Source organism: Thunnus maccoyii, chromosome 18, assembly GCF_910596095.1.
Source record: "Thunnus maccoyii chromosome 18, fThuMac1.1, whole genome shotgun sequence".
NCBI classification, from domain to species: Eukaryota; Metazoa; Chordata; class Actinopteri; order Scombriformes; family Scombridae; genus Thunnus; species Thunnus maccoyii.
This window is the reverse complement of record NC_056550.1, coordinates 7,136,044-7,691,726: the sequence shown is the minus strand read 5'-3', so window position 1 is coordinate 7,691,726 and position 555,683 is coordinate 7,136,044. Positions and strand designations below refer to the sequence as shown.

At 41.2% G+C, this 555,683-nt stretch overlaps 24 protein-coding genes, 1 long non-coding RNA gene and 1 other non-coding gene across 52 annotated transcripts; 14 read left to right on the top strand and 12 right to left on the bottom strand.

Annotated features, from left to right (window-relative positions):
* Positions 1–28,722: 28,722 nt before the first annotated feature.
* Positions 28,723–77,698, top strand: LOC121883476 (glutamate receptor ionotropic, NMDA 2B). Of its 2 annotated transcripts, XR_006092223.1 has the most exons (14): positions 28,723–28,862; positions 29,958–30,228; positions 37,183–37,375; positions 46,096–46,210; positions 49,887–50,095; positions 50,574–50,745; positions 55,179–55,332; positions 56,053–56,178; positions 58,734–58,963; positions 59,097–59,257; positions 59,962–60,149; positions 64,916–65,154; positions 69,646–74,390; positions 74,563–77,698. XR_006092223.1 is itself a non-coding variant. In XM_042391759.1 (13 exons), the coding sequence occupies exons 1-13, from the start codon at positions 28,731–28,733 to the stop codon at positions 71,941–71,943; spliced, it is 4,488 nt and encodes a 1,495-aa protein (XP_042247693.1). In that variant the 5' UTR covers positions 28,723–28,730; the 3' UTR covers positions 71,944–77,698. The 2 variants fall into 2 exon arrangements, 1 of the variants encoding a protein (XP_042247693.1); XM_042391759.1 differs by having other exon boundaries at positions 69,646–77,698.
* An 11,828-nt stretch (positions 77,699–89,526) lies between these two features.
* Positions 89,527–106,641, top strand: tcf20 (transcription factor 20). Of its 2 annotated transcripts, none has more exons than XM_042391927.1 (6): positions 89,527–90,139; positions 92,234–100,647; positions 100,995–101,088; positions 101,262–101,311; positions 101,484–101,584; positions 104,997–106,641. In XM_042391927.1, exons 2-5 carry the CDS (start codon positions 93,433–93,435, stop codon positions 101,541–101,543), a joined length of 7,419 nt encoding a protein of 2,472 aa, XP_042247861.1. In that variant the 5' UTR covers positions 89,527–90,139; positions 92,234–93,432; the 3' UTR covers positions 101,544–101,584; positions 104,997–106,641. The 2 variants fall into 2 exon arrangements, with proteins under 2 accessions (XP_042247861.1, XP_042247860.1); XM_042391926.1 differs by having other exon boundaries at positions 89,529–90,139; positions 101,262–101,325.
* Positions 106,642–107,700: 1,059 nt separating this feature from the next.
* Positions 107,701–114,007, top strand: LOC121883593 (germ cell-specific gene 1-like protein). Of its 2 annotated transcripts, XM_042391929.1 has the most exons (6): positions 107,701–108,632; positions 109,216–109,538; positions 110,974–111,021; positions 111,126–111,290; positions 111,400–111,511; positions 112,725–114,007. In XM_042391929.1, the coding sequence occupies exons 2-6, from the start codon at positions 109,241–109,243 to the stop codon at positions 113,206–113,208; spliced, it is 1,107 nt and encodes a 368-aa protein (XP_042247863.1). In that variant the 5' UTR covers positions 107,701–108,632; positions 109,216–109,240; the 3' UTR covers positions 113,209–114,007. The 2 variants fall into 2 exon arrangements, with proteins under 2 accessions (XP_042247863.1, XP_042247862.1); XM_042391928.1 differs by lacking the exon at positions 107,701–108,632 and having other exon boundaries at positions 109,072–109,538.
* A 67-nt stretch (positions 114,008–114,074) lies between these two features.
* Positions 114,075–125,146, bottom strand: LOC121883595 (epithelial membrane protein 2-like). 3 transcript variants are annotated; one of them, XM_042391932.1, is made up of 5 exons: positions 124,742–125,146; positions 117,558–117,645; positions 116,720–116,828; positions 115,650–115,790; positions 114,075–115,504 (listed from the first exon to the last, which is right to left on the bottom strand). In XM_042391932.1, exons 2-5 carry the CDS (start codon positions 117,633–117,635, stop codon positions 115,344–115,346), a joined length of 489 nt encoding a protein of 162 aa, XP_042247866.1. In that variant the 5' UTR covers positions 117,636–117,645; positions 124,742–125,146; the 3' UTR covers positions 114,075–115,343. The 3 variants fall into 3 exon arrangements, with proteins under 3 accessions (XP_042247866.1, XP_042247865.1, XP_042247864.1); XM_042391931.1 differs by lacking the exon at positions 124,742–125,146 and adding an exon at positions 119,354–120,018 and having other exon boundaries at positions 117,558–117,640; XM_042391930.1 differs by lacking the exon at positions 124,742–125,146 and adding an exon at positions 119,354–120,016.
* Positions 125,147–126,443: 1,297 nt separating this feature from the next.
* On the top strand, positions 126,444–132,650 carry LOC121884825. Of its 3 annotated transcripts, none has more exons than XM_042393845.1 (8): positions 126,444–126,935; positions 127,713–127,868; positions 128,113–128,231; positions 128,605–128,776; positions 128,885–129,003; positions 129,915–131,727; positions 132,138–132,207; positions 132,598–132,650. In XM_042393845.1, the coding sequence occupies exons 1-7, from the start codon at positions 126,500–126,502 to the stop codon at positions 132,182–132,184; spliced, it is 2,862 nt and encodes a 953-aa protein (XP_042249779.1). In that variant the 5' UTR covers positions 126,444–126,499; the 3' UTR covers positions 132,185–132,207; positions 132,598–132,650. The 3 variants fall into 3 exon arrangements, with proteins under 3 accessions (XP_042249779.1, XP_042249778.1, XP_042249777.1); XM_042393844.1 differs by having other exon boundaries at positions 126,444–127,010; positions 128,605–128,722; XM_042393843.1 differs by having other exon boundaries at positions 126,445–127,010.
* A 41-nt stretch (positions 132,651–132,691) lies between these two features.
* Positions 132,692–142,708, bottom strand: zgc:65811 (uncharacterized protein LOC393524 homolog). Of its 2 annotated transcripts, none has more exons than XM_042393854.1 (9): positions 142,598–142,708; positions 142,227–142,333; positions 141,555–141,660; positions 141,345–141,442; positions 137,491–137,565; positions 137,281–137,382; positions 136,943–137,038; positions 136,600–136,683; positions 132,692–134,161 (listed from the first exon to the last, which is right to left on the bottom strand). In XM_042393854.1, the coding sequence occupies exons 2-9, from the start codon at positions 142,290–142,292 to the stop codon at positions 134,072–134,074; spliced, it is 717 nt and encodes a 238-aa protein (XP_042249788.1). In that variant the 5' UTR covers positions 142,293–142,333; positions 142,598–142,708; the 3' UTR covers positions 132,692–134,071. The 2 variants fall into 2 exon arrangements, with proteins under 2 accessions (XP_042249788.1, XP_042249787.1); XM_042393853.1 differs by lacking the exon at positions 132,692–134,161 and adding an exon at positions 134,168–135,214.
* A 5,765-nt stretch (positions 142,709–148,473) lies between these two features.
* Positions 148,474–189,834, top strand: LOC121884827 (RNA binding protein fox-1 homolog 2-like). 6 transcript variants are annotated; one of them, XM_042393848.1, is made up of 13 exons: positions 148,474–149,729; positions 159,428–159,478; positions 172,942–173,091; positions 173,273–173,446; positions 173,930–173,983; positions 174,245–174,337; positions 182,386–182,473; positions 183,762–183,818; positions 184,196–184,343; positions 185,486–185,528; positions 187,678–187,778; positions 188,188–188,263; positions 188,656–189,834. In XM_042393848.1, exons 1-13 carry the CDS (start codon positions 149,475–149,477, stop codon positions 188,698–188,700), a joined length of 1,335 nt encoding a protein of 444 aa, XP_042249782.1. In that variant the 5' UTR covers positions 148,474–149,474; the 3' UTR covers positions 188,701–189,834. The 6 variants fall into 6 exon arrangements, with proteins under 6 accessions (XP_042249782.1, XP_042249781.1, XP_042249785.1 ...); XM_042393847.1 differs by lacking the exon at positions 185,486–185,528 and adding an exon at positions 186,021–186,063 and having other exon boundaries at positions 148,475–149,729; positions 172,942–173,145; XM_042393846.1 differs by having other exon boundaries at positions 148,479–149,729; positions 172,942–173,145.
* A 4,048-nt stretch (positions 189,835–193,882) lies between these two features.
* Positions 193,883–197,139, bottom strand: LOC121884642 (G-protein coupled receptor family C group 5 member D; the record flags this gene model as incomplete). The annotated part of the gene is made up of 3 exons (XM_042393562.1): positions 193,883–194,785; positions 194,975–195,030; positions 196,002–197,139. Coding segments are annotated over 3 exons (1,284 nt in total), but the record flags the coding sequence as incomplete, so codon positions are not given.
* A 4,870-nt stretch (positions 197,140–202,009) lies between these two features.
* On the bottom strand, positions 202,010–204,143 carry LOC121884669 (retinal cone rhodopsin-sensitive cGMP 3',5'-cyclic phosphodiesterase subunit gamma-like). The gene is made up of 3 exons (XM_042393608.1): positions 204,064–204,143; positions 202,356–202,513; positions 202,010–202,240 (listed from the first exon to the last, which is right to left on the bottom strand). Exons 2-3 carry the CDS (start codon positions 202,496–202,498, stop codon positions 202,123–202,125), a joined length of 261 nt encoding a protein of 86 aa, XP_042249542.1. The 5' UTR covers positions 202,499–202,513; positions 204,064–204,143; the 3' UTR covers positions 202,010–202,122.
* A 15,870-nt stretch (positions 204,144–220,013) lies between these two features.
* Positions 220,014–223,764, bottom strand: LOC121884670. Its single transcript, XR_006092401.1, has 3 exons — positions 223,571–223,764; positions 223,113–223,297; positions 220,014–220,853 (listed from the first exon to the last, which is right to left on the bottom strand). It is a non-coding gene; the product is annotated as an uncharacterized LOC121884670 (long non-coding RNA).
* Positions 223,765–228,551: 4,787 nt separating this feature from the next.
* On the top strand, positions 228,552–231,797 carry LOC121884215 (matrix Gla protein). 2 transcript variants are annotated; one of them, XM_042392892.1, is made up of 5 exons: positions 228,552–228,652; positions 230,136–230,220; positions 230,352–230,381; positions 230,590–230,692; positions 231,118–231,797. In XM_042392892.1, exons 2-5 carry the CDS (start codon positions 230,160–230,162, stop codon positions 231,272–231,274), a joined length of 351 nt encoding a protein of 116 aa, XP_042248826.1. In that variant the 5' UTR covers positions 228,552–228,652; positions 230,136–230,159; the 3' UTR covers positions 231,275–231,797. The 2 variants fall into 2 exon arrangements, with proteins under 2 accessions (XP_042248826.1, XP_042248827.1); XM_042392893.1 differs by having other exon boundaries at positions 228,554–228,652; positions 230,133–230,220.
* A 1,956-nt stretch (positions 231,798–233,753) lies between these two features.
* On the top strand, positions 233,754–235,452 carry LOC121884690 (bone gamma-carboxyglutamate (gla) protein). The gene is made up of 4 exons (XM_042393645.1): positions 233,754–233,811; positions 234,076–234,123; positions 234,763–234,847; positions 235,071–235,452. The coding sequence occupies exons 1-4, from the start codon at positions 233,754–233,756 to the stop codon at positions 235,171–235,173; spliced, it is 294 nt and encodes a 97-aa protein (XP_042249579.1). The 3' UTR covers positions 235,174–235,452.
* A 7,279-nt stretch (positions 235,453–242,731) lies between these two features.
* On the top strand, positions 242,732–244,199 carry LOC121883872 (pleckstrin homology domain-containing family F member 2-like). Its single transcript, XM_042392336.1, has 2 exons — positions 242,732–242,975; positions 243,610–244,199. Exons 1-2 carry the CDS (start codon positions 242,732–242,734, stop codon positions 244,197–244,199), a joined length of 834 nt encoding a protein of 277 aa, XP_042248270.1.
* Positions 244,200–246,312: 2,113 nt separating this feature from the next.
* Positions 246,313–251,894, top strand: LOC121883985 (WW domain-binding protein 11). Of its 2 annotated transcripts, none has more exons than XM_042392453.1 (12): positions 246,313–246,577; positions 247,035–247,121; positions 247,257–247,288; positions 247,404–247,497; positions 247,746–247,942; positions 248,264–248,397; positions 248,805–248,971; positions 249,154–249,375; positions 249,615–249,740; positions 249,841–250,110; positions 250,275–250,460; positions 250,640–251,894. In XM_042392453.1, exons 2-12 carry the CDS (start codon positions 247,058–247,060, stop codon positions 251,326–251,328), a joined length of 2,181 nt encoding a protein of 726 aa, XP_042248387.1. In that variant the 5' UTR covers positions 246,313–246,577; positions 247,035–247,057; the 3' UTR covers positions 251,329–251,894. The 2 variants fall into 2 exon arrangements, with proteins under 2 accessions (XP_042248387.1, XP_042248386.1); XM_042392452.1 differs by having other exon boundaries at positions 249,154–249,390.
* A 340-nt stretch (positions 251,895–252,234) lies between these two features.
* ddx47 (DEAD (Asp-Glu-Ala-Asp) box polypeptide 47) lies at positions 252,235–258,590 on the top strand. Its single transcript, XM_042391869.1, has 12 exons — positions 252,235–252,415; positions 252,636–252,729; positions 253,759–253,947; positions 254,039–254,110; positions 254,325–254,443; positions 254,656–254,727; positions 254,899–255,015; positions 255,155–255,301; positions 256,217–256,354; positions 256,443–256,513; positions 256,742–256,871; positions 258,216–258,590. The coding sequence occupies exons 1-12, from the start codon at positions 252,284–252,286 to the stop codon at positions 258,390–258,392; spliced, it is 1,458 nt and encodes a 485-aa protein (XP_042247803.1). The 5' UTR covers positions 252,235–252,283; the 3' UTR covers positions 258,393–258,590.
* A 181-nt stretch (positions 258,591–258,771) lies between these two features.
* LOC121883559 (myosin-10) lies at positions 258,772–318,278 on the top strand. Of its 5 annotated transcripts, none has more exons than XM_042391866.1 (42): positions 258,772–258,934; positions 261,351–261,728; positions 268,206–268,362; positions 287,818–287,845; positions 291,526–291,628; positions 293,073–293,102; positions 296,014–296,106; positions 297,168–297,231; positions 298,075–298,173; positions 298,783–298,926; positions 299,085–299,180; positions 299,897–300,015; positions 300,429–300,581; positions 300,884–301,057; positions 301,143–301,316; positions 303,037–303,151; positions 306,711–306,904; positions 307,159–307,280; positions 307,709–307,778; positions 308,090–308,250; positions 308,372–308,480; positions 308,714–308,845; positions 308,944–309,150; positions 309,294–309,431; positions 309,642–309,765; positions 309,900–310,071; positions 310,963–311,175; positions 311,281–311,425; positions 311,544–311,750; positions 312,886–312,990; positions 313,084–313,236; positions 313,315–313,563; positions 313,752–313,964; positions 314,102–314,314; positions 314,408–314,569; positions 314,691–314,819; positions 315,063–315,151; positions 315,313–315,436; positions 315,640–315,848; positions 316,017–316,125; positions 316,295–316,467; positions 316,778–318,278. In XM_042391866.1, exons 2-42 carry the CDS (start codon positions 261,384–261,386, stop codon positions 316,932–316,934), a joined length of 5,973 nt encoding a protein of 1,990 aa, XP_042247800.1. In that variant the 5' UTR covers positions 258,772–258,934; positions 261,351–261,383; the 3' UTR covers positions 316,935–318,278. The 5 variants fall into 5 exon arrangements, with proteins under 5 accessions (XP_042247800.1, XP_042247801.1, XP_042247798.1 ...); XM_042391867.1 differs by lacking the exon at positions 258,772–258,934 and adding an exon at positions 259,017–259,534; XM_042391864.1 differs by lacking the exon at positions 258,772–258,934 and adding an exon at positions 259,557–259,816.
* Positions 318,279–318,649: 371 nt separating this feature from the next.
* Positions 318,650–321,616, top strand: LOC121883562 (serotonin N-acetyltransferase-like). Of its 2 annotated transcripts, XM_042391870.1 has the most exons (4): positions 318,650–319,028; positions 319,608–319,842; positions 320,261–320,415; positions 320,540–321,616. In XM_042391870.1, the coding sequence occupies exons 2-4, from the start codon at positions 319,689–319,691 to the stop codon at positions 320,906–320,908; spliced, it is 678 nt and encodes a 225-aa protein (XP_042247804.1). In that variant the 5' UTR covers positions 318,650–319,028; positions 319,608–319,688; the 3' UTR covers positions 320,909–321,616. The 2 variants fall into 2 exon arrangements, with proteins under 2 accessions (XP_042247804.1, XP_042247807.1); XM_042391873.1 differs by lacking the exon at positions 318,650–319,028 and having other exon boundaries at positions 319,592–319,842.
* A 2,917-nt stretch (positions 321,617–324,533) lies between these two features.
* evplb (envoplakin b) lies at positions 324,534–339,813 on the bottom strand. Of its 2 annotated transcripts, XM_042393949.1 has the most exons (23): positions 339,596–339,813; positions 338,389–339,474; positions 335,712–335,811; positions 335,034–335,188; positions 334,733–334,856; positions 334,484–334,615; positions 334,320–334,361; positions 334,034–334,195; positions 333,603–333,710; positions 333,318–333,413; positions 333,104–333,214; positions 331,764–331,910; positions 331,524–331,678; positions 331,320–331,417; positions 331,017–331,189; positions 330,702–330,880; positions 330,462–330,600; positions 330,148–330,341; positions 329,901–330,051; positions 329,691–329,774; positions 329,468–329,599; positions 329,269–329,361; positions 324,534–329,154 (listed from the first exon to the last, which is right to left on the bottom strand). In XM_042393949.1, exons 2-23 carry the CDS (start codon positions 338,427–338,429, stop codon positions 325,678–325,680), a joined length of 6,093 nt encoding a protein of 2,030 aa, XP_042249883.1. In that variant the 5' UTR covers positions 338,430–339,474; positions 339,596–339,813; the 3' UTR covers positions 324,534–325,677. The 2 variants fall into 2 exon arrangements, with proteins under 2 accessions (XP_042249883.1, XP_042249882.1); XM_042393948.1 differs by having other exon boundaries at positions 338,389–339,813.
* A 1,735-nt stretch (positions 339,814–341,548) lies between these two features.
* Positions 341,549–347,612, bottom strand: LOC121884395 (probable ATP-dependent RNA helicase DDX5). 2 transcript variants are annotated; one of them, XM_042393186.1, is made up of 13 exons: positions 347,444–347,612; positions 346,591–346,768; positions 346,365–346,461; positions 346,148–346,281; positions 345,968–346,033; positions 345,523–345,664; positions 345,231–345,391; positions 344,945–345,117; positions 344,709–344,819; positions 344,530–344,591; positions 344,372–344,431; positions 342,807–343,028; positions 341,549–342,564 (listed from the first exon to the last, which is right to left on the bottom strand). In XM_042393186.1, the coding sequence occupies exons 1-13, from the start codon at positions 347,500–347,502 to the stop codon at positions 342,149–342,151; spliced, it is 1,881 nt and encodes a 626-aa protein (XP_042249120.1). In that variant the 5' UTR covers positions 347,503–347,612; the 3' UTR covers positions 341,549–342,148. The 2 variants fall into 2 exon arrangements, with proteins under 2 accessions (XP_042249120.1, XP_042249121.1); XM_042393187.1 differs by having other exon boundaries at positions 342,443–342,564; positions 342,794–343,028.
* A 1,390-nt stretch (positions 347,613–349,002) lies between these two features.
* smurf2 (SMAD specific E3 ubiquitin protein ligase 2) lies at positions 349,003–401,108 on the bottom strand. 2 transcript variants are annotated; one of them, XM_042392306.1, is made up of 20 exons: positions 400,881–401,108; positions 400,563–400,666; positions 379,365–379,403; positions 375,687–375,795; positions 370,501–370,634; positions 367,980–368,048; positions 367,155–367,239; positions 366,843–366,926; positions 366,072–366,286; positions 362,865–362,949; positions 361,717–361,875; positions 361,523–361,570; positions 357,592–357,793; positions 355,989–356,092; positions 355,591–355,705; positions 355,129–355,307; positions 354,222–354,480; positions 353,926–354,127; positions 351,805–351,880; positions 349,003–351,604 (listed from the first exon to the last, which is right to left on the bottom strand). In XM_042392306.1, the coding sequence occupies exons 2-20, from the start codon at positions 400,612–400,614 to the stop codon at positions 351,505–351,507; spliced, it is 2,316 nt and encodes a 771-aa protein (XP_042248240.1). In that variant the 5' UTR covers positions 400,615–400,666; positions 400,881–401,108; the 3' UTR covers positions 349,003–351,504. The 2 variants fall into 2 exon arrangements, with proteins under 2 accessions (XP_042248240.1, XP_042248241.1); XM_042392307.1 differs by having other exon boundaries at positions 367,980–368,045; positions 400,563–401,106.
* A 2,588-nt stretch (positions 401,109–403,696) lies between these two features.
* Positions 403,697–407,322, bottom strand: kpna2 (karyopherin alpha 2 (RAG cohort 1, importin alpha 1)). Its single transcript, XM_042392480.1, has 11 exons — positions 407,218–407,322; positions 406,888–407,000; positions 406,641–406,781; positions 406,052–406,140; positions 405,673–405,941; positions 405,460–405,554; positions 405,014–405,277; positions 404,653–404,886; positions 404,302–404,484; positions 404,065–404,214; positions 403,697–403,952 (listed from the first exon to the last, which is right to left on the bottom strand). The coding sequence occupies exons 2-11, from the start codon at positions 406,942–406,944 to the stop codon at positions 403,863–403,865; spliced, it is 1,572 nt and encodes a 523-aa protein (XP_042248414.1). The 5' UTR covers positions 406,945–407,000; positions 407,218–407,322; the 3' UTR covers positions 403,697–403,862.
* Positions 407,323–408,323: 1,001 nt separating this feature from the next.
* LOC121883631 (nucleosome-remodeling factor subunit BPTF-like) lies at positions 408,324–435,098 on the bottom strand. Of its 4 annotated transcripts, none has more exons than XM_042392012.1 (31): positions 434,289–435,098; positions 432,337–433,159; positions 430,573–430,793; positions 428,673–428,858; positions 428,254–428,427; positions 426,148–426,357; positions 425,907–425,989; positions 425,053–425,405; positions 424,176–424,307; positions 423,806–423,935; positions 423,375–423,510; positions 423,009–423,284; positions 421,263–422,817; positions 420,828–420,952; positions 420,233–420,361; positions 419,937–420,087; positions 419,700–419,823; positions 419,348–419,591; positions 417,848–417,984; positions 417,638–417,749; positions 417,295–417,536; positions 416,079–417,099; positions 414,503–415,944; positions 414,323–414,405; positions 413,954–414,179; positions 413,294–413,832; positions 413,021–413,197; positions 412,625–412,817; positions 411,168–411,252; positions 410,557–410,743; positions 408,324–410,100 (listed from the first exon to the last, which is right to left on the bottom strand). In XM_042392012.1, the coding sequence occupies exons 1-31, from the start codon at positions 434,809–434,811 to the stop codon at positions 410,085–410,087; spliced, it is 10,035 nt and encodes a 3,344-aa protein (XP_042247946.1). In that variant the 5' UTR covers positions 434,812–435,098; the 3' UTR covers positions 408,324–410,084. The 4 variants fall into 4 exon arrangements, with proteins under 4 accessions (XP_042247946.1, XP_042247947.1, XP_042247948.1 ...); XM_042392013.1 differs by having other exon boundaries at positions 428,254–428,424; positions 434,289–435,097; XM_042392014.1 differs by having other exon boundaries at positions 428,254–428,421; positions 434,289–435,097.
* Positions 435,099–437,037: 1,939 nt separating this feature from the next.
* trnas-aga lies at positions 437,038–437,119 on the top strand. The gene has a single exon. It is a non-coding gene; the product is annotated as a tRNA-Ser (tRNA).
* A 5,283-nt stretch (positions 437,120–442,402) lies between these two features.
* grb2b (growth factor receptor-bound protein 2b) lies at positions 442,403–472,195 on the bottom strand. The gene is made up of 6 exons (XM_042393776.1): positions 471,970–472,195; positions 470,228–470,481; positions 450,293–450,390; positions 446,198–446,320; positions 445,412–445,580; positions 442,403–444,210 (listed from the first exon to the last, which is right to left on the bottom strand). The coding sequence occupies exons 2-6, from the start codon at positions 470,303–470,305 to the stop codon at positions 444,025–444,027; spliced, it is 654 nt and encodes a 217-aa protein (XP_042249710.1). The 5' UTR covers positions 470,306–470,481; positions 471,970–472,195; the 3' UTR covers positions 442,403–444,024.
* A 1,508-nt stretch (positions 472,196–473,703) lies between these two features.
* Positions 473,704–477,189, top strand: mchr1b (melanin-concentrating hormone receptor 1b). The gene is made up of 2 exons (XM_042393173.1): positions 473,704–474,150; positions 474,486–477,189. Exons 1-2 carry the CDS (start codon positions 473,970–473,972, stop codon positions 475,514–475,516), a joined length of 1,212 nt encoding a protein of 403 aa, XP_042249107.1. The 5' UTR covers positions 473,704–473,969; the 3' UTR covers positions 475,517–477,189.
* Positions 477,190–485,013: 7,824 nt separating this feature from the next.
* usp43b (ubiquitin specific peptidase 43b) lies at positions 485,014–552,646 on the bottom strand. The gene is made up of 16 exons (XM_042392922.1): positions 551,683–552,646; positions 544,737–544,883; positions 527,447–527,550; positions 520,635–520,727; positions 515,418–515,553; positions 514,564–514,708; positions 507,493–507,655; positions 504,222–504,333; positions 495,325–495,428; positions 491,949–492,026; positions 491,724–491,853; positions 489,076–489,418; positions 488,763–488,921; positions 488,041–488,214; positions 486,081–487,199; positions 485,014–485,658 (listed from the first exon to the last, which is right to left on the bottom strand). The coding sequence occupies exons 1-16, from the start codon at positions 552,307–552,309 to the stop codon at positions 485,648–485,650; spliced, it is 3,645 nt and encodes a 1,214-aa protein (XP_042248856.1). The 5' UTR covers positions 552,310–552,646; the 3' UTR covers positions 485,014–485,647.
* Between the last annotated feature and the right edge of the window lie 3,037 nt (positions 552,647–555,683).

The following is a 555,683-nucleotide window of genomic DNA, read 5'->3' as shown; positions in this document are numbered from 1 at the left end:
TGCTCCCATACAGCAGATTAACACAGGCAGTATGTGTTCTTCTAGAGGATTAGAGAAAACATTAGAACATTTTCAAAATGAGATAGCTGTCATTAAAATAAACTTAGTTATACACAAAATTATGTGATAGAAAAAAAATGAAAATGGAATAACTGTATTCATATTTGTCTAAAATGTTTCTCCCTCTGTGTGTCACTTACATCTTTTGCACTATTTTGTGTATTCTTTGGTTTCCTCTACGTCATTCTCCTCCATCCACCTGCCCCCTTTTTATTCCTGTGTTTTCTTATTCTCTCTTTCTTTTGCCACATCTTTCCTTGCTTCTTTCTCTCTTTATGACTGTGGCTGTCTGGCAAGGTCTGGTTCATCTTGTGGCAGCTCACAGGAGGCAGACAGACGGATTTACAGCAGATGTACAGGTGTTAATCCACCGTGCTCCCCCACCCACTCACCCCCATCCCTTCAACATATCCTCGGCCTCCCTCTGTGTTGCTCCCCCTCCCTCCCCCTCCCCCTCCGCTCAGATGCCAGTAGAATATAATAAAAATGTGTCAGGAGTCATCCAGGTCCTGCAAACCTCACCCAACCGATGCACCTTCACCTCTGTTTTTTTTTTCATCTCTGATTCAAGGCGTCGTCTCACTCCACTCCCCTCCTCCTCTTCTCCTCCTCCTCCTCCTTGGCCTCTTTTCCTTCATTCTCACTCTGCGTCCCCTTGGTACAGGAGTAGCCACACTCTCCCCTCCATCCCAGCCCTCCACTCACGTCTCCTGACTCCCTCCGGACATGCCCTTACACCCCCCCCTTCTAACCTCCTCCCCTCCCTCCTCTGTTTTTTCATTGCAACTAGCACCAGCCTCCTCTTCCCTCTTTCTCTGCTCTCCTTTTCCTCACTCCCACCCCTCCTCATTTTTACCTCTCTTCCCTCCTGACTGTCTATCCCTCCCTTTTCCCACCTCACCCTACCTCTCCTAGCCACCCCCTCCACCACCACCACTACCACCAGGATCTACAAGCAGCTCCTCCCCCTTTTCATCCCCTCGCGGACCTTACACCAGCCCTTTGGTGGGACCCTTATTAGCTTTATCTCCACCTGCCTCCGCCCTGATTCAGAGGTGGAGAGGGAATGGACCTCTATCTATTCATAGGCTGAGATGAGTCAGTGCTTTAAAGCATGCAATATATAAGGAGAGGAGAGGAGATATGGACAGAAAAAGTTCACATTTCGGGCGCTGGTTAATTACACAGCCCTTACTGTAAAGGGATCAAAGACATGCCCTGCCCAACTGTCCTGTTACCAACCATCTCTCTTCTTCCTGTGAGATAGTCCTGTAAACAAACGGTCACAGATTCAGGCCTTACAGCACCCAGTGCGTTCCTGTGAAAATATAATTCAGCGAGACTTCACTTGGTCTTAACATGCTCACTCACTGTAGATCGGAGTGTCATTCAACAGTGATACAAGTAGCATTTTAACATCTATTAATCGCTGCTGTATTCATTCTGTTTCATTAATTACTGTAAACAAACTATCGCAGAAAAACTTGGCAGCGTCTGCATCTGATTTTAATAGTTTGTTCCACCAGGTCAGATTTGGCTGCAAATCTGCCAAAAACAAAACAAAAAGAGCGTTCTTGTTTTTCAATGCAAATGAAGCATTTTTACAGTGAAAGGCCAAAGAGAGGACGTGTTTCTCCACACAGAGATCATATGTCTTAATCATCCCTCGAATTAGTTTCAGGTAATTGTACCAGCTTATCACAATAATTCATCATGGTATATTGATTTTAAAATACCATTGCACATTAAAGCACTTTAAAAATGGCAACAATATAAACAGGAATTGTAGCAGAAGAAATGTAAACGCACAATGGTGCTGTATCACCTGGCATAAGTGATGGAGAGATGGAAACATATCAGGAACTGGAAGTTAGTTTATTAAAAGAAGTTATGATACTGACTGAAATTTTGAGAGGTCCCCATCTTTCCTTAAAGTACCACAATTATTATTATTGATTTATTTTGAACCATATATAAATTTAATTTTAATTATTATTACTGTAGGAGTTTATTTTATCATTCATTCATATTGAGTTTACTTTATCATGATACTCATGAATATTCATGAGAATAGTCATGCATGTTCACTGCTTTAGACTCCTCTTATAAGGTTTTTTGACAATGTACTAGAACAAAATCAAAGTGCTGTTGAATATGGTGCTGAGGGGAAATACCTGTGTACTCACTGAGACGTGAGGTCTGTTTGTTCAGTGTCACTTGGCACCAGAGCTTGCAAATGGAGAGGTAGAGTTTCAGATAGGAGGATGAATAAGTGAGTCACCCCGCTTGTCTGGTCACATCAGCGCACAAATACACAACTTCAGCCGGTCTATTCCACAAAGTGACTTTGAAATTAGCAGAGAAAAGAGAATACAATGCAATATAAACAAAGAAAATAAAGCGGAAGAAAACGGACCAAAGGAGGCTTTTAGATAATCCAACTAGACTAGAGTCTGTGCATGCAAACAGCTGGTGCTGGCCGACATGGTCTATTCAATATCACACATTAATAGAAGAATATTTATTATTATTATTTAGATATATCACAATATAGCAAATATATGCATAAATCATGTATAAAATAATCAAATGAACTATGTCATGCATCAGACAAAACTCCTCACAAATGTGTAACCAAAACATGAATATGTATTTCCTCTAATAGTGGCCAAGCCTTTATTTACCTCAACTGCAGAGGGTACCAGGCCTTTAATGGAAGCAGGCTTATATTAGAGAGAGGCCTTTATTATTTATTCCCTCTGTTTGATAAGTATATTTGCTCATATTTTAGAAGGAAGCCTCCTTGTTTTCTGATCTGTTTCCATTTGCTCTGTTAAATTTTTGTCACTGCATCAGCGGTAATCCACTTACTACATGTGGAACAATAATTCCAGTGCTTAAATTCCACCCGGAACGTTTTGGCAGTGCACCACTTGGTTGTAGCATGCAGGTAGCATGCTCATGGATGCCAGTTGAGCCAGGTTACCCTGGTTACCCTGGTTACCTATGCTCATGTAGTGTTGCTGCCATCATTAGTATTAAAATATGCACTGTTATCCCTGTATTTAAATGATATCATGTCTCCTCCGCCCCCTCCCTTCTCTGTGACGGACAGTTAGAGGGCTACACATGCACTCATAGAACTGGTGTGCACATGATATCACAGGCACAAGGAGTTTATCCAACATTGTTTTGTCCCTGGCTTGTTTCCCCTTTATTTGTTCATGTCGACCACACCTCCGGCCACTATCAGAGACCCAGCTTTGTCTTTTATTTGAGGAAATATGGTACCTAATTTTAGTGTTTTAATTACAGTTTGCTTGGATTCATTAATATGTATGACAAAACTTTGTAAAACAATAACACATCATCCTAATAAAATTTCACTGTAAGCTGATAAATGAAAATATTTAATTATCACCCAGCTTTAGAAATCTGACAAATACACACATGGGAATTTTGTTTCAAGTATATTGCTCCCTCCACTTCTCTTTTACACCTCTAATGCTTTATTCAGTTAACATTGAACTTTTTTTTTTTTTAATCCTGTTTTACTTTGCTTCCATCACAGTTTGTCTTTCTCTTCAAATCTCTTTTTCTTTTTTCTGTCTCGCTGTTCGCCCTTGCTTTGTCCATGCTCTGCCTCACCCGTGGCCTCCTATGTCAAATGTTACAAGTCCTGTATAAAAGGAAGAAGAAAGCAAAGGAAGGGAAGACGAACGAGGAAAAAAAATTAGGATAATGGAAGGAAGAGAGAGAGAGAAAGAGAGACGGAGAGAGAGAGATGGAAGGAGAAAAAGAAAAGGAGAGAGACGGTGAGAGAGGGAAGGAGGCAGGGATGTGGAAGAAGAAAGGCGTGAGTGAAGACCACAATGTGCTCGCTCAATTACTCACCAGTGCTGTGCCAAGCTGGCCCTCATCAGAACCACATGCTGTGATACACACACACACACACACACACACACACACACACACACACACACACACACACACACACACACACACACAGTAGCTTATACATCAGACTAATATGTTCAGATGTGTTCCTGCTGACCTACAGCATGAAAATTATTCAACCTTAACACTATCTGTGCTGACTACGGACACACACACACAAACACTCGGACGTGATTACATAAACTCCACCGACCCTTCCTACTGTAAACACTTGTATAGAAAAAAATATACCATCAACACGCCATTATGGACAAAAACACAAACAGTTGCGCACACATGCACACAATCATACGTATTCCAGGTGACAGTCCAATCTATTGAGTTGTCAGACCCTTGTTAGCGCACAAGCTTTTCACCCTGAGACGGATGCCAGGTGGGAAAACAGGCCAGCAGTCCACCATCAACACCCCCGCCACCCTGTTTGTGCACTACCACACGGTCAACCACCATAAGAAAGGGAAAATACAGCTGTGTGTGCAGTAATCGTAATAGTTACAGTAAATACAGTAGATAATAGATGTCAATGCACGTTTCTCACTATACACTTCTGAAGCCACAGCAGCACACTCACTTCCCCTGTGGTCATTTTTCTTTTTTTGTATCATTTGTTTGTGCATTACTTGAAATGACATCATTTATCTGTACTTTTTAATTGCAAATAATATAATTGTATGTATGTAATAAGTGCTCTTTTAGCCTCCAAACATTTTCTGTTTTTATCTACTCGCAGTTCATATCTTAGATAGTTAAAAGCAGATCTCAAGAATATTATATTTGCTCCATGTGTTTATAGATTCATCATCACAAAAGCATTCCTAGGGTTGAATTTAAAAAAAACAAAACAAAACAAACAAGAAACATAGAAAAGATCTTTTTGCTCAACCCCATTCTGTCTTGTTGCATCTCTCCCTCTCTATTTTTTTTTTTTTATCTCAACCGCTCTCGCGCTCTCCTCCTCTCTTTCTCACGTCATGTGAGTTGAGGCGAGGCGAGCTCCTGTGATGAATGTAAATGTTGCCCCTCCCTTCCCTTGTTCTCCTAAATTACAGCAAACACCACCTCCTCTTTAGTCTTCACTCTCCCTGTCTGTCTGCATTTACCCATAACCCTGCAGTTCGTCCTCGTACATCGACCGGCGGGCAATCTGCCCGGCCTTCAGCATCCATACAAACACAGTTAGAGATACAGTACACAGACGTATGAGTCAGACATGACAAATAGACAATGCTGTTGGACCAAAAATACACCTCCAGCATGTATGATGCTTAGTCTGTAGATACTTTTACTACAGTATGAAGGCCTGGACTGCCAACACAGCCTGAATACGCTCGGCTCATTATCCTCATTCTCGCATTGATCATCAACAGGGAAAGGCAGGATTATGAATATATACATCACTGGTTACTTTTTGCGGATTTCACATTTGACAGGACAAATTGCTCATGTGATATACTGTAGTATGGCGATGTTAAAATGTTATTGGCACCGATGAGGCTCATAAATGTGGCAGTAAAAGATATTTAGAAGCATATTTAGACTTGTAAAACTATGTGAACAGTTCATTGAAGTTAAACCAGAGCTGTGACATTTAAATAAGATGGAGCTACAACAGTTAGTCGATCAATCAGTAAGTTCCACAGGAAACTAGTGGAAAGTTTGATACTCAAATAATCTTTTTAGACATTTTTTTAAGCAAAAATGCATTTTCTGGTTGCAGCTACTCAAATGTGAAGATTTGAAGCTTTTCTGTGTTGTAGGTCATTTGAGATGTCACCATGATCTATATTTTCTGACATTTTATAGACAAAACGATTTAATGGAGAAAATAATTGGCAGATTGATTGATAAAGAAAATAATTGTGAATTGCAGCCTTGAAAAACAACAAACCCTTTATATTATTAGTTCTATTAATATATGAAAGTAGAGCTAACACTAACATGACACCCCAGTACTGTACTCTTGATGCACCCTAAAATATTTCAACAAAATCAGCCTAGAGAACGGAGCGAGTGACACACAGGTTGACAACTTGTAGCACCCTGTTGAGTCAGAAAAATGGAGCACATGATGTTCTCTGCAGTAGACACCACAAAACACAGTCTGATGAGCTTATTCCCATACATACTGAATGAACATCGAGTCCCATACACTGAATTCACTGGGCCCATGTTTATCTGTGAAGAGTCACATGATAAACCAATGAGTTTTCACCTGTGTTCAAATCTGTAGTCAGACCATTTAAATTCCACTGCGAAAATCAGTGAAATAAATGTAAAAGCAGGAGCTCATCAGGCGTGATTAAAGGTCTAAATCATACGTCCCAGAAAAGTTAAGACAGTATTAAATGTCAGAATATCAAAATAGTAAAATAATCTCATTAAACAGCTCCAGTGTTTGTCATAATCATCATCACCACAATTATTATCATGCAACTGGACATTTTATTGTTTGTCATCTCATTATCTTTATCACCATTAGCATGTTCAATATCATCAGTCATTATCATCGTTATTATTAGCAATATAACAACCCCCACTGGGCATTGTGTTATTTGCATTAGTTCCTGTATTTGTTCTCTGTCACATCAGTCCTGTGTCAGGCACTTGTTTGGTAGACTGGAGCTTTGGCCGCCCTGTTCTCCACCAAAGACTGATTTGCATTAGCAAAGTCAAACAGGCTTAATAGACTTTTATTGGCATGAGGCGGCCGGGCGCTGAGGGGGACTTTTAAACAATGCAATATGCTAATAAACAGAACGCTGTGTACCAGGACAACAACTAGCACAAAAACAAGAAAACAGTCCCATACACACGCAGGCACCCAATCCATAAGCCTGCATCAATAAATCAATTTGCTCTTTCAAAAAAAATTTTTTTACGTATTGAACATATTTTAATGGTGTTTTCACAACCAGTAACAGGAGAGATGGGAGATGCAACTCAGGTCATTAAGCATACATAAGATTAATGACATTGTAACATTTGTTTTGTGCATCTTAGCTTAGTTTCAATTTTGTCACATAGACACCGTTGATACTGTTGCAGCACACTCTTTGCATAGTTCCCCTAAGTTATGCCAAGGTCATTCTGTTAGATAAGAATGTGGAAATAATAGCATCAGACCTGTGCTGTATTCTCACTTTGTTCTGGACCTGTTGATAGTTGCACCTACCTACAGCGTACTGAGCCTCAAATCTTATCTTTTATCTTTTTATCTTTTATCTAAGGAAGTAATGCTGACAACAAGTGTCCAAAAACAGAGAACCAACGATGTCTCCGCCTACATGATTAGATCAACGGTCAGCAACCTTTTGGATAGCCTGTGCCACTTTACAATGTTTCAAAAAAATCACAGACCTAAGTGCCAGTTCATGTTCATAATGAGCATTTATCTATTTATTTATTTACTGCTGCTGCTTATCTCCCTGTTTAGATTCTGCATGCCAAAAGATCTGCGCTCTACACACACACACACACACTCATTATTTGCAAAATGTATGAAAGTTACTACGGCACAAAAGAAAATTAATTCAATCTTACTGATTTAGTGCAATCCTTGTCCCTGCTTTTTTTTTGCTGAGCTGTGTGATCTCTGGTCCATATTTGGAGACTTTTGGAAAGCCTCCTTTATATACTCTCCATCTGAGAACAGCTTCCTGTGTGTAGCGATGAATGGTGCAACTTTATAGCCGCCCTCTGTAGCTTGGTTTTTGGCAGCACATAAGGTTGTAAACACGCCGCTTTGCTTCCCGTACTGGGCCGCTACCCTCTTGATTGATTCAGCTTTATTAGCTTTACGTTTGTTTTTCTTGTGCCTTGTTTCAAAATGACATTTTACACTTGAAGTTTGAAACATGACATTTTCGCCGCTGAGATTGCACACAACTCAGTCCTTTTGTGAAATAAATCCAAATTCGTTTGTCCGAGATTGCTGAAAGAGGTGAATATTAGATTTTTTTTGCTTCGGCCATTGTCAGTTGTTCTTGAAATAAAGCAAAAAAGAACGCTAGCTAGCTATCCTACATTGTCACTATTGCTGTAATGCTACACTTGTCAGCAGATCAGAGGGAGGGGGGAGGAGGGGTATGATAGACCTCTTCAGTTGTGTGTGATTGTCTGTTCTCTTGCTGTCAAAAACAATGGTGTATTTTATTATTTGTTTGTTTAGTTCATCATCAGGCTATATATAATATTAATTGTTTTATTGTAATAAATTGTTTTGTTTTGTTTTGTTTTTTTAAATGTATATATTAAAAAAAGGCCTCCCGTGGGCATGTGTGCCATCGGCTGCCAACTCCTGGATTGGATCTTGCACTTTGTATAGCAGGATGTATGTGACCACACAAAGCAAAATATGAATATATACTGAGTCACGTGAAACAAATAAAAGAAACATCTAGCAAGATTAGCAAGATATGGAGAAAGTGAAAGAAAAGAAGGGTCACATGTTGCCCTCAGAATAGTCTATTTTGTCCTTGGATCGCTGCTGCAGTCCAACTACTGAATAGTGTGCTGTGGATGTTTAAGAAGAAAAGCTCTTTGAGGGATGAAATGTAAGTCTGCTTTTCTCTCCGTTTCAATATGTGTATAGTAGAGATCATGGAAAGGCTTCATCCTCTGTTCATGAAACCACTCTCCTGTTATCTTCTTGAAATATGGCAACATCATGAAACAATCATGTTTTCACACCATGCAGAGCAAACATTGGAGCAGATAGAGAGAGTACTTTATTAATCCCAAAGAGAAATTAAAGTGTTACAGCTGCCCCTTGACATAATTCAAAATACAAAAACAATGAGGTAGATAAAAATACAAATACAATTTAAGGCTAAATTATATACAATAACTAAATAGACTCAAATATAAAAAATAAATAGAATAAATAAAAATAGAATGGAGCCTAGAGATATAACCATTACTATAATGATAATATAACTAATTATACACTTTTCACTGTTCATGGCAGCAAACCCTGATGTTAACCAAATTGCTTCCTCATTATGGCTCCCTGTACATTACAGACCCACCGCAAAGTTCCACAAATGGCAAAAGCAAACCCTGAGCTTTGTTTTCAGGGAAGTACAGATGCAGAGCAAAGTATTCTTAACGTATCGGACAATTTCGCACCTCAAGATTTACATGCAGTTCATTGCCAATTACAGAAGTAGTGTGCATTTTTATCAGCAAGGCAGAAAGTAAGGGTGTGGAGGTTGGAGTGGTGGATGGGAATGTCGTGTATCTGAATTTTTTTGCAGGAGACCACAGTTCACAGTGTCTGCAATGCATATAATCTGCAGTTTTGCAGAATCTTCAAATATTTATATGGTTGAAATGCAGATCTTTACTCCAGCTTGTATAGAGGGCTGTGCACTCTGGGGTGCTGTTGCAACTCTTTGCATAAATCATACAGTCATTGATGCGACAACTTCCTCTGCTGTTAATGTTGTATAGCCATCAGTGTAACCCCCATCCCCAATACAACAAGCTTTGGGGGCAACAACAATCAAAAACATAAATCTAATTCACCAACACCACTAGCATCATTTAGCAACTTTTTAAATGTGAAAAAAAAAAACTTAAGGTCTAAATAAAGTGAGATGTCTGCTAGATGACAAGGTGTTATCATCCCCTTACCCTCCAGCTGAACATCTATTCTTAATGCTACATTTTGGAAAACATGTCTGCCCACTGTTGACCAGCGGCGCAAACGGCCACAGGCGGACGGTGTTCTGTTACCGTCTATCAATAAACCTCCATTTCAGTCAAACTTCACATCAAGTCATGAAGCTGTAACCTTGAAACATTGTTTGTTGAGTCAAGTTACCTTGAAACTTATATATTAAGATGTTGACCTGCAGATGTTTTTGTAATTTACCTTAAATACTAACAAGCATTGCTAGCTTGAACATTTGAAAATCCCAATCATTATATGGGCATCTACTTAACTGTGGTAGATTATTCAGAGAGTTATAACACAGAGGAGAAAGTTCTGGCAGCATTTGATCCAAGGTCAGAAGGGGGACACACAAGGCTTTAGGGGGGGGGGGCTGATTTAACCACTCAGCTATCTCTGGACACAAGCATCACTTTTCACTGTTTTACACCCTGCAGGAGTTTGTGTTATCAACCAGACTATTCACCCGTATCTGTTTTAGCACTGTGCTATTTTCAAAATAATTCTTCCCGCACGTCCTCTTGCTGACTTATGTGGCAGTATCAACCGCCTCAACAGAAAGTGTTTGTGCCGATGATGGATGGAGTCATGAAACATGCAGTTCACACAGAAACATACCTTAAACCCCCACGTCACCCCTACACACACACACACACACACACACCCTGCTCCTACTCACACAAGTGCATACTACTCCAGTAGTCCATGTACATGGGGTTGCACCTGACCCATATGGCTGTAAACAGCTTTGCAGCTCTTTATGGGAGTAACAGTCTGTCCCTGCATGGAGAGAAACAACATCTCCCGTGCCCCAGAGCAGCGCCGAGGGTCGGGAATGCGCTGCTTCCTATACTGGTATCAACATCATAACTCTCCGTATCAGACGCCTTATAACATTAAACCCTCTGCAGATGACTTTATAGCGTGAGCCCGCAAGTGAGTCACTGTGTGCTCCGGCCATAGAGTTGAAGATCACTCTCACAAGTAATTCAGTTGCTGTACTGGGTGTAACTTCCACCAATTTTCCATCACAAGGTTGGAGGGCACATGATTAAATGTAAATGTGATAGCATAGCAAAGATTTACTGTGCAGGGATTTCATTTCAGAATGCTCTAGTAACCCCTAATATGTTTTATTTTCATACCATTACTTTAAAAGCACTTTCCATTTTTGGAATTAAACCTTTTTAAACATTAGTATGTTTGATCTCTTTTGGCAATAAGGAACAAAACAAATCACATTTTATTTTGAGATGAAATCCACTGACATGCAGGAGGTTATGAACAAGCTCTGTTTGGCTATTCGGCCCTGCAGTGGAAACTAGGTTATTGTCTCTGATGCCCCGGAGCAAAGCAGAGAGCGAGCAACATGCCTGCTGCCTACAGTAATATCAACATGCTGTCTAGTAGCAGGGCTTAGAGAGTGTAATTGTGCACATTGCACACTTTTGCAGCTCATATTACAGCATTACACAACGTACGTAACTTCCTCAAGCTTGACTTTTCAGAGCCAAATAGAGAGTGTTCACGGTTATCTACAACACTATTTAGATGAGGTACTGGAGTAGTTCACTTCAGTTTAAGCAGTATCACTTCCTGTCTCGCAGTTCTTATAATATAAACTACAATTTTTGCAAACACAACTATTTCATTGTATCCTTTTCTCTGCTCCTTTTGTGCTGCCAGACCCATCGAGATGCTGATCACTGGGTGGTGATGTCAGCAGGATGCCGTCTGTATAACAAACTATTGACACGTCTCCTGAATACTAAAGACAAATATTTTCTGCTCGACTCTTTTTTTTTTTTTTAATCGACTCTGAATTTCTCTATTAAACATGAATATTGTAAGAAAGTATAGGTTACTCCTGCAAGTCTTTGACCTTCACCCTCCTTTCTGTTGATGGCTCGGTATGGCGGCGATTTACAAATGTAATCTTTTCCTCCGGTGGCTGTTTTTGTGTGTTCATTTTGATAAGAGAGGATCAAAATCGCATTCTTTGTCGGAGAGCTTTCAAAGTCCTCGTCTGGTGCACGAGGGTATCACAGCAGAATATGGGGGATGCTCCTCCGAAGCGTCTGTTCCACCGCGGCATGATGGGACCTCGCCGCTCAGCTCAAACGCTACGATACTCATGTTATATAGGAGCCCCAGCAGGATGGCTCGCAGGTGTGAGACAGATTAGTATATGTCTGTATTAGCTTGAGTTCCTGTGTGGGCAGTAGTGGGGAAGTGGCAGCAGAATGTGTGTTGAGTTGTGAGTTGAATGGGGGGAATAGAGCACTGTGTGGGTGGGTGCGTATATGTGTGTGTGTGTGTGTGTGTGTGTGTGTGTGTGTATATATGTGTGTGCTAGCTCATCTTGAGTGCTTGTGTGTGTTTTAGTGTAGTCGGATGTATAAATGCATGCACAGTAGGTGACTGTTGTGTTTCTGTGTGTATCAGTGTTCCATCTGTGTGTGTGTTTGTGTGTGTGTGTGTGTGTGTGTGCGCGCCATGCAAGCAGTGAGTGGCATTCTCTTTTTGTTCCCCACTAATGGCATCCTTAGCAGGGCTGTTACGATGGAAACCACGTTGCCACGGAAACGCAGCCTGTCTCTGTGAATTAGAAGTATTTCACTCCCTCTCTTAGCCTCTCTCAACCTCTCTCTCACTTTCTGTCACTCTCTCTCTCTCTCTCTCTCTGAGCCTCCCTCACCTTCTCTGTCCTCTCTCCCCGTTCCCGTCTCTTTCTGTCTTTCTGTCTCTTCATCTCTGTTTCTCCTCTCCACCTGTCTCATCCCTAAACCTGACAGGGCAGCAGCTGACGCCTGAAGAGAGGTGTGCACGTACATGAAAGAGAGAGGGGACAGACTGACAAGGGAAAAAGAGGGAGGAGATAGAGAGAGAGAGTGAAAAGAGGAGTGGGAGTGGATTTTTTTTTTTTTGTGAGGTAAAAACTATCTCTGAGCGTGAAGGAAAGGTGGGTGGAGGGACATGCAGAGGTTTGTGACGGAAGGGTTTGGGGACGGGAAAGAAGAGAACTTAAGTGGGGCAAATGTTCATGTGAAAGAGCACGCAGCAGTGAGGCAAATAGATGCGGCCAAAAGTATGTGGACACCAAAACAAATATGACTCCAATCTTCTGGGAAGGATTTCAACAAGATTTTGGAAACTAGTTTCAAGGATTTGCTCCCATTCAGCTACAAGAGCATTAGTGAGGTATCGGGAGATAAGGCCTGGTTCACAGTCGGCCCTCCAGTTCATCCCAAAGGTGTTAGATGGGGTTGAGGTCAGGGCTCCACACCAAAGTAAGAAAACCATTTCTTTATGCACCTGGCTTTGTGCACATAAGTCTTCCCCAAAGCTGTTCCCACAAAGTTGGAGGAACACTATTGTCTAAAATATCACTGTATGCTGTAGCATTAAGATTTCACTTAATTGGAACAAAGGGACCAAGCCTGAACCATGAAAAACAGCCTCGGACCATATATAAGCCATACAGTGTATAATGTTATGCTCACATTAACAGAAGAGAGACATTTACAGAGCAGGGATAAAATATTAAAACGAAAAAAAAGGGTTGATTAGAAAAGAATGACGAGATAGAGAGAATTAAAGGAGGCAAAGAGAGTTCGAGTCCTGTTCCACATATGGAGGGAATATAAAATAGGGTGAGAAAACAGAGACAAAGAGCAGGAGGGGAGGAACTGAGAGCAAGAGAGAGAGAGAGAGACTGATTATGTTTTCCTAAGTGCTTTCGGCATTATTGGAACTGTACTGTCTTCCCAAACTAGGCAATTTGAATTAACATTGCAGGGAGAGTGATTGAGAAGGGGGGGATGAGGGTGGAGGGAGGGGGGGTGGAGAAGCAGGACGAGGGAAAGATAGCGGGAAAGAGTGAGAAGAGGAGAAGGAAGGAGGGCGGGAGGGTGAGGGGGACAAAAGGGCGGGTTGGCAGGGAGACAGAGAGGAAGAGAGTGAGGGTCTGGAGGGAGGACAGAGAGATAGATAGAATAACTGGGTTCAGAAGTAGGACACAGAGAGAGATGGCAAGAGACAAAGGGGAAAAGCGTGAGAGAGAGATAGAGAGAGAGAGAGAGAGAGAGAAAAAGAGCATTCAGGGTTGAGAAGACTCGCAAGACGAGCCAAATTGAAAAAATCAACACGCTAAACTCTACTTTATAAATTCCAGCTGGGTGCTGTGCATAATAATCCATTTGAAGGATAATAACTTTAGAAATTCTACTTTAAATATTCATTCTAAATGCTGAATCGTCAGACCAGAAATCCATTTGGGGAATACTAATAATCCAATCAAGAACAGGAGGAAAAGATAAAACAGGGGAATGAGAGACAGAGGAGTAACTTGAAAGAGAACGGACAGATGGGTTTGGATAAAGTGCACATTATCACCAGCAGAGACGGATGGAAGGGACAGTTAAGGACACAAGTGAAGAAGGTTGAGCGTGGGAAAAGAGGATGTGTGTGTGTGTGTATGTGTGTGTGTGTGTGTGTGCTGGCAAAAACAACGTACAAAGTAGATAGAGACTGATAGAGACAGAGGGTCGGGAGTGACGCATGTGCAGGACAAGTGCAGATGGGACGAAGGGAGACGGATGTGAAGCGACAAAGCTGAAAGAACAAAATGTGTAACGAGAGAGGAAGAGGAAAAAAAAAAAAAAAGTCATGCAAACTTAAACAAGCTTTGAAGCATTTGTCTGTCGTCTCTCTCGCCTTCACTCCCCGGTCCCTCCAGTGTCAGAGTTTATCCTCTCCTCTCTACCAGGTACTCTCCTCCTTCATCCCTCTCTCTCTCTTTCCATTTCTGTTTCCCTTCTACAGCACACGCCCCTTCTTCCCTCCTTTTATACCTGCTTCCTGATTGAAGAGGAGTGACCCCTGCCCTATTGACTGCACAGGCCAGACAAATAAAGCAAACATTAAGTCACGCTTTATGCTGCATGTGGAGCGCATTACTCTGAGGAGGACAGGGCGGCGGCCTGATAGAAATGAAATGCCAGTGATGGAGCACCTGCCTCTTTAGTCTAATGAGAATCCCGGTCAGGTGATAATTCAATATCGTTGAGAAGAAAAAGGCAGAGGTGGATCCATGATGCTTTGCATCAGGACAGGGATTTTTCAGGTTATTTGGGATTATACTTTTCTCTGCAGGGATGAGAATTCCATAGATTTCTAGATAATCCCTGTTTTTGTTATTCCACACATAAAATAAAATATGTCTCTCAGTCATGGGCTTCTACTTAATTTCCATTCACCATCTACTGTTTGTGGAAGAAATAACATAAAGACTTCATAAAACAACAATATTTGACTAGTTTGTGTGCTGTGTGTGTGTGTGTGTCATTGAGCATTTACTGTGTATGTCCATCATGTCCCAGCTGGTTAGTTTCAGTTGCGTAGAAGCTGTAAATAGATTTTCAGTTTTTTTGGCCAGTGCACCTGCATTTTGGACACAGATGTTTTGGCCTCTTTGAAGCTCTGTGAGTTTCCTCATGTTGCTTTGAAAACTCACATATGAAAGTGCACATTGCCAGACCTCTTTCATAACCAACAAATGCTGCTAATTGGCATTCAATGTAATATGACCTAACTTTGTACCAGGGTTTGTACCTGTTGTGATATTAGTCTTTTTTTTTTTGTACACCAGATTTTAGAAAACGGTGTCTGCATACTTAAAATAGCTTTTACCACCCTGCCAGTGCACAATTTTATGCTGCTTACACTATGTTGCATTTTTGTTTTTATAGACACATTTTTGTGAAATCCACAATTCAAGAAAAATCTGACAAAGTAGATTTTGCATTACTTTGCAATATTAATAGAATGCATTTGTTATGTGAGGACCAGTGTATGACAAAGAATAATTTGCTAATTAATGCATTAATTAACTTATTTAATGAGCCTATTAGCATATTGTAACTGGTTATGTTTAATAAAATTGTGAATATGACGGGATGATGGGCAGTTGTAATAAAGTAATTATAACAGTACGTGTGTATGTGCATGTACATCACTATTATGTCACCTTGTTTACTGCACTGAAGCCCGGCTTACCTGCTCAGTAAATACTGTTACTCCACTAGCCCTCAGCTAGTGATTGTGCAATACATTATGGCTGCTTCCTGAGTTCATACCCTGAAAGTACTCTCAGAGGCGAGGTAACTCATCACGCACACGCCTTACAGCGCAGCTCTGAACCTCCATTACCTGCTGTGGGATTTGTCTGGTGAACGTAGCCCGCCCGCCTCGCTAACTAATTCACGTCGTTGTAGGTGCTGCTCGGGTTTACAGTTCACATGTATCTTACCTGCATTTTTATAATACAGCGTGTGTTATCTCGGTAGTTTCACGCTTAAGGTGAGAAACAAGGTGCGACCCCACGTCTTTAATCTCAGTGTTCAGCATTTGTTTTACTGTAAGTAATGTGCTTTGTACAGTATGTTTGATTTATTTTTTGTAATGTTATGAAGCCAACCCATTTGCTGAGCTGCTAATGTGTGTGTGTGTGTGCGTGTGCTCATGCACCACAGTGATACCGTGTTCTGGCAGATATTTTTAGCATCTTTTTAAAATTAATACATTTTAATTAAGAATTCAGACTCTTTGGATGGAGAAAGAGACAGACGAGAGATGTGATGAAGCAAACAGATGTATGAGAACAGTAGGAAGGTAATAATAAAACAAGGTGACAGTATAGTATAGAGGTAAATGCAAAACAAACATTTGAAATGACCCTCAACAAATAAAATAACATCTATTTTTGGTGTTTTTCTCTCTTCTCACTCTTTGACATGAAGGCTGGGTGGTACTGCAACGTCAGTGTGTCCGTTAAATACCTGTCATTACAGAAATACACATCATATGTAAATGTGCGTCTGTGTGTGAGTCACCAGCACATTCTCCAGATGCAGGATTCAACTTCTGTTCAGTGACACAGCGTGCAGGGAGGCGAGGAGAGAGCGGATGTGACTGCCAAAAGCTGGCTTTAGTGCCACAGCTGGTATGTGTGTGTGTGTGTGTGTGTGTGTGTGTGTGTGTGTGTCTGAATGTACACAGGTGCACCTATGTGTATGTTTTTACTAGACTCGCTCGCAAATGCGCATGTTTGTGCGTGTTTCAGCACAGAAGCCGTACATGTGCGCTCATCCATGTGTGCGTGCTCATGCGCACAGTCACAGCGAGGGAGAGGAAGAATAGCTCGCACCTCCACAGTGTGTATTCTGTGGCTGCTGTTGCAACCAACTGTCAGGCAGACAGGAGAGAGGGAGGAGAGGAGAGAGAAGGGGGATGGGAGCAGGCTGACTAGGTGTGAAATCATAACCAGTGCTTATGGATGTAGAAAAGCATACATCAGAGGTGTTTATACGTATGAAATGACAGCCGAGGGGTTAATTGGCCAGTAAAGGGTTCATATGCAGCTTCCATTTATTATAAACCCAGCTGTGAATCAGAAACTGGAAAAAGGTGCTTGGATTGATTATTTTTAACCCGCATCATTCAGGATGATCAAACCCTGCTCATCAAAAGGTTTGATGCAATGCCCAGAACCTTTGGTTAATATTCTCATCCCTGGTGCTTTATGTGCCACTGCAGGCCAGGGATCAAATGCCATCAGATGATATTTCCAGTTCATCTTTAGTTCATTCTGCTTTGGTTGCAGATTTCCTACTGTTTTAATAAAGAACATCAGAATATTTCTTGGCAGTGAACTCTGTGTAGTTTGATATTTACACCAAACTGGACCAGAAAGGCTCGAGTCAGGTCAGGCTGAGTAATATTTCTTACTTATTTTATGAGATTGAGTTGGACCAAGGCTGAAAAACACAGACAAGGTGCCATTTTTTAAAATCATTTGGTTTACAGTTTGAGACTTGAGCTGGGTTTAGGTTTAGGTGCTCTGGCCTGCAGTCAGACCAGACTCAAAGTTTCAGCAAAACTCCATGTTTACATACTGCAGACAGTGGTGGAAGAAGTATTTGATAAGTAAAAGAAGCAAAACCAAAATGTAAAAATACTTTCATCCAAAACTGGCTTAAGAACAGATGTATCAGCACAGTTGGTCTAATATACTGTTAGGCAGTTTAGTCATTTTGAATAAAAACAACAACTGAAAAATAACTTTTTCAAATAAATGTAGTGTAAAAATAACAATATATCCCTCTGATATGTAGTGGAATAAAGTACACTCAAGTTCAGGTACCTCATCATTCTTCTTAAAAACAGTACTTAGTACTTAAAATGTACTTCAGTCAGTATTTTCTACCACTGTACAAATAGTCTGAGTTGGGAGGAAATCATTATTCACAAAATGCTCCTCTCTCCTTTTGCTTGGCTTTTAGAATTCAAACTGTACAGATTATACATGAAAAAAGCTTTATTGAAACACGAATGTCAGCTGAGCAGTGTGTCAGCCAGTTTTCCTGTCTCTCCTCTGTCCCGCTCTCCCCTTTCTTTTCACCTCCAGTTCAGAATTCAAAGGTGAGCTTTAGCCAAAGCCAGTGTTGGATCAGCAGTGTGCACCACAGCAGAGCAAGCTCTCTTTTATTATCAAACCTGTTTTTCAGTCCCTCACATTCTTGTTCTGCAGTACAACCACAGATATGATGTGCTTATGTGGCTACTGTATCCACTTACTATTGACACAGCACACGGCGGCAGCGCGCTGAACCTTTTCTCTTGGTTCTCCTTATTATCTCGGCCTGCTCCTTCTTTTCATTTCATCTGGTTCTTTGTAAATGCCGTATCCAGTGGTGTGAAATCTGTTAATCGATTGTGACACTGATTGTGGGCCGTTGTTGTAGGGCGACTGTGGCGACGGAGAAAGAAAGAGAGAGAGACAGAAGAGCCAGGGGGATAGAGAAAGAGAGTGGATTGGTGTGAGGTAGTGCACGTGAGTGAAGAGTGTGCACGTGTAAAAGAGAGGGTGTGAGAGGACGGGTAAAACAGAAGGAGAGGAAGAGATGAAAGAGAGAGGGAGCACGTGCATGAGAGACAGGAAGAGAATAATGGATGGGCAGAGTGTGCGTGCACGCGTGTGTGTTTGTGTGTGTTTGCAGGGGTGGGATTGTGAATGAAATATTCCTAATTGCCAGGCTGAAGGTTGCAGGTTGCTGGTTTAACGGCTTGATGACTCTAATGGGCCTTTGTGTGCCATTTAGATATTGTTGTGGTTAAAAAGCTTTGGCAGCCACAGAGGACGCCTGTCACGGCAGCACACAGAGGGAGAGGGAAGACGGGCCACACTTGTGTGTGTGTGTGTGGGGAGGAGAGAGAGACAGGGAGAGAGAGAGCGAAGAGACCAGAGTGGTAAGTGTGACAAGAAGGAAATACAGTTTTTTCATCTGTTTTTAAGAGAGGACGCAGCGGCGGCAGAGAAGGGCAGAAAGAAAGAAAGAATATTAATGATGAAATGATTTAATCACATTAAACACTAGATGCTTCCTTGATATGTGGAGCAATGTGTTTATGACACCATTCTATAAATCTTAAAATCTAAATTTGACCCAAACAACTATTCTGCGAACTGTTTCCATTCAACATGGCGTCCCAAGCTCTGATTGACTTTACACCAAAGTAGTGAACAACAGACCATATCTTCACCTTTCACACCCCGACTAACACACGTGTCCACCAAAATAAAAAAAGCTTTTGCTGCTTTGTAGATGGAAAAAACTATTTTGACTCGATCTGGTATAACAACATGTTCCTAATGTGGTACACAGGTGAAATCATATTACATAACTGCTAACAAGAGAGAATGAAGAGAGGTTGTCTTAGTCAGCACACACCCTCTGACCACGATCTGGACCAACCAAATTATGGCCAAAGAAAAAAACAGACTGAGAGACTGATGGACTACTGTGATTGGTGGACACAGACAAACCTGGCAACCCAGATAAAACTGACTGTGCCAGTTCTGCCAGCAGCAAGAGGTAGAGACAGAGCAACAGTTAAAAAAAAATGAAGTCAAACTCAAATAGCAAGAATTCTCCACCCTTTCAGACCAAAACAAAATTCAATATTTTCTTGAGGAAAAAAAACTGGTGTTGCTGTAGAAGCAGCCAAATAATGTCAGAGCATGTCATAGCCTGAGGGAAAACCAGCAGAACAAAAAACATGAGCTCCTTTTTAAAATCTGAATCCTCTTTTGATTTTTATTTTATGCTTTTTATTCCGTGGCTCTCACCAGTAGCAATTACATCCAGTCATTAAACTATATCTCATCATATAGTGTTTATTCTTTTCCTAAATGAATCTGCAACCATTTGTTTTTCTTTCATACTAGCAAATAACATAGTTGTATGTAAAGCTTTTGCAGCATTGTAATTATGCCCATGCTAAAAAAAACTTATTTTAAACTGAAAGAAAATAGAGAAAAAGAGACTGCGGGATGCAGAGGAAGATATAGAGGAAGAGGAAGATGATGCAGTCTGAAGTATTCAGGTTTTGACTCCGTCTGTCCTAAAGCTAAACAACCTCTCAAATCTCTCCCACAAGCAACTCTGTCTCTCTGCTTCCTTGTCTTTTTTAAAGCTTCACTGCCTCCACTTTCTTTTAATGAGGACACACACACACAGGTGCACACACACACACACACACACACACACACACACACACACACACACACACACACACACACACACACACGGACACAGGTAACCACAAGGGCACACCAAAAAGGGATGTGATGGTGACATAACAAGGGAGTGTCTCTACACGTTAGCATCTTAAGAGACTGTGAAAAGGGAGGGAGGGCAGTGTGCAGAGGAGAGGAGGGCTTTAAGTGCTTGTGCACAGCTTTACGAAGCAAAAAGAGGGTTAGTTAGTCAGGGAGGGAAGACTGGAGCGAGTGAGGTAGGAGAAGAGGAGCATACAGATTGGCTTATTGTCTTAGCACGTCTTCTAACATGTTCTGTTGTGGAGACAACCCCCCGCCACTGTCACGCCAATAAAGCAGATTTGAATTTTAATTTTCATCACAGAGAATGAAAGGAGTCCTCGGTGGGGGAGCCTTACTAGTGAGGGATGGGGTAGTAGAGACAGAGACCGGGTGGTCTCTGTGAATCAGAGATGAGAGAAGACTGTAGAGATTGTGAGAGAGGGGAACACATCGTATTTTCTCTTTAGCACGTGCTTCCCAGTAATTTCTCTCTCGCATCATTCCAGCGATACAGAACATTCGTTACATCCGTCACCGAGCCGCCGCAGCGCCAAAACCTCTTGCACCCCTGTTTCCGGAGGTGTCGGAGAACGAGGACTTGAGGCTTATTCTGCAGTTGCACTCGTTAAGTCACTGTGGATGAGGGCGCCAGCTAAATGCCTGAAATGTAAATGTAAAAAATGCAGCGGATGGGAAGAGCAGAGGAGATAAAAGAGGAGGGAGATAGAGAGGGTAGTCTTTGCTTTGGGAGGGATGGGATTGAAGAGGCGAGGAGGAGGAGGAGGAGGAGGAGGAGGAGGAGGAGGAGGGGGAACGGAGATAGAGAGGGTGGTCTCGCCACTGACAGTGACTGAGAGCGAGCCTTTATCGTGTTGCCAGGAAAAGAACACAGAAGCACATATCAACCGTACTCTCACTCTATTTCCCTTTGCTCTCCGTTCACCTCCTCCTCCGCCTCACCCCTCGCTATTTCTCTTCCCTCAGAAGATCGCTCAGTTGCATGTTCCAGTCATCTCTATAGGCTGAAGACAGTTTTAAGTACAAACGGTGACCTCACATACCGATGTTTTGTAGATAAACTGTAAAACTGGGGGTGAGGTGAGGAAACCCTGATAGTGGATTAATCTGAGATGAGAATGCTTGTGTTTGTGTGTGTGTGTGAGTGAGAGAGAGAGTGAGAGAGAGAAAAGTCAGTTTTCATAGTGTGAAGTTGCAAGAAACAGCCTCAGCATGATGATGGCTCTGGGCCTACAACTGACAGCACAGCCCAGGTGCACTCTGGGATGTATGATAGATGAAGAGAGGGAGGAAGGAAGGGACTTACGGAGGAAAAGAACAACAGAAGGAGAGAGCAGAGGGACTTAGGCTAAGGCTAAGACAAGATGGAGGGAAAAAGTTATAGAAGTCCTGAAAGAGAGGGTGAAGACAGAGGAAAAAAGGCGAAGGAAAGGGACAAAAGAAGGGAGCGAAGGAGGGAGAGAGGGTGATAATTGGCAGAGAGATGGAGAGCTGAGAGTTGAGGGCAAGCCGGAGCAGGAGATTGAAATCAGTAGATATGACAGGAGTGGAAGAGATAGCAGAGGACAGACTGAGAGAGCGGTGGGGGAATAAATGGATTAATAACATCCCTCATCTGCACCTTACCGCTTCCTTCCCGCTCAACCCCAGCATCACCTTTCCCCATCTCCCCTCTGCCTGGAGCAAGGGACAGGAAGAAAGATGTCTGACTACAGAAGCGTGCTCACCTCCCTGACTCCCTAAACCACTTTACAGCCGCCTTGGGACATTTTGTGGTCCTCCTGAACCTCAGCGTCCTCACCGTCCCCACTTCCGCTCCCAGCCCTGTGACTTCTCCTCGCTCTTTACTGAGGAAAAATGTCATGTGAGAGTTGTTTAAAGAGTATGCACAAAAGACTGTGGAAGAAAGAGAGGGGTTGTAGCCAGTGGCAAAGGTCATGAGTCAGATACAAACTCATAAATCTAAGCAAAGCTAAAATACCTGGAAGTTGTGTTAGATAAGTTGTGCGAAATGTAAAACTACTAACTGAAGTACAGGTAGATGAGGTTGGTCAAATGAAATTGTATAAATATCTAAGGATGGAGTTTTCTCTCCATTTTCTCTTCATCTGGGGATGATGAGGAGACTCCTCAGCCAGTCTATGTCTCTGTTTATCTACACTATCCTCCAAAGTTCAGTCGTGTATAGGTTGTACATATGTACATTTCCTTAGGCAAATAAAAGCCAGACTATGTCGATATATTTTGTAGACTCACCTTTCCCTGCCGCCACCCTGTTTAGCCTCCTTAGCCTAACTCCGCCAGACACACACACACACAGAAAGAACTATTACTATTCCACCAGGACCAGGGGACAAACAAGAGCAGCAGCAGGAAAAGCATCAGACTGCAGAGGCCCCTCAGTGGGTCGTCTGCTAAACTTAGAGCAGAAATGGGCCAGAGAGAAACAATCTGTGCGTTTGTGTGTCGGTGCCTGCGTGTGTGCGTGTCTGAGTGTTAAGTGGCATTAACTTGCATTCAGACACCGTCTGATTGTGTCAAGATGTGTAACAAAACAGCCTGTGTTTCTTGCCCAGTTTAATTTGTTCTTTCTTTCTTTCGTTCTTTCTTTTTTCTTTCTTTCTTTCTTCTTTTCTTTCTTTCTTTCTTTCTTTCTTTCTTTCTCTCTTATCCGTTTAATCCTTGGAGAGGTGCAGGCTGTGACATTGTAGTCACATTGCAATCAAAATCCTGTTGAAGCAAAAATTAGTCAAATATTTTAACGAAGACCTGCAGTTTTTTTTTCTTCTTAAATTAAGGTTCAGAAAGTACTTAAAATAAGGTCACTGTTAATTAGATGATGGTCTGACAAATGTGCAAGCTAATTAAGCGTGTATGTGTTTGATTAAAGATAAGTCAGCTTCCATGATAAGAAATGGGATGATAAGGCATGAAAAGAGAGAAGTAGAGGGAGAAAGAGAGACGGGGGTGAGGGGAGGTTTAATTGAGGTAGAGATAATAAGTGTGTGTGTGTGTGAAGGGAGAGAGTGAACGGGGGACAGAGAGAAATGAAGGGGGAACAGAGGGGAGGGCTCGTCATCAATACGTAATTTCAGTACACGTGGTGATGGCAGCTTGTGCTCCCAGGCTTTATCAGAAATGAAAGCGCTCGAGCACTTTGTGTGTGTGTGTGTATGTGTGTGTGTGTGTGTGTGTGTGTGTGTGTGTGTGTGAAGTGCCTGTGGCTGTGGTGAGTTTATATCTCCTGCCCACTGTCTTTTAAATTCTCTATATTCCAGCGAGGGCCAGCTGTTCCCCCTTCCTCCCGCCTCACCTCCTACTCCAGCTCTCTTTTTTTTTCATCCCTCCATCCTCTTTCCCTCTGTCTCACTCTCCCACACTCTCTCTCTGGCTGGCTTCTCTTTCCATCAGGCAGTGCAGCAGCAGTCAATAGCAACCCCCCCCCCCTCCCCTCTCCTCACCCCACCCCTCTCGCTCAAGTTCAAAGGAGCCTTTATAGGCAGGATAGAAATATGCATCGCCAAAAAACCTCCCAGCAACAGACACCATCACCTCTCTCTGGCTTGTTCTACCTTTCTATCTCTGTCTTTGTCTCTCTTCCACTCACACTCTTTCTCTCTGCCTTCGCCTCGTCGCTACTTCCTCACAAAGGGAAAACATACCTGTATGGTATATAGTACACTTCAGGTTTATTAATCAATATTGTTGCTAAGGGAATCACAAATTGGTATTTTTATGGGCTAATGTTAATGTACAACCACAATTCCATCCAATGTCACACATTTCTTATAGTAGTTTATGTATAAGTATTTTATAAAGTATTTGTATTTCAGGGTAGGTAATTATTCTGTATGTAAGGTGTAATCATCTCCTTTTTTTTCTTTTGTATTATCCCATTCTCTTTAAAAAAAAAAAAATTGTATTTATGCATCTACAAAACACATGGAATCCAAGGGATAACATATTTAAAGTGCCCCTCCACTCGTAAATGTGCTTTTCAGTTGGATGTTTGAGCTTCACTGTGCAGAGTAATGCATGTGTTATGATGTATATATACTGAGTTTGATACTAGAAGTCTGTTTTCACATTCATCTGCCGGAGAGGAAAGTTTCTCTGTGCTCACCCAAAATTGGAGTTTACGCTAGTTTGGAAGCCAATCCTGGTCCTATATGATACTCGGAAACTGGAAACTTGAAGCCTTCGGTACATATATACTTAGAATGAACTTTGCAGCGAAATAGGAGACATCTTGCATCCAGTGGTTAAACTTGTACAATTTTTTACTTTTAAAAAACATTTGCACATTCATAGATTATTGATTTTTATTGAAGAAGAAGAATTTTCAGAATTTCTGACTAAAAATAAACACATTTTTGTGGAAAAACCTTATCAGACACAACTTATTATTTAACGAAGAGTATATTTTTAGTCTTAAAACATATTTGGAGTGGAACTGTTAAGTATTTCCAACATAGTCCCAAAATGTTACAAAGCAAGACAAAACCACACAACACAAAATATTTAAAATCCAAATTACATCTGTACAAACTAACCCCAAAATAAAACAAATGCATGTCTTAATACATATAATAACATAACACACATCTAACTGATGACTCAAATAAATTAATTAATTGATACTTATAGGCACTTACTAATATTTCCATAGTTTTTTTTATAGCCTGAGGCTTTCTTGGTAGTACTATCTTTGTGTTGCTTTACCAGCTGGCGAGCGCAGACAACCAGAAGTAAGTCATTTCTGGTGTCACTGTATAATTTGATGTAAATGACTGGATCTTTAAACATGTCCAACACCATGTGAGCTTTCATCCATCCTGAAAACACAGAGGAAACATGGTCTCCGTAGCTCGAACGACGGCACAGTGTGTTACATTGTAGTGAGTGATGTTTACACTGTTTCCTGTGATTAAATTTGAAGTCAGTATATCCAGAATGCAGCGGATGTAAGTGCAAATGTACATTATGTACTTAACCTGAGAAAGTGTGTTCCCATGTTCCACTTTATGTGCTTTATGTGATTACTGTACAGTACTCTTAGCCATTTAGCGGTGCACCTCCTGTTGTTTTATTGTGTTGTTAGGTGTGTGTGGAGTGTTTATGAGTGCTTGTGCGTGTCTAAACCAACACCTCAGGATTTGTTTGTGATTGCAGTGTTGATTTGTCGTTTTGTATTGTGTGTGTGTGTGTGTGTGCCCTTCTCTTTGAGCGTCGGTTTCGAATGCAGCCATGTTTTTTGCGTATGTGCTCACATGCCTGCATACAAATGTGTGTGTGTATGTGTGTGAGGAAGTCAGTGTCTGTGTTTAAAGCCATTCAAATGTGTGTGTGTGTGTGTGTGTGCGTGCGCGCATATTCCAGAGCAAGATTGGAAGCGGGTCTATTTCTTTTGCAGTCACTGATGTGCCCCTGTGTGTGTAATTGAAATACCTGAGTTATTGACTCTCTCTCCCCTCCAAGTCAAATAACTGCTGCAGGAGTGTGTGAGTGCACTCATTTGGAGGCTCTGGCGCAGAGCAGGCAACTCTGGCAGACCAAGGCCTGTCAACCGTGGAATACACACACACACACACACACACACACATAGAGCATCGTACTGAGGCCAAAAGTACACAAATGCAGACACACACGCGTTGATACAAACTGACACAAACATGCTGAATCACACATAGATACATATATAGAAACCCGTGTGTGTGCGGAAACAGTCGACTCGTTCCGTCTCTATCCCACACACCCGTTTTCTCATAGAAGAGGGCACACATGTGTCCCGTCTCACCTTTCCTCTCTCTGACAGCAGCAGTCCTCTCTGGTTGAACAACTCAGGCTTAGCCTCCTCCTTCCTAAATGGCTGGCTGACTGCCTGACACACACGCACACACACATACACACACAAGGACACGCACACACACACCTCCGTTTGCCTGCTCCTTCACTGACTCCTGGCTTCCTGCCCCTTCACTGCTCACTCGCTCCGTACAGGATCACAGCCGTCTGCCAGCCTGCCCTCTCTTCCTCTCCATTCATCCTATTGTCACTACATTGTCCTCTGCCTCTGTCCCTCTGGAGACTTCAAATCTCAGCTACATCCTCGCCGCGTTTTGTACATCTCTATCTGTTATTCTCGCTTGCTTAATTCCTTTCTCTCCCTTTAGTCTCTCGCTGTCCCCCACTTTCTCTTTTATCTATTCCCTCCTCTATGGTTTCATCTGCTCTTTTTCTATCTCTCCATCTCTCTCTCCCCTGTCTCCACCGGCCATTCATCCCGCTGTATTGTGTGTTGTAGTGTATTGTTGTCTGTGTACAGTAGCCAGCACTGACGTCAGCCGTGGATCCACAGTGAAGACAGTGTCCGGCTCAGAATCGTATTCAAAGCCTCGCTGGCCGGCTTCCTGCGTCTGGCTGACTGACTTGCTGGCCCTGCTACCCCCTCTGGGAATTTTAATACTCACTAATCGATCACCTTGTGCCAACAGAAGTGATAATGTGGCCAGACCCTAATTATTGTCGCTGTAAATGAAGAGAGGTGTTTTGCAGCACTTCATTTTACTCAAGGTTTCTTATCATTGAACCTGCTCCCACCAACGATTTCTTCTTTTTTTTTTTTTTCCTCCCATATCTCTCACCCTCCCCCCTTTTCCTAGCTTTCCGCGTCTGTCTTACCCTTCTTTTAGCATGTATTTTTCTCAAAGGCTAATGAAAATTCTGCAGACCTCTGGCTCCCTGAATGAGTGCGTTGGACAGTACATTAATACTGCTCTTAAGAAGAGAGAGATAGAGAGAGGAAGCCAGAGGAAATGGGGGGGAAACAGGGTGGCGCGGGGTGCTGTGTAGAGGACGAGGATAAAGGGGGGAGCGGGAGTGTGCGAGTCTGGAAATTCAATTATAACTGTGCCCTGGCAGTAATTCCACTGGTATAAATGGGACAGCAGAGCGAGAGAAGAGATGGATAGAGATGGATGAAGGATGAGAGCGAAAGAGGCAGAGAAGAGATAGAAAGTTGAGGAACAAATGGATTCAAGTTAGCTGGGAAACACGACTACAGCATCAGAGCGCGCATCATTATTTCATGATTTTTGAAACACAAACTCTTGTGTTGAACTTGAGCATTAGATGCACACGTTTTATGTTTCACACAGCACGGGATAATGACACGTTTCTAACCTCACGGATGCAGCGAATTACACTCATTATTTGCGAGAGTGTTCGGCAAGTGTTTCACAAGCGCATTGTATCTCTCAACATGCCACCTCAATGGTATAGCCCTGATCTCATTAATGCAGAAACAAGGTAACAGATCAGCCCATGTGCATCCCCAGGGAGGGGCAGGTTAGCCTTTGAAGTTGAGTGAAGCACAGAGAGAGTCCTAAGAAGCCAGAGAGATTTCAACACCCTGCCTGCCTGTCAGCAAAGGCTGATTTTACCCACATATAGTCCACAAACATGAAACGCACAAAAAAATTAATCCTCATTCATATAATTTGCTGTCGACACAAGCGCACATTAAAAAGCAGAAACATCCAAGAACATAAACACACTACTGTGCATTGTGTACACTCACAGACTGACTCACACACACACACACACACACATACGGACAGTAACGAGCTCTTGTCGCAAAACTGCAGAGTCTTGTCTAGACTAGCATTTCTCACCTCCTCCTCTTCTTCTGTCCAGCTCAATATTCCATTTCAACACTGGTGGCAAGACGCAGGCTTGGATATCAGTCTGTGAGTGATGTTTATCGAAGTGTCGTTCTCAGAATGTACTGCTGTTTGGTTGCGAGATGCCGTACATTCTGTATCTCTCATATTTAGATTTATAGTCTCCAAGGGAAGGGAGTTAGTTGGTGAATGTTTTATGTGTGTTGTGTCCAGGACAGGTGTTTGTCATTTCGTTGTCTTATATCTTGTACTTTGCAGGCTGCATTGAAATTGCGTTGTTCTAACACGGCTGTAATAAAACAAATGGATGAAAATGATTGATGAGATTAAGGACAGCAGCTCTGAGTTCCCAGAATTCGCTCCAGCCACCCCCGTGTACAAACTCATTAAAGGAGTCATAAAGGCAACTAATGAAAATCATGACCGGTATCATTACAAGCCCACTGGTGTCCTCTAGCCTTTCTCGTCTGCGAGCGAGAGAATAAAGGCAGCTAAATTAATGTTCGCACCAATAATGTTACAAAACCACTGCTGTCTGTCCTTTAAGTAGTAGCTGTTCTCCTCTGTGTGTAAAGCCAACTAAATTAAAGTTCAGGCCAATATTGTTGCGTAACCATTTACACTCACCTCTTTGTTCCTCTGTGTTTGTTTCTGTCATTTTCAGGATGACAACTCCATGTTCTTTCAGTTCGGGCCCTCCATCGAGCAGCAGGCTTCGGTCATGCTGAACATCATGGAGGAATACGACTGGTACATCTTCTCCATCGTCACTACATACTACCCGGGTTACCAGGACTTTGTCACCAAGGTAACCGCACTCAGCCAAGACAACATGCAGAAATAATCAGGACGTAAAGGCAAGATGACACAGAACACAAGATGAATTAGCCTCCATCTCTGATCACTTTACTGTCAGAATGGAAATATTCCAGCCCTGTTCTGGGAAAGTTATTTTAAAATATGATGCTGTTGTTATGAACCATAGACTGTATGTAAAGATGGACGTAGCAAGGTGTGATGTCACCCACTGGTTTGCGTTGCCAGTTTGAAGCCCAGAATTGCAGCTTATTCTTGGCACTATCTTCTCCATTTGGAGCCAGGATCTTCCAAATAAGGAGTATGGGGTGTTGCCTTTCACGCTCTGAATACACACCCAACTACCTTAGACTGAAGCTAATGTTAGCTACTTTAGCTAAATTGTGCTAACAGGACAGGTAACATAATCAAGTAACATTAAACTTAGATGAAATATTGTGACGAGTGACCTTTGTGCGAGTCCCAGAGCTGGGGAGAGCCACAGGTGAGCCAGCTGTCAATCAACACCCATACAGCAGACATCAAAGCTACTATAAATCTTCAAATCTTATTAACGGAGCAATCATTTCCAAAATGACCACTAGCACAATTATTAGAGAGCCCAAATTTAGCGATTGAGACCGTAATGACTTGATGAAAAACTGTATTGAGTTAGTATTTATAGAGAGAATCTGACGCTTCTTGAATATCTAGTGGCTGTCAGGGGCGTTGCACTTTAAGGTACTTCCACATTGGCTTCAACCTTAAATTTGGTTGGTATGAAATCAATCATTGAACCTCTGAACCCTTCTAATGATCCCAGTCAAAGGAATTTTATCAACCATTATATGATGTTAAAAAACTATGACATAGTGATGCTATGAAAAGCTACATTCTCATACATTAATGCAAAAGGTACTGTGGAACAATAAGTGACAACTGAAAATGATAAAGTATGTATCTTGTATAGATTTGTCCGTAAACAAGTATTTCACTTGAAGATTTCCCAGACAAAACAACAAAAGTCTATAGAAACAGTTGCAGAATCCTTGTCATTAAAGCAAACTTATGTCTTACAGTCAGCCTCCTCTTCCTCTTTCCCATCCAGATCCGTAGCACCATTGAGAACAGCTTTGTGGGCTGGGAACTGGAGGAAGTTTTACTACTCGACATGTCCGTAGATGATGGAGATTCAAAGATCCAGAACCAGCTGAAGAAGCTCCAGAGCCCTGTCATCCTTCTCTACTGCACAAAAGAGGAGGCCAACACCATCTTCGAGGTGGCCCATTCTGTTGGGATTACTGGCTACGGCTACACGTGGATAGTTCCCTCGCTGATAGCTGGAGACACTGATGTAGTGCCTGCAGAGTTCCCCACAGGTAGGAAATTACGACAGGAAACGGAGACATAATTAGGAATTAGAATGGGATCCCATTTTTATCTGACATAGTCACGGTGTGGAAAGATGTTTGCTTGCCCTGAGGTCAAATCCTAAACCCTATATAAGTACAACAATTACATTACATGCAGCGTTTGATTGATGTTTATCCAAAGTGTCTTAAAGGTACCATGAATGCATCAATTGTCTACATAGATGGCCTCAGTCGGAATAGATGGCTTTCCACTACAGGATGAATGACTAGGGACGAGGCAAGTCAGCAGTAAAAACTGAATTACCAACAAGTATGTAGGTAGAAATTTAAGGTTGTCACATTTAAGAAGTTTTGTGCACCATCCATTCATATTTAATTTATTTGAGTACTGACCATAAGCGATGGATGGCCTTAAAGTGAGACTGTGTAACTTATACTGGGCAGCAGCCATTATGGGTTAAGAGACAGTTATGAGAGAAATGTTTGAAATTATTGTAACTGAAGCACCAGTAGAGGAGAGTCATAAAGTCAACAAAATGACTCAGTAATGTCAGGTACAATATAAGCTACTGGTCATACCAGACCAACTGAGGCTGTAGCAGCGAAACACCTTAGTGTATTGAACGGAGCAACGGTCTGTTTTCTTGCTTATGACTGTAACATTTTATCTGCAAGAGGAGGAAATGTGGTCTTTCATTTTTTAAAAGTTACATAGTCGATCCAGAACCTCAAGTTTCACATCTCTATTTCACAGTCTTCACCATATGTTGATGAAGACCATGAGATGCAATTAAAAGTTCTGGAAAAGTTAGTAAGTGGTAACTTGAGTTAAGATTCTCAAGGTCAAGAATGAACTTTCTCACTCAAGAAAAGAACATTTTATTCTGTCACTGAGGACGTCTGTGCTTGCAGAGCTGACAGGACTTTCAGCTGGATCAGAAGCAGCAGTCTCATGTTGCTGTTGTTGCAGTTGTGGGGATGTTAGCCTTCTGTACAGTAACCTATTGTTTTCATTGATGATGCAGTGCTGACATGTCTAACTTTGGCCATCATTAAGACCAGGCTAAAATGATAAAATGTCAGTAAACGCTCATGAAAACAAAGGCAAAGGTTGTCTTAAGTTTGGCCTTCTTGATAAAACAGAAGGAACACTAAACCTTTGAAATGCTATTTTCCAAATCTGATTTAGAGCTGGCTATTAGGATTTCTCCTGCAAGAGAAAAAACAAACTGACCTTTCTTCAATAAGAAGTGAGGGAGCGCTACTCCCCCACTCGCCCTCCCCCTCTCCCCCCCCACAACACCACTGGAGGTCATTCTAACCTTTGAAGGTCAAATCTGGAACCAAAGTGACATCCGAGTTGGGGTGCATTAACCACTCAACCTGCTCACGCAATCTGTCAGACACATCTGTCAGACTGCTTCATGTAACATGTCTTTCAGCACTTGGGGGTGGGCGGACGCTTTCAGAAAGGCCAACTCTCAGTGGGAATCAAACCTTTAACTGTTAGTGACGTCGCCACCATGAAAACCGACGGAACTTTCCACGACTTGAGTTTATTTTGCTCGCTGTAGGAGAGTAAATTGTACAGCAGGTAGTATATTAGCGCTGGACATATGAGCTTGATAATTTGTTGGTGTTTGGCTTGTTGATTTACAGTGAAGGGAGATATTACACTGCTGCCTGTCCTCAGCAGTTTCTGGGAAATGGTTGCCAGGCGGAACCTGAGATCGTTGTGCCGTTCAAGCACCATAACTCAAACTTTTTACCTCTGCTCTCTTATTGGCATCCATGGATGATTTACTCTTAATGGGAGAAGGGAGTGTGTCTGCACCCCTGTGTGTGTGTGTGTGTGTGTGTGTGCCTATGAGTGTGTTTTGTGCATTTGTGTTTAATGTCTGTGTGCATTTATCTGTGAAATGTGTGATTGGTTCATGGTTTAATTTGCATGAGAAAATAATGGGTGAGTGTAATCAAATGGGTTGTGTGTTTGTGCTTTTGTGTGTACCTCATATGGCGGAGAGCGCCAGGGTAAACAAAACTTTGGGTGTGTGTGTGTGTTTGTGTATGAATGTGCTCTGAATTGCTCTGTGTATATATTTGTGTGTGTGTGTGTGAGTTTGTATGGTCCAAATTAGGGTTCCACTCTATAAAGTTTGATATATTACCATATCAGTTATGTAAATCACACAACAACTTCCCTCTTGATTTATGTTGCCACGGAGATAATCGTGACTAGCTCATGTATTGCCTGGATGATTATGAAGTGGAGCTGGCAGAGTGGCTACGTTGATGGACACTCACAAACCTCTTTCAGTTAACATTGAATTATCATGGGATTAATCACATGAGACATAATGACAGATAGTAGGCTAAATATCATCCACTCATTTAATGCGTGATGAATAGGATACTCGGGTCCTATACAGTGTAATACAATATGATACTCAAAGTAGGCCTTTTGTTAAACTTAGTCTCCCTCCACTCAAAAAACATGTTTTTCTTCTTCTTCCTACAGTTGGATGTTTGAGCTTCTCTGTACAGAGTTTGTTTTTACATTCATCTGCTGAAAGTGGAAAGTTTCTCTGTGCTCATTGAAAATCCAATTTTAAGAGAAGTATTTGCATATTCATTCATTCTGAATTTTTCAATGAGGGAGGAGGAACCGATAGAATTTGAACGTTTTTAATGAGGTAATTGAACTTTTTTTTGTGGAAAAACCATTTCAGACACAAATGATTATGTAGAGTATTTTATATACATTTTAAAACATGTCTGGAGGAGATCTTTAAAAAGCAAAATGACAATAAAACAGTAGATAATGTATATTTTTTTGTTAGCTTAAGTTATAATACAGTTTGGTATCCTGTGTATGTACAGAATTATATTTACTATAAGATATGATATTGAATGGCATTGAAGATATAAATCATATATGGTTTGTATGTACATACAACATAAGTAAGTATAGAGACGACTCAATTTCTGCTCATAGCGGTGCTGCAGCTGGATCTCTGTTTGTCAACGCTGCCCTCCGCCAATAAGATGAACATGATGGTAAGATTTTATTTAACAGCTTCGAGCAGTGATAGTCTGTAAAACCTGCCCTGAAAGCAGCCTCACCCTGCCGTAATGAGTCGCTAAAGCATCTGAAATATGTATTATGCCGTCCTGTGATTAAAATGTTACTGCAGAAAATTTGCAATCTTGAGAAGAGGAAAAATTCTCATTGTTTTTGTCATGAGAATGGACAGATTTAAACAGAATATTACTGGCACAAAAATATTGGATCTATATTGGTATGTGTGAGCCAGGATGAAGATTGTAATGTACAAAAGCAAGATAATGGAATGATATTTGTAGACATGAGGCATTCAGCTGTAGAACTCAGTCATTCAACCAACCAACCAACCCATTTAGCCATCTCTGAATCACATGAAGCCTGTAGTGAGAGTCAGCCACACCAACTTCTCAACTAACACAGAGTGAAACGACAGCGTGGCACAGCATGTGACTGATGGTGTGGCGGTGAGTGCTCTGGATGAATCCAGCGGTTCAGGGTTCAGCAGAAGGTGCACGCTCGCTGTGGGGCTAATTTGCTTACTAGGCACACTTAATAATTTGCACCATGTGTGATGAAGAGGCTCCAATTCTCATGGGTAATTCCACTGATGCCTTCCTTAAGTGGCGCTCTGGGGAACCATCTCTCCTCCCACTCTCCTCCTTCCTTCCCTTTCCTCCTTATGTCACGCTGTTGTTCCCTCGCTTCTCTTGTGTTTTCTATCTCATTCTTTCAGCCTGTGGCTCTCTTCCCTACTCCCTTCAGATTTTTTCCACTTTCTTTTGCTTCTGTTCTCTGTATCTATGTGTCTCTGCTGCTGTTTGACTTTCTCTTTCTGCTCATTCTGTCCTTTTTTTCCCCCTCCTCGTCCCTCCCTTACTAACAGCCTCTCTGTCTCTATTCTTCCCGATCAGAGTTAAACACTACTGCTGCACAGACTGTGCTAACGTAACCATCCAATCTGACATCACTGACAATAATAAGCTGTTTCCAAAAATACCCAGTGATACGGTAGTTCTTCTATTACGTTCTCCAATCAATTTTCCTATGCGTGGGTACTCTGTCTGCAATCTTTGTGATTTTTTTGTCTGTATGTGCATATGTGTGTGTGTGTGTGTGTGTGTGTGTGTCTGTGACAGATAGACAGTGTTTGCCTTTAAATGAAGGCAGTAGCCAGTTTACAGGCCAGAAAAAAAAAGCTTTACAGCTGCCACGGTGCTGTTCAGCTATAACGTTGGCAGTTGACATGTCTATGTTGTGACATTTAAACATATCCTGAGAGATGTATGAATATATACACAGAGAGCAGCAGTTCCCAAGATGTAGTAAAGAATACAGACACAAAATACACCACATGGCACATGTGTAGTACACACACGAACATCCATCTTCTCATAAAAGAATCTTTCTCATGAAAAAATAAAAGCGAAGTGAGTTAAAGGAACAAGTGATGGGAGTGAGTGAGTGAGTGTTGAAAAGTGTCAACAGTGTGTGACATTAGATGTGGTCCTGAAGGGCCGGAGCTGTCAGTGCTGAGGCCCCGTGAGGAAGGCAGGTTGCCAGGCCGCCTGTCTATTTCTGACCACTGACATGGTAGTGGACTGGCTGACATGTGGTCATACGCTGTCAGATGGATGCGGAGCGACTGATGGACAGAGAGAAGGACAGATTAAAAGGCAGACAGAGAGACAGATAGGCAGATAAATTGTCTTGAAGGCAGGGCGTTCTTTGCTGACAGCTGTGTGACCCTCAACCCAGAGGTGTCCAATGGGACCCAAACAGAGAGATCAGTTATTGGCCATTTTCAGAAGTCATAAGGGCACTTGTAGCTTAGAGTTTAGATAAGACTAGGCTGTTGAACAGGAAGCTTTCCACATCAGATTGCCTGTTAATAAACCCTGCACTCCTTAGTTATTGTTGCCATGCTTGTCAAGCTTTACCTTCTGGCACATATGCAGCTTATATTATATATAATGACAATGGTGGCACATTTGCCACATGGAATTTACAGAAGTTTTAGAAACTATGTGGCTTTGATTTCACATAGAAGTAAAAACAAAAACAGCAGGCTGCTCATTTCCAGCCAACAGCCGTGAAATGTCACTAGCAGACCTTATGAGCTGTGGCTAGCTAATGTAAGCAAATTCAAAACACTAAAACTGAGTTGGTTGACTTTTTAATGTCAAGCAACACAGTGGTTAGATATGTGCTTTAGTGTTTGTATTTTTTAACAGTATGCTTGACTTTTGCAAGAGAAAAGCATGAAGATTAGGAATAAACAATGAGTTTGGCTGGAGCTGCTAGAATGTGAACTTCCCCAAATCAAATACAGAGCAGGACAGAGCTGCTATTGTTTCTCTAAACTATGAGACACAAGCACCTTGTAACATAGCCTGTGAACCGGTATAATGTAGTTAGCTATGATATGCTCCTTGACTTTGAAAATATTGCTAGGTTACTACTGAAGGCTGTAATTGGCTAGATAGCTGGACTCCGTCCAAATATGAACCTTTGACCTCAACCCATAAATAGTTTTTGTCAAAATAAAGACAATTTCCAAAATGGAATCCAGAACAATTAGATCCCTTGTGAGCTGAGTCCTAGAAAAATCCCACCGGTTAGCTCCAACCTGATAAAATCCTGACAGCCGTGAACAAGAAAGCTAAATGATTGGTCATTAAAAAGAGATAAACATTGTGCAGCAGGCTCAGCGCTGGGCAGCGTGAGCCGTGTTTCATCAATTAATGCCGACTATTTGTCATGAGTTAATCATATTATCAATAATGACAGTTTAATATCAATGAAACTCATTATCAAAATGTCAGCTGTGCATTATAGCCTAATTTTCATAGTAAATCAAGCCTTGTTGTTGCATATTTTTATTTATTTATTTTAGATTAATAGTATACTAAGAATAAATTAAAAATGTATTGACAAAATAAGTCAGGTCTTCTATTGTCCATACAGGTAAATCAGTTTCATTTGTTATTAGGTGTTTGGGTCCAGTTGAATCTGAATGTACCTGTGGGAGCCAAGTTACGTTTTCGTATGTTTAGTTCAAGCTAACGTAGACAAGTTAGGCCAAGGCCCTCGTTGAGCTTCAACCAGCCACAGCACCTTCCCTCCATTAATAAAGATAAAAAAAAAAAAAAGCCAAACTCGTGAGGTCAAGTGCTGCTTTATCCTCAGCCTTGAGAATACTTGAAATATCCATGTATGATGCATGTACTCGCTCCTCGCTCCATGATAATCAACGATCGAGAGGGACAGTAAGGTGAAGGAAGGACGGGCATCCTGGCAGCCAATAGAACGGGCTGATGGATGGTTGGAAGGTCACCAGGAGAAACGGGCAGGGGGACAGACAGAGTCAGAGACCTACAAATAAATGTTCATAAACAGACAGATTGTCAAAAGAGAACAAGACTCAGGCAGACAGAAGGACAGATAAACAGGCGTGCATACAGTGCAAAGGCCAACAAACAGAGACAGACAGCGCTTTAAACAGACAGATGGACAAACAGGGCAAGGTGATAGACGCTTAGTCAGGCAGGATGGGGTTGCTATTCATCTGCTCTCTGAGTCATCACATAGTGTGTACTCTGTCTCTTGGAGTGTGTTCAAAACATGTACACTCTGTATACCCTAACAGAATTATCCCTCTATCTCCCTGCTTTCATTCCTCCATCTGTCTATCTCTCCTTTGTCTCTTTGTCAATTTTCCCCACATAATCCAGCTCACCTCTTATTCTCTTGCCTTATTTACTTTGCATTCCTGACTCCTTCCCTACTTTCCTCTCTACTTTTACTAATCCCTCCGTCTTCCTTCTATCTCACCATCTCTCTCGATGTCCGTCCACATCTCCTCTGATCCTTCTCTTTCCTCTTCTTTGTCCATCCAGGTCTGCTCTCTGTATCCTATGACGAGTGGGACTATGGCCTAGAAGCCCGCGTCCGCGACGGCGTGGCAATTATCACGATGGCAACCTCCACCATGATGATGGACCGCGGACCTCACACCCTGCTGAAGTCTGAATGCCATGGAGCTCCTGATAAGAAGACCCCCATCTCAGGCAACCCTAATGAAGTGCTCAGGTGAGTGAAGCTGGAGGCCCGATTGTGACATTGCGACTTTGATGTGATATATTTACTAGTGATTGTATGAGTTGGCGAGGACTGTCTGAATGAACCAATTCAGAAGTAACTGGTGCGACAACGCAGACATCCATTCTATTCCTTTTTCAATCTGTTCTTCTTGACACAGATTTTGAGGCAGACACCCTTTAATCGGGAGAAACCTTATGTTAATCTGTTTAGTATTTGTTGACAATTAATTGTGCAGTTTACTGTATGGTATTCAAAAATCAATTTATCAGTGTCACGTAAATTGGGACATGTTGGCATATTTATATATTCAACATATTTGGGAACTGGTCGCGGTATTGTTTGTGTTCTTTAAACTTAAGACTGCATTTCAACTTCCTGTTGAATGATGCCATTAACTCTCCCTCTGTCCGCTTTGAACTCATTACTGTATGTGTCATTGTGAAAAAGTGCGAGTGCACTGCAGAACCAAAGGTTTCCCTGCTTTGTGTGCAGTAAAACAAGCTCACTTTTTACCCTTAAGCTATCCAGAACATATCCCATGAAAACCGCGTACAGAGGCCATGCGCCTCAGCAGTAGTCTCATTTGCTCACAGTCATTTATTTACAATTACATTAATGTCTCAAAATTAATGTGGCAATGATTTATGGATGGTGAAATGCTACACGCAGCAGCTTTAAAAAGAGTGCAGGTTCAGGTGGCGTAACATCAACATCAAGTATCCTGACATGGATCAGCACAATCCTGGACGCAGCAGATGCTGGCACACGCAAAAACACACACACACACACACACACGCATGCACCTTCATCCCCTGCATACTGTGATCATCCTCCCCCCACGTAATAATACCCTACACACACAAACACCCCCTTCACATGCCCCTTCCTCAGGAAAATCCAACCCCACCCCCTCAGCTGTCCGTCTCAGCAGCAGGCCTTTTGAACTGGTTGTGAAGCACAGCGTTCGGCGGCGCTTTGCTCTGCGCACTGCCTAATTGGTCCCAATGGCGTTTCAGTCGGCGAACACTAGCCCCTGTCGTGCTGTGCTCCAGAGCTCAGCACAGTATTGTATTCAGGAGCAGTTTCACCCCTCTGCGTGTCTGCTGTAGCTGTATGTGTATGGGTATGTGTGTTGTTATTGTGCTAAAGAAAGACAGACTGTCAGTGAAGGCCAGATGTGTGTGTGTGTGTATAGGTACTGTACAGCATGTTGTGTGCTAAGGAGACTGTCATATACCCACCAAAGTGAGTCTGGTTGCTGTCATACTCATGGTCTAGGGGCATGCTGTTTAGAAAAGTGACTGCATAGTGACAGTCTCTCTCTCTCTCCGCTTTCCCCCACAACTTCACCGCTGACAACAAGCACATATTTATCCTGAAATACTAATCTTCAGATAGACACATCACACTCAAACAGCAGCAGGAGAAAAAAAGGGAGCCCACTATAGAAACACACGCTCACCTTCTCGGATTGCACCGAGTATGACGGTTATGGATAGATTTTCTGCTCATGCTCCAAGCTTTAACTGCATCCTGCACTAAGGCAGCTAAAGCTTTGTTGTCCAGCCCAGTGAACTCTTTAGATGTCATTTCAACCCCTGTCTGCTTGTTCACTCCTCTCTGAAGCTTTGCATTTGTTTCACCACTGCTTACTGCTTTGAGATAGCAGTGGAGTTTATGGCAGCTGCTGTTGCACCAGAATACAATTCCCCTGCTCTGTTCATGTGTGCCTCGCTGTGCTGTGCTGTGCACCGCTCTGTTCTTCTCAACTCTTCTGTGGTCTTTTCTACCATGTCCTGTGCAGCTCTCTACTCTTGCTCAGCTCCCACTTTACTCTGTCATGTTCTTCTCTGTCCTCTCTCGCCCTGTAGTCTTCTCCTTTGTTCTGCCCCGGTCTGCTTTTATACATCTGCTCTCCTGTGCTCCGCTTTGTTCCACTTTATTCTGTCGAGCACCACTCTGCTCTGTTTTATGTGCCCACACCTTCTTCTCTTCCTCTCTGTTTTCTCCTCTCTCTCTCTCTCTCTCTGTCTCCTCTCCTTTCCTCACCTCTCGTCTCTCTTCTCCACTGTTCTGCTCCTCCCCAGCCATTGTCTGCGCTCCAGACCTGCAGTTTTATAATCAACTTAGCTGTGTTGTTGATTAGATCAGTTTCGTGCGCTGCTAAGATCCTTCGCCCCTCGCTGCCTTAACTAAATTTGTTTGGTGATAACCTTTGTCTTCAAGTGTTCAATCAAGAGATTAGCATTTGGCCTGCAGTCTATATACTAGAAACTGAATGAATGTCTGGTTGGCTAGCTTGTTGGCTGCTTGGTTGGCTGGATGGATGCCCTGCTGCCCCGTTGGTTCACTACTAAGTGAATGAATGAATAAATAGAGAGATGAAAGATGGGTGGAAAGAGAAGCAACTCAATCAGAAGACTCATAGGGCACTTTCATAGAGCAGGAGAACCTTATATTCAATGACACTCTCCATTGAACTCAAACACCATTTGTAAATGTTCAAACAGACCTGTAAAGCAAATCATTAATAAATCAGATAGTCACAATTAATTCTTAGCAGATGAATGACATTAAGTAGTTGTGCTAGTTTGAAAACAAAGCCTCAATCTCTTAAGCTCAGCTTTTGCTGCAAGATATTAGTTGGGGAAAACATCCATGAAAATTGATTGAGCCTGGCAGCGGAAAGTCAGACTAATTGGCAAACAGTATGGGAATTGGAATTGAAAATGACTTGAATTTACTCAAAAAGTCATGAGGAACAACAGTTAAACTGTAGATATAGAAGGAGCATGCCTCAGGAACTGCTTTGCCTATATCTTGTTTGAGATTTATTCTGGGATAGATGTCTGGTAGGTAATTTAGGCGGATTTTTCAAGAACAGTTGCCATATAAGAAAACTGAAAATTGAAAATTCAGATTGAAAATCTGAAGCAGCCCAGTAACTGAGGAAGGAAGGAAGGAAGGGTTCAATACTGATATCTAGAAAGACAGAACTTATCAATCATCCAAATACAGACTGAACATACCAAACCACACTGAACAAAACAACATTTGTGCGACAGCTTTGTGAGGACAGAGTGTGTCTCAGTCTGACTTGTGATTTTGGTTTGGAGTGTGACTCTTGGAGATGATCAGGGGGCGATGCTCAAAAGGCAAAAATAATTTCCCCTGATACCTGCCATTCTCTTTTACTATGTGCAGTAAAGTCACTTAGTTTAGCAATTAACTTCCAACCTCTGTACTTACCAAAAAGACAGTCCTTGTCTTGCTACTTTTTTTTAAATTGTTCTTATTTTCTGGTTTTACTTGTTTTAATTAGTTTGTACTCATTTTTTTTAGTCAGTGTTTTCTTCTATTGTTATTGCATGTTACTTTTTCTAAATGATTTCCTCTGTTTTACTGAGGGTGAGCCAAAATTCCCATGCGGGAAAATAAAGAGTGAACATGGTTTTTTTGTATGCTTTTCAAGCTTAAGGATTATAAAGGGGTTAGGTTTGTAAGGGAGGCATGGAAATATGTAAATAATAACTAGTTTATCTTTCAGTCTACTGGTGACTGATGAAGAATTGCTGTTTGGTCACGGTCATCTACTTGACTGTATAAGCCATTACATTATGCTGATCCCTCTCTGCTTAGCGTTTCCTTGTCCAGCCCTCAGCTCTTAGAATACCACAAGAGAAGGACACGTCACTCCACTAAGTAAATTAAGTCCACTGTAGCCAGCACTGTGACATTCCAGCTAATGCTACAGTATGAGCCTGACAAATTAAGATAGCAGAAAGAGGAAGAAGAGAGCGAAGCATAGAGAGCGAAAAGACAAAGCGAGGCAGAGATGGGAAAGAAAGACCACTGGTGAGCAATACACAGCAGTGTGAGAATCATGAGTTTGACAACAGCGGCCCTAACCTCTCCAGGCGTGGACGGGTTCCAAATGAGCTTGAAGTTGGAAAGGTGTCAAGTGCTTTTAAGCTCTGTGGACATTTTTGAACTTCTGTGGCCTCAGTGAGGCTGTCAATAGAGTGTTTGTGTGTTTGCATGTGTGTATGTGTGTGTCTCTCTCTGTATGTGTGTGTGCAGAACTCTCTGTAGCAGCGTTATGACCCTATTGAGCTGAGTGATGAGTGTGCGCCTGCTCGATGGACAGTGTGTCCACCTGGGTGTTTTTTGTGTGTGTGTGTGTGTGTCAGACAGAGTCTATAAAGGCCAGTTGAGTGTGTGTTTATGGGGCAGGCCAGTGGGAGGCTAAAAACGTACCTGTTTGTGATGGCGCTTGATTGGAACTAGGTCAGGATGCTCCTGCTCTATCTTTCCTCTTTCTCCCTTCTCTCCATTTTTATTGCTGCCTCCTTTCTCCTCCTAAATCTTTTCATCTGTCTCTGTCACTAAATCGCTTTTTCTCTGCCAGGTTTATTCAGTTCTCTCCTTTTCTGCAGTCTTATTTTATCTCACATAATCTTTGCATCTCCTTCTATTTTTATTTGGTTATTTTCTCTTTTTCTGCTTCTTTGTTTCTCCTAATTCTGCTCGACGCTATTGCAGTTTTCATTCTTATGGGGTACGTTGTTTAAGTTTTAATCCAAAAGTATCGGGAAATGGGAAAAACAAAAGAAGAATAATATGTGTTCAAGTATTTTATCCATCAGCTCTGACTCCAATCTTTGCCAGGGCTACAGTTCTAAATGAACTTTATTATAATTAATTTTAATTAAGTACCGTCTACCATTTGTCAAAAATAAACCAAATCAAAGCCACATATCAAGTGCCATTTGCTACTTTGATGTTGTCAGTCCTCCCCTCCTTTCTGTATCTCTGCTCATGTCTTGTCATCTCTCCACTCTCTTCCCATTAGCACAATTTATGACACTGTTTACACATTCAGCTCCCATGTCTATGACTACACACATGGATACCACTACGCATACATGTGCAAACACATACACAAAACAAATTCACACCTCCCCACACGCTCACACCGTAAACCCCAAGTACGCACGCAGCAAAGCTACGGTACGTTTGTCTGCCTCGACCACACAGTGCCATACAGGGCATGTTGTTCTCCATATAGATTCCTTCTCTACAAATCCAATAAGTACATTGCACCACAGTAATTGCTAAGGAGTGTAATTTGATGACTAATTCATGTCAGGGTTAATTTATTAAAACTGACTTATCAATATTTCACACAACTCCTCCATTATTCACACCAGAACATGCGCTAAAACGTATCTGTGTCAGGCCAGGGAGTTAGCATGGCAAGTGTTGCTTTGTGTGTGTGTGTGTGTGTGTGTGTGTGTGTGTGTGTGTGTGTGTGTGTGTGTCTGGCACCGTGTTGTTCTGATTTACAATTGAAATCCTCCAATGAAAGCAGAAAGGGAAGATTCACTGAAATGTCTTTGATGTGAGGCAGTTAATGAAAGGGGGTATTGTTACTGTCTATTTGATCGGAGGGCGGCCAGTGTCACTTGCTGTCATTGGCCAGGTGGGGACAGCTACTGCTGCTGCTGGTTGAATTTTAATTCACCTGCTGAAGAGTACAGTTGAGATACTCTCCTCTAGCTCGAGATGGTAAAATGACGGGCTCAACACCAAAACAAGGGGTTTAGCAGGTGTCTTATCATGCTACTCACACACAGTATACATATGTGCATAGTGGGCATGTTAATGCTAGTTTTCATTCAAACACAGTCTCATGTCACATAGCCTCAGAAATTAGAGGGAGGAGGTCAGAGCAGAGGTTTGTGTTCACATGTTTATATGTGTCTCTGGCAATGAAGGCAGTGAAGGCAGAGGACTGACTGGCCATCTCCCAGATGCGGTTGTCACATATATACCTCTGTGAATGTGAATGCTGAGTAAAGCCTCGCTGTATATAGGGATGTGTGGGTCCATTTGTACCGATAGTGATACAGGAAGCGTAAAGGAGCTGACAGGAAGCGGATATGGTCACATGGATGGAAGAAAAAGTAAGAGCACCTTCCTGTAAACACAGGAGTGACAGTGTGATTGGAGAAGAGAGCGATGCAGTCTAGTAGTAATATGTCCCGTCCCCTCCCTCTTTTTCTTTGAATCCCACCTCTCTCTCTCTCTCTCTCTGTCGCTTTCTCTCCCACCCTCTGTGAGATTACCGTTACCATAGTAACACAGCAGATTGGCTTGGAAGTCACAGTGGTTGTGGGTGCCATGGCAACACACATATGCTTGTGTTTCGCTCCGTTACTGCTGTGTGTAGGACGCACACACACACACACACACGTAAACACACACAATGGCCCCACATTGTAGCACGTAACAATAGCTTGCTCAGTAAAGATTAAAGGGGGCACAGCGTCAAGTCATTTTGTAAATGGCTTATGATTTATGCAGCAGATTCTGTGCACTTTGTATCAGTGCCAAGGCTCTACAGGATGGGGCTGTTAGCCGGACACATGGGGCTGCATGAGACGGTATGATGCTGGATGATTCGGCTCATCACAGCCCATTGAAAACATCAATATTTAATACAGGAAATAGAATAAGGAAGCTCGCATTAGAGTAATTGCTGGATTATTACATAAGTCACTCCATTCTATACGTAGGACTAGAGAGAGAGAGAGAGAGAGAGAGAGAGAGAGAGAGGTAGATAGATCTATATGTGATCTGTTGCAGCTGAAACGTCAGACAGGGTTAAAGTTACAACAATTTGAACTTTGAGAGCGGCAGTGAGGTGCAAAATCTGACCGGAGTAACGTTATGGTAGAGCTGCAGCGAGGTTGAGCTCCATCTCTGTCTCTCTCCTGAGGAAAACTATGGCTCGAGACAAACAGATCCTGCTGCCGATCATGTGTAGAACACTTGATACATGACCCAGTCCCATCAGTACACTGTCACCACGCCAATCCTTCATGCACAATCACACACATGCACACACATGCATACACCTTTTTTTGTCATTTATTTATTCATCTATATGGTGTGCACAGTTTTGAGGCAGAACGTTACCATGGAAACAGTCACAGAGAGAGAGAGAGAGAGAGAGAGAGGGAATAAGAGTGAGAGTAAAGGGTGAAGGAGTGGAACAGTTAAGAGATGCTGTTTTTGTGTGCGTGTGTGTGTGCGTGTGCGTGTGCGGGGGGTGACAGTGAAGTGATTTGAGTTCACCTGACATAAACATTCCTGCTCTCTTATACACACACTTACACTCTCCCACGCGTATTCACCATAATCACTGCAAGAGAAAACAGTGTTGAGTGTGTGTGTGTGTGTGTGTGTGTGTGTGTGTGTGTGTGTGTGTGTGTGTGTGTGTGTGTGTGTTGAAGAGAAGTGAAATTATTTCACCTGACAGAAACAGTGCTGCTTTCTCCCGGTTTCTCCTTTTCTACCACACACACACACACACACACACACACACACACACACACACACACAGATCTGACAAGCTGCTATTAGTGTATTAAACTGTAACACACATAAACTGCATCGCTAGTTTCCGTTGCTCCTTTTTTCTCCATTTAGTGTAACAATTGGTCAGTTTATCTTTTAGATGATATGATCAAATTTTCAACAATTTCAGCTTCTTCTTTTTTTTATAGGGCTGCAACAAACGATTATTTTCATGATTGATTCATCTGTAGATTATTTTCTCAATTGATCAATCAGTCCTTTGGTTTTTAAAATGTCAGAAAATGGTGAAAAATGTGAATTACTGTCTCACAAAGCCCATGATGCAACCTAAAATGTCTACTTTTGTCCCAACCAACAGTCCACAACCCAAAGATATGCAGTTAACTATCATAGAGGACTAAACGAGCAAAGAAACTAGAAAATATTGACATTTAAGAAGCTAGGACCAGAGGTTTTTTCTTAAAAAATGACTTTATTATCAAAATAGTCGATTGCCGATTCATTTTCTAATGATTGAGTTCAGTCCAGTGTAAGAGTTGTACTACTAATAAAATTTAAAAAAATGTATGTACATAACTAAAATCCTTTATTTTTTATTTGTTTATTTGAAAAATCTAGTTTCCATTCTAATAAAAACATGAATACCGTATGAATTAAAGATTAAGGTGACATTTGATAATGAGTTTAGTGTTTATGACATTTTTATGATTTTCTCCATGTAGCCATGAAAACAGGAGGGCAACGATTATTTTCTCTCCTATTTTCCAATGTGAAGAACAAATGATGAAGAGTCTGGCACACGTGAAGCACTCAACCACAGTGTCACCGCTAGTGATGTAAAAACATGTGCATGCATGAACAGGTGTCTCATTTAAGGTCACATCAGTAACTGAACACATCGGCCGCTGCAGGGATTGAACTCGTAACATTTGACATATGGGATGATTGGAGAGATGATTCGCCGGAATTAATTTTCTTCCGTCTGTCTTAAAATCATCACCTGCTGTTTAGCTCAAATGTCTGTCTGCAACTGATGACTAATGTGTATTAATCTATTCCTGGAGAAGCTGCTTAGACATTAGCTGATAACTATTTTCCTGGCTGATGATGAATTTTTGTAACGTTAGTGGGTTTGTCTGGAAAGAGAAATGCTTAAAAAATAAAGTGACATACAATGAAACTTAAACGTTGTGCAAAATGGATTCACTGAACAAGAAAGGATTTAGATATATAGAGCTGCCTCTGACACAGATATTTTTCAGTAAGTGATATATGCCTCAACCAGTCTCTGTCTCTGTCTCTCTCCTCAATGTTTCCTTGTGCAGGTACCTGATGAATGTGACGTTTGAGGGGCGTAATCTGTCGTTCAGTGAGGACGGATACCAGATGCACCCCAAGCTGGTCATCATTCTGCTCAACAAGGAGAGACAGTGGGACAGGGTGAGAGAGAGAGAGAGAGAGAATGAATGTCCATTTGTGTGCATCTAAGTATATCCACGTTGATGGTTTTTGAGGGATAAAAAAAGCAAACAGACTTTATATTTGTTGGCTTCAGCTGTCAACAGTAAAATAATATGTCAACTGTCAAAAAATGAATGACAGCGTGGCAGCAATGTCAGTGAGTTAGTCCTTTTATTACAGTCCCTGATTGGTCCGTGAATATCTGTCTGTGTCTTTTTATCTGCTTCCCTTATCATCTGATTTTCACTTTTTAAGCATTTTAAGCCTTAAGCTTTATAGGCGCTACTCTGATTAGATATTATCAACTCGGCAAAGGTGCCTTTGAGCAGTTCGCTGCAGCAGAGGCTCCGGAGCCGCGTTGTAGTAAAAATGCTTGCTACAGCTGTTCATTTCAAAAGTTTAGTCAAGTATTACGTAGTACCCATCATTTATCTGTTTTTTTTTTTTTTTACGAAATCATCCCTCACTTCAGCTGTGTGGCACTCAGGACCTGTCTGCCAAAAAATATCTAAGATTTCTTTTCTCAGTATTTTCTCTGGAAAAGTTCCACTAACAAATAGTTGTCTGTAAGAACTAACATGGAGCAAGTCATTAAACTATAAAAATATCACCAATGACTCTGGGATGCTATGTACATTTAGATGTTCATCTTGATTGAGAATCATATTGTAAAAGACATGCTTTATAAGACATAACCTTCAGCTAGGAAAAATAAAACATGCATATTATGATGCCTGTTGCATGTATAGTACTGAATGTTCTCTTGGATGCACAACAGGCTTTCACTGAAAATGATCTCAGCCACTCAGACAGTGTGTGTGTGTGTATAAGAAAGAACTTGTGGTTGGATTTGCTTAAATTGCTACCATGTGACTTTTAGAAAACAGCATATGACATTGTGTTGACAAGGGTAATGCATTTATCAGAGAATGTGCAGTCCAGAAAGACTGTGACAAGTTAGTGAAGCAAAGGCCTTCAGATGTGGATTAAAGCATATGTAGAAGAAGCTATTACCTGTACATTACCGGGTAATGCCAAATGTTTTTAACCCTTGTACAGTAGCTAAGACCTGTTGGTCACCAAATGATTAGAAGAAAGTCTGCTAATCCAGACTGAAGTAGCTTGCCTGTTTTAATAGTTTAAACATAACAGGAATTATACATGGCTTAGTTAAATCAAATAGAATTGATGGTACTGAAACGTAACAGTTCATTATTAACGCTGATTACAATCAAATGTCACTTCGGAATCTCATATATGGAGCCACAGGTGCTCAGTAATGCAGTACAAGGAAACAAGATGAAATAGAAGCTTTAACGGCATAAATTCACTCTGAAAGAGATTATTACCTCGCTTTTCAAATAAAAATGGAAATGTACACGTCCACATCAGTTATGCTTACATGGTCGACAGTAAAGCTGGATTGTGTATCTGTAATTTAAGAATCAGTTTACCTGTGATTACACCTGTGTACTAGTAGGGTTTTGTTGGCAGCCGTGGTCAGGAGTAGTGGAAATGTACCCACATTCTCAAGCACAAGAAGAAATAAATAAATCATATTTGTAGAAATCAGCATAAAGCTGTATCCCGGCCCTTTAAACTGGGGAGGGTTACAGCTCAGCGGTAGATGTTGGTAGTAGTGGGCAGCTTCCATATGTGAATTAGTGTAACTCCATGAATAAAAAGCAAACTTGAGCCAAACTTTATGTCTGCTCAGTCAGCTTTCTCTAAACAAATAAAGGTTAAAACATTCTATTGTACAGATGGAGGAATAGATACAAATTCACCAAGACAACAACATAATCTTAACTGACCCAGGTGCACACAGTCACCTGCAGAATCACTAGCGTGCATCTGTGTTTCCTGATGCTCACCCTCCATTGTATGTGTGTCCTGCAGTCTGACTTCTCTGACTCTCCTTATTCTTTATTCTTAGTATTTCTCTCTTTCTTCTGCCTCTCTAATCTATATTCTGTCCTCTGATCAGAGAACAAGGTGAATCACTCCCCTCCTGTCTCCCCTCTCTCTCTCTCTCTCTCTCTCTCTCTCTCTCTCTCTCTTCCTCCCCTTGCATTCTGCACCACCCCTTCTCTTTCCTCCCCCTCCTGCTCCCACTCGCTCACTCATGTTTAATTCTTAGCCTGACTTCCAGCTGAACCACTTTCCTTGGATCCTAATGAGTTCCAGCTCCTGCAACTATCCTTCCCTGCACCTTTGAAGTAGTGTGAAGACTCTGTAGTGTCCAGTCCCGTTTGCTCCCCTCTAGGCTGATTTGAACCCCTTTCTCTCCACCTCCCTCTCCCCATTTTCTCTCTCTGTCTCTCCATCCCTTTCTATCTCTAGCACTGACTCCCTCTCACTCTTTTTGTCCGGATGGAAGAAGGCTGCATTGTGCCCCAGGGATACACAGCCTTAGCTTGTCCACTCCAGGCAGCCCTGCCAAGTTTGTGTTCCCTGGAGTTCAGTGTGTTTGTGTGCGTGTACATTTACATATTTAACGAGTGTGCAAACCTGGCTTTACACACTCCCTTTCCTGCCCTGTCTCCCATTATAGTGTGTCCAATTAGTTGATGATTCATATCCATTTCCACCCACATCCCTCCCTCAATAAAAGTGGCCTACCGGGCACTTCTCGAGGAAAGGGCATAGGCAGAGTCTTCAGGTATGGTTTCATGTAGCCGGCGTCTGGGGAAATTGACTAATTGATGACGCTTATTCAGTGGAGTAGAGCCACAAGGGCTGGAGAGCCCTCCAGACATACAGCTGGACACTCCTCTACAGAAGAGCCAGCATTTTGCATGTGAATGAGCTCCATCTCCGGCTTTCTTTCCCCGTCACACAGACACTCACTTGACTCTTTCGCTCCATCTATAGTTGGGTCTCTCTCTTTCTCCCTGCAAATGTAGTTGTTTCTCATAACTCAGTCTTTCTTTTTCTGTCTCATTTCACATCTGTCCATCTGTTTGTCCATGTCTCAATGCCCCCCCCCCATCATCTCCCTCCATCCTCCTCCTCTGTCTCACTGTTTCTCTCCCCAGGCTCTCCTCTTGATCTGAATTCTGCTCTTTCCTCCGCTTCAGTCTCGTCCTTCAGGTTAACCTTGCTCTCATTCTTTGCTCTGGGTCCCAGTCCTCTCCTCTCCTCTCCTCTAGTCTCCTCTCCTCTCCTCTCCTCTCATTTCCTTTGTTTTTGCCACATCTCCCAAAGTTTCTGTCACTATATTTCATATTTAATTATCAGTCTTAAAACGCTCCTGTTCATTTGTTACCTTATTGTCATTTTATTGACAGATGGGCTAACCACAGTTTAAGTCAGAAAACAGAAAATGAGGCAATAAAACTCCAATCAGAGTGAGATGTTTTTGCATAACAAGCATACAAAATGTGCATCGCTTTGTGGTGTTGAACTTAAAGTTTAGCTAACTGTTTGTAAGAGCAGAGCTGCAGTTATGAGCAGCGTGAAATTTAATCATTTTTGAATTTGATTCCTTCCTAGTAATTTGAATTTAAGATTATGCATCTTAATGAAAAAAATTAACCAAGTGTTAAGAAAATCAACAGTGCACTTCTGGAAGAAAACGGTAAAGAAATATCTTGAACTGTGTATGAATTTTTTTATCATCTGAGTGCCTTTTGTTTGCTGTGTGTCTCTGCAGGTGGGTAAATGGGAGAATGGTTCCCTATCCATGAAGTACCATGTGTGGCCTCGCTATGAACTATATGGGGGGGCAGCAACCAGGGAGGATGACCACCTGTCCATCGTGACATTGGAGGAGGCTCCGTTCGTCATTGTGGAAGACGTGGATCCACTTAGTGGGACCTGCATGAGGAACACAGTGCCCTGCCGGAAACAGATCAAAACACTGTGAGACTCAATGCTCAGATACACCAAATCAGTGTCAGAATATCTGGAGAAATCAGGTTAAAATGCCAGAGAATCGAGAATACGAATGTGTGATGAGACAAAAAAACAAAATGACAAAATACTTGTAAATAAATACTTGGTGTGTAAATTCAACTCAACACACATTGATAGACTGTTTTTTTTCGGGTCATATCCTGCAGTAGCTCACAGATTTAGCACTGAGGATGTGACCAAAGTAGAAAAGAAAAGAAAAAAAACCTGGCAACTGCCTAAATTCTGCTTGTGAATGATGTTAATTTCCCACGGCAGCTTTACAGAGCCCGAGGTAGAATCGGTTCACACTTCATCGATGTGAGAGTGACAGTGTCAGACACACTAAATCACGATTACAATTAGCAATTCAGACAGAAGCAAATATTAGATCAAATATCTCTGTATCTCTCTATCTATCTCTCTATCTATCTCTCTATCTTTGCAGTAACCAGACGAAGGAGTCAGGGATCTACATCAAGCGTTGCTGTAAGGGTTTCTGTATCGATATCCTGAAGAAGATTGCCAAGTCAGTCAAGTTCACGTATGACCTTTACCTGGTTACTAACGGCAAACACGGCAAGAAGATCAATGGAACATGGAATGGCATGGTGGGGGAGGTGAGGAGATAACTTGTGTGGGCGTGTCTGTCTCATCCTTTTATTTTGGCACCTCACTCTGTCAGTAGCTGTGTGTAATGTGTTTGTGGGCTATTGGTACGGATTCCTCTGTGTCAGTAGTCTGTTTCTTGTTGGTACAGAACTATTACGCATGCACATTGGTATTGATTGCGCAAGATCACGTGGTCAAATTCAAATTGTTTCAAAATGGAGGAACATTTATGCTCGCAGTTGATACACCAATCCTACCCGTGTTTTGGGTTAAAATGTTTAGGTTTAGACACAAAAACCACTTGCGTAGGGTTAGGATCATGGTTTGGGTTAAAACAGCAAAATGCGGTAAAAATGTCCTGTTTAACGGCACTAAAATGACTGACATGATGGTAAAAAATGTCTGCTTAGTGGTCTACAAGAGGTCTTGCAATAAATACTGGAAACCCATTCCATAGTAATACAACAAACTACTATCGGCACGGAAAGTCGGTCTGGACCAACAGTCTGTGGACTGCTGGCACCGAGTCTTGCTCTTTGTCAATAGTCAGTAAATTATTGCACCGGTTCCATAGCCGGTGCCAAGAAAGAATACTCCGATTCACTAAAAGTTTGCTCAGAATGAGCAAATCTGAAAGCCTTGCCTCTAACAATGTTCAGTCAGTGGAAAGCTGCCAGATTTCGCAGGTCAACAAGTAAAGCCTCTTTGTGCTTGTCATGGTCATGCATGTGTAAATTATATGACAATCTCATCAATTTGCCCACATTGTATTAATTTGTTGGCAAAGCTTGCAAATGAGGATTGCATCTGATTCACACTTTGCAACACCATCCTATCATTATTGATGTTAAGACATTTCAGAGTGGCAGTGTACATTGCAGAAAGACATTGGCATATTTGGCAACATGCCAGCCAAGGAAAGGAGGATGACATCATTCATTCTCTCTGAGATCAGAACAGAAATTGCTCAGATTACAAAACAGGCTGTAGTGCATAGAGTGGTCAGGCTAGGTGCAGTTTGCAGCTGAAGTGCACATTTGAGTTTACAATTAGATACCTAGAGCCCATGTGCTTGAATAAAACAAAGCGTATCTTTTTGGTAATATTTGATTAAACCTGCTGAGAGTTTATCACAAGAGACTTCAAATTAGTGCTAAGGTGAAGGTAAAGAAAAGATCAAAATGGGAACACAGTTACAGTCTGTGTTCTCTCCTTTGGGCCTAATGAACTGTGCTATATTTAGCCTCCATAGGAGGTGCCCAAAGGGTTAATTTCCTCTTTGAAGTGTGTTTTCATACCTTGAATTATGAGCTTTCCTTTCCGGGTCAACCTTCTGCCCAGGAGGCCTAACACTTATGTCAGATGGGCTAAGCACCTCACCCAAAGGTGCATACAGTTCAGTCAGCTGCAACAATTCACTTTGGGCTCTAAATATTCCTTAATCGACATTGGTCCCAAGGTAAGGTCATTGTCAGTTCTCATACTTCAAGCTATAAGAGCAAGCGGCTCTCCTGCTGTCTGACTTTGGCTATTTGTTAATGAATGAAAAGCAACAGATCGATAGAACCCCAAAGGTCACAGGTGGAAAACATGCTCTGTCCCTCCTCGTGTGGACGGTGAAGTTTGAATAACCTTCAAAAGTCAAAGACAAGTGTCCATTTTCTCCTGCAGTGAAACTTTTGCTATTCAATTTACATTAAACTGACCCATTTAATCTATTATATAAAGCCGTTTAAGTCATCCTGCCAGGCAGCCTGTGTCTTTAGTGGGCACTGAGCTGTAAGTCTGGTCACCTGTAATAAACTCCATCACCCTGACTAAAAGCACCATAATGTGCCGTCTCCTTCTCACCTCCACACAGATGAATGGTCATTAGGAGGAGGGAGGGGGGTATTCATCTACCCCTCTCTCTCTCTCTCACACACACACACACACACACACACGTAAACACACAACAGATACTTGATGCATGAATGATCACAGAAATAAGAGAAAACATGCATGAATGCAGACACATGGACACAGACAGACAGACACATCCAGACCGCTGCACAGAGAGGACACACTCATCTCTCTCTCTCTCTCACTCTCACTCACTCACTCACTCACACACACACACACACACACACACACACACTTGATCATAGTTCTGCTGTATCTGCTGTATCTAACCCGTGTCCTTCTCCAGTTGGAATACAGCCAAAACTACAGTATATCTCACACTCTTAATGGACCGAGATCTGGACTGATGCTGACACACACACACTGACTCACGCGCACCAGGACGTGCCACAGCACACTCTTGAACACTCACCGAGATCACTGAGGGCCTTTACACAATTTGCCACAGCTCGGAAAGACAAAAGATCAAAACGAAAAGAAAAAAAAAAAAAAAAAAATCAATGAACGTTTCGAGAAGGCCTACATTTTGTCCTAACTCGATTCTAGCAGTCAGTGTCAGATTTCACGGGCCACATTGAATACCCCTAATCTACAATATTAGAGGCAATACACTTGATTACATGAGTTTGGCCTCGCTAGCAGAGTCACATAAAGACACAAGCACACATACACACCAGCTGAGACACATACACACACACACACACACACACACAAACGCAGATCCTCGCTCACTCATTCTCAATAACACCCACATGGGTCACTTTCATAACACGGAGAGAGAACAAGTCGTAGGAGGGAGATGGAGAGAACGAACGGAGAGAGAGGAAGCGAGTACACTGCTGGATGGACTCGTTCTCTCCCCCGGGGAGACGTTCGCACATTCAAGCACCGACACACACATGCACATCCGTACTTACACGCTGACAGAACAAACAAGATCGAAAAGTTACAAATGCGCGCGCACACACACACACACACACAGGAATTACACAGGCACACACAAACACACGGACACTCAGAAGCAGACGCTAAACGCTAAACTGCAGATAATTTGATGAGTAAATGCGTAATATTCTTGCCGCCTATAAAGATCCACTTCACAGGTGGGGAACAAAGGTTTGCTCCCTTCTCTTTCTGTCTTTTTCCCTTTTATGACTCACTCATAAGCACAGACACACACACACACTCTAACGCTGAAGCACATACTGGAGCTTTGACTCACACAGTCACACACGCCTTATTAACTCAGTGAGGCAGTCTCGTCCTAGTTTACCCCTGTGCTGTAGGGCTCTAAAATTTGGGGCTAAATATACTACCTGTGCAGCGGTACTGAAGGGAGGGAGGCAGGTAGAGGAAGGAGAGGCATTGGGGCGGCTATTTCAAGCGGCCATGACCCACTGTGGTAACCCACTTTCTTCCTCCCTCTTTCTGTCTCTCTCCCTCCGTCCCTCCCCTGGTGAGCATCACGAGTGTCCATCCCGAGCGCTGCGTGTAGAAAGTGTGTTGGCCTCCTGTTGCTACCTGCCACGCTTCATCTTAATCTCTCTGACTCCTTTCTCTTGTGTTTTTGTGCCTCGCTTTGCTCGTTATAATTCTTTCCCCCCTTTTCTCGATGTATCCACTTTTCTCTCAACCTGTCCCATCTGCTCGTGTCACATTTGATTTCCCACGTTTCCCAAAATACCTTTTGACAGCCAACAAAGAGTGCATACTTTAGACATGTTACTGAAGAAGGCAAGAGAAACTTGGTTAACACTAGAAATATTCCCCTTTACTACAAACTTGTTGCTAAATTGCATAGTGGTCAAATGAAACATTGGTATTTTGACCTTTTTCTACAATGTATTCTCTCCGTATGAGATGCTGAACATCAGTGTAAAATGATGTGTCTAGACAGACTATATTGCTCTTGACTCTAATATTTACTCTTAATATATTACATGTCTGAAAACATCTCTGCTGAAAGGCTCAGTTATGTTTAGTCACTCATCTAGAGGAATAGTAACAGAGCCATCAACAAAATGGACCCAGAAATGCAAGGGGCACTGGAAAAAAAACCTGTTTCAGTAGTATTAAAGTGTCTGCACTATGCCCTTTTAAAACAAAGAGACTAAGGATGTCTATCTTTGCTCCTGTGTACGTCTGTCAAACATCTGAACAAGAATCACCCATGTCTGTTAAGACTCCCAGCACAATCACCTTCGAAAGATCTGATGATGTGATATGCTATTTTTATACTTGTGTTTTCATCTTTTTATGTTTTTATGCTGTTTTTATGGCCACAAGCTATTCTTTAATTTGTTTTTGGATGTCTTTTCTTGCCACAGCACACATGACATTCCCCCTCAGGGAAAAGTTTAAGTTTAGGTTTTAAGGACAGAATTTTCCTTTAAAGTGCACTTCATTTACTACTGAACAATGCGTCAGGAGTTATGTGGTGGTTTGAGGGATGGATGGATGGATGGATGGATGGAGGGATGAGGGATGTTGAAATAATGGATGTTCTTTCTCTTTCTGTCTGTCACCGCCTCTTGCCTAGGTGGTGTTAAAAAACGCCCACATGGCCGTTGGCTCCTTGACCATCAACGAGGAGAGGTCAGAGGTCATTGACTTTTCCGTCCCCTTCATCGAGACGGGCATCAGCGTCATGGTCTCCCGTAGCAACGGCACTGTCTCGCCCTCGGCCTTCTTAGGTAACGAGCGCAGCCAGCTGTCAAAAGTTTAGGGAGGGTGGCAGAGATGGGTCGAAGGAAGAGTCTGAATTTGAATGAGGCTTTTATGAAACAGTAAAAACAATGCCGACGCTCAGTCTTGTAGGATCTTCTCTGTATGTCATTTCACTGGTTATTCTGACAGACTGACAGCGGTAGATCGATCTGTCGGGCCACATTAGGTTGACGTCCACTTTTCCACTTTTAGAAGTTGAATTAAAAGTGATTTAGTGGACGCGTCCGCTGATTAGAGCCAAGTTTTAATCAATTTCTGCCATGCGGATGTACAGCGGAGTGCATTATAATATGGCTAACTGTTTATTTATTCTCTCTTTCACTCTCTGTCTCTTTGCCCTCTTGCGTTTCCCACTCCTACTCCATTTCTCTGACTCTTCCTTCCTCTTCTCAATCTGGCGCACCACATTTGCATATCTCTCTTGCCCTCTCGCTTCATTTTCTCTTCCTCTCTTTCTCTGCGCCGCCCTCGCTCTTTTTTTCCTCTTCCTCTCTCTCTCCCTCTCTCTCCCCTGACGTCTCTCATCTCTTCCCGGTTTTCTGCCTCCTTACAACCCCTTTTCTCCTCTCTTCTCTTTTCCTTATCTCTGTCCGTCCACACTCCTTCCCTCAATCCCTCGTCTCCCCTGTCTCCCTTCATCTCCCTTCATCTCCCTCTCTCCTCTCTTCTCCTCTCTCGCCCTCCAGAGCCCTTCAGCGCGGATGTGTGGGTGATGATGTTCGTGATGCTGTTGCTGGTGTCAGCAGTGGCTGTGTTTATATTCGAGTACTTCAGCCCTGTGGGCTACAACCGCTGTCTGGCTGACGGCAAAGGTGAGAGGCCTCAGCTCAACACACACGGAAACATAAACGCAGACACACACACACAATCACACACACACAGGCATTGCACCTGTGGTGGGGGGTGGTGGTGAATTGCACTACTGTTAAAGGATATAGATGTAAATGGATGCAGATACTTTCTCTTACAGTCTACCAGCCCTCCCTCATCTCCTCCATTTTTTTTTTTTGCTCATAACACACCAGATGGAAGGATGCCCTTAGGTTGAATTTACCAGTGAAATGATGCCTTTGCAACATGTGCACAAAGTGATGGTTTACCTTGGAAATACAATTAGATTTTCAGCGCTCACAGCATTATAGGATTTCATCTTCTTTCTCTTGCAATCTTTTTCTTTAATCCTCTCACCTACAATGTCATTCATATACAAATAATTTGCAGTAGTGAGTCTGTTATGTGGGAAATGTAATGCTAGTTATATTACATTTAAATCTAGATAAAATGATGTTTACAACGAATGCATCTGCAATTTGTTGACTGCCAATACAAATCGTTCCTGCAGAGCATAGGCCACTCAAAGCACTTGGTTGATGAAGGTCAGTTGAAGGTGTTGTTAGCTCGAAGAAAAAAAGATGGGATGCATCAACTTTTTGGATTTAACAAACATGTTGGATGCAAAACACAAATTTAATTGAGTTTTAATTTTTTGAGATTTTTTGAACAGTGAATGTGAGGATGTTTAGCAGCCAAACCTGAATGTCTTGGATGTGAGACTAACACCCCGCACATGAAAGCAAAAAAAGAAAAAAACAGATGACGGAATTATAGATCCAAATCAAACCAAAGGCTATCTGTACACCAAATTTCAGCCAAACCTAAAGTGATAGCTTAATATTTAATGTTTAAAGAGGAACGAATACATGAAAATACTTTGATCTCTGCTGATGGAAGTTTACTCTGCAAATGAGGATCCAAACTATGCAGAGAACATGGCGCAGAGCGATTCGATCCTCCAGTGAAAGTGTTGGATGAGTAATGCTCCAACTAGTAATTTTCTCGAAACAAGCAAGCACAGGTACAGAAGCTCTTCAGGATAATGCTTTCTGTCTGTAACAGTATCAGTATATATTGTCTTGTATGAATTATCTTTTGCTGTGCACAAAGACCGACAGAGACACAGACAAACATACTGCCGACCGCCTCCACATATAGACGAGCCATCCTCGCTGACCCAATGACTTCATTCTCCTCCTCTCCTCCTCCTCCTCCTCTTTCTCTTCCTTCTCCTCCTCCTTCTACTCCACGCTGCTCTCTTTTGATCATTTACAGGTGCGTCTCACCGCACGGCTTTCAACACACCTCCAATGTTACTTCTTCTACACCGGACAAGTCATTTGCATACATTTCCATATTTCCCAAAATCACATGTCAGCTCTGACAGCAAGGGGCTAGTTTTGTGTTAGATCTCCCCAGCCAAAAAGATAAGAAACAAACAAACAGAAAAAAAAATCAATGTCTTCCCACAACTCTATCTCTGATGTGGCTATATATAGACAATGGTGATCTTTTTTTCATTCCTCTCATCCTTCATCATGTTCTGGAGAACATTCCTCCCTAAAGTGCTGTTCTCTTCTGTGTGCCTCCTTGTTTTATCTGCTTGTGCTGTGGGAGTTTGGTATCATGAAGAGTGCAGATCGAAGTTTGGACTCAAAGGATTTGACACAATCATGTATCAATGGCATGACTGCAGATTTGTAAAGTCTCTGCCCGATTTCATTTAACCAACTTTCTTGCAAACTTCACAAAGGAGATATTTGGCAGGATAAAGTCAGTTTGTCCATGAAAAAGCTCCATACAACAATACACACCCACATGTTTGCACACAGGCTCTTTTTCTCGCTCATACACTCACACAAACATTACAATCCAACTGCTAATCACAGCATAATGACTGGAAGGAGGCAGACTGCTGTCAGTTCAGGGGTAAACTGAATTAACACAGCTCCAAACTAATTAAAAAAGGATAAAAATGTATTAATTGCACATTAATGTGTGATGTATGTACATAGCTGATGTAAGTGACATAAAACAACATGACTAAGAGTCTGCAGCCACGCTACAAGCTCTGTGTGGTTATACTAGATACTAAAGGCTAATGCTAGCATAGTCAACATGCTCACTAAGAAATTGCTAACAGGTATAACATTTACTACATTCACCATCTTAGTTTAGCATGTTAGCATGCTAACATTTGCTAATTAGCACTAAACAAAAAGTACAGCTAATGCTGATGGGAATGTTTTTCAGGTATCTGAAATCAAAGTACTGAACAAACTAAACATTTGACCTGATGATGGCACAAGAGAAGGGGAACATGAATGTGGACTAAAGTGGTGGACCAACCCACAGATAAATGGTCATTCGTAGAACCATGATGCTAGCATGGCTAGAAAGTACAAGTAAAATGTTCAAACTGAATAGTTGCCATACCAGCGTAACCTGGAGGATATGAGTATATTACCTTCCTAAAGCTAATCTAACCATTAATTTGTCAGGCAGTCTTTAACCATGACCATGTTTCTTTCAGAGCCTCATGGTCCATCTTTCACCATTGGTAAAGCCATCTGGCTGTTGTGGGGTCTGGTCTTCAACAACTCTGTGCCAGTGCAGAACCCCAAAGGCACCACCAGTAAGATCATGGTATCAGTGTGGGCCTTCTTTGCTGTCATCTTCCTGGCCTCCTACACTGCCAACCTGGCTGCTTTCATGATCCAGGAGGAGTACGTGGACCAGGTATCTGGTCTCTCAGACAAAAAGGTAAGATGGAAGCAATCGGTTTGATGCTGTGCCTCTCTCTTCTAATCTCTTCTCCTTTTTTGATCGGTACCCTCAGTTTGTAAAGTAGATGTTTTAACATGCCTCTCTCAATCGGTCTGTCTTCTATATTTAGTTCCAGAGTCCCAACGACTTCTCGCCTCCGTTTCGGTTCGGCACTGTCCCAAACGGGAGTACAGAGAGAAACATAAGGAACAACTATCCAGAGATGCACTCTTACATGACAAAGTTCCATCAGAGAAACGTCAACGAGGCTCTGCAGAGTCTCAAGTCTGGGTGAGGATCTGCACAGTAAAGTACAGCTGCGGTTCATTTTGTTTCATTTTAAAGCCAATATAAACCAAATTTACTCTTATCCATATATAAAGATTTTAATAACACATTTAAGACACAATATAGTATTTTTTAAATACCTTTATAAAAACTTAAGTCCCCGATTGACAAAATAGAACTATCATCTACAGATTTTTAGTGTTGTCTAAATAAATGTTCATTGTACTGCCAAGATTTGCCTGGATTTTACTGTAGCAGTTGTGATGATTGTTAAGAGAGTCAAAGGGACTGAGTGCAGTTGAACAGCATCTTGAAATGATCACATGGTGCTTATACAGTATACTGTAATATGAAGTGCAAATTCTGGGGAAAAGAGCTTGAAAAATAATGAGCGTTAAAGTCCCTTGTTTATGTCATTCTTACTTGTCTTCATGTAAATATATTGTAGCTGATTAACTCCAATAATACTTTCACTCCCCCTCTTCAGTTTTCATCAAGTGTGCCTTTTCGCCATTCTGTGTGCCAGCTCCAGCCTTTGGCAAACCAAGTGGAAGTCTATTACGCTTATCAGCAGCTTAGTGCTATTTAGCAGGTTAATTGGAATGTTGTAGCTGTGATGTCTGACTCCTAAGTGCTAATTAATTGTAACCTATCTCTCTCTCCCATTCTCTCTCTCTCTCTCTCTCTCTCTCCCTCTTTTTCATTAGCAAACTCGATGCTTTCATTTATGATGCGGCCGTACTGAACTACATGGCTGGCAGGGACGAGGGCTGCAAGCTGGTGACCATTGGCAGTGGCTACATCTTTGCCACCACAGGGTACGGCATCGCCATCCAGAAGGAGTCACTCTGGAAGAGACATGTGGACCTGGCCATCCTGCAGCTCTTTGGAGATGGTGAGACAACATGCTGTTTCCTCCCCTGTTTTATTCATTAATACTGCACAATATGATGTGCTCAGTGAAGACTCTGGCATGCATACAGCTGTGCTGTGATGAGTTTTATTTTTAATGACTCAAAGGTGCACCAGATATTCATTGAGATAGCACATTGCTTTACCAGAGAAAGAAACAGAACTTCTGTTTAACAGCATTGACCACAGATTTGAAGCTGCAGGTTATTTCAAATCGCTTCTTTTAAATACTTCGGCCGCTGTTTCTATTGGTTATGTAGCCTCACACACACTTCTCAGCGTAAGCCTCAGGGGGGAATTCAAATTATTAATTAAATATTATTTTTACCCATCATCTGACAATCATTTGCATCTTCAAGGGTATTTTTGTGATCTCACAGGTGTTTACTGTCCATCCGGGACAAGAACATCTTTGCCCGAAGCAAAACTAATGTCTAAATTCAGCATTTCCACAGCGGACAACTTTATACAGCAAAGAAGAGAACAGGAGGGCCATGTTTGCAGTGCTGTTGCTCAAAGCTGGGCACAGTCTGTGCGTTGAGAAGTCTGTGTGATCAAGTCACAGACTTGGTTATGATGATAACGTTGTATTCACCGAGTTTATTGCTGAAATCTGGGACAAGAAAAACAAGGGGTCAGCTCAATGGACAAGTTGTAAACAAGTTAACAGATTATTTTAACCACTTTATTTGAATGAATTTGAAATGTTGGTAATAATCCCTCATTGCGTAGAAGACTGTGTGTGTGCACAACTGCAGGAATTATTATAGGTCAAAGATGAACCAGGAAGTTGGACTTTAAACTGTGATGGATTTTTACAAAGGACAGTTTTGGTCTGATGGATTTTGTGTTTTTTTTCCAAACAAGTCTGGCTAACCTGCAGGTTTGTTTAAAACCTGATCTGATCACATGACTGCTTGTGTGTCTTTCCCTGTCTCACTTATTTTACCAATGTCACTACATTCCCAGATCCAAGAAATTAAGTTTGTGTGTACATTGTCATCATACGTGGTAGAAACGATGGCCAAACCTATGAAAATAAAATCCAAGTTGCAGTAAACCATAATCATCCTTTAAGAAGTAAGTTTATTTCTCATGTATATTAATGAAATTCTATATTTTCATGCAAAAATTGGCTTCTCAGGCAGGAAGATTTTAAGGTTTCACCTACTGCCAGTTGTTCAGGATGAGGATTGGACAGAATTTGTGCATCCAAAATATACAGTAATTCCACTCTCACATACATGAAGTACACACAGAAAAGGTAAGACAGTGCTGCCAGGAATATAAGAGATTTAGTTCCACCGTGGGGGCCCTATGCTTTATGATCATGATTGCTTTTTATGGGAGAATGTCCAAGCTCTCCAGGGCTTGTTCTTTTGAAACACACTTCATTCCTGTCAGCTCGAGCTGGAACATTAATGAGTCTGAGAACGAGGAGGGAATGAAATGAAATGTGTTCAAAATGTCCATTCCTAACCCTGATATATGCTTTATGGTTTTCAAGCAAAAACTCTTAATCATAAATAAGGCGAAATGTCACAGACAACGGCTGCTCGCTGAGTTTATCGACTTCAACAGTCTAATTTCACAATGTCCTGTTTTAATATACAGCTCTATTCAGAATGGGAAATGTAATGGAAGTTTGGAATGGAAGTTTGGAACGGAAGTTATGTGTGTGTGTGTGTGCGTGTGTGTGTGCATTTTTGTGTGTATGTGTGTTGTAGCTAGTTTATTTGGGTATGGTCCAACATGTTGTGAGCATCCTGAACCAAGGGCCCTCCGGGGGCCCACTATAGTGCGTCCCAGTTAGGGGTGCCAGCATAGCTCCTGGTGTATTTCAACACTGTGTGTGTGTGTGTGTATGTGTGCGCGAGTTTGTGTATGAGTGTGCGTACATGTGAATATGGGTCAGCCCTCTGAAAATGAGAGTGCCTATGTGTGTAAGCCTGAGACGTGTGTGTGTGTGTGTGTGTGTGTGTGTGTGTGTGTGTGAGGGAGCAATAAAGAGAATGCTGTAGAGATTCTGACTATTTATGACACAGGTTTATTTTTATCAGCCTACATATATTTCAATAAGAGTGACTGAATTATTGAATATAAGTTATTTATATATTCAACTTCCAAACAATTACTTTCAAACATGTGTATGTGAGACTAATTTGTGTGCGTCTATGTATGTATATGTGTGTTTGAATATGGGTCGGCTCGCAGTAACATCCCTCGGTGCCGCTGCAAAAGCATGGAACCAGGCGGCCCTGTCTCGCCCCTCTCAGGATTTCAATGTCACTTTGCCACGCCTCACCATCCACTCCCCTCCTGGTGGCCTAGAAAGCGATCAGACTCACATGGAGAGCCCACTGGCCCGATACGAAGGCTGGAAGGTAGTCTGGGTAGATTGACGCAGGCCTGAGCAAAAAATACATCACAGCTGTTGCGAAAAAGAAACTGCAATTTTGATTGGTGATTTTCTGATTGGCTGTCGGATGGAAAGTTTTGAAGTCATTCGCAGCATCTGTTGAGCTGAATGACCTTTTGCCCTTGAAACCAATGAAAGACCTGTGCATCGTTTCAGAGATACCAGGCGTCAGTGATGAAATAATTACTTTTTCTCCAGTTCTAAAATGTACTTTGTAAAACTTCTTATCTGGCTTTTGACTGTGAACCACTTTCGGGTATAGTTTTATTCTGTTCTTTAATGTTTAATTATGAAAAATGACAAGAAGTAAGAATAGGGGAAACAGGAAAAAAAAATATAAAGAAATTATGAGCTCTTGGACAACACAGCTGAGAGCAAAAGGTTTTTGTGCAAATGCTCACTGAACTACCTCTGACAGTCTACAATTTAATGTGACATTTCAAGCCAAACGTCAGCTGCAACGTTATTCTGTCGGTTGAATCTTTCAGTGTCCTTTATTTTATCCCCGCAGCATTATTCTCCACAGAGTAACGCACCATAGAAGTTAAGGTTACAGGCCGCCATCACATGACCTACTCAGGTGATGAAGATAGTGAGATGAGGTCGAAAGCACAGGAAAAAGCTAATGAGTGAACTTTGAGTTTGATTAGTTTGATTTTATTTGTCAGACTACTGTTTCCAAGGTCATGACAGGTATGTGTAGTAGTTATTTCAGGTGTTTGTGGGCATGTACTGAAAAAAAAACCACATGAATCAATCTAAACACTATTATGGTTGCTCTGGAAATAGTTTGATTGTCTTTGTGCCTCCTGTAATGATAACATGACATTAACCTACCAAAATGGATGTGATTTGGAAAATTGCAGTGAAGCTGTCACACATTTACTCTTTATTAAATGTCACTTTTTACAGCGTTGGGCCTTCCTAGCAGTCAAAGCATACTGTCTGCATTCAAATCCAGTCACAGCACCATGTTTGCTCTGACTTTCTACTGTCAGCTGTTTGATAAACATAAAAATCATCCTTAAAAAAACAAATATTTTTGCATTCCCCACTTTTTTCAAGGGGGTTACCAGATCATTTCCCTCCTTTTTAAAAAGGAGCTTTTGCTAGATAAAAACAAATGACATAACCAACATCAGCATAATGACATTCTAACTTTCTAACAATCTCCAACATGTTGCACTTCTTAAGATCATTTTTATTTCAAAAACTAAACCCAAGCTGTCTTGTCAGCGTTGCCACTGTCACATCAAAATGGCTGCTAAATGGTCACAGTTCACAGTCAGTCCCTCAGTGCATAAAAGTAGAGGCTGCTGTATGATTGCGTCTGTATTTTTGCATGTGTGCATGTATGTGTGTGTGTGTGTGTGTGTGCGGTGCCTGAGAGTTTGTATGCTGTGCAGCTTCTCGTTGATGCTCAGAGGCCAGCCAGTGCTCCGGTGCAAGAGTCACGCTGACGTGCAGCGACAGCGGCTGAATGTATGATTAATTAAGCAACGCTGTCCCGCCACAGTCGGCTTTGATAGAGAACAGCTCGTGATGAAACAGAAGGTGACCCACAAAGAGACCATAAGCTCAGGGACCAGCTTCAGACGCACGGACAGCCGCACGAGCACACACACACGCAAACACACACAGATATACATGCACATTGACACACATGCATATGCAAACACTTGTTTTTGAATAGATGCACTCATGCTGGACATTAATGCATTTACATATTGTGTGGTAAACACCCGCACACACAATAATTTGCTGAAATGAGTGCCGATCAGATAATTCACGTGTGATCAATGGGATCTGCATGTTACTCTTTTCCTGTTTTAGCCTCTCTGCTATGAAGCTGACTGCAAGTTCAGGGCTGTATTTCACTTCTGACTATGCTGACCCCCCCCCCTACCCTTCCCGCCCGCCATCTTCCCTCCCCTCTTCTTCTGTTGCATCATGCCATCCCTCGTGTCCTCCAATACCCATCCTGTTATTACATCATATCCCTCCTCTCTCCTTTATATTTTGCATTCCTTCCCACTTTTTTTTCATACCACTTTCTTTATATCAATTCCCTCACGAATTATAAAAATACTTCTCCACATGTCATCATCGCGCCCCTATCCTCCGTCTCTTTTTCTTCTTCTGTCCGTCACCGTATCTCGCTCCTTCCTTGCCTCCATCCCGCTTCAACTCTTACCATCCCTCATCCCATCTCTCCCTGCTTCCTTCTCCCTTCCTACCATCTGTTTCTCCTTTTATCCTTTCACTCTCTTTCTCTGTCCGCTCCCTCTTCTATCCCCATCTACCCCTGTCTTTACATTTTCTCCGTCCAGGTGAAATGGAGGAGCTGGAGTCCCTGTGGCTGACGGGAATCTGCCACCACGAGAAGAACGAGGTGATGTCCAGCCAGCTGGACGTGGACAACATGGCGGGTGTCTTCTACATGCTCGGAGCCGCCATGGCTCTGTCGCTCATCACCTTCATCTGCGAGCACTGGTTCTACTGGCAGCTGCGCTTCTGCTTCATGGGCGTCTGCTCCGGCCAGCCTGGCTTCGTCTTCTCCATCAGCAGGGTGAGAGAGGGTGGGGAAGGGGAAGACAGGAATTACAAGAAATAGTTAGTTATAGTTAGCTGATATACATGATATTGTCCAAATGAATTCCTAATTCGTAATTAATATATCCATCTGTATGGTGTGTTAATATGAAACAGAGAAAGCGGTATATTTACCACGGTTGGAGACTCTCGCCAGTGAGAAATGTTGATCAGCTTGCCATGGCTTGTACTTTCACAAACATTCAATTTGACAGTGCCAATAAAAGTCTACTCAAGTCAGAGCCAGCACTCTCGAGCTGATGCATTTCACACCGTGGTTGTGCTTTCAAGCATTGAAATCAAGCATAAGCCCAGTAGTAACACACATTGCTACCTGGCGCACTTTCTAAATTCTGCAGTGGCTGATACAAATAAACAGCAGTTTACACACAACCTCCCACAACTACAGTACTCTGCAGGCTTTGCCTCTCATAAGTACAAAGGATGACAACATTTGGAAAGTTGGAGATTTCAGTTTCAAAACCTGGGAAGAGTAGCGGATGAGAAAAACCTGTTTAGAATACTGTAGATAGATAAATATAAAAGCTGATTATTATTATTAGGTATGAATGAAAACACCCAACATAAGCACGTCAGTCTTGCTTTAAAAGATGATCTTTCCTTATGTTATTAAGAATAGTTTGTTTGGTCATTGGGTATAAAAGACAGGAACATAGGTGGTAAATGGGACAGAAGGGAGAATGTAGAAAAAGCTATGATGAAAAGGATAAATAATACAATACTACAAAGACATGAGGAGGAAAAGAGGAATGTCAGCATGACATGGTGGCAACTAAACTTTCTTATCATAAATTGTCTGCTATTAACCAAACATCCAAATAGGCTAAAATTCTCTATTTTCCCTCTGCGTCACCGACTTCTTCTTGTCTATAAAGTCGCCTTCATTACTTTACCTTTATTCATCTCTACATCATCAGCTTTACTTTCTCTAATGTCTTTGAAATTAAAGCACTTTATTCTTCAAGGCTTCAGCTGAAGATCCTAAAATTGTAAATGTGCAAACCAAACGTACACTTCTAAAGTATATACAGGTAAGGGAGCTTTCTCCTCCTGTTTCGAAGCTTAGGCCTTTCTGACGTCCATGAGGTAAATATTTACAAAATGTTGAGCCGAAATCAATATCTCACTCAACAAAAATCAGCCACAGAACCAGAGAGGGTAGATTACTGGATCCCAGGAGACCAAAGTCACCCCCGAGGTATTTGATTTGCATTCCAATTGTTTTGACATGGCTCCGGTGTAAATCACTGTGTGCCTCTGAAGGTGAACCGCTGCAGGCTAAACCACGTGGCTAATTTACAGCAGAGAGCCACACACTGCTGCTTTCTCCCTCCATTTGATATGCTGCTGTGGCGCCGGGGCTGCTTGTGCCAAGAAAGCAAGGCTACAGGAAAAAAAAAAAAACAACATAACATTTTCCCCTCTCTGCTCTAATATTACGCTTCAGTGCCCAACTTTGATTGTTTTGTATGGTGTTAATTTTACATTGTTGCTGCTGCCTTGTTTAAGTTGGTGTGTGCGTGAAGGAGCATAAAATATCAGCCACTAAAATGTCAGTTGACTTCTCATTTCCAAAGACAGGCTGGTTGTTGTTGTTTTTGATTATTACATCATTATAATTTGTATGGGAACTGGATCTGGGAGCAATTATGCTTTGTGTAACATTCAATGATTGCTCTCATTTACAGAAATTACCGCTGTCTTTGCTACAATATGACAACATAAATGAACGCTGTGTGTCCACAAATATAGCCAGATAATTCAGTATGTTAAAATATTCAGGGGAAATATTCATTGAGAGCGTTCATTTGCATATGTAGCACAGCCCGGGCATTGCAAAACAGCAACAGTGGAAATTACAGTTTGTTATCTTTCCACAATCCCGAGCCACAGCATCACATCGTCTCCCTCTCATTTACTCCCGATGTTTTCTCTCCAGCCTCGGTCATTTCTGCCTTTCTTTTTTCTTTCTTGCTCTGCCACTCAGATTGATTCCGCTTTTTTAATTTCACAGCATAATCCAATAAACTTTATTGTTATTGCTGCAATTAACATTTAAGCTCGGCAGTGTAAAAAATGAGACATCTGTCACGGTCGGCGTGAGTCACGTGGTTTCGGTCATGGCTTCATGGTCTGTTAGCGTTCCCTCCCTCGCAGGGACTCGGTAGCTTTGTGGAGCCGTTCTCCCCTGGCTACGTGCTCCTCGAGGTCCCACCTGCAACACTGAAACAAATTAATTATATCGATTTAAAAAGCCTCTAATGACTTTAGAACAGTAAATGTATTACAGGTTTAATCACTCCACTTTTCACTTCCCGCACATCAAATCATGGCAGTTCATTTGCATTTAGCACCATATACTTACACTACACACGGTCAGTATTAAATTATGATCTGTTGCATGTAGGCACTCTATAGCTAGTTATTTGTTGATTTCCTGCCCCTCTGTACCGGTGTAATCACTTATAGATTTTGCCGTGTTCCCCTGGTGGCTTGAAAATTCTTAGGAACCCACAGTTATTGCTGTTCACACATCCTGCCCAAATAATCAGCTACTGTAGCAACGAGCAGGCAGCAGTCTGCCAACTGTTACATTATGTGGGCATGTGGAGTAGACCAAATCTGCTGTTGAATACGAAGCAGCAATCACTTTGTTAAATGTCCAAGATTTGATGCACTACAGTATTAACTTGTTGTTCCTAGTCGTGGCTGGTGTTGCTGCTTATTTGTGTGTGTGTGTGTGTGTGTGTGTGTGTCTGTGTTGTGCGTGCCTGAGAGAGAGCTTAAAATTGCACAATGAATGTTCATCCTGACCTTGCCCTGAAATGCCATCATTGCTCAATACAATACAACCTCGCTGTCTATAATGGTCAAAACCTAATAGGGAGGGATCATCCTAAGATTAAGGTGGATGCTTCTGATTTATTTATTTTCATTTTTTTTTGCCTGAGGAAGCATGATGTCATAGACTTGACAGATTCAGCAGCAGGTGGGGTGTAATCAGGACAATAAAAGAAAAAAAAAAACAAGAGATGAAGTGATGACAATTTACATGAACAGGCAGATGTAAAAAAGAAACCCAAATGAGACAAAAAGGTATCAGATAAACATTGAAAAAATGATTCTAAGTGAAATTTGTTTCAAAAGGCACGCAGGTGGGAGTTAACATTCGTCCTCCGCTTCAAGATTCCCATCCAAATCCCATATTTCTAGAATACTGTTGAGTCATTTTGTATTTGTGTTAACCTCTCTTAGTTTTAGCCACTGTCAAGCTTTACATACTTGGCTGTTAACAGACTGTGAAATTGAAAGAAGTAATAAGATTATCTATGAAACCGGAATGAGGGATGAAGGCCTTTTTGCTGCATTGCAGGCACTGTCCATGTGGCCAATTAACTAGCAGAAACGAGTGGCTAAGGAAAGGAGAAGTGAGGGTCAGCGAGTCATATTAGTGGATAAAAGGAGCAGGTGGAGAAGAGTCATAGTTTAACAGCAGAGAAGATGGAGCGTTTGACAGCTACCTGACCTCTAACCTCTTAGCAGAGCTCTGACCTCTGCAGTGGTGAGCAGGATGGAGGTCAGCTGATCTTTGATCTTTTACAGTGGCCAGAGCATCCTTTTCTTTCTATAGCCATCAACAGACATCCAGGAAAACTGACTAAAATCATTGTTTGGAATTGATCCGATCCCTTACCGGCCCATCTGTCACGCCTGCTTTGCTCTCCTCTGTATATTCATTTTTATCTGAATATTGTATCATACATCACTGAATACAAATGGAGCAGTTTATCTTTCTGTCACTGTAATGCTCCGCTGCTCTCCTCGGCTTGGCCTTTCTCGTAGGAGGGGATTGTTTTGTGGCCGGTGGCGTTGAGGGGTAGAGGAACTGAGGTGTTTTATAACTGCTGGAGGATATTGTTCAGCCGAATTCTAATCACATTGATTAAAGGTATTGACCAGTGGGACTCAGGGGTTTTTACAGCCCCTTTGCCTTTATCAATCATCTACCATGCAGCTACACTATCCTCTCTGAATCTTCATGTTGTGTGTCTCACTTTATCTTACACCAGCTAATACACCACATCTATCAATTACATGTATTATGTACATCTGTTTTATATACTATATACTGCATTTATTGAGCACCAGCAGAAAGAGCTGTACTCACTTTATCTCATCTAGGTTTTAAATAGCAGGGTGGTCAGGGCGCAGTGTAAATTGTGTGTCTCATGCAGTATAATAAGTTTATTATAAGCTGCTTAGAATTAATTTTTCTCTGTTTTTAAATTGTTGAGCTGCATGCATTCACACGTCGGGTCTGCCCATTACAATTGCAGTCTAACGGTTGTGTCAACTTTGAATGCAATAATAACAATGGTTAAAATCACTAAATGTTTGAAATGTTCACTCTTTAATGCTGCTCCTGCCTGTGTTTCCCCCCACACAGGGCATCTACAGCTGTATTCACGGGGTGCAGATTGAGGAGAAAAGCAGCTCAGCATTGAACTCTCCATCAGCCACCATGAACAACACCCATTCCAACATTATGCGCCTCTTACGCACCGCCAAGAACATGGCCTCCCTGTCAGGGGTGAACGGCTCACCGCACAGCGCTCTGGACTTCATCCGCCGCGAATCCTCTGTTTACGACATCTCTGAACACCGGCGTAGCTTGGCGGGCCACTCAGACTGCAAGCCACCTTACCTACCAGAAGACAACATGTTCAGTGACTACATCAGTGAGGTGGAGAGGACGTTTGGCAACATCCACCTGAAGGACAGTAATCTGTACCAGGACCACTACCTGCACCATCATGGCTCAACACTAGGGCTCAGCGGACCCCCTCCCAACAGACCCCATAGTTTAGGCAGTGCTAGTTCTCTGGAGGGCGGCATGTTCGACTGTGACAGCCTGGGTGGAGGGGTGGCCCCTATTTTCACCACCCAACCGTGCTCAGCACTGACCCACAGGAACATGAGTAAATTTGACCTGCTGTCTGGACAGACTCCTCCATCGGGCCAGGGCTTCAAGGGAGGCCTGCCTGACCTGTATGGGAAGTTTTCTTTCAAGGGAGGTGCCTCAAGTTCCACCTACATTCCTGGGCATGGCTACTGTGGTGGGAGAGGAGATGACGATGGGAATATACGATCCGATGTCTCTGACATTTCCACGCACACAGTAACTTACGGGAACCTGGAGGGTAACGCCAAGAAGCGCAAACAATACCGCGATAGCCTGAAAAAGAGGCCGGCCTCTGCCAAGTCCAGACGGGAGCTGGACGAGATTGAGCTAGGCTACAGGAGGAAACCTTACCACATCAGCCACCACCATTACCATGGCCACCGCTCTTCCTCCCCGCCACTTTTGCCCCCTGAACGCAAGCGAGGAGGAGGAGGTGGAGGAGGAAACAATGAGGGGAACTATCTCTTCAGAGAAAAGGAGAGCGTTAGGGATTTTTATTTGGACCAGTTTCGGCCCAAAGAGGGCGTCCCTCAGTGGGAACATGTGGACCTGACAGAGGGCCCTGGGAATAGAGATGGAGTAGTGGGGACCTGCACCACTCTGGTTCCAGTGGATGACTTTCTTAAGAGCAAACCCAAAAAGTCAGATTCAAAGAGCGGGGGAGGATCTGGGCTGGCAGGGGGAGAGTGGGAGTGCAGGAACTGTCGGGCTAGTGGGGGAGGAGGAGGCAAGCAGATGTCCATGCATGGAGGAGGGGGCGGTGGCGGGTATGGTGGTGGTATTAGCTGTGGGTCCTCGGGAGGCGGAGGAAACAGCCGTCCCAGCTCTGCGACCTGCATGCGCTGCGAGGGCTGTAAAAAGACAGGAAACCTCTACGATATCAGCGAGGACAACAACCACCTCTTGGAACAGATGGGGGGAGGGAAAGGTGGGGGTGGAGGAGGAGGTATGGGTGCAGGCCCTCAGTCTCAATCTCAGGCCCAGCAGAGGAGGAAGAGCGGAGGATTCGGCAAGCCACTTAGGCGGCAGCACTCGTATGACACATTTGTCGACCTCCAGAAAGAGGAGTCAGGTGGGATGGGAAGTTTGATGGGGGGTCTAGGAGGAGTTGGAGGAATGAGTGGTGCAGGTATAGGAGGGATGCTGCCCCCACCCAGGAGTGTTAGCTTGAAGGAGAAAGAACGCTACATGGAGGGCACCAGCCCCTTCGCACACATATTCGAGCGTCACGGGGGCTCGGAGAGAGAAAGGGAAAGAGACAGGGACCCACTGTTTTACGGAGGTGAGGGCCGGAAAGGACCCGGCTCACCATTCGGCCTGTTCAGAGGCGGTGAGGGCCTGCACCGCCGCTCCATCGGTGAGAGAGACATGAGAGACAGGGATAGGTCTTTGATGGAAGGAGGAGTCGGGGCAGCGTTCTCTTTATCCAAATCTCTTTACCCCGACCGGGTAAACCAAAACCCCTTTATACCCACCTTTGGCGACGACCAGTGTCTGATGCACGGAGCCAAACAATATTACATGAAAAAGCAACAGCAGCAGCAACAAGTTGCCAAAAACAGCCGAAGTGACTTCAGGGCACAGATGAGTACGACATCTTATCTGCCAGCATCCGCCACGGCCGGGGTAATGTCCAATGTGGCCCCTCGGTTCCCGAAAGAGCTCAGCCTCGGTGGAATGAACCACCACGGCTCCATGCTGGGGGTCGGCCCCCCGCGTCCCTTCAATGGAAGCAATGGCCATGTGTACGAGAAACTCTCCAGCATTGAGTCTGACGTGTGAGAGATAAAGGTAGAGGAGGAGTGGCAAGGGAGGAGGAGGAGGATAGGAATATAGAGGCATGTAGTGTTAGGAGATCAGGGATGATTTTAAAGACACTGTCCACACACTGCAACCCTAGCCCATATTGAGACAGCAAGATGAGGTAAAAGAGGAGAGAGCCAGAGGAGGAAGAGTCTGAAAAGTGACAAAGGTAGAGACTGTCAAATAGAAAGAAAAAAAAATATGGAAAAATTGAGAAAATCTTTATTTTGCAAGAAAATCTGGGTAAAAAAAAAAATCAGGACACCCTGGGGGAGGTGTGGGATGTTAACCCTCTCTCAGAAAGCCAAAGCTACTCTACTTTTATGTCCAAACACAGTCAATTAACATCCCCCTCAACCTCACAAATGCAACTCAAGTCAAGCTCATCATTTTCATCCACCAGTGCGGCAGAAGTCAATGTACTCGGTTATTATCGCAAAGAGGCGACACCTCATCTTAGTTTGATATTGGACGTGTGAGCCTGGTGAGATTCGATGGCTGTCTGAGAGCTCCCGCTGAGTGCTTATGAGGAAAGACTGCGAGAGCGGAGAGAGGAGCGAACTGCCCATCTGCCCCTGTGTCACCTCAGAAAGGAGACATTGTCACGTTTTACACAGGAAGATGACTAGTGCTTCTCTCTCGTTCTCTCTCTCTGTCTCTCTCTCTCTGTCTCTCTCTCTCTCTTCTCTCTCTCTCTGGAAGGAGACAGCCCGGCCTGTCCATCTCCCCCATCCTGCACTCGTCCCACTCTCCAGTTCTCCCTCTCTCCTCTTTTTCTCTGACCCCCGCTCCTCCTCCTCCTCCTCATCCCTGATGCCAAAAGAGCCGATCTTGTTCGCTATGAGAAATACAATCATGAATGATAATAAGATATTCTTCTAGAAAAAAACAGGGTATAAGAACAACAATAATATTGATAACATTGTCAATAACAAAGATGTTAGTACTGATTATGATAACACTGCTTATGATATCACTAAGTTTTTCTTGTTTTATGTTCTGTTGGTATAATATTTCACTACTGTTTTAGTATCTGTAGTTGTATCTTTTTTTCTGCCCCTGGTGGCTGCAGGAAGGTTGTTCTTAGTTCAACCAACAAGCCAGAAAGACTGAGTCCTTAACTCCTGTTTCTTCTGTTTTCTGTAGAATATTTTACTCCATGCTCATACATTAATTTGCTCCTTGTGGAAAAAAGTTCCAACCGGATCTGGAAGACACGTTTAGAGCTGACGGATCCTTATTTGATGTTTTCGAGACATTACAAAACCAAGTGCACACACTCTTAAACACATGCAGTTTTTGTCGGTCTGAACTTGTGTAACTGTGAACAACAACGTTTCATCAGAAGCTGATAGCTGAAGATACTGAGAGGAAGGACGTGCCTTAATGGTCTCCAGTGGATGTGTCCTCCAGTTCACACGCGGTCCTCCACGCGGCAGCGCCGGGACGGACCAGCGTGCTTTTCAGGCTGCTCGTTGTTCTCTTCACGTTTATGAGCCAAAACTGCAGTAAAAAAATTTACAGCCGGCTTGAGACGCTGCTGTCGATGGTTTAGATACAAGATGCCGTTGGAGATGTTTTATAACTTCGTAAAATAATTTCATATGTCGAGTATGGGCAGTGCTTTATGAACCTGTCGCAGTTGTATTCAGGATGTCCCACTGTCACAGATTGACTGATGCGTCTCACTCCACAACACGGCAGCCTTTACACAACTTCTTTTATTCAGGTTACATGATAACAGTCACCAGGCACTTACTTTTTTCGGCCTCTCACTAGTATCGCGTAGACGGCATTACTATTCACTCATGTAAGCAGTCTGAGAGGTGCACACAAAGAACTTTGTTTGGACATTGTGTATGATTAATATATGCACTGTCTTTTATGTAGGCGAAATGCTACAAAATGTTTTAGAAGTGTTGTCGCCCCATGACAATGATGCTGATAAAAAGCTTTTGCTGAGGAGGATGTCTATTTGAGAGAGGCCTCTTTAACACTCACTGAGGCATCGCGAAGGCGGCCATCTTGCAAAAGCTTTCCGGCTTTTTACTTTGACTGATGTAGATAGTCATTACAGCTGGAGAGGCCTCATTTATTGCACAGGACTTTTACTCAGTGTAGGTTCAGGCACTCAGTAGACATGCCTTATCATTCCATCACCCCCCCACACACCCCCCAGCCCCCGCCCCCCCACTCTGAGCTGTCTGATGATGACTCATCATATTACTGTACAGAATAAAGAAGCCTCTATTAGTTATTTAAAGGTTTGATCTTTGATTAGCTGGCGGTGTCAGAAGTTCAAGGGCTGCAGGAGATTGAGCAGGAGTGATGGCCTGAGATTGGAGCTGCTGGAGTGTGTAGAGTGTGATCTTTGTCATCATGGACTTCTATCTTATACCCTGATCTAAATGCACCAGTGTGCACAGGTTAGTGTGCGTGCTTGTTTGCATGCGTGCGTGCGTGTGTGTGTGTGTGTGTGTGTGGAGGGATGCAAATCACGATTGAATGATAACAGCTGTTTTATTTTTTTTTTTTTCCACTAACCTGCTGATAACTATTCATAAATTCAACAGCCTCTCCTCCTCCCTCACTCCACAGATAACACTGTCAAAGTGAGACTGATCGAGTTAGCCTTAAATCAAACAGAGTCATCCACCCATCCCCCCATGACACTCCTAATAAATAGATTGGGATCTCTGGAATTTTTATACGCACACATTTTGAAAGTTCAGGTCAACCATTATCAGCGAGATGGTGTGAGAAGGAGACAGGAGAACGGGAAACGACGAGGAAATAAGAACGAGCAGAAGAAAGACTTTGGAGGTGGCATCAATCAGTGTCAGCATTAGTATGTTAAATCTTTTCCTTGTAAATAATATATTTAAAACTCTTTTCACTTTGTACAGTACACAGACAGACAGGATGTAACTTTCGATATGTTTTACAGCAATTTAAGAAATAAACAAAACAATAATAAAAACTCAGAAAAACAAAAAATACATCGACAAAAATATGCAAAATATAGTTAAGACACAAATATTACTAATCATAAGTGATATAATTGAACCTCTTTTTCTTTAAATCTCATGTTTACTTGATTATGATAGTTTACCAATCAGTATACTGATTATGTTAAGAATTATGCTTTTTCTTATTTTCACTAAAGTGTTGGAATTTGAGGATAATTTACTGTAGGTGTAGACGTTTGGTGATAAAAAGGGGAAAGTTTAGTTTTAGGAGTCTTTGCTAAGTTTCCCTTGAATTGTGTTAGATTCTCTCTTTTTAAGGTAAGCTATTCTTCATGCTTTTTGAGATAAATTCAATTATCTACACATTTATGTAATACAATATTACATGTATACATAGATGATATTTGCATATAGAGGCAGTATATTGTGATCCTTCATTTTTAAGCAGCAATCCTTGTTAAAATCTTACAAGATATTTGTGTTTTTGTTGCCCATTTTTTTTGACCTGGGCTCTCTAACGGTGATTGAACACAGAATTTAGAGCCATCGTCGGCCCGGCCTATCCTGTTCCTCTCTATGTTTGGGATAGACATCACTGTGGTAAAGGAAGATATATACATACAGTATATATGTACACACATGCACACACGTAGACACATGTACACACACACAAATGCACACTGGGCATTTCCCAGTGTTGATGCTGTTGATATTGCTGAGGATTTCAGCACAATATTGTGGAAAACCAAGAATGAGTGTAGTTTCTCCTCATCGAGAATCCATTTGAAGCTGAAATGCATTTGTGCAACCCCTTATTAAAAGGTGAAACATTTGCTCTGTCATGTCTCATTTTATGTCGAGTTTTGCTTCAGGGGAATCAACTTCTTGTTGTTGCTCTATTTTAGTTCAAATATTACTAAACTGTGTTATTTGACAGCAACACTTAAATGCTTTGGATTCTAATTTATTTTGTGCAACTTGCACCGCTTGTTTCTCTGTATGAGATGGGAAATATAATTTGTAATTTGTTGTGTACATATGCAATTTTGTCCCCATGCAGTCAGAAAAATATTTCTCTGCTCGTCTTCTGTATGGCACTGATTCCAATAAGTCTCTATAATCTTCTCCCCAGCCCTGAGAGAAGAAATTCATCTCTCTTCTGTTTTTCTCCTCAACTGCTTTCATGTCTGGATGGTTGATTGAAAAGTGAAAAATGTATCCGTGCGCACATAAACTCTGTTAGGTTTGCATATTTTTCACACAAGCCACCACATTTATTCTCCTCATTTGCAATAAACAGCATGACCAAACACAAACTGCTCTTACTGTACACTGTTTGTGCCAATACATCAGTTCCTGATGTTTTTTTTTTCATGCACTGGAAGGCTAGCTAGGGCCAGTTTTTCTGCTGCTGGTTGGGAAGTCAAGGTGCACCTGACAGTGTGGTAAACATGCTATCATCAGGCCTTTACCACCTCCAGCTGCTCTGCCCTGTAGCCAGCGTGTGCAGGTTGGGCAGCGATGCAGAGTAAGCAGCCTCGTCAGAAGTCTTTATTTCCCTTAAGGCCAAATTGGTCCCAGCCTCCCTTCCCTGCACATGAGCACGCCACAACACATTTGTTCAAATGGTTCATGTAGAGCAAAACACTGTGTCACATTTTTACAACACCAGGAATGGCTGTGGCAAGTTAGTGGGCCGGAACATCCTGAAGGTGGGGGATGTAAATATCACCTCAGCTGACGTGTGTTTTTCTGTCAGAAGTACTGACTCATGGGACCAAAAAACAGCATGACGTGGTCAGCTGCAGGGATCGATGACACTGACTTGTGAACATTTGCATTTCGGGGGGAAAGTGTTTGATCTTTTTTGTTTCACATCGGTATTTCTACGATTCAAGGTGACTGACGAGTTGAACTGCTAATCACTTGCGAGTCACTTGTTTGATTTCATCTCATGCAGATAGGAAGAATTATACTGTGATATTTTCTGATTCATTTTCTGTGAAGATGTGAGTAATTTAGCAGCTTATGATTTTACATTTCACCCAAATTCATCACAGAAGTTTACTAATATTTTAAAGTTCTATCTATGTGTGTTGATATTTGATTTGTATTGATGCATACACATTTTCTATTAAATTGTGTACAGTTTTGTTTTCTTTGTTAATATCGCTGTTTTCCATCTTCATAATTCACACAGAAGTCTTGAGAATGGATCGCTGTACCTGAATGAAAATTGATGATAACATGACATAAGGGGTTGCTACTAAATGTATTTCACACTGGTGGAACTGGTTTATAAAAACACCCATCTCCACTGAAACTACATAGCCTGATTAAATTTACTGTGGGTTGACAAAATGTAACATATGAATAGTATCGATTGTATACATAATGATATACATAATATTATTCTTGGCCATTCTTTTTCTCTTTTTGTGGCCCTTTTCTTTGAAAGAATACCAAAATTTTTACACCATACGAACAAAACTACACAAAAACAAATAATTGTACAGGTTGTGTAAATACTGAATATTGGGGAAAACATTTACCTTCTGTTTTTTTGTATGGAATCGAATCAAAGTAATCTCAATAACAAAATTAACCACGTCATGACAAAATTGCAAAAAACATCATTAAGGTACTTCTAATAAGGATAATATTGATATCTACAATTATAAGTGCTCAAATAAGACTATTCTTTCTCTTTGTACATGATGAACAAAATGAAGTGTTGAGTATTAATAATAAAAAACTAAGTTTCACGCATATGGCACTGAGTCTTTTTAAGCTGTTTTTGTGGTTATGTTTGTATTTTTTTTAAACCTTCTCCCTCCAAACACATAGACCTCAGCGTTCTCTCAATTCTTGATTAATTTCATTTGTTTGGTGCATTTATATACCAGAAAAGTTTCCCCTTCTTGCATCTCTTGTACATGGCTCTCACGTCCCCCCTGGCTTTGACTGAGTCTGTCTGCCCACTGTAGTGGACACACAGTCAGTCTGTCTGCCTCCTTTCTTCATTCTCTCTCTCTGAACACTCACGCTTGCATAATCTTCTCTCTCCTTAGCTTTCTTGCTTTCTCTCACAGACTTGAAATACATGATCTTTCTGTCACACACAAGCTTGCTCTCTCTCTCTCTCTCCTGGCTGGCAGGAATTCCTGGAAGAGGGGAGAGGAGGGGAGGGGGCTGCCTGAGAAACGAGGGACATATGGTGACTGTATGGTGGAGTGGTTGGGTCTGGGTCTGTCCCCTCTACAACCCGCACTGCTGCTGGCGCTCCACAAAGCCTTCGTCTGATGTCGTCCAGCCCCCTCAGGGTTCTCTCAGGCTGCTCTCTCCTCTCCTCTCTCCCCTACACCATCACTTCTCCTGCAGGACTGCGCAACAGTACAGTAGAGCTGCCTGGGACCTCATCAATATAAGATATCCCATTATACTGTTCTGTTCCTTGCCCTCAAGCAGATGTTGTGTGTGGAATTTAAAAAAAAAAACATGTTCAAACTGAACTAGCACCCATTTCAGTTCACCTTTGAGACAGCACAAAGTGGTCTATAACTCTATAATGACATTTCTTTTACCTTTATTTATCCAGGAGAGATCAACAGTGATAGTGAGAATGTCTTTCACAAGGGAGAGCTGGTAGAAGACAATGCATAATAATTATCTAAGGTCGGGGAAGGGGGACAGGTTGGAAAATCTGGATGATGGAAGTAAATGAAGAAAACCATCCCCTGTCTCAGCAATTGCCATCAAACTGACATTGAGAAGGGCATTTATCTTCCGGCAGTCTCCACTGCTGTTCAGTTGCCAATAGTGTAATATTGTGCTTGTACTGAGCAGGTCCCCTGTGCAAATGTATTTAAATGTATGAATAATAAGCAGGGCATTCTGTAAAGGAGGATACAGGCAAAACATCCCAGAGGAAATCAAAGCGTGTGCATTTAGCTAGGCTACTAATGTCTTGAGATATATTCAGCTGGAATAAACTGAGGGCATTTAAAGCATTTCATGTCTACTACATCGTACACTTATACAAACACAGCTTTTAGCCAAGTTTGATTTATGATTCTTCATGGAAAGCAATATTGTAGGTGTGTGATTAACATTAGTTCCCGTGATGCAGGTTTGACCTCTTGCTATTACAAAAACCCTGCAAGTCAGAAAACAACTTTCCAGTTTATTCACTGAGGCAGACTCTGCAGGCTGTATATTTTATATTTCGGCATTTTAACAAGCAGATCTGAGTGACTTAAAGATGCATAAAGATTTTTACTGCTTCATAGTACAAAATGACCACAGTATATCTGTAGGGGTTTGATAGGGTTGTTCATCAATACCAATGACTCAAAGATTACTTTGACAGGTGCTGAGACTTTCAGCACTACTTTTCCTGTACATCTACAGTACCCTCCCACCTCTCACATTCGTATGGTGCGAGTAAACCAGCACATAAAACACATTTTGTGCTCAAGCCAAAAACACAGAGTAGTGTTTTCTTGCTTGGTGATACATCACCTCTTCATTCAATGTGTCTGACATTTCTGCTCTGATTTGATAGTTCTCTGTCTTCCAAGTGTAAAAGTTAGATTAGTGCAGTTCTGTCAGTATCTAAGCTCTGCCACAGACCTCTCAGTGTTTGACTGTGTCTGACATTCCCGGGTCAGCAGACGTTGTTATAAAGGTTAAAAAGCCAGTGGTTACAAGTTACAAAGTTCCATTATGAAACCACTTTGAGTTCAGCACAGTCTTACATCAAGACAAGATAGAGGAACAACATGTACACAGCCATGCTAGTGACTCTTTGATGCTGTAGGCTCAGTGGTGCTTTAAGCTAAATGCTAACATCAGCATGGCAACATGCTCACAAAGACAATGCTAACATGATGTTTAAAGGGTAAAGTTTCCCATGGCTACCTTCTTTATTAGCAGATTAGAATGCTAATATTTGCTAATCAGCACTACAAAGTACAACTGAGGCTGTGGTAGCGATAGATGAAACGTCAGGGGCCACCAAAGTTACTACTACGTCGTCATCCTGAGGCATTAATGTGTAGCCTACCAAATTTTATGGCAATCCATCCAGTGGTTGTTCAAATGTTTCATTCAAAGCCACAGATGTTGACCTTATGACCGCACTAGTATATATGTAGTTTATCTAATAGGCTATATGTTGAGATATTCACAGGAGTCAGGGGATCACAATCATTAGGATTCATCCTCAGGGCACCATGGGGATCGGTACATAATTGTTGAGACATTTCACTAAAAAACAAAAATATCAACATGCTGGTGGAAGGAAATGTCAGGGGATCACCAAAGACATAAGAGTTCATCCTCTGGGAAACATGAATGTCTGTACAAAATTTTATGGCAATCCTTCAAATAACTGTTGAGATATTTCAGTCTGGACCAAAGTGGAAGACCAACCCAAGCCATCCCTAGGGCCATGTTTCTAGCATGGCTAAAAAGTATAGGGATTATAGGGAAGCTGGGAGGAGTTAAGAGGCTAGTGATTGGCTGAGGGGTAGCCTCTGCATTAGGGGAAGAGAATGGGTTTTCAGAGAGATGAAGGGAGAGAGTTGAATTTAGGACGTCAGACCATCATTTCAGCTACCTCCCAAAATAGTGTAGATGAAATGAAGTGGCTGGACTCTGCCAAGTCTCCCAGTGCAGCTTCCAGCACATACTCTCACCTGCACTCCCCGCAGACCACAACTAGGAAATAAGTGTCTGCCAGGGGGCTGCTGGATGTTCAGGGACATGATGGAAAACTTGCTGACACAAGCACACTAGGCAAACACAGTCAGCCGCAGCAATAATTGAAGGGTCCAAATCATGCTAGGAGTGCAGCTACCTGCTAGACGGTGTACTTACAGTATTCTTTAATTTAAATAAATAATACTAACTTACTAATACTAACTTACTAACTAACTTGGCATTCATTATAAATATCTGACCTACACTCTTGCTTTTGAGCCTCCAGTATACCTGCATGCAGCAGCCCTCCTGTCCCTCTCCAACCTATGATGACACCCACCTCCCCATCCATCATCCCTGGAACAGCACACTCCCCTCACTCCTAGCTCACATAAATTTTTCAGTCACACTGGCAAGCAAGACTTATTAAATTATTGATGGAGGGAGTGAGGTGTGAGCAAAAAAAGGATGTGATATATTAGTAAGATAGAGTCACGTGTGAGGTTTCTACACCACTTTCATTTGTGAAACATCCCTAAGAGTTTTGCATTTATGCGACTGTCGAGGATTAGCTGAATGAACCTTGCTTTTTTTCTGGTTTGGTGAGCCGAATTCTCCGACAGCACTGCTAAGTACAGGGGTCTTCAGACACAAAGTTGTCATGAAAGCACACAAAGCATGACTGCCAAGGCCTGCATGGCCAGTCTGACCACAGGCCAGCAATCTGGACTGACAGAATCCTGACACGGGTGTATCTGATGGCCGAAACCTTTGCCAACTCTAATTCAGCAGTCACTCGTAAGAAAAACTTTGCTCTCTCAGCGTGTCTGCACATCACCTGATACTCTCTCTAAACACTAAGATAGTTTTCTTTACTCTTGCTTCCCTACTCCTCTGTCTCTCTCTCTCTCTCTTCCTCTCTTTATCCCACTCTTACTCCTTCTCACCAAGGCTCCTTTATATTGTGCGTCAGCTTGAATTATTAGGATGGAGAGAGAAGTGGGGGGGGGGGTATCGCGGTAATAAAAGATAGAAGGGCCTGTGAGTTATGGATGAGAGTTCACTGGATTATGGAGAATAAGAGGGGGAGCAGAGAAGCGGGGTAAAAAGGACAGATGACAATAGTGGAGGTGCTACAGTAGTTCACTGAGTGCAGTAAAGCAAGTTTCCATTTCAGTGATGCAACTCACTTTATCCTTGAAACTTGTGACCTTAGAAGACTCATTTGTTTTCAGAATATTGCTCAGCTTTTTTGTGTGTTGCACCGATATCTAGAGGGCTGCTTTGTCATTCTCTAACTTTTTTTCTACCATCACTTGTCCCTTCTCTTTCTACTCTTCATGAAGTACCTACATTTTAACAATTAACAGTTACCTAGCAACAGGATATATTATGTCAAAAAAAAAAAAACAGAGAGGAGTTGGGTCTGAAGCAGCAATGAAGTGTAGAGTATATTACAGTGATATCTTTACATACCAATGATCGGTTCAAGCTCATCTTTCAGTAAATGTGAGACAGAAGGTCTGAAAGATCGAACAAGAGAGGCTGAATATTTTAATTTGCACAAATTCACGTGTTTGGTATAGCCTAATGGAATAATGGGAGGCAGATGCATTGTGTTTGAAGCATACTGATTACACACACACACACACACACACACACACACAAACTGTGAACACACTGTTCCTTGAGATTTAATTTGGCTGGACATTGGGATTGTTTTGTGTGTGTGTGTGTGTGTGTGTGTGTGTGTGTGTGTAGCAGGCATTAAGTTCCTTATGGAAGAACATAAGGAACTGATTTCATACAGCAGCTTGACCACACACCAGCATTTATGATCTATATAGTGAGGGTAGACTGCATGTGATCAATACATACAAGAAGCATAGCATTGTGGTTTATGGGGGCAGCAGCTTATTTCATGATGCAGCATTTGAGGAGTGAGAGACTGGAAATTGTCAAGAGTCGAGAATGGCACAAAAACTGTTTTTTTAGTGACCTCTAAATGTCCTGCTTTGCATTTGCAGACGTCCATCATATCAAATGGTCACACAGAAGTGAACTTAATTTGCTTGTGAATTTCAGTTTAATTTGACTTGGGCTCAAGTTTGCAAATTCACCGGATTAGAATTGGGTAGCAATATGGGAAATGCATACGTTAAAGGAATACTTTGACATTTTGGGAAATTACTTGCTTATTCGTTTTCTTCTTCTTCTGTTGATACCGCTCTCATGTCTGTACGCTAAATATGAAACTACAGCCAGCAGCTGGCTAGCTTAGCTTAGCACAAGGGCTGGAAAAACCTCTGGTTATCTGATCCGTACAAAGTGTTAAAACAATACTTTGTTGTTTTATGGGGGGTTATGTGCCAGACCAGTACCAGTTTCCAGGCAACCAGTGGAGATTCCAGGATGTTACTGGTCCTGACCAAGAAATATCTGGCACATAACCCCCATAAAACCACAAATTCTCATTTGGTTTATGTACAAATTAAATAAATTATGACATGTTAAATGAGGTGCCTTCAGATACAGCCAGGCTAGCTGTTTCCCCCTGTTTCCAGTCTTTGCGCTATGCCAAGCTAAGCGGCTTCTGGCTGCAGCTTCATATTTAGCATAAAACCATGAGCCCACAACATCCTGGCTTCAAATCACCTACGGTCATCAGATACAGAGGCTTCAAAAATGTTGGATATGTTCCAAATGCAAATCAACACTCAACATTTCAAATATGCATTCATTCATTTATTTCTTTGGGCTATTTAATTACTTTCCTACATGCCAGCACTCATGTTATTGCACCATACATGTGTTCAAATCATCAAACACCTGTAGTGAAACAATTCCTTCCTGATACTCAATATAGTTTAGTACAAATTGTTACTGTTCTCCAGCGCAGAATGATTCAGAGTTAACAAAGCACATGTGTGCAGACAAAATGACAGGTGTGCTGACATGAGGATGAATAATCAAGACGAGGATGAGACTGAACAGCTCACGAATCAAGATTTTATTTTGCAGTGAGAGAAACAGACATCTAAAGAGAGAGATGGAGAGCAGAGAGATGCATCTAGATAAAGACCGGGACAGATGGGGTGATAGGACATCAACAAGTGAGAGATTGCTGCGATGGTAAAAGACAGAAGGTGAAAAGGAAGTGCTGAGGAGAAAGGGTTAAAGAGGAGAGGGGAGAGAGAGAGATGGTTGCCTCGGCAACAGCAGCCAGCGTTTTTCTCTCTTTCTTTATCAATCCCTTCACACACAGACATACTGTACATACACATGTTCTCCCCCTCCCTCCTCCCACTTCTCCCCTCCCGCCCTCATCTCTTCTGTGGCCCAGAGTTAAAGTTTTGCAGTCGTATATTACGTCGCTGCTCTTCCTGGAACAGATTTCTTCAAAGGATAATGTGTTGGTCTGGTGCTGTGGCAGCACCTGGAAGCACAGAATGTACTTCGAAATAATTGGTATTGTACAATGAGTTCAACCGATGAGTTTAATCATATATATATTGTATTATGAAAAAAAATCATCAACATTATTATGTCTCTATACATATATACTATTCAATATACAGTATGTATACATATATATCACTAGTTTATCATAATTCAAAATCATAGCAGTAATAGCCAAAAACTGTATATCATTAGTAGTGGTATTATTAGTGCTAGTCCTAGGATTATTGTTAGTGCCATCACTTTTATTCACATTAATTTTTAACATTGTTGATTGCATTGTTGTAAAGATTTATAGATGTAAGGATTTTTAGATGTAATTCACACAGACGTTCAATTTTTTTAATGTCCTTTATAAAGAGTTTTATTATTGCTGCACTCTTGCTGAGATTAAATGTTCTTTTTTCTACATAAGTCATCACAGGATGCAATTAATAACACGACAATATGACAGTTTATTGATAAAGCCTCGGGTTGCAATGTGTGACATGTCTCTTCCTCAGTGCAACAGGTAAAGAATCTTGCCATGAAATAACTCCCATGTGCAATATATTCAATATGTTCTGTGTATGTACACTGTCTCATATCATAACATAATGTAGTAGTCTTTCATTTTGCATTTAAGTATCATATTGCATTTGTTGCGAGCTGCACACAACCTGTCAGCTTTCACTCCAGTGAGTCCCGTTGTGTATCAGCCTGACGTTGAACATGGCTCAGTCTTCCTGACTAAACCCTGTCATGCGTGTATCTCTGTTGCGCATCCCCACATGACAGCCACCACAGGGAGGAGGAGATCCAGTGTCTAAGGTCACTGTCGCATCACATGAGGAGTGTGTGAAAGCTTGTGTGTTAGCTCTGTGAGTGACGAGCATGTGTAGGTGTGCGTGTGAAGTGTGTTTTTGTGTGTGTGTGTGTGTGTGTGTATTCTGGATGCATGACATACACAGAATGTTATATAGGCTATGTGACATGTGACGATGATGCACCTCTAACATACCACTGTAAATGTAAGTGACGTGTGTAATGTAATGTAGGACTGTACTGTACAGTGCAGAAGGTGTGCATGCATGGACATATTTTTGTCTGTGTGTACATGTATGCATGCACATCCCATGTGTGTGAGAGAAACATAGATCACAGGAGAGAAAAGTATGGATCCCCAAGGAAGAGTGGAGTAATAAACCACAGAGACCTGCCACGAGTCACAAGGACAGAACAGAGATGATGATGGCACCATCAAATTTAATGGGCTCCAGGTGAAAGTGGGAAGAGAGGACAACAGGATGAACCATGAGCTGTGGAGGCTACGCAAAGGAGACCCTCAAGACAACCTGGCTTAAGTGGGGCAATCACTCTCTACCACTTCACATTCTGTAATATGGCTGATTTGAATTATGATCTCAATATGTTCCTGAGAACCTTGGCTCCATGATTCACCTCTCACAACCAGACCCCTCCTCCCCACACCCCCAAACCCACTATGATCCACCTCTGAAACCCTTAGCATTAACTTGTTACCCGGCACCCAGCTTTCAGTTCTGCTGCTTGGGATGCTGATGCCGATGCCTAGCCAGCCTCTCCTCTCCTCCTCCTCCTCCTCCTCCTCCTCTGCCTCTTTCACACTCTTCCACCCTCCCTCCATCCCTGCCGGTATCCGTAGTGATTGGAGGCAGGGTTCTGCGGTTGCTAGGAGACGAGGAGAGTGTGGCAGCAGGCCTCAGTGTGAAAGAGAGTTATGTGAAAGTGGTGAGGGACATTAGGAGAGAGCGCTCCCTGCTGGTCACTGCTTGTCACTGATACTTAAACAGTGCTGTGAATCATTTCAATGCTATATGCCACCTCTCATATTTGATAAACAAGCAAACAAGTGTGTATGCTATTTAGAGCCGCAGTGTGTGCTTCCATGTTATTTGATTTGGCAGATATCACTTGTAAGATGGGAACAATCATTCTAATGGTGGTGGAGAGAACAAATACTCAGTATGTATCACTGAAGTCCCTTTGAGAAAAATACATCTTCGCATCATCAGATTTGGTTAAGGTCAGTGATTTAGAGTTGGATCTGCTGCAAGTGTATTTCAACAGGGCTGCGTCATGCTCTTTGATCTACAAGAGTTTGAAATTGTGAGAGGGGCACCACACCTAGACGCAATCAAAGTTCAAGATCTCATTTCTCTGTGTCCTCAGTATTATGTATTATCATGTGTTATCAAAGCGGTGCCCATTCCACTGATATAACATTAAATGTCCGTGGGACACTAATTGTGATATTGTAGGACACGCCAGATGAAGAAGGATCAAAGACTGTGAAATTTTACCAAAGCACAACTTTAGAAGCACACACTTCAAAGGGATTGATGGACCGGGGTTTCAGACAAAAGAATATAAAGGATATTTCTTCTTATTCAGCCTACTGCTGTAAACCCAAGGCCAGATACTGAGCATCAGATCACTGCTGCATTTTTGTTGTATGACTCTGACTCCATGTGGTCATCAAGGAAACTGCAAATCACTGCTGTGTTGAGGCAGGTCATTTGTTGCTGCTGTATGAATTGACTGCTGCAGGATGCTAGTGTTGTCCAGACTAGTATTCTGGGCAAACTTTGGTATATGAGGTGCAGAATGGTCTCTATTTTATCCACTGTTTTACAAAATCAAAGCCAAGTACTTTAAGGACACTGTCATAAATGATCATTATATTGTACATTTTATATACAAGTATTTAAATGTATATAGGTATATGTATAAATAAAAAAATCCTGATATCATCCTAACAGTATGTGAGCTGTAGTATGAAATGTTTGTTATTAGTCTATATATAAAATGAACAGTATATTTTAATATTAGTAACTAGGGGAACAAGTGATTCTTACAAATGTTATCAAAGCATCAGCACTCAAAATGGAGTCATTAATGGTTATTATGGACATAATCAGAAGCAGAAAGAACCCTCTAACTAGCTTCACACCTTTACATAAAAATGACCCTAAAAGTGGATTGTATTCAGGGTGAGCAGTTAGCACACAGTGCAGGTACTTATCCACTGTTCCTCTTTCCAGGCGCTCAGGTTATGGAACTATGCTCCAGCTGAGTTTTAATTGCCCGTTCTCCTGCTTGAGTGACATCTAACTTGCCAGCGTCTCAGGCCTGTGGACACTATAGACCTTTTGTTGAGAACTAGACAGGCAGATTCAACACATTGAATTTAATTCTATGTAAATCTTTTCACTGATGCAAAATGTCTTCATTTAGTTTTGGCATATGAAGGGCAATGCGAGTCATTTTGTCGTGAGAGCTCACATATTGTGTTTGCTTTAGCTAATGAGTGCAGATATTTGCTCAGATTTCTGTAAAAGTCGATGGTGTGAATACTGAGCTGTCTCAAGCTCGTATAGTATATTCACAAGTTTACCTACTGTAGCTGGGTTGTGCTGGACTCTGTAATGTGAAGGTCTTATACATAATGTAGTCAACACATTGTTTAGTTCTCATATTTATTCAAGGCTCTGTAACATTTCAAGCATTCTTGTCAGCAGATACTGTGCAGGAGAGAACACAAGTCATGACAATAAGAACCATTAGCTACACAATGCAGTGCAGCCTTGGGATGTTTCCTGTAATAAAAACACAGTAACATAAAATTAAGTTCTCATATTTTAGCGTCATTTTAGATAAAATAAAAACTATGTCCAATGGATATAGGACAATAGAATCAACATGCACTCTGTCTGGTTGAGGCTAAAACGATGTTTTTCTTTCCTCTATAAGCTATAAATATATAATATTTTATAAATATTGTATAAGCAAATATATAAATTATTTAAATGGTTGATTTAAAGATTTTTTAATTTTCAAAATCTGTTTCAAAGGTGACTTTAGGTTTGTACAATTTAAAAACAAAGTATATAAGCAAATTGAAAGATAAATGCTTAATCATCTGCTAGATTCTGTTCTTCTGCTTATCAGAATAATCTCTTTGTAACTAGAGGGGAAACAGCAGGTTTGAACCTGCACTATTTCGCTGCAACAGTGCAAAAAGCACCAACATTTGTCCACACATTAGAAGAGATTGTGTGTGTGTACATCATTGTGCGTGTAAGAAAGATGTGGAGAGAATTAAATGCGTTCTAAACTAGTTGCTTCCTTTACAACTGTGTGCTTTGAGCCTCTTCTGTAGAAGATTTTGTGACCTTGTAGGTGATGGAGACAGTCTGTGTGTATCCCAGCAGGCGTTCCTGTTGATTGGATAGGCCTGGCTGGCTGACTTGCTGGTTCAGAGTATCAATGCCCTTAATCTCGCCTCTCAGCTCTTCCCCTTTGACTTAGTGGCAATACAAGTACACAACTGCTTTCAGGTGATTCATGGATGAAGAATTGAACCGGCAAGTGAGGGTGTCTGCATGAAATTGCACATGTGAAAAGCAAATGTAGGTACGTCTCCTAAAAATTATCCACATGCTCTGTGATGCAGTTGCTATGGCAACTATGATAGAAATAGACTCTGCAAGGGAATGAAATGTGTTGAACTGTTGTTTAGAAACTAAGAGAAATTTTACTCTGGTGATTGACAGGTTAAGTGAGTGACTGCATACGTGCACGTGTGTGTATGTGTGTGTGTGCTTGTGTACTAACTGCTTTTGTGCATTTCAGACTGCATTGTGTGTGTGTGAGTCTTTGTATGTGCATTTGTGGTTTGCTGTAGGTCTTAATGCATGTGCAGTGGTGTGTGTGTGTGTGTGTATGTGTGTGTGTGTATGACACACAGCAGTACATTAAAAGTGCAGCACCATGGATGGGGGGCAGAGGGCACATCATTATGATGGTAGGAGAGTGTGAGTGTGTCTGCACTGCACTCACTGGCCCTGTGTGAGAGCAGATAAGCTAAGGCAGAGACAACACAATAAATTTAATGGGAAAAGGATTCTATTTAGCTCCTCCATTGTTGTTCTGGTCATGATGATGTTCTGAGCATGTTGTGTCAAACGTCAGCCAACAGCTACATATTATGTGTCTTTTCTTTGTGAAAAATACAACACAGCTGCACTGCGTGTACAATAGATCTGTGTTTCTGCATTAAGAGACCACGATAAACTTAACAAGCTTCATCCATTTCACTGCAATCTTCCTCTAATGCAGGCTTACCTATTTGCTCTCAAATTATGTGATATCTGTTATTGACTTATTCATTTCAGACATAACCTACCATTCCATTCAAGCCTGTCTCCTCTCCTCATTGCCTTTGTACCCTGGTGCCTTCATTAAGCTACCCTAATTCATTTTCATTTGAGGTGAAATAAGAACAAAGGAGCTGTAGCAAAACGCTCAGTCCAGACATACAAAATTTACATTTGCAATATTGGTTCAATCTTAGATTTTATGGTGGAAATAGGTGAAAATCAATGAAATAGCTAAAGCGTCAGAGAGGGAGGGGAGATAGAGGGATGTGATGGAGAGATGAGGGAGGGGGTGCAGGAATATGAGTGTGTATGCATTTTCAAGGCGGTCTTTCTGTTGCAAGAAAAAAAAACAGTAGTCTAACAGGGAAACGAATAGGTCTAGCTACTGATGAAGGCATGCAAATGCAAATTAGTGGCGGAAACTGACGTTTGAGATCTTCATGTGTTAGTGGAGGCTTATGTGATGGCAATGTGTTTAATTTTAGTTCGAGATAGGTGGAATCACCTAAGCGGTGTGTGAAAGAGGGAGAGAGAGAGAGGCGAGGGAACAAGAGGGGAGGGGGCGGGGGTGTATGGACCTCACTGGTTACGGGACCCACAGGCACCCCGATTGTGCTCTGCTCTCATCATTTTTGGAGGTGAGGACAAAAGAAAAAAGGGGGAATCGGAAGAAAGGCCCGGGATCTGAGTGTCGTGACGGGCCCCCCGACTTCGCCGCCGCTGGTCGGGGTTGTCTGGACTCAAAAGGGTGAGGGAAAAGCGGCGGAGCAGTCGACTCAAGACTGGGGTTTCCTGCCACAGCAGCGGGATTGTCACAAAACAGCCTTTCACTCTTCGCGGGGCCTTGTATTGCTCCGTTTTCAGGTATGCATTTGAGTATGTTAGCTAGCCTGTCTCTGGCTGACTTGCCTCTCCCTGCAAAACGTTAGCTGTGTTTATTGAAGGAAAATGTCAGGCTGCGTAATGATAATTTTCTGATGCAGTACCCACACCATGTCTCTTGCTAGTATACGTTATTTATGCTAGCTAACCCATTTACTCACAGCCCCACTGAATTTCTGAGGGGGGAACATCTGCACCTAATCACCTCTCTCTGGTAGCTAAACGCTGCCTGGCTGCCCCGTGCCTTTAGCCTGTCGTCTCAAATGCTTGTAATAATGTAATAAACGCAAATTAGCTGGCTTGCTAAGATGCTAACCAGTGATTGTGGCTTAGCTAGCTCCCAATATATGCGACTAGCTCGCATATTTCATTTGCAGTAGCAGTTATATATATATATGTGGTATTTTAGCTAACGCTAACCTTACAAAGCTAAAGAGGCAGCACTACAAAGCTAATTGTAATGCGTATACCTTGCTTTTGGCTAATGTAGCTAGTAAGGCTGTGGTACAAAAAACCAATGTTTTGCGTTGATGACCATCCGAGACGACAAACCATCAACATACAACAGAGCTGCCGTTGGATCATTAACTTATCTGCCTGCAAAACACATTGCGTATGCTCTTCTCGATTAATATAGGCTGCTATGCAATTGATTGACTTGCTGACAGACTGCACTGAGCCACTTAGTATTAATGCTGCACTGTTCTGTGTATTGTGAATGCTGCTGCCTGGTCGTGCACAGTGAGCTGCTGTGATTAATTAGTAATCAAGATATGAGCTCATGCACGGCTGGAGATCTATAAAATCCTTCTAAATTTTACACTGGATCACCCGTGTACACCACTTTTGACCCTCAAAGGTGACACCTGAACACAGACCTGTTTGGTAATGGCAGTATGTTTGACTCAATTTGATTTACAATGTGTGACCAGTTTGTTTTGTAGCCCCCCTGGTGGTCCTCTTTTATTCTCCTGTTCTTCATTCAACTGCTCATCACCTTCTCTGTGAATAAAACAATACATTACATTGGTGAAGATTCACACTAATGATAGTACTGACAGACACATAACACCACTTATACCAGTAGTTCTAATCATATAAACAGTGATGACTTGTTATTGTGTGGTTCACATTAAGTCTACACTATAACAAAAGTCACCCAAAGTTGTTTTAGGGCCATTAACCATTTTACAGTGTATTGTGTCACACATGGCAATTATGGGCACTGACCTCATAAAGGTGGCACCATCCCTTTAATTATCACCCCTAATAATTAAAGCCCATTAAACAAGTTAAATACAGTGAAGTTAATGGTCTTCAGTCTCATTGTAAAGAGGTGGGACATGGACCGCTTCTGTCTTGGCTCCATGAGGTTGTTTGTTTACATGCAAAGTAGTGTTTGTGACCTTGTCTATGTTACTTTGTTGCCTTAATTGCATGCTGTCGTGAACCCACTTTTCTCTCCACTGTCCCTGTTTGCTATCAGTCAGAGGAGACAGCTTAGGCATGTATTGTTAAAGCTCCAGCCACAGTAAACGCTGTTCTCACAATACATATTAAAATAGGTGCGTCGATATGAGGCCAGCAAACCTTTTAAGTAGGGAAGCGATGAGGAAGTCGTGTTAACATTGTGATTTGAATATATCTGTTATAGACCTGTGTCGACTTACAGGAAATACTGAGTACTAGTGTAATCTGTCGTATGTGATCCTAGATCCTAGATGAGATTTTTCTGTTTCAGTAAACACAGCATCAATATTTAAAGAATGAGATCATCAAAGTTAGAGAGGGCCCAAACAAAGGCTTAAACCTAATGTCATTGATCATGTTGCTTGTTGCATTTGTAAATATGTAATATTTACAGCTGAAATTAAATTGATGAATAAAAATATTCTGACAAACAGTTATTAAACTGTCAAGCTCAGAAAGGCTTTTTATTGTGTGACCACAAGGCATTCCTCTTATAATTATTTAATTATAACAACAGTACTTTAGCAGAAGGTATGTTAAATAAATGTTGACTTTTCATTTCTGCATGCTAACTTTTTTTTATTTATTTATCTTTTGTATCTGCAGAGTTGTGAAGGCTTCTGGTCAGCAGCTCCTGGAAAATGAACTTATCTGCATGGAAATACTGAAGAGAAACGGAAAACGGGAGCTTGAATTGACTGAACTTGAAGTGGAATAAATGGATTACCCTCCTTTTGGGAAATTGTTGCCATGGAACTAGGTAGAATTAAATGATGGTTGACAGAAAAAAACAAAGGTAAGACAGCTAAATGCTGAAGATACAGGGAGAGCACCAAGAAGAATCTGAACACAGTCAAGGAAAGAACAATTACTAAATAGGGACCAAAGACTTCTACAGTCCAAATGAATGCATGCAGCAGCAAAATACAAAAAAAGAGAACAGCATTTGAAAGGGAATGACCAAGAAAAAGAACATCTCAAAAAGTATTACACTGCATCCAAGAGCTGATGAGAATGTCAATGGAGTGTTTGCCTCCGGGAGTGTTTAGTGAAGGTCGGTATTCAGACCTCTTAATTTGCGTTACTGCAGTTTTCATCTCACACAGGTGTGAGTCAGGTCCTGGCAAACTTACACATGTTGATGAACTGAGGGATTGTTGTGACGGAACACAGTCTCAATGGTTTTATTGAGATTTTTTTTTTGTTACACAAGATGCTATTGGATCACCACAGAATTTAATCCTAAAATAGCTCTGTTTGCTTGAGCTATTATAGCAGAACAAACACATGTAAAGACATTTAAGGTTGAACATCTCACACTGTGGTGTGTCACTCATCCATGATATCATTGCCTGCTCAGTGCCAAACTGCTTTAGCTTCATGCGAATGACTACATACGTTTAATCTAGTATTTTTCTGCAGTAGAAACTTGCTTCACTACATATCTCTCTCTTCTTTTTTTTTTTTTTTTAAAGAAAATTCCATTTTTTAAGACCCAGCTGTTATGTGAACCTTTTTTTTAGTGGAAACAACCATATACCATCATCACACCGAAGAAGATTTTTACAATTTGATAACATCATTCTCTGTTCAACCCATTTTCTGCTACAAAAAAGTGATATATATTCCTCTGCTTCAACTCTTGGGTGGATTTTAAAAGCATTTCCTTGTTTTACTGCCAGGCCTTAGACTCTCTTTTGCATTTATGGTTACTGCCATAAGCCTTCCAGTTTTTGATCAGAGGCATTCCCTGGTATAGACATTGACAGATATTTCCGTTTTTAATCCAAACTTCGGGGGAAAAAATGCAGAATTTTTCTAACAGTCCGGCTCCCCCCTCTCTCCCCCCTGGGTTCAGTGGGAGGGGAGGAGGAGGACCTCCGTATCCCCCTCAGCCAGCAGACCCTCAAATCTCCCCAAGGATGACAGATGATTACGTAGGGATGCAACAGCAGAGCCTGCACAGAGCCCATCACCACCCCAGTCAAGCCAGCCACATGCTTGCTTACAGTGCTCGAAACAGAGGAGCTGTGGAGCCACCGCCAACACAGGGTACCATTCACAGTGGCAGCAGTAACAACCCTTACAGGAAAGATGCCATGGATTACTATTTTTCAATGGGTGGGAAAGACAGGCACAGAAGGGGGGGTATGGCTTATGGGGCAGGCTTTGGGTACCCTAATATCGACGGACATTTACCTCACCAGTACAGGCATGCTGGATCTGGCTCTGCACCATCATCTGGCCTGATGTCACCATATCCAGTAGACTATGCTTCCAGTGCTGGTTCAGGTGGAGGTGCTGGAGCGTTCTCTCCTTCTCATCAGTACAATATGAGTCAGAACCCTGCAATGCAGGCAGTGCCAGGTTCTCAAATGCAGCACCGCCAGCATGGACAAACCTTCCCAGCTGTCCACCATGGACAGCAGCATAGGAGCTATCCACACTCTGGGCACAGAATGACCCCTCAGTACCCGCATTACTCCCCACAGGGTGGAGCATCCACAGGGTCATCAGGAATGTACAGCCCCCCTCTGCAGAGATATCTCGATGGGGCTGCTAGCACTGGGTTTGATCCCAAAGTCAACAGTTCTCCCAGTGTCAACTCCAGTTCAAACTCAGTCTCTGGTTCAGTTGCTGCTAATAATGTGGGGCCAATGGAGAATGTTCAACAGAGTTACCATGCTTCAACTTATCCTGGATATTCCCCACAGACACTTTCACTTCACAAGCAAGCCACACTACAGCACCGCAACTCACAGCACAATTTAGGGGTGGGTTTTGACAACTCTCTCAAGATGCAGCACCAGGGCCCGTCTCCAAGCTCTATATATGCTAAACATCATCAAGCCTCCAATCCCAGTATACCTCAAGCAGCATCCCAAGAAATAGCCAAATCCCCGATGCATCCCACTGCTCAACAAACCCAAATTAACCAAAACTTTAGCCCGATATCCAACCCCTCTCCAGCTGCCTCCGCAGTACATTCTCCCAGCTGTAGCTCCTCTCCTTCCCCTTTGATGGGTGTCTCAGAGGCACATGGAAACCCCTCAGGTCATGGTCCTTCACATCCTCCTACATCAAACCCCCGTAGCAGCCACGGTCATGGTAGATTACTGCAGACCATGCCTCAGTTAAGTCCCACACCCAACTCAAATAGCAGCATCAGTAGTTGTGGTAGCAGTGGCAGTCATAAAGCTCATAGCATGAGTGCAGTTGGAGGAAGTAGTCTTCCTTCAACAGGCCGCAACAAAATGGGTCCAGGTACAGGAATTGGATCCCGCGAGGAAGGCTCCTCTGTTTATTCATCTTCTCCACTCGACAAAATGCAGGATACCGGCCTGAATAGTCTTAATGCCTTGAGCTCACAAGTAGCCAATTTACCAAACACAGTTCAGCACATGCTCCTCACTGACACAGTGCTTTCACATAGGAAGGGGAAAGATGGCGGGCAGATGCAACAGCCATCACATGGCGTGCCCCCATCACAACCAAGGAGTAGAAATGCAAGTGCGGCTTCAAGTACTAGCACAGTCAAAGATGGAAGTGCAGCGGGGACTGGTGATGGTGCCAGTTTAGATGCTGGTGCCGATGAAGACTCCTCATTGGTGTCGGTTGGAGGCTCATCGGGGACCAAGGTGGAGCGAGAGGATCAGTTTTCCGAGGGGGAACAAGGAAGAGTGAGGCAGATGAGCGGTGCAAGCAGTGGATCTGAACCAGCTGGCTATCATCTTCCTTCTCACAGTCAAACCCAACCACAGACTGGACAAGCATCAAATGTTAAAACAGTCACATGTGATTCTCCGTTAAAAGAACCAGCTGTTTCTGAAACGAAAGGAAATGAAGCTCACGTTCCCTCTTCATCCTCATCTCCATCTTTTGGATGTCAATCGTCAGAGACTGGCCCAAATTCACATTCAACACCTCCAGTTTCCTCATCCCCCTCATCCACCTCCTCCAGTATTCCTCCACCCCAGCCAAATTGTGTCTCAGAGCCTGGTTTAACATATAATGACCAGAGAGGTGGCCATAGAAAGACAGCAGAAATTAAAAATGAAGTCATCAAAAATGAAAGTGACGGTGCGGCTGAAAAAATAGAGAAAGGCAGTAACCAAATGCAACGAGATGGAGAAGCTGATACACAGAATGGTCAGGACAAAGAAAATAGGTTGCACACTGCACCCAGATTACACAGTAATGAGAGGGAAGAAAAGCACACATCTGAGGAACAGCAAAGTGCTAGTAGCGTTGGTGTGATTGTTTCAGCTCGGTCTGAGGGAAGTCACACTGAAAAAAGCAAACAACCCCAAGACAACTGTGTAGAGGAGAAACAGCCACAGTCTTATTTAAGAGAGTCAAGCAGTCATAATGGGGAGGAAGGTGTTGACCTGAGTCTATATTCCTCCCATCACCAATCCCATCAGAAATCAAATTTTGGACGGCCTCAGAATCCTCCCCAGTCTGGACCACATAAATATGGCTACCTAGAATCAACATATGGCTCAGATTTGTCAATGAAGAACAGAGGGAGGGCTGGCCCAGCGGGAGTAATGGAATCAAATTCCAGATACTTAGGGTACCAACAATCACAAACTGGTTATGGCCCTGTGCATCCAAAAGATGTGGGATCTGTAGCAGAGGCGTTGGTGAAGAGAGGGCAAGCAGCAGCAGCTAAAGGTCATGAGGATAATTCTCAAATGCAGCAGTTTCCAAGTCTTTTACAGGAGGTTCTTCAAGGTTACAATTTAGACAGACGTTATGGCAGGCCAGAACAGGCATTTCCTGCACATCTGCAAGTTCAACAACAGTTTCAAACCAGACACCCGTATGGCATGGCTGAAAGTATGAGGATGCAAAGTGGAGCCACTGAGGCATCGGCTCATTCTGCCCAAATGGGTAGCTCTGGAAAGCCCCCACATCCAAACCAGAGGCATGGAGGGGAGCCTGATTTTGCAACAGATTCTCCGTCCTCAGTGAAGTCAGAAGTGACAAATACAAAGATATTACAAAATGCTGAAAAATCTGAAGGGGGTGTGTCCCAGAGTCATTTACCACAGGCTACAGAGTCTCAGCAACCCCCACCAAAACATATAAACTTAGCTGACTATTCTCTTCCACAGAGAAAAGCATTATCTAATGTGTCCACTCCATCCTCTGCTGTGCAGGAGCTCCTTTTGCAAGAGCCAGAGCCGTTAACAGGCAGCATTGGTCAAACTGAGTCTCAAAAATCATCAGGCTCCATATTAGCCCCATCAGAGCGGCGCTCTGTCATCTGTGATGTGTCGCCAAACCGACGCAGCACACCAGAGAGGGACAGGGAAACTGATAGAGAGAGAGAGCGGGAGAAAAGTCAGAGTGGAGCCTCTGTGATTCAACAGCCATTTTCCTCTCCAGCAGCAGCCAATGATCTGAGTAAAAAGGATACTGTAGAGAAACAAGTGGTGAAAATGGAAACAGCATCAAAAGAGGCTGGCCCAGATGCTGCAAATTTACAAACTGATCATCATGGAAGTGGAGGAGCTAATGAGCCTGATATGGAGTATCATTCCAAGTCTGTTCATTCATCAGTTGTAATGAATGCTGACCCCTTTAGGCCCTTGCCTCCTCATCCTATGAGCACTAATCCTTTATCTTCACCATCAAGGCATCAGTCCTATCTCCATGGTGTTGATTTATCAACTGGCAATGCCAGCAGTTTTCCTGGTTATCGATTTGGAGATACAAGAGAAGGCAATATAATGCCACGCGGTAACCCCCATTTCCCCCCACACCATCCATACCACAGTTTATCCCCCCAGACTCAACCCACAAATAAGCTTCAAATGTATCCTCACCCTCGTGGCCACCCTCATCACCCCCATGACATGAATGACTGGGTAAAAGCAATGAACAGACCAGCTAAGGAGATGATGATGCAACCTGGTTCTTCCCCAGGAAGACACAAGGTCAGTCAATCAGAGCAGAGACAGAGGATGATCTCCCAAACTGACATACCCAGCGAGCAACATGCAACCAAAACTTCACTCCATCATCGATACTTTGATATGAAAATGTGGGATTCAACACACCCTGGAAGAGAAGGTGCTAGAATGATAGAGGGAGACTCTTTCTACAGAACACAACCACCTCCTGCCCCTGCTCCCGCTCCCGCTCCTGCTCCTGCTCCTGTAGCTTCACATGGCCCTGTTCCTCCACAAAAGACTCATGGCCCAAGTGCTGCTGAACCTTATGTCTCCAGAGGAGCCGCCGAGGAAGCCAAACATCCCTGCCCTCCTCCTCCACCCAGCTCCACTAAGCTTCCTGCTGACATGAACTCCACTCAGCCACAGGTGCAGCGTCAAAATAAAGCTGGAGGTTCTGGAGACACAAATCCCCTAATATTGAGAAGGAGAGTTCGTTCTTTTATCTCTCCTATTCCCGCCAAAAGGCAACTTCAGGATGCGTCTCAGCAGAGGGCTGCCACAAACTCACATCATTCCCCTGGGGCTCAGTCTGAGTCAGGCCATCACAATGAAGATGACTCATCCAGTTCAGATATTCCATGTCCCAGGCTGTCTTCCCCTCTGCCCGGAGATAATACCTATTCACAACCTCTATCTCCATCAGGTGGTAATACCAAGGTTTTGCCTCCCAGGAAAGGACGGGGTTTGAAACTAGAGGCAATAGTGCAGAAAATCACACCAAATATTAAAAAGCCAGCAGGCCATGCTGATGACGAGTCAAATCATTACCCAGTCTTCTCTCACTCAGAAATACCACCGTTTAATGATTCACAGGACCAAGACTTAGCACATTTCCCCAGGGTTGCAGGGGGGGATGATAGTTACATGGATGAAAGTCACTCATTAAATGACATGATTCCTTTCAGAGGAGTTGATGAGACTGGGCCTTTACCTCCATCTGCCTACCCATGTGATCCCCATCAGACGTCCCAAGCCCTCAAACAACAAGATTTTGACTTTGGATTAGGAGCTGCTGTGGCATCAGCATCCGGTGACAAGGAGGACTTTACTTTGCTCGGACCTTTACCCCCTCCTCCTCCTCTTCCTCGCCCAGTCCAGGGCTCCCCACCTCCATCTTCATCTGCCCTGTCAGACATTCAGCATTTCACTAACACCTACCAGCAGCTCGAGACAAGGAGAGGAGAGCAGTCTGCCGCTAACCTTCTTCGACAGAAACTTCAAGAATCTGGCATGGGATTTGATGATTATCCTGGCAGCGACTACTATGGAGGCACCCCGCCCCATCAAGGACACATGCTGAACAGACAACATCAGATGTCCTCTGGTAGGTCCAGTCTGTCGCCACAAGATTCTAAGCCACCAGAGAGTATTGTACCTAAAGGCTATTTCCCATCTGGCAAGAAGAAGGGCAGGCCAGTAGGGAGTGTGAATAAACAAAAACGGGCCCAGAACCAAGCCCAAACACCAGTGCAGGCCCAGTCTCCAGCCCAGGCTCAGAACACAACTGTGAGTGCACCTCCAGCCCCGCCCACTCCAACTGTAGCTGCACCCACAGCCCCACAGACAGTGCAGACTATCAGCAGCACAGAAGACTCCGCAGCCCCTGCTCTGCCAGACAATGAAAGCACTCCCCCGTTGGCCCCACCCATTTTAACCCAGGTAGTGAAAGTAGATGTTGAGAGTGAGGACACACAGCCAGAGATTGAAGTCAAACCTGTGCGACGGAGACGCAAAGGTGTGAAAGATGAAGACGAGCCACTAGAAGGAAGAGGACGACAGAGGAGAAGGAGGAGGGGAGCAGCGGCGGCGGCGGCAGCTGTGACACAGTCGGTGGCCAAAGATGACCCAGATACACCTTTAGGGGCAGGAGGGAGTCTCGGCACAAATAGAGCACTCCTGGATCCAAATAGAAAGGGCCCGTTTGTTCCACACATACATGTGGAGAAAAAAATACCAGAGATTGGGGCAGTGTGCACCATTGTAAATGCTGAGGAGGACAAGATGAAAGGAGAGCGTAGTGCAGTCAGTGGGAAAGCAAGCGGAAGTGGAATTGAATCTATCCTGTCCTCAGCTCTTTCCTTCCAGTTATCTAGGAGAGACAGAGAAGCAGAGAATAGGGAGACAGACGAGGTGGAAACTACACTTCAGTCAGGAAAAGCACTTCCTTCATCTGGCTATGTTGTTTCAGGCCCTGTGATTACAGAGACCAATCACTCTGGTCGCCTGCTTTGCTGCCTTTGTCAGAAATGGGCAAATTACAAACACCTTGGAGATCTCTATGGGCCTTACTATCCAGCTGAATATGCTGCAAAGCTCCCCAAGAACCCGCCCCAGGTCAGACAATGTCAAGCGACCACAGGCACAAACAAAACAGGACCAAATTCAGACATAAGCTCAAATGCTTTGAGTACTATCCAAGAAACACAAACACAAGATGCTCAGTTTACCATGCCCTCAACTGAGACTGACTATGCCATCAGCCTAGATTCAAACCCAGTGTCTCTTACCACTACCGTTAGAACTTCCTCTCCACCTGGTAAGGAGGAAATGATAATGCCTGTGGCTGGCATGCTCACCAGCACTGCCTCCTCCTCCTCCTCCTCTTCCTCCTCCACAACTACCAGTAAAACAACATCACTAACCTGGGACATGAATCTAGATATCCGACCTATCCCTGAGCTTAAGAGAGAGCCGGACCTTGAGATTGACCAGCAACAAATGCAAAAACAGCCGCAGCAGCCGACAGATGAAGCCCAACAACGACCTCAACACAGAAAGCTGACCTCACATCCCCGCTTTAAACGGAGGCACAAATCGAGTGAGGAATCCCCCAGAATGGTACCATCCAATAGTAAGGCGTCCCTGCCCTTCCAGCCCCCACCGCCAGCCTTGGACTCCCTGGGACCCTTGGCACAACTCGCCCAGCTGCCTCAGATGCCCCTAGACCCAGAGGAGCTGTGGGTCCATGAAGGATGTATAGTGTGGACCAGTGGAGTGTACCTTGTCAATGGGAGACTGTACGGCCTGCAAGAGGCACTAGATGGCGCCAGAGAAACAGTGAGTGTCCTCTGTGTCTATTTGACCTGTTTTGTTTTGGGATAGTTCAGGTTCTCATTATTTCTGGCATATATAATGTTGACTGTAACTGTTTAAAAGGCAGTTTTTGAATTCCAGTGTTAACTCATAAGAAGACGTGTGTCAGAGGTTCAGATGTTATGTTATATGTTATGAAATATATAAAACAGTAAACATTTTACCAGAATATGCTCTACAGTATATAATTAATAGTGTTATGCGTTAATCGATTTCTATCATCTTGCCAGGCCCTCAGCCGCTCTTCACTGTCTAGTACAGTTTTGAGGTGTATTGATTTCTCCTTTGCCATTCTGTCTGTCTACACTCAGTGCTGCTCATTCTGTGAGATGGTTGGCTCAACCCTTGGCTGCTACAGCAAAGGCTGTACACTTCGCTACCACTACATGTGCGCTATTGAAGCAGGTGAGTGGATACATTAAACACAGGCACCCTGTTAAGTTAGTTGGCGTAAAATACTGTTTCCCAAGAATTGACGTTTGTGCCTGTTTAAAGTAGCAGACTATTGTAAGAGGTGACTAGCTGAGCTCTATGTGGCAATCTCTGTAATGTATTGATAATTACTCTCCCCCTTCCAGATTGCTCTCTGAATGAAGATAACTTCTCACTTCGGTGTCCGAAGCACAAGGTAAAGAAGGAGAGGTTGGTTGAAACAAGATATAGATTTCTTTTTGTTTGATTCTGTGAAAATACTCTCATTTTCAATGCTTTAGTTCCTTGTCACTGACTGAGCCGTCCTCTAACCCCAACCGTTGTCTTTCTTTGTCTCTCTCATCTCCCCCCCTCTCTTCATCACTCAGTTTACCCAGAGCATCCGGCCAGCCAAGTCAGTGTACCTGGAGCAGTCAGAGAGAGGCTGAGAGAAATGCAGAGGAAGAAGAGACACAGGAGTCTGGGAGCTGTAAGTTTAGACTCAGTTGTATGTGTGTGTGTTTGATAAAGAGTAAGACATGTAGAGAATATCAGTTTAGAATAAAGGTAGGTATCGTTAGGATTTTATCAATACTAGTTCTCTTATTAATACTCCTTATTGGTCCGGTTTAAAAATACAGACAGGTGACAAATTAAAAGAAAAACCGGTACAGGTCTGAGTGCTTGACCCCTACAGTGAGGGGATCTGGTGGCTCTGTTATGCAGTGAGGGGCATTTGCTGGCATGGTTTGGGTCCACTTGTCCCCTTAGAGGGAAGGGTCACTGCAAATCAATACAAAGTTGTTCTGAATGATCACCTTTATCGTATGATGAAACATTTCTATCCTGATGGGAGTGGTCTCTTCCAGGATGACAGTGCCCCCATCCATAGGGCACGAGGGGCCACTGAATGCTTTGATGAGTATGAAAATGATGTGAATCATATGCTATGACCTTCACAGTCACCAGATCTCAACACAATTGAACACCTAAGGTGATCACTCAGAACAATTTTGTATTGATTTGCAGTGACGCTTCCCTCTAAGGGGACAAGTGGACCCAGACCATGTCAGCAAAATGCCCCCTACAGCACAACAGAACCACTGGATCAATTATTCAAAGCTCCATCACATTGAAGATTTTGAATAATCAGCTTGAGTGTGGCTTAGCGTCTGACGGAGCTTTGAATAATCGATATGGCTTTATGAAAGCAATACAGTTTAAGTTACGTGAATAAACATTTAAAAAAGAGTATGCACATTTTATTTAAAATATTTGCTCACTCAAAAAATAGCAATGTCTCCTCTATTCAGCCGAGTCTTGTGATTGGTTCGCTTGCTCCACGTGAAAGCGTCTTTCGTCAGACAGACGTAACCCTTCAGGTGCCCTCGCCTGCAATGTTACTGCTTTTATTCACAACACAACCGTACCGGCATTTTCCCTGAATATTGATCCCTGCTCCCATTCACACATGACCCCGTACATAAATGTTCCTGAACATTTCAGGGATAGACTGCATGTGTGAAAGAGGCTTTATTTGCTTTGTACTTGCAAAGGTTTCATTGCACTCAGAGTAATGAACTTAATTGTCGTTAACTCAAGTAAAACATTATCTTCACCTCACCTGCTTCACTGTCTCCACCGCGACCCCTCTGCTCTGCTGTCTGCTCTGTGTGTGTGTGTGTGCACGTGTGTGGAGGGGTTGAGCCCCGCCCTCGGTCAAACACCAACACAGAGTGCAGAGGACAGAGAGTAGAGGCTGCAGCGCGACCATAAATTATGCTAAAATGTATAAAACTGCCGATTAAAGAACCGACCTTAAAAATAACCCGGGTTCAGTTTATTTGTAGTGCTTCAATGGTACAGGAGTCTCAAAATCATGAATCTGTAGCTTAATAGATATTAATTAATGTATGTCTTTTCATGTCTTTTCATCAGCTGGTAGAAACGACACCAGTTGCTGTAAATTGCTTTTATATTGTTTCTTTACCTAAATTTTATTATCTTTATTTCCTGGTTCAGTCACTGTGTTTTAAGCCTGTTTGGCTGTTTTGTCAGAGAGAAAAACAGGTCCAAATAGGGAACGCTGCTCCACCTGGGTGTCTCTTTTGATATGTGATTGACAGTCATTCATCTAATTAGTGTAGACAGACAGACACTTCCTGACTTCTCTGAGGTGTTGAACAGCGCTACTCACCATTACAGGTGAAACATGTACGTTCGGCCGATTTTTCACCATAAAACTTTCACAGAGCTTAATCCAAGGAACAAAGAAAAAGGAAACTTGTGTAGAGAATGACTTTCAATGCAAAACTGTTGAGTAGAGAGTTTAATGACTACATGATTGATACTCAAGTTATTGATTGTTTCCATTTGGCTTTATGCTGGGTTGAACTTGGTGAAGTTTTATCAGTTGTATTTTCAGTTCTGGTTGTTAAGAGTTCAATCTCAGCCAAACATACATTTTATGTCTATAAGATTCCTCTATTATCTTTGTACTATGTGTTTTTGTGTTGCAACGGCAATCTACGCCTCGTCAATCACTTGTTTCCAAAGTTGAAATTGATTTTATTTGCATCTCATTCTAATGCCCATACCGTCCCGCGTCAGGACTTTACACAGTACATCACATGTATCCCTACAGATTGATATGGAATAATCTTCTTACATTTTCCTGTTACTTAGATCAGGTCAGTATGTATCAAGCCACATTCAGGGCGCTTTCATTAACACTTAATTTGTTCATAATGTTGCTCAGTGTTCCCCAGATACAAAACTTATTTTGGCAGTCCACCCTAACGTTTAGATGGTATAGACTGAAACTTCCCTACTTGGATGTTAGGATGTAATGTAATGCTGTTTTGCAGCCAACTCTGCAGTATAAGACCCCGCCTCCCCACCCAACAGGTTCAATCACCATAAGTACATTTTCATCTGGGAAACACTGTTGTTTCATTACCCGGTGGATGTGTGCTTTCTCATTAAAGGACCGTCAGTAAATAGACTCTAATTTGTTGCCTCGGGGCTGTTTATACCTTTTCTATTCAAACATGTCGTGTTCCAATTTAATTTCACGCTGCACCACAACAGCTACTCTAGGCTCTTTGTCGGCCAGTTCTTGGACTCTTGCTGAGAAAAATCATCCAGCTCTCGCACTCCTCCTCACCTCACCTTAGTGGCTGCACTCCTGCCTGTCACTCCCTGTCAGCCCCCCCTCCCACCTCACACACACACACACACACACACACACACACACACACACACACACACACACACACACACACACTTTCTGCCTGTCCTCATGGAAACTAAACACACAAACCACGTCTTTCCTTTTCTTTCGTCTTGTGTAGGATTAGCAGAATAGTGATGGTGTGCTAAGGGTTTGTGAATACAACTTCTCTTTGCTTCATCATGCTTTGCACCAATGTATATAACCAATCACATAGCAGTAGATGTCTGATCTAAGTGAAATTTACCTAGTAACAGCTGTTTGATTTGTTAGAAAGTAACGTTTTACCGTTGAAATGTATCAGGTGCTTATAAGTCTTGAATGATGTCTGTGAATATGTTCAGATTGGAAAAGTCACAGTCCGCTTTTTAAAATTTACTGAATTAGAAACAAATTAGAAATTTAGGTGATCACTTCAACTTGCACATACGCATTTTAACTATGTCAGTCAGATACTGTAGTCAGTATAGGACTTTCACTTCTCTTTGTCAGCCTGTTTGGTAATAATAACAGAATCTGTGATTAGCTGCCTATTAGTCCAATTCAAAAGATTCATTTTCACTCTGCACTCCTGCTACTCTTCCCAGAAGTTGTCTCTGTTAAAGAACCTGTGCGTTGTGGACTTAAGTGTGAGCTGCTAATCTCAAATTGTTTGTGTTTCCTTTCTTAGGTAAGTTTGGACCACAGAAGACTGAGAAATGAGAGATGTTTGTGAAGCAGCCCCAAACGTGAAAGGACAGGACTGGCATCTTATGACAGAGAACAACAAAAGGGAATGTACAATTTCTCACCAGGAATCAGCATAATTTACATTTAAGACATTGCAGAAAGAAACCTTTTCTTCTAAGAGAATTATTGCTCTTTACTTAAAAGCAGAAAAAGAAAAAAAAAAAGGACATGCAACATAAAGGAACGGCGCTACAAGAAAAAGACTTTTAAAAAAAAAAACAACTACAAAGATCGAAGTGGAATTAAATGAGACGTCAAGCCTGACGGAGGAACGAAGGAACTTTTCTGTAAAGAACAAAAGAAACAAGCTTCCTCTCTAGGCTCACTTTGATTTTCCTGAGACACCCTCTAAGTGTTAAACTTTTGTTTATCATCTGTATTATCATTTACCTTTTTTTTTTTTTTCAGGTTTTCTTTTGTTTGCTTTGAAGAGACGTATTGGGAGCAAATCGGGTGTCAAACCCAGAGAAAAGGGGAGAGTTTTTCCTCTCACAAGTAGTATTTTATCTTATGACATTAGGCTGATCACATTTATTATTTTAGTCCTCATTATTATTTTGTATCCTCATCAGTATTTACTCATAAAAATGAAATGGATGTATCTCACTATATTCAGTCAACACATGAATTGGAATTTTTTTTTATTCCCTTTTCTTTTTCATTCCTGGAGAGGGAGGAGCCAGAGTCATGTTGTCTGGAATGTCAGGGTCGAGTTTGCCACAAAGACATTATTGCCTTGTAGAACGGACATCTGTTGCCTTTCAAAAGTCACGTGTATGAGTGAGAAGTGAGTGTGTGTGAAAGTGAAAAATGCAAATATCTGGGTCTTTGATTCCATTTTGGTCCTTTTGAAAAGTGTTCTTATTTTTCATCACTGGGGTTTTTACGGTACAGAGTAGTATTCATGAAAAATCAGACGGACACAATCTTATTTTTCAAGTACAAATGTTCGTAATGTGCAAAGAGAAGGAGCCTTGTAAGAGGAGGAGATAACACTATGGACTAATGCGTGTCTGCCATCTTTGACCATGGTGACTGGAAAAAGATGAAGGACGGGACACTGAGGAGGAGTTTTCATCAGTGTAGAACTGGGTGCACAAGCGCGTCTGTTCTACACAGGGAGTTAAGTTTGACTGACAGGCGTCAGTCCCTCGGACAGTGATGAAACATTTTTGGAGCTGAAAACTTTGGAGAGGGTGTCATACGAACAGCTGTGATTGGCCAACTGTTCGGGCCAATGGGGAGCAAACCTAACCAAGTACTTTCGAATGGTTCCCTCCAGTGACACAGCAGCAATTTGATCGGGAGATGCAAAATCCATTCAAAAGAAGCATTGCCATAAAATTTAAAAGTGAGTCGTACATGGTGTTGTCTTTATCATTTTTTATTGTTATTCTTGTAAAAAAGTCAAGCTGAAAGAAGACAGTTACACTATCAAAACCATGCTGTATTACAAACCTGTCAATATGTATATGAATTATGAATACACGTAAAAAAAAAATGCTTCAAGTATGCTCCTCTTCTTATTTCTGAAACATATTTTTGTCACTTTTGTTGCGCTTATAAAAACACCTGTTTCAATTTCATCTGACATTTTTCTGCCCGAATTTCTTTTTGTTTTATTGCAGATGTATCCTCAATCATCTTTCTATCACACATATGCACATAAATAATCTCTGTCTCTATTTCTGTTGCATACACACACAGGCTTCCTCGCTCCCATGCTTCTTCTTCCTGTCTTTGCAGGGAGGCGTTTGAGGGGAGTGCTTAACCCCATTCTGACTCTTTCAGACTGTCTTTAGACAGATTATGAGTGCATTTAGTTAGTCTGGAAAACATTGTTCCACCTCAAGGATTCTGTCAATCTGCATCTGAAACAAAGTTACACCGTGAAGATGTTGACTTAAAGAAAGTAGAGCAGCCTAAAAGTAAAAATAAAATAGTTGAATATTATCAAATACCTGGAATGTCTGAGTTATCTTAAAAGTTAACTTAAAAGTTGATATACAGGTTAAATATGCAATGATCATGAAAGATGAAAGCAAAATCTTCTATTTTTGGCAGCATTTGCATGATAGGTTTTAAATTTCTGCATTACGTTTTTCTTTGTCATAGATGAAACAATGTTGGCTCCATAATATGAACTAAGATTTATTTTTGCTGTCATGGTTAAGACAATGATTCCTAACCAGGAGTACATGTGGGGTACCTCTGCAGTTGCCAGCTGGGGGTAACTGAAAAGATTGTGGCGCTCAATTCAAAAAGAAAAATAGAGGTTACAATTTGATTAAAGAATGCTATCCACATATTGAGCCAGCTGTAACACCTGAAGAACTAGCTTAGTTAGCAAATGAGCAGAGAGGGTGAAACTGTTTGCCAAAAGTAATGAATTAACAGTTCACACAGTTGGCTATAAGTAAATGGTTGAAGTAGTTAGCTAAAAATAAATGGTCCAAATAGCTAATAGTGCAATAAATGTAAGAGTAGAGGTAATGGATAAACAGTTGAAATGGTTAGCTAGAAGTCATGGATAAACAGTTGAAATGGTTAGCTAGAAGTCATGGATAAACAGTTGAAATGGTTAGCTAGAAGTCATGGATAAACAGTTGAAATGGTTAGCTAAAAGTCATGGATAAACAGTTGAAATGGTTAGCTAGAAGTCATGGATAAACAGTTGAAATGGTTAGCTAAAAGTAATGAATAAATGATTGAAATGTCCAGCTGGTAGTAATATGAATGCAAACTTGACCAAACAGATATTGGCAGTTAAATTGTTAAGTTATTATGACAGTATAAGCTACAATTATATATAATTAACAATGTTAAACATCATTCATCTGTAAGGGGCTGTGGAGGTAATTTACTGTGTGTCACACAGAAAAGGTTGGCAACCACTGGTTAAGGATATAATGTCTTTTTCAGTGGCACATTATCCTCCTCTGGCAACAACATAAAACCTTTGCGGTCAAGTAATTGTGGTTGACTGCAGTTATTAAATAATCCACCCTTAGAGCCGCCTCTTGTGGAGTCACCACCTCTCAGAGTCAAACACGTAGCTGTCACTTAAAATTGGTGCAAACATATGGTACTGCAAAGCAATATTGTACATGCGGCTAATACTGTGTATCTACCTTAAAGTGTATATTCACTATTTCAAGGTCATGTTGATTTTCAGATCACAACAAAGTGCTGCGTGCTTTAGAGGAGCGGTTGAAGAGGGGCCGATAAGAGGAAGAGAGATGAATGAAATAGATCAAAATGAGTCTAGGAATCAAAATGAAAACAGATGGAATAGAGACAGAGTTGTCTGTTTTGGATTTATATGGATGGATTAAAAAAGAGGAGTGTGTGTGTGTGTGTGTGTGTGTGTGTGTGGGGCTCACAGTTGCACTGGGTCGGTTCATAAAGACTGACAGTCACACTGCTCACAGAGGTCAGCTTGACGGCCAAAATCCTCCATCACTCTCACTATCTGATGACGAGTGAAAGGGAGAGCAGACGGGTAAAGGAGTATGTGTCTTTCACTTACTCAAAGAGGAACTGAGGACAAAGTAAGAAGTAAAAGAGGCTGAAGGAGGTGAGTGCTTTTTTCTCTCTCTCTCTTTGCTCAAATTTATATCACTGCTTGACGTCAAGTGCTAAGAGGTATTGGTTTGAGTATCTGTCTCCTGGAGAGGTTCCATGGTGACGGCAATTTTATTTATTTATTGTATTGAACTATTCAGCTGTCTGTCTTCCTACCAATTACCAGTAGTGTGCTGATTTCCTGTCACACTTCTTTTCATTCTATAAATGTGATCAGTCATGTAAAACCACCGGCTCCCCCACACTTTCCCCTTTTCAAACAGCTTACTAGTCATCTCAGGCAAATGGGCAGAGCTGCTTTTCCTTGGAAACTAACACCGTGGTTATATTTTTAGTGACATGCAAGGGTGGCGTACCTAAATTCAAGCAGATTAACAATGAAAAAGATGCTCTCACTCTCTTATTAGATATTTAACATACAGTGCTGACATGTTGCTTTTTGTATTTTAATTGAAGTAACCCATAACCTCCCTTTAACATTGCTGTTAAGAGTTTGAATATTTAACCACTCTCAATATTCACATCTTTATGTCTCACTTATTCGACCCTACTCTCCTTTCTCATTCCTCCACCAGCTCGAGCATCTCATTTAACCCCAGCATGATGGCATTCGTGCAGCAGATGCGTTCCCCTCCCCTTTCCTTTATTCAGACGGTCTTGTCTCTCTTCCTGGGTGGCACAGCCATCATGTCCTCCTACTGGTGCGTTGGTAAACAGAAGGTGCCCAAGCCGCTGTGTTCGCCTGTCAAGCAAAGCAACTGCGTCCCCGTTCCCGGCATGTCCAACTCCTCTGACATCCAGATCTCCTGGGAGACGGGCGATGACCGCTTTATCTTCCCCATCTTCCATACCGGCCTGTTTATCACCTGTGAGGAGAACATCTACAAGGACGCATGGGGTGAGAGTAGGGATTTTTTTTTTTTTTTTAGGAGTGTTCAGTTGTGCCTAAAATGTAACAGAAAATAAATTCCCTGTCCAGTCAGCTGAAAATTCCTCACTGATCGCAAAAGAAGATCAAACACCAAAAATGTTCTGTTTCTTTCAAACAAAAAGAAGTCCGGACATGTCACCAGTGACCCTGAAAAGGATTAAGCAGATAGAGAAAAATCAATAAATGAGAGAACACTGTATTTGAACAAAGAAATCTAAACCAAACTCAGTAATACATGAAGCCATGTTTACAGTATACCATGTTTATCTGTGTAATTGTAAGGGATTTCAAAAGCTTGCCCCTGGCCATATGTGCTTATCAGGTTGTGTGTGTGTGGAAGAGGATATTCTGAAGGTGAGATGAGGATTCACACAGAAAAGTGAAGTGAAGTAAACTATTATAACTGTGGCACTAGTGCGACAGACAATGAAATAGGTTATCAGAAAGGAGGAAATCCAAGGTGATAGTATGAATTTAGGTCTCGGGTGTGTTAATTTGTATTTGTGTGTTTGTGTTTTTGAGTGTGTGTGTGAGTGTGTGTGTGTGTGGGTGTGTGTGGGTATGTGCTGAGCCCAAAGAGGATTATCATCAGTGTGTGTCTCCGCTCACAGAGATTTAGACTTCAACAGCATGACTCAATTATGGATTAGAAACCGCAGAGAGAAAGGTTAATCGGTTTCACAAACATCGGCTGGGTTTTCACCGTCTCATTTGCAACTGATTTTAAGGTTTGAGTCTGAATGATACTGTCAGCTCAGCCGAAACGCAACTGACTTGTGTGGTCAATTATATAAATCGGAAGGCATTTTGTAATTAATAGTTTGGTACATAATTGTTGCCAGTGGTGAAAGCAAATGCCAATGTGGAGTTGGATTTGTCACTCCTAATCTACCCCTGCTAAAGAGTCAGGAGAAGTCGTGAATGGCTTGCTAGCAGTGGTGGAAAAACGCATTTGTGGGGTGAAAATGAAAAGATTTTTTTGTTGAAATGAATGTGTCAAAATAAAATAAAAATCAAGACATTCTCATTTTGTGGCGCTACTAAGATTTCTCCTGTAGGACCCATCCTTCCAGATTTATGGCAAACAAATCTTATAATCTCCTATCGGGTTATTTCAAACCATGTAAACAATTTATGCAAACTGTCACCTCAATCTGGTTATTCACACAGCAATTAGATTGTAGTGTGCATTTAAATGTGCTGTATATGTACAGGCTGGAGGATTTGTGATACCCAGCTGCTCTGGAATGGAGAGATGATGCTGCAGTGCAAAAAGAATATTCAGTGAAATATCACTGCTGTAACTGAAGGATTTCCAATGTAAATAGCCAAACTATTGGTTAATATGATGCTAATTTACTCTTAATGATTGTATAACTTCATTTACATTTTGTCTTTTTAGAGGAGAAGTGTCGAGGGTTTCATACTTTGACTCCAGGATCTGAAAAAGGTAGATGGATTCATTGCCTTTGCCTGCAATTTTGTGGACACCTTTGCTCTTGACTGATTGATCATTTGAAACCCTTCGTGCTGTCTTTGTTGTCTTTTCAACAGCAATGATGTGGTTCTCGCTATCATTGGAGCTCATGTATATCGGACTGCTGTTAATCAGTTGCATACTGCTGTCTGTGCAGTTGTGCATCAGGGCCTGTTGTCCGTCCACACAGCGCTGGGGCCAGATGCTCAACGCTTTTGCTGCCGTCTTCACCGTCCTGGGAGGTACAGCGATTTTAATCTCATACTCATAGATAACAACATAAAATAACCAGTAAACTCCATTTCATTTCAATTATTCAGCTAATAATTGTCACTCCTTTTGTCTTCACAGGTCTGCTTGGGATGGTGGGTCACATGATGTTCATGCAGGTGTTTCAGATCACTGTCTCAATGGGACCAGAAGACTTCAAGCCTCACAGTTACGGCTACTCCTGGGCGTTTTAGTGAGTTCATTAAACATGCTTTACACTCAAATCAAATACACATGGTGCCTGATTGAAACTGCACTGAGTTAAGGATCCAAGCATACTGAGATCCTCAGTCCAGCTAGATGTCCCCTTTTATTGTGTACTGAGGGTTTTGGTTGTGCATTTACTTGTAAAGCAAAAAATAAAAACTAATTGTTCATTCCTATTATTATCATTCCCAGTGGTTTAGCAGAAAGATTTATGTTTTCGTGTCTTTCTGCTGAGTCCTTTACTGACTACTAATTCATTGTGAATTAAAATGATGACATGAAAATTCACAAACTTTTTCCTGCCAAAGTCCCCAAGATCTCTTCACTCTCCCAGTCAGCGGGTCTTATCCGATTTGGCTATGACCTCTATGCTGATCGGAAGACATTCCTTGTAGCATCATAGCCCATTTAAAATACCAATGGTGCTTTTTCACCACAAAAACTTCCATCCATGACTAACACAGATGTCAACACTCCACTGTTACTTTCAGATCAGGGGGACCACACCAGAAAATCAAGCTTTTCCAGTTTTCCAAGATGTTGCCTTTTCCATTCAAGTCCCCCTCCAATCAAAAATATCCTCTGTTGGATGTTTGAGCTTCACTGTGCAGAGTTTGACACTAGAGGGCTGTTTTCAGATTTATCTGCTGAATAGTGGAAGTTTCTCTGTGCTCTGTGCTGCTAATATGGAAAATTAAGTTTCATATGTGTACCCATGATCATGATTTGTGACATCACAATTAATTTGGAGCCAATCGTGGTCCAGTATACAATTTACACAAGTGTGATGTGGAAACTTGAAGCCTCCAGTGCACAAACACTGAGAATGGACTTTACAGTGAAGTAGAAACATCTTGTGTCCAGCTGTTAAACTTTTGAAATGAACAGTCTTTGCATATTCATAGATTCTGGATTTTCCAATGAGGGAGAAGGAGTAGATGTAATTTTAATAAGATAATTGAAATTTTTTTGTGGAAAAACCATATTAGACACAATTTATTATTCCATGCAGAGGATTTTTATGTCTTAAAACATGACTAGAGGGGATCTTTAAGTCAAAGTTTGAGTGGACTCAGTATATACTTGGTCATACACATGTACGCACCTTGAGCACAGGTATAGTATTTTAACACAAAATCACAAGCAGAGCGCATGTTTGTGACCCCCTCCCTGTTTGTCTCCTTGTCTGTCTCCATCAGCGTGGCCTGGCTTGCCTTCACTGTCTGCATGTCAGCCGGGGTCTCCACTCTGAACAACTACACAAAGAAGGTGCTGATGGTGGGACCCCGGCGTAACTCCAGCCTCAACCGCTGCAGCTTTAACTTCATGGGTCTTCTGCCACCAGCTCCTTATTACACCCCCCCGAACCCAGCCATCACCCTGGCCTGTCCACAATCCCCCCCCCAGATCTCCCATTTGTCACCCTACTACGAGCCCCCGTCAGCTGCGTTACCACCCTCCACTCCGAGGCTCACACACTCCCACTCCCTTCCTCTCCCCCACTCTGACTCCTTCCCTGCTCACCCCTCCCACCCTGCGCCTGCATCTCCATTTCACCGCCTGTCCCTCCCTTCTCCATCTCCCTCGCACGCCCGGTCCATCTCCATCCACATACCCCTGCCGGGACACCAGGGGCACATGTCCCCCCATTATGAGCCAGAGGAGGACTACAGCCCACTTTGAACAGACTGAAGTTTTTCCATGAGCAGAGGACCTGTGCAGTTTGTTTGTAATGGCCTTATCATGTGCTCTGAATTTACAGTCAACAGTCCAATGACCCAGTGAATTCAGGTTATTAGCTATGATCATGATCACTCTAAAGAAGGAACATATAGATGTAAAGAGACCTGCTCATTAATGATTTTTAAGCCTCAAGATGATCAAGACAGCCACTGTGTTATTTAGGACTAAGAGTCTACAGCCATGCTAGCAGCTCTATTAGGACAGTGGTTCTTTGAGCTTAATACTAACATCAGCATTGCAACATGCTCAAACTGATAAAGCCAGCATGTTGATTTACAGCAGGTATACATTTAGTTTAGAATATTAGCATGATAATATTAGCTAACTTGTATTAAACACAAAGTACAGCTGAGCCTGATGAGAATGTCAATAGTATTGGACACAACATTTTGATGCCGCTAGATGATGATATGATGCAATCCATCTAGTAGTTGTTGAGATATTTCAGTCTGGACTAGTGCTAAACTGACAGGCATTGCCACCCTGGAGCCATGCTGCTAGCACGGCTAGAAAACTAACATTTTAGTTTGTGTATATATACACAATTTGCAAATTCATAGTTTAAAAAGTAGATGTCTTGTTTTGGCTAATGTACAAAATTCATATTAAATAAATTTGATAATCAGACTGCTGGCTGTTTGAAACATTTCACTTCTTTTTGTCTGCAAGCCTCAAATGAAACGATTCATGAATGAATCAAATGAATGAATCGTTCGAACAAAACAACCAATAAAACATAATTTACCACTACTCCTTACACCTGATCATGACAAATGGAGAAGAAATTAAAAAAAAAACTTCAATAATTAGTTTAAAATCAAGTTTTAATATTGTAAAAATCATTGTCATCCATGATGAGTAATAACATTGGCAAAAATAAAACAGCATTAGACATACAAAGCATATTTACACGTCATATCTCAGGCTTTATGAGTCAAGACAGCTTCCTTTCTGTCACAGCATATGACGACGGTGCTGGTTTGACAAAGACTGAAAGTATATGAAAGGTTGTGAGGGTGAGTTATATTATGTATTTCATACATACTAGGTGAGTGTAACTCAAAATGGTCATCACTGAAATTTATTTTAATTCTTACTACTTTAGGTTTTAATCACTCTGATCTATTTAAAAAACTATCATTGAAATAATGTTCCTGGGCTGAGAGCCATTGTACTGTATATAGTAAATGATTTGGTATTGTATTTTTACACTAATCTTCCTAATCTCAAATAATTACAAAACAAACTCAACTGTATTTTATTATTAATTTTAAACTTTGTATCATTGCATAGTCTTATCATTAGATTACACACAAATCTGCAAAAATGTCACATATGAATAAATTTTTTAGATGTTTAAGACTTCATTGATGTAATCACATTGTGGTTACACTCTGTTTCATTAGTGACATGTAACATAAAGTAAGACCAGAGCTGGTATGAGAAATAAAGTTGATGAACTAACAATAAAATAATGAAAAACTAAAATAATAAACTCGCCCCTTTTTATCCAACATATCCTCATATCTAGATGTAAATATACAATACAAAAAAATAAAGACCACAGATTTTACTCTTCAATCTGCTTCTGTTATAAGTCAGAACTATTGATAGATCTTAATTTATTGTGGCATCTTTCAAGCATTACGGCATTTTTTTGTCCCGTTAATGACAAAAATATTCTTTATCCTTAGATGCCTTCTGGAAGTCCAACCCAAACTCTGAGTTGAAAGTAACATTCCACTCAAATACAGCTGTGATTTATTGAGCTTGCCCTTTACCGCAGAAATAACCAAGACACTCCACAAAATGTGAAACTCTGACTGTCTGACAGCAGCAGACTCAATTAAACACCAATATGTATTTGAGAGGATCAACAGGGCTGCTATATCTATAGCTGAATATACTCTAGCAGCTCAAATCTGATTTCACTGATATCAAAAACAGACAAATATAAACACTAACCCCTCTGGAATCTGCCACATATCACTTGGTAACTAAAACCAGATTTTCACTGAAAAGAGTAGATCCAGCCAAAGATTTTGGGCTGGTTTGAGCTAGCTCTAGTGTTCTTCTCATGCAGTCTTCTTGCGTAGCACAAAGTAAATGATGGAGGAAATGAACGTGAAGGCAAAAGAGATCCACGCCAGGACGAAGCTGTGACCATACCAGCCAAACTGCTCATTGATGTGGAAGCGGTCTGTGTAGATGGAGGCTGCGATCATGATGCAAAGACCTGGAGTGAAGAAAACATGGACATCAGTGAGGGCAGTAGGTGATTTAAAAAGAGAGCAATGAAAATTAGTGAAGATACATATCAAAAAACAAAGAAAGAACTGTCAGGATAACAAATCAAAATTAGGTAGATAAAAAATACTCACAGGCAAGGAACTGAAAGATGCCAGTGATGGTGAACCTCTGTCCTTTCTCCAGGGTGAAGAGCTGAGCCACAAACACAAAGATGCCCAGGATGGAGAATATACAAGCTAGCACTGAGCTGGCCTGCACTGCCTGGAGGTAATCTGCAGGGGGAGCCAGAGAGAGAGTAACACAATGAAAATGCTGTGTAATTGGGGGGTACCCTAAATATGTGCAAAACATCATAGTGACACACCCAGGAAACACTAATGTTTCAGTGAGACCAAACCAAACATCTGGTTAGGCAGTTGCAATGCTGAATGGCAGGAATGTTGCGTTCAAACGCCCCAAATGTTCTAGGATTTTAAAACATGCCCATTATAAAACTGCTTTTTGTATGTTTTGAAGTCCCAAGTTTGAAATACCCATCACTATTGCCATACCTATAACTATACCCGTCACTATACATCACAATACTAAAGTCTCAGGAGGTGAACATCAAAATCTTTACTATCAGTTTTGCTTTACATTTGTGTGTGTGTGTGTTTTATAGCAGCTTTGAGCTATACTGGTCTTTATTTTGCAATGAAAAAAAACAAAAATATTTGGATCACTGCAAAGCCTGCTGCATTAATTTTTGCCATTATGAGTCCCAGATTAATTTACTTTAATGTTCTGGTAGGACACACTATGAAATGAGACTGCCACTACATGTTTGTGTAGGATAACACTTGACTTCAAAAAAAAGATCTGTAAGTCAAGCTGTAAGTCTTTAATGAATGGCAATTATTTCAGGCACAGGTCTAGAATAAAGAAAGTACAAAGAATGCTAAGATACTGTGTGGCAGAAAATCAAAGACATGTAGGGAAACGTTTGATTTTGCTGGATGCCTGCAGGAGATTTGAATCTTATGCGTTGATCATTTTCTGAACTGACATGTGAGACAATTTGCACACCTGGGATAATCACTCCTTCACTTCCTGAAATTCATTCAGTTTTATTGTGACGTAAATACGACTTTGAGTGTTGTATCGATGAAAACAGGTTGTGCCTCCTCTACAACTTGGCAGGATTGACGTGTGTGTGGCTTACCTTGTGGGTAGTGTGAGCCTGTGGGGAGATCAGTGTAGTTCCACGCCCCGTTCATGTATGTCCACCGGCCCCAAATATCGGTGGCCATGTCATTAGTCATCCACCAAGCCTGCGGAGGAAGGCAGACAGACATAGTTTTACATTTCAAATCATGTTGCAACTTTCTTGCAGTGGCTGCATAAATATGGACGAATCAATGAATCAATACTAGAGCGGAGAGAAAGTGGGAGTAGGAGTAAACACAGCTGCAGAGCCAGAGTGTGTATTCTCCCTGTGCTCTGAAATGTATTTGAGGGAAGCTGCAAGCAAAGGGACGACTGTGAGAAATGCACATCCGCCCGTCACTGTGGCATTCCACAAGTCTTACTCAGGTATGCGACACTCACTACAACACAGGCAAGAATCTCACAAATGTATGTGTGCATGTACTATATGTGTAGGTGCACCAGCTGACTGACACCTTGCCTGCAATTTAAATGCACACACACAGATGTACTCAGTGGCACCTCGTGACCACACGGTGGCCGGCCCATCTGTCACCCAGAAATGTCAACAATGTGGCCCTGAGAAGAACAGTGGACCATTGACAGAGAAGGAATGAAGACCTTGAGTGATGAAAGAGATATGAGCAGCTGATCACTCATCAGTCTTGACTCAGTCTCTGTCATGATAAACATGTGCATAACTCTTCGGTGCTGTCATTTAACACTCAAACTAGGGAGGACATTAAGGATTATGATGGGCCAATTACGCCTTGAGGCTGTAAGGAGGCAATGTAGCCGTGTATATTTGTGTGTGTGTGTGTGCGCGCGTGAAATTCTATCACACTCATACTTACATTGTCAATGGTTGCCACCAGAAGGAGGATGATGCTTATGATGTGAAGGACAAAGATGCCAGCGAGGAGAATCAGCATGATGACTGTACTGGAGAGAGACACAGAGGCACAATGAGAAAACTTGTTACACCACTTTCCGCCCTTTATTATGCAGGATGACTATAACTGGAGGGGCCGCTCAGTTCCAACCAAAAAGAACACAAACACTGAATAGACAGTTAAAGAATCAAATACGACCTACAACTAATGCTCCACACTTCCTGCCTGGTTTATCTGGCCATTAATGACAGCTCCAAACCTGCACCGACACACACACACACACACACACACCTTCATAAACACATTCAAAATCTGGCACCAACTCAGGGCGTGGCTTCACAACTTCTAATTACTTTTGAGTTATAGCACTGCCACTGAAATGCGTGTGAATGAGAGTGCGAGATGATGTTTGTATCGAGAATCAGAGAGGAGACAAATGCGGAGGTGTTGCTGTGTGTTTGTGGAGGCAGAGATCAGTAAACAAAATCCATTTATCCCTAAGCAAACAGATACTGTTGGTAATGAGAGGAAGAGAGCGTGAAGGAGGGAAGTTCACGGCAGGCAGATAAGTTTGGGCTTGTCTGTGTGCCTCCAACAAACCCGCCACTCCTTAAAATAACTGTAGAGAATACCTGCTATTCTCCCGCCTATAGCTGGCCCACGCCTGATCCCGCTAGTTTGAATTACTACACTCAATCACACACTTTGACCCAAAACTACTTAGGCGTAATTAAAAAAACTCTTTCTTCCACTGCTCTTTAGGCTTCATAACTGTAACTGCAATTCTCCTACTTCAGTAGTCCCACTACAGGTTGCTCTGCCCTGAGATATCATTTTTTATACTTTTATACTTGTATGTGAATTATCTTTGGCTGTATCCAGTATGGACGCTGCACTGGGTGTGAACAGAGGAAGACATCTGGAATGTGCTGGTTCTCTTCACGGTAAAGGAGTGGTCAAGGGCTGGACCAGCTCCCTCTCCTTCACACGCAACCACACACATATACAGACACGGAGTGCCGGGCGCTGATACACGTGTCCACGCCTGACACTTTGATACTACTACCACTCCACACCTTTCTGCTTCAAACAGAGACAATGAAATGAAAGAATTAACTTGTAAATATTTGCTATGTGTAATTTCTACCTGAAGCACTAAGAGCACAAATACAGAGAGAGTTAGTCTCCTACCAGATGACAAAACTTTAATGAACAACTTCTGGGGTGGAAAACAAATAAATAAACCAGTGATAGAAGTTAAATGTTAAGCAGCTTTAATTTAACACACACTTGTGGAATACTTTGAAAAAAATGTCTTCCAAAAGTGTGTCTCTCCTAAAAACAAGACGAGTCAACTGTTTCCGCTGGGTATCTAAAATTTTTCCATTACACAAAATGGATTACATGTGGTTGAGGCTCTGATGGGGAAAGAAAGTCGTCCTGTGCTTTTGCAAAATTAAACATTCAAACTTATAACTTCAGTACAAGTGCTGCAACAACCAAACACATCTGAAAAGCAGCCACCCCTGACCAGTAATGGAGTTAAAACAGTGTAATTCAATAGCAAAGTTACTTGTGAAGAGGAACAGGTAAGTGAGAGGTACATACACACACCTGTCTTTACTGTTCTTAAATTAAAACAATATACTAAAGCAAAACTCCTATTCAAATACCACATTTCAAACATTTTGAAGTGGCTATAGAGAACTAATAAATACTGAGGGATTCAAAAAGCAGATGAAGAATCTTTGACTTACTGTTTGATGGCTGTCTGTCTCTTCAAGTCTAATTCCTGCTGCTGTCTAGGATACAAATTTCAGACTCAGAGTCTAAATGCACAAACACTAGAATCTACTCGTCCGCCCACTTTTACCCTGCCCTCTTTTTAAGTCCACACCCCTGAACCTCTTGCTTCCTTTATCACATAATCTGTTCCTCACTTTCTGTCTCCCCTCCTACTCTACCCACTGCTTTGTCTCCCTGTCCCTCCCTCTTCTTTCTTCCTGCCTACTTTACACACATCCAAAGGCAAACCAGCCACATTTCAACTTTTGTGGGGCGGTGTCTCATGCATTTGTCACTCAGCTGATGGTGGTGATTTTCTCCCAGAGGACAGCGAATGACTCACTGATGTTTGAGGGGGGAACTCCCATAACATTGCGCATTGACAATGATTCTACGCATGTTACCATGGCGACAGACTGCAGCCTGGGCCAAATCACAATCACATCGTTGCTGTTCTCTATATATAAACAAACAGTCAAACACAGGCGCAGAAACGTGTGGTGTTTCTTCCTGATCCGCCGCCCTCTCTCTTTTCCCGCTTTTGTTTCTGAGGAAGGAGTTTCAGGATGAAGGAATGTTGTTGGTTGCGATGGAAAAGAGGTGGGGGCAAATGAGTGCAAGTCATAGCTTGAGTGTGAAAGAAGGAGGGAAAAAGAAGGAGGGAGGAAGATATAGAGAGGCATGAAGGTGGTGAGAGGAGAATTTTATTGGGGGGGGGGGGGGGGGGTGTTGAAGACATTTCACAGTGCTGCAAGTTCATTAATTACCATCATTGTTTCCTTGCTGCTGGTGATTGACATAGTCTTAATGATCCCACTGACTCACAGTCATCTGCCTCTTTAACAAATCACATGAGGTACAGCCACATTCACTTAGTTTGAGGGGGAATCTCAGACTTTTGCTAGTATCACTTCACATAATAGCAGAAAAAACACATAATAACATTTGCTTCTTAGTCATAGAGCTCATTGATGCCAGAATGTGATGAAATTCAACTGACAAGCTGAGCAAATGTCACAGCCTCATTGCTAACCAGATCTAATAGTCCAAAAATGTCCCTTACAGTACAAGACACGCTGAGGGGAGAAGCTGATTTTTATCTAAATACTGTTATTGTCAAAGAACTAGGTCAAAGAGCGGTGTCTTACATCAGCTTCAAATATGAGGATCTTTGTATGTTTTTTAACTACATTTGACACAGTTATATTTTTACGATGTGGTTTGATTTTAAGACTGTTGTGATGGTTTTGGGGAAGGGCAAATGTTAACTTTAAAAAAAAATAAATCTATTTTTTGGTATTCAGTAATGATATTTAAAAAAAGAATTCAGGCAGGAAATTCAGTAAATAGTAGACAAGTAGATAGAGACAGAAAAAAATACTCTGGGTGCGGACTGGAAGACTGACGTCACTGGTTTGCTTCTGGTGAGTATATAAATATCTTGATACGCCAACAGAAGTCTGACTCAAAGGCGGCGGAGTACCTGGTCAGTATCATGTCAGCCTCCCTCAGCCTCAGGTATGAGCCAGTAAGGTAATAACAGCCTTCAGAAATAATTTACCTGCCAATACAGTGACCTCATATAGGAGCCTGCTTGAGTTTAGAGCAAGGCTACTCGTGTGGCTACATTCTACTGAGGTCATGAGGTTCCACACACACACACGTACAAAAACACTATCGTCTAACATCTTCCCTGGGAATGAAACAAAGGCACTTCTACTTTGAGAAGTGAAAGAAAAGAAAAACAGTGTGTATTTTAATATGGTTGTCATGGAAAATAACCTTTTTCATATGTAGACAAAGGGACTCCGAGAGCTGGGATGATAAACATAGCCAGTGCTGAAGTGTTGAACTAAACCGATGCCTCTGCCATGGTAACACTTCAGGTTTCTACAACTTATGCACATCACTTATTTCCATGACAACACTATCAAACTCCATGGAAGCCACAGAAAATATGCCACTCATCTTATCATTTAAGAAGGCTGACATGAATGAGCCATTTACGTTCAACAGTCTGAATTCTGGATGTCACACCATGATTACACTGTTTAACATCCTAAATGTCCCGCCCAGGCACCATGGGAAAGAATGTCGGCGCATTGAAATTTGGTTTGGAATAATAAGGTTTAATCTCTGTAAAACCCGCACATCTAGCCAAAAATCTGTCACCAATGCAAACAGCTCCACCTGACTACTCCCTCCATGCATGTAAGGACAGAGCATGTGCTCATATCTTGACCTAGGTTAATGTACAATTTGGCTTGAAATTAAAAAAAACAATAATAAAATCTGCAACTACAGCTCCCTGTGAGATGCGATCTGATATAAAGATGATACGGAGTGCAGAAAAACAGAAGCGAGAGCCAGATACTGAGGAAAAAAAACAGGCGAGAATATGAAATGTGGTTGAACCTGATTCTGTCCTGGGCGTGTTGATCCCACCTTGCACATGAGATGAGCCAAGGTTTGTACTGTCGTGATACGGCACTCCCTCCAGCCGTTCCACATGTGTGCACCAGCAGTTACTCACTGAAACCAGTATGCATGCTACTATTTTTTGCCACTCAAGTTATGCAAGAATCAAGCAGTTCTTGGTATATTTTCAAGAGAGGAAATGCCATGAGTCATGCATCAGTCAGCTATCATTTTTTTAAGAGTAAAAACGTAGTGGGTGTTGACCGTGCCACTGTCTACCCGGTGTATGTAGCAGGGGGCGGGGCAGTGGCTCAGCCACAACACGTTTTTTAGCTCCAAACACAAGTCGACAAATCACATGCCCGCGGAACTACTGAAGAAAACCAACGGGATGGCTTGCTCAACAATCAGCCCTTTGTCATGCTGCCTTTACTGATCAGTACTGGAAAAACCAGAGTCATAAAGGATCACTTGGAACAGTTGCAATATTGTCTGAGATGCCAATTGTTGTGTGCACAAGTATTAATAATGATACTTTCTCAGGGTTGGTTGGTTCAGAGTGGTTCTATTAGTTCCAGTGTGGAGTTTAGTGTACACTTTGGGATCATTAAACAGCTGAATGCAATTGCTATTCAACAATCACTGAAATACACAGAACTGAACTATACACGTTGACATTTTACATTGCGGAAAATGAGTCATGTGGCCTGTCATGAGGATAATTCCAGTAATTTAGCAATTCAAACATCTTGGACAAGCACTCCGCTATTATAGATTACTCGTCGCATCTTCGGTCTTAAAACCTTGGCACTGTGGAGTCCTGCATTCTTAATTAAAGGTTGTTAAAGCTAGCAATGTTAGACATTGATCTCTTTGACATGTGTTAAATTGCCCTGAAAAAGAGAATCAATGCTCGAAATAAGAATTTGAAGCCAATGGACAAACAAGCCCTGTAGCACTATTTTTGGTTGAGTAATGTCAAAATCCCTTAATGAAGGTGTTATTGTGAGGGAGTATTTCAACACGACTGTGGGAAACAAAGCCAGCAGAGCGGTGCCTACGTGCCAGGGGAGTCAGCCTGACCACAGCCAAGTCACTGCTGCTTTACACAATAGTAAAGTTCTCTGTCTGTGGTTGACGGTCTCACTCCGCTCATTCCTTCTCCGTCTTACACAATGTTGCACCCTGCCCTGAGATTTCTAAATTCCCATTATAAAAACAGCCCGAGTGTATATTTACAGGATTTGCCGGGGTAATATCAAAGACTTTGGATGTGTATGTTCTTTTGACTGAGGCAGAGCAAACACAAAGGCCGGGTGTCAGGAGCTTTGTGTTGGAAATCTCTCCTCACCCTGGGCTGTTGACTAAATGGAAAAGTCGACCATCGCCCTCGTCCTTGCTTCTGAGTGTCACCGGGCTGGTTTTGATGATAAGCTACAGCATAGGCATGTCAGCAAAGGAGTGACACACACACATCCTATCTGTATCCAAAAGTAGTGACACATGAGCCCAAACTCTGGAGACAATGGGACACGAACACATATTGTACATGTGTACTGCATACTTATCATCTTCCAAGGAAGGAAACATTGGCACACATGCTAGAGAAGAGTTTCCTTCCCCTTTTTTTCTCTCTGTTTCTCAGGATTGATCATCAGATCATCAGTTTCATTTTCCAGAAATGGTCACCTCCTCAGTGTGTGTCCATGTTGTGGCCTTCAGCAGTACAATAACTCAGCCTCACTCCATCAGTAAGAAAATGCACAGCAACGAAGGACATTTCTTTTAACATGCATATATGAAGGTTCAATTTGGTGTTGTCTTTATGATTTTTGTTGTTTGAAAAAATGCATCAGTTATATGGTACAGTATGTGTACATTATACAGGATTATTTATGACCTAAAATAGAATATCCTGCTTACTGTGAATAGATGTTCAGAGGAGAGGAGAGGAGAGGAGAGGAGAGGAGAGGAGAGGAGAGGAGAGGAGAGGAGAGGAGAGAAGAGAAGAGAAGAGAAGAGAAGAGAAGAGAAGAGAAGAGAAGAGAAGAGAAGAGAGCAAACAACCATGTAGGAGACAGACAGAGGTAAACTTGACTGAAGGGGCAATCAAAATCAAATTAAGACATCAAAGAGTATGCTAAACATGTAGCTAAGAGAATTTGGCATCTCTCTAAGCATTTGCATGTGCCCTATTGGCCGCCTGCCTGTGGTTTGAATGAAAATAAGAAAGGAGCAGCTTCAGGAGTCTATTATGAGCCAGACATGGTGGATATTGTACAGTAGATGGGAGCCACTGTACTCTTTGAAGACAGCTTCCAGAGGGGGTGAACATTGTATTGTGTCAGTTGCGGTGCCCCAGCCACCGTTTACATTCAATAAAAAAAGAATTCCTCATATTTAGTCGAGCCAACCTGTTTCCATGGTTACTGGCCAGGGGTTTTCATTCTTGATTCACTTCCTCACCCTGAGTGGTCTTTTTGTGGACCTTGCGCTCCCCCCCCCCCCGCCCCTTTGCTGACATTTCTACACTTAACTCCAGTTTCTCCTCACGTGATTTCTTCTCCTCTTTGGGAACATTTGTGCCCCTCCTGTTTCCTGCTTAGTGCCACCCCTGCGTTTATGCCGCCCCCACATAGCCTCGCTCTCTCAATGAAATCCAGACATGCATACTGTACTGTACTCTCGCTCTGAGTCTAAAGAAAACAACTCCTGGCTGTAGCTAGGCAACTCCAAATGAGTCATCCCATTGCCGCGCCCATCATCAACTGATCACCCCCCCCATCCACCACACACACACACACACACACACACACACACACACACACACACACACACACACACACACAGATTGAGAGCCGCCTTTATAAAGTGTAGTTATTCAAATCATTCAAACTGTGCGACTGCGTGCTTCATCTGATCCCTCACCACATTCTTCTCACCTGGCGTTGAGGTTGAGGTGGAAAGGCAGCCTTGATAAGCGAACTACTGTGAGAAAACCTCCAGGCTGTCCTCAGTTGATAACATCATGACCACAACGTGATGACTGATCACAGCTTGGCAGAGTCACTAACTGTCAGATGGTGGAGTTGGCAGCAGACCAACAGTTATCTTTTTTCTAAAATGTTTGGTCACAGTAGTGCAAACAATATATTTGAACCATTTTTTCCCTCATTAACAGGTGGAACATCTACAGCTCGTTAAACCTATATTATATACATATATGTTTTATGTTCAGAACAGATGGCAGTCATTTGGGAAGAACATAAGCAACACAAAATTAATTTCAGTAAAGTCTAAAAAACTAAACAATGAAATGCAAATGAATGTAAATGATATACAGGAGTTAGGCAGTAAATGAATCATCCAACATGACTTATGACTTATTTCTGTCAATCAGATGATAGGTTCAGGCAGAGAGGAGATTATTTAAAAAGAGGGCAAAGGTCAAATCCTTTTCTCACAGAGAGACAGACAGCCAGACAACCAACTAGATGTATGGATGGATAGATACATAGACAGATAGATAGACAGATAGACAGATAGGTAGATAGATAAATAGATAGACAGATAGATAGATGATAGATTTGGGGCATTACTAATTGATAGGTCTTCATGAACCCATCAGTTAAGGGCTACCTCATCAACACAATAACGTCCAATTGCTGACTTAGTGCAATGCAGCGCCACCCTCTAGTGGACAGAAAAGGTTGTGTTAAAGATTTTTTTAAATCATTTTTCGGCATCATTATGTAGCCCATGTTATTCAGAGCAGCAGCAGCAGCACATCACTTCTATTCCTTAAATGCACCTCGTATCTCTTTCAGCCTACACTATAATTTGCAGTTGTTCTCATGTCCTTTACCTCAGTACCAGAACAAGAATGTAAAAATACTGCATTAGAAGTCACAAAAGTCCTTTCAAAATTTCACTCAAGTACATAAGTATTCAGCAAGAATGTCAGCAAAGTGTAGTTATAGTAACAAAAGTAAACATACTCAAAATGGGCCCCATGTATTATTATAAATTACATTACTAGAATTGATTAATACTGATGTATGAAAGCATATGTGAAATTGGTAGTTTGTAGTTTAGTGGAGTGGTTCACAGCCTGGGGTCTGGCCCCCTACAAAGTATCAAAAAATAAATCTGAGAGGTCATGAGATGATTAATGGACCTAAGAAAGAAGAAAAAAAATGTTCTGCTACACAAATTTATATTCATTTTTTGCTTTTTTTGTGAAATATTGAATTATTTGTTTACAATTACCTAAATGAAACCATCTGAGAAGTTTGGAAGGGAAATGTCTCTAACTCCTCATAGACATACAAAACCAGAATTTCTTCTCTTTCTTGACCGTCTTTTTAATGCAGAATCTTAACCTAAAAGGTTACTAGTATCTATGTGTCAAGTAAATACAGTGTAGTAAAAAGTACAGTATTTCTCCCGAAATGTAGTGTAGTAGGCAAGAATTATGTAGCACAAAATGGAAAAATGTTTCAAAAAGAAAAAAATACATATGAAACGTGTTGGGAAGTCTGCAACAGTTGTAATAATAATCCACTATCTACACTATATGTGCCATCTGGCTAATTAGGACCAATTAGTGAGCAGGTGTGCTGCCAGGAAGTCTACAAAAGTACTGCTGCTGTTCACTCTGTCCCAGTGTTTTGGTGCACAGAGAGAAACGCGTATTGGCGATGCATTTGAAACAAAAAGGATACTACTTAGGTGTATTTCTCATTTACACCATCATAACAATAACTTTACCTTCAGTGGGTTGGTGTGAGCCTACTACTTATTCCTCCCAACCAAACTCTCATCCGGCTCCTCATAATGACAGGAACAGCGATTTAACGACTCATCCCTTCAACCGAGAGGACAGAAAGCGGCAACACCTGGACTCAGGAAGGCAGGGAGAAGAGTCCAGAACATCACGAGTGTTTGACAACTTCAAAAACAGGGACAGGATACAGTCTGACCAGAGACTCAGACACAGAATGGCGTCTTCTTCAAGTGACAAAAGCTTAAAAAACCTTAACAAACCGAAGCAAACCGAGGTGGAGCGGATGTATTCTTCACTGAACCCCCCAAGTGAAAACTGTGGCGCAGGAAAAATTAAGCACGTAATCAACGGCAAGTTTTACATAAATGGTCAACTTGAAACTAACGTCCCTCATGTGGGCTACCAATCAGATTCTGCCTTTCCAGGTAAGGCAGAGGCTTTCCCCTGAATGTCTGTCTATGGAAGTTGTATTGTTTAGTAGCATATTTTGCATATTTGTTATAGTAAATTAGCATATGTATGTTTATTTAACAGCCAAGTGTGGAACTGAAAACATGGTGCTGCTGTAGAGAACAGAGTCGTGTCATTAAGCCCTGACACATGAGGCTGCCATGTCATTAAGCAGAAAATTGAATGGCTTATTAACAAATATGGCTTCCAGCACTAAAACATTATTATGTGGGCCTCCAAACAATGATGCATTGTGCTAAGGTAAGTATTTTAAAGCTGACAGTGTATACAGTCCTAGTGTAGCTGCAAGCACCAGTCTATACAGTGTTACCTACAAGGAGTGCCATATATTTTAATGTCAGTTCTCTCCAATTGGATACATAATTGAGCACATATCCTGTGTTTCAGAAATGTTGTCTTCTGATGAATTCCCTTTTTTTACAAAAAAAATTTATCAGGCAGGAAGAGATGTATTATGTTATGTTTTTACTAATTCATTAGTGAGCCACATCACAAATTCCAGTCACAGTATGATGGAAAATATTTATTTTTCTGAATCTGAAATTAAAGTAGTAGCAGTCAATGGCTCCTCCGCTGAGAGACCCTGGCAGTACAATATACAGATATCGTAAGGCTGTGTCCTCTGTTGTGAACAGAGTCTTGTTTTTGTTTACCAGTCCAGGCTCATAAAGGCCGGGCGTGGATCAGAGGTCAGCGGCTTAGTGGCTCAGAGGAGAGCTGGCAGAAGCTGCAGCCTGTGGTGGAGTGTGGAGACGACACCATGACCCTCACTGTCAGGAGGAGACGAGCTGTACAGCTATGGCTGGACCGAGGTGAGACTACAGCTTCTCCCAGGTTTACATTGTGATTCACAAAGACTCCAGCTTTGTCTGGGATAGTGACATTGAAGGAATACTAGACGGGTATAGTCGGAACTGGTGTCTAAAGTTTCCTTTCGTAGACGGTTGTCTTTATGTAGAATTACATTAACCAGTGTCTTTATGTAAATTTGTTTATCACGCCCTTGCTCATAAGAGTGAAATTAAGGTTTTGTATTGGTGTGTATTTGTGTCTTAGTGAATGAGTCATCCGTGCCCCTGTCCCAGCTGCCACCTCAGTGTGGCTACTCTGTCCAGTCTACATGGAGAGACCTCAGTCTGATGGCTCAATACGATGCCTGCCATGTCACACAAGAGGTGTGGGATCCATAGAATACTGTATGTTTAGTATATCAAATGTACAGATCTGATAATCATTGCAGACTTCAAACAACTAGCTACTATTGGTACAGCATATCTGCACATTTTGAGTGTCTAAGTTATGGAAAAAAATATACTTTTTCTGATGATGATGTGTCTGATTTCAAATCCTACTGAAGGCTTTTTGCAGATCTGAGTCAGACAACTGAAGTTAGGGACTTTCATGGATGGTTGACTCATGTTTTTAATTTTCTCCTTTAAATGCTGAAAGCTTCCTTCTTATTCATTGTCATCTGTATTGGATATAAAAATATTTTTAGCCAAAAGAAGTAAAATAATAAAATGTTATTTTTAAAACATGTTTGCTCAGCATGACAGCTATGTGTTGCCTCTGCTGTGGAGGGGAACTCCAGTCAAGATGTCGTGCCCAGTCACTCACATCCAGCCTCAGGATGCAGGCCCATCCTCACTCTGCTGCTCCCCGTATGGTATGTCTGTCAAAGTGCAGGGTCTGTCTGCTACAGAGGAGCTAAAGGTAAAAGGTAAACGCCAAAGGTTTAAACAAAATAAAAATGCAAATTTCAAATATTTATGACCTCTCTATAATTTTCCTCACTTGAAAATAATCGTTTTCTCCTGTTCCCCTGCAGTCAGAGGAGAATGGACCCCCCTGGTAATGCTGGCTCAGCAGTGTGGCTACACTTTGAATAGACAAGATGGAGAGATTTTAATCACTGCTCCATTCATTACATGTGGCATCACAGTAAAGGTAATTTAAATACAAGTTTATATTAATGAGACAAAGGTGGATTTAGATTATCCTGCTCTAAGATATTAAAATTACCTTTTCAATATGTGAAATTGCACAGAAATTGGGTTTTTATGGCCCCTTTAGTGAATTAATCCTAATATTTGTAGGTGGTTGAAAGATTGTGGCTCAATAGCAATGGCTCACTCAGCAATGACTTTACCAGATGTCTACAAGCTTTGTTTCTATTTATGTGCATTTGAGACTATTTGATGGAGAAATGAACCAAGTCAAATACATACAATACATTTCTAATAGGAAATGGTCAAAATATCTTTAAGAAAACCATCACCTGTGAACTAAATACAACTATTAATGAAATGCCCAAAATAAAATAAATTAACTAAATTATCAATCACCAAAACTAAATGCCTGAAAACAACAAATGTGAGTTTAAAATATTTGAATTACAAAACACAAGATATATTATAATTTTTATATAACTACTAAATCAACTGTAAAAAAAATTTAAAAAGTGAAAATTATTTAGTCATGCAATTGCATCTAAAAAAAAAAAGCATCAACACATTATAGGTGTAACTTGGCCTCATAAGGAAGTTTAACTGTGACCAGTGTTGAAATGACAGAGTCAAAGCAGAAAGGATAAAGACACCGTCTCCAACCACCCATAGTGGACAGAGGTTCCCCCAACAACTGTCCATGTTTACAGAGTGTATGAAATGACCCTCACACTATTTCTAAGCCCTGACCTCAGTTGCCAAATATGGGCAATATTTGCAACTAATATATCCATGCATTTTTGCAACATGTCTAAATATTAAGTTCAGATAGAGTTGTCTCCAGTCCTAAACAGAACTTCACGTATGTGATTTTTCTATACAGCCTCAAAGAAAATCTTTGATCTTTTTCAGGATGGAAAACACACACTTTCTCTTCAAGTAGGAGAAAAGATGTTCACACTGGCCTGTCCTGTCTCTCCCCCTGAAGAACTCCCATTAACCCATCAGCCTCTGGTCGACAGCCGTCATCATCTAACCAGTGGGCCAATGGAGCCTATGCCAGAAACCCTGGGGCCTTTTCCGTGGGCTCCACCTTTCTACCTGGCCCCGCCTTACTATCCCCATCCTACATATCATCACAGGTATCCTGGTCCTGGTGTACACGATGCAAATAACCCTCCTACTTCCACATCCTCAGCTCCTGACCCAACGTTTAGTCCACAGCCTACCCCTCCTGTTGATTCCCAGCCCGACTATCAAGACTACTACTCCCGAGGGATTCCTGTGATGGAGTCATATAAACACTTTGATGTCCGCAGTTCTCTGTTATCTACAAAGGAAATGGATGATTCAAGTAGGGCGTATTCAGATCTTTACAATCTCTCTGAGAAGCGCAGCGCCATAGATGCAGGCTTTCAGATGCAAGTTGAAGCCCCTTCTCTCCAGCCCCCAAGCCATGCCTTCAATCCATACTACCACTACTACCATCACCCCAAAATCCCTCTTCCTGGCCCACCTGAAGACCCCGATCCAGGCCCCGAGGTTCCTTCAGAACTGTCTTTAACTAATTCTAATAACCCTGAATCACCAGTGTTGCCCCCCAACTTCCAGCAGTCTGAGGCTCTCGGCAGAGTTAACTCAGACCAGTCCCTTCAGCCTGTTCCTGAGGCTGCCTCTCCTCCTTACATCCCTCCAACTCCTAAATTCTATCATACAAGCCCTGCCCCTCATGCACCTCATCCCCCACAGCCATATCCATACCACTACCTCTATTACTTTCCACATATTGCTAGGGGCGAGGCCAAAAAATTGTCTCCTCTCAGTCCTAACACTGCTGCAAAACCAAATTTGTCTGATCATCATAACACCAAGTGGAAGACTTCTCTTTATCCACTTCCTCACTCATCAGTACTTCCAGTTCATGACAAATATGACTTGAAGGCCTACACAGAGCAGCCAAGCTCAGACGAAGTGATTAACCTTCAAAAACATATGTTGCATCCACTTCTATCTGAAGATGATGATGATGATGATGTAAAAGAGGAGCTGGATGACAAAAAGAGACAGTCTGTATCTGTGACTCCTGCAGTTCAACCTCCCCTGCCAGACCCTGTGGCAGTTCCTCTTCATGAACATCCCTCTCCCCCGACTCCATCGTCCAATCATAATCCTCCTCCATACCTATACTACTACCACCCTTATCATGGCTACTATCAGCTGTATTATAGACCTGAGAGTTTACTCAGCGCTGACAACCGTGTGTCTCCAACCTCATCTAAAGAAGCTTTAGACCCTCTGCTTCCAGCATCTTCCTCTCCACCACAGCATCCATCATATTGCAAACATCCTCCATCACAACAGACCACTACTCAGCCCACAGAATCAATGTATGACGATCCAAATGGCCTTGTATATCCTGACTACTATTATTACCACCTGTACTACCAGCCTAAAGTGTCTGTAGACAACCAGGATCCTGGAGAAAGCATGAACTTTGAAAAAGAAACCACAAAATCAGAATCTCAGCTTCCTTCAGACTCTGGCTACAGCAGCATAGATTGGCAGGCTCATGCTGCTGAGATGGGATATCCCAGCATCCCTCAGCCACTGTACATTCCCTTTCATATCCCCTATTTCCATTATATCACTCAGCAACATTCAAATGATCCCTATGAGCATCCTGACGGGGAAGAAGCAGAACACAGGCAAGATGATGAAAGGAGAGGTAAATTATAGACATTCCAGCAGCTATAAAAATGTATTTGATGTTTCAGTAGCCTGTAGGAGTGTCTCACTGAGCTAAAAAAAATATTGTTTATTATGTTTTAATGTTGCTTTGGGTTTTGTTCAGATGTATCCATAGTCATATCATTCTGAGTGAGCTGAAGTAGAGAATGCAAATAAGTAGCAGTGTTGGTGTCTTGACTTCAGATCACCACAAGGGGGCAGAACAGTATTCAGTCCTGATATGCTAAAAGTCTGGCATCTGTTTCTGACTGTAACCAGACACTTGTATGGTGACTAAATGTAGAAAAGGATTATTGTAACTATGTGGTAAAGCCATTTCAATGTTGTTCCTGTTTTTTTGTTTTGTTTTGGTTTTTTTTTGTTTTTTGTTTTCCTCTCTCCCCTCAGATCTACTTTTTGTGCCTGACAGAAATGTGCTCTGCTGCATACAGTGACTGCACTGTAGGCTGCATCAACAGTAAGATCAACACATAAGATATAATCATGAAACAGAGGAGTGGTTCAGTAGTTTGAGGTTTAAAAGCGTCTTCATAATGAAAGCAGGGCCCTTGACCTTACAAACAGCCACAACCTTGACTCTGCATTAGCTATACGCATGCCACACAAATGAATTCCTTTCAATACCCTGAATGCATTACATGGTGAAGTCATTATATTGGACTTTGTGTTGCATGATTACATAGAGGGTGATGCTAACAGTCTATAACACAATAAGCCATAAATTCAACACAAATATCACTACAAATGGGTGAAAACATGACAATCTATGGGTAAAATGTGATTTATCAGCTTGAGCCTCCTCAGAGGTGTTGGTGAAAACCACATTAACTTCTTTTCTTCTTCATAGGTCCCAACAGTGACACGTGAGCAATGAAATAAAGCTACTTTTACACAACTGCACTCTTTGTTTTGTAATTTTATGGAAATGACAAGTCCACAAGTCTTGGTGAAGAGGAAAAAAGCCCTCAGTGGAATATTTATTTCTAAAATTGTGAGCTTTAACAACATAACCACAACAATATAGTGCAATGCAATTATTTCTACTACACAGTACAGAGAAAGAAAACAAGCAATATAAGGCATTTAAACATTTCTCTTTCTATACTGAACTCTTCTTGTGCTTTTATTTGGTCACAGAAGCTTTTGACGGGAACAGACACCCAAGGGAATGGAAAAAGTGTAACTATTATGTGCGTTAATGGCAAGATGTTTTTCCTCAGTATCAAAACAGCTTTCACAGGAATGCAGCACTTAATGCTTCACAGCTCTAAAGCAATTCAGTTCAGGTGTTATATAACTAGTTTAATAGCCTCAAACAGAACTTGATGACATTTTTTGTCACGCTAAAGAATGCCCTTGACTTTATGTTGTGGCCAGTCTGTGTGGCACTTTGGACACATCATGAATAAAAGAAAATGAAATATACCAACACACTGTCATATGTAACACTACAGCTCTATAGAACAGAAATGAATTAGCAGTAACAAAACAGCAAAGCTAACTGCAACTATTACCCTGGCACACTTATTAGCGGGTGATAATTCAAGCTAACATCTTAATGTAATAGGCTCCCATTTCAGTGTCAGCACTGTAATTTCACCTAACCTCAGAGGAAAGCTTATGAAATGAATATAACCGTATTTTTTTTAAAAGCTCCCTTTTGCATATATACATTACGTTTTAACGCTATAACATTCACCACTGGCCGTGGGGTCATTTAAATCACCACCCAGTGTATTCAACTTTTTCCACTTGCAGCAACAGACAAAAGCAACAAAACGCTGGCTGCCATCTCAATGGTAGAACACACTGCATATTATGATAACTGCTGAAATGTGAAACAGAAATGTGGAAATTTGACAGAAATAAGCAGTCTCCTATTCTCCTTCCAGCTGAGTTTGTCATTAAAATGGATGTGTTGCTCTCATCCTCGATTACTTATGGTACGCTAACAATGATCTAGAGGCTTGTCAGACTAGTGCGCACATGCTGTCCAGCTGTGACAGTTTCTAGCTAGATGAATAATAGCTAATTATAAGCAACATCCATTTCACCAAGAGCAAATGTATGATTCTTTTTAAGGCACAATGAAATATTTATGGTTGTCAACAGCTCTAAACAAATTATTAGGATAATGTAATGTTTTAGGGTATAAAAATGCTTTTTAACACAATTCTTGTTCAACTCTAAAACTAGTGCCAGGAGTAATTCACATACAGAGGAAAATCTGTAAACATCGATCTGCTTGTTGATCCTGAATTCCAGCGATGGTCTTTGTTGAGGAGGCAGAAGCGAGCAGCGTTGAAATTTGAATCCTCTTCTTAGTACACTTTGGAATAATACTCAGTGATTGCCTGCTGGCCTTTCTTGATCGCTTGCAGGAGGACAATGGAGCAGATCAGGGTGGTAATCTGTCACGCAGACACAGAGGGTGGAGTGGAAGTAAAGAGCAGGGATGGTACAAAGAGCTGTGCAATGAACAACTTGCTCCTCCTCTTATCATCTCCATGTTTAAACCACAGCCACAGAATGAGTTAGTGTGAAAGAGAGAGAGACGTAGCACTTTCCTTCCCCTGCTATCAATCTACACACAGCCACAAAAGAGAGAAGCTTGCATGAGACAGAAAAAAAGGCAAAATGTTTAGTGAGGAATAAGTAGACACCTAAAGGAAGAATCCAACCTTGTATAAATATTCTTTAACTGATTTGTGATGTGAAGAGCATGCCAGGAATTAGTTGGTGATGAAGGGCAATATTTAACTTTTGGGTGTTGCCTTCTGTGCTTGAACCTGTCTCACCAGCTCACCACATGAAGTTGATTTACTTTGAATTATTGTAGCCTCCTCAGACAATCGATGAGTAATAATGAGTTAATAGTAGGGTAGAAAAGATTTTAAAAAGGCTTAAAATTGCATCGTCTTACATACAACCCTCCATGGTTATATAAAACCCCCATAGTCTGTTTTGAAGATGTGTTGTGTGATCATTATGGATCATCAGCATTTGGTCAATTGTCTGGGAGTATAAGAGACACAATAGAGGAGTTTTAACTGTGTCTTAGGACTTTTAGGGTGGATTTTTCCTTTTAAAAGGGAGCTGAAGACACCCAGCAGTGACCATGCCTAGAAGAGTTCAGCAATGAAGAGAAATGATAAAAACATGTGTTTGTACTCTCTATGCCAGGGCATAAAATAAAAATAAAAAATCAAGACAGCATGACAGTGAGAGTGAAAACTGACAAGAGCACAATCAACCTAAGCCACAGGGATGTTAGCCACAGTGAGAGGGGTGAAGACGACTGGGTCTTGGTCAAGATGGGGGTAAGAGGTGGAGACAAATTCAGGTTGAGGTGGTGGAGGGTTAACCAAGGCTGCAGTAGACGGACTCAGGATGATGTACTGAGGAGCTGAGGTGGAAATACGAAGACTTTTGGAGAGGATGGCGCTGCAAATCAAAGCTATGCTCTTTGGGAACAAATGATTCAGGAGAAAAGAGGTGTGAAGAAAAACAAATTCAGAACAAGGCAGGAGGAAGGGGTGTTAAATCAAAGAGAAAAAGAGGAGTGCACAGTGGTTAGAACACTATCATTAACTTTATGACAAACTTGAACAACAGGAGCAAAAGACAAAATTAAGATTGTCTATAGGCACACAACTGAATGCAGTTATTTTCAGCAAGACAGCAGTCTCACTTTTCTTCAGTACTGTGTTTTGACTGTCATTTAATGCTATTAAGCATATTTTGAATGCTGTTCACCATTAATTACTGCTCAAACATGACAATTTCAAAGCATTTCGGGGTTGTGGCGAGGAGGACTCGAAAATATGCTTTCACTTTTTTAAAAGTGAGAAAGTGGAACTGTAGATAAGCTAGTTATGCCTCAATGTTCCTTAAATCAAAAGTGACAGCTAAACTACAGTGTGTTATGTTTTTTTTGTCATCAGCATGTGGCTCCATAGCTGCAATGTCTTTCAGTCCAACACTTTGGTCTAGACTGAAATATCTCCACAACTAGATTGCTATCAAATTTTGTACAGACTTTCATGTTCCCCAGAGGATAAATCCTAGTGACTGATGACTTTCCCTCCAGCGCTACCAGCAGGTTGACATTTCTGCTACAGATATTCAAGGTCTGTAGAAGATTTTTTTCCCAATACTTTGATTTATAACCAAATACCTGCAAAACTCATGACATTCCTGTCAACCTCAGCTGTACAGGCTAAACTAGGATGATAATCCTGGTAAATTATTACATACCAGCCAAACATCAGGATGTGAGCATTGTCATCATGAGCATGTTAGCATGCTGATGTTTGTCTTGTTAATCATCAAATTATAAATCAAGTTTTTTAATTCCTATTTCCTGGGTTTCATGTTTTGTAATTCTTAAAAACAAACAATCATAATTTTATTTAGAAAAAAAATAAAACCCCAAATGATGAACCATTAGTATGAAATGTTTGAGTGTAGGGTCTGGTATGATCTCCTCAAGATACCCTTTTAAGTGGATAACATGTTGCCTCTGCCTTTGTCCCTGCAGGCCACTGTGCCCTCTTTGACTGTGAGCCAATCACAACACAACAAAGCATTGTTATCTGGCTTCTGATTGGTTGTCTGTAATTGCATCTCTATACAATTCAGTATTATCTACAGTACATCTCTGCTCTAATTTGTATTTTCTTGCACTTCATGATGATGCACTGAACTGTAGTTATGTGAATGGCACGGAGTATTTGTTTCTGAAAATAGGCTGGTGATTTTTTTCCTGATGAAAATGCTTTTTTTTTTGTTTTGTTTGGTAAATAGTATGGAAGTATGGAAATGGGCAGCATGCAACACATTTGCCTACCAAAAGAGCTCCAGTTCCAATGAAGATACCCATCACCAGTGGTGCCTTGCGGTTAAATACATCCAAGATGATCCCAGGACAGTTCTGTAAGAAGATGAAGACAGAGAAACTGTGAGCATGCTGGGACATGGACAGTAGCTAACCCAGATTCTGCAGAATATAGCAGTTCAATTTCCAGTGCTAGGAGCACAGAAATAGATTCATTTGTTAAACTAAAGTCAACCTACATTGTTGTGAGCGAACACATAAAACTCAAAGATGAACTCAAAACTATGAGTTGCATAATAAATACACTCTATTACCAACTTCATTAGAACGACCCCCAATCTTGGCACCAACTTACAGGCATGACTAGGTGCTCAAGGATCCCATCTGGTGAAGGACAGGTCTGTTTAGCCAACTCCAACACCGGGATTCCTGTCACTCCACAGCAGTGAAGCTATAGAGCAGAGCAAGAAGGAGACAGATTAAAGACACTCAATAAATCCTCAAAATTTGATTAAAAAAACCATCATATTTGACATTTCACATTATATCACTAATAAACTGCACAAAAAAGTACAGAGGAAGGATCAAGTAACACAAGTTAGAAAAGCATTAAGTAGAAAACACAATGAGACAAAGATAAACTGTGCTAGATCAGAGTGGATAGGTAAGGGAATGGTCAGAGTTTTCACTCACCATCTTGTGGGTGAATGTGAGTGTGACACCAATGGCTGGGTCTCCATTGCTCAAATACAGAGCATACATGCTACTGTAGAACTCCACAATCTGCGCCCCAACCTGAATGAAAAATAAAACATCAAGGTCATAAACAGTAACTGATTTTTTAAAACTTATCTTTCATCCCTGTTTTGTAATCCTCTCGTCCTTTTCCCATTTCCCTCTCACCTCATCACTCCTTGAATAAGCGAGCACTCCAACAGCAACTTCAGCAGCAGCCAGAATGACCAGAAGGACAGAGAACTGAAAAGAGAGGAAGAGGTAAATAAACCTAACTATAAGACATTCATGAGTTTGAGTTTATTTATTTGCACAGGTTCTAATCAAACAAAAAATTACAAACAAGAAAAAAAAATCAATGTGCAGGAAAAAAGGCCAGTGGGCTTATTTATCACCTCTATCTAAATAATATACTTACATAAATATAAAAGAAAAAGAAGGTCAGACTATTAAAACATCAAATAGGATTATAAAACCAAAATTAAAGTCTTTTAAAAAATGCTGTAAAAGGACTTAAGAGTGAATCTAAGAGTTAGTTATATAAATAAGATCTAAAATGATCTGGAACATTTCCCTTCTTCAATTGTGTATATACACACACACACACACACACACACACACACACACACACACACACACACACATATATATATATATATGGAAAATATCATAGATTGTGAGAAGTTGAGTTTAGAGTCAAGGAGTTTGAAATAGAGGAGCTGTTGAGGAGCAAAGATCTGAGCAGGTTTCAATCCTGAGCAAGTGTTTTTGTTGAAGAAAGATTGTGTGAAGAGTTGTGGTAAATGTACTTGCCCATATTATATTTCAATATAAAAAGTAAGGATAAATTAAAGAATAAAAAAGAGTATGAAGACATTGTCAACAAAATAGCCTAATTTGCTAATTATACCAATAGATTTGGTGACTTTTACTAACATACTAACATAATCAGCATGTCCTTTCCAGTTCAGGTTATCGTCAATGATTATTCCAAGGAACTTAGTTTTTTATTTTTTTTTAGTTTTTACTTGAAGTGTGTCATTACCCTCAAGTAAGATCTTAGATGAGTTTTGACAATATGTTTTTTTCCCACTGAAAATAGTAACATTTGATTTTGTAATATTTAGAGACAGTTTGTCTACTTTAAAGCATTCTGCATAAGCAGATAAACCAGAGTTACCATCTTTAATCAATGACTGAAAATTTGAGTGCGACAGAAATCAAGGTTGTGTCATCTGCAGACATTATGAGAGAGACTATGTTGGACATGTTTGGTAAATCATTTATATAAATGAGGGGTGATAAGAATAAATAATGGATAATAAAGGATAATAACAGGAATGGACCCATGGTGCACACCAAACTGCAAGTTTGCTTTGTGGGAATGGCAACCCAACATCTTAACAAACTGTCCTCTGTTACAAATATATGAGTTTAATCCTAATATCACTGTGTCCACAAAACCAGGTTTCTGCAGTTTACTTCATAGAATGTAATTATTCACTGTATCAAATGCTTTTGATTGATCTAGATGAAACAGGTTAATAATCAGTTAAACACACATCAACTTCATAAAAATATAGTTAGAAGCTCTCCTAAAAAAATTGGGGTAAAATTACTATTTTTACTAAAAAACTATTCACCTTGCCAGCCACTGAGGAATTTAACTTATAAAACTACTCTTGACTGACTATCATCTAATTATCATTTACAGCTTTTGTTACATGTTCAGGCTGATATACTTCATAAATCATGATGTAGAGGCAGGCAGTTTCTTTCATATCAATATGAGTCGTAATAACAGTTTACTTCCTTGTCAGTTGCCTTGAGCCTCAAATCATCCTCATATTCACAACATGGCTGCCATTAGGGTTCGCTAATGGTGGTGATAGATGTGTCAAGGTCTTCTCCAGGTTGAATCGGAATAAACTGGTGCAATTTGTTGCGGTGCTAAAGTCTTTTCCATTACATTTATGTGTTGCAAATCAGACTTTTCATCTGCGTCATAGCCTGTTCCTTCCTACACTACACACGCTCTTTGTGCTATGTAACAGTTAAGGAATGCCTCTAGATTCTCCCACAGGAACACTGAGACGAGACTATGAGATAAAATCATTAAAGATCAGGGGAAATCAGGGGAAAAGGAATGAAAGAGGCATTCGAAGAGGTGACCACAGATGTTTTAACAAATTTGTGCATGTTTGAATTTGCAACACATTTTAACCCCACTGTTTGATAGTTTATTATGCTCACATTGTTGGGGACAAAACCTCACACGCCATACTAAAATCTGTGCTTGGAAGAGCGTACATTTTGCCACCCCAAGAAAGGGTGATGAATGAAAACAAGGGGTTGCTGAGTGCCAAATAAAGACAAAGGTCAAATGTGAAGAATCCCAGATATTCAGAGGTCTCACCAGAGGCAGAGCTATGAGTTACTAAGAGGCTCCCCTTATATTCCTCAATCCTCCCTCACATCTCTTATTTTCCCCACAGGTGTGTTGTGGGACTTTCCCAACATGAAACTGAGACAGTTTAAATAGTATGTGGTTAAGTCTTTCAGTTTCAATACTTTTTGTGTATGTATGGACAAAATGTGTCTGCAGGTTTCAGGAAGTATAATAATAATAATAATAATAATAATAATAATAATAATGACACTGAACCACGAGAGGTAGCAGGTGATTTAAAGCACAAGGTGAAGAGATTGAGTTATGACAAAACACAATGTTCTAACTCACAAGACACCAAATACTTTACACATCCGGGTATTGGTAAAAAAAAAAAAAAATCGTTCATAAACTGCAGCAACACACATGTTGTAATGTCTCTGTGGTCTGCTTTATGCTGGTCAGACAAAAAGGCCTTTAAAGAACACAAAACATGAATTATGTGAATTATGCCAGCTAACCATGGCTCTGCAGCATCATGAAAGTTCTGGGGAACATAAAAAAACCTCAGCCCCTTCTACGGGCAGATGCAGCAATTGTACTTTTTGTACTTGATTTGACGACACTGCACAGGATGTGGCACTTCTACCTGCAGCTGTTCTTATCTACTACTGTAGATAACACTGAACATTTGGCCTTGAATTAAAAATAGGCTTCTGTCTCTGAAAGAAAACAATTCAGTCTCTTTAATTATTAATGGTTTGTTTGACCATTTAGCCTTTAAGCGACTGTAGTATTAGTACTCACTGAGCAGACTTTGAACTCATTTTGTCATGTCTGATTATCGATTTCTTTCACACATATAAATTTAATTTTCTAGAGATTTTGTTGAACATAGTTTCTTTTAAATTTGCTTTTTAAAAGAAATCACTTGCACTACCATACTATCACTTCATAATTCATAACTTCTGTAAAGTAGCAATTACTACAAAGTTCTTTGACTGTCTGAGTGGTTCCTGTTTTAGATGCTCTTAAGAGGAATATCAGTTATGTGGCTTTTGGCCAGAGGAACTTGTGTAAACTCTGAAGCAAGTATGGCTTTGCAAGCTCCGACACTGAAGATGCGGGCAGACAAAATAACATCTAAAACCTGGGCTTTGTTGCTTTTACATTATTTCTGTGACTGTGGAACCAACATGTTAAGAGAGAAAGCTAGGAAACATATGAACTAAGAGCTCAAGAAAAGGAGACTGTAAGGGCACTGTATTTCCAAATAATGTAAATCTAAAATAATAGGTAGTTTATCACATTTGCTGTTTCTGTTATTTTGTCCTTCAACTCCACAGTATGTTTCACAACTGTTATCTGTCGACTGCTACATATTTCTTGAGTGGAGTAAGATACATAGCAGTGTAATGGACAAAATTGTTTCCTTAGATCACCCTTCAACTTAGTCCACTCAAGGATTCTACAAGATCTTCCAGGTAAATCCTAAGTTAATTTTGGATTTCAATAGTAGACGCAGTATTTCCATTGTGTAAGACAGGTTATTGTAACCACACAACAGGATACAAAAACTTGGCTGTGGCCTCAGTTTACAAGGAAATTACTGTGTGAAGAAAAAATGGCTCACCACTTGCAGAGCGCATCGTTTCTCGTTGCAGGCACCATAGTCTCCAAACGCTACCACAATCAGCATCACTGCACCGAGAGCTATCAGTACCGTCACACCTAATTAAAAAAGAGAGAGAGAGAGAGAGAGAGAAACAAGTCACTGAATATATAATTGTAAGCAGTCTTCATGCATTTTTTTTTTTAGGTGAAAGGACACAAATTCACTCACCCATAACAAATGCACTCGAGTTGAGGGCATCTATTTCAAAGATGCCTCTGGTGTTAGCGCTGAATCTTAGCCACAAACCAAGACCCAAGAAGACCATACCTACCACCTGAAACACAGGAGATGAAACTAGAGCGTTAACCACCAACATCTGCAAGCTACATGTCAACCTTTGATGTTGGTTTCACATCACATATTTAATGTGGTTTAGTCAGACGCAAAGGCAGACATTTAGGACAAACTCCTGTCAAACAACAAAAATACACTGAAACTGAAAAAAGCATTTTAAAATAGGGTATGAATGAACAAGTGTGATCTCTCTTTTATCTTGTGTAATAGTAATAGCATATAATAGTAGGATATAGTTGGATACTGCATCGTTAAGCACTGGCTGGTATTGTTTATTTCAAGAAATGAAAGTAGAAAGGTAACCTGAGCTGGAGGGTTCCACAGAAATGAAACCACAATCCAACAATGGGACACCCTTGGGCACCTTAGTGAACTACACTCTAACAACTTGGAATTTGACTTAGGAAACAACCCACGCATGCATGTATCTTACAGGCATTTTCCCAAGGGTGGTGGTTGGGGGGGGGGGGGGGGGGGGGGGGGGGGGGGGGGGGGATTGTCTTTGTTTTCTCAAAACTGCGTGGTATCAAAATTTGACAGACTTACCGCAAAGATGAGGTTGAAAATGAAGAGGATATATTTGCAGAAGAGGCCACATCCGTCCAGTGCCATGATGACCAGCGGTTTGTTTTGGTGTGAGCACTTGTTAATGTCTGTAAGGTGTAATAAAGGAATTACCTCATCACTTCTGCAAGCCTGTTGCGTGGCCACTTTTACGTATATGTAAAATACACATGTACACACATGCTAAACTCTTATATTTCATCTGTAAATGTCGTATTGAGCTATTGGTACAACGTTTACACGTGTAACAGCACTGTTAAAACGTCGCACTGTTGCTATTTCTTTTAAGAGAACATTAGCTTCAGCATTACAGTAATGCGACACACGAAATGATCTGCAAACGAAATAAATACCTGTATTTGTAAAAGGCTTCCGTAGTCCTTCTGCTGACCAGTAAGTGTAAACAGGACACCCACAGTTTCCGAGTCCAATGTCTCAGTGTTGCTGCATATTCACTTTATGTGCGCTATGCCCCGCCTTCTTGCCTCCGCTCACTAATTTTAATTGGCTTAAAGGTGTGACTGACACGAGGCGACACCTATGAACAGAGGAGGGGACGCATGATACGTGAAATGAAACTTTAGGAAATGAAAGTTAAGAACTATCAAAGGCGTGGTTATGTTGTGAGTGACGGTTAACGGATGAACTAACTAGTCTTTTTTTTAATAATCTGAGGTGGCACAAACAAAAAAACAAAGGGATTCATTATCAAAAGTTGGGCCAAAGAGTATATTGTATTGTGATTGTTTATCATTATTCTGTATTGGCGACCTATTACTTATTAGCATGGGCAGAAACAGAGATGTTAATTATACAGAATATACACTCACCAAGCATTTTATTAGAAACACCTACACACCTGCTTATTCATGCAATGATCCAAACAGCCAATCAAGTGGCAGCACAGGTCAGGCGCTTCAGTTAATGTTCACGTCAAACACCAGAATGGGGATAACATGTGATCTCTATGACTTTGACTATGGCATGATTTATGGTGCCAGAGTATTTTTTAAACTGCTGATCTCCAGGGATTTTCACACTCAAAAGTCTCTAGAGTTTACCCAGAATAATGCGAAAAACAAAAAAAACATTCAGTGGTCAGCAGTTCTGGATGAAAGACAGAAACACCTTGCTGATGAGAGAGGTCGGAGGAGAATGGCCAGACTGGTAGGAGCTGACAGAAAGGCTACAGTAACTCACATAATCACTCTTTAAAACTATGGTGAGCAGAAAAGCATCTCAGAATTCACAACACCTTGAACCTTGAGGCGGACGGACTACAACAGAAGACTAAGGTGTGTTCCACTCCTGTCAGCCAAGAACAGAAATCTGAGGCTGCAGTGGGCACAAGCTCACCAAAACTGGATAGCTGGAAAAACATAGCCTGGTCTGATTAATCTCGATTTCTGCTGAGGCACGCAGATGGTAGGGTCAGAATTTGGCATCAACAGCATGAATCCATGGTCCCAACCTGCCCTATATCAACAGTCCAAGTTGCTGCTGGTAGTGGTGTAATGGTGTGGGGAATGTTTCCTTGGCACATTTGAGGCCCCTTAATACCAATCAATCATCGTTTGAATGCCACAGCCTATCTGAGTATTGTTGCTGACTTCTAATGGCTACTTCCAGCATAATAATGCACCATGTCACAAAACAAAAGTCGTCTCAAACTGGTTTCATGAACATGACAGTGAGTTCAGTGTACTTCAGTGGCCTCCACACCACATCTGAATCCAATCGAACACCCGTGGGATGTGGTAGAACGGGAGATTTGCAGCATAAATGTGCAGCCGACAAATCTGCAGAAATTATGTGATGCATCATGTCAACATGGAGAATCTTAAAGGAATGTTGCCAACATCCTGTGGGATCCATGCCACGAAGAACTGAGTTACCCAGTATGAGTATGGTGCTAGAGTGTATATCAAATGAATACATGAAATTTTCCATTCTTGTAATTGTGAAACTTAAAATCTATCCGAGAATAACTTCCTTATTCTCGGATAGATTTTAAGTTTCACAATAGAAAAAGAGAGGATATGTGGTCATGAACACCTGCATACACACACACACACACACACACACACACACACACACACACACACACACACACACACACACACAGTGTAAATTCATGCCACTGAAAATGGTGCACAGCAGGATACATTTCAGGCAGATAACATCAATGAGAAAACCTCAGGCCAAGATTGTATCTCAAAGACTTGATTTACATATTCTTCTTGTCAGCTTACTCAACAATAATGCACAAAATGCAAAAACAAAAAAAAAACCCAATATAAAATGTGTTCCATTTAGGAAATAAAGTATGTAAAGTAGAAATGTTCATGAAATTTAAGGAGCAAAAAAAGAAAATAATGATTATATAAGAACCCTGTACGATCATTTGTAATGTGTTTTACATTTTTCCATTTTTTTTAGAAAACAAAAACGGAGAGAAAACATTTTATAGGGTGGAGTCAACTAAAATGGGCCACTTTTTGGTAAATGATTTATAAGACCATCAAATATGCATGACATCTAATGATATTTTTATAAATTGGCATGGGTCTCTTAAATATTTATTTGTTTAAAAAAATTGTGAAAAAGTATAATTGCTCGGGAATTTTGAGAGTTAGAGTATCAGCAAGTTCCCTCTTGAGCTACTACACGATGTTCAGTTAAAATGGGCCAATATAAAGAGAGAACAACACAGTCATTTCAGCTGAAATCATTGAAAAATGCATTTAGAAATGAAATGATCAAGTCGTATGGGTGCGTGTTTCTGTGCATTAGTTTCTTTGTGTGTGTGTTTGTGTGTGTGTAGATGCATGCTTGTGTCAAACATTTTGTTAAAAATCTTTGACAACAAAAACATAACACCAAAAAGAATGAACATTTCCTGTAGCTAGGTCTTAACATGGCATGTCGTCAGATCTTGTTAGGTCATGTTAGGTCTTGTCCTGTGTTCCCTTTCAAACACAGTCTTTGCAGAGGTAACCATCTTCATCCCTGGACATCTCTTTTGGTAAGGGGGAAACCTCTTTTGGACTGGAGCTTGATAAGACCAGCCAGTTCTTTCTCAGATTCCTCTGGCAGGTATTGCTTCCTCCCAGATGCATAGCCTGAGCCAGCAATTTTACCGCTAATTCACCTTTGCAAAGTGTTTTTTGGAATATTCAAAGCCCTTGCTAAAAAGTGAACATTTGGTGTCTTCCCTCTCTCAACTATCTCCTGTACTCATTATTGGCACCCTCATTCTGTCCTTTCTCCACTGGCTGCACTGTTATCTTCCTTCCTTTCCCTGTCTTTTTCTCTTCTCTCTTCTTCTCTCTCTTTTTCGCTTCTCTGCCTGTCCCCCTGCCATACTGTCTGCAACACATCATTTTAAAGAAGATTGTTAAGATTTTGCATGTATACACACCTTAAATACCTACCTAAAATGTACCAAAAATGACTCTTTTCACAAAAATCTAAGTACTATATCTCTGACAGCCTTCATGTAACGCTCTGCCCCGCCCCCCAAAGCAACCTCAGACCAATCAAAACTATTATTACATGTCAAGTAATGTTGTAGCAACAATGCAAGATCAGTTATTGTGATTGGCTTTAAAATTTTAAAGGGCTATGATGCTCCAACTTTATCTGGCCCATTTTACATAATGTATTGTAACGTATTGGAGGTGAAAATACATCCCTCAGACACACACTTGTCTTTAAAATCAGCAATATAGTGTGACTTCTATCTTTCATGGGGGCCATTGAACATTCAAACAGGTTTTTCTTGCCATAATCATTCCTCTTGTTCATAATGACCATTAAGAGATCCTTTATAATCCAATTTCAATGTAAGTGATGGGGGACAAAATCCACAGCCCTCCTTGTGTACAAAAGATGTATTTAAAAGTTTATTTGAAGCTAATATAAGGCTTCAGCCATCCAAATGAGTCAAATCAAGTCAATATCTTTCAACTTTACAGTCTTTCTAGTGCCAAAGTCCCTCTTTTATGGGATCCTTACACTACAGCTGAACAAGAAAACACAGTCTTTTACTAAAAAGACTGTAACTGTGGAAGATATCCACTGTATTTGACTAACTCAGATGGCTGAAGCCTCATATTATTTTCATTATCTTGCTCAGGACTGTGGATTTTGTCCCTTGCCACTTACACTGTAAGTGCATTTGAAGGGGATCCTCTGATGGTCAGTATGAACAAGAGCAGCAAATCAATGCTCATATAGAGCAGCAAATCATCTCATTTAAGAAGCTAAAATCAGATCATGTTTGACATTATTGCTTTAAAAATAGCTGAAATGATGATCAAAATAGCTGCCTCTTAATTTTCAGTCAACTGACTAATTAATTAATTAGTCATTAATTGACTAATTGTTTCAAATGTTCTAAATTGAACTTTTGGGGGCTGTGTGAGATCTCTAAAGTATGTTTCTTAAAGTAGAAGTGTTTCAACTGACCTGTGTGACAAATGAACCTGTGCTTCCGTCCTGCACACGATACTGGTATCCACAAATACACACTAATGGTCAAAGTTGAAAGTGTATGAAAAATTTAAAGTTTTATAACACAAAAGGACGTATTATGTGTATACTATTATAGTGTGCAATGTGGAGACTACAGGAGAATTAAAACTATAAGAGATACACAGTGCCACTAAAATACAGATGTTCCTACAGATACCATAACTGGTGTATTTTCACCACCAGTATCTTTTCATGACCCGTGAGGTCTGTGGCTGTTTTAAGTAATGACTTCTACGGACTCTTGTAGCCTCAGTCAGTGAAACAGGCGGTTGTGTGGAGTGATGTGACCTCTCTGCCGTCCATCATCACAGGTTCAGTGGGTGGCAGAGGGACAGGCAGCAGGAGAGAGATGTAGCTTGATAGAGTGAGTCACACGGACGGACAGAGACAGCACACACAAACACACACACACACACACACACACACACACACATTTACACATTGGCAGTCGGCCCAAAGTGACAGCAATCATCTGTTCTGCAGCAGGCAGGTGAAGTGAGGAATCACTGCAGATCTTATCACATGATAAGTGTGTGTGACAGAAAAGACACAGCATTTCTCTCACTGATATATCTCTCATCTCTCAGTTACTGCAGCTTTGCCACCATGAACCTTTCTACACAGCAGCAGCCATATTTGTTTACTGTTGCTTGTGTATGAATTATATGACAACAATTTCACAAGAGGGTACTGATTTTTTTTTATTTCTCTCAAGATGGAAATGAGAAATCAGAAGCCATGACACTTAAAACCCACCAGGTGGCGCAAAAACATTACAAACATGACTGTACTGTATCTCATTCCTTCAAAACATTCAGAGACCAGGTGCCTGCCTGCTGTTCTTTTAATTTAATTTAATTTAATTTTGGTAAGTAGGAGCTTTTATCTGAGTTTACATGCACATATACATAGTTTACTATAAATATAACTGAATTTGTGGACTGAAAATACTGTTAAGAGATATCCAAATTACCCAAAATGTTATGCACATCCTCATGCAAATATGTACGAAAATGTCCTTGCATTATATAATTTCCCAAACTGGGAATGCATTGTTTTTGTGAATGTAAAAACACGTGTATAATGTGTTGCAGACCTTGGAGCAGATACATAAACGCACACATTTTAACTCTTTTACTTGTGATTAACTAATGATAGTAACATATAAGCCTATATGTAACAAAATAAATGTAGCCTGCATTTTATATACTTAACCCTTACATACTGTTCAGGTTGAAATTCGACCCAATTTTACATTTGAGAGCAGCAAAATCACCCATAACACTTTTTTTTTTCTTTTTAGCCTGAAATTTGATGACTTCTCCTAATGTGACCCAGATTATACAAACATAGAAATATTTCAATTTTTTAAAGGCATTTTTGTGCAGCTGATACATATTTTTGTAGAGCGTGTTTGACCCATATTTATTCAAAAAATACCACTAGAACCATTATATAGTGTGTTGTAAATGTTTTTCTCTCCATAAACAAAAAGCATAAAAACCAAAGAATAAACTCTATCTGCTCTCTGAAAGCTTCATTAAGGATTAATCGCACATTGATCTGTGCCTAATGAGGTATTTATGAAGGATTTGTGGTTCAGAAATTTGGCAGAGGCTGATTATGAGTGTGAAGGGTCAGAATATGAACAGTATATGAGGGTTAATATTTGTCTTGATAGTGAACATCTTCATACATATTTAATTATTCTTTCAGCGTGTTTAAGTTTCCTAGAAAAATGAATCCACTGGCAGTGTTTAAAAATGCAAAAACAGTGTAATCTTCCTTTTAATTTGGCTAAATATTGAAATACATGAGGCTAGAGGAGGAGGGGGAGCTCTGAGGAGGTGGAGGGTGGGAGAAAAAGAAGGAGAAGGAGACGGAGGAAACGCAGACCTCAGACCAGCCTACCTCCCCTCACTGTCTTCTCCCTCTGTGCCCGATGCCCGTAGACAAATCTGACCGTGGATCAGCGCACTCGGGCTCCTTCCACACTACGAATCACACCAACTGGGACTCAGACCAGAGGAAATCGTGTTCGTCGGCAGCCAGGTCCGCACGCCAAGTCACATCCATAGCAGACCACGGCGAGGGAGCGGACGGTGTGATAAGAAGGGACTAAAATCAAGGGGAAGGCTGGTAGGAACAACAGAGAGGTTTAATGAAAAAACACATTTAGCTGCGAAGGGAGAGAGAGAGAGAGGACTGGCTGGCCCCGCAGAAGGAGGAGTAGTACGCGTAGCTAATTTCCAACATTTTCTATTATTGGCAGCGAGAGTGTGCTCTGCGAGCCACATTTATAAAGAGAGCTAGCGGTATGTAATGCTAGCAAGCTAGCGAATGTTAGCTAGCTAATTAGCTTGTCAGGCATCCAGGAGTCGGACGTGTGATCTTTATTAAAATAGGTCACTGTTTGGCGTCGTTTTACTTTTTTGGAGAAAGCGTTGCTTAATGTGCTTTGTCCGGAATCCTGGCATGGTCATAATGTTCTGCCTCGAATAGCTAACGCCAAGTTAGACATAATAAAACAGTACAAGCTGCCTGTATTAATGAATTGCTAAAATCAGTTCAATATTATCTGTCTACGCGTCTTGGGAAAAGCCGAATCCATTGTGCATTTCGAGCTGTGGACAATTCAAAAGGAGAAGGCAAAGGAAAAAAACAGACTTTTGACTGGTGACTGTCTGCCGTCCAATGTTAATGTCGACCGACATTGCATCTATAATGCTTCCCGTTAGTCGGGGAATAATGGACCGGGAAAGAGACATTGATACAGCAGCGGGACCCCATGCGAGCGCGGCCGGGGGTTCAGCGGCTGTCCGGGGGATGAAGCGAGGAGACCCGGAGCCCGACGCTCAGACAGCCGCTGCCCTGACTGACTTAGCCGGGGCGGAGTGCAAAAGACCAAGGATAGACGGGACCGGGAGTGTTGTTGGTGACATTGGCCAGGTAGGAATACAATGTAAACACATGTAGTATCCATTTGTCACATCTGTTTCGTTTTGTTTCCATCTCAGCGTCATGTGTGCAGCATTGTATCAAAGTATCCTCTGCCCTCCCCTTTCTTCTTCTGTAAAAGCTTTTGTTCCTAAGCATCAGCAGGGAGTGATGGTAATGTTTTGACAGGCCCCTTTCTCTCATCAACAACATAATCATGCATCAATGCAGCAAACAGAAATCATTTAATTAAAATGAAATGTGAGCTTAATGAATTACACAAAAATGTGCTGGTGGTGATAATGTGCCTCGCTGACTGTAGCTGTGCTCCTGGAGCAGCTCAGTGAGAGAGCATGACCATACCAAGCCAGACAAAGGTAATATGATACAGGCTCCATTGCTATGACAGACAGCAACACAGCAAATATCAGACCCACTCATCATGTCTGGCTTATGGAAAGTAAACCAATGCTTTGTCACATGGTGTAAGGCGCACTGTAATTTTTCTTATTCAAATCGATGAAATTACTCAGACCTGTGATGATAATTTGCTGTGAGTCACCACATCAAATCCTGATACACACTGCGTGTGCCATTAATCGCTCCATGCCCCCCCTGATTGTCGCTAGGTGTTAAAAGAGAGAGGCAGACAGGGATTGGGGGAGGGGTCACCACAGTGAAAGACAAAGAACAGAGCCTTTTGGTGTAGGCTGAAGGAGAGAGGGGGCTCGGGGGGCCCTCCTTACACGGGTCTTCCCTGCTTTCATGACTCGACTGCTGAGACAGCAAAGCATCAGGAGCCATTCTTGCCTCCACCGGACTAATCTGTGTATATTACAGTAGACCAGAGGACTGCTGAAGCGCAGGGTGCACCTCTCTCTCTTGCTCTCCCGGGATCTTTTACTACACATCATTCGTACTCACACACACGTACAGTATGCTTTCAAGTGTCCATAATCCAACAGTAGAAGAGAAAAATTTTTAGCTGACGTCTGGTGTTTTAGTCCAGGGAAACAGCACTAACAGTAGTCGAAGGGCAGGCGGACATGGTTTGAGGTCATCTGCAGGTAATTGAATCCTGGGGAACTGGTAAAATACTTTAATTGGCTGTGCGGCTGACCTGCTGCAATGACAAATGGGTCCCGCGTAAAGCCACGGCGCTCAGCAAGCTTCACAGAGGATGGATGCCGATGATGAGGAAAGGTTATAGCCCGCCGGCAAAGATGATGTGACAATGAGCAGCGTGGCATGGGGAGGATTCTCACTGCCAGTCAGTTGTATTGATCGCTGGGTACCGGGGGGTCAGGCTGGAAATAGGATGGAGTGGAGAAGAGATGGGAAAGAAGGGTAGAAGATGTACGGGGAGGGTTAGGCAAGAAGGTGGAGGACAAAGAAAGAAAGAAAGAAAGAAAGAAAGAAAGAGTGGGGTGGTGTTGGACATGGACTTGATATTTGGATGGACTGCACGGCAGAAAAGAGACTCACAGATGTGTTCTAGATGGATAGATGTAGAGGGGAAATAAAGGATGGAGGCAAGGAGAAAGAGGACAGAAAGGAAATCGGACCCATTACTTTGTATCCATCAGGGATCATGATAAGGATGAGAGGAGTGATGGATGTTAGGAATGGCATGATAAGTTGGGGTGAGAGATAAGCAGCAGGATAGGCTCTGAATGAAGATGAGTAGTTGAATAACACTGTCTACTTTATGCAAAGGATAAATAAAAAAAAAAAAAAAAGGAAAATGACATTGAGGGGATATGCCAGTAAATCAGTTATGGTAGTTGAATGGTAGTCGCTGGCTGTGGCTTAGTGCGTGCTCTGGATGAGGAAGATGAGTTCAGTGGATGCTCTGATAACTAAATGCAGCCAACAATTACCATACTATTCCCGTTGAGCGCGAGAGGTAGTAGATTGCTGACCTTCCTGGCTGACTGTAAATCAGGACTGTAATAATAAATGAGAGTGCAGCGGATCGCCTCCTCTCCCTTTTGTTGCTCCTGCTTTCCTCCCCCGCTCTGCCTCAAACAAACTGCAGACCCCCTTCATATCCTCCCCTGTTTCCCCTGCTCCCCTCTAGCTGTCCTCTGATTCCCCTCCATCCTCCTCCCTCCCCGTCTCCCCCCAGGCATATTTCCAGATTGCTAATTGACTCCTGGTTCACAGGCTTTCAGTGTGCCAGTGAGGCAAACCGCCCCAACCCCTCCCCCCCCTTCACTCTTTCTCTCTGCCGTCCCATCTCCCTCTGCCATCTTTGATTATCTGTCCCTCTCTCAGCCCATCTCCAATCACTCAAATTTATACAGCAACATCTATCACTTCTTTTCCGGCTCTGCATCTGTCTTGTCTCGTTTTCCTCTCATGTTTGGTTTTCCTGTGATCTCCTACATGTGTCATCTCTCCTCTATCTCTTTATTTTTTTTTTTTCCAACTCTCAGCTGGGAGTATTGATGCGTTCCCCTTGAGGCAGTGCTGTGGTCCACTCAGATGCAGTGGGAGTACAGTTCTAACTCTCTCTCCCTCTCTCTACATCTGTCTATCTCTCTCGGTTTCGGAGAGCCGATTTGTCCTATCGTTGGCAGTAAAGAGGCTTTGTGTCGCGCTAACGAGATCAAAGCTCATTTAGGAGAGGGCATTAACCAGACTGATCGCTTTAACGGGCCAGAGCAAAGGGAGGGGGCCAGGCAAGGAGAGGGGGCAGTGGGGGTTGATATGCATGGACAGATCACTGAGATAGGTTATTAACAACAGTTTTTTTTTCAGAATGAGAGTTTTTTTTGTTTCTGTAAAACACAGGCACTTGACCTTTTTTTTTTCTGTCCAGTAGCCCAGCGAGAAATTTAGTCTGTGGTATTGGTTGCTTATGAAAATGTATTGCTGACAACAGTCAGCTTCCGACCATTTGCCTTTGAAAACAGGCATACAAGGATACACTGGAGATCTTGCTGGGTTTACTTGGTGCTGGAATTAAATTGCCCCCAAATTTTAAAATAGTTTTTGTTGTGAAGTGAACAAAATCTCATTCTCGTGGATATCTCTTGTTGATATCCCAGTGTGACACTGCGCATTTTTAACATCCTTAAATTTAAGCTCACAGAACATTTTAAATGTCAATAAAATAAATCAGTGTCATTTCTTATAATTGATTAATTACTAAAATTATTTTTTAAATAAACAAATGTGAAAGATTTGCTGTTATGTTTTATTTTCAGTTAACTTTTAGTTGATTAGTCAGACAAACTGCATTTTAAGACATCACTTTGGTCTTTTTAAGGGCACTTGTCATTATTTTTCATAGACTTGGAAGTTGCAAAGTCACAAAATAAGTAAAAGATTAATTTACAATGAAAGGAGGTATTTGTTGGTGCCCCTAATCTTCGACTGTAAAATGGCAAGATAAAGCTGTCTTTACGCCGTCTTTACCAAGAGGCCTTGTGATTGCAACGTTACAAAAGGCACAAGTCCTGAATGTACCCAGAAAGCCTGTAACTGTAGCCTAAAAGTCTAAGCGTCCTTCAGAAGTCAGCAGCTTGAATTATTCACAGAAAAGAAGAAATATCCTCAGTAGGAAAACAGTACAACACAAAGAGGCAGAGGAGACAGGTGGGTCAGGTTGTGTGTTCAGCTCATACCTATGTGTGTTAATATGTGTAACAAAGGGTCGCACACAATCCTACCTGGTCTCACGGTATGCTGCCTACTGCTGTTTAATGATTGCTGTTAAACTTTAAGCCGCAGCACAGCGGAGTCACCCTTGACTTTTGAACTGGCAACGATAAGCTAAAAATTCCCCAGACAAAGTTGCTCAACTCATATTCTTTCTCTCCCAATGTGTGTGTTTTGTTCAATTCGGTGTTCTTTATTGGCAAGTACAATATCAGTATTGCCAAACCATAAAGGACTAATCACATTGAAGACAAAGAGAAGAAAGGCACTAGTCTTAAAAAAAAGGAAAACAGATTAAAAATCTCTGTTCCTCTCTCTCTCTCGCTCTCTCTCTCGCTCTCTTTCTCCTTACTCTTGTTAAGCACACTGCTTTCAGCCCCTTAACATGACACTCTCATGTTAACGCTCCCTTTATGGTCATCATGTCACCACTCCCCCACCCTTACATGCCTCCTCCCCAAGGCTGCCCCCAAACTGTCATATGTGCTCCCATCTCCACCCACACACACAACGAAATGTCAATTCAGTGTTTCCCTTACATGGGGTCATCTGTGATGCCCTGCCACAGCATTGTCACAGCTGCCACAGTGTCATAAATAATTCAGACTCAGTTATGGAATATACCTGGATCCATAATGTTGTGTGTGTGATGCTTTGTCCTCTTTAAGATCATCCATCAACTTACATAAGTGTGTGTTCCAGTTTAGTTTATTGGGCATCGTAACATAATGCATGCCAGCGGTGCACTAGAGGCTTTGCCCTGACAAACTGAAATAATTAGATGTGACAGAAAACAATGAAGCAGCCTGTGCAGCATATTGGTGTAAGTTACGGGGCAAAAAAGTATGTTCAGCATCTCTCATTTAAATGAAATAAATTACTAAGAAGTTGTATTGGTGATCATTAGTAATTTATGATTGCAACTGTAATGTTTTATTTCTAATGTTCAATTTTTGTTTAACACACATCCACATTAATGTTTTGTTTTCTGTAGGTTGAGATTGGAATAAAAGCAGAAGCAGAGTAATAACATCAGGAAAAAAACCAAAATGTGTAGGAATGGAAATTGAGCTGCAACCATTAATTATTTGTAATGAATTATTAACCATTAATCAAGAACAATTTTGATGATCAATTATTTGTTTAAGTCATTTTTCAAGCAGAAACACCAGACATTTGATGGTTCCAGGTTCTTAAAAGTGAGAATTTGCTGCTTTTCTTGGTCTGACATTGTAAAAATGAAATATTTTGATTATATAGTGATTATATTTTGGTTTTGGACTGTTTTTCATTTCATTTTTCATTGTTTTCTGATGTTTTCTGATGAATTGATGAATCAAGAAAATAATCAACAGATTAATTGATAATAAAAATAATTATTTGCGGCCCTAAATGCGATTCTTAAAACAAACTGGATGCACACATTGCTAGGTGGAGCTGTACCTTTCTGTCATGATGTGCCTGGTTCTGCTGTTAAAGCATATGGTGAAGAGATTGCTTCAGCATATGGTTTGACCCTTTGACAGTTGCAGTAACATGAGATGGACATGTTGTGCATCAGTGGACAGTGTTGTGTATTTATTACGTCCAGTGCCCCAAGAAATCGTCTTCACATTCTCAGATTTACCTACTAAGAAGGAGCAAACCACAGTTTATTAAATCACAAAGTACACGCAAAGTCCTCAAGTAAATCACTACTGGCAACAGAAACATTTAGAAGACAATGCAGCTCAAGCAGAGATGAATGCGTGCTGCTGCAGGAATCTGCATGTAGAGGCTCATGCACGAAGGCTCACACCTGAATACAGCACTTGAATAACTCTTGACTTAACTCCTGGTCATCCACACAGTCAGAGGAAAGGTAAAAGCTTTAGAGCCACATGTTTTCTTACTGTGGGATCGGAAACAATAACTTGTACCCAGTTCAACTCCTTTAGAAAATACACAAACTATAGCTAAAAAAAGGAACAAAAACGTGTAGCTGTCTCGTTTTGTGGGCACATTTCGGTCTGCAGTGTCTGAAAAGGGTGCTGTTATGAGTAATAAGAGGAAACACTGCGATTCATCTTGTCTTTCTACCCTTCCTCTTAGTTGTCTTTGTCTGACTTTAGGTCCCACATTATCGACTACCTCCACAACATTTGTCATTTTGAGCTGCATCATTCGGCTTTGATATACCTTTTGGAGCATAGCACATTGACAAATCACACTCATCAGCTTTAGTCCTGTGCCCTCCGGACTGTTTTGTCAATTCCTCCTTCAGTTTCTGCATTTTACAGTGGCACTGTTTGATCCTCTCAGATGGTTTTTCCACGTCTCAGATCCGGTCATACAGTGGAGTTGATGATCTTGAGTTTAGTCGTAGGGGTGGTGCTTTTAGTTTTTCAAATATTTTAAGGCCTCTGAAAGTAATTTGTGTGATATTAACTCTGGCACATAGATCTATATCACACCTTTATATATACAGTAGGTGGAATGCTGGACTTTCTCAGAGCCGGAGTACTCCACAGTCTGGATTTTAGTCTTGTGGGTAAAGATTTTTCTTCAGCAGGTGGGATTTTTCTTAGAGTTGTTGATATGATTGAGACCATAAAGCCAAACATCGGCGCAGTCCACCTCCTCAGGCCGCTCTGTCAGGGACCACTGGATGCCTGCAGCAGCCCCCCTTAATTACCCCGCTCCCCTCCTCCCTCCCTCCCTCCCTTCCTCCCTCCCTCCCTCCCCTCTCACCATCTGTTGACCTCATGTCATTTTGCCTTCCTTCACCACTGCTGCTCCTTTTTATTTCCCCTGCTTCTACCCGTTTGCTCCAGCAACTCCCTAACTTCTTTCCTTCTCCTAAAATAGCAAGTTGGAGAGAGAGAGAGAGAAAATAAACAAGAGAGACGCCCTTTAGTTTTGCCCTCCGCAGAGTCAGAGAGGGGGACAGAGAAAGAGAGAGAGAGAGAGTGTGTGTGTTTATGTGTGTGTGTGTGTAACTGGTTTTCTGCGCTTTTGCTGATCCCTGCCAGTGCAGTCTGAAGCCCTCACAGTCAGCCAGCCGGCGCCTTCAAAGGCTCCTCCTCGCTCACAAACTATATGGAATTAACTTAATGGAAACTTGCAAAAGTGCGGGAGGAAAGCCCAGCTTTCAACCTGGACAGGCTTAGTGCAGCACACTGAGTTTGTTAATTTCAAAAAAAAAAAAAACATGGCAGTAATAAATGTGGTTTTCTTTTGTATACTTTTTAAGACATGCAGGCATGTAATATACTTAAAAGCAATGCCATATGGCAAAGGGAGAGAGTGTGTGTGTGTGTGTGTGTGTGTGTGTGTGTACGAGAGTGTGAGTAAATGACTGTTTGAAAACTAGGTATCAAGTTCAGACCCCCAATCCCTTCCCCCACCCTTTAACAAAATATAAATCACATGGCATTCTTCTCTTATGACTCATTGTCTCCGTTTCGCAAATCTTTTAGTGTTTTATATTTCTCTCCCCTTTCTTGGCTTTGGCCGTCTTCTTCCCCACATTCTTCCTCACATGTGTGTGTCTGTCTCTGCCCCTTATTTTCATCTAACTGTGTCCTTTCTTTTCTTCTTTCTTTCTCCTCTGTCCTTCCCCCATCCATCTATCCTGCTCCCCCCCCTCCTCTCCCTCCCTCCCTCCCTCCCTCTCTCTCTTGCAGACAGATTGATTCCAGATGTTGCTCAACTCTACCCTCTCTCCCTCCTCCTGTTCTTCTACGTAAACTCCTCCTCCTCCTCCTCCTCCTCCCCTTTCTCTTTCTTCTTTCCACTTTGCTCCGTCCACTGCAGAACCAACAGCGACTCTATAATTTGATGGTTGGGGATAATTTTGGTTTAGATTTCACTGGCATTCCAATTTTCCTCCCAGTTTTTGTTGCTAGTGCGGCGCCCACACTCTTACTTTGACTGTAAATGTGATATAAAAAAAAAACACTCATTCTCCAACAATCACTCGTAATTGTATCTATATTGTAGTAATCCGGTTAAATGATCAAATTTCTTCGGCTGCTAGTGTTTTGTTTCTCACCACCACGAAGGACTTACAGCTCAAACACTGAACAAATACAATGTTAAGCTCCAGTTTTCGGTGCACTGAAACCAGATGTCAGTTTAGTCCTGTTTGAAATGCATCACACTGTTAGTAACTCACAACATGCAGCTCTTGTTATTTAAAATGGGAAGCATTTTCTCATTCACTGCCGACATTGCCCCAAGGCTTTGTAGACTTGAGATTCTGCTCTCTACATCTCCTAATACTACATTTCCATCTGTGCCATGCTGAGCACCGACACCTTTTTTTTACACAGCGAGTATGTTGCTGAATATAAGCCCGTCCATTCGCCTGTAAACGCGGCGCACCAAGGAGAGTGTTCCCCCTGGGGACGAGGCACGAGGGGGAAATTGGTTCCAGATGAAACAGGAAGTGGAGAGCGGAGACAAAGAAAGGGCTGTTTCAGACAGGGGGAAAGGGAGGACGGGTCCCGAGTCTGGACACAAATACGCACACACACTCTCACACACACACATACACGGGTTTACTGCTCATGCATCAAAAGTTTCACTCTCATACTTACCTATTCTTTACATCTGTCCTTTTTTCCGTCATACTCATGTTGCTAATAACTTAATTTCCCCCTTGGCTTCCCTCTAGCCCACTCCGTCTAGACACTACCCCTTTTTCATTCAGCCATACATCATCGCCACATCTGTTTTTGCTCTTAGCTTATATATCTTCAAATCCTAGTCTAGTCCTATAGGCTAGCTCTCCTGGATCACCTTTGATAGCTGTTTGTCTGTTTGTGTCAGTCCGCTGTCACCGTGGCCCTCTGTCAGACACTTGCCCTTGATTGGCTGAATGAATGCAATCCGGAAGTGGTTCCCGCAGCAGGCAGCTCGAGGTCAGGGCCAGGAGGTTAAGTCTGTTGACACTCTTCAGAAGCCAAATCTGCCCTTCTCATTGCTGCAGCATTACACAGCCCACACTCAAGCTGTTTGCTGAATGGCGGAGTGTATTCAGGCCGAGGGGCAGCGCAAGGATTTGAAACATTTTGTCTACCCCTCAGTCCCGCAGATTAAATGTAATGAAAACATCAGCAGTTCTAAAAGACCAGCACCCCACCCCACATACATATACACACATCTTTCTTTTCCCCCCTCAGACCTTCTCTCGTCCTCTCGCTCCCGTCCTCCCCTCCCCCCCCCCCCTTTTCCCTTCTCCTGCAGGAGAGCAGAGGCATGAGTCTCACTAGGAGGTCATGTTTTCTCTGCGAGGCACGCCAGCAGGCTAGACTGTGTCATCTCTCTCACTGCTGTCAAAATATCATCGTTTGGTTAACTTTCTCCATTGTTCCAGTCCTCCTCCGCTACCCCCTCCACCTCTTTGTCTTTCTTTCGCCTCCTCCTCCTCCTCCTCCTCACCTAGCTCTGCAGCAAACAATGGCTCCTCTTGCCGGGGCAAAATGACACGGAGGAGAAAATAATAGTCAGAGAGAAAAGAGAGGGAGAGAGACAGAAATAATCTAATTAAAAGTAATTACAGAGCAATTAACCACAACACTAGTTTCTGGGGCAGCGTCAATGAGGGATGGGGGGGGGCTCACCCTCTGCGAGTGGATTTTGATTGGTTAGCTGGATATGAAATGTTGGTAAGCTGGAGTAATGGTTCAGCAGTCACAGCATCCACACAGACTGTTAACTCACTCTTCAGTCTTTTCCTTTCATTAAATGTCTTCTGTCCTTGTATGAACTGTGTTCTGTTTCTCAGCATCATCGTCGTTGTTGTTGTTGTTGTTGTTGTAACATAATATTATTTAGTCTAAATAATCTGTTCAAGACAGTAAGGAAAAAAACCCAATTATACCATCCTCCCACTCATTTTATTTTCCAGTATCTAGATGGAAAACAAGCTAGATGGAGGTTTTTGTCTGAGAGTGCATTTCACCTGAAATGTAAAAGTTTTGGACTGTCATGCTGCATCCACTCATTTTCAAAAGCCTAGCCACTTACAGCGCTCTCCTCCCTCCTGTTGTCTCTTGCAGAACAATGAGCCTTTAAACCCCGGTTTCCATGGATACCCACCTCACAGTCAGGTAAGAGATTAGTGACTGCTTGCAAACCTCTGTAAAAATACATTTACAAAAAATGCTAATACAGTATCCTGAAATCACTGGAGATGTTCTAGTTTTCAGCCACCAAGTTCAGTTAATCAAATGCTGCCTGCTCACAAGATGTAAAGGAAATGTATCCACTGACTTGTAAGAAAATTGAAACAAGGATAGTTGTACTCTCTGGTTCCTCTAAATGTTGGAACAAATGTGTGGCACAGTGTAATATAAATAATTTTAGAAGCTTTAATTGTTCTTGGCCAGGGGAACCAAGTGTTGTCACCCATCTAGTCCTGTTGCAGGATGGATGTGGCTCTGTTGTACAACGGCATCATTATCGAGACAGTTATGAAGTCCTGCGGGAGCTCTTTTATTTTTCCTCCGCTACAGCCTGTGGTAGCTTATAAATGATGGCTGTTAGAAGGATTGGAAGAGGAACTGGGAGTGATTGAGCTTCTCTTTCAAAGGCTTGACCCTCAGAAAGTAGAAAGAAATTACGATATCACCTTCTTTAAACTTAAGCTCCGCACCCTCCTCATGCAATACTGTTTCCACAATCCTATCCTTTCACACTTTCTTTCTTGTAATGCCTCTCTCAGTCTCTCTCTTCCACTCTCTTTCTTATTCTAAGTGTCTCTCCATGCATATTGCTCTCAGTAATGAGTGCCTTATGTGTGCAGCGCAGCGGCAGGGTAGCTGACTATTTTCTTATCTACCTCCAAGCAGCAGAGCACATTGAGCGGCTCAGACCAGCTCAGTACTCATGTGTGGATGAGTTTGTGTGTATGCACATGCGACCTCCATTTGGGTGTGTTTATGAGAGAGGATTCTTGCATGTATGTGTGTGTGTGTGTGAGTACCTTTGTCTCTGTGTTCGCGTGCATGTGTAAGTGTGTTTCCAGCGTGCATGTGTTTGGGATGTGCAGCTCTCTGGCAGTGCCACAGGAGGGGAGTGTTGGTCTGTGAGGCTGTGAGCCCCCAGCCTCCCTCCCCACATCACAACACGGGAGATTCTCAGAGGCCTCATCTCCTTCCATGTATTCTTCTTCTTTTTTTTTTTCCCCCTTACTCCTGCTCTACCCTTGGCATCTCCTTTCTTGGGAATACAGCTCTCCAACGGCGAGAGAGAGAGAGCGAGCGAGCGACTTAAAGAGGCTGACGCTGTAAGAATTTGTCTTTCAGGTTTAAAGTCAGTTTTACGTAATATCAAATTTCCCTTCCCTTCCCTCCTGTCCGATATTCAGTTATTTCTGTTGTTGACGTGTCGACAAAAATAAAGATTGTGAAAGAGATTAAAGGCAAGACGGGAGAGGATGATGCGAAGAAGTGGAATAGAGGTGAAACAGAAATGGAAACAAGTTATTTAAGATGGCTTGCCTGCAGGGCACAAAATCATACAATAGTCAGTTGCTCAGTAAGAGCAGACATACAGTGTATTCCAGTCTTGGCACTCGCCTGTCCGGATTCCTCTGCTTGTAAGACAAACACCTGAGCAGAGAAATACTTGCGATCTGCGGCACATCTGATCTGCGCTACATCTCATCTGTTCAATTCAGTGCCAACGCACACTGCCGCATTTGTTTAATAAATGATTTAAAAGTCGTCCCCACAAATGTATTCTGCCCTTGAGCACACATATTAGGAGTCTCTAGCACACTAGCTGCTGGTTATCATGCAAATGGAGCAAGCCAAGCCTAGCTTAGCCGGATTGGCTTGTTCACTGCTGCAGTACATTTGTCTTGGTAATGTCTCCTGTCTTATGTTATGTATGCATGTTTGAACTGCCTGTAGGTCTGTGTCAATATGAGTGTGTTAAACGGTCACAGGCTCCTGTGGGTCCCTGCTACTGCTGCTGCACACTGTGAGTTGTGTGTGTGTGTGTGTGTGTGTGTGTGTGTGTGTGTGTGTGTGTGTGGCCATTCTGACCCTCAGGGCCATACGTGTCAGTCTCCTGCTGTTGAGGTCACAGAAATGATCAGGGTTCACAACACACACACACAAACACACACAAACACACATACAAACAAGTCATAGAGGCTACATTCCTAAGCATTTTTATTTTATTTAGCGCGCCGTAACCTTCACATGAGGACTTACTATTAACCAGCGATGGATTATTGCTATAGAATAGTTACGCCTGAGCTATTGATTTTCTGTAGATACTTTGTTTGAAGAAGGAGGCCTTTGTGTGAGTCAGCTGATGAGTGTGGGATAGATATAGCCCTTTGTATGAGTCTGTGTGTGTATTTCAGCCAAAGTTCAGCAGCATGAATATGATCACAGCACATCTGTGTGTACATTATGTGCATGTGTTTGTGCGAGGCTGCGTGTGTTTATCGCTGTGTTCAGTCTATGTGCTTAATCCCTCAGATCATCCCCTATTCATCCTCTCATCCTCCTCACTTACAGCCCTAATCCTGTCATCCCTCGCTCTTTTTTTTTTTTCGCCCAGCCCTTTATCCATTTATCTCTCTATCCCGTTATCTCTCGCTCGCATCCCCTGCGCCTCTGTCTCTGCCCCTGCTCCCTTCGTTTACCCCTTTCCCCCTCCACCACCTCCATTCACTTATCTTGCCCTCCCTCCATCCCTCTGGACCCAGTTCTAGCCAGACTCAGCAGATGTCTGAAAGCTTGGCATCAGGGCTTTTTTTTCCGCAGAGTTCAGTCCCTCCCATATGAAAATGCGGTGCAAAGAACTGCACTCTCATCTCGGCAAATTAAGCGCCCCCCTAACAGTTTAGTAGTGGGAAGTGAGGGAACTGAGCCCGAGCCAGAAGAAAAAGGCGCAATGCAACGTGATACAGATTCATGTTCAGGTTGAGGTTTAGATAGTGGGATCGGGGCTGGCGCTCCCTCAGTTTTGTGAGACTTCCATCTGTGTGATGAAGGCAGCTGCAGCAGAGATGGTGATCTAGGAGCCTACCCACGCAGCTGTCTACCTAGCCGTCTACAGACTGGCCTACCTACCACTGCTTTTTGGAGCTGACAAGCTGCCACGCAATAAATAAATCATCAAAAAAAGCTGCAATGCAGTGGGGGTCGCGTTCGTGTTCCGTATTCTCAGGCTGCCAGTGCGTGGATACAAGACGGCATCTTCTTCCTTCCTGTTCCTTTTCTCTCTCTGGGGGTTTGAGGAGACAGCAGCAGCAGCTTTCTGACTCCATCCAGATACAGGGTTAGATGGCTAGATGGAAGGATGGATGCTTTGATGGATAGGAGGCACTGAGGCTGAGAGGGAGGGAAAGTTTAAAAGAGGGGCGGGAACAAGGGGAAGCAGGGGGAGCAGCAGGACGGTGTAGCGCGAGCGTGTGAATGACAGACGCAGAGCAAAGAGAAGAGAGAGAGCAGGAGAGAAGAAACTCAGGCTGTCAGGAGGAGAGAGACAGAAAGGCCCGAGGGGGATCAGAGCAGCAGGGCCAGGGAGACGAAGAAAGGAGAGGCAGAGAGTGACAGGCAAACGAGCCTTGCGTGCTGGAGAAGTGGAAGAAGGGACTCCGGCGAAGGGGAAGGAGGAGGAAGAGTTAGTGAACGAGGGAGAATTTGAATGTGTGAGACAGACAGAAGTGGACTGAGGCCACCGTCAGCTCATGGTCCTAGAGCACAGACAGAGGAGAGGAGGAACAGGAGGAGAGATAGAGACACATATAGAAGAAGAGAGGAGAAGGAACGAGAAGGTGGAGTGCTGGTCAGCAGTTGTTCCTCAAGATCAGACAATGATGGGGCTTTACTACCCTGCAATGCTACCGGTAAGTTCACTTCTCAAGTAGAGCCTCTTTCTATAAACAACCGTGTGCATATGTTGATAATTGCAAGATCAGAACAAGGGAAAACAAGAGAGATCATTAATGATTTTTTTTTCATCAGTTTAGTTTGGCTTGATGAAAATAAGTCATTAGTGTGCTGTTTATGGTATGGCCTGTTTGGCTGTGCTGTGTCTTGGCTCAGGTGAGGCCTTTGTCAGATAGTTGGCAGGGTCTCAGGCTAACAGCAGGGCTTGTCCCTGCAGCTCTGCTCCCTTCACTTTTTAACTCTTTGCACCTAAGTGATTCTTTTGGAAGAAATCAAGGCTTATTACCACGCTGTAAATAAGCAACATTTTTTTTTCCCTTGTCTTCATTCATATTTTATGCTCGTGCAAGAATTGCAGAATTACACGGTTGCGACTGTATTAAAATAGTTACTTAGCGCTGTAGCATATAATGTTTATACAGTTGATGTTGTGTGCTAGACTGCTCTTAGCATATGGTGGGCGTGTCTGTGCTACTTTAGCTGACAGACAGCCTGAGGACGAGAGCTGCTCTCCGGCTCTGTTCTAGCATGTCCTGCTCTCTGGTCGTGGGTTCCTCTGGGCCCTGGGGGGTGGGGCCAAGAGGTACATTTGCATTTGGTACATTTCAACCTCTGCTCTCATTGCCTGTGTTGACATGCATGTACAGTGGGTAATGCATGCTCTCGCCATGCTGCCCGCACAGAGTGTCATGTTATATTTCATAACTATATGCGTGCATGTGTCATGTAATGTCATGTGCAGAGAGGGTTGAAGCTGAGATTTTGTCAAGCGAGTCAACGTTGTCATCTAAGCTGTCCGTGCAGTTTAAACTTCATCTGTCCCTCGATTGAAGGAGACAGGTGCCAAGGCACAGTTGTTGTGTGGGCGCACACACACACACACAGACACACACATACACACACAAACACACACACACGCACACACACCAGTTGTTGCTAGGTGTGTTTTTCTACTTCCCCCTCTCCTATGGCACAACAAAGTCTTCGACAAACAGTTACTATTAAGCAATACGCTGCTGCACCTTTGCCATAAGAGATACCACTTTCACACATACTCGCTACCTTCATTTGACCCATTCATAGCCTAATCTGTATATTTCATAAAGACATGTGAGCACTTTTAAGAACAGTACTCACTGCAGCACTGTTTTCCCTAGGTTGACTGCTTTGGGGCGGCCGGGGAGGGAGGGAAAGCTGCAGCATGTATTAACTGACACACTGTAGCCTGTACTGTACATTTCCTGCCAGATTGACAACTTACTGCTAACCTTTTCCTCTGCTGCGCTCGCATTCACTGTCATTTTTCTGCTGCTTGTGCTCTCACTGTCGCTCAACCACGCGCTCGCTACACACACACACACATTACGCACTGCCCTATTCCTTAAAGGAGCTATGCTACTGACAGTGCCTTGCACGTAGATATCCTATGAAAAATGAGGAGAGGGAGGATTCTGGGATTTGATCCATTAGTTGATGACTCACAACAATTCCACGATAACGTAGGGTGCTATCATGCTTGCACAATGTGCGAGTGAAAATTATTAGAGGCCCATTGATATTAACGATCCTGTGAAATTTTACCAGCGGCGCTCATAATTCTGCAGTGGCGCACCGCTGCTGCAGAATGAATATAGGGGAAACACACTGCTGACACACACTGAAAAACACTGCTGCAGTGTTTATATTGAAGGTTCAACAGGAACTACTGTTGTAGCTTTGTTGAATATTTGTCTTTATTTGGTTAGCACCTGAAAAGTTGCAACAGCTGACATCAATAGAGACATTACGGGTGAGAGGATACAAGTCAAGACCAATATCTATTGTTAGATTATAGCAATAAGATAAAAATTGTATACCCTCACCCTATAGTTGTTGTAGAAATGCATGTTCACCACTTCACACCAAAGCCAAGCAGTAAGCAATGGTCAGGAGCAGGGTTGGCTCAAGTGCATTGACTAAGACAGATTGACCATAAATGCAGATCTATACTGCAGTACTGTGCATGTAAGATGATATGGTGATGCACATAATAATCACGCAGACTGCTCCTAAGCTTCTGCTGTGTTGGAGTTGATTGGTCAGTCAACCACAGGTAGAACCTCCCCCCAAGACCTCTTAAATCTCAGTTAATAGTCTCTCTTTCACACACGAGCTTTCCTTCTCTCAATTTTTTTTCCCTTTGTCATGTGTTTCTTCTCTGTTTCTCCCGTTTCCCCTCCTCTATTTCACTCCCCCGCAGGCTAGAGCAGCTGTAAGCTAAACACAATATTCCTCTTCAAAGAGAATGATGCCAAATGCAGGATGACGGTTGTAACTCGAAGGGTGTCAGGGCGGGCGGGCGGGGGAGGGGGGGGGGGGTTAGTTCCATGTGGGAATGCACTTTAAAGGTGACACACCATCAGTCACCGTGTCCTCTGTAAAATTTATGGCACTGCTCTCTATTTTGGGTGACAGGTCTCTATAGCATTCACTGTGGATAAGAGTTGGCGTTTAGTCAAGTCTTGCTTGATGTCAACATTAAAGTTACCACTGTTGCCATTTTGCAGTCAGTAAGTATGTCTTATTTGCTATAGCAAAGGGCACGCTAGACAGCGTTTTGTCCATGACAACATAGTATAAATGTAGTTATTGTAACACCACAAAAGGTCGATTTCTGACTATATTAGCATTCTTGACTCTAAATAGTCCTATAAACAGTGCACACCTGCCACAGTTTACAGAACTGCCATGACTCAGGATGTCTCCAGACTCCAAGTGGCTAGCTCGCTCTGGCAATCCCTAAAAGGATAGACTGAAAAAATATTCTTCCCACTGATCTGCACTCTTTGTTTGTGTTTGTTGATGTGGCATTGTCTAGAGAGGTGAAGCCATGAGAGTGGACTGATCACTTTGTTCAGTCATTAGCTAACACTAGCTGGCCAGCTGTCCTCAGATATCAGGCTGATGTCAACAAACACATGCAGCAGAAGCAGGTGAATTAGTGAACAGACTCCGCTGTCCTGTCTGTGCTGAAACTGATTATTACACTGGATGTCTGTGCTCTGCTTAACATCAGGTATTAACAGTCCATAGCTGTATGGGGGGATAGCCTGTCATTTTAAATATGCATAACAATGACTACCTGGCAAGTGGTGGAGGTCACTTATTATTCTTGTCAAACAACAGAGCACTGAGCATGTCATATTCTTATTCTTACACAGTTTAAAAATGTCAGTTTAATTTGCTGTGTGAAAACATTCTTATCTCTCTGTGTGTATTTGTAGATGTCCAGAGGTGTTGCATCATTCCTCTAACCTACCTGCACAGTGTTAGGCTGCATTCACACCAAGTGCAACAATTCATGAAAAACGGCAGTCCTTCCATTCATTTGAAAGGGTGTAGTACATTTAGCAGTCCCCACGGTGGGAGTGGGGACTGCATGGGGTGCTGCAAAAAGCCGCAGCGGCTGTCGAGTAAGAAGTTGATCCAGAATCAACTTTTGCTGAAACGCAACCCAACGTTATGCTGCGGTGGCCAATCACGTAAGCCGACAATTGGACCGGAAGGCGTCCACAGGAAGAAGAATTGTGTTACTCTCAGGTCTCTGTGGACACGTCTGTTTGTGGGAGAATAGCTGCACACATATGAAAAATTGACAGAACTGTGCAACTTCACTGTCATAACACACTGACAAGTGTATGTGTGTTTTGCTGTGTAAGGTGTACACATGCATCTCAAGTTCACCGCATATTTAGCCTTGTTTAGCATAGGAATCCTGTGGGATTATGGTTATTCCTCTGCGTTGCAAATCTCACATTAGAAAGTGACAGATAATGTCAAGGAGGTCACAACCACCACCCATCTCACTACAGCACAAACCCACTCTAAGCTGTTACCATAGATTTAGCAGTAAACCAAAGTGCAGAGTGTGCAGTATTGGTGGCCTAATGCACTGTTTGACACTGCTTCACCTCAGGGTTAACTGTTCTCCCACTGCACATATAGCCATGATGATATTGTCCACCACTAATGCTGCTCTAACTGCCTCTGCCCAAGGCTGTGTGCAGTAGGTTGAGGTGTGAAAACAGTCTGCGCATCGCACCAAAGCACACATACATACATATACACACAGAGGCGCATTGCAAGTGATGTGATGCACAGATGCGATGCAGCAGAGCCCTAAATGTATGCAGTATCTCCTAGCTTACCTGCTCCTGCATGATAAACAGCAGTGTAACACTGTACACTAGCTTAGACTGCAGCAGTAAGTCAGTGCCACTGCGTTTTTGTGCCTCCGCGCCGGCGACACCTATAACCATAGGCATTATGTTTTTCGGTTGTCTGTCCGTCCATCCCATTTTTGTGAACACGATATCTTAGGAAGGCCTTGAGGGAATTTCTTTGAATTTAGCACTAACGTCCACTTGGACTCAAGGATGAACTGATTAGAATTTGGTGGTCAAACATCACTGTGACCTCACAAAACACATTTTGGCCATAACTCAAGAATTCATACGCTAATTATGACAAAGTTTCATACATGTCTAATAGGATGAAATGATGAAGTGATGATATTTTTATATCCAAAAGGTCAAAGGTCAACCTCACTGTGACATAATGTTCTGCAAAAACACTTTTCTGGCCATTATTCAACACCATAACTCAGGAACAGAAGTGGAGATTATTTCACATTTGGTCGGATACTGAATTGGTGACACTAATCTTGGGTGCTCACCTTGAAACTGTGGTGATTTTATTAAATTCCTTCAAAGTCCTCACTACAAATATTATGAGTCTGGACAGACATGGATGTAGACTCCAACTTGAGCAGTCGGACAGAGGCATCGAACCTCAAGGCAGTATTTCTAGTTTCATTTAAACTTTTTCTGTCGCCAGTGTACAAATTCCCCATCTCGCTGCATCCACTCAGAATTAGTAATGCAAGATTTTTTCTCGTGGATGGAATAAAACAGTTTGAAGTGACGGTGTGGAAAGCATATTAACGCATACAGATGCTGCACTGGCTTGGTCTGCAGATTTTCAGTGATCCTTGCTGTCTGTAGTATTGGTGTTAAGGATTCTTGGCAGTAGGGTTAAAAGCTTGTTCTACTTGACTGCATTCTGTAGTAAATCAGGGTAGATTAAAGGTCAGGGAAATCCCATAAGTGTAAATGTCAGTCTGTGATGATATAAGAGTTGCAGTGACACAAAAAAAGTTGAGAAATAATCATCATTTGGAAGATGGTGAGTACATCAGTGCTACAGATGTAGTCATACTTCTGACTCACGAAACATCATGCGTCATTTATCATGCAGACAGGCTGAGGATAAGTATGTTTGCACTAAGTTCATTTTGTTGAAATATTGTAGCAGAGCTGCAGTGATTTATTGATCAACAGAAAATTAACCAGCAGCTGTTTTGACAATCGAATAATCGTTCCACCTTCTCAAATGTGATGATTTGATTCTTTTATGGTCATGTATGAAAGTCAACGGAATATTTAAGTTTTGTTTGTTGTTGGACTAAATAAGACATTTAAAGATGTCTGCTGTGGGCTGTGTGGGAAATTATAACGGACATTTTAAACCGTTTTCTGATATTTATAGACAAAAGAGAATAATTATGACTTTCTAGGGATGCAGCGTTCTCAATTTGAATCTGTCTTGTGACTGTGCTTACATGTCTTCCCCTTCTCTCTGCCCTGTCGCTCTTTATTAGTAGCCATCTAGTAAAACCAGGAAACTGACGACAGCCTTGTGAGTGTTGCTGTACTTTAGTTATACTGTTACAACTGTAATTGCACATGCAAGCCAAGTCGCTACTGAATACTCAACCTATCATCTGTTTTATTTTTAATTATTCAACTTCATTAAAAACATACTTTGCTGTGTTGTAGTTTATCAAAAGAAACAAAAACTGAAACCAGCATGAATTTAGCAGGGGAATATATCTATCTATATCTATATACATATACATATCTAATATATATATTTAGGCCATCTTGTCCTGCCCAAGGTGAGTCAGAGTGTGAGAGAAAGAGCTGTCAGTGTGATTATGATAATGATGCTGATGCTGATGCTGATCAGAACAGTCAAAAACAGACGAGCTGTATGTCACAGATCTCAGCAGTCACAGAGCTGCTGACACTGACAGACAGCATTGTGTTACCCTGTAGTTTAAATTAAATTACATTATATTAAATTAAAGCTCATTATAAGATCCCTGATGTTGCATGACGACACATATATTTGTGATTTTAGGGAAAAGCTTTTACTTTGTTAAATTTTAAGAAATAACTGTTGCTAGTATGAAATTGTGTACTAAATACAGTGTACAGTAAGAGCTTCAACTAAGTTCTCTGTTAAGTTATTATTCTTGCCACATAAACATCCACGTGTCCTCTGAACCAGTTAACTACTGATGTACCTCTCAGGGACAAGTTTAGCGTAATCTGATTGGCAGGAAGGAGACACAGGCAGCCGTATAAGGAGATGGGCAGTGGCCTGCGCTTTGATGGACATCACAGTGCAGCAGAGGTTTTGAGTGACTTGAGGGGCGGGTGTCGGTGGTTTTAAAAGAGAAAAAAAAAAAAAAAAAATCTCCCTCTGGCTTTCATCAAGCGTGGCAGGCAAGAACGAATAGGGAAGGGGAAAAAGGAGGGGGGGTGAACGGAGGCATACTTCTCCAACCACTGGAAAAGAAAAGAGACGGATTGCAGAGGGAGAAGAAGCTGTAAAGAGTATTTCAGCCAGGCAACTTTGCAGACAGTAGATAGTTAGGATAGACAAATGGTCATGAGTTTGTGTGATTGATGAGTAAACTTACAGTTTCAGTAGCATCACCACTCGGCCACTCAGTCTGTGTTTCTGCGGCTAGTGTGTGCTTCACTTGGGCTGGTTAGGCTAAAGTCAGCAGACATAGACGCACGCTTGAAAGGTTTTGCCGTGAAAAGGCTTCTTCTCCCCCTCTTCTTCTCCGTGTGTGGAAAAACATATGGTGTCTCAGGTAACACAACTGTGCTTCTGCTGTGTGTGTGTGTGTGTGTGTATGTGTATGTGTGTGCGTGTGCGTGTGTGTGTGTGTATGTGTGCGCGCATGAGGTGAGAGTGAAACAGCATGGATGAATAGGTCCTACTCCAGATGGTCCTTTTCTTTTTGTAATATTAGAAAACATGTCTGTTGATACCTGATCTACTCTGTTGTCAGCTCTGCTCAGATTGCTTTTCATGCAGTTTTAATGATAAGCATACACTTTTTATTCTTGTGTATCATAGACTCAGCCAATTCTGTATCTTATCTCACAATGTCAAAATGCAGTGTGGAAGTTTATGTCGAGAACAGACACAACGCTAATAGAGCGTGTCATTATTTTCCATAATCCCCTTTGCCCTCCTGTCGAGCCCCCCTTTTCTTTTTTCCATTATTTCTTCTTTCCTCGCTCTCCTCTCCTCGTCCTCTCTACTTTTGACCATATGATGCTGCCATGTAGGGCAGTGCTGCTCCTCAGTCAGCGGGTCAGGAATGCCTGTGTGGTTGTTCTGCTTTCACTTCTGATCTTAATCCACTGCAAGCTGCCATTCGCCTATCTGATTATTAGTTCTTCCATGATTCATTTTCTTTTTATACTTGGTCAGCTAAATCACGACAAACCCTCAAATAAATGTGATTATTATAACACCTTTTGAATATTTCTTCTCATTAATGATTTTGTGGTTTGATGTGGAGCTTTGTTTAATGATATCCAGGCTAAGCTTGGTATTGCTTTATTTAGCTAAGAGCCATGGAACGACAGAGTAAGCATAAATTCTAACTTTGCTTTGATAAACAATGAGCTGCTTCTTTGTTGCCCTGAAGAAGTCTCTGGAAAAACACTAGATGATCAGAGTTTATCATATGACAAGCCTGCAAATGAAATATCTCAGCTCTGGGAGACACACTCACTGACCAGCTCTCTCTCTCAGTAAGACATTAAAAGCTAAAAAAGGTGAATGTAGATAAACACTCCTGTTAAAGCATGATTAGACCAAATTCCCTCTTTATCTAATCATAATCTTATTCTTTTGTCACTCTCTCCCTTTTTTTTTTTTTTTTTTTACCTCTGCTGAGTGTTTTTGGGGTGTGTGACTCATCCCTGGGCAGGGATATGCCTATAGGACACACCCTTTAGTGGCTGAGTACAAGCTACTGCATGTTTATAGGCTCACATGCCATAACAAGCACACTCAGGCTTTGATATAACCTTCCCAGGGTAAGCTAAATCCTAACCAATGAATTTTAATGGCTCCTCGTCTTGAGGTTTTCGGTGGTTCCATTTTTTTTATCGCTAGGTGACAGAAACCATAGCAGATGTAAAACAAAATCAGCTTTCACACATTCTTTCCTAACATACATTCAGCCTTACCACAATGAGAGTGGCAGAGGACGAATCTCACAGATTTTTCTGTCCTGTTTTTGGATTACGCAGCCATCTCTGATGCCTAGTTGGGCCCAGGCCCCAGAAGCCGTCTGTCTTGCAGATGGGCATTCAAGCCTCAGCTGGCTGTTAACAGCCAGCGTGGCTGTCAATGCAGAAGAACAGTGAGCAGTCAAGCTATAGGATTAGAGAGACAGGGAGAGGGAGAGGGACAGAGCTCATTTGCTTTGCGGCAACGCATCTTAGTTACTCCGTCTAATTAAAAAGGCTGTCTGGAGACTTGGTGTCTCTAGGCGTCACCCAGCCCAGATCCAGCCCATGGCAGAGACCAGGCCAGTGGTTAATGGTGTTGGATGCTGTGTGTCATCCTGCTTGGCCTGGTGTGGAAGAAGCAGCCCTGACCCCCCCCCCCCACACGCACTGGCCTCCTTCTTTCTCTTTCAGCTTCTCCACTCATCCTGCATCTCCTTGTCCATCCATTGTCTCACCCTTTCTTTTTCTCTCTCTCTCTTTACTGGAAATGGATTTTGTGAAACTTAGTCCAAGATGTCCTTCAGTGTGGGTGAAATGATTAAAGCAAGCAATATTGCAGAGTCACTACACACATACACACACATACATACACACACACACACACACACACACATATATACACACACATATAAGATAAGGAGTATGGGCTGGAGCAGCAGCACAGCTATAAAGAATCTGTAGATGATACCACCGCTGATACAGTTGTAACAGTGCAGAGAAAATAGTACCTGAGGCAACAACGTCCCGGCTGATACACATTTAATCTGAATTATAGATGGCCTCTAAACGAAATCCAAAAATCCAGGAACAGGTATTCACACAATACACCAGTAGCTGTAAATACGTCATGGTTAACATGTCACGGTTAGTATTTATTTTTCTGCGTGTCCGTCCATCCATCCTATAAGCATCTTTGTATCTCAAACTGTGTATCGAATTTTCTGACTCTTAATAATGGATGTGTTTGCTGTAAATATTTCATGGTCGGCTGACTGAAAACACATGCCTGTCAGAGATATGGAGGTAGAGGGAGGGGGAGAGTGTGGCAGAGAGGGAATAGGAGAGTGACTGAGTGGTGAAGGAGAGAGAGAAATTAAATAGGCAGGATTTTAACCCTTTCATTCTGCTTTCATCAGGACGCTACAGCCACTGTGAAAGGCTTACTGAGTATGTATGCTAAGCTGTCTCCTTCTCTTCTTTCCTCTCCCTCCTCGCCCCTCCCCGCTCCCGCAGGGCTCTCAGGATTCAACAGGAGGACAGGAGGGCTTGGTGGCCCCACCCTTTACAGCGTTCCCTCCTCCACCCCCTCCTCAAAACGGGCTACCGGGGACGGAGTTTGGCCCTGCGGCCATGTTTGGTGCTGGGGGCCAAGGTACAGCAGAGGTAGGGGCTGGTGCTAATGGAGCCACCACTGCTACCACCAACAACAACAACAATGTAAGCACAGCGTGGTGATGAAGCCTTTACTGGTAGTTTAGTTAACTGGTTCTTCTAGGATATTGAGTTGTAAGTGGTAATGGTATATGTGGAATAAAACGTATTCTTTTCTCTTTGCGCAACACAGGGAAAGACAGAGGAGACGTCCCAGGGTGAGGCGGGTGTACAGTGTGGTACAGGAGGTGTAGGACCAGGAGGCTCTGCAGGAGACTCCGCAGAGGCTAAAGGAACCCCCAAACGCCTCCACGTCTCAAACATCCCCTTCCGTTTCCGGGACCCAGATCTCAGGCAGATGTTTGGGGTAAGAAGTTTGGGAATGTTGTGGGGCCTCATTTTTAACAGGATCAATAAATCAGTCTAGACACCCCGGGTTCTTCGCGGAGGGGCCAACTCACTAGGTAGGGGTGGGGTGTAGATACAGACAAAAGAGTCCAACTCGCACAAAGGGAAAGACACTCATGGGTGTTCTCTCGATGCTTGAGGGGGCAGTTGGCTATGTGTGTCAGTGTGTTAGCATGAGCGACAAAGTGAGCGTTAAAAAAAAAAAAAAAAAAAAAAAGGGGACAGAGCAGAGTTCAAGGCAAAGGGATGGAAAGAAACACACTGACATGTTGAAAGTTGTCTTTTGTATAATAGTGACCCCTAGTGCGAAGCAGTTGTACTTCAGTGTCAGAAGCTTTTGATTTTGCAGTAAAGCCAAACCAAGAATAACTCAAAGATGTTACGTAATTGCTTTCTTTGCTTATATGTGTTTGCTAATTTCTTTCCTCATATTTATTTTCAGCAATTTGGGAAGATTCTGGATGTAGAGATTATTTTCAATGAGAGGGGTTCAAAGGTAAGTGCCATTTTTGCATCCCATGTGTTGACGGTAAATTCCCACTATGTATAATTTCCCTGTGTAAATGTGACGCTTTGTGACGCGGTACCAGCTCGCCACACGAGGGAATCAATTGTTCTGCAACTACATCATCTATTAAACAATGTCAGAATGCTGTACTGGCCTCGAATTCACAGATTCTCCTCTCGCTCTCCACAATCCCTCATGATGTGCCCCTCAATCACCATCAACCTCTTTAACCTCTGCTGTGTACCACAGGGTTTTGGCTTTGTGACATTTGAGAACAGCGCAGACGCAGAGAAAGCCAGGGAAAAGCTCCACGGCACACTGGTGGAAGGTCGTAAGATTGAGGTAATTTTCCTCTCTGTCTCTCTCTCTCTCCGTCCTCTCTTCTGTCTTCTTTCTGTGCTCACATCGTAATTCTGCTTGATCACTGACTGCTAGCTAGCTCCCATCCTCCCTTTAGTGATATGCTCTGATGCAGCCCACTGGTATCCCACTCCTCCCTGGTCCTCTGCAATATGTGTTTAATTTTTCAATTTAAAACGACTTGTTTGCTCCTTTTTTTCTTGTTGTCTCTGTGGTGGGAATGACTGGGGGTGCAAGAACAATACATAAGGCATGCTGGGTACTTTTCCTCTGCAGCATTGTTTTCACATTAAGCTGTTGTGCCTCTTCACCTTTTTTTTTTTTTTTTTCCTCCACTGATGTGCAACTAGCAGCCACACTGATATTACAATTTTTTTTTCTGCAACAATTGGAATGATGTCTGTGTAGTCGGCACCGGAGGGCACGAGAGGAACGCAGTGAAAGGATGATGCATGGCAGATTGCTGTCAGATGCTCTTATTTTCTTCCCTAGTGTAGAAATCCTTCTGTGTTCCTCTCTCCCGGTGCTGTGGCTAAGTGGTTGTGACAAGCTTATGGCTCCTGGTGCAACAGTAGCATGCTGGGAATCACAGCAACACTGACGCATGTTCACTTTATGGAAGTCTGGATTCTTACCAAAGAGCTGTACGCTTGAGATTTAATGTAAAGTCAATGTGCGTTCAGGTTAATTTATTTTGATTTGATTGAATATTGTGTTTGTTTTTAACTGAAGCATGTGCTGATTTTTTTTTTTTAAAAGCAGTTTTTCTTCTTTATTTTAATTGGGGTTTCAATCAGCCGGTTGTCCATTTTTGGATCTCTTGACCCAAGCCACTGTAAGCCAGGTTTTCTGCATGGGCTTACTGTGGTGATTTCCTTATGGTGTATATGTGTGTGTGTGTGTGTGGGTGGGTGTGTGAGAGTCAGTCCCTGCATGATGGATGAGGCTGGCTGGACCCTTTTTTTAGTTCTGTACTCTCAGTTCTCCTGCAGTGTGGTCAGGAATGAAAGACAGCCACCTGCATCCACTGGTGCAACATACTCTCTCCACCACCTCCACCTTCAGTCAATCAGCAAGCTGAATGGATACTGATGGAGCCAATTTAACCTGCATCAGTCAACGACCTGTGTTGTCCCTGGCATTGCTTTAACCCGATTCTGTGTTTCTGCCCAAAGTTTTGCATGATGTCGGTCACTTTTATTAATCAGCGAGCCGTTTGTCTTTCTTTTTCAGTTGTCACTCTGCATGTACTCGAGTAGTGGTGTCGGGCTGTAGAGAGTCATGTATCAGCCGCATGGTGGGCCAGCAGCAGGAGTCTGTAGAGTGTTTCTCTCTCTGTCTGTTTATGGTGCATGGGCCTGAAGAGACAAAAGTCTGGCGCAGGACAAATCATGGATTTGTGTTTACGCATTCTTTCGACTGAGGAGAAAGGGGCCGAACATTTCTATTTGAGGCAATGCTATCTGGCAGTTCTCCTGTCTCACAGATGTTGCAGCAGTAACTATCCCTTTAATTGGTCATATCATTTCAGAGTTTGTTGAACTATGTTATCGGAAATGAAGATAGCAAAAAATAATTAGAGTAATCATATATTTAAAATTCAGAAACTCTGAAATATAGGCCTACTGTGTACCATGGTTCTATATTATTAAATATTTAATATTTATCGTGTGTGACTCTGCAGTTCACTGCTATCCACTGGCATGAGTTTAGTTGATGTAGCCTAAGTGTGCATGGTTAGTATTTTGATATGGAAGCCTAACTGAGGCTGTACTACAGACAGTTGGATGTTTTTTCTTGCATGTTTATTCTGTACAGCTGTTTTGTTAAGTTAGTTTTGGTGATGGGACTGTTAACTTCCTTTACTTGTTCAGTTAGCATGAAATCAGTGCCTCATAGTCTTTTTGCGCTCATTGCAAAATAGGGCTGAATAGCTGAATTCTTCGTTTTTTAGAATGATTTTTGACTGAATGATTTATAAACATATGCTGTATGTAACTCCAGTGCTGACATTTCTTATTGTTGGTGCATGCCAATGGGTTGTTAGTCAGTAGTTATACTCGTAGCTTAGTTGCCCATAGTGTGCATGTATGTAGCCTATATGAAATAGATAGAGAATTGTTGTGCTTAAAGTTATACTGTACCTCTCTTTGTCTGGAATAAAACTCTGCGCTTTGAAGAAGTCAGTTTCCTGTGCGCTTCCAATGTATCCATGTAAGTGGCCCAACTACAATTCACTTTGTCTCTACCTGCTTCTCTGTGAACTCATCTCATCACCATTCATTCTATATATAGACTATAGAGTCCTATAGGCCTATATATAGGTGTGACCGTGTGTATCTTTAGTATGCACTCACAAACATACACACCTCAGTGCATCTCCACCCATCCATGGCTGCGTCTGTGACTGTTTGTACGCCCTAACGTAACAGTTTAAACAGTCTACACTCATAAATGTCATTCGACTGTGGGGACAAAGCTAACAACTGAAAATCCCTCCAAAACCATTAAGTCACATATGTGATTCTTACAGTATTCTTACAGTATGCTGCAATTACTGGCTGTTCAGAGAGTGGATTAGGGTCCCTGCATGGTCTCATTCGCCTCAAACCTTGATCACAAAATCCTGAAGTTACGGCTGGTGTGCAGATCCCACATGGCTCTGATGATTGTGGCCTGGTCCCCACCTGTTTCTCCATTTGTTTTGAGTGTCCACTGAAGGAAATATGCAAAACATGAAGATGTACGCTGGCTAAATTATAATATTGATAGTTTCATTGTTTCATCTATGGGAGATGGGAGCCAGACTGTCAAGATGAAGGTGTCTACATGTGTTTTTTTAATTTAATCCGTGCAAAAAAATCAGCTTTATACAAAGGAATCTGCACGTTTACCGACATTAGTTTTACATAGACCTTCTAGGTAGCTTTCTGCTGTCCTAGAAATATACACATCTGTGTGTGCAGGCAGTGTGCACACGGCCACAGGAGAGGGTGCGTGGATAGGTACAGAGACCATGCCGAACCCTTTACACTCCCATTCACTAACTCTTGCTCTAAAGTTGTGCGTTTGTGGTAGATCTGTGTGACCGGAGTGTTATGGAAAGTGACGGCTCCTCCGCAGCGCAGAGTTTTAGTCAGACATTTGAACACAACAGCGCAGAATAGCTGAGGTGTGTATGTGTGTGTGTGTGTGCGTGTGTGTACGCGCGCTGTCACAAGTGGTGAAGCTCTGCATGCCTTAGTCTCATCAAAGGTGGGGCGGCTAGTGAGAACAGATCATCATTGCATGGATGTGTGTGGTGAAATGGATGAGAAGAAGTCGTGCCTGTGGTTGTGCATGCTTGACCATGCACACTCACCAACCAGTGCTGCCGCGGCGCCACGCTCTCCTCAGCGGGACACAGTTGGCCTTCAGCTCACTTCGGCCTGGACGTTATAGCAGCCATTCCCATAAACATTATCAGCCTGTTTGAGGATTTTATTCACTAGTTTTATTCCTATTTGGAGGAAGTTAGATTTGATAAGAACTTGATTGTGAGTTGTCGGATTGGCGACGGCCTGAGGTGAAGGCTTACCAGCTCCTTGTGTCCCAGTCTCCCTCCCCCCCCCCCCCCCCCCCCCCCCCAGCTTTGGATTTGACCGGTCCTGTTTTGTTACTGAAACTTTCTGTTACTGCATGATTTGCCCCAGAAAAGATCCAATGAATGAAATGTGCGAGTATCCATGTGTGTGTTTGCTTCTGTACATGAGTGAAAATGTAGAGATGGTTGAAAGAAAAGGGGAAAGAGAGTTTGTACTTTGCCCTTTCCAACCCTCTGTCTTTCTTTCTGTGTCGGCTCCATTCTTTCTCCTCCTTTACCCCTTCATTCTCTCGTTGCCAGTCAAGTTTGTTTTTCTGTCATTTTGTGTTTATTTGAAATTAAACTACAGCTGTTTTTCTAACTCTAATACTCTCTTTTTTTTCATTATCTGACTGCCTTATTGTGTTTCCATTTTTATCATTTAGTTTGTTTTGTCTTACTTTCATCGTTTGACTATTGCCTTTAGTATGTTCTTTTGTGGTGACTGGTTAAAAACTGGAAATTATAGCCATTCTGCCCAATTTCCAAATACACTCTCTTCCCTTGTGGCCTAACTTTAACCACACCAGAATGAGTCCTCTCTCGTAACATCTAACCAAAATACCTCCACTTGTCCTTTTGACTGTAACAGACCCAGACAGCGTTAAACCAACCTTTTGCTATTCTGCTCTTATGATGGAGGGTGGTGTGCATTTGTATCTGCTCTTCTGACTTTTCCTTGGAGGTGTTCCAGTCCTTCACTGTGCATTCAATAGGCTAGTGTTTGGGTTAAGGCAAGGTTGCCCCCATATCTCCATTCTCCTGTATCAAGTCTTTTGTACTCTAGAGCACCGAATACTCTTCCTGTCACTGGTCTGATTGTTGTAATGATGCTCCGAGCTCTGTTAAAGCATTGAGAGCTCGCATCCTCTCTCCCTTTCCTTCCTCCCTTCTTTCTTTCTTTCTCTTATATTCTGTCCTGAGCTGTAACACTGCTGCTATCAGGTTTTTTTATTTTGGGGGAAGATGGGGGGGACATTTAGGTTTCTTTTGTTACTAGGATTATTTGTTCCTTTATTTATTATATTTTTTCTGTTTCCCTGACGACTTCTTTGTGTTGTTGTCAGTCTCCACGGTAACCACTCGCTGTTTCTACGGCAACGGTAAGTTGTGTACAAACATCTATCACTGAACTGATCCCCCTCCCCACCCCACCCCTGAAATGGGCATTTAGTACTATATACTGTATTATTTACAGTATATTGTGAAGCTGCAATATTAGTATTTTATATTTAGCTACAACACGCACAGTATCACAGGCACACAGACAGACGGACACAGCACCTTCAACAGATTGGATCTTTCAGCGGTAATATTTTTCCCCCCCCTGCCCCCCCCCCCCTCTCCCCTCCCCACCCCACCCCACCCTCCACCATGTCATTAACACCTCACTGGGAATGACCGAATGTAATCACCCTCCTCTATGCAATGACACAGCTATCCACAATCCATCTGATTAATTCTCCATTTGGACTTAATGTATGTAGTACTCATTTTCTTGATTAATAAAAAAATCAACAGAAATGATATGAAGCTTTGCTCCCTTATGCTGCCTACGATTTTGCTTTGAGTGAATGCAGACCCCGAGCTGCAGGGCAATATAACGCCGCTCTGGTTTTGAATTTCTTCATTTTTTATTGAGCCTGTCTGCTTTTAGCATAGTTTGACAAATACGAGTCAATTGGACACATTTCATGTGACTGCAGATTTAGGATGAGACAGTTAAAGGACTTGACTTCTTAGACAAAAACTGACCAAATGTACATACCTAGACTAGCAATAACAGTTTTTATCTTCATTTGCAGTATTGTTAAATGAAACTGGAACTTTTCATTGGGGATCTTTTGCTAATTTATGTAAAAATAAAAAATGTGTTTAGGAAGAACTTATCAAATCAGCCAGTGTTGTGTAACCATATGCATCTCTAAACCGATATGGGGTTTACCTTGCTGTTTTTTTGGGTCTCTTATTATGCTGCCATTTTGTTTTCCTCTTTTTGGTTTGGTTTCCTTGTAGTGGATTGTCTGTGTATTAGTAGTCGTAGTAGTAGTCATAGTCATAGTGTACTGGTCTTAGTTTGTGACACACAGTTCTAATGCCTGGCATAGTGTCTCATGTTCATTTTATTTCTCTCCTTTTTTGGGAATGAGGATTGCTCTCTCTCTCTCTCTCACACACACACACTCTCTCTCTCTTTCCTTCTTTCTTTCTTTCTCTCTCTCTGTTCCCTCCATCCTTTGGTGCTCTGTTCCTCAACCCACCACATATAATGAGATTTTCAGGAGAATGGTCACCAAATCTAATTGCTTTATTTGAATGATGCACCTTGGTATATATGTTTTTGTTTTAAACAGTAATTGTTATTAGTTTTTTTTTTTGTGTGTGTGTGTGTTGCTCATGTAAAACTTTCTCCCTTTTTTTCTCTTTCTCTTCATTCCATCTTTATGTTCTACTGTTTTTGTACATGGACTGGCTCTGTCTCTTTACTTCTCACCTGCATCCCTTCCTCTTAACTTATCTCGTCCCATCTTTGTCTCTTATGTGTTTGATGTGGGAGTGCTGCGATTGTTTTGATTGGTCTCTATGCTGCATCCGACGCTTGCTGATTGGCTGAATTTTTTACTTTTTTTGGTTTGTTACTCACTCTTGGTCATGTGATGCGCCCATATTTGGCTGCGTGTAATTTCTGTGTTATATGATTATTAATTTTGTCAAACAAATGTTTTTGCACCCCCTCTTTCTCTCCCTCTCCTTTGTATATATATTTTTTTTTGAATATTTCTTTTTAGGTATGTAAACCCCACAAGTTTGGTTTCATATGGAAATGTGACTTCATTTTGTCCGGGTCTGTTGTTCAGGCTGGATTGGGAGGGCAAAAGTGGGATGAGAAAGGCTGAAGGTTTTATTAATCATTAACCCTTTGAGATTTGCCTTCCATATTGGTCTCTGTTGATTTGCATGTCTTCCTGTCAACCCAATTTCATTAATTGCGCATGACACAAACACAGATATATATACTGTACACACACACACACACGTACTGCCCACTGCTAGCATAGGCTAAACCCTTTGTTATCATCAACTGTTACTAGTCAACATAAACCTGCTCACAAGTCTGGACAAAATTTCACTGTGATACAAACAATTTGACATTAATTTGATTCATTAACTTGATTTACATTTCAAAATGTCTCCACTCAGACACCCGCGGACAGTTGCGTCAGATAGCTAGCCAGGCTAGGCTAATTGAATCATTTGCTACTGACCTTGTCATTTGCAATGAGAGAAAAATGAGGTAAACCTCATTTCCATTTGAATGAATCCCGGCAGATGAAGAACATGATTCACTGAGTCATGTTCTGAGAGGCAACGCGAATGGCAGTGGAGGCATTAATGGTCTTCTAAATGAGAGTGCAGCGTGTATGCGCACACAAGCACCCTCATTCCTCAGTCTGTCTCTTCTTTGTCACACATGCACACACTCTCCCCTCATCCAACCAAAAGGTCATTAATCTTTAGCTTGCCACACAGTCAGATGCAGGGCTTCAAATGCACACTTGGACAGTATGGGTTATTACAGAAAGCTACAATCTCCTTCTCTTAAAGCCCATCAAAGGAAGATGAGGATAGATCAAGGGACCGGAGTGTGAGCCTTTGAAGCTCAGAGAGGAGATTATCAGCCATCTTGGATTGAAAGGCCTAAGCATTAGACTGAAATGTCAGCCAGCACACACACACACCTAAACAAAATCCACACCTGTGCATGCCAAAAATGAAAAAAAAAAAAAAAAAAAAGGCTGTGCCCCAACCCCCGCCTCTCTGTGTAGGCACAGTAGCAATATAACCAATTTCACCCATGGCAGCCCTTATATCTCTCTCTCTCTCCACAATGAATCACCAAATCTTTACTGGGCAACTCGCTTTTAATTGCATGATGACTCAAAAACCCCCGCCCACTTTTGCACACAAACATGGCCACCTGCGTGCCTTGTAACAATAAAAACAAGTTAGGTTACAGACTAATTACATAGGGCATGAATTTTAGAATGATTGGAGAAAATGTAAACTAGATGTTGACACAAGTAAGTGGGCCATAACTCTAAATGACACCACTACTCTCCTTTTTAATGAACCAGTAACAGTACATCTACACAGAAAATAATATTATCCACCTCAGATATGCTCCAGTATGTACAAAAAATGGAGACAAGCATAATACCAGCACATAGCAGCAGGCAATTTAAATGTAATTCCACTGTAAAAATAAACACACACACACACATACACACACACACACACACATACATGCATATATAATAAGCCTTGGTCTTGGGTCTATGTGCTATTTTAGTTTCCTCTGTTGAATTGTTGTGTTTGTGTCTTTGACCGCCTGTTCCTCCATCCCCAGGTGAATAACGCCACTGCCAGGGTGATGACTAACAAGAAAATGGTCAGCCCCTACCCTAACGGAGAGGCTCTCAGCACACTGCCTTATGGTAACAGCCACACTGACACACACTAATAAGGCAAACAGCATGGGTACACAGGGAGAGGCAGTGGTAGGCAGGGTTAAATACATAATGCAGCCACACTTTATCGTTCTCACCTCTGTTGCAGACCACATTGTGTAAAGACGTCAGCGAACCAATTTCAGTTTAGTTGAGTTTTACTTTTTTTTTCAGATTCATTCGACAGTTGAGAGTAGAATATTTTGCAGGTTGACTAATTTCAAGGGATGAAACCAACAAAGGTGTCTTTACAATAATCATCTTCCTATAACAGGATTATGTAACAAAATAGCACATCAGCTTTATCAAATCAAAATATAGATAAGAGTGAAGGAGTGTGCTTTGAGAATCTGACGTCAGTCCCCTCCGGTCTATTTTTAGATGAAGTAAGCAGAATGTATTTATTCAGTTTGTTTGTTGAAGCTTGTGGAGCTGAAGCAATTTATCAGTGAATACCTGTTATGAGTTTAAGCTAATAGAATTCCTGCATTTGTGAATGCAGTGCAGTTTTCTTTATCATCAACTTGAATGTTAACTTAAAAATGTACTTCAGTGTTGTGTAGGTTTCAGATACCTTTGAATGACTTCAGTAAAAATTGAAATACTGTGAATTGAAAAAACTGTGCGTTGAAAAAAAAAAGTTAAATTACCTTCATAATGTGTGAAAATACATGAATTGTAATGTTAATTTAGTCTGGAACACAAAAACCGCCCCGCTTGCTGCTGCAGTGTTGTAGATATATTTTGTGTGTGTGTGTGTGTGTGTGTGTGTTTCTGTGTTCCATTATGAAGCAATTAGACCATTTGTTGACCTGCTGTATCTGCTCAGGTCATACTGGTGATGCTGTTTGTTTCCATCACAATTTCCAGTGTAGTTTTGAGTGAGTCACAGTCAGTCTGTCTTATGAAACCAAGGTAGAACTCTGTTGAACAGCCTCAGCAGAAGCAGGCTGAAAGAAACACGGCTCCGCTTGAATACCGTCTGAAATTAGCAGGGGACCTTTCTTAACAGCTGACGGGCTGATTCTTTATTTCTCATACTATATTGTAAACATGCAGACATAATGAGGTATGATGTTGCTAGAATGTTTGCACATCATTTATTTTAATGTGAGATTGTTGTAGTGATGGTGGAGTGAAGTTTGGATATATAACAACAGCATGCTACAGTATGTTCAAGTGCAGTAGACATATACTGTAGGAGTTAATGCTCTTGGTAAACTGCCCTTATTAATGAACCCCCCCCCCCCCCCCCCCATCTCTCTGTGACTGTCAGCGGGGTGGAAGTTGAGTCCTATGGTGGGGGCCGTGTATGGACCAGAGCTCTACGCAGGTAAGACCACTCTCCACCTCCTTCACCTGAACTAAACACAGTCTCCACAGCCTGCTTTAAATTTGAGTCACATTCCAGTCTTTAATTTATATGAAAGCACTGCTTGCCCTGCATTTCTCCTGTCAGACACTTTTTATTGATATCAAGCCCTGAAGGCTATAGTTGTATTATTCCCTTCTCTCTTTGCTCTTTCTTTTCTTCTTACATTCTTCCCGGGCCGCTCCCTATTGTTTCTATTCACATTGTCTTTTCCCTGCCTGCATCTAAATCTTCTGTCACCCCATCTTTCTTTCATTTTTTTCCACCTCCTTCCTTAAATTTTTTTATTCCCCATCTCCTCCTTGCCTCTATTCTTTCTCCTCTTCCTCCTCCTCCAGTCCCAGGGTTCCCCTACCCTTCAGCAGCAGCAGCAGCCACCACAGCAGCGGCAGCGTTTCGTGGTGCCCACCTCAGGGGCCGAGGCCGGCCCGTCTACAGCGCCGTGCGGGCGGCTGTGCCTCAGCCTGCCATCCCTGCCTACCCTGGGTAAGAAAGATAAACCGAACGACTTCACGTGCTTCATAGCCGTCCCAGATCTATTTGCAGATCTAAGGTAAAATCAGTAAATCTGTTGAGCATCACCTCGTCAGAGCTATTTTCAGAAGCATTTTTCCAAATTCTATTTGACCAGGTCTCTGTTTAATACAGCTGTGCTCATACAGCTCTCATGCTCAAACATTATTCACACTTCACTCTCTTCAGCAGTCCAACTGGCACATTGTCAGTCGGTTCACAAGCTATTCACTGGAGTATAACACGCTGATAGGATTGCACCCATTGAAGGTTCATTTGAATAAACACACAGATAGTGCCATCAGTAGATTTGCATAAACACACACACACACACAGCAGATTCAGTCATCATGCATTAGCAGTCACCCTGCTCACAGATCTGCTACAATTCTTCATGTTTACTGTGTTTTTTTTGTCCTCTCGGTATGTGTACTGTGCATGTTGTTGCTGTGCTGTGATGATTGGCTAATGGGGTCGTGACTGCTAGAATATTCAGACCAAAGCAGAATCGATTGCTTAATTGCCGTATGGCTGCTTACTATGATGACATTCAAATTAAGCAAAATAAGATAAAATTGGGGGCTGCAGGAAATCCCCTCTCCATCTCTGCTCCACCGACGGCTTTAAAAAGCCAATAAAAGCTGCACCTCTCATACACCATTTCCTCATCAAATGATCTATTAAAAGTGGACTTTACTGCCTTGATTTTCTTGTAGCTGGGGAACAATAGCGCTTTATGGTTTCATTTCAGTTCAGTTCTAGTCAATGAACTTTATCTATTAGCCCCATGAGTCTATTGTTATGCATAACGGTGCTGGATGTTTTTGGTCGCAGTTGTGGAGCTTAGATGGAGTTGTATTTCCTCTGCATGCTGCATGGGTGTGAAATAACTACTGTATCTCTTTTTCTCTCTCTCTCTCTCTCTCTTCCTTTTTTCTTTTTGCTTTGTGTTGACCTTCATCCACTCTGGTTTTGGGACTGTGCACCACTCCATTTGCACCCCCTCCACTACACCATCCCCCCTCCTCCCCCTTCCTTCTATCTCCCCATGCCTTCCCACTCCTCCTCCTCCTCCTCCTCCTCCTCTCTTTCTCTGCATTTTCTTCCTCTCTCAGTGTGGTGTATCAGGATGGGTTTTACGGAGCCGCAGACTTATATGTAAGTAAACTCACCTCCCACCAACACACCCTCTGTCCCTCTTTTCTCACGGCTTTCTCCTGCTCTTCTTCTCTGGGGGTGATTCTGCATGTGCGTCCAGTCATGCGCTGCACAGAGCTGCCTGCATAACAGGTGAATGAGCCCACGATGAAGAAGCACCGCTGGTTACAAATTAACACATGAACCATCATGATACAGAGTAGTTTTTGCCTCAGGATTCTTTTTTGTCGCGGCAAAAAAAACAAAAAAAAAACAGCCCTCATTATACAAACAGCTCGGGTCAAAATAAGTTGTATTGATTTAAAAATAGAATAAATAGAGCTGTGAAATGTTAATGATAGGATAGAGGGTCTCTAACACACCACTACAAAGGCTGCTCTGTGGGCGTATGCGGCAGCGTGCGTCAGTGTGTGAGAGTATGCGTGCGTGTGTGTGTGTGTGTGTGTGTGTGTGTATCCAGGTTGACAACGGTTGTTTCTGTTCTCTCTATAGACTAGTGTTTCAGGACTCAGTCCTTAGTCCCAGATTGCCTCAGGTAGGGTCAATTCAACACCTAAACCCACAGTGTGCATTGTTTTACTCTACTACCTGCTCTGATCTTATGAATCATCTTCTGATCTGATCTGGAACATCTTTTAGTTGTTCAAAAAAAAAAAAAATTATTGACCACTGCTTTGAATTTTGCTTTATTTTTCTACTAACTCACTGAAATGTGCACTTTTCTTGATTGTGGGGAAGGGGTTTGTTTGTTTGTTTACTAAACTACTAAATTGTATTAAGTGTGTATTTTTTTTCCCCACCAGTTTGTTCAAAAGAGAACCTGGTCTCTTTTGTGTGGTTGGCTAGTTTTGAAGCAAAATTATACCAATCCTTAATTTGTTCTCTTGTCGGCAAAAAAACATCAAAAAGGAGCTTTTTTTTTTAAGCATCATTCCTTTTAAAATTGGAGGCTACGATTTCACAGCAATGTTAGCCTGGGGTGTGAGATGCTCTGAAGTCTCAAGTTAAAACGGAGAACATGGTCTCTTCCTGAATTAACCACCCTGATCCGACCCCTCCCGGGATGATTATTGAAGCATGTGCTGATCAGCTGCTGCATGCAGACATACTGTATTACTGCCCTCCTTCCCCCCCCCTCCTCTTCTCCCACTTCCTACACTCACCCAGAAAGCCTTGCTCTCTCCCTAATAACCCCGTTTTTTTTTTTTTCCTGTCCCGCCCCCCCTCCGCCTCCGCTCCGTGTATTGCAGGCGTCTGGGAGAATGCTGGGGGTTTTCTGTTCTGTTGTGTGCTTTGCTCTGTTCTGATCAGGTCCAAATACATAGGTGTTGTGTTTTTCAGTAAGTTTGAAATGTAATTTGCATGCAGTCTCAGTGAGAGGGATTTTTTTTTTTTTTTTTTTTAGTGTCAGTATAGGCTCGCGTGGGTGTGTTTGTGTGTGTGACTTTTTATTTCCTGTCTACCTTTCTGTTTTCTTTGGTCTGTCTCCCGAATCCATGTGAAAGAACACGAATAATAATTTAAGAAAAGCTGTTTTTGTCATAAATACATCTCTACTAGTGTCCTCGAACTACTGTAGGTGTTCTTTTTGACATATCTGTTCATTACTTGAATCTTCTGCTCTGATGAGACAATGAGGTTTCTATATGACCTCAACTGTGTGAACATTTTGTCTTCCACTGTTTTTACCTCCCCTTCTCTCCCGTAGTCGTAATAATACAATCTAACTCATTCTCGACAGTCCAATTTCCTCTCCGTCTCACTGTTAAAGCACTTTTGTCCCACATCCAACAGCACACCACTTCCCCCTTTCCCCATACGGAAATGCAATATACTGACACATACTGTATTTCAGTTGTAAATGTGTATATATATATGATATATAAGTTGGGGTATACGTCCAGTAAATGCCAGGAAATATATAGAGGGGTCCAGAACTCTGAAACCACTTTCCAGAAAGTGATCTCAGACTTTTGGATCCCTCTATAAATATATATATATATATGAAGAATTCTTAAAATTAAATGTCAGTATGTTGTATATGTGCCCCCACCCAACCCCCCCCTCATTTACACACCTTACCCCACCGTCTTCCTCAAAGGCATGTGAGTTAGCTATGTTGTGTGTGTGTGTGTGTGTGTGTCTCCAGGGAGGCTACCCTGCTGCTGCCGCTGCCGCCGCTGCCTATCGCTACGCCCAGCCCGCGGCCGTAACCGGAGCAACCGCCGCAGCTGCAGCCTACAGTGACAGGTGAGTTCAACCCAGGACACACATGAACAAACAGAGACGCACACGTACACACACACACACACACAGACACACCTCACTGTACAACAGAACATCAGAGGCTCAGCGTTTATGGATGCAAGCAGATAAAGCCAGAAATACTCTCAAACATGAAAATGTGTTTTTAGGAGAAGATAACGTGCTGTGTAAAATGTACCTGACTGGCAGCATGATGCCATTAAGTGATTCTGAATTCTTAATAAATTGAATATATGAAAGCATCTCAACTCTGATAGTTAATTCAAAACATTTTCTTCTTTAAATGTGTCTTCTAGAGCAGGAGAGGAGTGCCAGCTGCATATAAAAATCCACAAACAAAAACAACTTTCTTAAAACTCAAATCATGTCTTGTGTGTTGTGTTTGTGTTGCTAGTTACGGCCGGGTGTACACTACAGATCCATACCACGCTTTAGCTCCAGCTGCTGCTGCTTACGGAGTGGGAGCCATGGTGAGAAAACTGACTCTAGCTCTACAAAACAACCAGAGTGGAATATTAGATTGTTGAATTTCTAAAGAGGGCAGTTAACGTTACATAAGTAGTCTGTTTTTTTTTTTTTTTTTTTTGAGAGGACAGAAGACAAAGTAGAGGAGGAGGACTGAACAGTGTGTGCTCATGTTAAATTCTTTTTTGTGTTCGTCGTGGAGCTTATTAACTATTAAACTGAAAAGACTGAAAAAGAATAAATATATCATTTGTGGGTTTGTAGTATAACTAAATGTAGACATTTTATAGATGTACTGCAATACCAGAATGCAACATAATTCTTAAACACATTTGTATGCTGCTGTAACTTCATTATTTCCAGTATATGACTGTGTTGTCTTTCTTTTCTCTTTCAGGCCAGTTTATACCGGGCGGGATACAGTCGGTTTGCTCCTTACTAAAGCTGCAAATCACATCCAAGGAATTTCACATCGCTCCAAAACCCCTTTTTCAAGCTCTTTGTTTGACGGGAGCTCCCCTCCATTTTTTCTGCAGGCGAACTATAGTGACAACTCATGTGTTTTGTTGTTTCTTTTTTTGGTGGCGAGAGAGGTCATTGCCACATCATCAACTCAAAACTCTGTTTCTGTACTCGTCTGTCTGTCACTGACGTGGATACAATGAAAAAACTGCCAGGAGTGTCTCCCACATCAAAAAAAAAAAAAAAAAAAAAAAAAAAAAAATGCCGGAGCCTGCTGTTTTGAACTACGGGGCACAATTTCAGGACGGTTACCTTTTTAGAAACACTATGGGACCCGGGAGGAGAGAGACTGCTGTTCCTGTGTGATCCTGCACACTACAAACCTTTTTTGAACTTACAGTATATCCACTGCCCTGTAAGACCTAATCAGACCTATATACACACACTTACATTGAGCACTCAGTATACAGTTTCCTCTCCATTTTCCTTTAGTGTTGGCCTGCACACGATGATAGAACTGCCACAGCACAGCGTTACTAGTAAAAAAAAAAAAAAAAAAAGGTACTTATGTTTTTAAACACTACATTGACGTAAAGCCCTCCACAGCAGAGACGTCCCTATGGTTTAGCATTGTGCTGTAATAACGAAAAAAACGAATCAAACTCGGACTGCTCAATATACAAGATGTAGGAATTATTGTTGTTCTTTTGTAAAGATGGCATACTGAACATTCAGCCGGAGGAGGGAACTTGGGAGCGTCTGACTGACAGAAACCACTGTTGTCTCGGTAATAACAGACTATGAACAACACGGCATGGGAAAAGCCTCTGTTTTTTTTTTTTTGTTTTGTTTTTTTTTCCTGTTTTGTTTTTTTTGGTCATTTTCCATTTCACATCTTCTCCCAAGTGTAAGAGGAAACACAAGAAAAACACAAATGTTTTTAAAAGATCATTCAAAAAAAGTGTGAAAATGACAAAGAAAAGGAAACAAGCAACTTGTTTTTTTCTGCATTACCTCAGTTTTTGTTTAATCTTATTCTGTTTTGCTGCCATTGATAAGAAGCTGCATAGAAATATATATAACGTGGACGTGTTGAAACTGTCCGTTAATTTCACACTGTCCTTATTGCTGGTCCACATATATTCCATTTCTTACTCTAATTGCAACACTAAGATGAATCAGTTTACTCATTTCATCCTTGAACTGTCCCTGTATGTCCATTTTGAGAATTCAGTGCGCCTCCCCCCCCTAAAGCTCATCCTTGATGTTAGTTCCTTATCTGCTCATAGTGCTTCTTCCTAAGAAGGACTCACTTCTTTTTATCTCCTCGACAGTCAGACATTCCAGCTGCAGTGAATGAACGGGTCAAATGGACAAAGAACCATAAAACACAGATGAACTAGATTTAGAAAAGCGGATTTGAACTCGGAAACGCCCACATGGGAAACCAATCATCTGCCAGTCAAGCCGAATGGGAATCCCTCCTGGCCAATTGAGATATTTATGCCTACAGGCTTCTAGGCAGAGCTGCTCCGTGCATGGAAACGGTGTCTGATCTCAACTCAGCAGAACAGTAGATCCCAGCAGAACAGCCCAGATTAGAATACATTAAAACAAAGAGATCGCAGTCATGTAACGGTGTCTTGAAGTATCCTAAGATTCATTCTAGTGGGCAAAGCAGCTGACAGTTTTCTATTATGTTCGTTATTTTCAGCGTGACAGGACAGCACATACACTGTTACTAGTTGGGAACTCTGCTGTCCACGTCATTTTTGTAATTTTAAGTCCATCATGCTCTCTGGGATTGTTCGGTCTGAATACTTTTTAAAGTTCTCCTTACCGGTGTGTTTGAAGGCGTCGTACAAAGACTAGCAAGCAATTTAAATCTCTGTCCTATGTATTACATCTCCATATACTCTCACTATGTTTTTATTGCTATTATTTGCCTTTTTGGTTCCAAAGATTTTTCTGAAGAAAGCACATTTTTGGTCCTGATGTATTTCTTATTTTTGTGGTTGATTTTTTTTTTTTTTTTTGCCTTTACTTAATGTTATATTTCTTTATTTGTGGGTTAAAGCTGTTTTGTTTCTCTTGTTTGAAACAGTACAGTGTTGCAACAGCATCCTGGGAAATGTCATTGCCACAGTGTCTACAAAAAGATAGACGTTTTTTAAAGGTTGCAACAATTTGGGAATTGCGACCTACAAACAAGACGACCCTGTTAAATTGAATTCGGTCAACACACTAATTTATTGTTCTTTTTTTTTTTCTTTTTTTTTGGTTAACACATGAACACGCTGTAGTAGATGCAGTGGTGTTTGCTGCAGACAAGGGAAATCAGAGCAGATGGAGTCATGAGGGATATGCAGAAAGACAGAGGTGGACAGGAGAGGATGTTTTGAATTGCCAGTAAGGCCAAATTACAGGCAAAGTTAACGTCCACACAATGTTGAAAGGGCCCTGTGGCCCAGCAGTGGCCACCTTTTGAACAATTAAACTGTGTGTGTGTGTGTGGGTGGTTAGTCGAGGGACATTGTGGTGGTGACGGTGAAGGTGAGAAGCTGAGCCATTAATCATTAGCTGACAGGATAACAACGTCCCCCGCTGTCTTGTTTATTTTCAGGGGGTACAGTGCGCTCAGGGCGGAGCGGACAGTGTGAGGAGGGGTAATAATGTTTTGTATGATTGTGAAAAGTGTGTGCAGTAGGTCCAATGAGTATTTTTGACGAGCATTACCTCTTTTTTTTGTCTTATTAATTCCTTACAAGTATTATCAGAAGTGTTGCTATGCATGCTTATGTGAGAGAGAGAGAGAGAGAGAAAGAGAGAGGAAGGGTGTCAGAGAATCTTTTCATTTGTGCATGAATTCAAATCATAGTGCTGGAGAGGGAAGATTGGGTGGAGGATGGGAGAGTGTTTATGTAGCAGGAGGAGGTAGAGAGAACTTTGGCGGAGAGGGTTATGTGATGCGAAGTGACACGAGTGGCGAGGAATCTCAGTAAAGGTCCAGGAGAAAGTGTCTGGGTGGGGAGGGGAGAAGCAAGCGGACGCAGCCGATTTCGGTCCGCTTCAATAATCTGGGTTATCTCTGCTCTGTGCCTCTGTGGTCGTCGTGGTAATCACCAGTCATATCAGATGTGTTAAGTTTAATTTGGTATGTCTGACCCCCTGTGGTTTTCTTTGATAATGAAAGTAAAACTCATAAAGTGATAGCATTGACGACCAATCCAATGACAATTTGGCCTTAAGCTGTTCTGTGGGGGAAAAAAAAGAAGTTTCTCCACAGAGATGAAGCTGCTGTTTAGGCACAAAAAACATCATCAACCTGGCAGCGGTCGCCTGGTACAGAGTATAATGAACCTGCCCACAGAGATGCTCCTTCAGCAACATCTCCACCTCACTCATCCAGTTGGCAAAAGCTTGCGTGGAGACGGCGTAATCGTTACCGAGCAGCGACTGTGGTGCAGCTGCAGCGAATGCTGCGGGCTGCTTTGGCTTGTTTTGTCTCTAATTGGAGTATTTTGAAAGCTGCAAAAAACTAAAACTAAAACCACAGAGGTGTGCTGGAATAACACAGAAGCCAAAGTTTTATCCTCAGCTGTTGGCCTGTCTGAACTCTGACTCCGACTCCCTGCACTGTGCTCAAGTCAACCCAGTGGGAGTTTTTGTACAGGGATTGAATAAATGGGTTTGAATTGCATGTGGATTTTTTTTTTTTTTAATGTCACATGCTCTTAAAAGCTCATTTTATCCAAGTGATTTTTTTTTTCAATAAGTGACGTTGATTTTTCTCACAATGTTTTATTTTGCCATCCTTGTGTCTGCCTTGTTTATTCATTATTCATTCATTATTATTGAATGTATATAATAAATAAACTGTTTGGTTTTTACACTGGTCTTTGAATACTTATTACCTGAGTGAGGTTTCACATTGTATGAGGGCCCAAGCTCTCATACGTAATGGTGATCAAGAGGTGATAGAGCACATGCCCTGATATGTTTCTTGATTTTGTAGCTGGTAGCCATTATGTTATTTCCTTTCCATGATTGTCTCATTCTTATCGTTTTCTTTGCAGTGTTTGGCTTATGCAATCAGGAGAGAGATTGCTTTAAATAGTACAAAACCCTACACCAAAAGAAGGAGGAACTGTTTTTGATTAAAGGTGGTATGAGAGCTAAGAGGCATGTTGCAATTTTTCCCTCTCAATGGTGCATTAGCTTGTGTGAGTCAGACGATGGATAGAGGCAACATTAATACTGCTCGGCTGGGTTGCGCTGGCGTCAACTCTTGACTTTTGTTCCTCCAGATAGCTCGCGATAAACCCTTCCTACATTTGCTGCTGCCATCTCCCAACTTTCTTTTTTATTGCTGCCAAGGGGGAACAATCTGGAACAATCTTTAATTGCATCAGGAGTTAATGGCCGTAAATGGGTTGGATGTGGCGGGAAACCTCATATCCCTGCTAATTGCACTAATGCACAAGAGGCCAATTGCCAATTTAATGGGATGCTCTCTCTGAGTAATTGAAGTTGGGCTAATTGGAAGAATAGATTGAGGGCCGTCTGATAAGAGGGAATGTGTGAAGATTGCGTCCGTTGAAGTGAGGAATTGACCTTTGTGGATGGCAGAGTCACTACAGTTCTCTGTGGGAGAACAATAAGTTCACAACAGGCCATCACAAACTGAATCATCAGACTATAAATGACTGAAGTTTATAAAATTCAGTTAATGTTACTTATTTTAGACTATAATACAACGGTCAATGAATGTTATATGTAAGGTACTGCTGCTACTACTGCTAAAACACTCATTTCTTTAGTCAGGCACTGGATTTCTTGAAAAACTTTCACTTCCAATGAGTTTTTCCTCCTCCACCCAGAGCAGGTCGGTCTACCTGGTATGCCTAGACATTGCCCCCTGGTGGTGTATATATGGTACTACCAGTCTGATCTGTGTGGGGTTAATCCTCCAGTATGCAATGGGTGCCTGCAGCTATGGCACTGATTCCGGTTGAGAGAGTAATTGGCCTTTGGTGTGCCATCTGCGCAGATTATGAGAGTGAGAAGAAGAGGTTGAGCTTAAAGAGACAAACAAATCCAAGCTTTTATATACAGATAAACCTTTAATTGATAACACTTTACAGCATGTGTAATAAAAAAAAAAATCATTAGGATACGTGTTATTGAAAAGAGGCATACTTTGTTTGAAGACCTCGTATCTTTCTCTGCACAAAGAACACATCCCCTGTTTGCGCCACAGCAGAGCCCAGCGACTGTAATGTCACTTTGAATATGAAGATGTTAATCAGCGATGGCACAAGCCTCCCACAGTGCTGACAGGTCTCCTGTCGTATCCTCCTCCCGTCTTGTCTCATCTCATCTCCTCTTCCTCTCCTCTGCTCTCCTTTCATCCCTCCTCTCTACTGTTCACAGATGCCTCTGCTCTGCTCTGCTCAGTTGTTTGGCACCTTCAGAGTGACAGTTTCACGCCTCCTCCATCACCTCAGGGCTATTACATACCATCTCAGAGCAACACACAATGTGCACACCACACACCATCTTACAGACACACTTCCACTAAGCATTTATGATGTGTATTTCCCACTAGAAGAAAGCCGGACTATCTGAACCCATCCAGCCTCGATGATGAAACTCAAGCAGATGAATCATACTGCTGAGTCTTTTTTTAAAATTTCTTTCTTCTTTTTAAGAGCATTTCACATCCTACTGGCAGATTTAAAATGTCTTATAAAACTAAACAAAACATATTTACATTTGCACAAGAAAATGAAACATAAAAAAACATTTTTGTGCCAAGTACTTTAAGTACAGATTAGTGCATGAGTTGGGTCACCCTCAGCTTTGGCTTTGGTATATTCAGTGTGTGTGTATGTGTATATGTGTGTGTGCGTGTGTGTGTGTGTGTGTGTGTGAGTGTGTGAGTAAAACACCAGACAGTAAAATCAGTGTGATATTTAATCGTGTCCATAATATTCATCGTAAGGCTCCCTGTAGTTGGTGGTCTGAGGACGAGGAATGGTGTAATCTTTGTCAGGGTCAATTTCCTGAAACACACATAGATACATAGAATCACACATTCATCATGTCAGTGCGATTAAAGCCTATGATAAACCATGCTTTCATTAACCTTACAATATGACTTAGCCATAATTGCCTCCACTAGCAAAAGGTCACAGCGTTTAATTACAGACTATGTGAAGTCAGATTGTTAATCCTAATGCTTTATTACTCACTGTCATGGAGAATCCAGACTCGTAGGGTGATCGCAGGGCTGTCTCAGTCCTCCTGCCTGGAGGGAGACACATGATACAATTAGCTAATTATCAGCTCATTATATACTGTTCATCATAAAAGCCCACAGTGAGAGCCGAGCCGACTGATAGCGGAATTCATTTTGTATCGTTGGACACACGCTCCATATTCATTTTGACTGGCAGTTATATTTCAACATAAAGAATGTCATTCTGTGAATCTGGGATTGCTGGCCAGACTCAACCATAATTACCAGGATTGATAGATTTTAGCTGTATTACTATTTGTACAGGAGCTGTAAAAAACTGCTCTACTCCTATTAGGTTACATGTCCATCATATATCCCTGCTGATTACTCTTAACCCGAGACCCCCTGTTCCCTGTTTGTCGGTACAGTTTGTCTTGTTTAGTATATGTTGTCATAATTTCCAGACTTATAGTTTGTGTAGAGATGATTTGATAATGTGTTAGTTCACTCATGTTGTTTAAGCACATATTTCAAAGTGTTAATTCTCAGACCTGACCAATGCAACCAGTTGACATCAACCTGAGAGCCATCACTGTAGTGGTATTTACATATGATATCATTAATTAAATGACTTTAAGAATTTCTCCCATGAGGTATTATTATTATTTTTAGAGCAGCAACAATTAGTTGATCAACAGAAAATCAATCTGCAACTATTTTAAGAATGAAGTCATTTTTTAAGAAAAAGTGCCAAAAAAAAATTCAATGGTTCAGCCTGGTTTGTCCTCTATGATAGTAAACTGAATATCTTTGAACTATTGGTCGGAATAAAATGTCACCTTGCCTTCTGGGAAATTGTGATTTTTTCCCTATGTTATGACATTTTATAGACCAAAATGATAATTGAGGCAATAATCAGCAGATTAATTGATAATTTAAATATTCTCTGTCCACCCACATTTAGCTTCACCCCTAAACATAATTCACTCCCTTTCAATGAGGCCCCACTCAGTTTTTGGTTAATGAGGACAGCTTCTCACCTCTCCTGTTCTCGCCATCATTCTCAAAGCTTCCATTTTCTTTTCCCTCCTTCTGGCTGCCCAGTCCTGGGATATCAGCACTGGGGCTGGTCCAGCCGGCGAAGCTCAGGGGGATATCTTTGGACCTAGCCTCCCCCCTGCAGAGGAAGGCCACCTGACACAACCCGTGCCCCATCAGCAACACCCAGCCATTGATTACCAAGGCGATGCTGATCACCGGGTCGTCCCATTGTGGCCGATGGCCCAATTCAGCGTTTCCTTTGATGAGCATTGTGATCCACACCACCCAGATGCAGGCGGAGAACAGCAGTGTGAGGCAGAGCAGCGTGGCCTGAGTGCGGCCATGCTGCCGGGCTCGCCCTGTGTAGTTGTAGCTGTATGTGAAGCAGGAGCGACACAGGAAGTGCAGGGAGAGGATCAAGCTGATAGCCAAGAGGCACATCACATAGATCTGCAGCATGACAAACTCCTCCTGGCTGTACTCACAAGGTTTCTTATCCCTGACAAGTATGAGGATCAGCCACTCTGTAGAGATGATCACCTGCACGGTGAAGAGCCCCAGGGCCACGGCAGGCTCCCCCCAGCCCCGGGCAGCTGCGAAGCCCAGCAGAGCGAGACAGCGAGCCAGCAGGCAGGAGAAGGCCAGGGAGAAGAGCACGCCGAAGAGGAAGATCCTGGTAGGGCAGGTCTGAGGGGTGAGACGGATGATGAAGGAGAAGGTGATGGCAAAGATCCCACCTGTGGCCAACAAGAACATGGACATGCAGGCCACCGTGCCTCCGATGCTGCTGCGCTGGTGCCTTGACGAGATAGAGATCCACAGGGACCAGAGCAGCAGGCCCACCAGGAGAATCATGCTGAACAGGAAGCCTGAGGAGGCCAGGGTCTCCAGGACAATGCCCCATGCTGCTTGGCGGTCACACAGGTACGTATAGACGGGGTCTAGTCCTGCCCCGCAGCCTGGCACAGCCATCCGGGGCATAACATTTGAAAAAGTAGAGGAAGTGGTTGCGGGACTGACTGTGCTGCTGTTGCTGGACTGGCATAGACAGGTGAGAGGGACGTAGAAGAGGAGGAGGAGGGGGAAAAGGGATTTGTGCCTCTCGGATGAAAAGGCCAAATTCATTTTAGTAATCCACAAGAGGATTCAGTCTTTCCTTTTATCAAACTGTCCTTTGATATGGCGGATTTTTCTCTCCTGAAACAAACAGCACAAAACATTTCACATGTATGTTAGCCGAGCACAAGTTTTCCTAAACACATCGTATGGACTGACGGTGCAAAATAAGTAAGATGAAATGGAAGACAAAACAACATGAAGGTCACGGCGTGGAGAAGAAAAAGGGGAGAGAGGTTTGACAGCGAGAATGAACAGAGGAGAGTGGAGGAAGCGCATAAACATGCCAGAACAAGGCAAAGAGGTGTGTGTGTGTGTGTGTGTGAGCAAGGGCTACAACTGGAGGAAAAAAAAAAACTGCAACATGAAGGTGAAGTTGGGACAGAGGCAGAGAGCTGCAGACATGAAAGGTAACTACTCCGCTGCATCAGCTCGTAAAGCTGCGGTGAAACATGGAGACAGACAGAGACACAGACACATGGGGGGGTTATTATACTGTACAGTGCAGGAGACACGCCGTGACAGATATTCACTCCTGATAGCTGACTGTCACTTCCTCCAAGCCCATAACAAAGCCTTTGTTTGAGTGTCAGAGATTCAAAGCTGACCTTTTACTGGGTTTATCGCTGGATAAATATGACCCAGGGACTCAACTTTTCCCTGACATTGGCCTTTATTTGCGGGCTATAGTTGGTCAGAAAATCATACAGTGGGAAAAAGATTTGGAAAACAATGGCCAGAAAGATTTGATCAGCTAGTTTGAATATAAGGCACTGAAAATGATTATGACCTTACTTGTTTAAAAGTAGAAGCGCTATTAGCCAATTATAATAGCAGTTATTAGACAACTGATTACACAAAATGCAGACACTATAAATTCCATAGATCTTATTCAGTATTATAAAGAAAACAGCTTTACATATTTGGTGATGTCTTTATCTATGAGTTCAACTATTAAAGTGTCCCCAGCCTGACCAAACCTTAATAAAAACACACTTACCTTTTATCCTTTGGGATGTCCCAATTCAGATTCTCCAAAAGTCTTGATTTGAAGTTTGGTTGAAAATGTGGCAACAAACTCTCTGTTGGTGCTAGGTTAGTGTTTAGCCATGTACCTCCTATCTAGAGGATGTGCTCATATCTCTGCCGGCCCAAGGTAACAGGAAGAGTGCAAGATGAGGAAAAGAGGGAAGTGGTGGAGCCTGTGAGGTCTGAAGCCACTGGGAGTCTGAAGCCACTGGCATCAACAGGTTGGGCAACAGCACAGAAACCTGCTCCCCTACTCATACTTTCCTCCCGGCCCCCTCCTGTCTCTCTCCCTCTCTCTCCCTGTGTCCCTCCCTCTGACTACAGGTGGGGCTCACACACCTGGAGGTGATGATACACATTAAAACACACACACACACACACACACACACACACACACACACACACACACACACACACACACACATACCCAGGGAGAGAGAGTTCACTCCTCCCTAGTTTTGAATCTAATTCCCATCAGAATTTGAATCCCATGTAAAGATAACATGCTCACGCTACCTGGAGTAACCGGAGTGTCTGTATCAAGTTTGAGAGGCTGACAGTTTTGTGAGGGAGTTAATTAAGGTGAGTCCAACTGACTCATCCCAGTCTCACCAGGATACAGAACAAGGACCAGCCGTCACCTTAGTTACTGGAAATCACAGCAACAACATTTTAAAGTGATGGAGTTAGCTGCAGGGAGAGTTTCGTCAAGAATACAGAGTGCTTTCAACTGTTGTGCAAGCCCATATGTAATACCTCAACTCATGCCTGTGCAGGTAGAGCTTATAGGGTGTGTTCGGTTGAATCTCACTCTTCAACTCTAAATACACTCTTATAGTGTAAAACTCACAGGGAGGGAGCTTAATCTTTTCAACTATCAAGCCTGTTTGTTGCAGGAGCATAATGTGTGCAGATGTGGGTGTATTGTACAGTATGTGGCAACGTACAAAAGTACTAAAGCCTCCCTGTTGTGTTACTTAATACCAGAGGAATTCAAACATGTCATCATTTATTTTAAGTGTCTCAAAGCAATCCCGTGTTGTTTTCCCGTCACCGTCATTTGGTTAGGCTGAAATGGAAAACATGGAAACATTTTTCAGTCACTAGGTGCTGATAGCGAGTCTTTATTTTGAAAGAGAAACCATAGCAACCCATGTGTGTGGGAAAAGTTGTTGATGGACAAAGGTGTTGAAGGATGTTGACAGAAGCTATGTGGCAGTGGTTCTCTGGTGAATGTTGCGGTTTAAGATCTTAATTTTTACAACCTATTTCCTTTTTTTGGTCCCTTTTAGCCAAGCTAGCAAAGTTTTCATTTATCCAGTGATATATCAAACAAGTTTCCAAAATTTTCCACTGTAAGCCATGTTTCCCACCGTATGAATCATACTGACTTTGGTTATCTCCTGACTTTTCCTGTAGCACCACCCTGAGGCTGACATTTGTGATTTTGAGTGAAATTTCTCACGAGTTGTAATGATATTTGGTAGAGACATTCATGTCCCCCTCAGGGTGAATTACAACACTATAACTTTGATGATCCCTTCATGTTTCATCTAATGACAGCATCAGATCAAAATGTAGGGAGAGTGGGGTAAGATGAGCCAGTGGATATGTTGACCCACCCCCTGCATCTAGGCAACCGTGCATATGTTTTGTCATGTGACCATAAATTCAGGAAGCAACCATCATGTCTATCTGGCCGTGATGGAGAGAAGCACATTAGAGAAATGATAAGTTGTGTTGTTTTTACATCAAAACCTGTTTTTTGCTTGTGCCAAATTTTCTGCATGTCAGGTACAATGACTGTAATGTCAGTACAAATTTATCCAGGTCTAAAAACATGTATAATACAACTTACACTTTACACTTTACTTCACTTTACACTGAGCCAGTGGTTCAACTTAAAAGATAGGTTCGCAATTTTTCAAGTCTGTCTTAAAACAGTGCCTGTATGAACAGTGAAAGAGGTTTTCCTCGCTGTAATCATTCGTCCTGTTCATACTTGCTGTTAAAAGATCCCCTTCAAATGTGCTTTCAATGTAAGTGATGGGGACCAAAATCCACAGTGTGTCCACACAGTTATTTTGTGCAAAAATGCATTTAAAAGTTTATCCGAAGCTTATCTGAGGCTCCAGCAGTCTGAGTTAGTCATATCAAGTGGATATCTGCCACATTTACATTCTTTTTAGCATCAAATTCCCTCTTTGTGTTTCTTCATAGTGTTTCCCTGTTGAGCTGTGGTGGAAGTATAGTAACAAAATGAGGGACTTTGGCACTAAAAAGACTGTAACATTGAAAGATATTGACTTCATTTGACCAATTCGAACAGGCAGTGGAGCAACAGAAACAAAGATGGTCTTCACAGAGGAGGTGGAGAAGGAGCTTGCAGACCATGTCAAGAAGCTGGCTGACCAGTTCATGGCCTTACTTGGAATTGGCAGAAAGAAACAACACTCCTGTCCCCAACAATTGAAACGAGAAGGGTTTAGCAGGTAGGGTTCGCAGGAAATTACATGAATCAGTAAATCAGCAAAGGCTAACTTATCTCTAAGGTGTCTAGTTTAGGACAGCACCTTGATAGAATGAATTATAGCCTACTTTTTTAGGTCAAGATTGGTTCAATAATTTAATGGCGCATCACCGTTTCTCCTGCTGTATGCCTGAAACAACATCTTTGGAAAGAGCTACAGCCTTCAAGGTAGCTGTCAACACCTTTGCATTCAATGAAAATGATTAGGCATCTTTCCCACTGAGTGATGTGCTGAAGAAACCACCTCAACCTTGAAATATAATATATAGGATATATTCATTTTTTGCAAGGGATTATATTATACAGTATCTATAAAACTTAAAAGATCATTTCTTGTGTGATGAAAAAGAACAAAGTTTCTTGTTAGATGACATTTGCATCAGCAATTACCCTGATTTGTTTTGCTTTTTCCAACAAAGAGCCGTGTGGGAGTGTGATGATTTCAGGAAGCCTTAAAATTAGCTGTAATTATTATTATTTGCACTCAGAAAACATTAAGAGAGTTAGAGGTTAGAGGAAAGGTTCAGACTGCTGGATGATGTAGATGGAAAACATTATTGTCTAAAAATGTTCATGTCTCATCTGAAGTTGTAATTAGTGTTATCAAGATGTGTTTTTACTTGAGATTTATACAAAGCCTGACATGTTTTTTGCAGCTTTTATTAGGCGTTCCAGAATAAAACAGAACGAGACAGCATGAGTACTAAAAATAAACACATTTATTGCAACTATCAGGACATACTGGTTCACAGTACATTTTCTGTGGGTTAAGATAGCAGCAAGGAGACAGAGAATAAAGGGAGCGGGAATAAAGGGAGTTCCTTCTCCATGATTATGTGAAAGTGCATTGTAGTTTTCACCAACACAGCATATTCATGCACTCTCCTTGCATCCCTTGGTGTTTACAATAACCTTGTGCACAAGGTCTGAAATACAATGCAAAAAAGAGAAAGGAAGTAAAAAAGGTAAGATGGAAGACAAGGTAAAAAGGTTCAAAACTGAAAACAAAATATTTACATTTTAATAGACAGCTAGAAGCAAATACAAGCTAGTATTAACTAGTGTTTTGCTTGCGTCCATTGCCGTGGATTAGGAGAGGCAAAGGGAAGAGAGGGGAGTCAAAATGGGGAGAGAGGTCAGGAGAGGACTACTGTAGGTGGATGAAAGTAAAGGGAATAAGGTGTGTGGAGTTATGTTTCTCGTCATATCATTTCAAGTATATATACTGCAATCAGTATCATATAATATAATATAAAAATAAGAACATTAGTATACTTTCTGTCCACTCAGTGGAGAAAAGCATGAGGTAGATGACGAGAGGGCATTAGGGGGTTTGCCGGCAGCCTTATCACGGCGTGCCAAGCTGGAGATGGAGAGAAGGCAGGATGGAGAGGATTAGAGAGAGGAGAGGTGCAGGCAGGCAAGGAAGGCAGGAGGCAGCAGGTTTAAATGATGCCGTATTTGGCCAAGTCGCTGAGCTCCATGTCGCCGAAAGCTTCCCATGGGCACACCACTGTGATGTCTGTGCCAAGACCCTCCATTCCGGGGATGTCGTCACCAAAGCTGGAGTAGAGAAAGAGAAAACAAAGAGGTCAGCGGTCGTGGTCCTATTTTATGAGCTGATTTGATTCATTGCATTTGCAGGTCACATTTGAGTATAATAGAAATTTGTTTTTACCCCTTCTGGCCTGGTTTGGGGGCCTTGCTCTTGAATGTACGGGTCTGCCTCTGCTTGAACTTGGGTGGTCCCTTCTTGGGTGTGGTGGGGCCAGTTGATCCACCAGGGGCCAGGGCGCTTCCTGCAGGGGGGCTGGCGTTCATTTCTGCTGAAGATCTCTAGAAGGAAGAAGACATTTCATGAAAATGTGACCTCAGAGATCGTAGCTGGATCTTACAGTTTCCTTTGCCCTCTCCTCTTTCGTCCTTTACCCCTCTCTCCGCTGCCCTCTGCTAATCCTGTTACCCCTCCCTATCCCAGTGCTAATCAGTGGAGATTATGCAGATTAGGTTAAACAGCCAGATTAGCTCTAATCCCACTCTGATCCGCAGTGGACTAATTAGCCTTCTTGAACAACAGGGATGCCATGTGCCATGAGACAATCCTCTATTTTTAACCTCAAACTTTTTCATGAGGTCTTCATTTTAGAATCCCAACCAACTGCTGACATTTGATAGTTTAGATAATCAAACTTTAAAATACTAATTACTGAATGATTAACTCGCGCAGTAACACTGTCAGTGAATGCCTACACTCATTTAATCCTGTTCAAGACACATCTCTTGAAGTCGTTCAGTGCTGGATCAAAACAGACACAACATGTCACAGAGTTGTTTTCAGCGCATGGGCTCTCTTCGGCGTCATAACAAAATAAATCTGTCCCTGTTGTCTTCATCAACCTGAGTTTAAGCAGTATCCACCTTGAGCTCTAATGTCTCATCCCCCTTCCTCTGACGGCTGACACTGGTAATCCTGTTAAGGCAATTTGACAGAGGTGGAAAACATCCCAGTAGGGCACGTTATGTAACTCAAAGATATGCGCTATCTGCATCAGCGACAGCAGATCTACATGGCGTGTGGATATGATCTCAGAGACTCTCCTCCTGCTCTCATATGTAGGGAGCTGGGAAGGGAAGGAAAGGGAAGCTGCTCCAGAGCTGCTCTGTAGAGATGCTGCTCAGCACGTTATTAGCTGTACCATCTGTTGCTGTGACTGTTCCCCTTAAAGTCAATCCTCTTTACACTGCTTTACTCACACCTGTTCTCCTCTTTAAATTTCTATTCATGTCTTCTAGTAAGACTCTTTCTTCGTTTGTTTTTTTAACTATTTCATTACTTTTGTATGAGCCTATACATTGGTTTTTTAAGAAAATCCTGCATAGTTTACTTTAACCACATCTGCACTTCAACATTCAATTTTCAGATATTTGAATTGCAACATAAAACCACTTTGCTAGAGAAATGTCATAGTTTTTTCAGTTATTCCTGTCCTTTTCTTTTTTCACTTGATGGTCACTACTGTACTTTCATAAGTCAAGATTGTGTAGAAACTCCTTTCTCGTGTCATTCATGCTGTTTCTTATATTAGTTTACAGTTTTAGTGAGAAAGGCACAATTGCAGAGCTGAATTAAAGCTATCCTCATCATCAAAGTCAAAGTCATCCCCATCTGAATTGTTGCATCCTCTGTCAATTATCAACTAGTTCAGTGCTGCCATGACTCTCTTTATCTATAACCAATCCACAAATAGTTATAATTACCAATTCATGATCAACATTATAAAAATGTAGTAGCAGTAGCTGTAGTAACTGTAAATTCCATTAGTTTCATTAATAAATCCAGAAGAGTTATTAAGCTAAGTAGTCGCAGCAGTAGAGTTCATTCTCACCTGTTGTCAGATATCCCAAGAGGCTGCAGATCTCAGCTGCTTCTCTTCTCTTTCTTCTTCTCGTTGAGGTTGCGATGTTGTTGTGTCTGTGTTGTGCTTTTATATCCTGATCTCTAATCCCTACATCCTCCTCTTTCCAGTCATGTGGTCACTGGAAAAGGTCAGCCAAACTTCTCCACCAGGCCAGCATCTCCCCCCCCCCACCACCACCCACTGTCTCCTCGTTTGCCCCATCTGCTGCTGCCCTCCCTACCTGCCAAAGCAGGGACGTGTTGCGGCCAACTGGGTAGACAGTGTCAAAGATCAATCTGAAAGGATTTTATCAGGCTTATCCCTCTAAACCTCAGCACGCCTGTATTTAGCATTGTCATGAGAGGACAACCCGCTGGTCGCGTTTCATGTCCATGTGAGTTGCTGGGTTTACATGTGGGATGTTGTTCACTTCTTTTGTTGACAGAAATTACATTATTTCAACAATATTGCAAACATCCCTTGAGAAACATTATTACATTTGTGAAATGTGAAATATAGTTTCATGTGAATTTGATAAAAAAAAAAACCTCAATAAAATTTGCTTCTTCTTCCTGAAGTGTTTTAAAGACACAGAAGAAGAGACATGACGTGACAAACGACATTAAGAATGTGGGTTTAAGTAAGAGAGGTGAGGTACCACTGATTTTTATAATTGGAACTGGATTGCATTGCATTTGAAGCCTCAAAACTAAGGCAATTTCAAACATCACATTTTTGCTTTCACTTTTATTTTTAAATTAATCTCATTTTCCATGGATGTCCTCCAAATTAATTTAATTTAGCCTTACAGCATGGGTTTGACACCCTCACAGTGAGAGAGATACAGACAATGCAGGAGGGCCAGTGGTAAGAAAACACCGCTCACATGCAGTATGTAGAAAGTCAGCTGGACCTGGTGTTTGGTCTTGACTATGTTTTGCTATGTTTCAGTCTTCAAACGGAACAAACAGCAGGTCCAGTTGCCTTCGACTTCATGTTTCCACATAGTTCTACTAGATAGTGCTTCCCCCTTGGACCTGGTGACTGAGAATCATCATGTACGAGTATTTATAGTTTTATAGCCAGTGTTAAAGCAACAAAAGAGGTAAAATGGCTTTAGGCTTTAGGACAATATTAAAATGTGCCTTGCGGGAGCTTCACCTGTCATCATTTTCATCATTTACATGAAATCCTACATGAGGAAAACAATCAAATAACAACCTCAGAACTCTTTATCTAAACTAGTGTCAGACTAATGACATAAGGTTTAGTCTTCATGATTTGGCCTGTGTGCGTGGAAAGCGTTGATCTAAATGGAGGATCCTGGATTAGCCTGTTTGGAAGTGTGTCACTCTATAGGATCTATATGCAGTTTTTATCTTATATATGCAGTATATGTTCTTTTTCAGATATATTTTACATCTTTTCAAGGGAGACTAAGCCAAGATGACAAACACTTCAAACTACAGACATACTGTATATGCTGCTAGAGCTAAAACATGAAAGTGATGATGAATGAACTTACAAAAATAGGTAACCAAATTAACAATTTATTTAGCATTAATATCAATAAATAGGCTGTAATTATTAGTTACAATTATTAAAAATATATCCTTAATATATTCTCTACAACTGATTAATTCATGTAAAAATGGAAGCAATGGCCATAAGTGTGAACTAGAGTTATCTATGTTTTTAGAGCAATAATGAAATGAAGGCAGCCTTTTGGAATGAAAAGCTATATATCTTTTGCAAAAGTGACTGAATTACTAATTATTTCACATGTTGGTTTGGAATCGGGGTTAATCATATCCTGTGCATTGAGGTTGCTGAGGTTTCGAGGGCAATTTTTAAGAGGTCGGGCTTCTGTCCTTAAAAGAGGACAGGAAAATGTCTAAGCCTCTTTAACAGTATGTAGGGTGGACATAGGAAGGAGCTGGCCTCTTTAACAACACAGACTGCAATACAGCTATATGTGAAATGTAATCTCTGGATTCTCAGTCTAGACAGGTTGGGAACCACTGTGAGCACCGGGCATGTATAATCGTCATCATATCACAAATCTGCGAGTGCTGGAAATATCAAGACATCTGATGTGTGTGTAGTGCAAGCATGTCAGTAAAAATGCAGACAGTGAAGTATGACGCAGACTTTTGACACTGTGTCAAATCAGTCAGGTCAGTTTTCTCATCAATTCATGGTGTGTGTGCTCTGCGTGATGGGAACTTTCCAGAAATGCTGCTGTAAGCACAGGTAATTCATCTAAGCCTGTTTATCTGTGGCCTCTTCCTCTTTAAATTATGCAGGAACATCATTACTCCTTTATTGAAGGTGATAACAAATAACTGGGCTGACCTGTGCAGGAACCCTGTGCAGTGTTGACATCTCTAGATTGTAGGTCAATGTGTCAATCTTCGAGCCGACCCTTCCTCTGTCTGCACACAAACACGCTAATACTTAGGCTGCTAATTAGATTAACGTAGGGACGTATTGAAAAATAGCACCAGGGCAGCAATATGACGCACTGTATGTACAGTATGTGTGTGTGTGTGTGTGTGCGTAATAAGTTTAACTTGTCAAATTAACAGTGTGTAAAAAGTTGGACATCGACAGACAAATCTGTTCTTTCATGAACCTTATGAATTCCAGTGTGTGTGCACAGAGGAAACCATTTATGTCCCAGCTCTCTGCCCTGAGAAGCGGCATATATATACAGTGCAGGCATACATACAGTATGATCTGTGGCATGTATGGAGGTTTGCTTCCCACCCCTTTAAACAGCTCAACTAGACCATGAGTGACTATTCATGGCACATGAACACACTACTTTTTTTTTAATCAAAAGGGTCCAGACAGGACTAAACCACAGTCTCTACTGTCACTCAGGACTCAGAACTCATGCTTTATGTCCAAGACTAATTTATATGTTTAAATATGTTCTAACCTTATTTAAAAAGACAGTCTGGGACATCTCCCCAAAAATAGGAAAATGTGACCATAAGCACAAACTGTTTGAAGTATTTTTTTTTAAAGGCACTAAACACATTAACATTTTATTCACTCAGCTTCCAGTCAGCTCTCTATTAGACTTTACTCTTCTCTGCATACACTGAGGCTGAAATATTAACTGTATTCCCAGCTGTTTTGGAGGGCCAAATAATGACTTCCTATAGTGTGGTCTGATTTTTGTGGTTATAGTAGAGTAGAGGAAATGGTCTTAATAACTCTACTAAACGAGATAATTCAATTTAATTCATGTATATTCTAAACACTCATATTTCTGCAAAAACACGGTGAAAGGCACGACTTCCACCAGAAGCAGTGTATTTAGACAGAGAAAGTAAGATTGTTTGGAAGAAGTGATTTTAATGGAAGTTTTGATACCTTTTCCGACGCGAAAACCTGTCAAATCTTCAAAGGATGATTGTTTGATGCTCTAAAGATAGAGTTCAGCTTAAATATAATTTTAAATATGCATAGCTATGATGTAAGTTATAATGTTGCTAATGAACCACACACACCTAACATGTCATAACTTGTCTGCCCCATATGAAGAGGGGCAAAGAGCTCAGACTGTCTGGTTTACTGGTGAATATGAGGTCACATAGTGGTGGACCAGTATTGGTGTTGACAGTAGAGCGTGTTCAGAGCGACCCACAGCACATCATGTACAGCCTCATTCCTAATGGATACTTCCTAATCCCATTTGAACACTGGCTGACCCGAGGAATTGACAACAATACTGACCTCTGACTTTAGTGCTGCACACTCATGCATACAAGTGACACAAACATCTCTTCTTCTTGTGAAGTTTTTTAAAGCATCTCTGTATTTGTTTTTACTTATCATTGCGTCACCATGTCTGGTATTCTACTTGATCTGCCTGATCTGTTTTGTTTTTTCCATTTGCTGTGACCTTGACGCTGGTATCTTCTATTTATTCTATTTTATATTGTGTACCTTGTTGTTTTCCTGATCTATATCAAGTGCCACTTCTTTTACATCTCTTCATTCAGAAGCACTTTTCAGATGTGCTACATAGATATATTATTCATAAAGAAATGACTGTTGTTTTTGTTGCTGCATTCAAATTAGATATTAAAATCTGAACATCCCTGCTTTGTATTTTACATAAGCCATTTTAACTCCCGTTCAGTCAGTATACAGAACTCTCCTCTCCCTTTAGAAATGAAATTCCATGGCACAGCTTACAGAAATTCATTTCAAATGCAACTAATGACTTTTCTCATTCATGCAAACATATTCTGCATTTCCATTTCCTATCTGCCACGCTCCTTTAAGCTTTGAAGTGCAAAATCCCTTCAGTTTTAGCCTAAATCTTTACTTTCATGGCAACTAGCTAATTTTTTTTTTTTATGTGGATTTGCCTGTAGTAAATATATTCATCTTCTTTCTATTTGATTAACAGCATTTTTTTGTATATAGTGTATATTTCCAATTCCATATTCCAATTTCCGAGTATCTTTCTGCTCATAAAGAAGCATTTAGATAATGTTTTTGTGTCTTCATATAGTGTTGATTTGTTAGCATATTGACTGATGTACTGTTTCACAAATCTTTGCTGTTGTTTTACCAGCTCGCCTTGCAAAATGGTTAAAGTTATCATTGTCACCTTCTCTATGTTGACTGTTGAGGCCATTTTCAGCAAACATCAACACATTTTTATTGCAGTAATAAACTGATGATTTGTCTTTTTCATTGTTCATTGCCTAAATCTTTTTCTGACTTTGCTTTTCTTCCAGGCAAGCTGTGGATTTTCCTTTGTGTGTCAGTATTATGTAAGACTTTAAGAAGCCAGCGAGCTGGACTAATTGACACTGGGTTGAATTCTGTGAACAGCAGATTGACCTGAATCTCATTTCGTAGGCTTACGATGTTTGTTGTCATGAGACGTTTCTTAAAACATTTTCAGGAGCTGTTTGAGCCTGGTGTTCCTCCTTTGCAGAGCATCGTTTGTATTTTCATTCCTTCCATGATTTTATTTCTTTCATCAAATTTGTCAGATTAGAATCAAAATTTTCAGATTACAGCTTTATCAAGCTATTATTTTAAATGGCAAAACTCCCTTTCAGTCCCTCTCTTTGACACTCACACGACTTTTGATAAAGTCCATTATTATGAATACATGAAGAGCTATATTTCCACATAGGAAAGAAATGAGCTCTTAGTAAGTCAATGCTGAGCCTTCACCTGAGCAAAGGATTTCAATATAATTTCTGCTCTGAGGTGTCATGTCGAGACACAAATGTCTCATCCATCAATACACTGAAACTAAAATTTGTTGCAGTCTCCTATTCACTGAGGGAGTTGTCATAGCAAGGTTCCCCCTGCCATAAATCCTGTTATTTTTCACCTCACAGACTGAGGCAAGCTGTGTGCAGCAGCAAGCATGTGGGTGTGCAATTATTAATATGCCATATTTCATTTGAGGCAAGAATGAAAACAATGTTCAAAGGAAGGAAGGCAGTGGACAACTTAGCTGTTCTGCAGCCATAATGGCAAAGTCTGAATACAAAACAGGAGAATAAACATTGATTGTTTGCAAAAAATGTAAAGATTTCCTGTCTGTGTAGGCCATATGAGTGAGATCTGACACAGAGAATGACTGGTTTCAATCTTCATGAAGGCAAAGAATATTAATGGCTGAAGTTGAACATGGATACATAAACTTTAAGAAGTGTAGAGAGGCGGCGAGCACAGCGGAGAAAACAGATGCAGATGTGACCTTTGCTCTGATGTTAGATGAATCAGAAATTATAGACAGAGTAGAGAAATAGCAGCGATGTGGATAGTTTTCTTTCTCTTTCTTTTTAAACAGAGGTACCTTGCAAAGTGGTGGAAAATCACTAAGTACATTTACTCAAGTAGTGTACTTATGTACAATACTTGAAGTACTTGTACTTTACTTGAGTACTTCCATTTCATACTACTTTATACTTCCACTCCACTACATTTCAGAGGGAAATATTGTACTTTCTACTCCACTACATTTATTTTACACTTATTTGACTTAGAAACTATATTCAAATCAAAGGCGATTACTATAGGGAACCATATATAAAATTAAATCTAAAGAGAAGGCGAAAGTCTCTGTGTGCTCAGTTAAGAAATGGTGCTTTACTTCTGGCAATTGAGGTAGGCAGATATAAAGGTATTCCTGAGGAGCAACATTTCTGTGTTTTTTGTGATCTTGTTGTTGTTGAGGATGAATTTCATTTTGTATTTCAGTGTCCTTTGTACAGTGACTTGAGGAATTGTTTGTTTGAAAAGATTCAATTGAAAATCCTGACTTGTCCTGGTTGTCTGAAGCTGATATGTTGAGGTAACTTTTTAATATGGAAATTTTTGCTCTAGCAAGATTTACAGGAGAGGCTTGGCTGCTGAGACAGAGAACACTGTATCCATTATAACAGGACATTTCTTCCATGTAGACTAAATGTTCCGAAATGTTCCCTTTTTGAATTTGTGGAACTGTACATCATGATCTGTCATGTGGCCATCCTGGTTATTATTGTCTAGTGTCTTGTAAGCCACCAGTGGTTTCCAACCTTTTTGCTTTTTGACATCTCACAAAAAGCAGTGTGTAGTCAGGGTCACATTTCAGAAGTCTATGAGTTGTTAACAGCTCCACCAAATAGTTTTTTTCCCTCTAAACTTCTCACATAGTTTCATTTCAATAAATGTTCAAATGATCCAATATTTCACCAAAAATCATCAAAGATTAGAGAAAAAGTCCAAAAACTGGAAACAGATTTGTTTATCAGAACCCCTCAGATTTATACTACTTTAGTTATTTACTTTAGACTACAGCCCACAAATTACAGTGTAATTATTCAGTATATATAGAGTATCAATAAAATAAGATAAGAAAATTGTACAGAAAAGGTAAAGTAACAAGGGTACGGCACCTTTGTGTTTAGAAGGGACTTAGAAATAGATTACTCTGTAAGTATTTTTAAAATAATTACAGGGTATTATTAACAGGTAAACAGAGTACTTCTTATTGTAATTATAGTTTTTTCATAGTTTTAATAACATTTATTTGATTTATTTTTACATTATAGTTGTTGCTGGGGAACAAAACATTAGGCTAAGTCTGGGAAGAAGGAGGCCTTTATAACTATATAATAGTTATGTTTATGTTTTTGAAATTTGATGAAATCCTTGGAAATAGGCATTGAAAGTGTAATCTCTCATATTACAGTTTAAGTCAGGAGAATGCAGGCTGTAAATAAATTGAATTTCATATTTTCTTTTTTGCAGTAATGGTGTGCATGCACAGATGTGTTGTTATATAATGTAACAAATCAATTTTTTCACAACAGACAGTAGTTTCACATTTATAACTACACTTTGCCTACGTGCTATCTGAGAAAGCAAGTAGCTTACTCCACCTGAACACAAATGCTGGTCAAGTGAAAACAGAAGAATTCAGTCTGGCAGATAACAAAATATTAAACAGTGAACAAATTAAAGTTGCTGGTGTAGAACAGGCAGAAAAACCTTGCTACGGATAAAATTCCCTGCACACAAACTGCAAACCAGTTTACAAAAACATGAGACAGAGGAGGGCTTGGAAAGTGAAGAGAGATCAGACAGGGTGAGGTGGATGACCACAGAGAATCCAGGAAAGTTTCAGAAAGATAAACTAACAGAGAGCAAAGCGGAAAGCAATGCATACCCTGCCCTCCTCTTTGTTTAAAGAGGATTCAGAAATCAGAGCAGGAAGGAAGATAGTTGGAGGAGTGGACAGATATATGGTCTTAACAAATATCAAAACCTGTTTGGATAAATGCTGTCTTCCTCCAGCTCACTTAAATAGCTTATCTTGCAGCAATGAATCCATGATGAAACAATGTTTTTTTTTTCCCAAAGAGCATCCAATGATTTCATCAATCAGCTCAGCTCAACTACTTTGCATTTTTTTTAGGATTTAACCCCATAAAGAATGAGTGTTATTTCATCTGCTTTCTTAGACACATACATAAGACCCCATTTATGTGCAATGCTGAGAATGGTACGCATGGTACAACTTCACCATGAGGTGTCAGAATCAAAAAGGGCCCAAATTTGTTCTGAACCCTGCAGAAAGATAATCACGTCATGGACTGAAAATACACTTGACCTGACATGGGAAGCATTTGTTTTTTTTCATCCTCCTGAAAAGCAAAAAGCTCTCCCTTCACACTTTGGGATGCCCACGTAGTGATAGAAGTCGAGCCAACTACACGGAGTGGGTGTAGAGCAACAGCGAAAGGTCCAGAAAGACAGAGAGCTCAGGAGAATAAAACAGTGAAAGTGAGGTACAGTAGATTTGAAAGAGGAGGGGCAGGTAGGAGCTGGAGCTGTAATCTGGGCTTTAAGGCTTCCATTGGTATTAAGGGAGGACACTTATTAGATTGGAGCGGTGAGCGGTTTCTCCTCAGAGGGAGAGACTAATTGGATATCACCAAATCAGAGAGCCTGACGTTGTCATGGCACAGGACAGCATAGCGGAGGTGGATGACGCTCATCCAGGCTCGAAAGCAATGGAAAAACCATTACCACCAATTAATGGAGGCTGATGACACTAATGCAACCCAGAAACAGAAATACACAATACCATACACACATGCACACATAATACACACTCATATAGGCTCGTACAGTACAGTCATGTCAGTAAACACACATTCTACCGAGGGAGAATTTACATGTTGAGGGATTAATGTGTCTCTGTGTGTTGGTATGCATAACACATCAGGAGAATGATTGCTTTCACTGTAATTAGATTCCTCACTGCCTGCATATCATATCACACAAATCTCAAGCAGAGTTGCAACACTGCCTGCAAATCAGGCCACCACACTGCTAGAAAAATTGTGAGGCAGCCAAAAGAAATAGCAGAGGTGGGTGCAAAAGGGCGAGACAGATAGAGAATGGGTTTAGAGTGTCTGTATGGAGGGGGGAAAAAAAAGAGATGAAAGATTGAAGAAAGAGAGTGAGTGGAATGAAGGAGAAATGAGAAAGCAAAATGTTATTCAGTGTAGCAAGTGCTCAGAGGCGTCCCTCAGAGTCTTTGCGCACTAGCATGATAAAACACAGTCGCACTGAGGGGAAAGTAGTCCTTTGAGTTGATGTGATGTGATTTTACATTCAGCAGTGTCACGCATGCAGTCATGTGTCATTCTCATATCATACACAGTGTGACTGGAGCTTTCCTGCAACTCTCTGCATCTCTGCTCCCTTTAATTTTACATTGTACACATGTTTCCTGTGTTTTCTGTTTGCCTACAGGCCTCATAAATATTGCATTCATTGCTGGATTGGAATGAAAAGGAATGATTAAAAAAATGTTTAATTTCCAACAGCCACATATTTACTGGATAAAAAATAAGCAGGAAAAAAATAATGAGTAAGATGATATTCTAGGTCTGTTTCATTACTGGACTGTCAATGCCGTATATGTTTAGCATGAACACTAATTAAGTAGGATAATTGCTTATTTTTCCTGCTACACATCCGAAGAGCTTTTAACATCATGCACGCATTTGGATGGCTTACAGTGCCTGTTTTTGCCACATCACTTGATATACCACTAATGAGATCAATTTATATGTTTTGTCTTCAACTGAAGCCCATAAATTCACAATCTGTTCAGCTTCATTATTTACTTGTGTGTGTGTATGTGAAGGCAGGATTCAACCTTGGCTAGCTAAACATCCCATTTCCAGCCCACAGCACAGTAATGTACTCATTAATACTTAACAGAGTCTGTAACAATGTGATGCTGTGATTGCTGCTTTTAGGCAATCATTAAAACCCAGCAGGCCGAGGAATATACATTATAGATCCTATAAGTTGTGAGTGGCTGTGTGATAATAAATTCTACACCATGCAGAGCATTTTAAAACAGGAAAGAAACAGGCAAGAAAACAAACTCAGTGACTTCAGAGAGCACACTTGGACTCATATCCCTGAAGGTGTTTCTTCATCTCAACAAAAGGATCTGCTTTGCACAACACAATGCTAGATATGAAATGGAGACTTTATCAAACCTACTTGAGCTAATTCCCCTTGTGGATTACGCAATTGAGAAATAAAAGTATTTTTCTATCTGAAAACCTGATATTAACCAGCAGCCACACTACACCTCTGACAGTATTGCAGTGATATGACCTGAAAGCTAACAGCATGCTTTGTTCACAAAGACAATGCTAACATGCTGATGTTAAGCAGGTATAATGTTTACCATGGTAACCATTGTAGCTTAGTATGCTAACACTTGCTAATTAGCACTAAACACAAAGTGCAGCTGAGGCTGTTAGGAATTTCATTAGTTTTGTAGATATTTCATCATAAATCAAAGTATTGGACAAATAGAAACTTTGACTTGATGACAGCACTAGATAAAGATAGAGAATTTAGGGGATCACCAAAATTATAAACATTCATCCTTAGGGGAAGATGAATATCAGTTCCAAATTTCTGGGCAATCCATTGAATAGTTGGAAAGTCAGGGATCACCAAAGTCATTAGGGTTCATCCTCTGGGAAGGATGGATATCTACCAATTCACATGGCAATGCATCCAACAGTGGTCAAGACATGTCACTAAAAACACAAAAATCTCAACTTCATGGTGTCACTATAGGGAAAATCAGGCGATCACCAAATTCAATAGGCATCACCCTCCAATGATCATGAATGTCCGTACAGAATTTCATGGCAATCCATTCAATAATTGTTGAGATATTTCTGAAAGCCCTACATTTCCATCCATACAACCATGCTGCTAGCGTGGCTGGTGACAAAACCTGTTTGAATAAATAAAATAGTGACACATGCCAAAAGATTTTACATCAGGCCATCTATCCTGTGCAATGTCTTTTTATTAAAACAGCAGGAAGAATTCAAGGTCAATATATCCAAGGGGACATTTATTTGACATAATTATTGAGCTATTTAACATACTGTGTTCATACAGTGAACTTCCTCCTCTGCAACCAAATCCCAGCTGTAGGCATGCAGATCCAAGGTGGAAGTTTCACTTTAGTCCCTCACCCACTCACACTGCTACAATGTGCAGACACACAACAGCAAAAAAAAGATGGTGTGAGAAAGAGGTCCCACAGATAACCAGAGAGAAAGGAGAGACAATGGGAGAGTAAGAGAGAAAGACAATAGATCTTAGAATATAAGAGTAAGAGAGAACCAGGGGGGTTAAAGAAGAGATGCTACAGCTCTCTGCAAGAGTGACGGGAGTTATATCTTCAGATGGTGCTTGGCGAGGAGAGAAAAGAGGAGGAGAGATGAGGGAATAGCACTTTCCACCCTCCCCTGTTACCACTGTCAGGACTAATATCTCATTACTAGTCTTAGCTGGCGGCTCTCAGGCAGTCAGGGAGAGGTCAGGAAAGCTCCAGAGAGACAGACTTACAGTAAGGCTCTCATCGAACTTAATAGCATAAAAGTCCAGAGACATGGAAAAACTCAGAGGAATGGTCTCAAAAGAGGATTCATGAGAAGATGCTTTCATATAGCTAATTGTGGGAACTAAAGTATATGTAAGACTCACATGAATATAGCTATTCATACAGTATGTTGTTTGAAAATGAGCGGAAAAGCCCAAATGCGTCCAAAATGGAGACTTCTCATGTTCATTAGTATTGTGTCTATCTTACTTTAAGGGAAACGTGTTGTATTTAATTTGCTTTGGTGGGAGAGGAGAGGAGGGGAGAGAGGAGAGAGGAGAGAGGAGGGGGTAAGTAAACAGGAAATGAAGCTTTAAGTGAGGAATTGCAGCATTGGCAAGAAAGCCTCGACCATAAGCAGGAGAGGCAGAGATACAGAGAGGCCAAAGAATAAAAATGAAGGAAACACCCTGATATAGTATGGCCTTCATATTCCATATGAATGGTAATCGCTCTATTACACCTGCAGGGGGCAGATGAGCTTCACTCTGCAGAGCCCGGTGATTCAGCGTTGCAGCCATCTGAAACAGGTGAAAACCTCTACTTAAATTTGTAGTCAATCCCTGTGGCAGAGAGGGTGCAAGAGGACAGATCACTGGGGTTTCACGCAACACTGTATATCTGAAGGCAGCTCAGCATCACACACATCCTTCGTGCATAGCAGAGTCAGCTATAAATAAAGTAAGCGGTTTGTGGGCAGCACTCCTTGTGTACGGACTTCCAATCCTCACAATATTATCTTGGCTTTAGGTGCAGTGGCTAGAGGCTCTTCTGCTAAAACCTGAGCTAATGCATAATTGCTGTAGTTATACCAATACACACTGTTGCAGATCATGACATGTTATATCCCACTGTGCAAACCTCTGATTGATTTAGTTTATGACATAAAAGGTATACAGTCTGGTTTATGCTATTATATCTGGTCAACAGTAATATCAAGTCTCTATCTTAAAGCTACACCCACTTAATTTTGACCACTAGGGGGCAGGCAAAACAAACTCACAGCAACAAAACCTTAATATGGGCTACAATCAGCTTATCAAGTTTGTATGTGTAAAAGCTCATCCAGCACCCACACTGACCATCTGTTTGCCTTGTCTGCACTGTTGTGCTGGGAGCAGCTGAGTAAACATATATTAATCAGAGGAAAATGATGATGTCCAGAGTTATCCAAAAGCCTTTGTATGAAGGGTTTGGCTCTCATAACTGTAGATGTACTGTTGAGGGAGTCATTTGTACTGCTACAAGAGTTCAAGAATGTAACACTTTGATTAGACATGGTATGAAAGTCCAACTCTTTGGGAGTATTTGTACTACTCATGTTGTGGGGACATCTGTGTACACAGTCACATTGTGGGGACTCTCCACCCATTTGGGGATAAAAAGCAAGTCTCCATAATGTAAATCGTTACATTTTAGAATGAAGACTTAATTTAAGATTAAGTTAAGGTTAGGTTAAGGTTAATGTAAGGGTAAGGATTAGGCAAGTTATGGTTAGGGTAGGTCTACAGGAAATCACATCAGTCAATGTAATGTCCTCTGAAGTGATGAAAGAACGACTGCATGTGTGCGTGTGTGTTCTCATCTTAGTCCCTTATCTTATCTATAACTTACTGGTGAGGAATGAGTTACTCATAACTCACAGTTATAGAAAGATACATATCATTACATGTCTGGACTCGGTCATTCGGGGATACAGCCCTTCTGACGAGGTTGTACCTTTTTTTCTCTGAGAGTGTGTTACCCTAAAATAAGATGACAGCTGAGAGAATATGAATCTGAAAGAAGCTGAAAGGGTTGTAGGGTGCAACTGCTAGGCCCCCGCGGCTCTCCCGTCACTCCGTGCCACTGGCTGCCTGCGTGTCACTAGTCAGTTGCAGACGAGGTGTTTGCTCACTGCTTGGCCTGTTGTGTTTGTGGTCGCATACATGTGATTACGCTGACCGCTTTTGACAACCACAAAGGGAGAGAGACAGACAGAAAAGATAGAGAGAAAGATGAAGAGAGAGGGCAACAGACAGAGAGAGAGAGAGAGACAAAAGTTGTCGTTACATCATTATGGACGGTATGGAGAGGTGGTAAGAAAGGATGAAGTAAAAGGTATATAACTAGAACATGCACTCAAATGTGAATGACAAGCTGAAAGTTCAGAGGAAAAGAAAAAGATCAAACACCAAGAAGAGTGATGATGTGAGAGAGCGAAATTACAAAGGCTTTAGGACAGATCACAGCCTTTAAGTAAGGTAGTTATAAACTAAAGCTCACAATATCCATATATGCACTCGTATGTTTACAGTCATATATACATAGTTGTATACTTCATCTAGCTGTGCATGGTCAGCATGAAGTCCAGCTGTAAAGTTTATGTTTAGAATCCCAAAAAGAGCCAATGTAGAGTCCAAGACTTTGGATTTGGGCTTTGGATAATTAGCAGGAATACATAGCCAAGAGAAAAGCAAGCAGAGCAACAGTGGAAAAATGGAGGGATGATAAGAAAGATGGAAGTATGGAATGAGACTTTGCTAAAAGGGAAGGAGAGGGAACAGACAAAGATGAAAAAAGAGAGGAGAAGAAAGTGAGAGAGTAGGCGATTCTTATTTAAAGATGAGCAGATTGTTGCAGTTAGTGTGTTTGTGGTCATGCATAACAATCACTGTGGGGATCTTTGTCGAGAGAAATTCCTCCGCAGCAGATTGCAGAAGGCAGAGGTCTCTGACATTGTGTGCTTTCATATTATTGCAATCACCTGCCCTCATGAGCGGAGCCGCTGTCTTTGATTGCTTGTTTGTGTTTGTGAATGATGCTGGGCCATTATGTATATGAATGTGTGTGTGAGATTCCTGACAAAGTAGGTGGGTGCTGGTCAGGTCAGGTCAGTTTGTTAGAGTTGGCTCCGCACAACAGCAATGGGACACCAAAGTAAACAGCACATTAAACAAGAAGTTGGATAGTGCTCTTATGAGGAATAAAGGCAGATTATACTGAGCTATGCAGCAACAGAATGGTAAACACACAAACACACCCACACACAGCGTCTATGATTTAGAAACATCTCCTAAGTTAACCCCGATTATAGAGAACGTGAAGTCAACGTCAGCACCATGTTGAATTTTGGGTGTGCGCCATGATGTGAGGATCGTGAGAATCCCGCTGCCTTTCCGTTGGTGAGGTGGAGCTATGAGTCGGTTACTTTTAAAACATTCCTGCATCAAAGTGTGTTCTGCAGCTTAAACATGTAGGTATTTATAGCATTTTGTACAGGATGCTTAAAGTAAGTGAAGTCCATTGAGAAGTTTAAAGCAAGGCTGTAAACTGAAGTTATACAGTGAAGTTCACAGTTCAGAAATAGTAGAGCTGATGCAAGCTGAGCTAACGCCATCATGATATGAATAACATGCTGACTACTGTTTTAAATATGTTTTGCACAGGTAACCCCTGTGAATAAATATGTTGCATCAGTTTTGACTCAGAGATTCATTCTGAACCTGTAACACACTCAAGCTAACTAGCTAAGATTTAGCATTAGCCAGTCCCTGCTTTATTTAGCAATCAGCTATCAGTCTGCTGTTAGTAACCGCTTGTTAGTAACCAATACACGTCTCACTGTAACGTTACATTTTTTATGTCCAGCAGTTTACTCTCAATTCACATCCGTCAATGTAATATTTAAACTTAGAAACATCTTGTGTTATACTTGTGTCCATCAACAGGTCCACAGCCTGCAGCGAGGGGCAGAGCTGCATCACAGTGAGTGATGAAGACCACAGCAGCGATATGGGACGCCTGAAGAGACAGAACCTTGATGCAGGACATCCACCAACCATTGCCTTGATAAGTATTATCCTCTCAGTCTGCACAGCCAGGAGAGACAGCCTGATGGTGCCTGTGTTGATGTTTTGATGGGAGCATCAGCTTGTTCATTAGTTTCAGACAGAAGCATCCAGGGGTTGAGCTGTGGCTGCTGTATATTAGTGTAAACCTTCACATGCTCCTTTTGTAAAATAAAGTTTTATTCTATACAATTCTGATGTGGTGTAACAAGTACATTAGGAACAAGTACATTACAAAATATTAATGTTTATGATTTCTTTCAAAGACTGGCAGAGTGGACATGAACATTAGAGGGTCTACTGTCCAGGCTGGAGGTGTCTTCATCTCCTGCACTGTACAGAGGCTATGGCACAGGCTGCTTCTGTAAATACAATCACATATGTAAATTAATTGTATATAGATCAGTTTGAGCTCAATGTATAAGTATATTTGACCACTGAAATACAAAAGATAACTAACTTTCCTCCTTGGTTCTGTATAATTGTTATTGTCACTTCACAGTAAACTTAATTTAAGTTCAGATAATTATTGTTCTTTATGCTGAACAGATGTTTCATCGCTGTCTGTCCTTTAACTGTCTAGTAAGTTTTGTATTTTGTCTGATTTAATAATTGAGCCAAAAAGAGGAGTGTTACCTTTGTGAGTATGACTGTGCTCTTGCAGTTTGCCGGCGTGTGAATTAGTAGATCTTGCACCCAGCCACGGCAAAACTGTTCATGAGCTTCAAGTGATTTGTAACTTTTAAACTATTTAACCAATTTTTTAGCCAAACAAAAGAAAAAGGTAAGCAGGCAACCATCATAGCACCGTAGCAGGCACAGGCAGGGAACAGGGCACGTTCCTCCCAATATGGCGCCCCCATCCCAACATGCAATGCAGTGTGTGCACGAATCTTCACATTCCCTATAGACACATTGAAGACATACGATACTTAAATAATTAATTCTGTGCTAAAAATTTAACAGCTCACAAGCTGAAGCCAAGCACATTCTTTTGCCACATGGACACAAAGTAAAAAAAAACAAAAAAACACTAACACTTCCAAGACACACAGTGAGAAGTACGCATAAAAGTTTATTTGGATGTTCTGTGCGTGGGCTACAAATGAATGTAGGACAATCTTGTGAAACCGATCCCTCACTGAAGATTAAATCCAAAATTATGCAGGACTCAACCTGATGCTATTCTCTCATATGAAAGCAAACTATTTCCTAATTAGAATTATATGTACTTATGTGATCTCTCTGTAATAACAGGTTGGCTGTAGAAGCAAAAGATTACAGGAGACGAAAGGGAAAGAGGTGAGACACTGTAGCTACGAGGCAGTTTGTCTTTGACAGCATTCAGCCAGCTGTCTCTCTTATCCTCAGCACCGCTCCTGCTGACAGTTTGAAGGTTTGTCGATGCGAATATGAGGTGTTAAATAAACAGGATTCCTCTTGGAACAACGAGTGGAACACAATCTTTGCTGAGTCTGGAGAAAAGGAGACAACCAGGGTGTATACATATGAGTCATTTGTGGTTCAAGAGTTGAAATCCACCTCTAAACATGGATTTAGTCTGCTTTCCAATGGAACAATCCAAATATATTTCTACTCAATCATGTAACAGCAGGGATTAGCGACATTACTTAAATGACTGCCAGAGTAGAAGCTGTTCTGTAACAACAGCATTGGTTAGCATAGCATGTCCAATTGTTACATTTAAAGAATATGAATATGGTCATAATCAATATTTTTAATATTTACAATGTAACAACATTGACAGTGTCAAAGATGTCACTTCTAGTAATGAACCTACAGAGAATTGCCACCTGACTCTGCAGCTCCCCTCAGCTTTACAGAGCTTTACAGAGCTTTTTTTGCAACTTTACTGTTTTGGTTCACTCTCACCGCTCTGATAGTGTCGTGGCAGCTGTTTTCAGAGAAAATGCTTTAAAAACCCACTGTACACTACCTGCTTTGTGGAGCATTTAGCAGCCTAAACAAAAACAGAGCTAAAAGAGAGTGACTATTGGACTTAGACTCACCAGGTGAACAGAAGCATGACTCCAAATGAACGACAATGTTGCTCTGTAACTGCTGGCTGTGTAAATAAGAAACTGTTTGTAGTAAAAGTGTATTATATCAAATTAAAAAGTGATACTGTATGTCAGTGTTGTGTTCACAACTTCTTTCTGCTGCCCCAACTGGCCAAAAAAAATCAGTTAATGCAGATTTAACTTTGATGAGCAAGTTGCAAATGTGCATGAATTAAAAAAAGATATTTAAAGGAATACACTTACATCTGTATTGTAAATATTTAGCTTGAGCCAGCAGCCAGTTAGCAGGGTTGCCAACTTTGTGTACCTGGCTGGAGTGAGATTTTGATGGGCTTAATCACTTAATCACATACGTGCAAATGACTTATTCATGTGCACATATTTGGACTCAATTCACCATCAGGATTTAAAACTGTGCATAGTTTGCATATGTGAGGAGAGCGGGAGCTTAGGTCTAAGATTTAAAGATACAGCCTGACTACACCACCCCAGGACTTTCACTCAGGGAAATATTCACAATTTCACAATATTAGACACACGCTAACCCAATAAAGAGCACACAGGTTCATTCATTAATGAAAGTCTTGTTGTTTCCCATATTGAAACTACAACATTTTATTGAATGTTCTCCAGTTAAAAAATAACAATAACAAGGGTTTACACACACACACACAGAGAGAGAGAGCTGAATATATGCATGGACACACACTCATTCAGTCAGCCAAATACGTCATATACATCAGTGTCCTTCACTATTTTTTTATGGATGCCACACTGGCAGGACGGACAGCCACACTAACCAGTAAGTAAATCTGCCTACTAATTTGTCATCCCATGACGTACAATATGTAATGTAGCCAATGCAATCTGAATTAAAAATAGGCTTAGCTTAATACAGGGATGAACAGAGGCAAACATCTCCTTGACTTTCTTCATGTTATATTTGTAGTGTGTTGTTGCAGTCCCTGTGAATTATGGGTATTGGCTGCATTATCATAATTAGAGATCATTATTGATACCGCTTATTGGTCCAGTATTAGCCTAGCCACCACACTGTGGTTGTGTAAAACATACTGGTGGTGGATGGGACACTACAGGCAAAGCAGCATAAAGCATGAAGTACTTATTGGCTTTTTATTTGCAAAGGTTTTGTTGCAAGTAAAAAGCATAGTTGTCATCAACTTAAAATGTTATCTTTTACTTCTCCTTGTTCCCTCATACCGGTCAACATTGGGCATACGGGAGATTTTCTGGGACCCCTCCTGACCATAATTTTTATATTATGAAAAGGGTTTCCTCACTCAGCTCCAGAGATCTAATCAGCAGGTGCCTGTACTGCCTGCCCTGCTGTAATTGATGGACGGTTAATGTGTTCTTTGTGGCTTCTTGGGCGCACTTATGTTTAACAGACCTAGCATGGTTAACATCATTTTCCCCACCATGACCAACACTAAAGTTCAGTTGCTGAGGTCAACAACATTTTAACAGCTAAAGAAAACACCATGTTAATAGAGTTGTTGTGTTAGTACCTGTATTAAGAGCTCTGTAAGTCATTTTAGAGCAGGTTTCAATCTTGTGCTTTGACTTTTGTTAGTGGGGATGCCCTTAAGTTTATATTTGGATAACAGATTGTGCCTTTAAAAATATTTAACAGAACAGCAATTCATCTAGATACAGCTGTAAGTTCCTTACCAGATTTCCTGCTTTGACTTTGTTTATGTCTCTCCATCACCTGATGCCTGGGCTGCCTCTCTCCCTTAAACTTTTTCTTTAATCTTGAATCAGTTCTTTCTCCTTGTTTGTAATGGTGTCTTTCAGCACCGTCACATCTTGCAATTCTTCCTCGATTCTGTCTCCTCTTTCCTGATTCCTTTACTCTGAAAATGTAAAAAGCCTTCCTTTAAAAATCTCAGTGAGCATAAAGCATAAATTTAACTTCTATGGTGTTAATTACAGTGAACAAACAACACACAGTGGGAATGCAGCAGCAGTTAAGATATCCAAGCAATCAAGCTAATGTTACATTAAAATTACTGTAAAGTGGGCTAAAGCAGCAACACAAGATAAACTAGATGGTTAAAACAACACTAATGTCAATTTAAAAAACTTAAGCTCCACTTTTTGCTGAGGAGTTTTTGCTAGCTACTTACTTTGTGGTCCTTTGTCTGACATTATTATTCAATGGTGCACATGTCAGTTAGTGTCATATATGATCCTCTGAACTCTGATTCATTCTGTACTATGAAAGCAGCTCTAGTCTGCCTGCAAGCTTCAGCATGGAGGATTTGTTTGTTTGCGTAGCACGGGTGAGTGGTGGATTATTGGTCGCTCCCTGTTAACAGTAACAGATGTCTCCATGTCTCATACGAGGATACAATGTTCAAACAGAAAAAGCAAGCACTCCTAGAAGTTACAACAGAAACTGTGGTAGGTAACCGGTCTGACTGAGCCACCAACAGCTGTAAAGTGATGGGAAGTTTGTGTAAACACTATTTCAAAATTTGAGAGGTGGGGAAACAGCGTTTACATGCGTTTAGTCTCAACTACAACCCTGCGTATAACTGTAAAAATAATTCACTTGGTTTAACTGTCACTCTATACCAAGAAGACTTTGACCATTCGCCTGTTCATCTCTGTTGGTGTTGCAGTGTTTTGGCATGAGAAGAGTTTGGGCAGCGTGAGAGTGTGAGACTTAAGGTGAAAGCGTGTGTCACATGCCATAAGCATGAGAGTTGGCAAACCAGTGGTTAGGCTATTTTGGCTTAGCTAGCTTAGCTTATTCTAGCTTAGCTTAGTTTATCATAAAGATTGTTTAAGAAGGAGTGATTTTTACATTTCACTTTTTGTATGGATTACAAACAAACGAGATTAAACGTGTTAATTAGTGAGCTTTAGAGGTGCAGTTATTCAGATGTTATCTTTGAACAGAGCCAGGCTGCCTGTTTCCCTATTTCCAGTCTTTATGCTAAGCTAAGCTACATATTTAATGTACAGACATGAGAGCAGTATCAATTTCTGTATTTCCCAAAATGTCAAACTATTCCTTTAAACCTCTGCAGATTTTCTTGAAGAACAACTTAAAACCAACACTATGTATTCCTGCAACTTGCTTCAGAGGTCAGTCTTGCTCTTCAATAGCACTTTTTATGCCTTTAAGTTTTCCACTGATGCCTTTTCACATAAGCACAATGCATTAGTGCTTTGAGTTCCCTTCCTTCTACATGGGGGTTGCAATGCTACCTGACAACAACATAGTTCAAGTCAATGCCAATGGAAAATGTTTCAGTAATGTTTTTGTCCTCCATATATCTAAATTTCTGCGGCACATAGTGTTGGATAGGCATCGAGGCAGAGCTGATAGGTGGTAGAGCAGTTAGGTTGAACCTGATAAAACAAGTGGTAGATGATCCTTATTCACCACAGGGATGTGCAGAGAGCCCAGTATTTGTATCTGTATTTGTTGAGGCAGCAAAATTATTTGTATTAGTATTTGTATTTGAATAAAAGTGGAATGAGGCTTAAAATGCTGTTTTTGTTTTTATTACACTTTTAATTTTAGAAAATTAAAATGTTCCAATAAGTGTTCATTAATAAACTACCTTATGAAGGAGGTCCCCACACAGGGTCTCAAACTGGAGTCTCCCAGATCATAGACGACAGCACTGACTACTGAGCTAAAACTTTATTCATCGCCTCATTGCAGACAGACCTCTACCTATTTATGCACCCATAACACAGAGACAGCACACCGTGTAATGTGTAGGGAAGAACTTTGAAGGCGATTAGTGCTTTTCACTTTTCATTTATTGCCTATTTTTTACAACCTAACTTTGTGGAAAGGAGAAGGGGAACAACAGGTTATGGTCAGTAGCTCAGCTTTATCTTTGGGGAACACCTCCAACTCCAGGACTGATGTCCACATTAGGAACTGTGTGTCATGTAGCAGGTGGATGTGACTCCCCTCGTTGAGACCTGCTGATAGACGTAACAGCGGAGCAGAGAAGAGAGCCTGAGACAGCGATGTAACCGACCTGCACGCTGGTATTTGACATGTTTTGTTTTTTCCTGAAAACAAATAATTTTTAAAATATTTTATTGAAACAAATATTTGTAAAAAAAAAAAACACTATTTGTGCTTTGCGCAATAACGTATTTGTATTTGGGCACACCCATAATACCTCTACTGCATGTGCTCCCTGGATTTTGTTAATCGATGATGACCCCTGACAGATGCCAGAAGAACTGACGCAAATGGATTTCTCTTTTTCTTTTCTTTTCAGTTGACCTTCTGAAATGAAAGATCATAAGACAGTGTATGATTGAACTCTTTTTGATGTTTTTCGTTGCATGCAAATCCCACATACTTAGATTTCAAAATCAATCCATAATTAAAAGGAAAAACAGACTTGAAGATCCATGTGTGCTGCGGGACACCACTGGTATGCAGCACTCATAAATCTACACAAAGTTTTGTTGACATTCATATGGCAAAATTCACAGCTGCGGGACAACAGTGGCCATCAGAGGCTCAGACAAGGAGAACAGTCCTGAGAAATGTCTGTCCTTCATCCTGTCTGGCTGCATCCCCCACCATCCGACGGACCGGCAGAGCCAGGGAACGAGATTACATCACTAGATGTTTTCAGAGACTTGATCTGAGTCACTCACTCCTTAATGCATCTACTGTTTTCAGATTGAAATCAAAAAATGAATCACTGAAGAAAATGAGCCGTAAAATTAGCAGCAAAAATATTAGGACTTTCCAGTTAAGGGCCTGGTATGGCAACTTATTTGGGAGTTGTTGTTGGATTAGTGTGTGTCTGTGTTTCGTCCGCTCTGACCGACTAAACCACAGAGCAGACTGAGGTACACCTGCTTAACCACTGAAGGAAGTACAAGCCAGCTCAAATAGGTTAGGATGTATCTTTAGTGTTTTTAGAGACATTATTTTGATGGTTTACATATTTGTGGTCATGCCCTCATTGTGAAATTCATGCTCTTTCCTTCACTTCCTCACGTCTACATTGATTCCCTCTGTTTACTCCCACCAAATGCTAATTCTTTCCTGCCATTGCTCCTTCTTTCATCCACATGCTGCACTTCTACCACACGCACATCTATCTATCTATCTATCTATCTATCTATCTATCTATTCTCACAGCTTTACCTCCAATGTCACCCTTCCTCCTAAATGCTTCATCTGAATTGGCCTTTTTGTCTCTGATACAGTGTCACCTCCTCCTCTTGTATGACCTCTCTCTTCAGTTCAAGCCCAGATGTGCTTTGCAGGTGCACCCTGTTAGTCACAACCATTGCACTCAGCCCCGTTGGGAATCTCCCACCCTGTTTTTCACTCTCTTCTGTTTTCATTTCGTGGTCATTTATCGGAGACTCTGGCACAGTCCACCGCTAACAAAAACATGCTTCTGGCCCTCTAAAGTGCATTCATGACATAATTCAAGAACTAGATATTTAGTTGCACCGGAAAGAGTGGGAAGGCTGAGAAGGTGAATGACCACCACAGATTATTGGCTGCATGAGAGGGAGTGATAAAAAGGAAAAGTACCAAACTTACATGGAGGTAAAGAGAGGGGGATGTACGCAAGGAGAACAGCAGAAATATGACTTTAGAGATGAGCTGAGGGAGAACAAAACATTGGAGGGAGCGTGAAAAAATGTGCCATTTCACATTTTTTTCCTATGTAATCACCCTCTCCATGTTCTCTCATTCGCCCTGTTTTTGCCTCTTCTGTTCTGTCTGATTAAGTAAGTCAGATTGAAGAGTTAAGAGTTTGTTCCTAAATAAGTTTAGGAACAAATTCAAAACTACTTAACTTAAATAGGGTGGTTGAGTCACAAATCCACTTCACCAGAGTAAACATCTTTGAAATCTGAAAGAAAACAATCAAGCTCATTCATTTTTCCTTCCCTCATTGTGTTGGTATCTGCCTATAGGAACAGAACATAGAATATCTCATGTTAAAGAACCAAACCGCTGCTCAGCGGTTCCAGATTTAACAGCCTAATATGACCGCATCACTGAATATGTCTGTAACCCCAGAGCCAAAACATCTACAACCACAACATGTGCTTTCTCTCTCTGCTCCATCTGACTCCATCTAACTCTCTCGCCACTCTTAATCATGAGTTCCCCCGCTCTTATCTGTAAGCGGGATTTATCTCTATCTTTATATCTGTCTTACTGTTTATCTGTCTGTCTGAGCCCTGCTGATTCCTGGCATAGTATGTCATCCTATTCCTGTTTGTTTACTGTTGGCGAGGGTCTGCAGCTATTCACAGAGTTTTTCTGGCTGAGTCAAACGTGATGTGGTGTTGCATAACTCTCAGATATACACCATAGAAATGTTGTTCTGTGTCAATACTACATTAACTTTGACATAAGTACTATGTATAAAGACATGCTGGGTGAGACACAGCTGTTTAGCTTGTGTATAAGCACTTAACTTTGTTTTGAGACAAAACAACTTGCACCTCAGACATCTTCACAAATATGTGTTCTTAATAGGCATAAGTATGAGGGTGATCACATCCTCATTTTCCATTATGTTTACAAGTGACACGCAGAAAAACAGAGTTAATGGCCTTTATGAGAACAAAGATTCCATTGATGGAAGTTAAAGGGATATTTTACCCAAAATCCCCCTATAAAACAACAGTGTAGGCTGCTCTCTGAAACAAACACCAACACAAGTACAGTACATGCTTCTCTACATATGACATATGGGGGCCAAAAAGTAAAGTTAGTCCATGCGGTGTCTGTATGGTGTTCTTTTCATATTTTGCTGCCGTGCTGGCAAACATAGCAACAAATATTATCATGTACCTGCTATGGAGCAGGTTAGACGCCCCCTGTGCCAGCTTTTCCTCACCCTCCTCTCTGCCTTTCTGTTTACCCTTTGCATGTTTTTCTCCATTCCTCCTCGTCTCTCTGTCATCCACTTCTTTTTTGGTGAAGGCGTGGGAGTCAGGGGGAGAATGTGAGCTAATACTCTGGTCTGATTAAATGGTGGAAAAGAGGGCTGATAGTATGAGGAGGGAGGAGAGAGGGCGAGGGCTAAGGGGAGGTGGTGGGGAGGGAGTCGGTGGGTGAAATGAAGAGGGTGGGGGGACATGAGGTGAGTATAAAAGCGTTGCTGTCAGGAATTAGGAAATATTCCTCAGGAGAAAATACACAGAGAGATATTTCCAAGACTTCTCACTCCATAATCACGGTAAGTACATTAGAGCAAATAATCTCTTAAAAGTAATGGCAGATGAAAAGTAGAAGTATTTTACATCTTTTAACCAAGCAAAACTTTGTCAAAACTTCTAATTTTCTGTATTAACTGATGTCCTCAAGATGTATCTTTGACTTTTTTTAATATAATGCAGCAACTTGCAATCGTCTTTCCCTGCTTACTGTAATACAGTAGGCCTACAGTCTGGCTCTGTTTTTGATATGTAACCTTGGGTTGGCTCTGTGCATGTCTAGCATCATGCCAGCGGCTTTTTCCAATGAGGTGGGCACATTCTGCCTACAGGGGAGTTGGCTGCAAACCCTCAAGGACCCCTACTAAGATTCAGACGGGCATAAAATTCTGCAGACACTGTTGTCAGCACCTCACACATACACACACACGCACACACACACACGCACACACACACACGCACACACACACACACACACTCACACACACACGTCTAGCTGTCCTTGCCAGCCTTTGTAAGTAGCTTTTTGAACTTTGGGCCCCGGGCTTGCTGTTCCTGCGCCCACTGAGTCTGGATTTGACTGAAGCCAAGCCAGCTTGAGGGGCTGATGTTAAGAGCACACTGCGTGAGTGTGAACGTGTGTGTCTGTGTATGTGTTTATGTATAATGAAAGCAGCTATTGACAGCGAAAAGAGGGAGAGGGAGGGGGTTGCTGAAATCGAATCCCATCCAAATCCCACAAACAGTAGATGGGGATGAAAGCTTTTCTGGAGCGCAGGCATGCGAATATAGCATGTGTGCGTGTGTGTGTGTTAGAGAGACAGAGTGAGTGTGTGTGTGCGCTCCAAGTTGGACATCTGACTTTGCCGTTTGTACAGGTGTCACACACCTTGCTTGAGTACATATGTGTGTATACATGTACAATGTGAGTGTGAGCCATATAGAGCCATATAAAATACCTGCTTCTTTGTAATTACAGTTATCTCCCTGCATTAAGTTTAAGTGTATTTGGACTCCATTAATTGGCACTTACACAACTATTCTCAGCCACAGCTGTACTCTCGTGGTTCTTCCCATAAACTGAGGTTGCAGCTGCTGAATGGCGTGTGGGGATTTGGACCTGACTCTGTCTCAGTGAAGGTCTTCAGTGTGGTCTTAGGAACAGAACTTTAGTTTGTGCTTGTCCCATGCAGAAATTCTGCAATATATACAGCAAGGAGAAAATAACGTATATATATCAACGGGGCAGTTTATATCAGTAGTTTATATGTCTGGCTCTAGCTTTCATATACACAAAACCACAGGCACAGATTTAGAAACTTTGCCACTTTAAGTCATCTATGCTTAGTTGTGGTTCTTCCCTGTTTACCCTCAGATTCAAAATCTAAGCCAATTTTTCTCTCTTTATGTTTCTCTTCCTCTCATCTTTCTCTCCCTTTTCCTATATAACTCTTACTTTGGTTCTGACATGACTCACCGAAACACCTTTCTCCTGTTTTCCAGCAGACAGGCAGATAAACAAGCCGCAAGATGAGGAGCCTTCTTCAGTGTCTGGCACTCTGTGCTGTGGTCTCCCTCTGCGTCTGCTATGGTACAGATCCTCCCCTGCATCCTCACTGTGCTATCATTCAGCAGCTATGATCTATTTATAAACTGCAATGTGTCAGATACAGACAGCGATTTATCATTTATGATTAACCACATTCCATGTTTTTCCCGTAGACTCTCATGAAAGCACAGAATCCCTTGAAGGTGATTAAATGTTATCTCTCGTTCATGGAAAAACATGCATGCATTTCTAACAAATATGACACAGCCTGTTACACAGAAAAGCATTTACATCTCATTTTACCCTCCACTAACATTTCCCCACCCTGTAAAAAAACCTGATCCCTGATCAGTTGCATGCCTGACCTGCTTAAAATAGGAATTTTTGTCTAGTAAAGTTTTGTGGTTGCAGATTTGTTTGTGGCCCCGCATCGAGCCAACGCATTCATCCCGCCACAGAGGGGCAACGCACACAACCCACCCAGAGGAAACGGCTACAACTATTACTTTGGAAGGTAAAGCCCACAACCACATATATGCACACAGAACACATAAACGTTGATCTATCACGTACAAAATGGATAAAACCACATACTCACAAAAACTGACATGCTGACACTCAAGAAAATGCACATTAACACACAGACATGATGATTAAGACAAAACATAATGAGACTATTAAACATCTACATATGCTTAAAACATCCACACAAACACACAGAGCCTAAAGCTGAGGATAAATGCTTGAATGCAATAATTATGTTCATGAGATTAAACAAGAAATATAATCAAAACCAAAGCCGCTGGCTGTTATGTATCTGTTTCTGATTACAATTCTCTTCCTTGTCTCTCTTCTGCTCGCCTCATTCCATCCTCTAACCGTCTCTGTCTGCCTTTGTATATCTGCTCTCCCCCCCGCCCTCCCTTCTTCCGTGTCCAGGAAGATGAAGTCTCCAGCGGAGAGACAGGCGGAGATCTGTGAGGACTACTCTCCCTGCCGCTACTATGCCTATCGCAACGGCTACCAGCAGGCCTACCAGAGATACTTTGCGTCCCAAAATCAACCCCAGGGACCAGCTGCAGCTCGTCAATACTAAAACTTAAAGTATCTGTCTGTCTAATGCAAAAATGATCATTCTCGTCTGGATATGAGTGTGCATTACTACATTCCACATATCCTTTTATATAATTTATGTTGTTTTTATGGCCTCTTCTAGATGTGATATGACAATCCTAGAAGAAAACACATTTTTATAAATACTGAGGCATCCAGTAAGGCTCAAATCTCCTGGCAACCCATCATTATACACATGTAGAAATACATGACCCATCTTTTATATAATCTCAGGATAACTTTTTATCCACTATTATCACACCTTCCCAGCATTTATGAGATTTATGTGATGTGCTTGAATGAAAATGACTCTGTTTTGCGCACTGTTCGCTAACCATTTCTTACATTATCCACCTATCTATGCAGGCCAGCACTGTTGTCAGAGGGAATAATCTAGTTTTCTTTTCATAAGGTGTATCTGTCACACTTTGACACACTGTGTGTCAGAGATTATTTCCATTGCTTTGAAAAAACAATAAAATCTCCTTTATTGGGTTTTGTCTTAATCCTGTTTGTGCCATTTGTTTGCCACATGGGAGTGTTTTGTATTTAGTGGAAGTGTTCGCAGATGTTAGAATGATAGTGGTGAAACTTTTGTGAGTGCTAAAGATAGAAAATTAGCATAAAGGCTTGAGAGTAGCCCGGAAAAATTATTTAAGAAGGGATTTCATTCAGAAAATTGATTTCCTGTTGTGATTTTTAACAAGCAGTGACCTGACGATGAGTCATGTCACAGAGTTAAACAAGGACACATACTGTACTACTGCATGCACTGCTGACTACAGGGTGTAGCAAAGATTGAGGTTCTTGTGATCTTAGGAGGAATCTCACATCTGCTTGTCCTCGCTGCTTCAGACAGTCATGAAAACAAAGACAGGTCAGCAAACAGTCAATGTCCGCCAAAAAAACACAGTGATATTGGATGTTTGTTTTTCTGTGTCGCCACGAGGCCACAAATGTGCGCAATTAAAGATGTCCTGGGACTGAATCCTTGAAGTCCCTCGGTGAAACGAGACAGGGCACCAGCACTGAACCAGACAGTGAAATTACACCCCGTATAATGCTGTCAAGACCGGTCCAGAATCTAAATATCCAGTCAGAAAAAGGAACATGAGAGAGAGAGAGAGAAAAAAAAAATCTCAGAACCAATTTTCATATCATAAATTTAGGAAGTTCAGAGGATTTTTTCAGAAATACATCTATGGTAATATATATATATATATACTGTAGTAGCCAGAGAACATCAGATACTGTTATTGAGTGTATGGCCAAATTCCCAATCTTTAAAATAACAGTTTTCAATGTAAAGTCATGTTTTAAATAAAATGAAATTACATGTGCCACTCTACTGTATGTAGCTTTCTACTTCATTGGCAAACAACCACCCATGTGTTTTGGTAAAAATATCTTTGCACATTTCAAATTACCCTTCCAAAACTCTTCAAACAGACTGGGGTTGTTTCTAAGTGTTGCCTTCTTTATGTAGGAAATCACTGCGGTTTGTAATAAAAGAAAAAACCCTCAGATTAAAATCATGTCACATAATGAGAGACAGTGGTTTCTCCATTTCAGTTTGAATGACAGAGTTTTCTGCTGCATGCACTTATTGACCTAAGTGGAAAAGTGTGTGGGTGCACTGTAAAACTCTGACCTCTCCAGGCTGACAGCTGGCATTGCATTTCTAACACTTCATAAAAACTTTTTATTATCATCTCCAAATATGACATCAAGTGGTCTGGTTAATTTTATTCTGCAGCGAAATCCATTAATTCTGTGTCTCTTTTTGGTGTTTAAGCATGCCAATTCAAATTCGTTACTACTTTTTTTTCATTTTTACACAAAAACCTGCCTTTTCAAGGTGTAGAAAAAGAAACTCAGATGCACATGCAAACAATGAATCACAGGGACAATCTGGCTTCTCAGCAGCTGCTAAAATGACCTAAACAAGGTGTAAAATGTTTTTCACTGAGAGCCACTTCCAGAGGCTGATATTTGTGGCTATCAGTCACCCACATTTATTTTCTCATCACCTATGCTTTAAAACAAATACCCACCTTTTGGAAGCAGAGAATCTACATTCTTTCTGTGTGTGTGTGTGTGTGTGTGTTTGTGTGTGTGTGTGTGTGTTTGTGTGTGTGTGTGTGTGTGTGTGTGTGTGTGTGTGCATGCGTGCATGTATGCATGCATGCATGTGTGTGTGTGCATTTATGCAAACAAACATATTCATAAAATGTGATTTTGTATACACGATTTTTGTGGAGGTGTGTATTTTTGCGTCTGTGTGGGTGGGTGATACTTGATTCCCTAACCAATCAAATATCCATGTCACAGTGAGGGCCTGCATCTATAAATTGGAGTGTGTATTTATGTACATATGTGTAAGAGAAAGAGACAGAAGACAGAACAGTCTCCAGTCCTACTTGTTGCCTGATACTGCAGACGCTGAAGAAAGAAGCTGAAAGATGAAGACTTTGGCCATCCTGGTTCTCTGCTCTCTGGCAGTCATCTGTCTGACTTCAGGTAAGATCTACACAGCTATATGCAGACTTACACCCTACATGTTAGAAAAAGCTCTTTATTAAAACACTATATTATATTATTTCAACTTCAAGTATTTGTTACTCTGAAAACAAAGTTTAAAAACTGATTTATTTGACTTAAGTGAAGACAAAGTGTTGCATTAAACTTTGGTAAAAGGAATCAATTGAAAAAATGACACTTCCTGCGCTGAACATTTAACAACAAAATAATTATTATTCATATTTTTCTCTTCATTTTTGACAGATGCCTCAACTGGCACCCAGCTTGCAAGTGACAACCCTGCTCAGGAGGGTAAGATCATGATTCAACAATATGATTTTGACTGTATCATCAATATGCATGTATTCTGCCACAGTTTATGAAATCAATTACTATGTAAGTGTGAGTCAGTCACTTGATTTTCAGAAATGTTCAAGTGCCTCCTTCATAAAATTAATAAAAAATAGTTTAACATTTGTTTGAAATAAGTCGCATTTACTGTAGAATATTGATTGATTACAGTATATTACTATCACTGTACATATCATAGTTAACATTATAATTATGTATATATAGTCAAAGCATCTTTAGTCTCTATTTTGTAGTTTTTTAATTGTATTTCAAGATTTCAGATTTTATTTAGTCTATATTAGTTATTGTGTATGATCTATCTATCTTTCTATCTATCTATCTATCTATCTATCTATCTATCTATCTATCTATCTATCTATCTATCTATCTATCTATCTATCTATCTCTAAAAAATCTATATTTTAAACACAAAACAGTTCTTCATTTCTGCCGACATTTTCAAGCCTGATCCTCCACACATGCTTTTATTCCGTTGATTTTATCAATATAGGCACATATTGATATAAAATCCTATGTATTTATACAATGTTTCACAAATGTCTATAAGACATAGTTATGCTAAATGTGCATGATGTGCAGGTTTGTTTGTGGAGAGGGAGCAGGCCTCTACAGTGGTGAGACAGAAGAGAGCTGCTACAGAGTTATCCCTGACCCAGCTGGAGAGGTATTTCAGTGGTCGTGCACCCTCACATATCAGCATCAAATTCAATTTCATATCTATCTGCTTTTTAATCTAACATAGTCCAATCATGTCTTATTGGTTCTGGATGATCTCTTGATTGAGTCAAAGATTAGATTAGATACAGAAACATATACAGTTGTATCTTTTCTATCATCTGGAATATCATGAATCTGTGGTAATTCCCACCCTCTCTCTCTCCACTCAGCCTGAGAGAAGTATGTGAGGCCAACCTGGCTTGTGAGAACATGATGGACACCTCTGGAATCATCGCTGCCTACACCGCCTACTATGGACCAATCCCCTACTAGAAGCCAAACCACATCCACTAATTGCTCATCACCACTTTCTTTTCTTTAATTCCCTTTTTATCACATTGAACCTTGAACATTTTTCTAAGCACATGCGCAAAAAACTTGCCAGTATGTAGAAGTTGTTACACCAATGAAAAAGCAGGAGATGTAGGGATACAGATGTGAGCAGATGGGTAAGAGTAGAGCAAGAGGATTGGCATGTGAATATTTTTCCATCCTGCATAGACCCACACAATTGTCGCTATAGTTCTATCATTTCTGTCAGCCTGTAGAATAGTGTGATGACATTTAATAAAGATGAATAAACTCTGCTGTGTGTGCTCTGTTATTGTTCCCCACCTGGAATACTGGATAAATAAACATAGTTAATAAATACAGTTAAATCATATTCTACCTGATCTGCACTAAATGTTTCCCCATGTGTGTAGATTACAGAACTGTATGACACTTACCTAGTAGTTAAACAAATAATATTAGATATATGACAATGTTAGAACAACCAGAGCCACCCATGTTTGTTTACATTTTTATTTGAACAAATGAAACAGAGGGAAACCCATTTTAGTGAAACCAATTTGTTCTACACCAGACGTTATTATTTGATTTTACACAGTCAGGGCCGATGTCTACACCCATTACCAATACACCATGTAATACTGATGATATCAAGTTTCAGATGTATCACATTCATTCACTAATGGAACTACTTTGACTTACATTATTGCCCCAGTTGAACATGAGTATGACATCAAAAACTGCAGACAATGAGCCTTTATTGGACAACAAGAGCGTCATTTCACCACCCGTTTCTGTCTTTAACTAAATCCAAACATGCAGACTTTGTCTCCTGAAGGTTTTCTGGGTTGTGAATGCCAGCGTCTCCCTTTCAATTTAATATCTGTGAGCTCACAGGAGTCACATTTCTCTGAGTGACTGATAAAACCATTCTTGTCATCAATACAGGAAAAACCTCTTGAATTTGGAGTAAATCCACTTTCTGTGGTTGGACTCTCACATCAAGTCCAAGTCCATGGCTGGACATATAAACCAGATACTGGAAGTGTTTGCTAACTTTGGCTGTTTCCTCTGAACATTATCCTTATAAATATATTGTTTAACACAACATGAATCTGGTCCTCCCCGCTGTATTTACTTCACATCAGATCCCCTAAAGCCCCTCATCACCAGAGCAGCGTCATCATCAGGACATCATCATAACATGAAAGTCCTCTGACACATCATCCCATTTTGGACAGACATGGATTAGATTTTTTCTTGCCTGACACTGCTCCTTGTATAAAGCATCAATATGCTCTCTTGCAGCTGTAATTGGTGCAGAAACACTCTGCCATTTTGGCACTGACTTGAGTCAGACAGGTCTATCATCTACTCCTTCACAGAAACTACTCTGTTGTTTTTGCTGTTTATTGTTACTGTACAAAGGAGACAGAGATAACAGAAAAAGAGAAATTGAGAAGAGATAAGATTTACAGTACAAAAACCATACAACATAACAAATCATAATCATCATAACTGTATCACTATTGATCCAGAGGTGTCTTGTGTATGATGATGTGAAGCATGCTGTTTGTATCTGGCTGATTTAACTAGTTAGTACTTCTGTTTACCTCTGGAAAGAATGGCTAATTAATAGAGCTGGGTATTGGTACTCCTTTAAGGTATTGACCAAAATAACCCAGTACCAAGTAGTATCGAAATTCCTCCAGTCAAAAAATACCTGCATTTGATTATTTTTTTACCCTGATCTAGAGAAAAATGACTATTTGTATGGTTTTACTTGCAGACAATCACCCCAAGTGTTCTTCAGTTTAATGTGACGTGTGATTAACCCACTACTTCAGCAGCTACAGTCTGTAGTGGTAATACTTCATTGTACAGTTTTGTACAGTTATTTAATAAATATTCCAATAATTTGAACACTTTCAAAATGTATTCATGTAAAAATAATTTGGATGGGGAGGAGTGATGGTATTCTACGCAACTGCTTGTTGGGTATTGAATGAAATAGAAAAAAAAAGGTACTAAAGTATTATATTGGTATCAGTATCACTTTAAGGGTATTGGTATTGGTACTGGTATTGTAATTCTTAAACGATACCCAGCCCTGGTAATTAATGAACCTACTGTACATTCTATATTACAGTATATTATTGTCACTGTATGGTGTTCAGTATATATTATAGTTAACATTATAGTTATATATATATATATATATGTAGTCAAAGCATCTTTAGTCTCTATTTTGTAGTTTTTTAATTGTATTTCAAGATTTCAGATTTTATTTAGTCTATATTAGTTATTGTGTATGATCTATCTATCTATCTATCTATCTATCTATCTATCTATCTATCTATCTATCTATCTATCTATCTATCTATCTATCTAAAAAATCTATATTTTAAACACAAAACAGTTCTTCATTTCTGCCGACATTTTCAAGCCTGATCCTCCACACATGCTTTTATTTGGTTGATTTTATCAATATAGGCACATATTGATATAAAATCCTATGTATTTATACAATTTTTCACAAATGTCTATAAGACATAGTTATGCTAAATGTGCATGATGTGCAGGTTTGTTTGTGGAGAGGGAGCAGGCCTCTACAGTGGTGAGACAGAAGAGAGCTGCTACAGAGTTATCCCTGACCCAGCTGGAGAGGTATTTCAGTGGTCGTGCACCCTCACATATCAGCATCAAATTCAATTTCATATCTATCTGCTTTTTAATCTAACATAGTCCAATCATGTCTTATTGGTTCTGGATGATCTCTTGATTGAGTCAAAGATTAGATTAGATACAGAAACATATACAGTTGTATCTTTTCTATCATCTGGAATATCATGAATCTGTGGTAATTCCCACCCTCTCTCTCTCCACTCAGCCTGAGAGAAGTATGTGAGGCCAACCTGGCTTGTGAGCACATAATGGACACCTCTGGAATCATCGCTGCCTACACCGCCTACTATGGACCAATCCCCTACTAGAAGCCAAACCACATCCACTAATTGCTCATCACCACTTTCTTTTTTTGAATTCCCTTTTTATCACATTGAACCTTGAACATTTTTCTTTGCAGTTGCGCATAAAAAGCTCGCTAGTATGTACAATGACATTTAATAAAGATGAATAAACTCTGCTGTGTGTGCTCTGTTATTGTTCCCCACCTGGAATACTGGATAAATAAACATAGTTAATATATATAGTTAAATCATATTCTACCTGATCTGCACTAAATGTTTCCCCATGTGTGTAGATTACAGAACTGTATGACACTTACCTAGTAGTTAAACAAATAATATTAGATATATGACGATGTTAGAACAACCAGAGCCGCCCATGTTTGTTTACATTTTTATTTGAACAAATGAAACAGAGGGAAACCCATTTCAGTGAAAACAATTTGTTCTACACCAGACGTTATTATTTGATTTTACACAGTCAGGGCTGATGTCTACACCCATTACCAATACACCATGTAATACTGATGATATCAAGTTTCAGATGTATCACATTCATTCACTAATGGAACTACTTTGACTTACGTTATGGCCACTAGATGTCCCAGTTGAACATGAGTATGACATCAAAAACTGCAGACAATGAGCCTTTATTGAACAACAAGAGCGTCATTTCACCACCCGTTTCTGTGTTTAACTAAATCCAAACATGCAGACTTTGTCTCCTGAAGGTTTTCTGGGTTGTGAATGCCAGTGTCTCCCTTTCAATTTAATATCTATGAGCCCACAGGAGTCACATCAGTTCCCCTAAAGCCCCTCATCACCAGAGCAGCGTCATCATCAGGACATCATCATAACATGAAAGTCCTCTGACACATCATCCCATTTTGGACAGACATGGATTAGATTTTTTCTTGCCTGACACTGCTCCTTGTATAAAGCATCAATATGCTTTCTTGCAGCTGTAAGTGGTGCAGAAACACTCTTGAGTCAACTGTATGGTGTTCAGTATATATTATAGTTAACATTATAGTCATATATATATATATATAGTCAAATCATCTTTAGTCTATATTCTGTAGTTTTTTAATTGCATTTCACGATTTCAGATTTTATTTAGTTTATTTTAGCTATTGTGTATCATCTATCTATCTATCTTGAGTCAGACAGGTCTATCATCTACTCACAGAAACTACTCTGTTGTTTTTGCTGTTTATTGTTACTGTACAAAGGAGACAGAGATAACAGAAAAAGAGAAAACGAGAAGAGATAAGATTCACAGTACAACAACCATACAACATAATAAATCATAAATCATAATGTATGAAGTGTATAATGTCGGAGTGAATGTATGAGAGTGAATAATTAATACTAGCTGACAAGTTTTATTTCATCCAAATTATATCATACTAAGTTTTGTTCCTTAGCTCACATCTCTGTATTCATTGGGTTCTTTTATGCTAATTAAATATCATGATAAAATGTTAGTGAGTTTTCTCCCACAAGAAGTTACCAAAGAAAATGTACTCTAAACTGATCAATGTTAATGGCACTTTGGGTTTAAATTTATTTCCTCATTGAGAGGGAAACAAAATCCCAAACGTCTTTTCCTTGGCCTTTGGAGTTCCCCTTGCATTTTGCCATGTGTATGTTTACCGCACACTGCATAACTGTATCACTATTGACCCAGAGGTGTCTTGTGTTTGATGATGTGAAGCATGCTGTTTGTATCTGGCTGATTTAACTAGTTAGTACTTCTGTTTACCTCTGGAAAGAATGGCTAATTAATAGAGCTGGGTATTGGTACTCCTTTAAGGTATTGACCAAAATAACCCAGTACCAAGTAGTATCGAAACTCCTCCAGTCAAAAAATACCTGCATTTGATCCTTTTTGTACCTTGATCTAGAGAAAAATGACTATTTGTATGGTTTTACTTGCAGACAATCACCCCAAGTGTTCTTCAGTTTAATGTGACATGTGATTAACCCACTACTTCAGCAGCTACAGTCTGTAGTGGTAATACTTCATTGTACAGTTTTGTACAGTTATTTAATAAATATTCCAAAATTTTCAAAAATCGTAATTCTTAAACGATACCCAGCCCTGGTAATTAATGAACCTGCATAGACATCAAAGAAAGTCTCAGACCAACATGGCATGCGTGTGACTAACATAAGCTGGCAGCATGTTGCAGTTTTAAGAAAGTGTTTTTTTTTTTTACCCCAGCACCTGGTAGAGCTGCTCAACCAGTCTAACAATACCATGCCCTGAAACATGAAACTCTTAAGAATCAACATCATTGGTTTCTCGGAACACACACACACACACACACACACACACACACACACACACAATACCACGTGATACAAATACCTCACTACCAGCTCAAACACTGCATCCAAAATGTTTCTTATGTAAAAGTACAAAAGTTTGGCAACCAAATGTACTCAACCCTCGGGCCTTGCTTTAAAATAGTATCAATAAAGCATATTAGGGACCTAAAAGGTCCCCATCAAAAACTGCCATAAAAATATTAGATATCTATATTTTTTCCACTTTCACTGAGTTAATTTTTTAAACTACCTTCAGTCCTGATCATACCTACCAAATATTCATTCAGAATTTCAACCCTTTAAGTGCTAGTTTTTTTGATGGTACCACTTATTTTCATAAAAGAAAACACAAAAATTTAAACATTTTCAATATACTAAGGGCAAGTAAGAATTTTTTTTGTTGATAATCACGGTCTGGGATATGTCAATGATTAGCAACAACATTGATATTTATGCATTGTTATTTTTTATGCAGTATGAGATTAAGGTATAGAATCTGACCTGTTGACTTATAGTGTATGAAAAGCGTCCTATAACGCTTCAAAGTTTTTACTTTCTAATAGCATATTGTCCTATTTGCTCTAAAAATAAAACATAAATACAACATCACTTCGAACAACATTTATTTTACAAAATGTAACAAAATTCAACATTTAACATTCAAAAATTCAGAACAGAAATGAATGAGTGTGTGAGTGAGTGAGTGTGTGAGTGTGTGAGTGAGTGAGTGAGTGAGTGTGTGAGTGTGTGAGTGAGTGAGTGAGTGAGTGAGTGAGTGAGTGAGTGAGTGTGTCCGTGTCTGTGTGTGCATGTGTGCGTGTCACAGGTAAGAAATGCATAGCTTGAGAACTGGCTGCATGAAATGAAATGAATGCATGAAATGCCCCTGGCATAGCCCCTAGTGGAGAGAAATTCTAATGGTATTTATTTGTTCTTTAGGACAAACAGGAGAAAATTGCTCAATCAGTTGGAAAATAGTAAAAACTACAATTTTGAAGCCAGGGCTTCAGTTTGAAAGCCTAATAAAATAGAGTGCTTGGTTATACAATGTCGTGGCCATGAGATCAAAAAATGCAGGGTTTTTTTGAGTGTCTGTATTTTGGCTACAGACACATACATACACACACACCGATTTTTCCATACACACACATACATCACATTTAGACATCCCTACCCACACATACAACTCATTGAAGCTGCAATATACTTGGCTGCAGTATTCATAATAGTGGATTAATGCCCCTAGTGGAACTAGGAAAATAGCATGCATTTTTTGCACAAAGGGTTAAAAAAGAAAAAATGGCTCAATCAGCTGGAAAATAGTAAAAACTAAAATTTTGAAGCCAGGCCTTCAGTTTGAAAGTGTGAAAGTCAGTTTGAAAAACAGAATGCATGAATTTACGCAGTAGTCAACCACAGGATCATAAAATGTGGTTTTAAAGGGGTTTCGATGGGACCTAAAAGGGCCTTACATGCTGAAAGTTTATAGACTTATTATATTAAGTATTATAGACTTAATATAGGATCTGAGGTTGGATTTCCAAAATTGGATAAAAAAATACACACCTTTGCCAAAAATCATGGCTAAAGCATAATCACAGCCAAAATAATTGAAAAAATAAAACGTTAAAGACCCTTTTAGTTCCTAGTGAGGCACAAGGGTTAAAGTATCAAAGGTAACAGCAATAATTATGCAGTCAGTATTATATAATTATATTATTATAACATTATCATTGATTTTATCATCATCTTTATATATTGTTGTGTGTTTAATCAGTAACAATGCTTTATTGCATTTTGTGTGTAAATTGTTCATCTAAAAAGTAACTAGTACCTGCATCTGTTAAATAAATGTAGTGAAGTAAAAATGCAGTATTATCCTCTGATGTGTAGTAGTGTGGAGTTATAAAGCAGTATAAACTGTGAATACTCATGTAGAGTAGAAATACCTCAAAACTGTACTTGTTACTTTCCACTACTGGTGTCATTTGATTATTTGCTCTGAATCAAACTTTTTTAAATCAAAGTTTCATGATATGTTAAATAAATAAAATCTAAATATTGTTCAACATCCGGCCCCACACCTCTCCCTCCTTCTTGTATGACATGTTTGTCTAAACTCTAAATCTGGAAAGTCCCACGGGCATCACCTGGAATCAAAGCATTAAAAGACTTCCCTGTGGCTCCTGCTGCAGACACATTTATGATCTCAGTGCTGCCACAGATATTTAGCCAGCAGGATGGACCTGCTAACATTTGATAAGGACAACCATGACCGTATTCAGGCAGTGGAAAACTCATTTGGTCCTTCAGGGAGTTCTCTGTCCCAGCCGGGTCGGATTCTGATAGGAGAGGGCCATCTGACGAAGCAGGGTCATCGGAAAACACAGCCTAAGGCCTTCTTCCTCTTCAGTGATGTTCTGATGTACGGCAGCATCATCCTCAGCGGTCGCTGGCATAAAAATCAGAAGATTATCCCTCTAGGTGAGCAACTCATCTGCTTCTCCTGCATGTGGCTAACCAACTTGATCTAATGAGGCAGAATACGTCCCCTGAAGGGAAAGATAATAATCAAACTGAAGCTTTCATTTTTAGCTGAGTTTAGAGTGCTTTAACATTAACAGGGAAACATGAAGAAGATTGAAACAAAAAGCTAAAAAAGCCAGTTGATTTTTTTTAAATGTAAAAATTCCAATGCTTTATCACCATAAATGAAATTACTATCACCTCCATTGTTTTAATGTGCTGGCAGTAGTTTCAGAGGTGGATATCTCAAAACCTCAGCCCATAAAACCAACATTATCTGTATGGCTAAATCATCATGGAGCATATCAGAGAATACGCTAAACTGTGTGAGCTTATTACTTCCAATGATGTATATGATGATGATATAACTGCCTTCAACTCTATTTTATGCCTTTTGTCTTCTTATGTAGAAATGTGAAGTTTTGAATGTGCCAGGCAACTGGTCATAATAAATCATAGGTAGAAAAGAGTGCTAAGGGATAATTAGAGTGAGTTAATTCATCAGTGAGTAACTTTTTCTTGGAGGACAAGCTCGTTGAAAAGTATCTTTGTTATGTTTAACATCAATATGTCATCTTCACTGTCATTTCAGAGAACATCCAGCTGGAGGACATGGAAGATGGTGTAGTATTTAAGAACCAATGGCTGATACGTACACCATGCAAGTCTTTCTTTGTGGCCGCTCCTTCACTGGAGGTTAAGCAGGCCTGGATGGAGCACATTGAAGAATGTCGGTCCAACCTGCTGCAGTGTAGCAGCCGCCAACCAGGGTCTACCTTTGCTGTTTCCTGGATCCCAGACCGCGCCTCCTACAAATGCATGCGCTGCTTACACAAGTTCACTGCAACCAACCGTCGACACCACTGCCGTAAATGTGGCTTCTTGGTCTGCAATTCATGCTCCAAACACCGAGCAGTGATAGGACACATTCACCCCACTAAGCGGTTGAGAGTCTGCAAGCTCTGCCACACGAGCAATGAGGAAGTGGCTGAGGAGATACCTCGCCAAAGGGGAGACAGCACTGAAAAGAACAGCTCAGAGGAGGATGATTTGGCAGCATCCAGTGATGAAGAGGAGGTGGATGAGGTGATGCAGGACCAGCTCCCAGCAGGTGGCTGGACTCCAAGATGGGGCCAGAAGGGTACCTATGTTTACGCAAAACCAATGCATCTGCAGCCTTAGTAAAACATAACCACATCAAGACTGTTGTACATAACTGCTGCTCACCATCATTAAACATTCTGGTGTCCGATGAACAATAGATAGTTGACTTTTTGAATGGATTCTGATGAAATTGGATCCAGCTAATTACAGTAGCAGCTTGTTAGAAGTCCATAGAGAAAACCCTTAAACAAGAGAATAATGTAGCCTATTAAGTTAAGAGTTTGTACTTATTTACTGCTGTGAGAATTGTATTATTGCTGCACTTTTTACACTGTGCTTATGTAAACACTTGCTGCAAAGCCGTCACAGAGCACCTTTATCTTGTCAGAGCGTTATTGTTATTTGATGTCAGAGGATCTGACAGTTTATTCAGGCCTCAGTGTGATTTTAATCAAATGTGCGTGTGTGTCAGTCGCTGTTTACATTTTCACTACTCTTTCATCTACTCTTACATTTAGCTTTGAAAATATCTATGAACAATAAAGCACTTAGACAACAAGTAAAAGATTTGTGTCTGTTGTGATGATTTCTCGAATGTCATCTTGAGTGCATCCATGTTACTTTTTCTCATTGTCATTTCTCATTCAGATGCATGCATTTTTCTCTCTCAACTTAAAGGATACATTCACAATTTTTCAAGTCTGTCTTAAAATAAAAAGTCAGATGCCCCTATGAACATTGAAACATATTTTGCTCGCTGTAATCATTCCTCTTGTTCATAACAACCATTAGAAGATACCCTCAAAATCTGGTCACAATGTAGGTGATAATTATAAGCAATTATAAGTCAAGATGCTCAAAGTGAACAAGTGATAAACATAACAAATAACAACAATTATAACAATTGCCATATCATTTCTAATCATAGATGAGTCATTTCTGTGTAACCTGTGTCAAACCTGTTCGACTGGGCTTTCTCACAAGGAACAAGGAAATGTGGCCTTTTTTTCTCACACAAAGATGTTTTTTAATACAGAGTGAATTTTGAGTGATCCTTCCCCCTAAAGGGAGAAGTGGACCCAAACCATGCCAGCAAAATGCCCCGCACAATATAACAGAGCCACCAGATCCCCTCAATGTAGGGGATGAGCATTCAGACCTGTACCGGTTGTATACAACAATACAATACTGTACTAATTCCATTCAGCAATTATCAGTCGGTTTGAGAGTCAAAATGGCGAAATCAGTTGGCCAACATTTAGTATTACATTATAAAGGAGGATTAGATGCAGATCTTAAAGGGCAGGTTGACAATTTTTCAAGTCTGTCTTAAAACAACAGTCAGGTGCCCAAATGAACATTTAAATGGGCTTTTCTTGCCATATTCCTTCCACAAACCTCCTTCTGTGCAAAACATGTATTAAAAGTTTATCTGAAGCTAATATGAAGCTTCAGCTGTCCAAATCAAGCAGATATCTTTCAATGTTACAGTCTTTAGTGACAACGTCTGTACTATACTTCCACTGCAGCTCAACAGGGAAACACTGTCAGAGGAAACACAAAGACGAAATTTGATGCTAAAAAGACTGTAAATGTGTCAGATATCCACTTGGTATGACTTACTCAGACTGCTGAAGCTTCATAAAAGCTTCAGATAAACTTTTAAATGCATTTTTGCACAAAATGACTGTGGACATACTGTGGATTTTGGTCTCCATCACTTACAGTGAAAGCACATTTGAAAGGAATCTTTTAATAGCCAGTATGAATGGGAGGAATGATTACAGCAAAACCTCTTTCAGTGTTCATATGGGTTGTTGTTTTAAGACAGACCTGAAAAATTGTGAACCTATTCTTGAAGATGAAACAGTGAATCAAATTAAAATGGAATTAATTCACAGTTGTCATCCCTGATATTTGTTCAGTAAAGCTCATACTATGTAATATCAACTAACATGTCCTATATAAAACCACTTTCCGAAAACTTGTGTCACACAATTAAAATGAACAATGAACGCTCGTGCCCTTTAGTGGTCGCAGTGAGTAGCTACACCTACGGAGCGTGTAGTAACGCACTGTGTCCAACAGGCAGCAGTGTAGACAAATGATTATACATGCTCTTGAGGCAAAACATCACACCATAATTATAATATACATATCATAAGTCTTTAGTAATGCATATGTAAATAATCAAAACCTAAAGTAGCAAAATGTTTTTATTATTTTAAAAAAGGAGGACCGCTTCCAGCGTATCACCACTAACTTGTTTTGATGACGTCAAATTCGCCTCTTCCGCTCGGTCTCGCGGCAGTAAACATGGCGAACGGCTAACGATTCAGTCCCGACGGCCTTGCTTTTTCTTTTCCAGAGATTAAACTATACGTATTACGTTACATTTGGCGCACAGAGCTGCGTGCGTAGGGCGCTGTGCTCTGCAGGTTTTACTTGAATAAAAGGTAAAGTCAAGTTTTGTGTTGCTGTCCAGGCTAACGCGGCCCTAGCATAGCTTGCCGGTCAAATGCTGCATGACCAGCTAACAGTTAGCTTTGTATCACAGTTGATTTATCTGGCTTCATAATGTTTGCCAGCCTATTAAAACCTCAGCAGTGTTTCATTACGCTCTGTTTTGCACCTTATCTTTTTATATTGATTTAGTTCGTGTAATAGTCGTGTCTTGGGTGTCAACTAACTTGTTAACTGTAGCTAAACCGTCCATAGAGCATGCAGTGTTTTTTTTTCCATAATCAACGCTGTATTCCCAGATAGCTACAGTTGTACCAATACCAAAATGTCAATTCTATACACCAAGAGGCAACTATAGTGTTGTTATCGGTGTCTAAAGTTAGGTAAAGTTAACTTATTTGCAGATGTGCATAAGTTTTCAGTCATCATTGTTGTTTTGATACTTGGCAGGGTGAAGGAGACGCACCGGCACGATGGGGCGACGTTCAACCTCCTCCACCAAGAGTGGGAAGTTTATGAACCCCACCGACCAGGCCAGTAAGTATCGATCATAACCTACATCTGGTTCCCCTGACACTGACATGCTAGTTAACACCTGAGAAGATGGTTATCTATTGCTGTCAAATGTCAGAAAGATAACAAATATGAACTTGTTGTCCACCTTCTTTACAGGAAAGGAGGCCAGGAAAAGAGAGTTGAAAAAGGTACTCATTGTCTTGAGGCATAAGAGTCACTTTAAATGTACTCTGTCATCTTAAAAATAAAAGTAATTTTATTGTGTTGATAACATCTCCCCTCATTTGTGAATACTCCCACTAGAACAAGAAGCAGAGAATGATGGTGAGAGCAGCAGTGCTGAAGATGAAGGACCCCAGACAGATCATCAGAGACATGGAGAAGCTGGATGAGATGGGTGAGGAGGCTGAATTTGTATGTTGCTATTGAACTGGCATTTGTGCAGTTTAAAATAGGTCTGTGAATGTGTCTGCCCTTAGTTGTCTTACTGTAAAAAGATAAGAGTTGTATTGTTATTAAAGTGCATTGCATAATTTGTTTCCAAGATTTAAGGACCATTTCAACATTCATTAATCTATAACCAAGATTCACAATATTCTGAATTTCACAAATAATTTGCTGGCTCTTCTGTAACATCTGCAATAGAGTTCAACCCAGTACAGCAGCCTTTGCTGAATGAGAAGGTGTTGAGGGACAAGAGGAAGAAGCTACGTGAGACATTTGAACGCATTGTCCGTCTGTATGAGAGGGAGAATCCTGACACCTACAAGGAGCTTCGCAAACTGGAATTGGACTATGAGACCAAACGTGGGCAGCTGGCTCTCTATTTTGACTCAGTCAAGGTGTGTTTGTGTGTGATTGTTCTGTGTGTATTTTTTATTTACTGTATTTCTAGTCAAGGGTTTGTAGAAATGTAACATTTATCCCTGGTGAATAGAACTTAAACATCAAAGGTTTTGATTAATATTAATCCAAATGGGGTTGAAGCATTTGCATAAAATTCAGGAAATTATGTACTGGGAAGGACCAACATCCAACATGTGTCTTTTGATGAAATCTGTACACAGCATGTTGAGCTTCAACACTTCATATTCTAGTTGCTTTACTTTGCTTAGGCTTTTTGGTGACTCTGTGATCATGTATGTTATGTCTTCCTTTTTCAGAATGCAGAGTCTGTGGAGGTTGATAGTATCCCTTTACCAGATATGCCTCACGCCCCCTCCAATATCCACATCCAAGACATCCCGCTACCAGGGGCTCAGCCTCCCTCCATACTGAAGAAGAGCTCCTCTTTTGGGTAGGCATTAACCTTTGTATGTGAAAGGCTTCTGTAGTTTAACTCAGTATATGATGCTGCTGAATTTGACTGTGCCACTGAGGTAATTAAGTGTTTTATTTCAACTTTGGCATTATTTCCCTGTACGATTAAGTCAACTATCAATCATTTGTCTGTTCCAAGAAAACTCTGCAATTGCTTTGCAAAGCCACAATAAAGGAAGCTAAATTATGGGCTACAATTTAAATAACCTAACACCCAAAATAGGTTTGTAACGCAGATAATGTGTAGAAAGTAAGTACTGATGCTTTTATTAGACGTTTGTTGTTGTCTTGTAAGCCAATGATGGCCGGGCACTCTTTGTTGTATGACAATGCATCCATTCATTCATCATCTCTCTCCTTTGGCTGTTTCCCTGTTTCTCACAGTAAAGGATCTCTATCGTCATCGTCCGGACCAGTGTTGGCAACAGTGCCAGGTGTCCCACGTTTACCTCCTGGAAAGAAACCCCCTGGTCCCCCACCTGGGCCCCCGCCACCACAGGTCTTGGCACTGTACGGCATTCCTGCTCGACGAGCGTATGGCACGGATGCAGGTAAAGCACACACTGTTCCCTCAATGACTACATTTCTAAATTCATTCAAGTGATTTTTGTGGGAGCAGGAGTTCAGGGATTTTGGATGAGTATTTTGCTTTTGATGATAATAGTGCTTTGCTTTCATAACTGTTTCTGCTCACATTTCTGTGTTGCCCTAACTTTTTTTTTTTTTTTTACAGAGCCCTCCATTCCTGGTTTAGAAAAGGACCCTTCAATGGAGTTGGGAAGAGACCGGGACAGTGGCAGTGAGAGTGACAGAGATCGAGATGATGTGGATGACGATGACAGCGAGTCTGAGGAGGACAGTGAAGAAGAGAGAGATGAAGGGGGAGACGGTGACCAGAGAATGAGTGTGGACAGGCAGGACGATGAGAGGGAAAGAGAGGACGACAGAGATAGAGGTGAAAGACATGCTAGTGAGTGTTTTAGAATTGTCTTGACTTGACTTATAACAGCTTCCTTAATTTTATATATGCATGCTGGTGATTTCTGTTCTTTTATTTTGCAGAAATGTTATGTTTTTTAGGTAAAATAGAGGAAAATTGCAGTATTATCACAGTTACAGTTTTAGAAAACTAGCTTGTTAATTCCCATCAGTTGGTTATCATAGAAAAATGTGTTAATGTCTTAACTTCTTTAGGTCGCAGTGTGCGTTTCGCAGACATCCCTGCAGAGGCCCCCCGTGAAGGAAAGAGGAAGAAAAAGAGGTTGGTGAAGAAGACTAAGGCCATTACCCCACTGCAGGCCATGATGTTAAGGATGGCAGGTACTAGAGTTTACCAGTGTCATTGTTAAAACTTCCTAAGCTAGTACACCTTTTTTTTAAATTTCTAATGACGTGGTATATTATTATCTTTTGTCTTCAGGTCAGTCTATTCCTGAAGAGGAGGAAGAAGAAGAGGTAGAGGAGGAATACACAGATGAATCAGACAGCTCGGACATCGAGGACAGGGGACCGCCAGGTGACAACCAATCCCACCTGCGTCCACCCCCTCCTGGTGGGCCAGTTGGACAGCAAGGGCCTCCACACTTACAAGGTCCGCCAATGGCTGGGCCTCCACCACTGGGTCCACCCCCAGCTCCTCCAATGAGGCCTCCTGGTCCACCCTCTGGCCCGCCTCCTGGCCCACCGCCAGGTTAGTTACAACATTTTTAGCAAGAATTCTTCATTCCAACTCTGAACTGGATACTAGAATAAAACTCTGAACCTGTTGTTTTAAGATGTGCTACTGGTACTAATTCTCCATATGTAAATGGATACACTGTACGTCATTTAGATGATATATTCTGTTATTGTCAGGTGCTCCTCCATTCTTGAGGCCTCCTGGTATACCTGGAGGCCTGAGGGGTCCAATGCCTCGTCTTCTGCCTCCTGGACCTCCACCAGGCCGGCCCCCTGGCCCTCCACCAGGCCCTCCTCCTGGCCTTCCACCAGGCCCTCCACCTCGCGGACCCCCTCCCAGACTACCACCCCCAGCACCACCAGGTAAGCATATGTGTGCAGTGTAAAGGCACTCATTTGTGTGTGTGCATGCACATATGTGCAATATTGACATATCATCATATATATGAAAGCATAATTTATGTTTTAACTTATGGAAAAAGCTCAACTCTGGAGTGGCAAAGAGGAATTCCTCATACATCCATACATCTGTCTTATTACAGGTATCCCACCTCCTCCCCCAAGAGCAGGAGGGCCTCCACGTCCACTTGCCCCACCACTCTCCCTCTTTCCTCCCCCTCTCAACTCCAACGTGCTCAGTGCTCCTCCCAACATTGTCCAGCGGCAAAAAGGCTCAGGATCTGGCCAGGATGGTTCACAGAGCAACATGCCACCACCTGCTATGCCCATGCGACCAGGTGTCATGCAGATGCCCCCTCCCCCAGGGACTGCTGCAGCCTCCGCAGGCACCAACCCTGGCAGCAACCCCCCCAGCCACCACCACGCAGCTACCATCGAAAAACGAGCCAACATTACCTCTGTCGCTGCTGCAGCAGGCAACCTGGCAGCGGGTGCAGCCTCTGGTGGGGCCACCATCTCTGCCAAACCTCAGATTATCAATCCCAAGGCGGAGGTCACCCGCTTTGTGCCCACGGCACTGAGGGTGCGTAGGGACAAGAGCGGAGTAATGCCCGGAGCAGCAGCTGGGCCTATGGAGAAAGTTGGGGGTGGTGCTGGAGGAAGGAGGGGAGATGAAGGCATTGGAGGTGGCATTGGGCAGAAACAGCAGGCAGCCGCTGCTCAGATGGGTTTGGCGAACCCAGCCCAGATGGGTGCTGTGCCTCAGCCCAACATGAAGACTAAAGACCAGGTGTATGAAGCCTTTATGAGGGAGATGGAGGGACTCCTCTGAGACCCGAGGGTATTGGGGGTAATGTTCAGTGAACAAAAGGAATGCATTTGTTTTTGTTTTGTGTTTTCTGTGCAGAGTAATAGAGGTAGCTTTCTTCAAGGCAAACAGCCAATTTCTCTTTTTAAACCAAGCAAAGGCTGCTAATTTCCTAGTACTGGTCTCATCGTTGTTTAACCTGGACTATTATTTGTTGTATCAAAGACAACGTTAATTGGATGTAAATGTCTGATTATATATGTAATTGGAAACATTTCAATTGGTTAATATTCCACTAGGCAACTCATAAAGAGAACACTATGCTCTGCACCAGAGACTTACAAGTGCTTTTTGTTCTTCAGTATATTATTTCTTTTCCTACAACTGTATTTTTCTCCAGCCAGCTGTTTGTCATTTGTCATGACCTGAAAAAGCATTTTGTATGATTGTATTACTGTTTATTTTATTGATGATCTCCTAAACATGTTGGACATCCAAACAATGATGTGAATGTTTGTCAACCATTGACAAAATACATGTCTGAAACTGTTAGATCTGCAGCTAAATAAATATTTCAAGACCCGTTTTTACCTCATGTCTCAGTGTGATTTAATAATAGCAAGACAATATAAGCAACACACCCATAAAATGATTATTAACAAAATAATTAATTTCTGGATGCTTTATATCTGAGAAATCTTACCTAAATCCCATCAATGAGAAATTAAAATTCTCACAAATGTATTTTTCCTCGAAACTACATGTTTTAAGGTTTTATAACTTTATTGATTATCCATCATCTTTTAAGATAGGCGTCATGTCATCAAATATCTCGTGGTTCATCGATCGAGACACAAGACAAGACGCGAAAGGACAGATCAAAAAACACAAATTCCCATCATGCACTGCCGCTTAAGCGTGGATTTTCCGCATCTGCGCAGTGTGGAGCTGACCACACGTTCACGTTGGGGCGAAAAGCATGGCGGACGACTGTAAGGAAAGCCCGAAGCTAAATACAGATAAAACACTCGAAGGCTCGAGTAGTAATGATGATAACAGCAACGATAATAGCGGCGAAAATGATGAGGCAGTGAAGACCTTCAAAGATTTGGTAGGTTTGTCTCATAAAAGACGTTGTTTTAGCACCATAAACAAGCGGCATCTTAGCAGTTCGAGTTAGCTAAAGTAAGCTAGTATCCTATGTAAACAGTATTTTTATCGAAGGAAATATTCCTGTTATCTGACAAAGTTTAGTGAATGTTTATAAATTGGTGGTACAACATTATCCGCATCTTACAAAGGTCTCTGCCTGGTTTCTTTGCTGTTTGCAGGGTGTCACTGAGGTTCTCTGTGAGGCTTGTGATCAGCTTGGATGGAAGAGTCCAACAAAGATTCAGATAGAAGCTGTACCGGTGGCTCTGCAAGGTGAGAGATCACAGTAAACACCTGTCAACTGATCTTGGGTCAGTGCAACAGGTTATTTCTGTGCAACCCATCAAATGTGCTTCCTCTAAATGCCAATGGTGAAAGAAGTATTCAAATCTATTACTTAAGTAACTACTTAAGAAAAAGTGGTAATAGTAAAAGTCCTGCATTCAATGTGTTACTTAAGCAAAAGTACAGAAGTGTTTAGCAACAGGTTCTTATAAAGTAAAAGTTCTGGTGCAGATTGGCCCCTGTTGGTATTACAAGATTGTATATTATTTTATTGGATTGTTGATTAAATTTTTGATTAATCGTTTAGTCATTTGGTCTATACAATGGTGAAAAATGTTGATTGCCGTTTCCCAAAGCCCAAGATGCAACCTCAATGTCCACAACCCAAAAATATTCGGTTTACTATCATAGAGAACTAAAGAAACTACAAAATATTCATCTGAAACCAGAGAATTTGGGCATTTTTTTCTTATAATATCACTTAAAACAATTAATCGATTATCATAATAGTTGGCAGTTAATTTTGTGTTGATGGTCTATTGGATTAATCGTTAGGCAGTGTTTCAGTGTTGTAGCTTGCTGTGGTGGAGCTAACAATGTTGTATATTGTAGGATTGGTTCATTTACTGTATAAACCTTGCACTGTATTTTACATACTTAAAGTTTTTTTGTGATTGACAATGTGCAAGATTTTGCTTTTTCACAGTTGAAGTTCTGACGCACCTGTCAGTAAAGCTTTCTGGTGCGCCTGAACTTTGTAGTAATTATTGTAGGTTTTTAAAATCTTTATCAGCAAAGTAACAGCACCTGTCAAATAAGTGTGGTGGAGTAAAAAGTGAAGCACATCTCTCTGAAAAGCACAGGAGTAGAAGGAGAAAGTAAAATAAAAATAAAGTTCTCAAGTGAAGTACAATCCTCAAAACTGCACTGAAGTGGATGTATCTAGTTACTTTCCACCACCACTAAATATCTATGGCTTCTGTCTGTCTGTGTCTGTACCTTCTTCTTGAACTGCAGGAAAGGATGTTATCGGCTTGGCAGAGACTGGCTCAGGAAAGACTGGTGCCTTTGCTCTACCCATCCTCCAGTCACTGCTGGCCTCACCCCAGAGGCTTCATACCCTCGTCCTCACCCCCACCAGAGAGCTGGCATTTCAAATCTCTGAGCAGTTTGAGGCCCTGGGCTCCAGCATCGGTGTTAAGTGTGGTATGTCCATTAAAGATTAGCTTGTCTCAAATGATGCAGGAGACTTTTTCTGGTTCGGTAATTAACACTTTCTGTCTCATTTCTGTTGCAGCTGTCATAGTTGGAGGAATTGACATGATGTCTCAGTCTTTGGTGTTGGCAAAAAAACCACACATTGTTATTGGTAAGACCTTAAGAGAAACTACAATCACACCCAAAGCAAGCAAATGTATTCATTTTATATTAAATTATTACTGTTGTACTGTACTTAAATCTCTGGAATTAGAACAGTAATACCTTGTTACACCATTTATTATATATATATATATCTTTTTTTAATGAGCTGATAATTACAGCATCAGCGTGATGACGAATAAGTGAAATAAATGTGTTTGCAGCCACACCTGGTCGGTTGATAGACCACATGGAGAACACCAAGGGCTTCTCCCTACGAGCTCTGAAGTTCCTGGTCATGGACGAAGCAGACAGAATCCTCAACATGGACTTTGAGACTGAGGTGGGTCTCTAGAAATTCTTCATTGCATTTAACATGGAGACTTATTATTATTATTATTATTATTATTATTATTATTATTATTATTATTATTATTATTATTATTATTACATGAGTGGAAATATTAATGTATTTGGAATACTGCAACAAAAATAATGAAATCTCTGACACTTTGAGGCTTTTTTCCTCTGACCAAGTTTTCTTTCTTTTGTCAGGTGGATAAAATCTTGAAGGTGATTCCCAGAGAGAGACGCACCTTCTTGTTCTCTGCCACCATGACCAAAAAGGTAGACAAGCACTTTTATTCAGACCTAGTTGACAGGTGATCTCCAGTCTTTACAGCCTTGTTTAGTTGTGTGTTACTGGTTGATGAAAACTAAGTTGACACTGGAGCATTAAACCACTTGTAGAGCCTGCAGTTTGTTCTCTTGCACTGATATACTTTCATTTGTCTACAGGTCCAGAAACTACAGAGAGCAGCTCTGAAAGATCCTGTGAAGTGTGCAGTATCCACCAAATACTCTACAGTAGACAAACTGCAGCAATACTACATCTTCATACCATCCAAGTACAAGGTAGGGCACAGACACACATTCTCAATTCATGCTGTAATATGCTGCAAGCTGTCTTTTCTCTGTAGCCAGGATATCAAAATGACTTTATGATATTCAAAAATAGTATATTGGAATTTTTAATACACTTCTTTTGTGGCAGGACTGTTACCTGGTGTCCATCCTGAACGAGCTGGCCGGGAACTCGTTTATGATTTTCTGCAGCACGTGTAACAATGCACAGCGGGTGGCGCTGTTGTTAAGGAACCTGGGCATCACAGCTATCCCTCTTCATGGCCAGATGAATCAGGTAGAGCATCAGAGCAACACACAACAAGGCCATCTCTCACACTAACACATTCCAGTTGGCTTTAAAAAGTACAAACGTGTCCTCTGAGCTCTGAGAATCAGACAGCAGCCTTGATGATAATGTTTTATACTGAACTGTGATGTTTTGATGAAAGAGGCTTAGTTTTGCCCAAGCACCTATTTTCATGCTCAGTTTCTCTCTTTTGACAGATATTTGATTAAACAGTTAAATGTTGCAGATGCTGAGTCTTCTCAACAAACAAAAAACATCATTCAAGACTTGTCATTACAGTGCAGTAACCAACACTGTTGCAGAGCTTTCCTCCGCATCCACTACAGCATAAACCACAGAACCATAAAATACTTAATTTTTTATAACAGGATTCTTTGATGCAGCCTTAGTGCATAGTTAAGTGAGTTAATGATGTAATTTATATGTTGTTTTTTGCAGAGAAATGTCCTTGCTTGTTTAGCATTCAGAAAACTCAACATATCATTTTCAATCATCGTCAGTATGTTTACCATAAGGAGATAAACCTGTGTTTGAAGAAATTGGTAGCCTACGTTTCCCATCATCAGTCACAATAGAGATACATTTTATGTGAGAAGGTTCCACTGCTGCTTTATTGACAAGGATAAACATCAGCCTTTTTTCAGCTGTGCTGTGAATGTCAAAAAGCTTTGGCTCAATTTTGGCTGGACGAACAGCACCCTCCTCTGGTTTTGTGCCATACTGCAATACAATTTTTCCCCGCCAAATCTGACATGAAAAAGCAGAGCTATTCTGCTTGATACAGTATGTGAGGGTCTATGTATTTAAGATTTTGAGGAAGCGTTTCCATCAGTGCTGCAGTGTCTTTTGCTGTCTATTTAATGCCGTACTCACACTCTGGATCTTCCTCCCTCTGTTGGTCAGAATAAACGTCTAGGAGCTCTAAACAAGTTCAAGTCCAAGTCTCGATCGGTGCTGCTGGCGACAGATGTGGCATCTAGAGGTCTGGACATTCCTCATGTTGACTGCGTTATCAACTACGACATCCCCACTCACTCCAAGGTACTTTGGTGCTTGTGTTCTCATTGCAGGTTTATTTCATGATTTCATTTGTTTCATGGATTTTTTTTCAATCTGTCTGCCCTCATAGGACTACATCCACAGAGTTGGCCGAACAGCTAGAGCGGGACGGTCTGGGAAATCCATCACTTTTGTCACTCAGTAAGAAATACTGCCTGTTCATTTTCACTAGCGTCCACTCTTCCTCTTTAATGACGCGATTTCTTTTCCCCCGTTGTGCCTCCCTTATTAAATTGTTGTTTTTTTATTAATGTTAAACTCAGAAGTTTGCTTGTCTTCTACCCTTTTTTAATGTGTTGCTGTTTGTGATCTAAGTAAATGAGTGAAAATAAGTTGGTTGCACTAAACTGACACATCCTGTTATCTTAGGTATGATGTGGAGCTTTTCCAGCGAATCGAAACCCTGATCGGGAAGAAACTTCCTGCCTTCCCTACCCAGGAGGAGGAAGTGATGATGCTGGTGGAGAGAGTGAGCGAGGCCCAGAGGTTTGCCAGGCTGGTAAGTCTGAGGCTACGGACGAATAGTCTTTTTTGTTTAGGAAAGTTCCTAACTGAGTGAAATGACCCAGAAATATCTAAATGGCAGCCATGATAAGAGCTGGTTGAATTCTCTAAATGCTAAGGAAAGGTGCTTCAGTGCTTCCTCTCTAATCTCCTTTAGCATAGGGTACACTTAACCATCCTGCCTGTATCAACCATAACAACTTATGTAGTGGTTCTTAAGCTATTATATACATTGGCTAATAACAGATCATAATAGGCATATTAACCATAACACGGAAGTCTGTCTTCTTCAAGAAAAAGGGATATGAGATGTTTTTAGTCAGATGATGTTTTTAATTCAACATGTTTGAAACTTAAGAATGATGATATGTAGGCCTACAGTAGTAGATTTGTAGTCCTAACATGTTATGCTTATCTTGCATACATTTAATTTCGTTTTAGTTTGTGACTGGTAGCCTATATTCCTTTTTTTTTAATTCAATTCGAACCTTGTAGGGCTGTAGTCAACCAAAGAAAATCTTGGTCAACTGAAATCGTACATAATCTTCAACTGGGGGGTGCACAGTGAACTCAGCAGCCACACATCTCTCCGTTCTCTATTTCTCTGTTTTGCATCTTCAGATTAGGCTAACCTATTGTTGCTAACTTTGGAGCTAACCTCCTAAACTTTTCCAGCACTTGGAGAAACAACAGATGTGACTTTTTAGCATTTATTAACTGTTACACTGGAGTCTGTGCTGTACATTTACTGCCTGACTGACAACTTACTACTAACCGCTCACTCTTTCCCACCCGCTATGCAAACATACTACTCAGTATTCCTTAACGGAGTTGCGCTCCCAATAGTTTCCTAGGTAACGATGCAGAGGTTAACTCGCATTTCAGAACAGCGCTGCACAGAGGCTCCCAAACGCTGTTGATTTCCAAATGAAAGGATATTTGGTGTTATTTTTGGCATTACAAAATATTTTTTTGGCCTGGCGGGGGTTCTCGTTGTTATAATTATAGGAGAAACACTGATTCAGTAAACATTCAGTATGTTCAGTAAGCGCTCAGTAAACGTTGAGTACAGTTAGAACCAGCAGTCTCTATTAGGTTGGGTGAGTTCAAAATTCTGAAAATAACAGGGATGTGTTGAATACACCCCCGTTTTCACAGGTAATTTGTTAGTCTGTCCCTCCCATCACAGGAAATAATGGATTAATCCTGGAAAGCTATTGATGTAGCACTTTTTTCCTTATGAAAGTAACACGATATTTGTATTATATTGATTGTATATTGAAAAACTCGCTCAACCAATGAAATTTAAGTGAGAAAAACAAAATTTTGTCTTCCTCAGGAAATGAAGGAGCAAGGTGAGAAAAGGAAAAGGCCCAAAGGAGGAGACAGAGACGAGGATGACACAGAACAAGCAAGCGGAGTGAGGAAGAAAGTGAAAGGAGGACCAGGAGGAGGAGGAGGAGGAGGAGGAGGAGGGAAGAAGAGGGGTGGAGCAGCCTGGAGGGGAGGACGCTGAAGCCTCCACCATTAATAGACTGTACATAACCACAACATACAAAGCCTCTCCTGTTTTTGATGTTAAACTTGATTATGACAACAGCATGTTTCCCAGCATTTAGTATGGGAGCATACAACTATTTAATTACAGAAAACATACTTTTCTTGTCCCTCTAACATTTTTCCATTTGTAATAAAATGCCACTGTAAAACAAAAGCTTGTGTTTGTTGTAGGGTGATTGAGTTAAAATGCTGCTGTTGTTGCTTTCAGACACAAGAGGGTGGTGTTTAGTTTACAGCAGGGGAATGGGAATGGTGACTCAAAGGACCAGTGTGTTTAGTGGCATCTAGCGGTGAGGGTGCAGATTGCAACCAATTGAATATTCATCTTCATCTTCCAAGCGTGTAGGAGAACCTACGGTGGTCGCGAAACTCGCAAAAATACCTTTCTAGAGCCAGTTTTTGGTTTGTCCGTTCTGGACTAAAAGTCAGGCTACTGTAGAAATGGCGGGCTCCGTGGAAGAGGACCCGCTCCCTCTGTAAGATCATGGACGTATTAAGGTAACGAAAACAATGATTCGTATTTTCAGGTTATTATACACTAATTAAAACATATTAATGAATATTATATTCCATTTCTGCCGATATATCCCCCTAAATCTTACACACTGGTCCTATGACGTGAAAATAGGATAAATCTAAAGGACTTTCTTTAAATGAATACGTTTACATGTTTGGATGATTTGACTTTTTTCTTTTTGATATTTTGTCAAGGCGTGAAGACCTGCGAGACATCAGAAGGCGCCAAAATGTTTAGCAGTGACAATACCAAGTTATTTTGGAAGTTACTTGTAATGTGGGCAAGCAACAGTTGCAATATCCATCACTCTTTAATGCATGTCATTGGTTTGCAGCAAATTGGGGGGTTGGTTTCTTCTATCCAATGATGGAGAGGGGGAGAGAAAAACCGCAAAGTGAGAGCCCAATTGTCTGCAGCCTGCATCTAGTGGGTGTGTGCAATGCATAGATATTTGTGGGGTAGATTATAAAAAGCGCCCACCACAGCCCAAAGTCCTGATAAAATGTTTATTAGTGTGTTTATTCATGAGAATAAAGATATAGTGACAGACATCAGCGCACACAACCTATATTTCTCCTCAGGTGAGTCATCCCACACAGTGTGACTGTGGTGTATTGATCTGCTCGGTGAGTTTCTATGTGAGCACAGTCCATCGTAGGCGGGAGCAGCAGCGGTCAGGTCTGCTCGGTTTAGGAGGGGCCCCAGTGTAGAGGCAGCACTGTGCCTGTGGTGCATACCAAAGCCCAGATACATGCCTGCATTTCAATTGTGTGTAGCTGCTAGTTGCATACAGGGTGCACATCAGGGGGAGATCGGACTGCTTGGTGAACAGGATCCGACCGCTGCTTCGCTGACAACACCAGGTAAGTTAGTTCATCACCGCGAGGACGCGGGGGTGAGAGAGTCGCGTGGGGTAATTAGTCCATCAGTGTAGATGAACCGATCGGTCTCCAGGCTGGAGGACGGAGGTGTCTCATGAAACTTAGTTGGACTACAGTCATTATTTATGTGGTAAGTTAAGAGCCCACCTTTTAATGTGAGGTAGCCTGTAGTTTATACCTTCCCTCCTATTTTTCACCCAGACAGGTGTAAATGACGCTAAACTTACTAATAAGTGTTGGTTTGAGTTAAACAAAACATATAGATAGTAATTTTTTCTCTGAGGCTAATTGTTTTTGTTTATTCTAATTGCTGTTCTCCCGATAATGTGTGGACCTTTAAATAATAGCTATCTTACACCGGTATTAACCGTCTCACGGCATATTCCGGTTACCTTATTTACAAAAGCTGTGTCGCAGTTTAATTACCGCAGATATTAGCCTAATATTTGTAAACAGGACTTCAGCAGCAAGTTTTCCCCCCCGAGCCGCTGGTACCCGTTCAGTCTGTTTTTTGGGGACTTGCCAATGCACAGTCATCTTATGTGTTGTATAAGCTCCATCTGTATAAGTGTAGGTAGCTTGAAGATATTACCTGGGCGACAGCGTTATATGCTACCGTGGGTATTTTCTATTCTGCGAGCTTTCTAGAAGAAAAATGAGGACTAGTGCCGTTCACGACGTCGCTCCGTCCCGTTTGATCTGCTGCGAGAGCGGTGTAGCCTACGCAGTATGCGCATTATTGTGGCACAGACCCCTTCAGTAGGTCATGCAGACTGTCAGACCGCAATAAATCTATTTTAATAATATGGTCCAACTTTTAACTCATCATGTTGTGCAGTGGTGACTTACAGTTTCCCTTGGTAGGTAGGTAGGTAGGTAGCCTACTTTATTAATCCCCGGGGGGACTTTGTTTGTTGCAGCAGCAATAACAATACACACAATAGAATGACACAACAAGAAAAAAGACGATAAAAATAAACAATAAATTCTACAGGATTGAAATATACAAATGTGGAAATATACAAATGCTATGTAAGAGCTGGGTGTGCGGGAAATGTCCAGGTTCATAGTGGGTATCTGTCTGTGCTGGAGGAGTGGAGGGTTGGGGGGGTTAGTCCATGGGTGAGTTATCCCTACCTCACTGTGTGTCCTGGGAATTACTTTGTTATACCAGATATGAGCGCAAGACATATATTTTCATTCATTCTTTCAGTCACACAGAAGGATCCGATTGTTTATAATGTGACTTTTCATATAGTCATGAAAGATGTATAGCACTAAAAAGAGATAAAAATTACACTGAGTGCACAAAATATTTGTGACACTAATCATAATGAAATGAAGGTAAAACGTTATTCATTACTGAGTATGGAGAGGTCACAGAATCAAAGAAGGATATTGGAAAGTTTTAGGGGACACATTAGGCGTGGCTCCTGTTCCTGATATCTTGTACCCTACATGTAATATAATGTAATGCTACATGTAATACCAAGCCCTGCACCCATGTCTGTTCTAGGTGGCCACATTGCTCTGGTAAACCCCAGATAAGATGTCTCATCGGAGTGGGCAAGAGGACCCCGAGCGGTACCTGTTTGTGGACCGCGCTGTGGTCTACAACCCAGCCACGCAGGCTGACTGGACAGCCAAGAAGCTGGTGTGGGTCCCCTCAGAGCGCCATGGCTTTGAGGCGGCCAGTATCCGAGAGGAGCGTGGCGAGGAGGTGTTGGTGGAGCTTGCAGAGAATGGCAAGAAGGTGGTGATCAACAAGGATGACATCCAGAAGATGAACCCGCCCAAGTTCAGCAAGGTGGAAGACATGGCCGAGCTCACCTGCCTGAATGAGGCATCTGTGCTGCACAACCTGAAGGACCGCTACTACTCCGGACTCATATATGTGAGTGACTAAGACCCTTCAGAGATTGTTGTGTGTTTTTCTAACAGTTTGTAATTTCCACACTGGGGAATGATTAACCTTCTCACAGATTGCCTGCTTCTCACAGCTGTAGATTGAATTTCACCCCTACTCGTTATAATTGCAAAATGATGGTCAGTATCTCTGCTTGTATGCACGCTAGTCCTAACTTTTAGCCATCTGTCTCTGCACAAGTGAGATCTCATATTTATCAGAAAGGGCAAAGACAGGACATTGAACTTTTTGCTGCTCTGAATGAATGCTGACCACACACACACACACACACACACATATTGGCACACAGTATGAGTGACAGATCTCTCTAGTCTTTTAACCGTTGCCAGACTTTTCCCTTAACTTGATCACCTCTCCTTGGTGCCTCTGGGTTACAGATAGTTACCTCCCCCCTTGGCTTCTCTCTCACCTCAGTTAAAGGCAGGCCTCTTCCATAAACACTGCTGCTTTCAGTTTGTTTGTCCTGCCCTGTGCCCCTACTGGTGGGCCTTGTTTGATCACAGAGATGACTTGACCCCTCTCTCTCTTTTGTAGCAGTCCCACTGTGTCAAACTAAACATGTCTGGCCCAAAATGTGGGGTAACAGGGAATGTTTTTTTCACCTTGAATGTCTTGTTGAAATCTTGAAGCCATATACAAACTAATTTGAATAAGTTTTAAAATGCCCAAGGATGGAAATCAACACAAGCACTGTCATTTTCACTGCCCATTATAACCCTGAGCAAGTAGCTGTAACCCAGATCACAAGACAACCATGTATATATATATATATATATATATATATATACACATACACATACACACACACACACACACACACACACACACACAAACACACACACACACACATATATATATATATATATATTTATATGTATGTTTTAAGCTCACTTTTCCCCATCCTCATACACAGTTTTTATAGTAGTTTGGAAAAGCTCTGGTGTCTGTGGTTAAAAATGTAATCCGAAACAAATCTGTGTCAGTATGGACAGTAATGTGATTTTCTTGTCTAATCTCTTAATCATAATATAATTTTCTTAATTTTACTGTATCATGGCCAGAGCTTGAAGTGGTGTATATAATTGCATTGCCACTGTCCTCATAATCTAATTTCACTACAGATGGAGCTGCTTTGTGATGTTCTAGTTGTGTTCTTGACCCATTTAGTGACATGAATCCAGGAATAGTATGTGGGCTGATTATCACCTGAGAGACTCTGGTTCAGGGACTACAGGGGGAATTTGTTGAACTTATGATTTATCCTCCTCACAAGACATCATGAAACATCACCACTGACTCTCAGTAAGACCTGTTCTCTTCAGTGAAGGTGATATTATCATTTGTCAACACTAAAATGGAGCAAACGTCACAGAAATTGCTCAGTTCCCTCCTTGATTCCTCTACATTTTAACTGTTATACCATAGTGTCATGGTTCCTGCTTTTTTTCGTGGTTCAGAATTGGCTTTGGAGCTTGTTAATTTGCCCCTTGGCTAAGAGAAATTGAAAACATGTGTCTGGCTGACTGTTTTGGTTTTCTATCAGGAAGAGAATTTTCCCATTCAGCTCACTCTTAGGAGAAGAATCCCTCTACATACTAAACCTTTCCCAGTGTATTTGACTTACCCCCCGGAGCTCAGCTACATCTTCTGCAGACATATTATAATGCCTCCCCTATAGCTGAGGTGGTCAGGAAGACATCCATCGCTGAATCATAGCGTGAGCATCACAGATCAGCTAGAGTCTGCTAAAAGTTGAGGCCATTCCACACCAATCTTTTTATAAACCTTTATCTTTTCGAAAGTACGGGTTTTATCGGACATGCATGCTGCAGTCCATAGCTCGCTTCACGTTCAGATATTAAAGGCTCTTCTGCTCTCCGCCCTGTTGAAATTGGAACAATAATGGGCACATTTTTAAAATAGAGAAAGCTAAACTGGTGAATTTGAGCCAAGATCCTACAAAGAATTAAAAAAGATGGATTGCACCATGCAGAATACCATAATAATAGAGGTTTGTTGTCGCTTGCTCTGTTGGCTTGAGAAAAAGTCTCGATAATTGAAATCTTTTGCAACATTATGTCATTTGTTTTTGTCCTCTATTGTTGAACCTTTGAAAATGCTAGTGTGTGGTGAAACTTTTGTTCCAAAACAGATTACAGACCACAGATTGAATTTTCAAAGTCAGATGATGAGTCAGTGGTACTGATCAACGACTCTGTCAACCCCTCCACACATCGTTATGAACCAAAATCTTATTTATTGACATTTGAACATCAAGCAACTTACCAGTAGTATTGGCGTAATAGGTGTGCATGCTCTCACCTAGCATATGTTTTTATGTGGATTGAACCTTTTACTGGCCAGTAACTGAATCCTTCAGGCTACCACTACATTTTTAGGCCACTGGTCTACATGTGATTCGTCTGGCCTAAGCTGGCTCCTTCCGTGGCCCTTTGCCCATCTGACGGTTCCATCCGTGTGAAGTCACTCAGCCTGTTGGGCCAACTCGTTTATTGTAGCGGCTTGCTATCTGTGAGATGGTGAGTCACAGGCTAACCACAGTGCTAGACACTAGGCTACGCCACACTAGCAGGGCTACAAGCAGGCCTTTGTGTCGTTAGATAAGCCTCAGCTGTCAGAAAGCCTCAGCATTCTTCCATGGCAAAAAGATTGTCCGTCTGTCTGTCTCCTGCCGCCCACTTCAGCTCTGCTGTTGCTCAATGTCCGTCCTATCTTCACCAACTCTACTCTGTTTCCCACACTCCCTCTTCTCCTCTCTTCTTTGCTGGCTCATTCATCCTGGACAATAATGACATTGAGATTGACATTGTCTTTCATTTGCATTTTGAACTCATCTTACTTCTTGCGTCCTTACTTTTTATGGCATATTGAATATTTCTGTGATTCAAATGCTGGATGAATGCAAGCCAAACTTGTCCTACTCAAAACTTGGTCTTCTTTCTAACATGGATCTGCTGCAGGGTAACAGGTAAAGCAGCACAGAAAAAGCAGACAAAAAATGCACAATTATGCTCATTCTCATATCCCTGTAGACGAGAGAGTTATTTTTAGTGAAGGGTTTAAAATACTGCTCCCTCCATTCATTTTATATGTTTGAATTAAAGTCACATGTGGTCTCGTTTTTGCAGGACATTGGGCTCTGATGTAGTCTGTTGCCTGATTATAATTGGGCTTCTTTGACATTCTGTTTGCTTTTCATGTCACCATGATTTGAAGAATTAACTCTCCACTCTTACACTTATGTGTGCTGAATATAGAATGCCACTTATTCATGCTGCATTGTTAAAGCACTGCGGCATAACTTTGAATCCACCGGCCACCCTCCTCTAAAATTCAATGAGCAAGAATAGCCAACTTATTAAAGCTTGAGAAAAGCAGAAGGTGTCCTGTTGTCGATGTGATTTGAAACCATGCATCTCAGAGTATCGATCATCATATTTCAAAAGCCTAGTCTGATGTATTAGTTAGCTTTGTTGTGAAATAAGTGGAGCAGAGTGCTGTTAAGGGAATGGTCAAGGTCTCCTGTACTCAACACAGATCAATGGCACCGAGGCTTTGCCTCTGCACCCAGAGTGCCCTCTCCTCTGCAGTGGAGAACAGTCTATCCACAAAGGCACGCTGCCTGACTGATCAGATATAGCAGATGGGGTCGGCTGTTGTGTCTGCTGTTGCCTGTGCGTTGCTCAGCTGTTACTAGGCCACAGCCTCCCCTCCCCTGGATCTGATTTCACAGTGGAAATATCACCTTCTATTTCCTGGACCAGGCCAGCCACAGTGGTTTGGCAGGCGGTGTTGAGTTAGTCGTATGGTCTGTTAGCTGGCAACAGTGGTGGTAAATGTTCTTAATTTTGCATTGATCATGCTTTAGTACTGCAACATTTTTCACAATAACTCCTGGTGGGGAAGCAGTAGCAGTGCAGCAACAAGCACGCAAAAAGTTTCTTTTATGATTTTGAGGTATTTTTGTTTGGTAATAATAAGGGACATCTAACTTTGCCCCAAATAAAAATCACAGTCAAATGCAACCACTGTTGTTATTTTTAGAGATCAGATTACATTTCAGTTTATAAAAAAACATGCATATTGAAGAGACATGATGCAGCAAATTACAGTGCACCCTTGTGGCCTTTAGCTGGCTGGGACAGTCCTCACAAACAGTCCAGGTATCTCTCTGCAGTCTCGCCAGCTGTCTCACTGCTGCATGTCGCACAATTGAAGAGAACAGAACAGACCCCCTATTTATAACAGCTGCAATTTTCAGATAAGGGGGAATTAATTTTTCATTAGCCTCGAAAAGGAGAGTGGAGAGTTAGAATTTCAGCTGTGTCTCTCTATCTGAGCTCTCCTCCCCTCAGGTGGGGAGCAATTTACTGGAAGGCTGAGAACACGGTGTTTGTTACGCCTCTGCTTCTCCTCTGGATTGGACCTCAGGGAGCCCGGTCAGCCGGATTATTGCTCCACTCTTCATCTCTCTCTCGCCTTCCTCACCTTCTTTTCCTACCCCTTTCTGCTTTTTTTTGTCTGTATCATCAGCAGTACAGAGCATTGGTTGCTCAGTGCTGACTGAGGGCCCTAACTGAGCTATTACATAACAGCTACAGTATGCTGTCTGCTCTCTGGGGCCCCTTCATCAACCTAGAGCTGATGAGTCACTCTTACCACAGTGCCTCACTCAGCCTTGAATGTAGTCTTAATTGTGATGCAGATGTCATGATGTGTGGTGGTTTGATATGAAAAGATGACTCTAGAACATTCCTGTATTTTTTTTGTTGTTTTTTTTAATATTACATCTTTGATTTTTGGCAGTACTGTATTACAGTTTGCGGGTATGATGCCATTTAATTGCAGAGGGAGTAAAACAATAAATAGCTCTTGAAACAATTAAAGCTCTTTAAAGCGTAGGCTCATTCGTTACAGACTGTAGTCAGTAGAGAACGTGTCTTTTTATGAACTCCAAGGGCCATGCTGGCAGTAACATAGAGGAGGCTATTCCAGAGGAATTTCATCTTCATCACAAAACTTTTCACTGATCTTGCTTCTCATTTTCTTCTCCTATTCTCCTGTTTTTGTAGTTTTGTTATGCAAGTGTCTCTTGAAGAAATGTAACTATAGAGTGTACATATGGTCCCAGAGGGAGACAGAAACAAACAAACATGTCTGTCACTCTGACCTTGAAGTCAGTAGTGAGCTAGCTGCCTCTGATCAGCCTGACTGCTTTCTAAACTCCATCATTGTATGTGATATGTGCCCATTTGTAGGGGTCCACATGTGTTTGTATTACTTATCTTTGCTTACTGCTTGCTTTTGATTTTGTTTGTTGTGTTACTTGTGCCCATCAGCCCTTTTCTCTCACTCTTGAGCCTCAAGCTTGTTTTCATTATCTGTTAATCTATTGACATTTTTGATGATTTATTAATTACTAATTAACCAATTGACTTCCCATTTTAGCACTGCAGTACTTCAGTTTTGTTATTACTGTACTCTCTTTCACTCCTCTTGAAGATGTAAGGTCCATATATAACTGTAGTTAAGGTTTACATTCAGTAGGTACATACTGTATGTGAGTAACTAGTGAAATAAATAAGGTTGGGCATCTGTGTGGGCCTCTAGGATTAGCCTAATATGCCAGTAATGAAAGTCGGACTACTGGTAAGCAGTTCCCAGCTCTTTCTCTGTGTCATCTGTAGGGGGAATGCAAAGCCCCTATAGCATCTGCAGAATGAGAGAGAGGCAATGCCCCACCAGGGCCTCTCACTCATTCCTGGCTGCCATGCTGCCTGGTCGATTCAGCCTACAGCATAGCTGAGAAGTGTTCATACCACACACACTCTCTGGGGAGAGATATCCAGGCTAATTACACAGCTGAATGCAACACCATAAGTCACAAAGTAGGCTAAATGTTTGCAGCACAAGCTATTTGGTTCAACATGGACCTTAATAATATCCATAGACTCTTTATTGACATTGTGTAATGCTGCTGTAGATTTGAACTCTCTCATTAGAACTCACAAGAAACAAGAGTCTGTTCAATGTTTCATTTAGTCACCCTCAGTCTGCCCTGTTTCTATCACTGTGTTGGATGCCCACCATGATGATGTAAGCTCCTTAAATGTGGGTAATGACTGCTCTTGCTGCACTGATACAATGCAGACCAGATGATCTAAAAGTTAGAAAATTATAAACCTGGATGTGCTTTTTTAAATTTAAGTCATTGATTTTTTTATATAGTATTCTTTTTATATTAACTTCAAATTCTGGCAAATGAGTTAATCCTGCCTCTTTCAATGTGGGTTTGAAAAACCCAGGTTGAATGTCATAGTAATATGTTTTATACTTTTTTGAAAATATAGTGTCTGCAGGCTCTCTTTATTGCCTACTGTCTATTCATTTCCCATGGTTGTCTGTTTGTATCTTTAATTACAGACATACTCTGGCCTATTCTGTGTGGTCATCAACCCCTACAAGAACCTGCCCATCTATTCAGAGAACATCATTGAGATGTACAGAGGGAAGAAGAGGCACGAGATGCCTCCACACATCTATGCCATCTCTGAGTCAGCATACCGCTGCATGCTTCAAGGTATGACAGGCAGTCGCTTTCCTCCTTTTATCTTGCTTTTATGAAGCTCCTAACTATCAGTATTAATCTTCATTGACAAGTGTAATAAAATTTGATGATATTTCATGTTTGTCTGTAGTGTGAATTTTATTGTTTCACAACGCTACTTGATGGAATTGTAGAATTAAAAACAATAATTTCCAGTGAGATACTAACACTTATGGAGAAAGGGACATAAGCCATTTCTTAGTTTATTAGGATATTTTGTCTTTTGACTGGCAAGAAAAATTGTGGTATTGGTATTGTTAGGTGCAGTTAAGCTGGAAACTGAGGCGGGTTGTTTGCGTTTTGGTCTCTCCTGGCCGAGAGTTTAGCTCATTTGCAGGCAGCATGGGGTTTGGCTACATAGTCCAGGAGATTAGTGTGTGAAGAAAGTGTGTAAAGTGTGTGAAAGGTCACAAGGTCAGAGAGGATGTGACATCACTGATCATGTCTGAGAGGAAGATTAACTGTCTGGCAGGTTTTTCAGCTGTATCACCAGTGTCATGTGGTTAATTGGTAATTGAATAGTAATAAGAGGCTGTTCAATACTACCCCCAACGCTGTAAATGCTGGACAAAGGATTTAGTATTGAAGTGTTAAGTTGCATTGTTCATAGTAAGCTTGTTCTTAATATTATTGGTACAAGTGGTATGCTACACTCATGTAACTTGCCCAGTATTTCTCCAAACCATGTATTGATTTGTTTTTTAAACCACTGTAACCCTTTTTCAACTTCAAATTCATACACCAGTACAATATCTTTGAATGTCATTCTTTAAGAAGATAGATTTGTGTAGCTGTCCTTATTTTTAATTTTCTCACTTAGATGTAGCCTTTAAAGGCTTATACTCTTATACTTAATTTTTTCATTTTGAAAACCAAATGATAATTCATTTCTATAGTCTCCATTCGTTTTGTTCAGTATATCAACATATCCTGCCAGCAGTGAAGTGAACGACAGCCTCTGTGTTTCACATGAGAGCAACATGCTGCAAGTGGCATGGGTAGGATCTCTAAGCTCCTAATAGCGTGGGTGGTGAGAGGCCTTCCTGCTAGAGCTGATGCCCTGTGACAGAGGGATTTGTAGATAAAATGAGGGAGAGAGAACAAGAGAGTGAGACTGATGAGGAGGCAAAGAGAGAGAGAGCAGGTTCAACCAGCATCAGTCTTCAGGTTGTCATTAACTACTTAACCTCCTGCACTGATCCTGTAGAACAGTCTTCATCCTGCACACACACTGCTAAGCTCGTCCTCATTTTGAGATAAAGCTGTTGCACGCTCAAACCCCTTAGCATGTTCACGGAGAAGCCGGGGCTCATGTTTATTACAAGTCCATGTCAAGTCATCCACCCTAATTAATGTTAATGTTAAATAAAGCATGGTATATTTGAGAAGAGCTGTGTGACTTGTTTTGATGGACTTGTATTAAAGTTCACACTTGCCTGTAGTAAAGACCCACAAGACACAGGACTGTGACCCACTTTGGGTACTGACTAATTGTTTTTGAATCTCTGATGTAGAAGAACCGCTGTGATAAGCAGAAGCTTTATCAGAGTCTATCAGTGTTTAGACAGCTTTAGCCTCGATGCTGTGTGCCATCACTGTCAAACCGTGGAACAGCAGCATTAGTTTCTCCCTTTTGTTTCTCTTGAATGCTGTTTCACATCTGAGATATTTTAATCTTTAAATAACATGTTTGCCTATGTTTCCCTTGCCTTTTATTTTTCATTTGTCTCAACACTCTTCATCCTTAATGTGTCCTTGTCACACATTGTCTGTTTGACCTCCACAGCTGCTCTTGTAAAGCTTCAGGATTTGTGTGTCTGACTGATGTGCTTTAGGCTCTCTGTCATTACATGCCCTCATACTGCTCTCTGGTCCCTGGACTCAGCAGGCTGCATCTCCAAACAGCTGAGACCTTTACTGGAGCTCTGGGGTGAGCAGGGCCAGAACATGGACCACATATCATAGTGCGTCAGTGCTCAAAGTTTGATTCAGGACTTTTAAAGGGACAGTTCACCCCAAAATCAAAAATACATGTTTTTCCTCTTACCTGTAGTGCTATTTATTCATCTAGATTGTTTTGGTATTTTTTTGGTGCTTTGAGCACCACAAGCCGAGTGCCACCCAGTTCCATTGTATTCAAGAGAAGGCAGACATCTCTACGGCCAATATCTCCAAAACTCTGCAACTCACACCAAAACGATCTAAATGGATAAGTAGCACTACAGGTAAGAGGAAAAATATGTATCTTTGATTTTGGGGTGAACTCTCCATTTAAGTGTAGATTAGAGCTGTGAAGTTCATATTCAAGTTCACAGTTGATATGTTGCCCAAATCTTCTAAAGTCACATCATTCATTTCCTCCTGTTTGTATCTCTTTTGTTGCATTTACCATCTGTTCCCCGCTCCAAATATAGCTTTACTCAGAACCACAGATACACAAAGAATCACACAGACACTCCTCCCATCCTTTTATCACCATGCGAGATGTTTGTCTCGATATGGGACACCTCTCTTGTGCCACCATTCTTGTCTCTGACCCCCTTTTTCCCTGCATGAGGTGTTTATTCTCTCAGGCCGCTGTCCCTCACAAGGGCTGGGGCAGTGGAATGAGGTCATTGCTGTCCCAGCTTTCCATACCATGCTGTGCTAAATTCTACAAGCTGAGTCATCATCAAGCTGTCACAGTCGTAACAGCAGCCCAGTACCCACTGTCGGGCTCCTATGAGCAGGAGGGCATCACCATGGATACCTGTGTGTGTATCTGTGTGTGTATGCATGCGACCAAAATAACCTTTGTCAGGGATCTCAAATAGAGGTGTCACTTAGTGAGCGACAGTATTTTCGATGACAGGAAAGAGGGACTTTTGTGTGTGTTATCGACTGAATCTCCTTCAGTCTGTTGAATATGGCGACTGTCTTGTTCAGGATGAGAAAAGCTGTGCCTTTTAATGCTCCAAAGCTATTGCAAAGTATTTAGGATCTCCCACTGTTTTATAATTGCTTTCTTTCTTCTCTCAGTGACTAGAGCAACTGCCCTCTCTCATTTCCACCCTTTTCTCTGCTTCACTTACTAGTTTGCTCAGTCTTCTCCTTTCTTTTTTCTTTCAGCCAGAATGTTCTGGCTTGGAAGACACTGAAGAGGAAAATTCCCCACATCCTTCAAGGCATTTTGGTCGCCTTTCACTTAACATGAAAAATACAACCGCAGCTCTGCTGGAAGCTTTGTGGTGGCTCAGTTTGCTTTGTTCCTTCCTTCTCCTCCTTTGATCAGGAAACACAGGAGGACGAGTTTGTGGAATGTCCACTTTCTCATCACTCCTCCACGTCAGGATATAGCCAGGGTTGCCATGGTTAGGCCTCTGTTTAACGGACAACGTTGTGTCCCCATTTTCTCTTATTTCACATCTCAACCAGTCAGAAAAACAAGACTTAGTCTCTGGCAGGTTTCCAGGTTCCCTGTGTCTGTGCATTTGTGTATTCAACAGTTTTCATTCATTTTTTTCTCCCCTCACCTCATTAGTTAGTTGTCTGTCACTCATACTGCTGTTATGCAGGAAGACAGATATGGAAACTGACAACTGCGTGGTACAGTAATGTTACTGCAGCCCAGTTTACTCAAGGGACCACAAGGTTGGTCACATGGATGGTCATTATTTTCTCTGGTAAATACCACGGATGGCTCTGCATCTATGGTACCACCTAACTTGTACAGGAGTACACCCCTCTTTGAAAAACGTCAAACATGTTAATATGCAGACATGCATGTGTGTATGCTTTTCCAAGGCAAGGAAGCATTAAATTGACAGAATTTGGTTTGCAGCTTGGCAAAGAGATTAGACATGCACAAGCTACAGTGGGATTTCTTTAGATTCTCGTGTAGTGCCAGTCTTGTAACTCCAATGCATGTCAAGGTTATGGCTGCATTCTGAAACATATGTAATGAGGTGGAATCATTTGAATGTGGGATCATCTTTGGGGCAACACAGATGGCACTGAGGGCATGACACATTCAGAAATGGCTCAACAAAGAAAAAGCAAAACCACTGCCTGTATCCTTCTATTAAAGAAGTGTTTGGACAGCAGATTTTTTTGACATTGCCTCCAAAGTGCTGTATATATCAGGTATGTGGTTGTTAGAAGTGTGAGAACGATGAATGACAAGGTTTGCTGGCAGTATTTCTACATTCTAGTCACACAGAAAACATGAACTACCAGATGTTTCAGGTTTAAAGCATGAAACTGAGCTCTCACCAACATCTTCATGTTGCAGCATTGCTTATTTGTGTGAGACATCAGGCTGGAGCTGCAAGAAAGAGACACCAACGCTGGCAGTGTACTCCAAACCAAACTAAAATGTGTGTACTTACACAAGCAAAACAGTGGGTTTATGATTAGAAGGAGGGATAACATTTGGCTTTGATTGTTGCAGCGTGTGCAAGCTGGCCACCCCTCAATACACTGATATCTTTAACTGGTCAACAGTGTCATGTTATTAGTTACTCTCTGCAGTATTTTCTGTATATAGTAGTTAGACTTAAAAGTTTTGGATTGTTGAGCTTTTGAGGTACAAACTGCATTTGTTCCCACTGTAACTTGCAAAGTCCTTCATCTGATGTGGACACGATTTAACAAGACCCGTAGTTGCAGTTAATATACTACTACTGTCATTTCCTTGCAGTGCCGTATTCAACAGCAGTCTGGGAACACAATATATACTGCTGGCCTCCATTTAACCCTTTTGAAAGGAGTACTCTCTTTACAAGTGGAGAGACAGACAGAATACTGCAGTATTGGGAACTATTTCTCTAACTGTATTGTTTTTTTTTTAACAATAGCAGAAGTAGTGTTTAATGGTTGTAAAATTACATAATTGTGTTAAAAATAGATCCTCAAATAAGGTAATACAGAGAGTTGCATCCCATATATTGTTTCCATTAACAATCATGAGTCCTGCTTTGCATGAGCTTCAGGTATTCCTAGATATGAAATTTCTCTTATCCAGCAGAGCGGAGAAGGGGATATAGGAGGTAACACAACAGTCAGAGGAGTGGAAAATGTCTTGCAACGCAGAAAAAAGAGGGAGGACCATGCTGTGAGAGATGGGGGGGAGAAAGGAGGGATTGTTGAAGACCTTAATTTTGAAGGGGATAGTGGGAAAGGTCTGAGCAAGGATACAAGAGGGGCACACTGGAAACCCCTACAGACACTATCAACAGGTTTGGTAGTGGAGATTTAAGCATAAAGAGGAGAAGATAGAAAGGAAAGAGGGCAAAGAAAAAGACTGAAAAGAAGAAAAAGAGGGGATAGGAGTCATGCAAAAGCAAGAGGGGGCAGAAGGGACAGAGTTATAGGGGAAACAGAGCAGAGGGTACAGGGGAAAGGCAGAGGGGGTGGCCAGCATTGTGCCTCACAATAGGGGCTTTGTGCAGTTTGAAGGGGGCTGGGACCAGAGTGCTGTGTATGTGTGTGTGTGTGTGTGTGTGGGTACAGACAGGGAGGCCTGAAGCTACAGAGCTCTTCCCTGGGAAATGAGGCCTCTTGTTGGGGCAGTGAGGGCCTTGAGAGAAGGGCTGGTGGAGGGCACACCCAGGGCCTGAGTGACAAGACAGGTGTGGAGGGTCAATGCTAGTAAGGAGTGTGTGTGTTCAAAAGGACTGTCTGTACTCAGTACATGTTCAAGAGATGACTTTCAGACAAATGGGGAAGCCTGTTTAAACATCATGCATGCATGAGTGTACTGCAAACACATTCTGTCTTACCGTCTTTTAATGACAGACAGCTGTGGAGTTCATACAGGATAAAATCAGATTTCTGTTAGGGGGTCATAGAACAGTTCTGATTTATGGTTATGTTCCCCCTACATGTACACATGCAGACACTTTTCCTACCTAACCTGGACAGGGTAATGTTTGGGAGCGCTGTTCTGTGTCAGTCGTCACAGACATATATAAGTATGTGACTGTGTCATGGAAAGAAACCTAGATCTTGGCTTTCTTTATCTTCAGATGACATTTTTAGACATGATGGGCTGATGAATTTCAGGCTAAAATAACAGAATAACTATGAAAGTTGAGAAGACTTAATGTATTCCACCTGCTTACCTCTTGTGCATCAGTTATTTAGCAAATTAATCCACTGATATACAAACAAATCTGTTTAACTGTAGCCTGTTTGTGCAATTGCTGGTTGTCAATACTCTCAGCTGCCATGTCTTGACCTATTGTGGTAGATGTTTGTGTGAGTATCAGAGACAGTCATATAACTGAGAGAGGTTGTGTGGAGATGATTTATGATAGAGGCACTGTCATGTATTGCCCTCATTCTTGGATAGCGTTGTCATGAGAGACACATAGCATTGATACCAGCAGCCTCAGCACGACATATAGTGTTACCTGACTGGTGCTCTCACTGCCCTCTCACTGACACCCATAACCTTACAACCCACTGCAGGCCAGGGAGAAAAGCAGATACTGTAGCTGCCCGACTGTCTGGCTGCTGTTACTCGGTTTAATGAGCTACTGATGACATCTGTGCGTGTGTATTAATCTGAACTCATTCACAAAAGCCTGGCCTTCATCCAAGACTGCAAATCATATCACTTTTTTAAATTTTCATGGCAATTTTACATTTAAGCTGGCTGTATGTTCAGACTTGCTTGTTGGATGGTGGAAATGCCCATTAAATCCCCCTCCCCCTGCACCTTTCCGAGGGTGGATAAGGTTGGTGTTGTGCACAGCCGTTTCTGTAACTTTCCGAAACAGACAAGACGACATTCACACCCACTTCATGCAGTGATTGGCCAGCTGTGCGGAGGTGAGAAAGGAGTCAGGGTTTCAACATACCTCTCTAGCTCTTCTTTTACCTTCACAACTATTAGACACAACTATTGATATCACTTTTCATATTCATATTAATATATAAGTGCAACACTATGACTGCTTTCCAGGACTGTCTGAAAATGTGTGCCTGTATTTAAACGAGAACGCGTCTCCCCCATCCCCCTCCTCTCTCTTTGACTGTCGGCTTTTCATTCCGCCTTTAAGTGAAGCTGTTCGTAACAACTATAAACACATCTTCTGAGCGACCATAAATGAAGCTTTATTCTTTATATATTCTTGAGTATTTGTTACACACCTACTTGTCGCTGCTGCAGTGACCTAGATTAATTTGTATGTGTCATACTAACTAAATGCTTTTACAACCTTTTACCCTTGTCAGATTTTCAGACTTAGCGTATTATTTTTTTGTTATTTCACTGATTCCATCAGATTCTGTCATACACTGCAACACAGTTTCCCTTCTGTAGCGGAACCCCTGCTCCCCCTTGTGTGTCTGGATTCCTGTGGGGCTGCAGAGCTTAGCACTGTGATATTAGAGGTGCCAGCATAAACACACACGCACACACATACACACGAAAACAGCCTTGTCCTGTTGGATTATGGCAGGCCTAGCCATCACAAAGAACCACAGTGGACCAAACAAGCCACCCGTCGGCTGCCATCTGCAATCGATTACATTGCCAAATACTTTCTGCCATATCTTCCACAACTGCTTTCTCTCCCCTTTCATTGCCCTAAAGGCAACACCCAACAACACAAGGCTAATTTTACACTCTCTGTAATATTGCATGCTGTTGTGCAATACCCTATTAGCATAAACAAAACTGTACATGTGTGAGACTTATAGTTCAAAATGCAGCTTGAGATATCCAAAATCTTGGACGTATTTTAAGGGTTAACAGTGGGCCAGAGAAATGTGTAAAATCTATCAGGGATCGCTAAGAAGCAATGAGACCCCTAATAGGTAATCCTTGTAGACAGTGACAGGCATGGAGAATGGATGGACATGATGAGTTTTGACAGTAGCAGGCGATTTGGGAGTCGTCCATGATGCTTCAAACTAGATATATAGATTGTGGGGTTTTGTGGGTCTACTGGGCTCACGTACAGGAACAGAGTCAACTTATTACTATTGTTTTTGGACAGAATTCTGAATTTCTCCTTTGATGAACTTCACCCACAGAGAAAGTGTGCTATTATAGCAGCAGAGGTGTTCATTAAAAGTAACCAAATGTAAGAAAAATGTGTAAAATCATGAAGGAAAATACAGGCTCTTATGTTGTTAGGAAAATGTTTCTGTATGATGGTGTTGATGAGTTAGATAGGTAATGGCAACATATTTGCATTTCTCTGGAGCAATTATTGTTAATGAGTTCATGACTGGAATGTGATTGAAGCTTTTTTGGCCAGGCTAATAAACAATGGTCTGAGCAGTGACAGAAGCAGGGAATACATCCCACCCCTCTTCGCTCTTGTGGGAAATGAAAACATGAGAGTGTCTGTGTGTTTCTGCGTTCTGCTATTTTGATGCTGCTGATACTTTGTCTGGCATGACCCCTGTGCTCAGTGAACCAAAAGGTGGATTACATCTCACTGTTGCCATGTATTTTTCTTTGCCATGTGATGCTCCATGTGTTTGTATGTGGATATTAACCAGTCATTGAGAGCTACAACATGCATAAGCTACAGGTAGGACAACTATTCAACCTGCCCAGTTTTCCAGCATTAAACTATTTCACTCCCACCCTCACCAGATGTGACAGCTCCACTCACTGAAGTTGAGCCATGGATTTCCATTTCACCGTCAACACTCTGCTATGCTGCCGTATAGCTGGCACATATCATCAGGGCAGCAGACATTAACTACAGTTAATTCAGAGGAATACGCATTTTAGAATTCAAAGAGTCTTCCAATTATCTTGAAGATGTTTACCACACCAGCCCAGCATCTCTCCATGAAAAACATGTGGGATATGATTCTCTTCTCTCTCTCTCTCTCTCTCTCTCTCTCTCTCTCTCTATCACTTTATCTATCTCGATACCCCTCTTTTTCTCTCCCAGACTTTTCTCATTTCACCCCTGCGTCAGAAACATTTGAAAAATGTGCTTTGTGGGACTTAAAAAAGGAAAGACTCCAAAAGCCTGTCTAAATGCTCTCTGCGGAGTACAGCTCAGACATTATAACACAAGCCTTACAAGCCAAACACAAGCCCACAGGGCATGGGGATAAGAATCTGAAATTAACACACAAGAGACCCTGCCTTCCATATGTTTGTGAAGCTATTCTTAAATATTTTAACAACTACTGTTTAACCTGTTACAGTCTATTCCTTTTACTAAAGTAAGCCATCATCAAGGTGATCATGAAACAGAGCAGAGAATTTATGTATCCCATATTTTACTTGATGGTGATTTTGAAGGTTATAAGCTTGTGATGTGCCATGTGGATGTGTTTGGTTGTTTGTATTGTCTCTCAACTCTTGTCTCCACTTTATTTCTGGGCATGTGCAATTAAAGTGGCTCCAGATGTGAAAAGCCAACCACCTAATAAAGAAAGGAAGAGCCAGTGATAGCACAAACCAAGACACAATGTCATTTTCTTTGGGGTTTAGTCAATTTTTCTTGGCTTTAAATGAACTGCAGCACATGTCCTCAAGTGGGCAGAGAAGCGAAGCTGAGGTTGTTTTATATGGATCAAGTAATGCAGTAAAATTTTGGTATGAAATCACACATCTAAAAAAATCTAAAACCATTTTATGCATGTCAAGTTGTTTTCTGTGGAGCCTGGGAGATGTCATGGAGGTTAAAAAAGACTCATTAGTGTGCACAATTTAATAATTTGTGCTCTTAAAGTGATAATTTTGTGCTCATTAACCTCTAATTTTGCCTTCTCTGATCTTGTAGAGGGCAGCAAAAGCCTTTCGAGAGCCAGATTATTAAACCGTGCATACAAAGTCGTTCTCCATGTCACCTCCAGGGCTCCTTAGTTTTCTCTTTTACTTTGATAAGAATGTTTAATCTACAGCACACTGACTGAGAGTCTCTACGGGGTTAAATGAGTATTGTTACAAAGAATCCTGACCATGACCGCTTGTGGGAAGATAAATCCTTCCCTTTTAGTTTATGACATCCCTGCAGTCATCTTCAATCCTGTGATCTATAATTCATATCTACAAACACAATTGAACAATAATGAATTGACAAGAATATAATTGTTAGTTGCAGTCCTGTCCTATCGTAATCCTGTAGTTAAGTCAAGTCAGTTTTATTTGTATAGCCCAATATCACAAATCACAAATTTGCCTTAGGGGGCTTTATAATCTGTACAGCAATACAACATCCTCTGTTCTTAGACCCTCAATTCAAATAAGGAAAAACTCTCTAAAAAAGGTTTTAGTTGTTGTTAAAACACAGATTAACCCTTTTATACCAGAAGCAGTGGAGTGTTGAACTGTATTAAACAAAGAGGTGTCCTGGTGGCCTTGTGGTTATAACATATAACTGCGTTGTTCCCACTTTGATTCCAGCTGTTGCATATCACACCCCTGTCTCGTTCTGCCTGTTTCCTTTCTGACTTGATATAAAAAATCCCAGGAAATACAGTAATCTGAAAAAAAACAGGAGAACTTAACATGCAGAGTTGTTCAAGAGAGGAAGCTCTAAGTGTGAATAATGAGAATAGCTTGCCATTGTGTGTGTTGGATCTCTCTCGGCCCTCACACACTTATCTAGGTGGTCCCTCACACACTGTTGTCATTTCCGAGAGGGTGGGGACATTCACCGACCCATGATAATCTATTTCTGTCTGTGATCTCAGCTGCCAACTGCCATCACTATCCTGAAACTGAATCAGAAGCACTGAAACACCCATAGGATTTCATCTGCAAGTATGTCAGTGGGCGACATGACATTATTTATAGCTGTAAAGCTCCTATGTCTGTTCTATTTCTACTTTCCGTCATGACTCCAATGTGCCACTGTGATCTCTCTCTGCTATCTCCATTTCACCCTGTTCGTTCTCCTATCTGGTCCCTTCCCATTACACCCGTCTCCTTCTCTGGCCAGCAACATCCCTAAACTGCTCTACACCCCTCCCTCTCCTAGGAAGTATTCACTAGTGCCAAATGTGAGGGGGAACATGCTGAGGCTGTCAGTGGGATTTAGGATGAGCTCCACCCGTTTGTTGATTCGTTGATGGCGTGAAAATGTTGCACGTCAACAGCCCATTTCTGCATTATTACTCTTGACATTTTTGTTACTGATTGGTACTGAGGGGAACTATGTTATTTGTGTGTGGCAACATGTTGACGATGAAACGGCATCAGCTAAAAGCCATAAAAACAGGCATAACCTCCACCACACCTGCCCCTCATTTCCCTTAAACGTCAACTCTGTTGAACCACCAGGCTGCTGAAAACAACGGCTGTTCCACACCCTAGTGGCCCCAGTGCTGATAGGGAGGGAAACCAGGGGCATCCGAATTCCAGCACACACACACACACACGCACACACACACACACACACACACAGATTGGTACACGCAAATGGCCAGTCAGCTCTGTGGGGCTGTCTGCCCTTCTGTTCGTAGGCTCATGAATGCCTGTGAATGCCTAACTGGCAGCTGGTTCAACAGCATTGCAGTGACTAATGCAGTTGAGCTGTTTAGTCACTCAGCGGATGCAAATGGCCATGTGTACAGAAACGTACATTGTAGTTACTCAATAGAGCTTGATCTATGAGCCAAAATGTCTACTGCAGCTAGTTATCAATACACAGTAAAATGTGCCAAAAAGTTGGGTGAGCATTCCTGTGGAAGCCCAGTATTCGTGTTAGATGATGTCATGTCATTATGCCTTTTACTGCTGACACTTAACAGTTTTGTATAAATTGCTACAGATCCAGCTTTTGCTGTTATTAGAAACAGACCTGCACTTTTGCGACTGTAGTAATAAAAAAATGGAAGTGGTGTAACTGCTGGGATGTTTTAGGTGGTTTTTGGCTTGAGAAAAGTAAATAATGCATTTGGACGTGCAGTTTTCCATCTCATAGACTTTTAGTGTTCATTTTAACAATTACCTAAATAATTAGTTTTTCACCTGAGGCAGTTTTGTATACACTCAAGGAGGCCGCCATCGGACAGCACATGTTTTAGTGGCGTTGAGCTAAGGATTTAGGATTTCCAAGCTTGTAAATGGTGTGGTACAATCTGTTATAGAGGATATTTTGGAGGACCTAATAGAACTTACTGAGCGAGTGTACACAAAGTCACGTAGTGGATGAGGGGCCAAACCATTTAAAATTTTATACACCAGGCACAAATTTGAAAATCTAAAATTCTCAAAGCTCAATAAGTTGTATTTCTCCATTTCCTACATTGATGGAAATGCTTTGGCTTTTTGTCCAGTGTTTTTAGAGTTTGTAGAAGGACACAAGTCATGAGGTGACTGTACCTTAATCACTACTGGTGCATTTACAACTTCATAGTCTGTTAGTCTTATGAAAAGTGTTGTTGGAGGATGTAGCATATTACTCTTCTTCAGCCCACTACTTAACTGTGTTTATTTTGCGTCTTATCATAATTGTTTCGGAAGCTTCCAAGTGACAGTTATACATTGCAGGTACCCACAGACCAGAACACTTCCCAGATCACGCTGGCTGTTTGCTACTTCCACCGTCTGGGAATGTGAATGAGCTCTGTCTCACTCACACACACACTTAGAGAGCTTTGTTCCTCTGGTTTTAAGTAGCTCTGGATTCTGTCCTGTCTGTGCTCAAGGCCTTTATGAGTAAGCAGGCCACCATTTTTACATTACCTTTGCACTTATACAATCACCATATTCTGCTGTGACTGGGGAGTGTGCACAAGTGTGTGTTTGTGTGTAGCTGTGGGTATCCTTCACCAAATATAAGAGTAGTTTATGAGAGAGCAGCTCACTGTCTATCACTCAGGAGTTCTTATGTGAGTGAAGTGGTTGCCATGACACTAGAATTTTCACTGTGTTCAGTTGTGTTTTACAGCTACTTTTATGAAGCAAATTGTGAGAGGTTGAGCACTAGTGTGGAAAAAATGTGTTACATCCAGTTGCAAAGACCCCAAAAGGTTGAAAATCATGTTTTCAAGCCAACTTGCATTTTGTAACAGTTTTTATAGCTGCAGATTCCCAATGGGAAAGTTGTGTTTTTCTCTTTAATTGATCAAATAATTGAAAAAGTGAGTGTGTAAGCATGAGGTGGGCAGTGAGTTCCTCCATACTTAAATTATACTAAATATTGCATATGAGGAGGCAAGAGTTGGTGTCAAGTTTTCATTTTAGTTATCTTTGCCAATGTTATCACAAGCATGAGATTAATGAGAATCAATGTGAATGTAATCATGGATTGTTTGACAGCTGGCTGCACAGAGTTTTTAAATAAACATTAAACACAATTTGCAACAATTAGGAGTACAATTTGTGGGTTTGGGTTGAGAGGCATTGAACTGCACCCATATTGCTGAGGACCATTGATAATAAATGGAGGTAATTATGATTTGGTTTGGTTTGGTTTCAGTATGGCGTTTAATTAGTCTCAAAGCCCGCGCACATAAAAAGCAGCACATGATACGAGTGCATGGAACAGTATCCGCGAGTGGAAGATTTGTGAAACCTTTATTTTGCTTATGAAAACAGAGAAAAGGGCGATTCCACTCCATATTTCTCCATCCAGACCACATTAGACCAGATCCAGATCAAAATCAACTATACTTAGACTTGTCAAAGCTGGACTAGGTTACCAAGGAGACTCCAGAGACTCATTAAAACACAGTTTCAGATTTGTGAAACCCTTATTCTATTTGTGAAAATTTGCTTTTGCTACGATGTCTAACACTTTTCATAAGTGTGAGTAGTGAAAAAATGGAGAATCAGCCTCTAAATATCATTATTTATGTTTCCTTTTGTTCTGTCAGGCAACTGCCTGTCTTTGACCATGTCAGTGATCAAACCAAACAGCCAATCAAAGGCTACTGACCATGGTCAGTATTCAAGTGTTTGGCAGTAGGGAGGGTCGAGCTCATGTTCGTCACAGCCCCGCACTCACGAGACCGCATTTGTGCACATGGAGCAGAAATGCTTCCTTGCAAGGATGGTGTTCTGCTTGCGGATACTGTTCTGTGCACTCGTATCTCATGCACGCGCCTGGTTTTTATGTGCGTGGGTTTTGAGACTAATTAAATGCCATATTTCAGCTGGGGAGAATTTTATGGTAGTTGTGGTGAAGTAAGAGTCCTCAAACTTTTGCAGCCTGGAGCCCAAAAGAGAAATTTTGTTCCACCCTAGGGCTTACTGAAACTGAACAAAAAGAAATTACTGTTACTCTTGTTTGATGATGCTCCAGAATTTCAAGGTAACCAATTTTGACCCATAGCTTTAATTACATTTCCCTTTTATGCAGGTTTTAGCCCATTAACTACTAATTACTTACAGTTCATGTTACTGCTGAGCATTTTCTAAGCATACAATAACTAAATACAATAAGTTTTAGATTGTTGAACAGCTTTCTCTTACTTCCAAGCAGCAGTAGTGTGGAGCGTTTTGGAGGAAAACGCTCACCCTCTGAATGAGAATATAGTAGATTTTCTCTATATCTGGGCATCTTGTCAATGAGAATCGCTACATTTACTAAAGGGAACTCCATATACAGTAAGGGAGGAGTAAATAGTTGACAGTCGATTACATGTATTGGTGTTAGAGCAGAAGGATAAACAAAGTTACTGGAGAAGGGTTCTGAGGCTGTATGAGGTTAAATGAGGTCGATAATACGGGGTTATGGTAATGATTGGGGCTTTAGTGGGGATGGAGCGAGAGGGGGAATGCTCTGGAATGTGAAGAATGAGGGTTTGTTTAATCCTCATGGGGGATAAATTATTAGCAGCAAAGGGAACCCTGCTGTGCAGGACAGGGCTGTCTCCTACCATGGGAGCCTAAAGTGAGATTCATGTTTGTGTGTATTGATATCGTACAGCCATGAGACAGACTGTGTGCTGTTTTTAAACTGATTTGTGTATGAAGTGCACATAATGTAATATTTTGTGTTAAGAGTGTGGAAAAAGCCTGGAAATGGCCGTTGCATCAGTTGAAAGTATTGTATTCAGAGCTGCCTTCTCTCTGTCTTGAACATGGAGTAAAAGTGAAGCATTTCACCCTTCAGTGAACTGTGGTATGACACTGCAGCGACACTGATTGGGCCAAAAGCTGCCTTTTCCTCTGCTGTCATTTGAATTTTTATTTCAAACAGAGACTGTACTGTGGTCTAACCTAAAACTTGATGAATGAATGGGCCAACTTATTTTCATTTAACACTCACATTACCGATATGATTGGCTGTGAGTTGTTGTGAAGGAAATAACAGCACAGCTAAAAGTTCTGACGAGGTGATCAAATTATAAACATCTGTCCTTGTGGAACAGTGATTTTATCTCCAGTAAGGTCCCACTCTTTAGTGCTCCTTAGTGTTCTGAGTAATCTGGCTTTGCACCATTCATGGAGACTTAAACCAGGGAAAAGAGGAAATGAGAGCAACAGAGAGAAAAGGGAAACACAAAGGAGGTAAAGATTTAGTGAGGCAGTAATGAGCTACTGGAAGGGAAGAACATGCTCAGTTTGATTGACCTATGCCTAGCCAGCATGGAATCCTGGGTAAATATGACCCAGCAGTTAGTTGCCGTGGTGATCTAGGAAGCAACAGCTGCCAAGAGGGCAACATGGACCAGATGGATGCATGCACCCACCCACTCAGAGCACAGGTCACGATAGACAGTTTCACATGAATTTTACAAAACTAATCCATCACAAAATGTTTACAAAACTTTTTAAAAAGAACATATTTTTCATTGGCAGACTGTCAAAGATCACAAGATCTGCAAATTCACTTCTAAACAAATACATATATGCAAGAGGCTGTATCTAAACACCGTTCCAAAAGCTGAGTAAGTGCTGAACATGCGAATAAAGGAGAACTGTCATATCTTGGATGTGATGCTCCTTCAAAACAGCAGCGCTTGTCCGATATCACTGCTGCTCTCTGCTTGATGGATCAGCGTGTGTTTGATGGAAGAGAAAGCTTCTGGCAAGTACAGTTAATATCTACTTTATTTTGTGTGATATTATAGAAGAATATAATCATAAAGGGGATGCTAGATAAAAGGAATGATTGTCTATCAGGAAGAGCTGAGTGGTTCAAATGTGGAGGTGATGGAGATCCGTAGAGGAGTATAAGGTCAAATGAAAGGAAGGCATCAGAGATAAGCAGGGTAAATAGTTGTCTGATGAGCAGAGAATGAAGTGGCAGTAGAGCTAATGGAGGTTCAAATATGTGTAAGTTTGTAACATTTCTCTGCCATTCCCTTTCCGTCAGTCATGACTGACAGGTGACCTGTGTACATGCCAGTCACTTGTCTACAAACACAAAACACATCTTTCACATCAGTTTCATAGGTCAGTTTAATCATTTATCCCACAAAGATAGTGGACAAAAAAGTCGATCTGCCATTTCGTGTCAATGATCTGATCGGTCAACAGGTGCTGAGGTCACAATGACCAGAGATTTCTTTAAAATGATATGCCGGCACATACAGGAATATCGTAACATAATGTAAAAGACTGTTTAAAGACATTTTTCTGTATTTTTTTGTTGTTATTGTTGTAGTTTTCATCTGTAGAGCCAAAGTGTCAAATAGTGGCATGAGCAATGTTATTGCTCATGCCACTACAATTCCAAGCAAATGGCTGCTGCTGCTGCCAGAGGGACAAACATAGTTTCTGTGCATCAGAAAATGTTTTTTCAGGAAAAACTTATTTGTCACATGGTGTTCATTAAGAGCACTTGGGGTAACGAGAGGTGCATTTCTACAGTCAGCAGCTGTGGGGCACCTGGGAGGACCAGAGTGGTGCTTATGGTGTACTTCTCAAATGTAAACACAAAATCAGACAAATCACTTTTATCTCATCCACTGCAGATTGCAATTTCAGAAGCATGAGGTCACACATGCAAACTGGTTCTTTCTTCAATCGTGCAAAGCTGAGTTGACGTTGCTCAGAGGCTGTTTAGTGAGTGTGTATTTGATTATTAATGATATGTTACACTGTGTTGCGTGCCACAGTCTAGTAGGACAAGGTTGTGTGAAAATCAACATTAGATGCATCTGATAAGCATCAGGTTTGTGTAGATATGGTTGTGAAACACAAACAGGAAGACTAATCAAATTCAGACCTGAGTTTTGAAAGCTGCCTCAACATCAAGGGAGATGGGACCAGTTATAGTGAGCAGGTCATTCATTATTCCCGCTGTTACATTAACTCTCATCCAACACAAGAGTGCGTAGATTTGTTTTATTTGTGCATCTTGGGGCATGTTTGTGTTTGAGCTTGTCTGCATTACATTACATTCATCAGAAGAGACTTTCACTGGAAAGAGAAAAGAGAAGCCCTTTTCAATAACACAAGGTCTCCAGATGCACATACACACACACACACACCAGCTTTTGTCACCTGAGGGAAGCTCACGCTTTAGTGCAAGAACAAAAGGTAACTTCTTCCGTGAAATATAACACCTTAAAGACTGTTTGAGCTGTGTGTGAAAACTGACCCACATAAACAAGGCGTCATGGGTTATATGAGGCAAATTTGTTATTCTGTGGCAAGGCCCACTGCTCAGCTCTTCATCCCAACAGAGTGGTTTTTGGATGATTAGAGTGAAGACCACTAATATTCTGTTGAAGTTCTAGCCTATAATGGTCTTCTGCTGAACTTGCTTCAAACATAACGGAAGCAGGTCAAACACAACTAAATTGGAGAATTTTTTTTAACATTTCAAAAAGGAAAACATTAAAAAATGCATTTTCTGCTTTAGCCTTGAGAGCTGCTGCCTTTTCATCTAGCATGACTTAATTTGTAATCTTCAAGCACAACCAGAGAGGCACAGTATAATATCCTGCAGTAGAGTCTATCATTCCCTCAGAATGAAGCTCATAGTTGTGAAGATGACACAGACTGCATGGGAGATGGAGCAAGGTTATAATGCTGGATGTAGTGTGTGTATCTATGTGAATGAATCTGAGGTGGCCCTATTCCTTTCAGTTTTGTTGAGCTTAGGAATGTAGAGGTGTTCCCAAAGTTGTCTTTTTCCAGGAAATGAAAGATCTCCTTACTTCCTGCCACAGGAATGTCAGCAAATATCAAACGCCAGCAGGAGGACTCACTCCGAGACTGCACAAGAAGAATTACTTGAAAATCAAAATTAATTATTGTTATTGTCTCTGTAATATCACAGTGATATGATTAAACATTTCCTCAGTGAAGTCTTACAAAAGAACCCAAAATGCCTTTGTGTCAGCAGAAGTGTGTTTATCATCACATTGTGTTACCAGAAAGGTATCCATACAGCTGCTCCTCCTGTGCCGCTCACCTCAGATGTTTTCAGCCTCTGGCCTTTGTTGTTGACACATGCGATGAGGTCATTTCAAATATATCAACATCCACTAAAAGTGATGTGATGTCAGGCTTCATTCATCACGTATTACACAAGCAGATAGTTTTGCGGTTTAAAGTCATGCCTGCAGGTTCAAGTCACAGTAAACTATTGCTATTACATGATGTTTTTATCAGATGGCTTCATTGGATTTTGATCATATTTCATATGAACTGATGAATGCTAAGAATGATTTTGTAAAGACAATAAATGCATAAAATTGTGTATAAATGAGATGTTAACCTGAAGGATAGCTTGATGATGGAAATGATGAAAGCAGTTACTTTAAACAGAACGTCATAAAATTAGGTTTTGTTTAGGATCTACATAATTTATTGACTTTTTTCTGTTTATTCCACACATTATCTAATGAAAATTATGCTTGTCAGGCTTTTGTCAAGTAGGCCTACAAGACCTTTAAACACGTCACCTGATCATTTTCACAGACCTAACTTGTCATCTCTATAAATATGTCACACACAGTTCATGTTGTTTACCAGTTGGTACATTAAATTAGGGCCCGTTCTGATTGTGACAGCATGAGATTTAGTCTAGAGTTTCTGTTAGCTGATAAACGGGTCACTTCCCACCAGGTTCTGGTCTTTGTAGTTCGCAGCAGGACCTTCAAAGTTGAGAGGTCACACACTTCAGTGGGCATAGCTAATCCTGTCATCTGGACTTTGGTCTGAATTCCTCTGTGATGAAAGTCTGTGTGTCAGTTTATGGACATGACACAGCATGACATCGCAGGGTAGTCTGGATGCTGGAGGCTGAGTAATGGCCTGTAAAATATACTCTTGACACACATGCTGGATTAATGTGACTTTGGTGTCTTGCATTCCTCAAGAAAAATCAATATCAGCTGTTTTTGTGTAGAAATGATCCTACCATACAGTGTTACCCAACATAATTCCAGTATTTGCTTATTGATGCTGTGCCCCAAATCAACAAAATGGTCAAGTTGTATTTTAGTGTGTTATAGTCCAACAGCTTTATTACTCTTGTTGTATTCTAGCTGCAATGAAGGAAATCTGGGAGAAGATGGAAGGATGCTGACTGTGTTTTTTCTGTTTTCTCTGAACAGATCGTGAGGACCAATCAATCCTTTGCACGTGAGTACTGCAACTCTCCTAACTCTCCTCTACTGTCCTCTACTCTCCTCTACTGCACTCTACTCTTGAGGTCACTTCTCTATTAGGACAGATGGTTCTTCTGTTCTTTAAGGCGGTTCTAGTGATAAAGCAGCTTGATGGGCTGGAAAATTAAACTGTCTCTCACCTTAATAGGATTATCTTCAGGGTGGGAAATTAACTTTTTAAAATGTGATCATCTACCAGACACTGACAGATGAATGTTTAAATTCACCAGCCACTAAATAGTAAATCATTATTTTGTGTCTAAAATCTGCCAGACACTTTAATATTTTACCAGCATTTGGCTGGTGGCTGGTGCTAATTTCCCACCCTGGTTATCTTATATAAAGGCAGAGTCTCACTTCTTGTTCTCAATTATTTAAGACACAGTTACAATGAAAGTGCTTAGTGGTCCTTTCCGGTTTTGTCTTACTGAATTAACCCCTTTTCTATCTCCCTTCATGTTTCTCTCACCCTGAATCAGTTGACCAGCTCCCTTCATCCTGCTGTGTTTTATTTAAAGACTGGTTTCAAGTAGGTTTTTGCAGATGCTGGGTTGTGCTGCAGCTCTTCCCAATACTGAGGAAGTTATGAGTGTGGTTTAGTGCCCTGCCTTCACCGTCTATGGCAGAGAGTAATTAGGTGCCACACTCCTACAGTGTGGCTCGGGTTGACGCTGCCAATGAACAGACAAGAGCTCTTGCATAATCTGCCCTAAATTTGTAAAACTACTCCTCCTGTTGGTGACAGTGGAGCCACAGTTTAATAAGTAGAGTGGTCTCACAGTTTAGAGAGGCTGCTTTCTCGCTGTAAAAACATTTCTGTTGATTTAACTGAGGAGACATCAGTTTGAAGTGTGTACATTTTTTTATTGAGATAACACAGAGAAATACTTTGGTGATTAGACTCCATCAAAACAAATCATCGTCAAAAGGAAATGTATGCCCATGAAGATGGAAGATACAAGTAGAATAGACCCAGTACATGGAAACAGGAACCCTCATAGTTGGATCTTCCAGAACAATCTGAAGATCAAGTGCAAGTAGTAGTAATAGTAAATCATGTGCTGTGATAGTAGGTCTGAATACTTTCATTTAGTTGAAGAGATGAAGCATCACTTGGTGTCAATACTGTTTCAGATGCTACATTTCCTCCAAAGAAGATGAATCCTCATGTAACACTAATAAGAAAAAAAAATCATGATGTTTCAGAAGGAAAAATGTGAATATATCAACACAAGTTATCTGACTGCGATCTGCAAGCCGGCTCACCACCTGTGTTTATGTAGCTCTGACTCTCCTTAGTCTTAGAATAAAAAAGGCTGCATGAACTTCGCAACAACCACTTTTAATCCAGTTAAAATGCCACAAGCCTATTCAGCATAGCATAGAATTATAGAAGGTCTTTCTTGTTCACTATGTGGTATGTGGTTTAGCAGTGATGTGTTCAGAAAAACATTTGCAGACCCGTGGTCTTGTGTGAATGGTCAAAACCTGGTATTTACTTGTGTCTCTGTATTTACTGATGAATAGTTTGCAAATCTACAGTTTCCCTTTGGCTGCAATTTCCCTTCAGGATTAATAAAGTCCTATATCTGTCTATCTTGTCTCATATAAATAATCAAACCTGTGTTCACTATCCCATGTCATACACAGGATTTGAAAGTAAGAAGGTATTACAGTCACTGTTGTCAGCTGTAAAAAAAAAAATAGGCTTTAACTCCTAGATCACAGTCAAAACAAGCCGCAGAGATGATCTTTTGATTGATTTAGTTTATGACACTGTAATGAAATACACCAGTGAAAAGTAGCTGTTATGTTGCATTATGTCTACATGCTGTATCCCAAAGAACAGAACAGGGAGCGGCCCATGAGATGGGAAACTTGTAGAATCTCTCACTTAAGAGTTGAGGATACTGTTGACCCTCTGACGTGTGAGAAAGACAAGTTGTGAGAGAGTGATCAACAGAGGATGTGAGGCAGGAGGTACAGAGGCCCTTTTCACACCTGCCATTAAAAATCGTTTTGGTCGATCCAATCACAAGTGGACAGCTCTAATACAGATGTGAATGCACCCAAGACACATTGAGGGCGCAATGACTGATCACTCAGACTACATTTGGAGGTGGTTTTGGCCACATATGACCACATTCTTTTAGCAGTGTGTACATGAATGTATCCTGGGCACATTGAAGGACCACCTACTCATCTTATGTTCTCTGCATAAGCGGAAGTACATACACATTTGCGTGCCAACAGCATCATATTAAAGTGCGAAATAGGGTTGCAATAAACCCTCATTACATTAATAAATTACTCTTATTGGCTTTTTTTAACAAGTGTAGCTGTTGCTGTCTGTCTCTCCTCCACTCTGCTCTGTGTGTGTGGAGCCGGAGAGGCTGAGCTTTGCCCTCGGTAAAACACAGAGAGCAGAGGAGAGGAGAGAAACGTAGCACGATCATAAATGACCACGAAACGCAGTAGAGACTATGTTTATTTATGTTATTTACCTAATTTATGTGCACTTGTTTCATTTCAGCTCAGTGTGAGAGTCTCTACTGAAAATGGAAATGATGAACGTGTTTATTTACATATAGAACAGAAAAGTGACATCCGATCACAAGTGATCACTCGAGACGCATGTGGAGACGCTTGTTAATGCCAGGTGTGAACTGATGTACTTAGAGCTGTCCACTTGTAATCGGATCTCCCAAGATGCTTGTTAATGCGAGGTGTGAACAAGGCCAGAGAGTTCACAAATTGAGGAGCCCCGCTGTAAGTGACCCCATAACCTCACATGTTCACACCTTGTCTATAGGAGAAATGATGTGAGAAAGTCAGTAAGTGGTTATTTCCATGAGAAATATTCCGACATGAGATTCCTTGACTCCTGTAAAACTATGAAGACATCAAGCCAAACTGTGATGTTTAACTGACTTGACCTATATTGCTATGCCTGTATCCAGTGCTGGAGGACTCGCCCATCGAATTCTAGTGCGGCATCTAAAACTGCAGTGTCCTATGTGCAGCAGAGCTAATAGCCAGCTAGACTAAAGCCACTGGCATGTAGCTAGATGTAGTGTTACTGGCCTGGTTTCGGTGTTGGCCCTGGTTTCCTGGGCTCTGGGACCTGACTGTGGGAGCTGTGGATGGCCCTGCCTGAACACACAGCTATCATTAGAGACGGCCCAAAAGCAGAGCCTGGAAACTTTGGAGACTGGCCCACTAAACCACAAAGTTCTCCAGTAAAACAGACAGACGAACATAAATGTGGAAAACAACAACAGACAGCCTGATGATCATACACTCTCTGCTTCTCCCCCTCTCTTCCTTTTCTTTTTGTTCATTGTTTCCTTGGAGTTCATCCAAACACCCCTAACTGACATAATGATGAGTTATTTTGGTTACGGTTTTACAGTGTTTTGTGTGTACCTTGCTAAATTGCGGGTAACTTACACAGATTGTTTCCTGTAATTTGGCTCTGCCTCACAAGTCAAAGCTAATACTTCATGGTTGCAAACAAAGGGTGTTTAATTATTTTCTGGAAGTGGGGAGGAAGACAGAACTAAAGTGAAAGGAGAGTCTGTTTATTTTCTCTTACTCATTCTTCATTCACTCACTGGTCCGTGCGTCTATGCTGTCTAACCCCTTTGTTTTCAGAGGTGAATCAGGCGCTGGCAAGACCGAGAACACGAAGAAGGTCATCCAGTACCTGGCCCACGTTGCCTCCTCACACAAAGGACGCAAAGACCACAACATTCCTGTAAGAGCCCCACTGCCTACATTTTTCCACATTTTGCCAAGTCTGGGCTTTCTGTTTCTCCTCTGCTCTCCTCTGCTCTCCTCTCCTCACCTCTCCTCTGCTCTCTTCTTCTCTCCTCTCCTCTCCTCTCCTCTCCTCTCCTCTCCTCCCTCTCCTCTCCTCTGCTCTCCTCTGCTCTCCTCTCCTCTCCTCCCTCTCCTCTCCTCTGCTCTCCTCTGCTCTCCTCTCCTCTCCTCTCCTCTCCTCTCCTCTCCTCTCCTCCCTCTCCTCTCCTCTGCTCTCCTCTGCTCTCCTCTCCTCTCCTCCCTCTCCTCTCCTCTGCTCTCCTCTGCTCTCCTCTCCTCTCCTCTCCTCTCCTCTCCTCTCCTCTCCTCTCCTCTCCTCTCCTCTGCTCTCCTCTCCTCTCATCTCCTCTCCTCTCCTCTCCTCTCCTCTCCTCTCCTCTCCTCTCTTCTTCTCTCCTCTGCTCTCCTCTCCTCTCCTCTCCTCCCTCTCCTCTCCTCTGCTCTCCTCTCCTCTCCTCTCCTCTGCTCTCCTCTCCTCTCCTCTCCTCTCCTCTGCTCTCCTCTGCTCTCCTCTCCTCTCATCTCCTCTCATCTCCTCTCCTCTCCTCTCTCCTCTCCTCTCCTCTGCTCTCCTCTCCTCACCTCTCCTCTGCTCTCCTCTCCTCACCTCTCCTCTCCTCTCCTCTCCTCTCCTCTCCTCTGCTCTCCTCTGCTCTCCTCTCCTCACCTCTCCTCTCCTCTCCTCTGCTCTCCTCTGCTCTCCTCTCCTCACCTCTCCTCTCCTCTCCTCTGCTCTCCTCTCCTCACCTCTCCTCTCCTCTCCTCTGCTCTCCTCTCCTCTCCGTTCCTCTCTCCTCTCCTCACCTCTCCTCTCCTCTCCTCTGCTCTCCTCTGCTCTCCTCTCCTTTCCTCTCTCCTCTCCTCACCTCTCCTCTCCTCTCCTCTGCTCTCCTCTGCTCTCCTCTCCTTTCCTCTCTCCTCTCCTCACCTCTCCTCTCCTCTCCTCTGCTCTCCTCTGCTCTCCTCTGCTCTCCTCTCCTCTCCTCTGCTCTCCTCTCCTTTCCTCTCTCCTCTCCTCTCCTCTCTCTCCTCTCCTCTCCTCTCCTCTGCTCTCCTCTCCTCTGCTCTCCTCTCCTCTGCTCTCCTCTCCTCCTACACATCATTATTATATTTGAATGAAATGTAATTTTACTCTGCTCTAGTCAAATCTAAAGTGCATAGCTTAGTTTTCATATTTAACTATTAAAGAGTTGTGTGTTAATCAGCAGCTAACCTAATAGATTTTAATGTAACCTGACTGATCACTGCTCCTGCTTCATGTCCAGTGCCTCTCTGTGAGAGTGTAGCCAGTGTGTACTGGTGGTGTGTTTCCTGTGGCTTGTGTCTGACATGAGCGCTTCAGGTTTTAACACTTGCATTTGTTTATCCATAACAAACAGCCCGAATCTCCCAAAGCATTCAAGCTACAGGCAAGTGTATCTCCTGCTGTCTCAAAGAGAGTGTGTGGTCAATTTTGGTGTTTGCGTGTGTATGTGCATGCTCTTCTCTCTAAATCTCCGCTGCTTTCATAATGACTTTGACAGACTAATCTAAGCTTTCTTTATGAGGTATTTGTTTGTGCTGGCTCAGTCTCCTCACATGATTATTTGAAGCCCAGTGAATCTGCCCTTAATCCAGCAGGCTCATGATAATAAAACATTTTGTTTTATCAGTTGGTTCAGGTTAAGTTGAACAGTGGAAATTAAGAAATTTTATCAGAAGCATATGTCAGTCAAGTGCAAATAAGTAGCTGTCATTAAATGTGTTGCGCATTAACTGACTCTGTATAGCCTTTTTGTGTACAGTACCAGTCAAAAGTTTGGACACACTTTCTCACTCAAGGAAATGGGAAACTTTTGACTGGTACTGTATGTTTGTCAGTCCTATGTTTCTGTGATTCACATTTTAAATGAACACGGTCTTTTGGAAAAGCACATGAACTGTGTGAAAATCCAACCACAGCCACAAACATCTCTCCTCAAATGTTTTATGCCAAGCTTCATCTTTACATTTTAGCCCAGGTGTGAAAAGACAGATATAAAAGATGTTGGTCAATCCTTTCATATATTTATGCATGTTTTCCATTGTTGATGTGCTCTAGATGCATGCATGTAGTTTGAATGAATAATAGTAATTAATAATTAATTTCTAGCTTGGCCTATTCTATTCTATTCTATAGCCAAGCTAGAAATTAATAATGTTACTCCTGTAACCAACTCTGTCCTTCAATCCACATGTGGCTTTTATTGCACAGTCAATAACCAAACACAGGAGATGTTTCTCTGTTCTTGGATGTTATAGCCTCACCTGATTTTCAGACTTAAATTCACATTGGTTTTGTCCCAGATATGATTGAGACCCCATCTTCTGTTTCACATGCCCTCTACATAACTTGATATTTTTTGGCTCACCTCTTCTCTGTTTGATTTATCCAGTAGCTATTTTTCTTTCTCCCCTTTAAACCAATACCTGATGTTCCGTGTCTTCTGTAAATCTAATAACTATAGAAGCAGAGTGACTCCTATAGTCTGCAGCTCTGAGCGCACACAATCCAGGTGAATGCTTGTTTAATATGCTGCATTTTGGTAGCTGTAAGCAAGTAGCTGAAACTCAGTGCCTCGGTAGTCCCCTGCCAGAATACACCATCCACACTGACCTCCTTAATGCTGCTCTCCTTCTGTATTGCATTATGGCTGCCTCTGAGCAAAGGCCAGAGGAATGTAGAACCAGGGATCGAGGATCGGGGGAGAGCAAAGATATGATGGAGGAGAGGAGTATGGAGGGGGGTGAAAAGTAGTGGAGAAGATGTAAAGCAGATCAGAAGAGGACAAATGGGAATACCTGTTTGTTTTATAGTTATACAGGGATGCGTGCACTGGTGTCTGTGTTATTACATGTCATTTAGAGCTGGAAAGATTAAGGGGAAAAAAGGAGAGATGGGGAGTGAAGGAGGAGAGTTGGAGTGAGAGTTCCCTACTCCCTATTTCTGTCAGTAAATCCCGTATTAGTTTTACTGGAGCTCTTCTGCATTTAGTTATCAACACATTCAGACAGACAGAGAAGACGGCACAAAGATGTCAAAATGCTGCATGAAAGACCAAACTACTCTTAACACTTGTATTTCCTTTGGCCCATAAGTTTGGCCAACCAACTTCTTCAAGCAAGTTGAGCTGATGTTATCATATAGGGCCAAGAGACAGTCAAAAGTACCCTTCTTTTTTTTACAGCAAATTCTTTACTTACTTCTATTCACAACTTTCTGAAGAGTAGTTTTTCAATAAAAGTTGTATTAAAAGAAAGGTTAGGTTAAATGTTTGCTTGTCTAAGCACCGGATCCTGGCAAGTAAGATGTAATGGTGCGATTATGGTCATGATGGAGGTAGATGGGTCCAAGAGTGGGCTTTAAAGTGTAGTTATAGGATCAGATTGTAGTCATGGTTTAGATATTGATTGTGCATGGTGATTCGGGGCACCACTTATTCACCTTCTTTCTTCTCTCTGTTGTACTCTTTCCTTGCTCCATGTCTGCTACAGGAATTCATATTGTCAATCCAACTTATCAGGTCTTCTGCTTAACATCACATCTCAGAAGGGTTATAGGTATTCCCATATTTATTTTTGATGGCCAGTACTGAGCGGCCTACAGCATCAGCTAGCTAGGCAGCAAATCAGGATGTGATGTGCTGTGCCATGGGTGGTGACACTAGCAGTAGGAGCTATTTCTGTAATGCCAGTGCCCTGGATAGAGCAGATTGCGTCATGTGTAGGGGAACTGGAGGTTTTGAGGGCTGTAGGGAATGTCCCAACCGCCTATCAACCCAGGTTTTGAGATTTGGGAGGAAGCCATCATTACCTCCATGGTGGTACAGTCTGCGGATATATAGGGTATATCATCACCACCAGAGGAATGTGCAGGGCAGAAAAAAGGCTCTCCCTCATCAACGCTAACTAACCACTTACCATAGGGCATGTGTCAAAATATATTTGCCATATTGCCTTTGTGGTTTCAAGGGTTCTGTCAAACTGTTTGGTTGTCTTGGCCCCTTAAACTTGTCGGGTTCCCTAGACAAAAATCACATTGTACTGCAGTTGACTAAAGTAAAGCCAACAGAGCCATGATAAATTACTGACTGTCTGAAAGATCCGTTTAGCATATCGAGACAGCTACATTTTTGTCTAGCTACTCTGTTATGGAGAATTGATTTTGCCATGCCAGCTTATGTATGTTTTGGCAAACACAGAAAAATATGACCAGTGATAAAAAAGATTCATCACATGATGCCAGCCGTTGGAAATTTTTGACAGCTAGTTGGCTTCTTACCTCTCTGTCTTTCTCTACAGGGTGAGTTGGAACGCCAGCTCCTGCAAGCCAACCCCATCCTTGAATCTTTTGGCAATGCCAAGACAGTGAAAAATGACAACTCATCCCGCTTTGTGAGTGTTCTGTTCCTGTTTAATTGATCATTCTCTTGATTTAAACATGTGGACAGAAAGTATCCAGTAGAGAAACAGATTTATGTCAACTCCACCTTCACTGTCAGTGCAGTTTACATTTGCCTTAACAGATGTCTACAAAGAAATGTACATAATCCAAATCCAGCTTTGAAACATTCATGTTTTTATTCACCACTTCCCAAAGATAACAGTATTACTGTATGTTAAATATTTGTAATACGAGATGTAAGTAAAAATAAAAATTAGATAATCAAATTAAACCAGTTTTATATCTCTAAGAAAACACTTTTTTATCCTGTCTTGCAAAGGTTCAATTTGTGCTGATTTTCACATTACTGAATTGTATTCACTAGTGTTAGTTAATATTTAATTCATATTTCTTTGTGGCTGTAATAATTTTAATTGTTTCTTTTTAGTGGATTAGATTAAAAATAATGTTTTTTGTTCTTAAATCTTGTCTTATAAACATTTGTTCTCAATTTTTTTCCTAAAACATCTACTGTTATAAAGTGAACTGAGTCAATGCTTCTAATATTTTGTTAATCTCTGATTACGTAGTGATGACTTACAGAATCACAATAATTCTCTCTCAGAGCACTCAAAATATTTTTTATGTGACTAAGTTAACCATGTGGCCAGATTTACCACCATGGTGCTCAGTCCACATGAATCACAGGCTGTCTCAGACCAGAAGCAATGAAGACCAGTAGACAGATGGCCATACATATTCACACACATTTACACACACACACGTTCACTGTCAGGAAACCACAGACATGCCTGAGATTCCTTCTCACGCGTTAACCTGGCTTTTCTTAATATAGGCATTTTGTTCTTCACTGTATATCTGTCATGTGCAAGAATCCACAAAGTGGTATTTAAAACCAACAGTGCCTGAAGGTTAAAGAAATACATAGCAGACAGATGCAGACACACAAACACATACAGTACAGTACAAAACATAGACTTTCAAATTAACCTGTGAAGTTTTAACAAGTTCAGCAATGTTTTAACATAAATTTGCATCTTGTGTCCTGCAGGGGAAGTTCATCAGAATCAACTTTGACGTCACAGGCTACATTGTTGGGGCCAATATTGAAACTTGTATCCTCATTACTGGGGCAGGCTGAAGGAGCAAAAGGACAAAGTATTGTTTCAAACACAGCAAAGACAGATAAAAGATAGCGTACATATTGAGTTTAGAGCTGAGAGCAGGGGTTAGGCCACACGACTCACCGCAGCTTATGCTTAACCACAAGAATGCAATTCCTGTTCTGTGTATTCCTGAGTGAGTTGGAGGGCACAAAGCTCTAAAGAAAACAAGTTTTCATTGTAATTTCTCAATTTTATTGAAAGAGGTCATATTATGTCTGTTTCCCAGTTTCTCAATATTTTCATTTTCATGGTCTATTTGCAAACATTTGCATGTTTTTATGGTCAAAAAGTACCTAGTTACAGCTGTACAAGCCATGGATGCAGCCCCTCTGTCTCACTCAGCCTGAAATGGACTGTGTGCATTTCTCCGTGGACTGAGCTTTTTAAGACTTCCACAGTATTTATATAGCACCTAGACCTCCTTTATAATTGAAAAAGAAATGGAAATCCTCCTTTCTACAATATGTCCCCTTTAAGTTTACTTAAAGAGGAGAGAAGAATAATAGTTAAAGTTCCCTGGGATAAAATTTTTATTGTTGCAACAGTTGTAGAAAGAGTAAAGACTTGATCACCCAGTGATTTGTAGGCTTCCTCTAGCATCCAGGTTTTCTAAGAAGATTGAATGCGCATTTTAGGAGAATTCTTGTCTTTTCTGTGGCTAAATTGAGCTGTCATTTCTCATATTTAGAAATTTAATTATAATGTGTACATTTTTTCTAATAGTTTCAACAGTATCAGTCGCTTGATTGTCATGTTGTTATTTCCTGGTCAGTCCTTAACCTTTGTTCTCAGACCTTCTGGAGAAGTCAAGGGCCATCAGACAGGCTAAAGATGAGAGGACCTTCCACATTTTCTACCGCCTCTTGGCAGGAGCTGGAGAGCATCTCCGAAGTGAGTGTCTAAGCACTACTGTAAGGAGCAGTCAGAGTAAACAAAGACCAAAAACAGTGAGGTCTCATGTTTGTGCTAATTTGCTTCAGGCAAGAGAGCAAGTTAAAGAAAGCTGGTTTGAATTAGCACCGGGCAACTAATCTTTCTCTTGTTAACTTTTAATTTAGCTTGTTAGTACATTGTTTCATGATGATGTAGAAGGGTTTTAGACTCTTACAATTCAACACTTAAAAGCATATTTCTCTTATGAACTAGTGGATTTAAAAGCTCACTCAATCTCTCCTTAACTTATGTATTTACTCACTGTATCTAGTTGTTTTGACCGAAACTGGATACAAATACAGCAGCTACTTCACTGTAGTCTGATCATTTTCTGACAACTTAAATTGTTACTTTTAAGGGTAAAAACAATACACATCATGGTCTTAATAGACTTAAGACTTTTTTTTAGAAAGTATACACTGAAAAAATTCAAACATGCAGTAAAGTACATAAAAACTACAAGAACAAACAGCAAACAACTAAAAGCTTGAATTAGATGATGTTGATTAAAATTACCATTAAAATAATTAAATGTTTTTCTTTTAATTCTTTCATTTCCTTGTCTAGCGGACCTGCTCCTCGAAGGCTTTAACAACTACCGTTTCCTGTCAAATGGTAACATTCCAATCCCTGGTCAGCAGGACAAGGACAACTTCCAGGAAACGTTGGAGGCCATGCACATCATGAGCTTCTCCCACGACGAGATTATCTGTGAGTAGTAGTTCCAGATGTGCAACGATATACAGTTGACTCTTATTCTCCTTCTCTTTCTATAATTACATACCTCTTTTCTTCTCTTACTTTGCCATTTCCTAATCCCCACCCCCTGCCCCATGAGGATCAATAACGTGTTATTTTATCCTCGGCAGGCATGTTGAAGGTGGTCTCTGCAGTGCTGCAGTTTGGCAACATTGTCTTTAAGAAAGAGAGAAACACCGACCAGGCCTCCATGCCTGAGAACACAGGTAATCACCCAACATCCAGTCAAAACCATCGCTAGTGTCAATCATGATTCATGAATCTACAAAATAAGATGAGTGTCACCCCTCAGCGTCCACCACAACAGGTGTGGAAACCAAATCCACGTCATACATGCTCAAAATTTTTTCCCATAGACTGTGAGCACATGCTTTATTAGACACGTAATTACACCGAAGTGAGATTGTGTGTCTCTTGGTATTGGAATGCTTGTAATGTGTGAATCTATCCGTCAGATCTGTTGGCAGGCAATATATCAGAGTGTCACCACCATCAGATGTCCCTACAGTCTATACTCCTGTCACATATGACTCAGTATAAGACAGGAGGAAGTCACATAAAATATACATATGACATAGTTGATTAGTATTCTGTCTTGGGGTCAGACCCATTAAACATACTGCTCTTGGTTTCCTAAGAACTTAAATAAATATCTCAACACAACCAGGATCTGCAAAATCTGGGTATAGTCATATATCCTGGATTGTTAAAACAGAGTAAAGGCAGTGTTGCTCTCAGGCTTATTTATTAGATTTTTGACTTAATTATTTGAGCCTAGCATCAAACTTAGGTCAGATTCTTAAGATAGTTACAAATACGAATGTTTTTTATGAAATGTGATGTTGTATATGTGAACTGGTATGAAGTTTGCATTTATATTAAAGCAATAAGTTGCATGCTCCCTGCTTCCTTGCACTCCCAGCGGCCCAGAAGCTCTGCCACCTGCTTGGAATGAATGTTATGGAGTTCACTAGAGCGATCCTCACCCCGAGGATCAAAGTGGGACGAGACTATGTGCAGAAGGCACAGACCAAAGAACAGGTAAAACACTATTAATGAGGTTTATATCTGATTTCCATGTATTCATTTTTTAGCTGTAAAATGAATTAAAACATCATATCTGAAAAAGTTCAGTTGTACTGATTGTACTGATACAGATTTTAAAGTTCAATTCTAGTTGTATATCTGTGCTTTGATATCTTTCTGTCTAAAGTACACCTCACTTTTGCAAAGTTACAGGACATAGGATATGTTTAGGCAGGTCATCTAGACCATCTGGATAATGGTTTGTCTTGACTGTAGCTTGTGGTCTGACATCATACTGTCATAAATCCAAAACACACTATTTAAACGAAAACAGCAACTCGTTAATATTCTTATAGTTGCACCCATGGCATTTGTGTGTTTCGTGGTTACTCTCCTTGGTGGTTCTACCCTCTCTGTTTTTCCCTCAGGCTGACTTTGCCATTGAAGCCCTGGCCAAGGCAACATATGAGCGGCTGTTTCGCTGGCTGGTCCATCGCATCAACAAGGCCCTAGACAGGACCAAACGTCAGGGGGCATCTTTCATTGGCATCCTGGATATAGCTGGCTTTGAGATCTTTGAGGTGCTGATTGTGATGCTTTAACACAAACAAACTACAGTAGTTTCCACAAAACAAAACTACCTTCTATTCCTTATCGTAGATTTGTTCTTTCACACATGGATTAAACAGAATCCAATGATCCAGCTTGTCTGATCAATAGAATTTTCTATTAATTTTATCAATTCATAGGGTTTCAAGAACACACTTAATCTGATGATATAAACAAAACATGAACTGCTTATGAAGAGGCCACCTAAAGAAAAACAAGGAAACATTTCAATATTACTTACTAACTTGACTTCTGCTTCATGCTTTCCTTTCAGCTGAACTCATTTGAGCAGCTGTGTATCAACTACACCAACGAGAAGCTGCAGCAGCTCTTCAACCACACCATGTTCATCCTGGAGCAGGAGGAGTACCAGAGGGAGGGCATCGAGTGGAGCTTCATCGATTTTGGTCTCGATCTGCAGCCCTGCATTGACCTCATTGAGAGGCCGGTCAGTGGCCTCCGTCTGTGTGCGTTTGTGTGACTGTGTGTGTCTGCTTATGAATACATTTGTTTAATGAAATCTGTCTTCTCAGACTAACCCCCCTGGTATTCTCGCTCTGCTGGATGAGGAGTGCTGGTTCCCCAAGGCCACAGACAAGACCTTTGTAGACAAGGTGCTCCAGGAGCAGGGCACACACACCAAGTTTCAGAAGCCACGTCAGCTCAAGGACAAGGCTGACTTCTGCATCATCCACTACGCAGGGAGGGTATGTATTTCAGGTCCATTAAGGTGCATCCTGACTATTATCTTGGGAACTAGAGTAGTATGCCACTACTGTTAGCAGACAGCATGTCTCTTTAAAACTAAAAAAATGTTGTGTGCATTTTTGAAAGCCATTATAGTCAGTAGTTCATGTCTCCTTTACAGCTTCTGATTCGTCCATGTTCTCTTTGTTTTGTGCAACAACTCTGTCTGGTCTGTGTTTTGAAACCTCTCTCGGAGGCAGACTTCACTCCTCTGAAGGCAGTTAACCAGGTCATTGCCTGAAAACAAAAGCCCAGTTGTCGTACTGCTGCTGGAGGAAACCCACATCTGGTTCACATTGGTGTGAAATTGAGTCTTTGGTGCCTGGTGGTTACATAACAGAGGCTTTCAACTTTCACCGTTGTGTGGTGGTCTGCCATCTGTTAAGAGAAAACAATACTCCACAACATTCCAGAGAGGACGCTTGTCAGTCGCAGCGTGGAAGCTGATATCATCCCTAGAGTGATAGTTTAATCAGGTTTAACTGTTTTCTTTTCCTCTCTTGCACATGTGTGTATGAACACAGTGGAGAGCATCAGTCAGTCATGTCTAAACATCAGTCCTGGACCTGAGCTTTACCATGACAAACAGGTGAAAACCTCAGATCTAGCCAGATATTAAGTATCAAATATTCAGTACTGGAGCCAACATTAAATTTGAACTTCATAAAATAAATCCTGCATGACAGAGTGATACTGAAGAGGAAAATAAGTGCAAACATTGTGAGTTTGCTTTTCCAGGATCCTGATGAAACCCATATGGAGATCTTACATTCCTCATCTCAGGTTCCTGACCGTGTCAATTACTTGTTACGTTCTTCTCTACTCCAACACTCTTTAAAGTGTGCTAGTATGTTAGTCATGTCATGTTACAGAGACTAATCCCATCAACACACTATGATCAAGTAAGGCCTGACGTGGTCCCAGGTGGGCACTGTGCTGTCAGTCAAATAAAATGTGTTTTTATTTTAACCCTGGTGCAGTTACCAGGTGGTTGAGGTATAACCCAACAATGATTCTTATTATATCAGTATTGTATGCAATTATTTGATATGATTATCTGAATGTTCTACTATGTATTTATGGTCCCATAGCAAATACAGCACATCTGGTACTTCCTGTAAGTTAACATAACTGGCGAGTGGTATTTGGAAGCACTATATTAGAGCCAGATCTAGCTGTCACTTTAGGCATACTACACAGACTGTTGCAGACAGGTGAAGCAACAGACCAGCAGCAATTAATCAGAGAGTGAAAGCCAATCCTCTGAAAGTGTATTTTGAAAGCCTTTTTTTCCCCTTTACACTGTTAACACTGGAGCATAACAGTAAGGAAGGTAAGGGGATGGGATGACATGTAACAAAGTTCATGAATGAAATCTGATTTGATGCTGAGTTGTTTTGATTTTTCACTGACATGATGCCAAACCTTGCAGTTTTTCCTTTCTATCAATATTATAACAGGTGATGTGTGTGATTGTTGTTGGCATATACAGTACACGTTAGGTTGGGTTGTAAATGCATGTCTCTGCCATAAACTTATTCTCATTTTTATCATTTTTATTTTAAAAAAACAGTTCCATAGTGCTGAGTCTGTATGTGTTTGAGATTTTTTAGGAAAATGGAAATACAATAAAAGGTTTTGGTATTAAAATAATACTGTGGAATCACTGTGTTTACTTAGGTGGACTATAAAGCTGATGAATGGCTTATGAAGAACATGGATCCCCTGAATGACAATGTGGCCACGCTGCTGCACCAGTCAACTGACAAGTTTGTGGCTGAGCTCTGGAAAGACGGTGAGCCTCTTAACCATATTTTGCTGTGTAGGAGCTCATCAAGCTTTCAATTTTACACAAGTATATTAAAATACAATGTTATCTGCTGTATAAATTCTAATGAACCTACATTTATCCATATCTGCCCAGAAGGACACATCATACATACTGTGTAGTGAAAAAATGAGACACAAAAAGAAAAGCATTTAAAAGAATTATTGTCTTTATCTCTTTTGGGTCTTTAGATGGCAATGTTGGTTTGTCCATCAATCAGTTTGTCTACCACTTTGGTTCAGACTAATAAATATCTCAACAACTATTAGATAAATTGTCATGAAATTATAAGTGTAGCAAATACATGTAAAACATTCCCATCAGCCTCAGTTGTACTTTGCGTTCAGTGATAACTAGTTAGTATGCTAATGCTCTAAACTAAGATACCTGTTAAACATTACTATGTTAACATTGTCATAGTGAGCATGTTAGCATGCTGAGGTTAGCATTTAGCTCAACGCACACCACCTGTGCCTAAATAGCCAGAGCTGCTAGCATGGCCGTGTGATGTTGCAAAGCATATCATCACTCAATGAACTTAGTATTAGATGAAAATGGGGAATACATTCTCTCTTCTCTCACACTTCCGAGTTTCATCCAGCAGTGTGTTTCATGGTTTCTCTAATGTGGGAGTTTTGCCAACAAAAACACCAAATTTAAGTGAGGTAAACCAGAGCTGAATGACTGATTAATTGCTAATACTGTATTTTCTCCCCCAGCGAGTACATTGTTCATAGATTGGATGAAGTGAGCCATGGTCTGAAGAAACTTCATTTTAATTTGACTTTTGTTTTCTATGGAATCACAAACGGGTCAAATGGAAAGCAAATATTTATAAAACACTTTCTGGACTAATCTTCCTCCTGATTAATGATCAGCTATGATAACCCAACACTAACTTTAAATAATAACAAGGCTTTGGTATTATGCATGTACTATAGTATTCCAGTGGATGAACTGACGTTTACTCTTCAGTACACTTAACACAGAGAACAACTAATGAATGTTTATGAACATTTGTATGTTAGTGTGAGTATGTGAAATGGGTGTTTGTAGGCTTTCTTTTTCTCTCTCACTCTCCTGTCTTCTTTCTCTGTCCTTGTCTCTGTTGCTGTAGACATTCAGACGTTTCAGAGAGCCTCTTTCTATGACAATGTGTCTGGGCTCCATGAAGCTCCAGGTGACTAATAGTAACAATTAACCTTCATGTACCACTGGCTTCTCCTCATCCTCTGCACGGGAGGGATCATTGGTTCCCTGTTGTGTCATGGCTGCTATGTGCACCCCTCTGACAGCTCCCCTGTGGCTTTGCATGGCTGTACTCCTGTTGTATTTAAAACATCTGATGTCAAAAACTTCCCTTCTTCCATCAATGCTGATGGGTTACTCCCACTTATTACTCCAATAACTATTGCTTAAATGTTAAGCCAGGCCAGGTAAGGCATTTCTTTTTGTATTTGTTTTGTGGTACAAAGTGAATTCACACAATGCAAAACAGATTGATAGCATTATTGTCAAAAGGCTGAAAATCTGAAACAGTAAAGATTATCTCGGGCTGGTCAGATGGATGAATTATAAAGCTGCTTTTAGGGCCTGGTACATATTGACTAAAACATTTTTTATTTTAATGATTTGGTGGGACGCCATGTTCAGAGGAGGTGTCACAGTGCCTAAAAAGGGCAAATAGCCTCTATCCACTTTATGCAATGATTAGCAATCCACTGATTAACATATATTTAAATATAATACAGTGACTAAATAATATTGTTTGCGTTCAACAGACTTAAACCAGTGTGTGTCAGAGCGAACAGCAGATGGAAATTACCAGTGTCCATATTTTAGGAGGATCATTGGATCCAGAGATGATTTAAGTTTACCTTGCGAGGCAGCTGGATTTGCGGGATTATGACATCACGAGATCACGCGAGAATCCATCTTGTCAGGCTTCAAATTATGCATTTGTGTCTGAACCACAGGTGGTTTAGACCAATCAGCCTCCTATGAGGATTCTTGTGTGATCTTGTGATCTCGTAAATCCAGCTGCCTCGCAAGGTAAGACGGTGATAGACAGTGATAGACAGATGGTTCATCCACCTGCCAAGCATTTTTTGAAAGTGTCTGCCCTTTTCCAAACAGTTTCCAAGGATGACTTCTCAGATGGTTCTGTGTAACAAACCATCTGGCACGTCAGGATAGATTTAAGTTCCCTCTTACTTAGTGCTGCCAATAACTAAAAGAGGGGAATATTTGAAGAACCTGCACACCAGATATCTGATCCATCTCATTGTTATTAATCTTTTTTATTAGCATTTCTGAGCAATGTAGTGTTGCTGAATTATCATCCAGTTAAAGATTTAACCAAGAAAATCTTAATAGGGTCATGTCCTTGATTTGAGTAGAAGTTGTATACTAATTAAAGAGAAATTAAAACAAAATGTATTTTTTTGTTATACTAAAAAGGTGCACAGCTTCTATTCATATTATGTTTTATAAACTTTGATTGATTAGTGCTATGATGATAAAGGGATAAGATGTAATTTTTATAACATCAGTGAATGTTCAATTTCAGTGCACCTAATTTGCATGCAATTTTTGATTAAATGCTGTGGTGATACCCAGTGAAAAGCTGTTGAAATTTAGTTACATACAACCAAGTTGCAGGGGGAAAAATGACGCAGCACTAGATGTGCAGAGTATCAATGGCACTGTTTTCAGTTTCAGAGTGCAAATTGGTCACAGATACTGCTGATGTGACATGTTTCTGTTGAGTTGCTGAATAAGTCTCATCTTGTGTCACCAGTATTTATTCCTTGTGCTGTGGGGAATTTTTTCCCCTGTTTGCATAATGAAAGTAAATTAATGGAATAATCCTGCTCATTCTTGTTATTTGGGTTTGCTATTTGTTGTGATTCTTACAGATTTTATCCAGTGGTTGAAATCAAAATGCTTGATAACCTCCCTGTTTTGGCAATATTCAAATGTACGGTATGTTACATATTTAAGAGTTCATCTCTGTGTCCTGGCTGTATTAAGTAATCGACCGCTGTCTGATGAGCATCAGGACAAATCAGGTAGATCCAGTTTTAAAATCATTTTTTAATGAAGGACTGTTCAACAGATTGCTGGCTGGGACAAACCAGCTCTGTGTGTTTGTAATAATGTTAGCTTATAGAATCAAAACAGCTGATGGTCTCTGATCACAACTGATGTGACTGTTTTCAAAGCAGCAACATCATTGTCTGTCTTCATGCTTTATCACAAAAATAGAAAAGAGCAAATCCTGTTCAGTTTAATGTTTCCTGATGAATATCCGCATTGGATTTCAACACTAATACAAAACCTGAAAGACAATTTGTTGGCTTTTCTCTTTTCTACATATTATAATTACCCCGAGCGCATCACTTTGATGTATTTTACATACATCTATCAATAAAGATAGCATCACAAACATCACGTCAGCTACTGTATCTACCCCTTTGTTAATACAGTTATCTGTCTTTCTCTTCATCTCATCTTTCATCACCAGTTGACCGAATTGTGGGTCTGGACCAGGTTGCAGGCATGAATGAGACAGCGTTTGGTGCTGCATACAAGACCAAGAAGGGCATGTTCCGCACCGTGGGACAGCTGTACAAGGAGCAGTTGTCTAAGCTGATGGCCACACTGAGGAACACCAATCCCAACTTTGTCCGATGCATCATCCCAAACCATGAAAAAAGGGTCCGTCTCAAGATTGTCACAGTTACCCTCAGTACAAGCTGGACTGATAGATATTGATATATGTACTGTTTGATAAAGCTTACTTGTGATAAGCTTGAATGAATTTTGCCCAAATGTAAAGTTTGTTCTTAAACCTTCTCAATTTTTTTTTTGTTTTGTTTTTTCATTTTCATTCTCCTCTTGTTTTCATTCACCTTCTTTTGTTCCCCATCTCCTCCCTGCTTTCTTCTTTCTTCTTCATCCTCCTCACCCAGGCTGGAAAACTGGACCCCCACCTAGTTCTGGACCAGCTGAGGTGTAATGGTGTGCTGGAGGGGATCCGTATCTGCAGACAGGGCTTCCCTAATCGCATTGTCTTCCAGGAGTTCAGACAGAGGTAATAATGCTTTACCTCTGACTCAGTTAATGTCTGGTCATCACATGTCCTGTAAAAATGTGGAAAATTTAGGTGATACAGTAAAGCATATAACTTTATTGTCATAAATAGATGACCATAATTGTCATAAATAAATAAATAATAGGTATAAAATATGACATGATATGGCTCTCAGAAACCTAGCAGTATGCTTTTTCACTCTGTTAATAAAAGAAGGATCTGGTCTCTGATATTCTTTCACCTTTGTGAAATTGTTTGATCTCTGTAGCTCTGTAACTGTAATTTAGGAGACACAAGCCTCTACCACTTCTTTCTCTCCCACGTTCTACATCTTATAGCTTTAGCCAGTTTGAAGCAACAAATTTATTTTTTTTGTCCTAGTGACTCTCTGTCCTTACAGTGGACTCCTCTCTCTGCTTTGTGTCCAGGTATGAGATCCTCACTCCTAACGCCATTCCCAAGGGCTTCATGGATGGCAAGCAGGCCTGCGAGAGAATGGTAAGGTCTTGTGTCTCAGTCGAGAACAAACGCAAATTATCTCGACTGCTGCCTCAGAGTCACACCGCTCACATTTGAAACAAGGCGCTTCATTTATTATGACTTTCTCAGGTTATAAGACGATGAAATAATCCAAATGTTCATCATTTGAGTGTAAAAACAGTCTAAATTAAGTATTAAGAACCACCTCATCTTTAAAGCAGGAATTTCTAAATATAAAATAGATTTTGTGAATGATCTAGTCCCATTACTACACAACAAAGAACAGTTATTAATTTAAGTTCTCTCATTTCTCCCCTTTCCTTTGGTAGATCAAAGCCCTGGAGCTAGATGGCAACTTGTTTCGTATCGGCCAGAGTAAGATCTTCTTCAGGGCTGGAGTCCTGGCCCACCTGGAGGAAGAGAGGGACCTGAAGATCACTGACATCATAATTTACTTTCAGGCCGTCTGTCGAGGATATTTGGCACGCAAGTAAGGGCTGTCTACTTAGTTATTTGTTTATAAAGGCCCAGAGTTAGTTTGAAGATTTTATCACAAAAAATTTGATTTGACTGTTCAATATTTGTTCTTTTCCTCTCTCGTAATGCTTCAGAGCCTTTGCTAAGAAGCAGCAGCAGCTTAGTGCACTGAAGGTTCTCCAGAGAAACTGTGCTGCATACTTGAAGCTGCGTCACTGGCAGTGGTGGAGACTCTTCACCAAGGTGTGTGCCTTTGTGTTTATACATGCATGCTGCCAAGAATGTTTGTGCAGTGTGTGTCTGCCTATAGAAGTCACTACCCTTCTGGTAAGGATCGTGCCAGCATTGAGGTCCAAAGGAGAACTGGTCAGATTTATCAGAAGAGATACTATAATTTCCCATTTAAATCTAGCTCCAATATGTCAGCTAGAATGTGCTTCGTCTTCTGAAACATTTCTCTTCATCTGTACCTGCAGGTGAAGCCCCTGCTGCAGGTGACCAGGCAGGAGGAGGAGATGCAGGCTAAAGATGAGGAGCTGGTCAAGGTGAAGGAGAAGCAGACCAAGGTGGAGGGAGAGCTGGTGGAGATGGAGAGGAAACACCAGCAGGTCAGTTACAACTGCAGAAATACTCTGTTAGTGCCACATTTTAACAACATGAATTTTCATGATGCATAATTGAAGGCATTAATATTATTTATGTGTAGTTAATGGAGGAGAAGAACATACTAGCAGAGCAGCTGCAGGCAGAGACAGAGCTGTTTGCAGAGGCCGAGGAGATGAGAGCTCGTCTGGCTTCCAAAAAGCAAGAGCTGGAGGAGATCCTCCATGACCTGGAGTCCAGGCTGGAGGAAGAAGAAGAAAGAGGCCAGGGCCTGCAGAATGAGAAGAAGAAGATGCAGTCCCATATCCAGGTATGTCCTAGAGATATGGAAATTTAAGTAGTGGTTGCTGAAAAACAATTTTTGCACTGTTGGAAATATATTTCAAAAGATTAGTCTTTGAAATTACTTTAAAAAAAAAAAAGTTTGCTATGATTAAATACTTGTGTGTGTAGGACCTGGAAGAACAATTGGATGAAGAGGAGGCTGGCAGGCAGAAGCTGCAGCTGGAGAAAGTGACAGCTGAGGCCAAAATGAAGAAGTTTGAAGAGGACATTTTGCTACTAGAGGACCAGAACTCCAAGTTCATCAAGGTGAGAGAAAAGGGTCTACATTTCAACTACGGGTTTAGGATGCACAGAGATGTAGTGTAGAATTGTGAGGATTGGTTTTAAATAAGAGATGGAGGGTCTTTTCTCCTTTAATAAGATACAGTCAAAAGTTTCACAGCATTGAAACATGTTGACACTGATTTGAGAGGCTAGCTGTGCACTAACCTACCTGTACCTCTCTCCCATCTTCAGGAAAAGAAACTGATGGAGGACAGAATCAATGAGATGACCTCGGTGCTAGCTGAAGAGGAAGAGAAAGCCAAGAACCTGGGCAAGGTCAAGAACAAGCAGGAGATGATGATAGTCGACTTGGAGGGTAAATTAACAGAATGCATAGAACAGGAAAGCAGAATAAACTTGTTCAATACATGAGCCTGTAAACTTTAAACCATGCTCATGTTTCTTTGTGATTTAATAAACCATTGTTTATTAAAATTATTTCTAATTCAGAGAGACTGAAGAAGGAAGAGAAGACCCGTCAGGAGCTAGAGAAGGCTAAGAGGAAGCTGGATGGGGAAACGACCGACTTTCAAGACCAGATATCCGAACTTCAGGCCCAGACAGAGGAGCTGAAAGCTCAGCTGGGCAAGAAGGAAGACGAGCAGCAGATACTGCAGGCTAGGTAGGAGATACTGGGACCACCTGGGGGACAATGGAGCAAAACTGTTCAGTACAGGTCACATCACTTCACCAACAAAAGTATTACATAACTGCACGCGAGCTAAATATGGGTTCCAGAGTTTTAATATTGAGTCACTGAGATTCTGCTACATGAGTCAGTCTCAGATAAGTGCTGCATAGCTGTGCAGAACAGTCATCACACTAAACATTATTGCACGATGAATTCACACCTGCCAGTTTATATGACACATTTTATTGGACTGACAACACTGCAGACACTTATATAGCAGAGATCTTATAATTTAGTAAAAAATAGCCTGTGAGACTCATTGTCCTGCAGGCTGCCTCAACAAAACATATTCATCCACTGATTGTCACTGCATTGGAATGTGTTTGCGTCGTTTGACTGTATGATGGGTGGTCATGTAATTTGTGTGGTATTAATTAAGTTTAGTTCTTTGTAAGTTTAAAACCATGCATCTAAGCAGCCTGCATGCAGCTTATTTAGGAGTCTCCATCATAAGAAAACTGTTGGCATCAAGTGAGTTATGAAATAGTGATTTTGTCTCTGCTGCCACCCAGTGGCCACACAGCAGATGAGTTCACTCAAGGAACTGAATGTGTGTGTGTGTGTGTGTGTGTGTGTGTGTGTGTTAATCTTTTCAAGCAATAGTTTATTTATAAACACAAAAGTTAAAAAATGTAAAATGAGTGAAGAGCTAGAAGAAAGAATTTTTTTAATGATATTGAAATAAAATTCAGGCTGCAGCATATTTTTTGTGAGGTTCCCTGGTCATATTTTTTTCAATCATACCATCACAGTCACAATGTTTTTTTCACTTTGTATCTGGGATCTTGTTACATGTTCTTCAATGTTCTTAATGTTGAACAGGGGTGAAGATGAGGTTAGCCAGAAGAACAACGCTCTGAAACAGGTGAGGGAGCTGCAGGCCCAGCTGTCTGAGCTGCAGGAGGACTTAGAGTCCGAGAAACAGTCCAGGAACAAGGCCGAGAAGCTCAAGAGGGACTTGAGCGAAGAGCTTGAGGCCCTTAAGACAGAACTGGAGGACACCCTTGATACAACCGCAGCCCAGCAGGAGCTTAGGTACTGCACTCTGCATTTTACTCCTTGATTTACATTTTTATAATAGACAGTGGTCTATCAGGAAACAGGAAAATTAAGTCTTTTCTGTGTCCTTATTCTTTGTAGGACCAAGCGTGAACAGGAAGTTGCAGAGCTGAAGAAAGCCATTGAGGAGGAGACTAAAAATCATGAGGGTCAGATCCAAGAGATGCGACAGAGGCATGCCACTGCCTTGGAAGAGCTGTCTGAACAGCTGGAACAAGCCAAGAGGGTGAAATACCTTTCCACAATCTACAATCTAATATCACAGGATTATCAAATCCTTCAAAGAGATAGCGACATCACTTCATCATGTGACTACACTAATGTTTGCCGTTCATTATGTCCAGTTTAAGGCTAATCTGGAAAAGACCAAGCAGAGCCAGGAGAGCGCCAATAAGGAGCTGACCAACGAGGTCAAGAGCCTACAGCAGGCGAAGACAGAGTCGGAGCACAAGAGGAAGAAACTGGAAGGCCAGCTGCAGGAGTACATGGCCAGGGTCACTGAGGGAGACAGGGCCAAGGCAGAACTGGGTGAACGCACACACAAACTGCAGGTGAGGGGTGGAGATGAAAACATGCTTGATTTAAAACAGTGGAATCAATCCAAGTAAAATGAATACAATCAAAAATAGTGTTTTTTTCCCCCATATAGTGATGGAATCCATGTGTTTTAGGTGAAACTGGTACCACCTATGAGAAAAAATAAACCATATATTTTTAAATGTACTGATCATAAAGAAATATTGTCATTAAAGGTAGAGTCAGTGATTCTGGTGAAAGATTTTCAGCACACTTTTTGTCAAATTCAGCAAATATCTCCTCACTGTCCGCTAGCTGTCCCTTCTGTGAGTGCATACATACATACACAGCACTGGCTTTGTGAATGAGAAACAAACAAAGTGGCTGGAGCGAGCCACACAATACTATTCCAGCCAATCAGCAGCAGGGGGCGGTAGTGCTAGTGCATAGGACGGGGAAGTCATCAGAGCAGCTGTCTGTGTGAGGACATGACAGTGTCCTGTCTCCAGCACCCGTTGAATGGTGGCAAACCAGAGAGGCGGAGAGTGTGGATGGACTGTTGTGCTCACATGAGACGATTTTTTTCCACCAGTGATAAAGTGTGAGAGGAACAGAGGTGACTCTACAGCTGATGCATCACTCTGAATTGTGCCATATTTCTCTTTTGGTTGTTGCCTTGGAAATGTGCATCCATGAATTTGGGGTGCAGAGTTTCTTAGGGGAGAGGTGTATTTGTTTGGGTGTTAAGTTAAAATATAAACAATCTTTCTTCAGAATGACTGAGTCTACTTTTAATGGTAAACTTCAGCTTTCATGTCAAAACTTTCTGAACACTTCTGGATGTATAATCCTCATTTTCTTTGTGTTTTATTAACAGAAGATGCCATAGATTAGCTTAAATTTGAATTTCTTTCTTGATTGTAAAAGCTGTATACTTTAGAAATTTAATTTTTAAACTGTTCCTTTATATTAGAGGTAGACTGTTCCTCTTACTAACAGTATGCAAACCAAATGAATGGAAACTGTAATGATGCAGTTTAACTGAAAAGCTAAGTGCAAAGTTGAAGAACGCAGTTGTGATATAAAACCACATTTTTGACAAGCCTATTTTTATGACAGTGTTTTAACAATACATTTAACCTAAATTGACCTTTGTACCGTCCCATACAGACTGAGTTGGACAATGTTTCAACCATGCTGGAAGATGCAGAGAGGAAGGGTATCAAGATGGCCAAAGATGTCTCTGGACTAGAGAGTCAGCTACAAGACACACAGGTGACATACAGCGTCTCTGAGCATGAATCATCAAGTGAAAACTAATTACTACTTTCTGTTAAACTAACTGGACAAATATTCATTTTCTTTTAGGAGCTGCTCCAGGAGGAGACCCGCCAGAAACTAAACCTCAGCAGTCGTATACGCCAGTTAGAAGAGGAGAAGAATGCTCTGCAGGAGCAGCAGGAGGAGGATGAGGAGGCACGCAAGAATCTGGACAAACAGATGCTGACTCTACAGGCTCAGGTAGGACAGATGGTCAGCAATGTTTAAGTCATATTTTTGTTTATTCTTTTCTGAATATGTCCTGTTTTCTGTTTGTAGCTGTCAGAGAGTAAGAAGAAGCTAGAGGATGATGTTGGAACAATCGAGGGCCTGGAGGAGACGAAGAAGAAGCTGCAGAAGGACATGGAGCTGTCCAGCCAGCGTCTGGAAGAGAAGACCATCGCTTTTGAAAAGATGGAGAAGACAAAGACCCGTCTGCAACAGGAGCTGGATGATCTAACTGTAGACTTGGATCACCAGAGACAGATCGTCTCCAACCTGGAGAAGAAGCAGAAGAAGTTTGACCAGGTGAGTACACACAGATATATTGTTTAGAAAACAAGTGAGTTTGTAAATTTGTCTTCAATATATTTTTAAATATTACTATTGAATCCTCTAGTTTTATAGGTTAAATAGATTTAATTAATTTCCTCAAATTACCGTCTTCACAAATTACAAAGATAATTTTCATAAAATTCCAATCTGATCCTCTGTAGATGCTGGCTGAGGAGAAGAGCATCTCAGCTCGTTATGCTGAGGAACGTGACCGTGCTGAAGCTGAGGCCAGAGAGAAGGAGACCAAAGCTCTGTCCATGACCAGAGCTTTGGACGAGGCACTGGAGGCCAAAGAAGAGCTGGAGAGGGTTAACAAGCAGCTGCGTGCCGAAATGGAAGATCTAATGAGTTCAAAGGATGACGTGGGCAAGAATGTGAGTGTTGGGATCAATACAGTACATATGAAAAAAAATCTGCCACAGAATTTTTCTTTCTTTCTCCTTCCATCCTCTCTTCCTAAACCCTCATCTCTCTTTCACCAATCACCCTCTGTGTATCTCCTCCCTATCAGGTCCATGAGCTGGAGAAATCCAAGCGTACTCTGGAGCAGCAGCTGGAAGAGATGAAGACTCAGTTGGAGGAGCTGGAGGACGAGCTGCAGGCCACAGAGGACGCCAAGCTGCGTCTGGAGGTCAACATGCAGGCCATGAAGGCTCAGTACGAGAGAGACCTTCAAGGCCGCGATGACCAGAACGATGAAAAGAAGAGAGCGCTGGTCAAGCAGGTGCAGGATAACACTTAAAAAAGTAAAGTCATGATGGAAGAATATCCTATACATCCCACAACACTAATATCTTGTTCTGGCTGCTCCCCTCAGGTGCGAGAGATGGAAGCAGAGTTGGAGGATGAGAGGAAGCAGAGAGGTCTGGCTGTAGCTGCTAAAAAGAAACTGGAGATGGATTTGAAGGATATAGAGGGTCATATAGAAGGAGCCAACAAGGCTCGAGATGAAGCCATCAAACAGCTGCGCAAGTTACAGGTATGGATTTGATACATATGTTTGAATCAGTTACGCTTCATATTTCATCCTCCATTCATACCTTTCCCATTCTAAGCACAACAGTAAGCAGCCATTCTCAGCAATATGTTGTCTCCTTCAGGCCCAAATGAAGGACTACCAGCGGGAGTTGGAAGACGCCCGAGCTTCTAGAGATGATATTTTTGCCATGTCCAAGGAAAATGAGAAGAAACTCAAGAGCCTTGAGGCTGAGATTGTGCAGCTACATGAGGTACAGGACTTCTTCAAAAAACCAGCCTGATGCATGGTGGAGCTGGAGCTATTTAGGGTTGTAGGGTGTTGATTTATGGCAGCTGGGCTTTTGTATGTACTGTATACTCTACAGTCTTAACTCATGATAAAGCATTGTATGGTTCACTCTCAACGTTCGATGACACACAAGTGAAGTGCTGATAACCTGTGTTTCACCTTTAACCTTTCCCCTGTCTCTCTGTCCTGCTCTCTCTCTTTGCAGGACCTGGCAGCATCTGAGAGAGGCCGGCGCCATGCAGAGCAGGAACGGGATGAGCTGCAAGATGAAATCTCCAACAGCACCTCTGGAAAGTAAGTTACACACACATTTGGTTCTGCAGGGAGGATTAGTAGCCACTTTTAAGATGCTCCTCTCAGCCAGGACATACAGTATTTATATGGTCTTCTCTTTCAACAGAAGATTATTGAAGTGACATTTTGATGACATAATTCTCTTACTTTTCATGCTTCAGGTCTGCTCTGATGGATGAGAAGAGGAGGCTGGAGGCTCGTATTGCCCAACTGGAGGAGGAGCTGGAAGAGGAGCAGGGTAACATGGAGCTACTCAACGACCGCTTCAGAAAGACAACCATGCAGGTGTGGTGTGGTGTTATATTGACATAGTACTGTGTTCATACTTTTTTACCATCTTTGTTCATCCCTATTTTCATCTGACTAATATAAAGTATAAAAAAGATTAAAGTCAAATCATAAATAACATGAGGTTCATACACGATACTCTCTCTATCCTCCTCTCTCTGTTACCTGCTCCCCCTCTCGCTCTTCCTTCCTCCTCCCAGGTGGACACACTGACTACAGAGCTGAGTGCGGAACGCAGCACAGGCCAGAAGAGTGAGAATGCTCGCCAGCAATTGGAGCGTCAAAACAAGGAGCTGCGGGCCAAGCTGGGAGAGCTGGAGGGTTCGGTGAAGAGCAGGTTTAAGGCCTCCATCGCTGCCCTGGAGGCCAAGATAGCACAGCTGGAGGAACAGCTGGAGCAGGAGGCTAAGTGAGAATGATTACACTCTCCTCCTCGCTTAAATGAATGAACATTATTTGTAGAGCAAACCCTGTTACTATGAGATCAAAATTTAGTCAAAAATAATTGTCTAAAACACATTGATAGGTTTACCTACGTTGCTCCTTTTCTCTAACCTTCACCTGTTCTTCACTGCAGGGAGCGAGCAACGGCCAACAAGATTGTGAGAAGGACCGAGAAGAAGCTGAAAGAAATCTGCATGCAGGTGGAGGATGAGCGCCGCCATGCCGACCAGTTTAAAGAACAAGTACGTCTGTCTCTGCTGATATGAACACTGCTGTAATTAGCTGTTTTCAAGCATCTCTTTCTACAATCTAGACCAGAAAGCAACCCTGCAGCCCTAAATGCCGGCCTGCGCACCCATTTTAAATTTCTCGCTATTGTTTTTTTGTTTTTCTGTGTTTGTGTGTGTAAAGGTGGAAAAGACTAACTCCCGCATGAAGCAGCTGAAACGTCAGCTGGAGGAGGCTGAAGAGGAGGCAACAAGAGCCAATGCCTCACGCAGGAAACTGCAGAGAGAGCTGGATGACGCCACCGAGGCCAGCGAGGGTCTGAGCCGTGAGGTGCACACACTCAAGAACCGCCTCAGGTACGGTGAAACAGACAAAAGCATCCACTACTGTCACTTATAGTAAAGCAACTGCTAAATAGGTAACAAATAAAGAGATATAGTCTACCCACACAGGTGTTTTCACTTTTTTCTTATTAGCTTCCTTGTTAAGATTGTGTGTGAGTTTGATGGAGAAATGAGTAGCTAACATTTTACCTTTGAACATATGTTGGCTTAATGAATGAGGGACAATTATCAGATATTCATCTTTTCCCTCTTAGCTTATTTTCTTACTTTGGCCTCCGGTGTCAACACCCTCTCTTTACCTCTACACCTCTTCCTCCTTCAGGCGCGGCGGCCCCATCAGCTTCTCCTCCAGTCGCTCAGGCAGACGTCCGCTGCAGGTGGAGGGAACTTCCTCCTTGGACCTCCTGTCCGATGATGAGCTGGAAAACAAGATCACTGACAACAATGCCAACGAGACACCAGCGCCCCAGCCAGAGTAGAAGAGAAAAAGCCTTAACTTTTGCTCTCCCATCTACGCATCACCTCTCAGCCCCACCGGAAAAACACAGACACTTCCAGCTTCAATAGGGACTCTCTTGTTGCCCCTCTGGCTACTTCAGCACTTAAAATCCCTCGTAGCTCCTGTCTGAATAGATCAGTTCTCTCCAAACCACATGCTGCATGATCTAAGCAAGAATACCTAAAACACCATATTCCTGACCTTACTTCTCAACCCTAAACCTTAGCAGACACCAGCAGTTGAACCCCACTTAAGCACTACTCTGCCTTACCCCTCCTTATCAAGCTGCAGGGCTGTTTAATAGCAACTTCCATTCAGTATAGATGACTTCACAAACCCCCCGTAGCTCTCTCTTTGTGCACACATTAGAAATAAGCAAACCTTTCCTGATGGAGTTCATCCACCTGCTCATAATGCAGTGAGTGCACACGTGTCTGGATGAACATGATAATTATCCTCAGTTGGACCAGTATTTAGCTGTTTAAAACGCTTCCGAATGCTAAAATAACAGCATTGCAATATCTGAAAGGAACAAATTATGATGAAAGCAAACAACCTTCTGACTTTATTTTTTCATCAATCTACAACATATTCATCGTATGAATCAGTTTAGTTATGTTAGTTGAACTGTAACTGAATAGTATTTTTCCACTCCTATGCTAGGATTGTTTGCTTGCATATGAATATAGAAATGTGACTGTATTCTGCCTTGTTGCCTCAGTGCTATGAAACATTGCTCTCTTGACCAGTATTGGATTCTCAGATGTTTGACAGTAGGTCAGTGTCGACTTGTAATTATTTGGCGTGAGTGCTGTGAAGGCAGCAATCGCTCATGTTCTCTTGTTTTCTTCTTCTTCTTCTGTGCCTTTTTCCGCTTACTCAAAACTCAAAACACATGTACGCCACATATACTGTTCATATACTGAAACATGCGTAATTTTGTGAAGGTCAATGTATTTTCATAAAATATTCATAAATTTGCATATGAAATGAGATGTTAGTGGGAAAACTGATTTTCTTCGCTTGGATGTTACAACAGTGATTCATACTGTATGTGAAACCGTGCGGGATTCTGTGTAGATGGGTGCTACGACTTTTCTTATTGATAACTTTTATACTTTTTGAGTTATTAAGATTTAAAAACAATCCAATAGACCGACTGTATTTATATCTCTGCTGTTGTATACAGTTTAAAAAAAAACCTCCATTCATATCTCAATATGCTCAGTATTATACATTGATAAACTGTACCTATGCTCATTATGTACAGTTTATGAATTAGTAGGGGTTATATAATGCATTAAAGTCTATGGAGCCCAATTCACTTCCATTGTATTTATAACTCACCTGTGAACAGTACAAACTCCAGTCAAAATTCCAAATGCTGCGGATTAGACAGGATCAACTGTGCATCAGTCCGTGATGAGTCATCAACCACTTCAGTAGTAATGTCATACATTTTCAAAATCATTTGCAGAAAAATAACGCCTATCTGTATGACAGCAAACACACATTTTCTTGTCTGTGTGTGTGTGTGTGTGTGTGTGTGTTTGTAGAGTAAACTAAAATGCACAGGCAATAATTCCACTGAATTAAATTCAGATTGTGGAAACATAAAATCATGGCAATCTTAAATACCTGAATAAAATGAAAATCATTTGGTTGCTGTCGCTGGTCAAAGGATACACCACACTGTAGTGTTCATTTTGTCTTCGTGTCTCCATTCATTTGATCAAGAGTATTATTGTGTTACACCTACTGAACACAGAAACAGCTTGACCAATCGTGGCCAAAGAGGCTGTCAAAATGAATCAAAGACCCCAAATATTTCTGATATAAGGTGTTCACTTTCTCCAAAAGAATGCGTTATGCGCTCTGTCAGAGAGGAGATAAAGTGTCTCTAATGCGCCGAGTTGTGGAAACAACTTCTGTAATCCATCATGTGACTCATAGTAATAATCACTCCATAATGAAAAGAGACGTCTGTTGTGGAGTAGGAGAGACGGAGGCAGAGAAGGAGAGCCGCTCAACCAGAAGAACAAAACCTCCCTGACATACACCTCAAACTCCTCCGGTAAGTGTAACTGTAGCCTTGTAGCTGCTGGAAAACAATCATGAGTGACCTCAAGGTGAAGCAAGGTGGCGTTTATTTACATAATTTAGCTAGCAGCCTTTTTTTAAATGGTCTTATCCATGAAATTGGGAAGTAATGATGGAGCAAAAAGCTATGAGGATCAACAGACGTTCGTCTGTGCCACTTTTTACGCATACAGGCTACTTCATTGCACTGACCAGTTGTGTTATCTTGAGATGTGGTGTAACTATAAATATCAATTTAGTGGCACTTTGTCAAATATGAAACTTTTTTTCAACTGCTGCTGTGTTGCTCCTGCCTCTGTGGACGTCAACGTGCCTCGTAAAGCCGGAGGTGATGGTTCAGTGAAAATCATTTGTCATTATCTGCCAATTCCTTTTAGAGACAAAAACCAAACGGCAACAATGAACACAGTTAATTGTAGGTTTCAGCAAATTGCCCTACACAGTTGTGACCTGCAGTCTGACATCAAATATTCAAATGCAAATCGACCGGTGAATCACAGCCGGTGAAGCTGTCCTATAAATACGGACACAAACCATCCTGTTCTCCTCGCAGGGCCTGATACAGGTGCTTCCTGCGGAGCGGGAAAGAAAGAGACAAGACAAGGTTTTTTTGGAGGGAGAAGTGTAAAACCGTATGATGTCCGTTGTGGGCGCCCAGCCTTTCATCAAACCAATGCAGTCATCACCTTCCGTTTCGCCTATCCAGAGGAGACACACACTTCCCGCAAGCGAAGTCCGGCCGCTCAACACACAAGATGCCATAAGCGTCTTTGAAATCGAGCGGGAAGGTAAGAAACCCATCTTATCCGTCACATATTGAAGCAGAAATCCGCTCTGCTGGGCACAAATTCGCTCTGAAGTTTTGCTGAGTCAAAAGAAGCATTTCATCAACAAGAGAGTTTTGCGTAAAACCATTTGGCGCTTCGACAGATCTAATTCCCTTTCGCTCTTAATTTATTTGTCAGATATTCTTTTTATTTACCTTTTAAGGAGATTGTGTTAAATCTATATTCCTTCAGCAATACGTTTATTGGGCAGTTTGGGCCGCTTTAAGTGTGCGTAAAAGTAATACGAAACCATTTTTGCGCATGGACTCATTCTCTCTCTCTCTCTCTCTCTCTCTCTCTCTCTCTCTCTCTCTCTCTCTCTCTCTCTCTCTCTCTCTCTCTCTCTCTCTCTCTCTCTCTCTCTTTCTCTCTCTCTCAGCATTTATCTCAGTGTCAGGTGAGTGTCCCCTTCATCTGGATGAGGTGCGTCATTTCCTCACGCTGTGTCCGGAGCTGTCCATGGGCTGGTTTGAGGAAGGCCGCCTGGTGGCTTTCATCATCGGCTCTCTGTGGGACCAGGACAGGCTCACTACAGTAAGACATCCTGCATGTCTCCACCTTTCCAGTTCATCATTTAGCTACCTCTTAAAAACAAATTCATATATACACATAAGCAGTAATTATGACATCCAACCATGTGTTTTTAACTTTGCTCCAGGAAGCGCTGACTCTCCACAAGCCCTGTGGCTCCACCGTCCACATCCACGTGCTGGCTGTCCATCGCACTTTCAGGCAGCAGGGCAAAGGTCCTCTTCTCATGTGGCGTTACTTGCAGTATCTCCGCTGCCTGCCCAATGTGCGCCGAGCGGTACTGATGTGTGAAGACTTCCTCATCCCCTTCTACCGCAAGTCTGGCTTCAAGGTCCTGGGCCGCTGTGCCATCACCGTGGCCAACCTGACCTTCACAGAGATGTGGTACCCTATCAGCGGCCACGCGTACATGCGGCGCAACAGTGAAGCAATTCGTTTCCCTCAGCATCCCTTGACTGTGCCACTGACAAAGACTGACGAACATGTTGATGTATGACATGGTGGTTTCATCTTTTTTCACTGAGATGATATATCTGCACAGGTTGTCTTTAATTTAAAAGGCACAAAAAAATAAATAAATAAAAAATCAGTGTTTTACTCTTTGTAGGATGTTCACCACTTGGTGAGTATTTCAGGGTCTATTTTGTTGGATTTTTTCTCTTTTACTTAAACTCGTCAATCTATATTGTGTGAAGTTCTCCCATTGTGAGATTGTACAATAAAAACAAGAATGTACTATTCTGTGATGTAATGTATTACACGTAACCAAATTCACTTTGTTAGGCTATTCTGTGTATCGCTCACCTGTGAGAGGAGTACAACAACAACAACTCTGTATTATTATTAACTCTGTATTATTTAGGTGTTGCATTTGTAGTAGACATTTGGATTTGTGGCTGTAAGCTGTCTCCTGCTTAGCACCTTTCTGGGCTTCCCACAACTATGGACTGACGTCAGCGACTTTAGCCGCTCAACCGCAGCTCCTCCAGCTCTATTAGGGGGCTTTAGCTATTGCAAACGTCGGAGGATTTAGAAGAGGATCCACTCATCAGTTAGACTGCAGATCCAACGACCTTACTTAAATCAACATATATATTTTTTGGTTAGTGGGGAACAGCTGTTTCAGCTTGTGAAGCCAGATTTTGTATTGTGATTTTTATTTTAAAGTTAATTCTCCTTGGGGTCCTGTATCTGTTACAGTATCACAATTTCAATAAAAATGTTTTATACTGTTTTTTAAGATGGAAAAGATTTTGATTTGTTCACTTTTTTTTTTTTTTTTTTTTTTTTTTTTTTTTTACCAAAAGCTGACATTAACCAAAATAGGAGTGTTGTACATGCACTGACTGACATTTACTTCATTGATGTTTATCTAATAAAAGATTTACTTCAGATTTCAGCGAATACCTCATTATCACAATTATTCATAATGTGAGGTTCCTTAGCCTTCCTGTAGTATAGTGTCAATGTTTTATGCCAGTATCTTCAGCTGTGTCTGAACTGCACCACTGGAGACACAGTCCTGCCAGTGGGAAGCCTTATGCTCTTGAATGGAGCTTTAATCCATGACACAGTCACCGACTCACGTCTAATCCACTAACGTGCCAGGCTGAGCAGCTCCCTCTGCTCTCAAGGACAAACATGGCACTCAGTGGTCACCTCAAAAATGACCCAGAACTCCAATTAGCATCGGCACACAGTGAGCAGAGTGAAGGTCTGATACCAGTACTTCCAGCAGCAAATGTTTTGTCATAAGTGTTCGTCGTTCCAACCAAGAAAGAAACCTCAGCCTACCATGTGACAATGAAAATGATTTTTTTTTTTTCTAGCAGCAGAAATAGTTGCTCTCCATGGCAGAGGAAAGGAAACAGTTTTATGCATAAAAATGTACAGAGAAAAGGAATTTACAGGTTTTATATTTGTTTTCATGTAGCTGAATTCAGAGACAAATTAACAAATATATATTTTAAATCCATATCAATCTACATCAGTACAACCAGGCAGTGCTACTTTGTTATTTCACTGATTAACCATATTTTTTATGTTGCACACCTCTACTAGAGAGACAACCAAACATTCACTGTCAGACTAGGATCACGGGGCAATCAGGGGTATTGCTGTGAAGATTTTAGCACTGATAACAAGTTGACATTTGATCAGAACATCTCTGTAACTGCCAGAAAAGGCACACATCAAACATTGAACTTTGGAGAGGATAATGGTGATAAAGAATTTCTCCTCTAGAGAGGAAACTGCAGAATGAAGATGGCTTGCAGCATCGTTACTGTTTCAAGCTGATGTAGCCAGCTGGCATCTTTACACAGTTGGTTGTCAGTGAAGTCTGAGATTTACTGGAGTTTCTTCCTTCTGGCAGAACGTTTAGAGGAACAAAGAGCAAGAAAAATGGATTGAGGAGCCTTTTTAGTGTATAAAATTGCTTGACTTTGGTAAATGTACTTTATGATATTTAGAAGTCTGTTGGTGTTGTTTCTTTTAAGGCTGCTTATCAAGGCTTTCTATTAGCAATAATAAAGTCTGTCTGAAACCTGGCTGACCCAGAAATATTGTGGGTTTTTCCTTTTCCTGATATTGTTATTTTAGAGGGAAAATACAGAACAGCGCTCGCTGAATAAGAGTGCTGGTTTATATGTATTGGCAAGATTGCAGGGCAGGCATACAGAGGGCTTTGTCATTGTCATTTATAGAGTGAATAAGAGAGAAATGTGCAAATGCTGATTATCAGGGTTTAAACCATCAGTACCATCAGTGCAGCAGTCTAGTATTATGACAATAATAATCCAGCAAAACAAAAAGGAGCTGCCAATTATCATGTACATCACTCAGGCAATGGTCCAATCAGAGCAAATGTGCCATTTGTGTTTCTATGTACTGTATGTGATGTTGTCGTATTCTGGGTTATTTAGCAGGCTTTTCATTAGGAATGCATCCATCACACATGCACTTTGTGGCATCAGTGTCACTATTTAGGTCACTACACCAATGAGAAAAGCTTGTACACTTTGCTGTCAAAACTTGGACATTTGTTACAAAAAAAACTCACAGTAATAAGAGGACAATACTGTACACTGCACATTGGTTTTGTCATTACAGCATCATGCTGGCAAAGTACTTTAAGTGACATGACTAAACCATCAGAGGATATCCTTCATGCCCCCTCTAGACACAGAGTGGGGCCACCTCAGCCTCCAGACAGGCTCATGTGCAGTAATCCCACAAAGTCCTTCCAGTCACCAGGTAATCTGCCAGACAGACATCCCAGCAGAGAGGCGGCATACTCCCACATCAACACCATTTACTGCAACCTCCACCACTGGGTCAGATGGGGTCTTTCAGACAATCCCTCAAACTAATATCAATTTCTAATCCTTAACAGGAAAAGGAGATTTTAGACTTAAATTTACATTTTATGTGAGGCGCACTATTGATAGTCTGCATAGGGAGGCAAATCCAGAATCCAGAAAACCAAAAAAAGACCAGATAATTTGTGGATTTTCTCATTACACTTATTGGGCCAGATAAGCTAGATAAGTGTTAAGCATGCCTACTGATAAGGTGTTGAGCTATGGTATTACATAAAGAACAGCAGTTCCAATGTCTGCATTTGCCCTCACAACCTTTTATTAGATGCGTGCCTGATCCCTGTAGACCTGTGAGTTTGACCTTGTTAACCTCAACACACTACATGCTTGTATGTGAGTCATATTTAATCTGTATCCTTAATCCATAATTTCCAAGCATATGACTCACCAGGGTTTACCAGCATAGTATATTAAGTACAGCCATTTTGCGGAGATGCAGTTTCTAAAAGTGCTGCAGAAAAATCTTTTGATTGAACATGTTAATGCAGCATAATGTCAACCAGGAATACTTATAACTCATATATGAAAAAAGGAGGATTTAGGTCAAACCTGCAAAAATATGTCTAGTTACACAGTGCAACAGATTTATTTGAGTCATACATTAATCCACCAAAACCCCTGGAGGTTGGCTGTTCTTGAGATCCTGGACAGACTATGACTGGCACCAACAATCACACAGGGTCAAAGTCAAATCATGTGTAAAATTAATTCCCACATAAACCAAACCTCTCTGTCCTTTGTTCATGCAGTATGCTTTATTTGTACAGTAGATGATTCACTGTCTTGTGGAGCAAGTTGTTTATGGGAATGGGAAGATATGCATCATAAATTGTATATTTCCCATATTAATATTAAGAAGACTAAGTGTCTACAGCCATGCTAACAACTCTGTGAGGCTGTGCTTAGACACAATGGTGCTTTCAGCTAAATGCTAACATCAGTGTGATGTTAAGATTCTGATGTGTAGAGACGGCTCATATTCACCATCTTAGTTCACCATGTTAGGATGCTAACTTTAGCTAATTAGCACCAAACACAAAGTACAGCTGAGGCTGATGGGAATGTTGTTAGTTTTGTAAGTACTTAAATCAAATTGGACAAAGCAAGATGTAGACTTGATGGTACTAGACTAAAAGTCAGAGGCTGATCAAAGTTATCACAATTCATCCTGAGGGTGACATGAATGTCAGTACCAAACTTCATGACAATCTATCCAATAGTTGTTGAGACATTTCAAAACCACTTATATCAACCCAATGGTACTGCTACATGAAAAGTCAGAGGATCATCAAAGTATTTAGGACACATTGTCTGACTATGAATGTCTGTACAAAATTTCATGGCGATCCATCCAGCAATTGATGAGACATTTCGGTCAATTGACTGACCGACCTTCTTTACCATCCCTAAAACCACGCTGCTAGCATGGCTAAAAACCAGATGTCAGAATGAAGACAATCATTTGATAGTCAACATTGTTACATGTGTTGTGAATGCCCCAAACCTTGTCTACTGCATGAATTACATTGACTCAATTATATGCATGTGTTGTAATGATTTAAACGTTAATATTTCAAACAATAAGAAAAAAATGAGTGCATGGCTTGTGAAGTTTATTAGGCATTTATGCAGGATTTAGCTTGAGAATGCTGAAAAAAATAAACATACAAAAAAAAACATTACCCTCATTTTTACAGCAAACACAAAAATAGTACTGAAAAAGACAGATCCACGTGTGCAGTTTCACCCCAAAAGAAATTTTTTGCAGCGTTCAAATTGTGTATAAACATATCAATTTCCATTTTTTTCTTGACATGTGTCTGTTAGCATTATCATACACCCTTTAGCATATGACACATTTCAAACTGCACATCTAGACTTTGTTCTAAGAGGAATTAAACCGAAAGTTTGAGTATGATGGGGCATCTGTGGCATCGGTGGAGGCAGCAGGAAGCATCAGGAGCCCTGTGATGATGTCTCTCCTACACCGGTCCATTGCCTGCTTGTATGATATCTTCTCCTTTGTGATGGGGTCTACCAGCTCTTTTGTGTGGGAAGACACATCTATCAGGTTATTGGCTGTTGTGTTGTCAATGAGATTGGTGGCCAGAGCTTCTTGGACAGTGAGCCGGCCAGCTTTAGTGGGATCTACCAACCCACCAGTCAGGTACTGCGCCTCCATGTACCTCCTGGCATTTTCTTGGGGAATGTACCCTTTCTGTGCTGCCGTTCCCACTGCCAGACGCTCTTTGGTCACAGGATCCTCGACTCCAGTGAAGGCCTTCTGCGCATTCAGAAGCTTGTACATATGTGTTGAGTCAATGAGACCATTCTCAGCTGCCTTGTGGACAGAGAATTTGTCCTTTTTGGTGAAATCAACAATTCCACCTGAGGCTGCCTGTGCCTCTAGCAGCTTCAGAGCTGTGTCGGTATCTATGAGCTTGCGGGTCATGGCACTTCTCACAGACATACGGCTTTCAGTGGTGGTGTCAAAAATACCAGAGATTGGGAAGTGCTCATCACTTGCTGCACTGAGGTTGTCCAAACTACCACTATGGTGAGCGTTGAGACTGGTATAGGAGGACCTCAGAGAAGTTGGCATGGAGTTTAAGGGAGAGGCTTGGGTGGGTCTGGTGGGTGATCTTGGGGTATTTAATTGAGGAACATAGGGCTTTTTGGTTTCCCCTGCAACAAGGAGGGCAAATTCAGAAATGGGCATTTTCCCTTCCTTGTAACGGATCACATCATACTGGGTCAGGCGACCATCCTTGAGGGCATCCTTGACAGAGAACTGCTTCCCAGTCTTGCAATCCTGCAGAATTGTTGTATCCCCATCTGGACCAGTTGAAGTGATTTCCTCCCAGTCACACTCAAGCTCTGACAGGTGAATGTACTGGTTGCGATCAATTAGCCCTTGCAAGTAGGCATCATAGGGAGCCAAGTCTTTGCCAGTGTCCGGATCCAGGATGCTGATCCTTGTGGAAAGATTAGTCTCTCTGGTGTGAGTTTCAGACTGGTCGTCTTTCTTAATGCTGCCCTGCAGTTCAAGGATGAGCGTCTCTTTTTGGTGTATTTTGTCTTTTTCATTCAGGATGTCTTTCTCCAATCGTTGTATTTCAGAAGATGTCTTATGACTCCTCTGCCATGCAAGCTGGTTTCTCTCACTCATCAGCTTAGACTGTTGCTGGAAGGCTATGCTAATGTCCTGTCTTTCAGACTCTAGCATTTTGAGCTGTTTGAGGAGATCCTCCTTCTCTCTCTGCAGAGCATCTTTGTTGGTAATGAAAGACTTCTCCTTCTGAGAGGTCATAGACGTAGTTGTCTGGAGGTGGCTCATTTTGATGTTGATGCTCTGAAGGTTGTCTTCCTGGTCACGCCTGAGATTCCTTTCCTGCATGACTAGCTCTCTTAGATGTTCCCGTTCAGCCTCCACTGCTGGATCTTTCTCTACACGAACAACTTCTCTGTAAACAACCTTCTCAATTGACTTCTCCTTTTGCAGAATTTCCAACCTGAGTTTCAAGTTGCAGATTTCTCTCTCTAGACGACTGATATTGGTGCCCTCACTATCCATGTCAACACGAATACCTTCAGTGAGTTTCTCCAACTTCGGGTCTCTCTCCACTTTCAGGACTTCCTCAATGATGATCTTTTCCTCAACGGGTGGTGGAGAACTTTCCAGCTCAAGAATGCGAGATTTGATTTGCCTAAGCTCCGACTCTACTTGAATCTTCTTCTGGCGATCGTCCATCTGAGCCAGGGTATGCTCCTTTTCTTGAACCAGGGGTCTGAGCTGTCTAACCTCTAATTCAAGCTTTCTACGGGCTTTAACTTCTTCATCCAGGGACTTGTTCAACTTTTCATGCTCCAGGATCTGCTTGGGGTCCTTCTGAAGACGCACCACTTCCTGCATTACAATCTTCTCCTCTGGCTTCTGCCGTTCAAGAACAATGTGTTGGTTCTGAAGGTCAAAGAGATATTCCTCCACACTGCGGCGTTGTTGTATCTCTTCTCTAACATTCCTCCGAAGTCTGTCAGCCTCTTTCTCAATGAGAGGGTCATTCTCATACTTGATGACCTCTTTATTCACTAGCTTTGTCTCCACTTTGGATTTTTCAACTTTCAGCTCATCTCTTTCTTTGCGTAGATGAGTCAGCAGCTCTAGGATGGTGTCATAGTTGCCTTGCAGACGGGAGACTTGGTTGTTCAGCCTTTGTAATTCCCTGATGACCTCTGGGCTTTTCTCCTCCTTGATCACTTCCTGGGTTACCTCTTTGTACTCCACTTTGGGTTTCTGGGCACGCAGGGTAGTCAGAGTTGCCATCACTGTGTTGATTTCTTTCTCTAGATCGGTACGGTTTCGGCCAGACTCCTGCAGCTCTTTCCTCAGACGCACCAGTTCGACTTCTGTCTCAGGATCGACTCTGTAAATCTCATTGATGATCTCCTTGACCTCGACTTTAGGCTTGAGCTTCTCCAATTCACCATAACGTAGTTGTAATGTGGTCAGGTCCTTCATCAAGATAACGTTCTGATCTTTCTCGTCTTCCAAGGCCATACGTACCTTGTTTGAATCTTGGAGTGTTTCTAGATCTTGTTGTATTTGCTTCACCACCTTAGTGACTACCTTGGGTTGGATGGTGGGAATGACCCTCTCAAGAGTGTTTATCTGGCTCCTTGTGCTGAAAATGCTATCATTGAGGGACTTGCACCGGGATTCCTCCTCTGCAATGTCATTCTGGAACGTGAGAACAGCTTTCAGCATCTCTGGATCCTTTTCAAGCCTCACCACTTCCTTCTTCACAACCTTCTCCCTGATTTTTGGTTTCTGCTGAGCCAAAGTCGTAAGCTCAGTTTTCACATGAACGGTCTCTGTGTCTCTTGTTTTAAGCTCCAGTTGTATCCTCTGCATCTCATCTCTGATCTTGGCTGCTTCTTTTTCAAGCTGAGGGTCTCTCTCATATTCAGTCAGTATCTTGGTCACCAGTTTTGGTTCGACTTTGGTCAGCTGTGTTTCCAGTTTCATTACCTTCTCACTGATGATTTCTATGTCTGAATTGGTTCTTGACCTTTTCAATGATTCATCCTGGATCCTGTTTTTCAGGGACTGTAGTTCCTTCTCCAGTTTGGGGTCCCGGTAGTACTGCACCACCTCCTTCTCCTCCAACCTCTCCACTCCTCTCCTGCTTTTCAGAGACATGAACCTCTTCCGGTATGTTTCAAGGTCATTTTCAGCATGTAAGCGCCTGGTAATCTCCTCGTTCAGGTCTTTCTTCAGGCTGTCACTAACCTCCACGGTCTTCTTTTGGCTCTGTAGCTGCTGTTGCTGACTGACGACTACCTGACTTACTTTCTCTTCATTCTGCACATGAATAAAATAAAGAATACAACAATGATGAATTTGTGCACAACACCAAGAATTATTCTACCTTAGCATTGCTGTCGCTCATGTTATTTTCATTCCATCATAGCATACCCTGGCCATGATATTCTTTGCTGTCCCCAAGTGACTGAGTAGCTGGTCATTTTCTGCAGACACCTCAGAGAAAAGGTTCAGTAGATCTTTCTCCTGTAGTAGAAGCAGAAGGCAACATAAGTTTAAAAATTGAAGACAAAAAAGTCAAAATGTTAGAGAAAAAGAAGAGTCGTCTTAAAACAGTTGTCTATCACTGTACCTTTTTCTGTACAGCTTGAGCCATAGTTTGACGTTTCTTTAGAACTGGTTCATCGTCATTGTCGTCGTCATCATCAGTATCATCAGCATCATTCAGAGTGCCACGGTAAGTGTTTGACTTAACCTCATATTCCTAAATGGAAATACATTTGATACTGAAAGATTTAGTATTTGGGAGGTGCTAGTCTGCTCTATTTCAGTCACAAATGGTAAATGAAACTCACATTTAAGACATTCTGCAGATCACGTGAAAGAGCCTTGACTCGGTTTAAATCCCCTGATTTCTTCTCGATGTCCTCCATCACTTTCTAAACAAGGGACATTTTAATAATTACAACTGATAAGACAAAGCTGCTGAAACAGACTTGAGTTCGTTTGTTTGTAGATGTTGGAGACAAGTTAACAGGGTATGTAAAAGAAATACTTCCACTCACCTTCTGAGAGTTCTGCTTGGCCGTTATTTGTGCCACATCATCAGTAGGTTTGATCTTGTTATTGGGCAAATTGACCAAGAAGAAATCCAGTGATTGGACAGCATTCTGGAAGTCTTGGTTTTGATTGGTTGCTTTTTGTATGAGAGCAGACCTGAAGCAAAATATAAACAACACTAATCATCAATGACAAATCACAAAAACACACATACATACAAGTACAATAATGCCATATTTTTATTTTTCTCACCTTTCTTGGAGCTGATTGTTGACAGTTGTGTAACGGTTCTTCAGATGTTTCACCTTATTCTCCTGACGGCGGATGTCGGGGCAGTATTCGTTGAAACTCTGCTGCAAGGAGCTGCATGCTTGCTCTGTCAGGTCCAAGTCTTTGCCCAATTTATTCACCTCATCTTTCTTTGAGGCAACATTCTTATGCATTACCTGTTTGATGGCGTAAGGAGAAAGAACAGAGATAAATTTAAAAAAAAAACAAGTTTGGATCATATGAGCCTATCCTGATCTTTGTTAAAACTTTTTTGGTTGCATTATAAAGTATAACACCTGGAGCTGCTGGTTGCAACTGGGGAGGGCATTCTGTTGGTCAAGAATGGTGCCATCTTTAGCCAGTTTCTCCTCAAACCCAGAGACAGCGTCTTCCACATTCTGCATCTGCCTCTCTAGGAACATGGAGGCTATAGCTCTGGTGAAAGAAGGAAAGAGAAAAACAGGAGGTAATGATAAAAACTGGAAACTGAATCATTTGTCGAATGAAAAATGTTGTAACGTAGCTGATCTTCTCACTTTTTATTATAAAGATCAATGAGGGTGTTTATGTCATCGATCTTGTTGTCAGCAGCACTGAGTTTGATGGGCAGGGTAGAAGCGGTGGGTCCCAGGGGTTTCTTGGCCAGAATAGGGTCCATCTCTCTCTGGACCACAGACTTTTCAGACTCCAGCTTCTTTACTGTCAGAGCAGATTTCTGGAGGGCAAGTCATGTGGTGTTATTGATCACAACAAGTCAAATGTGAACATGCTAAGGACATTTAGAACATTAATAAGTTAATGAAACTGTAGCAGAGATCATATTATTAAAGCATGATGTTGCTCATGTTCACCTCGTTCTCTTGCTGCCTGTTCGTCAGGTCTTGTATTGGGTTACGGTTGTCTAGAGGGGTCCTCAGTCTGCTCAGGATTTCTTTTTTATTCTGATCCAGGGCATTGTTGATATTGTCAAATTTATTGGCTAGCTCTGCAGTTTTAGGATCTTCTGGGGCACTGGCTGCAGTGGCTGGGAAGAAGCAAAGACGACCACATTGAAATAGTGTTAGACAAGCCCAAACATTCCAGCAAAGACTCTTTTATGGTCTGAAAGTTATTGAAAAAAAGAGGCTGTTCTGTGAAAATGTTTTTCTTCTAACCTGCCTTCTGAGGGCGAACCACTTCCACAATGGGGTTTTTCAAGGAGGCCAATAGAGCAGATCTACGGCTCTTCAAGTCTGTAAGCTCTCTGTCCAGACTGAACACACACAGACACAACGTTTCATTTAAAATCATCAGTCAGGGGTTAAGCTTTGAATAATGGAGGGAACACATACCGAGGTGTTGAGTTTGTCACTTTATACCTGTTTACTTTCTCCAAGGCCTCAGTATTAGGCGGTGGGGTCATGAAACACGCACCAGGCAGGGTTTTGATCTTCCCAGTGCTGTTCTGAAGCTCCCACTTCTTACTATCCGAGTTGGACTTCAGGATTAGCTCCTCACCACGCCTCACTGTGTCCTAAAACAGACAGAGAAGATGATAAATTAAAGATGACGTTCCCAAGAATGTTTTCCAAAATTTTGTCACACTTGTCTTCTCTTACATTTTCATCTTCCCAGTCACACAGGGACACTACAGTAGTGTGTTTGGTGGGCTTGATTCGACGTAACTTCAGAGGCTTGACGTTGCTGCTGAGCTCCTTGAGGGCAGCTAAGCGCTGCTCATTCCTTTTCACTGCTGGTTCATCTCCCTGAAAGTATTACCAAATTAGTAAAAGTTACACAACTGATTTTGCTGATCCTATTTAAAGCAGGTTAGGGCTGCAAACTTTAAAAAGTGCAGCCAGACATCTTCAACAACCAGAGTCTTGCTCCGAGAAGCAGATTTACTGAGATAACTGGATGCTGAGTAAATCTGGTAAATGGACTCATCTAAAAAGATCTGTTCCGGATTTGACTTATGTACATGTAAATTCAATGTATAACACAATATGTATAATTGGAATGAGAGAAGTTTTAGCCTTTTATATGCATTTGTTGGAAAATTTGATCAAATATTACACCACTTCTTATTTTTTGCATTTATCAGGGGTGCAAACAACAAGAAAAAAGCTGACAATGATTTTGTTTCCAATCACTTTCCAAACATCTTCATTGTCTGCGCTGGTCAGTGTGGAACTAATTCTCCTTGTTATGTGTTTTCTCCAATGTTCCTCATCTACCAGCAGTGGACTTTCCTGCTCCAGCTCGGTGTTTTTTGTTTTGTTTTTTTCATTTCTTTGTTTCAGCTAATTTTGTCATTCATTCCTACTTATTGATTCCTATTTAAATATTATAAATATATTTGACTCTTCTAAATTTCACAGATAAATTGCTACAGGAGAAATAAAAGCTTTAACATGAATAAAATTAACTTTAAAAAAAATGTTCTCTAGAATGAGTAAAATGTAAGGATTTTATTAATGAACAATATAGCAAAACTAGTGTCCGATTGGCTCTTCCTGTCCTGAGTATACATTTGATCAATAATCTGATCCCTTAGGATGCTGCTCTAAGTGTCAGTAGCTTAATAAATGTGTCTTATTCCTCAAACTCAGTGAAAAACGTTTTTTACTTCTAAACTGGCTCCTCAGAGCATCCTGAAATTTAATTTGGTTAATAAATAAGGACCTTGATCAATAGGTCAGTGTTGAGGAGCAAAAGCTAGTCTTTGGGTTGATAATCAATGTATGACAAAGGGTTGTAAATCGTCTTTTAATATATTATAGCAATCTGCAGTATTGAAACCTACTGCAGGTTTCAACAACATGCTCACATAAAATCTGTAATCATGTATCAGGAAGATTTTTTTAAAACTTTTTTGCAACACCTAGAGAACTCAGAGTAATGTTTCTATACTTTTGTAGAGCTGCATAGCAACCATATCATCAGACAACACTTGTACCTCCAGTGCCATAAGGACCTCAGGGTTGCTCTTGGCAGACAAAGACTTTGGGTCCAGAGTGGATTTGAGTCTCTCCAGGGACTCTGACAGTGTCTCTGCATCCAGCTGGAACTGCAAAGAACAAACATTGTTGTTCTTAACAATGTGCTGAGGTGAACAGGAAGAAGAAATATTATTATAGTCAGTCATAGTGTGGCAGTCAGAGACCCTCTACCTTCTTGTAGTCTTCAATGTTGTCCAGGTGAACTTCCTGTGCTAGACACAAGTTGAGAAAGGCTTGCCACTCATTCTGCACGGCTTCTTTGTGTGCCTGACAAAACACAAAAAAATCACCTCAGTTCAGTTAAATTCGGTTCAATGTAATTTGATAGAAGTATAATTGATCATATTCTGTTTGATATGATTTCCATTTACTCAACCATAAGAAATCTTATGTCATAGACGTCTATTATGATTTATCACAGTCATTATACATTTCTAAAGTCTGACACAGATGTACCTTTATTGTTGGGCTGCAAGGGTGTTTCATTTCAACCAGACGGTCTCCTTCTGCCTGAAGCTGGTTGACCTCTTTCTCATGTGCTAGCAGTCCATTATTTTTGAATTTCTGCACACAAACAGAAATAACAAATAGGGATGTAGAAGACATAACATTGTGTTTCAAGTATTCAAATCAAATTCTCCCAGCAGCTAAGTAGTTACTATGTGCCGTACTGGTTACACCAGTTGGGTCCCTAGCTGTTACAACCGGCCAAGAGAGGATTAAGCTTGAGGGCAAGCTGACAAGTGAAGTTTCAATGTTATTTTTTAAACTGAGCACATCCCTCTGATCACAAGACAACACAGTAAACCAGGAAATTAAAAGAAGTCATCACATCTCACCAACTGGACACATGCACTACTTTGGGATCTACATGAAGTGTATCTCACCTCGTACTCCATGCGGATGCCTGGGGGGTCAGCCATCTGGTCACTCCAGTCTCTCTGGAGGATTCTCTCCTGCTGGCCTGACAGGTAGACCAGCTCCTTACTGCAGCTCTGCATGTACTCGTACAGAGAGGCTAGGTGGCTGCGCCTCTGCTGGGAGCTTTCCTGCAAAGCACACAAGATGCATTATACACATACGGTATACATATCCCTCTGAACATGACTGAACTCCATCCAACAGCACACATTGAAGCCTCAGACTCAATAAGTGAGAAAAACAACAACTCACAAGAAGTTTGTCATATTTCTCCTTGATGGCGGCGTACTCCTCCTATGAACAAAGAAGATGTAGAAACAGGAAAATGTTTTTACTCGGCTGCCACCTGAGAAACCAACATGATTCATCCTGCATGTGTTCTTGCAGAGTGTGTGCATGATGTATTGTGTTGTTACCTGTGAGGTGGTGGTGCTGGGATGCATCTGGGCGCTGTACGCTTCGATCTCCTGGTGCAGAATGTTATGTTCTGCAATCTGCTTCTCTACATCATTCAAGTTGAGGCCGTATACTTCTGCCTTTAACTGTTTCTGTAAAACACAACAGCTGTTAAACATGTGAACTTAACAAGCATGGGGAAGATGTTCAGTGACTAAAACTCAAGATTGACTTGAATATGTTTTGTGGTCAATGTTGCATCAACTTACCAGTTTTTCATCCAACACAGGATCCCAGTCGATCTTTTGTGTCAGCACCAGATCTTGCACCTGGTCATACAGTTCCCTGTAGGTCGCACAATCCCTAGACCAGCGGTCATGGAGATTTCTCACACTGAAAGTGAAAAGAATCAGACCCAGTCAGCAGTGAGAAGACGGGAGGAGAGCAGCAGAAAGGGAATGTGGAAATGATAGTTTGTTGCATATCTTGATGTTATGCAATGAGTTTCAGGTGCTGGCATGCGTGTGTTTGTATGTTTTCTTTTTGTGATGGTTCAGAAAAAAAACTCACTCTCTCTCTATCTCATTAGTCTGCGGGTGCTGCAGCTTCTTGGCCTTGTCCACATCCATGAAGAGATCCTTCAGCAGCCCCTCAGCCTCTGCCAGGTTCTCTGCATTCTCCTTCTGGTAGATCAGGGGTTGATTCTTCCCATCGCGCTCTGTGTCCTACACAGGAGCAAGAAGAGACTTAAAATTGTTGTTGTTGCATTAAAACCTTTTAGCTAAGCAGAACAGACTTGATTTATGTGGCTCTGAGCTTATCTAACTGATTATGAAAAAGCTTTTCAGGTGAAGTTTTGGTGTTTTTGAATTGATTTATAGTGTCTAATCTCTTTAAATTAGAAGCATAGTATGAATATGTGTACTGTATATACTTTATGCATGTGTGCAAGTGTGTCTCTTAGAGCTCAAATCTTCATAACAAAGCAAAAAAGGAGATTTTGCAAAAAGCATAGGTTCCAAAACAAAGCAAAACAGACTTTTGCACACTTTGTATTTTCACCATTAGTGGCAGCATGATGCTTCAGGTCAAAGAAAATGTCTAAGTTCCATTGCAGGGATTTCCTAAAGAAATCAAGTATGTGTTTTCAAGAATCAAGTTTATCATGGTAGCCGAGTGATACGTCTTCATTTTCGTGATCTGAGTGTGACCTCAGGTCTCCAGCTCTGGTGTGTGTGGACTTCTTACCAAATGCAGCAGCTCCTCACATTGCAGGATATTCCTCTCTACTTGGTCTGCATTCTTCTGCATGCGAGCAATCACCACAGCCAAGTCAGTAGCCTGGCTCCTGCGTAAAAAAGCACACCCAAGAGAAAGATGATGGTGAAAATCCTTCTGACCAATGACACAAATTGGAACTTGAGTCTTGAGATGTTTGTTTGCATGATTGGAGGATATTAACACATTAGGAAACACCTAGAAATGCAAGCAGGTACTCTTGTTACTTTGATTAAATTGCATGTTGTGTATTTGTTCTTAAATACATTCTAAAATCAAACAGAGCTGCTTTGCGCTTTTACCCGAGTAGTTTTGAAGACAAATAATGTTACTTGTGCTCTGTTACTGTGTCAGTCACTGCCTAAATGAGACATCAGACATGTGGAATGAGAGGACTCTATATCTGGTGTTTTACATGTGAACATAAAACCCACTGAAAGTCCGAACAAAGAAGATTCCTTCACTTGCTCAGCATAATTCTTCATCGGCATGTCACTCATGAACACTTTCTGTAGACGTGTTTGTGCTCTCAGGGTGTTTGTTCTGTCATTCCACCTTCTTACTCTGGCACACCCAGATCAGGACCCAGAGGATAGATTGGGTCCCCACACACCCTCATCCCCTCCCATTAAGTGGTCAGGAATGTAGTCTGTGTGTGACACAGACATTCCTCCTGAGACAAACCTGTCACACTGCACCATTCAGCCCTTATCAAATTAAATGTTGTTATTAAATTCCAGAGTAGAAATGACAGTTGTAGTAATTATGGCAGACATTATGGCTCGCACAGTAGTAGGCGGGGTGCTGGAAAAAGATTACTTTTTTTTATTGCTCCTTTACTCATTCAGGCGCTTATCTGTGCTGGAAATAGCCAAGTCCAACATGTGTTCATTCACTGCATCCCACATTGCAAACATAATGTCGCCATAATCATTAAAGGACAAGTTCACAGTTTTTCATGTCTGTCTTAAAACAACAGTCAGGCACCCAAATGAACAATGATTTTTGCTGTAATCATTCCTCCTGTTCATGCTGGACATTAAAAGATACTTTTCAAATGTGCTTCCAATGTAAGTGATAGGGGACAAAATCCACATTCTTCCTGTACAAGGAACAAAAATGTATTTAAAAGTTTATCTGAAACTGATATGACGCTTCAGCAGTCTGAGTTAGTCAAATAACACGGATATATTTCAAAGTTAGTCTTTTTAGTGCCAAAAAGTTTTTGTTACAATCCTTCCACTGCATCTCAACAGGAAAACAAAAAGAGGGAATTTTATTGTAAAAAGAAAATAACTTTGGAAGATATTCATCTGGATTCATATTGGCTTTAGATAAACTTTTAATTACATTTTTGAACAAAACACTGTGGATTTTGTTCTCCATCACTTACACTGAAAGCACATTTGAAAGGGATCTTGTAACAGCAAGCATGAACAGGAGGAATGATCACAGTAAGGAAAACCTGTTTCATTGTTCATTTGGGCACCTGACTGTTGTTTTAAGACAGACTTGAAAAATTGAGAACCTGTCCTTTAAGAAATTTTTCAAGTGTCATGCATGTGTTGTATACCAGAAGCAAAGTGACTGTATTTAGGCAACAGACTCACTCGCTTCCATTCAAGCTTGATCGTCACTGTGCTGTTTAAGACAAACAGACCAAGCAGCAGGAAGACCCTGCCCTGCCACTCCTTCAGCCCTTCCTGTCTTCTGTCACTCACAATCTCGAGTCTCTCAGTCGCACGGCACACCCCTTTGTGAGGGAGCACTCATGTATGTGTCCCCCCCGGGTGACAGCTCGCACCGCGAGGAATGTGGAGCAAACACTTGCTTAGTCACTTTTAGAGGAGCGGGGTTGAGGTTGCACAATTTCTACACATTTATCGCCATTAGGAATCTCATAAAAGACTCCTCTACTCAAACACTACTCACCTGCCCAACCACTGGTTCCTCTACACAGCAAAGACAACAAGTTACACATATAATATTTTCTCTGTTGACTTATCAACTTCATGAGTCAGAAATCCGGCTTATTGGCTGGCATTGCAAACAGATTTAGTCAGTCAGTAAACTTTGATGATACACCCCTTGGACAAAGACACAAACGTGCTGTGGTTCAGTACAGGTGTCAGGTGAGGTGACAAGAATCAGCAAAGTAAAATGGACTGTGATACTCAACATCTAAGAACAGTAACATGGTGGTATTATGAGAAAAAAAGACTGTGACATTACATGTTGGAGGGAGAGTTCATTCATTTAGCAAAGAATGAATGAAAGGCAGATATTTATATAGAATATAACAGTTGGATCATTGTTGCTTTCATATTGCACCTGAGTCCTGTGTTACACTTTGTCCAGAGAAATAAAACAGCTCCGTCCTGTGCAAACATTAACAGGATCATAGTACAAAAAATGCCCACATGCAGCATGAACCACATTTCAGGTCAGCCTGTCAGCGGAAAACAGTGTGAGGCAGCAACGGAGGAGAGGAGATGAGACAAGGAGACAGTAACATAACACTGGGAAACCTGACACACACACAAACACACACACACACACACACACACACACACACACACACACACACACACACACACACACACACACACAGACAGAGAGAGAGAGAGAGGAAACTGTCCAAACTCACTTGCTGATCTTTGCAGGACTGTTATCCTTATGCTTCGACATCTTGGGAGGCTGTTCAGGCCTGCGTCTGTAATCTGAGTCCGAGTGTGTTTCTTCCGACTCCTCACTCTCTTCTCTTACTCCTCTCTTCGTCTCCTGCGGCGTCTCCCCTCAGTTAAAGAACGTCCACCTGTTTCAGCTCCTCCCAGGCCAGCAGGTGTGTCGTCAGTAAAAGCAGCAGAGGAGCAGACCGGGCGGACCTGTTTCACACACACACTCCAGACGCTTCACAGGCCGTGAATTTATATTTCTAGGAGTTTTTCCTGCATGTGTTCATTCTTGTGATTTTTTACTTTCTAAGAAATGTGTTGTTTTTAAAAAAAAATGTGTGATCAGTAAACAGGTTATGAACCCTGAGGGAGCAATATGAAGCTCCTAATATCACACTTTAAGAGATAAAAGTTCAGATGAGAGTCTGAGAGTTTTTTTCCTTAGTTTTTGTCTTTCTCTACATAACTGGCTAGACATGGTCTATGAACCTGTTACAGCTGCAGCTCTGGTATCAGGTCCATGAAACACAAGACGTGACAGGACATTATAAAAGACTGACTGTTTCCACTTATACATACAATCATGGTGGAATGTAGCAGAACCAGTCACTCGATGGCTGAATATCAGATCATCATTACTACTTTACACATGACAGTAAATGTCTCATTTAGATTTGTATGTGCCGTATATCATTATTTATTAATATGAGCTATATAAAACTTGTCTCTCAGAGTTGTATAACTTGTTATCTAGTAGATTTGTATATGTACAGCATCAAAATACTAAGGTAGTTTTTACACCAGAAAGATGACACACTGTAACAATGTTAACCATCATAGAAATAAAGACAGATGGGGCACAGAAGATAATTGTGAAGTAGAAAAAGGTTTAACTTGTTTTTCAAAACTGGATATTTTCACATCTGATTTTTGCCTGATAGACTTCATGATTAAGAACTTGTTAATTTCCAAGTATCAGTGCTTATCAGACACACACCCTGTGGAATTACCTTTGATAGGAGTCAAGGTCTAGTTTGAGGAATGCTCATTTCTCTCTTCTGCCAAAAAAAACCACAGATAATAGAGACAGCAGAGATAGCATACATAACTACAAAACATGTGTGTTTGTTTTAGCAAAAATATGCTCTACTTTATTGTGTTTATGGGAGTTGGAAGCACCTCAGCTTGAAGAGTCAAACAATGCAACTTCATACTTCAGTGGGAAGAAATGAGTTCAGCATGCTGCTCCGTCTCATGCTTGCAGTAGGTGTGTCTGACGCACACCCAGAGCTGTTACTCCTTGAGCCAACACCTTCATACCTGCGGGGAGAGGGAGGAATGAAGGACAAGCAAGAAAAAGGTAAAAAGGAACCAAGATGACACTTGACAGTATGTGGACACAGTGGAGTGACGAGGTGCAGGGTTGTCTCACTTGGCCTTGATCTTTCTCATCAGCTGTACTCAAGTAAATATCATAAATATTCATCTTAGTCATTAACTGACATTAATATGTCAACATTTAGAGTGAGACATTTCTACTTTCTGTTACTTGTTTGGAAACAGAAAGTATCTACAGGTTAATATTTAAAAATCACACAAAGTACAGGTTAGACCTCATATATTGATAAGGTGTGTGTGTAGTTTAATGCAATCCAACACATTTCCAGCCACCAATCAAAATAAAATGACTATAGTTGATTTAACATTTCTCTGATACATTATAAGCTTCACAAAAGTAGTAAAGGTGTTCGTGTTATTGTGTCCACACCTACATTTCAATGGAGGACAGCCCACCTGTTTAAATTCCACATTGTGCAATTCACCTGAGATAAGCACAGTGTGTCCACCTCTTTTTTCCAACTGATGAATAAATCATTGATGACCTATAGTATGTTCTATGGCAAACACAGATGAGTTGTACTTTGTTCTCCGGTTTCACAATGTAAAGAAGATTTTTTTTTCTCCTGCAAACAGTTCATAAATATTTTTTATGCAAATGCTGCTGTCAACAGCAGGGTGTGGCTGTAACACATCAGGGTGAAAAAAGCAATTCTCTAACTCATAAAATAGTATTTACACAGAAAGCATTCCATACATACGTCCAGGCCCAGCTTCTGTAAATATGTAGAAAGCAATTTAAATCAGCCACACCCCTGACTGTAATCTACAATCACTGGGTGCTGTGAGAAGCTTTTACTAACTTTGATGATATACATAGTTGCAGTGGAGCAGAAGTGACACATAAGGGAGGGATCCTCTTTAACCTCAACTCAACCTAATAACAGAAAGATTGAAATCAACACACTTAATGTCAACTACATGATTGCCACCACACAGCCTGCAGTCTCACATTACATCCTGCCAGTCTGGTTATCTTTACCCACTCCACCTGCTCAGCTGTAGTTCAACAGCTCCTTAAAGCAGTGGTTCTCAAACTTTTTCACGTCAAGGACCCCTAAAGTGACACAAATTAAACCATGGACCCCCATCTGACAAGACTTTAGATGTTTTATTACAGAAAGTGTTTGAAACCCATGACCAAAACAGTCATACATTCTGTCATTGTGTTACTTATGGATGAAATTACAATGAAAGTAAATTATTCCCCTTTTTTTGCTGGGGACCCCCTGGAACTTCCTCAAGGACCACTAGGGGTCCCTGGACCCCACTTTGAGAACCACTGCCTTAAAGTAAAGAGACAAGGTACCTGCCTGATCATCCTTCTTTATATATATAATAATATATATATAATGTGTGTTCATATAAGACTGAACTCTTGCAACCAGACCAAAAACCTGCTGGTTTTAGTGTGAAGACTTCTGTCGAGGGAGACTGTGTTCTAATCTTCTACCAGTAGGTGAAGACATTACACCATCTATCTTCCCATTTCCCAAAACTTGGTATCCTCACTCACAGCTACTTGTGTAATTATAACAAGGTGTAATTTTAATGGGCCTTATTCAACATCTTGGCCAATAAGAGTTTAACACGTTTAGCTACAATGTGTCATAAGTTCATTAGTTGCCAGGAGGACAACCTCGCCAGCAAGTGACAGGCAGGGAAAACAAGTTACCAATCCCTCAGCCGCTGGGAAACATGAATGCTACTACGTGAGGAAGGAAGGACAAGATGTACATGTCAGATTTATTTGTATTTGTTCTACATATATTTTGGCAACAAGACAGGAAACAGCAGATTTCTCTGTTGTAATAGGATTCACTGTACACATGAGGAAAAGTATGTAGATTCTTCAAACCATGACACATGGAGGTATCTTTGTAAAACATGACACCTGCTGGACAGAAGAGGTAATACCAGTATTATTTTACCCAGCATTCTTAAAGGGATACTGGCATCCTGCATCAAAAGTTTAGAGAAAACACTGAAAACAACTTTTTTTTTTTGTTTTATTTGAAAGATCATGCAGTGCACTTCCAGGGTAGGAGCTGAACATCACTTTCAATAATACACATGAAAAAAATCAATACATTTGTAATTACCTAGTACAAAACATAACTAAACATTACAGAGGAATGTAAAATTAAATAGTAATAGGAAAACGAGTGTGCAACGTCACTATTGCTGCACTGCAGATCTTAAAAGGCTTGATAGAGGTTGAAGTTGTTTGTAACCCTGTGTAAATACAAAACAAAAAAAAAACAAATCTAGATTGAATAGAACTTAAAACAAGTCAAAAAAGCAATAAATTACTTCTTTCAAGTGTTTGTGTATTTACTGAGTGAACTGAGGAGGCATGGGGTACGGCACCAGCGGTGGGGGAGGATGCTGCGGAGCCTGTGCCTGGGGGAAGGGGAAAGGGGGATGACTTGCACCGTTCTGTGCGCCACCCTTACCAGGGGCGAACTGTGGGGGCTGGAAGTTGTTCTGGCCTCCGAAGGATCCTGTTTGGCTGTTAAAGTTGGACTGTCCGTTACCGTTGTAGCTGCCTCCGCTGAAACCATTGGAGCCGCTGTTATTGCCCCCATAGCCTCCATTCTGTGAATTTGTGCCAAAGGCTTTATTTGGTCCGTTGTCAAAACCTCTACCACTATCCCGGTCCCTAAAACTGCCAAAATCACGCCTTCCAGAGGAATACCTATCCCGGCGGTCATCTCTGTAGTCACCACCTCTGCCGCCCCTTGAACGCCCTGGAAAGGAAAACAAAAAAAACTAATTAAAAACAAAAATTGTAGACAAAAAGCATGGCAATAGTCTTGTTTTTTTTTTTGTTTAAAGCAGAAGTTTAACAAATAACTGTTCTGAGGTACCCTGAAGTTCATAGTGATGAACCCATCCACTTCTCAGAACAGACAGAGGAGAGCAGCAGAAAATAAGTAGCTGCAGTTTGTAGAAAGTGGCACAGTTTCTGTATCTCACCAATTAGATTTACCTCCTCTGACTTCCGCCATTTGGAGGAGCTTGGGGTTGATTGCCTGGTTGGCCTCGCGGAGCACAGAGATGAGGTCACTGGCCTGCCTCACGTTGTTCGGAGTGAAGAAGGTATAGGCTGTGCCTGTCTTTTGGCTACGTGCTGTTCTGCCAATGCGGTGGATATAGTCCTCAGAGTTGTTGGGGTAGTCAAAGTTGATGACAAATTTCACGTCTTCAACATCTGTAAGATTGTGTTGCGGTGTGGCATAAAGGAAAAGGAGGACAGCACACAAAAGACGTGCGCCGGCGCCACCACAACAACCAGATCAAAAACAAAAAGGCCAAGTTAGTACTGTCACAAGGTGGGTATGGATGGTAAATTCCACAAAGCTGCAAAAAACTGGCATTAGACAAAACTACAAACATTCAGTCCACGGGGAGACTACGGTGGGAAAAGAGAAACGATGCACACTCCATTAGCTTCCAATCCAGTGGGATAAAATAAAAACCCTCCCCTCTTGAACCACTGCCAAACCACCCTCAGAAAGAATGGATCAGAAGTCTTACCCTTTTTTGGAGTATGCATTCACTAGTCCATTCCCATTGCAGCACACGCCCCACATATTGTCAAGTGACCCTCAGGTGTCTCTACACAGTAGGGCTGCTATGCACACTACTGCCTCCTAGTGTGCCTGAACTAGCACTTAACCAAGGTCCCTTTGTCACGCACACTCATGAGATGCTTGCTATAAAGCTCACAGTGCAATGTCTCTTGCCAACAAACTGTAGATCTGAACCAATTTGCAGGATGCCTACAAACAGTGCATCCCCACTCTCGTCATGGCAAGATTTTTCCAGACCCAGTGTTCACTTGATCATAATGTCTCTCGTTGGCAGGTCTCGACATGACTTTGAAACGCAGGCGAGGGAGGAATGTGAGCTTGGATTTTGTCCAAGTGTGTCCAACTAGCATGTCCCACTGTCACCAAAAGCGCCAGTAGCCATGTCATTACAGAGGTGAAGGTATGATCGATCTGACAAATTGCTCTTCCGACAGGAGTTTAACTGCAACATTAACGCCACCCATGCTTTACAACGAGTCTACACAACAGAAAGCGCCTTCCAAATGACTCAAATGACTTGCAATGCAGTGCCCAAACATACAAGCAAGGCAATAGGAGACAGTGTAGCTGGGCTTTGAGCTGGGACAGTTACAGAGCCTGGGTGTGTGAAGCAGTCCAAACCATTGCCAGAGAACAGACGAGCATATGGGGGAGGAACTGTGGCCAGCCCTCAACTCGCCCCCACTTTTAGGCAGGCCAGCGCGTTATGCTGCACATGGGCCTGGTCACCTCTGTATATCTGCACAACTGGGAGACCCGTGCCTCGCCAGTCAGGACACCTCCAAGAATCCTCCTTCCCCCTCTGGAGACCTGGGCTTGTCATGCCAAGGCCCTGCCACAAAGACTGCTCCTTCAGGTACAGGGAGAAACTCAGAAAGAAGCAGAAGAGTTAAAGAAAGCAAATACACTTTCTTTTTGAAATACATTAAGAGTACAAAAGCAGTTCAGGTAGGATACTGACCTAGACCCCTGGAGGCAACATCTGTAGCAATGAGAATCGGAGCCTTTCCATATTTGAACTCTAGAAAATTAAAATGAATGAAGATCAGACATGATGTCCTGTAGATTGAACAGCTCAGATTAACCAGTGATGTAAATTTACAAGTGATGCAAGCTTACCATTGAGAACCCAGTCTCTTTCCTGCTGGCTTTTATCTCCATGGATTCCCATAGCTGGCCACCTAACAGAATTGAAGGTTTCAATGTTAATTCATAGAAGTACTTTGTAAATTTAAAGTCAGTAAAAAACAGAACAGAAACGCCCTGCTGGGAATCTGTATTTTAGTTGCAAAACTTACCCGTCCCTTCTCATCCTCCTGGTAAGGTCATCACACCGCCTCTTTGTCTCAACAAAGATGATGGTCTTGTTTTCCTTCTCACTCATGATTTCCTCAAGCAGACGGATGAGTCTACATAAATAAGACAGTCACTCAGTTAGTAACATTATAAACACTGCAAAGAAAGCATCACAGTCATTCGTCAAAAGATTTGCTTCAACAACACTTGCTATTACTGCCAGGGACACATTACTCACTTGTTCTCCTTTTCTCCATCACTGCAGACATCCACTATCTGTAGGATGTTGTGGTTGGCACTGAGCTGCAGAGCACCAACATTGATCTGCACATAGTCCTTCAGGAAATCCTCCGCCAGCTGGCGAACCTCTTTGGGCCAAGTGGCACTCCACATCAGAGTCTGACGGTCAGGCTGCAAAAACAACATAACAATTAGCAATACATTCAGTTATGTTACACAACTATGGAAACCTAAGAAAATGTTGAAAGGGCTGAATGTTGTTGAAAGATACACTAGAAACTTACTCTGATTTGGTCGACAATTTTCCGGATCTGTGGTTCAAAGCCCATGTCCAGCATTCTGTCAGCCTCATCCAGCACAAGATAAGTGCAACGACGCAGGTTTGTCTTTCCTGCTTCAAGGAAGTCAATGAGCCTGCCTGGGGTGGCGATGCAGATCTCCACACCTTAAATGGAAAAAGTCTTAGTGAGAACATAACCCCCTAGAAGATGAAACTGGTGAAGAACCCATGACTCAGCGCATGCGGTCCTGTAAAACCACAACTTAGTGTTAAAAATATAGCACTATATACGCTACCTCTTTCAAGGTCACGGATCTGGGGTCCCTTAGGTGCTCCTCCGTAGATACAGGTGGACTTGAGGCGAGAAGCTCTGCCATATTCTGCGGCCACCTGTTGCACCTGCTGTGCCAGCTCACGGGTCGGGGCCAGCACCAAGCACTGTTGAGGGAAAAATAATGGCTTTTTAGTTCAAGTTCAACAGGCAGCTACACATTTAACAGTTATCACCTCCCACTGAAGAAATACATGTCAGGAAACCAGAATTCTGGTTATGTTGCAACATCAGACCATTCGCTGCTGTGTAGCAACAAGCAATTTTCATTTCTCATAAAAGTTCCGAGTCTTAAGTCAATACTTCCACTATGTCGTCCTAGAAGTCATAATTAAAATGTGCAACATACGATACTAAAAACTATCTCCCAGACCAAAAGCGTGTAATCAATGTGACAAGTTATGACTTACAATAGGACCATCTCCACGTTCCAGGAAAGGCTGGTGGTTGATGTGAACGATTGCAGGCAACAGATACTGCAAAGCAAACACAACAGTCACTTTCATGAGCTAAACAAGTGCAATAGTGATAATGAAACCATCTTCTCACTGAACACACCAAATAATGCCATGTCAGAGAGACTAACTTACAGAAAGCGTCTTGCCAGAGCCAGTCTGTGCAATGCCGACCATATCATTGCCGCTAAGAGCCAGAGGCCAGCCCTGAGCCTGGATGGGTGTTGGTTCACTCCAGTTCTGTTTGTTGATTACATCCATCACATAGGCTGGAGAAAAGTCGACAACAATTAGTCAAGATGCACAAAAACTTTCTTTGAGATGTTGTTTATCCAAATGTTCAAAAACTTACAGGGAAAGCTGGCCTCGTGGAACTTTTGGATTGGATTTGGGCAATCTCTCCCCTTCACCGTAATTGTTTTGGACCTCCTGTACTGTTCAACTTCTTGCTACAAGATAAGAATGATGGAGACAAGTTTAGTACATTGGTCATAACAGATTGTGTAACTATAACACGTGCAGGGAGTACATTTCTGGCAGTGTTGCATAACATTTCATGAAGCACGCTGACTACATACCAGACCCCTCCGGGCAACATCGGGATGCTGCTGATAAAAGTTCTTCTCAAATTTAGGGAGCTCGTCCAGGTTCCAGTGCTTCTTCCGCAGCCGATCGCCGGGATTACCGAACTTCCCTCCGCCGCCGCCGCCGCTACCACCACGGTTGCCACCAAAGCGAGGAGGACCGCCGCCATAGCTGCAATAAACGACAGTCATGTTTTTACAAAGTCAAGTTCGACTCGGTCAACTCGTTTAGCGCATCAAAAACCGCAGTTTAAGACGAACACAGCCCTGACTTAACTGCGTCATTCTGTGAAATGATATAGCTGCCATATACTTTCCAACCAGCAGAGGAACAATGGAAAAACACCCGGCATTTTGTATCCGCATTCATGCTGCCACATGGCGAAAAGCCGACTAGCCAGCTGTATTAGCTACGCTAATCCGTGCCGGGGCAACATACATTACATGTTCACTACAAAGTCAATATCTTGAATATAGTAGGTTTATCTTGAGAAAAGTGTATGTAACATAGTAGCCTTGCAATATCAGCCCCCATTACTGTGAAATGTAACGGCAGGCTAGCTAACGATATGCTATCCTGAAGCTAACGGAAGGCCTCGGGACAAACACAACTACAACAGGCTCCGTCCGCCGGCCTGGGCCTTGTGGGTGAATACAGCGAGCAGCTGACATTTATCAATTAGTAGGTTCTTAATGAACAACGCAAAGTCAATTATGTGGAATTCCTTAAATCATATATCCATGTTATTTAGCTAATCGGTTAATTTTGTCTTGGTTATAAAAAGTCAGCCATTACGGATCACACGAGGGCAAAGATCGTCTAAAACGTATAAGAAAAGGTGCTTACCCTCTGTCTCTATCTCTGTCCCGGTCTCTGCCACGATCTCTGTCGGCATATCCTGGCATATTGTAAACAAGATGTATAAATGAAAATATAAATACCCTAAACTGTGGTTCAACCGCCGACTAAAAAAACCCAAGCGGCTGTGCTGCTGAAATGCCGGTAAAGAAAAAAATGAGGCCCGGTATATATCGCAAGAGGAAGTCCTCCTTCCTATGTATTCATCCGCTACACGGTTTTCAACCACTTCAGCTGCTCGTGACTGACACCACAGACAAATAGAGCAGTGAAACTTATATTACAAAGATTACTAAAATGACTAAAGTTAAAAAATAAACTAAATCTATGTCACCGTTATACACTGTAATTATCTGAGTTAGGACAGACAGAAGAAACACGCTTTGAAAAAAAATCACATACAAACATTGTTTATGTAAACCTGAAAAATCTGAACGCATGTACTGTATTCTTTTTTCTTTTACACTTTGAGGGAGTGGCAGTTTAAATAGCCCAAAGCCCGGTTTCCGGTGCTTCCTTTTAATAAAACTACTGTTGCTAGTTGATGATCATAGCGAATGTTTGCGGATGAATATGTACTAGACAGAAACTGGTAATCCGGCTTCTGACTGTGCTTCCGATGTATTACGGTAAATGACGTCAACAGGACCAACCCTAACATGAAAGAGACGACCTTTTTTTTCTTTTCTTTTTTTCCCAAGTGTACCAAATGTGTCTCGTGATGAATTTTCACGGAACTTCTGTTGGAATAATTTAAAAGGCGAATTAAAGACTTTTTAGTTTGTTGTTTTTGGCAAACAAAACGGATACATTAATGTTGAAAGTGTGACAGAAAGCAGTTTTCTCCCTGAGGAAAAGAAACAGGGGTCATGAAGGCCACTTCTGACGTCTCTGCACATTGTCTTTATATGATTATGGGCCTGCACCTTCATGAATACTGAGTACTACACCATAAAACAAAACTTTTACTAACTCTGTATGAAAGTGGCCAAAACAAGTATGACAAAATACAAACTTTGGATGTTTGTATTTTGTTAGCTATGACATACTTGTTCTTGATACTCATCACATATTTGTTTTTGACTGATGCTCTGGAAGTATCAGAATGTGAACTAATGACTTTATCCTTATAAAATCTAATCTCCTATCCTTTTTCCTCTTTGCAGAGAAAGAGTTTGTCAAAACCTTTCTGTTGTATGAGTTACATATCTACAAAACTAAAATTGCTTGACACCTTATTTTCTCACCAACAGCCCCTGTTCGGTGCATTTTACCCTTTTCCTGCCCCCCTTCTGAGACCATCTGCCAGACATTGTAATCCAGTGTAGTATCAGTGAATACACAGTGGGTGGTCAGGGATGTGCCATTCTGATGTAAAGGCCTCCCCCACTTTGCATCCCCACTTGACTCTCAGCCAGTACAGTATCAACAAGCCTGCTTAAGCACAACTACCATTGTTAGTAGACTAACAATAATTCTGATTAAAAGGCTCTTTTCCTTTTTACATGTGAAACAAGCATTCAATAAGAAAAAAAAGAGGCAAGTCATATCTTTATACAAGGCCTTACATTGTTAGACAAAGGCAAGTTTAATTAGAACTAATTACACACAAAAATAAAATACTCTTACAAAATGATAGTGTTAACATACATCAAATTGCATCAGTCAGCTATGAGAGATATAGTCCTGCTAGTGGATCATGCTATTAAAAAAAAACAAACAAAAAAAAAACAAACAAACAAGAGCGGCATCTCTCAACTTTGACTTGTTTAATAAAAAGTTCAGTTCTTCAGTGAGAGGCAGCTACGGGGCGATGCTGAGCGATGTAGTGTAGGAACAGACAGTAGGGCGATCAGCTTGTGCACTGGACTTATAGGTGAATGAATATCTGGTACAGAAGTCACCATTCAATACAAACGGTAACCTCGTTCTGTTTGTGTGCAATTCCTTTTTTCATTTCAAGAAAAATCTTTTTCTACTTAAGTTAAAGATAAATTACAGGTTGTTTGATCCACATATATGAACAATATCTTATTACTGTACAAAGCACCATCTGAGGACACTTTTCACTTTGCATACACTTTGTCTACATAAAAGAACAAAAATGAACTGCTCTTTTTGTGTGTGTATGCAAACGTTAAGAACAGTCCACGGTCATAGAGATTGCTAGACAGGCAGCATCTTTTGAAAACATTCAAGAATTTCATTTTCAATTGTAGAAAACAATCCCCCCTCCCTCCCCTTTCTCTAAATAAAACATTATTGATAGGACTGTGTAGCAGGCTAAAACAGGAGTTCATCTCATTCAGTTCACTTTCAATCAAAAGCACATATGGAGACATGCAAGAATTACTGTATGTTAATGGTCTGCTGTGGGCAAAACGATGCACATGACAGGACTGTTCAACCTCTTTAACATTCATAAAAATCAAGACAAATGGTCAGAATTAGTTTCTTGTCAGTCATCAAATCAAATGACATTACAAACTACATATGACATCTCCTGAGAATGTGGCTAGGTAGAGCTCTTTTGTGGCCACAAACAGGTATGAGCATGAGTAGTGTGTTGTGCACTTTAAACAGTAGTATGTCAATGAGTAAGGTTGCCAATATAAGACAAACGTTAATGCTTTTTAGCACCACATGGCTAGAAGGTAGTAGAGGTTTTTCTTTTTTTTTTTTTCAACAACAATATGGAGGCAGCACAAAGTAGATTATGATGGACTTTGGACTCTTGGATTCTGAACAGAACATTAGAAATTCATGGTAGCTTTCATGCTCGTGACATAAATATAGCCCAGCTACAAATGACAAACTGCTAAAAAATTGTAAGAGACGGGAAACATCACATCACCATATGTAGCTCCAGGATGAAATCAGTAGAATTTAAAGGGTCCGCTCAATATTTGCAAAGATTCATTCATTCAAAAATGATTATGGCACTCAGAGGACATTGTGTGTTTAAGATTTTTTGCCCTTAAGACATCCCTCTCCTTGCACAGTATGAGAGGTAATGCCAAGAAATAAACTACAGCATTCTTAATTGAAATTCAGTCAAGCTTAATTCTGTTTTCACAAATTGTCTTCTATAATTTAAACAGCAACACTTAACATTAAAAGGTTTTATTTTTCTGAAACATTGGAAAGGGGTTTCTGAAATATAACAGCAATAAATTATATATATTATATAGAATTTTATTGATTCTTTTTCAGTTTTCCCTGTTATATAAAAATAACACATTTCAAGCTATTCATTCATTTATTCATTTTTAAACAAAACTAGCTGTCAAACGTGTGAAATAGGTGTCTGGGAATGCAACGCTAGATGTTGGGCAGCGACTCGGGAGCAGAGATCCCTGCTGCTGTCTTTGGAGAGGGCTGTAAACAGTCGGGCTCGGCCTAATTCAGTCTCTAGTCTTGCCTTCTCATCCGCACACATCCCCGTTATTCCAGCCTTGGCATAACTGATAGCTTCAATGTGATCACTCTGAGGCACCAAACAGCCTGAGTCATGCACACTCCACATCCAAATTTAGTGTTTCCAAGTGGTTGAGGCAACCATTAATAAACCCTGTACTCTAGTAAACAAACCAGTCTTGTTAATGCGGGTATTGTTTCAGAGTGGGCTGACTGTGTTCTGCTTGGTGAGAGGGAGCATTGCTACATGGAATACAGTCTATTTTTTTTTTTTAAATGCTAAAATGAACTTAGAAAAAAAGGGAAGAGCCAGCAAATTCTGCAGGTTCCACAAGTTAGTAAATAGTCTGAGTTATTAGCAGCTGAAGAGATCCTTTTCAATGATAAAAAAAAGACATAAAGGAGGGCTGGAGGGTCTAAAAAACCCCAGAGTTAGATGATATTTTCTGGTCTTCTTTGCACACCCGCCGTTAGCTTGGCCACATGTCCCCGGGGAAGTTAGGGCGTCCCTGGGTGAAGCAACCGTGGATGACCCCCGTCTGAGTGGACTGATTTGTAAAGGGGGGGGGGGGCTGATCATGGCCAAACCATGTTGCTTCTGGTTGTTGCTGAGCTCTGCCTGCACCAGTGACTCACTCCACAGCGAAACCACACGTCTCCTCGATGGCAGTGAGCAACTTGTCGTACAGTTTGTCATAGTGCTCGTAAGGAGGAATGTCAATCCGATTGAAGCTGGAAGAAAAGAAGGAGAGAATTTAAAACACGGAGATGTTTGATAGATAATTCGTTAACTTGTGTGGAAATTGATTGAATATGGGTAAACTAATAGGAAGTGCTTTGTCAAGGTTTAACAGCACACTTCCCCCTTTGTCTCAAAGGCAGGCGCCGTGTTGCATGACTGGATAATAGTATAATGTTGACAGTTTCCTCACCAGGTGTGGGCTTTGGGCAGGTTGTTGGTGCTGGCATCGATCTGGTGGATGGTAAAGAGCCGTGGGCCAGCAGCACCTGTATAAAAACAACAGGTAAGTAAAACTGAGTCAACAAGAAGAGACAAAGTGTGTGCAAAGGTATCAACGGTTATAAAAGGTATCTAGGTGAGTCATTGTAGACTGAGGTGTGTCATTTCTTTTATGTTGGACTTGTCTACGTTGCTTACAGCTGACAATGCTGAAAATAATGTTTTAGAACTACAAGCAAGCAATGAACAAATCATCTAAAAAAAAAAAGTACATTAGTGACTGTCTGACCTTTTTTTTTTTAAAAAAATGGTGCAATTTTCCAGTGTGATGTTTTCTGTTATTGAAGACAAATCCGTTTATTTAGTTAAACATTCAGAAGATCAGAGATTTTACTGGCGAGAAATTTCCAAAAGACGACGCCCACAATGGGAAAAGAAATCCCTGATATTTTTCAAAAGGCTTATACAGATGCTACTTATATTTTGCTCTTGAAAATGTAAAAAGAGACCATACTCTGAATATTAAAGCAAGATGGGAAGCAGAGGGTTATTTCACAATAACAGAGGAAGAATGGGACAGGATCTGCAGACAGCAATGTTTAATGACAAGCTCTCCCTCCTGGAGAGAATTCAGCTGGAACAATGTGACTCGGTTCTTCTGTACTCCAGCGCAAAAGACTAACTACTCTAATCAGACTGCCTGCTGGAGGTCCTGTGGAAGCGCTGTGGCAAACCACTCTCACATTTTCTGGAATTGTTCCTCTGTGACTCCATTTTGGAGAGGTGTCCACAGTGTCCTGGAGGCGGTTTTTAAAATGAAAATCTAGTTTAATCTTAAAATCATGTACCTTGGTGATGCAAAGTGAGATTAATATTTGTTGAGGGTGTTGTTAGTGCCATGCAAAAAGAATACAACCAGAAAATGGCTTAAGAAAGACAAACCAACCGCAGAGATGTGTGAGAGGATCGACTTAGTTTACAATATATACACAATGGAGAGAATTACATTAAAACTAAGAACTCAAATTGATGAAAATTGGTCAAAATGGCTTACCCATGTGTCAACTATACAGCCGACTATAATGTGTGTCCCACCGTAGGTATATATACAGTATTTGTAGATATTGTTGTTTATTTAAGATCCTCCCCTTGTTGTTTATTACATTTTTAACTTTTTCATTTATTTATTTTATGTCTGGTTGGCACATATGCATCACTTCTGTTTACCTGTGTTCTTTAAAAAAAATCTAACAAAAAGTAAATAACGAAAAATGAAAAATATTCAGATGTTCTTGAGAGTAGTCTAACGATGCATGATATTGTACAGAAAGCCCAATAAAGAGTACACTATTTAAATACCAGCAAGACTAAATGAGTTGATTTTGACACTTGACAGCAGCCATGTATCCAACTTTTAAAATCAAAGCAATGCCACAGGCACAGCCACTGCAAGTCCAAGTGTGTGTGTGTGTGTGTGTGTGTGTGTGTTGTTTTTGGGTCTTTTGGCCTCTGGTGATGTTTTGACCAAGAAGGGATGGCCATGTTATATAAGGTGTGGAAGGGCGCTGTCTGCCTGTGAGACAAGACGAGCTGTGGATCACGGTGTACTCCTCATGCCTGGGTGCTCTGTCTCTGGGCTGCTCTGTCTCTGGGCTGCACTGTCTGCCAGGATGGACCCACTGAACCACTGCACTATGCGCAGACTCAGGGTTCATGTCAGGTCGGAGAAACCCAGAGACACAGACACACGCAGAGAAGCAAAGACTCCCACACACACACACACACACTCTCTAGATTGTGGTGACAGAGCCTGTGAACAGGGAACAGTCTGTGCAACAAAGACTGTGACTACCACACCTTCTTACACTTTGGATCTCACATCACATTAGCATAAGTACTCCTTTAAAATGCATGACCTAGCCAATACCTCTGAATGCTTAATCTGGTTTGACTCCATCACACAAAGAAAGCAATTCACACCAAGCTACTTCATAGGAAGCTTCATATGTAGACTTTCTTGCGATTCCGATGTTAGGGAGGTATCTACATAACAAAACATAGTATGCACAGTTTACATCAAGAGTGTCATTACCTTGGAGGGCTTTGAAACCTTGCAGGGGAACCCTGGAAGAGCCGGTGACAAACTGCAGCAGCCGGGCTCTGCGCTCCTCGTCGAAGGACTCCACAGCTTTCCAAAACCATTTGACAATGTTGCTGTCTGGAGTGCAATGTTTGAGCCGCGTGTTGGACTTCCAGTCGTTGATGTCGATTTTACCCAGGCCGCATACAATCAGCTACAGGTAGAAGAGAGAGGAGTGTCATGAAATCATGTAAATGTGTTTAATTCAATCTTATGACTCGGGGCATGACAAAGACAAATTAAAGTACCTCTAGCTCCTTCTCATCGAAAGCCTTGAGCAGGTGTTGGGGGATGACCTCATTGAAGCCCTTCTGCAGAGCCAGGAACTGAGCCTCTATGCCTCGCAGAAAACGCCAGTTGACGTAGAGTCGGACGTATTCTTTCTTTGTGTCCTGGGTGACGGGGATGCTCTTACCGTTGGGCTTGAGCTCATGCTGAATGATCTCTCCGTAGGCATTGTGTTCTACACAGAAGGTGTGGTCCAGCACACCTGTGATGTCATTGTCCCTGAGGAGAGATAAACATTTGAATTTGTTGTTAAAAAAAAATATTAAATGAGATTAAAAATCATATCAATATCACCGGCTGAAAAGTGGTGAGATGGGTAGGTTGAATGTAGCTTTGAATGTCCTTGAATGTGTGCTGATCGGTGAAAGCAGCAGATGTGATGTTCAGCTGGAGTGAAAACATGCATAAACACATGACCTGCAGACACGTGCTTACAGAGCAATGATGTAAGAATTGTTCAAAAACCCTGGGGGGCGCTGTCACCATTGTATGGGAGTGAGGTTTTTATTTAAGGGTAAAACAACCCAATCAGATGGTAGATTGTGAGATGTGCTTTTAATTTGTGAAATTTACATAAAGTTGCATATTTTTCTTTGACAAGCACAGTTGAGAGTTGCTTGTGTGCTTGTATCTTATGTTAACTGTGCACAGAGATAATGAGAATAATGCTGTGTGATATGTGGCAAACAGTCCCCCCCCCCACTTTTTAAATCAAGTCAAAAAAGATCATCTCATAGCTAAGTGCAGCGCATAACAGAAAACACATGGAAACCTCGCTGACCTTGTTGGTCTAAAAATCCTCTGTCACTTTTCATTTAAATGGAAAAGTCAATTCTGTTATTGATTTTTCTACAAAAATGTACGTACAGGATCCAGACGAGGCTGTTGTGCAGGTCAGGGTCTACAGACTCCATGTCGTCCAGGGTGATGGGTTTACCCAGCAGCTGTTTGTAGAAGGGTAAGGTAAAGCCTCCGTCTATGTAGTGGCCGTGGAACACTGCCATCCCCATGATACGGCCCACAAAGTGAAAGTATGACAAGTGCTCCTGGTGGTAGACATAACATATTCAGTTTCTAAATAAGATAGCAGTGAGTTCCTGGCAGAGCTGAGTATTCTCCCGCAGACTATTTATATTTACTTTTCTCTGACACTAGGAATTGATTGCACTGTGCGTCAGATTATTACATACAGGAAGAGGATATCACTTTTTTTTTTTTACCACTGCCATTATGATACTGAATTCCCCTTTTGACAGACCACCCCATCCACATGATATAAGCAGTAAATTGCACTCAACACAACAGTTGTTAGTAATGACTGTGACTTACAGGGTTGACAGCAGAATCCGGGTTAATCTGCAGGGTGTAGATGTCATCGCGGGAGTACTGGAACAAGCCGTAGTACGGGTTCAGCATCTCGTGCGATAGCAGATAGAGCCACTCTCTGCCCAGAGCACACCACACAGATAGGACAGGCAGGAGATGGAGGGGGGAGGGGGGGGGAGATTGGAAAAAAAGACAGAGATACTGGTTACATCCTCTGCATTGTAATTCTGAGTTCAGAGAAAAAACATCAGCTGAAATGATTCAAAAACAACAGTGAGTAACTTGTGTGCTTTGGTACTCTTCCACTAGGAGGCAGACCTCAGTGGAAAAAGTGATGCAGTATTTACAAAACCAAAATCTGAGTTACATCTACCGTGCTCCTCTTTGCTATGACTCCTTACCTGGCCACTCCTCCGTAGTCCAGCCCCTCTTCTCCTCTAAACTTCACCATTAGCCTTTTCCACAGGTCCTTCGGCCTCATCTTCATCACCTGTCGATACGATTCCTGCGACGCAGACACAAACAAACATACACACGTCTCGTCAAAGACAGTAAAAGCATCGGTTAGACAGTTGGTGACCTTACTGAGTTTGTCCTGCTAGGACCTCCGCAGTGAGGACTCAAAGAAAAGACATCAATTTGTTTGCAATATCCATTTGTGGAGTCCTGTCTGAGGGGACGCTGTCAAAAATCATCATCCCACTCTCTACCTTCCCATCATTAAAGCCCCGTGCCATGCACTACAAGGTCTATCTTACTACAACTGCTACACAGAAAGGTTCAGCCTATTCAAAAAGTACTGAACTAAAGAGCTACAGGAGGAGAGAGTACTGAAAGTGCTGTACACTGAGATTTTCTCTACTGTAGCAGTTTTGTGAGAAATGAGACGGTTGCAGTGTGGTGTTACAGCAGTCATTTCCAATTGGTTCTCTGTTGTGAGGCCGAGATCGCTCCACCTCAATCAGTGTTCGTCCCACGTGCAGACGGCTCACAGCGTCAGGGGGAGGGTTCATTTAAAGTGGATTAGGGGCAGTTATAATAAACACAGCCATAAGACTATAATAACACAGCCTCTTCCACAGCCAGCTTCCACTATGCCCTCCAGATACAGCAGACAACTGAGAGGTGCTCTGAGAGAGATGGGAATGTCTTATCTACACCAAAAAAGTACACATAAAGACAGCTCTGACAGTCCACCAGCTAACACTTGCCTATTCAGTCATAATTTAATGCTTCAGCTGGTCTGGAGAAGCTATGCAGTTATGTCTCGCTCAACCTCAAGACGTCCTCTGCCCCCCCCCCGCCCCCCCCAACATTGAGATCAGCCAACAAAAATGTCTTCGTTCAGATTAACAGACGCGGCTGTTCCAGCACATTCCAGTGCATATTTTATGAGGGTCACGCAGTCTGTTGCAGGTGTTGTTGCTCTGATGAAGGCCCTGCGCCTCCTTGATGCAGAAAAACTCCCCCACTGAGCGAATGTACTTGAGAAAATCCTCATCCCAAACAAGAGGTCTGCTTTAGATTTTGAACAGACTACCTTCACACATCATAGATAACCATGTGTGTGAGAAATCATTGTCACAGCCAAACTGCTATGGGCAATGACCTTTATGGGAGTAGACAAGAAGAAGGGAGGGAAAAACCTTCACATAACTTGGGTGAATCTATAAATAACTTGTACAATTACAAGCAGGTACGAAAGAATGATATAATGTGCTTATTGCTTCACTTCCAGGGCAAGCAGTGCACTGGCAATATTTGTAAATTGGGGGATGTTTTGGGGGCAGGTGGTTGTGCAATGAAGGAAATATAAGATAATTTCCATGTTTTTCTAGCATTTTATGATCCATTTCAGTTGTTTCATGCATTCTCCAGCTGTGACAACTGAATTTCCCTCTGGGTTCAATTATGTACCTATTTCAGACCATCTTTAATAACTTGCCTCCATTCAGACACGGATGATATGATGACATGACTGAGCCTGTGTCTTTCCATCCTCACCTCAAAGATCTCCTCACGGGACACCTCTATGCGGCAGTGGCCAGCCTGAGGCTGCTGCTGGGACAGTTCCTGGCGGAGGATCTTGAGCTTCTGAACAAGGTCTCTCTTGTACTTGGGCACAGTGAGGCACTCTGCCTCCTCTGGGAGCTGACCAGGGGACACCAGAGCCTGCTGGGCCTGATCCTTCAACTGGTTCTGACGACTGAAGGGCAGACGACAGGGAGAGAGCAGTGATGAGAGAGGCAGAAATGAGTGGGAGAGAGGTGAGAGAGGGGAGAAGGAGAAAGAGACAAGATGAGAGACAAAAATTAAAAGACTTAGAAGTACCAATACTGATCTCAAACAAGCTCACTTGTGAAAAAAAGTAGGCAAGTGATTTTTCAAAAACAACAAGAGGAATGCCAAGAAACTCAGAATACAGTTTTCTGAGAATGAGAGTTGTGTCTCTGTTCTTTGCTGACTGCACAGAACCAGGAGTAAACACACTGAGGTCATCTGGGAAGCACATCAAGTCAAACAGCTGCCTCGGCCCCTCAGAGACAGACAGACATAGGTGGAGGTGGGGTTACTGGAGGTAAGACATCTCCTACGCACGCACACACGCACACGCACACACCTTCCTCTCTCCTCCTCTCCACCTGGCAGAGGCCTGGTGGTCTCACACAGAGAGATGGCTGAACTAAAATAAGGATTTTTTTTTTTTTTTTTTTTTTACAGTGGAGCAGCAGAATTTGACTGAGGAGCAAAAAGTTCTACAAATAGATCCTCTGTTGCTTTTGACTCATCATGTACACTTGAGGTAATGTCGGGTCATTGAGGACACATCTCAGAGGCATGCTGGCACATTCTGTCTAGAAGTTTTAGAAGAAACGAGAGACAACTGCAGGCACTGTGATGGATAGATAAGCTGACCTGCTAACTTAAAAAATGACCATTTAGTAGAACCATTTGAATGTGAAAGCATTTAAATAAACTTTGCTACCTTTCAAATCATTTCCTAAGTGTCCTCTCCTTCTACTAGATACTACAAAAAAAGACAAAATGTGCTAAAAAACAGAAGAATTTCAAGAAATCAGCATTTGATGAAACATTTCAAACACAGTAACAAAAAAAGCGGTCGACCACAATATCAACAGTGTGGCTGTGAACATCATCTGTGGTTAATGTTGACTTCACCGGATGAAGAATACAACTTTTAAACTAGAAGCTGCGTTTAGGAAGAAGGCCTCAGAGGGTGGCACAGTAGGGAGGGGGGCACACAACACACACAGAATCAAAAGACCCTTTATGGGGCCGGCACTAAAGGATTATTTCCACAATGGCCTTTTGCACTTCAGTGGGGGGTAGCAGGCGAGCAGGGTCATAAACACCAGACTTGAGAGCCGAACACAGAGGGTGGTGGAGTCATACATGTATCAGTCTGTGTGCATGCAGTATGGCTGTGTAGGCTGTGATACTCGAAGCGATGCCAAGGTTAAGATAAACGGTTTCACACAGACTTTTGTTGACTAATTTGATCAAACCACAAAGTTTTCAAAAGGAGAAAACAAACAGAGGAGGAAGTGAAACTGTCAGCCAGCTCATTTCATGACAGAATACAGTTGTCAGAAGTTAATTTAGCTCAAGACTTCTACTCTCAAGTATCCGCCCGATGGCTCGCATTCTCCGCGACCACAATGACAACTTCTCCTTAACAAAGCGACAGAGTTTGGTTTCCAGTGTTTGCCCAGTTAAATCCAGTTTGGCTTTTCAATCACTTCCTGCTATCTCAGAAAGCCACAGGGCCCCATAGGACACTCGAGACCTCCTCTTGAATCCCTTTATTTCCTGCAGACTAGACTCCGAGGGGGGGCAGGAAGGGCACTTTCCCGACAGCACCCAAACACTGTAGACAACTCGGAGGGTGGGAGGGGAAGGAAGGAGAGAAGAGGCACGGAGCATCTCTTCCTGCACTTTCACCCATAAATCAAACATTCCTGCTGTGTCTCTCTTGCTCTTTCTCTCATGGTTGTAGGCAAACAAGCCTCAGAGTTCTCTCTTCTCTTTGCAACTCCTCACTGATGAGCAGAACTCTGGTGCATGTTACCTTAAGTAACTGTAATAAAAGCAATGTTTTTGCTATGTGACAAATCACAAGCTTCTTGGAAACGACAGAGTTATTTCTCATGCAACTGTACAGAGGGCAGTTCTGCAGCCAGGTTTTAAAACCAGACAAGGATTCAGTTACCTATTGAACAGTGACCTTGACCAGTCAGGGGGGCTTGGATTCAGCAGAAGATTGCAACATCATACGGGGAATATAACCAAAACCGTGCTCTGGATGCTCAGGCAATGTCTTTAGCAAATAAAAAAGGCTATAAACTATAACTTTGACGGACATATATATATCAGACATTTTTGTGGGATGACGGCACATGAGGGGTGAAAATTTCTGAAATCCCTGACTTGATAAAAGGCAGATGTCTTGATGGAAATCCATGACGACTGATATCTTTTCCAGAGTTTTGTCACAAGCAAGAAAGTCCCTCCAAAATCTATTCGATTTGCAGTTAAAGAGCAGCTTCAAAGCTCCTCAATGGTAAGCAAGGACAGAAACTGCACCAAAAGGTAATAGATCATCTATTATAGGGTTAATATAATTAGAATGGATTGAGGTAAGCCAAGGTTAAACCTTAATCATGAACAATTTCTAAAGAAGTTATTTCACAAATCTCAGGCAAAGGTCTATGCGCCCTTGAACAACCAGGAGATGTATGGCACTCTACAGCACAAATCTAACAATTTATGTTACGCTGTGATAAAGACTTTTCACTTCATATAAAACTGCGTAACAAAACTTGCAAATATACTTAATGAAAATGGCACAACACGTACGACAGTAATAGCTATAGAGAGACACATATAAAATAATGCCTGTGATCTTACTTAAAAAAAAAAACATTCTCGCTCCCTGGCTTTGATGTGCACCAATTATCTTACCAGAATACATATACAAAAGAAATTCTATGCATGAGAGATTTTCACACATCTGGCCATAATCATGCTCGTGACAAAATCCTGCATTAAAAACAAATGTGGCGTGCCAGGCTACATTTTTATAAGACTTTTCAGGGAACCATAGATGAAAAAAAAGCAAAACGAATACAAAATCCAAAACACGTTCTTTGATCCATTTGAACGGGGAAAAAAGAAATCTGATCTCTCCGTCGATGCATTCCGTCTCTCTCTGCACGGAGAAGGAATGAGGTCAGGCGGAGGAGGCCCTCCAAGGCACCCATACACTGCTCCACCTTTGTGGAGCAAAGACCTATGGGTAATTCTACGGCTATCTTAGCACAGTATGTGTTTGAACAGCTGCACAGGGGAAGAAATTCTGAACACATGCATCCATGCACGCAGGCATGTACCAAGCACAGAAGCATGAACCAACACACATGAACCTACACAGATGGACACACACACAGTTCATTCATTGACTTGGGCATCGAATTTATGCGCCGTTTCCTGGACGTAAGACGCTCCTCAGCCACAGACACAGCAGCCCTGGTTTCCACTCTGCTATCTGATGTCTGGCCAAAGCCAGCTTTGTGACGGATTGTGTGCTAAAACGCCTTTATGATCAAAACCTCTGCGGGGCTGAGGAATTTGAATTTTTGTGTGGAAAGAAAGAGTGAGGGGGAGTGCACTTAACTCTGTGTAGGTATTTCTGTGTGTGTGTGTATGTGTGTGCAAACGTCTGCTCAGCAGACGGCTACTCTGAGTGCTGAACCTCTACAGGTGGTGAACACACCTTGGCACAGGATCCCACTGTAAAACATTGACTGAGGGGGAGGCAAAGCAAGTAAGTCTGTGAATGTCTGAAAGAGTGTGTGCTTGTGTGTGTTCCTGTCTGTGTGCAGAAAGGACAACTGGCATGAAGCCCAAACCTTACCTGACATTCTGACTTTCAATGCCTCCTCGAGAACCATTGGGGCTTGGACTACAGGCGCAAAACAAAGAAAAGATGAAGACAGTAAATAAATCAGTTACAGACACTCAATACTCTGCTTTTATACCCCGTTTTTATGTACTGTCTAATGGATTCACTATTACAGGTTCCTGGCTCAAGCGTGCTGTAGGACTCACTTTAGGACTAGATGCAGATTGGCGGAGAGGCGTGGGTCTGTGAACTGCGTGGTTCGATTGTTGTGGTCGACAAAGTAAACCCTCCCGGTTGCGGTGTTCCGTATCTCCCATCCAGGAGGGAGGGGACCCAGTTCCTCACAGTTCACATTACTCAGATCTCTGAAATGCGACACAAGAGCACATAATAAAGCATAAAGTGCACAAGAATTTAAGAAAAATAGAGGCAACTCAGGGTGGGACAGAGGGAAAAGACAAAGCACACACACATTAAAATTCTAGGTATAAAACATACCAGAGCACTGACTAACTGGACTCAGGCGGACAGCAAGATTCCGAGATGTCTGAGAAATCACTTTTATTCTATTTTTCTTCTTCCTCCCATCTAAATTATTTACTGCTGCCCTGCAACCCCTTTCAGCTGGACTCCATGGAGACAAAAAGCTTCAGAAATTACAGCAGGCTTGCTACGCTGGCGCTGACTTTTCTGTTTTGCAGGGTTAAAGCCAAAGGGACCGGAGCCTCACGAGCAATGAGAGCTTGGCAGCTCAGCCATCTTGCTAATGTTGGAGCTGTCTGAAGAGCACTCAGTAAGGTGTGGCGTGACCAATAGCCTCCTATCAAGAGCAATAAAAGATAGAATGCAAGAGAGCAGTGGCCAGGTATTAGAATATCAGTCATGTTTTATTGATAGCGTCTGGAGTGCACTGGAGCCTGTTTTTGCAAATGCACATGCAGATCTGTGTGCGTGTGCATTTCTCTTGGAATATGGTAATCAACTGGAAACACATGCCTGAGTGAGTATTGCCCAAAAGCCTCTGGTATGGCTGATTGAGACCTGAGTGCTTTTGGCCATGTGTCCCAGAGTGAGGACTGAATCGCTCTCAGAACGCGGAGACATGGGTCCTCGCAGCATGTCAGATTTGTTATCGGCTGCAGGTTTACAGCAAATGACAAGGGGAGCAGGACTAAGAGACTATAATGACACAACCTATGGGTAATGTCAGTTATGTCGCTGTTGGTTGGTAAATTCACAATGATTAAAGCATCTGTGGCAATCCCAATGTTTTATATATTTTACAGTATATATTGTGGTGAGTGAAGTGATAATGGAGAATGTCAGGAGGTCACAGATCCCATGGGGGACGTACCTGGGTACTCTGGGGTCATGCCACGTGCTGACACCTGTCTGAGTGTGGAGGAAGTACACTTGGCCTTGCTGCGTGGTCCTCTGCTCTGTAAGGAGACAAGAAAAGGGGGTTAATCAGTGATAGATTTGGAGATTTTGGTGAACTGATGGTGTAAATAAAATTAAAAAGAAAAAAACGGACGCATTTTGCTTCAACCTTGGCGTAGAATGTACGTCAAAGTTATGCATATAAAATATATGGAAATGAAACTGACTTTGATTCATGTGCCAAATGTATACAGATTGTGCTTATAGTCTGTCTGCGTAAGAGAGAGATCATACAGATGGAGATAAAAGGACTGCTTGAGTCAGTGGAGATCCCAAAGGCAGCCAGGAAGAGGCGGGGGAGAGGGGTGAGAGACAGGGTGACGAACATTGGAGAGGAAAGGAGAGGAGAGATGGGGTTGTCTGACTTTTGAGTTGGTGAGCTCATTCATCACAGCCTGACAAGAGATATTTCCATGGAGCTGCCTGCCAGAGTACTCTTCTCTGGCATCCCTCTAAACCCACCACCCTGCTTTAACATGCATGTACACATAACCTTCTAAACCCACATCCACCCCGTGAGCGCGCGCTATACGTTCGAAACACGGGGTGACGCCTCTTGGCTAATGTGTGCTCACATGAGAAGAATCAGAGCTGATCACAGGTTTTATAGGAGCTGCCCGAGAATTAAGAAGTAAGGACAGAGATAGAAAGAGCATGAGAGAGATAGAGAGACAAGCATAGAGAGGCGAGGAGCCTCCTAATCTGAAGGACTGAGGGCAAGGCTGTGATACGCTTCTGTGGCTCTGGCTCCAAAATCCTGCAGAAGATTTTACTGTGAGGATAAACAAGACTCCCCAGGGCTGTGTGGGGGATCGCAGCTTGTGTGTGTGTGTGTGTGTATGTGTTTGCTTTTACATGAATGCGTCTGATTGTTTGACTGCGTGCAGAAAGGAGAAGGGGGAGGGTGGGGGGGAATGAATGGCTGCCGCCAGCCTTTAACAGCTAGATCAATTCAATTAGATTGTCTAAAATGGAGCCAGTATTTCAGGCTCCTTGTGTGGAGCTGCAGCATCATCAGAGAGGCGCTGGACTGAATGAGGACACAGATTAGCTGGGTTACTGAGCCCAGTGTTGAGCCGGGAGGAGGGCGGAGGCGAAGCAATTAACACAACAGCATTACAGTGATGACACGATTCTTAGTGGAAGGTAGAGATGGCTTTCATAGGGGATAAAAAACCCAGCATACTTGTGTAATTAGAATATTGAATATTTATTTGTCTCAAGATTAGAGTGTAAACATGCAGTATTATTAGTATAGTGGTGACATACCTACACAGCTCTATCAGATGAGCAGATGAATGGATGTTTTTAACACTATTAACTACATATAAGTGTATATTATTACAATATTTTTTATATAATTAAACTGTCAGTGTTAAGGTTGGTTTGGTCAAGTACTACTAGTGGCAGAAGATGTTTCAACCATTTCTCCATTACTTTTAGCCAAAACACCATTCAGGTTCTGACATAACCGATGGCCCAGGGCCAGTAAAAGTTTATGCAAGTTGATTGGCCACAGGCCAGTGACTGCCAATCAGAGTCATGGGTATACAGTTTAGGACAAGGGGAAGGACGTTTCTCTTCATTTGATAACGTTAAAAGTAAAGTTAGGCTTTGCTGTCGGCTTCCCAACTCATTTAAAAAAGATGAGAGGAAGAGAGAGAGAGCATGAGCAAGCGAAATAGAGAGAGAGAGCAGTGGCGGTTGAGTGAGGAAAGGGAGTGGCGGTAGCGAGAACAAAGCCAGTGAATGAGAGAAATAAAACGTTATTTTCTGATTGTTTCACGGCGGTTACATTCTAAAGCAGAAATAAATAACCATCAAACACTCAACAGGTGATTTACTGTGAGAGACAGACGCTCTTAGTTTCTGTTTCATTTTCCTCTTCTGCATTTCTCCTTTTCATTCATTCATTACTGTTCAAATCCATGTCTGTAGTGGACAGGTGGCTCACAGAAGCAGACAGAAGGAGCTTGGAGTGAACACGCGCACACAATCAAATGCCATTATGTTCTTTCTCTCACTGTTCTATCTTAACGAGTACGTTTCTGCAGATCTCTCAGCGTTGTCTCAAAGAGTCTATTATTAAGGTCATCCATACTCGCTGAAATGATATCATAAATTCTGTTCTCTTCCCCCTAAATATTACATACTCTCTGGCTTTACACAAAATATGGAGAAACCTACATTTATACACCATTCATTTACTGATCCAATATGTGCCTCATTTTATATTTTGCATATTTGTGTAATATATCAACATTACATATCCATAACTAAAGGAAATCAAATCTAAAGGGAACGTCACTGTTGTACGCATTTGGTATACAAAGAATAAATCACCAAAATTATGGAAAAAAGTTAGTTTCATTTTTTTGGCTGCCAGGCCAGTGAAAATATACAAGGGGCCAGTAAAACCAGATCTACTGGCCAAGTGGGCCAGTGGGGAAAAATGTTATGTTGGACACTTATCCATTTATCCAGTCCTTCTAGCTGTATGTTTATCCATTTATCCATTATCCATCCATTTATACTTCTAGCTCATTTCTCTGCTAGCTTGATGACTAGTTTTCGGGCACCCTCAGTTGCAACATGTGGTATTCAGGTGTTACAGTTGACTCAATATATGGATATATATACACTGTATATATTTTTTAAAATATATATTTTTTAATCAAATTAGTTGAGCCACTCCACAATCTTTCCAAGTACCCTCTGGGGTACTGGAACCCCTGGTTGGGAATCACTGGTATGGTATTTCTTCAATGTGTTTTCAGTGAATTTGGGGGAACTAAGGATAATGTTGATCTGAACTTGAAGTCCCCTCTCAATTCCTTTCCATCATTAGTTCCACTAGGTGTTTTTAGATCTGTAAAAAAAACTGAGGGGAAATGCACAGCTATTCTAGTGAGGTGCTGGATTGCAGGTTTTCAGATCTGCTCATATTTGGCAATTTATATCATGATACAGAACATCACATACAAAACACAATCCTTGTTGTAATCATTTTAATGCTGGCTGAGCATAAGGCTCATCAGGTTTATATTTTCTTAGCAACCAGGCAACCTGCAAAATGTATGTAGATGTATTAGTCTTTCACTGGTACTGGCTTCCTACTAACCATATCCCTCAGGGAGGTCTGGGGGTGTGTGCAGGTGGGTTCTGCTCATGTAGTTGCGGTGTCTCTGGGAGCGGACGCGTCTCTCTTGGGCACGCTGGTCACCGTCACTTGGCGGCAATGCTGTGGTGGGCGTGGCCCCGTTCGTGCTGATAGGCGTGTTCTCATCCACAATGCAGCTGAGAGGCCGGCCGGGGCTGGAGTACTCTGATGCAGGTCTGAGAGGGGCAGACGGGTGGAAGGAAGTGTTAAAAAGGAGGATGATGGGGAATACAACAACAACCACAGAGAAGAAAAAAGAAAAGGAGCATCTCTACAAATACAAACAGCAGCAAATCTATACGTAGCATTTAGGAAGTCTTTATGTGCTAACTTAGAAAGTCATTCAAGCCAGCACCGACCAAAAAACAAAAAGTACTGAGCAATAAGAGCTGCCTGAGGTCAACTTTGGCAAGAACTGGGTGATGAAGAGCAAGGTAGTGAATAAAGACAGTAAAAAAGGAACATAAGTACAAAAGACAGAGGCAGAGCGGGGAAGAGACGCCCTTATTTCCGCTCGTCAACTCCATGACTTCCCTGGCTCTTCCACGTCATTTAACACCACTGTCTGGAGCAGTCTGTCTGACACCTTTTTTTGAGGAGCCCACTCAAATCTTGGACACAGCTCCCCCGTTTGGGATCACTGAGGTCAGAGATGAGGTCTTCCATAGGCCTGCTGCTGTTTGATTTAAGAGGTCTGGGTTTGAGTTTCTGTGGGCTGTACAGTGTACTCACCTGGTAGGCCTCTCCCACTGTGTGGTGCGTGTGATGTGGTTCAAGTACTGGATTCGTCCAGACGCGGTCCTCCTCTCCTCCCAGCTGGCAGCAGAAACATACACACACACAGCAGTGAGCGGACATGGTTAAGTAGCCACAGAACCATCGAGTAGTGTTCTGTCTCGCTCCTCTGTCTCACCACATGCAAATATCATATTCGGTCTATCTTTACCCCCGTACTTCAAGGCAGCATTTATTGTTTTGGATTTGCAAGAGCCTCCAAAAAAAGCTCCTTCTGAGATGATAAGAGATTTCCCCCAACTGACTCACCCATCTGGAAGATCATTGTCAAACAGCCGACTGCAGTCCACCACAGGGCCTCCTGTGCCTATCCGGTCCCTAGACTGCAGGCTCACTGCAGCAACACATGGCAGACAGATGCACACACACCAGGATTACTAGACAGCAGATTACAGTGCAGACACAGATAGTTTATCGGAGCACAAAATGGAGCTATATATCTTTATGAGTAACAGGAATAGGGTTAAATTTTATCAGTGGTATACTGGAGGGTCTGGTTAAAGGAAGCGTGTGTTGCATTTTCCTTTACTTCTTCATTTTTTCCTCCTGCAGGGATGGACTGGTATTATGAAATCTAATACTGAATTTTACATGAAGACGGTGATAAATGTCACAACAATAATGGGTAATTCTTGTCTGCCAAGAATTAAAAATAGTTCACATTTATGTACTGATAATGACATTAAGGAATATCCTCAAGAGTATTGTGACTTGACAGAATATGGAAGGTTATTACAAGCTCCGATTATTACAAGAACTGTAAAAACAACCAAAAAAGGATGACTAGATATTTTAATGGAAATTGTTAGGATGACTCAAACTAATGGTTGCTTGTTGCCTTTTTTGTAAATGCTGTCCATCTACACTGCCACACAAGTGGTTATTATACCACAATAAATGAAGGACAACACACGGTACAGTACATCTGACCTGATGGTGAAGAATAAGGAGCGGAATACACTCCTGTAGGACTGTTTCAGGTATTTGATCTTCATGTAAGTGCCATTTAATTTCTAATTAAAGTGAATCTCGTTGTGCTACCAAATACCTCCATGTTTGTCAATGTGTACTCACCCACTATCTGGCCTCTGACTGTGTCACTGTCATTGGGACTCAGCTTGTTCAAGTCTAGTCTCTGGTCTACTTAGGAGGAGACAGAAAGAAGAAGTGGAGAGAGCGCAGGAGCAAAGGCAGAGACAAAACAAAGAGAGAGAACAACATGAGACAAACAGGAAATGAGAACAGAGATGAAAGAAGGAGTAGAAAAGAGAGAAGACAAGAGAGAAAAGGAGAAGAGAGGATTCATCAGTTTCAACGAGATGCATGTAAACTAGCGTGTGCTGCGATGCATTTTTTTTCCTCCTTGGACAAGTCCCACTGCTCTGTATCATTTACATCACTCAGAGTCAATCCCTCTCTCGGTCATTATCTGTCTCTCATTCTTCTGTCTGTAGACCACATATTGGCTGTGCCCCGAAACAGATGGTCTGGTCTGTGGAACAGCCACGGGCTGTAAAAATCTCACTGAGCATCGGTACAGAGCAGGCTTCAGTTCAAATGCAGAGGTCAAACATTTGACAAATTTCAGTACAAAGCCTGCACTATCCCGCTCAGTCTTAGCATGGACATGAACTTCTGCCAAAGTCTGGAAACTCTTTGTCTGAAGTTCTTAAAGTCTGCGGAATTTGAGAGTGAGGGAGAAGGAGAGAGATCAGGCGGAAAGAAAAAAAAAATGTCCAAGTTGCCTGCAGACATGAGAAATGCCACTATCTGCTCTCTGTTGTCTGGGTGTCATGCAGATCAGCTCAGGATGTCTGTCTAGACTAAACAGGGACCAAAACAGGCGATGGTCAAACCGTTACAAGGCTGGCCGGAGGTCAGCAGCCGCAGAGAAAACAGAAAACACACACAGACAGTAAAAATGTATGCAGAAGAATGCTCTCACACTTTGAGATGCATGAAAGTACATACATTTAAATACTTATGAGTGCGAGACATGCGCACAAACACAAGAAACACAGACACTGCAATTATGTATAAATGTTACAGTCAACCCAAGACACTCTGCAATTATAGACAAATGTTGTAGCCAACCCCAGTGCCCTCTCTAAGGCCTGCGGAGCGGACAAAACAGCAACTGCTGGTAAATGCACACAAAAAACAAAAGAATGACAAATACACACGGGGAGAGAGACCACAACAGAGGGAGCAGAACAAATCTACGCTTACACATAAATAGCTGTACAATTATGCATGTCTGCGTGAAATGACCGGTTGTCTAGATCAGCAGACGGAGATAGAGGGAGGTTAGTCACAATGGCATTTTGTGTGTGTGTGTGTGTGTGTACGTGTGTGTGTGTGTGTGCGCGCGTGCACATGCCAGTGTATGAGGGAGACTGAAGGGGAAACTAAGGGGTGAGGAGGAGGCCAGGAGAGAGAGGAAATGCAGAGGCAAACCACTCGCAGCTGTGGCACAAGGTTCAGGTTTCCTGTGTCGCTCCAGGAAAACAACAGTGTCAGGGGCTTCTAGGAAAAGCAGTGGGATTCTTTCCCTTTTCTGACGAAAAGGCCGCAGGCACAATGAGCAGGTACCAGCTCACCCCACACAGGAAAAAAAAAAAAAAAAAAAAAATCACTCCAAGCTGCTACAATTGTCTGTCACTGCTTTTACTAGGAACCATTTACTAAAGCCTCCGTCTCATTTATCCAGTTAGCTTCTGACATGAGACATTTTTACTGTAATTACAGGGTGATGTTGATTGACTCTTCCTGCTCTGGCAGGGGCAGAATGTTGACCCCTCTCACACCCTGGTCTGGCCTCTGTCAGACCTAGTGAAAGAGACAGGACACTAAAAGGAGCTACTCTATGTTCTGTCACTTAGCTCTGACAGCAGCACTGTGTCATTACCTTCTGGTTCTTATCACACTACAGGTATAAGACTGCTGTAATGATTGCATTAGGGCTGTGGCAATCCGATAATTCTCTCATAACGATTGACATCCCATGAATAATTGTCATTTTCCTCTCCAGTAGAGAATAACAAGCTGACTCAACAAAATGATATAAAAAAACTCACAAAAGTAAACAAGTCAGTAGAACAAAATTAATTTAACTCTTAATTGGTTTAGGAGCTTGTGGCTGGAACGCAAAAAGTTCCATCTGTTCATGATGACAATGAACGATCAAATATTGATGACAAGAAGCTGTCAATATCCATTTTTTTACTTTCTTATATTGCATGAAAATTTAGGTAATAAAGCAGCCAATCCCGTGTTTCGTGCTAAGCATAGGGCACAGTTTTTATCACAACATCTCTCTGAATGCATGTGAGCAATCACGCTATGTCAGCCCACCACATTTTAACGTTTTAATAACCAATATTTTACCCTTTTGGATATTCCCACACTATTGGGAAAAATATAAGAATCCAAAAGGGAGTAATATCTTAGGATGCAAACTTTGACCAATTTGCTAAAATGTATTTGTATTTAGGCTCCTTCCAATAGTGTCTAGAACTAGATTTCAAAACATAATAATTAGAAATAAGGAAAATATTATTGCACACAAAAAAAGTCAAGTAACGTTGACACTTACAGCCGGTGTCTTTAAGGCGGTTGATAGCGTTGGACAAAAGGCGGACACAGCCCAGGAAACCAGCCCCTTGCTTCTTGTGAATCTTCTTGTGATTCCACACACTAATAGTGATGGAATCTGATTTTCCAATGTATCTGAGGGGAAAAAATAAGAAGGAGACATAATTAATATTCAATAATGATAGGTTCCCTCATAGACAGCAGGAGAATCATTGTGAGACATGTTTTAATGAACTCAGTATCGCAGAAACTTAACTGCAGAACAGATAGAAGTCTGCTGTGAAACATAATATTATCAGAGAAGTAAGGATAATGTCAACATGTAACAGCTAATGTGTTGACGTGAGATTTTATGAGTCTCACTCAGGATGTCACTGCAGGGGAGACGCACATCTGCCATAGAGGCTACCACTAAGTCTCCTTGTCAAGACAGCACTGGGACAAGGCGGCAGAAGAGGAAACAAAAGAGGAAGAGGAAGAGGAAGTGAGGTGGCTGAGAGGGATTTTCCATCCAGCGTACGTGAATGTGTGAATCCGACCAGAGTATCTGAGTATGAGACGTGATTGTTTTCAATGTTCACGGCAGCCCATCTGAGATTTGAGGGGGGAAGGAGACAAAGGCCTGAGGGAAGAGAGAAACAGTGTGGAGACGACATCAAATTTTAGTTACGGCGACCGGATGAGTAGAAGAACTGCAACTATGAAAATACTTTGTCTGACAGGCGCTTGGAAACAATGTCACATTGTAGTCTGTGGAAAAAGTGTCTACATTTGTCCTACTAAATGTCTTTTTAAATTAGGCTATGACCAAGCTTTCAGCTCTCGAGCCCCTTTTGGTTTAGACGGTGTTTACTGATACAACATTAAAAAAAACAAAAACAAAACAAAGGTAAAAACTAAATCTGACTAGTTTGAATAAACCAGCTTGACTGAAGATGTAATTGGGTTTAAACAGTCAGTCATAATGTAAGATGTGGAGAGTTGTAATATTAGAGGCTTGTTTGCATCTTAGTAAACTATTTTGAAGCAGTTAATGTGACATTCAGAAATAATACTGTAAACATACAACATGTGACATACTGCATGTGTAAAATCACTTTGATTGCTACCTTCACCGACTCCTCTAGTTTTAAACCCATAATCGTTAAGATGTTCATGAAATCACTCTATCTTTGATACTACTTATGATCATTATTTTTCAGCAAAATCCATTCAATGTACTACATTCAGTAATTAAATCTCTATATAGTATTTTTATTGTAAGTGTCGGAGTCCAGCAGTCCCATGCTAGATTCACATTGCCTTCATAGACATGAGGTTAGTGCCGACATCAATCTTTCATTTTTGGCATTTTGTTGTATTTCTGACAAATTAGCTGCTCAATGAGTGTTTTAACTTGCTAATATCAGCAGTAACCACAACTGAAATCTGAAGAATTATAACTGTGATTGAAGAAGTTGTGAATAAATTACATAGTAGTAGGTAGGGGTGGAAATCTTTGGGAATCTCACGATTCGCTTCAATTCTGATTCTTTGGTGTTCGATTTAATTGAGAATTGATTCTTGACTCAATGAATAGGAAAGGGGGGCCTATTTGCAGTCTCTTGCTCCAGTATACTGTTTGCTGAATCATTCACTAGTGTACTTAGTCCACTGAAATACAATATGAAACAGAACTGGCAGATAAGATAAACGGTCCACAGCCTTTTTATTTTAAAAAGTTAACTACATTAATGAATGAATGACACTGTCCTGACTGTATGAGAATATCAAAATGAGGGGGAGTGCTCCACCGTGTTATTAATGTCATCTCTCCAGCAGTGGAGAGCAGCCTCTCTGCTGCAGCGTTAGCTCCAGGGAAAACCATTGCTGTCCAACACGCTGAGTGGGCGCTGGATTTTTGAGGTGAAACAGACTGAGCACCGAGTTATTTTCTTCACCTCAGAGTTGGTTTAAGTTGTTTAATGCTGCAGTGTGTGTCGGTCAGCTGGTCTCATCTGTTACTGCTGGAGTTCGCTGCTCTGCTCCACTAACGTTAGTCTCTGAGTGACGGCATGAAAGTTCACAATGTACTCCATGTTCATCTTGTAAAGGTAATTATTTACTCATTAAATCTAAATAAGCCTGCAGCCACTGCCTTTTGTGAGGATGAACTCTAGCGTGTGTGTGATGTAGACTGTCTAGGTGTTGCGCTGTCCTCGCAGTTGAGTTTCGCCTTTTCGTTCCGTCGACATCATGTTATTAACGAACATTTAGAAAATCGATTTTTGACATTTGTGAATTGGTACAGAATCAAAGGGATGCATCTTAGAATCAATTCCCCTGAACCCCCCAGCAGTAGGCATGAAGCATCGTGAGATATGATTTCACTAATATGGAGAGAACAACATCACATAGTAAGAGGTATCATTCAATCTATGTTCAAAGATTGAAAGATAACAAAAACAACAACGTGAAAATTTCTTTGGCCCTTGTGCCAGTAAAGGACTTTATCATCAGGTAATTATATCGTACAGACACAGTAAAAGATGTTTTGGGAATGAGAGATCTGTATTTTTCTCCCTCAGTGCATTAGTACTCCTCTCCTCTCTCCTCTGCATATGTCAGACGAGACCAGGGTGTGATAAAAAATTGCACCATGTGAACCTGTTGTGGCACATCAGCTCGGGTGGGCTCCCTCCTTCAGCTTCAAACTAATCATCTGTACAATTCGCAGTACTACATCCCAGTGTAATTATCATGCTGCTTACCAAAAAGGATATGAAACAATGGGGCTGTGAGTAAGACGTCTGGACATTTTGAGTCAATGCCAAATGCCTGTCTGGGGTGCGATGTGAGAGAGCTGCTATGTCAGACAGACGTGACGGGAGGGAAGTATTATAACCAAACCCCAGTCATCTGGATCACCCTCCATGTAATAAAATTCATTAGTCTGGCTAAGATTTTTAATACCAGTCATAGCCAATAACACACATACCGCCCAAGAGACAATGGGAAAATTGCAATAAAGAAAGGAGAAAGCAGCAGATTTAAAGAGTCAGATGTGCTTTCTAAATACATCCTTTTATTTGGCAGACTGTATTCATACAAGAGGCATCTTTGGAACTGTGTTTAGTTGCTTTTTCCTGCATCAAATTACTGCCAAGAACAAATGGTCAAAGTGAAAGAAAAGCCTTACATTACAGCAACACTAAGTCACAATTTGAGATACAAATGTAATAGAATGGTAGGCCCACTACTATTCAAAATGCAGAAATAGAACCTGCAATTGCTCTGAAATTGATTGATTGAAGATATTTCAATACATGAACTAAATCTGTTTTCTGATGCCATTAAAAACAAAAAAAACCCAAGAAAGATTAAAATAAACTGTAATCACCGATGTGAAAAGGCTAAGTGATCACATTCATTCAATGAAAGCAGTTCAAAATGATCAGTACAGTTGGACGACGTATTGACATTTCACATTTATTTATCACCATCGTGGATATTTGTAAACATTTTGAAGTGATATTAGTGACACTTAGTTTTCCTGTCGCCCTAATTATACAACATAGTAACAGCGGTACTCAGGGTCTTATAAAGCCATTGATGACGGTGCTGTTTAACTGAGTGCTTCCACAGAAATTCAGCTTGGATGTGAGTCTAGACTGGGCACTTAACATCGCACATGTGTTTTTAAATTAGGATTCCTAATTAACCGAATGTGACTGAGTGTGCACTAACAGGAGGCTCTGAAAATGCTCGAAAACACTTCATGACACTCGATATAAAGATTAAGGTCCTCTAAAAAAAACATTACATAATTAATAATTACTCTGCCCTTGTCCTCTACAAACAGGAGTGGTTGTTATGCTAATGTTTCCTTAACGTCAGCCTTGTAGTTCCTAGTGATTATCTCTTTTACAAACTTGGTGCAGGCAGAAGGAGCATGAGAGGTAAGCAGCCAGACAGACGGTGCCTGCTATCCTTGGCATGCCGGCCACATCCTGCAACAATGCTGAAGGGTCACAGTTCACGGGCCAGTTTGCTGGCTGAGGCTGACCAATGAGGCCCTTGACACACACGCTTAGGCACACTTACACAGGATTTCTACACCCTCACATGAGCACATACAACAGATGGAAAAAAAGAGTCACTGCCAACAGCTTTAATGCACTCGGCTGTATTTGGAACACCAGGTGTTGCAGGCCCTATTTTAATAAGTGTGAGCCAGCCAGACAGCTAGCTAGGCTGCTCTCTGTCAATTAAAACCTCTCTCCTCCAACACACCACCTGGGAGTCCTGCTGGCCGTGACAATTAACACTGACAGACAGTAAAAGGGGTATAGTGATGTTAAACTTATATCTGGCACAGAAACACAAGTAATTGTCACAAACTCCAGTCAGCTACGTCTGCAGGTTCTCCAGACAAATTGAGCAACGAGTCTGTCATCTCTTCTCCATCATTCCAATTGTACTCTTCAAGGTGTGCAATACGTGCGCGTGACTTTTTTCCCTCTTGTCAAATGTGACATAAACAGCTAATTTAACAGCCATGTACAGAGAGGGTCCTGTATCCCGAGCAACCAAACAAACGGAGACATGTGCTTCCTCTTGCTGTTGGCTACGCATGACAGTTGGATAAACACCGGGCGAATACTGGAAACTTTCACTCTCACATTTTCACTCACGCGCTCTGTCTCTGCTTTTTTCCAGGTTACTTTCACAGGACAAACCATCTTTGGGAAAGGCAATCAGGGTACAACAAGACATGCACGTGTTTCAGTCAATGGAAGAAAATACTATTGGAGACGCCTCCTCCTTTTCTGTGCTTTAAATACTGTTCCGAGAGACATTTTTAGACTGTTTGCTGGCACTAAAGGGGTTGTGTCATTACAGTGTATATAGATAAGTGAGACGCCAGATGCAAGGGCTGTTTACATCTGTTACTGTTCAAGTCTTGTTAATGGCCAAGTCTGACACTTCTCAGTGTTCTCATTTATCAAGGTTAAATAAAGAAAGACATAAAAATTGTGAGACATTGTAATAGCCCAAACAGGGCCTCAAACTGCTGTTTGTAATCAGATTAAATCCTTAGGTATGTGAAGGTGGGAGGTCTTCAAATAAACCACGAAAAAATGTGATTTTTTTTTGTCTTTGAAAACAGATGTTGAAAACGTGTCATGAAAATGCTCTGGTACTCACAGGTCATAGTGTTGATTCCACTTGGGGTCAAGTGTATTCCTCACAGTGTCTGTAGAGTGGCATTGCCCTGAACCGTCCACAACTACCTTAGCGAAGGGATCAGGGAGGCCTGCAGGGAGAGAAGAAAACAGAACAACACCACACTCAGCTTCAGCCACATTGACCAGATTAACAGTTTAACAAGACACAAATGACAACACTACACAGCGATGTTAGCTCGCTACTAGGGATATAACGGTTCCTGTATTCATCCAGAACCATTCAGTAAAGGATATTCGGTCCAGTATGCGACTTTTCTTGGTTGGATATGCTCCCTGACCCAAACAATTACTGTCAAAATACTTTAATAATCAAATTACTCTGACGTGCAGAACGATATTTCTTGTGCTTGAGTTCCCTGGAACGTTTTGGCAGTGCACCACTTAGCTGTAGCATGCGGGTAACATGCTCATAGATGTATGCTCACCAGCTTAGCCAAGTTACTCTGGTTACCCTGGTTACCCATGCTCATGTAGTGTCGCTGCTGACGTTATTATTAAAATATGCACCGTTATCTCCATATTTAAATGATTTTGTGTCTCCTTGTCCCCCTCCCCCCTCTGTGACAGTTGGCTTTTCACTCCGCCTTTGAGCGAAGCTGTTCGGAACAACTATAAACACATTTGATTTCCGACGCGGTCGGACAACACGCCGTAAGAACCGGTTCTGAGTGACCATAAATCAGCATAATACAGCTGTCAGCAGGTGTCCTAACTCGCAGGAAGCACAAGGTTTGTTCTCCTTTTCCACTGCAGCACAACTAAACTGTTATAGTAATAGTTTTGGCCAATGAGCCATTGTTGGATGTTTACATTTTTCAAAATAAAGGACCAAAATATTATTTTCTTCCTTTCTTTTTTTTCTGCCGGAAAAAAAACCCAAACCGTGACCCCAAAACCGAGGTACATACCTAACCGTGAATTTTGTGTTCACCCAACACCCCTGCTACATGACAGAAGCTGGTAAATACAACTGACACAGATGCTGTGGTGTCTACAACACCTCCGTTATGGGACCAGTCCAGATTAGTCACAGATTACTCATTATTTACTTCCACAAACTTTGTTTTTTTATGCCAAATGGTGTCCTTTGGTGACAAAAACACAGCTGCATATATTGAAAAAATCAGCAGATTAAAATAATCACTCACCAAACAAATTGCTTGATTTTTATGTGACTAATTGATTAGTCATTTATCAGGACAAAACACCAAATGTTTGCTGGTTGTAACGCATGTGTTGGTTGCAATATTGTGTGAGCCTGCTTGCTTTTCTCTGTTTTATTGGAAGCAGAATACAAAATCAGCTTGGCCTCTGATGATTTGTGATTACACGGTTTTTGTTATTTTAAACATTTATTCACCGAATGATTAATTTCTCCAAAAATTACTTGAGATTAATTAATCATGCAAATCATTAAGGTCTGTAACTGATAGGTGGGACCTGTGTGTGGCATTTTCCTTTCTGCTAGAAAGGTGTTGATGTTGTTGAAGCATGCACAAACACAACATGTGCATAACGACAAAAATGGCCAAGCACCATATGGATTTAGTTCACACACAGTGACTCGTACAGACATTTTTATATATGGTTTCAGCGCTGCTCTCCACCAACTCCCTGACTGAATGTTTGCTCAGCTCCTGAGCGTTGGAATGGCAGGAATGGGCACCACAGAAACCACCTGAGTGAGCAGAGGACCTTTACATGCTCATTCACCATGACAGCCTGACCCAAACACACCAAAACAGTCACAACACTATAAACACCTACCCAAGCAGTTATCAGGACTTTGGAGGAGAAAATGAACAGGCTAGTTCATGCAAAAGGTTGCACAAAAGGGCATTTTATTGACTGTATTTTAGTTTCGCAATTTTAGAGGCTGTATAGATATACCTTGCTTTTTACGTTGCATATTGTGTTGCACATTAATAAAATAGCAATAATATGTGGTAGTGAGTATAATTTTCTTCAAAACTGAAGTTGGAAAATTGTTTTTTAATCTTGGACATAAAGACTTAACTAATGCTGTTTTGCACTCAGCTCTCAGTCAACACTTTTACAAACTACTGTACCATTAAGAGCAAGTGTGACCTGAACTGTGACCATCATCTTTCAGTGTTTCTCATACATAGGCTCAACTTGGGCGGCCCGCCCAAGTAGACAAAGTCCAAATTCAAAACAACAGAGATTTGTCCTGTTGTCTTTGTATTTACTGCTGCATTATCTGGATGTAATGAATGAAGGAGAAATACAGAGGAGGAAACCAATAGCTTGTGTTTCCACAGTAAATCATCTGCTGACTGTTTGATGGTTATTTATTCTTGCTTTTGAACGTAACCTCCGTGAAACAATCAGAAAATAAAATTTTATTTCTCTCATTCACAGGCCATGTTCTCGCTACTGCCGCTCTGTCTCTGTCTCACTCGCTGCTGCTGCTCTCAGCTTGGTCGCGCTCTTTCTCTTTTTATCTCCTCTTTTTTTTAAAACAAATAGGGAAGCTGACAACAAAGCCTAACTTTAATTTTTATGTTTTCCCCTCGTCCTAAATTGAAACTGGAGCAATTCCTTGTTTTGTGAATGAAGTGGTATACAAGTTGAATCAACTGCGCTGTGTGTGTTTGACCAATCAGCGATGGTAATTCCTGCAAACCCTGCCGTCAAAGTTCCTATACTTTAGGAAAATACTACCCCCCCAGCAGGGACTTTTTGGGGGGTAAAACAATCTCCCTGGAACTTAATTTAGACCCTGGTGCCTCCGGTGGAAACGCAGGTCGGGGAACTGAGTTCTTTAAAAGGTTCTTAGTCCCTGGGGAAAGTTCCTGCGGTTGAAACACAGCTACAGCGGGACTTCTTATATGGCTGAACTGTCAGAACATCTAACCAGAGTCTTCAAGTCTCAAGGAGTCAGCACTTACCACAAACCATTCAACACCTTAACATCTCTGCTGGTGCTCTAAAGACAACCCTCCTGAGACTACATCAGTGAAAAAGCAAGGACCCTGAACAAGAGGCTCAATGAACGTCAGAAACAGACATCGGCTGTCTGAACAAACCAAAAGATGTGGGCGAAAGCTCTAAAAATGTTCCCAAAAAGAGGGAGTGTTTTTTAATTTTTTGTATTTTCCTACAAAGAACTCTATAATTTTGTTAATCATAAACCTTTGTTTGATTAGTTTATTGCTGAACCCGCCCGTCACACACCTCACCACCCACCGCCACAAGTAAATTCTCATCCTTTGGGAAACACTGTTTTACATTGTATCCTACGTGGAGCAATTGTCTAAAGGGACAAACTTTATTATAGATACAGTATGCCAGGAATAACACTCGAGTCTTAGTCTGCATTTTTGTGTTTAGAGTGATGGAGCACTATGTAGACAACACTCTTCTACTTCCAAGGACATAGTTAGTAAACAATCCACATCTGTTCAAATGACTAAATAAGTAAGATCCTTGAGTGTTTTTGAAGGCTAGCACGAACCAACAGCAGGCATTTTATCAGACCAAAGTGACCCACATTTCTCCATCTCGAGAGACCTTGACAGTATATGCATTATATACCCACAAAAGGGGAAACCAAACAGAGTTTGAAAAGCAAATATAGGTGTATCATAAACAGCAGTGACTGGCAGATACTTACGGAAGAAGTCCTTCTTCACCAGGTTTTTGGCACAAAGGACTGAAAAAGAGAAAGAGAGAGTCAAGTGTTAATTTAATGTAAACACTAACTCACAAATAGTAAAGCAGGGTTATATGTTTGACATTCTTTTATACGATTTAGTACAAACAAAGGTCATTATAAATCTCTAATTTGCCTGAAACTGCTCATTTACTTACTTATCAGTTTTTTTTTATGTTTTCACTTTAGAAGCATATGTTAGAAAAGTGGCAGGAATGTGCACGGGTAAGCAGCAGGAAATCATTTGTCTAGTTCAGGGTTCTAGTAGCAAAGCACTGTGCTGAGAACAAGTGCATTACAGCCATGAGTCTAACATGGACCCACTTAAATACAGATTACACAAACCATCTTTCCCTCAGTTAGATTGCACTTTATAGCACAACAATTTCCCAACAACTTCTTCTCCCCAGACCAGCCTGCCTGCAGCGGAGAGATTGATCCTGTTGATCAAGACTGAGAGCCATGGAGGCTGTTGCTGAGGTGATGAGGCAGAGACACTTACACCCTCCTCCTCTGTGTGTGTGTGTGTGTGTGTGTGCGTGTGGATGTGTGTGTGTGTGTGTGTGGATGGATGAAGAAGCTCAGTCACCACCTGGGTGTCTGGAGTTACAGTTATAGCCAGTGAGTCAGGCACACGGAAACACAGTTCTGGCTTAGCTTATCATCTGTGATGAAGAAACACAGACACTGTTTGGTCTGAATATCGATGTGGCTATTTTACTGGCTTGAATAAGGAAGAGATAATAATCAGTATAACTGTAATGTATACTTTGATAAAACCTACAACAGTGAGACTATAGTTTCATATTTCGTCACAGCTACTAATGAGGAAACAAAGTTGTCCAAAGTGCTGAACTATTTTGAAGAAATGGCGCCAAAAAAGATTCACTGCTTCAGAATTTGATACAGTTAAAGTTGTAACATCTACTCGCCAACACTTGAAGTAACAAGTGGAAGGATTCAAGGCAAGACCTCAGTGAAACACAATGAACTCATCGCTATCATTTCATTATTTTGTTCAATACGGTTCATATGACATGCTGCATATGATGCTGCTCCACCTGCTGACTTCCTCTCTAGTTGTAAAGACCTGTTCACATGGTTACTGGCTACTGTTGCTCACACCGTGCAGGTGCCTCTTTGGTAAATGGAGATCATGTTTTAATTCATTACAACTCGTATTCTTGCAGAATGCCAGTGAGGTTCCTTAAAATATGCAAATTAAAATATGACTGCAAGGCTGAAATAATTCAGCTTATAACTAGACTAAAATTGATTAGAATATATATTAAAAACGCCATATTTTGGGAATATAATCAGGCACCACCTGCTCCATTAATTTTACATAAATCTTCACCCATCCAAAATGATACCCAATACGGTCACAGTTATGTTCATATAAAAGCAGACTGGTCTGAAGATGACAGCGACAATGTGACAGGCATCATGCGACCATATGAGCCCATTTCACACCTGTCATGCACCAGATCTGCTAGTCTAGTCTTTTCTGGCCTGGCTTGCCCACTACCCTCATGTGCAGGTGAGATTGCTCAGGCTTTACTTTGCTAATACAGAAAGACAAATGGCAAACCCATAGTGGCAGAGTTAACGCTCAGATTATGCTTCACTAAACATGACAGAAGTAAACTCGGAGTGTAAAAAAACGCAGGAGGTCTCCATGTCCTTTGTCATACAAAACCAGGTGATGAGAAACACAAACAATTAACAGGTCCACCGTTGTCATTAGGAGTTATTATGTGACGTCCATTCCGCACAATGTGATTGGTTGATGCGTTTATTTGCGATGCGAAAGCTCAGAAAAATCAACCTCGTTGCGAAAAAAAAAATTCTGTTTCTTTTTCATTGCGTAATATTCACATTCTGTGTGAAAGCATCCAAAAACAAACAGTTCGAAAACATGTATTGAAGTGTGAATTAATCGCACGTAAAAAAAACGCCTCCAGTGTGTAAAGGCCTTAAGCTATTCATCTGTCCCCCCCAGTTCATGCCACACATTCTCAAATATCACCCTAAAACACTTGAGGTCTGAGCTGAAACAATTTTGGCGCACAAGGGACACACAAACACATGAGGTTGAGGGTTTAATGACGAGAATCCCATTAAAAGACAGAGGGAGGAGCGAAAACAGACGACTAAACTGGATGCATACCCTCCTGGGGAGAGAGGGGGGTGCAGAACATGCTCGACAGATGAGGAAGAATTTCTTTCCGCAAACATCCCTGGGAATGTGTTACGTTCCAGTGAAACCCACCTCATTTCTAAAACATCTGGTATGCATCGCTTTCGGTCGCGCTCTTCCTGAACACACAGGCGTGCGCACACATACACACACACACGTTTGCGCAGCTATCCTTGTTAGGACATTGCATTGACTTCCATTCATTGTGGACAATCTAACCCAAACCCTTACCCTAACCTTAACCATAACCAATTCATGGCTAACCCTAACCTTAACGAGGACCTCAGAAATGACCGGGCTTTGGTCCCCATGAGGACGCAATAAGGTGACATAACGCACATAGAGACACACACACACACACACACACACACACACACACACACACACACACACACACACGCAGGCCCCTGAGACAACTCGCTCTCCACTCCGACTCTAGCCATCTAATTAATTATTAACAGTCAGAGAGGAATAAGTGTGTATGCGTGTGTGTGTGTGCACCACTTGGATGCTTTCAGGGAGGTGAAAAAGGCGTAAAGAGTGAGGTAGCAGGTGACTGTTTTAAGCGTTGCCACAATGCTTCTGCCCACATGCCTCAGACAACATGTACAAAATGTGAAGAAAAGCTTGACAGTGATTTGATGGTGTTTCCAGAGGGGGAAAAAAAAAAATCAAGCACTATGCTCCCTGTCTAGAAGTCACAATGCAGTAAATCTATGAGTTGAAGAGAAAGAATAGTGAACAACTAGGAAATACAACTCTAAAGCAAAGCGAGGCGGCGGCAAAACCTACATTCAAAGTCCAGACAGGAATACAGAAATGACAACAAAGACAAAATGAGACCGACTGCAGGGCATGGCAAGACACGAAATAGCCTACACAATGGCCAGCTCAGCCTAAACCAAGCTAAGCCGAGGGAAAACCTGCAGACCCTCCTTTGAGTACATATGCAGTCCTCAGCTAGCCACACGGCAGGAAGGCAACACTACAATTAGACCTATAGGCTTCTTATACAAACATACAAGGGGCCGAATTACAGCTGAAAACAGAAAATGGAGAGAAAACCGCTGGAATGGTAGACGCAGGGAGACAATACTAGCAGGGAGGCCAATTAGGAGTCTGAGACTGCAGAGCAGCGAGAAGGAGAGTGCAAGGACAGAAATCAGGACGCGGTGGAATCCAACCATCAGAATATAGCTCTCATTACACCCTGACGAAAACTATCCGACAAAACACCGTCATTATAAAATGTAATGATGATGTACATAAGTGAAGCTTTATTTTATAGACACAGACAATTTTACATACATCTAAACATGATTATCTGCAATCCAGTAGAAGTAGTAGTATGACAAATCTGTCTGAGATAAACATCCTCATCAGGTTATGACTCTACACTAACGTCTAAGAAGAGATACTCTCCTCATCTAGCCTACGTGTCCTTCAAATCCTCTAAAGGACGTGTAGACTAGATGACAATTTGTGTGAGCATATATGCACACAAAACCCACAGTAGCATTGAAGTAAATTGCAAAAGGTAGCTGACATAATTTATGTAGCAAAAGTAAATTTACTTGTCAAAAATTGCAATTTGCTTGAGGAACAATGTCCGCTACTTCAAGACACAGTCCATGTATGAAGGATGCTAGTTCTTCAGCTCTTTAGTTGTTTGCAGCAAACTAACTTTTATAACTTAATCTCCCTGTAAATATGTCTGATGTTGCCGAGCCAAATAACACAACGTCTCATATCTTTAAGGCACTGTAAGGGCTTCTCTTTTTACTCCCGAACTTCCATTAATAAGAGAAAATGTGGGACTACCCAGTCCACACACCCAAATACAAGGAAAACAAGGATCAAAAGCCAAACTACTTCCTTTAGTAAAGCTGAGGGCTTCACTGAGAGTACCAGCAAAGTCTCAGTCTTTCTTGCTCTCTTTCTGAGGTAGAGTGATTGATGCTGGGAGTGTCGGGGACTCAGATCTCTAACATGAGGGGTGGGCTGGGTTTTTGGGACCCTTGGTTCAAGCTGTCGTGTCGCTGTCTCTGTGGCAGAATTGGCCTCATTTATATTTGATGGAGCTTCTCTCTGACAAACCTCTTCCCTCTTTGTGTGCATAAATCTGAATTTCTAACACACCTACAGCTTGCAAAAGTCCCTAATGACGATGATTAATTTTAGCTGAATTTCTTGTGAGAAGAAATCAAATAAATAAAAAGAAAGAGCAGTAGCGAGGGGGATTTGAATGTAGGTCAGGCAGGCAGGAGAGTGGAAAGCATAAGGAGGGAAACAATGAAAGAAGAGGCTTAATGTTTTCATCCAATGATGTGAAAAATTAAATTCAGTGGCACAAAAATATTTATTTTCATGCCATTATTTTAAGTTCATAAGTGGGCAATGTGTTTGGCAGATTTCAGCGGAGAACTTCAGTAATGTTAAACTCCTTGGAGAAATACATCATAAGCAGCTAAATGACCCAACATGTACGGAAAGTCATTACATTTTCTTTCCCAATGAAAAAGCTTTATATAATGGCATTAAGAGAAATGGCAGCGCCTCTTTACCCGCCAGCGCACTGAAATCTCCCAAAATTTATGCCGTTATGGGAAATGGGGTCGTGACGACAGAAGCCTTCCCCAAGAAAAGGAAGTGGGAGAGCTTGCACCTACAGAGCAGTGTCGTAAATCAGTTGTTTTATTGGTCACCCTGGACGGGCTCTCTCATTCTCACACACTGACAAATATAATTATGTGCTCTCTCTCCTCGTTCTTAAAGATGGAAGAGAGACACATACGTCAGCACGCATACACAGTCAATCTCACAATGTGAGACACACACACACACACAAACAGCCCTAAGAATAAAAAAAAAAAAAAAATGATGGGAAAACTAGAAACATTAAAATCTCATTTCAGACGCCAGCTACATTCACATCATTTCTCTTCCATGGCTGCAATGAGCAGAACACTGTTTTCAGGGAGTGGCAATTTCGACCAAATAATGTAGCCGGTTGCCAGGATTAATATGGTGTGAGGGGTTAGACAGGACAACTGCAGCGCCAGAATCAGAGCTGCAGATCTAGCCTCTATAAAACACTTGATTCAGTGACAAAATACACAGAATTAATTTTTAAGGGCTCTTTCAAGGTGTGGCGGGTGGGGTGATAATATACACTTTGCCTCTCTCCTGGCCTGTACACAATGACCGTTGCACCATTACTTTGGAGAGACAATCACAGGGGTGCAACAATATATTATAGCACGATATTTCACAAACACAAAATGTGGCAATATGCATCATAAACCCAAAAATGGACTGCTATAGCAACTAAATCTTATGGATTTTTGACAGTTATGTGCTTGTCCTTTGTGGGAAATATAAAAACTGTTTCTCTGAACATGTCTAAGTAGTTGAGAAATGCAAAGTTCTGACATTGGCTTAAAGATGATAACATTATTACCTAGCAGTTTTATTTTCCACTTCAGATTTACTTCATATATATATTCATTATTTGCATTTTGCAACAAGATATATGATAAAAATGAAAAACTGTTAAATTGTCTTTAAACAGTTAAAGCATTCAAAGCATAAATTCAGACGAAGTAGTAAGAAATCTGGTGCTGTCACAATGTGCTGTTTATCATGAGCAGTGAAGTCTGCATCATATATTGTACTAAACCGCAAGATGACTATATCATTACATTCCTTGACGGTCTTTACCATTCTCCTTCTCTGTCACAAAAACACGCAGACACAGACTCCGGAAAAGCATCAAATAACCCTTCGCATCTCGGGCCCATCTAAAATCCTCTGTCGTCATAGCGACGGCAAGTATCAAGGCAAAGCTGAGAGAAGGGTTTCTCTGTGTCGCCTGTGTTTCTCATTCCGGTCGCACTGCCTCACACAGCCAGGGACTGCAGCGCTGACTGATGGGGCTGAGGCAGAAGGGTGGGGGGTGGGGGGGTGGGGGGCAGGCGGGGGTTGGGGAAAGACAGAGACAGAAAAGGACTGCAGAGAGACAGACAGGATGAGCACCACTGAGATATTCACGATAATCAAAACTTTTAAAATGACAATACACAAAGAAAACAGCATTAGGGGCATTTTCCCCTAATGCTGTTTACAGCCATAATTTAGACCCAAATGGACTTTTGATGGGTTTGACAAGCCAGCATTCAGTTTTTCATTGCCAGCTGGTTTTGTTTAAGGCCATCAACTATTCAAACACACAGGTATTTGAATTCGTCACTGAGTAATAAATTTACCATATTGCTCCTCAAGCCTGCTCACGATATCTTCCACGCAACACTTTTGAGCGGGAACAGGGATCGCACAGACACACACACAATTCCCGCCATCTGATAAATGACCAAAACCTTTTAGGCTTAAGGCCCACTTCACTTTTACTGAGCATTGTTATTTTAAAAAGACCGCAGAAGAAGGGTAAGGAATGTGAGGAAGTGATGGCAGGCTGAGGCAGTCAGGCTCACCCACACAAAAGGCTGAAACACATCAAGGCACTGTTAAAAAAAAACGCAACATCACCTAACAACTACCTACATCTTCACACACCACCACTGGGAGGAAAAAGTACTTGGCAAATTCGTCAGTGACTAAGTGGAAATAAAACCTGGTGGCTCACATAGGGAGCAGGGGTGTCATGTGTATGCTCTTGGTGGCTGCTCGGCTGACTGCAGCTTATTAGTCACATAATGGCTTTCCACATTACCACCCAAACAGGGCTGCTTCCCCGAGGACAGCGGGGAAAGCTAAACAAACATCACACACAACTGATTATCAGCTTGGATTTAGCTCCCTTTTATAGCCGGCCCATCTCTTAATAAAAATCAATTCCTCCGAGTGGTAACAGCAGCTCCCTGTAGGCAGAGACCGAGACCTTGGGGTGAAGTTAAAGTTCCACCTGTGGGGAGAGGATGGGCCGAGTTTCTCCCAGGCTGGCACACAAAGAGCCCTACTGTGCAGGCGAATCAATGAACTCCGCCAGACGCAAGCCAAACACCTGGGGAAGGAAAGGTCACGTGACGTCTAGGGGAGGGAGAGGAGGAGGGGGGGGGGGGGGGGGGGGGGGGGGCGTCACCATGGCAGCAATCACTGGTCAAGACGAGATGGAAGGATGACGCTTCAGCTGGGAATCCACTTTCATCTGCTGTGAAGTGACATATAAGCTGAGTCTACACCAAAAGTCACATTCACACACACAAACACAAGGAAGCATGGGAAAAGAAAAGAGCACTGTGGGGGAAAAAGAGGGTTCACACTGCCTCTAGTCTGTTGCTCTGCGGTTAACCATTACACTGGAGCCTATGAGGGGGAGGAAATGGGGGTGTGGGAACAGAGACAACCTCCTGGTAATATTCCACCATTCCCATCCCTGTCCAGAGTCAAAACTGTCTGGAAACACAGCCTAATAAGAGGAAGAGGGAGAGGGGGAGACATTTCAAAATATCAGCCGTTCCTCTGGCTGCGTGGAATCATGACTGTGTGTGAACCTAAACAAATCTCTTCAGGCCCACTAGCTCAGGTTGACCCCATTCTGAACCTCCCTTCCTGTCCACCTGGTTCCTCCAGTCCAGTGCACTGACCCAACCCGCCAGACAGTCTGACACATCTTCAGGGAACAGTACTCTCCCACCTCCTCCACGCTCTCCCAACCCCCAACCTTTCCTCTGCCTGTCTGCCTGTTTGTCTGTCTACCCTGTTTTGACTCCAGGCCCAGGACCGTGCACTCTCATGCGCAGCATTGTTCTTCTATAAACAAAAGGCTTCCTTTTCCCCTTTCCACTCCTCCCTAACCTCTGTGGGACTTAAAACTTAAAGGGAGGGAGAAAAACTGAGAGGGTGAGTTGTGACTGACAAGTGCGGATGGTTGTGCTAGTGAACCTGTTCTTTATCTGTCTCTTGCTAATCTCTGAACCATCGCCTAATCAATCTCCTATGACAGTATGTTGGGTAATGTTTGGTTTTGAACGGTGCCTCTGTAAACCCCCTATCACTGGGCCTGCAGTGGAGGGAGACTGATATTGGTTGGGTGCTGGAGCTTCCATGCAGGGCAACTGCACAGACATGCAGGCATTCAGTCTGACATAGGAAGGAAATGAGGCACAGTTCAATGGGAATAAGTCCAAATTCATTTTTAACTGAACCAAATGAGCGACTGAAAAGTGACAAGAGCTACTACGCGCCATAGTCACAACCAAAAAAAATTATTATTTAGACAAACTGAAAATTCTAAATTATTTAATGTCTACTTCCATTTTCGGACTCATGTCAACCGTAATATAAGCATGTGGAAGTGCAGCAACACCCTCATCATCTCTCAAAAGCTGATACCAGTCAATCAGCCTCTAAAAAAGGGTTGCTTTATGGTGTAGGCCAGTACATTTGCCACAGAGGCAACCACACCACCCATCACTGAGTGCATTGAGTGCTGCCCTGTTCATGACAAAAGTGGGTTACTTTTTAAAGACCTGGCTACACCACTTAACTTCAGCCCTTAACTGCAGACAGGCAGAATAGAGTGAGGAAGCAGGGTAGAATTTCAGGAACTCAGTCCAGCTCTTCACGGGGTGCAGGCTAACTGTGGAAATGTGGTTAAGGGAAACTGACTTGTAGGCAATGGGAAATATCCCAGCTTTGGCAGGTTTTTATATCTTCACAAATCCACTTATGTAAATACGCAAATCTGATAAGACTTCTTCTGGTGACATAATACAGATATTAGAGTCATTGGTACCAGAGTGATCATGGAACTACTAACTGCCAGGAAAATCTTCTAATACCTCTAAACAGACCTTCAATTTCCAAGATTTGAAATTAGGAAGGAAAAAGAGTAACAAAATCTCCCCCTGCATCATTTTATACTGAGAGGAAAACAGAGAGGAACACTTCAAAAAAAAATGAGGGGAAAAAGATCTTGATCCCCACTTTCCAAGTTTCAAAAAATTATGGAGGCATTCAAAGACATGCTCCTTCTCCATCTAGCACGTGCCCTGAGCACAGAGGGGAAAGAACAATCTTGTCAACAATTGAGGAGTGGAGAGGAAACCAGCAGTCAAACGTATTAAGGAACTCATAGTCTCTGTGACGTGAATTAAATACCGCAAAGCAAACACAGAAAATTTAGATTCCCAGGACTCCTGTTACACACTTGAGGAAAGGACGTCTGGGGACATCTGTTGCACAAAATCACTGTGACCAGAAGCGTAAAAAAAACAGTGGAATCAGAAAAAAAGACAGGAGACATAATATATCCCCCATAGCTTCTCTTCATAAAAGGATAAAAGGCCATGACTAAGAGGAGCCATATATCATTATTCATCACACTCAGCACCTGCTGGAAAAGGGATGAGAGATCTCGTGAAACACGCTGGGACACTCGGAGGAAGCGCAGACCTGTTCTGCCAGGTGGTATTTTGTGTACTGTAGACGACATGCAGCAGTTAGAGAATGGTGCGGCATCAAAGCCCAGTGATTATTACACATTGTTAATATCTGGGCAACCGGCCAAGATAAATAACTAGCCAGGAAGTTAAGTTTGGTTTTGAATTAATTTTAGGTGTCATGATGTATAAAGCTGGCAGTTGTAACAATAAGAGTTTTCTTACAAGATTGAATGCTGCTAAGTGAAGCAGGACTGTCACTACTACAGTGATATCTGTTCGACAACGACATCATTCATTGTGTCTATGATACGAGGCATCTGGGCTCTTGTTTAGTGGTGCATCTGTTGCGACAAAATCCGAAGACAAGCTTATAAAACAAAATCATATGAAACACATGAAATGTTACCATGACGGTAAACTGACAACCCGTGAGAAACACTAACTGCCTTCAGTGTTGTTGAACAGAGACTGCTTACTAACAAAACCAGTCTTTAAACAAAAACAAAAAGTACAGATACAAAGATGCACAATTCTAACAAATCCACGGAGGCGAGTGAAGCGCTTATCTTCCTTTGCAAAAACCTGTTTGACTACATGAGGAAACTCACCACACACATACACACGTGAAAGGAAAGAGACTGGCAACATTCTTAGTGTGAGAACATTTCATCCATCTCACGTCACCTTTTCCCTCCGTGATACAGTCCACTGTAATTGCATAATAGAGGAGTCCACCCCAACTATTTTCGGCTCCAAATAGTGGGAAACCATGCCACAATGGCAATTTTTAGTGGCATTCCTGTTAGTCCTGCATAGTACATCACTCTCTCTTTCCACTCTGTGTGATACAACGTGCCTAACAGGGAGTCATCCAGGCGAGTAAAGTCTTCCACAGTGCCATCACCGCTGCAGCTATAGTGAGAAGTCAAAACAGTGAGCAAAGCAGAGCGCAGCACAGCTCAGGCTTCTGCAAGCTTGCACTGCTGTTGGCTGGGACCCGAGCTGTTTTGAGTGGCTGCACGGCTCTTCTAGCTTCTTGGCTCCTTTGCCCTCTCTGATGTAATGGAGGAGAATAGAGGAAAGGCCTGGACCGAGCTGCAGCGGAGAGGGTGGATAGTACCAACCTGTTTAACAGAAGTTGAGGACCACCACTGCCCAGTCTGGAGCCAGAAGTACTGCTTTGCTTCTCCACTTCATCCCCCCCCCTCCCCCCCACACCCCCTCCTCCTCCCAGTCCTGGGGAGTTTTGGTTTCTAAGAATGATTTCACAATTTCAACTGGGAGCAGAGTTACATCATTACCACCCAGCCATATTTTTCCTTTTATACTGTCTGCTTTGCCAGTGAATGTGTTGGACTGAGAGGATCGCTTTTAAGAATCAGGACAGTAATCACGTCATAATCATAGATAAAAGCACTGCACAGCCATCTACTAATGTCTGCAGAATTCATTCGAATGGAAAATGTGTATGACGAAGGCTGATGTAGTTATAGACTGACCCTGGAGTGACTGGTGGACCTGGCTGTCCAGGTAGAAAAAGGATGAAGCTACTTAATCAGCTATGCCTTCATGCCATATGTGATGTGTTCATCATCAGTAACTGTCAACACGAATTACGCCTGATGACTCATTGAGATGCAATGGTGGTCCCTTGATCAAAACCCATGACCGCATGCAGTTGTGTGCAGGTGCATGCCATAAACAGCTTTTACTATGTGCAAGGAGTCATGGTTAAAGTGGGTTGCGCGTGTCTACAGGACATGTTTCATGTCTGTCCCAAATTTAGCCAAGCGTAGATGAAATCATCCCTCTGAGCCTCTGGATTGTCTAATAAAGCAATATTTAAGGGTCATGCTGAGGTTAAGTTTCACTGCTATTGAGTTAGACTGAGCGCAAAATGTGTTGATGTGTAGAGGTGCTACATGTGACCGTCACAAGCTTGAACTGAGTTTCTTTATTTATCCAAAAACTGAACAATAATTTCATTCAGTCGTGGGAAACCAAGGTGTAAGTAACTTCTAAGTTGGTTAACAAAGTCTTTTAGCCTTAAGGTTTCGACATTAGTACATCAAGTGCTTTCGCTATGATAATTAAGTTTGTAAGAATAAATATTAAGACTACATTTCTGAGAATTCCCAACATGACCAACTTGAGGTTTCTGTAGCATCTGTTGAAAAGCTGAATCATCAGACATTTGGTATTCCCCATCTTTGAAGTTAAGTTTCATAATGAATTTCCTGAGACGCAAACTGTTATCAACCAGACAGTTATATCATCAAGGCCGATCTCAAGAGTCATCACAAACAGACAATGGATACTGGCTACCTATAGGCTGCTGCGCATATTTAGGATTCTTTTACATCTAGAGCAAGAGCATTAGGGAGCAAAAAAAACAAAACAGTATTGAAATATCACATTTGCTCCTCTGTGCATATGCAGTCAGACTGTTTTTTTTTTTTTTACTACACAGGAATCCTTTGGTGTATTTGTTCAACTTCAGCAGAGATGCCATTTGAAATGTGATCCGGTGTGAATATAAACATCTCTCTTCTGATCCTGTCTCCTCAGAGGACTGAAGGGGCTCAAACGTCAGGTCCAGGCATGGACAGACGCCTCTTGTCAGCTGTTGGCGTCTTGCGGCTTTTGCACCAAACCCCCCACCTTTAAGCCAGTAACACTGGAGACTTGAGACACCCCCATCTGCTTGAGGTTAGTCAGAGTTACAGAGTTAATCGTATCAACCCGTGTCCATCCAGGTTTAAAGCAGAGCCGGCACGTCGAAGAATTAATCTCAGGTTACTCTCCTCCATCAGACAGCTGGGCAGGAACATTCTGGCCACCCTGCCTCAACCTCTGTCTGTAGGGAAAGTGAAACAACCCTTGCATGTGGATATTTATCAGAGCTAATGAGACTTTGTGCAAACTTGCTGAGTGATCTCACCTGGGCACACTGCTGAGAGATGATAATAATCACAGACATCCCTACAAACAAATGGAGGAGGAAACAAGCTTAATGCCATAGCTTCAGTCACGTATCCACAGTGGAATGTGACAGCAGAGGCCTTTCCTGGCATACTGGTCCACGACCTTAACCTTCCAGAGAGGCGTGAAACATTGACCAGTATAACGATAAGAGAAAAAGACCAGCGAGCACGCCATCGTGGCCTCGGACTGCCACTACTACACTTGTCTCTCCTACCAACACAAAAGCCAGAGATGTCGTGACACAGTTGATGAATGTGAGATGGTGAGGCCTTTTTTAGAGCAGCAGATGTACTGCATTCATCACCATTGCAGTATGCATGTGTCCACAATAAACACTGCAAACGGCAGCTTCATTCCTGTTGGGAACAGCGAGGTCTTGTGGTTGAGGAACAGCTTAAAATCATAAAGCTGGCAGCTCTCGCTCTCCTTTCACTCTGCTTCATCGGATCTGCGACTAAGTCTGTTTCTCCAGTGTAATTTTCAAACTGAACAGCACCCAAAAAAAAAAAAAAGAAAAAAAAAAAGAAATCTAAGTTTAGATCAACTGTGTAGACTGTGGAATTAATCACCCCCTCATTAACCCTTAATTGGTGGGTAACTGAACACTTACATGGTCAGCATGTGACTGAAACTGCATTAACAGCCAAGGGAATGTCATAAAAGCAACACAGCATCAAACGAAAATGATCCAATCTTTGTAATGTACTGTGTGACTTAATTTAATGTCCAAAAACACACTGCATGTTTTCTCCATATTATGCAAGCCTAGAAAGCTTGATTCTTTTTATGTGATCACAATTTATTAGCGCAAGTTACTTATTCCAAAGCATCAGTGACAGTAACACGCAATGCTCTAAGTGTCAACTAGTCAATAAAACAAGATGTAAAACGTCTAAAGCAGAGTATACTCCTCTTTGTATAAACTGTCAGAAGAAAACTAAGAGCATCTAAAGTCAAACATCGTTCTTCGCCGACATTGGATATGCATGCAGCCGCGTCTGATAAGAAATAAAAAAAAAAAAACACCCCCAAGTGGAGTTTCTAACATCAAAGGGAGCACTAGTTTGGGAAATAGGCAAGAAATGGAGGGGTTTGGGCAGTGGGAGGGACAGCATAGAGAACAGCCAGGCAGAAATGATAGGAGAAGAGCCTGCGGACAAGAATCAGTTTAGTTCTCACTGGAGCCCCCCCCCTCGCAGTCACCGCTAATCCAATTCTGACCCATTAACCACCACAGCCAGGTTAAAAGAGCAGGCCTTTGAAGCAGGTCTTTCCCAAACCACCCAGGAGGATTAGCACTTCTCCGAGGCCAACGGGACTCTCATCCTCGGCACTCTTTTCCTGACAGTGCAGACGAAGGCACACGAGCAGTGCAAGCTTGCGATGTGGGACGGTGTATATTGAGATGTAGAAAGTCATATGACTCATCCTGGCTCGACGCAGCACATTAATTTGGATTCTTTATGAACTGTAATTAACTTGCAGCATAATGACTACATAAAAGAGGACATTTTCAGGTGTGAGAGGAGGGACACTACCAGGAGGGTGCAAAGGTACAGAATGATATAACATTAGAGTATAAATGTGTGTCTGTATATTGAATAACCAGAGGATGAGTTGTGGTCAGTATAGCTGATATGTACAGGATACCACACAGGTAGGGCCCTATGATTTCTGCATTGTAGAAAACACAGACGGGATTGTGGAATTTGATAATAAAAATGGAATCAACTGTAAAACACAGAATATCGTGGAATTTGCCGCCAGACTGTGGATACAGTTTATAAAAATCAGGGTTTTCCCCACCATTATAAGATTTAGGCGCAGCACATAAGCATTCTTTCACACACCTAAGCCAAATGAACAGAAAAAAACCTATGATGAAAGTCTCTACCATGTTTTGGTGTTATTTACAGGCGTGCTGCTTCTGTCCTCTGCTGTCTGTGTTGGAGTTTCACCGAGGGCAGTGCTCTGCTCCTCACACACACACACATACACACACACAGAGCAACCAGCAGAGAGGCCACGGTGGAGACAGTGAACCAGGTGAACCAGGTGAAGTGAAAGATAAAAGTTTCACTTGAGTCGACAACAACTCAACACTTGTCACTGTAAGTGCAATAAAAGTTTCGCAAGTAAAAGCCAATAAGAGTAATTTATCAAAACACCTCTTCAACAAGCATCAACATGTAGAGAAGTGATATTTTCAACTTGTTTTGTCTGTAGCGAATTGTTATGAACAAGCTAAAACAGAAGCTGTCTGTCGCTTAGTTTACCACAAATCTTAAAATGTGGCAAATTAGCTGCTGGCTGAGACGGCAGACCCCCCCACCCACCCACCCACTCTTCAAACCAGCCCCTCCTCCCTCCCCTAGCAGCAGCAGAGGGAGGAGGAAAGACTGACACTTCCTCATTCTTTCTAAACTTCACTGAGTATTTTATGTCAGGAATATTATTTATTTTATTGACAGTTTAGATTTGTTTCCAGTGACATATTATTGTGTTTACATAATGATTTTGCTGTTGTAAACTTTACTGCTGCTGCTCTAGAAACAACATATAGTTATATTTAAAAGATAAATCAATTCTAATCCTGTTCTGGTTTTATTCTTTTTTATAACATCATTCAAAAAACCACCAAACAACCAGTAAGAGTATAAACCAGACTGATAAGGGTATAGATTAGATAGATAAGATAATGATAAAAACGACACCCATTCCTACAGCTGATTAGTGGTTTGGACTTTGAGGGGATGTCCAAATCACTGTTCAAATCCCTTCAACATAAGCCTTGTTTCACCAATGTGATTTTGTGATTATTATTTTTTATAAGCGCACAATGTAATCACTCATAAAAATGTGAAGGATTACTTCAGGCCATAGCGCTTACATATCCATTTCACTTCTTCATGCTCATGTCTGAGTGTACTGAAGCACTTTCTGTGATTAAAAAAATAGTGCAAATATTGTCTTGCATCATTACAAATTCATTAATATATATACACATTTCATTCAAAGTATGACTACATTGAAATTTTATTCATCCACCCCATGATTAGACAAAAAATAAAGAAAAATTAAAACAGAAATTTGGATAAATTAAAACAGAATCCAGAAAAAATTAAAAATGGATTTCACAGGCTTGAAAATAGTGCTGCAGATGTTCTGGTGACTGCAGCTGAGATGGTGTTCAGAGTGACGCTGTGTTAAAAAAAAAAAAAAAAACACACTCTCATTCATTTGACTGGAGGCAGTGCATTGACGCAGTGGGTGTGCCGACACAGAGATACAAAAAAAGTTGAACCTGGCTCGACTTTCGCAGCAACATAACGCAACGTCATCAGGACAAGATGCTGCACTGGCCAATCACATACATGCAAGCGCACATTTCATGTGAATGCCGTGTTTTCGAAGTTTCGTTGTGAGTAAAGATAAAACAGTTGCCTCCGCTAGAAGTTTCCAGAGTTGCAAAATCCTGTCTGTGACTATTACAAATTGCTGTATTTTGGTGTCTGATAAAACGTTTAAACATAATAATCCGTAGTTTCAACTCATCTTCCAGGTTCGTATTTCACCATCTCACCGGTACCTTAAACAACACTCTCCCATCAACGCAGCCCCTCACATTGTTTTAAACGCGGGGCTGTTTTCGGTCTGAACGCAGCTTAGCGGTTACCATGAGATCCCAGCTGGATTCCCTCTCAGTGGATAAAAGCAGTATGAAAGCACTGCAACGAGAGGAAGCATGAGGGGGGAAAAAAATCAACGAACAAAGTCCCATCTCATGAACTTGTGATGACTTTTACACTCTCTCCATTGAGCACCACGTGATAAGAGAGGCAATAACAAATAATATAAAACTACATCCAAGAAAATCACCAGTCAACAGAAGCTGTAGGACAGTCAAACAGAGAACGTGGTGGGTCATTTTCTCTGTTCTTTCAGGCTCCAAATGAAACAGGGTGTGTGGACGGAGGAAAATATTGTCTGTTGCTAATATTACAAAGCAGCCATTCTGAAGTGTTGATGCTCTACTCAGCAGGAAGAGCCAGTCTCCCCAAACCACACATGCCGCCCACTAATCAAAGCCATGGCACGCTGTTATAATGCAGTGACATGATAGACCTGTAAGCCACCCAGCGCTATAAGCAACACACAAGACGTCTAACATCCTGCTGAGTAATATGACTGCAATTCTTCACTTTATTATTACAGGGGAACCTCAAAGGGGGAGGGTTTCTGGACTGTTCTGCTCCCCACCTGTCAGGGGTGACGTTTGGACAAGTGTTCGGGTCTGGGGAGCACTTCCTCTCTAAGAAGCTGCCCACTCTCTCTCTCTCTCTCTCTCTCTCTCTCTCTCTCTCCCCCCTGCTACATCTGGTCTCCTCCGGGCCGTTGCTGGCGGCGGTTGAGGGCAGAGCAACCGCAGAAGGCTTTGTCCTCATTGAAGAGCAGCTGAACCAACAGGAAAGCCAACCCCAGCCAGTCAATTAATTGATGGAACAATTTAAAATTATGGGAGGCTCTCAGCAGGGGGAAGGAAAATGTTTACAAATGATGTGAAATAATTGCTCGTTACCTTACCTTTTTTATTCCCCCACCCCTTTTGTTCCCAGGCCTTTTGCTGCTAGAATTTTTCTTTTCCTTCACATCTTGTTACATGCAAAATGTTTGCTCGAAATTCATGTCCATGATGGGTCAGTCCAGTCAACAGTTCACCACATCCAGCTAATCACTTTGTATTAACAATGTATCCTGTCTGAACACCCAGATGAACCTAAATCACTTCCATACAGCCAATCTGTAAAAATGGCTCTGACTGAGACCACATGAATGTACCGAGCGCCAGCTCAGACCACATTAAACCTCTCTTGATCATCAGGTCCTGTGCCTTCACAGCCCCATCTGTGCCCAGCTGTGGGGGTTTCTTCTTCAATTATCCAACACCCAAAGACCCCATCTGTAGACTACAGTCAGACCGAGCTGCACTGAAAAGGCGAGGGCTCGCACTAAAAAGGAGAGACCTAAGCCTTTCACTCAAAGCCACACAGTGGGCCAGTGTGAAACCCCAAGGCCTTTGTTGCATCTTTAAAATAAGTCTGTTTTATTCTCAAGCAGCATCTGTGTCCATTCAACTGTCAGTCGTCTCACAAGGGAACAGAGCAGGGAAATTTTGAAACTATTTCATCGAAAATAATAGCTCAGGCACTTCTATTTGTAGAAATCCTGTTAATTTGCAATGGCAGCTGATCAAATGGAAAAAAATACACAAAACTACCTATAGAGAGTCCATCAGACAAAAAGAGAACCAGAGAGTGCGGAGGAAGCTCAGTTAGTAAGGGTGGGTGTGAAATATACTTTGGACTCGGTCTGAGGGGGGAAGAAGCTTACAATCGGAAAGAACAGGAGTGACTCAGAGAGGAAGAGGTGGGAATGCGAATGGAGAATTCTAGGGAATCCCACTGAGATAGCTCTCTTCGCTGGTCCGCACCGCGCCAAAGAATTCAGATGAGCAAACCATATGCTTAACAAGTCACATGTAAACTCCAAGCTAAGACAAAAGCGGCAATAAACACTAAGAATCAGAATCACATCAGCATACTCAAAAACAAACATCAGTTCTTTTTTTTATTTTTTTTTTTAAATTTTACTGCACATGCAAAAATTGTATTTAAAAAGGCAGAGACAGAACATCTCTCACTGATTTTTGTGAGTCTGATTTCACTTCTATGTGACAGACAGTTTGTAACAGATTGAGGGATGCGCTGTCTTTTCTGCAAAGTCTCAAATCATATTAGAGGAAACTGTGACTTGGCATTCTGCTGTCATCAAATTTATGGTTGCATGGAAAGTGATGGAAATTATGCCATGAGCTATGTCTGCATGACAGCATTTAAGAATGATCAGACAAAGCAATGAGCCGTGACTTCATGATGTAATTCTTGACTCGGTGGATCACGCATGTTATGCCATTCGCTGTGTTTGTGTGTCACATAATTTAAGAGTGATCAGCTGTGGACTATAATGGAAACCTGTCCCGTGTAGTCAAGGGGCAATTCTCACCCCAAGTGTTAGTTTTAGCAGCTTGCTTGCCATATTTTTCCAGTTTAATAGCTGGCAAACATCTGCAACATCTGGTTCAAATGGACAGGGGGGTTGTCAGCAAGGAGAGACGCCTACAGCACAAACAGCTACAGGCCTGTTTGAATGTAGCAGCTCATCATTCACAACCTGCCTGGAAACAAATTCATCGGCAGCTATGTGTCAAAAATCAACGCGACTACAGATGACAACATGCAGCTACAATGTCGCAATGACACTCTCCGGGCCCATTACTCTCTATGCAGAAATTTAATCAGCCCAGTATACACAGCTGTGCAGCGCTAAACAAAGAAACATATAATGACAGTGTGTAATGAAGCACTTGGGCTTTACCACCAGACGGCTGCCTTCCTATAGAGCTTCCTCTCCTGCTCTCAGTCCTGCTTTGCACTACTCTCCAAGCTGGAGAACAGAAAGGGAAAGGCAGTGAGCTCAGCTATGAGACAGGGCTGACCATGTGGATGACATGGCACAATATTACATAATTCTTGAAGAAATTTTCAGTACACTGACAAAATGTACAGAGGGAGAGAGAAGCAGTCATAAAAAAAGATTTTTGTCAGAGGAGCAAATTCAATATTTAAGAAATGGTGAATTTCTATTGTTCTTTCTTTAACAGGGGTGATATTTAGTCTGGAGGGGTGTACAGTGTCACTCAGCATCAAGAGGAGAGGTGGTCTGTGAGGTCCCGCTCTCGCCATTTTTCCACAGTGGACTCACATTCTTAACATTCCACCAGGAGACCACTGCGGTCCATCTCAAACTGCAGTGACAAACTAATTCACAGTCTAGCGGACTCGTCTAGATTTTAACACGAAACGAGTGTACTAAAAAGTGGCATCCCTCTGAGGGGCATCACTGACTGATAAAGAATGTAACCAAGTAAGTAAAACAGGTTGGAAATTTCAAAGCGGGACCAGAAACTAGCAATCTTAGTTGTCAACAATAACTACATAAAAAGGTTATAATATCACGATAAACACAATTCAAACATAATTAAAATTTTGTAGCAAAACGCACAAAATTGATTTTCTAGATTAATTTGTGCACATAATTAATAAACAATGACAACTACTTTGGAAGCAAAGCAACCTAAAAGTGCTCAATTTCAACTACTGAGTGTATGTTGTTATATCATTTTATGAATGCTTGGTACCTAATTTTTGTGCAAAACCCTTCTCATTGTGCAGTGAACCCTGGATGACTTACGACAACCGTTAAAAAACATTGCTGAAAGCTTGCTGTCCTTGGCCATCTAGCATCTCCAGCTCATTAAATCCATCTCATTAAGATCCCTCCTTGTTGTCTCCACTTATTCCTATCAGAAACAGCACCAGCTTAAATATTTAATTTGGCACTTCCAGATAGAATAGACTGCCCTGGAATTTGATTCAGGTCAGATGCTGGACGTACATCAAAAAGGGCAGCTGTCGGCCCCTTCTCTCAGTCAAAACAGTGTGCTCTCATGTAAACCTTTTTGCTGTTTGTGTTGAAAAGGCACAAACCAAACAGCTGAGGGAGAGAGAGAGAGAGAGAGAGAGGGGAGGGAGGGAGAGAGGGAGATGTCCAAACAGACCAGCACAACTGCAGGTTACTTCATAACACATTACTCAGTCTAAAAAAAGTGTTTGAGAGAGGCTAAAACTGTAGAAGTATGAACTGTTCATTGGTTAAAGCTCAACTCAGAGCAGAGCTGCTTTTTGGAGGATGCTGTTTATACTGCAGGAATACAACTTAATAGTGACCTGTTGTAACAACACTAACAAAGGAGGCAGCTGTCCGTCAGTAGGCAGTTATGGGACACTGCTCACTGTTCAGTGGCAGTTGCAGACTCTTGTGACCTGTGGAGCTGCATGTCGTCTCAGCCGAGGCTTGTTCTGGCATAAAGGCTTGATTATAGCTAACTGCCAGGCTATCTAGCTAAGCTAACGACAGCTAGCCAACTTTGTGAGAGTCCGTCAGTCAGCAGAACAGTATGATAGTTGGGCAGCACTGTTACACTGCTAATGTTTACATCAATAAAACAGGTTAAATTAATAGAAATGGAAGATATCACCTAACATTTTGGTTTCTTGTAGCGACAATCAACTCAATGGAAGGGCAACACAATATACAGCTAGCTACGTTACTCCGGGACCCGACTTATAGCTGGTGGTGGTTACTGGCGACAATCACAAGGTTCAGACTATTTCCAAGAACAATAATATCCACATTCAGCTTTATCTAGCTACAAGTACACCCGCTCAGTTTTTTTTAATATTAGCTAGCTTAACACTGTAAAACAACATGTATTTAAAATACACTGTAGCTGTACAAAATCATGGAAATCACGGGAGACAGAACCGGCGGTAAGCCAACTCCATGACCCATGGGAACTGTTCATATCCAGCAAATACACGGAGCCATCCTAGCTAGTGTGTGTGGGGGGAATACAGCGTTACTTGGGGATTTAAAAGCATTGCTAGCTACCTGTTAATCGCAGCTTCACAGGGCCATTCCGCCGAACTCCTTGGTTAGACATCTCCTCTTGGTTCCAGCCTTTACTGCACGTAATAATAAAAATGTGACGTTAACTGTAAAAAAAAATGACAAGGTTTATCAACCTCTCCGCCAGTTTTAGACAATAATGGAGTCAAGGCATTGTGGCCCGGATGTGGACTGAACTGCCATAGCGAGAGCTCACAAATGCAAAAGATTTAAAAATAATAATAATTTAAAAAAAAGTGTTGCACTGCTGCAAACTGCATTCACTAGAAATTATTTCTCCGAGAAAAAAAAACGTATAACCGAGCTAGCTGGGAGTCGCGGCGCTGTAACGCGGTGTTTGTCTTCACATCTTCGGAAGGAGCCTGTGCCTCCTCTCCGCTCGTCCAGAGTTGAACTGTTGAGTCCTGCGGTGCAGATCCCACCTCAGGAGGCTGCTGCTGCTGCTAGGAGCTGACCAGTGACGACAACACACTCTGGGGGAGTGAAACATTTCTCTCTCAACATGTGGCACCTAGCTGCAATTCACACACAGATCCCACTGTGTCCTTGGTTTACTTTGATGGCATGAATAAACACTCCCTGTGTTTATGACAATTTATGACTTTACACAGGGGCGTAGCCAGAATATACAGAACTCTAGGACCCCTTTCACCACCACAGTTATTTCATTTATGAGGACAGTGTCATCAGAGACAGATTTAGTGATTTGAGGACACCAGGCAAACTCTGTCTTGCTTTATTTTCACCCTTTCTCTAACTAAGAGCACTTAAAGCTGTGGTTCTCAAACTTTTTCATGTCAAGGACACCTAAACTTACACACATTTGATAAGATTTTGTTTCAAGGTCCCCAATCTGATAAGATTTTTGCTTATAGATGTTTAATTACAGAAATTGTATGAAATCCATCACCAAAAAATTCTGTCATTGTGTTACATATGGAATTACAGTGAAAATAAATTATTCCCCTTATTGCCAGGGAACCCCCTCAATGACACCTGGTGGTCCCCGGACACCACTTTGAGAACCACTACTAAGGTGTGCGATGTCATGAGAAAAAAATGATGAGTCAACCAATGAGAAGGACAAATATCCCTTTTATGACGACCTGGATAGCATTCTGGGCACACGCCCAACAAGCTCACCCATTAAGGTGGTGTAATCTTCCCCAGCTTCAACTGGATTGGCCATAATGATGTTATTATAGTGGCAATGAAATTAATAAGTTTTGAATATGTTCTTTTTTTTTTGGTTCACGTTTGTCTGTGCGCTTACATAATTACAATGTGGAACCAAAACTAACCGGATCAAATGTATACAATGCTGAAAGTAGAAAGTTTCTCTGAGCTCATTGAAAATGAGATTTTAAGGTGTGGGCCTACTATCATGATTTGTGACATCACAACTAGTTTGGAAACCAATTCTGGTGCAATATTCAACTTACACAAGTGTGATGTGGAGACTTAAAGCCTCCAGTGCACAAACACTGCAAATGAACTTTACAGTCAAGTAGGAGACATCTTACATCCAGCAGGAAAACTTCTGAAATTAAATATATTTATAGATTGTAGAACTTTTAATGGGGGAGAAGGAGTAGATGTCATTTTAAGGATTTTAACAAGATAATTTAACTTTTTTTGTGGGGAAAAAACATATCAGACACAAATTATTATTCACAGTGGAGTATTTTATATACGTCTTAAAACATGTCTGGAAGGGATCTTTAAAAGTATGAAAAAGAGGTATTATTAGCACAATGTATTTAACTGACTTAATTTGTGTTCAGAGTGGAGCTTTTCATTCTTACATAATGCCGGATAGTTTAATGAATAATAATGCATCATATTTCATTATATTTTGCCAGTAAAATCTGAATCTGCAATGTAACCAGTAATATTTATCTGTCATGTAAATGTAGTAGTACAATGTTTTCCTCTGAAGTAGAAGCACACAGTAAGTAATTAGTACACAGTTGCATTTTTTTGTGCTTTAGTGATTTGGGGGAGCTTTGTAAGTTATTTTGGGGTACAATGAGTTAGAATAGTAAAATGATTCAATATTTTTCATATCTGAACAGCATAATAAATCTATAGCTGTTTGGGGGTCCAGGCAGTTGCCTACTTTGCCTAATGGTAAAGTCCACCCCTGAATAACATGTGTCAAATTTGTGTATTCTTAATACTTTTATTATAAAGAAATTATTCAGTTTACTGTAAAAAGCCTTTTCTAAGGTCTGAACCATAGATGTATGGCCTTTTCCACAGGTAGCAAACTGAGAAGATAGAACCAGAACCGAGCACTGGATGGCAGATTTAGTTTTGGACAAACAGATTTGAACCATATTGCTCAAAAATGTTCAATTTTTCATCTTTATCTCTTCAAATAACAGAACTTGTGTTAGGGTAATCAATGCCGAAAAAAAAAAGAAACAAAGTGCCTGTTTTTTCTGACTCCTGTAGGTTACTGCACATCATTTTGAATATTATCAAAGATCTCATGTAAGACAGACTTTAAAAAAAATGGATGTAGAATTTGTGACATCATAGGATATATTGCTCGCCACCATATTGGCAATTACTAGTCATAAAATGCCAATTTGGTCAGCAGACTGTAGAGCTGAAAGAATCAATCACAAAGGCTGACAGTGATTGGTCAAGTACCAGTTAATCACAGCCCAAAACCTTAATCTTAAGTTTTGATTTCTCCTTATTTGAACAGTGAATCTCAAAACACATTAGATAATTGAAATATATTTCAAGATATGTTGGCATTTATGGATAGAGGCTATTTTAAAAAAACATTTGTAATTATAAATGACTGCAAATGTACTATTTCAGTTATATTGTAAGATATATATTTTGCCTCTTCATATTGTTGTATTATGGGTATTTGACTGTCTTACTTTCAGTTATAGTCATACTTTCCTACTAATCTGCAGGGTTCAATATCTGAATTTTATATTCATTAACAAAAAAAAAGACCACATCTATAATACAGTTTTTTGGTGAGTTTACACCAGCTGACCTTTAAGTACCATAATCCCAAGTCATTATCCTCACAATAATTACTTCATGGTGTTTGAATAAGATTTAAATAAAAAAAATAAAAAAACCCAGCACATGATCTGACATCTTTATTTACAATCATGTTTTATCAATCATGTTAAAACAGTATGTACACTACATACAAAATCAGAACTCCACATTTACATGAACAATGGACAAACAGAATAACGGACAAATAGTAGAGATGAGGGTACAGTATAGCTGAGAGTAGACAGTCATTTAGAAATTGAAAGTGCTCTGGTTTTCACCAACTTGGAACGCATAACCATCAGAGGTTGCTTCTGGGACCACAGACTGCACCTCCTGCTCCTTTAAAATCAGGAAGAAAAAAAATAGTAAGAACACTCATTGGCAAAAAAAGAAAAGAAGAAAAAAAAAAAAATCGATTAAAATCTGTTCAAATGTCTTAAAAGACACTTACCTCTCCAGAGAAGTATTTCTCAATCAGGTTGAGGGATGCTTTGTAGACCATCTCATTCTCATGACACTGCAGAGCCTCAATCCGGTCCAGACCACCACACTCTTCAATCATTAGACACAGCTTGTCTGATTCCCCAATTTTATCCCCAGCCTGATGGGAAAGCATACATAAGACATCATGTTGACACGTCAGGTCTGGCAAAACTAACACAACTTTTTCCATGACAAACAAACTTACCAAGAAGATATTGGTAATGGCATCCAAAATGACCAGGACAGTCTTGCTGTCCTTGGAGGAGAGCAGATTCAGGAGAGGCTCAAGCACATTGGCTTGGACAAGGTAAACCACCTGCTCGACAGTGCCCCCGCTGGTGAAGTTTGTAACAGCCCACACAGCCTCTTTCTGAGTTTTGTAGTCACCCTGCAGAAAAAAGTAGGGGAGGATAAGTCAGTCAGTAATGATCCATTTGTTCTATGGCAGCTATTTGACTTCGCATCTGCTTTTGACAACAGTATACAGGTAAAAATGAAGTATCCCCACCCCAACCAACCCAGTGAAACAAATCCAACCAAAAACTCAGAATCATACCCGCGCAAGCACATCAACCAAGTGCGGAACGAGGCCTGCGTTGATGACCTCCTGGATTTGGGTGTCCCTCCCTGCAGTGATGTTGGACAGAGTCCAGGCCGCCTCCTTCTGAATGTTTGCTTTGTTGTGGCGCAACAGTTGGGGGAATATGGTCAGGGCCCCGGCATCCAGTACCATCTGAGTCTGCTCATCGGTACCAGTCACAATGTTGCCGATGGCACGCAGTGAGGGCGTCTGAAAAAAGGGGGTGAAAGAGGTTATTTTACTAACCGTGAGAGCCTAAGGAGCTGCTCAACATATGAGTTATGCAAAGAGGCTACCAGAACTGCATATCATCACATGAGTGAGACAACATACGTACTATGACAGACAGCTCTCCAGAGCCAAGCAGCTGCACCAGACGAGAAACTAGCTCAGGTTGGACCACCAACTCAATGCGGTCATTTGAGCCATCTGTCAGGTATGAAACAGCCCAACAGGCGTCAGCCAACACCTCCTTGTCATCATGGTGTAGGAGACGAATGAGTGTGGGTAAGATCTGCTGGATTGCAGTCATAGGAGGGTAGGGGTTCTTGTTGCGACAGAGGTTTGACAGTGTCCATGTCACATTTCTCAGGTAGCCAGGCTGCAAAGAAGTAAAGTAAAAGAGGAGGGCAAGGATCAGTGCATTTGTTTGAGTTAGGGTGCCCCCTAGTGGTCACCAAGGAGAATAAATGCAGTTAATATATGCGCATAAGGTGAGAATTTTGAACACTTCAAATAAGTCATTAAATAATTAGAAAAAAACATTTTATACAAACTACTCACATTTAATGCAGACAGGTCAGGGACTTCCAGCAGACTGATTAGAGGGGCCACAGCTCCATGCTTGATGACCCTGTCTCTAAGACCTGATCCATCACCTAAATAACAGAACAAAAGCAGAAACAGAATATGACCTTTTCTTCAAACCAAATAGTCATGAGCATACTTAGACCAAAAAACAACAAACCCCCCACCCAAACATATTCTGTCAATTACCCGCAATGTTTCCTAGGGCCCAGACAGCTTGCTCGCTGATGTGCTGGTGGGGGGATGTGACCAGGCCAATGAAGGCAGGGATGGCCCCGCCCCCCACAACAGCAGCTGTCTGATCTGATGTCCCAGAGGCAATGTTGGTCAAAGCCCAGGAAGCCTCAAACTGGATTGGAGGGCAGTCTTTCAGCCCCAGGAAGCCAACAAACTTGGAGATCAGGCCAGCACTGATGATCTGGTCAATGGGAGGATGCCTCTCACGTGACAGCAGTTTCCTGCATTTGGGACAATACAATAAAAGTGAGTCATTGTCACAATACTGTATTGTTTCTGGCTTTGCAGTAAAGCTCAATGTGCAGTGTTCTTTAATGTTATTTTATATTACCGTGCAGCCTGCGTAGCCTGGAGCTGGGACTCAACATTACCGCTGTTCACTCCAGCGACAATCTCTTCAACTGTCCACTGCCTGGAAGTCTGTCAATTGTCACAAACCATGAGTCATGAATTTTGATGAATACAGGATAGATGAAAGGCTGTATATTATATTACACATTATAAACAAATGCAATATCTCTTCCAACCAGCCCCTATCTGTCAGAAAGGAGTTGGTTTAACTGTGGTAATTTGGAGACATCACTGTTTGTGACATCTTGATACTGGTTCCTCTTATTTTGTCCAACTTCCCTTTATACTGCACCAATGTGGAGACAAAATATATTTAGTTTCAGTGACACTAAAAGTCTCAAAGATCACCATACAGCTGAATAAACTCTTCACAGCCACATATAGTATGTTGTTTTGTGACTATTCTATTAGATTATAGTGGTGTTATTGCCTTGTACAAGTGTTCAAACTCGATGTGTTCTTGCATCTTGGTTTTCTTCTCCAAGTGAATTTGTATTCAGTTAATTTGTGCACCCCACTGAACTAAAAAGATCCTTTCCTTAATCTCAATAAAGGCTTTGAAGGCTTACCTGACTGTTTTGGCTTTTCTCTTGAAGAGGGGAAGTCGCCTCCTCAGGAAATGCAGCCACATTTCGTCTTTTGAACATCTGATCATCTTTCTTCGCCTTGCGGAGCTCGACGTTGACCTCCACCCTCCTGCGTCGGAGCTCCTGTATTTTTTTTTAAAGACAGAGTCACACATGTGTTAGTGCCACTAACGATACAGATAAGATGGAAAAAAAGCAGTAAATGGACATGCTCGGGATAAAAACTTACATTGGCATCTTTGCCTTTGTTCTTGAACTTGTTCAGACGAGCGACGTTCTCAGACATTTTCAGGTGACGGGGAAGTTAAGCAGCAGTGGAAATAAGGTTTTGTGGAGTAATTCCTGCACACAGAGTTAAAAAAAAGTTAACTACCTGTAGCTGCCTCGTGATACTATAACATGCCGAATATCCGCCTGTTTGACATTAAAAAGCCCCACTGTCAGCAAGTTCAGGTTGAATAAATAATAAACAGCTCAGAAAAACATCAAACTGTATATTCTTTTGCAGAAAAATACATTCAATTCTATAAAACTACATAAGCTGTCGGTACACGCTTACCTGACTCTCTCGCAGAAGTTGTACTACGTAGAAAGAGCCGCACAGACCTTTAAATTCCTGCAACAAAGCCTCCTGATTGGGCTGTTCGAGTGAAAGCATCCAGCCGCCTCCGTTCATTGGACTGTTCATAAAACGTCACATAGCGCACAGGAAGCGACGTCACTCCTCACAACATCGCGAGTGAATCTGACTCTGGACCAGTCAGAGACCAGTATGCTACATTCTGTGTGTTTTCTCTGTAAATTATAACTGTTCCTCGACCGGTGCATTTCGGTCCTGGTTTTACAGAACACCGTACGTCACATCCTCTTTTTAAATAGTCCATGTAGCTGACAAATTCCTAAACACATGTATAGATATGTTTCCTTTATGCTGATTTTGTACAATGAAATACATTTTTTAACTGCTGCTGCCACTTAAAATTAGTGTGTGTTCTCTTTAGCAAATAAATGTTCTGAATTACTTTTATCTGCTCATAATAACAGAACAGTTGTTGACTGTCTTCCAAGTAAATACCACTCATAAATCAAGGACAACCAACAAACGGTCGTGTCCACATGGTTACCCTAGATTTGTGAAACTCTCGCGAGATTTCTACGCGTGGTTTCTTCATTGTGCGCGTTGTACAAAATAATTATGCTTTATGATGTGACAACGCTGTGTTTAAGGTCTGCTTAAGTTTAGGCACAAAAAACTTGGTTAGAATTAGGGAAAGATCATGGTTTGGATTAAAATGATCACTCTCACGAGATCTTTCACGGGTTTGTTGTTACCATCTGGACGAGCCCAACAAATCCCTGACCTTTTCAGTTGATGACATTTTTATGCATCTCAGAACAATCTCTGTAAGCTCAAAGCACAAAAACTGTCGCTGTACTGGAAGACACTTTCAATGTGTCATTTTTTAAAAATGTCTTACTTATTGTAATTAATATCATCAATGTTGTATGCTACTATGTATGCACAGGCCTTTCTTATATTCCTTTTATTTGGAAAACAAATAACATGTGTGCCCTATACTTATATTAAACATTTTAAAAGTTTGATAAAGATTTCAAAAACACTCCCATGTGTCATTATCTGTCACAAATACACAGAAGAAGAAATCAGTCTTTAGCATTTTATTAAGTTCCATATACATCAATATTTCTTCAGCTGTAATACAAAAAAAGAAAAAGAAATCAAGTCAAAATCTGACAGATTTTTACAAACAGGGCAGGAACCTTCAAATACATCACTTCATCCATCTCAGTCAGTCACTACTGCAGAGCATCTCAGTTACAATAGCTTATTACCGTACTTTAAGTAGGTTATACAAGTTTAACCAAGCAGACTACTGATGTCCAGATATTTAGTACAACTGTCTTTTCATGCCACTTCAGACTAAACAATGAGTGGAAATGGGAGAGAAAAAGTTGTTCTGCTGTGATATCTGAATTTAGACACAAAACTTTTGATACATTATGCTCAGTAAAACTCAGCCATTGTATGTCAGTATTTAATTTCATATTTCTCATTGGACATGATAACCACAAGGATGGCCTCGGGGATTTTAAACAGGAAAGAAAAAGTAAAAAGACTGTGATCAAAAATAAAGTACATGGAAATATGAGAGCTCCTTAAAGAGTCTTTTCTCCGAGGTAAACTTTCTTCTGAAATGCCTCAATTGTTCACGCTCCTCATTACAGTCCCACTGATGAAGACAGGTCCAAAAAGGTCCCTTACAGCTGAAACGGGAAGCAGGCAGCTCTGCCTGGACAGTTCTGTGGAAGCAGCAGAGCTGATTGCACAGACAGTCAGAGGAGCAGATCCCAAACACAGGATGAGGCAGAGTCCGTCACAGAGTTACAGTTCAGAAAAGCCATATTCTTGGCAAGTGCATTTTGTTTCAGCATATCAGCAATGTGCGATGCTTTCTAAGAGGCTGAAGAAGACTGTAGCTTGTTGTTATGAGACCTACAGAATGCGGAGAGAGGGGAAAGTTGAGAGCCCTTTGCATTTTTTTTAGTTTATTGTCGTGACATCTTGACAATGATCACAAAGACACAAAGGATGCAAAGGGGTCAGCGGATGATCCTGCAGCCATGTTGGTGTAAAATGCCTTTATTACTGAAGAGATCTTCCACAACTACAAACTGAGGTTATTTTGTGAAGTGAGGAATATGATGAGGTTTTAGGTCAAATTCCTCACTTGTTGTAGTACATTTTAGTCTTATAAAATAATACTATCTAAAATGATTTGTTTCATAATTATTTAAAACATCCAAACATTCACTTACAGTCAGATATATCTTACAACCACTGTACATGATAAAAAGTATGTACATTCAAAAAAGTCACTGTAACAACCAGCTAAATCAAACTCAAGGGGAAGGAACATACAAAACCTCTCATAAATATTTCTCTATAATAAAATATGCAGCTTTGTATATTTCTATAACTGGTAAGGTCAACACATTATTCAATCCAATTTAGATGTACATCAGAAAATAAATACAAATTAAGAACTAAAATGCATTTAAAATCCCATTGAAAACAATGAAACGACAGTGATGGATTGTTAATTAAGGCTAATATCCTGATTTGGTGAAATGATGAAAAGAAAGCATGTCCCTCAATTACACAATCAACTAATGTCAACATGGCTGCTATTTTCTGATTATTACAGAATATCCTAATTATAGTTGGTAACTCAAAACTTTCAATTGGTGGCATTTGCATGAAAGCACATTTGGTGTTTGAGTGTGTGTTCTTGTGTTATTTTTTCCTTAGTAATGGATATTTTTGTGGTTTTTGAAACAAAGTTTCCATGCCATTATTACTAGAGACCCCTGCATCCAGTCCAGACTCCAGCTAGACTGGCCCATTTAAGAATCTGACAATCTGTAAGAAAGAAGAAAATGGGATGGCATAAATCAAAAGGCATGCAGCAAAGGTGAACAGACACAAATGCAAGATGATACACGATGTAACATGGCACTAAGTTCTGTTAAGACACTGGACATAATGTCTTAACCCTTGTCAGCTTTGTTGGTTTTAGTACAGCCAAGCAAACCTTAGAACTGTCTGATAGTTTAAAGCCAACTCTAGTCTACAAGAAAAGCTCCTTCTAGTGCAAAATACCATTACAACACACATGCCAGTGGTACAAACAAAAGTAAAAAGTGAATGGCAGGCATAAATGCACACATTTAGAAAAGAACAAATGAAACTGACATGACAGAACCTTTTTAATACGCTAGTGTGGCCAGAGTCGAAGCTTTTCAGCACACACACATAAGCATGGAAAAGGAGAGAGAAACGTGAAGAGTTTGCAGTTGTAAGAGTTCCTAACCTTACCTGCTCGCTTTGAAACATTTCAGCTTCTGTACAAAGAAGCCTTCAAGCACCTCGGCACACTGAAAGAAGGGCGTGTCATTGGGGTTGTAGTAGCGGCAGTTGTCAAAGATTTTGGTCACGTCGGCCACAAACTCTGTGAGCTTGTGGTAATGTCGCTTTTGCAAACGGCTTTCCATTGTTGAAAAGTCTAGAAAAAGGGACAGAGAGATATATGAAGTTTGAGAATAACATGCACACAACATTACCTTTTCCAATACAAAATACGATGAAGCTAAATGACTTTCTATCTGGATCATTTAATCAGCATCAGTATTTTACCATTTCCTTGTTTACCTAAGAAGTTGGTTCTTCATAGTATGAAAAGCATAGGTGTTACTAATAAGATTAATGATCGCTCTGTTCAATTCAAGTGTCCCAGTAAACCAGCCAGTGTACACAATGCCAGGACCCTGAAACCACAGCAGCTGAATGGAATTCAATCATCAATATTTTACCTATGAGTTTCCCACTATATGACTGTTCATGAAAAGGTACTATGAGGCAGACACATTGGACTTTTTTTTTTTGAAGAAGTCAGCCGCAAACGATTGCTATGATTTGTTCTATCTTACCCATTGGCTCCTTGATCACGCGATAATAATCAGGTGCATCATGGGGATCCACTGGTTCAAGGAAAGGCCATGCCATTTTGTGAGACTGTTGAAAAAACAAGAAATTATTACAGAATACATTTTAAAAATGAGTTCCAATAATACTAAAACCACAAAAGGACAACAGGCAATTGAGCAACAATTATCCATTAAGTTTGCTAAGTAATGACTCTAAATTATTCAAAATATTCTTGCAATACACTAGAAAAAGCAACATCTAATGATAACTGTTTCACTGCTAAAAAGCTTTTGATAGGGTAGAGTGGTCTTATTTGTTTTATGTTCTATCTAAATATAGCTTTGGCCCAGTCATTATAAACTGGATTACGGCACGAGAGGTGTGCTCTCTCATTCTTCTTGTTTTGCCATGATGAGCATCTCACAGGATCAACACACATAAAGCAGGAAAACTGGTGGGTTGAGTCAAATCCAATGTTCAGAAGTGTGCTGCGGTCGTACACAACTCTGCCCAAACCACACCAAAACCAGAAAAACAAGCAGAGTCCTCGCAGAGCAGCCGCTGGCACTGGAGCCTTTGGCATGTGCAGGAAGAGCTAAAGAAGATGAACGAGGCATCAAAATTGGTGGATATTACTTTAAGATAAATCTTTATGCTGATGATATATTATTACTGTTGTGTGATACATGCCATTCCATATCACATGCTCTTAACATCATTAAATAATTTGGAGAGTGTTCTGGGTATAAAGTAAACTGCAATGAGAGGTGTAATTTATATAGGATATTCCCGGTTGTCATCCAGGGAGAGGAAGTGAAGAGGATGGACTCATACAAGTACATCGGGAAAGCAAAATGAAAAGAAGCTACAAATTCTAAAACGTGGATGCTTCACAAACATCTTCAACCCGGCAACACAGAAGGTCTATACAGTCACCACAGTTTTAAAGTGGGCACCCAAGATTAGTGTCACCAATTCAGTATCTGACCAAATGTGAAATATAGTCACAATCTCCACTTCAGTTCCTGAGTTATGGTGTTGAATAATGTCCAGAAAAGTGTTTTTACAGAACATTATATCACAGTGAGGTTGACCTTTGACCTTTTGGATATAAAATGTCATCACTTCATCATTTTATCCTATTAGACATGTGTGAAACTTTGTCATAATTAGTGTATAAATTCTTGAGTTATGGCCAAAAACGTGTCTTGTGAGGTCACAGTAACCTTTGACCACCAAATTCTAATCAGTTCATCCTTGAGTCCAAGTGGACATTTGTGCCAGATGTAATGAAATTCCTTCCAGGTGTTCCTGAGATATCATGTTCACGAGAATGGGACATACGTATGTACATACGGATGGACAACCAAAAGCACTTTTTAAATTTGCTTTCAGCTAAGTTTCTACTTCATATTACTTTTATTATGTGAACAATGGCAGTCTGAAATAGGTTCCATACCTGTAACGACCGTAATATTCTTTTCAACCCCTCATAGTCTTTGTCAGTCAGCGGCGTGAGGACTGTCATGGCGTCTTCTGTCGACTGACACTGCGGGCACACGTACACGTCGATGTGATTGGCTTCACTCTGCAGGATGCCCACGCAGCGGCCGTGGTACCAGTTCTGGCAGCGGTCGCAGCCGATGTAAAACCTGCAGGTGAAAATCGGATACATCCTGGTTAGCAAACCAATGACATGTTCTGAAATATAAGGAAATGCTGGGTTGGATTTGGCAGCATTGCTTGGTGTTGAATATAGTGTACGCTGACAGATATCCCTGCTGTCAATCACACCCTCTTCATGAACATTATGGTATTAGCTGATGACAGTTATGTAACGTGTTAGGAGCCATACTGCGATTCGTCGTATGGTGTCCGGCAGATGCAGTACAGCTCTTCATTGCTTCCTCCCTCTTGGCCACGTTTACAGTCATTGCACACAAAGTCCTCTAACTTCTTAGCCTCCTTCTCTGTAATGCCAACGCATGCGCCATGGAACCAGTTGGAGCACAGGTCACACCCTATGTAAAACCTGAGAGGAAAAGATCATTTTTGCGTCACTGAAATCATCCTAAGCATTACATTCAAATCAGAGGAAATGTGCAAAATGTCTCTCCAGACAGCTTACTTTGACTCGTCGTAGGCTGTTTTGCAGATACAGTACAATTTGGTGTCCTTCTTGTGATCCTTTGAGGTAGAGGAGAGCTTCTTCTTCTTCTTGTGTTTTGATGAGCTGGGATCTCTGTCTTTGTCTCTGTCCCTATCTCTGTCCTTGTCCTTGTCTCTGTCCCTGTCCCGATGTCTATCCCGCTCTCGGTCTCTCTCCCTCTCTCGATCCCGATCTCGGTCTTTGTCTCTGTCTCTATATCTGTCCCTGTCCCTATCCCTGTCTCTGTCCCGTTTCTTGTCCTTGTCATGATGCCTGTCCCTGTCTCGGTTTCTGTCTTTGTCTCGCTCCTCTTCCCTCTTGCGTTTATGGGATGAGGAGGGTGAGGTCACTGTGTGGGTACTGTGAGAGGAATGAGTAGTGTGAGAAGAATGGGAGGAGTGGGAAGAGTGGGAAGAATGGGAGGCTGCCTTGACAGTTGCTGCGGCTGCCTGGGCGATAGCAGCTCGGGCTTTCTCCTTTTCTTTCTGTAGCCTGGCTATGTCCCGCCTCAGCTCCTCCTGAGAGGGAGACAAGACATGTAACGTAATGTTTAGTATCCCACTTCCCTGATTTTAAACTCTCTAAATTTTATGTCTGATAAAGAAAATATTTTGACTCAAATGCCGAATGCCTGCTAACCTGCACTTGCAGCTGCAGCTCCTTGTCCAGCAGAGCCCTCTTCTTCAGGATCTCAGCCTTCAGCTGCTCTTTGTGCTTGTACAGCAGCGCAGTCAGCTTGGTGGCATTCTGCTTGGAGCGTTTCTGCTCCACCACCTCCTCCTTCTTTCTCTTCTTAGCTGCCTGCTTCTCGTCCTTCTCAATCTTGTCGAGAATGAACTTCATCACCTGGTTGCACACAATCATTCTGAAGAAAGAGGACGGTGGAGCGTTAGATACATCAGAGTTATTTTGGTTCAGTTGGTGGTGCAGTTAAGTGATGGCTATTCAGTAAAATGAAATATTATTTGACATAAAGCTCAACACTTGTGTGATTATTAAGACCCAAACCTCTGGTTCTCCTCTCGCTCAGCCGCAGCCAGGGTCTTCCTCTGTTTCAGCTGTTCTGCTGTAGCGTTCTGCTTCACTACCGCCTGAAATAAAGAAAACGTTCCATTAATATTCATAGTGTCTAGACGCTTTATGTATGGATGCTGTAAGAAATCAATAATTGCTGTTTTTGAGTCCCACCTGTTTCTGGATGCCATCCCCAGGGCTAACAGCCTGCTGATTCAGCTCTTTCTGTTCCCTTTTAGCCTCATGAGTCTTCTTCTTCTTTGGTTGTTGTTGTTGCTGTTGCTGCTGCTGCTGGTCTCTGAGCTGCTGCATCCTCTGGAGCTGCTCCTGCACACTTGCCGGTGCCTGTATGGTCACCATGTTCTGGATCTGGTGGGCCTGAATTTGCCCCCCTGTCTGCTGGATCTGGATAGGCAGCTGTAGTTTGATCTGCTGGGGAACTGTGCCACCCTGCTGCTGTGCCTGTGCCTGGATCTGGGCTTGGATCTGGGCTGCAACGTGTGGTGGCAGGGCTGAGAGGAGCTGGACTGGTTGTTGGAGCCCTGGAACAGTGATGAGCTGATGCCTGATTGGAGACTGGACCTGAAGCTGAGGCTGCGCTTGAACTTGAGTTTGGTTCTGAGGCTGGAACTGAACTTGGAGCTTAGCTTGGACTTGGGGTTGGCCTTGGACCTGAAGCTGTTGCTGAACCTGGGTGGGCTGCTGTGACTGGACTTGTAACTGGGGCTGGGTTTGGACTTGGGCTTGCTGCGGGGCCTGAGGTTGAGGGTGAATCTGGTTCTGTTGCTGGAACTGGACCTGAACCTGGGGATGGAGTTGGGTTTGGATCTGGGGCTGGAGCTGATTTTGGGCCTGAGTCTGAACCTGAGGCTGCGACTGAACCTGGGGTTGTGGTTGGACCTGAGGCTGTTGCTGAGCCTGGGGTTGGGTTTGCGCCTGTGTTTGAAGTGGAACCTGTACCTGTGAGTGGTACTGAGGTTGGACCCTTGACTGGAGCTGGGTCTGGGCTGGCGTCTGGACCTGGGCCTGGGGCAAGGTTTGGTTTTGGGACTGAAACTGCACCTGAGGTCGAATTTGAGCAAGTGGTTGTACTTGGGCTTGGGGTAGTTGCTGAGTTTGTGGCTGAAACTGAACTCGGACCTGGGGGTGGATTTGGGCTTGTGCTTGGGCCTGGAGATGCTGCATTTGTTGGACTTGGCCATGAGGTTGGACCTGAATCTGTGCACGGATTTGGGCTTGAGGTTGGGGTTGAAGTTGAGTATGGGCTTGGGGCTGGAGCTGAGGTTGGGTGGGTCTCACAGTAGTAACAACAGAAGAGACTGGTAACCCCTTCATATGAACCTGCACTGCCGAGACTGGTATTTGAGTCACCTGCTGCATGGATACAACGGCAGGGTGCTGGACTTGTGCTTGAGATTGTGAAGGAAGAGATGCTTGAGGCAGAGGGGTAACAGGTGAATGTGTGGAGACTGATGCAGGGGTGGAGGCAGGTACAGTAGCCAGGGGAGGTGGCTGCACGGGTGCTGCAGCCTGCTGGGCTGGTTGAACCGGAGTCTGGGCTTGAGATGAGGCCGGGGTCCAAACCTGGGGCTGAGCTGCCCTCCGCTCTGTCAGAGCTACAACAAGAGGGAGAAGTTAAAAGAAAAAAGTATTAAACTACACAATTTTTCAAACCAAAGTCAACAATTGTATATATGGTGTCGATGGTGATCAATGTGTGTATTTGGGGGACTTGCGGTGGGTTCGTTACCTGGCACTGAAGGTGTTGTAGAGGTGGCTGTGACTGGTGTGACAACAGCATTGGCCACAGCAGCATGAAGGGGAACGGGAGCTGTAGCTTGGATTTGGGTTAGAGCTTTGGCTGGGGAGGGGACAGCAATTTGGGTGGACACAACAGCGATGACAGGAGTGGAGACGGGAGCAAGAGCAGGGGTTGGAACTGGGACAGGTGAGGGGAGAGAGGCAGAAACAGGTATTTGGGCCGAGTGAGTAGCCGCTGTAGCAGCAACTTGGGCAGCAGCCTTGACTGAGATGGGTGCTAAAGCAGGGGCAGGAGCAGTAACATGCATCTGGACAGGGGCAGGACTGAAGCCATGTGTCTGGACCTGGGATTGGGGTGCAACTTGTCCTACAACAGGTAGTGACACTGCAGTTTGGGTTTGTGTAGGGAATGAGCCTGTGGTAAGAGTGGGGACTTGGGTTTGGGCCATGGCTGGGCCTGCATTTAGTGCTGGTGCAGGCATGGATCTTGCAACTTGAGGTTGTGTTGGGACAGAGGCTGGTGTGGAGAATGATGCATGGGCTGCAACTTGCGGCAGTACAGATGAAGGGGTAGCGGTGGAAACTTGTGTTTGCATTGAGACCTGGGCTGCAACCTGTGCTGGGGTAGGCACAAGGATCGAGGCTGGGGTAGGGGCCAAACTTGGCATTTGTGTTGAGGCTGGAACATGTGCTGGGGTGGGTAGAGGGGCTGCCATTTGGGCCTGGGCTAAGACTGAAGGAGTCGTCTGGACTTGTGCAGGGGCTCTGGCTTGAACTGGAGTTGACATTTGGGTTTGAGGGGTCACAGTGGTGGGGGCTGAAGTTGACGCTGATGAGGATGGGGGCATGGGAGTGAAGAGGAAGCGCTGGACCTGGCCATTGGGCATGGCTGCCTGCATTAGCTGCTGACCAGGGCCAGGGATGACTGTTACACCCTGTGGGATGATTTGCAACTGGCCCTGGGTTTGGCCCTGACCCTGGATCACCACCGTCAGACCTGGATTACCTCCCTGTAACATAATTTAATAATTATAAACTTTACTTGTACAGCAACTTTCAAGACAAGGTTTACATAAACAAATAAAAAATAGTAAGACCACAAGAAGGGATGAAAAGAGAAGGACAACAAATACACTAAATAATTCATAGGGTTCACATTTTCACTATAGGAGAAAAAAAATTAGTAGACAAAAAGTGCCCCTCACCTGAGCGCCTTGTGTTAACTGCATGAGCTGTGCCATAGTGAGTTTGACTTGACCCTGCTGTGGTCTGTTGGTCTGGGAGGAAGCTACAGGTGACTGTCCAGAAGCCGAGGTGGCTGCGGAAGGGGATGATGCGGGACCCGCTGCTCTCTGACCTGCAGTTGTCTGCACAGGTGTAGAACCTGGCACAGCTGTGGATCCAGGCTGGACACGGCCCATCTGGGTCAAAGCCTGCTGAGGTTGGCCTAGAAGGGATAAAGAGTGAGTAAGAATGTGTATCTTTTATTTGTAAGGCATGAGCCACAAGATCTGAAGACATATTTGAGAATGGAAATTGACAGAACACCTTGCTGAGCCAACGCTGGACTTCTAACCATTGTTGTGCCCACAGAGGTAGACAGGGTAGATGACTGGTTCACCGTCGTGCCAGGCTGTGTTTGGCCTCCTGTTTTGATGGCCTGTGGCACAAAGGCAACAGAAAAATGATCAATCATCATGCTCAACATTCTTCACTTCAAGTAAAAACTGAAAAGGTTAGGGTGAAAATTCAAAATACCTGTTGCTGAGTAGTTGAGGCAGAGTTGGTGGCTCTGAGGTTCATGTTGCCTGTCGTAGGATGTAGTGTGCTGTATGTCCTCAGGTTTGCAGGAGGCCCAGAGGGGAAAATGCCCAGGACTTTCTGTTGAACCACACCTGTTAATAAGAACGATTATTTAAGGAGAGGAGCAAATACACATTGGGTACATGCAATGATACAGGTCAAGGATGTACAGAAGTGGCAAGACATGCTCATGCACATCCCTTTTTTTGTATCTCATTTATATACAGTAATTTTAATAAAAATTTTCACACACATACATAAACCCTCATGACCGATTAATAAGAAAAAAAAGAAACATTCTGTAGGAAGGAGTTAACATTAACAGAGGGAGTAATACTAAGACACAAGGGTAATAAACAACAATAATAAACATTAATAAATACATTTTTTAAAAACAGAAAAAAAACCAAAACACATGCACATTTATAAAGCAATTCATAACAGTTGCCCTCAGTTCAAGAGATGGCAGTAGTTTAAACACAACTCAGAAACCAGAAATGCCGCTGTACAAAACATCAACAAAAAAATGGCAATCTAACTTTTGGCCATAGAAGCTCTTCCATCTAAAAAAAAAAAAATTACCAATAAAAAAAAAAGAAAAAAAAAAAAGAAACACGGGTAGAATATCCATGCTCACTGTCTTTATCACAAGACAGTCTTTGCTGTTCCATCCATTTTGGCAAGTGCAAGCCCAAACCAGCGGAAATGGATGACACTCGTGCTCCCTACCTCCTTGAGTAGTGGGCATGTTGAGCGTGACAATCTTGCTGTTAGCGGGCAGTGGTAGTTTGGCGGCGAGGACCTGACCAGCCACAGTCACTGGGCTGCCAGCGATCTGGAAGGTTTGTTCTGAGGTGGTGATGCTGCTAGCCATGGTGGCCACCGAGCCAGTGGAGGCTGCAAGACACACCATGCCACCTGCAGTCACGCATACCCACAAGGGCCACCACAACAGCCAGTCTACAGCTGTGGTGTCCACTGGAAGGTTTGAGTCAACAAGGGGGCTGATATTTTGAAAGTCTGGGATTATTGCTTTGCCATGTGTTTATATTGTGATAACACACGGGCTCATGTATCCCTGTAGGATAGAAATTCATTTGAAATCTAGTTTTCAAAAGGATTGAAAGTGGACACCACGAGCCACAAAGTCATTTTGGCAAGCCAATCACATTTACCAATGTAGAAAAATGACACACAAAAAAGAAAAGTTGTGAAAAGTCATGCCGGTGATTGACTTTTTAAATTGATATGACTATCAAACAACGATGGGAAAAAAAGGAAAAATATAAAAATAAAAACGAAAAACCAAAAGAGGCTCTTGTGACAAAACTTTGTTTGTCTGTCCGTCTCTAACAGAATATGATGAAGGGCACATAGGTCTCTAACAAAACCCCTCAATGAAAGATTTCAGATGGGCTTCAAGATGATTCAAATTCTCGTCTTCCACCATCTTACCTGAGCTGTTGTTGTTCTGACCCTGCTTGACCCAGGAAGCAAACGACTGATGGAAGTTCTTGTCTTGCTGGAAGGAGACTGGAGAGCCCAGTTTGGAGGCCAGGACCATTTTGGTTCCAGATGTGACCTGACCTGTCCTGGGGCCTGTGGGCGTTGGGGTAATGGGAGTGCTGGCTGAGGTGGTGGTGGTTGTTGCTGTGGAAGTGGTGGCAGTTGTACTTGGTCTCTGCTGCTCCAGGCGTTTCTATGAACACACGTTGGAACATTTTAAGTACATTGAGTTTGGTGACATTCAAACCCAAACAAGGTCTTATTACACCAGGAAAACTGATGCAGTGTACAGTGTTCCCACCTGCTGGGCAGCCAATCGAGCCTGTTTCAGCTGATTCTCCAAATGTGCCTTGACCTCCTCTGCCGTTTTTAGAGTACTGCCAGTCTTGGAAGGATCTATACCCTGTGACTTCTCCCTCTCCACTCTGTAACACCAAGGAAAAAGCAGACAATCTGGTAAGCACTGTGTTTGAGAAGAATTCAGTGTTCCCCAAAATGATGCTGTTGAAGGAGAGGAGGTGAGCTGTGTGCTTCTCACCTTTCTGCAAAGGCCCTGATCTCCCACAGCTCCAGTTCCTCTTCAGGAACCCATGTTTCCACAGCGATAGGCCCAGTCAGCTTGGCTGGCTCCTGTTTCTTAGGCCTCAAGGCGCTTGAGCGCAGGCCTTTCCTCTGTGGAGTGGGGGTTTCTACTCATAGGAAGGGAGAAACAATCATTTATTATCTTTACAAAAGTTTGCCCAAACTCCTCCAGCCTTCGATCTTGGTCGTACTTCAAATTTGCATTTTAATTTTTTAAAAATCATTGTTTCACAACAAACTTTTATCTTTTACCTTTGGGGGTGTCTCTGTTTCCGAGGGGACAGATAATCTTCCTGATGCAGTATTCTGAGCGGATGCCATAAGGCCCCACATCTTTTCGTTTTATAATCTCTGTTGTGATGATGTCTGTGTCCGTAGTTTCTGTGGAGAGAATCAAATATAATGCAATATTTAGTCACATTACCACAGTCACTCATCAGTACATTGTCAGCCATGTGAGTTTATCTGATTAGTGACGGACTTATGAGCATTTCTGTATTGGTCTTATGACTGCAACTGGTATATAGGCTCGTTTATTTGCTACTTGCTGAAGCTGTCATAACATAATGAGTGCAACAAAATGTAAATTCACTGCAAGTTTATCATCCTGAATACTAACGCCAAACCTTTTTAGGGAGGGGATGATAACTAATAAAACTATACATGTTGTAAAACTTTATACTACTGCTCTAGTTTTTATTACCCTAATTATCACAACAGAGAGAGAAATATGCATGTTTGAAATGATACAGAAACTACTGGAAGGAGGAACTCTCAAAGGCAAGAGCCCAAAGGAAGGACAAGCTCAATATAGGTGAAGCAGAAGAAGGGTTCACCAGTTCCTCACCTTTCCGAGTTGTCCCAACAGCAGCAGAGGGTTTCACAGCCATGTCGTCCCACCTCAGACAGGCCCACAGCAGCCTCAGCATCAAGCTGACCCCTGCCAATGATCTCACAGTCTGGAGACGGTACCTGAGTGGGACACAGTTATAAAAAACATGAGCTAATTTTTCCAACAGCAGTAAGTGTACTTACATACACAGTTTAATTTAATGCTCATGAATAAAAATTAACATTCATGGACAACAGAAAACATCAGCAATGAGAAATGGTGTTGAAAATGGCCATAGTAATAAAAGGTAACAATAAAGTCATTAAAGAAAGACTTTTACCAGGCTGGTGTAAATGTATACTACAAGTGCCAATTTTAAATGTAATCTTTAAGAGTCCCAAACAATCAAGAAACATTTATGTGTAAAAAAGATGTAGCTGTGTTACCGACCTCCATGTGATCCCAAACGTGGGCCGAGGTGAAGGGTAGGGCCATATATCCGGGGCTGGCTTGGCATTGTAGTTGAAGATAGGCACTTCTCTGATGCCTGCTCTCCTCGCTAGCCTCTTCAGGTCATCATTTGGCAGGATGAAGATGCTCTTCTTGCTGCTCTTGGTGACAAACTTGCGGTAGGACGGCAGGGCTGTTCCTGACCGCGCCTTCTTGGATTTGGAGAATCTGAGAAGGCTGACTCGGTCTCTGGTAGAATACTCTTTGCTAATCGTCATGGAAGTGGTTGTTGTTGAACCAGGGCTGCCCATCTTGGCATCTGCTGTGGTGTTGGGTTTGGTCTTCTGGGAAACAGCTGCCCCTGGTGCCAAGGAGCTGGGTTGGGTAATGGAGGAAGTGGAAGTGGTAATAGAGGAGACTGCGCTACTTGCTGCTTGAGACATCACAGCAGCCTTACTAATGTCTGTGGTGGTATTAGTCGTGACAACTGCTTGTGTGGAAGTCTTCACAATTTCGCTACCACTGCAATTGTCAGTACTATTGCTATTCAGAGAAGAAGGGCTCGAAGATGGAAGCTTGTCCAGGGGAACATCCTGATTCTTATTGCTTACTGCACTGAGAGAATCTCCTTTCTCTGCCACATGGTTCTCTAATTTTGGGACTTTCAGGGGAGGTGGATGACCCATGTTGGAGACATCATTCTGGGAGAGGTTTCCATTCACCAGAGGCTCCTTGATATCACCTTGGACTGAGTTTGAGTCTGCAGGAGCAGTGGCCACAGTTTCCCCATTCACCTGCACCGAATTGGTCTTGGTTTGGTCTACCTCCATGCTCTCTGTGTTGTTCTGTCCACTGCCTTGCTCAACTTCCTCATACCCACGTTTCTTAGCATTCTCTCCCACTCGAGCCACCTCTGGCTTCTGTGTTTTCTCTATTGCCTCTGATATACAATTGTTTTTACTGTTGAGCTCAGTGTTTGCTAAGGGTCCTCCGTTCACTTCTTTGTGGGTTGGGGCCTCCCCACCATTCCCCTGCACAGGATTTACCTCTGTCTGCTTGCTGTTATTGGGTGCTGTGGAGTCTGATTTGATATCCATGTTGTCTGTTTTTACCTCCATCTGCTCCTCCTCAAAGTCAAGCTTTTTAACCACATGATCTTTAACTGGTTTGCCCTCCTCCTTCTCCTCTACTTTAACACATGGGGTCACAGCAGGCTGCTGTTTGGCTATGGTGGATCCTTCAGTTTTAACCCCAGAAGGAGGTTTTGTGGCAGCCATTTTTGACTGCAGGGCCGCCTGTCTCATCCGCTCTAGTCTCTGCTTCTCCTCCAAAGTAAACTGTTTTACCCGGCGCTCCAAGAGCCCGTCCAATTTGGAGGGCTTTACCTTCTTCTTGTAAGCTGTTCGCAACTGGAAGCTCTCGCTGACATTCACAACGTCGTAGTAAGGCTTCGAAGCAGCAGTCTCCTCCTTCTTGGGTTGCTCGACTTTCTGGATTGGCTCTTCCCTCACAGGTTGCACAGCAGGCGAGGAAGGGCTTTTGTTCTCAACTTTCTCTACAACAAAGAGTCACAGGGGTCAGTGGATGATGGAAGCAAACGCTTGCACTTTTAAGATAAGTTTCTGTGATGCGCAATCTTTTTGTTTTAGTCCTTTTTAGGACTATTAGGATGAGCAGAAATATATATATTTGCTAACAAAGCATCACGGATTATACAAAGATAAATTAAGATAATTAAACATTTACCTTTTTCGTCACTTGAAGCAGCAGTTTCTGGGCAGGGGTCAACCTCCATTTTTTCATCTTCTCTCTTCTCTTCCACATTCTTTTCCCGCTCCTCCTCTGCGGGTTTGACTTCCTCCTTTGAGGTCTGTCCGTCCTCTGATGAAATGCTCTGAGATGACTCATTAATGGATGCTTGCTCCTTGTCCTCATCCACTGTGTTTGTAGTAGTCTGCTCTTTTTCCGGCAACGTTTTCTGCTTATTTGTGCAAGCTGCTGCTTTTTCCTTGCTCATTTTAGCTGTTGTGAAGATAGCAAGGATAAGTATACGAGCCAAAAGTGCCAGCAGCAGAATATATTGAGAAAAATTAAACTAGTACCAGCCCTTACCCTCCAGTTCTTTGCGGTAGTTTACGTTTGTGTTTCCTGGTAGCTTTGGAACAAAACGTGGCACGTGGGTCTTACTGACCCAGTTCCAGCCACCATACCCAGTCACTCTGTACTCCTCCCCTTTCTGCTTCCATACCTAGACAGAAAAACACTTAGGTGAGTCACAACACAACACAACACAATGAAGCTTCCAGATGAAAAACCACAATATATATGGATGGTCAGAAGATATTTATACGCATTAAATATGAGAAACAAAACCAACAAGACAGCTCTGTAACAATAGTTAAATCAAAATCCCACACAAGTTCTAGGCTCCAATGGCAATTTCATTACTATCCCAATATATCACTGTTTTGATCGTTCAGTGCTGTATCAGTAAGTATGATGTAAAATACATGATCTACTGATGACAGACACTTCTATTTTACCTGGTGTTTGATGGGGATGGTGTATTTGACCCAAGTGGCTTGCTGCAGTGTTTCCTCGTCCTCCAGTTTTTTCTCTCGCTTTTTCACTTTCTCTTTCTCCTCCCTCTCCATGGAGGTCATGCGATGTAGCCTGAAGCAAGAAAATACAGTATATATAACCAAGAGGTAAGGTGCATGGGAAAATTAGGAATCAGACAAATTATTGAATCTGCAGCCTGCAGCTGGGTAGTGCACTTCAAATGGCTGAAGAGTACCTGAGTCCTGTTTAGTTTTTTGGAAAACACACTACATGTTAATATGCTATACAATACAGTGTATGTGCTGTTTGACTCTCATACAATTCCTGCAGAAAGTTTTGTTCTTCCTTTACCTTGTGTGTCCAAGAGAATCTTTCCAAACAGGCAGCATAACCACTGGTTTGATGGCACACTCCAGTATGGCCAAGGCCAGAGCAAATTCTCTGGCCTTGCTGCACATCTGCACTGCTTTGTTCCAGTTGGTCCTAAAAAAAAAAAAAAAGAGAGAAACACAAAGACAAAACTGTATAAAAGAATAAAGATTACACAGACAAAAATGCGTATTTCTTTATTTGAAAATCTTACACCAAGCAAAAATGTGTCTTAATATTTAGCAAGAACCAAAACAAAAATATGTAATATTTTCATTATAGTTTGACATTTTAGGAAATATACATATTTGCTTTCAAGATTTAGATGACAATATTGATAACACTCTTATGTCTGTGGGGGACTTACATAGCTGGAGCCAGCAGCTGGATAGCTTATCTTAAGACTGGAAAGAGGGGCAAACAGCTAGACTGGCTCTGTGTTTAGTCTGTACAAAAACAGACGTGTAAAAACGACTTCTGCGGTGTTATGGGGAGTTATATGCTGGACTAATTCTTGTCAGTGCAATACATGCTAGCTTCCAGTCTTTATGTTAAGCTAAGCTAACCGGCTGCTGGTGGTAGCTTCATATTTATCATACAGACATGTGAGTGGTGTCATTCTTCTTGTCTAATGGCAATAAAGTGAATAAGCTTGTTTCCCAAAAGTCAAACACCTCCTTTAATACCCCATAGCTAGAGGAACGTCATGCCAAATCTGTACAAATATTATCCACTAAATACCTAATGTTGGCAGCTAAATCAATATGGATCTCCCATCACACTGGGACAGCAACTTTTACATAAATTTAGCTGCACTTCATGGTGAATTGAATTTCCTGACACCTGATCTAAGTTGTACCTGTGTGATGCCCAGTTAGGGTGCATAAATGGTGCAGGGACATTGGTCTCCAGCTGGATGATGGTGAGACGCAAGGTGGAGACAGTCAGGCTCCGTGAACCATAGATGGAGCCATTCCACTTGAACTCGGAGGCGGGAGTTAAGCTGAACTTGTGGGAGAGGTGGCGTCTCTTGTCATGGTCCTCACGGTGCTGATGTTTGTTGAGGGCCAGGACATTGGTGCTGTACTGGTTGTGGTAGACCCTGTATTTACCTTCCTGACCCAATTTGAACAAGTTGTTCAAATTCACCGCAAGGTCCCTTTTAAAGAAGCTGAGACGCGAAGCTTCACCGTCAGAGTGTGCGGGAGATGACTGAAAAATGCAAGGAGACGTAACATTCAATCAAACTACAAGCCATGGAGAAGAATAAAAGCTGTTTTTTAAAGGATGCTCTATTCTAGCAGCTTTAATAAGCAGAGATTGGTAACAATTTTAAATTTTATGATTTTTTCAGTATTGATAGCAAGCAAAAACATGGGAAATCATTTTTCTACAAACCTCTTTTTGCCATTTAATCAAATAAGCTAGTGCTATGCAATGCTGTTTTTACTACTGTCTGAACATTTTTGCCGGAATAAAATGCAATAAAAAATTGACAAAACTATTATTCAAATCAAGAAATATCTAAGTAAACAAGAATAAGAATATGACCAAGCATTTGGAAACAACATTTATGTATTTGACAGTTTATGACAAGAGGTGCTATGGGCATGTTCAGTATTCATATTTCTTTCATTTTAACCAAAGTAATTATAAAGTTAAACAGTGTTTTTGTTCTCGACTGCAGTTTCAAAAACCACACTCATGACTCACCTCTTTGCTGCCTCTGGGCGTTTGGTTATTAGAGTCCCGTGCTGCTGTCCCTCTATCATTCTTCACCCTTTCGTTATATTCCTCTGTCATTCAGAAAGTAAATGACACCATCAGGGCAACAGCAAAGCCAACATTGATTCAAATGGAGACACTGAGAGACTGTTAAACACAACTGAACTGGTTCCAAAGTGTGTTTTATTGTTTGCACTCCAAAATGTCCTTTATGACTCTTTCTGTTTACCTGTCCCATCCTGGCTGGTAAAAGAGGACTGGGATGACCTATCGGCCAGGTCAGGCTGCTCTGGTTTCCTGAGTCTCCCACATCCAGAAACCTGGCTGCTGCCACTACTCGACTCGGGCTGAGATGATGGCTGCAGCTGATCTTGGGTTTGTGCTTGCGTGTCATTAGGATGTGGGTCTTCACTGCCAGACTCTGCTTTAATGTCCTCATCTAAAAAAAAAAAAAAAAATGGTAGGAAAAACTGAGTACAGGTATAAAACCAAGTATTAATGGTGCAAGGAGCGAAAGTGAGCGTCAGTATTACAAGTAACATGCTCCTTGTAAAGACAGCAGCTGTGTGCAAAAATGACAACATCTCTACAATTCAGAAATAAATAGTCAGCATATGAGTAACAAATTGTTAAAAAAAAAATAAAAATGTTTAGAGGAGCATTAAGTGCTTTTTCAGTTAAAGCCTATAAAATCAAACCCATTATGGACAGTAAAAGCTGCACACTTTCAAACTAAGCTATGCAGTTGCTGCAAAGCCAAATTAAGACATGAGCTCTGTCACTGAGTTGTTACAGGAGAGAGTCCTGCATATATTGTATATTTGCATCTTTTTGTTGATGAGGAAGCAGGTGGGGCTTCAAGGCAGCAAGCCTTTTGTTGAGCAACAGGAAAGCACCCAAATGCACATGAACTGGCATGAGAATAAGGAGCTGGTTGTGACAGACGTGGTGTGCTAACTGCTGCCAGGGACACCGTCTACCACATTGCCAAAAGCGGGCTTTTCAAGACTATGAGTGCAGGGGATGATGTATAACACAAGACGAGAAATGAATGCACCACAAATGGAACATTTAGCTACCAAAGCAGCTGCTGAATGCACCAGCTTTAGTTTTATGTTTAGAGTAGGACAAGACGAATGGCTGAAAATGGCCTGCAACGGTTTAAGATCTCTGTGGAACAATTAAACGAGGGGAGAAAATATCTTCTCACTATCTAATTTGATGTGTAGAGAGGATAATGACGGGATGCTGTGAAAGGGAGTCTGCAAAAGATCAGGCTAATTATGGTCACTCCATTGTTGCATCAGTGGTGAGAGCTTAATTGTTTTGGTTGAGCTACTCAAAGAAAGGAGGAGAGTTTGTACAAATGAACATCATTTAACTTGATGTTTTGTCTGCGGAGGCTCAAATGTTATTTATGTGCAGGCAACAAGCATAGAGACTCACAAAGTCGTGTTTCACTGTGTGTGGAGGATCATTCTCTGCACAATTACAAGTGCGAACAGGGAATATGTGTAATAAAATGCTCAAAGACACACACACACACACACACACACACACAGTAGAATGAAGCCATGTGAAACACAGATGTTCCATTAACCAGCAGCCTGCCAACACAATAAATGCAAACTGGCTGAACAACATCAAACTGAGACCAGTAATAAAGAGCTAGCATGGCAACATATTATGCTGGAACCCCCAAGGGAACAGCCACACTGATCTTTCACAACGGGGACGGAATTTTGGAGAGCTATCGAAACCTTGCAGGCATAGCAGAGGTATAAGAAGAAACACTGATCTTAGTGGTGCTACTTTAGAGAGAAAAATATAATAAATTCAAAGACATGCACCTGCAATCATCCTCATAATATGCCAGCTTTGCCTCGGATGGTTTAAACTGTATTAAATACAGCCTCCTCCACGGTCTTGGCGTTTAGTTTCACTATAATTTATCCAAAAACGAAACCTTGCAAATCCAATTAGCAAAAAACAGTGACAACAAATCTGTCCTTCCAAAAACAAACTTAAACCGATTTTAGCTTAAAACAAATGTAAACCTGACAGACAGAAACGTCATTAACACAGTCTAGACAAGATACATTTCCGTGAAAAAGACTATAAAATTATTAATATATACAAACAAAACAGATCAGTGTAGCTGCCTCCTTACACGCAAAAAAGCTAATGAGCAGGACAGAGTATGGTTAGCAACAACCAGCGGCAACAAGCAGACAGATGAGGATGGATGCACACGTGCAGCTGGATAAGTAGTGGAGGATGAGTTGAATGGCTAGAGATGCAGGTGATAGCATGACACCGGACCGGACATGAGTACCTGTCCTTTCCTGCTTTGCCACTGGAGGGGACTCCCCGCTCTCCTGGGCAGGCTGCGTTTCCTTGTTTGATTCAAGGGATTCCGTTTTAGGTACGGCTGCGTCCTGGGTGGCTGAGCCGGGGTTAGGATCAGACACGCAGCTCTCCTCTGCAGCTGGGGGAACCGCTGCTGCTGTGGCATGACATACATACCAGGAGTCAGGATATCTTTTATCAGCAAGTCAAGCATAAGTAAAGGAATCTTGTCTTGATATCGCTGCAGAGACATCACTGACACAGTTTCACTTTGCACAGTTTTGTGAAAACTACACCTGCTGTTACCAGTGCTGTAGGGTTTCTCTACTTAGAGGAATTAGAGAGTGAGCTACAGTCGACTCCTAAACAAAAGCCTGTATATAAAACTGTCCACCTCACTTTTACCTTGTGAACTAGCTTCTTCCTTGGCCTCAGTGTCTTTGTGCTGTCCGTTGTCAAGCTGTGAAGTGAACCTGGCAGGGTCTTCGGCTGTCTTAACAGAGCCTGTTTCTGCTTCCTGCTTTGCCTCTTCAGCTCGCCTCTTTGCTTCCTGTCTCTCCCGCATGACCTTCATACGTTCCAGGATCACATCTACATACAAAAAGGAAACATGTCAATCTTTTTAAATAAAAGGCAACAATTACATCTATTCAAACACTTTCAAAACACTTGACATTAGACAATAACATTTAGACAAATATAAACTGCTGTCTTGAGCGACTGCTTTTTCTAAGTGAAGACAATTTCATAATGAGCCTGAGATCATAGTACAGTAGTAGGAAAAAAAACTTGGGACAAACAAAACAACATGAGCGGGAATTGAATGTTTGGTTAAAGATTTATGTTGGTTATATAGTGAAGGACTGAAAAATGATTTTCCAGAGTCATGGTGACGCCTTCAAATGTCTTGTTTTGTCCGACCAATAGCCCAAAACCCAAATATAATCAGTTTACTATCATGTATGACAAGGAAAAGCATAAAAATCATCACATTTCAGAAGCTGAAACCAGCATTTTTTTGTCATTTTAGCTTTAAAAAATAACTGAAATGATTATTTGATTATCAAAATAGTTAGCAGAAAAGGTTTTTGTTGATTGACTAATTGATTAATCGACCACTGGTTTCAGCTCAAACATTGTGTAAATACAGTCCATACTGCACCGTACTGTATCAGTTATTGGGTCAAAAACATTCACATTTCAATAATATTCCACATTCCTTCAGTTTCCATTTGATTCCACTTGCTCCAAAAAGTAAATAAGAAAAAAAGTTGAAAGAAGCATAACATATCCAAACGATAAAATGCTGATTTTCTACTTCAGGTGACTTTTGATTGGTTAATCTGTGTGAACTGAGGAATAACTAACATAGTAATAGTATGGACTGGGTTTCCCATGATTATATTCAATATAATCTGTAACATGAATCTACAACAGCAAAAAAAATAAATCCAATCTACACACATTAAGACAATGCAGATTTTCTTTCCCCAGAAGGCCAAAATCTCCAGAGAACTGTGTTTTATAATTACAGTTTTCACTGGGACAGAAACAGCAGTTGAACAGCAAGGTGCAGGCTGCATTGTGCAGCGGCAGCAGTGGGCTTTTAACGGATGAAAAATGCCAGCAATACCCATAAATCATTGGTAAAGGCAGAAAAGATAAGAAAAAAAATATATTCTGCAAAACATCTCCTTCCATTTGGGGCCGCAGAACACCTATCCAAACCTTTAGCTGTTGACAGAATGCCAGCAACACATCCCACATAAAACATAGTGCCTCACTGTCTTTCTGAGAACTGGAATCAGGCAGTTTGGTGATATAAACAGGAAAACTGTTACAAAAACAGACAGATATGGCAGCCAGTCAAAAAGAAACGGAAACTGCTGGCATAGTAATCAAAAGTCTTCCAACCACTCCTCGGAGAAGGGTACCAGGGGAAAACAGTTGCTGGTTGTCTGAGAGAACATGAAGCAGGAAGAAAGAAGCAGCACTTAACATTTCTGTGTCAACTGCCATCATAGCAGAGAGCTGCTGCCTGAGAGGAAGAACTACAGTATGTTACCTGGAGCTGAGACACATTGCAGAATGTAACCCTGCAGGACACAAACACACCACTACACAGCTTGAGTCACACACCGCCTGATCATTAACTGTCAGATAACACACCGTCCCCCGCCCCCATGTCACCTTCAAGCGCTGCTCGCATGAATCTGATCTCTTAACCACAACGTGATTACACTACTTCAACTTCTTTAAAATTGAACACAACTGTGGGGTATAGAGATGATTATCAAATCTGTACCGTTGACAGCAGTGAGGTAGGCTTTATTGTTGCCACGGGCTTTGTTGGTAAGATCTTCTGTGATGTCCATGTGAGCTTGCACTTCCTCCTTCATTTCCTCCAGAGTGGCATAGAGGTCCATCTCCCAGTACCCCTTATCCAGGCACTCCAGGAGCTCTTCCAGCTGTGCCTTGGTGCTATAGTACCAGATCTTTTTCTTCTCATGCTCCCCATCTTCCTCACTGGGAAGAGACAACAGGATAGATTAGACACACTGCTGAATATTAGAACAAACTGTCTCTGCATGCAGAACCACGTCACCTCCTCTACCACTTCACTGTAAGGCATCGCTAAAAGAACAAAAACAGCTCTGTGTACAACACAATATAAACATGTTCACTGTATAAAACAAGGCATTACATTATACTTATTGTCTAACTTATAATTTATATTACTAATACCTAGTATAATAACATCACAGGTGTTCATTTATAACTTTTTTAGTTTCTACTTTTTTTTTATAACCAATTAAATGAAATAAACTCTGTTGGTAGGGGGAACTCTGTATAAGCTGAAAGAATTACATTTCCATACTAGATTTTCATTGCAAAAGCAAGCTGATTCATAGAAAATGAAACCTAAAATTTGTGACAAAGCTGAGTGTCAAGGGGCAAGTTAAACAGTGTAGTAGACTGCTCATCTACCCCAAGTGTCTCATTAATATTCTCTTAGTGCACAACAGTCCAGCTCAAGCATTGAGTCCCCTTTTCCTCCAAATCAAAAACATTAAAGGCCTCTGCCAGATACCGTCTAACAATAGCGCTAAGGTGAACTGAGACTCTTTACTTGTGAAGGCTGTGCTCAAACACAGCGTATGTTGGCATTAAGGAAAAGCATCACTGCCAAAAAAACATGATTATGTGCCAAAAGTGTTTCCCGGTGACTTTCATTTACATTCTCTAGCTCTTTCACATTTGAGGTTGAAACAGCACAAACACACACGTGGTGTCGAGATCAGTCTGGTAACGTGAGACCTTTAGGAAGCTGAATGCAACTGGCTACGATCATGTTTGCATGTGTTTGTTCATCTGTCCAAACGTGGAGCCAATGTTTGTCTTTTGACTTTATAGTGTTTCATAAGTCTATCTAACCACATGGGTCACAGGTAACTAAATAGCTGCTACTTGACTGTGGTGATATGTTGTGCATCAACACTAAAACTCAGCTGCTCCTCAGATCTTTTAACGATTTCCCACAATGCAATCAAATATCAACATATATTGACAGACCTCTCCATGCATGTAAAACAAACCCTTTAATAATTAATTAAATGTGTTAGTTTTTGATTATATCTCCACTGACAACTGATATTTTATGATTGAGTTATTATTGCCCAGCCCTACTTCATGCCTTCCTGTGCCCTGTTTTGAACAACTTGCAAAAGAGTTAGTGGTGAATTAAACATGCCACTGTGTTTGACCAGCACTGAACTAGTGATAATGCTGTGTTTTTCTCTCTTCTTGTTTTGAAAGTATTCAGTGATAATATCTGTATTGAGTTGATGTGTGATGTAATGTGTTGTCCTGCGCTAAATGTGTCTCTGAGCTGTTATTACAGTCGGTCAAAGAGAATAATGTTCTGTTCTGTCAATATATGTTCACCTAGTTAAATAAATAAAAATTATCAAATATTTACAATTGCTATTTATTTTCATTTGTGGTGCTGCCTTTATGCACATTCATCTGTTTTAGGAAGTAAAAGGGGTCAGCGAGGGTCCTAACTTACACAATAATCCTTCTGTTTAGGAACCAGTATTTCCGCTGGTGGCGGTCATATCCAATGGGCTCCTGGCGGATATAAGGCCTGTTCTTCTGTGCCTCTGTCACAGAGTCTGTGACACCGGGCACCTTGTGTGCAACACAAATCTCACACTGCCACTCGTCCTCTGGAACCTCCTCCAGTGGCGGTTTCACACACTCCAGGTGGTAGACCGCTGAGCAGGTCTCACAGCACAGCAGGTCACCAAGGCGGTGACACACGCGGCAGTGGTCGTCATACTGCATAACGCCGTCAGACATCAGCTCTTCACGAGCAATGTTGGTAGTGAGAAACTGATCCACCAAGAACTGTAGTACCTTGATCTTACTATCAAGTGGACCATAGGGATACTCATCCACCTCCTGGTATGGCAGGACATGATGGTACTCCCGGTCGCTCTCGCAGTATGCCCGCAATACCTCAGGCCATGTCATGCCATCAATAAAGTACAGAGTGGAGTTTGCGCTGTCCTTGAGGTCAGCAGGGCCAAAGGTAGTGTTGGAGGAGTCCTCCTCACGTAGGATGGCCTTCAACAGGGAAATATGGGTCTCTGCTATTAAAGTGCACTGCTCCTGGCCTACCAGTGCTGCACAGAAGTCCTCAAAACGGAAAGGGGAGAGACGCAGCACCGTGCTGAAGTTCCTTAGCACCTCGTAGATGGAGGTGGCGTTGAGCAGCTCCTCATTAGGCACCAGGAGATCCTCAGAGGTCTCTGGAAGCTCAAGAGCGGGTATCTCCTTCTCCTCCAGGATGGGTGTGCGAGGTCGGGGAGCCCGTGCTTTTTTCTTCCCTGTGGGATACACAATGATATTAGTAAACCATGACTACATTGCTTTAATCCATAGGCAACAGTAGAGGAAATAACTTGAATATGAGTATGAAAGGAGGGAAAGTCTTTAAATACTATCACATTATCTATATTGAAGTATTGCAACTAAGTACTATTATACTTGATCCTCCCAGTATCAACAGCTCTTCTATAGACCAACATAGCAAAAACCCTATTTTATTAACCAATAGCACCAACATACAGATGGATATATGTGCATATTTTCTAAATAAAGTTATAATTCCATTTATTTTCAGACATGCAGCTTGCCAGGACTATTCAAAGAACCAAAAAAACCAATATATTTTGCACCAAAATGTTGAGAGTCGTGCTTGTGAAGTCTGGTTTCAAATTTGTGGGCAAAACTTCTGAACTATACTACTTTGGTTCAACACATGGTCAGTGTCATTATTAGCAAGACGAGGCTGCCTCCTATATCCAGGAAAACACCAGCTGTCCAACAATGTAAATGTTAGTCGGACATTATAAACCCTCTTGCTTGACATTAGTATGTCAGTGTTTTGATGAGTTTGGAACGATGAACTACAGCTGGAAGCTGACAGTGACAAAAATGACAGGCATGCTAGCCTAGCTCAGTTAGTAAGCTAGCTCATTTCTCCTTCTCTTAATGAATTAATTTCAGTCAATTACTGCAATTTCTATTCAACCAAGAAGCACTGAATGTTGAGGATAGCTAACTATAAAAACGTTAAGTTGCCGTTATGACAGCAGGCTGCATGAGCTAATTTGACTTGCTAACATTAGCACGTTAGCAGCTAAGTTTTTGACTTAAATGCAACTGAATGATATTTGGAGCTATGGGCAATTCGTAGTTCTTCATAAGATAAGTGGCAATTATTTGAAAGGTGTGCTTTATGGTGTGTTGGCAGCAAGGTAAGCTAGTGATACAGCTACCGACTCAGTCCACCTGCAGCAGCATTAGTGAGCGGACTGCGGCCTGTGTTCATTCTCCATTTTGAACAATAACCTCATTGCTTCCTGCCGCGGATGATCAAAAACTATCATCTGCAGCATTTCGTGGTACATTTTCCAAACCATGCAGTGTGTGTTGAGACGTGCTGTTTGTTACCCGGAGTGCTGGCGTGTGTGCTCTGACTCCGAAAGCTGCTCTCTGTACAGTAGCTGGCACCATCATCCTCCTCCTCCTCCTCCTCTTCGTCCAGCACATCATCACCATCATCAAGGCAGTCAGAGTCCTCTTTCAGGGCCTCGTCCTCTTCGGACTGGGGTTCCTCCTCAATAAAGTCGTCCTCCTCCGACCTCAAACTGACAGCATCGTCGTCCTCCTCACTCTCGTGGTCGTCGTACACCACTGTTTTGGACGTAGCCGTCCGCCTTCCCCCTCTTCTTCCTCCTCTTCCTCCTCTGCCGCCGCCTCTGCCTCGTCCCCTGCCCCGTGTTGACGTGACGGATCCCCCTTTCCTCTTTCTGCCCGGCTTGGTAGTTTCCCTTGTGGGACTCTCCACGTCTTCCTCCCCGCTGTCCCTCGCCCTGGGCTTCAGATTCCTCCTGGGTCGTAAGCCCCTGGCCGTCGGAGCGGAGGGCTCCGCGGCTGGCAGCGGTTTGGGCGGCCTGCCTCTTTTCCCTCTCATGATAGGCGAAGACTTATTTTACAATCCCGATGCTTGCGGTTGTTTAGCCCGCGCGGACCCGAGCGAAAGCGACACCTCCACGAAGCTGGCTCTGCTGGGATTCAGACGGTGCAGTAACCCCGTGAAGCCCCCGCGTGTTTTCGGGTGTGAAAGCTCAAAATGTGAGCCCGGCGTCCCGTTTAGGTTCACTCAGAGCCGCCATTTTTCTTCTTCTCTGCCTCTCTGGCTGAACAAACAGCAGGCCCTCGCTACAGTGGTCACGTGGTGGCACTGCTTCCAGCTCAGTGGCAACAAGGACAGAAATGACTATTAGTTTCATGTTTTTAAATCACATTCTACTCATTTTCTAGGAGAATACATTTTAATAATCATTCTACAAGGCTATCTAAATACAATAATAATAATAATAAATTATATTCTGTTGCACATATAAAGAATAGCAGATGGAGTTGCAGGTGGAGGATCAGAAATTGTGTGTGTGAGGTTTAAATCAAAATGTATGGGATATTTCTGGAAAATGTATAGTTTTTGATGCACACATTATGGATGTATTAACTTTTTTGTGGGAGAAACAGTAGTATGCTCCCTTTCTTGTTATATACTGCAACAATAAACAATAACATAAATAACTGATGCAGCACACCCAAACACAGGCTAGCTAATATGAAGAGTAAAGCAACAGCAGTCAAGTAAATGTGGCGCAAAGTCTCGTAGCTTTCCCTTACACTGCTGATAACTTGAAATGTACTATGCTCATTTTATCGTAAGTTTTGCATGTGAAAGATTATTCTGCAAACGTCAACCGTTAGGTATAAGTTAGCTTGCGAGTCACAGCTTCTTATTGTAACTTTCCGGTCCACCTTAAAAGCGGCATAACGCCTGTAGATGTCGCTGTTCAGCCATTTTCAAGCTAATTCATGAGCTGAAAAATGTAACAAATAGAGGGAAGATGAGATGAGAATGAATCATAGAATGAAATGGTCTTTAATTGATTTACAATCCTAAATCAGGATAATTTTAACTGTAGCATTTCTTTCTTATTGCCCTTACTCATGGTAAACTGATTTTCAGCCTTATTGCTATTTCTGCCTATTTGCTGTGCCCCTGCTTGCTCAGTATTAAAAAGTCTCAAGAAACCAATACTCCAGTATGACAGGGGACATCACAGGGTATCATGATCCTCAGTTTTATCCTTTTAAACTGTAGCATTTTTTCTTATTGACCTTGAAAACTTTATTCTATATGTGAAAATGCAACAAGGGGAGATTTCACTGCTTTTTTTCACATCCAAACCACATTGGACCAGGTCCCGATCCCAAACCACTATACTTAAACTGGTCAAATCTGGACTAGATTATCACAGAGAGGCTAAGGACTTTTTAAGATGCAGTTTCAGATTTGTAAAACCTTTATTCTATTTGTGAAATCTGAAAAAAGGTCAATTTCACTGACTGGCTGGCTAGAAATTCATGGCATGATTCTCTTCATTTTGTTGGTTATGGCCATGTAGAGCTCCTCTTTTTCACTTAAAAACAAAAGGTAGAAAAGTAATTTTTACCTTTTGAAATAGGCTACAAACACAAAATATCTTTATAGTGTAAATTTTCTTTACTCACTCCTCCAATTTTTCTTTTAAAAACAAAATGATGTTCTCTCACCTTTCGTCAAACTGACCATGGTTAACCTTCCTCACTGCATCTTCCAAGGCCATGCCCCCTACTTGGGACAATGCCTTTAGTGTGGCCTATGTCAGAAATATCAAAATTCAGACAAGTCTAAATACATGTTTTTTGATCTGGACCTAGTCTAATGTGGTCTGGATGGGGAAAAAAGTCATGAAATCCTTTTTTCAGTTTTCACAAATAGAATAAAGGTTTCACAAATCTGAAACTGTTTCTTAATGAGGAGTCTCCTTGGTAATCTAGTCCGGAAATGACAGGTCCAAGTATAATGTTTTTTGATCTGGACCTGGTTTAATGTGGTCTTAATACACAATAAAGATATAAGGCTACATTTCTTTGCACATATAAAAATGTAAAATAAGAGTTCTTGTGCCCCTACTCAACATTGTTGTCAGCACACTATTCATATGACTCTATGTAGTTGGATGATATGACACAGATATAGCTCATCATTTTTATACAGTCTGTGATAGAACTACATCACAAACTGTTTCCACATTGAGATATACATTCAATAATCTCTGTGCTAACACATTGTAGGCAGGTTGTCGTGGCCGAGTGGTTAAGGCGATGGACTAGAAATCCATTGGGGTCTCCCCGCGCAGGTTCGAATCCTGCCGACAACGAGAATTCTTTTTTTATGCTTTCTCTTCAGATAATACCTCTGATCCACAACTAAAGCAGCACATTTCCACAAAATGATTACATCTGTGGGCGAAATGTCCTGTCCGTGTTCACAGGGCAACACTGGAAGTGAATGATCATCGGCTACGTGACTGAAATCACTACTATGTTAGTTAAAAATAATGAAACAGCGCCCCCTGCTGCTCAACTGCATGGTATCGCTGTGGATTTGATTTCAACACATACAGTCCAGATTTTTAACCATTCGTGGAGACTACGCTTTTCTTTTAGAGGCAGGTGTTGTTTTGTGTTTGAGTCCGTGTACTTTGTCACACGCTGGTTCAATTATACATACAATTCAACATGGCGGAAAAGAATGCACTGAAGGAATACAGCAGGCGATATGACCATTTTATACTTAAATATATCCATATGTTATATTTTTCTGACATGCATTCTCACTGGTTGAACGAATTTGGTAGTATCTTTTAGAATTATCTTTATTGCCTGTATTTTATCATGTCAGATTTTGCTGCCTTAATTTTGCAAATTAGACTGATAGACACAGACACACATCTGCCCCATGTTGACCCTTGTGACTGTTTTGTGCTTTCAGATTCAAACTAGGTGGCAAATTGCAATTCAAAAGTTGCATTCAAGGCCAAATACATGCACATAACTAAAGCAAAATAAAATCTGTGCTGAGAATTTAAGTCCTTTTTCCCTGATGATGGAGGCTACAGTCTTTATTATTTTCACTCTGCATACAAACCTGAAAATGTGATCACCAGTGAATCATGGTGCAACGTGTGCCCACACACAAGTTCTCCCACTCCACATGTTCACACTTTCGTTATTACCGGTATACTGGAAATTACAGAAAAGTGACATCACAAACAGTGGAGATGAGCCAGTAGGTGGCAGTAATATACCATAAATGAGTCAATAGAAAGCATGCGGCAGTGTGAGTTCACCAAGTCAGCTTAAACAGACTCGAATTCACCTAAAATAATGCTGTTATTTGCAATATTAAGATTTCAGGAGTCCCAACATTTGTCTGCAGCTGTGTTTCTATGCTAATATATGAAATGATTTAGCAGGATAAGCTCTCCTCCCACACCTCACCTCTCAATGCTGTGTACTTGTCTTAACCTTAAAAAAAGACTTTTTTGCCATGTTTGTCAGGTATTTGTGAGATATTTGCTAGCAGCACTGTTTAAAGATATCTCTGTTAAACTGCCTTACTACAATGGCAGCATATGATAGATAGATCTAACTGGAGGCTCGGGAAAGTTTAGATCTTGAATGAACTTTAGGCACTTCAAACGTGACCCTGAAAGCACCCACAAAACAGCCACAAAGGTCAACACGGGGCAGGAGTGTTTGCGCTCATCTCATCTACCTGTTTGCCGGTGGGGAGTGGAGTGGAAGGTCTCAACCTTTGCATGCCAGATAAATGCATGTGCTCATAGAGTTGAAACGAGTGATCTGATAACTCTATCACATATCAGACACCTACACAGGGACACAGATTGTTTCCATGGGATCACGATTTAATATATTGCTTGAGGGAGTGAGGGTTAAATGTCGCCTCGGTGGCGGACTGCTGCCCACTCAGGTGGTATCATTAAAAGCAGTAAACATGGGCAGAAACAGACTGCAAAGAGCTCAAGCAACCACTGGTCTTTGTTGTTTTCACCCTCAGCTGGAGTCAGAGATGACGTATAGTGGGCAGCAAATCTCTCTTTCATGCACTGGCTTTTATTTCTCACATCTACCAACCTCAAACAATATCTAGCTGTCTATGAACAAACATGTCAACATGTGTCCGTCTACATTGAATTGAAACCATCAGTGGCTATAATTATGATGCTGAGGAAACTCGCACAAACGGGTCACACTAGTTCACACGCTGATAATAATCTTCTCAACCCTGCACGAAATGTCCTCCTCACTTGCAAATCCTCAAATCATCTTAAAATGTCAAAACAGGCTTTTAATGCTGGCATGTGCCTGTTGTCGACTACTAAAACTGCACCAAACAGCCTCGTCCAGCTGGAGAGGCAAAACCCCCCGGGGTAGAGTGCTTGTGCTTGGGTCTTACACTCTATTAAAGCCTCTCATACTTAGGTGAGACTTATTTTTTTTATGTAGTTTTGCGTGCACAATGTACTCAGAAAACCTTGATTTTAATTTTGTCTGAATTGCTGTCAGGGCCACCAGTGGTTAACAGAGGCCACTGGGTTACATTACTGGTAGATGGCATTAGGATGAATGGAAGCACTGGAGCGAGCTGATATCTTTAAAGTCGCCTTCCGCTCAATAATGTGTTTTTCTTCTTGTTCCTTCAGTTGGATGTTTGAGCTTCACTGTGCAGAATGATGTATATACAGAGTTGGACACTAGAAAGATGTTTTCACATTAATCTGCTGAAAGTAGAAAGTTTCTCTGAGCTAATTGAAAATCAGATTTTAATGGTCAACCTATGAGCATGATTTGTGACATCACGACTAGTTTGGAAGCCAATCCTGGTCCAATATTCAACTTAAAAAGTGTGATGTGGAAACCTGAAGCCTCCAATGCACAAACACTGAGAATGGACTTTACAGTGAAATAGGAGACATCTTGTGTCCAGCAGTTAAACTTTTGAAATTTACAATATTTTTATATTCATAGATTCAGGAATTTTTAATGGGGGAGAACGAGGAGATGCAATTTTACGGATTTTAATAACTGAATTTTTTGTGGAAAAACCGTATCAGACACAAATGATTATTCAGAGTATTTTATATACATGTTAAAACATATCTGGAGGGGATCTTTAAGAACTAGAATAGATTCCAGATGAGAAGGCCAGAAAGAGGACAGCAGCACTGATGTAACTGTCTGCTTAAGGCAGCCGGTGACAAAAACGAAAGCGGAGAGGAGCCAGATTGGGGGGAAGAGCTACAGTGGTACTCAGAGTGCTAAAGTCAAAATGTGGAGCAGACAGTGCACCAGACCGTGGCTAACATGATGTTAAAGATCTCACTGTGCTGCAGCAGAGTGCAGCATGCATAGCACCCCGGGGCGTCTCTCTACAAGAAATGAAATCATCCGCTTCCTCTTCGCTGCACCCTCGGATCAACTGACACATGCACATAATCTGCACCTCAAGAGCAAGAGAGATGCTTCGGATGGGTTTCATAATGAAATGAGGCCTCATGTATTGAGTTGGCGTTTTGCTAAAATTACTGACTGAGTCACTGCCGATGCCCTGGTATCTTTAAGAATTCCCTTTTGGTCATAGGTAGAGGATGCAGCGCATTTTCAGATTACAGCCAAGATGATTGCATACAACACCAGCAGCAGTAGCTACATCTGGATGGGCAAGATCACCCAAAGCTAGGATGTCAAAAAGGTCAAATGCCTCATATGACCATATGGGCATTTTTCATGTTTTAGTCCATTTATTACAGACCAAATGAGCATACTGTACTGTTTTTGTGTGCTTTTTCCCCCCTGTGACTCCTGTTTCAGCAAGGAATTGAAAAATCTAGTCTTTAAACTGGCTTCAGACAGCCAATCCATCACAGTGAGTAAGATCATTATGGTTATGCACAGCTCAGAGCATGGGTTGTCTTGAAAAGATGTTGTGCTGGTGAGCTGCTCTGTTCTTTTTGTGACATTGGTGTTTTCCGGGTTTGATTTTACAACCACAGCTAATGACTGCGGCTCTCAAATCCTGGTATTTTCTAAAGGTTCCCACGAACAAAGAACCGCCATTCACAAATGAAAAACAAATTTGCGCTTTCAACTGCATTAACGAGCAACAGCAGATCTGCCAATGATCCAAACTCCACAGACTTTCACTGTGATGGTTTACTCATCACACGCAAGTTTCGAGTCTGCAAAATGATTACCATACTGCACTGACATGTGGAAACCACCGGCTGTCTAGGTGTGAAGATGCATTTATAAATCTGACACAAATAGCATTGAAAAATGGTCAGCAGCGATGGAAAAAAGCAAGGAAAAATAAATTTCTCCTCTTAATATCGAGCTGAATTTATAAGACATGAAATGTCTTGCTCTGATTTGTACACTAGCATATGGTGGCTAATGTTAGCAAACTTTAGGTATAGCTACATATTGCTGTGTTAGCTTGCTGAAATCTTCTCATGCTATTACACTACATTTTAGCATACCACAAACATTTCAATGGTTTTGTCACAAAAGTAAAACAAAACGTTAACACTTTGTACTGGAAATGGAGGGAAATTCAATGTGTCATCCTGTAATTACCATTTGTGGCCACAGAGGCCGCTGTTTAGCAAATTAGTCAGCGATTTAAGTACTCTCGATTTTTTGGAGAACACCAGTATACTCCCTCTCGTTAGATACTTCATTAATAAGCAATAACATACAATGCCACTGATGCAATGCACCCAAAACCAGGCTCGCTAATGTGGTGAGAAAAGCAACAGCAGCTTGAAAGTGAAAATGTACTGCTGCCGTTGCCACCTACAGGCAAAGAAAGGAACTGTGGCTGAAGTTTTGACACATCACCTGCAGGCAATGACTGTTATAGCTGCAGCTCTTTTGTTTTTTTAATATACGCTATCGTGTATGTATTTCAGGTTTTAGATTTTCATTTTGGAGGAACAATAGTTATAGAAAAGAAAGAAAAGGTTGAAACACTTCAGGTTGGCGAGTGTAAAACTGTTATGATGACTCAACACATTCCTCTTGTTGAGAATCTGCAGGCTACTAAACGTGAATAAGTGAGTTTGTGAACTTTTGAGCCACTTACCACCCGGTTCTAAGAAGTATGTCTAAAATATAAACCACAAAAATGATTCTCATTTTTTAATAATTGCATTTTATTAATTGAAAACAAAACAAAACAAAAAAACAAAACAAATGCAAATAAAAAAGAGCAAAAACAAAAAAAACAGTATCATTAGGTAAGACAAGGCGAGAGACACTTAAATAAGAAGAGTTCCATGTTGGTGAGGACAAAGGTGGATGCAGGTTGATGTAGGAAGGGGGAAAGGGGGGCGTTGTTGGATGGGACAGGTTGGATTATGTACACTGTTTCTCACTGCAGGACTGGCAGGCCCCGGAAAAAAAGGGGAGGGGGGCTCAAAGTAGCAGGTCGGAGACACTGAAACACCAGAGAGAAAGGCACTATCCAGAGAGAACAAGAAAACAGAAACCATTAACACAAACACAGTAAACAAACACACAAACACACTGGACCAGAGCAGAAATCAAAATGTCTGACAAAAGAAAAAAAAAAAGTGCTTGACCACACGCCACATTGGACAAAAGAAAAAAAAAAAAAGAAAGGGGAGAAAAAAATCTTTTACATCATTTAAAGCTGATCTCTCAACTTTTAGCATAAAAGACAATCTCTCAGTTTTCTGAACTGTTAATCTGTGCCAGCCGCAGATCTGCACTGGTGATTACACAATGTGATTATCCAAACTCTGCCTCTTTGCTACGTGCAGGTATAACAAAGGAGGAGAGCGTCTGCGTATGCATGCATGTAATGAATGTGTTTGAATATGCATGTTAACTACCTGTACATATCCTCATACACCACTCTCTTTATGAATGAATATCGACAACATTACTAATTCAGCATGTCTTTTTAAAATCCCTTGCGTGGTTGTGTAGTTCAGTTCTCCGACCGTGCTTCCCTCATGTTAATGTCTACGGACTCAGTCAGCTACATTCACTGCCCAAGTAAAATGGCTGCAATAAATACATTGGCTTTGAAAAAAGGTGGCTGACCTTATACAGGGCTTCGTAATACAACAGCTCTTGCAGCATTCATGGCTCTACTTGCTGGTCAACATTAGCTTCCTGACAGGCTTAGTTTCTTCTCAGAGAACTAACTTTTACTTTTCTCGCATTATAGACAAGAGAAACCTTCTCAAATGGAATTTATGACCCCTTAAATATCATGCTGTTATTATCTGAGAGCCCTCAGATAGATTCAGAAAAAAAGAAAAGAAAAAAAAAACTTGACTGACAATTCAGCACATTCTAGAGCTACTAGGTCTTATCCAGACTAACAAAAGATTGAACATAATTTACAAATGGAAAAAAAATACAATTTGTGATGAGAGGTAAAACAGACAAACACATACAAATATATAATATATATTCTTAAAAAATGGATTCTCTCTATAGTTGATTTATTTATACAGCCGATGGCTGATGTACAATGCTCACGTGCCAATGATCTTACACATGGAAACTTGCTGTAGATGGCATCAGTTTTTTTTTCTCTCTTCTTTTTTTTGTACATTTTTTTTAAAACCACTTCTTTTTTATATTTTTCTCTTTTTTTTCTTTAAAACAGAGTTAGGATTTACCGGTAGGCATTTCATTTAGGTGATTAAAAACAACATGCGGCAAAGAAAAAAAAAAGAAAAAAAAAGAAAAAAAAAAAAAACACAAAAGAAAAAAGGCAGAATGTTAAGAAGTTAAAGGAGAAGACAGAAGCAGCTGTGGGACTTCTAGCGGTAGAATCATTTGGTTATCTTCACGGTTGGTGCACTACGCTTAAGTTTCTCTGCATTTAGATTTCCCTCAAAGACAGTTCAGTCCTCGCCGAGGCATTCACTGGGGAGGTGAACATTCTCAGCGCAAGTTAAAGTTGATTTTTGCTCAGCTGCCACCCACACAGCGCCGCCTACGACAGCACTACTCCTGTTTTATCTCTCTCTCTCACTTTCAGTTGTTTGCGTTCTTCCTGTCTGCTCCTGTTATCGTGGGATGGCCAAGAGGGGGTGAAGGGGGTGGTTGGGGGGGTTTGGATGGGGGCTGATGAGATCAAGAACGATGATGATGATGGTAATGGTGATGGTTGCTGTTGTTGTTGTTGTTGTTGTTGTTGTTTACATGGTCTGACTGTTTACATGTTCCGATTGACAGGTGTGACGTAGTTGCGGGGGAACATGCCCGTCTGGCCGTGGCAACCGCCTTTCCACCAGTTGGGGTCAGAGTTGTCCAGGACTTGGATGAAGTCGCCGCGTCGGAAACCCAGCTCTCCTTCCTCCTGGGGGTCGAAGTCAAAGAGCGCCTGCACATATGTGGGATGCTGTGCAAACAAAACAAGGAGAAAGAGGTTGCAGACAGGTTAGTGAGGGTGTAATGTGATGAAAAGACACAAAGAAAGAGAAAAAAATCAATAGTCCCCTCGCTGTTGTGACCCTATGTAATATTCTGGCAGCAGTCAGGCAGTCACAAAAAAAATAATTCACAAGTTCAGTGGCTGACTTTCAAATGTCACTGATTCTCCAGAGTCTGACACTGAGCTTATAAGATTTATACATTAAGTGAGCCGCAACTCTTCTGAAGCTTTTATGAAACCCAAACACACAGAAAGTTCTTTCTCAGTTCTTCCTTCACTTGCTGATGACAACATGCACATGTTCTAAAACAAAACCATAACACTGACAATATAGAGCAGGTGATGAGGTAAATACTGCACTTTTGTCCCAAATTGGCTGCAAGTATTTGGACAAAACCACTGAGCACTTTGATGAAATGTGGACATTTACTTTTTTTTTTTTTTTTTTTTTTAAATTCACTGTGACTTCTAATAGATTTTTCATTCTGGGGTCTACTGTGAATGAAATTAAAGACCTCATTACCACAATCATCAGCGTAAAGGTCAATGATGGATGTTAGTATGAACTTACAGAGAATAACACTGTCACAGTCACTCTGATAATATTGGAGGTTTTCTTCTTAACAACATATAATAGTTTCAGTTGGAGTGATAAAGGACTCTCACTGCATCAGCTGATCAGGTACATGAATAAAATAAATCATGTCTATAATTCTCACCTGTTTGTTTTCTCCTAATTAATATTTTAAATATTATGTATACAGTAAAACCAACAGAGCATGTTGTTGGCTGCTGTTATTTTGTTCTGGTATCACAACTCATCACATTATCATCACAACTCTAAAATAAAACCTTGGTTTTAAGTGTTAGAGAGGAAAGCACTGGTTGTTTTTTTCAACAGGTTGCTGACCACAGTGCAGAACAGATGTGTCCAATGACATTCCTGCAAGCAATAGTAAGTTCACATGTGGTTAAAGTGACAACCGACATGCTCTCTCTGGTTATAGAGTGCAGCACTCACCCTTTGCCACAAGTTATCTAGACTTGACTGAAGGAAATTATCAATATGAACATGTCTGGCTGTCAATTTGAAAAGTACATCCAATTATATCCTCTAATAAGTTCACCTCTAAATAGTTTTGTTCAGTCTTAGGGATGTAAGTCTTACCTGGGGGACCTGCTCTATGTCTCGCAGAAAGATTTGCTGATTACGGGAGACTGAGGTGGAGCGGTGGTAGTCCACCAGCTCGTTGAGCGAGTTAAACTTCACCACCCATAGGAAATACTTTCCAGCCCCGTCACGAAGAACCTTGAAGTGCTGGACGTCATTTCCAAACCTGCAAGAGGTCACAGAGGGGGGAAACTTTGAGGAAGGGGGATCTTCACAAATATTTCTGACAGCCATGTGAAGTTGTTGTTGAAGGCATTGTGCAGATTTAAACAAATGCAGTGGAACACTCAGACATTAACCTCACTTATCAAATGCATTAGGCGTGTCTGTGACAGACTGCTAAGTGTTTAATCAAATGAATCAGTCACGCCGGTAACAGACTGACATTATTACCAGCTGACTAGAATCAGGACAGTCCAGACAGTTGTTAAGATCCATATCTTAACAACTTTACATGTAACCTGCTGTGAACCAATGAGTCTTTTGGGAAGGTCAGATCGGAAAGACAGAAAAGAGGAAACGAGCTCTTTTACTAAGTATTCAAAAAATGCTGATTAGAAAAAACACCGGTCAGCAGAGGGCAGCACCGAGACTTCACAGGAATAAGGAAGTGGTTGTGCTGATGACTCAGAGGGACCAAGTATGGAAACTTATGAACCTGATCAATTGTCGGGAAACTGTACACTGATTTAAGGATAACATGAAATTGTATTAATAGATAACAGCATGAATATGAATCATATTTATTCCCCTTGAGTGATACATCTGTGTGTTGCTACTTACTTCACAGAGAGAGAGAAGTCCCCCGGTGCACTCTCGCTCTCTCTAATGAGGAAGGCCCCGTCGTGCCTCTGTTTGTTTAGCATCTCTTCTGCTTTGGCCCGAGGAATCTTCCCGAAGAACCACCTGGAGGAGGAAGGAAACAGGTACAAGTGAGAGTCGACCCAAAGCCACCACTTAACAGTCTTCTTTTTGCATACATCTGACTGGATCCATTCAATCGATAACGGACAACGCTGTAAACATGATTATTTTGGGTACAATCACACTCACATTTACACCTAAAGCTATACAGAGTTTAACTTTAGCTCAAGTGTGAGACAGTGGGAGGAAACATGAGAGCACGCCAGCATCACACCTCTTGTTGGCTGTCGGGTTTGAATTGAGGAGACAGTGCTAACCACTGACCCATCGAGCTGCCCAGTGATGACAGTCAATGAGCTGAATTGTACACAGAAATAAATGTAATTCAGCATTCACTCTGAATGTCCACAGCAGGAAGCAGGGAATAATAAATTAGAGTAAGGGCCACATACAAGGAAGTAGATTAGTTATTAAAAATCATACCAAGCAAAGCCAACACAGGAAAATTTTCTACCATAATTCTCCAACTGTGTAGTGTGATTCTAAGTCTAAAAATTGAGAAGGATTATCTTTAAAAGAAAAGATCAGATTTGAGATTTAATCTCACCACTTTTGAAGTAGCATAAATTAATTATTTGCATGTGTGCTACTAATATATCACTGAGAAAACTCTGACAGAGGGAATAAGTGAGAGTGATAAAGATAGAGAGGAACAGACAAAGCCCGTGAAAGCTCTTTACTAGTGTTAATAATTAAAAAGTACAGTGAGCCAAAAGATGACATCTTGGCTCCTTTACACGTAGGTGAAAATCAATAATGAAATGGCCAACTCTTAATCTGCTTTGGATCTGTGCATGACAGCGCAGCAGGCCTGCACACCAAGTCTCTTTCCCTGTTTGATAAAAGTGATAGCAGAGCAATTAATGGAGCCAAGGAAACGAAACAGGATGAGGAGAATGACTGGCATTATCATCAACTACACACACACACACACACACACACTTTACCTCTGCAAAAGGGAATGGTCTAAATCATTCATGCTGTTAATTCTATTGCTTAGATTGCAACACAAACCAAAGCATTAGCCACAAAAACTCAATTCTGGCCTGATGACTGTTGGGTGGAGAAAAGATCTGTGCACAGACAGAGAGGACTGTGACTTGGAGCGGAGCCACACTGTATTGTGCCCTGCTGTATAGCACAGCTGTGTGTAGGTCTGTGTGGGTGCCTGGTGCTTTCGGGTGGCACTTCATTGTCACCACAATGGGAGACAAAGGCACTTCATTGCCTCGTGACCATTACTGTACTGGATAGTTTTCCACTGTAACCTTTACGGTAATTCATTCTACCCATAAACAACAAGGTGCAATACTATTTCACTAAATTACCATATTCCACTACCTCACCAAGACAAGTCTGACTCAAATAATACGCAAACATAACTAATTAAAAGGAGATTTTCTTGAAAAAACAACTTAACTGAGGACGTCCAAGGATGCAGTGACTCAATACGACATGAGGAAACCTCTCACAATGACAGGAGTCTGATCTGGGGTACATCTGGGATCCAGTCTTAGTGGAAAATTGGCCTATTTCACAATAAATGATCTTTGATGGAAAGCTTTTACTATGGCGAGCAGGTACTGGAAGTGCATGAGTTTACATTAACAGCCCCGCCTTGATCATCCGCTACATTTACAAAATTAAACTCTACTCCTATGTTAACATGCAAGCAAGAAAGCAAACAAAATATGTGAACACACTATTTGGAACTAATTGCTTGATTAGCTCTGATAACTATATTTCACAGCTGCTCTGTATATTGCCACACTTTTAAGTTCTCAAACTCTTCAAAACTTCCTGGCATTGGTCTTTATTTGTAAGTTAGTGTTTGCCAACTGGTGGGGAGCAAATACATGATGCAGCATTCTTTACAAAACAACAACCACACGCACGGAGGAGCCGAGGGATGGAAGGGTTTTTTTTTTCTTCCCCTCTTTAAAGCAAAAAGCTTTGGGACACATGATGTGAACATTAACCAGGTTGACAAACTGGACAGTGATGAGTGAAAGGGTACAGTCATAGTCTAAATATTAAAAAAATAAAATTAGAATTAACCTATTGTGAAACGCAGCAGTTGCAAAACTAGGCACTGTTTCACTACGTAAGTGCCAGGGTACAGGAAGAAACGTCAACAGATCTCTTCTTGTGTAGAAATGTCAGATCCTGCACATACACAGCCTACTAAATGCCACAGCTGTTCCTGCACTCTTTGATGTGGTTGGGTGAGTGGCAGGCAGGAAAATTAATCCTAAACCCCTGATGAGGAAGTAATATTAAAGTAATGGTCAAATTGAGGGGTGAAAATTAAGCAGAGATAACAGCACAGCACAAATCTCTCGTGGTGTCTGATGACAACTGGTAACAATATGTCAACATATATATGACTCATAGTCTGCTAATCAGTTCCCTCTTTTCAACTTAACAAATTCTGTCATTTTGACAGTAAGTAGCATGCACAGCGTTTTTGTATTGACATATTTGGACAATTCATAAAAGCTGAATAAAAAAAACCACCAAAAAATGGTTTTACTGTTTTGTTTCAGTGCTTGAGCCGAGCAATCAAAATGATTAAAGTGGTACTGCACACTTAAATGTGTTTTTTGAGCTGTAAATTAAATTAGATGACTGTACTGTGATGAAGCACATCAAAGCTGGTGTTAATATTGACATTGACAACCAGATTTATAAAGATCAACATCCCATCTACTGTTTCAAATCAGCCCCGAACCCTGCAAGATCAATGCTGACACAGTCGACCGTTTGGGGCTTACGCACGTCATGAAATTTATATTAAAAAAAAAGAATGTTAATGTCCTAATGGCTACGTACTGACACTCCCCCCATGGACACACACAACTCTGGGTTATTGGTGAGATCTGTGCCGTTAGTCTGGGTCAGCCTACCTCCTCCGGCTCGTCTTTGGCGTCCAGCTAGGTGTACGGCCCTGTCGGCGTCGGAGCCTCCGTATGAGACTCTTAAAGACGTCTCATAATGACAAATGCCGGTTCAGTCAGTTCGCATAAAATCAAACCGGTTTAATCTCGTACACCGGACCAGACCGGCAAAACCAGAAACCGACCCAACCCTACTTTCCGCATCATATTAATGTGCAGAAAATATCGCGCTCAGTATGAATATGTTGAAAACTTTGTATAAAAGCTGTAATACCCTTGAGAACCTTCATTATAATGATTATGAGAGGTTCAGGGGTACAGATGTGTGAAGCCCAGCTAAATATTGATTCCTTATAACCATAATAAAGACTGTAAACACTTGAAGTATTATTACTTCACTGGTACAAAGTGGAGACGATTTAAAAAAAACAAAACACAACAGGAAAGACACAAGAAAACCCAATACAGTGACACCCCCCCCCCCCCCCCCCCCCCCTGAAAAAAGATAAAGGTACATCTGTTAGCACCCCGGCAATGATGCAATAAGGTCAATATTCAATTAAGCGCTAGAGGCCTGGAGCACATTAATAAAGAGAGAGCTAATCTGGCACTGAGCGCAGGTCTAGAGGTAATGTCCTCTAAGGATCCTGCCAGGCGTTCTCTAAAGTGGTTTCACACAAACTCACACACACAAACACACACTTGACCAAGGCATCACGTACAATCAGGTCTCATAAGAGTGAAACGGATGGTGGCAGTTTAAGCCTCGTCAACCTGAGCAACTGATCAAATTAATATGATCAAAATAGTGTTTTATTTCAGACAGAGCAACATCATGACAACCTCAAGTATACAGTAAGTAAGCACTGTTCCTCCTCTCAGTTACACCTACAGGGAGGGAAATACACACCCTGTTACTCTAATGGATCTGGGGGTTCACATCCGTTAGCGCAGCAGAATTCATATATTGTATGGCCTGTATGTAGCACACTTTGATAGATACACAAAGACCAATTAAAACCCAACATTAGGAAAAATTGGTATGTAGAGTACTTACGGATGAGCTTTCATCTCTATGTAATTCTTGGGGATGAAACCATCTTTTCCGTTTAGCTCTGCCTTGTACCAGTTCTGATCACACTCTTCATTTAATACCTAGTGTTGACAAAAAGAAAGAGAGAGAGAGAGATAGAGAGAGAGAGAGAGAGAGAGAGAGAGAGAGAGAGGGAAGACAATCACGTTAGTGCCATATAAAAATGTCAACAATGGAAAACAACGATAAGCAACCAACCTACTAAATTAGGTTTAGAGCATTAAATTTAATTTCCTGTGACTTAGTAGGGTGCATGTACTGCATGTTAGATAACAGCCAGGTAAATATTAGGAAATTACAAAATACAATTGCAAATACAACCACATGGATACAGTTTTAAGTGACAGCTTCTAACTAGCAAAAGGAACAAATAATGTGTCTAAATGTGAATAGAGAAGTCAAAGGTTCACTCATTTCATCAGTACGCCTGAGTGACGTTGAGACAGCTGCGAGGGCATTCATGTCTGACACAGCGAAGGTGTGTTGGGCTACTGGTGCATCAATGCATGTCCAAATCAATAAGCATGTGCCACTATGATCTATTTGTGAACAAGCTTATGAGAGATGTGGGGGGGAGGAAGTTCACCTCCACACTGCAGCAGCTGATATATCTTCAAAAAGGTTCCAATAAGCGTTGTTCCATTCATAACTTGAAATGATTTCTTTTGGGATTTTTTTTGCATGTGAATGCCACGTCACCCTATATGAGTTTGCGTTATTTAAAGAAATACACATCACAGAACAGAGAGCGGGTGAGAAAGTGTGGGTATACATGTTGCTGCAGATACAGGGCATGTCTTTATAAAAGGTGTTAAAGGTTTCAAAGCACCTCAACGATCCCTTGAAACAAGACAATCTCTTGGCCATATTGGTTATAAAACCAGCCTTATTTTGAAATTATTGGAGGTCAAGTGTGTGATTTAGTACGCAATCCTACTGCTGTACATCACCAGCACACTGAACATCCTATAGTATTCGATGTCATGTGAAATTGTTCCATTTCAGTGTGTTTCAGCAACATCTAGACATGTACAAACTTAAGAGGAAATCTAAGCAACGCCACTGAGTCATGTAACCTCCGTCTGAATGACATCGCAAAAAACAGCCAAAGGCCATTCCACGCACTGAGCCTAACTTGTGGCCATCACAGACTGAAAGCCTGGAAAACAAAACAACAACAAAAAACAAAAAAAAGACACAACACACATGTCGCACGACCGAGCTGTTTGAGTAGTTTGAATTAAAGCAGTTCACTTCTCTCATCCAGTCAGACAGACAGACAGACAGCCCTGCAGTGAAGAATGACTCAGTTTTACTCAGACGACTTTCATGAGTCAAGTTTGTTAGAAGCCATTTCTTTCACTGTCTTTCAATTAATCACTTCCCATCTGCATTATTCAAAGAGAATAACTTTTTTTTTTTTAGCTTAATGCAGCGTCACTAGAGTTCTCTGCGGACAGCTGACAATCCTTAATGCATATCAGGCTCAAACTTTTTTCCATTTGTCCCTTCATATTCTCCACTTTTTATTTCTTTGCCTCCCTCTTCCTCTCCCCTCAAATTTATAATTTCCCCCTAGCCCAGCCCAGGACAGCTGTCCAATTGGCCCGTGTGCGGCGTGAGTGGTCTGGGTCTATTTGCTCCAGTGAGCTTGCAGAATGCCAGCTGTCACTGGCCTCCCCCAGCTGCTAACCCTGCACCAGACCAGCATTACTGGATGAGGGAGTGGCCTTGGCCCGAAAACGTGAGTTGGTGGGAATCACGGACGGAGGGAGTAGGGGTGTCGTATGTAACGCAGCGGACGTACAAATATTTGGTCACTCAATGACAAACACCCAACACCTTAACATGTCTTACTGATACCGTGAACTCAAAATGACCTCCTTATTGCTTTCTGTCAACAAACACACGCACACACTCTCCAAGTATCGGACATTTGTGTCCGATAAAGTGTGTTTGATTTAATTAAGTCCTGCATGTGTTGTTGTCGCCCTAAACCGCTGACTCACAGGAAACCTCATTTTGAGACACTAGAACAGCGCCCTGGGCTCGCAGTCATGAGCTGCATGTGATGGTGCGAGTGACTGATTTGCTTGATCTATGTACGCTGGAGTAAAGCAGATCCAAGGAGTCAGGCTCACCGCACAGTGTGCCTGCCCTGAGGCTGTTTTAGCAGAGCTGAGTGGAAGGAAGAGGTGGCGTGTAAAGTTAGTCGATGGGAATGCAGAAACCATATTACTTTACACACACACACACGCATACGCAGACACACAGAGGACTGCAACACTTTCACCACTTGTAGCTGAGATACTTTAAAAACAATCAGAAAGATCAACAAAACTGTGGGAGTAGGAAATATGCTCTACTGCAGTTTTGTAGGTGGCAGAGTTGTCAAGCAGTCAGAGAGACAATGCTTCATCCTCACAACAACCCAGGTTCAAGCCCACTTGTTGGCAAGCATCTACTCCTCTAAAGCACCCTGAAGACCCTGCCAGCTCCAGCAGCACTGCTCAGTTGATACTGCACTCTGACCTCCCTCCAGGAAAGCAGAAGAACTTTTTTAACTTGATGAATTATTCTCAGTAAATTGATAACAAGTATGCACACTGTGGTAAAGTAGAATGAGTCTGCAAGTCTGAAAATAAGAACAAGATGTCACATTTTACAATGCACCTTGAAAATATAAAACATTCATTACAACATTAGCTACAATAGGAACAAATCAATCAACAGAACAGGGGAGGAAATACAGTCCAAGTGTAGAATAGACTGAACAAAAAATAATAACGATGAATTCTTTATCTGTTGTCACTAGCCAGATGTTGAAATGCATCTTGGAATACAATAAATTAGTTACCATATGCACGAGATAATTAAAACACATAACACACTGTCTGCTATGATCTACACTGAACAAGGGCCATTGAATAGATATGCAAAAAAACCAGAAAGTAAAGCAGGGGTGAAAACAGATAAGATGTCAGCAAGAGGACAACAGCCATTAGAATCACCTCTTTTCAACCCACCATGCTAGTTAATACAACATCTGTAAAACAAAGCAGCTTTATATCTCACACTGTTAAATTATATCAGTGATATATCATAAGTCTGTAGGAGAGACTGTGTGGCAGACAGCACAACATGCCACTGGTCCACATGAACTTGGGTAACCTTACATAATTACCCAGTCTACAACCAAAGTTAATAATAGAGCACAGCAGGTGCTGCATTATACTCTACGCCTAAAGCTTATATGAATTGCTAAGATGCTTATGTGAATTTTCCAGGAGATTAAAAAACAGCCGCCGTTTGCATTAGGGGTATTCCAATCAAATTTTTTCCTCGTCTGATATCTGCATTAGAATCACTCATTATAAACGCTTTAGGCTTAAATGTAAACCTGCCATATTGCAGCGCACAGTAAAACGTAGCTGACATCAAGTGAAACCGAGTGGAGTCACATCTTTGGTGCAGTTAAGAGATGTGTTCACATACGTCTCAGTAATGTTGACTGCAGGGCAAAGTACAGAATGACTACTAAGGCTCTATTAAACAAGTATGAAACTCATCCAGGATAACCACACGTACAAACATGCATCAATCAATCAAAGCGAGTTGTCAATTAGAACATCATATATAAACATATCGGTCCGTCTTCGTCTTAAACAGTTATAGAATTGTTCTTTGCAAGTTTGCTCAGTTAACCACAAAACAAGCAGGCACAGCAGGCTGCAAATTTGCTTTCAGAAGTGGGAGAACACCAAAAGGAATAAAGACTGCGTTTCCCATGAGCACCACCGCCTCATGTTGTAAAGATCTTGGCTAGTGTGTGCATTTGTTTTGGAAACGAGTGAAATAAAAGAGTTACTTATTTTTAATACTATTTTTCTTTTTTAAAGCTCACAGCTGTTTGCATAGCGATGACGTCATCTATTTATTTGTGACTATGTACGATCAATAATTGTAATATGACAATGGTGAAACAGTAAACTTTACTGTACTATTTTTAGTACCTTTCATACTTAGGTACTAACTTGTAAGGCTGTATTCACACCAAATCCAGCAATGCGGAACCTTCCCGCAGGGTTGTGCGGACCTGTTTATTTGTGCTTTAGAATGTAACCGCTGTGAAACAATCATAAAATGTTTTATTTATCTGATTCACTCCTTTGTTTCTTGCAACATCGCCACTCACTCTCTTCATTCATTCTCTAGCTTGCTCACTGCTCTCTTTCTTTCTCTTTCTCTTTTAAAAATGAGTCAGGAGACCGAAAACAGATTTAACTTTACTTTTAACGCTATCAAATGAGGAGAAATGTCCTCCCCTTGTCCTTGTACTCCCTCATGCTACAATGCTACATGTAATGTAAACAAAGGCTCTTCCGCTCTGCGTGTCGTAAATCATTTTGTCTGATTTCGTGGAGAATCCGACCCGGTGGCAGGCATTTGGAATAACTGTACAGAAATAGCCGATCTTCTCGCTGATGGTCTTGTTTGCTTATGTAGGTCATATAGAGACATCATGAGACTGTTTCAAAACCAGTTGAAAGTTCTTTAAGTTCTTTAACCACAGCTTGTCAGATACTGAATGACCTCGATAGGGACTTTTCACAGAGACATGTTTACATGTCAAAGTAGAAAAAGCAACCCAATCATGTAAAGATATATCAGTGGAACCCCAGAATATAAATATAGACCTGGAAATGAAAATGATACGTCTCCTTTAATGATATTATTAACGCCTTTGCATTTCCTCCTATGACACGTCAAAATGTCTGCTTTCCAACAACAGCAACAGCTCTGCTGCGGTGATGGGGTAAAAAAAGCACATATTTTCCACCCAACCCTCTTATTTTTAAAATTTTCACAACTGTAGTGCCATCACCCAAGTTTTTTTAGCTCAGCGTCTAATGTTAGCAGCACTGTTGCAGACATCTGAGCTGCTACCTCAAGCTACACTCCAATTAAAGGTGTTTGAGTGAGTGTTGGATCAAATAAGTAGCTGCATAATTAGCTCTACTAATGCTACCTTTTTAAAAGGAATATCATTATCCATTTGACTGCTTTCAGTTTCTGTTTTAAGTCAAGTCTAACATCTTCTGAATATACATATCAAACAAGACTCAAATCTCTCCCGTTAATAAGTGTCTAATTGTGGCAACAAATCTGAGGAGTTATCTTTTTTTCTGAAGCTCTTTAAAAAGATAAAGACGTCCAGCCTGGAAAAAGCCAAAAAGTATATTAACTAAAGCCCAGTGAAAATGTTTGGCTTTTTCAGCTTAAATGCTTACAGGTCTATCTAGGGGCTCTCAAAACTGAAAGAATGGCAGCCCATGAGGAAAAGCAGAAATAAAATATTTGCTTGGTTGGCAGTTTTTTAAACCATACAGAAAGGAGACAACCGCAGCATTGTGTCTGACTGAGCTCGGCCTCTGTGTTCCAAGCCGAGCCAGCATCGTGCTGTTGCACTTCTGTGGATGATAAGCATTCCCTCCCTCTCACTGAAGATTTTTTTTTTTTTTTTTTTGTCTTTTTAATCTGATTGAGCCACAATAGTTGTAGGAGTTTCTATTTGAGAGGCTAAGGTCCATGCTGGGGATTATCTCCTCCACAGCTGCCACTGTAGACTCCCTCCTCCTCCCCCTGTCTCCCTCTCTCACACGCACACTAAAACATTACAGCACTTACCAACAAACTCATGTGTCACACTAAACACGGATAGATGTCACTCACACGAGACCTGGGCCCACGACATTAAATCAGTATGTCTCTGTTAAACCATGAAATCGTACAATACTTTGTATAATTCCCTCTGATAAACAGGGAGGCTGAGTTTCAGCCTCATTATTAATCTTCCCGGCTATGCGGTCTTTACACTAGAGATTTATTTAGGCAGATGTGGAGAAACTAATGCAATACAATGTGATTCCCTCTCCTTTATTCTGTCATCTCATGAAAAGCCAATGCAGCAACTCACATTCTATAATCATCTTCAAGTATTTTTTTTATTATGTAACAGAAATTATAACTGAAAAGGACAGAAGTTGCTGTCACCAACTATTTCTATAATAGTCAGACAGATTTTTTGCAGGGTCGTTGCTTTGATGTGGACGAGGTACGAGTGATGACAATAAGAAGATTAGATTAAAACCCTTACTCTCCCTTTCATGACCACCTAGAAACAGAATGTAAGAGCAAATCTTTTATATAACAATAAGTTTCTTGATAAAAGAAATAATCCTTATTGGATAAGGCGTACATAGGACCCACTCACTTAACATCGCCTAACATGAGATGGAAGTAGAGAGTGAGGCACAAGGGCAGACGGACAGTGGGGGCTGAGAAAAAAAAAAAGATGCTAAATAAACCACATGTCTGCACAGTCCACATGGGATTGCAATAAATCAGGAGCAGGGATTACCCTGGAGTGTGAGTTAATCTGAGCGTGAGGCAGGTCAGCCAGAGAGAAAGATAGACAAGCTAAAGCTTCATCAGAACTCAGAGGCCAAAAGCCTGTTGGGTCTGCCACCAATTTTAATGGACCTCATATAGAGCCCCTTCTGCTGTCTCTCCTCTGCTGTCTCAAACCAGACAGCAACCGTGACGACATCAAACACTGATAATCTAATCAGACCACAGAAAATGATCAGTTATAACAGTACTTAGTGACATGCAAAGTGAAACTCAGCGTCTGGTAAGAAGAGCCAGTGGACTAAAGCGGAGAGGAAATATACATTTTAAGGAACCAGAACAGCACACTGCAGATCACGAGAAAAGAAGAAGCCTTTTTTTTTTGCATTCAACCTTCATCTTTAACCAACAAATTTGGTTTACAAATTTAATTCAAATTTATTAAAATATCTAACATAATGCCACAGAATCAGATAAAGAAGTGGTTTTTCATGTGGTTTCTCAATAGACTAAATGTGCCCTCGGTTCATGTGCGGACACTGACTGAGTGAAGATGAGAAACTATATAGATCACCTGAAATGGTACAAATCTAGTAATTCAATGATGATACTGCACCTATTTCTGGCCAAGAATGAAGATGTTCAAAGACTTCAGAATTTGTAAATGATAGGATTTTAATGTGTCTGTGGAGGCATTAGCTTGGTTAGTCCTTAACAGAAATTGCAGCAGATATTATTAAGTCATCAGCTGGGCCTGGCTCACACCCCAAAAAGAAAAAAAAATGAAAGTTGAAGTTGTAGTAACAGTTGCCTAGGCACATCTATGTGTCTGTGTGCGTGTGTTTGTCCGTGCCAATTGTGTGGTTGTCCTGCAGGAATGGAATTTGAGGCCTGGTATTTTGACATACTGGCGACAGCGGTGACCCCTGTTGTGGCACCAGATTTTACACAGGGGATAAACGGCCTGAACAGCACAGCGCAGTATCTAGATAGTACGCAGGGGTTGTGGAATCTAAGAAAGAGCGAAGTACTGATGTAATGATTTTAAATACCCTCATAAAAATGAATAAATGTGCTGCCTTTAACTGATGATATGGAGAGAGATTTTAAATCACAGCGGTCTGGGGGTACGATGGGAGTGAGGGCGCTTGGAGTGAAGACCCAGACAAAGTAAGCTTTTAGCAAAACAGCGTTAGAAACACAAACAAAAAAAAGCCATCAGAATGACTGTGACCTCCTTTGCTCCCAGCAGGAAAGCAGCAGACATGATTCAGGACAGCTCCGAGTCAGGGAGGCAGTGAGTGCCACCCTGATTCAGAAAGACAAGAGGTAGGGATTACACTGGATTCCAGTAAATGAAGGCTTGTAACACTCTTGTAATTAAAATAATGCTTGAGGCCATGACCACATGGGGAGCCTCCCTTGTAGAGCACAGACTGCTGCTTCAAAACACGAAGTGCACCTCCGACCTGGGAGACCCTGCAGAAGAGGATGACCGTGGTTTCACATGGTGATCCAGCTCACCGAAACGTGAGGTAATAAAGCAGCGACACCGCCACTACTAGAGGCGTAAACATGCTGAGCTGTATTCTTGATTTTTCTTGAACCATTCTGTATAATAACATGTTTTTGAGAGCCACGAGTGGTCCAGACTGGTTGAGCATCAGTGGTATGTATACTCTTACAGAAGAAGAAAGCTGAGTAGCAAGTTTACATGAACTGAAAATATCATTTCAGTCTCTTTATAATGTAATTTAATATATTGAGCCACTGCAAAGGGTTCAAATTGTACATGCCGTGATTAAAATAGCTACAGTACACAAACCGAGTAAGACTGCGTGAGTGTTTAAAGTTACACAATCAGGGAAATTTGAAAGGATGCAAGTAGTTTCATATGTAATGAATGAATACAATAGCATTGTATGACGTCTTTACCAGCCTTGAATCAAAGCTAGTGGAAAGTTACTGACGGGACACATGGTGGACAAGGTTATACAAATTCTACATTTCATGCTACGAAAAAAAAAAAAGATAATTCCTTTTGTCATAATGCCTGAAAAAATAATGGACTCGCCAGCCAAAACAGACGAGTGGTAAACTAAAATTAAAACTTAGTGTGATCACTGATATAGAGGATAATTCTGGCACTCCTTTCTTCCTCCAACAATAATTTGACTACAGCAGCTAGGGGGAGGATCCTGACTTACATCATGTTGTTGTTTATCACAGCTTGACTTCTCGGCACAGTTTATTTTGGCAATACCCTCTAATGACTTTAAAAAAAAAAAAAAAAAAAGCGACAAAATCTGTTGTGCAGTAAACAGATGTGGAACAACTGTTGCAGTTGTACAGCATTAAGAGCAGGCTTGTTGCTGTCTGATGCTAGTGTGAGCTTTAACAGCTGTTACTGAAGAAATTAACCAAACAATGTGTTCTTGCTTAGAGTAGCACTGAATCTGAAGTCTTTATATGTTCAAGATCTATCACCTTCTCAGTTATGTCAAAGGATATAGGTCACTACGCCCATATCGGTTATGCATTTATGATGCACTAAACATCATGTCAACCCATTTTTTTGGACTATTTTTCACTCATACGCTGTGCAGAGAGATAACTGCAGTTGAGTAGAGAGAATGATAACGTTTGGTTTAAATACAGCTGTCAGTGTCTTTATGGCACATCAGGAGGGAGTGATGCGGAGAAGAGAAGCAGTGAGACCTAATTACAGCTCTCTGACTCAACACTCGGCGAAGAGCAATGAGAAGAAGAGGCAGAGGGAGCCACAGAAGACCAAAAAACAAGCTACAAACAGTGACAGAAGACAGATCAAGAGAGATAAATAGCAAAAGCAAAAGAAAGCGACAGAAGCTGTGAGAGAAAGAAAGAAGGAGCGAGCAAGAGAAGAAGACAGAGGAGCACTTAGAAGAATCACACTCTTTGTGATCAGCTTAGGAAAACTCCTCAAGGGCAAATAACATAAAATGAGGGCATCTCTTTTTCAGAGCAGCCAAACTAGCTATGTTTTATTCTGCGGGGTGCACTGTCCTCCATTTGCGGTAGCTGGCTAGCTAAATGCCTTTTTGTGATACTCCATCAATCCTCTGAGAGGGAAAGTTGTCTTTTCATTCCCACGCTGCACAGCTTTTTTTTTTTTTTTTTTTTTTAAATGTTCCCACTAGAAGCAACATCTAACCTGCATTTACAGTGTCGCTGAAATATTCTTCCTAACTCCCCCTTTTACTGTTCTTAAGATCTGTGACAACTTGCATTAAGAATAAACAAAGTTTGGTGAACATCCAGAACAATCAGAAAGTTTGATCCTTGTCTTGGTGGTGGTTACTGACAATGAGTGAGTCTGTCTGAGTGACATCTATTGGGATGTTTATGTCCTGGGGTGCTGATCTAAGAGGCTAAACAGGACACACAGAGATTACCAATCCTAATTCCTGCTTTAGATGGCTGATTTAATGAGCCTCATTCTGCCTGTTCTGGATACACGTGTACACTCGTCATCTTTTAATGATTAGAGAAGTGTTATAAGGAAGCTAAATAAAGCACTCAGGCGCTCTGTCAAAACATCACGATACACAGTAATCTGTATCTAGGGCAACTACATGCCAGTTGACAGGTGTGAAAGTTAAAAGGAGAAAGTTAAAAAATGAAACGACTAAAAAAAACCACACTATTTTACACCATCAACTACCAGTTTACAAACTGCAAGCATCACCTGTATGGGCAAATAGTCACCAGGAAACATCTGACTTTCAACAAGGTTAACCAAAACGCCATGCTTCAGCCACACCTGCCACAACCAGGATCATGTGCATTTCCACTGCACCCCTAACTCTTATATTTTAGGTGTCATCACAATAAAACGACTACATACTCGCCTTAAGGCTAAACGACCACCTGTACTGCTGCTACTCTTTGCATAAGAGTCTACAGGCTGACCCTGAACACAGCCTACTTTCTGCTCTAACAAGCTGTTAGCAAGCAAGGCCACGGGGGCAGAGGGAGAGAGTGTGTCAATTTAAGAGGGCATGTTTCAACCTTCCGCGTCCACAGCAGGTACCAGTGCTGACATATTAAACCTTGCCCGGTTGGGCAGATATTAGGTGGGTAGTTGCTGGGAAAGATAAGTGTCTGCCTGCTTGACCTGCCGCCGTTTGTTGACCTGAAGCTGATGCCTCAAATGCACAGACGCAGGAAATAGGACAAAAAACGAAGAAGAGAAGGTTCGTGCAAACACACTTTCCTCCATTACTAAGCTAAGGCAATATTTGCAGTTTCCACATCCCCTGCCATTGGCGCCGTGAGCTGAAGCATGCTGGTAGTGGCGTCACCGGCTGATAAAAAGGTTGCTATTCCTGCTATTTGAAAGTAGTGGCTACTACTGTTTTACTAATGGAAATCCATTTACAAATACAGGTTGTGTACAAAAGCAACACCTGTACCAGTGTATTGCATTGGATGACTAAAATACTGTGCTACACTTTATTCTATACTGTCTGGTTTCTTTGTGTTTTTAAAGCTGTGTGTAGTTCAGCATAGCTTTCTGGTTCCTGCTGTGTTAAGATTACATTCTGTAACTTGAAAGCCTATGTTTTGCCTAAAAACTACCTGCCTTTAGGAGGTTTGCACTATTTATAGTCTTCTTTAGTCATAACAGAATCATCCCTAGCATCCTCTCGTCTGATTTTGTAGGAGAAAAGCCAGCATGACCTGTTTGGTGTATGTTTAGATGCTTTGCACAGCGTATATGTATTTCTTTCTTGTATTAACAAGACTACACTGTTTGAATAAGACAAAAGAAAGAAGATGGGAAAACTGAGTCAGAGAAATGTACTTATCTACGCTTTCTCTCCAGAGATTCAGCACTTAATTAGAAAATTAGTTTGCCAATCAGCTCTTACGCAAATGTGACTGGGACACACACACACACACACACACACACAGTCTGACTGCAGTGATCCTTTAAGCCTCTGGCAGTGTAACTACGGTGAGTCTCAGATGTACTGAACAATGAGCAACATAGCAGGGATTTATTGACCCTTCGGCTCCACGTAGTAAACTGCAGTGCCGCTTTACACATGGCCAAGAAATCCACAGAAAACCGCTGCCGACTTGAACTCAAAATGTTTGGAACTTAAGAAAAGGAAAAGAAAAAATCAATTTGGGATTTGGATCTGGGTTTGGAGCTCAGAGAGAAGTCCTCAGCAGCTCTTATGATGGCTTAAAAGTCTTTCAAGTAAAGTTTGTATTTTAAAGACATTCAGGCGTCACAAGGCAACACTGATAAAACTCTTCCTCCTCATGGTGGGCAAGTGGATGGAGAGAGGAAATCAATATCCTCTAAGCAATAATAGGCGATGAGGGAGCAATTAATCGGGGGAGGGGCAGGGGTGGCTAAAAGCTCCATCCTTCTCTTGGAATAAAAAACAAAAAAAGAGATCAGGTTATACACAACACATATAGTTGATAAGATTATAACACTACCACTGAAGTGAGAAAACAAAGGTAAAAGGAGATACGGACTGTCACACTGTGTCTTTAAAAGTGTTGAGTTCTTGCTGAAACATATGATTTTACTGCAATCATATTCCAACTGTCTAAAAGGATGAGGCTCAGCAACTCTTGTGCTTCTGTGTGAATTCAGTACTATAGTTTGGTAGGTGCAGACTACAGTTGCTGGAGTTTGCTGTGGAGACACAGGAAGTTACTGGGGGGTTGGAAGACATCAAACAGGATGTGAAAACAGCTAAGCTGTGGCATTAACTTAAACGCACACAGATACAAGGACACACTAATGTTGAGACAGACTAGACAACTTTACCGCAGATTCTGAGCCTGATTTGATTATAGGCACTAAAAGGTTTGGGGCAGAAAGATCAGTGGGTGGTGGTGGTGGTTACACTTCTGTCTTTCTCAAGGAAAAGGTTTGTCTAGTCTTTTTGCAATTCTCAGAGTTTCTTATGTTGACATTTAGCTCCAGCAAGAGTTATCTCAATAGACCTTTTTTCCATGGAAGACATGTCATGTCACAGTAGGAACGGTTATAAATAATAAAATTAATGAATTCCATTTAGCTGCTTCGGTCTCAGGGTCCTGGTATTGTGCAAGTACTGTCATGACTTACTGAGACACTTGAATGTAACAAAGATTTGTTCATGTGATTAGTAACACCTAAGTTATTTTCATTTTGAGGTATTTTTGTATAATTAAGGAAATTCAATTAAGAGACCTTTACCTCGCTAACTGAATTTGAGGTGAAGATCTCAAAATTTGGTTTTGTCAGTTCAACATACTTTTACCATTCTTCAGCACTCAAGTTCTAACATTTCCTAACCCTCGCAGGCCTTCAAAAAGTTTTAATGTTTAATAAAGGTTTTCAAGCTGCTACATGAACCATCAGGCCTGCATTTCATTTAACTGTACCAAAACTGCTTCGTTTTTTTTAGCCATTTCTCTATGAGACAGTATTTCATTTCCTAGTGTAGCTATAGTTAACACTCACTTTTATGAGCTGACATTTACCTCCCATAATGTCGACTGAGTGTCTTAATGTTCCACAAAGGCCAAGGTTCTATTGGCGATCTACTGGCAAGCTCTTATTCGATTCCTGAGGTGACTCTAAATTAATGTTTTATGGCATGCTATTTCATTGATGGCTGCAATATAATATTGACAGAGTCGGTGTGGCTTGAACAGAGTTGGAACAACAAATGCTTTGAATCTACAGGCAGCAATTTGAAGAGTGAGGTGGAAAGGCGGATCTCAGATCATGCTACGCAGGCAGAGTTCAAAGATCTGTTGATGGGAGCTAATTCTGCCAGCTAGCAGGGCTGTTAATCTTTATTTATTTAAGGAGGAAATGAGAACAAGTGCACAGTGCTCTGGGCAATGGCCAGACTCTAGTGTGGCCTCCACACGCCTGTCGCTTTGCCTCTAGATCTGCTTTCTGACACAGAAAATGTGCAAAATAAGACTAGATTATGTTACTGTAGCATTCTTTGGCCATCACAATTATTTGGATTGACAGGCTGAATGGCATTTTGCAGCTTGGATTACAAAACTGGTCAAACAACAATGTGGTCCATAATAGGAGCAGCTATCACTTACTGTAGATATGACTGGTTTGGGTTCAATTTAAGACCTGATATTGAATCATTTGACATGTCAATCTATGTAATTGAGCTGAGAGACAGCTGTGAATGTGATGAATTATTACCTCTTATTGATTCTTACAGTGTCATACTGTTCTGTCTCAAATGCAACAACAAGAAGACTCTCATACATCTGAAACTCATTTTAACAATGGATTTTTCACAACTTTTTGATCATCTTAAACATGAAAATACATTGTAACCATGATCAAGGACAAATATTACATAACATGCTAATGTAAGTGTGTTGTAATGTTAAAAAAAGCCTATATGTGTCTGGACGTCACTGTTCAGTGTCAACCCAGAAGTTTAACGAAATAGTTGTGACTAAGCTCAGGATTTAAAGAAGAGGAATTTTACTGTGTAAGTTGACTTTTGGTTTAAAAAAAACCCAAACATCTAAGCACCTTCCCCTTTTTGTCTATACTGATGGGAAACCACTTTGTGAAACTGAAGTAGTCTGCACTATGCAAATTTGTCATGGAGACACACTCCACACTTTCCCAGTAAGACATTTACATGTAAGCTGTCAAAGGTTTTTATTTTTGCATCTAACAAATCTGGCTTTATGTAAAGATTGAGTGAGAACAGTTAAACAACTTGAAACCGTCTGTAAAGATAAAACAGGAAGGTAGTTGCAACAGCTCTGTGTGCCATTTACTGATAAGGAGCAAAGGCAATATGTAGAGTAAAAGTACACACCTAATCAAAACAGTAGATATCATTATATTGTACTGCATGTGTGACACATTTAATGCCTCTGACGTTAAAAGAACACTGCGAAGTGCTGCTTAACAGCTGTCTTTCTTACGTAGGAGGACAGTGTGAAGATCCTCTATTACAATGTGACAGTTTACTTCACTTCTCATGAACTGGCAAACGAGAGTACTAAATGTTGGTGTATGACTCAAAGCTGCAAATTAGAGGGGAGCCTGGTCTGGTCAACCAGCTGTGTGAGTCACAGCAACACAGCCGGCTGACAGTTGTGGGACCTGATTACGAAGTGTCTTGGTGGTATTGGAGAATATGGGCTTCCTTTTCATCTGATAAATGTTCATAACTGTGTTGTAATATCATGAATGAAAGCAGGAGCAGCTGAACAAACAGAGCTAACACATGTGTAGTGAAAAAAAAAAAAGAGTCACGATTGCTCAGAGTCAACCGAAAATAAAACCACTCACAATAGTCAGTAATCGCTTCTCAGATGGATTATACATTTCCCCTGAAAGATTTAGCATTGTTACACAGAACTTCTGAACAGGAATTCTGGCTTTCAGGGCAATTCTTATTTGACATTTAATACCTTTATCTAGTGCTACTTATTTGCGGACAAACTGAAATCACCTATTTGTAATCACACACCTTTGTGGGGATTATGACACTTGAGTCGATTCAGAATATACAAATATCACAATGATTGGATGGGTGAATACAACAGAGTTTCATGTCTCCATAACCTTTTCATCCCCTCAGTGGCAGACCATTAAATAGATGCTTACATAAAAAGGCCTTTTCTAAAAGCAATTGGAACGAGGAGGAAAACTGCTGTGTGGCTTTGTGGCGCTTAGCCAAAGCTGCCTAATATTTGGGTTTCAACATAGTGAGTTTATGGAGTCACTGACACTGTAACTAGCTGTGCTGCTGGTGCTGGTCATACTCACTACAGAGGATTCTGTGTATACTACATGCGGATTTGAAAAAGGCATTAAAATTGCTGCAATGTCGACAACAATGCCTTACTGCCTTTTAATGTATCTACAACAATTATCATTAATGTATTGTAAACATTCACAAAATCATCCAGACCTTGTGTGGTATCATAGTTATATTGGGAATGAAAGCAGGAGTAGCTGAACAAAGTGGAAAAACTGAAAACCTCAATAAAACCTTCTTGAATGCCAGCAGGAGGGCTGGAGAAAGCAACACAGCCCCCTGTCTCCCAGTGGTAGTGAAAATGGTGAAAGTAAAGGATGCTCAAATAAGCAAAGCCTGAACACGGGCCTGCTCTCTCATGAGAGGGACCCTTTGTCCTGAGAGCAGAGCTGTTTAGTATTAGTATCAGCAGACAAGATAGCACTGGTGATGGAGGAAAAGGAACCACGATGAACACACACTACCTCAGAGAAGGTTTTTTTGGGGTTTTTTTTAGATGTACTTCTTCAAATGGTAATTTTGTCTATAGTAACGGGATCTTAGTTTAGTATTACTGATGTTAAAACCATTACGTAACCAAAGATATGACTGGTCTAAAAAGCAGAGAGCAAAGAGCAAAGTGAGAGAGTGAGAGAGAGAGAGAGAGAGAGAGGCACTAAATTGATGTAGCTTCATATAGTGCTTCGTTCTTTGAAGTTACTAATGCAGAAAAATTACCAGAAAGAAATGTTTGGCAGCCACAGAGGTAGCGGGGCACATACAGCTAATACCAGGCTAACCGCTGGCATACTTTGAGGTATTGGTAAGCTCTCTCACCAAGCTAACTGCTGGCAAAATTACTGCTGACGAATTTCCAAAATGGCTTTCAACTGCAGCCTTATAGTTACATGTTACAGAAACGGTTACTAGCATGGGTCCACCTGTATGCTAGTATGTATCAGTGGATGACAGGAGCTTGTTCTATCCTGTTTCTCATATGTTACCTGGGGGGAAACATTCAGACATGAGACTAATGTATGAGTACTGTGAGGAGGAACAAAAGAGGAATACAGTATAAAGAAGATGAAAGAAATCGAGGGGGGGGGGTGGTATCTGACAGTGGGACAAACACCATTCGAATTCATTCTGTCTTAAAAAGTGAACTAGTCCTATGGGCAAAGCAGCCAACACAAATGATTCAGATGAAATGTGGACGGTGCTAGAGGCAATGTTCATGCAGGCTTTCCTTCCCCATTTCAGACTTGTTCTCTGTCCAAAAATAAACTGGAAAGCTTTTTTTTTTTTGGTAGCTCTTAAGATTGTGCACTTACAGTATGTTACCCACTAGCCAGGTCAAATATGTAGAAACAGGATAGATATATATAGAGAGAGTCAGATGATGTTAGGCTCTGTGATATATACTGTGAAAGCATAAAGATTATAGACATCAATTACTGATATCACATCTATAAGTTTAGTTTTTGTTGAACCTCAATGCCAAACTAGATCTTCACATATGGGATAAAACTGATCCCGAAGCATGTAAAATGACCATATTTACATCTGCCTCATACTTTCCATGAAGCCACATAGCTCTGGTGGACGGAGCTTCTGTAAAAGAGAGTGTAAAAATGTCTGAAGAGCACTTTTCAAGGAAGGAAACAAAAGAAATGACAGGATAGACATATGGGGAACTGAGAAGTACAATTTTGGATTTTAGAACTTAGTAAAAGAAAATAAGCATGACCTAATATAACCACATAATTAAAAGAAAAATCCTCTGTTTGTTCTAAATGATCCAGGACCAATAGGCACATCTCCTTTAAAGATGTCAATTAAAAAGGAAGGGGAACAAAAATCTATGGTATTTCCCATCAACATGTTGCCTGAAACTCTGCCATCTAGAATAAGGCTTGAAATTTTCCATCAAGACAGCCGGCTGTTAAAATTAGAGGAAACGTACATCACTTTCTCCTCTGATATGCAAATTTAATATGAGCTCATATTTAGCTCAGTGTTTCCTGAGCAGACTCTCTCTCTCTCTCCCTCCCTCCCTCAAGGGCCCCCTGGTGAGATAAGTCTCTTCAAAACTCCCTACTCAAATAATTTATTCAGGGAAAAAAAAACAGCACTCATCCTCTGATAGCACAAGCAAGTTATCGACAACAGATGACCTTTATATTATACATACACGGTATATTATAAGTTAATAAATCAAGGCGCGTGCATGTTATGAATTAGTAGCACAGGGTCAGTCTCATCTCACATGGACTGAAAAGCACAAGGCCCTTCAGAGTTAATATCTAAATTCTGGGGGAGGAATGACAGTAAAACTATGTGGAGTATGTATTTACTAGTCCCAATTGATCCCTTATTATTAACTGCAGTTGTGCTGTGGAGTCCTCTTATTATTCCTTTCAAAATTCTGCAAATTCCTTATAAGCATAGCAGTAATGGTGACAAAATTCATAGTTTAGAAAATTCATTTTCTAAACTGGATAATTGACTTTGGAGTAATTATATTTTTATATTATTGACACACAAATGTATGTTATGTTGCATCACAACAGCTTTCCGTCTACCTGCATGTCAAAACAAAGCTGGTGTTGCCCATAAAAACAATTTATTATTATGATCAAAACAGAATGACAGGTAACACTGAAAATACACAAAGTTGTGTGGTCCTTTAGAAATATATCATTCACAAAAGGGGCTATTCACTCTGTAATCAGCCAGTGGCTAAAGAGCAGTCTTTCCTAGAACCATCTTTTCGTAAAATAAGGACTGACCTTAAAGCTGAGTGGGGAGAGAAAAATGAATCCTTAAAGTCATGCATTATCAAAAGGATGTTTTACACATAATACTCTGCTACAAACATTTTCCTAGAATATGGAAAGAAAATATGAAGGTTTATCTTGTTTTACTGCACAGTCGCCTGGGGCTGGGCGATAAAATGATCTTGATAATTTTCATGATAAGATTCCATGATAACAATGATAAATTTATGAGATTTATTTATGATAGTTACTTTTGAGTCCGTTTCCTTCTACCTACAAAAACACTACACAAACAGCCAATCGTACAGCAGAGAAACAAACATGTGGTTTACGCATGTTTCGGGTCCCTCCCACTCACAACAACTCAGAATGACCACCTGTGTGGAGTAGCCGACTCAAGATGAAAATGTGTGGATGATGGAACGAAACTGAATGCGGGGAAACTGTCACCAAAGAAGAAGAAATTGTACTGAAGAGGTGATGAGGGACCTCTACAACCTTGGCTTAAAACGCGCCCTGCACTACCCAGACAGACTGCTCATCACGACCAAAGATGGTGGTAGGAGGCGGCTATCGTCTGTTCGGGACGCCGGCGAGTTCCTGACCAAACACTGGCGTCGCATGGCTGAGCATGCGGGGGAGGGTGAGTAATAATGCCGGGCCAACTAGCATGCTAATCTGCTAGCTACCCTGACAACGGACGTCCTATGCAAAATTTACCTCAACAAACTTTTCTGAGGTCAGGACTACACCCTGGTTTACCTAATGAGGTTAGCTACTTTGTGTTTTTTAAAATTTATTATGGAGAAAAAAACAAAACAAAACAAGCCTGAGACAGTTGACAGATTAGTCTTTCTTGCAAGAAATTTGTAGTGAAGTTGCCAAAAATGTGCAATATTCAAAGAATTTACAGTTGCACAATCATCCTCAACATTTAAGTTTTTATTTTATTTTGTTGAATCAATGTTCAGTATACTATCTCTAAAATGTTAGACATTTGAAACAAGGCATTTGATGCGAGGGGAATCACAGCAGTTGTTTACATATTTATTTTATTTATTCAGTGTTTAACCTAAAGGCATGTTGGTTCTGTTGAATGTTTGTCTATTCGTTCTTATAATAAAGAATTGTATATTATAAATCATAATTTACCCTCAGGTTTCTTTAGGGGTTCTGTCCTAAGGAGAATACTCTTAAAACTGTAAATTGGGATTATTCTGACTGCATTTAAATCAAAAGAGGACCACGGTGTAGGAAAATTGCCGTATGTACTTTCTAATATCCTGGCTATCTCATCAAGATTAAAGTGTGACAGGAAGGGTTTTCAGGTAACAAGAAAGCATCTTGTGCCTGAGGGTCTGGACAAGCTTGAGGTTTCACAATGAGCACTTGAAACAGTTCATAATAGAGCAAAAACCTTTTGTCTCTTTAAATCATTGTTCTTTCTGTACTGTAACATAAGCATTGCTTCTTTAGAACACTATATTATCATACGATAAGCCACAGCATATAGGCCTAAAATAAGATTGTTCTGTTGCAATACGTAATTAGCACGTATACCATCATATGACACAGCAGTGTGTTTTGGCTTTTAGGCTATAACCCAAACCTTTTTAAATGTGGGTGTGAGTTTGACTGATAAATCTAGCAAATGCATTAACTATGTAAAATATGAATGAAAAAGAACTTATTGTTCTTAATGTAAGATACAGATTTAATTTGGGTGGTGAATTTTAACAAAAAATAATGTTTGTGCCTGGAAACCATTACCTTACGTTGACAACACTTTCTTTTAAGACAGGATGCTTAATTTCCCAGGAAATGAACTTACAACAAGAAAGGACTTTCGGGCATTTCATAATTATGAGTAATGCAGACAAGCCTTGACATCAAATAATTAAATGACTGTAACTTACCTTGAGGACTTCTCCACGCTTGAAACTAAGCTCATCATCAGCAGTGGCTTTGAAATCGTATTTGGCAATGGCCTCCATGGTCCTTGTTGGGTGCTGGAAAACTGCTTAGCTGTAGTTGTGTTTCGGGGACTGAATAAAAAATAAAAACACTTATCCAGGCTTCTGTGGCCAGATGCTTTTCTCCGAGTCTCTCCTCCCGTCTATGACCCGTTTCTTTAGGGCTTTGACCTCACATAAAGGTCACAGTAGGGTACCTGCAGATAAGAAAGAACGGGAAAAGTAGAGTACAGCAATTGCACAGGGGAGGATGGTGTGTAAGAAAAGAAATGCTGATAGTTTACCCTGAGACATGAAAATCCTCATATAAGCATAAAATTTGATTACGATGGCCCAACAAAAACCACTTTTAATCTGATCCTTTTTCTGTGATGGTTTTCCTGTAATCACGAGAAAGTTATTTAGTGATCTAGGCATCACAGTCTTGTTGTCTTTAGATCTAACAATATCCAAAAAAAAAAAGAAAAGAAAAAGAAAAAAAGCACACAAGTACTGATGGTCATTTCCAATGTCAAACCTGTGTAAAAAGGGCTTATAGCCTGCATGTTCATGCTGCTCCTTCTCCCAACAACAGAGAACAACAGGACATTGGTGTAATTTTTAACTTAAGTTTAATACAATTCATGACAATTCCTACAGACTCTCCTAAAAGCTAACCACTTGGCCAGACCAGAGATAAGTCCACTTAGGCAGAGCTGACAGTGATACATTGGCTAAACCTACAGCTGCTGAGTTAAATGGATAAAGCTACGTTATCTCATTATGTTGTTTGCTAATATACTACCATACAGCTCTGAGAGGTTCACGCTAATACAACCCTGGTCTAACAAAGCCATTAAACGTGACGGCCAGCCAGATGACAGATACCAGAGGAGTAACAAAATTATCTGTCAATGCAAACTTTAGGGTTTCATTGCTTTATTAAACAACAATGAGTCCTCTCGTCACGGATAGCCCGTTCATGTCAGCCAGAACCGATGATGAGGATACTTTTCCAGAAAAGTCTGTTTGACGGTAGCGATACAACAAGTCCTAAAATGTGACTGAAGTCATTGTTTACAGTGATACAACTGACAACTCAACCCATGACCACTATACTCAAGACAGACAAACTATAACGCACATCTCTGACAGAAGTAGTAAAACAAAGTAATGAAAAGGTGGGAGCTGACTGCAATTATCCTCTAGAAGCTAACTATAACCGTCTCCTGATCAGATTTATGTCTGCTTACAACAACAACTAAAATGCCATTTTGAGCATCAAAACGCGTTTTAACCGTTTTCACGCCAGGATCGATTCCGTTCCAGCAAACAGACTGCGCCCAGTGTTGACCGCTCGAGCTAGCATGCCGGCTAACGGTCGGGTAACAATAACTGCGATGCCGAGTGAATATCAAACTTAACCCGGTTAATATGACACAACTGGTAGAGTGACGATGACATTTCTCAACACAAGAGCCCACTTCCAAATGAACATGAGATGTTTATTTAACGCTCGAGGCCTACTAGCAAGCTTCACGTTGGCAAATGTGAAAAGGAAGAAAACACCTTTTTTTTCATAGCGCAAGCTGTTGTTGCTGCTAGCACAGTTAGCCCAGCTAGCGTTACTGAACTTGACTAGCCTGCGTCGCGAAAGGAAACAGTACACAACTTTTATGTCAAGAGAAAGCGTCAGGAAAACTCACCACTCGAGATATTCCGTTTTAGATGTTGCCACCGTCACAAACAAACCCCTCTCGTATAATTATCCACTCCGTGTTTCCTCTTGAGAGGCAACAAACGATGTATGTCTTGTGTCGCTTACACCCCGTCCTACGAGCTGAAATCTAGCTACTAGCAGAAGGTTTGCGACGTTTATTTCCGCTTCCTTCCACAGAGCTGGGAGGGACGCCTTATTTTTTTTCCCCCTCACCCGCATTCCGCGAAGACCCGCCCTTCTCTGCCTCTGATTGGCTGTTTGTATTTCCCTTCGTTGGTAAGATTGGTTAGAGTCAGAGCCAATCAGAGGGAGAATAGGGCGGATCTTCGCAGAATACGGGTGGGAATAAAAACATAACGCGGGAGGAACCTGCTGCTGTTGTGACTGGAGCTCCTCCCTGTCAGTCTGTTCCGCTTATCTGCCAAACCCACCATATAACTGTCACCCACAACTGGCTTTAATTATCCATGTTTACCTACGATTTAACAGCAGCAGCAACAACAACAACAACAACAACAACAACAACAACAACAACAACAACAACAACAACAACAACAACAACACATTAATAATATCTATCTATCTATCTATCTATCTATCTATCTATCTATCTATCTATCTATCTATCTATCTAAGGTAAGTTAAGGTCAAATAAGGTGAAATGGGACATCAGGTAAAGTCCTCCTAATAAGGCAGACCATAATGCTTTAAGATTTATTATGGATGTAAAATAATCTCAAACTGTTGCCACAACAATGTTTGGCATATACAACTGACTTTATTGGTCAGGTGATAAATAATAGACAGGGCAATGTCTTACAGTGATCCAGGTGAAGCAAGCTGCCTGATGAACATCATAACGACGCGATAAGGTTTACGTGTCTTCTTATCAGAAAATGAGCTCGACAAATACTAGATAAAGAGGCTTTCTGCATTTCAGCAGAGACTGCTGGTTCTTCTCATTAAAAAAAAATCACATATTACTGACGAGTCAAGATTTATGCCTGGATATCTCATATGCAAAGCAGCCATAAACACACACACACACACACACACACACACACACACACACACACACACACACACACACACACACACACACACACACACTAAAAAAGTAGTCTAAATGACTTTTCTTCACCACCTTCTTCACCTTTACTCCACTACAGAGCCCATTACTTGGCACTTGGCAAATGTGTAGGATATTTGGTCTTTCTTTGTTTTAATTTTTTGAACATCTGCTTTTACTGTGATGTTGCCCTGCACGTATGTGACATCAGAGACAAATACCTTGACAATGCTGACACCTAGTGGACAGGTTTAACCTTGTGAAAACAGCGTTAAAAATGCTTTATAGAAGGATAAACTTGCTCTAATGTTCAAGCAAAGCTACAAATTATGGCAAAGGTTCCGATTAAATATCAATGAATATACAGGCTAACGGAATGTCTTAAGAGCAGTGTTAAGATGAGATATCTATAGGTATGTCTTTAAAAATATGCAGATAGCAGTGTCACTGAAAGTATACTGAAGCAGAAGCAGAAGAAAAAAAGCAAGTGGGTGTTAAATTGTATTATATAACAGAAACAGAAAGTATCAATTAAAAGTCTATATTTGAGTTCGAGAAAGTCTGCGTCTGAGCAAAAGTGAAAAAACATGGGAAACAAAGAGAGAAAACTTGATCACATCTCTCTCCATCTCTCAGTCCGCTTCACGCTTCACCACCTGCCACACTTACCGACAACATACAGTTTTACCTTTGTCCTCTGGACATGAAAACTATCACACGACAAAATATCGGTGCGTGTTGGAGTTAGAATACATACCATACGTGGCCAATTTTCGGACTGATACTGAATGACGAGTCTGTTATGAGGGCTCAGTGCTTTTCTATTTAAGGTGCGTTTAATCGTCAATTGTTAAATGAAGTCATTTGGATAATCTAAAGAAGCGCGCGGCGTTATCGAACTGAAGTTTTATCACTTTATGCTGCTTTTCTTATGGCACCCTTTGTTTAATTACACTTTATTTTGCTTGTTATGTAAATTATATTATCATAAACTGATTGTTTTAGAGGAACACTGTCAAAAGCTAATTGGTATGGACTTGTCTTATACTTCAAATTCATCTTTTTCATCCGTCATCCGTCCCGAGAATCTAGAAGAAGGTAAGTTGTTTCCTCTTCTGTTTTTATAAAATGAGTGTTAGACGAGGATACTTGAATTTCACTGAGCAAAGCTGTGAAATTACTGTTAAAAATAATTCAGACACATGAGGTATGTTGTGAACTTTTTTATTAATTCATATTTGATATCAGTTTACAGCCCTTAGAGGCACATTCAGAACTGATCAGTAGTCATTATGACCACTGATCAGTTCCCCAATATCCAGTGGCTTAAACATAAATTGAAAGAAAATATATTTACGGAAGATAATCACGGGCAGTAGGACATCTACGTTATATCTGACAAATAGCATTCTGTTTGTATCCTTTTCTGCCAGATCACGAGCAGTACAACAACGTGCTCATGCCCAGCATCTTTGGTGTCATCTGTTTCTTTGGGATCTTTGGAAACTGCATTGTTATCTACACCATTGTGAAGAAGACCAAGTTCTGCTCCCAGCAAACAGTACCAGACATATTTATCTTCAGTTTGTCCATCGCAGACCTCCTCTTTCTCCTTGGCATGCCTTTCCTCATTCACCAGCTTGTGGGCAATGGCTCCTGGTGCTTTGGTGCCACCATGTGCACTGTCCTTACAGCACTTGACTCCAACAGCCAGACTGTCAGTACATACATCCTGACCGTGATGACTCTGGATCGCTACCTGGCCACTGTCCACCCCATCCGCTTCAAACATGTTCGGACCCCCTTCATGGCAGGAGCAGCAGTAGCGCTGGTGTGGGTGTTCTCTCTGGTCTCCATCACTCCTGTCTGGATGTACGCAGGACTCATGCATCTCAAGGATGGCTCAGTTGGCTGTGCCCTCCTGCTGCCTAACCCAGCCACAGATACATACTGGTTCACCCTCTACCAGTTCTTCTTGGCCTTTGCTCTGCCTTTGGTGGTCATCTGTGGGGTCTTTTTCAAGATTCTTCAAAACATGTCAGCTACAGTTGCTCCGCTGCCCCAGCGCAGCCTGAGGGTGCGCACACGCAAGGTGACCCGCATGGCAGTGGCCATATGCCTGGCATTCTTCATTTGCTGGGCCCCTTACTACATTTTGCAGTTGGCCCACCTGGGAGTACAGCGACCTACCTTTGCTTTCCTGTATGCCTACAACATTGCTATTAGCATGGGCTATGCCAATAGCTGCATTAATCCGTTTATCTACATTGTATTGAGTGAAACATTCAAGAGGCAGTTCATTGTAGCCATTCAGCCATCCCACAGGGTCTTCAGAGTTGCCCCTGCTCTGGCTGATGGTAGTATGAGTCTGAGGATGGCACCAGAGAGCTCTCATCCATGTCACTCGCAGTCATCAAGGGAATTACTTCAAAACATGCTGCCTGTCACTGTGGCTGTGCACTGAGATGGACAGTCTACTGGTCATAACTGCCAACCGCCATCAGCAACAAGCTGCCATCTGTCACTACTGAATGTTCTTATTTTCTGTTTACATAAAGACATAATGATGGATATTTGAATATACTTAACTAAACAGTACATATGTGCCAAGTAGTGCTGTAATCTGTGAAATTTCAAGGCATGTTCAATGTGAGTAATAGTGGTATGTAGTCATCCTTTTATCAAAAAGAGAAAAAAGTAATATTAAATGACATCTTATATCTGGTAAATTACATTTTTAGTCTCAGCAAGCTACAGAAAATCAGAGAACCGACTCAACCACTTTCAACAATGGAATTCAAATAATAGGCTAAATCACAAGAGAGCATAATGAATGACTGCTGAAATCACCCTGGTATTAATGTAGGCTAACAACTTGATAAATCATTGTTGTACCTCTGTATAATTTTCTTTTCATTCATATTTTGGATTTGCATTTTAAACCCTAACCCATGGGTATCTCATGCTGAGCTGAAAGTAGACTTTTAAAACCACACCTTCTCTTACACCTAAACATATGCATTCTCATGACCTGCAATAACATTGAGAAATATTATCTTCAAAAGTAATTAATCTTGTCATATGTTTTATGTCATTATCTTTTTTTGTTTGCTGCACAAGTATTGTTAGATTACAGAATTATGTTATTATTATGTTTGTCTATCATACAGTTTTATAGTGTATGTGATAACCATGCCACTAATAGTCCATACAACAAACACATTCTGTATGACTCATGTATTTCATAGTGAAAATCATCAGAGACAGCTGACAATACAATCCATGTGCATGACATGTAATGCATATTTATAGTGCTGCAGCTTTTTCAATGCTGTAAAGAATTGGCTTCATTGTGGCATAAAAACGGTTCCTTTTAACAGCCTGTTTGTCGAGTCATTGCTTGCATATTAACACATCTAAAATGTCAAAACAATTGTATTCAGGAGTGGAACACCATTAAAACAAGCACACACAGCTGCAGGCAGTGCATGTAGTAATTACAGTGAGTGTAATAATTACAGAGAGTGCAAGAGCTCTGCTAGCGGCCCTTAGAGGATATGCAGCTCCTTATACCCCACGTGACCAATGTGTTTTGAACCAAATCACTGACTACGTGAGGACAGATTGCACACTCGCTAGTGAGGACAAAAAGTGTATATTACATAATGACTGCATTTTTAATGTTGTTTTTTCCCTGTAGGAGGTGATAGTCTATAGGCTCTGCTTCTATGTAGATATCCAAGGAAGTCTCATTGATCACATTACTCAAAGTGACATTTTACTATATCTATGTGGCTGTTTGGCTTGTGATGCTGTGATACAGTTATTTATCTGCAGATATCTATTGTTTATCATGTGTATATTATGATATTGTAGTCTGCTGTATGTCTTGACTCAGGAGATACAGGAGTCTATTTTTGCCTTTCTCAAACCTGAAGGACTTGTTTAATCGGGAGGTCAAATTCAGTTCGCTCTTCATTAAAATGTTCATGTTCAAAGTAGATTTAAGATAAGATAAAATAAGACTTTATTGATCCCCAGACGGGAAATTTACATGTTACATCAGTACAGGAAACAAAATAAATACAAACTAAATAAGAAGTCAAGTAAATGGAATTCAATCTAAATACATTATAAACATTAAAATACTCATTTATACATGACCTGACCTGTGAATTGTAAAAAAAAAAAAAGTTGTGCAAAATATGTGCAGTATAGAATATATGTACATATAGTATATGGTAATTAAATATGCATACACACACACACACACACACACACACACACACACACACACATACACACAGTGCAAATGTATGTGTAGACATATACATACATACATACATTTATATTTATATTTATATTTATTTATTATATATTTTATTTATTTATTTATTGTCAGTGTATTATAGATTTTGGTTGGCAGTCGCTTGAATTACATGTTTTCTTTGTAAGATCAACAATTGCTTTTGTACTTTTGTGTCAATAAAGTGTTGAACTCAACTGAAATATCTCCATTCAACTGTGTGCAAGGTCATATATGTCAAATGTCTGTTGTGACTTTTTCTCAGACTTAATAGAGTGAGAGCGGTTTCTTTTTTTTTGCTGCTTTACTAAATGTAAAAGACTCAGCAGCACTGCTTAGATCCAAATGTCAGACGGCAGGAATCAAAGTATCCCCCATTATCTTGAAAAAAACCACAGGCCCCAAAACATTGAAATAGCAAGACAATTATGTATTGTGAACTCTGGTGAGAGATTATCTTGAGTAAATTTGGTGATAGGACAAGAAAGCTCTGATCACAAATATGCTTGACGTCAATAGAAACGTAGGTAAATGTTTCTTACTATGTGTCACATTCTTACTTTCAAGGCTGGAGTCATTTCACATATATATATGTCCTTCAAGCAACACATGTTGGAAGAAACAGATGCAGAATAAAGTTAGATAAACAGTTTTATTGATTTAGATATGTATAGAAACTCACATTTTATTGTGTTGACTACATTCATTGTAAAACTGTATGGTGAGATACAAATTACATGGATAGTTTCATAACTTCTTGCAATGAAGCATATCCGTCTTTGAAATATATGTTTTATTTATTACCACAGGCTACAATGACTGTAGTATAAATGCAGGGTTTTGACAGAAATGCAGATAAATGCCAGAGACTCCTGCAGTGCATTCCTGAAATTTCTGTCTTTTAAAGCTCATTTTCTGCCCTGTATTCTCCCAACCTCCTGCAATTAAACCTGCAAATGTTGATGTTGATGTCAACCACAGAGAACAGTAGCCTAAGTCATCAAATAACCTCTGAAGCTGGGCTTTAATGTTCATGGCACACAAAGACACAGAATAAGCAGAGGAGCCCAAGGCGCTGATGTAAATGTGTATTTTTTATCTCTGCAGGTTTGAAAATGACAGAAAGTCTGCTATAAATAATGCACTGTGGGATTACAGTACATGAACAACAGAGAAACACAAATGGAGCCAGGTTAGCAAGGACAAAAACATTGGTGGAGGGATAAATTGCCTAATAATGACTTGGAGCTGTTGACCCCTCCAAAAAAATATTTTCATAACTCCTCTGTGTCCACTAATTTGATTTTCATGATGAAGGATTTAGGATGTGATTTTCTTGGAACCACTATGTGTTTCACTTTCATCAGCTCATGCAATTTTCTCTTGTTCTCAGATGCCAGCATCAAGCAGTTGTTTCTGACAGCAGGCAAGCTTTCAACAATTTGCTTTACGAACCAAGGAATGCTTTCTTTGCTGACTTCTCTACTGAATTGCCAATATTAATGTCAAATTTCACCTAGGAAAAATGAATTTGAGCCCATTCCAGATGATCAATAAACAGAGAATTAGTCCCGCGCAATGTTGCCCATAAGTCACTGTCATGTCTTTACCCATCATCATTGCAATGATATGAAAAACACAAAGCAGAGACACACATCTTTTCTGATGTTCACATGAATGTGCTATGAAAAGGACATCATAAACCTCTTAGCATAAGTGCAAAAACAATAAACCTTAAGGATGGCATTTCACCTGATGGTTTAGATGCCTGTTGAACCTCACCAATGATTGAAACAGATGTTAGGACATTATAATAATAGGAAACACAAGCAGGTGTCCACCTTCCCTCTGATTTTGAATGATGACATCCTTTGGTGATGGTGATAAAGCAGCAACAGTAGTAATGGCCTCAGGACAAAAAAAACAAACAAAAAAACACATCGGCCATCACAACAAACCTTGGCATGAGCAAAGACCAAAATTACCCTTACTGTAATGAGTTTGGTCCAAAGGCAGGGACCAGTCTCCAGTTCTCACAAACACCCTGAGGACTGCTGTATCATGCTAACAATATTCATAACACAGATGTGTGTCCATGTAGCCATTTGGAGACTGATGTCACGCCATGTTATTTACATGAGTAGCTTATGAACTCCAATCATTGCCAGTCACTGATCCTTACCATGTGGAGTATCATTATAAACAACAAGAAAACACAATAAGAACAGAATTGTTTTGGCTTCTTTCTATCTCCTTTATCTCACACATAGCTCCCTGGTGTGTTTTATTCCTTTTGTGTGCTGTATATTATATTATTTAATTGTTTGTTTGCATGGTATTGTGTTATATGTACAACAAGCTGCTCCAAACAAATTGCCCCTAGTGGGATTAATAAAGTTGTTTGTATTGAATGAATGGTATTATATTGCTTTGTATCCTTTATGAGTCACTATTTAATTTAGAAAACGTTTTTTCTCCTGAGTGTCCCTGCAGCAGTTGTGTAGGAAATGGCTGAAAGTCTACATGGAAAGACTGGAAACAGCTAGCATGGCTCTGTTCAAAGGTAACAAAATCCTCCTACTAGCACCTCTAAACACTAACATGTTAACACGTTATAACACAAAATAGTTGGGCACATTATAGATTAAACAAACAAGATTTTATATGTTAATCCAGACTTTGCGCTAGACTAAGATAACCAACTGCTAGCTCCACATATTTATGTGTAACATGAAAGCTATGTCAATCTTCTCATGAAACTCATGGCAAGAAAGTGAATAAGCGTATTTTGCAAAATGTCAAACTATTCCTTTAAACATGAACTTTCAGGCAGTTTTCTATACAAATGATACGATACGATACAATACGATATGATACGATACAATACGATACGATACGATACAATATGATACGATACGATACGATACGATACGATACAATATGATACGATACGATATGATTCATCTATGGATTAAAGACACAAAAACAAAAATCCAAGGGATAACATTTTCAAGTGAAAACACTTATTTCCAACATGGTCCCAAGATGTTAAAAGATAAAGAAACATAAAGAAACAACTAAAACTAAACAATACAATCATATAATCCAAAAACACATCACCACATCTTAAAACATAAAAAATAACCACACCCACATTAAAATACAAGCACAGCTAAAGTAATGTCATTGCAGATTTCATCATATACATGTCTCTGTTCCATAAAAAAGTCCTAACCTGACTCCTATGAACCCCTCTGATTTTTAAAAACTGCATGTGTAGCAGAAGACTGTTCCACAACATGGCAGCAGTGTACAAAAGAAACTTCTGGCTACATTATTCACTCGAGGCACTTTACATGAACGCACACTGGCTCTGCTATTATAGTAATTCTGAGATGGACCATTTCTATCTGAGAACACAAGTATAGAGAAGCATTGATAATATTGTCCTATTGTAATGTTGTATGATGCAGCTTCTGTTGTTCTACTCTGAGCTGTACTGGCAGCAGACCTACCCATCTGAATTCAACACTAACAACATGAGTCCGAGGTGATGCATTTAATAAATACCAAATAATATTTTTTCGCATCACCTGCAGTTTGTTCCTAAACTTAGTTGTCAAACCACAGTACTAAGCAGAACAGGCATTACTCTATAAGGAAAATAGATACATGAATACATTTTTAAATAAATCTTTAAATGTGTGTTGAGAATTCCAAAACCATTTAATTGTGATTCATCCAAGCACATACTTCTGAACATCCAACTAAATAATTAAGAGCACAACTACCCCCATCCATATGCATCACTGATGTGATTGCTTATGTTGAAGGAAGCCCAATGATCAGTGCAATGGTTGAGACAATTTACCCTTAGCCTAAATGGAGATAACATTGATTGAATTACTTATCAACATCAACACGTCTGCGGAGATAACATAAAATTAATATTATTATTCTGCACAAGTTGCCAGTAAGTGGTATCAACTACATGCAGGCTGATTAAAACCTATATAACGACGTGCAGTGAGATGCATTAATTCTGTGCTATTAGCAATATGTAGGGATCCTCAATTTCCTCTAAAATCATACATTGGCACGTGGAGCATGTTAATTAGGTTATTTTGTCATTCATTTTGAGAAACAGACAATTCCTCATTATTTAAATAAAAAGGGACACAGTACTGATGTCAGATCTTTGTACAGTCATGTGAATTTTCTATCCATCCATCATGGTTACATGAAATAGCTGATAAAGGAATTACAGTGTAAAGAATAAAAGGGAAAGCAGAGATCAAGGCTGCAGTTCTAAGAAATGGGAAATGAGAAATTCCAGGAATGAACAAGAATGACACGTGCGTGGACATCAAAATTTCACACTGCTGCATAAAAGTGTAGCCTATGTAATTTGTCCAATGTCCAACCAGCCCACATTCAAATAAACAGCATTCTCCTTCATGTGGGTCACTGTATTTTGTGTGTGTGTGTGAAAAAAGACAGAGACATTTTCAGCAACAAACTCTATACTGACTGCTCTCTCCACTGATCAAAGAAAGCATCAGCGACTAAATGTGGTGATGAATATATTGCTCCAGCACACCTCTTCTGTTAGGTTCCATTTTTCTGAAAGGTCCTCTGGAAATGTCAGATGCTGAAAGCAGTTTTTACTTTACATTTAAGTAGCAGCACTCTCCACTCATCCACTCTCCTGCTGGGGGTCAGGCTCACCTGCAGGAGAATTGTGACTATAATAATAAAGATTATAGCCTGTGCTTACATTTAAGACATACCAAAACTAATACGTATAGAGTCATGTTGTAACAATATATGTGACATTCAGCATTATGTTGTTTCTACCCGTGTCAGTGTTGTGAGAACACAAAACACTTTTTACTTGCACGGCAGATCTTCCTTATTAAGTAGATGATCCGATTAGAGTTGGAGCACCTTGTTGCATAAATTTGCATATTAAAAGGATGTTCTTTTAAAATACCCTCTTCGTTTGTTTATGCGATAAATAGGCAACCAAGTAAATAAGAAGTGGAGAGACCCCCTGATTGGAGACTCAACTAGTCATGTAATAGCTGACATTATAGTCTGAGTCTGAATAACAGACTGAGCCTCTTATAGGCTTAATGGTTTGGCTTGGGTACATTGGAACAATAGTCCAATATGCATTCTGTGCAGGAAGTGCTGACGTGCTGCTAATTATCTGCAGTACATCATTTACATTGAGTGTGGGCAACAACCATATATTACTTCATGTAAACTGTTTTCATCATGATGGTGGTTGATTTGTGAGCTCAGAAAAGAAAGTGAGACAATTAAAATAATGACACAACAGATCAACTGAATAGCATGGCATCGCATTAATTTCTGTTCTCAACAAATTAGTATATAAGTGGGAATAATGTTTACTATCTTCACCATCTCAATTCAGTATGTTAGCATGCTAACACTTGCTAATTAGCTCTAAACACAAAGTACAGTTGAGGCTGATGGGAAGGATGATTGGTTTTGCAGGTATTTGGTCATAAACCAAAGTACTGGACAAACTGAAAGTTTGGCACTAAAGTAAAAGTCAGTGTATCACCAAAGTCGGTGTGATTCATCCTCTGGTCACCATGAAAACCTGTACCAAATGTCATGGCAGTCTATCCAAATTGTTGTTAACATACTGTATGGGAAATACAGTAAAATCAGGTATTTTCAGTCATTAGTGTTGATCCTTTGGGGGTTATGAATGTCTGTTAAAAATATTATGACAATCCATCCAATAGTTGTTCGAGATTTTTCAGTCTGGACCAAAGTGGGGACAGACCGACAGAATCACAGTCAGACAGACTGACATTGACATCCCTGGAGCCATGCAGTGAGCGTGGCTGAAAAAATATTTCAAGGTTACCCTGATGGTGGTTAACAAAGCAACAAATGTGTTGTGAATCACTTCAGGGTCCATTTTCAAAACTTAAAATCCATTAAAGTGTTCTTGAAAATGTCCTTTCTTGACAGGCTTAACCACTGACATTAAATACACTCTCATACACATCTTTCATTCACTGCACTTAAAAAAAAAACCTCTCAACACTCTGGCCTCACTTCACTATATTCCAGGGAAAGAAGCCTTTATCGGAGCTCAGGAGTACTGCTGGTCTGGCTGATGAATTGCAGGACTTCAGCATAGCACCCAATTCACTCAGAACTATCACACCAGTCAGGAATCCTAAAAAATACCACAGCTGCCTGATGTGAGCCAGATATAAGTTGAATCACTCAGGTGGAAACTCCTGTCAGAAATCACTCAGCTACACTTAATTCATTTGTGAGAAAAGCTGTGTTTAATTTGCAATCCATAAAACTTGCAGTACATTAAGCAGACATTATAGACAATCCAATACAGAGACTGTTGTGTGTTGTGTCCAATTCAACCCCACTTGCTGTATCAATCTTACCTTATACAGTAACCTGAAACATATAGTTACTAATGTTTTAATCTGGTTCTTAAATTACATAATTACACATCAGGTACAAAATGTAGACTTTTAAAAAAGTTAATAATAAAATATAATCTAGCCATATTTCCCAAATAATGTCTCAGAAACATCCTTCATTTACTATTATCTCATTTTGGTAAAGAGTGTTGTTAAACAGTAATGTTAAATGACACAACAACATGGACCACGATTACAGTGTAGGCAACCAATCTGGACTCTTCTCTCATGAAGAGATCGGACACTTTTACGTTCCCTAATAATCCCGAGTGACACATTTACAATGCATAAGTTAACAAAAGAGCATCTAAAAAAGTTTATTTGTAAATTCAAAAATAGAAACAAATAACCAAGTTGGAATTAAGGAACATTAATTCCTCCAGGTTGCAATGGAGCATTTTAAATTTTGTTCCTTGGAGTTTTGCTCCTCTTCCTCCTTTAGCAGAAAAATTAGACGTGGTGCAGATACAGAAATGTGATTATGAATGATGATGATTGTGAATTAAATATAGATTAGATATGCCGCAGGAACTTAAACTGCTGACTCTCTGAATGGTGACTACTTTATGAAAGTTTATGTGAATGTGATAAAACATGGTTACCATTGGGACTCATCACTTCCCTGTGGCTGTGGACAAATAATATTGTGTGTGTGCACACATTGTGAATTTTCTGTTCAATCCCACATGAGAAAACTGCTTCAAACTGACTCTTTGTGTCTGGTTCTGACAATATTTTATCAGGACAATTTCAAAACTCAACTTCAATGAAAGAGACATGAATTCTTGTCTCTATTTCACTGCACTGCAAGCTACTGGGGTCGTTAATAAATGCATTTTTTTTGTAGGAACAATCCCACTTGTTGTTTTTTGACAGCCAAAACTGTTGATCACCGCTTCACAGAGCAAAGATGACCAAAAACAGTAAAATCATTTTGAGGGGAAGATATTTCCACAAGTCCACATTTCCATTTTGAAAAATGTAAAAACTAACCAACCTCTCCCACACTTTATTGATCTGTTGGTTACAAGTGGTGGATTAATTGTCTTTTCAATCAATACATGGAACACAGAAAAAAAACTTCAACTTTTTGCCAATTTTGGTAGTGTAATCATTCCTCAATTAGAAATGCATTTCAAAATACATACTGTATAACTTCGGGTCATGTAGCAAAATAACTTTTGTTTTTTTTTTAAAGTAAGTGCAATGATAATATAACATGAAAATAATAATAAATGACAAAGCAAATGATGCATGTTGTTATAGCAGCCAATTTACAGTGCAGGTGTTAGTACTTTTTTTTGCAGTGTTTAAGAACAACTTTACATGTTTTAGCCCATTATCTGTAAATTGTATATGCTGAACACATTCCAATATACTCAACTACATTTTCTGGTTGATATCCTACCTTTATATTGGTTTTATGTAATAAAAGGCATGACAATCTTTCTGTCTCTCTATGCATAATGGGCTAAAAAAACATGCTAATTCACCAAATCAGCCTCTGCTTTTCAAATATTGATCTCATGAACTCATGTATTGACAGTAAACTGCTTTGCAAAACAAACTCAGGAAGCAAAAATCACATCACAGCAGTGTCTCTCCTCAGTAATTCAACTCTGCATAGATTTAGTTTAAGACACACACAGGTAAGAACTTATAACAGTACTATGAATGGGAGAGAGAAGGTATACTTTCTTTCTTTCTTTCCAGTGATGCATCCCGCTGCCAGCTTCTCTGGGCGCCACGTGTAGAGATCAGTAGAGAGGTCCTAGGGTTCAACAGTCATTCTGGGCTGTCACAGAGGCACTTAAGATGAAAAAAACAAACAAAGAACAAAGCCATCACTCACATGGTAACCAGTCACTGAAGCAATCACTGTCATTAATCATAATGATAATAACAAAACAGGCTTAGGTTTACACTTTGAGAAATGAGAACTGACGGTATTTGCCAGATTTTAAATTCTAAAAGACTGAACTCATATCACACAGTTAATTAATGCATTAGTTATTCCAGCAGCAGGGAAGCTCCTAATCAAATCCTGTTTATCTAATTACTTTTCTGTATAGCAGACACCAAGTGAATGTGTTATATATTTGCTGACACCAGAAGCGAAACCTCAGCCATGCACTTTAATTTGCTCCTATTTGTGCTTTCTCGTAACCAGCCAAACAGATAAAGCTTCTGTTTAGCCTGTCTCGAAAACAGGACTCAGGGACTGTGCCTACCCAAAGAGGTGGTACTGTATCGTGTCCGCTGCAGAGTGGCGTAGCTGGGCTTGTCTGAGAGCAGGATGCGGTGGGTTGGATGGACCACGATTTCGCCGTTCCTCTGGAGGGACGCACACCTGCGAAATGTCAAATCCAGCTTAGTCTGGATGTTGCTGGAGCTGTGAGCACGCTTAATGTCTACAGGGTCATGACTCCCGGCCTTTCCGTTCACCAGCTGCATTTTGCAGCTTTGGTTGTCACAGCAGGGGGCGATGTTGGCCCTCCTCTCCTCTAGTGCCACTGTGGTCAGCGTTCCATTGGAGAGGGACATTTTGGCCAAATTACTACATGCCAGCTTTCCCAGTTGTCCATGGCCATTCATACGCCTATCCTGCCCCTTGATTGGTGACCTTGGAATGTCTTTTTTCATGAAACCAGGTTTGAAAAATGACAAGAGGCTGTCGTGGCTCCGACCCTCCTGCCCCTTTTGCCCCCTCCTGTCCTCAGCCTGAATGACCATCTGTAGCAGATCTTTTTGTGCCCTGGAGGTCCCCCCTGTCTGCACCTTAGCTCTTCTCAGTGTGGAGTCTCTGCTTGGAGGTGCACTGTGGCTGATATGACCTCCTAGAATAGCCCCTCTCTGGAGCTGCAGGTCAAGGGTCCTGCCCTGGTCCTGTCTAGCTCTCTTAGATGACCTCTGCCTCAGAGAACTGTCATCCCTGCCTTTGACATTGCTGCTGACGTTTCTCTCTGCACAAGGTCTGCTCTGTCCCTCTGGTATTTTGGGGGAGTAACAAGTATCCGAGCTGAGTCTTTCTGTACAGCTGAGGCTGCTGCCACTCGGTGAGCTACAGTCCTGTCCTACTTCAAAGGCTCTTCCCTGGGCATTCTTTAGTGGTGGCGTGGCCACCAATGTTATGATAGGGTCTTTGGTGCATCGTGGCCGGCGCCCGGACTCCAGATACTCCACCAGCTCTCCGGGCTGGGTCTGGGCTGAGTGTTTAATGCGGTCCTTGGAGCCAAAGGACCACCGCAGTGGCAGAACTTTGCTCAAAGTCTCTTTGGGCTTAGTTGGCGATCTCATGCTTACACTCCTGCCTTGAGTCCCGCGGACAAACGGCTTGGCTTCAAATCCATCTACAGGAAGAAACAAGATATATCAGCTGCTCCTACTAAAATATGTATGTTATAAAATCGATTTGTTGTAGATAGCCAGTGAAATATTGATATAACAGTATGCAGATACATTAAATACATAAGTATGAAAATTTGATAAAGGTTCAGGATGAAATATTTCAAAACTAACTAATAACATCTAATTCACTTAGTTGCAAAGGTAAATATTTAGAGACTAAAGTTATATAACGGAATAGTTTGACATTTTGAGAAATATGCTTATTTGCTTTCTTGACAAGAGATAGATGAGAAGATGTAGACCACTCTTGTTTCTGTATGCAAAATATGTAGCTGACACCAGACAGCGGTTAGCTTAGCTTAGCATAAAGACTGGAAACAGGTGAAAACAGCTAGCCTGGCTCTGTCCAAAGGTAACAAAATCCACCCTCTAGCACCAAGAAGTAGTCCGGCAAATAACCAGCTGTTTCACATTAAAAAAAAAAAAGTCAGACTATTTCTTGGCTGGGACGAGTTCATAGGGAAGTGTTAGGTGTTATTAGGAGGATTTTGTTGCCTTTGTACAGAGCCAGGCTAGCTGTTTCCCTCTGTTTCCAGTCTTTGTGTTAAGCTAGACTAACCATCTACTGTATAGGCTCTAGCTACATATTGACAGTACAAAAATAAGAGTGGCTAACCTTTTGCAAGAAAGTGAAAAAGCAAATTTCTTCAACACATTCACGGCACTGGACTTACCAAGCCCTAGAGTATATAATGTGCTGGTCTTATTGCTTATTCAAAGCAAAACAATAACTTGTGTATTCTATTTGTAACAGTGTATATTAAAACTATTCCATATACTTACTTATGTCTACTGTTTTGGGGGGTTCGTCTCCAAACACTGGCAGCTCAGGAGACTCTGGGGCCTGTGTGGGCCCTGGGGGTCCAGAGATGGGTCCTGCTGACACCAAGCTGCCTCTCTTACTGCCTCCTGTCAGCCGGACAAGCCAGTGGTCAGAGGCGGATGAGCTGGTGGAACCTGCAGAAAGAAGAAAAGAAGCTAATGGAAATGTGTTTCTGCTATCAATTTATTTTAAACAAACCATGGACAATCATAAACACAAAGGACGGGAGAAGCCATCCCACAGCAGCATCTATTACCCTCACAAAAGCCAAAGGCCATCCGTCCGCAGTGCAAAATGAAATCTGTGATCACGGGGAATCATCAGCATTTTCACCCATCTGTGAATACCCTCATTATGCTTGTACTTCTCTGATGCTGAAAATGGTGACCTTTGCTGGCAATAGGCTGGCTTTTCTCTACAACCATTGAGAACCTTTATTTATGCGGGCTAAAAACGGCAGTCCAACTGAAAAAGAGCACTGACACTAGTCAAAATGAGGACACCAAACAATTCCACCTGACTGAAAAAAAGTAAACAAACTGTACATAATGATGGTGTGAGGTATAATGATACTTCTACATTTCCTCCATTATTTCTATATTGTGTCACAAGGATGTATAGCGGATTTAACCTGACTGTTCTCAATATAACAAGCCACCACAGAGAATTTAAAAGGACTAACCAGTGACTGAGGAGCTGGCAGACCAAGGGGGGATGTTGTTTCTTCGTTGATAGAAGAGGATGTAGGCTCCTCGTGTGCACACCTCCCCCTCTGGAACCGGCTCAGCACTGCTGTCATCATAACTGTACCACTGGCCGTCCACTGAGTTCCTACAAAAGGCTGCAATCACAATAAGAATGGAAAGAGTTCATGTGAGAACTTCCACAAAAAACGCCACTGATTCATATCAATGTGGACTTCAAAAGCATATTTTGTTATGATTTTACTTGTTGTCGACTAATGAAAAGTCTTAGAATGTCTTCAGTTATCAGACCTGTGTAATGCCCGCCGTGCATTCCTCCATGGTGGTTGCACACAGCATACAGATCGTACAAGAAATCAGGAGGAGCCAGGTCAGGTCGCCGGGACTGTTTCCAGCCTGGCTGGGGAGGGGCCTGATGGGCGCCGTGGTTGCGGTTCACCATGTGAGGCGTCATATCCAGGCCCGCCATGGGGAAATGAACGAACGTGGTGAGCTTGTTCCTCCGCTCACCCACCTGCCTGAAACGCTTCAGGTGGAGGATGAGGATGTCCGGGAGCGTCCACAAGCTCATCTTCACCATGCCCTGCTGCAGCTGCTTACAGTGAGGGCACTTCCAGGCATCATCTGGGGCGAGCTGGAAGGGGGAAAGAGAGAGGAAGAGGGTGAGACAAAACAGAGAAAAATAAGCAGACGGTGGAATCGTCTCTGCCTGCTCCCGATAAATCAAAAGCCAAACCTCTTTTGTTTTCTAACTTGGCTTAGTCATATTCTTGGAAATGATGTATGACTGAACCTAGAAATTTCATTTGGAACAGGAAGTAAAGCTTGAAGCTGTTGCCATGGCTACTGCTTTTGTTCACTTTTCCCGCCTCCCTCTGATTGCCATCATGAATACTGGGCAGTGATGAGTTATTGTATTCAACAAGGTCATTCATTTAAACTCCACAGTGAAGTTTTTCTCTTGTTCTTTGTGAACATCTTTTCTTCTGTAAGAAATGTCAGCGTTGAATCACAAGTCAGCCATAATTCAGCAATGATTATGAAATTATGCCTTCATCTTTTATGGCTTAGATAAACTGGCCTGGACTGGTCATAACACACACTAACCTATTCTGACAACAGTCTCACTAATGTGCCGAAATGTGACAGATTTCATTCAGATGTCCCACTTACAAGTAGTGAGAGAAATGTTAATATTGTGATTGCAATATTTATGATTCACATTATTAATAATTTGCAGAGCTGCCTGGGATTCTCAAAGGCATTTAGGAAATGTAGGAATATTAATGAGGGAGAAGGATTAGATGCCATTTAAAGGATTTTAACATGGTAATAAAATTTATTTTCTGGAAAAAGCATATCAGACGCACATTATTGTTCCAAGTAGGATATTTTTATATGTCTTAATACATGTCTGGAGGGGATCTTAAATACCTGTTAGTATCACCCGTACATTATGAGCAACCAACTTAAATGTTGATTAGTTGGCTCATTTAGAGCAACATTTGCACAGACCTACAGCAGTGTCTCCCTCACACCTGGAGCTCCACTGGGTGGTCACACAAAGTAACAACAGCAGCAATCTGAGATGTTATTAATACACTCTATGGTGATTGGGTGCTAGCTGTACTGTATTAATAATAATTAATGGCCAAATTAGTAATAGAGCAGCACAGTCCCTCATTTATTTTACTTTATTTTAGAAGTATTTACAATTAGGTGGTTCAGCCCAGGTTAGGATGATGAATAATTACTGTTGTATAATGATTTTTGAGACAAGGATATTAATAATTTATATTGAGGCTGCAAATTATAAATTGAAACCAGCTCGCATTCAGAATATTTGTGTGATGTGTTTTTAACTGAAAATATAAAAAATAATGAGCTGTTGCAAAGCTCAGAAAAAAAGTCATGAACTAATAGTGCTGACTGAATTGTGCGACAGTAACAGACTGTTGAATGCAGCAAATGATATTTGATGAGCAGCACTGAAACAAATGGTGTTACATGACAACTGCTTGTGTTGAATCACAAACACTCCACATGATGGCAATAGCCTACTCAAAACCTGTCCAACTCTGCCCTTTACTGCCTACAACAAGCACAGTAATGTTTAAAAAAGAGAAAAAAATTTTTTTCCTTGTTGATTTTCACTGTCTTCATCAGTCAAATGAAGCGCTTGTCGTCCACCATGTGTATCTGAGCCACACATAGTCACACACATACCAACTTTCTACCATCACCACCTGTGGATCACAGTTAACCTGCCCTGAGGAGGTTTTATTGTCATGAATTATGTTTTTTTCATTGTGTGCATCCCTTACAGCCACCAACTGTCAATATGCATTGCTGCCCTCTGCAGTCAGCAGAGACGTATCACACTATTAGACAAAAAATCCACATGGTACCTTTCATAGAGATAAAAATTAAGACTGCCTTAAGTATTTTTTCATTCCAAATTTATGATGTGTTCATATAATTTCTTATCTGTTTAAATAATGCATATGAAAGTAAAAGTAAATGTTAAGAACAACCCAAATCTATCGGTAGAATATACAAACTTCAGTTAACTAACCTCAATTAACAATGATTTGATATTCTGCACTGATCAAATCATCCAAAATAAAATCTTGCCTGGACAAAGTTTCATATATAAGAATAATAAAACACACATAGATGTTAAATCCATAGTTATGTCTGTAAGTTGGTCGTAGAGGAGTTAAGCAGCTGACTGATGTCTTATCAATAACAACAGCTGCTGCAGAATGACAAAACTGTTACGACTATGATAACTTACACTGTGCAAAATAAAATGTGAAACAGCATTTACACGACATTTTCAACAACTGTAGTTTAGGCATTTAACCCTGATCCACAGCATCTTAATGGAGCTGCTGATTGTCATAAGTATCACATGTTTAAGATAACAGACCCACTACCTGTTCTTCTTTGGTGTAGAGCTGGAAGCACTCATCCAAAGTGCAGCTGTACTGCTGGACGTGCTGCTGCTGCTGATTCCTCACACTCTCTGCATCCTTCACCACCTCCTCCTGAATGTTACCAAACAGGCTGCAGCCCCAGACACAAAGGGTTTGTTATAGAGCACATGTGGAAAGGAGTTTTATAATAGACAGGTGGTGGTCTGTGATATAAAACATACTCACCAGTCTTTGATTCTGTACTCCCACTCAATGATGAGCTTCACGTGTGGAGGTCCTCCTGAGCCGCAGAGCTTCAGAGCTCTAAAAGACATGAGGGTGAAAGGTCATCCGGTGACGAAGAAGAGACATCTGCACAACCGACTCCTCTTTAATGTGTGAGACTGGATGTTTATGCATAAAAACGCTGAGATTTTCCTGCATTTTGAGGCTTTGAGTCATTTACTGAATCATGCAGTGACAACAGCCTTTCTACAATCATTGAGTGAATGTGTATTGAGGCTTTTTAACCACTGGGTGTCAGCATTATCACAGTAAGTAATGAAGCATGAGTGGCTTGACACATACTTTGATAAGTACACTTTTGGACAACACTGGATAATATTAGCTTTTTGATTGTTTATCATTTTGTGTGTGAGAGTATGAGGGATTTTACTGTGGATTTAGTTGAGCTTGCTTTAAGTAAACTAATGTATTGCACTACTACAATATAAAGGTACAATCCACTGATTTTTGTTGTAGCACCCATAACTTTACACAGTTCACATAGTTCACAGCTGTGTTTCAAAACATAAACAGTGAATTGACAAGATAATCATAACTCAAGGTCCACTTACTTTTTTTTTTTCCTGAGCTCTCAATCATATCTTAAAGATCCCCTCCAGTTATGTTTTAAGATATATAAAAATACTCTGCTTGGTATAATAATATGTGTCTGATTTGTTTTTTCCACAAAAACATCCAATTCCCCCATTAAAATCCTTAAAATGACTAAAATGTCTACTTCTTCTTCCTCATTGAAAATGACAAAATCTACAAATATGCAAATATTTTTCATTTCCAAAGTTTAACTGCTGGACACAAGATGTGTCCTACTTCACTCAAAAGTTCATTCTCAGTGTATGTGTATTGAAGAATTGCAGACAAGTTTCCACATCATGCTTGTGTTAGACCATGATTGCATTGTGATGTCACAAAACATGCACCAAGGCCCATCCCTTAACCTCCCTCCTCAGCAGATGAATATGCAAACAACATCTGCACATACGTCATCCTGCATAGGGAAGCTCAAACATCCAACTGATGTAGCAATAAGCAAAGCACTTTTTTTTCCACATTTTGAGTGGAGGGGGACTTTTCATCTAATCACACCATGCAGTCAAAAGTTCAAGAAAAAGCTAGTACTGTAAATAGACCTTGAGTTTAAGATTTGTCAAACTACAGTTTCCAAGGTCAAGATTGAGCTTTCATGCTATTGTACACTGTTGCAAAATCTGGGAATGTACAGGAGACAAAGTTTAACTTTGACTCTTGCAAGAAGCACTTTAATGACACTTTCATTACAAGAATGACTCAAAGAAAACTCTTTCCATACAAAGTGAAAGAACACGCTATTTTCACTGAACTGTGACATAGTGTATGTGACACTATTCACTATTTGTGAAAAATAAGCAGACTGTAAAAGTAAATACATAAATACATATTAGAGATTACATCAATATGTCCTCTGGTACAAGAAACAGCAATTTATATGACATAACATGTAGATATAGAGCGTTTACAGAGTCTGATGAAGGTGAACAAAGTAGTCTAAAACACTAGCACTCGTACATTCTTGTGCTGTTTGATGTGAGTTGACTTGGGGACAGAACACAATTCTGCATCATTAGAGTTCAAACACTATCATTACATTAGTTTCTAGGATACAGTGTGCTCCAAATTTACATTTCAAAAGATTTCAAAGGCATTTGCCCCCATCATTCACCATTCAACGAATGAATGAACTGTTCTTAGCAACTACACAAATGGAAGTCCTTTCAAGACCTTGCCAAAATGCCCTTTGAAACAGCAATTCACTTTTGCAAGTGAAAGCCATCAGACGTGCATTTGTGAAAAGGGATAAAAAGACTGCACATTTCAGTCAGTGGTGGAGATTTATTAACCAACTTACCTATACAGCATGAATAGAATTGTTGGACTATCTATCATTCTTATTAAACACCTGTGTAAGTGAAGTAATTCATTTAATCACCAATGTTATGATCTATGACCTTTTCATACTGTAATGATGTTTTCTCTTGAGATCATGTGCTTTGTCTTGTGTAAGCAAAATTAGCGTCTCGTCAGTTATTAAAGGAGAATCGAAAAAGCTTATTTCCAGGTAAATGATGCACATGATGACCCCGAATCTAAGAAGTCCTTGTTATTTATAGAAGGGAAAGTTTGACTGACAAGGAGTGAAACTGGTGTCACACAGGGGTTGCGCAAAGGTCATACAAATAGGGTATATTTAAGTTGTTTAAGTTATATAAGTTACTGATCACGCATTTATTCTTCAAAGCTTGCATTGATGTACTGCCTCCCATGTGCATGTAATCAAGAGGTCTTGAACTCAGAAACCTGGATTGAGATTTTTGTTTAATTGAATTAACCCTTACCCTTTCCACGACAAGTTGTTGGTGTAAAATCAAGTCTAACCTTTACAGTTGATATGGTATACATTTGAATTAGTTAGTAAATAAAAACAAGCATTGGCTACAGAACATCAGCATAGACGGTGCCAATAATTAAAAAATCCTGTAATTAACAATATGAGCAGCCATACTGGTAACATGTGTTTTTATGACAAAGTGTCTTCAGTAACTGGCAGCCTGCCTGTAGTTTCTCAAGAAATGCTTTATTAGATTAGATTAGTGCTGATTTAAATTGCATTAAAATTGATTGCATTAGATCAAATTTGAATGAGCATGTGGGAAAATTAGGTCATTTCTGGGTTTAAAATTTTGAACATAATACCAGCGCAAAAGAACATATTTAGATGAATCTAATAATCCTTTAGTCTAATAATACAAGACTGTGGAGGCGAGACAGCAATAACATACACTCTGGACTGCATGTTTACTGTACTCACACCTGCAGAAATGTGTTTTACCTGCTCTTATTGACAGGTATAACATGGAAGTAGAATGTATACTGTATATCTACTCTAGAAATGTGTCCAAAAATATTCCTGTCAGACACACTTGCATGAGGAGGATCTTTTTGCATGAATTTTTCTCACTTTTATTTAGCATAACAGGCTCTGCAACTGTGGCTGCTCCCCAAAGCTGCAGAGAGGGATTCAAGATTCAGCAGGGAGAGCGATCAACACCCTCAAGACTGTGAAGAAGAGAAGCCAATAGACATATATACTGTCTCACTGAAATATAGGATACACGCAATGCATTAAGAAATAGAAATTCTTTGTGTGGTAACTAGAACAGAGGGAGCTGTGGAGGAGGAGATGGAAATCAATTACCACATCCAGAACAGTTTCAACAGCCCGTTGATGATGGTGTGTGTGATGTCAGTCCTCTACTAGAATTAACTTTCCACCCCTTACCTGTCGACAGCAGGGTGGTAGAGCGGCCGCCCGTCCTGAGGCGACAGGTAGCTGTAAAATGCTGATCCTCCCACCACACGGATATTGAACAGCACTCTGGTATTCTGAAAAGAGGAACACAACAGAATCTGGGTATTTTATGCTTTTCATAACAAGACTTTAAACAACAACACATAAAACTTAAAGGTCTTTACATCTCCTACACAAAGTCTCCCACATGTCCTCTTCCAAATACTGTAGGTTCAAACACTTGAGATCTAATTTTCAATGATCGCAGTTGTGCTACAAACTAAACAACATTGGTGTGGTATGTTAGAGAAAACACTAGTTTGTGCCTTAAGATGCAGCAACCCAAGCAAGCACCAGTGTCTTTATATAACCCAACAGATCTGCAACTTTACCATAGTACATTCAAAAGTGTACCACGGTAGCTTTTCTCTTTTTCCATGTGCTGTCAGGTTCACAAAAAATGTTTTATCTCTGATTGTTAAGGTCTGAACAGAGCGCTGCCACCACTACATTTCATGATGTTGCTGCTTCTAGTTATTATTCATCCATCATGGTGTTGCACAACTCTGATGTTATAGTTTCATGATGGCAAAATAAGAACACATAGCTCAGGATTTTGAAGAAGAAGCAGCAGCAGCAGCAACATTTCTCACCACTTTTACTCAGTTTGGAGACTTCAGGCCATAAAAATGTGGGCTGAAATGGTTTGATGAATCCAACATGCACGCTCAAAAGATTAACTACCATAGTTAAGGATAATGGTTTGGGTAAGTACTGATGTGTCCCTTTTTTAGTTTGATCAAAGCAGAGGATGTGATGTGAAGTTTTCCAGACAGCAAATCAAGGTGTTTTGAACCTCCCTCTCCTTCCTCCTTCTACCACCTGGCATGTTTCATATGTCTTCAGGCCTCATCTTACTATCCCTATACTATATACAGTATATGATGATGTTTTTATCTTTTTACTGCATGATAGTCCCCAACAAACCAGACAGATTATCTGATATAATTGATGGTCAGGTTAAATACTGCAGCAAATAATTATTTCTCTCTCTATTAACAACATTTTGGTCCTCAGGTAAAATTCATACAGACTAACAGCACCGATACTATATGTAAATGTTAACAGCCAGAGAGAAAAACACAGACATTGAGCCACGAGCATCAGATGAACTGAGGAAGATCTGTCTCACATTTATTGTCCCCCATGATGAAAGGGAGCAACCAGGGATTGGGGTCACTCTACTCCATCTATTCATCTTTCTCAATGGCACATACAATAAGGCCAAAAACTACAGAATTTCTATAGAAGGCTTGTGCCTTGGCAACTGAACTGTCATTAAGATTTAATGTTATAAAAGCAGTGTGTAAGACCAACTTCTAAAAACAAAACAAAACACTACAAGTTGATATTATGGCTCTTGAGCAGATGTTCAAAACAATCTAAAAATGCTGAATTGACAGTGAGCTTATGTATATTTTTTCACACTTCCAGGGTTATATTTAACACAGACAATTTGGCTGTGTGCGGGCTTAGAGAGAAATAAAAAGACAGAGGAGAACAAAGTGGGCAATTATGGAATATAGGTCAAGACCTGCACTTGACATTTTGAGCTCACAGTAGTTCAGCTTAAATCAACATGTACGTAGAACCTCAACATGGAGCACTGTTTAAAATTTAGTTTGCCTTCAAAGTAAAAACATGAATAAACCCATAGATAATCAGGCTTCTCTCTCATATTATTCTCAGCTGGTTTGAAAAGCCCAAGATGAGAAGAAAAAAAAAGAAAGAACAAATAAAGGACTAATATCTTTTTGTCTTGCTTATATTACTCTGAGATCTGCTTAGATTGGAGGTGCTTTAGGAATGAAGGAGCGCTTTGCAAAAATGAAATTGATTTCCTCTCGTCCCAGTGAAATCTCGTGTGTAGCTGCTGGCTGAGCTCAAACACAAACACCCACTCGGAGTTCTGTGAGGAAAGCTAGGTCCAGCAGGATCTTTCTGATGACAAGGAGTCCACCAAAGCAGACAGCACATTCCTGGAAAATATTGACATGCTGAACACATGAACCCACTGGAATGCATAAACCTTGAGGGAAATTACTCAATACTCTTGAATTAATGCCTCATATATTCAATATACAGTACTATTAAAAGTATCAGTATGGCAAGAGCCAGTCAGCTGCAGAAATGCTGCAGGAGTTTTGTTTTTGTTTCCCATAGAACATATGACAAAAACCACTCTGATGTCTAAGTAACATATAACATTTTGCTCTACTACTGATGTTCGCAGATCAACAAATTTCCCAGCAACTATAGCTTTAATGTAACTTAAACCTTTAGTTTACAACATAAGATGTTAATTTTTTTCTTCAAAATTACAGTATGGGTTGAAGACAGGACAATAGGAAGTGAGTCATTTCACGGGATCATTTGCCCTCATTTTGAGTAGACATGCAGAGCGGTGAAACAGAGTATATTATATTCTCTCCTGCACGTCAACAGTATGTGTTTGTGGACACTACAGGCATCAAATCTCTCTGTGGTGCTTTGGTGCCGTGTATTGCTTTTCCAGAGAACTAATCAACTTTTCTGCGTGTTCATTTTCAGCCTGCTGCATAGAAAAAACAACAACCCGGAATGCCAGATGACAAGTGCGAACCCAAAATGAGTTTTCTTTTCATTACAGACTGACTTGGGCTCACTACGAGTTCCAGTAAAAGGCTTGTGCGTACATGTGAAGACCACCCAGAGTCCTGCTAATTCCATCTTCTCAGGAATAGGGTTCTTTCCCCGAAACACAGGTTCAAAAACCATGGGAAAATTCTTTTAAAATATGATACAAACATGTGCACACACTCCAAAGGTCTTGTATTTGCAAAGCTATTCAACAAGATCATTCACCAGGTCTCAGCATTGCATACCTCCAGGTTGAGTAGACCATATGCTAAACTGGACAGCGATTGTCCAATAATAGCTTCAGCAACTGTGACAAGGCACAACCTGTCAATGTGGGATGTTGAAGCGGCCAAAACCAAAAATACAAGAGCAAAAGTGTAAAAAATTGATTAAACAGTGTGTTTGTCAGCTCTAATGTAAGCTGCAAATGTTAGCATGTCCAGCTAACTGGCTTACTGCCAGTATCCAGCATTACAACCAAGACCTGGGGCATTTCATACTACATTATTTTGTGGGGTTACAGGTTATGTTAAAATGTCTCATTCAAGACTAGCATGTTCACTGTGTAGTATTTCCCCACTGTATGGAAATTGGTCCTGGATACTAACATTACTATATCAGTTTTTAGAGTTAGCTGCTCTGTTGCGCTTAATTGGATTTGTGGGAATTTATCATGGCTGTATTACAAGAGCTGGATACCGGATCGAAAATGGTGCCTATTCAGTCCAATAAGAATTGCTCACCTGGTGCATACACCCAAAAAGTTTTTAGCTTCCGAGTTTACTTTTGGGGGTACTGAATATGCGCAGTAGTGTTTCTCCCACTTGGCCCATAGACTTTACATTGTGATGATGTCACAGATTTTTACAAAAATTGTTACATTTTTTTCCTTTTTCATTATTCTTATAATACTAGGACTAACTAACACTAGATAATAATAAAAGAACAGTGCAAACCTTTTCACTTTAATTATTTTTGAAAGTACAAACTAAAATTCAGTCAGTTGGAAACATTAAAAAGTCTGCCAGAGATGACATATTCTCTAAAAACTAATGAAGCTGGCTTGGTTTAGTTGATACAATCTGCTAACAGTTGACATTTCAGCTGACTAAACCGCTGGTTGCTGGCTAGAAATGAGAAGCCTGCTTTCGTTTATGTCTGTTTGTAATCTAGGACCAATTATTTCAAAAATTACTAAAGATTCAGAGTGGTAAATCTGCCACTATAATCACTGTAAACTGCATTACAGTATCTGCGGTGCAAGAATGGTAAGATTGACAGGCAAAACAACAGTAACAAAACAACAGCGGGGCAGGACTAAATGAGTGGTCAATTGTTAAGTTTCAGACAAAAGTCTTGTACAGTAAAACGCTGTGCTGTGTCTGTGTGTGTGCATGGTTTTTTCCCCTCCAAATAGAGGCAGACAAAAAGGAATATGTGAGAGTAACACCAGAAACAGGGGCGTGTAAACACATTATTGGGTGTATGTGAAAGACGGTAAATGTGAGAGGAAAATATGAACAAACGAGGCATCCAAGAGATCTGGTCAGGCTCTGAGCAGCGTCACCCCCCTGTCAGCGTGACTGCCGAGAAGAGGAGGAGAAAACCTGTGAAAATTCATTTCAGAGTCCAATCGAAGCAGTGTGTGAGCATGAGGCTTCTACGGACGCTGGTGGAGACTGAAAAGTTTATGATGTTGCCCGTGAGAAAATCCTTGGTCTTGCTTTGGACCAATCAGCGTTCAAATGCACCAAGTTTAATCACTCTGTGTTCAGTGAGGACGGTGTGAGGTGAGGAATGTTTGCCGCATTGTTTGTGCCTGACAAGGCAAAAGATCTCCAATTACAACCCAGGCAAAGAGCACAGAGTTTCATTATGTTGTGAGTTTGAGCATTATGTGTGTCAGTCAGTGCCTCTAATTACGCTGTATGTCAAATGCTTTAGTTGTCCCCTCAACAAAAATGTAGTACTCTTCTGAGTTTGCACCAATGAAGCCTCGCTGGAGAAGGTGTGCATGTGCGAGAATGCTTGTCTGAGTGTTCATCAGTGTGCTGTAGTGTACTCTATTGCTAGATTTGCATTAGCGAGCATCAAGCCATTCACTGCTACACAGTCATTAGCAGGGAAAATGGCTGTCAGAAAGGCTGTGTTTTTTTGTTTTTGAATTGCATCTTTGCTGAAGCTAAAATTAGACAGAGGCGGAAAAATCCACTTGTGAGTGTAATTCATTGATGCAAGAAACTACAGATTCTGTTTAGATGAAAGATTTAGAGCAAACATCTGCTCTGAGCATTGCTTCTTTCTTGGCAGAGGTAGGCTCCAGCAAACTGATTATACTGTACGAGCCTGGTTTTAATTAAATGTCTGACGGCGTGGGGCAGAATGGAGACTACAGATCTCCAACAGTCACTGAAAACGTTGCACCTGACTCTTCTCTTCTCTCTCCTGGCACTTCTCAAAGAGCGCTGAGTTATGTGCAGCAAACTGGTCGACAATTTTCCTGTACAAGCCATGCCCCCCCCCACACACACACAGACACTGATTGGAAATCCGTTTGTCTGCCTGATTAACAGCCTGCTTCTAGACACAATCATATGCTGAAACACAGGCAAGTACAACAGTACAAGCAAGTGAGCAAGCAGAAACAAGCAAGAAAATGGAACCTGTGGCTTCAGTGAAGTAAATAATAGATTTGACATTGACACACAGCAGGGGTGCGTCTAGGCAAGATAAAAGGTATAGGTATACATAGGTAAAACAAAGAGGCACAAGTTGCAGAAATACTCCTGCACAGTGGCATATCTGACTGTTGTTATTCTTTCTTTTCTTTACCACATAGGACATGATTCCTCCAGCATGCATAGGGCTGGGTATCGTTTAAAAAATTACAATACCAGTACCAATACCAGTAACCTGTAAGTGATACCAGTAGAATACTTCATTTGATACCTTTTTTTTCCCTACTTCATTTGACAGGTGTGTAGTATAGCAATACTTTCGTACGTTTTGGTGGCATCTTGGCATGCTGAAAATCAGTCAAAGGTCAAATACACCACCACAGACTGCATGGGTTGCAGCTGTCAATCAATCAATCACACTTCGCAAAATCGAAGAATGCTTGCAGTGATCGGCCACGGGGAAAACCCTACAAATAGTAATCTTTTTCTAGATCTGGGTACAAAAAAGATTAAAGACAAGTATCATTTGACTGGAGAAGTTTAGATACTACTTGGTACTGGGTTATTTCGGTCAATATCTAAAGGTAACGAGTACTGCAGCCCTAAACATGCAGTAATTAGGATAGCACGCAGTGGACTGCCATTGTGCGTTATCTATGTTCATCAAATTACCATGCACCTATATATTATAGAACTACCCATCAATATGGATACTGTGTATACGGCATTATACTTTTATTGCACTATTATTAATATTATACCAGTAACATATTTTTTTCCTGTATTGTGTTATTTGTTAATTGCACTACTCAATATCCCTCTGCAAATTTCCCCTCAGGGAAAAATCAAGTGTTTTGAATTAAATTGAAATGAAAATGTGCTGTTTGTTTATCATTATATCCCATGTTTTAGTCTCACAAACAGTGGCAAGATAAACAAACCAACCATGCCTGTTTTTTACCATAAAAATTAAAGGTTTATTCACATATAAATTGGAATAATCTCACAAATGATGGAAAATCAGCATTTTGTGTGTCTCTCAAATGATGAAAAATGAAAATATTCAGTAGCCTTTATGCTTGTATCACAAAACAAGATAAGCTGGTCAGCTAGCTAACTTTGGGCTTAACTTAGGCTTTCCTGTATCACAGTGTCAGAACTGCATTTGTATTTGTATTATTTTAATAATTAATTTCTTTCATTCCTGACATTCCTTATTGGTTCAATGTAGAGTTGGCCTCTGTATTTCTTCACTGCAGTTCAGGTGAGAGAATTTTGTCAATTCAGTCTTTTTAGACTCAGTGCGGTGATTACTGTAAATAAAAAGTATAACCATTTTGTTTTTTACTAAGTAAGATTAGCTATCAGTAAACCATACACTCAACACTGCATTCAGGTAGACCTAATCAAGCCTTATTTTTTTTTCCTTCAATGTTTATTAATGACTTAGTTATTGTATCTGTAGTTGTTCTCTCTAGCAACAGAGACCATGCTCGTTTTAACTCTTGTAATGCTTTCTATTAATCCTTTGGTTTGAATTTTGGTGGTGGGTTGAACCGTTTGTTTGCATTTGGATCACTGATTGTACCTAAAAAGTAGCCGCAAACCTTTGCCATCAGAATATCTTTGACTGTACTTTTAGCTCCAACTTGTTGAAACTTCTTGTGTCCCTTTAAAAGCATTTCAATCATTAACTGATTTTGTAATTGCAATGTTATTTACCTACTTTAAAGTCCTTTCATTTGACGTTTTGATTACTTTTTTCATCCTGTGTACATTCAAGAAAGAACTTAACATGCTAAGACTCTGTTTAACAGCCTTTGACTTCCTGAGAAAGCCCAATATTTACTTTTAATATTGGCACTATAAAGGACAGAGTGTTGTTGTAGCTGGAGACTGGAGCAGCAACAGAAAATGTGATGGGCCAATAATACTACTGGTCAAACATGACCATGCTGCAGAGCCACTGAAGTGGTTTTGAACAAAAGAATAAACTGCTTTGTCCACAATCCATTTATTAACACATGAAACAAGAAACAAATGATGAGGGAGAGCAGCCACATGTGTCTCTCTGTCCCTGTTTCACTGTCTCTCTGTGTGTCAGTGACTGAGAACACTTTAACCTGTCCCAAATCAGTTAACCTGACTGGTTTGGTGTACCATTGAGAGTAAACCAATTCCTCCCTGCCTCCAGCTGGTGCTTAGTGCTCTCCCACCTGTACCACACTGCGTCATTGTGCGGGCATGCTTTGCTCTGCCCCGAGCTGATAAACCTGCCATGGAACAGGTGCGCCAGCCGGCACGGCAGGAGGAAATCATGTCCTGTCTCTGCCTCCAGCTGGTGCTCCAAACACACCCGCCCACAGTACAAGGCTATTAAGTATAAGTTTTATAAGTGTCATGGAACAATTTCTATTGAAGTTAGAGGCTGGAACATATTTTATATGGCACACTGCAAGTTTAGCCCAAGGGCTTTCTGGTTGTGGTTGTATTTATTTTCATTGTATTCACATTCTGTTTAACAAAAATAATAAATTCTCCCATTCTGGCTGATTGTGGCCATTGCAGAATTTACTCAAAATGTGAAGGTTGGAAAAACTATCATACTTCTACAGTACATAATTCTATATTTCTGTATCCTACTGCTTTAAAGGGGACATAACACGCTTTTTGTGATTTCCTGTCATTTATATATTCTTATTACGTTGGATAAAAACATGGTAAAAGTTCCAAAACATGAGGTTAACATATGCAGGAGTGTGACCTGCAAGTCAAGAGTTATGGCGTCAGCCTGCTCAGAACGCTCCGTTTGCAAAGTTACTTCTACTTCCTCCTTGTGATGACATCAGATTGTTCGACCATGCACACAAATGGCCATCCATTCCATAGTCTTTGTTGCTAAGGTTGTTGCTAAGGTTGTTACATGTGTGCGTTGACTGCTTGCATATTTTGGATTAGATTCGGGCTCAAACATGTACGGATGTATTTGAGTAATTTCCATTTTGAATAATGAATGAGAAAAAGAAGTGGAATCTTACTACTATAGTTTGTTTACGTAGCCTCCAGAACCGCTGGAAGTCTACTGGGGGCCAGCTTCCAAGAGCTGGCCAATCAGAGCAGAGTGGGCTCATCAGGATGGGCCTTTAAGACACAAGAGCTAAAGCAACCTGTTTGAGACAGAGGCTGCATAAAGGGCTAAAATAAGATAAATAAGGAGTTTTTTTGAATTTGAAATCATGCAAAGATATTCCATTAGGACCCCAGAACATAAATATAGACCTGGAAATGTACATGATATGTCCCCTTTAACTGGCAGAGAATTTGAGTTGTGTATAATATTATTTTTATATTATTCTCTTGATTGCATGTGAACAGATCAGCATCTGCTGTGCTAAAGAGTCTGTATGGGAATCAATAAATCCCCCGCTTCTGGTGTGGTGTTTTGATATTCCCCTGAAGAGGGGCAAGAAAAAACTGAATTTGCTCACATGGATTAATTATCACATTAAATAATTAGTAGCTGTCCAGTACCTGTGCCTGTGCTCCATTGATCATCAGGTAATACAGTTTGCTGAGGATACTCTGCTGCAGCTGGTCCCAGGAAATAGACCGGTCCTCCCTCATTAGGAATGGTGGTCCAAACCTTGAACAGGAACAGAGGACCAAAACAAGTTTCAAATGGCAGCTCACAACACATGCAGCTAGTTCACTTAAGCCCTGACCGACTCACACGTCCCCTTATCCTATTGTAAAGTAAATAATTATTTATTATCATTATCAGCATTAGAGCAGAATTCTCATTACTGCATATCTATAGAAGGACAGAAGGAGATAATAAGAAGTGGAAATAGCTGATGAGGAGAGGGACAACCATCCCTCTGAAAAGATAGATCACATGACACGTTTATTATAATGGACATTTAATTGAGGGCAGTCCTCCATTGTATGCTCAAGATTTATTAGTACGAGACCATGTGAGCATGCATGTGCATAAAGAGACATACAAAGACACACACAGGCACAGAGATGCACACAAAAATACACAGGGAATGACAATGGGGTACTATAAACTATAGATTTATCAGTGGCATTATGAGTAGAGGGTTATAAACGTAAAGTAAGCTTTGCTGCATTTGTAAAGGCACTACTTTGTTTTAGATTCCTGCAGACTTTGAAACAGAGTATAAATCAAACTGATCCTCTGTCTTAAAAGTTCCCATAAGATCATACGTCAATACCAAAATAAATTAGGTTGGATTACTCTTCAGGATGGCAAACATTAAAATTCTGTGGTAGCTGAGGAGCAACAGCTGCAGCAGCCACAACACACAAAGAGACAATATACACAACAAAATGGGAAAGAAAATGACTCAAAATTACAACCATTTCCACTGGATGCTGCTCAGAGACAAAAGAAATCCCTTCTTTTGCGGTAGGTTAACTAGCTTGGTTTGGATTGGATTTAGTATAATTAAAAGGTCTTTAAGCTTGTGTTAACAACTCTCTCCTCATTCCCATAGAGAATGTTTTAACTCTACCAGCCTAAACGTTCACACAGAATGCAGTGAATATCTTATAAATGAAACCTAGTGTGAGCCATTCCTGTTAAAGATTGTCACAATATTAGAGAAGTCTTAATTTATACTCTTTTTACAGAATGACATCATGCAATTAATCATCCCTGTAAAAAAGAGACTTTTTTAATGGAATCATGCAGTGATCATCTATTATATACTTATGTAATAGGAAATAATTAATATTAATTTTATATCTGCCACCAGAGACGTGAGAATCAGCACTGAGATGTATCAGAAGTGAAATGTCATGAAATTCTTCACTTACAAGAGAAGTGATGCAAAAACAATGAACATTTACATAAAATGTGAAACTTTATTCATTCTCATCTTCTGTGTTCTGTTGGTTTCGAAGTTTAAACCAACCAGCCAATGAAAACCAAGAGCTTTCACACTTTGCTGATTTTCAGAAATGTACCTATGATACTATTCTGCAGAGAACCAGAGCGAGAAGCAAGTATGTGACTCCAATGTCATTTTCTTGGCACAGATGAGTCCTCCAGCTGTCATCTGATGAGAGCGAGATAGGTGGGTGGTTTGATCAACGACGCTGAGGCGTTTGAAGGAGAAACTGAGACACCGACCCTCATGGATGGGATTGGACTTGCTCACAGTCGTGTTGGCACCTATATTGATCTCTCTGGTGTCTGATGGATCTCTATATCGTGCCAGATGTCAGATTCCTCAGTCGTCTGATTTGAAACTCATCTCACTGAGATAGATGTGAGTCCTTTCTGTTCCAGGGAGCCAACATGACCTTGGCGTCCTTCACCACCAGAGCGAGGCTAGATGTAAAAAGCGCACTGAACTACTCATATCTGCGGAAAAAAGCGTCAGTTTTCTCATTTTTAGCTCAATACTTTTTTAGCTAAAATGATGACTGTCGCTTTAATGATTTGCTCAGCTGTAGCTGGCTAATATAAGCTAATGCTAACACTAAAACTCTGTTGGTTGGTTGAAAACTCTGTCTCAAGCTGAAAGGTTATAAAATGAGAACTGTGTAAAGTGTCCTTCATATGCGCTTGATGGCTACATATATGATATCTTTCTAAAAGACCGAGGCTAATGTTGTTAATACAACCCTTAGATGGTTTGAAATCTTATTATAGTGTAACATACTTGGACAAGCAACACAGTGGTTTAATCAGAGTGTGATTTGCTGGGGATTTCCCCCCCACTGGTCTATATATCCCTGCCTCTGCTGAGTTTTATCCCCGGTGGGAACAAAAATATATCCCCCTCACAGTGATTTATGCTGCTTCACTCGTAGACCATATAAAATATCAAAAATAAAAATAGGCTAATCTTAGTAAAGCGCTGCAACATGAGAACAGTTGTTAGTGCAAACAACAATAAAATCAGAGAGCTGAATTAAACAGTGACTTGCAAGAATGACATTATGTGTATTGGCACGTCTGGCCAAGTAGCGTTATCCACAGTACTGAAAGAAGCGTTGGAGGTTTAATTCTGGCATGTTAAATTAGCATTTAACCTTCTGTTTTGTTGTATATAATTATATCTCCTATGTGTCCAGATGAGGAAAGCACAAGGCATGAACTTGACATCGCATTGCTGAAAGTGAAAATATCATGCTAATAAAAAAAAAAAAAGGATAAATAAATAAAATAATTAATTAAAATATTCTTGCAAATGCAGTGGTGAAGCTCAAGTTTCATAATTGTTTCATAATTATTTTATCAATGTTACTGTAACAGCTGCTTCATAATCTATAGGTCCACTGTGACTCTGATTTATTTTCATGAATAAAAACGTATCAAAAACACGCCCCACCCCTCTGATTTTTTTCACAAATCACACCCTGGGTTTAACAATATTTTTATGTTAATATTTTCAAAAACAGTTGCTTCACTTTTACAAGAGAAACCACACAAAATAATGTAGTTAGCTAATGACATGGCTCTTAGATTTGGAATTAATGCTACATTACTACTATAGGTAGTAAGCAAGTTAGAACTGCATGCTAACATTTGCAGCTTACGTTAGAGCAAATAAACACAGTTTAATCATTCTTTATGATTTTGCTCTTGTGTTTTTGGTTCCAAACTCTTGAACTGCTGAGTATTATTCTTATTAGTGAGCCATGCACACCATCTCAGAATGTGAAGAAACATGAGTTATGGTTGCTACATTAGTTATGGTTGCTAAGCCATGATTGGACAATCACTGCTGGGGGGTGGGTTTTGCAAGTGGTCAATTTATGTAATTACCTAACAGTCTGTTGGCCTGCTCCTGCAGCGTTGCACACCAACAGCAGAATCTTTACAGGGACGCCCTGGTTGAGGAACTCCGACGACAGCGTCCCAGATGCAGGTAACCTTTGACCCTCAGGACCAGTGGAGTATGGAGAGGATGGCAGGCTGTGATGGTACCCTGGCAGAGAAGGAAGAACACAGGAGAAAGTGAGAAAGAGAGTGTGGGGCAAAGAGGAAAGAGGCTCTAAGAGAACGATGAGCTAGAGGATGTTTTTTTTTTAATTTTCTACAGATACAGTCACAATTTCTTGATAAATCCTGCTGATGCTGATCACATTCTTCACAACACCATGCTTTCACATTGATACTGTGGCTGACTGCATGAAATACATGATATTTCACATTTTCTCCTTGAAAGGAAGATGACTGATCTCATGTACTGAAAATGTGATCATTGAACTTAACACCTCTAACAGGGAGTGAGAAGGAGAATTGAGATATATAAAGTGGCGAGACAGCAGCTTTCTATTTGGGGAACAGTGAATCAGAGGGGAGAACAGATGGACCAATGGCTGCCTGCACCCTCAGCAGGAGGTATTATCTGATGCATCTTCTGCTCCACATCCTGTCCTGGTGGGGTGCCAAGCAGTCCCACTTCTCTCCCGTTCCCCTTGTGTCTCTAACAACACAGAGGAGTGTGACTGACTGAGCGAAAAGCTGAGATTATAAGATTCCAGTGAATCATGACGTCAGCAGAGCTGCGTTCTCGTCACTCGGCTGACAATCTCTGGGCTAAGCACGCAGGTCAGCGCCTCAGAAGTTCACGGTGATAAATCACATGGTAAATTAGACTCACAGACGCAGACGAGAGGGTATTGATTGGCTGTGCCGTCCCCAAACCACAACGTTTCATTCACGCTATTGTTTGCACCTGAACCATGATCCATCACTGCTGCCAATGGAAAATGCCATGGCTGAGCATCCTGTAACTGAGATCCATGCGAAGTAGCAAGCTGCTGCGGTCGCACATCCCTCCTCTTACAAAATAATTGGAGTGTGAGGATGTTAAGCTTTGCACTGCATGAAGAGCGAGACCTATTTAAAACTAATCAAACTCTACATATAAACCATCAAAGCTTTAACATTAAACCTCTGATTGCAGTGTTTTGACCCTGAGAATGACAGTAACGATAAGTATGCACAGCTTTTCATTTGTTAATGTCGGACTAATCAAGCCAGTAATAAAACTTCCTTAAATCATGTGGCGCAATTTACATGAGCAGTGACCTCTGACAGCTCTGGGAATGATCTACAAGGAAAAATCTCCTTTTAAATACCTAGTGAAACATGTTCATGAAACAGCAGTAAAATGCCGAGGTCACCTCCTGGCCTGTCCCGCTGAGATTTATACAAGGATGCTTGGGGGGAGACCTACCTCTCATCGCTCAATAAATCAATTTTTTTTATGGCACACTGTCAAAAACTGCACCATTTCTGGACATTTTTTCAAGGCTCCTTTCACTGCTCTCCTGTTTTTTGAAACCTTATTTACAGGGTGAATAATGTTGGAGGTATGAGGCGTGTGTGCTTGTGCGTCTTCAGTTGCGCGTATGTGTTTTAACACCATGGAACAATTCCCATAGCTATACTGAAAAAAGCACTTAAAGTACAACACATAAAATCCACACTCATATTTAAACACAAACACACACCACACCAGAAGTTAACTTTGTTTAGCTCACATACCTGTTGATCCTAATCTCTTATGATCAAAAAGCCTCTAACTAATTCCAAGAAACCACAGGAGGCTTGTGGATTCATCATTCCTCGGCACTCTCAGGCTTCTTTCATTGTTGAACAGCCACACAGGATGAGCCAGGCAAAACATAGCCAGACTATGTGAAAGCCCATAATTAAACACCTCTGCCCCAACAGCAATCTCCTGAACCCACAGCTACAACCCCCCAATCCCGTTAGTTGTCTGCTCAGGCATATTCAAGGTTTTTGAAAAAAAGGCTGTTAGCTGCACACATCTACATCTTAAAAAAAACAATTAATTGACTGAGAATTTCATACATGATGCTCATTTGTTGAATGGAAAGATGAGTGAGATTATGTGACTTAATAAGCACTTTGCTTATATAAAAAGTATAATATGTTATGAATCTATGCTCCAAAATATCTATCACTAGTCTCACTAACTGTGCAATATTAGGTTAGATCTTATTTGGTGTGTGCTAGTTCTCACAGAGCAATGAAGCTGTGGGTTGGGTGAATTTATTTTGCTTGTGACAAATGCTTCATGTACACTGTAATTGGCAACAGGTGGCAGGCCGATGAAGATAAATTCTATTGATAATATTCTAATATGAGATATTTGATTTGATTAAAATCATTTGTTAAAAAATGAATGAGAATGTCTTCATGAGTTTCCTTAGCTGAGATTTAAAGGGGACCTATTATGCTCATTTCCAGCTCTATAATTTTACTCTGGGACTCCACTAGAATAGCTTTGCATATTCACAAACTCTTTATTTATCTTATACTGGCTCTTTATGCAGCCCCTCAGTTCACCCTCTGTCTGAAACAGGCTGTTGTAGCTCCTGTCTCTTGAGTCGTGTTAAGTTACTGCTGATGCAAACCCCACATTTCCTGCTTTACTGTTTCATATTAAAAGCTTTTAAATGACTAAATAATGGGAGACTTTTATTGTAAAGAATTTACAGGGAGTGAAACATGTTCCTCACTAAATAAGCGGAGCTTTGTTGCCAGCGCTAAAACCTGGTCAAAATAACAAGATATGTTATAACCTCATACATATGACTGAAAATGAGGAAAAGCATAATAGGTCCCCTTTAAACTGTAACTGAGGCACACAAACACAGGCAGTGAAGTGTTTCTTCACTTGTAAAATTGTTCAGCAGTCCATTAAATGATTAGCAAAACCCAAACTACAGTATGAAGCATGATCTCTTTTTACTGAAAACTGGCTGATAAATGCAGAGGAAGACGTATCAGTTTTCTGTTTGTACCAGAGATAAAAGAATGTGAAATGGATACTTCAATGTGAAAGCCAATTATCTGTTATATTCTTTGGCAGGTGATCCCATATTCATGTCTTGTCTTGGCACTGCTGCTCCCAACAGTGATATTGTGCTTATTAATTTCTGTCAGTGCACCATCAAATCCCAAACAGAGAAGACTTCTCTCTCAGTTGAAACTTGTGAGCAAAGCTTAGGGATTTTATACATTATTCATTTTTAATGTAAAGCACTTAATCATGTCTGCACTGTCCTCCATTTATCAAAAATGTGTCAAAGGAGTGTTTAAAATGTCTCTGAAGTTCCATCATGACTGAAGGGCTAGTAGTTTCAAATATTCAAATAAGGATTCAAATATCTTGGGGATCGTGATAGACTCAGATCTCTCCTTCAAAACTCAGGCTAAGAAGGTTTGCAACTGGGTCAAGTACAATCTAACAAATTTCAGATTCATAAGGAATTGCGGCTGCAATGAGGCTGCTAGAATGTACAGGAATGCTGTGATCATATCGCACCTAACCTACTGTTTAACAAGCTGGTCACAGGCAAGTAGTTCAACCTTGAGACCACTAGAATCATTATATAAACAACCCATGAAAACCTTTGATAAGAAGCCTAATAGTTTTCACCACAGCAACATACTGGAAAAACCATAACCCTCTGAGCTGGGAAAACCTAATCGAACATGCAAATACATGTCTCATCTATAAAATTGTTAATTGCATGGCTTCTCTTCCACTCTGTTGCTTTGTTAGGCAACCAGTAAATACAAATCAGGTTACAAGAAGAGTCACAAGAGGAAACTGCATTATCCCACTAAGACAATGTGCTCTCAGTCAATCTGCCTTTTAAAGCAGCACATGAATGGAATGCTGTACCAGTCCACATCAGGGAACTTACCACTTACAGGTCCTTTTCTAGATAGTTAAGAACATGTCTTACAAGCCACAAAATCTGTCAGCACTAGTTTGGATGCCTTCATCATCTGGCAAATGTCTGTCAATACACACACTTGTATGCTGCTGTTGTCCTTATATAATATATATAAGGACAACAGCTGCATATACTTGTTTTGGACCTGGTCTTGCACAAAGAGACATTATAGTTTTGGCATTTAACTTGTGTATTTTCTTTTCTAGAGACCGAAGCATGCAAAAACAGAAGAAACTTAGGAAGACTGTTAGCTAAACCACTCTGCCAAACAGCAATAGTCCAATCATAGCTTTAGGTACCCCAACTAGGCATGCCAAGCTTTGTATCTCTTCACACACACCAGCATTATGCATTCACATTCATTTGTTGTGTTAAAAAAGCCCCATTCATGGCTACCATGTAGTATTTCCCCACTGTGTGGAAGCTGGTCCTGGATGCTATCAGAGTTTGAGCTAATGATAGCAGTTCTGTCCTGCTCTTTATTGGATTTGGGGAAGTTTACAATCCAGGAACCCAAGCCAAACTAACTGAGATAGCTTTAAGTTTGCCAAATGCATCAGTTTGTCCTCATCCTAAAAGCCTTTACTCTTGTAATATTAAAAGTGACACATACAATTTGAAAATATGAACAAAAAAGCTAAGTGGCCAGACAGGGTTATGTTAGAATAAAATAACTGTCTGATCCTATATTTTTCCTAAATTACCTTATAATACAAGGTCTAACTAGCTCTGTACTGCAATACAAGAACAATGCTGTGTCTTTATTTCCATATCTTTTGCATGGATCATCAACTGGTGAGGATGCTAACTGTTTGCCTGAGAAATCAAGTGCATATGTAAAACTCCTTTTACATGATTAAGATTCTGCATTTTTCACAAACTCATGAAGCTAAAGTGAGCGTAATTAGCAAGCTATCTAGAGCTGATAAAATCTGCCACCAGCAGTTGTCATTTCAGGCAAAATCAATTGTTGGCTTGAAATGAGAAACCTGCATTAAAAGGACCAATTGTTTCAAAAATAAAACATTTTGAGTGGTATTCCTTCCACTGTTATCATTGTAAACTGCATTATCTGCTGTGCAACAACAGAAAGCATAGCAACAGTAACTAACAGGGATGGGGTTTAGTGAATAAAAATGATAACAAAAACAAATTCCAGTAACCAATAACAAAAAGGGGTCAGAGCCATAATGTCTGGTCAATAATTCCTGTGACCCAACATGATCTTATGAGACAGCAGTGCTAGGAAAGGCATGAAATTATGACTTTAGTGCATAGAGGAGAGGTGATATATACAGTGGTGAGAAGATGATGTAAGAGATTAATTTTAAGCCCTACAGGGTTGGGAGTCAGGAGTGGGAAGGTCACGTCACTATTGGTTTGCCTTTGGCTTGATCCAAGGGTATGTAATTTTTTTATTCATAGCAGACACTGAACAGCTTTTTACTGAGCGCCTCATGCTGTCTCTGACAGCCGCTCACATCAGGAGGTTTTAAATCTAAGTTAGGGCCGTGAGTAACTATTACCTTGAAATTCACTGAGAGGACGGCAGTAAATTCAATCAATCATGCGTATTACGAGTATTAAAGGAACTGGCCACAAATGTGCATTATGAAGCATAATAAAACAGGGTTACCCTCAGATTTTTCGCTTCAATTGCCCACAAGATGTATTGGTTTTGGACTAAAGAGATAATCCGCACTGAAGCTTTCCTTCCACTGCACATAAAATGCTTAGATTACTAAGCTTAGCTTTAATGAGACTCCTGGTGAGTGTTTGTTATTCCATCTCAAATGCAAGACTGAGTTTTTTTGTTTTCATTTAAGCATTTATGGATAATTGATGAAAGGTCTCTCAGGGATCAGACCTTTTAGGTTTAATTGCAGGAGGGGCATAAAGATCACAACTTAATGGCGCCAGACAGTCTAAAAGTATTACAGATCATTGTTGTGACTTCACAGAAAAAAATGCAATAAACATGCATTTTATATGTGAATACAATATTTTTAATGGCACTCTTTATGCTATTTTGATTTTACAACTTTGATTAATCACACAGAGTAAGGCAGAAAATATTCACGAGGTGTGGTTTGTACTTGCTTTATCTGAGTAAAATAAAAATAAATAAAGTAACCTAATATATAATTTAATTTAAGAAATACTGGTGGGATATTTATCTATTGGGTAAGTAAATTTTTATTTTCAATTATGTAACAAAAAAAAACAAGCTTATGTTTCCTTTTTAGTGTCCTGTCATACTTGGTTTGCTCAGTTTTTGCCTTAAAAAAGTTACATAAAGACAAAAAAGTAATGGAGGTGGGAGGAAAGGTACTAAATGTTTTAGCAGATGAGCTGTGCATATATTTCACTCTATCAAGTGCATATTAATTTAAAACATTAGTTACAGTGTATGAGTGATATCTTGTTGATATTAGTATATGTTAATGTCCCTTAAATGATGATGGTAGTCTTACATCCATTCTCACAGAGCAAATTGTGAGAGTGGATGTGTTGAGTGGTAATGTAGAGTCTCCATCAACCCCAGCAGGCCGAGCCAGTTAGAACCCAGCAGATTTACTCTGTGCCAGCTTCAGACCTGCCAGACTCTCGGGGGTTTTTTTTTAAGGCATCACTGCTCTGTGCAGTTATTCACCAACATAAATTAAAACACTAAAAGTCACATTCTTAAGGTAGAACAGCAGTACTGTGACCACCCTACATTTACAGCCCTGTGAGAGAGCACAACAGAGCTGCACCTATTTGTTTACAGCATAAAACAAGAGACAAGGGGATACTACACACTGAAATACTTCTGAGCACAGTTTTTTTGAAGACATAAATCTGATAGCACAAGAGAAATCTGTGCAGGGGGTACGTAATTCACAGAGCTCGATGTGAAGTTATATACTTCTTAATGTGTTCCCCTAGGGCCCCCTGCAGTAAGGTGCATTCCCTGTGGGTTTCATTAAGCAAAGTAAATTAATAAAATAAAATTACTTTGTTTGCTTACAGATCAGTGTGTACACCTACATTAAAGTCGGGAAAACTATCAGTGTGGTACCACAGACTAGTCGATGTGTGTTATGTTGTGACTAAAAATAACATGTTATACCTGAGATCCGTGCAGAGCCCCCTCTGATGTAGAGGGGCGGAGCCTGGAAGGCGTAGATGACATCATTCTCAGCTATGCTGGTTAGATCCTCTTCATCAAAGAAGGAGCGCTGGAACCCTGTGGAGTAAACCTCTGTGAGGATCACCTGGAGACGAACAGAGATATATACACACACACACACACACACACACACACACACACACAGATACACGTTAAGTTTCCTTATTGCAGCGCCGTTATACAGAATATGTCATAATACAGCACAAGTGAACTTTGAACCCACTTGATAGTACACCAACCTTTGCACTATTATTCCCCTTAATTCCCATTCCCATTACACTCAAAAATCCATCCTACTTAAAAGATAGGTTCAAGATAGCCTTTTTCAAGGCTGTCTTAAAACAACAGTCAGGTGTCCATATGAACAGTGAAAGAGGTTTTCCTTGCTGTAATCATTCCTCCTGTTCATACTGGTTATTAAAAGATCTGCTTCAAATGTGCTTTTAATGTAAGTGATGGGGGCCAAAATCCAGTGTGTCCACACAGTTATTTTGTGCAAAAAGGTGATCTAAAGCTTATATGAGGCTTCAGCAGTCTGAGTTAGTCTTATCAAGTGGATATCTGCCACATATTTGCAGTCTTTTTAGCATCACATTCCCCCTTTGTATTTCCTTGGACAGTGTTTCCCTGTTGAGCTGCGGTGGAATAAGATCTGCATTATAATCACACTCATGTGCCAGCCAAGGTGAGCTGTGCTGCTCTGTCACAGTAGTTTATGGTTTAAAATAGGAACATATAAGAAGAATAACACAAGGGAGTGGAAGCACAACTGTGTTTATCACTGCTTTTGTTACCTGGTCTGGGGAAATTTTCCCCTCGTCAGCCACCATCCTCCTCAGACAGGCCATGGAGCCAAACAGAGGCACAGCCAGCCCGACTCGCAGAAACCTCTGTCCTTTGGTGCTGAACACCAGAGTCACACACAGCGGCCTGCCAGAGATAAAGACACACAATCAGGGACGGTGGGAAACAGCCCAGCCTCTATTTTGCCTTCTGTGCCATTTCTACTGCAGCCTCCTCTATGGCCAGGAAGGGACAAAAGAAGACTTTCATGAATAAATCAATACATTTTAACATTAATAATAGATCATTAGGACTTAGTTTTATGTGTGCAAAATAATGGAATCTCTACTGCATTTTTAAAAACGAGGAGCGTTTGGCTCTGACCTCTCCAGAGGCTGTGCTGACATGAGCAGGGTGCTGGGACATAATGGCTTCTTTGAATACCAGTACACTGAGGAGATACAGAAGAGCCCAGCCTGGTACCTGTGGGAGTCTGTGGTCTAGAGACTGTAGCTAGTGGCATAGAAAGACATGGCCAAGAGAGGCTGTATGGAGGAATGGAGGGGTGATGACAAATGTTTTTTTGTTATTTATTTGCACCTCAATATAGTACAACTAATTCATTTAATATGAGATCAACTCTATTGATCCCTTTCAGGGAAATTGAAGTGTAACAGCAGCAAAACAAAGTGCAAGAACATGTCATAGTATAGCTAACATTTAAAAATATGAAAACTCAAATGTATACTAATATCAATATTTTAACTGAAAGGAATGAAAAAGAATAGGTACAACAGAAAAATAAAGAAGCAGAATATTTCTTTAGATAAGGGATCAAAATAAAAACAAAATCACAGCTCATACAGAAACATTTATCCTAGAAAGATGTTCGAGAATGAACATGGCGTGTTCTTGATCATCGCACAGTGGAGGCTCTGAGTGATGAAGATGCAGAGTGATAGCAGGGGATGAGAGATGACTGCACAAGGATAACCTCTACTCTACAGCCAAGGAGTTTGGATACAAAACATCTGCAGTACTTTGAAGTTTGTTCTATAACTAACTGGAAACCATTTTAAAAATTTAAGAATAGGAGTTATCTGCATAATTCCATTGGTTCTTGTTAGGCACAAGAAGTATTGTTAAGTCTGTATATCTGAAACAAAACAAAACAAACAACAAAACCTACTGAACCGAAAGATTTACTCTTGTTCCACTGATTTGGGTGGGAAACAGGAAACTTCAAAAGAGCACAGTAGAAGAAGTATACAGTAAATTGGCAGCACTAATCAAGCCACGGTTCAAGGAGGAGCTCCAATTTATGCTAATTACATTTTTCACACTAATAAGGACAAAACAAATCATGGTAACCGCTCTGTAGTGGGGAGGGAATTGCACCCAAAGCTTTAATTTCAGCATTAATTTGAGACGATGATTTCAGTTTTCAGCCACTGAGATAGAATATTCATGTACAAAAGGTCTCTGTCACATTCCCAGAGCAAGCTTTGCAGCCATGTAGTGTAAATAAAATCATCCAACATGTAAAGAGCACATGATTGCCAAGAGACAGAGCCCAGTGTTTGGATTGCTGGGCATAGCAAATGTTGGTTTGGTAACAAACAGTATGTGTTTATGGCTTACAGACATGATCTAGCTGTGAGTGAGCTGATCTCTTCACACAGAAAGATATATTTAAAAATGCTTTAAAGACAATCCATCTGTTTTCTCCTCTGCGTATCCCTTCAGAAGTGTTTTCAGAAGTGTTTTCTCTCACCTTATCTGCCACACAGTAAAAAGAAAGGACGGTGACTAAATAATCTCAACTTGGCACACTGTCAGAACGAAGCTTTTAAAAACAATTTCCCAAATTAGAAGGGATGTTGGCTGAACTTGTGTGAACTATTTCAAAGACTAAAAGCTGAAAGGAAGGAAATAAGTGGCGAGAATGAAACCTGGCAAAGAGTGATCAACACACCTCTGTGTGTCAATCATGATAAAGAGATGAGCCTTACATACTGTACGGGGGCTGTGCTGTGTAAAAGGTACATTTTAGATTAAAAGCTCTGCCAATCAAATGTTAATATTTAGATTTATATTATAGATGAAATAAGAAAGAAATAGTAAGAAATAAGTAAGAAGTAGTCAACAGACATTTTGGGATTTACACTTATTCACTTTCTTGCCAAGAGTGAGATGAGAAGATTAATACCACTCTCAGGTGTATGAGTCTTCTCATCCAATGCTCTGCCCAAAAGCAAAGAAGTGTATTACCCAAAATGTAAAATTTTCTTTAAGGTTAGGTTGACCTCTCCAGGGTGTACTCCTCCTCTTGCCCAATGAAAATTGGGAAAAGCTGCTGCATTCACAGTGAACCTAAACAGGAGAATTGATTTAAAAACGGACTGATAGATGGTTAAACAGGACTGATTATGCTCATTTCCAGCTCTAAATGTATACTTTTGGACTCCACTAAAGTAGTGCTGTATGATTCACAGTACAAAATACTTCTTATTTGTCTTATACTGACCCTTAATGCAGCCCCTCAGTTCAGCCTCTGTCTCTTAACAGGTAAGCTTAGCTCATGTCTCTTTAAGGCCCCCCTTCTGATGAGCCCACTCTCTTCTGATTGGCCAGCTTTCTGGAAGCTGCTGAGGGGCAGCTGTATGAGAGTCATGTTAAGTTACTGCTGATGCAAACCAACATTTCCTGCTTCACTGCTTCAAATTAAAAGCTTTTAAATGACTAAATAATGGGACACTTTTATTGTGACACAACAAGATATGGACATATTTAGAATCCTGTTCAGTGGATCAGTTAGAAATAACGCAAGGAGGTATAGAACAAGCAGAACAGCCACAGCGATGATGATGTTTGATGAAGAGCAGCAGACAACCAGCACAGCTCCAACAGGTAAACTACATATTTTACTTTGCCCTGCTGTGTAATGGAGTCATGGCTTGGTGTTATTACTCCCAAAACATAGAAAAACACCATAATGGTAGTGGAGTGGAGCAGTGAACTCACGCGCTGTGCGTGGAGCAGATGACCATATAAAGAAATCCATCACAAGCCAATATCGGCTTGGGCTGAGAGTAGAAAAAACTGTTGGAAACTGAGTGTTCACAGCATTCTGAAGCTGGTACTTTTTGCTCACAGGAATTACTTCTACATACATTTACCTCATTATTTGACATGTCAGCCACTTTTAACATGAACATCTGACATTGTAACTATATATATATATGTATAACTGAAAATAAGGAAAAGCATAATAAGTCCCCTTTAATATTTGGGTTAGGGACAAGTTTTTTTGGTTTAGAGTCAGTCAACTCTATTTATATCCACCCTGAGAAGTCAAACTCAGTTTGCGCCATAATACATAAAAGAAGTTGAAAAAGCTGAAAACCGATGGAGATGTCAAACAATTAAAGGAGCAGTGTGTAGGATTTAGTGGCATCTAGCGGTAAAGTTGCAGATTGCAACCAACTGATAACCTCTCCCATCACCCTCCCCTTCCAAGCGTGTAGGTCAGCTTCTAACAGCCCGTCTCCCCTGGACAGGATGGGAGAAGAGGCACGTTACAGGAGACCAAATATCAGATTTAGTTTCTCAGTTGTGAATAGGATCACAATAACAAGCAGAAACAAGTATTATAAAGACCAAAAACAAGTATTGTAAGCATGTTGTGAGTATTTAAGTGAAAGCCAGTGTTTAGAATTTAAAACAAAAACCAATAGGTGGTGTGTGTTTGTTTGAGAAAGAGACTACCACGTAGATAAAGTGAGAGAGGCACTGGCTGAAAAACAGAGAATGAATGGGGTCTCCCCTCTTGAAAATGTCAGGATTTCCTGAACAGGTTGACCTTCGTTGACCTGACATGGAGGCTGAGTGGGTGTTGTGATGTAAAGTTGAATAAGACATTGTTTTTAATAGCTTAGAGGGGTTTCCACCAGCTTTTCCTCTTTGATAAAAGCCTGCCAGCTCCACAATAACTTGTGTTCCTACTGTATGTGGTGCATGAACAAACGTGGGTGTTGTCCAGCTGTTCTTTTACTGCAACCCTCTTTTTAATGCCTGAAGCTTAAGTTTAACAGCATGAACATCACAATCAACAACATAACAATCAAGCATTAAAGAAAGCACTGATATTGTATATTAATATTGCCTTGGAAACTCAAACTAAAGTCTAAAATGGATGCAATCATTTATTTGGAACTGTCTGTACTACTGTCTGTATTAACAAGACAAGAAGAAGAGTCTATAGCCATGAAGTGGCTCTGTGCTGCTGTATCTTTTAGCAGGTATAAATTTTACCATCTTAGTTTAGCATGTTAGCATGCTAACATTCGCTAATTAAGATAATGCTAATTATTAACGCTAATTTATTTCACAGGTCCTTTCATTTTATACTAATTTCCTGGAAATTATCTGAGTAATTTGCAGGTAGTTCATTTTTAGGAAATTTTACAGAGTGTGGTGAAATTTAGTACAAATAATAAAAAAACACAAAAAACTGTTAAGTTGGTTTAGTTGGTAAGTGCCAGTTCATTATATTTGGGTTCATATATAGTTGTTAATTTGCAGAAATTCTTCATAAATTGGACTCTAACTAGTAGAAAATGCTCAGTTTTCATTGTGTAGTTTTGTATGTCAAACTACATATTAACATATTAGGTTGTTTCTTCTCTATAATGAGTACATTTCCTGTATACTACCAAATTACATTTCCAACCCTTTCAAAGAAATGTCCTAAGAATTAACAGTTACACAGCAGCTACTTTTACTAAATTATTGAAAAAACATGTGCTAATATGTCGTTTGACACACAAACCTTCACACTGAAAACTAAATATTTTATGTCTGTTAAAGAATTGTCAAGAGTCCATTTTTGCAAATTAAGAACTATCTATCAACCCAAATATAATGATGGGTACTTAACAATTAAACCAACTCAACACTTTTTTCTGTTTTCTGTTTTTTCCTATAATTCCTACTTAAAATGTCTTTAAAATTAACCATTAAATACTTGCAAATTACTTTAAATTTTCCAGGTAATTAGTATAAAATGAAGGCACCTGAAAAATAAACTAATTAGCAGTAAAAAGTCATGGGATCAGGAGACTGGCAATGCTTGTACAAAATGGCACAGCAATCTATCCAGTAGTTGTTGAGATATTTCAGTCTGGACCAAAGTGGTGGACTGACAGGCTAAAAACAGCAGTGCTCACCTGGTCTGGCGAAGAGGAATGGGGAGTGAGATGCAGAGGAATGGGTCAAAGGTGTTGCTCTGTTTCAGACAGTGTGGGCATGTCAGCGAAGATCTACGAGAGAGTAAGTACACAGTTACATTAGTCTTGAAAAACCAGCTGTACTAACTTGACACAGACTTCCAAATAATTTCAGAGTCCTCCTGATTAAGTCTGGCAGGAATGGAGATGGCTTAATCTTGTTACACAAGTGAACAACACAGTCAAAATGAACACAGTGTTCCATACAGGACGCCTTGATCTGATTGTGAGAACGGAAAAGATGAGTGATGTAACTGATGAGAACGAGAGGGATCAGGGGTCGGGGTGGGGGTGTGGTAAGTAGTAGAAGAAGCCCCCTGGGGTGATTGGTGCTATAAACGGAAAACGGCAGGAGCGGTTTCCATCTTGTTGCATCACTCTCACCAGTGCTACTAATGCTCATGTGATGCCATAACAGGATCCAAAGCAGAGAAAAGTAGGGAGCTTTCATAAGTGATGGCCTTTCTTCTTCTGCATCTGAATGCACAAGACATGGATCACTGAAAGAGGAAATGACTGGATGCGTACAACAGTGATTTTCGATTCAACAAGTTTTCTGTTCAGTCCCTTTTGTTCATGATCACGCTTAAATCCCTCTCCACTTCTCAGGAGGAAAAAACCTATTCCAGTAAGTTAACTGTCTGAGCAATGACTCAGACAGCCCACTGAGGTTAATGGACGGATTGCTGGAAGTGATTTTGTAAACTGTCCTGCAAGTAAATTAAATCTTTTGTCCATTATTCTGAATCTTTAATCATAGTTTAATCATAATTTTTAATCTGTGAAGGATTTCCCTGGATACACTTTTCTGCAAATGCACAATGATCAAGTGAATCTTTAATAGGTGCTTTCTATCAACCTCTTTGATTTATGGACAGCAAAGTCAGCCCACAAATTTAGCTTATTACTCTAGATCTCAAGGCTCAATGGGCATTTGCATGAATGAGAAACATCAGTGGATGTCGACCAAAATTACTTTGTACATGAGTGGATTTGACATTAACCAGTCAGACACACAAATCAAATGTAGTATTAAATTCAAAATGTAATAAAGCTCGACTGGGCTCAATCAATCTTCAGTTGTACACACTTATATCTAGAAGCAACAACTAATTTAATTTTTCTTGGAGTTTAGGGAAACAACCTTGTGCATGGAAGCTCATAAGTTTCATTTCTAAACCAGCTGGAAAATAAAAGATTTAGTCAGAAAGGGAATAAAATTCAAAAAAAATGAAAAAAAAAAAAGATTGGAAAGGGAATAAAAAATTTTCTCCTGAGTAAAGACACCCCCGTTAGCAAGTGTGCAGTCTAAACATTAAAGGAGTGTGGTTGTACTTTGCAGGTCTTTGGTATGACTGTGTGTTAGCATATCAGTGTGAAAGATGGTGTTGCTGAAATGGCTGCTCAGCAGGCTTCTTCTGGAAAAATACAGGGAGAAACATATTCCCACCGCCTCAGACTAGTTAGACCTAATAAAAGCAGAAAGACGATCATTAAGGAAAGCTCTTCTGCTAGTTTTGAAATCCCTCACCACAATGGATTTCAGTACAATATATACATGAAAAAAATACACCATGGATCAACAGATAAGGTGCATATTTGTATTTTCAATGCCATGATCTGCAGGGCACAATGCTAATGTCCTTACTCTGATTTAGCTTTTCATTTCTTTTGTTTTATTATCAGCATGGCAGATATAAATCTACAACTATGTGGGGTGAAATAACTTTTTCTCAATGACAGATTCCATTCGATTCACTACTGCTACTGTAACTGTAATGCAAAGCACCATGCTGTATATAAAATGATGATAGACTTCAGTGAAGCACAAACCAGCTGAAACCAGTAGCTACACCAGCACATAGAGTGGTATATAGAGTGTGAGAGAGTCTGGGCGGCTTTAATCTACAGTAAGAAAAAATCATGTGTTTTATGCATCAAGATAGAGACTACATTTTGATTAAATCAAAAAATAACTGATTCATTTCAACTGCCAAATTTCTTTTTGCTGTCACAAACTAAAAAAATACTCTCTTATCTTCTCATTTCTCACTGGCTCTGGTGAACATTTACAAGCTTTACAGGGCATCTTACCATGGGAAATTAAGCCATAGATGAACTGTTCAAATGTGTTTTCCTTATAGGAAGGCACCTGACAGACTCAGTGGGGGGTGGGTGGGAGGGGGGAGAGGGGGAGTGAATAAAGCTCTATTCAAGCAAGCCCAGCTGACACTGGCTCTTAGTGGATCTCTCCCTCTTGGCAGAGTAGAATGGCTGCCCTACGGATGTCTTATTCTCGCCAGGAAACAGTGAGGGCAGCTGCACTCCATGCATACAAATCACACTCAGGCCCCAATAAAACATAGATGTGCCCCACGTTGCTATAAAAAACTTAAAAAGAGAAAAGCAGCAGAGGAAGAGGTGATATTCTGGTGATGCTCTAATGGAGGAAGCGTGCAAAGGTTGAGAGGTATGTATTCCCTGTCTGCGATGCAGCCATGCTGAAGAGACTCTGAGCTTGATGCTTTCTTCACTGCTGTGGCTTTGAGGGTAGCTACTCAAACATTTTCCAGGATAATGCATCACACTAGTATCTTTATCTAATTGAGTTTCTTTCCTAAGGCAGGCAATTAAAAAATAAAAAGTCTCAATAAGTTATAATTTAATAGATTGGCAGCTAATTCTTCCCACTAAGCCTGACAGCTACTGTACTGTCTGTTGGTGGATAAAGGGTAGTTTATTCACCACACTAATGATCTGAATGTACGCCTCATGATTCACTAATTGAAACTACAATATACACATAAAAAACAGACCAATTACTGGGCCTGTAAAGTCCAAAGTACCAGTTACCCAACCCTGCCCTTCTAATCATAATAAATCAGGAGACATGGTACGATCAAAACAAAAGTCACCACTGATTCAGAGAAAAGACGACGTGAGGTTCTCTCAGAGAAAGTGGCATCAATGTAAGACGAGCTGCACTCCCACTGGAACTGCACCGCGTTTGTAATCTGAAACGCTCGGCTGCCCGTCACTTGGCTTCACTGTAATGAACAAAGCTTGACAGAGACATTTTCATCGCAGCCTGTGATTCACTCACATGAAGACAAAGACCACAGTTTTAAGATTTACTTGATCGGAGTAGTGAAGGACCAATAGATTATAAACATCTGTTTCTTCTTATGGAGGAAACAAAAGGCTAACTCAATTTATTGCAAAACGAAGCTTGAACATAAAAACGTTCAGCTCTGATTTTGATCAGCTGCAGCATGTGGTGACAGATAACATAAATTAAGAATAAAAAACTCTTCGCCTTGCTCGGAAAGTGATTTAACTTGTTTGGACATGTATAATGGCTGTGATGATTGCATAGTGACAAACTGGGCTATTATAAGGATAATTCTCCGGTCTGTCAACTCGAGATGTTGTATCACATTGGACACTGCATTGCTAAGTGTTACACAGGCAGTGGTGGGGCCTCAGGACTCTTCAGAGCAAAAGAGAGGGACAGGAGTCAAGAAATATTTGTCCGATTCTAGCAATTAGAGCATCCATCTCCTCTTAAAACCTCACAGCCTTGTGATGCATGGTGTCTGCAATTTCTGCACTGCTAAAATAGATTCAGACTGTACATTTGTATATGTTAGAGTTCCTTTTGTGAAGTTTGTGCTTAGCCAACCCAGTCATATATATTCCCTCTGTACCATCTCTCCCACTCTCCCTGGCTAGCACAGTATATGAGTGGGTGAGAGGAACAAAATTTGCCTGCCAGGCTGCTAAGACTGCTGCTTCCTGTCTAGACACACCCAAGGTGTCACAGCTGAAACATTTGACAGTAAGGGTTGCAATTAAGAGATGCGCTCTGACAGATGTATTACTGGCAGTCACACAGAGCTGCCAATTTTCTGAGGAATTGGCAGATGGAGGAAGGTACAGACAAACAAGATATGAGTGGTTTGGTCTGGAGGGACAACTTTTCCAAACTTTTATTAATTAAACATAGATCAGATCTTGGCATAGACTCTAAAACCTCTATAATCCATCAGTTTGGTCAATGCTTTATGGTTGGAGTCCTGATGGTGGTGGGGCAGAGAATTGCATCAGCATCAAGAGATATGGGTGGATACAGACACTATGGTTGTTTGGTTTAAATAAAGGAGGCACAGATTAGACATTTAAACCTACATGTGTAATGTAATTGGAAACTTCAGATTAATTTAGTGTGTTTTCAGACCTGCGTTTTTTAGTCTGGTTAAATTTCGATTTGTTTTGCCCCTTGGTACGATTCATTTGGGCAGATCCGAACACAGTAATTGTACTTGGCTGCGGACCACAACAACTGTACCAAGACCCTTTAAGAGAGTTGCCTCGGTATGGTTCCAAACCAACACTGGAGCAGTTTGTTTGTGGTGAGAATGTGATCCAACTACAAGGTGTACTACGCAAGTTTGAGCTAAACGACTCTGGTAGCCAGGGGCACTTTGCATACTGTTGCTACAACTGTTGCAAGCAGCTAGCGGTAGAGTGAATCGAGATCTGACCTGGTCTAACAGCGAAGTTGCATTTGGCCGGAGGAGCTTCTTCAGGACCGTCTTCCTGTGTTAAGTTCTCGCTCTAGACACATCTAACCACTGAGTGGAGTGAACATTCTCACCTGGCTTTTAGTGATGCATGAACTATAGGTTCAAAACACCATAACACCCTGCACAAGCTTCTTGATGTTCTCTCCGCCCAGACTAAAAATGCAGTGACTTCCTGTTGGAAATGGCACATAGATGAGTTGGCCAGATAACCTCGGCATGTAAGTGATGCTCCACTCTCATTAGGCTGCAGCTGACAGATCTATATATTGTGTAAAAAATTAATTGCCTCTTTATCTCCCGGATGACTGACTGATGGGAGCCATGAGGACCTCCAGCTGCATGAGAAAAGTTAATAACACAGTGTGATGAAAAGTCTGTTTTTGGAGCTTTGCTGTTAATCACAAAAGAGCAAAAACAGTAAACAATTTTGATAAAGAGAAAAAATGGTATTAGGATCCAAGTACAGCAGACAGCTTCACAAGGTAACTTCCTTTCAGTGTTACAAAAGAACAGTGAAAATATTCAAGCATTGGTACAGCTAACAACCCTAATTATTTCACCCAGCACAAGAAGTAAGCACTCGGAATAAGTACTTGTACTAAAGGGATTTCTTTATCCCTAAGAGACACAGAGGTTAGGGCACTGGGGAAGTTTTTCATCAGACCTTTTCACTATTACTGCTCTTGCCTGCTTGGTAATTACAGTGAAGATTTACTGAATTACTGTTCTTCTTGCCAGGCATATGTGTCTCTGAGGAGGAAAGAAATGATGACATCTGCATTACATCCGCAGTATCAATTACACTCTGGACCTGTCTCGACACAGGTATTATACAATTATATTTCAGTCACTTATCCAGAGCAACACTGGACAAAACACAGGACTGTTCTTAGACACTTAAACATGTGTTTGTAGTGGCAGTTAAGGCTATGACCTTTCTGTAGCAGGGAAGTCTGACATTTAGATCTGGCAACATGACAGTAGAGCTGTTGTACAGTAAACTTGACTCACAAGACACACGGTGATATGGTACATGTTAAATTTCCACCGGAGATATAAGGCTATAGACAGTACAAACAGACTGTCAGTAAATTGTTTTGGTTCAGGAGCAGAAGTCCTCAGTAATGTAGTGATAGTATATTTTCTTCAACACCACACATTCCTAAGTAAAACAGATATATCCAAAACAGGACAGTTAAAAAATCCTATTGAATGCATGAAGTATATCTTAAACTATAACAAGCTTACTGGAAACACAAACACCTCTTCTGTTTTGCCCTGAAAAATGACATTAGGCAAGAATAACAGACAACCATTTTATATTTTGTGAAGGGAAAAGTTGTAGGGTTGTGAAGTGGGAGGAGCTACTTCGGGCGCCCTTTGTTCTGGAAGTAAGAATCCAATTAATTTTTCCCATAGACAAAGTTATGTACGTGACTCACAGTTGGAGCGCTCCTATGGCTTGGATCAGCATGAAACTCTCTTGGTTAAATCATCAGTATAAAAGATGAACAGCTGCATAATAAAATATCTGGTTCTTTGATAAAAAGTCAAAGTTACAAGCAGTATGACCCCAGGCTATATTTCGGCAAAGAACATCCAATCACTGAGCTTAAATTTCTGTCACAGGTGTTGCTCACAGCAGGCAGAAGCTAAAAATTATGATGTTGAGAAAACCTAAAACACAATCTGCAGCTTAAATCAATTACTTTTTAAATTTTGGTTTAGTTGTGGATTAATTCATCGACTATGGCTTAACTGCAACGACAAAGCATTTCGAATGGCCTCTTCTCCATTGCAGTGGTGGCCGAGGCTCATGGGTAGTGTCGTATGTTGAGCCGTCCATCATGCCAAAATGACGAAAATGACAAAACACGATTTCTTAGAAACTAATAACAGCAACAAATAATTGAAACTGATGGACATAATTTAAACTTATAGGATCGTAATACAACCCAGGAGATTCCTGTGTTTCTGATTAAGTAACGTTGAGTAAATTGTTTAAAAAAAATTAGAAATGGGAATACAGAATGAGAAAAAACTCTTCTTGAACCATCAGTCCCTCCCACTTCACAACTTTATAAATATAATGTAACAGACACTTAAGCTGCTCCAAATTTCATTTTTGGCAGATGTGAGTGTAGCATGTAAAAAAAGTAAACTCACTTGTACTGTGCCTGGAAATGTTCCTGGACAAAGCTGTGCTGGACTCTGGGCTGCTGGGATTGGGACGGGTCAGGAGATAGCACCTCCTCAGCTCCACCGGGGCCCTGCAGCACATAGGAGGCCATCCATAAACACAACGCTCACACTGGCAGATTCTTCAGAGATCCATCATACATTACCCAGGTTGTCAAGAGCTATCACTGTGAGCGGGAACTCATATAGTAGTAGTACCACAATCATTTTGGTAATCTTACAGAAGCTCCTGTGGAATGCAGCTATAGCAGATTCTTGCTTTTCCTTGACAATAAAGCGATATTCAAAAGCAGTGGAATGTGCTGACCTAAACATAACCCCCTGGGAAGCCCCCGTCTTTATTCTTTCATCTACTCACCTACAACAGAGGGAAAGCTGGCCTTGGATGAGGATAAAAGAATTAAGGAAAAAAAGATAAAAAACTAAGACTGATCACTGAAAGACTAGCAAGGTCACAAAACAAATGTGTGGGCTGGCACACACTGGGAGTCTGTCTCACAAACACCGCTGTGTGTTAATGACAGAACTGAACCGAAAGACCTTCTGCATCAGTAATTATATTGTCTTTTACCGTATTAATGCCAGGTAACTGTCTTGCTTTGTGTAGTCTTTTATATTATAACACATTTTAATTGTGCCAAAAACAGCATTAAAGTAAAATGAATATTTTTTCTTTATCTGTAATCTAACATTAGAATATATTCATTATACTTGGTAATAATGGTGCACTAATTTTGTGAGCCATCTAACTTACATTTATCTTGTCCTCTGACTTGAGAAGAGATAAAGTATGTAGGATAACTCACACTCACTCCTGTCTGTGTGCACACGGTGCAAGAGCAAGAGGAGAGGGAGAGATGCTGTGCTGCTGCCAGAAGAGCCGCTGACTGAGATTACTCTGAGCAGCATGCATGGGAATACATTACAATATATTTGTGTATATTTCTTGCTTTCCACTTGATGGTCTGAATAAATCGGTGCTGCATGTTGCTGCTGTTGCTCTGTGCTGCTCTGTCTTGTCTGTCCGTGTGCTGTCAGTGTCCTCTTTTCGTGCCGCGATGTTATCAGTTATGACTTTGATTTTCACTGAGTGAGACAATGGACGTGTGACATGAGAGTGTGTGTCTTATGGTCAATGTGTTAGACTTGGCAGCCCTGGATAAGGCAAACTTATTTACACATCCAGTAGGTACGGAGCATCATTATCATTCATTTGGAGTCGTGTTTCTGTCTACCTGATGAATGTAAATCCAATCTTCACTCTCTTTTAGCTCTGTTTTTGGAGAAATTTCGGCCTCTTAAGCTGCTAAATGCCCCACTATGTTCACCAGCTAGTTTCTAGTGTGACTGTATCTGTTTGCTGTTTGGTGTTGAGCAGGTAGTGTACTGCTGCAGTCAAAAAGGACACTCTGGGACCGGTGAGAGTGAACCAAAACACTAAAGTTGCAGTTGGACAGCTAAACAATGAGCCGAAACTCGCTATAAGGCTAAATAAAGAGTCAGCTGTCAGAGTTGCTTCGCTCCCGTGCAGTTCTCTACAGTGTTTTGGTAGATGATTGTAGTAAAAACACTGATTAACAGATTGTAAAAGTCGCAGCGAAGCTATTTTGCTGAATCGCAGAGTAGCAGAATCTCTCAGTAGACTGAATAGACAGTAATGACCAAACTGAATGGATGTTTTAAGTAATATTATACAAGTAGTGAATGTCGCTAATGTATTTAAACTTATCACTGAGTTTGCTGTAGCTCAAGGCAGTGATGTCTATTATCACAGATCACTAAAACAACACGTGTACATATGTTCAAGTGTTATGGTTTTATTTTAGTTGTTTTTGGCCTTTTGTCATTGTCCTTTGCTCTCTTCGCTATCCATTTTTACCGACAGCTCCTAGTGACAAACAAGCTTACAACGGAGATGAACATGCTCATGACATCACCATCTAGCTTGTTTAAAAATACCTGCCCCTATTGGCAAAAAAAGCGAAATACTATTTAGTTTTCCTGCAAATCTAGATGAATCTCAGGTTTGATTGCAGAGCTCTATCTTATCCAAGGTAAAAACCATACAAACCACATTCATATTATTCTGTGCTTCATCTCCACTTTAAGTCATCATATCATCTCAGCTGTGCTTTTACACCGGGCCGGAACTGCACTCTCTCTGAGCTTTCTCTGTTGACACACGCTCTCTCTCTGTTTACTATTCCTCCCATTTCTAGCACGGCTCCTGGTCCCATACTGGCCGCCACTGTTCCCAGGCTGGCAGCTCGACCATGACCTCCGCTCACAAATGGAGCTGAAAGGAGGTTTAGAATTTCTAAAAGGGAGACGAAGGTGGAGGGTGTCTGAGAAATCAGGGTGAGACAGACAGACAGAGAGGCAGGAGAGTCCTTTACAGTTCACCACCATTTCAGATCCTGAGTCTATTCTTCTAAGAGCATTTGAGCTTTGCAAAAACCAAACGCAAGACTGAAACCTGACCTTCCTGCTGCACTGTGTTCCAACAGGCATGTACAATGGCAAACCTCTGCCTCCTCTCTCACTCTTCCTTCTTTGCTTTGAGTTTTTTCCTCTTGTTATATTCTGCCACGAAACATGAAGACTGCCAAAAGGGGAGACTCGACACAGCTGATCTTCTTGTTGAGGTAAAACATGTAATTAGATGATGTGAGAGAGATTCAGAGTGCAACCCTTCAGATTTTTTCATTTTTAATCAAATACACTGACATCAGCCCTGTATTTCACTGCCTTTTTTTCCCTCCACATAATGGATTCCAGAGCTATCGTTATGTAGAGATAACAAAGCAACATTCAGGCCACCGAGTGCAGACACAGTTGGTCTTATCACTTCTCAGAAATGCATGCCCAGCTCTGCCTTGTCAATAGACTGCAAGGCGTCAGCTGCGTGTTAAAAGTAGCTGTGGACGATGCGGACATTTAAGCACAGTGAGAACATGGGACAAGTTATATGGCCGCTGACATGTGGTTCTGATAAGACCTCAGTCTCTAAAAGATCATGGCCAGATACTGCAGACCGCTGCTGGTCTAATAAATTGTTTTACAGGTTGTTGGGCGACCCCTACAGAGCAGGGGTCCATCTCAAGAAGTGCCATGTGCCGGTCTGAAATTGAGATGCTATCTTTGAAATTGGTCGTCATAAAAATATGCCAACTTCAAACTGATAAAAAAAATTACACAGGCAGGCAACAGAGGGAAAAAAAATCAGAGAAGCTATTTTTAGGGTAAGATCTGACCAGTGGTCGGCTATTACCACATGGGAGAAAAAAATGGGAAAAGCACAGCGTGTGAAATTTCATTTTTTATACTTAGACTCCATTATTCTTCTGTACATACAGTACTTACTATATACAGTGCACACACACTGAAAGCCTGTCCATGTAGTATGTACAAATGTATCCAAACTTACTGACCTCTCTCCTTCCAATAATCATCACGAGCATTATCATCAATCAAAGCAATTACCTCTGAAAATAAGTGAAGAAACTAAGAAAGTAAACAAACCTTTTGCTGCAGTACAGTATGAATCAGATCAACAAATGATCTTGTTCCCCAAAATATGAGTGCATACATTTCCTACACTACTGATGCAGCTGACCCATGGACCTCATGCTAATATATTTTGTTCTGCTTTAATTCTACTCAGTAATTACTCATTACTCATTACTCATCACAAATTACTAATTGTACTTTATTTTCTATTACACCAATATTACTTAGTTATTGTTTAAATGTTATTACTATGAAATTACCTGCCTGTAAATTAAAAGGTTACCTTTCAAATGAAACAACCATTGGCACTCTAAATGTGAATATAAAATAAATGAGCAGCAAATTTTCAAAAGCAAAAACATATTAATCAAATGTCAGAGTAATGTCAGTCATTTAACTTGGCTTGTCTCCCCTCAAAGTAGTGGCTTGTCTGGGATAAAAACATGCTGATGAGAGTAAATTAGCCTTAGTCTAATTTAGTCTTGTTGGTAATTTGGTCCGGACCAGTTTGGTATGTTGTTACATCCTGTGGCAGACACAGTGGCTACTGATTTGATTTGTTCTTTTTGGCTATTTTGTAGCTTTTTTGTGGCTATTAACCAACCACATTGAGATGGAAAAATTTTGGGTTCCTCTGTTTGTGCCAGTTTCTTCCCTTCAGGGAAGATGAGGAGAGAGTACATTCTGGTCCCCCTTAGTTCTTTTGGTGTATTATGGGGTCAGTTCAGGCAGGAGTATCATTTAGCAGCAAGTTCTGCTATGGGACTTGTGGTGATCTAACAGCAGTGAATGTGCGTACAGCTTTGAAAAGGTCACTAACTTATTGTTTGCTTTCTTCACCCCAAAGTTTTTGCATGCATAAGTACTCCACTTAAGTACCCCACTTGTCACAAACTGGCTCAAAATGTGTGTATGAGTTATAGGCTGAAAAATGACAAATCACACACCAAAACAGTCCAACAGTCCAACATTTTATTCTGAAAGTCAGATTTATGCACTATACTGTATAGTTCCCTCAGAATTTCACACAATGGAACGAAAAGCATGGCATGTACACTACTTTCTGCTAACAATCCCATGATGCAAAGCGCTGTTTTATGTTGCATCCATGCAGTGTGGACTGAGGACAGGAAATCCTCACAGAGGACAGGTTAAACACTGCAGGCAGAGAGGGAAAGTCAATACTTCGTAAAACTGGTTTTAACAACATTTAAATGTCACAAACACTGGCAAGTTGTAACTTGTGAAGTGAAGTTGAGCAGAGAAAATACCATTAAAAAATTTAAAAATGGATCTGCACTACTCTGCAACCAATGCATCTGAAAAGATAACATGGAGAAATATAAACACAAAAATGTGCAACTGCTAATATCCAAGATATGTAAAGCCAGAGAATTGTCTACCTCTGCTTAATCCATAAGCCTCTATACCAGGAGAGAGTGTGTGCCAGTGCCCAAGGAGCAAGGAGAAAATTAAAACTCAAATCCCTCACCCTGGCACCTAGTGTGCTGTAATTGATTTCTGGGATTTAGATAAATGACAAAGATACAGCATGCAACCAAGTGGTGGTCTGGAGCCTGGCTGCTGGCTCAGCACTGTCAGCAGGAGGCCAGAGTTCACTGACGGTGAGTTTTTCAAGCTGACTGAAAGAGGACGACAGAGGGCCAGAGTGACGGAGAGAGCGAGACATGATAAGCACATTGTTGTGCAGCTGGCTGCTGAAAATCTGACAGCTGCCAGAAAGTGGTAATTTCATGCAAACAATAGAGAATACCGGGTTCATGTGAGTGTATCTTAATGGGAATACCATTGTGAAATATTTTTTGATAAAACATAACACGTTAGTGGTTGTGTTTAAGATCACATTTCCCTTGTTGTGCTATTTCAGAATCGCATATATGTTCACAGAGAGTCAATTTGAAAAGATTGTCTGGATCTGAATCAGTTGTCTGTCTTGGAACTTCAATATATATATAGCTTCATCATCGTCTGTTTTCATATTTACTGTGCCAGTTAAAAAGTAAAAGATTGCTCTTTCTCAAAACATTACAATTATTTTTTCCCAATAAAATCTAAATTACTATGATCATTAGTACAATATTGAATAAATCAGAGCAGTGAAAACAAATGCTCATGCTTTAATCCACCAAGAAATCACGCCTTGAGGCCTCTTTTTTTCGCTTTTCCACAATGAGATCAATGTTATTAAAAAGACATTTGGCAGCCTTGGAAACAGCGCTGCATTTACTCATTATCCATTTCAGCAGTGAGATGATGCAGACGCAGATGAGCAGCTCACTCCAAAGAATTTGTTAAATCCATGACTGTTGAATCTTGGTCATCTGTGCTTCAGCGTGAAAGCCTGAAATCGCACAGATTAACGGTGCACTCTGTCCCATCGCGGAGGTTTTCAATAATTCACCCCCCCCAAAAAATAAAATGTTGCTGGGAGTGATTCATCTCTGCCAGTTGATCCACTGTAAAGGAACTCAGGACTCAATCCAGGAAATATACCCCCCCTCCCCCCTCCCCCATCCTCATAGACCACCTGCCTCATCCTGATGGGTTTTCAAGGATAGGGGGAGGTAGATTGTAAGGGGGGGGGGGGGGTGAGTGTTCCCAGTAATGGTCCTGATGTGAATAATTTAAACAAGCTGTGGAAACACACAGGGATGGACATGTGCTGCTGGTGAAGAAAGCACTATAGTGGAGTGATTGAGAACAAGACTCAACAGCACCTAAAACCCCATGCTGATCGTAACAGAGAGAGAGAAACTGAAAGATATGGGGCAGGCGTATACGTTTGTGTGTGTGTGTGTGTGTGTGTGTGTGTGTGTGTGTGTGTGTGTGTGTGTGTGTGCGTGTGTGTGTGTGTGGGTACAGACAGACAGAGAGTGAAAGAAAGGAGAGTGTTATTGAGTAACTGAATGTTTAAGAAAGTTGAAGTAGTACACAATCTGACATACAGAGTGAACATAAATAATGGACAATCTCCCTCAACATTGCCTCCTGTCGCGTGCGTACCTCTCTATAAATAGTCCCAATAATACTAGTGCTGGAAGCTTTTTTCCCTGACCCTTCCGCCCATTATTCCCTGTGGGTGATCACTCTGCATGGGGCACATTTGAATGGATATACTAAGAGCCCAGACCTCAGGGTTGTAACTGAATGACTGCTGCATATGTTAGATTTGGTTTGCTCAAGTCTTGTCTGACAGGACAAGAGGAGGGGCAGACTGACCCAGAGGCCATTTACAACTGTTATCTATACAGTCGCTGTTAGAATATATATGTGTCAAATGTGCATCTGTAATGCTGTTAGATCTTCAATTTGCCTTATATATCCACTACAGAAAAAAGTATTACTGTTGTATTACAGTGGGATTTGCGAGCATCCAATATAATGAAATGTCTCAAAATACCAAAGTCCTTACTGGCTCCTGCTTTGTGCTCTGACTGTCCTGTGCCAAGGTAAAAACCACATCGTGAATTTCTCCCAAAGTGTTCAATACTGTGTCACAAAGTCTGGTTTGTTTACAGTTAAAAATTGAGTTTTCAACATTTTTGGAATCACTTTAAAATGACCCATGAAATGTTTCTAAGGTGCTATAGCTGCCACAAAACTCTAACGAGACTGAGAGTCTACAGCCTGATAACAGAGGCTGCACTCGCTAAATGCTATTTTCAGCATGCTAACATGCTCACAATGACAATACTGACATGCTGATGATTAGCAGGTATAATGATATACTACGTTCATCATCATAGTTTAGCATGTTACCGTGATAACAGTTGCTAATTAGCACTAAACACAAAGCACAGCTGAGTTTTGCAAGTATTTAGTCATTAACAAACTGACATTTTGACCTGATGATGGCGTTAGATGAAATGTCAGGAGATCATAAAAGTTATCAAAATTCATCCTAAGGAGAACATGAATGTCTGTACAAAATTTCATGGCAATCTATTCAACAGTTATTCAAATATTTCAGTCTGGACCAAAGTGGGGAACTGACCGACAGACTGACATTACCTTCTCTAGAGCGACACCACAAGCTAAAAATGAATGTGAAATTACATTCATTTGACAGCAATTTTGTCCACAGCAACTCACTTTTTTTCCTCCAACATACAATACTCATCAGGAGCAATTTGGGGTTTGCTTTGGGGTTTGTCATGCTCAAAGACACTTGTACATGTGGTAAGGAGGAGTTGGACCACCAACACTGCGATTAAAGGACAAGCTGCTCTGCTACAGTTTTGAAACAATCCTTACTGATTCATTCTAGTAATTTCTTCTTGTGTTTTTATTATAAATGTTAATGTATAGCCTACATGTTGAATGCAACACAATAGGGAGTCTGAAACCAGACTTCATTCAACTGTAAAAATGTAACATTTCCAAAAAAGGGAACTACTTCTTCAAAAAGTCAAGGTTGATCAATTCCATCTGTACAACACAAGCAATAAAAATGTTCAGTAACACTTCAAGATCATGAAATTGCAGTGTCAGTCAAAAATTGAAATGAAGTATATGGACTGCTGGCATTTGCTAGAAGCATTTCAGGTTTTGACTGATCTATACTAGTAGAAGCGGTATCCTCTTTATCATGTAAGGTCCATCATAAAGGATTCATTGTTCATTGAATCCCACAGTCTGAAGGTGAGATATACAAGGAGAAAGACACTGTGCCCCTGCTAGCCTGAGAGCAGAACACCGGCCTCAAAATGAATTTCATCATCACCAGATGGAAATGAAAGGGCTTTCAACAAGAGAAATGAAAGAGACTGTGGAAGAAAAAATGTGATGGGTCAGACAGACATGGTGACAGGAATAAAGACAAGAGGAAGCCAAGATGAGAAGCTAGTCAGGAAGGAGGCTCTATTCTTGTGGCCTAAAAAGTCTTGATGCACTGTCAACACACTTCGAGAGTGACAGTGTGGTGCAGTATAACACACATTGAGAAAGTATGTGGCAACAGCAAGTTGCAAATCTTTTTTTGTTCTTGGTGTGATATGGATGAATCATATTCGTGAACGGGACATAAGCTGAGTGTTGTGAGTGATCCTGAAGATAGGAAAACATGATGAGTGAGCATCATCATCATGAGTGTTTAAGCATTGACGAAAACCCTTTACTGACCGCCCGAACTGACCTAAGAGTGAGTCATTAATATATGACACCAGTGGACTGAGGCTGGTATGACTTTAAATAATGAAAGTGGTGACTTCATACATGAGAACAATATAATAAAAAAAGGCTTCCTTCTACTGTCTGTCTGGTTTTACATGCCATGCTGGGTTTCGATTGTTTTGTTACTATAATCCAAAAAATGGACTGGAGGCTCAAAATTGCTCACAGTGAATGTGAGTTTGAGTCTGCCTTAAGATATTCTGTCTGTAGTGGACTGCCAACGTGTTCAGGATTGTCCTTTATCCACTAAATGCTGGGATAGGCTCCAGCTGTATGAGTTTATCACAAACAAGTACTGGTGATGAGTGAGAGGCACTGATTTTGGGAAATATGCTTATTCATTTTCTTGCAGATAGTTAGATAAACAGATCGATAATGTCTTTACCTAGTAGCCAGTTAGCTTAGCTTAGCATAAAGACTGGAAAAAGGAAGAAAAACCTTGCCTGGCTATGTCTCAACATAACAAAATCCTTCTACTAGCCCCTATAAAGCTAACTACTTAACATGTTACATCTCGTTTGTGTAAACCAGACAAAAATTGAAGTGTAAAAACCACACATTGCTGTTTTAGGGTTAGGACTGAAGTCTTGTCATGCCTCTGATGTTGCCAGGCAACCAGTTTTGACAGCTGTTTCCCCCTCTTTCCAGTCTTAATGCTAAGCTAAAGCAACCAGCTGCTAGCTTTAGCCTGTGTTATCGATCTTCAATTGGCCAAACGTCACTGATCCACATTAAAAATAGTTTACTGTTTCAATCCATTCATTTGCAGCTGTAAGCTAACATGAGTAAAGTTACCATTGAATCTTTTTCACTTCCTGCATGTGCATCACAATAATGCACTTAAATGTAAAGGTAGTGGTGTGGCTTTACTGTGAAACCAGAAGTGATGACAATGACTTACCAAAAGTTCACTAACTATAGTTTTTCTAACAGCAGATTTTGGATGTTTTCTATACTATTTGTCTGAAGGTTGTTTTGAAACTTTCCATGGACAGAATACATTTTATTACATGTTAAACAAAGTAGTAATCAGCACAAACTGTGTGTGTTACATATATTAGACAAGAAAGTTGTTTTTTTTTCCTAGCCTACAAAGCATGTTGGCGTATGAATGTTTCCCTAACCCAGCCTCATGTTAGCTCACATACACAGTATCTTAATCAATTACAGGTTTCACATTTTGGGAAAACAGAGCACTTCAATTGTACTGCTACTTGGTATCGGCTGATACCCTCAATTTGGGTTCAAAAGCAGAAAGTAACTTTGTAGGATAATAAATAATGCCAGATAATACAAAATAGTGAAACTTCTTTGTTCCATTTGGATATGAACCTGTGTGTTGCATATCAAGATATAACAAACACTTGGATGCCATGTTTATCTGCCTCTCGATTGTATCCTTCCTCTTCTTGTTTCTATGGAAATACCCACGGCTCTCAAAGAGAAAGAGGGCATACAACATGAACAGAAAGGAACAGACTTGGGAGAGATTTCATTGGAAACTAGTGTACCAGTGGCATAGCGTGCTGGTGAATATGACTTTGTGAAATGTCTCTTAAGAAGATTTATCCCACCTTTAGGAGAGCAGCAGGAGAGGCTGAGGGGGAAATTAATTCTAATGAAGGGAAGTCGGCCTCCTGAGCCGATGAGGGTTATTATTACCCTCCTGCCTCTGCGGCTGCTGGTGATGACTGTGGTGACACAGATGAGGATAGAATGACTTCACACATCAGAGACAAACGGCAGCTTCTGGTATCTGCCAGTTTGTTTTAATGGCCATCACAAGCAGCAATATAAGTTAATAGCCTTTGTTAAGGATTACACATATAATATTGTTGGAATAGAAATGTAGCTATAGATATTTGATTAAAGCTCTTTCTCTAAACTGTTCGTGATGCCAGATTGATAATTATTGCTTTTTAAAAAATCCATTCATCTTCACAGGCAGACTTAAATTAAGTCAAGATAACACATTACAACTGGACTTGGCGTGACAGGCATGCCTCCCTGCTTGAATTATTTCTAGCAACAACTGTTTAAATCATTCCATCAAGCCTGGTTTCAGGCAATTGAATTGACACACTCTCTGGAAAGCCTCCACTCAGCAAATCTGAATCACTTAAATTGTTGGGGTTGGTACTGTCTGCCAATCAGACCCAGGGCTGGGAATAATTTGTGCGTGAGGGAATTTCTTTATATTAAATAAAGAATCAGTCTGTTGCTTTAACAATATTTCACATAAAAAAACAAGATGAGGCACTTCATTCTTCTGCAAAGCATGTTTGAAAACAAATCTATTCAAACAATTATTTTTGAAGCTTTGTGATTGTGCTGTTCTAAACTTTTAACTAGTTAATATTAAACTTTTTAAGTAATTAAGACTCATGTGGCTGCTCTGGTAAGTCAAAATCATGCTCAAGCAAACATGACCTTGTTTCCTTTCATTTAAAAGCTCCCCACAATTTAATGACGAGACGAGATGTTTTTCTGGGCTGGACTCCCTGCAGAGCATGAGTGCAGTTTATAGAAATGTTCTTTAACTGTTCTTTAAAACAGTAGTGATGCATTGTGTTGTCTGGAGCAGTCAGACAGTTGCAGCTTAATAGTGTCTGTGCCACAGTGAGCAACCCCAAGCTTTCAAAACCAGCTCCTTTTTTAGGAAGCGAGGGCAGCCTCAAATCCATCCTCCATGACTGACAGAGAGATACTGAACACATTAAATTCATTTTAGACTTATATCCACATGCAGACAACTCTCACCTCAGCATCTGCGGGGCGCTTCAGGCTCTTAGCCAATCAACACTAATCTGGGTCGGAGGTGAGAGAGGACCTCAAACACAGAGTGGTCATATTCGGACCCTTCCCTCCAAGCTGCTTTTCCAGCTGGGTGGCTCTGAGCCACAGGAAGCCATTTCAGCTTGGCAGGGCAGACAGAATCAAAGGCAGAGGGGGGAGGAAAAACGCGTGCATGCACACACACAGAAAGCACACAAGACTCATAGCAGAATCATTCGCATCCAGCCCTGATAGAAGCGGGGAGCAGCACTGACCACACACAGGCGAAGGCGCTGCTTGGCTGTGGGTTTAGAGGTGCATTTATGGGCATGTACTGCGAAAATAAGTGAAAAGACACCAAGTTTGAAGCCTCAGCACAATGTCTAGGTCAGTGTCTGGATGTGTTTCTAATTTAAGTACACAACCGCCCACATCGTACAAATCAGATCTCCAGGCAGAAGAAGGGAAGGAGAGCACAACCAATAAACAAAGGAGAGCCACATTGTGATTGTTGTGCTTTTACTTTGTGGGAGGATGAGGACCTAGCTTATCAACCCCTATCAACATTTTCACATTCAGGCCTGCGTTACTGAGAACATACAGTATAGACCTACTGACCCCGAGAGCTACTCTACTGGCTTATAAGACAGATTGTGTTTCTAATTTTGTCTTTTTGACGTTAAGTCTCAACATACAGCATCTCACTTCTACTGTCATGGAGCTGTAGGTGTGACATTTTCAAGTACATTGTCACTCATGTGAACAACAAAGCCCAGGTAAAAACTTTCACGTGCATTTTCCTTTTGTTCTTATGATAATAAGTGTGATTCAGTTTTTGATCCTCTGGTTTACAGAGATTCTGTCCTTTCTCTCTCTGTGAGGCTGCACTTAGACACAGTGGTGGTGCTTTAAGCTAACGCTAGCATGGCAACATGCTCTCAATGACAGTGCCACGCAAATATAATGTTTACCATGTTCTTAGTTTAGTGTGTTAGCATGATCACATTTGCTAATTAGCACTAAGCACAAAGTGCAGCTGAGGCTGGTGTGAATGTCGACCAAATTATTGGACAAATTAACATTTTGACCTGATGATGATGCTAAATGAAAAGTCAAGGGATCACAAAAGTTCCAAACTTATTACAATTCATCCTGCGGGGGACATGAATGTCTGTACCAAATTCCAAGGCAATCATCCAATGATTGTGCTCAAAACCACAAATGTCAACCTCATGGTGATGCTAGAGGAAAAGTCAGGGGATCATCAAAGTCATTTGGATTCATCATGTGGGAACAATGAATGTCTGTACAAAATTTTGTGCCAATCCATCCGGTAGATGTTGAGATATTTTTCTAAATTAGTGAAACCTTTGACCTGCTGGTGGTGCTAGAGTGAAAGCCAGAGGATCTCCAAAGTCAGTAGGGTACATCCTCTAGAGAACATGATTTTCTGTAACATAATGTCATGGCAATCCATCTAAAAAACTGAAATACCACTCTCCTGGTGGCACCAGATGAAAAGTCAGGGGATCACAAAAGTCATTAATATTCATCCTCTGGGGACTATAAATGTCTGTTCAAAAATTCCAATAGTGGATAGGACCAAAGCAGTTGATCAAACAATCGAGCCACAGATTATTGCCATCTTTTGAATCACGCTGCTAGTGTGGTTTAAAACAGTGCCCTTACTTGACCAGACACATCTGTAAATGAGAAACAGCCACATTCTTCAGTTTCTACAGAAATTTTTGTCATGTTGAATCAAAGAAGTAATTCCTCTCTCTCTTTCCATCTCTCTGACTGTCACTACTGCTTACTGTTCCCTCTCCCTTTGCCACACTATTGCAGAGGACTCAGTCTTACCTCTCTCTCTGAACTAAGGCTGCACAACAAGTGTCTCTTTCTTCCTCTGACTTACAAAGAGCCACATTCATGGAGTTGAGAGAGAGAGAGAGCTTCACACTTGCACTGTGTTTCCTAAGTGATAAACGATCAACAAACCAAGAGAGAGAATGAACGCCACATGAGTCAAAGCCATAGGGAGTCAACACTAAATGTTAGAATGTGTGTAGTGTATGTCTGCTTGTGTATGTGTAGGACTGTGAACTGTCACCCTCCATTACAAACACAAAATACTTCAGCTCGAACAACAAGCTGGTCTGACACTGGATGGTTGCTCTGGCTCTCTTACTTTGAGTGGTAACAACACACGCGTAAAAACAGTTAGCATAGGTCCACAGGCTCCTGAATTAGCAGCAGAAGAGGATGGAGACTCCTTGGCTATGAGTGGGGATGTTCGTTGACTGGTAAACAGAGATGAGGCCTCTCATCAGCCTGGCTGTGACCCTGGATGACTCTGCCAGCAAGCCAGCACTACCAAAGCTACAACAGAGTGGTGGTGGAGGAGATTAGCACTGAGGTGAAACAACTTACAAACAAACTGTCACAGACGAAAACTAATCCTGAATGGCTTTATAAGGTGTACAACATTTAGTTACCTGACTGCATGTTGATGTAGTAGATATGTGAGTGTGACTTAGAGACTTTTCATTCAGCTGCCCTTCTCCTGGCCTCAGTGAGGCCCTCTCTGCCCTTCACAAAGCTCCTTTGTGGAGCAGCGATAGTGGACTGCATACCACGGCTTTACTGTACATTCTTACAGAGGTACAGTATGTTAGAGCTATGCAGGGATGAAGCAGGGAATAAGGCAAGGAGCACACTATGATTCATGGGGAGACAGCATTACTGGAATAATTTCTCTCCCATTCCTGATGCTGAGCAGAGGCCTATATGACCACATGTTTCCTTACTGATAAAACCGAAATCCATGACAACCTTGGTGTCTGCAAAGAGCCCACACTGGCTGATGGCAGAAGGCCTGGACAAACATAAGAGACAACTGTCACAAGAGATTTTCTGCTCTGGACAGAGGCCATAGTGCTGCTCTCTCCTTCTCTCTCTGACGCTGCAATGGATATTTATTCATATGCCGCATTTTCTATTACAGCACCGTAGTCTTCTGAAATGGTACCTAATTAAACACGTCAGGGGTTTTCACAGGCCCATAAAATGGCGCAAAGATTAACTAGGGTACAGACTAATCACAGCCTGTATATGGAAGACTAATACTACAGCAGGTTTTTTCATAATAAGTTGTACCTCGAGCAAGAGCTGTAGCTTATTCCTGCTGTCTGTTGACTGAAAGGTGCAACATCTTATGCCAATGGATTTAAGACTGGTAAAACCTCCACAAAGATTACATACTTTGCAAACTTAATCAACAAATGTTGCCACCCAGACAATAGAGACAATCAAGTCGCCATGGATACAGGTCTCAGTGTTCCTCCTCCTATACAACTCTGTAGTTTGACAATCAGTTTCTGAAATATCCAACAAACACATTCTCCCTCCATGGTTCCACCAACCTTTCCTCCATCCTGCCTCCACTAAAATAAATAGTCATTGCTTGTATTTTAGAATTGGAGCTACCAAATCTTTGGCTTCACTGGCACCAGCTAATGTCATAAACATAAAAGTGGAGATGACACCTTGTATTGGCTAGATCAGTGACTGATTGTTGGATATTGAAGACATAGTGAATCTGAATATAGGATCTGGCCAGAAAAAAGTTGGTTCCTGGTAAGAGCATGTCATCTGAGCATTCCTTGGAGAATGGGAGAGGAGAAAAAGTGTGTAACACTGAATAAGGGAAAACAGGTCAGCTACTGTAAAAGGCTAAATCAAACATGATAAAAACAACAATGGCAAAACTGTTAATGGCCTTTTCATGTTGTTGCAGTGTAAAAAATTGGCTTTCATCCAATCAGATAAGTAAAAATCTCTCCTTCTAATTGAGAAGAGGGTTAAATGTTGAGAAAAAGGAAACCCAAGTAAACGTTCTGCTCTTTTAATCAAATGAATCATGCTGCTGAAACCAACATAGAGTGGATTCCAGGATTAAGTCAACGTTTTTTTTTGTCAGGTTTACATCTTCCACACCTCTCCGGCTCTGTGGGTGAAGGTGTGGCGACATTTTCCCTGGGGTGCTGCAGACTCATCATGACAGACCTTATCAGCAACTCTCCAGTCCTAGCCTCCTGTCATGTCCTCTGCATGCCCATGTGCACTCAAAGACACAGTCCAGACCCACCCCCTACCCCCTGACCTCACTCCATCATTCAGTCTCAGCTCACAAGGAGATGGAGGCTTACAGTTGTTCATGTGATATCAGAGTATTCTGTATGAGCCACAGAAAAATTGGAAACTTGGTGGAGCAAGATTTTCTGTTGATACAGAGACCTGGACCCCCACAGAGGATGAAGGTCTCTCTGTTAGACAGATTTCTATCATTATCTGTCTCATTTTATCACTCACATGCTAATGTGAGGACTAAGAGTCAAGAGCAGACAAGGAGAGGACAACAAGCTATACACAAGCCAGAGAAAAGGAGCAAGGTTACAGCCACAGACATAGGAAAAAAACAAAAATAAAACAGAAAACCTTTTTAGTGAATATAAGCAGTCAGTGCATGTGAAGGTTGCATGTTGGTCATACCAACACTCACGAGAAAAGAGCATGTTATACATTATCTTAAATTATCCAATTTATAGCCTTGGGAGTGTAAGACTTCCTGATCTCAATATATCCCGATCCCACAATGATGAAACAACAGAATAAATCACTGCAGTTAGCGCCTCAGGAAACAGGGGGCACTGAGTTTGAGTGGATTTATTTGCAATGACTCACCAACAGCAAGCAACAGTGTAGCACTTCTCATAAATTATGCCACTGGTTATCACCCTGATAAAACTACAAAAAAGAGGGATGTCTATTTCAAAAGTAAAAACATGTTTTTAATAATACATGAAAGTTCTGCGTTAATGGCTCACAGCAGAGCAGTTCAAAGTTCCATTCAGGGAGTATCGGAATACACTGCGCCTGCAGGCCCACCTCGAGGAGGAGATGTGCTGAGAGAAAATCCAACACCAAATCGCCACACTTGTCCACAGGCAATGCATTAGACACAGAGCAAGGTTGCACACCTTAGATTGCCACACTGGTTTCGGTCGCATGAAAACTGCACCGCAGAACATATTTTGAGACCTGGAGGTAACCTCTGAAGAGCTAATGATACTGCTGTCTGTGGAATTATCAAAAAACTTCTGGACATCCTTATCAGTGAGATAAGACCTGCTAGCTTGATAATAAACAACACAAACACAGAGATGTGAACCGCTGGAGGAAAAACATCAGAAAACATTTGCTAATGTTTACTGTGCATATTGCGTTTGAATATCAGCTACATTGCTACATTCAGTGCATATCGTCTTGGTTCATGCAAGCACATTTGAATATGCAATCTGTAAATGCATGAACAAAGAGATTTTTAGATGATAGATACATTAATTAATTAATGTGTCATTAAAATATTTTAATGACACATTAATTAATGTATGTCTTAAGTGTGAGTTAACACTCATAAAAAGTCGATCCATTAAACGCCTATAATCACATGAATGAATAATGACTTCACTATGTATTAAGCCACAGGAGTTCATGATATAGTATGAATTAATTCATGCATTTGATCATAATGAGTCATGTTTTAACTATGCATCGATTAAGCATGCATTGTGAACCTTAATTACTAAATATTACCATAAGTGGGACATGTTTCCTGATCAATGACAGTCAAGAAAGGTTTCTCATTACTGAGAAGTAGAAATATCACGTCTCCTCTACTGCTGCTACATGGACAAACAGCCTGCTCGATGCTTACCTTTCCAGGAGCTTTGGTCTTGTTGTTGTTGTTGTGGGAGGCCAGATTGACGTCTTCATGGACGCGGTCCAGCAGCCACAGGAGGAACTCCAGGGCATCATGTTGGGAATTACCACGGAACTGTGATCCATACTTGGACACTATAGTCTGGAGAAGGGAGGGAATTCGCATGATGAAATTGCAATTTTTCTACAGCTAAATAATAGTTTTAGGTGTAGAGAAACCTTTTGAAATCCACAGATATATTTATCCTATCCACATAATCCCAATTTTACTTCAATGAAAAACAAAAGCCGTCGTGGGCACCTGGAGAAGCAATATGAATTCTCTCACACTAGATGTGAATCTCAAGCACTATTTGTTTACTGGATTTCACAGCTTGGGTGTGTTCGTTGGTACAACTGAGGCTCCTGAATGGGCAGCTCTTCCCTGATCAGAGGAATCCTAGAATTGCAAATTTGCACTAACCAAAAATTGCCTCCCCCTTTACTTCTCAAGAATTGCTATTTTAGGTGTGAATAACATTCTTCTTAAAAGTAGGTTGAAGACTACTTAAGCTCACACACTGTATAATATGACTTCAGATGTGAATGGCACCCAACTCAATTAGGCAGGAATTAACAGTATGAACCGCAGCTGGCAGCCTGGAGAAGCACAGGCAGTGATGAGAGATTATAGCAGAGGGAACAGCCAACTGTAATCATTGCTTCATAATTCCACTAATATGAGATATGCCTTTTATAGCTATTAAACCATAACGTGATGTAGGATGTCTAATGACGGTGTCAGAGGCCTGTCACTGGAGAGTTGCTAGTTCAGTCCCAAAAAGAAAACACACTGTCTGGTCCTTTAAGAGCCAGCACTTAAAGGTGCAGTGTGTAAAATTTAGTGGCATCAGGAGGAACAGACTTGGCAGAAATGGAATATAATATAAGTATGTTTTACTTAGTGTATAACGCCAAGAAAATAAGAATGAGACTTTTATCTACATAGAGAGCTAGTCCTCCCACGGAGCCCGCCATGTTGCACTGCCATGTTTCTATAGTAGCCCAGGACAGACAAACCAAACACTGGCTCTAGAGAGGGCCTTTCACATTATTTGCGGCCACTGTAGGTTTCTCCTACACGCTTGGAAGGGGAGGGGTATCCAGTTAGCTGCAATCTGCAACCTCACTGCTAGATGTCACTAAATCCTACACACTGGTCCTTTAAGTGTCCTTGAGTAAAGCATGTAACTGAATGTTACAATGCAGCTGCACAGCGTAATTGCGTGTAGTTCTCTGAATGACAAGGAAAGAGCAGACCTTTAAAAAAAAGTATACTCAAGTCAACTTTCCCTTCAAATCATTTAATAAAAGATAGCTGTTTGGTATGACCAGATTGATAACTGACTAGACGTGGAGCCAGGAATGCATTTCAAAGTAGTTACTGAGATGTAGTTACCGACAAGAGCAAAAAGTGAACATAAAAATTCATAAACAGAGAAAAACTGCTGGCGGAGTCTTGGCAGAGCGATAAAGTTCTCTAATCTTCTCTTCTGATCTTGTCTTGAAAGTGAAAGTGAAGCTTCCTTTATCTCATAGATCTCAAAGTTTAAAATATATGAGTGTTGTCATGTGAAACAGGATTCTTACAATCATTTAAAGAATAAGATTGTAACAAAATATGAAATGTTAACCAATAGAGAGCTACTGTTTTTAGCCGATAAAACTGGACAGCTATGCGTCTTTGTTGAGCAACAATGTTATTACATAAAGAGCATGTCAAAACAGCAGATAGGCATCAACGTATTAAAACTGCATTTTTCAGTGAAGGTTCACTGCACTCTAAACGTTGCTCATATGGGTGACACACCTCTGATTGTGGGAGGTCTTATGTTTGCCTTGAATTTCAGAATAAGATATTTACAAACTTAATCATGTGTAATCTCTAAATGTCGTGGCTAACACCATATACTGTATAATATGGCCTCTTCATTGTCAAATTTAAGAACTATCACACTTAACATTACAAATGTTTTTAAAGAAGACTGATTAGATAACATTCAATGTAGTACAGCAGATCTTTTTAAAATCGATGCTCTTCAAAAATTCAGGGATACTTTGCATAAATGCTATGATATTAACCATGGGAGCCATGGACATGTACTAACCTAAAGCTGTTGTGCAGCTAGTCATTACAGCAAAGTAATAACAGTAATTACCATCAGCCTTTTGAAGGTGGCAATTGTCTCAGTGATATAATTGAGGTTGTGGAAAAGGTTGTATGTTTTTTATTGCTTTCTGGCAGATTGGCCACTGGCCAGTTGGCAACGTGTGTGTTTTTTTCTGGTAAATATTCACTCAACCATCTAACTAAAAGAGATCTATCCTCTTCATCAGTAGTTCCCACTCTTTTTCTCAGACAAACTCCCACAGCCCAATTAACTCAAGTGCATCATCAGCACTCATCATGCTCCAGAAGTGTTCATTTGAATTGATTTTAAACTGGATGTTTTTAACATTATATTATGATGTTCTTAACTATATAAAGGTAGATATTGTAGTACATTTCTTTCACACAATTTAAATGTCAGTGTTAAGGCTCGTTTGGTCAAGTTTGCATTTGTAGGCTACTACTAATGGTAAAAGCGAGACATTTCAACCACTTCTCCATTACTTTTATCTAACTATCTCAACTGTTTATTAATTACTTTTGGCTAACTATCTCAACCATTACTTTTAACTATCAACCATTCATCCATTACTTTTAGTTAACTATTCCAATCATTTATCCATTACTTTCAACTATGTTAACTGTTTATCCATTACCTTTAGCTTACTATTTCAACCATCTATCCATTACTTTTGGTTACAATTTCAATTATTTATCTAATACTTTTAATGCTAGCTAACTTTTTAAATTATTTATGAATTACTTATAACTATCTTTTTTTAACCGTTTATTCATTACTTTTAGCTAGCTTACTATTTAGACTTTTCTGCTAGCTTGCTAACTATTTTTCAGATACTCTCAATTACAAGTAACCCTGGTTGGGAATCACTGATCTACACCTGCATCCTTATTTACTGTAACCAGCAACATAGATAATCATTCAAAATCAACATGGAGACTACAAACATTGACACATACCTGCAAGCAAAGCCCACTTTCACCAAGATGAGGTCATCACAACATATATTTAGCTTCCTAAATAGACCCATAAATATTCACCGAGGGGATGACCACATTCCTGTTCAGTCATCTTGCCTGCTTACCCTTACTCCCTTCTTTCCTACGCCTCTCATGTTATGGAAACTGATAAATTGTCTGTTGAGTAACTGTTTGAGTTTCGGCCCTGTCCCTGTCCAGGCCCCTCTGTGCAAACACACCATCCTGCCAGGGGGGATTCAGAAAATGCAGGAGAACTGTCCAGATCAAAAGCCCACATCTGCTTCCAGAGCAGGTTGAAGAAACTCAACCCTTCAACTGTAAGGCTGGGATCACACTACAGGAGTTTTGGGCTGATTTATCCTCGATTCACCCCTCCTGACATTTAGAGGAGAAATCTGGTCTGGGAACTTGGTAGGTACCGATGTTCGGCCCAGATTATCTGGTAATGTGAGGTGTTTACAGATCCAACTTTAAACCTCCAGAACTGCTTGCAGATTCATTGGGGCCACCCCCATAATTTCATGTCAACATGTTTGATATTTAGGATTTAAAATTTGGATGATTACGTCACTACTTTCTGAGCAGGACCACAATAGCCAATGAGAGAGACAAGTCTACAAGGAGACGGAAGTGAATGAGAAGACTTTTATAATGGCAACCGTGAGGAAACAACAACAAGCTGTTATACGGGTGCTTTGGACAGGTGAGATGGAGGATAGGCTTGTCGATATGAGGCAAGAACACGACTGCCTATATAACATGTCTTCTAAGACATATCATAACCATATGGAAAAAGAGAAGAGCTTGACTAAAGCAACTTGTTGCACTATATCAGTCTCCATCTGCTTCCCCATGAGATCATGTGAGGTGGTGCATTGCTCCTTCTCGCACGATAATCTCAATACCATCATGTAGTGTGCGATATGCCATTATTTTCAAATCCTGTAGAATGTGCATATTTGAGATTAGAATGGAGAACATCTATGAAGTGTGCGTGATGCTACCCGATTTCAAAATCGGCAAGGATTTTAAAACTTGCGTAGTCTAAGCCCGGTTTAATGCCAGAGACACGTCTGGACACATCGACATTATCAGATATCACAAAGAAGCATTACGATACTTAAGTGAACATTAAGAAAAGCTGCTTTCCTCCTTTCGCCTCTCTTGTCCTGCAGGCCAGGTGGTACTGGTATGTGGCAGAGCGCCAGGCATTCAGCAGGACGTTTTTAGTGTGTTTTTCGCTCCTGACTGGGACTCTGCAGACAACTGACCAGTGAGGAGCCCACTCCTGATTTATTAACTTTGGAACCTTTTCTTTTGATCAGATGAGGATATATCTACATTCACAGGTGTGGTGTACATGAACAGCATTATTCATTTAAACTAAAAAGTGCAGCGCAGTGTACATCCTGTTGAAAGGGTAATTGTCAAAAAAAAAAGAATCCCTTTCAACACCTACCCTTTTATCATATCTTATCAAAATTCATGTGATGGGAAGATGGGTACTATTGGTAGTCCTTTTAAGTGCTTTCAATATGGATGCTTTTACTGCACCTAACCAGTGCCCTTATGGCAATACACCTGAGTTACAGAAGCCTGCAATAAGTGATAATCAACGTACGAAAACACTTGATTGATTTATCCATTTAAATAAAGACTAATCCTTTTTGGAGGATTGTTTATAAATGCTTTGTGCTGTCTGGACTTCCTGCAACTGGGAGTTAATTTTGCCTCTCAGCCACAAGCCTGAGAGCTATCTGATTATTTTATAATGCCTCCCTCCAGGCAGCCATGGTATTACTCAACAGGCAATTTCAGAAGGCCTAAGCTGCATGAACTCTGGGCCTCCTATGGTCTCAAACCACAGCCAAGAGGCAGGGCAGTGTGTGTGTGGGTCTCTCTCTCTCTCTCTGTGTGTGTGTGTGTGTGTGTGTGTGTGTGTGTGTGTGTGTGTGTGTGCTCCAACACAGGAAGCATCACATACAAGAGGGAGTTGTTTTCTTTGAATCTGTCTTTTAATCTTGGCAAGATGTTTCCATGCTGTTCCCTGATTGTTGTCCCAAAAATGTCTGATCAGATTCCCATGAGATAAGAGGGAAATGAAAGTGTGGAATTGGGGATTTATTGGCAGCAGGAATTCTGGCTGAGGGAATTTATTTTAACAGGGGTAGCAGAGTTTATCGAAGAGCACAACAGATGGGAAAATGTTAAAATTGATTCTCTGTGTCAGTGACTGTTGATGCTGCAAAACTGCAAAACACTTCACTGGCTCTCAGGTAAACCTTTGATTTACATGAGAGCACCCTTACATCTACACAGTAGGGGTCAAGATACTCCAGTCGTCATACTTATACCCTTTTCTTACAGAGTAATTAGCATTTCCAAGAATAGATCCATTGTGGGGTGTCTTTATTCGCTGCACCATATTATCTACTTCTTGCCTTGAACTATGGCTCAGAGAAATCCAGAGCAAAGAGCTGCAGGCAGATAAAGTATGGTTGCTTTTTCCCCCCCTTCTATCTTCAGCGTGGGCAGAGGAGGAAAGCCTGAGGGTCTCCTGATAGTCACAGCTCCTGATTCTCAGGGGAAGGGAGATCTTAAGTGGAGAGTGCTCCAGTAAAACATCTCCAACATAATTCACATCACAACAGCAGCTAAAATGATTTCCCTTTTATTTATCGCTCAAGTTTTTAGTGTTGTAACGCAGGTGTGTTCTAGTGGAAAAACTCTTAACACAGCACTTGACCCTGGTGCTCAGACTCCGGTGACACCGAGCAGCAGCCTCATTATCACCTGGCAGGAAAACATTGAAGTCACAAGGCTGTACGCTTGTTTTTGCCTGTGGTAAGAGAATGGTTGCTGTACTGTTGGCAATTATAACAAATGATGTAACACTCATGACACTTCCTTTTGTCTGAGCATTACATTCAGGCTACTCCCTGCACTTCATAGTGGTTATTATGGCATACTGCTGTCTGCATAACATGTGATTATGTTTGACTTGACACTCTACACTTGAGCATTAACTGTTCTTATTACTAAAGAACTAATACAGTAAGAGTAGACGTTGATAAGGACAGCTTCACAATCTTTAAACGACAGTCAGGTGTCCATATGAACACTGACAGAGGTTTTCCTCACTGTAATCATTCCTCAGGTTCACACGGGCGATTAAAATTATTCAAAATCCACAGTGTGTCCACAGTCATTTTGTGCAAAACTGCATTCAAAAGTTTATCTGAAGCTTATATGAGGCTTCAGCAGTCTGAGTTAGTCATATCAAGTGGATATCTGCCACATTTACAGTCTTTTTAACATCAAATTCCCTGTTTGTGTGTCTTCGGACAGTGTTTCCCTGTTGAACTGGGGTGGAAGTGTAGTAACAAAAAGAGAGACTTTGGCACTAAAAAGTCTGTAACACTGAAAGATATTGCTTGATTTGGATGACTGAAGCTTCATATTAGTTTCAGATAAACTTTTAAATACATTTTTGCACAGAAGGAGGTTTGTGAATTTTGGCCCTCATCACTTACATTGTAAGTGCATCATGAAGGGATCCTCTAGGCCTAATCGTCAGTATGAACAGGAGGAATGATTACAGCAAGAAAAACATGTTTCAATGTTCATTTGGGTACCTGAGTATTGTTTTAAGACAGACTTGAAAAATTGTGAACCTGTCCTTTAATTGCCCTTATCTTTCACTGAATCTACCCTATTCTCTAATGTGCACTCATACTGAGCTCATATCCACCTGTGGTCTGTGTTTTGGGGACTTTGAGTGAATTCTGCGTACCTTGAAGTCCACAGACAGCTGCGGTGTGTACTCCAGAGTCCACAGAGCCCTGACAAGTGATGCCAACTTCTCCGTGACTTCTCCCTTGGCAAGCCTCGTCTCATCACTTTTCACCAGCCCGTTTATTCTGGTCTCACTCAGGTCCAGCTTGTACCGCTCCAGCCCCAGGTACTCTGCGAGCAGATCGGTGTTGCTCAAACACTGGACCACGGCGTTCATAAAACACGTGTTCCCGTGGTTTTTCAGCCCCAGAACACCTGGGACTTTGTCTCCGTATTGGTAAAGTAGTTTCTCTCTGCCGGTGCACAGAGATGAAGACGTGCTCTGAGTGTTTTTCACCATCCGATCCCACGCCACCTGTACATCCTCTTTGATAATTCCTGAGCTGGCGCTGAGGGTGCAAGGTGCGCCATTCCGAAACCCCCCGTCGTCGTCCTCCGCGTCCTGCGCGTCAGCGTCTCCAAAGTGGGTGAAAGTGCCCAAAGTTTTGATGATTTTGTTCATAAAACTCCCTACAGACTTTAACGATTTCTTTCGGAAAAGCTTCCCAGATTTCGGCTTCTTCTCTTTGCGCTTCTCCTCCTTCAATGTCGGCATTTCCTCCTTGACTCTGCTCTGTCTTTCCATGACAACTCCTCTACTCCCTCGCCTGTCTATTCTGAGACTGATAATTGTGTAAATTCCGATGCCGGTGTGCCACTTCTCCGCCAGTGTCCCCTGTCCGGATAGCAGAGGGAAAAGCGCCCAGAGGTGACACCATCGCGGAGCCAGGAGGCACAACGGCACACTGTTATTCCACCCTGCGCTGACAGCAAACCTTCCTCATCCATCCCAGCACTTACTGAAGGCGTTCATTATCACTCCGACACCGCTGTGACAGGCAGCATCTCGTCATGCCCGGCACCACACGAGCCGCTCCGCCGTCCAGCTGCAGCACTGCGCGCTCCCCTCCCATCGCTCCCAAGTTCGCCTGGAAAAGGCTTGTGATTGTGTGGCTGCCTCCTCCCACATTCTAGCACATGTGGGAGATAAGAGAGCAGGGTACAGTCTGGATCCATGTTGTTGGCACTGACAACTTTCCACCGATCAGTAGGATAAATTAGGCCTGTATAAACTCAATATGTATATCACATTTTAGGTCATAAATAGGCCAAAAGTTTGATGCTGGTTACTTTATGATGAAAATCAAAAACGTACAAAGCTCATGTTTCATTTAGAATCTTTAATAGTCTATTATTTGACTTATATTTGACTACATAAAATGATTTTCTGTTTGAAAGGCTGTGCTCGCATCTTTCATCAATGCCTCTTTTATGGGGGAATCCCTTTACCCTCTGGTACCTTCAGAAAATCTCAAAATCTGCTATGATATTTTTTGACAGAAGTGATTTCCCACTGTGAAGAGACATCAGCTACCAGGGGTTTTCATGTCAAAGAATTCTGTCAGTCACTTTTCTGCTCTATGGGCAGTGTCAATTTTGATCACTTCAGAATAAAAAAACGGCAAGCGAGCATTTCTTGTGTGAATATGTGTGTGTGACCCCAGCAGTCTACAAAGGAAATTCATTAACTAAGCCTTGGAGGGCATTTCACACAGGTTACAGTGTCCTGGCTTATTACCTTCATTCCAAGGCCATGAAGTATGCAAGGGCGGCTTTGCTTATCTCATTTGCTCACCACACAGATATGTTTATTCACACAAGGTTTTCTTGCTAACACTAAAAACTGCAGATTTATTGCAATGGTGAGCAAAAGCATTACGACTGACTCTCCCCCTCACTGCTAATGCAACCTGAAGAGTGAGCCAAGAAGAGCCTCCTACTCTGCTTCTCCTCAGAGTGCTGCTTGTGATTGTGTGGAGGACCTGTTGTTGTTGTTGCTGTTGTTGTTGTTGGGAAGCAGCAGGCTGAATTTCAAGAGAGAATAAACTCAAGTGTAACTCAAATAGCCTAGAAGAACTCACTGCACTCACAACTTCCAACAATACTCTTTTCCCAACACTCTGATGTCACCAAAAAGAAGCAAATAACAATCTTCTCTCTTGCACGCAATGAGCCAAACATGTTACCTGTGCATGTGAACCAACACTGCAGAGGTAAAGTGTACTGACCTCTCTGACACAATCACCGCAGACCGAATGCAAGGCTGCAAGTTGAGCTAGTGGTCCTCCCCTGACATATTATGTCAACTCTTTGAATTCCTCACCTGCCTATAGGAGCAAGAAAGGGTGATAAAAACTGCCAAAAAGCCACAGATTGGAGTATTTCCATCCTTCTACTCCAAAAGACTAGCATTGATGAAGCATACAATTTTTAAACTTTTGCAGTAATGACCCAGGGGCACCTCTGAGCTGCTGTCATCTATCATACAGTGCTGTGCATGTTTGAGAGTCTGTGGCTGAGCAACAATCACCTCGGTGTTTGGCAGTTGTCTCCTTGTTTCGGCCTCCTCTCTCGATTGTTATTTTTAGAATGATTCTTTAAAAGGCAGGTGCTTTTTAATTTCTCTCTTGCAAAGTTGATTTCTCGCATTGCTAAGACTGAAATCTAAATCCATATAATGTGTTCTTCCCTCTCTATGAAAAGGGAAGATGATGCATAGTAAAGAAATGCAGTTAAGTGGATTTGTTTTTCCCTCTCCATGTTTATGTGGCCTATATTTTATTGTCTTTGATGTGCTTCTCATACAAAGTGCAGTCCTTTGAACATTAATGTCTCAAATCTCAAAGTTAAGATAATACAAATTAAAGAGGCAGCAAGGTGTGTTTCATTCAGAGTGCTGCAGCACAGTTCTGGTTCAAGTTTTATTATTATTATCATGATCATTATTATTATTATATATACACACACGATTAGATCACTTTTGCTGCCTAATAGTTAAGTAACATTATGCCTATAAAAGGAGAGAGAGGTAATTTGCCCGTGACGCTCTTCCCTGCAAAGAAGGAAATGTCATCCCCAAAAATGAAGCAGGCAACAGAGACCATCTGGTCGCCTGAGTCATATATGCCATCCGCTCCGGGAACAAACACTCCCTTAGCTGAAAGAACAATGCGCTATCACTGTGAGCCCTGCCGTGGCTGCCTTTCTTCAGTAAAATATGACCAGAGGCAAGAATGTACACTGTGCACATCACATTGTTTTGTAGGTTTTGTAGTAAAGCAGAATGAAAGTTTAGGCATTTTTTTTCTGATTTTTAAAGATAGTGAATGTTTTTCACACGTCTCTGTAGAGCTGCAATGTTGATTAATCGATCCTCGGGCAATTAATTTCCAACTATTTTCATAAAAGAATAATCATTTTAGTCATTTATTTAAGCAGAAGTGCCAAAAAAAATAGCTGGTTTCAGCTTCTCACATGTGATGATTTAATGTTTTTGTTAGTCATACATGATAGTGTACTGAATATCTTTGGGTTTTGGACTGTTTGTTGGACAAAACAAGACATTTAACAGATGGATAGATTAATCGAGAAAATAATTGGCTGATTAATCCATAATGACAGTAATAATTGCAGCCTTAGCTCTCTGCTTCCTACACTAATGACATACATTTGTGAGGTGTTGTGGACAGTGCTGATCAGTGTTATCCAGCTCCATCTGACTCCTCACAAAATGCCTACATAGACAGACAGAGTGAGGAAACAGCATGCCCCAGGAGAGAAATCAATACTGCTTTGTGTATTTTTACAGCCCTGACTAAATGCGTTGTTCTACAAAAGTTTCCCAAGGTCTAACAACACGATCGCCTTCATTAGAACTAAATTGATTTAACCGTTCCTGTGATGTGACTTTGTTTCAGCAGAAAAGAAACAGAAGGGGTTGAGTGGGCGAGTTCTGGCTTCCACCGGGTCCCAGATTATGCAGGCCCCATCTGAGCTGGCAATAACACATTCCTTGTCAATGCCTTTAATTTTAATGCAGTTGGCAGAGGCCTTATGCTTTCTCATGGACTCCAGGAGCTTTTGAGTGCTGGGCAGGATCTCCCACACACGAGCAAAAAC

Excerpts from the sequence above, each read along its gene's own strand:
- grb2b (XM_042393776.1), bottom strand. The coding sequence starts at position 470,305 with ATGGAGGCCATTGCCAAATACGATTTCAAAGCCACTGCTGATGATGAG. Across the intron at positions 450,391-470,227 it reads AGCGTGGAGAAGTCCTCAAG|GTATTAAATGAAGAGTGTGA; the intron begins GTAAGTTACAGT and ends TGTCAACACTAG. Across the intron at positions 446,321-450,292 it reads ATAGAGATGAAAGCTCATCC|GTGGTTCTTCGGGAAGATTC; the intron begins GTAAGTACTCTA and ends TTCCTCCTCCAG.
- zgc:65811 (XM_042393853.1), bottom strand. The coding sequence starts at position 142,292 with ATGGCACTGGACGGATGTGGCCTCTTCTGCAAATATATCCTCTTCATT. Across the intron at positions 137,566-141,344 it reads AACGATGCGCTCTGCAAGTG|TTCTCTGTCCTTCTGGTCAT; the intron begins GTGAGCCATTTT and ends CTCTCTTTTCAG. Across the intron at positions 136,684-136,942 it reads TTGAGCACCTAGTCATGCCT|AACTGTCCTGGGATCATCTT; the intron begins GTAAGTTGGTGC and ends ATCTTCTTACAG.
- LOC121883985 (XM_042392452.1), top strand. The coding sequence starts at position 247,058 with ATGGGGCGACGTTCAACCTCCTCCACCAAGAGTGGGAAGTTTATGAAC. Across the intron at positions 247,498-247,745 it reads GGAGAAGCTGGATGAGATGG|AGTTCAACCCAGTACAGCAG; the intron begins GTGAGGAGGCTG and ends CATCTGCAATAG. Across the intron at positions 249,741-249,840 it reads CATGATGTTAAGGATGGCAG|GTCAGTCTATTCCTGAAGAG; the intron begins GTACTAGAGTTT and ends TTTTGTCTTCAG.
- kpna2 (XM_042392480.1), bottom strand. The coding sequence starts at position 406,944 with ATGTCTGAGAACGTCGCTCGTCTGAACAAGTTCAAGAACAAAGGCAAA. Across the intron at positions 406,141-406,640 it reads AGAAAAGCCAAAACAGTCAG|ACTTCCAGGCAGTGGACAGT; the intron begins GTAAGCCTTCAA and ends GACAATTGACAG. Across the intron at positions 404,887-405,013 it reads CTGGAGAGCTGTCTGTCATA|ACGCCCTCACTGCGTGCCAT; the intron begins GTACGTATGTTG and ends CCCTTTTTTCAG.
- LOC121883562 (XM_042391870.1), top strand. The coding sequence starts at position 319,689 with ATGATGTCCGTTGTGGGCGCCCAGCCTTTCATCAAACCAATGCAGTCA. Across the intron at positions 319,843-320,260 it reads CTTTGAAATCGAGCGGGAAG|CATTTATCTCAGTGTCAGGT; the intron begins GTAAGAAACCCA and ends TCTCTCTCTCAG. Across the intron at positions 320,416-320,539 it reads ACCAGGACAGGCTCACTACA|GAAGCGCTGACTCTCCACAA; the intron begins GTAAGACATCCT and ends ACTTTGCTCCAG.
- LOC121884825 (XM_042393843.1), top strand. The coding sequence starts at position 126,500 with ATGCATTTGAAACAAAAAGGATACTACTTAGGTGTATTTCTCATTTAC. Across the intron at positions 127,869-128,112 it reads ACAGCTATGGCTGGACCGAG|TGAATGAGTCATCCGTGCCC; the intron begins GTGAGACTACAG and ends TTTGTGTCTTAG. Across the intron at positions 128,232-128,604 it reads CCTGCCATGTCACACAAGAG|CATGACAGCTATGTGTTGCC; the intron begins GTGTGGGATCCA and ends ATGTTTGCTCAG.
- evplb (XM_042393948.1), bottom strand. The coding sequence starts at position 338,429 with ATGTCGAAGCATAAGGATAACAGTCCTGCAAAGATCAGCAA. Across the intron at positions 331,418-331,523 it reads GCCTTGGAGAAAGTAAACAG|TCTGGACAGAGAGCTTACAG; the intron begins GTATAAAGTGAC and ends GTGTGTGTTCAG. Across the intron at positions 330,601-330,701 it reads ATTGATCTTTATAATAAAAA|AGCTATAGCCTCCATGTTCC; the intron begins GTGAGAAGATCA and ends TTCTTTCACCAG.
- ddx47 (XM_042391869.1), top strand. The coding sequence starts at position 252,284 with ATGGCGGACGACTGTAAGGAAAGCCCGAAGCTAAATACAGATAAAACA. Across the intron at positions 253,948-254,038 it reads CAGCATCGGTGTTAAGTGTG|CTGTCATAGTTGGAGGAATT; the intron begins GTATGTCCATTA and ends TTTCTGTTGCAG. Across the intron at positions 256,355-256,442 it reads ACATCCCCACTCACTCCAAG|GACTACATCCACAGAGTTGG; the intron begins GTACTTTGGTGC and ends CTGCCCTCATAG.
- LOC121884215 (XM_042392892.1), top strand. The coding sequence starts at position 230,160 with ATGAGGAGCCTTCTTCAGTGTCTGGCACTCTGTGCTGTGGTCTCCCTC. Across the intron at positions 230,382-230,589 it reads AAGCACAGAATCCCTTGAAG|ATTTGTTTGTGGCCCCGCAT; the intron begins GTGATTAAATGT and ends TTGTGGTTGCAG. Across the intron at positions 230,693-231,117 it reads TACAACTATTACTTTGGAAG|GAAGATGAAGTCTCCAGCGG; the intron begins GTAAAGCCCACA and ends TTCCGTGTCCAG.
- usp43b (XM_042392922.1), bottom strand. The coding sequence starts at position 552,309 with ATGGAAAGACAGAGCAGAGTCAAGGAGGAAATGCCGACATTGAAGGAG. Across the intron at positions 515,554-520,634 it reads ATTCCTCTTCGCCAGACCAG|GCCGCTGTGTGTGACTCTGG; the intron begins GTGAGCACTGCT and ends TATCTCTGGCAG. Across the intron at positions 488,215-488,762 it reads TGCCAGCTCCTCAGTCACTG|GTTCCACCAGCTCATCCGCC; the intron begins GTTAGTCCTTTT and ends TTCTTTCTGCAG.
- tcf20 (XM_042391926.1), top strand. The coding sequence starts at position 93,433 with ATGCAGAATTTTTCTAACAGTCCGGCTCCCCCCTCTCTCCCCCCTGGG. Across the intron at positions 100,648-100,994 it reads TAGATGGCGCCAGAGAAACA|TGCTGCTCATTCTGTGAGAT; the intron begins GTGAGTGTCCTC and ends GTCTACACTCAG. Across the intron at positions 101,089-101,261 it reads CATGTGCGCTATTGAAGCAG|ATTGCTCTCTGAATGAAGAT; the intron begins GTGAGTGGATAC and ends TCCCCCTTCCAG.
- LOC121883631 (XM_042392012.1), bottom strand. The coding sequence starts at position 434,811 with ATGAGAGGGAAAAGAGGCAGGCCGCCCAAACCGCTGCCAGCCGCGGAG. Across the intron at positions 430,794-432,336 it reads CTAAACAGAAGGATTATTGT|TGAGGAAGATGGGGAGCATG; the intron begins GTAAGTTAGGAC and ends GTCTCTTCCCAG. Across the intron at positions 411,253-412,624 it reads GAATATTACGGTCGTTACAG|TCTCACAAAATGGCATGGCC; the intron begins GTATGGAACCTA and ends TTTTTTCAACAG.
- LOC121883595 (XM_042391932.1), bottom strand. The coding sequence starts at position 117,635 with ATGCTGATTCTCCTCGCTGGCATCTTTGTCCTTCACATCATAAGCATC. Across the intron at positions 115,791-116,719 it reads AGGCTCACACTACCCACAAG|ATTACCTCCAGGCAGTGCAG; the intron begins GTAAGCCACACA and ends CTCCCCCTGCAG. Across the intron at positions 115,505-115,649 it reads CATCTTTCAGTTCCTTGCCT|GTCTTTGCATCATGATCGCA; the intron begins GTGAGTATTTTT and ends TCTTCACTCCAG.
- mchr1b (XM_042393173.1), top strand. The coding sequence starts at position 473,970 with ATGCTGCTTTTCTTATGGCACCCTTTGTTTAATTACACTTTATTTTGC. Across the intron at positions 474,151-474,485 it reads TCCCGAGAATCTAGAAGAAG|ATCACGAGCAGTACAACAAC; the intron begins GTAAGTTGTTTC and ends CTTTTCTGCCAG.
- LOC121883476 (XM_042391759.1), top strand. The coding sequence starts at position 28,731 with ATGTTCTTTCAGTTCGGGCCCTCCATCGAGCAGCAGGCTTCGGTCATG. Across the intron at positions 30,229-37,182 it reads GCCTGCAGAGTTCCCCACAG|GTCTGCTCTCTGTATCCTAT; the intron begins GTAGGAAATTAC and ends TTGTCCATCCAG. Across the intron at positions 46,211-49,886 it reads AGGAGAGACAGTGGGACAGG|GTGGGTAAATGGGAGAATGG; the intron begins GTGAGAGAGAGA and ends GTGTCTCTGCAG.
- smurf2 (XM_042392306.1), bottom strand. The coding sequence starts at position 400,614 with ATGTCTAACCAAGGAGTTCGGCGGAATGGCCCTGTGAAGCTGCGATTA. Across the intron at positions 357,794-361,522 it reads ATTGAAAGTCAGAATGTCAG|TCGTCAGAACCAGTTGAAGG; the intron begins GTAAGGTTTGGG and ends TCTGCCCTTCAG. Across the intron at positions 354,128-354,221 it reads TCGATGAGAAGGAGCTAGAG|CTGATTGTATGCGGCCTGGG; the intron begins GTACTTTAATTT and ends TTCTACCTGTAG.
- LOC121884827 (XM_042393847.1), top strand. The coding sequence starts at position 149,475 with ATGTTAATGTCGACCGACATTGCATCTATAATGCTTCCCGTTAGTCGG. Across the intron at positions 173,447-173,929 it reads ATCTCAGGCAGATGTTTGGG|CAATTTGGGAAGATTCTGGA; the intron begins GTAAGAAGTTTG and ends ATTTATTTTCAG. Across the intron at positions 182,474-183,761 it reads TCTCAGCACACTGCCTTATG|CGGGGTGGAAGTTGAGTCCT; the intron begins GTAACAGCCACA and ends TGTGACTGTCAG.
- LOC121884395 (XM_042393186.1), bottom strand. The coding sequence starts at position 347,502 with ATGCCAGGATATGCCGACAGAGATCGTGGCAGAGACCGGGACAGAGAT. Across the intron at positions 344,592-344,708 it reads AGGAGGATGAGAAGGGACGG|GTGGCCAGCTATGGGAATCC; the intron begins GTAAGTTTTGCA and ends CAATTCTGTTAG. Across the intron at positions 344,432-344,529 it reads AAGAGACTGGGTTCTCAATG|AGTTCAAATATGGAAAGGCT; the intron begins GTAAGCTTGCAT and ends TTAATTTTCTAG.
- LOC121883559 (XM_042391866.1), top strand. The coding sequence starts at position 261,384 with ATGTCTCATCGGAGTGGGCAAGAGGACCCCGAGCGGTACCTGTTTGTG. Across the intron at positions 268,363-287,817 it reads ATACCGCTGCATGCTTCAAG|ATCGTGAGGACCAATCAATC; the intron begins GTATGACAGGCA and ends TTCTCTGAACAG. Across the intron at positions 309,432-309,641 it reads AGAACTCCAAGTTCATCAAG|GAAAAGAAACTGATGGAGGA; the intron begins GTGAGAGAAAAG and ends TCCCATCTTCAG.
- LOC121883593 (XM_042391928.1), top strand. The coding sequence starts at position 109,169 with ATGTCTCACTTATTCGACCCTACTCTCCTTTCTCATTCCTCCACCAGC. Across the intron at positions 109,539-110,973 it reads CATCTACAAGGACGCATGGG|AGGAGAAGTGTCGAGGGTTT; the intron begins GTGAGAGTAGGG and ends TTGTCTTTTTAG. Across the intron at positions 111,291-111,399 it reads CGTCTTCACCGTCCTGGGAG|GTCTGCTTGGGATGGTGGGT; the intron begins GTACAGCGATTT and ends TTGTCTTCACAG.
- LOC121884690 (XM_042393645.1), top strand. The coding sequence starts at position 233,754 with ATGAAGACTTTGGCCATCCTGGTTCTCTGCTCTCTGGCAGTCATCTGT. Across the intron at positions 233,812-234,075 it reads AGTCATCTGTCTGACTTCAG|ATGCCTCAACTGGCACCCAG; the intron begins GTAAGATCTACA and ends CATTTTTGACAG. Across the intron at positions 234,124-234,762 it reads TGACAACCCTGCTCAGGAGG|GTTTGTTTGTGGAGAGGGAG; the intron begins GTAAGATCATGA and ends CATGATGTGCAG.
- LOC121884669 (XM_042393608.1), bottom strand. The coding sequence starts at position 202,498 with ATGAACGCCAGCCCCCCTGCAGGAAGCGCCCTGGCCCCTGGTGGATCA. Across the intron at positions 202,241-202,355 it reads CCCAAACCAGGCCAGAAGGG|CTTTGGTGACGACATCCCCG; the intron begins GTAAAAACAAAT and ends TCTCTACTCCAG.
- LOC121883872 (XM_042392336.1), top strand. The coding sequence starts at position 242,732 with ATGGACCTGCTAACATTTGATAAGGACAACCATGACCGTATTCAGGCA. Across the intron at positions 242,976-243,609 it reads TCAGAAGATTATCCCTCTAG|AGAACATCCAGCTGGAGGAC; the intron begins GTGAGCAACTCA and ends CTGTCATTTCAG.